At 45.3% G+C, this 562,001-nt stretch overlaps 8 protein-coding genes, 1 long non-coding RNA gene, 1 other non-coding gene and 1 pseudogene across 42 annotated transcripts in view; 7 read left to right on the plus strand and 4 right to left on the minus strand.

The window, feature by feature from the left end:
- The window catches only part of SNRPC (small nuclear ribonucleoprotein polypeptide C), an 18,093-nt gene extending 9,466 nt beyond the window's left edge, over positions 1–8,627 (plus strand). The window contains exons 4-6 of the mRNA XM_003278822.4: positions 2,441–2,530; positions 4,852–4,956; positions 8,279–8,627. Of these exons, the coding sequence (XP_003278870.1) occupies positions 2,441–2,530; positions 4,852–4,956; positions 8,279–8,403 (320 nt within the window). The 3' untranslated portion in view covers positions 8,404–8,627. The remainder of the gene's footprint in view (positions 1–2,440; positions 2,531–4,851; positions 4,957–8,278) is intronic.
- A 9,748-nt stretch (positions 8,628–18,375) lies between these two features.
- UHRF1BP1 (UHRF1 binding protein 1) lies at positions 18,376–104,095 on the plus strand. Its single transcript, XM_003278823.4, has 21 exons — positions 18,376–18,653; positions 46,902–47,064; positions 47,166–47,204; positions 48,501–48,592; positions 59,888–60,077; positions 60,391–60,531; positions 61,267–61,437; positions 62,127–62,319; positions 80,455–80,541; positions 81,077–81,247; positions 81,623–81,762; positions 82,161–82,302; positions 82,556–82,749; positions 82,956–84,403; positions 89,603–89,799; positions 92,828–92,982; positions 93,069–93,219; positions 97,443–97,705; positions 98,171–98,279; positions 98,406–98,512; positions 98,899–104,095. Exons 1-21 carry the CDS (start codon positions 18,610–18,612, stop codon positions 99,022–99,024), a joined length of 4,323 nt encoding a protein of 1,440 aa, XP_003278871.2. The 5' UTR covers positions 18,376–18,609; the 3' UTR covers positions 99,025–104,095.
- A 261-nt stretch (positions 104,096–104,356) lies between these two features.
- TAF11 (TATA-box binding protein associated factor 11) lies at positions 104,357–114,840 on the minus strand. 3 transcript variants are annotated; one of them, XM_030803320.1, is made up of 6 exons: positions 114,544–114,840; positions 109,533–109,681; positions 107,595–107,621; positions 106,877–106,964; positions 106,552–106,648; positions 104,358–105,294 (listed from the first exon to the last, which is right to left on the minus strand). In XM_030803320.1, the coding sequence occupies exons 1-6, from the start codon at positions 114,712–114,714 to the stop codon at positions 105,164–105,166; spliced, it is 663 nt and encodes a 220-aa protein (XP_030659180.1). In that variant the 5' UTR covers positions 114,715–114,840; the 3' UTR covers positions 104,358–105,163. The 3 variants fall into 3 exon arrangements, with proteins under 3 accessions (XP_003278873.1, XP_030659180.1, XP_003278874.1); XM_003278825.1 differs by lacking the exon at positions 107,595–107,621 and having other exon boundaries at positions 104,357–105,294; XM_003278826.2 differs by lacking the exons at positions 106,552–106,648; positions 107,595–107,621 and having other exon boundaries at positions 105,238–105,294.
- Positions 114,841–116,018: 1,178 nt separating this feature from the next.
- Positions 116,019–320,575, plus strand: ANKS1A (ankyrin repeat and sterile alpha motif domain containing 1A). 8 transcript variants are annotated; one of them, XM_030802654.1, is made up of 25 exons: positions 116,035–116,372; positions 196,884–196,964; positions 199,627–199,783; positions 202,215–202,277; positions 213,494–213,790; positions 214,557–214,632; positions 214,918–215,019; positions 215,128–215,229; positions 216,888–217,084; positions 221,023–221,115; positions 225,852–225,972; positions 249,238–249,824; positions 285,859–285,925; positions 291,916–292,022; positions 307,510–307,608; positions 308,477–308,629; positions 308,783–308,890; positions 309,947–310,111; positions 311,636–311,761; positions 312,098–312,169; positions 312,360–312,446; positions 313,071–313,208; positions 314,953–315,123; positions 316,133–316,230; positions 316,335–320,575. In XM_030802654.1, exons 1-25 carry the CDS (start codon positions 116,161–116,163, stop codon positions 316,339–316,341), a joined length of 3,486 nt encoding a protein of 1,161 aa, XP_030658514.1. In that variant the 5' UTR covers positions 116,035–116,160; the 3' UTR covers positions 316,342–320,575. The 8 variants fall into 8 exon arrangements, with proteins under 8 accessions (XP_030658517.1, XP_030658516.1, XP_030658514.1 ...); XM_030802655.1 differs by having other exon boundaries at positions 317,779–320,575; XM_030802657.1 differs by lacking the exon at positions 202,215–202,277 and having other exon boundaries at positions 116,019–116,372; positions 317,779–320,575.
- On the minus strand, positions 122,264–122,336 carry TRNAV-AAC. Its single transcript has one exon. It is a non-coding gene; the product is annotated as a tRNA-Val (tRNA).
- Positions 255,297–255,661, plus strand: LOC105739024 (annotated as a pseudogene).
- Positions 320,576–347,976: 27,401 nt separating the features above from the next.
- TCP11 (t-complex 11) lies at positions 347,977–376,999 on the minus strand. 18 transcript variants are annotated; one of them, XM_030802991.1, is made up of 11 exons: positions 376,811–376,999; positions 376,342–376,479; positions 375,617–375,822; positions 366,081–366,177; positions 359,047–359,167; positions 352,041–352,261; positions 350,826–350,962; positions 350,345–350,562; positions 350,075–350,256; positions 349,139–349,302; positions 347,984–348,414 (listed from the first exon to the last, which is right to left on the minus strand). In XM_030802991.1, the coding sequence occupies exons 4-11, from the start codon at positions 366,125–366,127 to the stop codon at positions 348,182–348,184; spliced, it is 1,323 nt and encodes a 440-aa protein (XP_030658851.1). In that variant the 5' UTR covers positions 366,128–366,177; positions 375,617–375,822; positions 376,342–376,479; positions 376,811–376,999; the 3' UTR covers positions 347,984–348,181. The 18 variants fall into 18 exon arrangements, with proteins under 18 accessions (XP_030658856.1, XP_030658862.1, XP_030658851.1 ...); XM_030802990.1 differs by having other exon boundaries at positions 366,081–366,192; XM_030803001.1 differs by lacking the exon at positions 375,617–375,822 and adding an exon at positions 351,077–351,215 and having other exon boundaries at positions 347,988–348,414; positions 366,081–366,192; positions 376,811–376,945.
- Positions 377,000–441,304: 64,305 nt separating this feature from the next.
- LOC105739035 lies at positions 441,305–447,983 on the minus strand. The gene is made up of 3 exons (XR_001114892.2): positions 447,624–447,983; positions 447,161–447,165; positions 441,305–441,645 (listed from the first exon to the last, which is right to left on the minus strand). It is a non-coding gene; the product is annotated as an uncharacterized LOC105739035 (long non-coding RNA).
- Positions 447,984–451,035: 3,052 nt separating this feature from the next.
- Positions 451,036–490,876, plus strand: SCUBE3 (signal peptide, CUB domain and EGF like domain containing 3). Its single transcript, XM_030802568.1, has 23 exons — positions 451,036–451,286; positions 464,361–464,483; positions 465,398–465,523; positions 468,829–468,963; positions 469,951–470,076; positions 470,286–470,402; positions 472,527–472,574; positions 474,983–475,099; positions 476,859–476,981; positions 477,481–477,597; positions 478,560–478,685; positions 478,973–479,089; positions 479,236–479,340; positions 479,635–479,751; positions 480,053–480,211; positions 480,455–480,670; positions 481,089–481,250; positions 481,458–481,625; positions 482,144–482,305; positions 482,723–482,920; positions 483,745–483,897; positions 484,007–484,086; positions 486,362–490,876. The coding sequence occupies exons 1-23, from the start codon at positions 451,202–451,204 to the stop codon at positions 486,509–486,511; spliced, it is 3,030 nt and encodes a 1,009-aa protein (XP_030658428.1). The 5' UTR covers positions 451,036–451,201; the 3' UTR covers positions 486,512–490,876.
- Positions 490,877–497,267: 6,391 nt separating this feature from the next.
- On the plus strand, positions 497,268–528,445 carry ZNF76 (zinc finger protein 76). Of its 7 annotated transcripts, none has more exons than XM_030802570.1 (14): positions 497,268–497,524; positions 513,559–513,727; positions 518,627–518,707; positions 518,821–518,898; positions 520,148–520,347; positions 522,741–522,857; positions 523,114–523,189; positions 523,750–523,875; positions 524,030–524,209; positions 525,012–525,245; positions 525,339–525,502; positions 526,210–526,374; positions 526,915–527,028; positions 527,601–528,445. In XM_030802570.1, exons 2-14 carry the CDS (start codon positions 513,655–513,657, stop codon positions 527,703–527,705), a joined length of 1,713 nt encoding a protein of 570 aa, XP_030658430.1. In that variant the 5' UTR covers positions 497,268–497,524; positions 513,559–513,654; the 3' UTR covers positions 527,706–528,445. The 7 variants fall into 7 exon arrangements, with proteins under 7 accessions (XP_030658430.1, XP_030658434.1, XP_030658433.1 ...); XM_030802574.1 differs by having other exon boundaries at positions 497,280–497,524; positions 522,728–522,857; XM_030802573.1 differs by having other exon boundaries at positions 497,511–497,638; positions 522,728–522,857.
- A 1,840-nt stretch (positions 528,446–530,285) lies between these two features.
- Positions 530,286–554,180, plus strand: DEF6 (DEF6 guanine nucleotide exchange factor). Its single transcript, XM_030803625.1, has 11 exons — positions 530,286–530,413; positions 542,085–542,225; positions 542,859–543,044; positions 544,703–544,939; positions 545,027–545,173; positions 550,317–550,425; positions 550,599–550,897; positions 551,938–552,104; positions 552,233–552,431; positions 553,302–553,392; positions 553,596–554,180. Exons 1-11 carry the CDS (start codon positions 530,318–530,320, stop codon positions 553,817–553,819), a joined length of 1,896 nt encoding a protein of 631 aa, XP_030659485.1. The 5' UTR covers positions 530,286–530,317; the 3' UTR covers positions 553,820–554,180.
- The last annotated feature ends 7,821 nt before the right edge of the window (positions 554,181–562,001 follow it).

The raw sequence follows: 562,001 nt of genomic DNA on the forward strand, positions 1-562,001 counted from the left end.
TCCTGGCCTCAAGCAGTCCTCCTGCCTGGGCCTCCAGAAGCGTTGGGATTATAGGCATGAGCCACCACACCTGCCCCATTGTCCCATTTCATATGAAAAAATAAACCATGATGTAATCTTGTCCCCTTATTTGAAAAGATGTTAGAAATTTCTTGGCATTAAAAGATTTACAGTATATTCTGTAGTTACTTTGCATATGCAGCAAAATAATTTAGGATGAATAAACATTTTTTTATTTAAATTTTAATTTTTTTAGAGATAGAGTCTTACTCTGTCACCCAGGCTGGAGTGCAGTGGCCCGATCATAGCTCACTGTAGCCTTGAACTCCTGGGCTCAAGCATTCCTCCTGCCTCAGCCTCCCAAGTAGCTGGGACTACAGGTGCACACCATCATGCTCAGCTAATCTTTATTTTTTGTAGAGACGGGGTCTCACTATGTTGCCCAAGCTAGTCTTTAACTCTGGAGCTCAAGAGATCCTCCTGCCTCAGCCTCCCAAAGTGCTAGGATTACAGGCAGGAGCCACTGCACTCGGCTTGAATACACGTTTTTGTTTTTGTTTTAAGGCTAGTCAGAATAAACATTTTTAGTGGAGGACTTTTTGAGAATAGTGGGGGAGCCCCTCAGGGACACACCCATGAAATCCATGATTATATTGATATACAGCCTGCTACTAAGTCAGTGACTTTGCTTCCCCTACTTCAGGCTTTACAAGCTGTCTTCCTACAAAGGATGTGAGAGAGGCCTTTTTGATTAAAAAAGTCGATATTGGGGTATAATCCCTGAGATCCCACAGGCTTTATTCAGAGGCATATGGATAATAAGCTATTCATAAATCTCCACTTAGGTCACTTTTTTGGATCTGATCCCATTAATTATCAATAGTTGATGAGTAATTTGACTTCCTTTGCATTGGTGGGAGTGGAGTGGGATGGGCTGTAGACAGCTTATGTCAGGAATAGACTATGAGTGTGTATTTTAATATTTATTTGTGATTCTTTTCTAACACGAAATATAGATGATCTTCAGTTTCTCTTGTTTTATGCTTCGTCTGAAAAAAAATTATTAAATTGATTGTATTAGACTTTCTTAAAAACCATAATCTCTTTTGGGGCAGGCTTACAGTTTGTTTTTGTTGTTTTTTTTTTTTTTTTTTTTTTTTTTTTTTTTTGAGACGGAGTCTCGCTCTGTCGCCCAGGCTGGAGTGCAGTGGTGCAATCTCGGCTCGCTGCAAGCTCTGCCTCCTGGGTTCACACCATTCTCCTGCCTCAGCCTCTCTGAGTAGCTGGGACTACAGGTGCCCGCCACCACGCCTGGCTAATTTTTTTTTTTTTTTTTTTTTTTTTTTTTTGAGACGGAGTCTCGCTCTGTCGCCCAGGCTGGAGTGCAGTGGCACGCTCTCGGCTCACTGCAAGCTCCGCCTCCCAGGTTCATGCCATTCTCCTGCCTCAGCCTCTCCAAGTAGCTGGGACTACAGGCGCCCGCTACTACGCCCGGCTAATTTTTTTGTATTTTTAGTAGAGACGGGGTTTCACCGTGGTCTCGATCTCCTGACCTCGTGATCCACCCGCCTCGGCCTCCCAAAGTGCTTGGATTACAAGCGTGAGCCACCGCACCCGGCAGGCTTATAGTTTGAAATCTTTGTGTGTTTTAAATATCCTAGTTTAGTGCATCGATTTCCAAACTGGTAAACCAACATGGTGTATTATTTTGACCTAGGACAGCATACGTAGGAAGGATAGAAATTTTATAAAGCCTAGCTTTTTGGGCACGTATTACACTTTTTCAAACGAAACTATGAATGGCTTTAATTGGTTATAAACTACATCTATAGATTAAAGATGACTGTTCTTCTTTGGTAAAAGACATTGATAGGGCCAGGCATGGTGGCTCACGCCTGTAATCCTAGCACTCTGGTAAGCTGAGGTGAGTGGATTGCGTGGACTCAGGAGTTTGAGACCAGCCCGGGCAATACGGTGAAACCCGGTCTCTATAAAAAATACGAAAGTTAGCCAGGCATGGTGCCATGCACCTGTAGCTACTCAGGAGGATGAAGTGAGAGGATCACCTGAGCCCGGGAGGTCGAGGCTGTTGTGAGCTGCGGTTGTGTCCCTGCACTCCAGCATGGGTGACAGTGAGACTCTGTCTGAAAAAAAAAGACATTGATAGGCAGGAAATTTTTACTCCAGTCTCCCATACTTAATTTAGCCATAGAAATGCTAAGTAGAAAACATAAATTAATAAACCAATTAACTGCAATTTTAGCTGGTGAATACCTAAAAATGATTTTAAAACTGTAGGACCATGATGTAATAATTTTAGATGACAACTAGCAAGAGTAAAGTAATTGGAACCATTGAAGACTTAAAAGAAAGTGGTTATTAGTTACTGGGTTGTTGAATTCTTATTCATCTTTTTTTTTTCTCACCCTCATCTCCAAAGCGGCTGCATTTCAACAAGGAAAGATACCTCCTACTCCATTCTCTGCTCCTCCTCCTGCAGGGGCGATGATACCACCTCCCCCCAGCCTTCGTAAGTTTAAACTTTTAATCTTAAGGGGTGTGATGGGGCAGGCTATCCTTTGATTAGGTTAGATTATCTCGCCGTTGGCTTTCAAATGCTGTTGCATTTGTATGTAGATAGTAATATAAATGTATAAATATATAAATGTTGAATATAGATGCAGGTAGTAATAGAAAACAACTTTAGTGGTATAATTTCTAAAATAACTTTAGAGTTAACTTTTGATTGCATTGTCACTAAGATACTGTATTTGTGGCATCCCAAGTGTGGATCTAAGACAGATTTAAATGGAAAGAAAGCTCAGAATGAACCTCTGATTAGATGAGCTAATACATGAATAGGAGTTGCTAGGTACATTAAATTATTTACTGCTATGAGCCCAGCACTGGAGGATTAAAATAGCTGATAAACTCCTTAGTCTTTTGCCCTATTTTCTAACCCACCTAACACTAAAATCTATACCTTAGAAAGATAAGAATTAGGCTGGGCGTGGTGGTTCACACCTGTAATCCCAGCACTTTGGGAGGCTGAGGCGGGCGAATCACCTGAGGTCAGGAGTTCGATACCAGCCTGGCTAACATCATGAAACCTCATCCCTACTAAAAATACAAATATTAGCCAGGCGTGATGGTGCATGTCTGTAGTCCCAGCTACTCAGGAGGCTGAGGCAGGAGAGTTGCTTGAACCCTGGTGGTGGAGGTTGCAGTGAGCTGAGATCACCTCACTGTACTCCAGCCTGGGCAATACAGCCAGACTTTGTCTCAAAAAAAAAAGAAAAGAAAAGAAGGAAAGGTAAGAATTAGATCATTGAAAGTGGAGTGGATCATGGGCCCAGCTTTCGGGGAAAGTTTGTTCTATGTGACAGACAAGAGGAGATTGAGTGCTGTATTGGGTCATACTGTACTGTGGCTCTCCTCGGAGGGGTCAGACTGAAATCACATTCAGGACCTAGACTCAATCTTGCACACAATCACGAGTATAAACCTAGGGAAATAGGCTGTTTGTAATAGTTGCACACTAATGTAGGTGGACCACTAATGCCCTGCCAAACCTTTTCTGGGCACCTGCCATCCTAGGACCTGGTCAGGCCTCAGCCCATAGCAACTCCAAGGTTACTTCTCTCTCCTTCTCTACCTTGACTGGCTGGCACTCAACTCCATTATTTTTGATAGCAGAATAGTCTATGGTATGAATTTACCATAATTTACCTCACTATTTTCTTTTTCTTTTTTTTTTTTTTGAGACAGAGTCTGGCTCTGTTGCCCAGGCTGGAGTGCAGTGGCATGATCTCAGCTCACTGCAACCTCGGCCTCCTGGGTTCCTTGGATTCAAGTGATTTCTCCTGCCTCAGCTTCCCGAGTAGCTGGGATTACAAATGCGTGCCACCATGCCCAGCTAATTTTGTATTTTTAGTAGAGACAGGGTTCCGCCATGTTGGCCAGGCTGGTTCTGAACTCCTGACCTCCCGTGATCTGCCCGCCTCGGCCTCCCAAAGTCCTGGGATTACAGGCTTGAGCCACCACCCCCGGCCTACCTCACTATTTTCTTATTAAGTTGTTCCAAATTTTAGGTATTGTAAATGATACTGTCAGGAATATCCCTGCATATAAGTCTTTGTATTTTCAAGGAATCTTTTAAAACCATATTTTCATTTTTTACAAAGGGATCTGAAATTAGATACTTGTGGCTTAAGTTCATCAGCTTTTTGTCAGGAGCTCTGTAGAAGGTACAACCTCTCCACCCCCTTGTTTTGTTTTTTTAAATTAAACTCTCAATTTTTTTCTTAACCTAGGGAATCTGACTTTATTTTATTCTTCTGTCTAGGCAGACTTGTTCTTGCTTTTTATTCATAGATTAATGTTTTATGGCCTGTGATTTTTGTGGATCTGCTATTATAAAAAGAAACCATAAGAGGGCTATTGTTTCAGAATTTGAAGGAGTTCATGAGATCCTTTTAGTTTGATTAAGAAGAGAAAATGTTGCCGGGCGCAGTGGCTCACGCCTGTAATCCCAGCACTTTGAGAGGTCGAGGTGGGCAGATCACCTGAGGTCGGGAGTTCGGGACCAGCCTGACCAACATGGAGAAACCCTGTCTCTACTAAAAATACAAAATTAGCTGGGTGTGGTGGCACATGCCTGTAATCTCAGCTACTTGGGAGGCTGAGGCAGGAGAATCGCTTGAACCTGGGAGGCGGAGGTTGCAGTGAGCCGAGATTGTGCCATTGCACTCCGGCCTGGGCAACAAGAACGAAAATCCATCTCAAAAAAAAAGAAGAGAAAATGTTAATATGTGAGCACACCTTAACCACAGGCTCCATTCTTTATTTCAGCGGGTCCTCCTCGCCCTGGTATGATGCCAGCACCCCATATGGGGGGTCCTCCCATGATGCCAATGATGGGCCCTCCTCCTCCTGGGATGATGCCAGTGGGACCTGGTAAGTTTGAATGTCTATCTTTCTAGTTTGCTCCATTGTGTTTCTAGTTTGCTCCATTTAGTTTAGTTACTATGCATAGCTGACACTTAATGGAAGGAAGTCAGTTATGTGTAGCCAAAGCTTGAAAATGGGGAGTTATGCTCCACTTCTGAGGGTGGAATATTTACACAAATTATCTAATTAGCTGTCTAAATGTACTATTGTAACAAATTAAATTTGGTCAACTATTAATGATAAAGAAAAAGAAATACTTGGTTTTATCATTATAATTGGATGGTGTCCAGTGACCTTGTGCTACTAAAAGCAGGATAGGTTGCCTCTGTTTTTCTTTTCCTCTCTTCTGTTTCCTTGCCTCATCCTGGCTTTTGGCCATTTATACTGAAGAGAAGGGTAGATGAGCTTGTTCCATTTTGTGGGGAGGGGGAAGGTTATAGATACATTTTCTCAGTTTTGATTTGGAGCAGAGCCACCTCTTGTTGCTTGTTTAGTCTTGCAGTTTATTTTATTTTATTTTTTTTCTGAGATGGAGTTTCGCTCTGTCGCCCAGACTGGAGTGCAGTGGCGCAATCTCGGCTCACTGCAAGCTCCGCCTCCCGGGTTCACGCCATTCTCCTGCCTCAGCCTCTCCGAGTAGCTGGGATTACAGGTGCCCGCCACCGCGCCCGGCTAATTTTTTGAATTTTTAGTAGAGACGGGGTTTCACCGTGTTAGCCAGGATGGTCTCGATCTCCTGACCTCGTGATCCACCCGCCTCGGCCTCCCAAAGTGCTGGGATTACAGGCGTGAGCCACCGCGCCCGGCTAGTCTTGCAGTTTAACTTAGCCACATCATTATATTAAAAAAGCTTTCAGCCTGGTAGTTGTTTTTTTATTTAGGGAGGGGTAAAAAACTTACACTTCAAACATTTTATTTTAATGTAAATTTAAACGTACATTAATTTGCAAATCTTTCTGATACCTGAGCAGGACCTTTGCTTTGAGAGTGTGTCTAGGCCGGGCGCAGTGGCTCACGCCTGTAATCCCAGCACTTTGGGAGTCCGAGGCAGGCAGATCATGAGGTCAAGACCATCCTGGCTAACACAATGAAACCCCATCTCTACTTAAAAATACAAAAAACTAGCCAGGTGTGGTGGCACGCGCCTGTTGTCTCAGTTACTCAGGAGGCTGAGGTGGGAGAATCGCTTGAACCCAGGAGGCAGAGGTTGCAGTGAGCTGAGATTGTGCCACTGCACTCCAGCCTGGGTGACAGAGTGAGACTCTGTCTCAAAAAAAAAAAAAAAAAAGTGTGTCTAATGATTGAAACACTGTATATTTATTGCATAAACCAATAAGCCATAACTATAACACATCCTCCACCAACTTTAGTTTCATTTCTTTGAAGTGGTCTGAGACCTTGTGATATAATCTAGTTCCAATCTTTTATGATTATTTTGCCTACCAAATTGTTGAGCATTTTTTGATGATAGTTTATCTGAGTCTTCCTAAGTATTAAGTTAGTTTTCATAGAAGCTATTCTCTTTTCACACTCATTTAATTGGGTTGTGGAAAAATTATATATATGTAATTGGAGTAATAACTGCAACTGACACAATCAGGTTTGGGAACAGATGTGACCGACACCTCTAACTTCTCTGGAAAAACAAGCTGCAAAGTTACTAGAGTAGCTTCCTAGGCAGAAGTATCAGTATGTGTGCTGCGGGTATCACTTAGAGGAGGGGGAGAGTATAGATAAAGAGAGTTCCTGCCTTTACTGACTTGTGAGCCCAAAACACAATCAAAATGACTTCAATGGCTTTAGCATCCTTAAACCAGGCTCACAAATTCAAATTCTTAGAGGTTTTAGGGATGTGGTGAACTGGGGAATGCATGCTTCATCTAAAGAAGGCTTCTAGAACTCAGCTTCAGCCTATGGTTGCAATTTGAGAATACAGGCTTGGTGTTAAGATTGTGGGATTTGTGTTAAAATAATTGAGTGGTTAGAGGGTGGACGGGGATAGGAATGGGTGGGGAGTATAGATAGAGTTGTGCATGAGTGGATAATTGTTGAAGCTAGATGACGGATACATGGATGTTCATTATACTCTTCTTTACTATTCTTGTGTATGTTTGAACATTTCCATAATAAAAAGTTTAAAAGAAAAAAGGAATCTAGACTTTTGTATGAAATCTCAATGTTGTCAACTGATTCAAAGTAAATTCATTATGGAGACCAAAGAAAACAAGTTTCCAGTTTTTAATCTTTGGTCTGTGTCCATCCATTTCCTCTAAGAAATTCTTAAATATAGGTTAAGCATGGGCTTTTATGTGGCATTTAGAAGTTAGTAGTATTCTCTGTTCCCATTTAAATTGGTCTTAAATTCTGTACCTGTTGGATTTTTGTGTCTTTGCATATTCTTGTGTTTCACCATTTGTGATAAGGCTATATTCAAGTTTGAATATAGTTTTCTCTTGAACGCTTTGCGGCAAACCTTTAATCAAAATTATTTAGTTAAAAATAAATTGGTAAGATTTGATATTTAAAAAGAATATAGATAACATGAAATTATGGGGCATAATAGTAAAATTAATATCCATGAACCCACCACCCAGCTGAGAAGTAGAACATTATTGATTCCATTGAAACTACCTGTGTTCCTCCCCTACCCCTCTGCCTGCCCTCCCCTCCATGGCTCATTTATTTGGCTGGTTTATTGATGGGACACTTAAAAAAATTCATTAATAGTTTCTGAAATGCATAAGAAAAATCAAATTTTTTTTGCGCTAATTGTTATAAATCACGTTATTGCCTATTATTTTTCTTGACTTGAGCTAAGTATGGTTACTAACAGGTTCTCAGCATGGGCCTCCTGCTCACCTTTCCTACAACTCCGAACAAACGCTTAGTGGTAAGATTGTCGTCTATGCCTGTGTACATTCATGAAATAGCTCCTGGTTATATGGTGGATATCACTGATTAAAAGAACTGACTGAAAAACATGTGACTTAGTTGTGAATTTCCCTGAGTGAGAAAAAAAGGTCAGTTTAGAGAACTAGTGTCCCTGGCGATTTCTGGAAAGCAGTCTGTTGATAGTTTCCCCCTTACTATCGTTAGATCATGATTCCCATACGGTTCTTGTGTTGACCTTTTTGTTTTTTGTCTGAGAATGTCTAAGTAATTTACAGATGTGATGAATTCGTTGCATTTCTTCTGTCACGTATGTCTTTTTTCCAGCATTTTGCAAGGGGGGCTACGTTTTTTGTTTTTAATTGAAGTCCCATCAAACTCTCCCTAAATCGTATTTTCTGATTCCCTTTTTCTCCCTCTTCTTTGTTTTGTCCTGCAGCTCCTGGAATGAGGCCGCCCATGGGAGGCCACATGCCAATGATGCCTGGGCCCCCAATGATGAGACCTCCTGCCCGTCCCATGATGGTGCCCACTCGGCCTGGAATGACTCGACCAGACAGATAAGGATAGAGGGGAGGCTTCATTGTATCAGTTTTATATTACCTGTTCTGCTTCACCAGGAGATCATGCTGCTGTGATACTAAGTTTTCTGAACAGCATAAGGAAGACTTGCTTCCCTGTCCTATCAAAGAGAATAGTTTTGGAGGGGAGAAGTGGGACAAAAAAGATGCAGTTTTCATTTGTATTGAGAAATGTGAAAATAAAATTGTCAACTCTTTCAGTTAAAAGTGTGTTCCCTTTTTCCTCCTCTGTATTCTCTGTGTATTATAAAAGAAATGAAACATTCCAGTTCTGTTTCTCTAGCTCATTATCTCTTCAGCATATCCTCTTCGTGAGATTATTTTTCCTTAGCTATATGATAAATCTCTTTGGGCATCCTCCCTTTATTAGTAAAGTCATCTTGTACAGCACTAAATCTAGCACTTGCAGAGCTTTTGTTGGTTAAAATAATAAACAGCTCGGTTAATTTTTCACATGAATAACACTTTGTATAGTAAGTGGAAAATTTTAAGTCTTTTATGCTGAAGTAAGGGAAAATAGTTCCCGTTGTGTGCATGTCAGCCAAGAATGGCAAGAATTGCCCTAACTTCAGCTTCTCCTTTTTCTCAGCTCCCCTCTTTCTTGGGCTCAAATAATCTGAAAAGTTTCTCCTTTTTAAAAAATAACTTAAAGGCTGGGCATGGTGGCTCACGCCTGTAATCCCAGCAGTTTGGGAGGCCGAGGAGGGCAGATCACCTGAGGCTGGAAGTTCCAGACCAGCCTGACCAATGTGGTGAAACCCCATCTCTACTAAAAATACAAAAATTAGCCAGGCGCGGTGGCACATGCCTGTAATCCCAGCTACTCAAGAGGCTGAGGTGGGAGAATCACTTGAACCCAGGAGGCGGAGGTTGCAGTGAGCCGAGATTGTGCCACTGTACTCCAGCCTGGGCGACAGAGTCTCAAAAATAATAATAATAATATAATAATCAAAAATACTACTAATAATAACAATACAAAAAAACTTAAGGGCCAAGTGTCATAGCTCACGCCTCTAATCCCGGCACTTTGGGAGGCTGAGGTGGGTGGATTGCTTGAGCCCACGAGTTTGAGACCAGCTTGGGCAACATGGGGAAACCCTATATCTACAAAAAAATACAAAGATTAGCTGGGTGTGGTGGCATCTAGAGGCTGAGGTGGGAGGATCGCTTGAGCCTGGGAGGCGGAGGTTACAGTGAGCTGAGATTGCACCATTACAGCCTGGGCAACAGAGCAAGACCCCATCTCAAAAACAAAAACAAAAAACAACCCAAACAACTTTAAATTAGAGATAGTGTTTACAATATTGGCCAGGCTAGTCTGGAACTCCTGGTTTCAAGCAGTCCTCTTTTCTCAGCCTCCTTAAGTGTTGGGATAACAGCCTGAAAACTTTCTGTAGCATTGGTAAAATTACACAGATTTCTTTGTTACGGAAGGTGCTTTTATTTATTTATTTTTTTTTTGAGATAGGGTCTCACTCTTGCCCAAGTTGGGGTGCAGTGGCTCAGTCATAGCTTACTACAGCTTTGACCTCCTGGGCTCAAGTGATCCTCCTGCTTTGGCCTCCCAAAGTGCTGGGATTACAGGGGTGAGCCACTGCGCCTGTCCCAGAATGTGTTTTTAGAATCCTGTTTGTTACATCACTAGGCTGTAAAAGTAGCATATTTTCAGGGAAGCATTTAGAAAGGAAGCCATTGGCACTGTTCATATTCAGTGAAGTATAAAACTTAAACTTGGCCGGGTGCGGTGGCTCATGCTTGTAATCCCAGCACTTTGGGAGGCAGAGGCGGGTGGATCATGAGGTCAGGAGATAGAGACCAGGTGAAACCCCGTCTCTACTAAAAATACAAAATTTCCATCCTGGCCAACATGGTGAAACCCCATCTCTACTAAAAATACAAAAATTAGCTGGGTGTGGTGGCACGTGCCTGTAGTCCCAGCTACTTGGGAGGCTGAGGCAGAAGAATTGCTTGAACCAGGGAGTTGGAGGTTGCAGTGAGCCGAGATCATGTCACAGCACTCCAGCCTGGCAACAGAGAGAGACCCCGCCTCAAAAAAAAATAAAAATACAAAATTAGCTGGGCACAGTGGCACATGCCTGTAATCCCAGCTACTTGGGAGGCTGAGGCAGGAGGATCGCTTGAACCTGGAATGCGGAGGTTGCGGTGAGCTGAGATCGTGCCATTGCACTCCAGCCTGGGCAACAAGAGTGAAACTCTGCCTCAAAAAAAAAAAAATAATAATAATATTAAATTCAATCCACTGTGTTAACAGGCTAAATAAGAAAAATTCTTTTTTTTTTTTTGAGACGGAGTCTCACTCTGTTGCCCAGTCTGGAGTGCAGTGGCGCAATCTCCGCTCACTGCAAGCTCCGCCTCCCGGGTTCACGCCATTCTCCTGCCTCAGCCTCTCCGAGTAGCTGGGACTACAGGCGCCCGCCACCACGCCCGGCTAATTTTTTTTATTTTTAGTAGAGACGGGGTTTCACCTGGTCTTGATCTCCTGACCTCGTGATCCACCCGCCTCGGCCTCCCAAAGTGCTGGGATTACAAGCGTGAGCCACCGTGCCCGGCCGTAAGAAAAATTCTTGATCATAGCATTTCATGCAGACAAAACATTTGACAAAATTCAACACGATAAAAATAGAGGAAAATAGAGAACTTCCTCAACTTGTTAAAGAGCATCCACAAAAATCTACAGCTTGGCCGGGCGCGGTGGCTCACGCTTGTAATCCCAGCACTTTGGGAGGCCGAGGCGGGTGGATCACGAGGTCAGGAGATCGAGACCACGTTGAAACCCCGTCTCTACTAAAAATACAAAAAAATTAGCCGGGCGTGGTGGCAGCCGCCTGTAGTCCCAGCTACTCGGAGAGGCTGAAGCAGGAGAATGGCGTGAGCCCGGGAGGCGGAGCTTGCAGTGAGCCGAGATTGCGCCACTGCACTCCAGCCTAGGTGACAGAGTGAGACTCTGTCTCAAAAAAAATAAAAATAAATAAATAAATAAAAAATCTACAGCTGATCTATGTGTTGGTGAAAACTGAATGCTTTGCCCCTAAGTTTGGGAATACAAAAATGTCCACTCTTAGCACTCTTTTTAACAAAGTACTTGAAATTTTAGCTACCAGAAAAAGTTAAAAGGCATGCAGATCAGAAAGGAAGAAACAAAATTGTCCCAATTGCGTATGACATAATTGTGTACATAAAAAATTTCAAGAAGGTAACTCACACCTGTAATCCCAGCACTTTGGGAGGCTGAGGTGGGAGGATCACTTGAGCCCCAGATGTCGAAGTCACAGTGAGCCTTGAAAGCACCACTACACTCCAGTCTGGGTGATGACAGAGCAAGACTCCATCTCATTAAAAAAAGAAAAAAATTAAGGAATCTACAAAACGACCTCATATTACAAAATACTACTTCAACCTATAAAAAGAGCTAATGAGTGAGTTCAGCAAAGTTTCAAGGTACAAGATAAACATCCAAAAATAATGGTTTTTCTGTATACTAGCAATGAACACGTGGACACATACATTAAAAATAACATAACTGCTCAAAAGAAAAAAACAGACGTAAATCTAATAAAACTAGTATAGGCTGGGTATGTTAAAAAGTACATAGTGCTGATGAAAGAAATCACAGAAGATCAAAATAAATTGGAAGACTCAATATAATATGTTTATTTACCCTAATTTGATATACACTTTTAACCCCATTCCTATCAAAATTCCAGCAAGATATTTGTAGATATAGACAGGATTATTCTAAAATTTAAATGGTTGGGCCAGGCGTAGTGGCTCACGCCTGTAATTCCAGCACTTTGGGAGGCTGAGGCGGGCAGATCGCTTGAGGCCACCCTGGCCAACATGTCTCTACTGAAAATATAAAAATACGAAAATACTGAAAATACAAAAATTAGCCAGGCATGGTAGCAGGCACCTGTAATCCCAGCTACTCAGGAGGTCGAGGCATGAGAATCACTTGAACTCAGGAGGTGGAGGTTGCAATGAGCTAGGTTCATGCTACTGCACTCCAGCCTGGGTGACTCTGTCTCAAAAAAATAAAAATAAAAATAAAAAATTTAAATGGGAAGATAAACTAGAATAGCAAAAACAATTTTGGGAAAGAATAGGCCAGGTGTGGTGGCTCATGCCTGTAATTCCAACACTTTGGAACACCTGGAGATCACACCACTGCACTCCAGCCTGGGCAACATACTGAGACCCCATCTCTACAGAAATAAAAATTAGCTGGGTATGGTGGCACACACTTGTGGTCCCAGTTACTGGGGAGGCTGAGGCAGGAGGATCGTTTAAGCCCAGGAGGTTGAGGTTGTAGCTATGATCACACCACTGTACTTGGTGACAGGGCAAGATCCTGTCTCTTAAAAACAAAAAAGGAATAAAGTGGGAGGATTCTACCTGATTTCAAGACTTATTACATAGCTACACTTATCAAGACTGTGTGGTATTGGGAGAAGGACATAGATCAATGAAACTAAATAGAGATCCTAGAAATAGATCCACATAAATATGCCCAACTGGGCCAGGGGCAGTGGCTCACACCTGTAATCCCAGAACTTGGGAGGCCAAGGCAGGTGGATCACTTGGGGCCAGGATTTCAAGACCAGCCTGGGCAACATGGCAAAACCCCATCTCTACTAAAAATATGAAAGTTAGCTGGGCATGGTGGCGGGCGCCTGTAATCTGAGCTACTCAGGAGGCTGAGCCAGGAGAATTGCTTGAACCCGGGAGGCGGAGGTTGCCATGAGCCGAGATTGCACCACTGCACTTCAGTCTGGGCGACAGAGTGAGACTCTGTATAAAAAATATAGATAGATAGATAGATAGATGATAGATAGATAGATAGATAGCTGGGTGGAGTGGCACAGGCCTATAGTCCCAGCTACCTGGGAGGCTAAGGTAGGAAGACTGCTTGAGCCCAAGATCACACCATTGCCACCACACCTGGCCACAAAACACCTACTAAGAGGGAAAAAGACAAAGGCCGGGTGTGGTGGCTCATGCCTATAATCCCAGCACTTTGGGAGGCCAAGGGGGGGGGGGCAGATCACCTGAGGTCGGGAGTTCGAGACCAGCCTGACCAACATGGAGAAACCACGTCTCTACTAAAAATACAAAATTTGCCGGATGTGGTGGCACATGCCTGTAATCCCAGCTACTTGGGAGGCTGAGGCAGGAGAATTGCTTAAATGCGGGAGGCAGACGTCGTGGTGAGCCAAGATCACGCCATTGCTCTCCAGCCTGGGCAACAAGAGTGAAACTCCATCTCAAAAATAAAAAATAAATAAAAAAATAAAAATAAAAAAAGAGGAAAAAAGATAACCTACAGCCTGTGAGAAAATATTTGCAAGGCCCAGCGTGGTGATTCAACGCCTGTAATCCCAGTACTTCAGGAGGCCAGGGTGGGTGGATCACTTGAGCCCAGGAATTTGAGACCAGCCTGGGCAACATGGTGAAACCTTGTCTTTACAAAAAATACAAAAATTAGCTGGATGTGATGGCACATGCCTGTAGTACCAGCTACTCAGTGGGGTGGGGAGGGGGTTGAGGTGGGAGGATTGCTTAAACCTTGGAGGTGGAGGCTGCAGTGAATGTGATTGTGCCACTGCACTCCAACCTGGATGACAGAGTGAGACCCTGTCTCAGAAAAAGAAAGAAAGATTTGCAAATGACATACCAAACAAGAGATGAATGTTTCAAATATATAAAGAACTCTCAAAACTCAAGGGTAAAAAAAGAAAATCCAATTAGAATGTGGGCAAAAGACATGAAGAGGGATTTCACTGAAGCAGATATACAGATGGTAAATCATGTGAAAAGGTATTCAATGTCACTGGCCATTAGGGAAACACAAATCAAAACTACAATGAGATATCACTACATACCTATCAAATGGCTAAAATAAATATAGTGACAACACAAATTATGGTGAAGATAGAGAAACTGGATCACTTACACACTGTTGGTGGGAACATGAAATGATAATAGTTATTCTGAATACCAGTTTGGCAGTTTTTAGATATACTAAACACTCAACTACTATACAACCCAGCTATTGCACTCCTGGGCACTTATCCCAGCAAAATGAAAACTTATGCTTGCACAAACACCTGTACACAAATATTTATAGCAGGCTTATTTATAATAATAAAAAACTGGAAACAGCCCAGATGTCCTTCAGCAGGTGAATGGTTAAGCAAACTGTGGTATATCTATATCATGGAAAACTAATCATCAGGAAAAAGGAACAAACTATTCATACACATAACTACCTGGATGAATCTCCAGAGAATTATGCTGATGGAAAAAGTACCCTCAGGCCAGGCACATGGTGGCTCACTCCTGTAATCTCAGCTCTTTGGGAGGCCGAAGTGGGACAATCGCTTGAGCCCAGGAGTTCAATGCCAGCCTGGGCAACATAGCAAGATCCTGTCTCTACCAAAAATAAAACAATTAGCCAGGCATGGTGGCATGTGCCTATAGTCCTAGCCACTCAGGAGGCTGAGGTGGGAGGATCACTTGAGGCCAGGAGTTGGAGGCTATAGTGAACTATGGAGGCTACAGTGAGCTATGGAGGCTACAGTGAGGTATGATTGCACCACTGCACTCCAGCCCAGGCAACAACAGAGCGAGGCCCCATCTCTAAAAAAATAATAAAAATTAAAAATAATAAGAAAAAGTACAGTCCTCAAAGTTTACCTACTGTATGGTTCCATTTATATAACATTCTCGAAATTACAAAATTATAGAAATGGAGAACACATTAGTGGTTGCTGGGGTTAAGGAGATGGTGGGTACTGGAGGAAGATTGGGGTCATTATAAAAGAGCAACAGTGGCTGGACGCGGTGGCTTACGCCTGTAATCCCAGCACTTTGGAAGGCTGAGACAGGCAGATCACCTGAGGTCAGGAGTTTGAGACCAGCCCGGCCAACATGGTGAAACCCCGTCTCTACTAAAATACAAAAATTAGCCAGGTGTGGTGGCATGCGCCTGTGATCCCAGCTACTCTGGAGGCTAAGGCAGGAGAATTGCTTGAACTTGGGAGGCAGACATTGCAGTGAACTGAGTTCACGCCATTGCACTCCAGCCTGGGTGACAGAGCGAGACTCCATCTACAAAAAAAAAAGGGCAACACTGATGCACATGTTCTGTATATTATCTATTGATGTCAATATCTTGGTTGTGATATTGCAATATAGTTTTGCAAGATGTTATTATTGGGGAGAACTAGGTAAAGGATACAAGGACTTCTTTGTATTATTTCTCTCTCTCTCTCTTTTTTTTTTTTTGAGATAGAGTCTTGCTCTGTTACCCAGGCAGGGGCATGATCACTCACTGCAGCCTTCGCATCCTGGGTTTAAGCAATTCTCCTGCCTCAGCCTCCAGAGTAGCTGGGATTACAGGCACCCGCCAACACGCCTAGCTAATTTTTGTATTTTTAGTAGAGACGGGGTTTCACCACGTTGGCCAGGCTGGTCTCGAACTCTTGACCTCAAGTGATCCCCCCCGCCTTCGCCTCCCAAAGTGCTAGGATTACAGGCATGAGCCACCATGCCTGGCCTATTTGTATTATTTCTTACAACTGAATGTTAATCTATAATCATCTCAATATAAAATGTTTAATTTGAAAAAAATGTATGGATTGGCTTCAGATCCCTTTTGTCTTTTATTTTATTTATTTATTTATTTATTTTTGAGACGGAGTTTCTCTCTTGTTGCCCAGGTTGGAGGGCAATGGCGCGATCTCGGCTCACTGCAACCTCCGCCTCCCAGGTTAAAGCAATTCTCCTGCCTCAGCCTCCTGAGTAGCTGGGATTACAGGCATGCACCACCACGCCCAGCTAATTAGTATTTTTAGTAGAGACGGGGTTTCTCCATGTTGAGGCTGGTCTCGAACTCCTGACCTCAGGTGATCCACCCGCCTCGACCTCCCAAAGTGCTGGGATTACAGGCGTGAGCCACCGTGCCTGGCTTCCTTTTGTCTGTATGTGCCTCAGATTCTTAGAATTGCAATGAAGGATAAACACATTAACACTTTGTGAAAATATTAACTCTCTTATTTCCTGGTCCCTAAAGAGGCCATACTTTTGTAGAGAACGAATTTTTGCATTCAACAAAAGTAACTCATTCACCAGGCGTGATGACACATTCAGTGGGGATGCTCAGTCTCTGAGCATGAGGTAGGTTTTGCCTTACATAGCTGATTCAGATGTCCAATCTTCTTTGCTGGGGTGCTCCAGCAAAGGAAGCCTGAAATGCAAAAATTGCTGTGAGGCCCCTGTGGCTGAGGACCGAATTGGGAAAAAGCAGTAATGGCCGATAACATTGGCAAGAAACCTCCTCTTCCATAGGCCCTATTGGTCCCTGTTATATATTCTGGTGAGAGGTGGGCAGAGGGACAATTAATGATATTCAGTCCTACTGGAGGGGAGTGGGTAATAAAGCACCTGGGCCGAGGATGATTTGCTTCCCTTTTATATAATATTTTGGGGACTTCTGGGAAAAATTGAACTTACTATGACTAAGGGATAGGCATAGGAATGCATGGTCTCTTATTTTTGAGACAGTCTCGCTCAGTCGACCAGGCTGGAGTGCAGTGGAGTGATCTCAGCTCACTGCAACCTCTGCCTCCCAGGCTCAAGGGATCCTCCCATCTCAGCCTCCTGAGTAGCTGGGATTACAGACACGTGCCACCACGCCCGGCTAATTTCTGTATTTTTTGTAGAGATGAGATTTCGTCATGTTACCCAGGCTGATCTTGAACTCCTGGGCTCAAGCAATCCGTCTCTCTTGGCCTCTCAAAGTGCTGGGATTACAGGGGAGAGCCACGCGGCTGGCCTGATTATTCATTTTTAAAATTTAACATTTATATGGTTTACCGTGCTTAGACTATCTCTGGAATTAGGCAGTAATTGTTTTCAGGGAAACAATTGTTTTGGAGCACCCTGAATGACTGGGGAGACAGGGAGACATGGTTGAATGTCTTTGGTTTTATATTAAAGAATGACTACATTTAAAATGCAATATTAGCTGGTGGCCAGACTTCCTATAAGGCTGTCTCAAGAGGTTTTTTTCTTTTTTTTTTTTCCAAGTTTTTGCTTGAAGGCTTAAGTCCAGAGAACTGTCACCTTTCCATCTTTGCCATTGGGTCTACGGGTGTCGCCGGCATGTGGGTTACACTTTTAAGCGTATGGATGAAATAGAGTGGATGTAACACTTGACTGGGAGTCAGAATACTTGGGTTCTAGTCCGGGGTGGCTTTAAGTTAGTGACCTTGGGAAAGCTCTTATTTCCCAGGGCTTCCGTTTCCGTATTTGCACAGTGAAGAAGCTGATCTCTAAAGTCCTAGGTCATTTTAACAATTGACTGTCTCATTTTCTTCTGACCCCACATTTGGGAGGGAATGCTTCTGCAGTGCGTCGCTCGGGTCTTGAGTGAATACATTTTGCCCATCGGTTCAGGAGCCGAGGCTAAGGGAGGCACCAAGAGGGTGACGGGCGCCCCCTTCCCAGCTCTCCAGCACAATGCCCTTGGCAGCTGACCGCAGCGGTTGGTTAGCGTCTCCCATCTACGGGTCTGTGAGGTCCTTGATACTACTTTTCAGTCCCCAGCCTGATTCCTGGAGTACAGCTGGTGCTCAACAAATACTGAGTGAATGTGTGAGGGAAATAAATGAGAGGCGGACGCTAGCATCCGGGAGCTGCGCAATGATCTAACGAATTTCTGCAAAAATTACAACTACCCCGCCTTTCTCCTAGGCTTCAAGGCGACTGCCGGGTGCGAAAGGAACCGCACACCCCTCAGAGGCGAAAGAAGCCTTTCAGACCGGAGAGGCAGATGGGAGCTCGGAGGGAGGAGGCTCGAGCCAGCCCGCCCCAGGGCTGCGCGCGCCGCCGCCCCTCACCGCGCGCGCCTCTGGCCGCCGCAAGCAAGGCCCGCGGGTGGCGCGCGATCTTCGCGTCGCTCTGGGCCGGCGGCCGCGGCGCCGCGCGGGTGGGTGGGATCGTGGCGGAGCGCCAGGCGCCCAAACAGGGGCGAGAAAGCGCCATGGCGGCGGCGGCGGCTGTGTCCGGTGCTCGCGCCGCGGCGAGGTGAAGGGGCCGCCTCTTCTCCACAACTGAGGAGGCCACAGCTGCCCGCCCACCCGCCTTCCACGCGGGCCGCGGCTCCGGCATGGCCGGGATCATTAAGAAGCAGATCCTGAAACACCTGTCCCGGTGAGAGCGCCAGCGCCGGCCCCCGGCGGTCCCGGGCCCCTCCTAACCCTCTCCAACCTCCTCCCTGACGCCGCGCTCCGGGCCCAGTCTCCTTCTCTCCAGCCCGGAGCCGGGACTCCGTGGCAGCCCCTGCCTAACTCGAGCCCGGACAGCTTCTCCCCGCTCCCGCCGGCACCCACCGTTGTCGCCGCTCTATGCTTCCCCCGCGCTGGGCCCTCCTGCCCTGGCGCCGGTGCAGCTAGTCTCTCCCCACCCTAACATCCCCCTGGACTTTTTCTCTCCCCTCAAGGGCTCTCCTGGCCTGCTGTCCCCACCTCCCACACCTCCGAGCAGGTCACCCCCTGCTCCCCTGACCGTCTTTCCGAGGCCCCCACGAAACCCACTCTTGCCTGCCCGAACAAGCTGTCTTCTCTCTGCTTCCTCTGGCCTTTGGGCCCGTGCCCCTTCCTCCGGGCCTCTGACTGCCCTACTCTCCCAGATCCTGTGCCCCTGCCTGTTCTAAATAACCCTGCCACCAGTCCTGCTATGCCATTTCCCCTTAGATTTCCAACGCCGAGACTGGTTTTCTCTATCCCAGGAGCTCCCACCTCCTCCTCTTCTGTCTGACCCTGTTGCATCACCCTTGGAAAAGCCCAGCACCCAGGGCCGTTCCTCTGGACTTCTTTCTCCCTCTTTTGCTTTTCTTTTCATTACACAGCCTAATTGGAGAAAGGTCATGAGAGTTGGGGATAAAGTTTCCTCAACCTTCCCTTTAAGATGTGGAGGTTTTTTGACAGCCTGTGAAAAGAACCAACAACGTCCGCTTCTGCTTTGCACCCTTTTATTAAGCAATGTTTTGTCGCTGAGTAATTTGGCATGGGGAGGCTGGCCGGCAAAACAGTTTTCAGGTGTAGCCGAGTGGCTGCTTAACCCCGTGTTCCGGTTGCAGGTTGTCAGAACCAGTAGCCACAAAAATTGGGAGCTAGGTTTCACTTAGTTTTCACTCATTATTCCATGCTGGAGTTGGTGATGGTTAATACCTTAACCAGCCTTTGTATCTCAAGTGGAGAGTGATCCAGGGCTTGGCTGCACAGTGGTCAGTGGCTTTCAGGAGGTAGGGGTGAGGGGAGATGTCGGTCAACATGGGACACCCAGGCTTTCACTGATGTTTCTTTCTGAGTCTTCTCGTTGCTTTGGTAAGCGGTGTGTGAGACGCTATTCCTGCCACTGCATCCCCTTTTCCTGGCTGACACTCTGGCTTATTTACTGTTACTTTGATCTGAGACTTTAATTAGTAATTAGACCCAGATCCATCTTTTGGTTAATCACCACGTAGTAAAAGAAAAAGCACATTGGAGGCTGGTGCTGGAAAGTGCCTTTGGGCCTTTTACTCAGATTAACGTAATATATTCTTTTTCACGTGATAGTATTCTAGATGTTCCATGAGTCTGGTTGTTTTGTGTGAAGATGTAATAGTATTTGGGGCATGACCAAAGATTGCAGAATGGAACAGATAATTTGACAAGAGGAGAATTGTATAATTTGAAAGGACATAGAATTTTAGGGCTTAGAGATGATCTCACCTATCATAGCATTGTTGTTTAAGAGCCTGGGTTCTTTCTGATTTACTTTCTCTAAAATGGGGATAAGAACAGTATCTACTTCAAGGGTACAAAAGCAAAAAAAGAATGAATAAGACCTACTGTTTGTCCAGCCCAGCCAACATGGTGAAACCCTGTCTCTACTAAAATACAGAAATTAGCCTGGCATGGTGGTGCACGTCTGTAATCCCAGCTACTTGGGAGGCTGAGGCAGGAGGATCGATCGCTTCAGCCTGAGAGGCAGAGGTTGCAGTGAGCCAAGATTGCACAACAGCACTCCAGCCTAGGTGACAGAGCGAGACTGTATCTCAAAAAAAAAAAAAAAAATATATATATATATATATATTAAGATAAAGTATGTAATTAGATTGTTTGTAACTCAAAGGATAAATGCTTGACAGGATGGATACTCCATTCTGCATGATGTGCTTATTTCATATTGCATGCCTATATCAAAACATCTCATGTACCCCATAAATATATACATTACTGTGTACCCACAAAAATTAAAAATTAATTAAAGGTTATTGTGTTACATGAATTAATATATGTAAGGACTTAGCACAGTGCCTAACATACAGTATGTGCTCAGTAAAACAGGTATGGTTATTTTTTGGATCACAATTTGTGTGACAATTTGATATAAGCTATAGACCTTATCTCTGGAAAAATTCATATATGCAAACAGTAATTTTTATATAAGTTTAAGAGGAAGGAGCAGTTATAAACCCCTGAAGCACATGCCTGAATCCCTCAAGGCATCTTGGAACTAGTGAATAATCCCTGATCTAGTTTTGTACCTCATTTTATGGCTGAGGAAACTAAAGCCTAGAGAAGATAAGTGACTTACCCAAGTTGCATAGGAAGGTAAGGTAATGAAACAGAACCTAATTCTGGTACACTTTTCTCTGTAGTACACAGATATTCTGTGCACTCCTATGAACATAGAGTTGGTTTTTTTTTTGTTTTTTTTTTTTTTTTTTTGAGACAGAGTCTCACTCTCGCCAGGCTGGAGTGCAGTGGTGCGATCTCGGCTCGCTGCAAACTCCAACTACCGGGTTCAAGAGATTCCCCTGCCTCAGCCTCCTGAGTAGCTGGGACTACAGCCATGCGCCACCACGCCCAGCTAATTTTTTTTTTTTGTATTTTAGTAGAGGTGGGGTTTCACCACGTTGGCCAGGATGGTCTTGATCTCCTGACCTCGTGATCCCCTGCCTCGGCCTCCCAAAGTGCTGGGATTACAGGAGTGAGCCACCGCGCCCAGCCTTGTTTTTGTTTTTTTAGAGACGGAATCTTGCTTTGTGCCTAGGCTGGAGTGCAGTGGCGCAGTCATGGCTCACTGTAGCCTTGACCTCCCAGGCTTAAGTGATCCTCCTGCCTCAGCCTCCTGGGTAGCTGAGACCATGCACCACCACACCCCTTGCTAATTTAAAAATTTTTTTGTAGAGATCAAGTCTTGCTATGTTGCCCATGCTGGTCTTGAACTCCTGGCTTCAAGGAATCCTGCCTCAGCCTCCCAAAGTGCCAGGATTACAGGAGTGAGCCACTGTGCCCAGCCTGAACATACGGTTTTTTTTTTTTTTTTTTTTTTTTTTTGAGCCTGAGTCTCATTCTGTTGCCCAAGCTGGAGTGCAGTGGTGCGATCTTGGCTCACTGCAACCTCCACCTCCTGGGTTCAAACGATTCTCCTGTCTCGCCCTCCCGAGTAGCTGGGACTACAGGCGCGTGCCACCACACCCGGCTGATTTTTTGTTTTTATTTTTAGTAGAGACAGGGTTTCACCATGTTAGCCGGGATGGTCTCGATCTCCTGACCTCGTGATCCGCCCGCCTCGGCTTCCCAAAGTGCTGGGATTACAGGCATGAGCCATCGCGCCCGGCCTGAACATACAGTTTTTAAAGAAAAATTTTAGCAGTATATGCTTACACATTCCTTGGCGAACACAGTGCCTTTTTAATTAATAGGTGAAATAGGAATAAGTATCACAGACATTGGGGAAAATTTCTGATTTTCTCAGCATTGGGCAGAGGACTGAGGAAGAGGTCACATTACAGTTGCAATTTCAGGGCTCCAGGAAGAGATGGTAAATTATGAGTCTTGTTGGGGGAAAGGCCAAACTCCTGGGGATTTTGTGTTGGTTTAGCTTGGAAAAGCTGCCTAATCACATGTGACATTTGTGTCTCTGTGCAGTCTTTACCACATACAGGCTGGCCTGCCTGGGGAGGAACTATGACTCTGTGGCTTCCCAAACCTGATGGGGAAAGAGAGAGAAGGGAAGGCATACTAAGTTAAATAAAGATATACTATATTAAATACTGTAGGTGTTTGATAATTACTTGTTGCTGATGATGCCATTTGACCTAGAGGAGAATGGCCCCACAGCAGAGAGGATATACCAATGAGTCATATTATGCTGATTTGGGGCATGAAGTTTTTCAGATGATAAAGTATCTTGTTGGGATGCACCCTCCTTAGTAAGAGTATTTTGGTAAATGAGATTTGAAGAGAATGGTATTCAATATGTTTTTCTTAAATGCCTACCCTAGGCCAGGCACTAATCTGGGCACTGGAGATGTAGCAAGGAAGAAATATAAATGTCTTTTAAAGGGTTTAACTCATGGTTTTCATGACTGCTGCTCAATGCAAATAGCTTTAATGCCCAGTATTCATTTAAATAGACCTTGGAAGAAACCTTTTCTTAGAAACACAAAGTAATGATTTAAAAAATATTCAAAATTGATTTTTCACTAAATTAGGTTTTTCTTGTTTTAGATGACCCAAGCTAATGACCTTTCATTATACAAATAAGAAGAAATATGATCGATTGTAAAGAAAGTCAAGCATCTATCGTTAATGGAAGGAGCATGGGCTCTGGAGCCAAACATGCCAGATTCACCTTCCAGCCCTGCCACTAATCAGCAGGGCAGCCTTTTGCAGTGGTGCAATCTCGGCTCATTGCAACCTCTGCACCCTGAGTTCAAGTGATTTTCCGGCCTCATCCTCCCGAGTAGCTGGGACTACAGGTGCACGCCACCATGCCCAGCTAATTTTTGTATTTTTAGTAGAAATGGGGTTTCACCATGTTGGCCAGGATCGTCTTGATCTCTTGACCTGGTGATCCGCCTGCCTTGGCCTCCCAAAGTGCTGGGATTACAGGCGTGAGCCACTGTGCCTGGCCCTGAGCCTTAGTTTTCTTATCTGTAAAAGATAAGGAGGAAGAATAATACATACCTAGTAGATTTTTTTTGGTGCATTGGGGATAAAGTTTTTATTATAGTGCCTGACATATAAATAGATGTTTAGTAAAGAGTTGCTATATAACATAGCCAAAGAAGTTAGGGCCACTGTGATGGCATGGATGACAGAAACCCAGCCGGCTCTTTTAAAAACCCATCAGGAGCCTTAGTTATTTATTTTAAATGATGCAGGAAATGTGAACCTCAGTGATAGAGACATGGCTGATAGACATGATAGATATTTTAAAAACATGTTAGATGAAGTTCAGAGGCATAGAAGATTTCAGCATTTCTTTTGGAGAATAAGAGAGCCTGACTGCAAATTTAGCCCCCTTAGTTCATGATGACTGCCTCCACTCATCATCATGATGAGCACTGAGGAGCAGCGAAGATCTTAGAGATCATCGGGGCCAGCCTCCGGTTGATAGTGAGGGGTTCCAGGCTCGGAGAGGCTGTTACTTTTCCAAGGTCACTTAGGTGGAAGCTTGTCGGACTAGTCACAACTTCCAGTTATGTTCTTTTTACACTAGACTTTAGTTATTATCACGTTCTTTTCCAAACTAATTATTTCATGCATTATCTAGTAATAGTTAAATCCTGTGTTTCTGTTTCCCTTTCTCATTTTCTTGTGTTGCTTCAGAATAAAGCACTTTTATTTACTTAGCAAGTATTTAATAATAGCCCACCGTGCTAATAAGCACTTTACAAATCTTAAGACAATTTAGTCCTCATAATAACCCTATGAGGTACATATTAGGCATATTTTATAGATGAAGAAAGGAGTCACAGAAAAGTTAAATAACTTACCCAAAGTTATAACTAGTAAGTGATAGAGATTCAAATGCAGGCATTCCAATTCCAGAGCTGTGCTCTTCAACCACTCTGCTGCTATAATGCCTCTCATCTATTGAGTGTTTCAAACTGAACATGCTCATGTCACTAGCAGCCACCTGAAGAAACAATATTACCAGCATCTGAGAAGCCTCCCACCCTGCCCTGTGTCTCCTTCCAGTCATTACCTCCACCAAAGGGTAACCAATGTCCAGATTTCTAACAGCATAGATTAGTTTTGTCAATTTTGTATTTTATGTAAATGGAATTATACATTTATGTCTGGCTTCTTTAGTGCAACATTTGTGAGATTAATCCATATTTTGCATCAAGTTGTAGACTTATTTTTCATTGCTGTATAGCATTTCGTTATGTGATAATACCTCAGTTTACTTGTACATTTTACTGTTGATGGACTTCCGGATACCAGTTTAGGGCCGTTACGAACAGCGCTACTAGAAACATTCTAGTACATGTCCTTTAAACAATGTACACATTTCTGTTGGGAATATATGTAGGGTAGAATTTTTAGATCGTAGAATATGTGTATATTCAGCTTTAATGGATACACTAAACCATTTTCCAAAGTGGCTATACCAATTTACATTTCCACCAGAAGTGTGTGTGAGGGATCTGATTATTTTATATCCTTGCCAGTGCTTTGCATTTTTCATTGTAGCCATTCTGGTGAATATATTTTTAATTTTCTTTCTTTCTTTCTTCCTTTTTGTTTTTTTTTTACTTTGTCTGTGGTAAACCAGATAGGTATTTTATTTTTGCTGTCAGTTCAGTTTTTAGATTCTGAGGTATTTAAAATTTTAGTCACAAGCAAATATCAGAACCCTGAAAGCATAAGATCTTTTTTGGAGTAATGTTCAAATTACAAAGATACAATGAAAATAATTAGGGTTATTTCTGACCATTAACCTATAACATTTCTTACTTGGAATGGATATAATGCTCAGCCCTCTGTCAAAATGACAATCATGTACATTAAGAGAAAGGAGGGGCTGTTCTCCAGGCATTTGGGTTTTTGTTAAATATTTGATCTTTAGGCTACCCTAGATTTTGTTTGTTTGTTTTTTCGGAGACAGGGTCTCGCCCTGCCGCCCAGGCTGGAGTGCAGTGACGTGATCTTGCCTCACAGCAACCCCCACCTCCTGGGCTCCTGTGATCCTCCTGCCTTAGCCTCCTGAGTAGCTGAGACTATAGGTGCCCGACACCAGGCCTGGCTAATTTTCGTATTTTTAGTAGAGACTGACAGGCTGGTCTTGAACTCCTGACCTCAAGTGATCCGCCCACCTCAGCCTCCCAAAGTGCTGGAATTACAGGCGTGAGCCACCATACCTGGCCTAGGCTACCCTAGATATTAATGAAATAGTTTCATACTTGCTTTATAATCTTGCCCCATTGGCATAGCATTTTTTTTTTTTGAGACGGAGTCTTGCTCTGTCGCCCAGGCTGGAGTGCAGTGGCGCAATCTCGGCTCACTGCAATCTCCGCCTGCCGGGTTCACGCCATTCTCCTGCCTCAGCCTCTCCGAGTAGCTGGGACTACAGGCGCCCGCCACCACGCCCGGCTAATTTTTTGTATTTTTAGTAGAGACGGGGTTTCACCGTGGTCTCGATCTCCTGACCTCGTGATCCGCCCGCCTCGGCCTCCCAAAGTGCTGGGATTACAAGCGTGAGCCACCACGCCTGGCCTGGCATAGCATTTTATCTTTACTAAACAAATGAAAATTTAAATAGCCAGGCATGGTGGTTTGCACCTGTAGTCCCAGCTACTTGGGAGGCTGAAGCAGGAGGATCACTTGAGCCTGGGAGGCTGAGGCTGCGGTGAGCTAAGATCATGCCACTGCACTCCAGCCTGTGTGGCAGAGTGAGACCCTGTCTGAAAAAAAAAAAAAAAGTATTTAAAAGCAATAAAATTTTCAAAGCAGTACTGTAGTATGTATTTGACATACAACAGCATAATATATGGTTCACAGTAATGAAAATTAACTGCTTTGAAAAATTGAGAAGCATGTCAATGTAGCAGAAAGAACCAGGCTTTGGATTCCAAAAGGTGGCTGTGAATTTTGACTCTGCTACTTCTAAGCTAGGCATTCAGCAAGTTTTTTAGCTTCTCCAAGTTTCAATTTCTTCATCTGTAAAATGGGCATAATAACGCATAATGTTTTGAGGATTAGAAATAATGTATAAATCTCTTTGGTCCTGAAAAAGTATTCCATAAACAATAACCATTACTATTTATCTTTACTTATTAGAATAGCTCAAGAGAGATGACTGTTAGTTTTTGGAGATAGTACTTTTTTTTTTCATTATCTTCAAGGTTATGCCAGATTTTTCCAGATGTCTAATTCTTTAGACATTTAGATATTTGGAAATTACATTTCTTAGTCTTTCAGTACAGAGAGGTTGAGATTAATGCTTTTGCATCGATGCTTGAGGAGAGAAAACCAAAGTTGTTCCTATTTATCTTTTTTTTTTCATAGCAAGGCATACCTCAAGGAGGAAACTTTGACCTCAGCATAGCTGAAATAGCTGAAATGTTTATCTTGGGTTGGGCCTTTAGAGGATTTACTTATACAGCGTCTAAGAAGATAACATATACTTTATTAGGGTGAAAAATTAGAGGGTTTTAGGTACCCTTACTTAATACAGAACCTGGTTGAATAATCTGAGTATGGCATTAATCATTGAATAGAAAGCTCAGTTCTCTATACCCACTGTAGTGTGTCCTCCAAAACAGCAGGGATTGTGTGTCTTGGCTGCTTTGAAATTGGAGAGTTGGAGGATGCGTTGAGTGGGTGAAGTGAGAGAAGATATATGTAGTGAGAATGCATGGTTGGAATTCAGAACTCAGAGAACCTTAGACTTGGGGAGTAATGGGGGTTGTAGGGAGGGGAGGACAAGGAAATCCAGTTCATCCCGTATCTTTAAGGGGCCTTTTAACTCTGTGTGGTGAGGGCAAGTATTTGCTACTGGTTGTGAACACAGATATTAAAGTACTGGTGCTTAATACAGATAAATACTGGAAGAGAACATTTCCCAGTATCTATAACCAGTAGAATCAATCCGTATGTATAGTAAAGCAGAAAACTAAAGTGTAAAATAATAATATATCTTAGTAATTTAGGTAAAGGGTATGTAGTTTGTATCTGTTTGTCACAAAAATAAGATATATATATAGATATCTATAGATATAGATATAGATATATATAGTGGTGTGATCTCGGCTCACTGCCACCTCCGCCTCTCAGGTTCAAGCGATTTTCATGCCTCAGCCTCCTAAGTAGCTGGGATTACAGGCACATGCCACCGTGCCCGGCTAATTTTTTATATTTTTAGTAGAGACGGGGTTTCACCATGTTGGCCTCAAACTCCTGGCCTCAAGTAATCCACCTACCTGAGCCTCCCAAAGTGTTGGGATTACAGGCGTGAGATTATAGCCACTGCACTTGGCTATAGGCCTAGATATATTATAAAATATTTGTTGGATTGACTGTTGTTGCATTTGCCTACACAGCAATCTTTTTACATGTATGCTTGGTCTTTAGAGTGCATTGGTTATATGTAGCTTGGATTCCAGCCTATCATTTTAAAAAATTGTGGAGGACATTGGTGGCAATCAATGTATTTAAGTCAGACTTAATAGAAGCACTGTGTTACTGTGTTGCCAACAGTTATTTCTAAGTTTGAAATTTGGAGTGTATAGTCCAGTAGAAATAGTGACGTAATTTTGAATAGTTCCCTACGTAAGCCTGCAAAAGCCACATAAACTTACTATATGAAGTTCTGGGTCTTGGTTGTTAGGGAACTATATTTGAAGGAGCTGGGGAGAGGGGGAAAAAAGTATTTTTTTCCCCATTCCTTGGAGTAAGTTCCTTTAGATCATTGTATCTCATCAAGGACTGTTTTTGGTTGTCACAGTGATTGAGGGGCATGACTAGCGTTTGGTGAATGGGGGGCCATGTCCTGCAGTACATGGAATAATCTCACATAAAGAAGCATTGTCCCTTGTCCTTTTGGACTTTTGAATGTTGTTAGATGTTTTTGTAGCTGAATCCACTGTATAGATTAAATGAGCTTAGACTCTAACTCTATTTTACATAAAAGCACAAAATATTGCACAGCTTTATTTTATTTATTTATTTATTTTGAGATGGAATCTCGCTCTGTCTCCCAGGCTGGAGTGCAGTGGCACCATCTCTGCTCGCTGCAAGCTCTGGCTCACTGCAAGTTCCGCCTCCCGGGTTCATGCCATTCTCCTGCCTCAGCCTCCAGAGTAGCTGGGACTACAGGCACCTGCCACCAAGCCTGGCTAATTTTTTGTATTTTTAGTAGAGACGGGGTTTCATCGTGTTAGCCAGGATGGTCTCAATCTCCTGACCTCGCGATCCACCCGCCTCAGCCTCCCCAAGTGCTGGGATTACAGGCGTGAGCCACCGTGCCCGGCCTGCACAGCTTTAAACTATAGTGAATATTTTAGGAAACTGCCATGAGGGAAGATCATTTTGAACTTTACCAAGAATTTGTCACCGTTTTGGAAAATGCTGTTACTCTTGGTATTGGAATCACCAATATGATAAAGTTGTATATGCCTGCATTTTTACTATTATTTATTTATTTGTTTGTTTATTTTTGAGATGGAGTTTTGCTCTTGTTGCCAAGGCTGGAGTGCAATGGTACGATCTCAGCTCACTGCAATCTCCGCCTCCTGGGGTTCAAGCAATTCTCCTGCCTCAGCCTCCTGAGTAGCTGGGATTATAGGTGCCCGCCACCAAGCCTGGCTAATTTTTTTTTTTTTTTTTTTTTTTTTTTTTTTTTTTTTTTGAGACGGAGTCTCGCCCTGTCACCCAGGCTGGAGTGCAATGGTGCGATCTCGGCTCACTGCAACCTCCGCCTCCCGGGTTCAAGCGATTCTCCCGCCTCGGCCTCCCGAGTAGCTGGGATTACAGGCACCCACCACCATGCCCAGCTTATTTTTGTAGAGATGGGGTTTCACCATGTTGGTCAGGCTGGTCTTGAACTCCTAACTTAGGATGATCCGCCCCCCTCGGCCTCCCAAAGTACTAGGATTACAGGTGTGAGCCACCCTGCCCAGCCTGTCTGCATTTTTAGTAGTCCAAATCCTGGCGATTCCACATTTGCGTGCAAACATCTGACAACTCTGTCTTCTGGTGCAGTGTTGTTGGAGCACTTACATGTTGAAATACAAATGATTTTATTGTAAATTATTTTCCTTTTATATTACACTTTGGACATTGTATTTTACTTTTTTTTGAAATTATGTGCATAAGTAAGTAGGTTATATTATATGTAAAAAAATCACTTGAGAGGCTGGGCGCAGTGGCTTACACCTGTAATCCTAGCACTTTGGAAGGCTAAGGTGGACGGATTGCTTGAGCTCAGGAGTTCCAGGCCACCCTGGGCAACATGGTGAAACCCGTCTCTACAAAAAATACAAAAATTAGCTGTATGTGGGGCATGGTGGCGTGTGTTTGTAGTCCCAGCTACTTGGGGGGCTGAGGTGGGAGGATTGCTTGAGTTGGGAGGTCAAGGTTGCAGTGAGCCGTGATCGCACCACTGCACTCTAGCCTGGGCGACACAGCAAGGCCCTGTATCAAAAAATAAAAAATAATGATTTTAATAACTAAGAGAGGCATTGTAAAGTTAAAAAAAAAAAAAAGGAATTGAGTTGAGTCTGTTAGGGTTGAAAACTGCTGACTTAGTATGAAATTTCTTTTGTATGAAATTTTGAAACAGCCAAAGTTTGCTCTTGTACACTTTCTTTTTCCCTACTATATGTCTGTTACTCACTTCTGGAGGTCTGTCTTCTTATGCCCCCAGTTGCTCTGATTTTGCCCTCAGTGCTTTGCTACTGTACCCCCAACCTGCTCAGGTCTGCATGCTCAGTTTCCCTTACTTTTTCACCAGAATCCTCAAATCTTTAGGATATAAGATTTCAGCTAAGTCAAGAGGAGATGTAGAGAACATATTTTGGAGCAGGAATGCCACCAAATAAATAACCAGATCTAATTCAGGATATGTCCTACTAGAGTCTGCTCTCCTAAGCTACCCTTACTTTCTCACAGCTTCTGAATCCACAGATACTCCAAAAGTTCCCAGTTTGTTTTTGTTTTTCCAAAATGATTTCTGTGGCAGTGGGGACAGGACATGGGTCTGGGGAGCATGGTATGTATCAGTCATTTGAAAGTTGAAGAGTTCTAGTATGTAGAAAATCCAAATAAGGAGGGAATAAGTTAATCCAAGCCGACTGCTTCTGGTCATCTGTCTTGGTGCTTTCCTAGGCAATGCTGAAAACATTCATTTTTCCTTCTCAGATAAATCTGTTTTTCTTTTTCTTTCTTTTTTAAATCTTTCTTTAAACTTGGATGAAAGAAGGGGCTGCAGTTGAGGAACACATTTCATTTGAGAACGTGTCTTCACAGGGGCTGATACGAAGTCAAAGGCCTGGCAGTATATAGTAGTATGTGTATCCTTTTGCTGAGCCTCAGTAAATCCCCACACTGTCTTCCTTTCAGGCAGGCTCTGGCTCTTTAGTCCTCTGAGCCCAGGTGAGCTTCCTAGCCTCTTTAAGGAAGGTTTGCTGCAGTAATATTGGATACACATCTGTAGTTAGTGTCTCAGCTCTTCCCGGATGTCTGGGCTGGAGAGTTCAGGTAGTCTATCCTTTTTGTCAGCTGGACGCAGAACCTGAGCTACCTTTGAGGACACTGTTTTTGAGACTATTTATTCATTAATTATTTAGGCAAACTTTATTGCCTATCTGCCATTGGTTGCCAAGCAGTAGGAACTCAAAGACAAATGAGACAAGGTTTCTGTTTAAGGACCTAACTGCCAGTAGGTCTGTAAGCAGAAAGCCCAGTAATGCATTAAGAAGTATCTGCAGAGCTGGGGGGTTGGAGTGGGGAGTGGCACAGACAGGAAGACAGGTGATGCCAGGCAGAGGGAGCCGCATGAACAATGGTACTGAGTTGAGAAGCAGCAGGGTGCATTTAGAAGACTGCCTATGGTTCTGTATTACTCAAATGCAGGGTTTGAGAGTGGAACACAGCTAGAAATGATATTGGAAAGACAGAAGCTAGATCGTGGAGGCCTTTTGTGCTATGCCAAGACATCTAGATAGGGCTCAGCTTGTTCCCTGCTGCCTTCAGTTGCTACTGCCTTTGATCTGAGACAACTGAAACATCTCCAAACCTCTACACCTGTGTTGACTTTTTTAAAAGTCAGGGAGATAGTATGGTTTAGTTAAGGTTGCAGGTTCTTGAGCCAGACTGCCAGATTTTGAATCTTAGCTCTGTCGATTACTAGCTCTATGACCTGGGCAAGTTATTTAAACTTTCTATGCCTCAGTTTTCTCATATATAAAGTGGCGGTAATAGTAATCTTTTACATCGTGAGGTCATTGAGAGAAATAAATTAATTTAAAATGTATAGGCCGGGCACAGTGGCTCACACCTGTAATCCTAGCACTTTGGGAGGCTGAGGCAAGCGGATCACTTGAAGTCAGTAGTTTGAGACCAGCCTGGCCAACATGGCGAAACTACATCTGTACTAAAAATACAAACATTAGCCAGGCATGGTGGCTCAAGCCTGTAATCCTAGCTACTTGGGAGGCTGAGGCAGGAGAATCGCTTGAACCTGGGAGGCGGAGGTTGCAGTGAGCCGAGATAGTGCCACTGCATTCCAGCCTGGGCAACAGAAGGAGACTTGGTCTCAAAAAAAAAAAAAAGAAGATAAGCTGGGCGTGGTGGTGCATGTCTGTATTCTCAGCTACTCAGGAGGCTGAGGCGGGAGGATTGCTTGAGACTGCCCAGGAGTTCAAGACCAGCCTGAGTGATGTAGCAAGACCCTATCTCAAAAAAAAAAAAAAAAGAAAAAAGAAAAAGTATAAAGTGCTTAGAGCAGTACCTGGAATAAAGTAAGCAATTATTAAATGTTAGCTGTTATTTTAAAAATAATTTTTATTCTCAGAGCAATAGCATCCTTTTTCATTTTTCCTGGATGTTAATTTTATTATAAAAGCTTCTAGACTGGGCTTTTAAAATGTATTTATTTCCCTGTCTCCTTTTTAAGCACTTTGCACACCTAATTATCTCTAATGGGAAGAGTGTGCCTTCTACCTCAACCTCACAAAGAAATTTATTTTCTTATTTACAGATGATAGTCTTAACAAGTCTGGTTAATCAGACATATTAGAGTTGGTTTGCAATGTGTAGAAGAATGTAAATGGATTGTTGGATAGCTCATTCCACCTATTTGGCAGTTATCATTTATTTGCTTTGTATTGTTATCAAGTCATTAAGCATTAATTGAGCATCCTTTTCCTAGACTTTGTTTGATATAGACTAAATGTCCCAATTCTTGCCCTTAAGGATCTCATAGTCCTTAAGGTTAGAGACCTTTGTTTTTATTTTAAATTCTTATTTGTATCCTCCGTAGCTCTTTTGTATGGTTTGAGCCCATTAACCCTAGCCAGTTGAATGTGCTGCTCTCTTAGGTATGTGTTCGTGCGGTCATTTGCCCAGGTGAAACAACTCAGATGTCTGACAGGGCTTTTCTTTCACCACCATTGGTAAAAGAGAGCTCATTTTGCGCAGTCTTTGCCTCTTAACCTAAGCATACATGTTGGTCAAAGTTAGGGTCAGTTCTGCTCAGAAACTAATGACAGCCTTACTGTATGAATTTTCTTATCCTCAGTTTCTTCCTTGAACAATTTTCAAAGATATATGCTACACTTCTCTAAATAGCTGTTTGAGGCAGTAACATGGATAACCTATTCTTTTTTTTTCCCCCGAGATGGAGTTTTGCGCTGTTACCCAGGCTGGAGTGCAGTGGCGCAATCTTAGCTCACTGCAACCTCCTCCTGGTTCAAGCGATTCTTCTGCCTCAGCTTTCTGAGTAGCTGGATTACCGGCTTCTGCCACCACGCCTGGCTAATTTTTGTACTTTTAGCAGAGACAGGGTTTCACCATGTTGGCCAGGTTGGTTTCGAACTCCTGACCTCAAGTGATCCACCTGCCTTGGCCTCCCAAAGTGCTGAGATTACAGGCATGACCCCACTGCACCCAGCAGATAACCTGTTCTTATCCAATAGTGAATAACAAGCAATGCCTGTTAGTGGAATAGGCCTTCCTTTTCTGAGCATTAGCAAGTACATTTTCACTTTAGGTAATCTAGAGCCTGCATGTAGATTTTAACACCAGGAATCTAGTATTCAGAGTTTATCAATTATTGTCCTAGATGTAAGTTTGGGAATTGTCAAGAAGTGGAAGTAAAGGAAATTAAGGGAACTGTGTTAGGGTGACAAGAAATGTTCCTAACAAAGTGAGACATGCCGGCACATGAGTCATGAGGTATAGTATCTTCAGGACTAGTGTAGGGGAAGAATTTGGGCCCTAACCACCGTGGGAGCTGAATGGCCAAATGAAAGCGGGTAGAGGGTTGCTATCCCTGAGATAGTCACTGAGGAGCTCTAAGTTCTAATTCTAGCATGATTACAGGTGTGAGCCACTGCGCCTGGCCTGAAGGTATTCACTTCTAGGAGAGAAGACTGGCTCAAGCCAAACAGATTATTAGGGCTTCAGCTAAACAGGCTGGGTTTTAGCAAGTCTTTGTGCTTAGAGGAGGGAATTAGAATGTTCAGCAAGGCTGTTGTTGTGAGTTAAGAAAAGAGAACCTCTGGGGAATCCTTGTTCTTTCAACTGGCCCAGTATTGGAATGGCAGTAAATGAGAGTGCTGCAAGTCATGGGCTAGACAGCTACCATGGGTCTGGGAAATGTATGCAATGAGTTAGATTTGTTGAGAATGTAAATCCATATGATGTCTATGAAAGAAATATGGGAATATCTGTCAAAATAGAAAATGTAGGCTGGGTGCGGTGGCTCACGCCTGTAATCCCAGCACTTTGGGAGGCCCAGGTGGACGGATCATTTGAGGTCAGGAGTTTGAGACCAGCCTGGCCAACATGTTGAAACCCCATCTCTACTAAAAATACAAAAAATTAGCTGGGTGTGGTGGTGGGCACCTGTAATCTCAGCTACTCAGGAAGCTGAGGTAGGAGAATCGCTTGAACCGGGAGGCAGAGGTCGCAGTGAGCTGAGATGGCACCACTGCATTCCAGCCTGGGCAACAGAGTGAGACTCTGTTTAATAATAAGAATAGAAATCAGTGGGCCGGGCGCGGTGGCTCACGCCTGTAATCCCAGTACTTTGGGAGGCCGAGGCGGGTGGATCACCTGAGGTCAGAAGTTCGAGACCAGCCTGACCAACATGGTGAAACCTCATCTCTACTAAAAATACAAAATTAGCTGGGCATGGTGGCAGGCACCTGTAATCCTAGCTACTCTGGAGGAGGCTGAGGCAAGAGAATCCCTTGAATCCAGGAGGCGAAGGTTGCAGTGAGTCAAGATTGTGCCATTGCACTCCAGCCTGGGCAACAAGAGTGAAACTCCGTCTCAAAAAAAAAAAAAGAATAGAAATCAGTGAAATTAAAAGCAGGGCAAACAGAGAATTAATATAACCAAAAATTGTTTTGTTTCTGGAAAAGATTAATGGATTTAGTTCACCTTTAGCAAGACTGATCAAGAAAAAAAGAGAGAAAACATAAATATTGTCAGTGGTGAAAGAGGGGATATCATTATAGATCTTACAGATGTTAAAAAGATGTTAAGGGATATTATGAACATCTTTTTTTTTTTCTTTTGAGACAGGATCTCACTCTGTTGCCCAGGCTGGAGTGCAGTGACACAGTCACGGCTCACTGCAGCCTTGACCCCCTGGGGTCAAGGGATCCTCCCACCTCAGCCTCCCCAGTAACTGGGACTACAGGTGCATGCCACCATGCCTAATTTTTTTATTTTTTGTAGAGACAGGGTTTCATCATGTTGCCCAGACTGGCCTCAAACTCCTGGACTCAAGCCATCCTTCCTTAGCCTCCCAAAGTGTTAGGATTATAGGTGTAAGCCACTACACCTAGCCTGAACGTCTTTTTGTCAATAAATTCAATAGCTTAAGTGAAATGCACAAAATTATGTGAATAAAGGCTCATATAGTTTCATTGGTGATTTCTTTTAAACATTTAAGAAATAAATAATACCCATTTTACAGAAATTATTTTAGGAAATAAACACTTCCAAACTTGTTTAATAAATTCAGTATGACCTTGATAAGAAAAAGAAGACAAAAATGTTATAAGGAAAGAAAACTTCAGACCGCCAGGTTTGGTGGTTCAGCCCTGTTTTTCCAGCACTTTGGAAGGCTGAGGTGGGAGGATCATTTGAGCCCAGGAGTTTGAGACCAGCTTGGGCAACATGGCAAAACCCTGTCTCTACAAAAAATCAAAAGATTAGTTGGGCATGGTGGCACATGCCACTGGTCTCAACTACTCAGGAGGCTGAGGCAGGAGGATTGATTGAGCCCAGGAGGTTGAGGCTGCAGTGAGCAGCAGTTGCACCACTGCACTCCAGCCTGAGCAACAGAGCAAGACTCTGTCTCAAAAACAAAAACTTCAGATCAATATTCATTGTGAACAAAGATTAGTAAGTTCTTAATAAAAGACTATTGACCCTTGAACAATAGTGGAATTTAGGGGTACCAGTCCCCATGCATAGTCGAAAATCCATGTATAACTTTTGACTCCCCAAAAAGTTTTTTGTTTTTTTGTTCGTTTGTTTGTTTTTTGAGACAGGGTCTTGCTCTGTTGCCCAGACTGGAGTGCAGTGTTGCGATCTCAGCTCACTGCAACCTCTGCCTCCTGGGTTCAAGCGATTCTCCTGCCTCAGCCTCCGAGTACTGGAGTGTGCCACCATGCCCGGCTAATTTTTGTATTTTTAGTAGGGACGGGGTTTCACCGTTTTGGCCAAGGTGGTCTCGAACTCCTGGCCTCATGTGATCCACCTGCCTTGGCCTCCCAAAGTGCTGGGATTATAGGCATGAGCCACCGCGCCTGGCCTAAAAACTTACTACTAATAGTTTACTGTTCACTGGAAGCCTCACTGATAACAGTTGATTGACACATATTTCGTATATGTATTATATATTGTATTCTTACAATAAAATAAGCCAGAGAAAAGAAAACGTTATTCAGAAAATCATAAGGAAGATAAAGTACATTTACAGTACTGTACTAAATCTATGCATGCCACAAGTTTACATCATCTGTTTACAAGATGAATCATCTTTCTGAAGTGGCAGGTACCGGGAACTGCAGATCTCAATCTATAGAACATATCAAACAATTAAACTTTTCCTTATAATGTCATGACTTTTTTTTTTTTTTTTTTTTTTTTTTGAGAAGGAGTCTCGCTCTGTCGCCCAGGCTGGAGTGCAGTGGCGCAATCTCGGCTCACTGCAAGCTCCGCCTCCCGGGTTCACGCCATTCTCCTGCCTCAGCCTCTCCGAGTAGCTGGGACTACAGGCGCCCGCCACCACGCCCGGCTAATTTTTTGTATTTTTAGTAGAGACGGAGTTTCACCGTGGTCTCGATCTCCTGACCTCGTGATCCGCCCGCCTCGGCCTCCCAAAGTGCTGGGATTACAAGCGTGAGCCACCGCGCCCGGCCATGTCATGACTTTTCTCTGCTTCTTGGGAGCATTTCCAGCATCATTAGTGGCACATCGTGTGGGTCCCATGGTGTTATTCAGGTTTTACAGTATTGCACTAAGCATCATGAATAGTACACAAGAACCACAAGAGATCACTTTTTTACTGCAATATGCAGTTTATTGGAAGATGAACTGCTCTTGCTGAGATGACATGATTCACATCATACAACGTTTTAAGCAGATCCTCATAACACGTGAGCTCACTGCAGTATTAATAGGAGGTAGCTACAACATTATTACAGCAGTATAGTATGTACTACAGTTAATTTTATGGAGTTATGATTATTTAGTAGTTACTTGAGACACAGTCTCGCTGTGTCACCCAGGCTGGGTTGCATGCCATGATCATCGCTCATTGCAACCTCTACCGATACTCCCACCTCAGCCTACTGAGTAGCTGGGACCACAGGTGTGTGCCACCATGCCCAGCTAATTATTTTGTTTTTTTGTAGAGACGGGTCTCACTATGTTGCCCAGGCTGGTCTCAAACTCCTGGGCTCAAGCATTCCTCCTGCCTCGACCCCTCTAAGTGCTGTGAGTACAGGTGTGAGCCATTGTGCCTGGCCAGTTATCATTTAGTACTGCATCTTTATATTTGTTTACATTTCTCCTGACTGCAAATGGTGTCATGTATAGTCTGTATTTTTGAACTTAAGTTTCGATAAATTTCAACTTTTTATAATAGATTTGTATAAACTTTAGGATAATAAATGATAGACTAGTATCTACATATATTTTATGCATTCATGACATACCTAACCTTTTCTTAATTTAAAAAATATTTCTAGGCTATGAAGTTTGTCTGCAAGTTTTTTCAAGTTGTCACAAATCTCCAAAAATATTTCCACACTTTTATCAAATTTATTGAAACTTACACACACAAACATAGACTGTACGTGGTGACACTGACAGTCTAGAGAAATGCAAATAAACATTCAATGTGTATTATGTTCAGGGACAGGCTGACTCATTATTGTTGATATGTGAGGTTGCCCTAAATTGAGCTAAGATTCACTGTAATCCCAATCAGTTTCAGCAGATTTTTTTTAAAAACAGAAATAGGCAGGCTGATTTGAAAATCTATATGGAAATGAAAAGGACCTAGGATGGTGAGAATAATCTGAACAAATGAACACAAAGGATTTTTTAATGCCTAAAATGAAGCTGCGGTATTAAAGACGGTGTGGTATTGGCATAAGTATATATAGGTCAGATGAACAAAATAGAAAGTTGAGACATGAGTCATAGCCACGTGCGATGGCTCACACCTGTAATCTCAACACTTTGTGAGGCTGAAATGGGAGGATCTCCTGAGGCCAGGAGTTCAGCCATGGCAATATATTGAGACTGTCTCTACAAAAATGTTAAAAAAAGGCCAGGCAACTGTAATCCCAGCACTTTGGGAGGCTGAGGTGGGTGGATAACTTGAGGTCAGGAGTTCGAGACCAGCCTGGCTAACATGGTGAGACCCACCCATCTCTACTAAAAATACAAAAATTTGCTGGGCATGGTGATGCAGGCCTGTAATCCCACCCACTCGGGAGGCTGAGGCAGGACAATCGCTTGAACCCCAGAGGTGGAGTTTGCAGTGAGCCGAGATTGTGCCACTGCACTCCAGCCTGGGCAACAGAGTGAGACTTCGTCTCAAAAACAAACGAACAAACAAAAACTTAGTTGGGTATAGTAGAATGCACCTGTAGTCCTAGCTCCTTGGGAGGCTGAGGGAGGATCACTTGATCTCAGGAGGTTGGGGTTACAGAGAGCTGTGATTGTGCCAGTGTACTCCAGCTTTGGTAACAGAGTGAGACTCTAGCTCTTAAAAAAAGAAAAAAGAGTTAAGCCAGGCACAGTGGCTCACGCCTGTAATCCCAGCACTTTGGGAGTCCAAGGTGGGAGGATCACCTGAGGTCAGGAGTTCAAGACCAGCCTGGCCAACATGGTGAAACCCCATGTCTACTAAAAATACAAAATTAGCCAGGCGTGGTGGTGGGTGCCTGTAATCCCAGCTACTCGGGAGGCTGAGGCAGGGAGAATTGCTTGAACCCAGGAGGTGGAGGTTGCAGTGAGCTGAGATTGAGCCACTGCACTCTAGCCTGGGCAATAGTGAAACTCTGTCTCAAAAAAAAAAAAAAAAAAAAAAAAAGAGATGAGCCACTGTATGGAAATTGCACCTTAAATAACACAACAGTTAAAAAACCCAACATTGTAAACAACAAACAAAAATTTAGAAGGAAAGAACGTTCTCCTAAGAAAAGCATGTAATATTGTCCTGCAGTTTTTTTTTAGAGACAGGGTCTCACTCTGTTGCTCAGGTTGGAGTGCAGAGGCACCATCATAGCCCACTGCACCCTCAAAGGATCAAGGGATCCTCCCACCCCAGCTCTTTTTCTTTTTTTTTTTTTTTGAGACGGAGTCTCGCTCTGTTGCCCAGGCTGGAGTGCAGTGGTGCGATCTCGGCTCACTGCAAGCTCGCCTCCTGGGTTCACGACATTCTCCTGCCTCAGCCTCTCCGAGTAGCTGGGACTACAGGCGCCCGCCACCATGCCCGGCTAATTTTTTTTGTATTTTTAGTAGAGACGGGGTTTCACCGTGGTCTCGATCTCCTGACCTCGTGATCCACCCGCCTTGGCCTCCCAAAGTGCTTGGATTACAAGCGTGAGCCACCGCGCCCGGCCTCACCCCAGCTCTTGAGTAGCTGGGACTACAGGTACGAGCCACTGCATCCAGCTAATTAAATTTTTTTTTTTTTGTAGAGACAGGGTCTCACTTTGTTGTCCAGGCTGGTCTTGAACTCTTGGCTTCAAGCAGTTCCAAATTGCTGGGACTATAGGTGTGAGCCACTGCACCTGACCAGTGAAGAAGTTTTGAGAGTAAAACCTATTAGGACAAACCTCTAAGATTGAATGGCTTATTATATCAGATTATCTGGGATGAAATAGCATTAGCCATGTTAGTGATTGATATGTTTTGTCTGGATGATGGAGAGAATCCTGCTATTTAAACCAACTGCTTCAGTGTTGTGTTATATCTTTGTTTAAAGAGAAGCCTGTGGTGTGGCTTAGCAGTGAAAATATTTTGCTGTAGATTTGGGTGGGAAGCTTAGAAGCCAAGACTCTGGCTGTGATCACCTCCTCAGTGGAAAAAACGGTGAAGGAAGCAAAGTGTATTTGTGGACCTTTTTATTTCTCCCAGGAGGGTTCAATTTCTATGAGAGCTGAAGCCGACTGACTGTTGCAACTTATTGACCCTATTATTCGCAATAAAGATGCTGAATTACAGAGGGCAGGGTGTTGTCAGAGTTGAATGAATGCTGGGTTAAGTCCCATTTCTGTTATTAGTTTCAGCTTTTCCACTGGCTAGCTGTGAGTCTTGGGCAAGTCATTAAGCTTTTTGGCCATTTGTTTCCTCATTGGCAAATGTAGATTTGGACTAAACAATTATTTAAGATTCCTTCTAGCTCTGAAATTCTGAGAATCTGCAAATCTAAGAATTTTCACTTCCCAACATTGTGGTACATTTTCACAAAGATAGCTGAGAGCCTTTCCCCGTCGTTTCTTTGGCAGATTGCAATCCTCTGGCAGAAATGAAACGATCAAAATCTGTTTTTCCAACCTGATTTCATCTTAGCTTTTACACTCTGTAACAGTAACAGATGGCCAGAAAATGTTTTCCCACATACTTGAAGTGGAATAAATAGCAGGCTGCCATTAGCCTTTTTAGCTGCCCTTGGACTCTGAATGATATTATCCTCAATTAGGAACACAAATGCTTTTTTTCTGCCAGGGACTATGGGGTATAGAAAGAGAAGTATACAACATAATTATTCTCAAGAATTCAATATCCGGTTGCAGTTTGTGAATTTTAGACTGGCTGTTGAAGATGACTTGGAATAGTTGGTTTTATCATCACATTGCTGCAGTTTAACCCAGTTGTACTCCATTATAGGTAGAGAGTTTGAGCTATTTTTCCCTCTCCAGGTGATGAGAGAACTGAAACTTGGGTCTCTTGTATAACTCTCAGAGCTGTGGTTTCCTTGGCTGAGCAAGCCTCCCTAACCCTCCCCAGCAACAGTCAGGCCCATGGAACATCTTTTATTTTTATTTTTATTACTTTTATTTCTTGAGACAGTCTCGCTATGTTGCCCAGGCTGGAGTGCAGTGGGATGATCTCAGCTCACTGCAACCTCCACCTCCTGGGTTCAAGCGATTCTCGTGCCTCAGCCTCCCAAGTAGCTGGGATTACAGGTATGCCACCATGCCCAACTAGTCTTTGTATTTTTAGTAGAGATGAGATTTCACCATGTTGCCCAGGCTGTTGTCAAACTCCTAGGCTCAAACAATCCACCTGCCTTGGCCTCCCAAAGTACTGGGGTTAATAGGCATGAGCCACTGTGCCTGATGATCTTTGATTTTATTTTTTTAACCTATTCTTTGTTATTGCTCTAAAATGCAGGCAAAATCAGTTAAAGAATTCTTACTGCCTTTTTTGAGAAGCTTGAATAAGGCAGTATCCATTTTTTGTTGACTCCTAAAAGTAAACTGAAAAGTGAAAAAGCATATATATGTTATATCATTATTACAGTCACAGGAGAACCGCCCATGGTGGTCCAGCAGACGTACATGCACCATCAGCAGTCCTTTGAGTGCTTGAAGAACTCTTGGTTGTTTAGTGCTGTTCAGCTTTTGGTGATTACTTGCTTGTATTGTTAATCTTAGACCTGATGGCACAGTATCCTCTGTGGTCTCTTGTCAGCGTGTTGCTAGAGACTGGGTGTCCCTGCTGGAATGGTGGTAAATTAGCCTTGGGCATACTTAAGAAAAAGTTTATTAATCTGGTTGAGTTGGTGAAGTGCAGAAAGGTTTTTGATGGAGTTACACTATTAACTTTACCAAAAAAGTTTAGATGCGTTCCCCTTACACAGGTTAAGCAGTCCATGGTAGAGTATAAAAAGCGAAAGAATGTCCTCCAACCACTTCTGAGATACCTTATAAATTTATTCTGTGCCAAGTGTGTTTTGGGGGAACTTATAATATTAAAATGTTAGTAGAAGTAAAAACCAGTGAGCACACCTGGGTTCATACTGCCTCTTCTTGCCCTGTCATCTGGGGCAAACTACTTCATATCCGAACCTCATGCTCTTCCTCTGAGCAATGGGGATAATAATGCATACTTCATGTGGGATATTGCAAAGATTAATTGAGATGTTATGAAGACCCTTCGTTCAGTGCCTGGTGCAAAGTAAAATGTCATTATTATTTGTAGTTTGGTTTTGCTGGTCCAGGCCAGAGAATAATGCTTTTTCCCGCTTGTGGTGTACAAAGTAAGTTGGTGTTTGTTTGTTTGTTTGTTTTGAGACAGAGTCTTGCTCTGTTGCCCGGGCTGGAGTGCGGTGGTGCGATCTCAGCTCATTGCAACCTCTGCCTTCCGGGTTCAAGTGATTCTCCTGCCTCAGCCTCCCTAGTAGCTGGGATTACAGGCATGTGTCACCATGCCTGGCTAATTTTTGTATTTTTAGTACAGATGGAGTTTCTCCATGTTGGCCAGGCTGGCGTTGAACTCCTGACCTCAGGTGATCCACCTGCTTTGGCTTCCCAAAGTGCTGGGATTATAGGCGTGAGCCACCGCGTCTGGCCAAATTATGTTTTAAAAATGAAATTTTCTTTTAGCTGACAAAAGGATATTGATCTGGTCCAGCCTATGGGGCAGAAAGACATACAATTATTATTTTGTTATTTGTTTGTTTGTTTTGAGACAGAGTCTCGCTTTGTTGCCCAGGCTGTAGTGCAGTGGTACAAACTTGGCTCACTGCAACCTCTGCCTCCAGGGTTCAAGCGATTCTCATGCCTCAGCCGCCCAAGTAGCTGGGATTACAGGCATGCCCCACCATGGCTCGGCTAATTTTATTTGTGATTTTTTAGTAGAGATGGGATTTCACCATGTAGACCAGGCTGGTCTTGAACTCCTGGCCTCAAGTGATCTGTCCGCCTGGCCTCCCAGTGCTGGGATTACAGGTGTGAGCAACCGTGCCTGGCCTGCATTTTAAAATAAGCATTCCAAAATAATTAAGATCCATGTGATCAGAGGACCATAGTTTGAGATGCATTGCCCTAAAAACTGGCAAGGTTAGGATGAAATGTAATACAATCTGATATACTTCTTTTTGTTAAGGCTTGAAAAATACATTTATCTATATGGAACTGTAAATAGAGTTAGATTTTGCAAAGAACACAATGTAGAAATTAGATACTTAGCACTTAGTATAATCACTCAGAGAATGTCAGTGCTAGCTAACAGTGTAACTTATTCTTGACTGTGTTTATGTTTTATTTTATCTGAAGTATGTTTCTCTTTTTTCAGAGAAGTCATCAGTTTGAAAAGGTCTATCTCACTTTTCTTTAAAAGTGGCTGGGCACAGTGGCTTAAATCTGTAATCCCAGTACTTTGGGAGGCTGAGGTGGGAGGAGTGCTTGAGCCCAGAAGTTCCAGACCAGCCTGGGTAACAAAGGGAGACACCATCTCTACAAAAAATAAAAAAAATTAGCTGGGTATAGTGACATGCACTTGTGGTTCTAGCTACTCTAGAGTCTGAGATGGGAGGATCACTTAAGCCCCAGGAGGTCGAGGCTGCAGTGAGCCATGATGCTACCACTGCACTCCAGCCTGGGTGACAGAGTGGGATCCTGTCTCAGAAAAAAAAAAGAAAAAAAAGAGACTCAATGGAGGAATAGCATTCCCAACACTAAATACGTAAATAGATAATTGATAGAAATTTTAGAAAAATTTGTTACAAAATGTTTGCTGTACAAAAGGTATGGAGTAGCATAATGAAAAGCCATACAGTCAGCTCTCAACTTGAGAAATAAGCGTTATCCATACAGTTGAAGCTTCATGTAGACCCCTCCCCTTACCCCACAGGTAAGCACTTTCCTAAATTTGTCATCCTGCCAATGCATTCCTATGTATCCCTTAACATCATACAGTATTGTTTTGCATGTTCACAAACTTCTAAACATGATTTTTACTATCATTTAAAAATTGTTAAAGAGCTGTTTTCATAGTACCTTCTTAAGTACTTCAGAAAAAAATTGCAAGATAAACTTTTGCACGTCATGATTTTATGGTCCGAGGAAAAGCAAAAACACTAAAACATAGTTTAGTAAAAGGAAAAGATACATATAGTGAAAAAAATTGGTAAATATATAGATATGTAACTCTAAACTGTTAGCATCTAATATATGTAAAGACTTAGTATAGTTAAGGTTGGTGGACAAAATACAATTCATGATTGGGGTGAAAATAGTGACTATGAGAGGCAGCAGCAGTGAATTACAGGAGTGAGATTAATTTAGATAGTTGGTCTTATAGGAGAGAGGGTTATACTATGAGGAACTGGCCTTAAATTGATCCAGCCAAAAAGATGAGAGAAGGGAACTGGGAGTAGTTAGCCAGCAGGGCAGTTAGCTAAGAGATATGTGGGCCAGCATTCTGTTGGGTCACCATTTGGATTAGGAAGAATGGCCAAGACTAAGCCCCTTACCTTGAAGAGCTTAATCTAATTGAGCAGGGGTGGTTATATTATGCATTTGAGAATTAGAGAACATCCTAAGACTCTGTCATATGATTATGACCTAAACATGCATTACAGATTCCAGGAATGGAGAATAAAAGAGTTTAATGTGAGTTGCAGCAGTTAGGGGAAGAAGGCCTCTGGGAGAAGTCTCCAGTTCAGCCTTGCGTGGCAGATAGTGGTGTGGAGGGAAAGGGAAAGGGGGTGGCTGGCGAGAGCACAGCATCGAGGACTGGAGCAGTGAGGAATAGTGAGAGGACTGGCCTGTGTGAATATTTTATTTCAAGACCATTTGACTGATAGAGTTTCCTGTGGTCTGAATTTTGCTGATTGCACACTTACAGAGTAGTTCAGCAGTTTTCTTTTCTTTTTTTTTTTTTTGAGATGGAGTCTCGCTCTGTCGCCCAGGCTGGAGTGCAGTGGCGCAATCTCGGCTCACTGCAAGCTCTGCCTCCCGGGTTCACGCCATTCTCCTGCCTCAGCCTCTCCGAGTAGCTGGGACTACAGGCGCCCACCACCACGCCCGGCTAATTTTTTGTATTTTTAGTAGAGACGGGGTTTCACCGTGGTTTCGATCTCCTGACCTCGTGATCCGCCCGCCTCGGCCTCCCAAAGTGCTGGGATTACAAGCGTGAGCCACCGCGCCCGGCAGTTCAGCAGTTTTCATCTGTCCTCAGTATTTCCTTCAAATTAGCAATTGGACCCAGTGGCTTGATGAGATTCAAGTTTAGTCTCTTTGGGAAGACTATAGGTGACTGGTTGTTCTTTTTTCATATCAGTAAAGATATGTGTAGGGGTCTGGGATTTCATTTTACCCTGCTTTAATAAGCCAATAATTAGCCTGTTACTGTTTCACATTATTAACTTCATGTAGCTGCTTCTTCTGTTATTTCAAGTAGTGCTAAAAAAAAAAAAGTAACAGCTTGCTTCCTGAGATAATAGGGCTCTGTTCCCCTCCCTTACTTTTATCTAGACCATCTCTTTTCTTCATTTCTGTCATCCCTATCTTACTCATTTTTAATTCTTTTTTGTGTGGGGGTCCTTTCCTAGGAAGGAGCTTGGGAAGGTTAGTTTCATGAGTTTATAGGGCTAGACTGCTCCAGCTCCTTGGGGTCTCACTATGGATCCCTTGCAGTGGACAGAACCCTCTCCCAGTGTCAGTTACTGTTGTCAAATCAGTCCCCGTTGCTTTTCATTTAATAGTTGTTGGTTATCCTGGGGTTCTTCAGTTCTCAGTTGTCAGATGCCCTTTTGCTTCCCTCCACTCTGTTCTGGACAGCTGGATAGCACTTACGTCTTGTGGCTGTTGATGTTTTTTCCCCCACCTACTTGTCTATGGGGATTTATGAGGATACTTCATATTCTATTTCGTTTTAAATGTTATTCATGGACTTTCTGTGTTGTTATCTAGTTGCTCTGTCTGGTGTTTGTTTTTATAATGGGTCTTGCTCTGTCATCTCAGGCTAGAGTACAGTGTCATGATCATGGCTCACTGCAGCCTCAACCTCAGCCTCCTGAGTAGCTGGGACTACAGGCATGCACCACCATGCCTAATTTTTTTGTTTTTTTTTTAGAGATGGGGTCTCGCTATGTTGCCCAGGCTTGTCTTGATCTCCTAGGCTCCAGCAATCCTCCTGCCTAAGCCTCCCAAGGTGCTGGGATTACAGGCGTGAGCCACCACGCCTGGCCCTTTGTCTGTTTTTTTTTTTTTTTTTTTTTTTTTTTTGAGATGGAGTTTCACTCTTGTTGCCCAGGCTGGAGTGCAATGGCACAATTTCAGCTCAGTGCAACCTCCGCCTCCCAGGTTCAAGCGATTCTCCTGCCTCAGCCTCCGGAGGAGCTGGGATTACAGGCATGCGCCACCACGCCCGGCTAATTTAGTATTTTTAGTAGAGACAGGGTTTCTCCATGTTGGTCAGGCTGGGCTCGAACTCCCGACCTCAGGTGATCTGCCCACCTTGGCCTCCCAAAGTGCTGGGATTACAGGTGTGAGCCACTGCGCCTAGCTCCCTCTGTCTGTTTTTATGCGAGGATTCAGAAATATTGAAAGACAACATTGCCATTGCTACAGCTATTGCCCCAGAATCCTCATCGTAGGTTCTTTAGTAGGATGATGACACAATCATAAGTAGAATCATAGGTCTCACCTAATATCTTATATGGTGTAGAGATGATGTGGTCTGAGTGCATTTGTTCTGGCTGGTCTGAGTGTGGTGTTGTTTACAACTAATTGATCACAACCCCAGTTACAGATTTCTGTGTTCCTTCACTCCCACTGCTTCACTTGATTAGCCTTAACAAATGTTCTTTAATTTTTTCTTTAGATTCAGAAGTGTTTTGGCTGTAATACCCAATTAGCAGATTCCCGTGGAAATAATAGCTTCTTATCGTTACTCTTTTCAGGTTCACTAAGAATCTTTCCCCAGACAAAATCAACCTGAGTACCCTGAAAGGGGAGGGTCAGCTGACCAACCTGGAGCTGGATGAAGAGGTTCTACAGAATGTACTGGAGCTGCCCACCTGGTTAGCCATCAATCGGGTCTACTGCAACAGGGCCTCCATCCGGGTGAGAATGAGGGTCAGAATGCTGCTGTTCTCTTCGGCCAGCAGGCCTGCTTTCTGGAGGGTGAGCTACCACAGCCCTGAGACTTTGCTTTCCTCTTTCAGATCCAGTGGACAAAGTTGAAGACGCACCCAATTTGCTTGGTAATGACCTTTCTTGATTACAAGTAATCAAATGGGGATGGCCAGGGTAGGCTTTTAGAAGATGAGGGAGAAAATGATAGGCTAACCCTTTTAGGAATGGTGGGTGTCTCCTTATGTCCCTGTGAGCTTCTCTCTGAGACAGTGTGACTGTCGTCTGGGCTTATTCTGGAACTGCTGTGTGGTATAGGATTAGCACTGGGACACAAGACCCAGGACTTCTCAGTTGTTTTCTTGGTTTTAGTGTAACAATTATGGCTGCCTAGGCTCTACCCTTAGACTTTCCTATTTTCCCTTGAAATTTTTTTTTTTTTTTTTTTGAGATGGAGTTTTGCTCATCACCAAGGCTGGAGTGCCTTGGCTCACTGCAACCTCTGCCTCTGGGTTCAAGCAATTCTCCTGCCTCAGCCTCCTAAGTAGTTAGGATTACATGTACCACCATGCCCAGCTAATTTTTGTATTTTTAATAGAGACGAGGTTTTGCCATGTTGGCTAGGCTGGTCTCGAACTCCTAACCTCAGGTGATCCACCTGTCTCAGCCTTCGAAAGTGCTGGGGTTACGGGTGTGAGCCACCGCGCCTGGCACTCTTTGAAATCTTGACAGAGGAAAAATTAGAAGTTTGGTTTGGGCCGGGTGCGGTGGCTCACGCCTGTAATGCCAGCACTTTGGGAGGCAGAGGCGGGTAGATCACCTGAGGTCAAGAGTTCAAGACCAGCCTGACCAACATGGTGAAGCCCCATCTCTACTAAAAAATACAAAAAATTAGCCAGGCTTGGTGGCAGGCGCCTGTAATCCCAGCTACTCGGGAGGCTGGGGCGGGAGAACTGCTTGAACCCGGAGGCAGAGGTTGCAGTGAGCCAAGATCACCCTGCAGCTTGGGCAGTAAGAGTGAGACTCTTGTCTCGGTGAAAAAAAAAAAAAAAAAAGTTTAGTTTGGGTTGACTGTTGGACGATTATCAGTTGAGGGCCCTTCAGAAGCTGGTTGATGTGTGTCTTTATCCCAAAAACTGGAATCCCCAGGAAAAATAATATTTCTGCAACTTGGATTTGTGTTTTATCTTTTTGCTCTGAGCTCATCCTGTGCTTGTCATGAGGTTCTGCTGCTAATGGAAATGGAAGGGGGAAAATGAGGACTCTCCTTGCATTTTAGTTCATTCATTCAGTAAATATTTATTGTCTGCCCACGATGGGTATAGCACTTGACTAGGCTCTGGAGCACAGAGATGAATGACACAGTCTGTAGTGTCATTGTGCTGTGTGTGTATTTGTGTAAATGCTTAGTTCTCCTTCTATTTCAGTGTCTGGATAAGGTAGAGGTGGAGATGAAGACATGTGAGGATCCTCGGCCCCCCAATGGACAGTCTCCCATTGCCCTTGCTTCAGGACAGAGGTTAGTTGCTTTGAACCCTGTTATTTCCAACATATTAATTGCTCCAGATCCCCTTTTAGTTAAAAAATAAAAACTTTTTATTATGGAAATTTTCAAACTTACACTAAAGTAAAGAAAATGGTATAAGAACCCCCATATACCCAAGATCTAATTTCAACAATTATCAACACTTTGTCATTCTTCTTCCTCTGTTTTTTTTTTTTTCCTGAGATAGGGTCTTGCTCTGTCACCCAGGCTGGAGTGCAGTGGTGTGATCACAGCTCACTGTAGCCTCGACCTCTTGGGCTCAATCAGTCCTCATACCTCAGCCTCCCAAGTAGCTGGAACCACAGGCACACATCACCATGACTGGCTAGTTTTTTGCAGCGATGGTGTCTCACTATGTTGCCCATGCTGGTCTTGAACTCCCGGCCTTAAGCGATCCTCCCACCTCAGCCTCCCCAAAGCCCTGGGATTACGGACGTGAACCACCATGCCCAACGTTGTCATTCTTTTTTCTTTTTCCTGCCAGTTTGTGTATGTGTATGTATGTGCATGTGGACACTATAGTACTTGAAAGCAAATCTCAGAAACCATATGATTCCACTTGCAGATACTTTTTTTTTTTGAGATGGGGTCTCACCCTGTCACCCAGCCTGGAGTGCAGTGGTGTGATCTTGGCTCACTGCATCCTCTGCCTCCCAGGCTCAAGTGGTTCCCCACCTCAGTCTCTCAAGTAGCTGGGACCACAGGCATGCACCACCATACCTGGCCAATTTTTTGTAGTTTTGATAGAGACAGTTTCACCAAGTTGCCCAGGCTGGTTGTGAACCCACCTGCAAATACTTTCATATCATGTCTTTAACAGACAAGGACTGGAAAAAAAAATATTGCTATCACATTAAAAAGAATTAACAGGCCAAGCACGGTGGCTCACGCCTGTAATCCTAGCACTTTGGGAGGCTGAGGTGGACAGATTACCTGAGGTCAGGAGTTCGAGACCAGCCTGGCTAACATGGTGAAACCCCATTTCTACTAAAAATAAAAACTCCATTTCTACTAAAAATAAAAAAAATTAGCTGGGCGTGGTGGTGGGCACCTGTAATCCCAGCTACTCGGGAGGCTGAGGCAAGAGAATCGCTTGAACCCGGGAGGTGGAGGTTGCAGTTAGCCGAGATTGCGCCATTGCACTCCAGCTTGGGCAACAAGCGCGAAACTCCATCTCAAAAAAAAAAAAAAAACCAAGAATTCCTTAATATCATCTAATACCTATTTCATAATCAATTTTCCTGGATTATCTCTTAAATATATACATGTATATATATATATTTTTCTTTTTCTTTTTTTTGGTTTTGAGACAGGGTCTTGCTCTGTCACCCAGGCTGGAGTGCAGTGGCACGATCTTGGCTCACTGCAACCTCCATCTCCTGGGTTCAAGTGATTCTTGTGCCTCGGCCTCCTGAGTAGCTGGCATTACAGGTGCCCAACACCACACCTGGCTGATTTTTGTATTTTTAATAGAGATGGGGTTTTGCTGTGTTGGCCAGTCTGGTCTCGAACTCCTGGCCTCAGGTGATCCACCCGCCTCAGCCTCCTAAAGTGCTGGAATTACAGGCGTGAACCACTGTGACTGGCCTAAATATGTATTTTTTTACAAAACAATATGGATCAAAAGAAGTCCATACTTTATATTTGGGTGATAGGCCTTTTAAAGCTCTTATAATTATATCCCACCACACACACATTTTTTAATATACCATTTATTCTTTGTAGGAATTAGATAATCTTTTCTGAAGAATTTCCCTTGTTTTGTATTCTGGCTGATTGTATCATCAAGGTATCATTGAAAATGTTTCTCTGCTGGGCGCGGTGGCTCACGCTTGTAATCCCAGCACTTTGGGAGGCCGAGGCGGGCGGATCACGAGGTCAGGAGATCGAGACCACGGTGAAACCCCGTCTCTACTAAAAATACAAAAAAATTAGCCGGGCGTGGTGGGCGCCTGTAGTCCCAGCTACTCGGAGAGGCAGAGGCAGGAGAATGGCATGAACCCGGGAGGCGGAGCTTGCAGTGAGCCGAGATTGCGCCACTGCACTCCAGCCTGGGTGACAGAGCGAGACTCCGTCTCAAAAAAAAAAAAAAAAAAAAAAGAAAATATTTCTCATTTAACCTGGTAGGTTTAAAGGCTTGCCCTGATTTATTTTGTTTGCTTTTGTTTTCTTGGTAAGAATACTTCCAAGGGGGTGAAAGGTCTCTCTCTGGCCTCTTTTCTTTTTTCTTTTTTTCTTTTTTGAGATAGAGTTTCACTTTTGTCGCCCAGGCTGGAGCGCAATGGCATGGTCTCCGTTCGTTGCAACCTCCACCTCCCTGGTTCAAGTGATTCACCTGCCTCAGCCTCCCAGGTAGCTGGGATTACAGGCATGCACCACCAGGCCCAGCTAATTTTTTGTATTTAGTAGAGACAGGGTTTCACCATGTTAGTCAGGCTGGTCTCGAACTCCTGACCTCAGGTGATCCACCTGCCTCGGCCTCCCAAAGTGCGGAGATCACAGGCGCGAGCCACTGAGCCCAGTCTCTGGCCTCTTTTCTAAAGGCATTAATCCCATTAATGAGGACTTTTCCTTCATGAGCTGAACACCTTCCAGAGGCCTCATCTCTAAAACTGTCACATTGGGCTATTAGGTTTCAACATACGATGAATTTTGGGGAAACATAAGCAATCAGACCATAGCGCTGAGTAACATTTTAGTATATGGATATGCCACAATTGGTTTATCCATTCACTAGTTGATGGTCATTTTATTTCTATTTTTTGGCTATTATGAATAATGCTGCTATAAACATTTGTGTGCAAGTTTTTGTGTGGTCATGTGTGCTTTTCTTTCTCTTGGGTAAATACCTAGTTATGGTATTTAGGGGAGGATTTAACTTTTTCAGAAACTGTCAGACTTTTCCAGAGTGGCTTACCATTTTATATTCTTTGTACATTTTGCATTCTTTTTTTTTTTTTTGAGATGGAGTCTCACTCTGTTGCCCAGGCTAAAGTGCAATGGTGCATCTCAGCTCACTGCAACCTCCGCCTCTTGAATTCAAGCGGTTCTCCTGCCTCAGCCTCCTGAGTAGCTGGGATTACACACACCAACATACCTGGCTAATTTTTGTATTTTTAGTAGAGACGGGGTTTCACCATGTTGGCCAGGCTGGTCTTGAATTCCTGACCTCAAATGATCCACCCGGCTTAGCCTCCCAAAGTGCTGGGATTACAGGCGTGAGCCACCGCACCTGGCCTACATGCTTTTACATGTTACATGTTTTACATCCTACTTTTTTTTTTTTTTTTTTTTTTTTGAGACAAGGTTTTGCTTTGTCACCCAGGCTGGAGTGCAGTGGTGCAGTCACGGCTCACTGCAGCCTTGAACTCCTGGGCTCAAGCGATTCTCCCACATCAGACTCCCAAGTAGCTGGGGATGCAGGCATGTGCCACTGCACCCAATTAATTTTTAAATATTTTGCAGAGATGGGTCTCACCATGTTGCACAGGCTGGTCTTGAACTCCTGGACTCAAGTGATCTTTCCGCCTTGGCCTCTCAAAGTGTTAGGATTACAGACGTGAGCAACTGTGCCTGGCCTTACATCCTACATTTACTCTTTATATATGTTTTTTTGTATGTCATACCTTTACAGTCATTATTCTTCTTGATGTTCATATCTCCCCGTCTTTGGCGAGTTAGAGCATTTCCAAGTGAACTCCTGTGTCCTTTTGACAAGACCCCAGTAATCTTTCTGCTTTTAGATAGAATAAGATGTTTGAGGATTCTTTTATACAACTTTACCCTAGACCTGAACTCAGACATCTCTTCAAGGAGCCCTGATTCCCTTTAGTGAGAAACGCTATTTAGAGACTATTGTCTGCAAAACTGTATTCATTGAGTTTTCATTGCTTTAAGGCCTTTTCAGTGTCCAATGCTAGGAAAAAGGTATTTTTAAGAAAGAGAAAAATAGGCTGGGCTCAGTGGCTCACGCCTGTAATCCCAGCACTCTGGGAGGCCGAGGCCGGTGGATCACGAGGTCAGGAGATCGAGACCAGCTTGACCAACATGGTGAAACCCCGTCTCTACTAAAATACAAAAAATTAGCCAGCATGGTGGGGCATGCCTGTAGTCCCAGCTACTCTGGAGGCTGAGGCAGGGGAATCGCTTGAACCCAGGAGGCAGAGGTTGCAGTGAGCCGAGATCGTGCCACTGCACTCCAGCCTGGCAACAGAGTGAGACTCTGTCTCAAAAAAAAAAAAAGAAACAGAAAAATAAATCATGACAATATCCTGATATTTCTCTATTCAAATAAAAGAGGATTTTGAGTTAACTTTCTGGATTTAATAGTGGTTTTTAAATTCATACACTGAATCATGGCTCCTATCAACAGTAACATAGATGATTTACTTTTTCAAGTTTCAGAAAAACAAAACCATTATAACTATCAATAACACTACTACTGAATGCAGTATCAGGGTGTGTGTGTGTGTGTGCGTGTGGGTGTGTGTTTTAATCTTGTGAAATATCTCATTAGGGATGTATGGTCAAAATACTGTTTTTGTTTGTTCGTTTGTTTTGTTGTGTTTTGTTTGAGGTGAAGTTTTTCCGCTCTTGTTTTCCAGGCTGGAGTGTAGTGGCACCATCTCGGCTCACTGCAACCTCCGCCTCCTGGGTTCAAGCGATTCTCCTGCCTCAGCTTCCTAAGTAGCTGGGATTATGGGCGCCTGCCACCATGCCTGGCTAATTTTTGTATTTTTAGTAGGGACGGGGTTTCACTATGTTGCCCAGGCTGGTCTTGAACTCCTGACCTCAAGTGATCCACCCGTCTCGGCCTCTCAAAGTGCTGGGATTACAGGCATGAGCCACCGCGCTGGCCAAAATGCTGTTTTGAAGTCACTTGAAATCATTCTTTATATGGTTGAATAGCAATTTGACATACAGAAAGGTTCCTTTATTTGTTTAACTTTTAGATGGTTTTTAAATTTGTTTTTAGTTATGTAAAATTATGTAGCTCTGAAGTTACAACTGTGAAACAAGGCACATTATATGTACTGTATATATATTTGTATTGTCCCACCTTTTTTCTATACAACATGTAGCATATCATAAATACTTCTACATTGTTCTTTTCATTTAAAAATATATCCTGGAAGGCCAGGCATATTATGTGGCTCACGCCTGTGATCCCAGCAGTTTGGGAGGCCGACGTGGGCGGATCACGAGGTCAGGAGTCCGAGACCAGTCTGATCAACATGGTGAAACCCCGTCTCTACTAAAAATACAAAAATTAGCCGAGCATGGTGGCACGCGCCTGTAATCCCAGCTACTCAGGAGGCTGAGGCAGCAGAATTGCTTGAACCCGGGAGGTGGAGGTTGCAGTGAGCCGAGATCACGCCACTGCACTCCAGCCTGGGTGACAGAGCAAGACTCCGTCTCAAAAAAAATATATATATATATGTGTGTACATATATCTATATATAGATATATCCTGGAGATCACTCCATAGAAGTGTGAAGAGATGTTCTTTATTCCTTTTTGTACCTGTAGAATATGCTTATCTTTTGGAGGCAACATAGTTTATTTAGCCAGTTCTCTATTGGTGGATACTTGGATTATTTCCAGGTTTTTTGCTGTTAAACATGTTTCAGCAATAAATGGCCTTGTTCATAAGTCACTTCGTATTTTGCCAGCATAATTTTTTTTTCTTATTCTTTCTTTTCTTACAAGAAAACCAAAGAAGCTGGCTGGGTGCAGTGGCTCATGCCTGTAATCCCAGCACTTTAAGAGGCCTAGATGGGTGGATCGCCCGAGGTCAGGAGCTTGAAACCAGCATGGCCAACATGGAGAAACCCCATCTTTACTAAAAATACTAAATTAGCCAGGCATGGTGGCACATGCCTGTAGTACCAGCTCCTTGGGAGACTGAGGCAGGAGAATTGCTTGAACCTGTGAGGCAGAGCTTGCAGTGAGCTGAAATTGCACCATTGCTCTCCAGCCTGGGCAACAAGAGTGAAACTCCGTCTCAAAAAAAAAAAAAAAAAAAAAACGAAAACCAAAGAAGCCAAGCCAGCATAATTTAGAAAACACTTTATTGAAATATAATTCACATACCATAACATTCATCCATGTGAAGTATATACAATTCAGTGGTTTTTACTGTATTCACTGGGATGTACAACCATGACCACAATCAATTTTAGAACATTTTCATCACCCAAGAGAAACCCCATACATATTAGCAGTCACTCCTCATTTTTTCCTGCCTTAGCCCTAGGCAACCACTCATCTACTGTCTATGTCTATTCTGAACATTTATATAAATGAAATCATATACTGTGTGGTCTTTTGTGGTTGACCTCTCTCACTTAGCATAATGTTTTCAAGGTTTAGGCATGTTCAGGCATAACCTTAAAAAGGAATAAAGTACTGTTATATACTACAACATGGCTATTTTAGGTAAATGTATAGTCATTTGTGTCTGGCTACTTTAGCTTAACATTATGTTTGTGAGAGACATCCGTTTTGTTACATGTATTTGTAGTTGATTCTTCCTCATTACTGTATACCATTCCATTACCTGAATATGCCATAATCCATTCTGTTGTAGATGCTTCTAGTTTCTGGTTCTTTTTTTTTTTTTTTTTTTTTTTTTGAGATAGAGCCTTGCTCTGTTGCCCAGATTGGAGTGCAGTGGTGCGATCTCAGCTCACTGCAACCTCTGCCTCCCAGGTTCAAGCGAATCTCACACCTCAGCCTTTGGAGTAGTTGGGAGTACAGGTGCGTGCCACTGCCACCATACCCAGCTACTTTTTCTTTTTTTCGAGACAGAGTCTCACTATGTCACCCAAGCTGGAGTGCAGTGGTGCGATCTCGGCTCATTGCACCCTCCACCTCCCAGGTTCAAGCGATTCTTCTGCCTCAGCCTCCCAAGTGCTGGAACTATAGGCGTCTGCCACCACGCCTTGCTAATTTTGTGTGTGTGTGTGTGTGTGTGTGTGTGTGTGTGTGTGTGTGTGTGTGTGTGTTTTTAGTAGAGACTGGGTTTCACTGTGTTGGCCAGACTGGTCTTGAACTCTTGACCTCGTGATTTGCCTGACTCAGCCTCCCAAAGTGATAGGATTACAGGCATGAGCTACCGCACCTGGCCTCCCCTGGCTAATTTTTGTATTTTTAGCAAGACAGGGTTTTGCCATGTTAGCCAGGCTGGTCTCATCCTGGTCTCAGGTGATCCACTCGCCTCAGCCTCCCAAAATGCTGGGATTACAGGCTTGTAGAACTCTTCTCTATGATGACTTTGGTGGTCAATCATGACTCCATGTATTTGCCAAAACCCACAGAGCCGGCCAGGCACGGTGGCTCATGCCTGTAATCCCAGCACTTTGGGAGGCCGAGGCGGGCAGATCACGAGGTCAGGAGTTTGAGACCAGCCTGGCCAACATGGTGAAACCCCATCTCTACTTAAAAAAAATACAAAAATTAGCTGGGCGTGGTGGCGCGTGCCTGTAATCCCAGCTATTCCAGAGGCTGAGGCAGGAGAATTGCTTGAACCTGGGAGACAGATGTTGTAGTGAGCCGAGATCACACCACTGCACCCCAGCCTAGGTGACAGAGCAAGACTGTGTCTCGGGGGAAAAAAAAAACAAAACCCACAAAGCCATTCACCACAAAGAATGCATTTTCCTGCATATAAGCTAAAAATATGTAGTAAAAGAGAATAGTGCTGCTGTGAACCTTCTTGTGTATATATCTTGTGAACATATGTACACATTTCTATTTTATATACCTAGCAGTAAAATTGCTGGGTTATGGGTTCTCTTTTTGTAAATATTGCTAGATAGTTATTCATAGTGATTGTACCAGTTTTCCCTCTAGCATTGCTCCATATCTGGTATTGTCTATCTTTTCATTTTAATCATCCTGGTGGGTGTGTAGTTGTATCACATTATGGTTTAATTTATATTTTTCTGATGATTGGTTTATTGGAATTTTGGATATTGTCTTTCATAAAGCACTTGTGTAAGTGTTTTGCTTATTTATCTTTGAGTTGTCTTTTTCTTATTAATTTGTAGAAGTTCTTTATATATTCTGAAAACAAGTACTTGGTTAGATACATGTACTGCAGATATCTTCTACTCTGTACAGAATACTAAGATACTGATCACTCTTAAAATTTTTTTTTTTTTTTTTTTTGAGACGGAGTTTCTCTTTTGTCACTCAGGCTAGAGTGCAGTGGTACGATCTCAGCTCACTGCAACCTCCACCTCCTGGGTTCAAGTGATTCTCCTGCCTCAGCCTCCCGAGTAGCTGGGATTACAGGCGCCTGCCACCATGCCCAGCTAATTTTTGTATTTTTAGTAGAGATGGGGTTTCACCATGTTGGCCAGGCTGGTCTCGAACTCCTGACCTCAGGTGATCCACCCGCCTCGGCCTCCCAAAGTGCTGGGATTATAGGCACGAACCACTGCACTCGGCCCACTCTTAATTTTTTTTATTATTGAACAGAAATTATTAATTCTGATGTAGTCCAGTATATCTTTTTTTTTTCCACTTTATGGTTAGCAGTTTTTGTATCGTGTTTAAGTTCTTTTTCTATCCTAAGGCAGGAAGAGAGTCTCCTATATTTTCTTCTAAAAGCTTTATTGTTTGGCTTTTAACATTTAAATCTCTAGTCCATCTTGGAACTGATTTTTTTTGTTGTTGTCTGATGAAGGTAGGCATCAATATTAATTTTTCTCTGTATGGATATCTGCAAACTGACCATGCACCATTTATTGAAAAAACTATTTTTCCCCCTGCACTGTCACCTTTGTCATAAATCTAGTGACTCTCAGCATGGTTTTGATTTATGAGTGAGGTTGAGGATCATTTTTTCTTTTCTTTTGAGACGGAGCCTCGACCTGTCACCAGGCTGGAGTGCAGTGGCATGATCTCGGCTCACTGCAACCTCTGCCTCCCGGGTTCAAGCAATTCTCCTGCCTCAGACTACCGAGTACCTGGGACTACAGGTGTGCACCACCACGCCTAGCTAATTTTTGTATTTTTAGTAGAGATGGGGTTTCACCATGTTGGCCAGGATGGTCTCGATCTCTTGACCTCGTGATCCACCCACCTCCATCTCCCAAAGTGCTGGGATTACAGGCGTGAGCCACTGCACCCGGCCTTTTTTCTTTTTGTTTTTGTTTTTTGAGACAGGGTCTCACTCTGTCACTCAGGTTGGAGTGCAGTGTCACGATCACAGCTTATTGCAGCCTAGACCTCCTCAGGCTCAGGTGATCCTCCTGCCTCAGCCTCCCAAGTTGCTGGAACCAAAGCCATGCACCACTGTATCTGGCTAATTTTTTCTATTTTTTGTAGTGACCAGGTCTCACTATGTTGCTGGGCTGAGCTCAAACTCCTAGGCTCAAGTAATGTGCCTACTTTAGCCTCCCAAAGTGTTAGGATTATAGGCGTGAGCCACTGTGCCAAGCGTTTTTTCTTTTCTTCTTTTTCCTTTTTTTTTTTTTTTTTCTGAGACAAGATCTCACTCTGTCACCCTGGCTTGAGTACAGTGGCGCAATCTTGGCTCACTGCAGCCTCAATCTCCTGGGCTCAAGCGATCCTCCTATCTCAGCCTCTCAAGTAGCTGGGACTACAGGCATGCACCACCACGACCTGGCTAATTTTTAAATTTGTTTGTACGGAGTTTTTGTAGAGAGGGCATCTCCCTTTGTTGCCCAGGCTGATCTCAAACTCCTGGGCTCAAGTGATCCTCCACCTTGGCCTCCTAAAGTGCTGGTATTACAGGTGTGAGTCACTGTGCCCAACCTCTTTATGTTTAATATCTATTTGCATTTATTTCTTCTGTGACCTGTCCATACTTGGTCCCACTTTTATCAGGCTCTTGCTGTTTTTTCTCTGGTTTTTGAAATTCTTTATACATTAGGAATATTAGTTCTTGGTGACATAAATTCCAAATATATATTTTTTTTCAGTTTGAATTTTCAGACCTCCTTTTATCTCTTGTAATGAGCAGTGATTTCACCTACATGTCAAGAATTGCTGTTTTCTTCACATCTAGAGGGACTTTGTGTCCTTCATTCCTCTCCTTTTGCCATTTCTGTCCTCTCACTGTGGAAGTATAGCTAATTCTTTGGGAAGCACAGTTGATCCTTGCCTAGCACAAGTTTGAGCTGCATGGGTCCATGCATATGCGGATTTTTTTCAACCAAATGCAGATCAAAATATTGCAGGGTGCCACCCACACGGATAGTCGACTTTTCATATATGCAGGTCCCTCAGGGTTGACTGTGGGATTTGAGCAGATTTTGGTATACGAGATGGTACTGGGGGGTCCTGGAACCAGTACTTTCACATACCAAGGGATGACTGTATTTGACGGAGTCAAGGTGGGATTGATTTTGAACCTCTTATTCACCTGGCTGTACTACTTTTCTTTCCACTACCTTTGCAGAGTATGCTCCATGATTTTTTTTTTTTTTTTTTTTTTTTTTTTTTTTTTTTTGAGACCAGGTCTTGCTGTTGTGTCTTTGAAGATTTTATAGAAACCCTATGTCTCTTTTCTGTAGTTATACTTCCCCTCACAGACAGTGTCTAAATATTTAGATAGTTTGTGGTCTATAAAAAGATTTATCAATTTATTCTTTCTAACAGGAGGGAGATTGTTTCAAGGTCAACTCTTCCTCTTTTATTCCATTCTTTAAAAACAATTTCTCGTTAAAGAAAGTGCTGTCCAGGCGTGGTGGCTGACGCCTGTAATCCCAGCACTTTGGGAGGCTGAGGCAGGCAGATCACCAGGCCAAGAGATTGAGACCATCCTGGCCAACATGGTGAAACCCCGTCTCTACTAAAAATACAAAAATTAGCTGGGTGTGGTGGCGCATGGCTCCCAGCTACTCGGGAGGCTGAGGCAGGAGAATACCTTGAACCCAGGAGGTAGAGATTGCAGGTGGCCGAGATCGCGCCACTGTACTCTAGCCTGGTGACAGAGTGAGACTCCATCTCAAAAAAAAAAAAAGTACTGCAGCCAAGCACAGTGGCTCATACCTGTGATCCCAGCTATTTCAGAGGCTGAGATGAGAGGATCACGTGAGGCCAGGCGTTCAAGGCTGCAGTGAGCTGTGATCATGCCACTGTACTCTAGCTTGGGTAACAGAGCAAGACCCTGTCTCAAAAAAAAAAAAAAAAGACTACTGTATTACCATTATAAAATAATTTAAACATCTAGTATAAAGACTGCGCAGAAAGTCTCCCATGATTCTGATTGTTGGTCTACCTCATTTGTTGTAGTGAATATGGCTTTGCTGAAAAGGTGGTGGAAGGGATGTTCATCATCGTCAATTCTATCACCATCAAGATTCACTCCAAGGCCTTCCACGCTGCTTTTGAATTGTGGCAGCTCCAGGGCTATAGTGTCAACCCCAACTGGCAGCAGAGTGACCTTCGCCTTACCCGCATCACTGACCCCCGCCGAGGAGAGGTGACAGCCCCATCATTGTGAAGGGAAAGAATGGGGGAAGATTCAAAGTCGGGCTAATTCTTAAAGGATATTATTCCCATTTTGTGGATTTCCTCAAATGTTCCCCATTCCTGGGAACCCAGAGGCCTTTCTGTCCAGTGTTACTGCTACATCCTTTCCTCAGTTATGGATCCTGATTCACTGCTTTTTCTTGGCGGGATCCCAACTGAGAGTGCTGGGAGTCTCTGCCTTGCCAGTCTTTTTTCCTTGGACTCCTTGCTTCTTGGTTAATTTCATTCACAGGATTAAGGGATTTTACTTTCTCTCCTTCCAGGTTTTAACATTTAAGGAAATAACTTGGCAAACACTCCGAATTGAGGCAGATGCTACAGACAATGGTGATCAGGACCCAGTCACCACTCCATTGAGGCTTATTACAAACCAAGGCAGGATCCAAATAGCCCTCAAAAGAAGAGTAAGTGTGTTCTCTGGCCTCATGAAAACTTCCATCTCTTATTCTATGAGACAGCCTGGATTTGGTATTCCCTCATTGTTTGGAATGTTATTGGCCCTGGAATGACAGTTGAAGGGGGAAGGCCTATAATTCAGTGTTGCCCAACATCCTCTGGTAATAGAATGTTTCCACCTTCCTATTTTCTTAGTTTTGGAAACTGCAATTTTTACCCATATGTAGGGACACTGACATAGGCACCTGGCAGTTGACTATTGCTGCTTTTTTTTAATTAATTAAGGAAACTTTAGTAGTTTTGTAAGAAATTGTCTCTCCAAGCTGCTTGATACTTTCACATATTGGAGATTGAAAAGCCGCTTCTGAAACTGATTGGGCAACAGTCACTTTGAAAGTTGGAATGGGCCGGGCGCGGTGGCTCACGCTTGTAATCCCAGCACTTTGGGAGGCCGAGGCGGGCGGATCACGAGGTCAGCAGATCGAGACCACAGTGAAACCCCATCTCTACTAAAAATACAAAAAATTAGCCGGGCGTGGTGGCGGGCGCCTGTAGTCCCAGCTACCCGGAGAGGCTGAGGCAGGAGAATGGTGTGAACCCCGGAGGCGGAGCTTGCAGTGAGCCAAGATTGTACCACTGCACTCCAGCCTGGGCGACAGAGCGAGACTCCGTCTCAAAAAAAAAAAAAAGAAAGTTGGAATGATACCAGGTGATAAACCTCATGTTGTCTGTGGCTTCCTCAGACCAAAGATTGCAATGTGATATCGTCCAAGCTGATGTTCCTGTTGGATGACCTGCTCTGGGTGCTAACTGACTCACAGCTCAAGGCTATGATGAAGTATGCAGAGTCACTGAGTGAAGCCATGGAGAAGTCAGCCCAGCAAAGAAAGAGCCTGGCCCCTGAACCTGTACAGGTTAGAGATAAAACAGACACCCTTGGTGGGGCTAGGTTCTCAGTAGGCCAGACCTAACTCATACTAATGTAGGTGGAATCTAGACTTTATTTGGGAAGTTTGTTTTACTTCTGGGTATTTATAGGCTTTGCCTGCACCTCTGATTTTTTATTTATTCTGTTCATTGGGTACCTCCAGTGTATTAAGTATACAGTGCTGGCCACTGGAGAAGAAAAATGGAATACACCTCTTGTTCCTGTCCTTGGGGCTCTCACTGTCTTGAAAGCTGGACCATAAATGAGTTATTACAGTACGGTGTGATACATGCTGTAATAGAATAAACGATATGCCATGAGAGCACAAAGAAGAGGCATCTCGCTACACAGGCTGAAAGAGAGCATTTAGGGAGGACGTCCTAGAGGAAATGTTTTAGCATCAGTCCACTAAGACCTGGTGGGCAAGAGCTGGGAGGGCAATTCAGAACTATGAACTATATTCCAACAGTTATTAGACTAATTATAAGTAGGCTTTTGGAGTTTAGGTTATATAATTGAAACAGACCTAAGTGAGCTACTAGGCCAACAGTTATGAGAGGGAAGGAACATCTTGCTAAACTGTGGTTTTCTTCAGGCTGGACGAAAGCTTAAAGAAAGCCTACAAAGGATCTTTTCAGGGTCTGGACTTCCTGTTTCTCTCTCTGTCACATGTAGATCACTCCACCAGCTCCCAGTGCCCAGCAGTCCTGGGCCCAGGCATTTGGTGGCAGCCAGGGCAACAGCAACAGCAGCAGCAGCCGCCTCAGCCAGTACTTTGAGAAATTTGATGTGAAAGAGTCCTCCTACCATCTGCTCATCTCCCGCCTGGACCTGCACATTTGTGATGATAGCCAGTCCCGAGAGCCAGGTACCCCATGAGGCCTGAGCCTGGGCTGGGTGGTCCACGTCACTGTCTAGCGCTGGGCAGAGCCTGGGGATGAAGGCTGTTTTCAAAAGACATTGTGGAGTACTTTGGTTGGCTTCCCTTAATCACAGGCATTCCTTGGGCCTCAGCCCTCCTGTGGTAGCCCTGTTTGTTTGAGGCAGTGCTGTTCACCCTTTAGGGTACAGTAGAACCACATGTCATACTTAATAAAATACAGATGTTGGGCCTCTCCCCAAATACTTCTAAATTATTAGAGTCTTCAGTGGTAGAGTTCAAGCAGTGTAAACTTTTTTTTCCCCTCACCAAAGTTCCTTAGGCAATCCTGATGCTTATCAGAGGTTGAAAACGACTAGGGTGAGATTTTAGGAAAGTAAATTCAACTATAGGAAACCTCAGAATTTTTAGATTTGGGGTCAGTTTAAATATTTATTGTGTGTAAATGTTCTCTTCCCAAGCAAGGTTATGTTGTAATCTCGACATACTTAGGACAACTGGCATTATATATGTGTTTATTCAGAATGAAAAAAATGGACTCATTGCTTTCCTTTATGAGCCCTGGGGAAACTACTTAACCTTTGCTTAACCTGTTTGAGTTTCCACATTCGTGAAATTGAGTTAAATGATGTCTCACTCATTTACCTCAAAAGTTGTTGTCAGGCTCAAATGAGCCAATAGGCTGAATTTGGAGGACCTTGATTATAGGCTAATATTAAGTTGTATTACCCCGCTGCTTGTTTCTTCAAAACTATCTTTATGTTTCCTTTAAACTCTCCTTTGCCATCAGCTCTTGGTTTTTGATGCTTATATATGGTATTAAATAGATTTTTCTCTTGCTGGCTTATCTTCTCTGAAGGCTTTGTTTACCTCATAATAAGATCTAGATTCACTGGCCAGGCACAGTGGCTCATACCTGTAATCTCAATACTTTGGGAGGCTGAGGTGAGAGGATTGCTTGAGCTTAGGAGTTTGAGACCAGCCTGGGCAACATGGCGAAACGTGTCTCTACAAAAAATTTAAAAATTAGCCAGAGATCAGCTGCAGTGGGCTCACGCCTATAGTCCTATCACTTTGGGAGGCTGAGGTGGGGAGGATCGCTTAAGCCCGGGAGTTTGAGTCCAGCCTGGGCAATATAGTGAGACTCCATCTCTTAAAAAAAATTAGCCAGGTGTGGTGGTGTGTCCGTGTAGTTCTGGCTACTCAGGAGGCTAAGGTGGGAGAATTGCTTGAGCCCAGGAGCTCGAGGTTGCAGTGAGCCATGATTTGTGCCACTACACTCCAGCCTGGGTGACACAGTGAGACCCTGTTTCAAAAAAAGAAATAATCTTGAAGTGATTTAAACCCTCCTCTGCTCTCATTCTGAAAGGAAAGAAAGGAGCAATGACAGTGCAAAGATTGTTTTTGCCACCACAGGAAATAATTTGCCACTCACTCATTTTGGAAGTTTGTTACTAAAACAAGTATTATTTTGTTTAGTTATTGCTTCCAAGTGTTACCTAAAGGCTTTGGGTATTTTTTGGTTTGATTGTTTGTTTAGATTTTGTTTTTAATCCTTTCAGAAGTCCTAATTAAGAGTACACGATTCAGAGTTTCATCCTGTCGCTTGATGAGGGATATTTAGTACTGTTCTCTTCAAGTGCCAGAGTTCTGTAATCCATACTAAGATGTGAGTGACTGTAGCTTCACCATTCATTTATTAAACTGTATTGATCTTTTTGGTGGAATTTAAGGAAGTTTTAGATGAGACATTTTATTTTATTTTTACAATGCAATTATTTATTTTACAAGGAGATTCTGTACATCAGGGAGGCATCTTGAAGTACAATATACCAGGCTTTCATTTCTTCTTTACATTATGATTGTGAGTTTCCATATAAGTTGGTACTTACATGGAAAGGGAACACAAAATCCATTTTTATATACATAAAACAAACACCCAAAGAGACTTGACCCCCAAAATGTCTTGTTTCACTTGAAAAGAACATGAATGAGATGAAAGATGAACCAGATTACTTGGTGACACACAGAAGGCAAACAAGTAGCTCAGGAAATCAAATCCTGTTTCAAGCTTGGCACGTTAAGGGTAAGAAAGGTAGTGAAAGAAGGGTTTGAAAATATCTCAAGCCACAAAAAATGCTGGCAGAAGACAGTCTCCAAACCAGTAAGACAGAATGGTTAGAAGAAGTCAAGTTAGAGTTATTGTGTGGCTACCTTATATCTAGACCTCTAATAGACTGAGTGGAATTGTCACCTGTTTTCCCTCAGTTATCCCAAGTGTTAGTAAACTTCAAGGAGGCTGGGCACGATGACTTACACCTGCAATCTCAGAACTTTGGGAGGCCAAGATGGGCAGATTCCTTGAGCCCAGGTGTTCAAGACCATCCTGGGCAACATCACAAAACCTCATCTCTAAAAAACCACAAAAATCAGCTGGGCGTGGTGGCACATGCCCATAGTCCCAGCTACTCAGACTGAAGTGGGAGGATCGCTTGAACCCTGGAGGCAGAGGTTGCTCTGAGCCAAGATTGTGCCACTGCATTCCAGCACGGGCGGAAGAGCGAGACACCATCTCCAAAAACCAAAACCAAACAAAAAACTTCAAGGAAGGCCGGGCATGGTGGCTCATGCCTGTAATCCCAGCACTTTGGGAGGCCAAGGCGGGCGGATCACCTGAGGTCAGGAGTTTGAGACCAGCTTGACCAACATGGAGAAACCCCTTCTCTACTAAAAATACAAAATTAGCTGGGTGTGGTGGCACATGCCTGTAATCCCAGTTACTCGGGAGGCTGAGGCAGGAGAATTGCTTGAACCCAGGAGGTGGAGGTTGCAGTGAGCCAAGATCACATCATCGCACTCCAGTCTGGGGCACAAGAGCGAGACTTTGTCTCAAAAAATACATATATATATATAAAATAAAAATAAATACATATTATTACAATTAATTTCACTTTTTATTTTTATTTTTTTGAGATGGAGTCTTGCTCTGTTGCCCAGGCTGGAGTGCAGTGGCACAATCTTGGCTCACTGCAAGCTCCGCCTCCCGGGTTCACTCCATTCGCCTGCCTCAGCCTCCTGAGTAGCTGGGACTACAGGCGCCCGCCATCACACCCAGCTAATTTTTTTGTATTTTTAGTAGAGACGCAGTTTCACCGTACGAACCAGGATAGTCTCGATCCCCTGACCTCGTGATCCGCCCGCCTTGGCCTCCCAAAGTGCTGGGATTATAGGCATGAGCCACCACGCCCGGCTAATTTCACTTTTTAAATACTACTTTCATATAGCTACTGGGAAAATTTAAAATTTCTTGTGTAATTATATTTTTGTTGTCGTTGTTGCTTTTGTTTGTTTTGTTTTGTTTTACAATAGGGGCTCACTACATTCCCTAGGCTGGTCTCTTAACTCCTGGGCTCAAATGATCTTCTCGCCTAAGCCTCTTGGATAGCTGGGACTATAGGCACATGCCAGCAAGTCCAGCTCACATTATTTTCATTTTAATTTTACTATTTTTTTTGATTCTCACACCTCATCCTCCCGAGCAGTTGGGATTACAGGCGCCCACCGCCACGCCTGGCTGATTTTTTGTATTTTCAGTAGAGATGGGGTTTCACTATATTGGCCAGGCTGGTCTTGAACTCCTGACCTCAAGTGATCCGCCCACTTCAGCCTCCCAAAGTGTTGGGATTACAGGCGTGAGCCACCGTGCCCAGCCCCAGTCTATATTTCTAGTAGATATCATTACTGTAGAATTATCTGTCCAATATGGTATTAAATTGCCACATGCAGCTATCTAAATTAAAATGAAAATTACAATTAAAAGTTCATTTTCATTTTCATTAAAATTAAAATTAGTTCTTTATTTGCTGTAGCCACATTTCAATTGCTTAGTGTAGTCTATAAGCCATAGAACACCTCCATCATCACAGAAAGTTCTTTGGACAGTGCTGTTCTAGAGACCACTTGAAGGCCACACCTGCTGCTTTTTTAAAATTAAGGGGTATGATAGCCTGGGTGTTGGAGCTGCTGACTAACATGCTCACCTATCCCTGGGTATTAGAGGTGAAATGATCGGAAACTGGATGGGTCATTGGGGTCAGCACTGTCTTGAGGTGGGACAGCACTGTCTTTTAAAATCAAACCGGATGGCAAAGATAGAAATAAGGCTTCCCCCAGAAAATAAAAGAAAAAAATCAAACTGGAGCTCACATTTCAGGCTTCTGAGAGAAGATTGGTGATTGATGGAGAAGAGAGTACCACCTGCTTTTTAACTGTTTTCTCTTAGGGTAAAGCCTGTTAGCCAAAAACTTTCCTTATTTCTCTTTTTTAAGGGCAGGCTATTCTCTTCCCACTAGTTCACTAGAGAATTTTAGTCATTTATATACACTATTTACCATTTATATCTCATATATGATTATGTGTTTACAATTAGATATGTTGATAATTGTTAATTATATTTTATTCCAATTCTACACCCTACTATAATAAGCTCATTTCATGTAGTTTATTGTTCTTTTAGCTCTAAGCAACTCCAGCAGAGGAAGCATGATTGTGGAACCTTCTTCCTCCAGTAGCCTAGGTCATGCATTTTCAGCTGAGATAATATCACCCCAAACAGGGGAAAATTGGCTCTTTTCTTTTAAGCTGTATTGAGATACAATCTCACACCATACAATTCATCCATTTACAATATATAACTCAGTGTTTTTTGATATATTCATAGGGTTGTATAACCATTTCAATAATCTAATTTTAGAACATTTTTGTTTCCCCTAAAAGAAACCCTGTATCCATTTGCTGTCACTCCCCATTTGGAATCCCTAAGCAACCACTAATCTATTTTTGATATTTGCCTATTCTGGAAATTAAAAATTGGTTTCAGGGGTGCAGTGGGGCTCTTAGATATAACAATCATCTGTGGCCTTCTAAAGCTTAACCCAGCCAGGCACGGTAGCTCATACCTGTAATCTCAGCACTTTGGGAGGCCGAGATGGAAGATTGCTTGAGCCCAGGAGTTCTATTTTTTTTTTTTTTTAATTAAAAAGTAAAAATAACCTGACTGAAAAATTTTATTCCTTAGTGCTTAATTTATCTCACTGAGCAGCATTGACAGTGAGTTCATGGAAGATACACAACATGTGTGGAAGATCAGTGTTACAAACTATGACAAGTAGATGGCTGTGGTCAGAGGACTTTCTCTCGATCCGTTGCTCCATCTCAAAGTTACATGGTGAGAGGTGGCCTGCAACTGCCTGTTGCCTGCCATTGGCTGCTTTGCTAGTGTTACTTATGTTTGATCCACAGTACTTTTGTGATTTGAACTTTGAGTATTAAATGAAAATAGTTTATTTTAAAATTTTATTTATTTATTTTTGTGAAACAGGGTCTTATTCTGTTGCCCAGTCTGGAGTTTCATGGCATGATCATAGTTCACTGAGGCCTCAACTTCCCAGACTCAAATGATCCTTCCACCTCAGCCTCCCAAGTAGCTGGGACTACAGGCATGTGTCACTACACCTGGCTAATTTTTGTATTTGTTGTAGAGATGAGGTCTCGCTATGTTACCAGGGCTGGTCTTGAACTCCTGAGCTCAAGCGATCCTTCTGCCTCGGCCTCCCAAAATGTTGGGATTATGGGTGTGAGCCACTGTGCCTGGCCTATGTTATTTTTATTTTTTTTTGCCCACATGTCTATATACAATTCAGAAAATAGTTTATGTTTTATTATTTAATTCTGTAAAAGTTATTCAATTCATTAAGTTAATCAAGTGCTAAAAAAATGTTGACACTATCTGAATAAGTAATAGTTTAAAAGTTATTTTCATTTTTCTTTTTAATTTTTATGGGTGATAGATTATATGTTTATGGGATACATGAGATATTTTCATGCAGGCATACGATACATAATAATCACATCAGGGTAAATCGGTTATCACCTCAAGCATTTATCATTTATTTGTGTTACAAACATTCTAATTTTACTCTTTTAGTTATTTTTAAATGTACAATAAATTATTGTTGACTTAGGTTGCTTCCAAATCTTGGCTATTATGAATAGTGCTGCAGTAGACATGAGAGTGCAAATATCTCTGGGGCATACTGATTTCATTTCCTTTGGATAAATATCCAGTAGTGGGATTGCTGGATCATATGGTAGTTCTATCTTTAGTTTTTTGAGGAACTTCCATACTGTTCCCCATAGTAGTTATACTAATTTACATTCCCACCAACAGTGTCCAGGGGTTCCCTTTTCTCTACATCTTTGCCACCATTCATTTTTCCTGTCTTTTGGATAAAAGCCATTTTTACTGGGGTAAGATGACATCTCATTGTAGTTTTATTTTGTTTTTGTTTTTTTGTTTTTTTTTTTTTTGAGATGGAGTCTCGCTCTGTTGCCCAGGCTGGAGTGCAGTGGCGCGATCTCTGCTCACCTCAAGCTCCACCTCCCAGGTTCACGCCATTCTCCTGCCTCAGCCTCCTGAGTAGCTGGGACTACAGGCGCCCACCACCACGCCTGGCTAATTTTTTTTTTGGATTTTTAGTAGAGACAGGGTTTCACGGTGTTAGCCAGGATGATCTTGATCTCCTGACCTTGTGATCCACCCACTTTGGCCTCCCAAAGTGCTGGGATTACAGGCGTGAGCCACCACACCCAGCCTGGTTTGTTTTTGAAACAGAGCCTTGCTGTGTTGCCCAGGCTGGAGTGCAGTGGCAAGACATCAGTTTACTGCAACCTCTGCCCCTAGGGTTCAAGCAATTCTCATGTCTCACCCTCCCAAGTGGCTGGAATTACAGGCACTCGTGACCATGACAGACTAATTTTTGTATTTTTAGTAAAGACAGGATTTCACCATGATGGCTAGGCTGGTCTCAAACTCCTGGTTTCAAATATCTGTCTGCCTCAGCTTCCCAAAGTGCTAGGATTACAAGCATGAGCCACTGTACCCAGCCTCATTGTAGTTTCGATTTTCATTTCTCTAATGATCCATTATATTGAGCACTTTTTCATATGCCTGTTTGCCATTTGTATGTCTTCTTTTGATAAATGTCTATTCAGGTCTTTTGCCCATTTTTAATTGGATTATTAGATTTTTTTTCCTGTTAAGTTCCTTATTTATTCTGGTTATTAATCCCTTGCCAGATGAATAGTTTGCAAATGTTTTCTCCCATTTTGTGGGTTGTCTCTTCACTTTGTTGATTGCTTCTTTTTCTGTGCAGAGGCTTTTTAACTTAATGTTATACTATTTGTCCATTTTTGCCATGGTTGCTTGTACTTTGGGAGCATTACTCAAGAAATCTTTGCCCAGACCAATGTTGTGGAGAGTTTCCCCAGTGTTTTCTTGTAGTAGTTTCATAGTTTGAGGTCTTAGATTTAAGTCTTTAATCCATTTTGATTTGATTTTCGTATATGGCAAGAGATAGGGGTCTAGTTTCATTCTTCTACATGTGGATATCCAGTTTTCCTAGAACCATTTATTGAAAAGACCATCCTTTCCCCAATGTGTGTTCTTAGTACCTTTGTCAGTAATGAGTTCGCTGTAGATGTAGATGTATGGATTTGTTTCTGAGTTCTTTATTTTGTTCCATTGGTCTATATGTCTGTTTTTATGCCATGCTGTTTTGGTTATAGCACCATAGTATAATTTGAAGTCAGGTAGCATGATTCCTCCAGTTTTGTTTTCTTTGCTCAGCTGGCTTTGGCTATTCTGTTTTTTTGTTTGTTTTGTGGTTCCATATACATTTTAGGATTATTTCCCATTTCTGCGAAGAATATCATTGGTATCTATTTTTGTTTTGAGACAGGGTCTTGCTCTGTTGCCCAGGCTGAATTGCAGTGGTACAGTCATGGCTCACTGCAGCCTCAACCTCCTGGGCTCAAGTGATCCTTCCACTTCAGCCTTCTGAATAGCTGGGACTATAAGTGCACACCACCATGTCCGGCTAATTTTTAAATTTTTTATAGAAATGAAGTCTCCCTATGTCACCTAGTCTGGAGTCATTGGTATTTTGAATAGGGATTGCATTGAATCTGTAGGTTGCTGGGGTGGTATAGACAATATTGATTATCTAATCCATGAACATGGAATATCTTTCCATTTTTTGGTGTCCACTTCGATTTCTTTCCCCTACCTTCCCCTCCTTCCTTCTTTCTTTGCTTCCATTTTTTTTGAGACAGAGCCTTGCTCTGTCACCCAGGTTGGAGTGCAGTGGTGCAATCTCAGCTCACTGCATCCTCCACTTCCCAGGTTCAGGCGATTCTCCTGCCTCAGCCTCTGGAGTAGCCGAGAATACAGACACCCACCACCACGCCTGGCTAATTTTTGCATTTTTAGTAGAGATGGGTTTTCACCATGTTGGCCAGGCTGGTCTCGAATTCTTGACCTCAAGTGATCCACCTGCCTTGGCCTCCCAAAGTACTGGGATTACAGGCATGAGTCCAGCCCTCCTCCGTTCCTTGCGTCAGTGTTTTATAGTTTTTGTTATAGAGATCTTTCACTTCTCTAGTTAAGTTTATTCCTATAAACTTAGGAATTGTAAATGGGGTTACTCTCTTGATTTCTTTTTCAGATTGTTTGCTGTTGGCATATTGAAATGCTACTGATTTTTGTGTATTGATTTTATATCCTGCAACTTTACTGAATTTGTTTATTGGTTCTAATAGTTTTTTGGTGGAGTCTTTAGATTTTTTCAAATATAAGAGATCATATCATCTGCAAACAAGGATAATTTGACTTCTTCCTTTCCAATTTGGACACTCTTTATTCTTTCTGTTGTCTGATTGCTCTAGCTAGGACTCCAGTACTATGTTGAATAATAGTGGTGAAAGTGGGCATCCTTATCTTGTTCCAAATATTAGAGGAAAGGCTTTCAGTTTTCCCCCATTGAGTATGATAATAGGTACAGGTCTGTTGTATATACGTTTTACTATGTTGAGTTATGTTCCTTCCATACAGTTTTTTGAAGGTTTTTGTCATGAGGGATGTTGAATTTTATCAAGTGCTTTTTCAGTATCAGGTAAAATGATCATATATTTTTGTTCTTCATTCTGTGATATGTTGTATCTTATAGATTGATTTGCGTATTTGGATCATCCTTGAATCCCTGGGATACATCCCTGTTGGTCAGGATGAATGGTCTTTTTAATGTGTGGTTGAATTCCATTTGCTAGTATTTTTTTGAGGATTTTTGCATTAGTGTTCATCAGGAAGATCGGCCTGTAGTTTTGTTTTCTTTTTCTTTTTTTTTTCCAAGAACACTTTCATGTAGGAAGTTTTCTTTTTGATGTGTCTTTGTCTGATTTTGTTATCAGGGCATACTGGCTTCATAGAATGATTTTGGAAGTATTCCTCCTCTATTTTTTGGAATAGTTTGAATAGGATAGGTATTAGTTCTTCTTTAAATGTTTGGTAAAATTCAGCAGTGAAGCTATTGGGTCCTGGGCTTTTCTTTGCTGGGAGACTTTATTATACCTTTGATCTAATTACTTGTTATTATCTATTCGGGTTTTGGAATTCTTCATGGTTTGATCTTGGTAGGCTGTATATAGCTAAGCATTTATCCTTTTCTTCTAGGTTTTCCAATTTATTGCTCATGGTAGTTTCTACTGATTTTTTGAATTTCTGCAGGATTGGTTGTAGTGTCTCCTTTTTCATCTCTGATTTTATTTATTTGGGTCTTCTCTGTTTTTTCTTAGTCTGGGGAAAAGTTTGTCAATTTTGTTTATCTTTTCAAAAAAACTTTTCATTTTGTTGATCTTTTCTATTGTTTTTGTTTCAATTTCATTTATTTCTGCTTGATCTTTAGTATTTTTTATTATTTATTTTCTTCTATTAATTTTGGATTTGGTTTGTCCTTGCTTTTCTAGTTCTTTAAGATGTACCATGAGGTTATTTACTTGAAATTTTTCTACTTTTCTTTTTTTCCTCTTTCTTTCTTTTTTTTTTTTTTTAAGAGAGCCTCACTCTGTCACCCAGGCTGGATGCAGTGGTGTAATCTCGGCTCACTGCATCCTCTGCCTCTTGGGCTCAGATGATCCTCCAACCTCAGCCTCCCAAGTAGCTGAGACTACAGGCATGCACTACCATGCCAGGCTAATTTTTTTTTTTTTTTTTTTGTAGAGATGAGGTTTTGCCATGTTGCCCAGGCCTGTCTTGAACTCCTGGACTCAAGGGATCTGCCTGCCTTGGCCTCCCAAAATGCTAGAATTATAGGCTTGAGCCCGGGAGATAGAGGCTGCAGTGAGCTGTGATTGCACCAGTGCACTCCAGCCCAGGCAACAGAGCAAGACCCTGTCTCAAAAAATATAAATAAATAAATAAAATCAGGGCCAGGTGTGGTCACTCATGGCTGTAATCCCAACACTTTGGGAGGCTGAGTGGGGCAGATTACTTGAGGTCAGGAGATCAAGACCAGCCTGGCTAACATGGCGAAATCCTGTTTCTACTAAAAATACAAGAATTAGCTTGGCATGGTGGCAGGCACCTGTAATCCCAGCTACTTGGGAGTCTGAGGCAGGAGAATCACTTGAACCCGGGAGGTGGAGGTTGCAGTGAGCCAAGATTGCACCATTGCACTCCAGCCTGGGTGACAGAGTGAGACTCGGTCTCAAAAAAAAAAAAAAAAAAAAAAAAAATTATATATATATATACACACACACACACACACACATATATATATACACACATATATGTATATATGTGTGTATATATATACACACACATTTTATATATACATATATACATATATGTACATATATATGTACATATATGTACATATATAAAATACATATATATTATATATAAATATAAAATATATATACATATATGTGTGTATATATACACACATATATACACACACATATATGTGTGTGTGTGTGTGTATATATATATATATATATATCTCCCATCTCTTTTTTTAGTTTTAATTTGCATGGAATACCTTTTTCCATACCTTTATTTTTCAGTCTATTTGTGTCTTTGTAGGTGAAGTGTGTTTCTTGTAGAGAACAGATCATTGGGTTTTGTTTTTTAATGCATTCAGCCATTCTATGTCTTTTGATTGGAGTGCTTAGTCTATTTACATTCAACATTGTTATTGATAAGTAAAGACTTGTTCCTGTCATTTAATTTGTTTTCTGGCCTTCTTTTCCTTCTGACTTTCTTTCCTGTCTTCCTTTCTGTGAAGGCGATTTCCTCTAGTGCTACATTTTAATTTCTTGCTTTTAATTTTTTTTTTGGTGCATCTGTGGTATATTTTTTCTTTTTTTTTTTTTTTTGTTCTTAGAGACAAAGTCTTGCTCTGTCACCCAGGCTGGAGTGCAGTGGCGTGATCTCAGCTCACTGCAACCTCCGCCTCCTGGGTTCAAGCAATTCTTGTGCCTCAGCCTCCTGGGCTGGGATTACAGGCGTGCACCACTGCACCTGGCTAATTTTTGTATTTTCAGTAGAGGCGGAGTTTCGCCATGTTGGCCAGGCTGGTCTCAAACTCCTGGCATCAAGTGATCCACCTGTCTTGGCCTTCCAAAGGACTATGGGCATGCACCACCACAACTGGCTAATTACAGGCATGAGCCACTGCGCCCAGCCAGTTTTTTTTTTATTTGAAATTGCCATGAGGCTTACAAATAACATCTTATACTCCATTATTTTGAACTGATGACAACTTAACACTGATTACAAAAACAAACCAACTAACAAACAAGCAAAGAGGAAATTAACAAAAACTCGAATTTCATCTCCCTAGTTTTTAACTTTTTGTTGTTTTTCTGTATATTTTATTACACTATGTCTTGAAAAGTTGTTGTAGTTATTTTTGATAGGTTCATCTTTTAGTCTTTCTATTCAAGATATGAGTAGTTCATACACCGTAATCACAGGGTTATAATATTCTGTGTTTGTAATTATTATTTCCAGTGAGTTTTATACCATCAGATGATTTCTTATTGCTCGTTAACGTCCTTTTCTTTCAGATTGAAGAACTCCCTTTAGCATTTCTTATAGGACACATCTGGTGTTGATGAAATCTGGTTTGTTTGGGAAAGTATTTCTCCTTCATGTTTGAAGCATATTTTTACGGATATACTATTCTAGGATAAAAATTTTCTCCTGGTCCTGCGCGGTGCCTCATGCCTTTAATCCCAGCACTTTGAGAGGCTGACACAGGCGGATCACCTGAGTCTGGGAATTCGAGACCAGCCTGACCAATACGGAGAAACCCTGTCTCTACTAAAAGAAATACAAAATTAGCCGGGCATGGTGGTGCATTCCTGTAATCCCAGCTCCTCAGGAGGCTGAGGCAGGAGAATCGCTTGAACCTGGGAGGCAGAGGTTGTGGTGAGCCGAGATCGTGCCACTGCACTCCAGCCTGGGCGACAAGAGCAAAACTCTGTCTCAAAAAAAAAAAAAGTTTTTTTCCTTCATTACTTTAAATATGTCATGCCTCTCTCTCCTAGCAGACTGAGAAGTCTGCTGGCAGACATATTGAAGCTCCTTTGAATGTTATTTCTTTTCTCTTGCAGCTTTTAGGATCCCTTCTCTATCCTTGACTTTTGGGAGTTTGTTTATTAAATGCCTTGAGATAGTCTTCTCTGGATTAAATTTGCTTGTATTCTATAATCCTCTTGTACTTTGATATTGGTATCTTCTCTAGGTTTGGAAAATTCTCTGTTATTATCCCTTTCAGTGAACTTTCTACCCCAGTGTCTCTTTCTACCTCCTCCTTAAGGCCAATAATTCTTAGATTTGCCCTTTTGAGGCTATTTTCTGGATCTTGTAGGTATGCTTCATTCTTTTTTATTCTTTTTTCTCATCTCTCTCCTGATTATGCTTTTTCAAATAGCCTGTCTTCAAGCTCACCAATTCTTTCTCATACTGGATCAATTCTGCTGTTGAGACTCTGATGCAGTCTTCAGGGTGTCAGCTGATTTTTTCAGCTCCAGAATCTCTGCTTAATTTTTTTAAGAGATGGGTTCTCACTCTGTTGCCCAGGCTGGAGTACAGTGGCATAATCATAGCTCACTGCAGCCTCAAAGTCCTGGGCTCAAGTAGTCATCTCACTTTGGCCTTCCGAGTGGCTAGGACTACAGGCTTGCACCACCACAACTGGCTAATATTTTTATTTTTTTTGTAAAGACAGGGTCTCACTGTGTTGTTCAGGGTGGTCTTGAACTTCTGACCTCCCATCTCACTTTGCTTTGGAAGCAAAGTGTTGGGATTATAGGCAAGAGCCACTGCGCCCAGCCTCTGCTTGATTTTTAGAAATTATTTTAATGTTTTTGTTAAAATATTAGGATAGGATTCCTAATTTTTTCTCTGTGTTATCTTGAATTTCATTGAGCTCCCTCAAAACAGCTATTTTGAATTCTCTGTTACTCCAGGTTTGGTCACTGGTGCCTTATTTAGTTCATTTGGTGAGGTCATGCTTTCCTGGATGGTCTTGGTGCTTGTGGAGGTTCGTTAATGTCTGGGCATTAAAGAGTTAGATATTTATTGTAGTCTTCACAGTCTGGAGTTGTGCGCACCCGTTCTTGTGAAGGCTTCCCAAAGTATTCAAAAGGAATTGAGTGTTGTGATCTAAATTTTTGGCCACTGCAGCTGTATCTGCATCAAGGGACTTCCCAAGCCCAGTAATGCTGTGACTCAGAGGTATTGCCTTGGTGGTCTTGGATAAGATCAAGAATTCCCTGTATTACCAGGCAGAGCCTCTTGTTCTCTTCTCTTACTCTCCCCCATACAGCGGTGTCTCTCCATGCTAAGCTGCCTGGAACGAGGGGAAGGGTGACACAAGCACACTGTGGCCACCACCACTGGTATTGTTCTGGGTTAGATGTGAAGCCAGGACTACACTGGGTCTCTCCTAAGGCCCATGGTGACCACTGCCTGGCTGCTGCTGATATTCACTCAAGGTCTTCAGTCAGCAGGTGGCAAATCTAGCCAGGCTTGTGTGCTTCCCTTCAGGGCGGTGAGCTTCCCCTAGCTCAGGGTGGATCCAAGAATGCCATCCAGGAGCCAAGGCCTGGAGTTGGGAACCTTAGGAATCTACGTAGTGCTCTATTCTACTGTGGCTGAGCTGGCACCCAAGCCACAAGACAAAGTCCTTCCCACTCTTTCCCTTCCTTTCCTTATACAGAAGGAATTTCTCTCCAGGACCACCACTGCCCCAGGCCCACAGCAAATACTGCCTGGCTACTGCCAATGTTTACTCAAGGCCCAAGAGCTCTTCAGTCAGCTTGTGGTGAATGCTGTCAGGTCTGCGTCTCTCCTTTCAGGGCAGTGGGCCCCTCTCTGGCCCAGGGCAGGTCCAGAGATGTTGTCTAGGAGCTAAGGCCTGGAATCGGGGACCCCAGGAGCCTGCTTTGTACACTACCCCACTATGGCTGAGCAGGTACCCAGCTGCAAGACAAAGTCCCCTTTTCTCTTCTGTCTTCTTTCCTCAAGCAAGAGGAGTCTCTCCCCGTGGCCACCACAGGTAAGAGTGCACCGGGTCACACCTGAAGCCAGCACAGCCCTGGGTCTCAACCAAGGCCCACGGCAAATACTGTGTAGGTGCTGCTCATGTCTATTCAAGGCCCAAGGGCCCTTTAGTCAGCAGGCGGTGAATCCTTCCAGGACTGGGTCCATCCCTTCAAGGCAATGGGTTCCATTCTGACCCAGGATCTGTTGTATCTAGAAATGTCATCCGGGAGCTAGAGGCCTAGAATGGGGGCCTCAGGACTCTGCCTGGTGCCCTGTTCTATGAGAGTTGAGCTGGTATCCAAATTGCAAAACAAAGTCCTCTGTATTTGCCCCTCTCCTCTCCTCTCCTCAAGTGCAAGGAAGCAGTCTCTCCCAGAGCTGCAAACTGTGCTGCATGGGGTTGTGGGAGGGGTGATGCAAGCATTCTTTTGGCTATCCCAGCTGGTATCTCACTAGGTCACTTGCACCCCAAGTCCATCGGCTCTGATCCCAGCATAGCACCAGTAGTTGCTCAGGAATGAACAATCCTTGTGGCTTTTCAAATTTCTTTTTTTTTTTTTTTTTGAGACGGAGTCTCGCTCTGTTGCCCAGGCTGGAGTGCAGTGGCGCAATCTCGGCTCACTGCAAGCCCCGCCTGCCGGGTTCATGCCATTCTCCTGCCTCAGCCTCTCCCAGTAGCTGGGACTACAGGTGCCCGCCACCACGCCCGGCTAATTTTTTGTATTTTTAGTAGAGACGGGGTTTCACCGTGGTCTCGATCTCCTGACCTCGTGATCCGCCCGCCTCGGCCTCCCAAAGTGCTGGGATTACAAGCGTGAGCCACCACGCCCGGCCTTCAAATTTCTTAAGGATCCTAGAGCACTTTAGCATGCAGTGATGGGCTAGCCAGAACTCAGGTAATAACCTCTAATAACCTCCGGGATGGATGATTCCTCTCTGACTAGGGCTGGTCTAAATGCTGTATGGGTACTGGCAGAATTCTGCCCTGTGTTGGCTTTCCGCTGTGACAGCACTGAGTTCCAATGCAAAGTCCCATATTACTAGGATGTCTCTCCCCCAAGCACACGGATTCTGTCTGTGCCGTGAGGCCACTGCCAGGAGGCTGGGGGTGGGGTGGTGTCAGCAATTCAAGACTGTCTTTTCTACCTTCTTTGGTGCATCTTTACTTAATATAATGTTAAAACTGGGTACTGTGATCACTCATCTGATTTTTGGTTCTTATGAAGATGATTTCCTGTGTGGATAGTTGTTTTTCATTTGCTTTTTGCAACAAGGTCTTGCTCCATTGCCAAGCAGGCTGGAGTGCAGTTGCGCGATCACGGCTCACTGCAGCAAACTCTCAGGCTCAGGGGATCCTCCTGCCTCAGCCTCCTGACTGAGGCTAGGACTCCCGTCTGGGACTACAGGCATGCGCCACCATACTCAGCTGTTTTTTTTATTTTTTTGTGGCAGGGGGAGTAGTTTTGCCCTGTTGCCCAGGTCCACCTCAGCCTTCCAAAATGCTGAGATTACAGGAATGAGCCACCATGCCCAGCCTGGATAGTTGTTCAATTTGATGTTCTTGCTAGGGGAATAATCACTGAAGGGGGTGTGTTTGGCCATTTTGCTCTACCTCCTCCTCTAAAAGTTCTTTTCTTTTTTCTGTTTTTTGAGACAGTCTTGCTCTGTCACCTAGGCTGGAGTGCAATGGCACCATCTCAGCCCACTGCAATCTCTGCCTCCCGAGTTCAAGGGATTCTCCTACCTCAGCCTCCTGAATAGCTGGGATTGCAGGTGTATGCCACCACGTCCAGCTAATTTTTGTATTTTTAGTAGAGACGAGGTTTCACCATGTTGGCCAGGCTGAGTCTCGAACTCCTGACCTCAAGTGATCCACCCACCTTGGCCTCCCAAAGTGCTGGGATTACAGGCGCGAACCACGGTGCCTGGCCAGTTATTTTCTCATATCAAGCAAAAGTTAAAGGTTATGTTCACTAAAAATAATTTTAAGAAATTAAAATTTTTGGCCAGGCACGGTGGCTTATGCTTGTAATCCCTGCACTTTGGGAGGCCAAGGCGGCTGGATCATGAGCTCAGGAGTTCGAGACCAGCCTGACCAACATGGTGAAACCCCGTCTCTACTAAAAATACAAAAATTAGCCGGGCATGGTGGTGCACGCCTGTAATCCCAGCTACTCAGGAGGCTGAGGCAGGAGAATCGCTTGAACCCAGGAAGCAGAGGTTGCAGTGAGCAGAGATAGCACCACTGCACTCCAGCCTGGGCAACAGAGTGAGACTCTGTCTCAAAAAAAAAATATTAAAAATTTTTAATTGTTTTTCATTTGCTGAAAAAAAATTAGAATATTTAAAATTTTGATTATATTGCTATTATATATTTATATAAGTTGATCATTTGCATATTTAATTTGAGACATTATAAATATATACATAAATAAAACTAAAAGTTAGCAAATATTGTTGTGAAGTTAAATATTGATATCTTTTTTAAATGTTAATTTAACTTTTAACTTAAAAATTATTTAGTGTTTCTTAACCCAGTAATGAATAAAAAGAGCGTGCTTTATATATATTCTTTTTAAAATGTTAAAGCACATATATACATATATTACATTAACATAATATGTTTGTGGTATTAAAATTTCATGGAGAGAGGGCAGTTAGGAAAAAAATATCTTAAAAGCCTACTTGGGGTGATTATGAAGAGTTGAGAAACAGAAACATTGTGTAGGGGTCTCTCTTGGTAGGAGAATTTGGTATGGCAAAATGTTGATTGGATGGAAATGACCCTACTGGTTGAAGGTATGCCGGCTTACACCTAGAGGATTCCATGGTATTTCCCTTCACTCATTTCTGTGGTGTTTTCTCTTATATTTTTGAGCATCTACTACTTACAAGGCTCTATGCTAGATATACTAGTAGGAGACAGGCTGGAAGTTGATTAGGGTGACCCAGACAATACACACATGTAGAAGAAATAGTTTCTACTTTTACAGTTCTTTAGTCTAATTGGAAAGAGATGATAGAAACATGGAAAGTTCATTCATTTAGTAAGAATTAAATGTAAATTCAAGGTAAACATAATGTAATATTTGGCTTATTGCTAAAAATTTCAGTTTACCTATAATATTCTATGTGTTTATTTTATAATGTCCTGTTTGTGTAGTGTTTTTAGCATTCTGTGGTACTTTGTATGTATAGTATATAATCATTGTCTAATATCACAGCTTTAGCTCTGAGGCCAGGATATGAAAGGGAATAATATAGGTTATTGTTTTGGGGGAATCTGGCTTCTGCCTCTTCATGTGTTGTGTTGAGGGAAAATAATACTAGGATTGGGGAAACAGTCAAGGCAAGAGTGTGTCTGGGAAACCTAGGACTGTAATTTCTGAATCCCAAGTTCGGCAATCTCTTTTGCCTTTCTGGAAATCTGGCAACCATTTACAGAGACAATGGAATACACTTTCTTTTGGGTCTTTTAGAGCATGTCCATTGGCTATTGTAACTCAAAAGAGGGCCTCAGCCTTGCAAATCACCTCACATCATGGCCTTTTGGCTGCACCGTGTTATTAGCTGGGCTTTGAAGCTGGTCGTTAAGAGGACTTCTGCATGCTTTAGGTGGTGTTTTGGCTTCTTTGTTCCTTCCACTGCCATTCACCTGTATTTTTATTTTATAGGTGTCTCTGCAAACAGACTCATGGGTGGTGCCATGCAGCTTACCTTCCGCAAGATGGCGTTTGACTATTACCCTTTCCACTGGGCAGGTTAGGAAGACTCTGAATGGGGCCAGTTCTCGCTTAGCCCAAAATATTGAGGGCAGATTCCTGAATTCATCCCTGACTGCTTAACAGGAGGTTGCCAGAGATTGCAGTGCATGCTCAGAGGGGTGTTGGAAATATCTCTCTTCAAGAGGGCATCTGGAAACTTGCAAGTTCCACTATTGATGATTCTTTATCAGTAATGAGAGGAAGTGAGTAGGGGAGATATCTAGTGCCTGAGATATTGCTTTTGATTCTACTCTCAGCCCCTCACTTCCACTAGTGTTAGAGCCTCTCCAGTAGTCTATAGTCAAATATGGCAGCAGTCAACAGCTTGCCTTTAGGGAGCCTTTGGGAAAAATCACATATGGAATCCAGAAGAATGTGCAACCTATCATTGGATAATTTTTCCTTATCCTAGAGATTTCTGCACTGTGGGCAGGGAATCAGATTCTGAACTATGACTATACTGACAGAAAGGAAAAATTAAAACATTCATCATGATCTTGGGCTAAAATCTTTTCACTTCTTCGTTGCACAGGTGATAGCTGCAAACATTGGGTACGCCACTGTGAGGCCATGGAGACCCGAGGCCAGTGGGCCCAGAAGCTGGTGATGGAATTTCAGAGCAAAATGGAGAAGTGGCATGAAGAGACGGGTCTGAAACCACCGTGGCACCTTGGAGTAGACTCTCCCTTTCGGAGAAAAGCAGGTGGGTTATGAGGAACTGGAAGACTCCAGTTGCTTAGCCTCTTGCCATTTATCTTTGAATAACAGTGGAGATAAATCAAGAACTAGCTAATTATCCTAACTGTATGTAATGGAGAGACATCAGTGACTTTTTCCTTTACAGAAACCTCTTTGACCCCAGGGATAGCCACAGTGTTGATGTCATCATCTCTATTCAGTAGACTGTTGCCTTGGTCTTAAGAATAATATCATTTTTGAGTTCATCCAGGAGCTAGACAGTGTTAAGCTCTCTTTCCTACGTATAACATTAATGATCTTAGGATTTTTGCTTTCCTTATTCTATTAATAATGAGGGTTGAATGTATCTGATTCTTTTTCTCACCTTGTTTTTATTTAGATTCTCTTTCCAGTCCTCGAAAGAACCCTCTTGAGAGAAGCCCGTCTCAGGGCAGACAGGCTGCCTTTCGGCCTCCAGCATGGAACCGCTTACGCTCTAGCTGCTTGGTGGTACGGGTGGATGACCTGGACATCCACCAGGTGAGGACATGCAGAAACATGATTGGAAAGAGGTGGAGCAGTTTACTTGGAAGGCAACTGGAACAGTATGAACAAAGTTTTGGAAGTTGGGGACTATTTACTTTACTTCTGGGAAGATTAATAGTTTGGTCTGTTTCTTTCTGAACGTGGCTGGTGAGATCAGGACTTGAGAATTCCCCCAGTTTTACTGTGAATGCTCTGCCTTGAACCTCCCGCTGAAAAAACTAACTCGCGTATAGTGTGAGGCAGGTGTGAGAACGCCTGGAGTATGTGTGAAAGACACTGTGTTCCCTGTGACAGACTTCAGAGGGATGTAGAGGCTTTCTGCTTCCTAAGCAGAAATGGAGGGCTGCTCTAAGTTTGATTGTTGATACTAATAATAAGTTGTGATTGTTTAGGTTTCCACCGCTGGACAGCCAAGTAAAAAGCCATCTACACTCCTTTCCTGCAGTCGGAAACTTCACAACCTCCCTACCCAGGTCTCTGCCATTCATATTGAGTTCACAGAGTATTACTTCCCAGATAATCAGGAGCTTCCAGGTAAGTATCTAGGCTGGCTGTTTTTCTGTCTAGCTCATGCTTTTCCCGTTTGTCAGCCTTGGGGCCACTACTTATATTTTTATTTGTTGTTAGGAGTTTTCAGTGTTTGAGTTAATTTAGCACACTTTTGTTAAACACTCTGCCCTGTATAAATGTGTACCTTTGCTCTGTTCGTAATATAGTTAATATTAGGTAGTAAGAGCCTAGCTATTGCTTTTTACAGGATGTTTCTTTTCTTCCCTCTGCTTTCCAGTTCCTTGTCCTAATCTCTACATTCAGTTAAATGGTCTGACATTTACTATGGATCCTGTCAGTTTGCTCTGGGGAAACCTCTTTTGCCTGGATTTATACCGCAGCTTGGAGCAGTTCAAAGCTATCTACAAGCTGGAAGATTCAAGTCAGAAAGATGAACACTTGGACATCCGACTAGATGCATTCTGGTTGAAGGTGAGGGGAGAGTGTGACTTTTATCCCCTGTTGGTAGCCACAGCTGCATTTTTCCAATGGATGTAATCCATGGTTTTGCTCTGTCCATTTTGTGGAAGTAAGAAAATAGTTTCACAGCCCAAATGATCTTTTACATGTGTATTAATAGTGGGATGCTGAGATACTCAGATGACCATTCTGAATTGTGTTTCATTTTCTCTGTGAAGGTGAGCTTTCCACTGGAAAAGAGAGAGCGGGCAGAGTTGCATCGTCCCCAGGCCCTTGTCTTCTCTGCGTCAGGCATGATTGCCACCAATACACGTCATGCCCCACATTGTAGTTGTTCACACCTCCAGAGTCTCTTCCGGGGTTTTGCTGCTGCTGAGTTCTTTCATTCCAATTATGATCACTTTCCTAAGGTTCCAGGTGGCTTTAGCCTTCTGCACATGCTTTTTTTGCATCATGCCTTTCAGATGGATTCCTGCCTGCCTCAGCCTAATACCCTCCCTCCCCAGAGACCTAAGGCTTCCCAGGATCTGTGGTCTGTCCACTTTACCCAGATCTCCTTGGACTTTGAGGGAACAGAAAACTTCAAAGGCCATACCTTGAATTTTGTAGCCCCCTTCCCCCTGTCCATTTGGGCCTGCCTACCCCTCCGCTGGCAGCAAGCCCAGGCACGGAAGCTCCTTTTGGCCTCAGAGGGGAGGCTGAAACCATCAGCCAGTTTTGGAAGTCCTGTCCAGTCTGAGGCTCTTGCCCCTGACTCTATGTCCCATCAGCGGTCAAAGACTGAACATGATTTGAAAAGCTTATCAGGACTTACAGAAGTCATGGAAATTCTGAAAGAAGGCAGTAGTGGTATGGACAACAAAGGGCCTCTGACAGAGCTGGAGGATGTAGCAGATGTTCATATACTTGTACATTCCCCGGCCCATGTCCGCGTGAGGCTTGACCACTACCAGTACTTGGCTCTGCTTCGCCTGAAGGAGGTGCTGCAGAGGCTTCAGGAGCAGCTGACTAAGGATACAGAGTCAATGACTGGGTCTCCCCTGCAGGACCAGACAGCTTGCATTGGAGTTCTCTTTCCCAGTGCTGAGGTGGCTCTGCTTATGCATCCTGCCCCCGGTGCTGTCGATGCTGACTCTGCAGGCTCAGATAGCACTAGCCTCGTAGATTCAGAGCTATCTCCTTCAGAGGATCGGGAACTGAAGTCTGATGCCTCATCAGACCAGGGCCCAGCAAGCCCTGAGAAGGTCTTGGAGGAAAGTAGCATTGAAAATCAGGATGTATCCCAGGAGAGGCCACGTAGCAATGGAGAACCGCAGGACTCAGGTCCACTTGCCCAGCAGCTGGCAGGGAAGGGCCATGAGGCAGTAGAGTCCCTACAGACCAAGAAACTGAGCAGAACCCAAGCCTCCAGCTCACCAGCTGCATTGAAGCCCCCAGCTGGCAGTGAAACTGCTGTGAATGGACAGGGTGAGCTCATCCCCTTGAAGAACATTGAGGGAGAATTGTCAAGTGCTATTCACATGACCAAGGATGCCACCAAGGAGGCTCTACATGCCACCATGGACCTCACCAAGGAAGCTGTGTCCCTGACTAAGGATGCCTTCAGTTTGGGCAGAGATCGAATGACCTCCACCATGCACAAGATGTTGTCCTTGCCCCCAGCCAAGTAAGTGGTTCTGTACCTCTTTCACTCATCCCATCTCCTTCTCCTACTTCTGATCATTGGATTTAAGCCTCTTACTGTGTGCATTTCTAGATTGGGAAGTACCATATAGTCCAGGAGAATGCATAGAATGGCCTATTTAATGGGCAGTTTTCAAGCCTATATTTATTGCTTCTTAGAATCAGATTATCTCCTTTTTCACTGATTCACTATTTTTTCCCCTCAAGACGGGCCTTACTGTGTTAGCCAGGCTGGTCTTGAACTGCTGGGCTCCGCAATCTTCCTGCCTTGGCTACCTAAGTAGCTGGGTTTATAGACACCTGCCGCTATACCCAGCTTGCTTCACTATTATTGATACAAATATGCTATATCAGAATAATAATAATGGCATATATATAATATTATTTTCAGTGGGCTTTCATGTAATTTTTTTGTTTGATTTGATCCCCACAGCAGCCTGGTAAGGTGGCCTCAGACATTTGTATCCCCAGTTTATAGCTGGGAAAACTGAGGCTTTAGAGAGGATGAGCTCATAGATGTCTTATATCTTGTAAATAGAAAAGCTGTGGCTTTGGACTTGTCTTTTCTGATATCTTATCAGTGTCTGTCAGAGTAAAAGAGAAGGAAGAATTTCCATCCATTCAACAAATATCTTGTGAGCCCTTTCTGTGTGCTGGGCTCTGTGTTAAGTGCCAGAGATAGAGTAGGGAGTAAACAGGAAAACACAGAAATGCACAGTGAGACGAGTGGAAAAGTATGGATTTTCCCATGGGTGCCTCATGGTTTTAGGAAAGACAGAGTCTAAGGGAAGTCTTTCCTGGAACACTTTGTGGTTTAGAGACCATGGTATGAAAACAGTGCATTTAGAGCTTTTGTCTAAGTGAATTATCTTAAGTGGGTCTCTAATGCCTGTGGGTGAGCTAGTACCTGCTGGGACAGACAGCAAGGAGGAAGGAGAGGAAAACTTCAAGGGTTGAGTTGTATAATAATACTAGCCAACATTTACTGAGTGCCTTCTTTGCCTGACAAGACACAGTCCTAAGTATTTATAATATTGGTCCACTGGATTTTTATAATAGCCCTATAAGGCAAGTATTAATATCACTGCCCATCTCACAGATGAGGAAACTGAGGCTCAGAGAGATAAGAAACTTGCACAAGATCACACAACTTGTGAATGGTGGGGCAAGGATTAAAAGCCTGGACTCCTAATCACCCAATGTGCTGCCTTTTCTAAATGGAGACAAGTAAGGGAGATGGAAAAAGAGCAGAGGTGAAAAAGAGAAAAGAAAGGTGTGTGAAATGAGCCCTTTTAAAACATCAACAGTGACTTCCTAACTGCCCAAGCCCGTGGCCTTTCCTCAGTCCCCCTTCTTCTGGACTCCTCTGTGGTAGTTAACATTGCTGATCAGTTCATTCTGAGTATTTGTAACCCCACCCAGTTACTCTCACTTCTCTGAAGGAGTCTTTTTCCTTGGCTGCTCTCTTCTTCCTTTTATCCTATAGGTGTAAATACTCCACAGGGCTAGGCTGTCCATATTCTGATCACTTTTGTCATAATTTTAATTTTTAATTTTTTTTTTGAGACAGGTCTCATTCTGTTGCCCAGTGGCACGATCTCTGCTCACTGCAGCCTCGACCTCCCAGGTTCAAGTGATCCTCCTGCCTCAGCCTCCTGAGTAGCTGGGACCACAGGCATGCACCACCACGCCCAGCTAATTTTTGTATTTTTGGTAGAGATGGGGTTTTGCCATGTTGCCCAGGCTAGTCTCAAACTCTTGGGCTCAAGCGATTCACCCACCTTGGCCTCCCAAAATGCTGGGATTACAGGTGTGAGCCACTGCACCTGGCCTATAATTTTAATTTTTTAAATTATAAAAATGGTTTGTGTTTATCGTGTTGACAATGTAGGAAATAAGAGAGTAAAGAAGAAAATATAAAAATCACTTGTAACAATCCACAGATAACCACTGTTTACATTTGGGTGTATTTTCTTCCAATCTTTGTATGTCTGCATTCATGTGTACACTTGTGGATGGTTATGCGTATAATGTCCACAAATACAGTTTTTACAACAATAGGATTATATTATTTCTACAATGTTACATGCTGCTTTATTCACTCAATGTTTTATTGTGATATTTTCCCATTCATTAGGCATATGAATACATGATTTTTATTTATTTTTATTTTTGGAGATGTGGTTTCACCATGTTGTACAGGCTGGTCTTGAACTCTTGGGCGCAAGTGACTCTCCCACCTTGGCTTCCCAAAGCACTAGGGTTATAAGCATAAGCCACTTCCCGAACTGGCTGAATACATGATTTTTAATTGCTCCATTATATTCTAGTAAATTGATATATCATAATTTATTGATCCATTCCTCTATCTGGGGAGTCATTTAGTCTGTTTCCCATTTTTCTCAGGTAGAACCAATGCTGTATGAAATGTCCTTATTTTTGTGAACATTAATCTTTGGAATATTTTACATATCTAAATCTTTCTTTAGAATAAAAACCAAAAAGTGGCTGGGCGCGGTGGCTCACACTTGTAATCCCAGCACTTTGGGAGGCCAAGGCAGGTGGATCACAAGGCCAGGAGATCGAGACCATCCTGGCTAACACAGTGAAACCCCGTCTCTACTAAAAATACAAACAATTAGCTGGGTGTGGTGGCACGTGCCTGTAGTCCAGCTACTCGGGAGGCTGAGGCAGGAGAATGGCTTGAACCCGGGAGGCGGAGCTTGCAGTGAGCCAAGATCACGCCACTGCACTCCAGCCTGGGTGATAGAGCGAGACTGTCTCAAAAAAAATAAATAAATAATAAAATAAAATAAAATAAAAACCAAAAAGTGAAATTATTAGGTCAAATGCTACAGACGTTTTTAAAGTTGTTGATGCATTTGCCAAACTTTCGGGTTTGTAACAGTCTGTGCTTTTTAATAGTTTCTCTCTCAGAATCCCCTGGAGGGTTTGTTAAAACATAGTGGCTGGGCACAGTGGCTTACACCTGTAATCCCAGCACTTTGGAAGGCTGAGGCAGGCGGATCACGAGGTCAGGAGATGGAGACCATGCTGGCTAACATGGTGAAACCCTGTCTCTACTAAAAATACAAAAAATTAGCTGAGTGTGGTGGCATGCACCTGTAGTCCCAGCTACTCTGGAGGCTGAGGCAGGAGAATTGCTTGAACCCAGGAGGCGGAGGTTGCCGTGAGCCGAGATCATGCCACTGTACTCCAGCCTGGGCGATAGAGTGAGACTCCATCTCAAAAAAAAAAAAAACAACCAAAAACATAGTTTGCTGAGCCCTATTTCTCATTCATGGAATGAGATGGGGCCTGATAATTTGCTTTTTTTTTTTTGAGACAGAGTCTCACTTTGTCGCCCAGGCTGGAGTGCAGTGGTGCAATCTCGGCTCACTGTAACTTCCACCTCCTGGGTTCAAGCAGTTCTCCTGCCTCAGCCTCCCGAGTATCTGGGACTACAGGTGTGCACCACCACGGCCAGCTAATTTTTGTATTTTCAGTAGAGATGGGGTTTCACCATGTTGGCCAGGATGGTCTCAATCTCTTGACCTCAGGTGATCTGCCTGCTTTGGCCTCCCAAAGTGCTGGGATTACAGGCGTGAGCCACCTCACCGGGCCCAAGAATTTGCATTTCTAACACATTCCCCATTGATTCTGATGCTCCTGCCAGGACCACACTTTGAGAACACTGCTCTAGGGAATCTCACATCAGTTTTCCCTGTCTATTCCCACATGAAGACATTTTAGTGTATAAAAAGTATGGTTGATTTCTATATTGGTATTTTATTTTATTTTATGAGACATCCATTACTCACTGAAAGTCTTTTCCTCTCCAGCTTGTTTGAAAAAGTCAGGCCAAACGTCCTAAAACATAGGTATGATCTTGTTATTTCCCTACTCCAAAACCTTCACGCTTTTCCCTCATACCCCCTGAATTTAGTTTGAACTTCTTAAGTGTGGCATAATCAATTATTATGATACAGCCATATAGCAATTTATAGTTTTCAAAGCATTTTAATAAATACTTTTTTATTCAAGGTTTTCTATAAAGTGAAAAATCACTTAGTGTGAAGTTAGGAGACTTAAGTCTTTTGTTTTTGAGACAGAGTCTCACCGTATCACCCACGCTGGAGTGCAGTGGTGTGATCTCAGCTCACTGCTGCCTTAACCTCCCAGGCTCAGGTGATCCTCTCATCTCAGCCCCCAGTAGCTAGGACTACAGGCGCGCACCATCATGCCTGGCCAATCTTTGTATTTTTTGTTGAGACCAGGTTTTGCCATGTTGCCCTGGCTGGTCTCTACCTCCTGGATTCAAGCCATCTGCTTGCCTTGGCCTCCCAAAGTGCTGGGAATATAGGCATGAGTCACTGCGCCCGGCCTGAGTTTTTCTTAATTCTACCTTTAACTGTGACCTTGGGAGTTTCTTCATCTGTAAAATGGGAGAGTGGTATTTAAAGTTCCTTAAAGATTTCTTTTCACTGTGTTAATGCCTTTTTAACTTTATCTTCCATTGCTCTCCCTGACAAAACCTATGCTTCAGCTGGGCAGAACTATTATTCTTACCAGTCTCTTTTTGTTTCTGGCTCTATGCCTTTGTTTATGCCATTTCTTGCCTATAGAATACCCTCTTCTCACTTTCACAGTCCTTCAAGGACCACCTCAAATGTTATCTCTTACCACAAAGCCACTCTAGATCCTCTTCTCCTTGTCCTTTTTCCTCTTTGATGTTGTCTAGAACTGGGGATGTCTTACTCATCAGTTTATCCATCTCCCACTCCTGCCTAGTGCCTAGTATGGTGCCTTACATACAGAAGCAACTAAATACTTATGGAATGAATGCAGGTGGCTTCAGGTGCCATTCATCAACACCAGAGCAGTAGGTAGCTGGTCTCTTCTGAGTCTGGGATGACCTTGAATAACCTTGACATTTAATGTTGATATGAGAGTGCTGTCTATGCAGTTAGCGATGTTGGAATAAAAAGATTCAGAAAGGCCAGTGATTGAAAAATGACTTGATCTCTTTACAGCCAGTAATAGGTAATGACAAAGTTGTATGTTCCCAATATTGGGAACTTTATCCAGTTGTCTGAGCTGAAAGGGATGGGTATTGTAAGTGGATGGGAACAAACATGTCTCCAAAGCCACATTTGTGGTTTTTGTTTTTTTTTTTAAACAGGGAGCCCATGGCCAAGACAGATGAGGGGGTGGCAGCCCCAGTGAGTGGAGGTGCTGCACGACTCCGATTTTTCTCCATGAAGAGGACAGTATCTCAACAGTCATTTGATGGTGTCTCATTGGATAGCAGTGGCCCTGAAGACCGGATTTCAGTGGACAGTGATGGCAGTGATAGCTTTGTGATGCTCTTGGAGTCTGGTATGTGGGAGCAGAGCCAGGCAAAGTTGCAGAAGTCCAGAAAGGGTTCTCTCTGCTGCCTGTATCAGACTGGCAGGGCTAAAGAGGAGCTGAGAGATGATAATATAGACATTTTCTTAACCAAGACAAAAAAAGAGAGAAAGAGAAATTTTAGTGGACTTGTGGGTTTAGTTTTAATTCCACGTTTCTAGGTTATTGGTTAATTGACTATATCACAGAAAGAGATTCAAACTAAAGGAGAGGGCACTAGTCTTACAGCCTTATAGCTAAGTCAGGATTAGTTTCATGGTTGGTATCAGTGGTGTGAGTGTGCTTATAGTCTTTTTCTTTTTTTTGGCCTGTGTTGTCACTGGAAAATAGGAGCTTTTTATCTGTTAATAAAATGAGAAACTTTTAGGAATTACCTCTGTAAGTTATACTGGTTCTTTCAGTTTATTGAAATAGAAACTTAGGAAATCATCCCTTAAGAGTATCTAGGCTGGGCACGGTGGCTCATGCCTGTAATCCCAGCACTTTGGGAGGCCAAGGCGGGTGGATCACTTGAGGTCAGGAGTTGGAGACTAGCCTGGCCAACATGGTAAAACCCCGTCTCTACTAAAAATAGAAAAATTAGCTGGGCTTAGCAGCAGGTGCTTGTAATCTCAACTACTCGGGAGGCTGAGGCAGGAGAATTGCTTGAACCGGGGAGGTAGAGGATGCAGTGAGCTGAGATTGTGCCACTGCACTTCAGCCTGGGCGACAGCGAGACTTGGTCTCAAAAAAAAGAGAGAATGTCCTATTTATTCATTTATTTATTTTATATTGACAAATTATAATTGTATTTATGTGGTATTAATACTAAGTGATCCTGTGATATATATACACACACACATACAGTGTGGGATTTTTGAGCCAAACTAATTAACATCTCCGTCACCTCAGATACTTACCATTTATTTCTCCTGTTTAACTGAAACATTATACTTTCACTAACATTTCCTCCTATCCCCTCCCATTTCCCTTTTCAGCCTCTGTTAAGCACCATCCTGCTCTCTGCTTTTATGAGTACAGTTGTTTTACATTCCATGTATAAGTGAGCACATGCTATTTTTGTCTTTCAGTGCCTGGCTTATCTCCTTTAGCATATTGTCTGTCCTCCAGATTCATCTACGTTATCACAAATGACAGGATTTCCCCCTCATAAGGCTGAATAGTATTCCATTGTGTGTTTGTACCACATTTTCTTTGTCCGTTCATTGGTTGATGAACACATAAGTTAATCCCATAACTTGGCTATTGTGAATAATGTAGTAAACACAGGAGTAGAGATAGTTCTTTGATACACTTTTTTTCATATTTCTTGGACATATACCCAGAAGTGGATATGATAACTCTATTTTTAGCTTCGAGGACCCTTCATACTGTTTTCCATAATGCCCATATTAATTTACATTTCCACCAACAGCTAGGGTTTCCTTTTCTCTACATCCTTGCCAACACTTGTTATCTTTAATCTTTTTGAGAATAGCCATTCTGACAGGAGTGAGTTAATATTTCACTGTGGTTTTAATTTAAGAGAATGCACTGTTTCTTAAGCTGGGTGGCGTGTACCATGTTTGTTTTGTTATTATTTTTAACTTTTTATGGAAGATTTCATGTCTATGTACAAAAGTAGACAGAATCAAATAATGAACCCTCATACACCCATTACCTAGCTTTGAAATTAAGAACTCATGGCAGGCCCAGTGCAGTGGCTCATGCCTGTAATCCCAGCATTTTGGGAGGCCGAGGTGGGCGGATCACTTAAGGTGAAACCTAATTCTCAAATTTAAATTAAAGTTCTGAAAAATCTCCTGGGGTTCTTATATATTCACCTTAGACAGCAATTAAACTTGTGAGTGGATTTCTGCCTTGGGAAGCAGAAATCTCTAAAAGGAAAGAAATTCTCTAAAAGGAAAGAGAAGGCCGGCATGGTGCCTCACGCATGTAATCCCAGCACTTTGGGAGGCCCAGATGGGCAGATCAGGAGTTTGAGACCAGCCTGGCCAACATGGTGAAACTCTGTCTCTACTAAAAATACAAAAATTAGCCAGGGATGGTGGCGTGCGCCTGTAATCCCAGCTACTCAGAAGGCTGAGGTGGGAGAATTGCTTGAACCCAGGAGGTGGAGGTTGTAGTGAGCCGAGATCGCGCCATTGCACTCCCCTGGGCGACAGAGCGAGACTATTCCATCTCAAAAAAAAGAAAAAAAAAAAAGAACTCATGACTATTTTTGTTTCATAAACACTACTGCCCACTTTCCTTCATCTCATATTATTTTGAAGCAAATCCCAAATGTGTCCTTTTGCCCATAAATATTTTGTTATGCATTGCTAGAAAATACAGACTTAAATTTTTTTTAATTGTGGTAAAATACATATGAAATTTGCCATCCTAACCGTTTTTAAGTGGATAGTTCAGTGACATTAAGTACATTCTGATTGTTGTACAATCATTACTACTGTCTATCTCCAGGATGTTTTTCTTCTTGCGAAACAGAAACTCTGTACTCATTAAACAGTAACTCCTCATTTTCCCTCCCCTCAGTCCCTGACAACCATGATTCTACTTTCTTTTTATAAATTTGACTACTTTAGGTACCTCATATAGGTAGAATCATGCAGTATTTGTCCTTTTATCACTGGCTTATTCCACTTGGTATATCCTCAAGATTCTTCTATTTTGTAGCATGTGTCAGAATTTCCTTCCTTTTTAAGGCTGAATAGTGTTCCGTTGTATTTATATACCACATTGCTTATCCTTGCATCCATGGAAGGACACTTGGGTTGCTTCTGTTTACAGACTTTTAAAAATGGGATCAAATGTCATTACACTTTAAAAAATTAACAGTAATTCCTTAAATTCATCAAATATCTAGTTAGTCCTCAAATTTCTAGTTGTCTCATGAATGCCATAAATATTTTATTTTTACAGTTGTCATTGTTTGTAGAGATTGGATTTGAACAGAATATTTTGACCTTTGAACTCATTTGTCCTCTTTTTCATGCAGAGTCTGGTCCAGAATCTGTTCCACCAGGATCTCTTTCAAATGTCTCAGATAATGCTGGTGTTCAAGGGAGCCCTCTTGTGAATAATTATGGCCACGGGTCACCAGCAGCCAACAGTTCAGTTTCACCCAGTGGAGAAGACCTCATCTTTCACCCGGTCAGCAGCTCTACTTTCTTCTCTGCAGAGGGTAGGCTCTGGGCAGAGAGCTTGGGAGTTAAAACTAAGAGGATCTCCTTTGATAGGTCTCAGTTCTGGTCCTGAAGGTGAATGAGGTGTCTTTTGGGATTGAGGTACGTGGTGAGGACCTGACTGTGGCCCTGCAGGCAGAGGAACTGACCCTCCAGCAGCTGGGCACCGTGGGACTCTGGCAGTTCCTGCGGGGACAGTGCCCAGGTAAGGATGGTAGTCATTCCACGACAGACCGTGGGACTTGTCTAGGACAGCCATAGATTAACTTGTACTTGTCACTGTGCTCTAAGGGCAGCCACTCTACTAGTGGCAAGTTCTCTCCAGCAGCCATTAGGGGGAGGAAAAACTCCATTGAAGCCTTTTTTGCAAGGAGCCTCTTAGAGCTCTTTCTGGGGCTTTGCATTCACTGTGCTAGTCTCCAACTTCACTTCCAGGTACTCCTGGAGCTTATACATGAGGACAGTGTCCTCTTCATTTGTGTGTCTCTTAACATAAAACTATCTGATCAGGGAACTTCTGTCATTCAGATTCAGTCCTTTGATGTGAATTTTCATTTATAAAAGATGACAGGAAAAATCTGGGCTTATGTTACATACTTCATTTAAAAATTATTGGCTGGGTGCGGGGCTCATGCCTATAATCCCAGCACTTTGGGAGGCTGAGGTGGGTGGATCACCTGAGGTCAGGAGTTCGAGACCAGCCTGGCCAACATGGTAAAACGCTGTCTCTACTAAAATATAAAAATTAGCTGGGCGTGGTGGTGGATGCCTGTAATCCAGCTACTTGGGAGGCTGAGGCAGGAGAATTGCTTGAACCCGGGAGGTGGAGGTTGCAGTGAGCTGAGATCGTGCCATTGCACTCCAACCTGGGTGACAAGAGTGAAACTCTGTCTCAAAAAAATATATATTTTTAGGCTGATCATGGTGGCTCATGCCCGTAATCCCAGCATGCTGGGAAGCTGAGGCAGGAAACCAGCCTGAGCAACATAGCAAGACCTCAACTCTACAAAAAATACAGGCCAGGTGTGGTGGCTCACGCCTGTAATCCTAGCACTTTGGGAGGCCAAGGCGGGTGGATCACTTGAGGTCAGGAATTTGAAACCACCCTGGCCAACATGGTGAAACCCCGTCTCTACTAAAATACAAAAAAATTAGCTGGGCATGGTGGCACGCACCTGTAATCCCAGCTACTTGGGAGGCTGAGGCAGAAGAATTGCTTGAACCGGGGAGGCGGAGGTTGCAGTGAGCCGAGATTGTGCCCCTGCACTCCAGCCTGGGTGACAGAGCGAGACTCTGTTTAAAAAAAAAAAAAAAAAATTAGCTCGGTGTGGCGGTGCATGCCTATAGTTCTAGCTGCCTGGTAGGCTGAGGTGAGTGGATCATGTGAGTCTAGGAGTTTGAGACTACAGTGAGCTATAATTGCACCACTGCACTCCAGCCTGGGCAACAGAGCGAGACCCTGTCTCTTAAAAAAAATTAAAATATTGAGTAGATACTGAAGAATACTTATAAAATATATGTAAGGCATAAAATAATAATACAATGAACCCATGTACCCACCACCTAGTTTGTTTTATTGTTTTTTAATTTTTTTTGAGACACAGTCTTGCTCTGTTGCCCAGGCTGGAGTGCAGTGGCACGAATTCGAGGCACTGCAACCTTCGCCTCCTTCAAGCAATTCTCCTGGCTCAGCCTCCCGAGTAGCTGGGAATACGGGCACGCACCACCACGCCCAGCTTATTTTTGTATTTTTAGTAGAGATGGGGTTTCACCATGTTGACCAGGCTGGTCTCAAACTCCTGGCCTCAAGCGATCTGTCTACCTCAGCCTCCCAAAGTGCTGGAATTACAGGCCTGAGCCACCATGCCTGGCCCCACCACCTAGGTTAATTAATACAACAGTACCATTACCATTTAAGTCTCTGGGAGTCCCTCTCCTGAACCTCTTCTGTCCCTCACCTGTCATAGGTAATCACTATCCTGAATTTGTATTCATTGTTATCTTGCTTTACTTTATAATTTGTACACGTGTTTATACTAATGTATTATTTAACTTTTTTCACATTTTTCTAAATGGAATAATAGATTATACTATTTTTGTGATTTGCTTTTCAAGTAACATGATATTCTTTTTTTTTGCCCTTGGTTCAACATTTTTATTAATTTTTTGCACACAAAACAAACATTTTCTAAAAATACATACAAACAAAAAGATGCATATCAAACATATTAGGAAGGTTGCACATGGGAAGACTGGGAATAGAAATGGGGGGTGGGAATGAAATAAATAGAAAGGGACTTTGTATGGATCAATGATAATAACTCAATCCTCTATGTCTTTGACAAAGAAGAAGGAGAAGGAAGAGGAAGAAAAAGAAAGTGGGATAAAGGATCAGAAAGGGAGGAAAATAGAAAAAATTAGAGTATGACTCCAGGGTAGACCTGTTTTGTTGTTGCTGGGTTGGTTGGTTGGTTTGTCTGTTGTATTTTTCATATGTTTTGCCATGTTGGCCAGGCTGGTCTCGAACTCCTAGCCTCCAGTGATCAACCCGCCTCAGCCTCCCAGAGTGCTGGGACTACAGGCGTGAGCCACCACGTCCAGCCCCCACATTGCATCTGGCCTCCGTGGTAGACCTCCCAGACGGGGCGGCTGGGCAGAGGCGCTCCCCACATCCCAGATGGGGCGGCCGGGCAGCGGCGCTCCTCACATCTCAGACGATGGGCGGCCGGACAGAGACGCTCCTCACTTCCTAGACGGCGGCGGCCGGGCAGAGGCGCTCCTCACCTCCCAGACGGGGCGGCGGGGCAGAGGCGCTCCTCACATCCCAGGCGGGGCAGAGGCGCTCCTCACATCCCAGACGATGGGCGGCCAGGCAGAGATGCTCCCCACCTCCCAGACGGGGCAGTGGCCGGGCAGAGGCTGCAATCCTAGCACCCTGGGAGGCCAAGGCAGGCGGCTGGGAGGCGGAGGCTGCAGCGAGCCAAGACCACGCCACCGCACTCCAGCAGGGGCAACACCGAGCACTGAGTGAGCGAGACTCTGTCTGCAGTCCCAGCACTTCAGGAGGCCGAGTCGGGCAGACCACTGGAGGTCAGGAGCTGGAGACCAGCCTGGCCAACATGGCGAAACCCCACCTCCACATGATATTCTTTAAATTCATCTAGGTTGTTGAGTTAGCTATAATTCGTTCATTTTTCATGACTATATAATGTTATTGTATACATACACCACTTTTTTTTTTTTTTTTTTTGAGACAGAGTCTTGCTGGGTTGCCCAGGCTGGAGTGCAGTGGTTGCAATCTCAGCCCACTGCAACCTCCGCCTCCCGGGTTCAAGTGATTCTCGTGCCCCAGCCTCCTCAGTAGCCAGGACTACAAGGCGCCTGCCACCACGCCTGACTAATTTTTTTGTATTTTTAGACAGGGTTTCACCATGTTGCTCAGGATGGTCTTGAACTCCTGAACTCAAGTGATCCACCCGCCTCAGCCTCCCAAAGTCTTAGGATTACAGGCATGAGCCACTGTGCACGGCACTTTTTGCTTTTTGAAAACAGCTTTATTGAAGTATAATTTGCATAACATAAAACTCATTTTAAGTGTACAATTTTATAATTGTGTAACCATCACCACAACCCAATTTTAGAACATTTCCATCACCCCCAAAATATCCCTGTACCCATTATCCTATTTACTTCTTTATTCTATTCTGGACAGACATTTGGGTTGTTTCTAGTTTTTGTTTGTTTGTTTTTCCAATTTCAAATAGGGTTGCTGTGAACATCCTTGTACATGTCTCTTAGAATATATGTTTGAGAGTTTCCCTGGGGTTGTATTTCTGACAGTATAATTTCTAGATCATTAGGGTAGGCACAACTTCACCTTTACTAGATAATACCAAATTGTTATGCAAAATGTTTGTACCAATTTGCAGTTCCATAAATGTGTAAGTTGTTCCACAGGATCCTTGGCTACACCTGAGATTGTTCTGTTTGGAGTTTTGGAGAGATTAGCATAGATCCTGCTTTGCTTTATGAGTGACAGATGAGAAAACCAAGACTTCGAGAAAGGAGGAGACATTCAAATTTAGTAGAGTTTGGGAGTCCTATGTTTTAAGAGCTTTTCCTTGGCCATTAGCCCACTGTCTCACATTCATAACAAGGCCAGTCCTTAATCTCTCTTCCCTCTTGCAAGGCATTATAGCAAAGTATCTAAGCCCATGGACTTGGCAATCAGACTGCCTGGGTTCAGATCCTCTCCTTGCTACTTACTAATTATGTAATTTTGGGCAAGTTATTCTCTGTGACTTAGTTCAGTCAGATGAGAATGATGATATTCCTTTGACATAGGGTTATTATGAATATTGGTATATAAAGTGCTTAGAAGACTCCCTGGCCGCTAATTAGTTGTCTTCCTTGTCTTTCTTCACAAAGGTACATGCTTTCAGGAATCCTCAACTTTGAAGACTGGCCACATCAGGCCAGCTGTGGGTCTTCGCTTTGAGGTGGGGCCTGGAGCAGCTGTTCATTCCCCCATGTCCTCACAAAATGGCTTCCTACATTTATTGCTTCATGGCTGTGACCTCGAACTGCTCACTTCGGTGCTCAGTGGCCTGGGACCCTTCTTGGAGGATGAGGAGATCCCGGTGGTAGTCCCCATGCAGATTGAGCTTCTGAACTCCAGCATCACCCTAAAGGTGTGAGGAACCTTTGGTTTTTGCCAGTGTAAGGGTACATTGGTTTTTGCCCTGGACTTTGTCAAGCAAGGAAGCAGTGACACCTGTTAACCTCTTCCCTTTTCACTGTAAAATATGGTGAGGATCAAGTGAGGAATATTAATGCGTATTTGCATTCTCTGTCAGTGTTGTAGTGGTATATAAATGTGTGTTACTGTCAGAAAAGCCAGGGTTCAGGTGAGGAGACCTTGTCTGTAACCCTAACCCTGTCTTTGGCATGCAGCATTACCATGTGCAAGCCATCAGGTTATCTGATTCTCAGTTTCACCATCTCTAGATGGGAGAATCTGCTATGCCTCTTATACCTTCCAAGAATGTATGGACAAACGGACATAAAGCTGCTTCAAGCTGAATGATGGAGCGTGGGTTGTGTTAAATTGCTCTGAGCTGGTGGGGGGCATCATGTGGTTTCTCTCTTTCCTGCAGGATGATATCCCCCCCATCTATCCAACATCTCCAGGCCCCATCCCCATCACTCTGGCCATGGAACATGTTGTGCTGAAGAGGAGTGATGATGGTGTGTTCCACATAGGCGGTGAGTCAGGCTTGTCAGCCTGTTGGTTTCTCTGCCTTTTCTCCTAAAAGTGAATAGGTGACACCTAGGAACTGTTTGGGAGTTGGTAGCAGTTTGTCACTTAGAACCTTTACTTGTTTTCTCTAGCTGCTGCTCAGGACAAACCATCAGCTGAAGTACTTAAAAGTGAGAAGAAACAGCCCCCAAAAGAACGGGTGTTTTTGGTGCCCACAGGAGAGGTTTTTGAACAGCAGGTGAGGACCTAACAGAACAGTACCTGCCCATAACCCTTGGGGGCTATACTCGCGAAACTGGTAAAACCCGGGGCTGGGGGCCAAAAGGTTGCATGTGCTGCCTGCATGTGGGTGTTTTGGGTTCCTGTCACCTAGCAGCGGCTTCTAGAAGTGCTGACTAGAGGATAAATGTCAGGAGCTGGAGATGAATGGTTGCTGAGGACATACTGCACCTGCCAATGAACTATGAAGACGGAATCAAGGTCTTAGAAAAGATATAGTTATCTTAATCATTGACCTAACTTGTGGATTTTTCTCCTTGAACTCTTCCTCCCTGTTCCCTTTACTGGCTGTTGTTGCAAGATGGTATTACCATATTTAACTGTTAACTACTTATTGTTCCTCAGGTGAAAGAACTGCCTATCCTACAAAAAGAACTTATAGAAACTAAACAAGCATTGGCCAATGCCAACCAGGATAAAGAAAAACTTCTTCAGGAGATTAGGAAATATAACCCCTTCTTTGAGCTCTGAAACCAGTGGCTCAGCCATCTGTGCCAAGGAGAGAGGCTATCACCAGCAATAGCACCACCTAGGACAGAGGGCACTGTCCAGTGCTGAATAAGTCACTACGGATGCCAGAGGGACTGGGGAGCACTCACTTCACTTGTGTGGGTGTGCTTTCCACTAGCTGTTCTTACCTGGACTGAGGACAAGGGCAAAGCATGACTGTATCCCAGGAAACTGGGGCTTGCCCTGTGTGTGGCACAAGCATCATGTCTTGCCTGTATAAAGCCTTTTGGCCCTCTGTGTAGTAGGTGGAATCTTCTCAACACTGTAGGGCCATTTCACCTCATGGTTTCATGGCAGGGACATTTGCTTCCTTCACAAGCCTGTGTGAACAAGCAACAGTACCCACTTCCTTGGTCACCCACAGAGCCACCAAAGATTCCATGTCCCAGAGCTTTCCATAGCAGACCTGAAAAGTCCATGACTTGAGCTTTGGCCATGGTAGTGGAGTGGAACAGGAAATAGCCCAGCAGAGGAGTGTGGGGGAAGGGGGCAGGAGAGGCACAAGAATAAGGGAGACCTGGACTCTGCCTTTTTGGGAAAAGGAACCAAGATCATAGCAATTTGGCTGATAACACAATCAGATTTTTCCAGGTTAAGCTTCCTTTCTGTTATACTTTCATCATTGTGGTGCTGTGGTAGAAAGTAAACAACAGTAGTGGCTCAGTCATTTAATCTTTCCCCTCTATAATATAACTTCCTTGAAATTTAAATCTAGAAAAAATTTCTGACTCTGAGCTAGGTTGGTGGCATGATAGGCCAGGGGTCAGTGGGGGAGCTTGCTTCTGAGCCCGCTGTTGTCCTCCTGGAGTCCTGCTAGTCTTTCCCAGCTGTGCTGAGTGGCTCTTCTGTCTCCCTGGGGTCCCTGGCACATCTGCTTTCCCAGCTCTGTGACCTTACTAGTTCTCTCCTCAGCACTCGGTGGTTTGGGAGCTGAAAATGTGTTTTAAACTTTTACATAAACAACTCAACCTGTTGCCTCTCACTTCCCTCCATCACTGTGGCTTTTAAAAATCATGTATTTTGACTCAAGTAAAAAAAACACAAAAATCCCTCATCCCAGCTAGGTTTTGCCCCCTGCCCTAGAAAAGAGCTATTTCCCCCTTTCTTTCCTTTGAATTCTTCTCCAACACTATCCCTTCATTCATACTGCCCTGTGATACGCTTGAAGCTGTGTTGATTGGACAGACGTTCATCTGCTAACTTACCTTTACTTGGCAAGATGGTAAAATAGTAATTTAGTGATGTTACTAAAGTCTCGACCATTCACCTTTCCATACTGAAGGAAAGGTGAAAAGGTTTCTTCTATGGGAACTTATGCTTGACTTGCATACTCTAGTTTGATGAGGTTAAAAAGAAACGTGTAATTGCAGTGGTGTTTACAACTAATTGATCACAACCAATCATAGATTTCTTTGTTCCTTCTCCACTCTCAACACTTCATTTGACTAGAAAAAAAAATGTATTCACCAAGGAACAGGACCCAATTTGTTCAGACTTTTGTTAAGTTTCTTTACTAAGGCAATTTTTGAAACACCAGTTACTGTGGGATGGTGGGAATTTTTCATGCTTCAGAAATAGAGACTTAGGAAAAAAGAAACATCTTTCTGGAGAAAATGCTAATGGGAAGTTACCTAAGGCTTGATGCTTGGTTCAACCTTATTTAAAATTTTTATAAATGACCTGAAAGTAGGATTTTACAGTGAAATAAAATGTCACTACTTCCAGGCAGTGAAAGGTAGACTAGAAGAGGTTTAAAAAACACAAAACCGGTCGGGCACAGCGGCTCACGCCTGTAATCCCAGCACTTTGGGAGGCCGAGGCGGTGAGATCATGAGTTTAGGAGATCGAGACTATCCTGGCCAACATGGTGAAACTCTGTCTCCACTAAAAATACAAAAATGAGCTGGGTGTGGTGGCGGGTGCCTGTAGTTCCAGCTACTCGGGAGGCTGAAGCAGGAGAATCGCTTGAACCCGGGAGGCAGAGGTTGCAGTGAGCCGAGATCACGCCATTGCACTCCAGCCTGGCAACAGAGTGAGACTCCGTCTCAAAACAAACACACAAAACCACAGAAGGGTTACAATAAGCAGGGCTGAGAATACTCAGAAAACTGACAGGTGAGGTTCAACATAATATAAGGAAATGTACTTATGGAAGAATTATCAACTGATATGCCTGAACACTGTTAGAACTCAGGAAAGAAACAAGTATTGCTGAGGGGGAGGAGAGATCAACGTGCTGCTGTGGCCAAAAGCCTAACTGCCCTTTGGGCATCATCAGGAAGGGCTTTTGGAGATAATAGAGAACAGCACCTTTTACAAAACCATGGATATGTCTTGATCGGATTATCTGTGTTTCTAGTGACCTTATTTACAAGATATATGATAAAGGGAGGAAAGGTCCAGAGAACAGCCAAAATTATCAGGGGATGGAGGTATATCCATATGAGGACACATCTTTAAAATATAGACTATCCTGCAAAGATGAAAGCAGAGGGGAGTTAGATCAAATATCCAGTCAAAAGCAAGGACCTGGTCCTGTACTACTAGCTCTAGGGCTCTATCTCATAGTCTTAGTAAAGAAAGCACTTCTCATAGCAAATCAGAAATGTAAGGAGCTCATTGTCTTTAAGAAGGGATGCCACCAGAAACTATACATGGGTGCAGGTTTATGAGGAATCCTTGCATGACGGCCTTCTACAAGGAATTATAGAAAAGTAGGGCTGCTTGGTAATATACAACTGAGAGAGTAACTGTGTCCCTCGACAAACTACTCCTTAGTGCCTCTTTCAAAGGCAGAATGTTGATCTGAATGGATCACTGGTCTTAAGTATGGCATCTCTAATGTTCTTGAAGGGGGAGGAAGGAGATCTGGTAGCTGGAAAATATAATTATTCCACCTTAGGCTCACCTGAATTGGTTTAAAATCATACTCTGATTCTCTTCTCATCCCTTCCTCCCCTCACCCACCATATACTTCTGGCATCCCTCCATGCAAAGAAACTGTCGAATAGGCATTTCTTGGTATACCTTTACCTACACTTGTGCTTGTGGGGTGGGAGTAAAAACCTATCCAGTAAGTACCAAGGCTAACCTTCTAATGGCTGGAGCTCAGTTAGGTCTCTGGGCTCTCTAAAGGAGTCCAGAGCTCTTGTCCATGGGACAAATGGAGCCTTAGAATTTCTGGCTTTCCTTATGTGGCAGCTTTGGCCTTTGTGTCTTAAAATTCTCCCTCAGGAAATGTGATAGGGGATATTATCCCATGAGATTTTAGTAGAAATCAGCTTGCCTAATTTCATATTCCTGTTCATAATGAAGAAATGTGAAGTGGTGGTAGTCCTCAGGATTAAGTGTAAAGGAATATATGCAGGAAAAAGTAGCAGTGTCAGCCCTTTTGGACTGCTTATGATTTCTACCTTAGAGCTACAAGACTTGGAACAAGAAATAACAATACCTCAAGAAAATGTCTGGAGAGATAGCACCACTGTCCCTCAAAGACTTCAACCACTGCACATTACCAATTCAGCTGTGAAGCATTTACAACTGTATTATCTGTGATTGTCTACATTTCCTGTTTACATGCATGTGCTGGGGTTATGCTTTAGTGTGTATGGACTAGAGTTTAAATCCTGTCTTTAACTGGGCTGCAAGGATGGCTATCAATCCCAAATTCTGTTTTCAACTCACTGGAATAATTAATCTAGTTTTCCTGATATAAAACAGGTGGGTTGTATTCACATGATGGCTGCTCTTTACCATGTATTTCATCTGACCCTCATTTTGCCATGGACCTCAACCTTTATGTCCGCTTTTTATGGTTCTGAAAGGAATGGCTCCCGTGTATGCAATATACAAGGGATAAACACCACCCCTCACATACCCCTGTAACTTAAAAGCTTCCATTTAACTCACTTAGATTACTTTCCCCTTAGTGGTAAATGGGTTGGGGGATGGGTGGTAGTGGAAAGAAGGTAGTTTGAAATATTGCCATAGTAATATGGGAACTTTTTATTCCAAACCTTTACCCTAGCTTTTTTTTCTCTCTTAATATTTGCCTAAACTTCTAAAATCAGTTATAGTAAAATCATAAAACTATGGAAACAACTGAACTTTGGTACACAAGTTAGTTCGAAGACATCTTGTTATCTGAGAACAGTAAAAGGTGTGTCATTGCCTCATGATTTATCGTAGTCATTACTAAGGGTTTCAGAGAGAATCTGGTGTGAAGCGCTATCCTTTCAGAGACTAAGGCCTTTACCTAGTCGCTTCCCTACCTTCTGTCAGAATAGGAATATTCCCATGCACCTCTGGGTAGGTATAGGTAGTAGCTATTGAATGGGGATTATTTTCCCCATGGCACAAGGGGAAACACTCTTGGATAACCTTTAACAATGAGGCTTTGCTAAGTGGCCAGACTTGGGATTTGATCTTCCTCACTTGTTATTAAGTTTAAGCCTTATTCAGTATCTCTAATTGCAATAGATATAGTTCCTGTGACTTCTAAAAAAATTCCTGGTAGAGCTGAGAAAGTATCTTTTTTGTCAGTGTATTAATTTTTGGTCAAGATTTAGCCTGAGTCTTAAAGCATTTATTCGTGGAATGCCCCACTGAAGTGTCTTCTCCGTTGGCTAAGTACATGTTTAAGGCCATGGGTTTTAATGTGAGATACTTTTAGTATCTAATTCTGTTTCCCCCACTGAGGGTGCTAAACAGAATTAGAATCTTTACTAAGACATGCTCAGGAAAGCTTCACAAGAGAACAGCTTCAAAATCTTTCTCCCTATGACACTGAATGGTAGTGAGGAAAGAATTCTTGGGGATGCCAATTACATACAGTAGCCTTATTACTGCTAATCACTGTCAATAAAAGGTCACTTCATTCACCTCTATTTGAGGAAAACAATGAGAATGTATCTGATGAACTAGAATCCTTGTCAGTATTGGGGAAATTTTAATGTTGCAATATCTAGTCAAACTTTGAGTGTACTGGTTCTGTGAACCACCTGAAAAAAAAATTAAATGTATTAAACCATAATGATTGTTGTATATCTGTTGATAAGAATCTGAAATATATGGGCTTTTATATTGTTTATTTTCATCTCAGTCTTGGGGGGAAAATTATTACACTTTTTAACAGTGCTTGAAGTACTCTTTTATGAGATAAAATTTTAATGGTTCTACTAGAAAAAGAGCTCAAATTTTCACAAAATAGCCAAAACCAGTTGTATTGGAACACCAAAAAAGAATGATCAACTTCCCATTCCAACCAGCTAGATAGAAAATGAATACACCTAGGGCAAGTTGGAAAACAGTTTAATGATCACTCACCAAAATCCACAGGAGAATCTTAAATGTTTACAAGCACCAATTATTCCGCTATTCTTGCCATCACAGCATCCTTCATGGTAGAGTATCACAAGTCAAAGTTTCTGGTTGTTTCATCTACTTAAAACCAGATGTAAGAAACAACCTAAGTCTTAGCAACTTCAGGCTTCAATGTGAAACCATTAAAGCCCTCGGCACTTTAGGAGGCTGAGGCAGGAGGATTGCTTGAAGCCAGGAGTTCACGACCAGCCTGGGCAACAAAGCAAGACCCCATCTCCATAAAAAAAATAAGTTAGCTCGGCACAGTAGTGTGTGCCTGTAGTCCTAGCTACTTAGGAGACTGAGGCGGAAGGGTCACTTAAGCCCAGGAGTTCAAGGCTGCAGTCATGCCGCTGCACTCCAGCCTAGGTGATAGAGCAAGACCCAATCTCAAACCAAACCAAACCAAACCAAAACAAAACTCTCTTGGAAAGGTTTTCTCTCTGAAAGAGTTTCCCTGTCCAGAAGATGCTTACGGCCCACACATCTTCTTCCAACTGGTCAAGACAGTTAAATAATTCAAAATGCCCCAAGAGGTCCCAAAATTTAGTCAAGGCAAGTATCAATCAGGCTACATACTTTCTAGGTGTGACAAATATCAGAGTTTTGAGAAAGACATTAAAATCATCATGGAATCCTTGGAGGCCTGAGATACTAAAGCACCAATGCAGACAGTCTTCTAGGAAGTCTGGAACCAATACTTCTTCCATCAGTAATATAGGCCTTTCTAGACTTTGGTCTAGAAGAAGATGATTTTTTTGTGCTTTGAGTTAGGGATCTGTCCTTTTGACTTTAACCTTCTAACGGCTTCCCTCATATGTTTGGGTTGTAGTGGCGGCATTTCTCCCCACTTCTCACACACATCCAGTGCTAAACAGAGGGTAAGGAGAAAGTCTGATTATCACACAATAATTTACTAATTACATAATCCTTTTGAGTCCTGTAATTCTCGTTAACTTTTCTTAAGCTTGCTAAGGAAATAAACCAAGACATTTTTCCTTTTTAAGAGAATATTAGTTTTAGTATAACATCTCATAACAGGCTTTATCATAGACAACAGTTTAAAATATATTTCCTATAGGCCATATGCTGTGGCTCATGCCTATAATCCCAGCAGTTAGGGAGGCCAAGGTGGGAGGATTGCTTGAGCCTAGGAGTTCGAGACCAACCTGGGCAACATGGCAAAACCTTGTCTCTACAAGAACCAAAAAATTAGCCAGGGGTGGTGGTGCGCACTTGTGGTCTCAGCTACTCAGGCTGAGGCAGGAGAATCACCCGAGCCCAGGAGCTCACTGTTGCAGTGAGCTGTGATCGCATGATCAAGGCACTCCAGCCTGGGTGACAGAGTGAGACCCTGTCTCAAATAACTACATAAAAATAAAATTAAAAATTAGCCAGGTGTGGTAGTGTGTGCCTACAGTCCCAGCTACTTGGGAGGCTGAGGCAGGAGGACCCTTTGAGCCCAGGAGTTTGAGGTTGTAGTGAGCTATGATCACACCACTGTTACCATCTCATTTTGTACACCATCTTAATTTGTGATTTGTAAAAGGAAAAATAAAAAATATTAAAAAAAAAAATAAAGATCACACACTGCACTCCAGCCTGGGCGACAGAGCAAGACCCTGTCTAAAAAAATAATAATAATTTAAAAGTATATATCTCCTGCTTAAAAATATATATATATATATATTTCACCAGCTAGAGTAGCAATGGGAAACAGCCAGGCTTTTTACTCAATAAAGGGGGCAGGCAGTTCCCAGGGATCACAACATTAGGGACAACTCACCATCCCACACAGGTCACCCCTGTGATTGCTTTTCTTGTATCTTTTCTTTTGGCAGCAGAAATGAGCAAAGTCCACTGCAGAAAATACAAAGTCTACTTCTGTCACCCTGGGCTGAGGAAAGGAATCAGGGAGGGGATTTCCCAGATGGTTCCTTGCCATCTGTTATTGAAACTTGCAAGGAATAATGGTCATGTTCTCCTAAATACAGAACTCCCCACTTGGTCAACTTCAAGTGCAAATGAGAACTCCCACAGGTGCTTTAATAAGCTCCTGTGTATAGATATTCTTAAAAATAAGACCACCACAGGTACAATCCAGTATTTGTAACCAACACTACTCACCTTCTTCTACCACCTCCCCGACGAAAACCTTGGAAATACCAGACATAGCAATAACAACATTCTGAGACACAGAGGTGCCAGTGATGGACTGGATCAGCTTGAAAGAAGGACAAAGACTCTGTGATTACAATAGTCAAAGATTGGCTTTGGAACACAGTACCAAGTAATTCACAGAAAAAGGTAAGATAACTGAAGTGCATTCTTTTTTTTCCCACCTAAATAATCCACTGACTTGTCTAACACCTCACTTCAAATGCCAATGGACATGGCTCTTGAGTTCAGTTCTAAAACATGATGGAGATGAAGTGTGGTAGTCCATCCTTACCCTTTTGATGGCTGCCTTAGGGAAAGCTGAGCGGCGATACATTTCATAACGGTTCAGCTGCTCCTCAGAAAAAGAAGAAACCAGGATTCTAAACAAAGATCCAGGTAACTAAGTTAACTTACATGAATGAATACACAAGATATTATTAAGTCAATAAAAGTCTCAGACAATTAAAAAATGAATTCTTAAGGGGTCAATGGCATTAGGCTTGGTGCCTTAAGGAATGAAGATAAAACACTTCTACTCCAAAGGAATTTGAGAAAACATAAAATAAAAACTTCTTTTCTTACCTGTTAACAAAAAGAATAACACTGGGTCACTGTATCATACTACACAGACTGTTTTCAGCATTAGACACTATCTCCATAAGTCTACCTTACTGAATTTCACACTGATGGTAAAAATTTAATATACAAATTTATAATCAAACCAGTAGTTTTCAACATTAACAGATTTAGGGGAAATATCTGCAAAATATGTGGAAACAGTTAATACTCCTAATGTATAATTCTTTCAAGTGAATAAAGGGGCCATATCAATTTTTGAAAATGAACAAAGTATATGAACAGGAAATTTACCAAAATACCAATGGTCAATCAACATGGGGGAAACAACCTTCATTATTAACTAAGAAAATATTATTTTCATAGATAACATTTTTAATAAATCAGACCACTATTAAAAAAGAATGGTATTAGAATATGGGACACAAACTCACACATGCTGGCAGAGTGAACTGGAACACCTTTTTGGAGAGAAATTTGGAAATACATATGAAAAGCCTTTGAAAATGTTCATACTATTTGAATTAGCAATTACACCTCTAGGAGTTTATCTTAGAAAGTAATGGACAAGTATGCAAAGATATGTCCAAAGATCCTCATTATAATGTCAAAAGTAAAAATACCCAACCAGAACCACTATAGGGATTGGTTAAATTATAGTTCAACAACATAATGGGATACAATGTAGCCATTAAAAATGATGATTTATGAGCATATTTACTGACATGAAAATATTTAGCTATACATATCAAACATCTAAAAAAAACTTTGAAAAGGTACATACTCAAACATTATACCCAATTATATAGTTAGAGTGAACTCTGTGTGGTGAGTTTATGGGTAATTTTTTTCTGTATTTCTGTATTCTCTGAATTATTTGCAATGAGCCCATACTACTGTTACAATCAGAACATGTAATAAAGCTATTTCTATTTTTAAGAAAACTATGACCTAGATGTTTAATTAGTGACATGGAAAACATTCACCATATCTAATGTGAAAAATAGGCTACAAAACAGTGTTTGACATTTGTGAAAAAAAAATTTATAGATATATATGTATAGAAACTATCTTGAAACTTTTAATATAAGCAAGATATATCTCTGTGGTAAGGTGATTATTTTTCCTTCTTATCTATTTTTTTTTTTGAGACAGCATCTGGCTCTGTCGCCCAGGCTAGAGTGCAGTGGCGCAGTCTTGGCTCACTGCAACCTCTGCCTCCTGGGTTCAAGTGATTCTTCTACCTCAGTCTCCCGAGTAGCTGGGACTACAGGCACCCACCACGACGCCCGGCTAATTTTTTGTAATTTTAGTAGAGACGGGGTTTCACCATGTTGGCCAGGCTGGTCCCGAACTCCTGACCTCAAGTGATCCGCCAGCCTCAGCCTCCCAAAGTGCTGGGATTACAGGCGTGAGTCACTGATCCCGGCCTTCTTTTCATTTATTTATATTTTCTATGCTGTAACATAATTGTTTGAAAATATTGTTTTTGGCCGGGCACGGTGGCTCACACCTGTAATCCCAGCATTTTGGGAGGCCAAGGTGGGCGGATCATGAAGTCAGGAGTTCGAGACCCACCTGGCCAACATGGCAAAACCCTGTATCTACTAAAAATACAAAAATAAGCCGGGCATGGTGGCGGGAGCCTGTAGTCCCAGCTACCTGGGAGGCTGAGGCAGGAGAATCGCTTGAAACCAGAAGGCAGAGGTTGCAGTGAGCAGAGATCGCACCACTGCACTCCAGCCTGAGCAACGAGAGTGAAACTCCGTCTCAAAAAAAAAAAAAAAAAAAAAAAAATAGAGTCCGGGCGCAGTGGCTCATGCCTGTAATCCTAGCTCTTTGGGAGGCCGAGGTGGGCAGATCACCTGAGGTCGAGTTCAAGACCAGCCTGGCCAGCATAGTGAAACCCTGTCTCTACTAAAAATACAAAAATTAGCTGGGCATGGCGGTGCATGTCTGTAGTCCCAGCTACTTGGGAGGCTGAGGCATGAGAATCGTTTGAACTCAGGAGGCGGAGGCTGCAGTGAGCCGAGATCACACCATTGCACTCCAGCCTGGGTGAAACAGTGAGACTCTATCTCAAAAAAAAAATTAAAAAATTAAAAAAATAACATAACATAATATAACATTAGAGAAAGGGTTTCACTATGTTGCCCAGGCTGGTCTCAAACTTGGGCCTCAAGAAATCCTCCCACCTTGGCCTTCTGAAGTGTTGGGATTACAGGCGTGAGCCACCATGCCCGCCATAATGTATTAATTGTTTTATTTTCTTTTGAGCTTATAAAAGAAAATTTAAACACCAAGAAAAATTTATTAAATTTGTGTGGTCAAGTGACAGCCTCGAAATGGGGAATGATAAGAAAGTGACTTACTGCATCTTCTGAATCTCATCTTCATCTACTTTCTGCTTTTTCTCTTTCTTTTCTTTGGTATCTATTTTCAGTTTTTTGGCTGCAGGAGTAAGTAATGATGAGTCTTCCCTTTCAACTGTTGTTAAATCTGAGACATCCTGACTCTTGAGCTGGGAAGATGAAAGAAACTCTATTATATATTTGGCCTACTTTCCAGGCTTGGGCAAAGTAAGAAGACATCATCCTTATTACAAAACAACAAATCCATTTACTGAGTAGTTTTTCAGTTCTAGGCACTGACTGTACCATCAAGGATAAGATACAGTATCTCTCCTAAGGGAAGATTATGGCTCAGCCATGGAAAGGAAACCTGCTAAATAATCTAGTTTTCCAGTTTGGCTATGAGCACAGCTCCAGTATCTGTTTACAAGGGTAATGAAATGCCAAGGATCATGAAAACCACTCTCCCCCTGGGCCCACTTTTCTGACCTTATTCTTTAGAGGGGATGTCAGCAAAGTCCCCTCCATCCAGCCAGCTCTTCTGCTTCCAGATCTATAGATCTCTTTACTGCTGATAATTCCATATAGAAAGAATATTAAAAAGGAGGCCCCTTCTCATCAAAACAGTGTTTATTTCAATTTGGGACTTTCAAGTGAGCTTCTCACATGTAGTGCTCTTTTGTTCTTATTCTTCAATCCTACTGTTTCATGCAAATGTTTATTTCACATTACTAGTCTTTTTGAAGATAGGTTTGTCTCTTATTATTTATATCTCCCCCCATCAGCATTTAACACAATTTTACTTATGCTGGATGTTTAATAAATGGCTGTTTAAACCCCATTTAAAAGTAGGCAAAGACACTTCTCAAAAGAAGACATACCTGTGGCCAAAAATCATGAAAAAAAGCTCAGCATCACTGATTAGAGAAATGCAAATCAAAACCATAATAAGATACCATCTCATATCAGTCAGAATGGCTATTATTCAAAAGTCAAAAAATAACAGATACTGGCAAGGTTGTGGAGGCAAAGGAAAGCTTTTAAACTCTTGGTTGGAGTATAAATCAGTTCACCATTGAGGAAGGCAGTGTGACAATTCCTTAAAGACCTAAAGACAGAATTACCATTTGACCCAGCAATCCCATTACTGGGTATACACCCAAAGGAATATAAATTGTTCTATTATAAAGACACATCCACACTTATGTTCACTGCAGTGCTATTCACAATAGCAAAGACATGGAATCAACCTAAATGCCCATCAATGATAGACTGGATAAAGAAAACGTATTTTCCAGTATACACCATGAAATACTATACAGCCATAAAAAAGGAGATCATGTCCTTTGCAGGGACATGGATGGAGCTGGAGACCATTATCTATAGCAAACTAATGTGGGAACAGAAAACCAAATACTGCATGTTCTCACTAATAAGTGGGAACTAAATGATGACAACACACGGACACATAGAGGGGAACACACACTGGGGTATATGGAAGGGTGAAGGGTGGCAGGAGGGAAAGGATAAGGAAAAATAACTAATGGATACTAGGCTTAATACCTGGGTGATGAAATAATCTATACAGCAAACCCCTATGACACACATTTACTTATGTAACAAAACCTGCACATCCTGCACATGTACCCCTGAACTTAAAAAACTGGCTGTTTAATAATAAAAATCAAATCCAAACTTCACCCCCTCTGACTTAATGTAGAATCTTAAGTATACTATAAAACTCATTAATGAGATTTAACTTGTCCCTAAAGAGGAATTCAAATTTAAACTCATAAAGGAATAGGTGGGATGAAGGTAGTCTATCTTTGACAATCTTTTCAATTTCTTTTTAGTTACTGATTTATACAAATTTTCTAACTTCTTTGTGCTTCAAGTTTGGTGGTTTGTATTTTCCTTTAAAAAAATCACCTATTTTTGTCAGATTTTCACATTTATTTGGCCTAAACTTGAACATTAAATGTCTTTATAACTTTAAAGATCTCCATATTAGTGCCTATAACCTTTCATATTTTGTAATGTTATACATTTACATTTTAAATAATCAGGTTTTAATTTTATCATTTATGTTTTTTAGTGTGCTAATTCATTAGTGTCTACTTCTATCCTTATTAACTCCTTGTTCCTACATTCTTCTGATTTATTTTGTTCTTTATCTGTTTGTTCCCGCCCCCGACTCGCTCTGTTGCCCAGGCTGGATCATAGCTCACTGAAGCCTCAAGTGATCCTCTTGTGTCAGCCTGCTGGGTAGCTAGATCTGCAGGCGTGACCCACTCCACTAGGCCCTTTTTCTGGTTTCTTGAGTTAGGTGCTTATTTGCAATATCTTCTGGTTGTTAATAAAAATATGTAAGGCTACATATTTTTCTTTAAATAAAGCTTTGGCCAATCCCATATAATTTGATAAAGTGTTCTATTAATTTCTTTAGTCTGAAGGCTATGTAAAAAATAGTTTAAAATTTCCAGGGAGTTAGTTCTTTTTTGGTGGGGGAGAAGCTTTTTGTAGTTAATTTCAAGTTTAATGCATTGCATTAACAAGATGTGGCCTGTTATGATTTCTACTTTTAAGAATTCATATTTTTCTTTGTGGTCTGGTACATGATCAATTTTTAAAAGTGTTTCAGAAACAACATAATTTTATCCTCTGTTCGGTGCAAATTTAGATATGTAGTGAGCTCTCTGTGTACTAAGCTAATTATTCAAATCTTTGCTGTCCTTGACACCTGTTTTAAAGTTTCCTTCTTGGCCAGGCATGGTGGCTCCCAACTGTAATCTTAGCACTTTGGGAGGCTGAGGCGGGAGGATTGCTTGAGCCCAACGAGTTGGAGACTAGACTGGGCAACATAATGAGACCTTGTCTCTACCAAAACAATATTTAAAAAACCTTTAGCTGGCCGGGTGCGGTGGCTCATGCCTATAATCCCAGCACTTTGGGAGGCCGAGGCAGATGGATCATGAGGTCAGGAGTTCAAGACCAGCCTGGGCAACTTGTGAAACTTGTGAAATCTCAGCTCTACTAAAAATACAAAAATTAGCTGGGCGCGGTGGCACGTGCCTGTAATCCCAGCTACTGGGGAGGCTGAGGCAGGAGAATCGCTTGAGCCTGAGAGGCAGAGGTTGCAGTGAGCCGAGATTGCGCCATTGCACTCCAGCCTGGGCAACAGAGCGAGACTCCGTCTCAAAAACGAAACAAAACAAAACAAAAACTTTAGCTGAGCGTGGTGCAGCATGCCTGCAGTCCCAGTTACTGGGGAGGCTGGGATAAGAGGATTGCTTGAGCCCAGGAGGCAGAGACTGTGCCACTGCACTCCAGGCTGGGTGACAGAGTGAGATCTTGTCTCAACAAACAAACAAAAACTGCCTTAAAGGAGCTCGCAGTGAGCCAAGATCACGCCACTGCACACTGCAGCCTCGGCGACAGAGTGAGACTGGGTCTCAAAAAAAAAAAAAAACCTGCCTTAAAATACTTTTGTCAAATGTTCTCTTTTCCTTTTTCTTTCTTTCTTTTTTTTTTTTCGAGACGGAGTCTCTGGTACCCAAGCTGGAGTGCAGTGGTGCGATCTCGGCTCACTGCAACCTCCGCCTCTCAGGTTCAAGCGATTCTTGTGCCTCAGCCTCCTAAGTAGCCAGGATTACAGGCGCCCACCACCATGCCCAGCTAATTTTTGTATTTTTAGTAGAGACGGGGTTTCGCCATGTTGGCCAGGCTGGTCTCAAACTCCTGACCTCAGGCGATCCACCCACCTCCGCTTCCCAAAGCGCTGGGATTACAGGCGTGAGCCACTACGCCCAGCCAAATTTTCTTTTTTCTAAACTTGATGCTCAGAAAGCCTATTTCCATCTAATCTACTGTTCACCCACGATCTCTCTCTCTTTTTTTTTTGTTTGAGACGGAGTCTCGCTCTGTCGCCCAGGCTGGAGTGCAGTGGCGCGATCTCGGCTCACTGCAAGCTCCGCCTCCCGGGTTCACGCCATTCTCCTGCCTCAGCCTCTCCGAGTAGCTGGGACTACAGGCGCCCGCCACCACGCCCGGCTAATTTTTTTGTATTTTTATTAGAGACAGGGTTTCACCGTGGTCTCGATCTCCTGACCTCGTGATCCGCCCGCCTCGGCCTCCCAAAGTGCTGGGATTACAAGCGTGGCCAGCGCGCCCGGCCCACCCACGATCTCTTAAATCCCTTCTAGCTCTAAGACCCCAAGATTCTACTTCTAGAAGTGTAATCCTGAGAACGATGAGTTTCTGGTCCTGACCGATGCTCAGCTAGGCAACACTGCTGAACTCTCTGTAGTATAAAAACACCAGACCCAATTGATGGGTCCCTGATCACCGGGTGCGGTGGCTCAAGCCTGTAATCCTGGCACTTCGAGAGGCCGAGGCGGGCGGATCACGAGGTCAGGAGTTCCAGACCAGCCTGGCCAACATGGTAAAACCCCGTCTCTACTAAAAATACAAAAATTAGCTGGGCATGGTGGTGTGCGCCTGTAATCCCAGCTACTCGGGAGGCTGAAGCAGGAGAATCGCGTGAACCCGGGAGGTGGAGGTTGCAGTGGGCCAGAGATCGCCCCATTGTACTCCAGCCCGGGCGACTCTTTTATAGAGTTACAGGTTAAGTTGAACACGATTGTTGTCTTAACATCTAAGAGGAACCATATTGCGGTGAAAGGGGTGCTACGAATCCTGGGTTTTAGCTCTTGCACTACGTCTCAGTGTGACATTGGATCCCAATTTCCTCACCACCAAAGCCAACGGGCTACTAAAACTCCCTTAGAAGTAGCTTTAATCCCTAAAGACAAGACTAAAAATATTTACACAGTGCTTGAGCCTCTGGAACCGAACCAGCACTGGAGTTTTGTTTGGTCGTCCCTTCTCTTCCCCCTCAAGATTAACGATCTGGAGGGAATTCTGGTGAGTTCGAGTTCTCGTAACTTGGGAGGGACTAACCAGAAGCCCGGCGAGCAGCCAGTAACACAATCTCTGGGTATTCCTTCAGCCTTATCAATACATCTCTTCCTACCTCGCCTTCCTCCGCTGCAGCTTCTTTCAAGTCCGCATCTGCGTCTCCGTCAGTTTCCTCTGGGATTCCATCCGTGTCGGTAGCCCCCGGGTCCCCGGGCGCAGCGGCCGTCTCATCCGACTCCCCTGTCTCTCCACCTTTGTCGGAGGGCGACTCGTGGGCATCGTCCATCACGGATAGGATTGGAAGGGAGAAGAGATCGCGGAAACGTCTGAGGCAGAAGCTCGGAACCCCGAGCTGCACATGCCAGGATCTTACTTCCTGTCGTCGCGCAGCGATGACATCACCCCTACCTCTCTCCTGAGGGGTCATTTTGAGGCGCGCGTAGAGAACTAGAGGACTCATTTTAACTTTGGTTTGGCGACAGTGGGAAGCGGGAAAATTGGACGTAGAGTTCAGACTATGGATCCTCCTCGCTGGGAAACCAGCACTTGTGAAGGAGCGCAGTTTTGTTTACTAAATAACTTTTTCCTTTTCGCCTGTCTAAAAATGCAATGTCAGTTAATCCCTTCGTTAACCCCTCAGAGTAAAGTTGGGGGACTGGGAGAAAACTCAGTTCCGTTGTATGGCGGTGTCGTGGAATGGGGCTACCCGGGATTGGTAAACTTTCAGGCAAGGACTCAACCTTGTATATTTCAACTGGCCCGAAACCGCGGGCCTGTGTGTACATAGAATTGCTAGCATTTCCCCTCCATTCCGCAAGCACCTTAACAACGAAAAGTCATATAGCTTGAGCAGAATTTATCCAATTCATTTATTCATCCACAACTATTGACTACGTACTTCGATTTAGAAACAGTGCTAGTACTGGGGAACAAAACACACACAGTTTCTACCCAGTTAAATGATTTTTTTCAGTTCGCCAGTACTCAAGATTCAGGTTTGTTTCTACAAGTCTGACACTTTTCTATCAGTTTGGTTAATCTCATCAAAACTAGGAGGAAAGCCTAAAGAGAGGAAGGTGTCTCCTTTGAACATTTTACTTTAATGAACTAGTTCATGTACTGGGAGGATGAAGTGGTGAGGATATTTCTATTTTAAAATTTTCTTCTCTTCCCTCATTGAGATACGAGGGGGAGGGCGTTTTATTCACCTTGGTATGACTAGGTCCCCGCACCTATTACATATTTAATTTATGCGTGCTGAAAGAATGGACTTGGAAATGTAGGTGCGCGTTACCATATTTATCTCTTTGTTTCTATGCTGCCTGGACGAATTACCGTATTTCCTGTCCCAGGAGCTCCCAAAACCTTTGGGGAAGCAGCGCACTTCGGGAGGCGCGTACAGGTGGGCCTGTTTGTCCCTTTCCACTTGTATAATGGGGGCCCACAAGGCGCTGTCCCCATGCCCCGAGAGGCCTGTCTCGGCACAGCAAAGTCCACCTGCGCTGGTCCGCGGAGCCCCGCCCAGCTAGGTGAGCTAGGGGGCGGGGCGCGGGGGCGCGGTGACGCGTGACGCCGGATCCCGGAAGTGACGCGCTCGTGGGGAAAAGGCAGGGAGGGGGTGGTGTCCCCAGCCGGTTTGGGGGGTGCGTTGCCCGGAGACGGAAAGTTTGGGAGCCTGAGCAGGCTCATCTGCAGCCCCGGGGAGGGGGTCCAGCGGGTGGCGGCCCTGGGGATGGGGAAGGAGCAGGAGCTGCTGGAGGCGGCCCGCACCGGGCACCTCCCGGCGGTGGAGAAGCTGCTGTCCGGGAAGCGGCTCTCCTCAGGCTTTGGGGGCGGCGGCGGCGGCGGCGGCGGCGGCTCTGGGGGCGGCGGCGGCGGCGGCAGCGGCGGCGGCGGCGGCGGCGGCCTCGGCTCTTCCAGCCATCCCCTCTCCAGTCTGCTCAGGTGGGTACGCGTCGGGGCCGGGCCGCTGCCTGCAGACCCCTTCTCCCCGACCCGTCTCTTGGGTCCCCAGAGAGATCGGGGGTCCTGAGACTCGGGCGGGGTGGGCTTGTGGCGTGCCCGGGGCGAGACAGGCGGCCCGCGGGCCAGGGTACCGGAGGGCGCGCGGGTCCGAGTCCACGCTGCTCCGGGCTCGCCTGGTCTCCCCTTCTGACCCGGCTGTGAAGAATGGTGGGAGTGCCCAGGTGGCAGCCTCCGCCGCATGGCACAGCCGGGGTTCACCCTTGCTCGCTACAGGGTGCCAGCTGAAGTAGCTCACAAAAGCCAATTAAGAGCAAATATGTATATCATATATATATATATATGATCTCCCTCACCTGCAGAAACTCCTACGCCTTGTAGAATCTCGAGGCTCCTCTGGAGGAAATTCTATTGATTTTCTTCTCTTAGGAACTTGGAACCTTCCACCAGGCTACACAGGACGTCGCTTTTTTTTTTTTTTCGGAGACGGAGACTTGTTCTATCACCCAGGCTGGAGTGCAGTGGCGCGATCTCGGCTCACTGCAACCTCCGCCTCCCGGGTTCAAGCGATTCTCCTGCCTCTGCCTCCCGAGTAGCTGGGATTAGGCGCCCGCCACGACACCCGGCTAATTTTTGTATTTTTAGTAGAGACAGGGTTTCACCATGTTGGCCAGGCTGGTCTCGAACTCTTGACCTCAGGAACCGCCCGCCTCGGCCTCCCAAAGTACTGGGATTACAGGCGTGAGCCACCGCGCCTGGCCCCTCGCTTTTGTTTATATTAAAATTGCCTCTGGATATATCATTTTCAAGATGTTCGTCTTTGAGCCTCTCTTGTGCTTGAAGTTCAAATTGTAGTTCCTTGTAGTGAACCTCATTGGATTAGTCTAAGTGGCATATGCAGGATTCATCCGGGGGCTTATTCATCTAGAAATAAAGGCAGAGACTTATTTAGGAAACCGAGGGATGCTGTAAACTTTTCCAAGGTCTATTGTTAAACGCTTCAATCTGGAGCTGTAAGGACCGAGGGGAAAACATCAGTTTTGTGTGGCTTCGAAGGGGGATTGGAGGTGCTTTGTTAGTGTGAGTTAAATGTGTTGGTTCAGCAGCGCTTTCATAGCCTGATTTCTTTTTCCTTCCTTGTTCTTTTGAGGTTTTTAAGAAGTGGAAGTTCATTTAGAAATGGCTTCGTTAGCTTTTGTTCCCCATTACTTTCTGTAACTTCAGTTTGAGTGAGCTTGGACCATATAAGCCTAAGGCGCTAATAAATTGTTATTAATAGATATTAAGCACTGAGTACCAACCCAGGTCTTTACAGGAAGATTTTAAAAAGCAGTATAAGTAGGTACTTAAGATTTGTTGAAGAAATAAAAGTATCAGTTGGAGGACAATAAATTTCTAAATAAATGGATGGCGGATGGTATTACTCGGTGTAATTGCTAGCAGCTCAGATAACAGAGACATCATTTAGGGATGGAGTGGAAGTCAGGGCCTCCAAAAGGAGGGAGACTTAAGCTGGCCTTGAAGGATGTGAGGATTTGGGTAAGTGAGTTATGATGGGCATGTTTCGGGTGGGTACCGCATGATCAGAGGCACAGAAATGAGAACGGAAACTTATTTGGTGTTCCTTAGGCAACAGAAGAACTTCCTGCCTGGACCCTTGAGAGGCTGGGCATAATAAAGGTAAATAATAATGGATGGGTATACTTCCATACATCATGTTTATATTCTCAGTCCCTAGATCAGTGCCTGACAACTTACAGGTGTTCAATAAATGTACAGTGAATGCATGAATTGGGTTTTGGATCTTACCTGGATTTGCCACTCTGCAGTTCTGATGCCTGAGAGGTGACAAGACTGTACAGGTTTGGAGATGCCTCTGTCTTTAATGAGTTGATGACATAGCAGTTGGAGATTTTCCAGAGACATCTTAACCCTCAGCATATCCTGCTAAAGTGAGAAGTTTCTCATATCTCCCACCCTCAAGTACAGGTCAAATTATTCTTTTTTTTTGGAGACGGAGTCTCGCTCTGTCCACAGTCTGGAGTGCAGTGACACTATCTCAGCTCACTGCAACCTTCGCCTTCCTGGGTTTGAGCGTTTCTCCTGCCTCAGCCTCCCAAGTAGCTGGGACTACAGGCAAGCGCCACCACGCCCAGCTAATTTTTGTATTTTTTGTAGAGATGGAGTTTCACCGTGTTAGCCAGGCTGATCTCAATTTCTTGACCTCGTGATCCGCCATCCTCAGCCTCCCAAAGTGCTGGGATTACAGGTGTGAACCACCGTGCCCGGCCTCAGGTCAAGTTATTCTTAACACGCTCACTCGGAGACTGTTGAAACTCTGCTGAGGATTTAACTGCCATATAGTTAATACAGTTAAGCAAGACTAGGAAACCTGTTGAGCACAATGCTTCTACTTTCAGCCTCTTGTTGATGTGTCCTGTCTCTGCCATAAAGTGTGTTAACTCTCTGTTGCCTAGAGTTAGAGAGCTGGCTCACCTTGACTTGCTTCTGTGTCTTTTGTAGAGAGGGTAAATGCCTAAGAGCTTCCCAGCCTCTCCTTCCTGTGACTCCTAGGGGCAGGGAGGATCTGGAGGCACTAGTTACACTAATTAGAGGTGACTCTGGTTAAAGCTAGTAAAAGATTTCTGAGCAAATGAGACCATGCCTAGGTCAGTATGTCCTGGCTTTTTAGATGTGGACATAGTGCAGGGTAGGTTACTTCTATTCCCAACCCTCTCTCCCCTCTAGACCCTGGATTATTTAATGAGAGCTGTGGAATCATAGCTTCAGATTTGGCCTTTGTATTAGCGGCCATATTCTACCCCTACTTGTACTGCCAACTGTAACTTGCCTTTGTCCAGGTGTCTGAGTGATGAAGTAAAGCTGGCAGGAATAGGAGCTTACAGTTGCAGTGGAATAACTGTTCCAGACCACACGTGTTTGGGTATTCAGCTGTTTGTGTTCCCCCATCCCGTCTTCCACAAAGGCTTTGTGTTTATTCTTAAGCTACAAAATGCCCTCTTCTCTTACCCATCCCTTTTCCTCTACACAGCTTGGGCTTAGGATTTTAACTTCTTAAAGCCCTTCCTGATGACCCTAATACATACAGATCTCTCAAGCTTCCATGTCTTTGGAGCACATCATCTGTAGTATACTTTGCTTGCCTAGCTTTCACAGTTGATCGCCTTGGCCTGTCAGTATAATGTTTACATCTAGCAACCCTCACCAATTGATACTATACCTGAGAATCAGAAAGTCAGCAAAGAAGATTTCTACTAGAAAAACATGTTGTTATAAACTTTGTGTTCTTCTAGCCTTCCTTATTTACTGGATATTTATTCAGAGACAGTATAGCATTACATTTAAGACCACTTGCTCTTGTGTCAGACTTCCTGGATTCACATTCCACTGCCACCACTGACTAGCTGCTTGACATTATTCAAGTTAACCACTTTGATACTCAATTTCTGCATCTGTAAAATGGGGATAATACGATCTGCCTTATAGATATCATCTTAGATAATGTGTGTAAGGGACTTACCATAATTCCTGGCATATTCTAAGTCCTCAATCTTAGTCATCCTCAGTTCAGCACATACAGTTTTGCCGTGTTGCACCTGTTCTGTGCAAAGTACCATACCGACACATTATTTATTTTTATTTTTGTAGAGATGGTGTCCCACTATGTTGCCCAGGCTAGTCTCGAACCCCTGGGCTCAAACGATCTTCCTGCCTCAGCCTCCCAAAGTGCTGGGATTATAGGTGTGAGCCACAGTGCCCTGCCTGACACATTTTAAATGGTGTTTTTTCATGCTTGGGGATCTGTTTTCCAAGCATGGCAGATTAGAAAGAGTAAGTAAGGGAGAGGAATCATTCATATACCCAATGTTTACCGATGATGTACTTTGTGCCAGGCCAAGTGATTGCTAGATGCACTGCACAATATGTCTGAGACCTGGGACATTGTAGGTGGTCTATTAGAATTAGCCCGTCTCTTCATACATGTTCTGTTCCCTTACAGAGTTTATAGTAGTATGATACATCTGTGTGACAGGTCAACAAAAAGGAGACAGAGAAAGCATACAAATTTAGCATAATTTATCCCACCTCCCGGCTGTTTGAATCTATTAACATAGGTGTATATAGCCCTATATACCTATGTAAGCCCCAAGCATCAGTTTACTCTATCTTTGTGCTATGAGTTATGTTTATTATGACTGTTAGCCATCAGATAAAGATTAAATTATGCTCAATATAGCTTGTTAGTGAAAGAAGAAAAAAATATAGTTTTCTATCCAAAATGTTTTAAATATAATTTTTGTTACTTAAAAGGATAAGCAATAGATTATCTAGAAAGCACAGTTATCCAAAATGTCTAGGCTTACAGAGGCTCTGGATTGCATGGATTATACTTTATATAATACTCATTTTCTAATTGTTTAATGGATGCATGCCTTCGGTCTATACCTTGGGAGCTTGGGATAGGCATTCTATCAAACTTCTTAACTTAGAATATTTTTTAGCTCTGGGCACGTAGCAGGCACTCAAATTCTCATGTAACAAGAGAGTTTGCTATGTTTAGAGTTATAGTGAAATACTGATTTCCAAGAAAGAAACTCTTGTATAAGAATATAAGATTTGGTTAAAAGTAAATTCTGTCAACTAAAAGGCCAAAAAGATCTGAGAAAAGGAAATGTTAAAACCAATCATGACCGGGCACAGTGGCTCACCTTTGTAATCCCAGCACTTTGGGAGGCTGAGGCGGCTGGATCACTTGAGCCCAGGAGTTTGAAACCAGCCTGGGCAACATGCTGAAACCCCATCTCTATGAAAAATACAAACATTAGCCGGGCGTGATGGTGTGCGCCTGTAGTCCTAGCTACTCGGGAGGCTGATGTGGGAGGATTGCTTGAGTCTGGGAGGTTGAGGCTGCAGTGAGCCAAGATTGTTCCACTGCATTCCAGCCTGGGTGACAGAGCCAGACCACGTCCTCCCACCACCCCCCCAAAAAAAGGAAGAAAAAAGAAAACCAGCCACAGTAGCTTCAAACTGTAAATTGAGTTATGAACTAAATACTGATGTATATGAATGGAAAAGTAAAGTGAAATGTACTTCTTAGGGTTCAGAAGCACAGAGAAACTAAACCAAAGATCACAGTTGAGGAGATTATGTCATGGTTTAGGAATATTTTATGCTTAATTTCTCAAGCATGAGAAGGGTGAATAAGAAAAGAGGATGCCAAGGAGACTTGCTGGAGAATCTGAAAATTTATAGAGAGTAGGAATGAATGTGGCTGTAAACTAATTTTTATGCTGCCAATTTGTTTGGGGAAAAAAAGAAAAAGAAAAAACTATTCCAAAACAGATATGAATTTCCCAAGATGTGAAAATGTTCTGAAATAAGGAATGAAACATGAAAAATTTTGAAAAATGGACCTCATTTGGAGGATAATAACAGATTCTCCCAAATGTCAGAAAATATGACAAGTAATTCATTGTTTTAAAGAAAGCTTCCTAATATTTATTTAAGGACTTTGGGTTTTTTTTTTTTTTTTTTTTTTTTTTTTTTTTTTTGAGACGGAGTCTTGCTCTGTCCCCCAGGCTGGAGTGCAGTGGCGCGATCTTGGCTCACTGCAAGCTCCGCCTCCCGGGGTTCACGCCATTCTCCTGCCTCAGCCTCCCGAGTAGGGACTACAGGCGCCCGCCAACACGTCCGGCTAATTTTTTGTATTTTTAGTAGAGACGGGGTTTCACCCTGTTAGCCAGGATGGTCTCGATCTCCTGACCTCGTGATCCGCCCGCCTCGGCCTCCCAAAGTGCTGGGATTACAGGCTTGAGCCACCGCGCCCGGCCTCAAAATGTTGTAAACCTGAGTGTTTCCCCGCGGCTTCGAACTGGGGATCTTTCGCGTGTTAGGCGAACGTGATAACCACTACACTACGGAAACATCCTCTTTTTTTTTCAATTAAAAAAAAATTTTAAGAGACAGGAGTCTTGCTAATTTTGTCCAGGCTGACCTTAAACTCCTGGGCTCAATTGATCCTCCTGCCTCATCCTCCTAAGCTATTGGGACTGTAGGCACGTGCCACCATGCCAGGCTAGACTTCTTCCTCTTATTACTGTTATTATTTTTTAAACAGTGATTAGCATAACCATTCTATTGAAATGGTCCTTTATTCATTCCCAGAATGGATCTGAAGCTTGGAGATTATAATGGCATGACAGCCTTTTCTCATGCTGACCTTTTTACTTTTGCCCACTACTGTGCCAGATTTCTTTTGAAAGTGCCTATTTTAAGCAAAATGATTTTAACATCTTAAGGAAGAGGGCAACACTGACCATGTAAGGATTGTAGAATGGAAGGGCCTGGAAACAGACCTTGTGGATTTGGATTTGTCTGATCTAAGTCCCTGCTCTTCTAAGAGAATGCAAAAACAAGATAAAATGCAACTATCCACTAGCATAGCAGTTTTCTGGGTCTTCCACTAAACTATCTTAATTAATTAAAAATAGTTTTTCAAGAATGTCTTTCTTTTTTTTTTTTTTTTTTTTTTCCTGAGCCAGAGTCTCTCTCTGTCACCCAGGCTGGAGTGCAATGGCACGATCTCGGCTCATTGCAACCTCCACCTCCCGGGTTCAAGCGATTCTCCTGTCTCAGCCTCCCGAGTAGCTGGGATTACAGGCGCACATATTTTAGTAGGGACGGGATTTCACCATATTGCCCAGGCTGCTCTCGAACTCCTGAGCTCAGGCAATCTACCCTCCTCAGCCTCCCAAAGTGCTAGGATTACAGGTGTTAGCCACCGTGCCCGGCCTTTTTTTTTTTTTTTTTCCAGAGACAGTGTCTCACTCCTTTATCCTGACTGGAGTACAGTGGTGGAATCTCAGCTCACCGCACCCTCTGCCTCCCAGGTTCAAGCAATTCTTGTGCCTCAGCCTCCTGAGTAGCTGTGATTACAGGCATGCACCACTGCACCTGGCTAATATTTGCATTTTAGTAGAGACGGGGGTTTCACTATGTTGGCCAAGCTAGTCTCGAACTCCTGACTTCAAGTGATCTGCCTGCCTCAGCCTCCCAAATTGCTGGAATTACTACAGGTGTGAGCCCCCACGCCCAGCCAAGAATGTTTTAAAATACTCCCTTTAAGTGTGATTTTGTTGGGATGGCAGCCCTGTTCCTGCATTTTGGAATTGCTCTACTTACATTTTTGCTTTCCCTAAAGCAGAGTGTGGTTCCCCTGTTAAAAAACAAAAGGAAAAAAAAAAAGGTAACATGCCTGGAAATGACTTTTGTGGTAGTTACTTTATATGTAAAAATCTAGAAGGTGCCTAATCTTAAACTGCGTAAGGCATTCACTTAGAATTAAAGATAATTTACCCAGCCTGGGCAACATGGCAAGACCTCGTTTCTACAAAAAAAATAAAAAAATTAGGCCAGGTGCAGTGGCTCACGCCTGTAATCCCAGCACTTTGGGAGGCTGAGGTGGGTGGATCACCTGAGGTCAGGAGTTCGAGACCAGCCTGGCCAATATGGTAAAACCCCATCTCTGTTAAAAATACAAAATTAGCTGGGTGTGGTGGCCTGCGTCTGTAATCCCAGCTACTTAGGAGGCTGAGGCAGGAGAATTGCTTGAACCTGGGAGGCGGAGGTTGCAGTGAGCTGAGATCGTGCTATTGCACTCCAGCCTGGGCAAAAAAGAGTGAAACTCCATCTCAAAAAAAATAAAAATAAAAAATTAGCTGAGTGTGATGGCATGCACCTGTGGTCCCAGCTACTTGGGAGGTAGAGACGCAAAGGTGGGAGAATTGCTAGAGCCCAGAAGGTGGAAGGTTGAGGCTGCAGTGAAAAGAAAATTTACTACAAAGTTTAAGATTTAAAGTCAGTGGTCTCCTTTTTCCTGCATCCTCCAATTGAAATTCAGTTTTTACTCTCTTAGTTGCAAAAATTAGAGACAAGAAACAATGAAACAAGCTTGTGATCTGAAGAATTTGACTTGTATCTAGTAGCTTCAGCATGTTCACGGGTCATAGGAGGTTATGGTCCCAGTGAAAGTTACATTCTTGGCCAGAAAAATCCCTTCAGGAGGTTCTTTTTCCCACAGCGGATTGTTCACCCAAAACAGCTGTGAATTTTGGTTTGCAAAAGGAAGTCCAGGCTATTTCTGCCCTAGTCTTTCATAGGGAAAGTAAATTACTGGGTTTTTAGCCCAGAAACACTAAGGAAACCCCAGAAGTAGACAGTGGAGAGTTTGTTCTTAGAAAAATCAGGCTCTCCTGTGGGTAGGAACTTGGTCTGTTTTTTGGAGAGCTCTCAGAAAATATTTCCCACACTGATTTCCAAAGGATTATTGGGAGATTTTCTGTGGTAGAGAAAATTATATCGTATAATATGTTACATTCATAGAACATCTTCACATAACTTTGGTGTGGTTAGAGTTAATGGTAGTAATACTAGAAATTATATGGTATGGCTTCATATTTATCCTTTCTCAGTAATTTGTAGATCAAGTTTGTTTAGTTTACAAATCAAAAAAGAGTTTTTAAAACAAGTCAGTTGTTTCTGCTTTGAAACAAGATAGTTGTATCTGTTTGTGATATTATTACCACTGATCCAGGAAGCAGAACTGCCTCCTGGCCTACTTAAGTGGTGAGGACATACTATGGCGGCTAAGGATCAGGCTCTGACCCAACTCTGCCTTGTGACTTAGGCAAATTAAGTCACTTTTCTGCACCTCTGTGTCTTCATATGTGTAATGGGCCTGGGATGGTACCTATCTTCTAAAGCAGCATTAAATGAGCTAAAGGATGTAAGGCATATAATGCCTGGCACATGGCAAGGGCTTGGTAACCCTCAGCTGCTAGAATCATCTAATGGGAGCCAGATGCTTGCCACCCTTGATGAATCAGAGTGAGGACCCTGTTAAGGACATATCTTTCATTGATGTTGCCATTTTAACATTTATAATAATTCATAGCAGAAGCTCCCAACCTTTTAAACTATGAAGAGTCCCATAGTTTTAAAAAGCCTGAAAATTGGCAATGGTGGCAAAGTTACAAAGCAATCCAGGTCCACAATCCTTTGTTTGAAACCTTGGGGCCAGATATGTTTTCAGGGTGCTGACTCAATATTGTATATTGAGTCCCTAGTGGGATTGTGGCAGCACCCTGGAAACATTATATTTCTACAGCAAAACCTGTAAATATTGACTAAATGGGATAAATATGAAGCAGCTTCATATCAGTGTAGGTCAGGTTTTGCAGCTAAATGACTTTGCTGCTAACTTATGAAAATATATTTTCAGAGCTTTTTGGATTTCTGAATTGTTGATAAGGGACTGTAAACCTCTGCCTTTATGGTAGAAAAATTGCAAGACAAAGAAATGCACTAAGAAGAAAATAAGGTCAGTTATAATTCTACCATCTACAGAAATTAACTTGAAATTTTGGTGTACAATCTTGTTTTTTTCTGTGCAAACTTTTTTTTTTAACAGAAGTGACATTATTTTGTACATACTTTGTCTCATGTTTTCACTAACTGTATTGTGAAAACACTTTCCTATATTTTCTGTCCTCCTCAACCTCATTTTAAATGGATGTGATATCCGTGGTATATATGAATTGTAATTAATTTAACCCCTTTCCTGACATGAAACATGAGTTTGTTTTTCGTTTTCTGCTATTAGAACAGCTCTGTGATGAACATGCATGTGGATAAGTTTGTGTGTACATTCTGCTTATAACATTTGATATATTCAATAGAATGGTAGGTGTAGTTTCAACATTCAGCCATTGCAGAAATCAGCAGCTGAGTATTCAAATTACACCTCAAAATCAACAACAAGAAACATACATGTTGTTGAATTTGAGGACTCATAGTAATTCTGAGGCCCCTTACATCTCCTGGGTCCTTCTGACTGGGAAGTAATATACTGATTTATGGTTGCTAAATACTACTTATATTCAGAAAGTAACCTTTGTGCAAGCCCAGGACTTTTTAATGGTTAACTTAGGGCTTTACTTGTTCTTTTTCATAGACCAAATGTTTAGAAGAGGGCCATTAGTAATACAAATGCATGGAGCAATATGCTCCAAGCAGAATAAAATAAAAACAGCTTTATGGTCCGGCATGGTGGCTAATACCTATAATCCCAGCACTTTGGGAGGCTGAGGTCAGAGGATCACTTGAGCCTAGGAGTTTGAGAGCAGCCTGGGCAACATAGTGAGACCCAGTTTCTATTTAAAAAAAAAAAGTAATTAAAAAACAAAAAAAATAGCTGTTGTTTTGTAGAGATGAGGTCTTGCTATGTTGCCCAGTCTGGATGCAAATTTATTTTTTCTTTTAAATTATAGTTGAGACCTATTTACAAAAAGACTGATGGCCAGAAAAGATTACAAAACAAATCAGTTCAGGGCTGTTTACCTGAGTGTCTGAAAGGTTCTTAGACTTTCTGATATGGTTTTTAGATCTTTAACTCTTTGCTGTGCCTGGGGAGGAGCCCCAGTCCTGGCTTTGCTCATAACTATCCACATCATGCTCACCACTCTTCCTGTGATCCAGCCTGATGGAGTCTGTGCATTGACTTTTGTCCTCAATGGGGCCAGCTGCCTGATTCTTGCTTCTTCAGGTTGCCCTGCAGCCATAATCAAACTTCATTGCAAAGTCCAGCCCATACTGTAGTATTTGAAGTCAGTAACTCAGTAGCTCAGAAGCATTGCTACTGACATATTGTGGGTGAGTGTGTATGTGTGTATTTGGGATGGGTGGGATGGTTTCACTTCTTGAGCACTTAATACTTTGCTCTGTCTGTGCCAAGGGCTTTACATACATGTATTTGCCGAGTTTACCTTCACAACATGCCTGCAAGATAATTATTGTTATCTCCATTTTACAGATGAAGAAGCAAAAGTTAAGAGAGAGGTTAAAGTGACTAGCCCAGGGCCACACAGAGGAGTGCAGAGCCTGGCATCTCTGTGATTCCAAAACTTTTGCTTATAAAGCACTGCATTTGGCCACTTGGAGAATCAGTCTCTTTGGATGAGACTTGGAGAATCAGTCTCTTTGGATGAGACTTAAGTGACCACTTACTATATGCTTAGGTAAAATTTTGCTGAAAAGATTAATTAGGGATTTCTTTAAGTTTAATAGTTGCTTTTATACCACTTACTTCATGCTATACCCTTCTAAGCACTTTACAAATATTAACTCATTTTGTCCTCATAACAACTCTCTCTTTTTTTTTAATAACAAAAACAGGGATGGGGTCTCACTATGTTTCCCAGGTTGGTCTCAAATTCTGGAGCTCAAGCGATCCTCCTGCTTCAGCCTCCCAAAGTGTTATAATTACAAGCGTTAGCCACCACACCTGGCCATAACAACTGTTTGAGGAAGACACTAGTAGTATTGCCATTTTACTGGTGAGGAAACCGAAGCACAGAGAGATGAAGTAGCTTGCCAAGGTGCAGTAAGCTAGTAAAAGTTAGAGCTTAGTTTTGAACCCAGGCAGGCAGGCCCCAGAGTCTTTGCTCTTGGTTATTGTGCAACTGGGACTTCTTCCTTTTACCCAAGAATGTAACACAAAGTCCTTTGGAAAGACTTTGACTACATACAGTGAGGTAGGCTCATTTAAAAAAAAAAAAAATTGGCAAATTCCCTGCAATACAGGAAAGTTAGATAAGGAGAATGCCTTTACGTCTTTGCCAAATAATATAGTAGTTTAGAGAATGTGGGGGACTTCCCTACAGCTCTCACATTGCTTTTTCAGACTTCTAGAAAATTCTCACCTCATGTAGGTGCATGTGTTTATGAATTTTACCTGTGAGAAAATTTAAGCGGTCCCCGTGCCCCCCGCAACTAGTTCAAAATGATAAAAATTAGTTTTGGACCCATAAGCTACATAAACTGCTAGATGCGCTACCAGGGCCAAAGTTTGTACAAGGGAAGTGAATCTAAACAATTGGCGTGAAACCAAAAGCCTGTGTATTTGAAGTTATTTCCAACTCTGTTTTTTTTTTTTAAACAATTGGCTCCCTCATTAGTGATTAACAACCAAAATTTGCATTCTCAAATAATAATTAGTTGGCCCATAAAATGATGTTCAGACAGTATTATCTGGCTGGTTCAAATGATTGTTGATGCTATCTTGAAGCCTAGGATTATGGGATGGGAAATGTTACTTTCCATAATCCTTGGTACTTTAATCTTCACAATCCTTCAATACAGGTATTAGTGCCCTTTTTACTGATGATTTTATACTGGTTAAATGACTGGCCTAGAACTGGGCTGAGGTGGGGTTTTTTTTTTGTTGTTGTTGTTGTTTTTTGTTTGTTTTCTGAGATGAGGTCTCACCCTGTCACTCAGGCTGGAGCACAGTGATGCAATCACAGCTCATTGTAACTTCAGCCTCCTGGGCTCAAGCAATCTTCCCACCTTAGTCTACTGAGTAGCTGGGACTACAGGCTCATGACACCATGCCCGGTTAATTTTTGTATTTTTTGTAGAGACGGAGTCTTGCCATGTTTCCCAGGCTGGTCTTGAATTCCTGGGCTTAAGAGATCTGCCCACCTTGGCGTTCCAAAGTGTTGGGATTACAGGCGTAAGCCATCATGCCCAGACAGGACTGAGGTGTTCTGTTTGTGAGGCCTTTAAGGGTCCTATTTTATGCAGAATCATGGCTACCAAAAAGACGTCTGTGGAAGTATAAGGTGGAAAGTATAAGGAGAAGGTAGTATTCTAGCTAAGTAGCTCTGAAAATACCTATGGGTCCTATATACCTAACAGTAATAGAATAGGCCTATTACTTTTTACCTACAAATGAAAATACTTTAGATGTTGAAATTGGCAGAGATTCCACATTTGTTACTTTTTAATCTATTTCTATCTCCATAATTGTGTGTTTAAGACTCAGCTGGAGAATAGTTTTCTTGCTAGTCACTCATCAGCAGTCTCTCTTGCCATCTTTAGCAGACCCAGAGCAGAGTTTCAAAAGACTTTTCAAATAAATGATCCCGGGCTTAGTGCTTCATTTTAAGGTTTAAATTTTTCTTTTTTATTTCTTTTATTTTTTCTTTTTGAGACGGAGTTTCACTCTTGTTGCCCAGGCTGGAGTGCAATGCGTGATCTCGGCTCTCCGCAATCTCCACCTGCCGGGTTCAAATGATTCTCCTGCCTCAGCTTCCTGAGTAGCTGGGATTACAGGCATGCGCCACCATGCCCGGCTAATTTTGTATTTTTAGTAGAAACGGGGTTTCTCCGTGTTGGTCAGGCTAGTCTGGAACTCCTGACCTCAGATGATCCGCCCGCCTCGGCCTCCCAAAGTGCTGGGATTATAGGCGTGAGCCACCGCGCCTGGCCTAAGTTTTTCTTTTTAAAAGAAGGAGTGTATAAAAAATCAGGTCCAGTACTTTTACTAGATATGTTTTGTCGACCAAATTGATAGAGCTGTCTTTTTAAAAGATGTCTTTTTCCAGGCCAGGTACGGTGGCTGTAATCCCAGCTACTCTGGAGGCTGAGGCAGGAGAATCGCTTGAACCCGGGAGGCGGAGGTTGCAGTGAGCCGAGATCGCGCCGTTGTACTCCACCCCGGGCGACAGAGCAAGACTCTGTCTCAAAAAAAAAAAAAAAAAAAGATGCCTTTTCCTTATCCATTATGATCTGTTAGACTTGTTATTGTCTTCAGTTACCAACCATCATTTCCGGTTACCTTTCTCTTTAACATATGTTCTTTTGTAAAATTTATAGTTCATTTACAGAGAAAACTGATGAAAATAGCAGTCCAGGTACCTTAGCATCTTCTCATTCAATTGGCAGATATCTATGAAGACCTGATACTTTTGGGTGACATTTCACAGTCACTTAAAAATATCCGTGTTTGCTGAGAGGAATGCATTATACCAAATTATAAGTTTGGTATAATGCTGCTAGTACTAGCAGAATGATATAAAGAAGCTAAACCCAAGTTTTTTTGGGTGTATGTGTGGGGCGTTCCCACTGTAATCCATAAAACTCATTTCCAGTAACTTCTGTCTTCTGTGTTTTTTATCCTAATATTGGTACTTTCAAATTGGCTTGTTGTGGGGTTTGATTGTCATTCTACTGTACCAATTTGCCCATAAACCTCTGTATCTCTTTAACAGGCAAATCATCATGTAGAAAAACTTTTTTTTTTTTTCCAAGAGAGGATCTCACTCTGTTGCCCAGGCTGGAGTGCAGTGGTGGGATCATAGCTCAAGCTATCCTCCAACCTCACTCAGTCTTTTGAGTAGCTGGGACTACAGGCATGCACCACCAAGTTTGCCTAATTTTTTTTTTTTTTTTTTTTTAATTGAGACAGAGTCTTGCTCTGTTGCCAGGCTGGAGTGCAATGGCGTGATCTTGGCTCACAGGGGCCTCCACCTCCCGGGTTCAAGCGATTCCCCTACCTCAGCCTCCTGAGTAGCTGGGACTACAGGCACATGGCATCATGCCCGGCTAATTTTTTTTTTTTTTTTGTATTTTAGTAGAGGCAGGGTTTCACCATGTTGGCCAGGATGGTCTCGATCTCCTGACCTTGTGAGCCACCCGCCTCAGCCTTCCAAAGTCTAGGATTACAGGCATGAGCCACCGTGCCCAGCCCATCTACTTAATTTTTAAATTTTTTATAGAGATGGGGCTTGCTTTGTTGCCCAGGTTGGAATGCAATGGCACAATATTAGCTCATTGTAGCCTTGAACTCTTGGCCTCAAGCAATCTTCCTGCCTTGGCCTCCCAGGGTGCTGGGATTACAGCACTGGCTGAAAAACATTTTCTGATGGATTGAATCAGCTGTGAGTTTGGGCCACAAATCTGGGTCTTTTAAAAAAATATGAATACAGTCGTCCCTCAGTCTCTATGGGGGATTGATTCTAGGACCCCTCGAAGATACCAAAATTCCAGCTCCAGTCCCTTATATAAAATGGCGTAGTATTTGTGTATAACCTGTGCGCATTCTCTCGTATACTTTAAATCACCTCCAGTTTAATTATAATACCTAAATACAGTATAAACACTATGTAAACAGTTATTAAAACGTATTTTTTAGGGAATAATGAGACAAAAAGCCTGTACATGTTTAATATAGATGCAGCCATCCATTTTTTTTCTGAATATTTTTTTTTCCATGGTTGGTTGAATTCACAGATCTAGAACCCATCAATATCGAGGGCTAACTGTATGACGTAATAACCTAATAACCACCAGGATTGCCTTTCCTATAATTAAAAAAAAAATTGTTGGCTGGGCGTGGTGACTCACGCCTGTAGTCCCAGCACTTTGGGAGGCTGAGGCTGACAGATCACGAGGTCAAGAGATTGAGACCATCCTGGCCAACATGGTGAAACCCCGTCTCTACTAAAAATACAAAAATTAGCTGGGTGTGGTGGCACATGCCTGCAGTCCCAGCTACTTGGGAGGCTGAGGTAGGAGAATTGCTTGAACCTGGGAGGCGGAGGTTACAGTGAGCTGATATCTCGCCACTGCACTCCAGCCTGGTGACAGAGTGAGACTCCATATCAAAAAAAAAAAAGGCCGGGCGCGGTGGCTCAAGCCTGTAATCCCAGCACTTTGGGAGGCCGAGGCGGGCGGATCACAAGGTCAGGAGATCGAGACCATCCTGGCTAACATGGTGAAACCCCGTCTCTACTAAAAATACAAAAAATTAGCCGGGCCTGATGGCGGGCACCTGTAGTCCCAGCTACGCGGGAGGCTGAGGCAGGAGAATGGCGTGAACCCAGGAGGCGGAGCTTGCAGTGAGCCGAGATCGTGCCACTGCACTCCAGCCTGGGCGACAGAGCAAGACTCCGTCTCAAAAAAAAAAAAGTTTTGCACTTCCTATTGCTCAAGGTGACATCTGATTCTGATTTTCTTTTCTTTTCTTTTTCTATTTCTTTTCTTTTTTTTTCTTTCAACAGTCTTGCTCTGTCACCCAAGCTGGATTGGAGTGGCACGAGCGTGGCTCACTGCAACCTTCACTTCTCAGGTTCAAGCGATTCTTCTGCCTCCGCCTCCTGAGTAGCTGGGATTACAGGTGTGTGCCACCACGCTCAGCTAATTTTTGTATTTTTAGTAGAGACAGGGTTTCGCTATGTTGGCCAGGCTGGTCTTGAGTGATCTGCCTGCTTCAGCCTCCCAAAGTTCTGGGATTATAGGTGTGAGCCAGTGTACCCAGTCAACGTCTGATTTTCTATTGGTGATGACATAATGAGGTTATTGGAGTCATCACATGATGAATCTGGCTGGCATTAGGTTTCCTCATTACCAGGAACTGGGCCTTGTGAGATTTTGACCCTTACCACATCATGCTCACCACTCTTCCTCTGATCCAGCCTGATGGAGTCTGTGCATTGACTTTTGTCCTCAGTGGGGCCAGCCGCCTGATTCTTGCTTTTTCAGGTTGCCCTGCAGCCGTGATCAAACTTCAATGCAAAGTCCAGCCCATACTGTAGTATTTGAAGTCAGTAACTCCATAGCTCATAGGTATTGCTACTGACAGTATTGTGGGTGAGTGTGTATGTGTGTATTTGGGATGGGTGGGATGGTTTCACTTCTTGAGCACTTAATACTTTGCTCTGTCTGTGCCAAGGGCTTTACATACATGTATTTGCTGAGTTTACTTTCACAACATGCCTGCAAGATAATTATTGTTATTTCCATTTTACAGATGAAGAAGCAAAAGTTAAGAGAGCTTAATTAACTGCTTTTTGTCATTGTTTTGCTTGTGATTAACATTGTTTTCACCTCTTTGATTGGTCTTTGGTTTCATGTGGCCGTCAGAGTTTGAGTAGAGCAAAATCTTGTCTCTCCCTCTTTCATTGATTTTTATTTTAGCCTTTAGTTTGATGTGTAACTACCTGAAAGAAATCCTTAAGTTTGAGTTAAGCTTTGAGTCTGTTGTTGTAGGATTTTAGCTTGGTTAAGGTCTGTCTAGATCCCTGGGGAGTGGAAAGTATCCATTTCTCTTAGTTTTATCCTCTAGTCTCTGTGCTTGAACTCTGAAGGGAAGAGGACATGGCTAGACAGAAAAAACTGTACGCAGGAAACGTTGTCTCCAGGAACTTTTCTCTCTTAGAGTGCACATTGGCTCTGGGGAAGGGCCTGAGTGAGCAGTGCCTCTCGGGGATCTTCCACCTAGTCCCACCTCAACCACCATCTAGCCGTATGATCTTGGGAATATTTTTTACTCTTCCTATAGCTCAGTTTTCTTACCATTAAAAAATGGCTGGCAGGGGGCAGTGTTTTTAGCGTTTCCTGGCAGAGGGTCCAAGGAAAGGTGCATCAGCGTGTCTTAAAGCATCTGCAGAGTTGAAAGGAACGACTGCTTACTGTCTTCTTACTGTGTGCCCGGAACTGTGCAAGGCCTTTTTCGTGCCTGGTCCGGAAGGTCAAGAAGAGAAGGAGGTCTCTCTTCTCCCTTCATCCATGGGAGTGTGTGAGTGGGAGGTTGCTCTCTCCGCGCGTGAAACTTTCATCAGCAAATACTAATTAGTGCCTAATTACTATATGTTGTGCATACCACTGTAGCAGATAACTTAGGAACACAAAACTTGACAACTCCCTTAAGAAATTGGCTTGGTTATCTGTGAGTTTTCACTATCAATGACCGAATAAATAAGTGGGGGAGAACAGATAGGTTTTTCTTACAGAAGAATTCCAATTATAAATGTAGGAATAATGAGGGGAATAGAAAATCACCATTAGCATACCATAGTAATAATTGCTGCAGGCAAGATCTATCAGTGAAGAATGAAATGGTGGGTGAAAGTTGAAGGAGAAACAATATTTGTATGGCTTCAAAGTATCTTCCCCAAAATATTTATTAATTCCTATGGCGGTTTCAACCGATGTCCACTTGTTCTTTGGTAGTCCTCTCTCTAGGAGATGGAATTTAATTCTCTTCCTTTTTTGAGTGTGGGCTAGACTCAGAAACTGGCTTCCAAATAATAGAATATGGACAGAGAACAGTGGTAACTTTATAGTGGGAAAATCTGGTAGCCACTGCCTTTACCGAGTAATGAAGGTTAACATCACCAGTGATAAGTCATGCTGATGTCACATATCCCCAGATGTGACGTGATGAAAGGACACTTTACCTCTTGTGTTCCTTCCCCAAATCCAAACCTCAGTCTAATCATGAGAAAACAGAAACACAAATTGAAGAACACTCTACAAAATACTGAGCAGTACTCTTTAAAATTGTCAAGGCTGAGAAAGACAAGGAAAGACTGAGGAACTATCACAGACTAGAGACTCAAGAGCCAAGACCATTCAGTGCAGTGTAGGGTCCTGGAACAAAGGACATGAATGTAAAAACTAGGGAAGTATCAACAAAGTCTGTAGTTTAGTTAAGAGTATTGTACCGGTGTTAATTTCTTAAGTTTTGATCAGTGATTTCTTAAGTTTTGATCAATGTACAGTCATCCCTGGGTACATGTGGGGTATTGGTTCGAGGACCCCCATCTATAACAAAATCTTTGTATACTCAAGTCCTGAGGTCAGCTCTGAGAAACCCAAGTATGTGAAAAGTCAGACCTCCACACATATAGGTTTTGAATCCCACAAATGCTATATTTTTTATCTGCGTTTGGTTGGAAAAAATCTGCATGTAAGTGGACCCAAGCAGTTCCAACCTGCATTGTTTAAGGATCAGCTTTACTATGGTTCTGTAAAACGTTGACATAAGGGGAAGCTGGGTGAAAGGGGTACGGGGCTCTGTGCTATCTTTGCAACTTTTCTGTAAGCCTAATATTATTTCAAAATAAAAAGTAAACAAGCAAAGGGCCTATTTGATAGAGGCTCTGAAGTCAAGCTGCCTGGTTTCATATCTTGCCTCTGCCACCTACCAGTTGGGAGGTATAGATAGCTTTCTGAATTGCTTTGCCTTAGTTCCTTCATCTATAATAATAGAATTTCTCATATAAAGTTGTGTAATGATTAAATGAGGTAATGCATGTGAAGTACTTAGAATAGTGGCATGCCGGGCATGGTGGCTCACACCTGTAATCCCAGCACTTTGGGAGGCTGAGTTGGGAGGATTGCTTGAGCCCAGAAGTACAAGATTCACCTGGGCAACACAGCAAGACCCTATTTTAAAAGGAAAAAAAAGAACAGTGGCTGGAACGTAGGAATGACAGCTGCTAATATTAATATTTATACAGAGGAAGTCCAGCCTCCTTTTAGTTACTCAGCCATTGAGCCAGGGATGTAAATAGTGCTGGAGGAGTTTGGAGGAAGAGGCTATGGTAATGGAGTAGGGTGGTCTGGAGACCCCTCTCCTAGACTACTTATACCCCTAGGAAGTGGGGCCCTGCCTTTCAAGAAAGCCAAAGATTCAGATAGCTGATAGAAGATTGGTGTGGAGGAGGGCAGGGAACAGCTAGAGGCAGAGGTAGAGAAGCTTAAAATAAGAAAGACCTGTTTGCCCAGCAGTGAGTAAGTGGCTATCCAGCAGGAGTCAGCAGATGTGAGGTTGGTAAGATTGGCTGGTACTGGATCGTCATGGGATTGGATGCTGGCTTGATAGAGTCTAAGACCTTGTGTCCAGGCCACTTTATCTCTAGGTGCTTTATTTCTAAGCCTGAGAGAGAGACAATTCAAACAATAAAAAAAATTGTTTCAGTTTCAACAGGATTGTGGTTGTACTTTGAGTATTTGTTGGTTGAGAAAATATGTTGTGACAGAATGATTATGAACTCCGTAACTCTCTGAAATAAACTTGTGTTTTATTAAATATACTAGCTTCTCTGTACCTTAGAGACATCATAATATATTATTCTGAGACATTTATTCTGCCTACTGCTGGTGCTTGGTGTACGAATGCATTTGCTGACCCTTTACAATAACAACATGGCCCCAGGGCAGAGTCACCATTTTAAGTATGCACACATGCTTTTTGACTTCCAAGCCTCGTCTTTTGGGTTGTCTTCTGTCACAGGGGAGTGTGTTTCTTTTATTAGTAAAGAAAAGAAAAATTATTGTACCACTAGAAATATGGCTAAAAATTATTGAAGTATCATTTACATACAGTTAAGCACTTGGATATTAAGTGTACAGACCAGTGTATTCTTACCTACATATACATCTGTTATCATCGTGAAGATAGCATTCCAATGCCCCAGAAGTCTCCTTGGTGTCACCTGCTAGCCAAAAATGCCCTCCTTGAGGTTATCACTGTTCTGACCTTGATCACCGTAAATTTTTGCCTGGGGATATGTTTCTTTTTCTCCACTGTACACCCGTGTTCATGCAGAACAGTGGAGTGGGAGCAGGGCAGGGTCTGTATGTGCCAAATACTACACTAGACACATTCCCAGACTTAAATAAATTCTCCCGTAAAACACAGACCTGGGCTTATATAACTTGTCTAAACTCAATCCCGTGTCATTGATGCCAAAGTCAGTGTTTTTTCCATTGCGCCATGCTCTATGTCTTCAACTGACATTTGCCATAATAATTATCATTATCATTAATGAAAAGTCATCTTACGCTTGCCAGTAGTTTATATGATCAAAGAACATCAGTTAACACCCAGTTCTCATTTCTAAGTGTGTTTAAATGGTCAAGAGCTTTTAACATAACTCTCTTAGGAAGCAGAAGGAATTGAGTTAATTTAGAACCAAAAGATAATGGCAGTTTCTTCATTTAATGAGTGCCTTGTTTGTGCAAGATCACGTGCTGGCCAACACAGTTATAGAGAGAAAAGAAGTCTCAATCCCAGCTTTGTGATCTTCTGATGGGGGAGATAGAGAATAGTGTGATGAGTGCTATGAAACAGAGGGATGCTGGAGCATCAGAGAGGAAACAAGGGGCAGGGCTGGGGAAATGTTCCTCCCTGAAGGGGTGAGGTCTGGGTGGAGTATTAGAGCTAAAAGGAGTTGTACAGACAAAGAAGGGGAAAAGTGAGAGTTATTTTAAGCTGGAGTGCATGTACAGTGTGGTGGCTCAGTGTGTGCGAAGAATGGGTGTCTGGAAGCCTGGTGCATTGAGACAACTGCAGGTAACTGCCTGGTATGTAGGAGGGAGAGGGGTTCTGTGGAGTAGGAAGAGATGAGCTGCGGTAGTAACAGAGGTGAGATGCCCATGTAAAGGAGTTGGATTTTACGTTGACAGTAGTTATGGACTTGCAATTTAGGAAGATCACTTCAGATTTTTGGAAGATGGATCAAAGGAGTTGAGATTAACTAGGAGTGCAAAATGATTAGGGCCTGAAGGAAGGTAGTATCAGTGAGTATGAAGAGGAAGCTAAGTTTGAAATATTCAGGAGGAATGAACAGGACTTGGTGACTGTTGATTTGCAGTTGAGTGGGTGATCTCTCCTATGACTTTGCATCTAAATAGGATATTACTGGCGGGGTGTAGTGGCTCATGCCCTGTAATCCCAGCACTTTGAGAGGCTGAGGCAAGAGGATTGCTCGAGCTCAGGAGTTTAAGGCCACCCTAGGCAACACAGGGAGACCCTGTCTCTACAAAAAATTTAAAAATTAGCCAGATGTGATGGTGCCTGTAGTCCCAGCTACTCAGGAGACTGTGGTGGGAGGATCACTTGAGCCTGGGAGGTCGAGGCTGCAGTGAGCTGTGATCACACTACTACTACACTCCAGCCTGGGCAACATAGCTAGACTCTGCCTCATAAAAGAATGAATGGGCTGGGTGTGGTGGCTCATGTCTATAATCCCAGCACTTTGGGAGGCTGAGGTGGGCAGATCACCTGAGGTCAGGAGTTCGAGACCAGCCTGGCCAACATGGTGAAACCTCGTCTCTACTAAAAATACAAAAAATTACCCGGGCATGGTGGTGGGTGCCTTTAGTCCAGCTATGCAGGTGGCTGAGACAGGAGAATCACTTGAATTCAGGAGGCAGAGGCTGCAGTGAGCCGAGATTGCACCACTGCACTCCAGCCTGGGTGACAGAGTGAAACTCCATCTCAAAAAGAAAAAAAAGAAAAAGAAAAAGAAAAAAGAAAGAAAGAATGAATGAATGAATGAATAGGATATTACAACATAAAATGAGAGAGTGGGGTTTTGTGGAAGGACTGGAGTTTTGTAAGGGATAGGGATAACTGAAATGAAACACTTTTTTCACCGTCTAGTAGAAGGGTAGTATTCATTTTAGAACAGCCCCATTACTTATTTTGGTGTGCACAGGAGTTTGTAGATGGAGACCTAGAGTGGTGTGGTAACTATTTTTTTAAGCAGGCAGGTGAATCAATCTTTTGGTTTAATCTTTGTTTATCATGGTGAAAGCTAAGTCTCCAGATGGTTGTTTTTGTTTCCACAGCAAAGACCTGTGAACCTCTGAACTGAGTGGGAATTAGTGATATGGAAAGAAGAAAAGACAGGCCCTTCCTACTCCTTTCAGGATTTATGTAGTTATTTATTTACTGACATGTGTGCAGAAAGCCAAATCGGTACTTTTTGTGAAATGGAATATAGTTTAGATTCAAAGGATTTTATCAAGCTTAAAGCCAACCCTGTTTTTGCTTTGGCCTGTGTTCTGCTGTAGTAATCTCCTTCCTTGTGCGCAGGATAACAGTGGGGGGATCCTTAAACTGGCAGGGGTATTATTTAGCCACCCAGGGCTGCGTCAATCACACTGAGAGTCCTGGTTCTTGGCTATGAGAATGTCTCCTCATGAGGCTCAAGGACTGTGTACATAGAATTGAAAACTTCTAGAAAAGGCAAAACAAATTCTCCAGGCTTTGTGATTGGCATTGTCTGGAGTCCTCACCCTGAACGGTCATTAAGAAACCCAAATTATACCCTTTATGCTGAAAGGAAGCTTTTCTCTCCAGCTAGCCAAAATTTAGTCGTCTGCTTATGCCAACTCCTGATTTCCTGTTACTATAAATCCTTGACAGTTTAGAATGAAGGACGGTGGTGTGTAGGGCAGAGAATCCTTATTCAAATGAATAGGAGAGCAATGGCAGTGTACCCGTAGGGTCATATATAATAAAACTACAAGATAGGTTTCTTGCCCTTGAAATCTCATTATAATAGTGCTGTGAGCCACCAAGAGTTTCCGCCATTCTAGTTTTCAGGTTGTGCTCAGGAACCATTAATACTTTCGCAATAACACAAGTTCTTGTTCATCCAGGGATGTTTATTTCAGTGTTAAATTGTAAGTAAATAAGCATGCTACAATTTATGAAAGCTGAGTATGTGACCTCTGTTCAGTGTCGGGATGAAATCAAACGCTCATAATCTGACACCTTGAATGCTTTGCGTGATCATTGTTGTACTGCATGATTGTTAGGTAAACAGTTTACGTAAGTAACTATAATTAGTTTTAATTTTTACATGGCCAAATCAAATGTTCACAGTTTCTTGTTTATTTATTTGTTGGTTCTCCAGCATCTGTAATTAGCATCACTGTCAGCATTTTTCATTGATACCTGTGTAGACTGTGTCCTCATCACTTGCTGGTTACCTTGTGTTAAAAAACCAAGTCTAGGTTTTCTCCCTAGCAGCCCTTTAGAAGGGATGGTTGGTCCTCGGCTCTATTCTCTCTCACTATCCAACCTCAACCTCAGTGGGGTCTTCAGGGAGTAGGAGCTCCAGACCCTGGGACTGTGTGGCCTGCCCAGAGGTGGAACAGCACACTGTTGGGATGAGAGAGAGGCCCCTTCGCCTCTGAGAAGGAATGAACAACAGATTTTATTTTAGAGTACTATATAGATTGAAATAACTGAACATTTCTCACCTAACAGATAGTAAGGATTTTAATAGACATTTATTTGCAGAATTAGTTTTCTACCACAAAGTCGATTTGGGGTTAGGAAAAGGGGTGCACTAGTAGGGATACTTTGATACGGTGGTTAGATGGTCATTGAAAAGAAAATGATACATTTTGGATGGATTGAGAAGCAAAATTGATTTTGGATGACATTTTTGACCGGCTTTTGTGTATTTGTGTGGCATGCAGCAATGGATGGCTGTGTTTGGTGGTTAGATGCAGAACATTTATTGTGGTTCTGCTGGCTGTTTGTGTATTGCCTGTTTTTATTGTGGTTAACCTGACCCACCATTTGGTTCCTTAAGGTTGAGTTTCCTTTCCTGTACTTTATGAACGTTGTCACCTTGTTCAAAAGGGAACTTTATCCTTTCTTTTCAAACGTTTACTGAGTTTCTGGTCTGTGTTAGGCCCTGTGTTAGGAGCCAGGTACAGAAAGATGATCAAATATCTTGACTTTAAATAATACCTTTCACATTTACCTCTTTAATCTCAGGTAGCCCTAACAACCCTGTAAAATTGAAAAAGGCTCTTCATGTACCCCCAGTATAAATAAGTAGTCACAGAGAAATGAACAGACTTCAGGTTACGCATTGTAATAGTGACTGAGCTGAAGCCTTAGTGTTTTGACCCCACCCCTACCCATTCACCAGTTAGGAGAGTCTAAATAAAGTAGAGTTGTTTGTTTGTTTGTGACAGGTTTTTGCTGTGTTGCCTAGGTTGGAGTACAGTGGCCTGATCATAGCTCTCTGCAGCCTTGACTTCCCAGGCTCAAGCAATCCTCCGGCCTCAGCATCCCGAGTAGCTAGGACCACAGGCATGTGCCACTATGCCCAGCTAATTATTTTAGCTTTTGTAGAGACAACAGGGTTTCAAACACATGAGCTCAAGTGATTCTCCCGCCTTGGCCTCTCAAAGTGCTAAGATTACAGGCATGAGTTACCATGCCTGGCCTAAACAAAATAGTTTGTTGTTGGTTTTTTTGTTTGTTTGCTTGTTTTTTGAGACAGAGTTTTGCTCTGTTGCCCAGGCTGGAGTACAGTGGTACAATCTTGGCTCATAACCTCCGCCTCCCTGGTTTAAGTGTTTCCCATCCCTCAGCCTCCCAAGAACTGGGACTATAGGCGTGCACCACCACACCCAGCTAATTTTTGTATTTTTAGTAGAGATGGGGTTTCACCATGTTGGCCACACTGGAAGTGATCTGCCCACCTCAGCCTCACAAAGTGCTGGGATTACAGGTGTAAGTCACTGTGCCCAGCCAATAAAGTAGTTTTTTTTTGAGACGGAGTCTCGCTCTGTTGCCCAGGCTGGAGTGCGGTGGCATGATCTTGGCTCACTGCAAGCTCCGCCTCTCAGGCTCATGTCATTCTCCCACCTCAGCCTCCCGAGTAGCTGGGATTACAGGTGCCCGCCACCATGCCCAGCTAATTTTGTTTTTGTATTTTTAGTAGAGACTGGGTTTCACCATGTTAGCCAGGATGGTCTCGATCTCCTGACCTCGTGATCCGCCTGCCTTGGCCTCCCAAAGTGCTGGGATTACAGGTGTTAGCCACTGCACCCGGCCAATAGTTTTTGAATCTAAAATTGATCAATCAGGAAGCATGACATCTACGGTGTGAGCCACCTTACCCAGCCAATAGTTTTTGAATCTAAAATTGATCAATCAGGAAGCATGACATCTACCCAAAGAAATTTACGTAGACATCTACCCAAAGAAATTTATGTAGACATTTAAAAAATTCATACAAATGATTCTTACACTGGGCTATTTTATTTTTTAAAAATCATTAAAAACATTAGAATTTAAACAATATTAATTAAGGACTCATCATTTGCCCAATAAAAATAATCATCACTTATTAAATCACCCTAATGAACGATTTAGTCATCATAATTTGATTTAGTGTTTTCAGGACGACATTGTTCAATGTATTTTTTAATTGGTTTGGAAGGTAGTGAGCAAGATATTTCTAAGGGCGAAAAGGAAACAGTTTTGAAAATTCTTAGCTAATACTGAGTTGGCCAGGATGGGAGAAACAGAGTTAAAGGAATGTGTTAGCCCCTTTTCTTGTGCACCTAGAAATCCTCCAGGGCCTAGTAACCATTTTAGGTTTATTTTATTAAAAAACAGGCCTTTGGGCTTCCTGTGTTATTGACTCTTCAGTTTCTGCAGAACTTAGAAGGAAAATTTCCCCCAAGTAAAGTGAGAAGAGCATTAACATTGTACCATGGATGCCTAAAATGGTATTTATTAGTCACAGGCCTGTTCAAAGGCTCTGAGTATGGGAGCAGGGGCAGCAGTAAAATTGTTTCTTCCTGGTGGTCTTATAAGAGCTTCTGGGAGCAGCAGTCAGAGGGCAGAGCTGACCTGCTGTGCTTAAGAGAGCATGGACTTTGAGGCCTTGCCAAACTGAGGTGATTGTTCGACCTTGGGCAAATTATTTAATGTATCTGATTTCTTTCAGCTATAAAATGGGGTTATAGTTTATTCTAAAATGGAATTTTGCCTATCATATATATAGAAGACCGTTCTGTTTGAAGTAGGAAGTATTAGCTAGCTCATCACTTGTATTTATTTCCAGGGTCTATCTACCTGATGAGAATATAAATCCCATCAGGGCTAAGGCCATGTCTGTTTGTTTTTCTCACTATGTCTCCTTGCCCCTATGTCAGTGCCATGAGCTTGGTAGGTACTCAGATATCTGGCGAGTGAAGGAGTCCCTGTAATTAGTACTGCAGCTGTCGGGAAAAAGTGTAGACTTGCCGCCTATAAGCACAGGTCTGTATTTGTCAACATCTTAGAGCTTTAGGCCTATGTAGGTTTTTTGTTGTTGTTTTGTTTTTTAAGAGACAGGGTCTTGCTCTGACACCTAGGCTAGTGAGCCTCCTGCCCCAGCCTCCCAAGTAGCTAGGACTACAGGTGAGTACCACCGCACTCGACTAATTTTTAAATTTTTTCTAGAGATGGGGTCTCACTGTGCTGCCCAGGCTGGTCTTAAATTCCTGGGCTCAAGCAATCCTCCTGCATCAGCCTCCCAAAGGGCAGGGATTACAGGCATGCTGTATCTTTGTTTTTTTTTCTTTTGGTTAGCAAGTAACAGTTTGGGTTTTCATATTTCCAAGATGTCTAGAGGATTTCTTTCTTCTACTTCAGCTTGATTGATGAAAATGTCATAATGAAGTGAAAGAAAAGGCTTGCTGTGCTTTCATTTTGAGGTGGACCTCCATGTTCTTGAAGCCTTGTTCTCTGAGCCACTCTGTTTAATTTGGGGTTCAATCCTAGTTTAAGGCAGAGCTGGTACTCTTTGTTCCCGTCTTCTCAGAGAAAGTATTTGGTTTCAGGTCAGAGCTGTTTTCCTTTTAGCCACCTAAAAGCCTCTGAAGAATTTGGAGGTAAAGAGGCTTCACGTCTGGATCTTTTTTTTTTTTTTTTTTTTTTTTGGAGATGGAGTCTTGCTCTGTCGCCCAGGCTGGAGTGCAGTGGTGCAGTCTTGGCTCACTGCAACCTCCACCTCCCGGGTGCAAGCAATTCTCCTGTCTCAGCCTCCCGAGTAGCTGAGACTACAGGCGCATGCCACCAGGCCTGGCTAATTTTTATATTTTTAGTAGAGACGGGCTTCACCATATTGGTCAGGGTGGTCTCGAACTCTTTCCCTCAGGTGATCCACCTGCCTCGGCCTCCTAAAGTGCTGGGATTACAGGCGTGAGCCACTGCGCCCAGCCCATGTCTGCATCTTTCTTATTAACACACTGAGGAAAGTCTGGACATGGAGATTTATGGAGGATGAGACCAAGTCTCAACCACAGTATACTTTTCAACAAATATTGCTAATTGGAGTTAAAGTGTTCGTTAATGTGAAAATAAAATTACTTTGGATTGAGACTGCTGCTGGAGACTGCTGTAGAAGAAAAATTAGACAAAATGCTCTCTATAAAGCCTCTATTTTAAGAAGAATGATTCAGAGAGGAACATAGGTCCAAGAAATTTTCATCAACAAATGAAAACTGAACTGCCAGGTTTGCCAGATGTCTCATTTTAAGGAAATTTTTCCTCATTTGGTCTCTTATAAAAGTCTTCCTTTTGCCTTTGAAATATGCCCTGTCCCTATGTAACTTAAAAATAAAATTTTCAGAGTGTTCAAAGTTCCATCTGTGTAGGATTTGTAATTCTGTGTAATTCAGCTGGGAATTGTATTGCATAAAAATGAAGGCAAAAAATAACCACATTGTTGGACTACAGAGTTTTGGGAAATTTCCTTAATTTATTTAGTATAGTCCATCGTGGTCTGTCACTCAGCATTTGTTGAGTGCCTGCTGTGAACAAACACCACTACTTGTTCTTCAAGGCGGCAGCAATGTGCCTTAATGTGGTTGTCCTCATTAATGTTCTACCCTGTGGTCGTCCTACCTTACGTGGTATAATAGAGTAGAATGGCTGATATTTAAGGGAGGGCCTCTCCCCTTTATTTAGACACACAAGTCCTGGGCATCTCTCTTTTGGGGACAACATAAAACACCCCTGCCTACTCCTTTATTTGATCCACCACTAATCCTATCCCAGCATCCTGTGTAGACCTCCATGGGGCCTACATACTCTGTCAGGGGAAGAGCCAGGAGAGAAGGAAGAAGGCTTTGAAGAGCTAGCCCCAGCAGCCTGCTGACAGTTTTCCTTCTCTCCCCACTGTGGAAGGATTGACTACCAGTGGAGAGGTGGCAGCAGGCTCTTGGCTAAGTGGAGAGGCTCTCTCTTCCTGTGTAGTTTGTGGAGAGGCAGATTTGACTCAAGGTACAGTTAGAGAAGTCAGCGGTGCTTTCTTTTGGGACTTTCCATGTTGATGACCTCTTCTCTCTAAGTCAACCCAAGCTCTGCTGCCCCACAGTGTTCCAAATTACTTGTCAAAATTCCTATAACCACTGTGTAGCTAGATTGAACTCGATGTTATAAAACCAGTTTTTGTAAGATAATCTGTATTAAAGTGCAATTGAAATGGCACTCGGTTAAACTAACCTGAAATCTGATGATGTGCTATGGGAAAAGAGCTGTTTGAATAGAGGTTCTTTGCTTCCTTCCAGCTGGGTGGACAGGAAAGGACATCCTGTCCCTACAGAACTGACTGCCACTGCTCCATATGTCCTCCATGCTCACTGGCCTCTTCTCCGGACCTAAGACCCAAAGGCCTATGGCCCAGATGGGTCTCACCTCTCCAAGCGTGGCTGCCCAGCTTAGGGAATTAAAGATGTTTCTGTTCTGGCCAAGGAGGAGCTGAGAGTGGGGGCTGATAAGCAGCTTCCAGAACTCTGGGATTGTACAATCCCTGGAGAGAGGAAGAGACTGTCTCTTGTTACCAGCTGCCCTCCTTTCACCTGGTAGTACACACACAGCCTCTTCCTAAAGAGCCTTACTCAACCCCCCTCACTTTTTCTGTCTCAGGCTCACTCCAGAAATGTGTTTTCTGTTCCTTGTTCTACCCTCTCTGCCGTGTTCCTAGGACCAGCCCCTGCTAGTTCCTTCTAGAAACTGACTTTACCCATCATTGAAACCAAAGCCTTAAGATTCTATGGGTGTGGAACACCTTCTGGTTGAAAACTAAAGGCTGTAGAATTCCATGCAGATGTGGATTGTTGATTCCATTTTGAAGGCAGGTGTGATGTGGGAGAAGTGGTGTGTGTAGTGGTTCGGACGGAGTATGGTTTCTGGAGCCAGTTGGCCTAGGTTCAAATGCCAGCTCTCCACTTAGTGGTAAGTTATTTAAACTTCCTGTGCTGCAGTTTTCTCACTTCCAAAATGGGGGTGGTAATAGTATCTGCATATACAGTCATCATGAGGGTCAAAGGAAATAATACAAATGAAGATGTTCCAAACAACACCTGGCATGCGTTCCAAACAGCACATGGTATGTGCTTATTAAATGCTAGCTTTATGACTGTTCTACGAGTGAAGCTACGGGGCTGATAAAATGGCTGCCACCAAGCTCATCCCCAATGCATCTCTGTGCATTCTATGTAGAAAATCACGATGAAGAAAAGAAGGCAGCAAAAGGTATCTCAGGATCGGTTCCATCAGAAGTTATGACATTGAGCATATTGTCTCAAGATCTCCTTAAGGATGGCTACCAAATCTGTTTCCTGAATTGTATGGTCTCATTAAAAGTATTCTGTTGCCTTCTGATCTGTTGAAGCAAAAAGCTGACCACACACATGAAATTTTTTTTTTACAGAACACCATGTGGCTGTAGCATATTGACTGTGACTTTGGTTACTGTTACATTTTGAGCTTTCTATACACTTTATTTTTTTAATTTAATTTTTTATTGAGACAGGATCTCGCTCTGTCACCTAGGCTGGAGTGCAGTGGCGCCATCTTGGCTCACTGCAACCCCCGCCTCCCGGGTTCAAGCGATTCTCCCACCTCAGCCTCCCAAGTAGCTGGGATTACAGGCGCCCACCACAATGCCTGGCTAATTTTTGTATTTTTAGTAGGGACACGGTTTCACTATGTTGGCCAGGCTGGTCTCAAACTTCTGACCTCAGGTGATCCACCTGCCTCGGCCTCCCAAAGTGCTGGGATCACAGGCATGAGCGCTGCTCCCAGACTTATATACACTTTAAAACACTTGATCGTGAAAAAGTTTTAGTTATTGTTGGTAAACCATAATGTTTGTAGTTCAAAAAGTTGGAAATCAGTTCCTTGTGAAGTTTCCCCCAGGAAATTGTTGTTTCTAACAGAAAATTAAATGCTGACCTGGAGCACCTTTTCAGGCTCATGGCTTGCCTTGAGTCCAAACTTACTGTGTCTTTGAGACTTTTGCAGTCTGGCTCACTTCTCTTCCCACACTGCTTTGCACTAGATGCTTCAATATTAATTCAACAAATATTAAGTGCCTTCTCTGTACTGGCAGCGATGCCATTTGCAATTCCCTTGAACCAGGGCCCTACTCTGTCTTGCATCTAGACCTCTACACATGGCTCTTTGCCTACAAAACTTCCCATGCTTCAATCTTTAACAGCTTTTGGCCTCATTTTAGAAAATGCAGTTGGTGGTGGTGAAGTGCCTAGACTGTGGAGGCTGTGTGGGTTCCAATCCCAGCTCTGCTACTTGCTAGCAAGTTTCTTAACCTCTTCGGTTCATCTTTAAAATGGTGGTAATGATAGTAGCTGTCTTACAGTGTTCTGAGAATTAAATGAGGTAATCCACAGTGCACTTAGTATATTCTTAGCACATAGTAGCTTCTTGGCAACTGTCAGTTAGCTGCTATTATCATTTTTATGTGTCACATCCTGCAGGAAGTCTTCCCGATTCTGCTTGAGGGGGCCCTTCCTAAGTACTCCCAGAGGGCCTGTTCTAGAACTCCTGTCATTGCATTTATTATGCTATATTGTAATTTCCTGTTTGCTTATTTCTACCCACTTCTAGATGGCAAGCTCCTTGAAAGTAGGTAAGGTCTGTTTGTCAGCCACAGCCATATCCGCTTGAAGATGTTAGGGTAGGTTTTTTTGTTGTTGTTAGTTTTTGTTTTTTAAGAGTTCCTAATTAAATTGCTATTGATTTATTGATGAATGGGTCTGCCTGCCTGTTTTGTCATGAGTAAGGAGGTTTAAAATTGTTTTTCCCCATCTCCTCATTAGAGTAGTTTTTTTTGTTGTTTTTCTTTCTTTATTTTTTAGAGACAAGGTCTTGCTATGTTGCCCAGGCTGGAGTGTGCAATGGTGCAATCATAGCTCACTGCAGCCTCGAACTTTTGGGCTCAAGCATTCCTCCTGCCCCAGCCTCTTGAGTAGCTGGGACTATAGATGTGCACCACCAGGCCCGGCTAATTTTTAAATTTTTTGTAGAGATGGGGGTCTTGCTGTGTTGCCCAGGCTGGTCTCAAACTCCTGGCTTCAAGAAATCCTCCTGCCTTGACCTTCCAAAGCACTGGGATTATAGGTGTGAGATTACACCTGGATAGACTCAGCCTTCATTAAGGCAGTTTTTAAAAATGCACCAAGGTGTTTGGAATGAAGAATGCTATTCATTAAGCCTACTTTGTATGAGGCATTAAGTAGGCTTTTTAGATACATTCTTATGGAATTTACCTCCTAACTCCTGTGAGTTGGGGGCTAATATACCCATTTAAGAATTATGTAAAGTTCCTAAGGAATGCCTAGTGATATTTTAAAAAAAGAAAAGAAAAATAAAAGAATGATGTAAAGTGCTCAGAGTCATTTGGCTCTAACCTGGTTCTGTTTGGCTTCATGGCACATAATATTTTCACTCACCGCCTTGCTGAGCACTTGGCTGACTGGTTCCCTGCCCAAAGCTGCTGTCCCAGGGCCTTACTACCCCTTCTCTAGGGAGCTGCACAATTAAACTTCAAAAATGATCATTAAAGGGATTTGTTCTTTTTTTTCTTTTTTTATTAATTTTTTTCTTTTTTTGCACACAAAACAATAAACATTTTCTAAAAATACATACAAACAAAAAGATGCATATCAAACATATTAGGAAGGTTGCACATGGGAAGACCGGGAATAGAAATGGGGGGTGGGAATGAAAGAAAATAAATGAGAGAGGGACTTTGTATGGATCAATGATAATAACTCAATCCTCTATGTCTTTGACAAAGAAGAAGAAGAAGGAAGAGGAAGAAAAAGAAAGTGGGATAAAGGATCAGAAAGGGAGGAAAATAGAAAAAATTAGAGTATGACTCCAGGGTAGACCTGTTTTGTTGTTGCTGGGTTGGTTGGTTGGTTTGTTGTATTTTTCATATGTTTCACCATGTTGGCCAAGCTGGTCTCAAACCCCTAGCCTCAAGTGATCAACCCGCCTCGGCCTCCCAGAGTGCTGGGACTACAGGCGTGAGCCACCACGTCCAGCCCCCACACTGCGTCTGGCCTCCGTGGTAGACCTCCCAGACGGGGCGGCCGGGCAGAGGCGCTCCCCACATCCCAGACGGGGCAGCCGGGCAGAGGCGCTCCCCACATCCCAGACGGGGCGGCCGGGCAGAGGCGCTCCTCACTTCCCAGACGGGGCGCCCGGGCAGAGGCGCTCCTCACTTCCCAGACGGGGCGGCCGGGCAGAGGCGCTCCTCACTTCCCAGACGGGGCGGCCGGACAGAGGCGCTCCTCACTTCCCATAGGATGGGCGGCCGGGCAGAGGGCGCTCCTCACTTCCCAGACGGGACGGCCGGGCAGAGGCACTTCTCACATCCCAGACGATGGGCGGCCGGGCAGAGGCGCTCCTCACTTCCCAGACGGGGCAGCCGGGCAGAGACGCTCCTCACTTCCCAGACGATGGGCGGCCGGGCAGAGGCGCTCCTCACTTCCCAGACGATGGGCGGCCGGGCAGAGTCGCTCCTCACTTCCTAGACGGGACGGCCAGGCAGAGGCGCTCCTCACATCCCAGACAATGGCCGGCCAGCCAGAGGCGCTCCTCACATCCCAGACGATGGGCGGCCGGGCAGAAGCGCTCTTCACATCCCAGACAATGGGCGGCCGGGCAGAAGCGCTCTTCACATCCCAGACGGGGCGGCCGGGCAGAGACGCTCCTCACTTCCCAGATGGGGCAGCGGCCGGGCAGAGGCGCTCCTCACTTACCAGATGGGGCGGCCGGGCAGAGGCGCTCCTCACTTCCCAGACGGGGCAGCGGCCAGGCAGAGGCGCTCCTCACTTCCTAGACGGGGTGGCGGCCGGGCAGAGGCACACCTCACTTCCCAGACGATGGGCGGCCGGGCAGAGGCACACCTCACTTCCCAGACGATGGGCGGCCGGGCAGAGGCGCTCCTCACATCCCAGACGGCGCCGCCGGGCAGAGGCGCTCCTCACTTCCCAGACGGGGCGGCGGGGCAGAGGCGCTCCTCACTTCCCAGACGGGGCAGCCGGGCAGAGGTGCCCCTCACCTCCCAGACGATGGGCGGCCGGGCAGAGGTGCTCCTCACTTCCCAGATGGGGCGGCTGGGCAGAGGCGCTCCTCACATCCCAGACGATGGGCGGCCAGGCAGAGACGCTCCTCACTTCCTAGACGGGGCGGCGGTTGGGTAGAGGCGCTCCTCACCTCCCAGACGGGGCGGCCGGGCAGAGGCGCTCCTCACATCCCAGACGGTGGGCGGCCAGGCAGAGACGCTCCCCACCTCCCAGACGGGGCGGCGGCCCGGCAGAGGCTGCAATCCTAGCACCCTGGGAGGCCAAGGCAGGCGGCTGGGAGACAGAGGCCGCGGCAAGCTGAGATCACGCCACCGCACTCCAGCCGGGGCAACACCGAGCACCGAGTGAGCGAGACTCCGTCTGCAGTCCCAGCACCTCAGAAGGCCGAGGCGGGTAGACCACTCGAGGCCAGGAGTTGGAGACCAGCCTGGCCAACATGGCGAAACCCCGCCTCCACCAAAAATACCAAAACCAGCCAGGCGTGGTGGTGCGTGCCCGCAATCCCAGCCACCCGGCAGGCCGAGGCAGGAGAATCACGGGAGCCCGAGGCAGGGAGTCTACAGCGAGCCGAGACCATGCCGCTTCACTCCAGCCTGGGCAACAGAGGGAGACCGTGCGAAAGAAAGGAAAGGAAAGAAAGAGAGAAAGAGAGAGAGAAAAGAGAGAGAGAGAGAAAGAAGGAAAGAAGGAAAGCGGGATTCATTCTTTCTGCTGGGGAGGTACTGAGTTGGCTATGGTTTTATATTGTGCAGTTGCAATACTTGAATAGCGCAAAACGATGAGACTATCATGCAGGCAGGTAAGGATTATGGACAAACACAATAAGCATTGGAACTCTAGGGAGAAGAGAGCTGCATTTTTATAGCTTCATTTCTTCATTTGTCCAAAAGTTAAAAATAGAATTAATTATGCCCCATAGGCCACCTGGATTTCTGATTGATACAGGAAACTTACACAACATATCTAAAGGATAGCCTATGTCAAGACTTTATCAAAATATGCCTTTGGGTCAAATCATAGTCTCCTCTGAACACGTTTTCGTTTTGTTTTTTATTTTTATTAAGCCTCTTAGTGGATGAACATGGTTTTTTAAGCAACAAAATACATGGGCTTAGAAACTAGGGTTTATTGTCCCCGTAGAAAGCCTTTAGAATAGTAGGATAAGCTGATAAAGCAATATAATGTCTACTTTCTATTCTAAGAATCACTAGAGTTCCAGCCTTTTTATAATATCACTACATTTTAATTTTTTATTTGCATATTTAGAAAACAATAACTTGGAAATGACACAGTCTCAGATGATTAGCATCCACCTGCTGAGCTATTTCTAGTGCAATGGGCCTGGTGGACCTACATGGTACCAAAGGAGTCTTCACCCTATCTGGTTTGTCGTTAGTCTCTCACCCAAGCTGAGGGGCACAAGGACTGCTCAGAGGAGCTTCCAAATGTAGCAGCTGATGAAGACTTTGGGTCTCACTTTGTCATCCAGGCTGGAGTGCAATGGCATAATCGTAGCTTACTGCAGCCTTGAACTCCTGGGCTTAAGTGATCCTCCCACCTCGGCCTTCTGAGTAGCTGGGACTGAGGTGCACACTGCCATGCCCAGCTAACTAAAAAAAATTTTTTTTAGAGACAGGTCTCGCTGTGTTGCCCAGGCTGGTCTTGAACTCCTGGCCTCAAGCAGTTTTCCTGCCTCAGCCTCTCAAAGTACTGGGACTACAGGTGTGAGCCACTGCTTCTGGCCAGGACATCTTAATTGACTTCCTTTTTTTTTTTTTTTTTTTTAAATGCACTTTTTTTTTCTTCTCTTTTCTTTTCTTTTTTTTTTTTTTTGAGATAGGGTCTCCCTGTGTTGGGCTGAAACTCTTGGGCTCAAGTGATCCTCCCACCTCAGACTCCTGAGTGGCTGGGATGACGTACTTTTTTGACCAAGACTCTGAATATAAAAGTAAGAAGAACACAGTTGCAACTAAAGTTTCTTGTTCACTTATTATATTTTAAGCACTATGTTGATGCTTTACATGTACCCCATGTAAAGCCATATGCATTGGCACTGTTATTCCCATTTAACAGATGAGGAAACTAAGGCAAGAGAGGCTGCGTAATATGTCTGAGGTCATAGAGCTATTGAGTGGATGAGTCAGGATTCATTCTGGCACCAGAGTTCACATTCCAAGTACCACGTTGTATTGTCAGGGCTGGAGATTTTGTAAACCTACCAATTCAAGCTATTGTTTTCACACATTGTTTTGGTCACAGACGTTGCCTTCCCACCTCAATGAGCACACCTGGCTTTGCATTTTAAGCAATTTTGCAGAGGTCATATCTGTCTTTGCAGGATGAAGACTTTCCTCCACACAACATAAAAGCCCTTATAGCTCTGTGATTCATCCTGACAGACGATGAGATAGGTTCTGCTGTGAAGGTGACTGTGTCCCTGTGAGCAAACTTGTGCAGAGAAAGAGGGCACAGAGGACTGAATGTGGGCGTTTCTTTATTTTATTTTATTTTGTGACGGAGTCTCACTCTGTCGCCAGGCTGGAGTGCAGTGGCGCAATCTCAGCTTATTGTAACCTCCACCTCCTGGGTTCAAGTGATTCTCCTGTCTCAGCCTCCTGAGTAGCTGGGACTATAGGCGTGCACCACCACGCCTGGCTAATTTTTTGTATTTTAGTAGAGACGGGGTTTCACCTGTTGGCCAGGATGGTCTTGATCTGCTGACCTTGTGATCCACCCCCCCTTGGCCTTCCAAAGTGCTGGGATTACAGGCGTGAGCCACTGTGCCCAGCCTCCAGGCCATTTCTTTAGCCCAGGGGCAAAGGTAGGAGCCATAGAAGGCACCACAGCAAAAACCAGTAGGAGCTGAAGAAGACGTCTAGAAAGACTACGTTATGTGGTGAGAGGAAAGGCTGGCCAACCATATTGACGGCTTCAGAGATCAAGGAGAACAAAAACAGAATTTGGATTTTGTGATTGAATACATTGCTGGCCTTTGAGATTATGTTCCATTAAGGTGGGGAAAAGCCAGTGTTGCCTTGAGGGGCTTTGCAGTGAAGCCACGGGTAGGGAGTCTACTATCAAATATAGAACACTGACTTCAGAAGTTTGTATTCCAAGGTCAGGAATAATTGAAATAAGGTGGTAGGTTGAGGGGCCTTGAGGCCAGTGAAGCCTTTTTCGTCTTTGGGAGCCCTGTTCTGACCATGTCTGAAGTCAATGGAAGAACCTGATAGAAAGGGAGAAATCGAAGATTTCTGGAATAATGTTAGTAGTTATCACATACTGAATGCTTACTGTGTGCCAGGTACTGGCAGAAGAGCATTTACTATTCTATCTTATTCAGTCTGCACAGCAACCCTGGGAAGTAGGTAGCCAGACCCCCTTTTACAGATGAGGAAACAGAGGCTTAGAGTTTAAACAACTTGCCAAGACTACTATTAAATTGTATAGTTTTAAACTCAGGTCTATCAAGCTCTATCATAGATATGATTGAGTGAGCAAGTTATGGGGGAGATGGAGCCTGAGAAGAGAGGTGCTTTCTTCCTATGAGACCAGAGGAAATGACTCCCGAATTCAGATGGAGAGAGGAAGACGGACCAACTCTTTGACCCTTTTCTAAGTGCATGTATTATGCCCAATATCTGGCTCATTGCTCAGGACCGCTCCCCATGGCCCCTCACTGCTGCATACTCAAAGAGCCAGCAAACTGTTTGCAGAATGTCTACACTTTTTTCTGATGGCCAAGTCTTCTTACAGAGGCAGGGGCTTCAGAAATCTAGAGGAGGTTTCAAAAAAATTAGCTATATGGACAGTGGATACACTGGGAATGTTGGCTTGGCCCCATGGCCTCCCAGGATCTATTGCACTTGGCATAGAATAGAGGGGGCTTTTTCGTGTGTGTGTGTGTGTGTATTTTTCTTTTCCCCTGTATTTGTGGGTGTTAATATGAACCATCCAGCCAGGTCTGTGATGGCTGAGAGATGTGTGTGTGTGTGTGTGTGTGTGTGTATTTTTCTTTTCCCCTGTATTTTTGGGTGTTAATATGAACCATCCAGCCAGGTCTGTGATGGCTGAGAGAAGTTGGTCAGGGTCTGGTTTTTAAATACATTTTCCTTTAGCTTTTCTTTCAGCTATCTTCAGGTTTCTTGTTATTATGCATGTATAGGTTCCAGAGACCTGAATGTTATAGCCCTCAGTTGTCATTACAGTCCTCATAAAACAGTTGAAGATTTGTATACATTCTGTACTCCAAAAGCCTCTGCAGTGGTGAGCATAGCTAGCTGCCTTCCAAAAAGCTTCTACAAAGGCATTTTCCTGTTTTTCTCAGCCTTTAACCCTATCTAAAGGAGACATTCTTTGGGGTAACTGGTTTAGTTTAAGTTTCTCATTTCCCTGCAGCACTACTGTTTCTGTAGGTGGTTTGGCAACCATTGGCACAGGGGCTTTTGAATTTCCAAATGGATGGCTCCTGCCATTTCAAGAAAATCTGTCTGAAATGACAAAGGAGGTGGAGGAAGAGACAAAATGACTGGAGAAACAAAGGCAGAGGAATCTGTTCGTATATTTATTCATTGTTTACAAATTAGAACAAGCATCGGAATATTCAAGATTCCTGATTTCAGGAGTCCTTTTTGAATTTTTTTTGAGACAGGGTCTTGCTCTGCCACCCAGGCTGGAGTGCAGTACGCAATCTTGGCTCACTGTAACCTCAAACTCCCTGGGCTTGAGTGATCCACTCGCCTCAGCCTCCCAGAGTGCTGGGATTATAGGCGTGAGCCACCACGCCTGGCCGATTTCAGGAGTCTCAATTGCCTCTACTATCACTTTTTTTCCCCTGCCTAATTATATAGATCTTTTGCCTCTTTATTGTTGAAGACTAATTTTTTAAAACAGGTAACTCAGCAGTTACTGTAATATTTATTTCTACTGGGCTTTTCAAGTGTTCTTATATTTCTTCCTTGAATTAATTTACAAGGAGACTTAATTCACCTTACTGGTCTGTATTAGCCGTAGTTTCATATTATCATCTTGTTTTTCTCAGGTTTGACTATCTTAGTAGGCTTTTTCTTTCTTTCCTATCCTCTGTAAATGATTAATTAAAAATCTTTTTGTTTTGGGCATTCTATAAATGCTCTTTTAGTAGAGTTTTCTCCCTTAAGTAGGGTCATTCCTCTCCACAGTCTCTGCCCATAGAATGGCTTTCCTCAAGTCCTATGTGGCAGATGACATCAAGGGTGAGGGGATGGAGAGTCTGGTTGGGCCCTGGCTCTGAGCAGCAAATGAGCATGTCACTGGGCCTTGGGGCAAAGGCCTTCAACGCTCTGTATGTGAGAGGAGCATAAACTGTTGGACCCGGGGTAACTGAGTAGCTGACTTAGGACCTTTCTAGAGAAATAGCTGAGAAAGCCTGAAAGAGGCTTAAATGACAAGACATGGAGGAAGAGCCTCCTTGCCAGGAATTGGAGAATCTAGTTCAGGGAAACTTTGTCCATAGAACCCTAAGAATGGTGTATGGGGTATGAGGGAAAAATAGTTTTAGCCTGATACTGGGTGCAGAGAGGGATACTCTCTGGGATTCAGACCCAAAGGAGCTTTCTTTTCGTTATTTTGGAGCAGTGATTCTCAACCAGGGCAATTTTGGCACCTTCCCCATCCCCTTCTCACCCCAGGACATTGGCAATGTCCGGAGGTGTTTTTGCCTGTCATACTTAGTGGGGTGCTACTGGCATCTAGTGAATAGAGACCAGGGATGCTGTAAATTTCATACAGCATACAAAGGCAGCCTCCCATGACCAAGAATTATCTGACTAAAAATGTCAGTAGGCCAAGGTTGAGAAACTCTCCTTTAGAGAGTCTTGAGGAATTTTCATCAGGAATGGAATTTGAGTTAGGAAGTAAAACTAGAGGAGGCTGTAAAAGGCTCAGGTCTTATATGTGTTAACCTGTCCTAGGCCAATGTGAAGTAAAATTATAACTAGGACTGGATTTGTGTAGTTCCCTCTCTGGTATGGTTTGTATTTTCTGATGATGACAAATTATGGTAAAGAAGCTTTGACATTCCCAGCTATGGGTGTGCCACCGTGCAGAGGACACAGGTAAAGGTTGCTCATATGTGAGAAGAGCAGGGCATGCTGGGGTCTTGGACTTTCAGGGGCAAACCTCCATTCTCTGGGTGGCAGCAGCATGGGAAATTTTCCTGTGGCAGCTGAGAAACTGTGAGGGCCAGCTGAGAAACTGTGAGGGCCACCTGAGGCTTCCCTGGACCATTCATGCCTGTGATGGGATGTGTTTAAGGGAGAAAGAGAATCCTTCAGATTCTCTTATTCATAGAGTTCCCAAAATGGAAACTTTTGTATTTGGTGACCCCTTCTGACTTGTCATGCAGCTAATTCGAATATCTTAAAACAAGAATTTCTCATTGTAGAATCCTTGACCCCTGGGCTGTGGACTTTGAGGTGCAAAGTGTGCAGACAAAGACAGACAAAGTGTGTTCTGTCTCTGTGCTTGAGGTAGATTTTTATATTGGAACACTTACATTAGGTAGATGTTATTTAAAAGGTGCAATGGCTCATCGCAGCCTTGTTACACTGGTGCCCCTCACTCTTCCAGGAGGAGAAAAGCTCTTTTTTCATCTGCTGCTGAGCACCAGAGCCAGTCCCTGATTGGGGGCTTGAGCTTGCTTCCTGTCATCAGTTACGGAATATTAGATAGTGTGCAACTTTGGGGCTTGGCTGTGGGGAATATAAGTGACTCAGTAGCATGGATTCTGGTACTGAGTCACTTACAATTATGGTGCAGTATGAAGTAGTTTATAATTATATAGTGGTTAGATGTGTGGCTCTGGCACCAGGTTGAATTCTGGCTCCAGGATTTCCTGCTGTGTGACCTTGGGCCAGTTAACCTGTCTGTGCCTCAGTTTGTCCATTTGTGAAATGAGAATAATTCCATCAGATAGTTGTAAGGATTAAATAATTGTAGAACACTTTGAATGGTACCTGGTATATACAGAGTACTAAATCATATTATGTAAAATGGTGTGGTGCAGAGTATAAGTGCTGGAGGAATTCAGAAATGGAGAAGGTAAGTTGAGGGATGTGTGGTCAGGAGAGGCTTTCTTGGTAGGGCTTGAAATGGGTTGAAGATTTGAGTCAGGCTCTAAGAGAACAATAGTAGATGGTGTTCCAGACAAGGGGACAATGTGCACAAGGACACAGAAGAAATTGTTATGTCCTAGACTCTATAAGGAAACTGACTAGGGTAATGGGAAATTAGATTGAGTATGTGATTTTGGGGATGGGAGATGAGGGATGTTGATAAATGGGCACTAAAGATTAGTTTTTATACAGGGGCACCAGATGCTCACTTGGGCCACTAGGGATTTCTGAGCTGTGAAATGACCAAAGGAACTGGAAGTTCAAGCAGATGAGTCAAGTGTGGATTTTCAGGGTGGGCTGAAGTGAGGAGCAGTGGCACGAGTTGGAAAGCCAGCCAGGAAGCCGTTCTGATAGTTCACCTCATTGGAGCTGGACTAAGTGACAGCCTTGGGCATAAAGAGGCAGGTGTAAGTCTTGGTATTGTTTTGAAACAGTACTGTAATGTACAGGATTTGATGACTGATGGAGGTGCAAGGGAGACAAGTGCAAGGTGACCTGAGCCTCTAATCCTGCCTGAATGGCTGTGTAAAAAACTGGTCAGAGGGAGGAGAGTGGGCAGGAGGAGCTGGTTAAGGGAAGGTTTAGTGTAAACAGTAGAGCAGTTCCTCACCCACCCCTTACAACCAAGAGGAGCCCATTTTCCAAACTGAGATGGCTTCTTTTGGGCTGCAGTTTGAATCCAGGAGCAGTAGGCAAGGCTGGCGTTTTCCCCATTCATTCACAGGGTATCCAGCTCCACATGGTCCACTTGATGCAGACCCCACATGCGGTACTGGCTTCTTAGTGGCTACTGTTCAACCTTACTGCCAGCTCCCTCTGATCCTCTTGAGCCAAAGGCTTGTCAGAGTATCCAGTGGGACTTGGGCTTCAAACCTGTCTTCCATTCATAAGGAAACCTGTAAATCTTGATGGAGATTGGGAATATTGTCTTCCCATCTCTGTATACATGAACCACAGACTTCTGCTATTTCCAATCTCTGCATAGCCCTCCTGCTTAGAAGACACAGCACAGTGGAAGAAGAGAGCAGCCTTTTAGAGCCCCAGGCCTCACAGGATCCTCTGAAAGGACTCAGAGCTTCATGCTCAGAATCACTCTGTCAGGAGCACTCTGTCACGGGAGGCTGTAACTTTAGGATAAGAAAGAGCCCTGGTTTCCCCCAGGCCAAGGCTTTATCCCAGACTCCCAAGTAAAAGCATTATCACAGCAGGGCGGATTGAGGTAAGGACCTTATCCATGTTTGCTTTGTCTCAATTATTTTTAGAGCAGTCTTTTTTTTTTCTTTTTTGCTCACTGCTTTGTGTCCCACACTGTTCTAATACTTTTCATTTAATCTCTGATTTTCACAACCCACCCCTATGAGGAGGTAGAGTGTTACTCTATTTTGCAGATGAGGAAATTGAGGCACAGCACAGTTAAGTTTGCCCAGAGTTGCACATCTGGTTATTGGCGTGGCTGGGATTTGAATCCTGGCAGGGGATTCTGGGGTCTCTGCTCACTCATTGTTTCACCCGTCTCCCTTCAGTTAGCCAGAGCTGCCATTTTCAGGGTGGCATTTTCTTTTTCCTCTTGAGTTCTAATGAAGAAGTTGTTTTAGGAAAGTCACATGGTAACATAAAAGGGAGCAGGTGCTTTTTTGAGTCCCATGGGCCTGGTTTGAACACTGGCTGTGCCCACTTACTAGCTATGCACCTTTGGGCAAGTCTGTTCACCTCTTTAAGCCTCAGTTTCTTAGAAATCTCAGAAATCTGTGTACTGAAGATATTATGGAAAAGTGAGCAAGTATATGTTTAGTGGCTGTGAGATTTGGGGTTAGTTACTTAACCTCTTCTATAAAGTGAAGATGCTAATGGATACCTTCATAAAGGCTTTACCATAAAGCACTTAGAATGAGATCTGGAATGGAGTAAGTAAGGAATGAGTACTGTTGGTACTAGCAGGATTTCAATACTTTTTTTGTGTGTGGTGGTAGTAATGGTTTCATTTGGTCCTTTTTGGTTACATTTTATGTACTTTTGACTCTTATAAGCACAAGTACCTTGCATGGTAGGAGTCAATAAGATTATAATAGACGGATGAATAAATGTATTCCACCCATGTTTGATTTCCCTGTTTAGCAGTATCTGCCTGGAAAAGCTCCCATTATTCTCGAGCGTATTTGCAGATATGCTAGGTGGGGAACTTGGCTTGCCTTCCGTTCACCTGTGCCGTTCACGTGTCCCTAGTTTGGCATACAGATATCTATTCTAGTGGTGCAGTTTTGTTTTTCATCAATGTCATTTGGAATACTTAGCAATCTGCCACTTTGCTTAGATTTTTTGGTTCTTATTTCTTTATCCGTTTGAAATATTCTACCTGTCTTTTTATTGTAAAGACCATCCTGATTAACCATGACTTTTAAATTATGAAGATTCATAATCACACTGCTAAAAAGTGCCTTTTCCATTAGGTCTTTCATTCTTTCTTTCCTTTCTTTCCTTCCTGTTCGTTCGTTCTTTCTTTCTCTTTCTCTTCCTCCCCTTCCCCTCCCCCTTCCTCTTTTCCTTCCTTCCTTCCTTCTCTCTTTCTTTCTTTACTTTCCCTCTCTCTCTCTCTCTCTCTTTCTCTTTCTCTCTCTTTCTGTCTCTTTCTCCCTGTTTCTTTGTTTTGCTTTGTTGCCTCCTATCCTTCCTTGCATAGGCCTTACTTTCTATCCTACTTATTTCCCCTATAGTCCTGGCTTATTCTCCACATTCCTGCTCTATGACATCTGAAATTCATGAATGGGATTTTTCTTTTTAGTTATCTTTCATCAATAGCTGTTACCTTTTCCCCTTGGAAGACCATTTTACTAAATAAAAGGTTCTGGTCTTCTTCCTGTTATGCCAATGGGTAGTTTCCAGCACAGGAAGTTGGTTTTCATATCTAATGTGATCATTTCCCAGTGATTCTGAACTCTCTCCAAGTCTATTGGAATATTCATCATCTTGTTTTTAATATTGACCTTTACTCTTTTCTCATTACGTTACTGTGAGGGGACTTAGAGGTAGTAGGTACATCTCTCCTGGGCTATGTTTGGAGGCTCAACAACATAAGTAGCTGAAGCACAGAAAGATGGAATAAGGAAAGGAAGCTTCAGTAGGAAGGAAAGTGAACGGATTATCTATGTGGTGGTGCCAGCCCAGGCTGTGGAGCCTTAGCAGAACAGGGTTCAGACTCGGCCCTGTTGTACATTCCCTGTGTGTGTGACCTGGGCAAGCTGTTTTATTCTTCCAAATCCCAGGTTGCGTTTTGTGTAAAAAAGGGATGCTAATGTTTACCACATAGAGTTGCATTAGGGTTGAGCGAGATGTCCTCTGGTGGGCTCTGATTTGTCTTTCCTCTTTCCTTTATCTTTTCTCTCTGTTCTGCTTGTTTCTGACAAAGCCATTTTCTCTGTTTTTGTACAGTTCCTCTCATGGAAATTATTTATACTTTTGTAAACTTGGGAATGTTATATCTCCTAAAAAGTATCAACTTGCCTCATTTCTGTTACCACAGCCACTGATATCGCTGGGGCCCCTTCCTCACTTGTAAGCTGCTCATCAGAAATGACACTTCTTCCTTGTTACTTTGGTTGAGGAAAGAGTTTTATGCTTATCTCACATAAAGGCTTTTTTTTTTTTTTTTTTTTTTTTTTTTCCGAGACGTAGTGTCACTCTTGTTGCCCAGGCTGGAGTGCAATGCAAGATCTCGGGTCACTACAACCTCCACCCCCCCGGGTTCAAGCGATTCTCCCGCCTCAGCCTCCTGACTAGCTGGGATTACAGGCATGCACCACCATGCCTGGCTAATATTTTTGTGTTTTTAGTTGGGACTGTGTTTCTTCATGTTGGTCAGGCTGGTCTTGAACTCCCGACCTCAGGTGATCCGCCCGCCTCAGCCTCCCAAGACTGTTTTCTTTCTTTTTGTTTTTTTTTTTTTTGAGAACATGTTTCACTCTGTCACCCAGGCTGGAGTACAGTGGTGCAACTTCAGCTCACTGCAACCTTCGCCTGCCAGGCTCAAGCAATTCTCCTGCCTCAGCCTCCTGAGTAGCTGGGATTATAGGCACTCGCCACCACACCTGGCTAATTTTTGTATTTTTTAGTAGAGATGGGGTTTCACTGTGTTGGCCAGGCTGATCTCGAACTCCTGACCTCAGGTGATCCACCCACCTTGACCTCCCAAAGTGCTGGGATTACAGGAGTGAGCCACCACCCCAAGCCTAAGGCTGTTTTCAATATTGAACCTTTTATGCCTTCTTAGCTTTGAGAGTTCTCAGAAGCAAGTTTTATTTTTGCATAGAGGACCCCTACCCTCTCCCCTTCTGCTTTTTTTACTCCCTACAAATGGCATTACTTCATGGAGCCACAATTTTACGTGGTTTTTAAATCTTCAAAAAGCTGGGAGACTCAAAATGGTTAGAGGAGGGAAATTGCTGTACTTTTTCTTCCAACCAGTCTAGGGCAAGGAAGGAAGCCCAATTTGTGAAGCACTCTTTCCTTCATGGAGGATACCCCCTATAATCTAGGTGCAAGTCTGGGAAAATTCATGCTCAGATGAACATATAGGTTGGCTCATTAAATAACACCCCTTTCTGTGAAGGACACTTCCGGAGAGCTAAAGGGCAGGAAAGTTGGTGAGTAAGAAGTACAAAATAGTGGATTAATAAATGCGTGATTATTCCTTTCAGTATTCAGAATTTAATGAGCATATATTACAGATACAAATCTGTATCTTAAAATACAGATTTTAAGATAGTTGATAGCCTCTAGAGAAGGGATGGGGTGGACTGTTAGGGGCTGAGACCAATGGCCAATGGCCAGTTGGATGGCCTTGAGGTGGTTCTGACAAATTTTAAGGTACAGAGATTGGAGGACCTGGCACAGGAGTAAGCCTGACTTCAGTTTGAGCCTCAAATCTGCCTTGGACAGAGTAATTTTTCTCTTTTAAGCATATTGGGTTTTTTTTGTTTTGTTTTGTTTTTGTTTTTTTGTTTTAAGACAGAGTCTGGCTCTGTTGCCCAGGCTGGAGTACAGTGGCACGCGTCTTGGCTCACTGCAACCTCCGCCTCCCGGGTTCAAGCAATTCTCCTGCCGCAGCCTGCTGAGTAACTGGGATTACAGGCACCCACCACTGCCCCTGGCTATTTATATTTTTAATAGAGATAGGGTTTCACCATGTTGGCCAGGCTGGTCTTGAACTCCTCAGGTGATCCGCCTGAGGATCTGGAGTGCAGTGGTGTAATCTTGACTCACTGCAACCTCCGCCTCCCAAATTCAAGAGATTCTCCTGCCTCAGGCTCCTGAGTAGCTGGGATTACAAGTGTGCACCACCACATCTGGCTAATTTTTGTATTTTTAGCAGAGATGAGGTTTCACCATGTTGGCCAGGCTGGTCTCAAACTCCTGACCTCAAGTGATCTATCCGCCTCAACCTCCCAAAATGCTGAGATTACAGGCATGAGCCACCATGCCCAGCAGTACTTCTTTTTTATTACCAAATAATATTCCACTGTATGAGTATACCATATGTTGTTCATCCATTCATCAGTTAATAGAAATTTATGTTGTTTCCATGTTTTGGTTTTTGTGAATGATGCTACTTTGAACATCCATATACAAAGTTTTGTGTAGACATATGCTTTCATTTCTCTTGGAGTGAATTGCTGAGTTATATGATAACTCTCTGTTTAACTTTTTGAGGACCTGCTATATTGTTTTTCAAAGCGGCTGTATCATTTTACAATCCCACCAGAAATGTATGAGTGTTCCAATTTCTCCATATCCTCACTGACATTTGTTATTGTCCATTTTATTTTATACTAGTGGGTATAAAGTGATTTTTGATTTGTCTTTCCCTCATGACTATTACTATTGAAAATCTTTCTGTGTGCTTATTAGCCATTTGTGTATCTTCTTTGGAAAGATGATTTTTCAAATCATTTGGACATATTTGAATTGGGTTACTTGCCTTTTTATTGTTGAGTTGTATGAGTAGTTCCTCTTCGGAAGTTTTATTTGGCAGTCTGGAATTTAAATGTATGTCCATGATCATTCTGTCACTACTTTTGTGGACTAAATGTCTTTGGTGAAATAGATTTTTTTTGACACCTGCTATTAGTAATGGAAGCATAGAAAGATTTTAAATGCATAGAATGATGGAGAAAAGGCTGTTTTGATTTGTTTTGTTTGGCTTTGTTTTTGAGATGGAGTTTCACTCTTCTTGCCCAGGCTGGAGTGCAATGGCACGATCTCGGCTCACCGCAACCACTGCCTCCCGGGTTCAAGCGATTCTCCTGCCTCAGCCTCCCGAGTACCTGGGGTTACAGGCATGTGCCACTACGCCTGGCTAATTTTGTATTTTTAGTAGAGACAGGGTTTCTCCATGTTGGTCAGGCTGGTCGCGAACTCCCAACCTTAGGTGATCCACCTGCCTCAGCCTCCCAAAGGGAAAAGGCTGTTTTTAAATACATTTATACATGGAAAAACTGTAACAGTGTTTTGGAAGCAACTGCCCTTCCTTGACTTCCTTGGATAGGATACCAGTGTTCTAGTTTCTTCCAACCCTTTTGTTGCTTTGACTGACATCTTCCAAAAGAATTGTGAGGGCTAATGCCTTTGAAAAAATACTAACAAATTAGATGGAATTAAGGCAATTAAACATTATTTTTATTTGAGAGTCTTGAGGTTTTCTTTGAATATGGCAATCAATAGCTGATATTTTAGGGCTGCTGTTCCAGAAATTGTGGACCTAAACCAAGATACCATGGTGCTAGGAGGACTGAATTGGAGAAAGGAGAAGAATGGAAGAACCAACAAGATAACTGTACACGTTGGAGAATTAAAAGCTTTGTTTTTTCTCTTATACTCCATACAAATTAAAGCATTTTCCAGAGAGGTGATATGGAAGGAAGCCCTCAATTTAGTTCCCCAGTCACTTCATTTTTATTTATTTTTTTATTTTTTCATTTTTTTTGGAGACAGAGTCTTGCTTTGTCACCCAGGCTGAAGTGCAGTGGCCCAGTCTCGGCTCACTGCAAGCTCCGCCTCCCGGGTTCACACCATTCTCCTGCATCAGCCTCTGGAGTAGCTGGGACTACAGGCACCCACTACCACGCCTGGCTAATTTTTTTGTATTTTTAGTAGAGATGGGGTTTCACCATGTTAGCCAGGATGGTCTCTATCTCCTGACCTTGTGATCCGCCCGCCTCAGCATCCCAAAGTGCTGGGATTACAGGCGTGAGCCACCACGCCCAGCCAATCCCAGGTACTTTATAACACTAGGTGAAATTGGTTTTTTAGTCACTGAAGTCTTTTGAGCTTGCCAAGAGCTTGGTTAGCTTTAAATCATTTTGGCATTACTCTAGGACCCTGTCTGGTTATTATCAATTTTCTCATTTGAAGTTACATATCATTCAGGGGTCATGCTTACATCCGTTTCCCTGGAACCTCATGCAAAAAAAGAAAATCCTTGCTTCATAGTAAGTGTTGGAAAGTGGGCGTCGTGACAAGTTGGCTCTGACCCAGCTTCCCTTGCTCTTACATATGTGAAACCTGTTTCTTTTGGCTAAGGCCAAGAACCTGTCGACATCTCAGCTAAAACAATCTAGTCTTATTCCCCTCTCTTTTCACCTCCCACCCCACCCCCAGCCTATTTTTCTCCTTTTCCTTCCCATTTTATTTTATAAGGCTGTTGTGGGTCACTTTTTCTAGTTATTTCAAACATTGGATTGTTCAGGTGTCTTCTTTCATTTGTTTTTATTTTCCTTCTTAGAACAGTGGCCATGTGAAGCCATTCATATTTACTCTAATGTAAGAATATCATTTTGAGTTTTGTCTGTTGGACATGCTAAGGAGATTTAACTCTGTTTTCATTCTTCTGGACAGTGATAGGCTGGTTCCCTCTTGTTTTTTAAAGACAGGTTCTTGATGTGTCGCTTAGGCTGGAGGGCAGTGGTGTGATCATAGTTCACTGGAACCTCCAACACCTGGGCTTAAGCCATCCTCCCACCTTAGCCTCCTCAGTAGCTGAGACTACAGGCATGCGTTGCCACACCTAGCTAATTTTTAAAATTTTTGTAGAGATGGGGTCTCGCCATGTTTCCCAGACTGGTCTCAAACTCCTGGGCTCAAGCATTCCTTCCACCTCAGTCTCCCAAAGTGCTGGGATTACAGGCGTGAGCCACTTGGCCTGGCTGGTTTACATTTTTTAATGCCTGTCTTCAGAGTCAAAATTGGGATTGCCCTGGTGTTAGTTTGCATTAAAAATTGCTGATATGAGATTCATGCAGAGCTGGGACTTGCTGATATTGTTGGACTTTGTCATCTGTACTTGAAATATGAGAAAGGGAACTGCTTAAAATATCTGGGCTCTCTTTCCGGTAGCTTTAGTTGTTTCCCATCTTTAAACCAAATGCCGAAGGCATAACATTTAAATTAATATATTGCTAAAGGCCCAGTGGATAAAATACACAACAGCTTTATAATATTAAAAGCTTCATTGGTACTTAACATGTTCAGCTGCCAGTTGCATAAGGAGAACCTTGAAAGAAAGAAGGTACAAATTACTTATTTACAATACTCTGTCCTGGTGAAGTGGTGGTGAGATGTCCCTAGTTGCTGGTAAGGGAATTTCAGGAACTTGTTTTAGAGAGCAGAGAACCCCCTGATCTGTAGTGTGCATTGAAAGAGTACACATTATGCCAACCAGCTCTTACCTTCGGTGGAGAAATTCAGGCCAGGGCAGCAGCAGAAGTAGAAAGACCTCCACTGTCACTGAGGTAGAGACTCTGGAGGGCGCAAGATGCTGACTGTGCCTGTCCTCACAGTGGAGGGAGGCCTTTGGAGGGCCTCTTTTGCCTTTGTAGTAGGTGGGAACACTCAGGTCTGTGACTGTCAAGTGGAAGCTGGTGAAGGTCCTCCAACTGTTGATGGCTCAGGATATAGTACTGAGGTCATTATCTTTAGATTTTCTATATTCCTTCCAGGCTGAGGGGAACATGTCCAGTCTTCTTTCAACAGTTCATTTGCTTCTATTGCCAGGCCTTTTATGAGAATGTTCTAGTGCTTAGAATATGTTTCCTTCCTTAATGGTCAAAGTGCTACCATATTTTTAAACAAACCCTGGGTTTCTAATTCCTACAAGAAGCCTCTAATACATGATAATGGGGGTGATAGCTCCTGAGGATATTCAGTTCCCTCACTTTTCATTCACTCCATCTCCAACATGTACAGGATGAATGGCCCGTTTGCTAATAATTCATGTGAAATATATTCCCCATGACACCTAGATAAGCAAATTTATTGGGAGCTAAAATTATATAAGAAACTACTTTTATTTCAAAAATAAAGCTTAAGACTGATATGTAGCTTCATCTATTCAGCAAACATTTGATCCAGTATCTACTATGCTGGATACCTAGCAGATACAAAGATGAATCTCATGTGGGTAGACCTTGATCTCAAGAGGCTTAGAGTCTAGAAAGACACATACATGTTACATACATATGTGTACATTCCTATACATACATACATATTACATCATTTTTACTCTATTAAACAGGTAAAATGCAAGGGGAATTCAGAGGAGAGAAGATAGTCCTTTTGGATGTGTAGTGCTGAAAGGCAGAGTGACATTATGGCTTTGGGCTCTGGAGTCAGAATGCTTGGATTCTGGCGGGGCACAGTGGCACAACCCTGTAATCCCAGTGCTTTGGGAGGCAGGGGCAGGTGGATCACTTGAGCTCAGGAGTTTGAGACCAGCCTGTGCAACATTGCGAGACCCCATCTTAAAAATATATGTATATTTTTTTTTAAAAAAAAGAATGGCTAGATTCAAATCCTGTTTTAGAATTTATTATCTTAGGGCCCTTGTATGATTATTTTACTTCTCTAAGACTGTTTCCTCATCTGGTAAATGGGGATAATAAGTACCTACTTCACATGGTAATTGTGAGGCTTAAACAATGTAATGTAGGTAAGGCCCTTAGCAGAGCACCGGACACATAATGGGCCTTGTTACTGTGGAAGGAAGATCAGACATGCTATTGTGGAGGCTGCGGCCTTTGAAGGAGGAGGAGAATTGAGGCATGGGACAGTGGGGAGAAAGATGAGGAAGGCAGAAGAAACTGCTGGTTTGGAGAATGGCTAAATTTTGCTGAATCAATGGGGTATAAAGGAGAGATAAAGATAGTAAGATCAGAAAAAAGAAGTTGTGGCTGGTTCACACAAGGCATGAAATCCTTCATTGGGTGGTTTTGACCTCATCTCAAGATTGAAGGATGCCACTGAAGGTTTTAGAGTGGGCAAGTAATGATCAGACTCTGGCATTAGGAGAATTAATCTACAGTGTCTATAGTGGAAAAACTTATTAGGACAAAGTCAGTTACCTCATAGCCTTTACTGCTCCCTAACTTGGTCCGATTTATATCATGGACACTTTCTTTTGTCATTGAATTTCCTAGCATATGATTTTAAATGATGTTTCCACATCTTCTCCCACCCCACCCTACACCTCCCTCTGTAGTGACCTTTCTTCCACTTAGGGCACCTATTGACCTGTTCTTTTCTCCTTCCTTCCATCTAAGCTGGGAAGGGTCTGATATGTCATTTATTCATAATTAAATAAAATGCAGCCAAAGCAAATGCATTACCTCTCATCCACTTTAAAGCACATTATAAGCCATTTATTTTTAATTGCAGTTTAAAAGGCTTTTCTTTAGAAGAATTTCAGGCATCAAGCAAATTGGGAACAATCCTTTTATGCCTATTCAACTGGCCCTAAAAAATCAATCTTATTTAGGCTTTTTTGGAATAAGAGAGCAGGAGGAGTCTCCAATATCCTCCTCAAAGACAGCTGTCCTCTCCTTTGAGGAATGGAGTGAAATTGCTCTGTGGAAAAGGCCGTGTCATTGCCCCTGCCCTGACACAAATCAGCCTGTTCCTTGTGTACATACACTTCTGCCCCTCAGTGGATAAATGTGTGTGTGTGTCACGTGCCACTAGTGGCCATGGCTGTGTGCCATGCACATAAGCGAACACACTCATTCTTCCATCCCTCCCCCAAGAAGTCTATTTTGGTCAAATTTGAACTTTTACTTTTTACTACTTAAGTTTTATTTGTTTTCTGATTTCTGGGATACCCAGAAATGGTCCCCACATTGCTTTTGTTTGTTTGTCTTCTCCTCTCTGAGTTTGAAAGAGTCTTATAAAACAAGTATTTCTGGGCCGGGCACGGTGGCTCATGCCTGTAATCCCAGCACTTTGGGAGCCCAAGGCAGGTGGATCATGAAGTCAGGAGTTCAAGACCAGCCTGGCCAACATGGTGAAACCCCATCTCTACAAAAAATACAAAAATTTGCCGGGCGTGGTGGCGCACGCCTGTAATCCCACCTACGTGGTTGGCTGAGGCAGGAGAATTGCTTGAACCTGGGAGGTGGAGGTTACAGTGAGCTGAGATCTCACCACTGTACTCCAGGCTGGGCGACAGAGCGAGACTCCATCTCGGAAAAACAAACAAACAAAACCAAGTATTTCTTTGAAACTCATGTCATAAGTAGTTGCAAAATTGGAGTATTACTTGACTGTCCTAATAATTATGAATTTTCTAAAAATATTTGATTTTAGATTACATAAGGCTTAGAGCACTGATTTTAGGCTCTTTTGGAGGTAGCATTCAAGGAGTATAAGGCAGCCAATTAAAGAATACCTTCTTTATTGCCTCTGTTCTAGGAGCCCTTCCCTACAGGGCCAGGCCCTTTACCTCACAGGTTGGAGCAGATCAGAATGCACACCTCCTGTGGACAGGGCAATGGAACCCCTCCAGCAGCCTCACTGGAGTGATTTCACAAGTCTTCTCAATAAATTTACTTAATTTGATCCTGTGCATTTCATCAGGTTTGTGGAGTTTGCCTGCAGATCTTGTTGATTCAGTGGGCATCTTAGTTGTGGCGTGCATTCAGTAAATATTTTCATTGTGAACGAGTGCAGTTTGTTTTAGCAATATTATAATATACACTGTGGTGAAGCAATTAGTTGCCTTCTGCTATTTGCTTTCATGTAATCAGAAATAGGAAGTATTTGGGGCCAGGCACAGTGGCTTATGCCTGTAATCTCAGCACTTTGGGAGGCTGAGGTGGTTGGATTGCTTGAGCCCAGGAGTTCCAGGTTACAATGAGCTATGATCGTGCCACTGCACTCCAGCCTAGATGACAGAGTGAGATCCTGTCTCTTTTAAAAAAAAAAAAAAAAAAAAAAAAAGGTTTGGGGATATGCTAAGTACACTTAATGCTTTTCATTTACAGCATTCCCCTGGTATTTGTTAATGGCTGTTCTGCTTAGAAATAGCTGCAAAGTAGATGATGGTGCAAAAAATCAGCCATAGTGGCTTGAAGATTTCAGGAATATTTTCTACTTCTGTGGCTTTTTCACATCCTGCTCATCTAAGAAATATGGTTGCTGCTCCCAGCCATTGTGGGCAGTGGCTTTGGGGGAAGCACTGTAGTGTGAGCACAATGAATTTCGGTCATCTTGGTCCTGGTTAGATGGCCTATAATGCTCTCATTTCCAGAGTTGGTTTCTCAGAGACTGTTCACTTGTCTTTCAGGCCAAGAATAGTTGCAAGATAAGCAGTGGATTTAAAAACAGAGTGTATTTTGCACTGTCTGATGGGTACATTGTGTCTCCGAAGTTGAGATTCCACATAGTAAGCCTTGGAAAACAACTGCTGGTAAATTCGGAAGATAAAGAAAAGATTAATTATACATTCCTTATCTTGCAGAGCACTTTGTGTTGACTGATGTAGTTCACTGACCTGAAGATGGAACCAGGAAACCTGGAATGTGATGTTTTACATTGTTTCTGTTGAAAAATGTACTTAACCAATGTGCAGAGTGTTCAGGGCAATATACTTGGAATGACCTTTGTCCTTGAGGCACTTGTGGGAATCTGCTTGTGACACACCTAACAAGGATGAGAATTTGAAGGAAAAACAGAAATGAGAGATGATTTAATTTTCATCAGTCCATATACTGGAGAAATATTTTTTCTAATGATTCTTAGTAAGATAATTTTTTCTATATGTTGGATATAAAATTAAGTGAACCAAGATTAGTAGTGCTATTGAGTCTAACTGTTCTAAGACAAAAGTATTATTTAAAAATTATTAAAATATTGGCTCACACTTATAATCCCAGCACTTTGGGAGGCCGAGGCCGATGGATCACCTGAGGTCAGGAGTTCGAGACCAGCCTAGCCAACATGATGAAACCCCATCTCTACTAAAAATACAAAAATTAGCTGGGTGTGGTGGCGGGCGCCTGTAATCTCAGCTACTTGGGAGGCTGAGGCAGGAGAATCGCTTGAACTCAGGAGGCGGAGGTTGCAGTGAGCTGAGATCATGCCATTGCACTCCAGCCTGGGCAACGAGGATGAAACTCTGTCTCAAAAAAAAAATTAAAATTAAAATAATATATCCTCATGATAACAAAGTCAAACAATGGCAACATCTATAGTATCTCTACCTCTAAAAACAAATTTTTTTTTGAGATGGAGTCCTGCTCTGTCGCCCAGGCTGGAGTGCAGTGGTGCCATCTTGGCTCGCTGCAACTCCGCCTCCCGGGTTCAAGTGATTCTCCTGCCTCAGCCTCCTCAGTAGCTGGGATCACAGGCGTGCACCACCACACCTGGCTAATTTTTGTATTTTTAGTAGAGACAGGGTTTCACCATGTTGGTCGGGCTGGTCTTGAACTCCTGACCTTGTGATCCGCCTGCCTTGGCCTCCCAAAGTGTTGGGATTACAGGCATCAGCCACCGTGCCAGCCTAACAGTTTTATGTATATGTTTTTTAGATTTTTTCCATGCTTCTACAAATATATTCCATTTTTATTTTGATGATGATACATAATCCACAACTTGGTTTTTTCCATTATTTTTTTTCCTCTGCTGTGTCTCTAACACTTAATATATTATTATTATTATTTTTATTTTTTATAGAGATAGGATTTAGCTATGTTGCCCGGGCTGGTCTTGAACGCCTAGGCTCAAGCGATCCTCCCACCTCGGCCTCACAAAGTATTGGGATTACAGGCATGAGCCACTGGGCCCACCCAAACTGAATACATTTTGACATTAATTGAGTTTTTATAATGAATTAATGTTGAATCAGCAATTTAAAAAAATCTAATGAAAGGAACATATAGCTTTTCTTCTTTATTCTATTAATGGGAACATTGGATTCTCTGATGCTCAACACTCCTGACAGTCCTTGGGGATAACTTTCGTCATTCCTTAAAATTGACAGCCGTTCATTCTTTAAAGACATTTCAGGGATGTCACAAAGCAGCAGAATATATGTATGACCTGGGCTAGGAAACCTGAGAGGGACATGGTCTAACTTGTGCTGGCAATGTGACTGACAATGTGCGATGTACCGTTCAGAGCCAGAGGAAATGATACTGAGATCCAGCACCTCTAGGAGCTGTTCTCTATGTCGTTGTGGTTGTTAGAGGTGATGCTATTAATTAGAGGTTAATAATATCATTAGCCTACAAAGTATTAGATTCGAAGTAACATTGTCCTAGTTGTAATCTTGAGGATTATGCATACTGAGGGGTTTAAAATGCTTTGACTGTCTTCAGTTTTGGGGGTTTATGATGTTTCATTTGCTTTCATAGTTTTTTGAGGATAGCTTAATAATCGGATGAAGTTTCTCATACGATTCCTGAATTAAACTACTTGTTTCTTTTGAGCGCTAGGCCAAACCTTGGCCATCTCTTATTTCTTTCGAGGAAGTGAACATTTTCTCTACTTTACCAGCTCTCTCTAGAACAACTGGTGAACTTGGCAGTGTATGACAGAGGAATTGGAGATTTGCTGCGAACAGCCATCACAAGTAGCCAGGGCTTCAGTACTCACTTGAGTTTAAGGTCTAGGTTTGAGGTTAGTAGCTTAAATGATGTGACTTACTGGCTTCTAGGAGCTAAGATGGAGTTCCACTGTTTAAGTTTCATACTCCAAATCTGAAGAGTGAGTGAGTTGGTGGATGATCACTAACAATTTCTTTGAGCTCTGTGAGATTTTGATTTTGTATGAATGCACCCACTTCTCTTAGACTGGTCCCTTAATTGAGAACTGGGGTCTTGCAGACAGGGGATGTAAAGTTAGGATCTTGATTTGTATGTAAATTGTGCTGACCTTGTTGATTCATGTCTTTTTTCATTCTGATGCTGATTTTTTTTTTCCTCCTGTGTTTGGGATTGTGTATTGTACACTTTCTTCTGTCATTGGTATTTACTCTTAGGGAGTGTGGGATTTTTTAAATAGACTTGGTTTTTTTAGAGTTATATTTGTTGATGTTGTTGTTTCTTTTCTTTTCCCCCTCCCCTCCCCTCTCCTTCTTTTCTTTTCTTTTTTCTCTTTTCTTTTCTCTTTCCTTTCGTTTTCTTTCCCTTCCCTTCCCTTTCCCTTCCCTTCCTTTTCCCCTTCCTTTTCCTTTCCCCTTTCCCCTTTCCATTTCCTTTTCCTTTCCTTTCCTTTCTCTCCCTCTGTCGGCCAGGCTGGAGTGTAGTAGTACAGTCAAAGCTCACTATAACCTTTAACTCCTGGGCTCAGGGCCTACTCCCACCTCGGCCTCCCAAGTAGCTAGGAATACAGGTGTGCATCACCATGCCTAGCTAATTTTGATATGCGGTCTTGCTCCTTTGCCCAGGCTAGTCTTGAACTCTTGGGCTCAAGTGATCATCCTGCCTTGACCTCCCAAAGTGCTGGGATTACAGGTGTGAGCCACTGCATCCGGCCTACAGCAGTTTTAGGTTTATAGAAAAATTGCTCAAAAAGTACAGAGAGTTCCTGGATACTTCTTCTCTCTCCCACTCACACAGTTTCCCCTATTATTATTAACACCTTGCCTGTGTGATACTAACATCTTTAATGTGTGGTACATTTGTTATAATTGATGAGCCAATATTGATATGTTATTAACTAACGTTCATTAGGGCTCACTCTGTGTGTTATATAGTTCTATGGATTTTGACAAATGTGTAATGTCATATATCTACCATTATAGTATTAAATATCATACAAAGTAATTTCACTGCCCAAAGAATGCCCTGTGCTCCATCTATTCACCTGTCTTCCCTCCCCATTGAACCCATGGCAGGCACTGATCTTTTTACCATCTCTATAGTTTTGCTTTTACTGAAATATCTAGTTGGAATCATACAGTATGGAGCCTTTCCATCCTGGCTTCTTTCACCTAACAATATGCATTTAAGATTTCTTGAAGTCTTTTTATAGCTTTGATACTTTATTTCTTTTTATCCCTGGATAATAAGCCCATTGTATGAAGGACATTTTGGTTGCTTCCAAGTTTTGGCAGTTATGAATAGAGCTGCTATAAACATTTGTGTGCAAGTTTTGGTGTAGACATAAGCTCATTTGGGTAAATACCCAGGAGCACAATTACTGAATCATATGGTAAGCGTATATTTAGCTTTGTAAGAAACTGCCAAACTGTCTTTTAAAGTGGACATATAGGCCAGGTGCAGTGGCTCACGCCTGTAATCCCAGCACTTTGGGAGGCCAAGACGGGCAGATCATGAGGTCAGGAGATCGAGACCATCCTGGCTAACACGGTGAAACCCCGTCTCTACTAAAAATACAAAAACAAAATTAGCCGGGCGTGGTGGTGAGTGCCTGTAGTCCCAGCTACTCAGGAGGCCGAGGCAGGAGAATGGCATGAACCTGGGAGGCAGAGCTTGCAGTGAGCTGAGATCACGCCACTGCACTCCAGCCTGGGCGACAGAGCGAGACGCTGTCTCAAAAAAAAAAAAGTGGACATATTATTATGTACTCCCACCCGGCAATGAATGAGAGGTCCTGTTGCTCCATATCCTCACTGTCATTTGGTGTTATGTTTTGGATTTTAGCCATTCAAATAGATATTTAGTGATATCTTATTGTAGTTTTAACTTGCATTTCCCTAAATGACATTTGAATTCGATATTGAGTGAGTGTCTTTTCATATGCTTATTTGCCACCTGTTCATCTTCTTTGGTGAGGTGTCTGTTCAGATCTTTTAAATTAGGTTGTTTTCTTATTGTTGAGTTTTATGAATTGTTGGTATACAGTTTTTACTCAGTATCCATGGGGGACTGGTTCCAGGACTCTCCTGCATATACCAAAATCTGTGCATACCCAGGTTTCTCAGTCAGCCCCACAAAATCCGCACATATGAAATGATGGCCCTCTGAATATGCAGGTTTTCCATCTGCAAATACGGTTTCATTGAAAAAAAATCTGCGTGAAAGTGAACTCATACAGCTCAAACCTGTGTTGTTCAAGGGTCAGCTGTATTTTGGATATATATCCTTTATCAGATATGTATTTTACAAAGATTTTCTCCCAGTCTGTGGCTTGTCTTTTCATTCTCTTAACTGTTTTTCACAGAGCAGAAGTTTTTAATTTTAGTAAGTCCAGCTTATCAGTGTTTTCATGGATCATGACAGTTGGTGTTGTACCTAAACAGTCATCATCAATCTCAAGTTCACCTAGGTTTTCTCCTGTATTATCTTCTAGAAGTTTTATAATTTTGCATTTTACATTAAGATCTATGATCTATTTTATTTTATTTTATTATTTGAAACAGAGTCTTACTCTGTCACCCAGGTTGGAATGCAGTTGGGAGAACACAGCTTACTGCAGCCTTGACCTCCCAGGCTCAAGTGATTCTTCTGCCTCAGCCTCCCAAGTAGCTGGGACTACAGGCATGCACCACCACACCTGGCTAATTTTTAAAAATATTTTGTAGAAATGGAGTCTCCCACTGTTGCCCAGGCTGGTCTCAAACTCCTGGGCTCAAGCAGTCTTCTTGCCTTGGCTGCCCACAGTGCTGGGATTACAGGTGTGAGCCACCGCACCTGACCTTGATTTATTTTAAGTGAATTTTTATGAAAGGTATAAGGTCTGTGTCTAGATTCACTTTTTTGCATGTGATTTCCAGTTGTTCCAGTACCAATTGTTGCAAAGACCATCTTACCTCCACTGAATTGGCCTTTGCTCCTTTGTCAAAGATCAGTTGACTATATTTGTGTGGGTTGCTTTCTGGGCTCTCTATTCTGTTCCACTAATTTATTTGTTCACCCATACACACTGTCTTCATCACTATAGCTTTATACTGGCATACCTCATCTTTTATTGTGCATTGTAGACACTGAGTTTATTTTTACAAAGTGAAAGTTGTGGCAACTGTGCACTGATTATTAATTATTGATTTAATTTCTTTAATATATATAGACCTATTCAGATAATCTGTTCTTCCTTGGATGAAATTTGGTGGGATTGGCTTTCAGTGAATTGGTTCATTTCATATAGGTTGTCAAATTCGTGAGCATATATTTGGCTGTAATATTTCTTCATTATCCTTTTAATATCTATGGGATCTGTAGTGATGTCTTCTCTTTTTCTTTTTGATATTAGTAATTTGTGTCTTCTCTCTGTCTCCTCCTCTCTTTATTTTTATTTTTATTTTTATTTATTTATTTATTTTTTTGAGACAGAGTCTCACTCTGTCCCCCAGGCTGGAGTGCAGTGGCACGATCTCGGCTCACTGTAACCTCCACCTCCCAGGTTCAAGCAGTTCTCCTGCCTTAGCCTCCTGAGTAGCTGGGACTACAGGCGTGCGCCACCACACCCAGCTAATTTTTATATTTTTAGTAGAGGTAGGGTTTCACTGTGTTGGCTGGGGTGGTCTTGAACTCCTGACCTCAGGTTATCCACCTGCCTTGGCCTCCCAAAGTGCTGGAATTACAGGCATGAGCCACCGTGCCCGGCCTCTCTCTCTTTTTACAAAATTTTGGGGCTGGGCACAATGGCTTATACCTGTAATCCCAGCACTTTGGGAGGCCGAGGTGGGCAGATCACTTGAGGCTAGGAGTTCAAGACCAGCCCGGCCAATATGGTGAAACCCTGTCTCTACTAAAAGTATAAATATTAGCCAGACATGGTGGTGTGTGCCTTTAGTCCCAGCTACTCGGGAGGCTGAGGCGGGAGAATTGCTTGAACCCAGGAGGCGGAGGTTGCAGTGAGCCAAGATTGTGCCACTGCGTTCCATTCTGCGACAGAGTGAAACTCTGTCTTAAAAAAAAAAAATTGGGTTAGTCTGGCTAGATGTTTATCAATTTCATTGATTTTTTAAAGAGGACCAGCTTGGAAGTGGGGTTTTCATTCATGTTATAGTTTATAACCATAATGTCTTGGCTTTGAGTCAGTAACTAAATTCTCACCAGTAATTGCTGTACCTGCATATGCACAAAGGTGTAAGTATTAGGAGCTAATACAGAAATATCATTACAACTTTTTAGAGTCCATAGACTTTCTAAGGCTTTCATTATCAACAGAATAGTTATATGAACCAACAGTTAGTTAAATCTAGCAGACCATCAATTGAGGTAGGTGGTGAATAGGAAAGACTAGTATCGATTTAGCAGTCAGGCAGAAAGTGTTTGCATGCTGGCTTCTCATGCTAACTCTGTGTTCTTGCACAAGTGACTTCACCTTTCTGAGCATGTTAAAATTTGTAAAATGCAAATTCTTATTTTACTATTTGGTATGAAAAGTAGACTTAATATATATTAAATATTAGTTGTCTAGTATGATACTTAATACATAGTATAGTAGACTTTTTTTTGTTTTTTTTTTGAGATGGAGTCTCACTCTGTCATCCAGGCTGGAGTGCAGTGGCGCGATCTCAGCTCACTACAACCTCCACCTCCCAGGTTCAAGTGATTCTCCTGTCTCAGCCTCTCGAGTAGCTTGGGACTACAGGTGCCCGCCACCATGCCTGACTAATTTTTGTATTTTTAGTAGAGATGTGGTTTCACTATGTTGGGCAGGCTGGTCTCGAACTCCTGACCTCAAGTGATCTGCCTGTCTTGGCCTTCCGAAGTGCTGGGATTACAGGCGTGAGCCACCATGCCCAGCCTATACGTAGTAGACTCTCTGTTGCGTCTCTTGTGCTTCTGAAATAGAATATCTATTAGACTCATTAAAGAATCTCTGAATTTTTTCATCCACCAGGCCATTAGGAGGTGATAGGACTTTCCTCTTGTTCTGTGATATATGAAGCTGTATTTCTTCCCGTATAGAATTTTGATTGTTGCAAATGGCTGCCTCTTGTAAATTTAAAATCTGGAAAACAAAAAGCTGTTTTATGGGAAAGCCCTCTAGTTCGAGAACTGGTTGCCTTTATGCCCTCAGGGTCAAGTCTCTTACTCCTCAGTTGGGAGACGTTACACATAGCATCGCATTCCCTTTTAGCCAGGTGTTTTTCTAGGTTCTTAGTCATCTCAAGTGAGTACTTATTTTTAGAACTACTCTAAGGACAGGGTATCGGGTGCCTTTTGAGAAAACTAGAAAAAGAATTTGGCAAATATAGCAAATTTGGGAGGTTGATTAAATACAGATCTCAGTAGAGGTCCTGAGACAGGCTCTGGGATTAAACTAAATTTAAACATATTACAATGAGAGACAAAGAAAGTGAGAAAAACCTGGACTTAGTTAAAATCGAAGTTTTTTTTTTCTTTTATGCTTTTAAGTTCTAGGGTACATGTGCACAATGTGCAGGTTTGTTACATATGTATACATGTGCCATGTTGGTTTGCTGCACCCATTAACTCATCATTTAGGTGTTGTTTTTTTTTAATGTTCCAAAGTAATGTGCTTTGTTCAGCCATTTTCAGTAACAGAAGTTGCAACTAAGTGGCCACAGCGCTTATTACTAAATTATGGAGAAACAACTGTTTAAAAATTAGTTTAAGCAGAAAAGCTTTAAGGCAGCAAAATTTGATCTGTATAACCTATAAGTATATATTTTCAGAAATAAAATGTTTCCTTCAAGGACTGAATATAACTTTTAGAAAAGAAATAATCTGCTTGGGGAAGCCACTTTGGCTACGTAGAACTAAAGCAGAGAGGAGGTGGCCAGTAAAAGGATTCTGAGAAGAGGGTAGCTCCTCGTATCCTGGCTCTCTTGATTCAAAGTAAATAATGGCATTTGAGTAAGAAGTCTTTGCCATGAACTAAGTGCCAGGCAGGCCTGAGCTTAGCCCCAGTTGAGGGGTTACTTGCTGTTCATCAGTCCCCTCAAAGTGCTCTAGCTTCCTTTGCAAAAACCCTGTAAACATAACCTCACCCCCATTCCTTTCATCTAACCTCAAGCATACCAAAAACCATTCCTCACACCCAGATTTAGAGACTTACCCAATAGGAAAATGATTCTGAGCTGTGACAAGTAAACAAAACAACTGTTTTGTTTATCAGTCCGCTAGATTGAATGTTCAGGGCTCTTGGTAGGTCACTTCATAAAGAGAAGTAAGGGAAGAAAAGCAGGGAAGATGATCAGAGAAGAGGTGAGGACAAGTGTCATCCGAGGAAGTCAAGAGGATTCATCCCGGGCATGGTGTAGTGACAAGAACATTTCACTGGGAGACAGGAGGCGTCGGTTCCAGTCTGGCTCAGCCATTTACTGTCCTTTCTCCTGACTGTGTCGGTTTCCTCATCCGTAAAGGTTTTGGACAAGATGGTTTTAGGCGTGGGGTTAGTGAGATGAATAAGACAAGAATGTTTCTGATAAAGGAAACAAGCTTGTTGTAAACAAATAAAATGTAGTATTGTAAATGTTTTAAGTAGGAGTCTGTAAAGAAGAGCTGTGGATATAGTTAACTCAGTGGGGCTTTGAAGAATGCTTGAGATTTCACAAAGATTAAGATGGGGGAAAGCAGAGAGAACAGCATGTACCAAGAGACGGATGGTGCATAGCTGACCCCCAAGGTATGTATAAGAGTGGGGAGGGTGATGGAGCCAGACGGGTACCTGGGGTTAGATGTAGAGGTCCTTACTGCACGTCAGGCTAAGAAGTTTTTCCCATTGGTAAGAGAGAGCTCCAAAGCTCTTAAGTAGAAGGAAAACCTGATTAGTTAGCAGTTAAAAAGTAGAATAGTCACAGCATCATAGAGAATGTTTTTTGGTTTTTTTCCATGGAAGAAGAGACTTTAGGCAGTCAAGATCATTTTCGAGGTTATTTCAAGAGTAAGGCAGTGACTTTGGAAATAGGAAGGGACAAATTTATGAGCTGTTCTAGGATATAAAATAAATATCTGGGATTTAGTGACCCTCAAATTGACCCATTCACTTCCCCTAACCTCAGCCATGTCTGGGTTAGGTAGGAATGCATAACTGTTAGGTACAATTCGTACAATGTCTTCTAAAGTCCACTAGCCTTTGAAATCACTGAGCCATTTGGTTCCTTCCCCTGGGGATGGGTACTGAAGTTGTGTGAGCAAGCTTGTTCTTAGCCTCTTTAATTGAAGAGCTCCATTCAGAAGCAGTGGGGAGTAATTGATGTTCATCCTATAGAGGCTGAAAAAATCAAGGACCACAGGAAGCTTTTTATAAAGGAGGCCAAACCCAGAAATAAATTTTCTCCAGAACTCCTTCTTAAAAGGATTCTTAAATCTCATAACCAGAACCCTTTCTCTCTCTCGACTAGATCTGGCTTCACTTTTAAAAAGTGTTTGTGTGTATGTTGTTAAAGAAAAAATTACTTCTGACACTTCTTAAAATGGTTCAGTCCTTGAACCCAGGAGCTTGAGGTTACAGTGAGCTATGATTATGCTACTGCACCCTAACCTGGGTGACAGTGAGACCCTGTCTCTTAAAATAACAAACAAAAAAAGGTAAGGAAGACGTTTTTCTCTTTTTTTTTTTTTTTTTGAGACAGAGCCTTGCTCTGTCGCCCAGGCTGGAGCACAGTGGTGCAATCTCGGCTTACTGGAACCTCCGTCTCCCTGGTTCAAGTGATTCGCCTGCCTCAGCCTCCCTCAGGTAGCTGGGATTACAGGCACCCGCCACCATGCCCAGCTAATTTTTATATTTTTAGTAGAGACGGGGTTTCACCATGTTGGCCAGGCTGGTCTTGAATTCCTGACCTCAGGTGATCTGCCCGCCTCAGCTTCCCAAAGTGTTGGGATTAAAGGTGTGAGCCACTGCGCCCGGCCAGGAAGACGTTTTTCAAGACTATTACAATAAGAGAGGGAGAGATCCGGCTTAACTCCAAATATGACAAGGGCAAGTGGGGATTGATAGCCAAGGAGCAAGGTGAAGGGGTCAGTGGGTGGAAAGCGACTTAAAGGAACCATCAAGGCTAGGGGGATTCTGGCTAAACTGACCTGACAGGATTCTTGCTGAAGGCAGGCCAAAGACTTAGACATCAACAGTGGAGGATGAGGAACTTGATCAGATAGCAAGGATGGGGGTGGGTGGTGGATGAGGCTGGTTGCGGGGACTCAAACTTACTTAGCAGGATTCTTGCTAAAACCGGGCTGGGCAGGTGAAAGATAGAAGGTGAGGTGGCATGGAGGCAAGGTCAGGCCCTAGAGGGCTTTGAGGAGCCTGACTGAAGTTTGGTCAAGCAGAGTCTTTGCCAGTGTGTGTTTTATTACAAAAGTAATATATGCTTCACCTCCAGAACTAATTTGTCTTCAAAGCTTGGTATGTAGCTTTCCATATGTTAGTATAAGCTTAGAAAAATACCCTGTTCCTACAGAAATGAGATCATACTGTACATATTGTTATGCAGCTGCATTTTCCACGTCGTAGATCTTCAGTATTTTTCATGTTAGGACACATACACTGGTCTCAGTCTTTAGAATGCCTTGCCTCGTTTTATAGATTATTTACGAAAATTGTAAACTGGAAGTAATTTATATTTTATATTTTAAATTATTTATGTTCATTACTTTAAATTATATTATAAATTATATTTATATTTTAAATTCCAGTTTATAACTTTTTTACATACATAATCCCATTTGTTCCATAAAATGATCCTCTAAGGGTGGGGATAGGGCAGGTAATATTTCCATTTTACATAAAGGTTACATGATTTATTAGAGACTTTGCAGCTAATATGTGTCAAGTCCAGGATTCACACGTGTCAGTTGCATGTGTGAAAACAATTTTAGATCTTTGACATTCAGCTTACATATAAACCACATGTGGAATACTGTTTTTGTCTGTGGTGCTTTGGGACTTTTAGGAAATATATGTGGTGTATATAGGACCTAGACTCTGATAATAAATTTCATTTGAGATGTTTATCCCTTTTAAGTGTATTATTAATTTCTATATTGAAAATTCTTGTCATTTTAATGTCCCCAAAACAACAAAATAATCATCTTAAATATTAAGATTAAATGAATTCAGTCAGTTTGTAGCAATACTTTCAATACTTACCTTAAGTAACAGACCTCGTCAGCTAATTGGATTTCTGGAAATGTTAATGGAAGTCTCTCAGTTAACTACCTCTACTCCTGTCCCTCTGGGACTCATTTCCTCCTAGAACATCACGCCTCTCTTTCTCAATATTCTTTATTGGTTTCCTGGGACCCTGGAGAGAAAGAAAAGGTAAGACAGGATGAATCCTCATCCTGAGGCGGGGCGGAAATGAAAGAATATGAGCTGTGGAGAATTCACCTTATTCAGGAATGAGAAAAACAGCAAGGAAAAAAGCCATTTCTCAAGAAGCTATATATGGCATGGTGGTGAAGATTTTGAGTTAAACCCAATGTCACCCTTTCTAGCTCTGCGACCCTGGGTAAGTTATTTCCGTCCATACTTGTCAATTTCCTAGGGTTTCCTTATAGAGTTCTTATGAGAAGTAAATAGTGGGTTATCTAATCCACTTAACGTATACTTGGCCCATAGTAAACATTTAATCAATGTTAGCTATTATTTCTAAGCTTTTCAGATGCAGAGTTCCAAGAAAGGAGTCTGAAAGTCTGGATCCAGTAAAATGACCATATAATGTATTGTTCAGGCCAGGATGTTGTTAATAATTGTGGGACAACAGATATAAGCCAGTATTTATGATTTCCCTAATGGGGGAGGCATCTGTGCCCCCAAAACTCTTGACTGATTAAGGCAACTTTCCTTCCTACCTCAGCCCAATTAAGCTAAGCCTCTGTCTGGACTTTGACAAGCCAGGGAGCAAATCATTCTTAAAAACTCTTTGACAGATAGACAAATACACACTCACTCACTCACTAAATCACAAAAGAAACTTTGCTTTTTCTTTCTAGGTGACATGTCTTAAAGTAATATGAGTCTATACAAATTTTACTAAATATTTGTGCAGTATTGTTTACCCAAGAAATAACTTCAGAGAAGATATTTAAGTTCTTTTTTTTTTTTTTTTCCCAAGATGGAATCTCACTCTGTCGCCCAGGCTGGAGTACAGTGGCACCATCTCAGCTTATTGTAACCTCCACCTCCTGGGTTCAAGTGATTCTCCTGCCTCAGCCTCCTGAGTAGCTGGGATTACAGACTCATACCACCACACCCAGCTAACTTTTATATTTTTAGTAGAGATGGGGTTTCTCCATGTTGGCCAGGCTGGTCTCGAACTCCTGACCTCAGGTGATCCACCCATCCCGGGGATTACAGGCGTGAGCCACCATGGCCCAGCCTAAGTTCTTAGAAGTAGTTTCCGCCATTTAAAAACAATAATTTTGACACATTTTAAATAGTTAGGTCTCCTCATGCCTTTAGGTGTAGATTTTTCTTACCTGTTGAGTTCTCAGTATGTGCCAGGTGCAGTGCCTAATTGGTGGTGAGGATATAATGGCAAACAAAACATACTTGAATCTGCCCCTAAGTTGCTTGTGGTCCAGTGAGAAAGGCAATCAAGTAATGAAAAATGCAGAGCTCTAAACTGAGATTGTTGTAATGAAGGCAAAGTACAAGGAGTTCTACAGGAAGTTCTTGAAGAGCCTGACCCGGCCTGGGAAGGTGAGGAAGAAGTTCCCTGAGGAGAGTTTTGCTCAACACTGAATATCAATTAAAAAGGCAAGGTGGGTTGGGGGGCTTGTGAAGAGGCAGAAAGGAGCTTGGTCTTCTAGGAAAGAAGGTTCTGTATGTGGAATGCAGAAAACTGGGAAATGTCTGTTTTTTTTAAAAATCAACCAGGCTCCACTGTGATCCCACACTCTTCCCACTGTTTGCAATGCCCTTGCTTCCCTTTTTCTTGCTAATGGCATTCCATTCATCCATCATCACTTTACAGTATAGTTTTTTGTTTTCATGTCTCTGACATCCTTTAGGACAGGGACTTGGTCTTATTCATTCATTGTAAGATATTTAGAATAGCACAACAACATTTCCTCTTCTTTTTCCCTCTCCCCATAGTGCCAGGTACTTACTGTGTGCTTGCTACTTGGGAAGGGGGCACAAGACAGGCACAGTGCCTGTTGTCATGGAGCATGCACTGTAATGATTGTTTTACTCATTGAGTAAATACACTGAATGACTCACCCTTAGAACCAGAATTGTGGACTCTGGAGGCCATTTTCATAGAGTTTCAGCAGTTCTGTGCCTTCTTTACAGTTGTGCAACAGAAACAATCAATGCTCAAGTGTTAAGAAGCCACTAATAAAGTAAGTTGAATTAAATATAAGATAAAGGCCCCCCAAATAATAGTGAAGGCACTGGAGATAGTGAAGGCACTTGTAAAAATATAATGTATATGCTAATCCTCATGAATACATCCTAATTATAGCAGAGAACTCTTGTAGTGTTGTCCACTTTGTGGGGGTGTGTTTCTCTGGCTGTCCTGTCCGTGTTCATATTGGAATGACAATTTCACACTGTACTCATTCATGTGCTGTTCACTATCCACCTTTCTGTTATGGGGATTGAGAGGGAGCCGGTGTCTCACTTGCCCAGTATAGCAATAACTTAAAATAATAATCCTTAGAGCAAATTTACAAGGAGGTTTCAAACAATTCGTCATTGCTCTTGGGAAACCTATGGATTTGTGTGTGCGTGTGTGTGTGTGTGTGTGTGTGTGTGTGGTATTGTGTGTGGTATGGTGTGTGTGCATTCAAATTGCGGACAAGAAACAGAAGGGCTTAGAACAGAATAGTGAGAAGAGCAACATTAGATGTAACTGCTGTGTTTATCCTGAAGATAATTGTCCTTGGCAGGATAGAAGAAGGAACTCCTTGCTGGCTTTGTGGAACAAGGAGGCCATCCTTCCAAGTTTCTCGTGTGACTTGTGTCACATGTGCAATTAAAATGGAGTGTCACCTTTCTTGCTTGTGTCTCTCTTAAGAGGGAATAAACTTTTCAAAGTCACTGCTTTGCAGAACATGCTTAAACACAAAACCCCAAGGTTCCCAGAATTAGAGATTTCATAGTTGACAAGGGCCTGCCCACCTGTCACGTAGCGTCAGTATCCTTTCTGCATCAGTCCCACTGGAAGGCCATTTGTGCACACCTGATTCCTTTCCTGGGAAAGCAGCCATTTCCAGTTCTTGGTGCTTTCTTCTTCGGTGTTTCCTCCATATTTCTGATTGTTAGGCTTATGCTGTTATTTCTTTATTTTAAAATTTTAAACATCCTCTATTAGTCACTGTTAGCCTTCTTACACTCTCTGTCCACTGCCTCCCCCTTCATCCTTCAAGTATATCACAGCTTTTAGTTATATCAGTATTAAATGCTTATGTTTATGTTATTATGACTATTAGTATTATTTACCTGCTGAGCCACTTATACTATAATTCTATTTTTTTCTTGTACAATTAATTAATTTTCTTCCTGTTGATTTTTCTGAGTTTTCTTTTTTCTTTTCTTTTCTTTTTTTTTGAGACAGAGTCTGGCTCTGTCACCCAGGCTGGAGTGCAGTGGTGTGATCTTGGCTCACTGTGACCTCCACCTCCCAGGTTCAAGCAATTCTCCTTCCTCAGCCCCCCAAGTAGCTGGGATTATAGGTGCCCACCACCACACCCAGCTAATTTTTGTATTTTTAGTAGAGATAGGGTTTCTCCATGTTGGCCAGGCTGGTCTCGAACTCATGACCTCAGGTGATCCACCCACCTCAGCCTCCCAAAGTGCTGGGATTACAGGCGTGAGCCACCATTCCCGGCCATTTTCTGAGTTTTCTATGTCCAGCTTACTCTTACTTCCCAAATCACAACTATAGTTTTTAAGTATTCTTTTTTTACATCCTAGGCAGATACATCAGTTGATCATGTTAGTTTCATTTCCTCCTGCAGATGCCCCCCTGGATTCCCAGCATTCTCCAGATATGGTCTCTAGGCCTGCTGTGTAGCTGATTCCCTTCACCCCGTTTCCTGGATACCCGTCTTCCTCTTTCTCGGTTTGCTCATTTGTTTGGTAGAGCACATCCTCCAGTCATTTCCTGATAAAAGAGTGTGTGGGAGGTAAAGTTTGAGACCCTGCATGTCTAAAAATATCCATTCTCTTTTTATACTTGACTGATTGGAAGTCATTTCACCTCAGAATTTTGAAAGCATTTCTTCTTTGTCTTATGGCTTCCAGAGGTGCTATTGAAAATGCTGGTGGCGCTTAATTCTTTGTATGCAAGCTGTTTTTTTACTCTCAAACTGTGTTCTCTTTATCCCATTTATTATAAAATTTCACAATGTGACTTTTAAAAATTTCTTATTCATTGTACTGAGCACAGGATGGACTCATAAGCAGAAGTTCAAGGAAAATTTCTGAAATTATTTATTTGATGATCTTTTTTTCTCTCTTCTGGAAATCTTGGTCCTCGAATTTTATCTTTCCTATTTCCAACTTCTATCTTTGGTTCACTTTCTGAGAGATTTACTCAACTTTATCTTCTGGATCATTATTTATGTTTTTATTTATGCTATTATTTTTAATTTCCAAGAACTTTTCACTGATCCTGGTTTTTGTCTTTTGTCTTTTTTGTTTTGTTTTGTTTTTTGATCCTGTTCTTCTGTGATAATAGGTTTTTATTTTTGAGGTCGTATTTGACTCTTGTCTCATTTCTTTGAGTCATTTTTTTCTGTTTATTTTGTGCTCTGTCTTTTCATGTTAAAGTCTTCTCCTCAAATGTCTAGCAATCCTTGGTTGTCACTTGTGTTAAAGCGTGAGACACTAAAAAGCTGATTGGATGTTCTGTATAGAGGTGGGAGGAGATTGTCAAGGATAGGCTTTATATTAATATTATATAGGGTTATGGGGCAGGAGCCCCCCTGTTTTGTTGGGAAATCCGCCAAAACCATCATCTGTTGAACTTTTCTGTGGTATCATTTATTTTCTCCAGGAAAGAATTACTCAACTTTTCTGTGTGGGGATGGGAGTGGAGCTCCCATTCCAGCATTCTGGAAGCCAAGTGGGTTAGGGGGTGCTGGGATCTCATCATTCAAGATAGAGACTTTCATTCAGGGCCTCTGATTTCAGTACAGTTCCTTCCCCTACCTTCTGCTGTTCCTGATATTCCTGGGTCTAGATCCAAGCTGGTTCTTACAGAATAAATCAACCCTCTCCTGTGTAGGTAGAGTAGTAGTAGTAGTCCCTGGCTGTCCTGGATGTGACAGCAGACCTGGTGGTCTTAACACCTCTTTATACAGAATTTGTATTAAGTCCCAGTTTTCAGCCCCTTCCTGTCCCTGGCCTCCTCTGCCACCTGGTGCCTGTAATCCCTGAGCCTTCCCGAGGGTGACTGTGTGAATTGGCATCCCCTTCACAGGCTGCAGAGATTCACTTTCTCAGCTCTACCAACTTACTTACTTTTTATCTTTCAAAAAGGATCAACATTTTATGTTCATTTATCTTCTGCTGTTCCTTTCGCCCTTTTTGTTTGTTTTTACTCTGGTTTTAATGGTCTTCAGGAGGGAGCAGAAATAAAAGTACATGCTCAGTTTATTAACTGAACTCTTTTGGCACTGTTGTGGGGCTTCTGTGTCCGACTGTTTCATGTCTGTGTGTTTTGTCTTCTCTTGAAGATTACAAGCTTCTCTGACAGTGAGGATGGTTTCATAGACTCCTTGTATCTCTCCTTTTACCCTCAACTGTTAAGTATGTAGAAAGCATTTTAGGAAGGATGTGTCAAATTCATTTGAGTAAGATGAAATCTTTTCTAAATTAGACTGATTTGAGAGAGTGTTTCCTTGTGTTGGAAAACTGCCAGCCCTTCCTGAGGTTCAGAGATAAATCTCACTTTGCAACGATAACCGAAAGAAGAAAACATTGAAAGCTTTTGGCAGAAAAAGGCTGATGAGACAAAACTCCTGTTTAGACCTTATGATTTAATGAAGAATTGTTGGAGAGCTGCCTAGGACCTCTCTTCCCCCTCAAGTTTATTGCTCCCTCTTTACAGGGTCTGTGATCCAGAAGGCCTTTATCTGACTTGATGCTTTGAGTCATCGACCTCCTGAGAACTAATGCAGGAGGAGACCCACAGAGATGCACGTTGTTTTCTCTAAACATTCAGTGTCAAGGGACTGGAGAAACTGGAAGGAACACGCACTAAGTCAGATGTGGAATTTTGTTTCCGTTCTCATGTAATCAACTATATGACAATCAGCAAGTCATTTGAACTTCAGTTTTCTTACCTGTAAAATGGAAATACCGGTATCTGTTTTCCTTCTTCATAGTATGCCTGTAAGTATGGGTACCATGCATGCAAATGCATATAAACATTTAGACATTGTCATTTTAAGTTATTTGGTGTGTAACCATGGTACAAACAAGGATGGGCTTTATATAACATAGGATTATGGGTTCCAGACCACTCATATCGACCTACTGACCAGACATCTACATATGGGAGTCAAAATTCATTTCAGCCTCAACAAATTCAAAATAAAACTCCCTCCTGCTCCCTTCTCTTCTCCCCTACCTCACGTCACCACAATCACAAAACAAAGCAACCCTGGTTTTCCCCCAGAATTCTCAGTACTCACCGAGTAGCCTGATTCAAACAGCCGCCAGTGCACCCCAACCTGCATTTGACAAGGTCCTGTCTTTTCTATTGAATCTATCCTTTTTTCTCTGTCCTCTTTACACTGCATGAAGGTGTTTACTTCATGCCTGAATTACTAACTTCACCTAGGCTCCCTGGATCTAGTCACACACTTCTCTTAGTGTATCATTTACACACCCGCTCAGCATAATGATGAAAAAAAATTCTGAAATATGTCAGGCCATCACAACAGTATAGTGAATAACAAATGGACCATCTGAGTACCTGCCTCCCAGCTGTCAACAGAAAGAGTTTTCTAAAACACCCATCTGATTATTCCCCACTTGAATCTCTTCAGTGGCATACAGGACCCTTTCTGATTTGACTCTGCCGGCCTGTTCAACCTTGCATTCACCATCCTTCCACTTGTATGCTCCAACCACTCGTAGTTACTTGCAGGTGTCCCACTTTGCTGAGACTACTCAGGGGACAGTGAATTTGGATGTTGCCTCTTCGTTTCTGCCTGGCTGCTTCCTCCTAAACTTTAAGGCTCAACTTAAGTATCTCCTCTTCTGTAAAACCTCCCTGTTCCCATTTCCCTTAAGCCAGTTTGTGCACTTCCTTCCCAGAATGTCACACACTGTGTAGTATTGTCATTTGTTTACTGGTCTGACTTCCTCACTGAACTCAAGGGTAGGGACTGTCCAGCGCTGTGGCATCAACATTTATTGGATTGAACTGGATCGGACACTTTTCTGGCCCATTGAGATACCACTACTTGTCTGTGTAAAGTAAGCAATAAAGTAGCTGGGCTACCACATGAATCATGTTTACTGCCAGCTAAGGCCACTTAGAGTATCACTCGGTCCAGAAATCTGATCTCACGCACATGAAAGGGGCCTGAGCACTTTGGTTCTAACTTATCTTTCTTCCATCTCTGTGTTTTGTGTACACACATCTCAGATGCAGCGTTCTTGTATGTCCCATCAAGAGATTGTTGCCATTCTTAACGGATATAAATGTAGTAGGTTTGTTATACTGCATAGAGACCATGTCACACTGGGGTAATGTTGGTTCAGGGTTGGCAAGAATCTGATCTGGCAAGAAGGAATGAGCAGATTGCTGAAAACTGAATGTTAGAAGTTGCACCCTGGTGGCCCTGGGCCAATTCCTTACATAGTGCTCTGTTCTTGGAAACATGAGGGATTTCCCTAAAGGACTTATAATATATGCTATGAATGAGCAGGATGAATAAGTCACTGCAGCTCAGGATCAGATAGGATAAATGTTGTGGTAAAGGCGCAGTGGATGATCTGGAAGATCTGAGAAGGGTGAAATTAATATCAGCCAGTGCAATCAGGAAAGGCGTTGAGGATCAGGGGACATTTGAGTTGGGCCACTTTCTATACTCAACAGAATAAATATCCCATTTGTCTGCTTTTGTGATTCTTATTTGATTTCACAGAGACTTTAAGCAATTTTACCTCAAGTTTTTGCCTGAGTTTTGCTAGGTCTGAAGAGTAGTAAGTAAATTTAGCTATGAGTGTTGATGGATTTTTGAAATCAGGTAGGAGGAACCCTGATTCTCTGTTAAGAGACTTAGTTTCTGATCACCTCAGTTTAGGCTTTAGAGCCTGCGCCTCCCCTTGTTTTGAAAGTGCTCCCCTTTCCTTCAAGTGTGGGCTTTATGTCCTCCTCCATTTTCTACCCCTGGCAGTGAGCACTAGTAGGTGCTCAGCGGATGCCTGTGGAACTGAACTGAACTCAATGTCCTTTGTAATGTCCTCTGGCATCTCTGTGGGCGGAGCTCCCTGCTACTACCCTCTCCAGCCATAGGTCAGGCATGCTCCTTCCCAGGGCTCCTGTGTTTGATGCTACTCTGCCTGTCTACCTCAGACCCCCTCACGGCTCTTTACTTTATTCAGATCTCTTCTCAAAGGCCACCTTCTTAGGTCTTTTCTGATGACCTTATCTCAAATATCACTCATTTCCTTTTTATCCCCTTCCTTTGCTGCCTCTGCTTCCTTTGCTCACTTTTGGCCCTTAGCACCTCATAGGCGTCATAGGATCTCTATTTTTTTGCTTATTCGCTCACTCTCTCCCTCTCCCTAGAAATCAAGCTCCATGAGGGCAGACTTTGTCTTTTTCCATCTGCATCTGCAGCCCCTAGAAGGCGCACTTCATGTGTCTGTTGAGTACATGCGTGAGTAGCTCCATAAACAAGACCTCATTTGGCACCTTCACCAAATAGAGTGGGCTGTTTCTATTCATCAAAACCTCCAAATCCAGCACAGTGCCCGGCATGTCTACACATACAGTCAGTTTTTAAAGGAATGGAGAGAGGCCTTTGAGGGGGGATCCAAAAGCCACAGGGCCTCACCAGTCATATTCTTCCATGCCCTCCACAGTGCTTTAGATGCCATCCCAAAACATAGGTGCCGCTGAGGTGCATAGGGCAAGGCTTGCTGTGCTTCAGCATCATGCGAAAGCTTTTTTGACATGCTAGGCCTCTCAATACTGTTATACTTGCTCAAGCTTCTAGAAGTTTCCATGAATGATTTAAGTCCTGGGGAGCCCATCACAGTAGACTTTACAAATGCAGCGACAGTAGTGTGGAAAATCAAGTTAATTGTCCAAGGTCAAAAAATGACAAGTGGCGGAGGTGAGTTTTGAAGTCAGGTCAGCTAACCGCAGAGCCCAAGCTCCTAACTTAGGTTCCATATCTTCATCACGCAGGCTTGCTGTGACTGCTCCAGGACCCATTAAGATCAGTCTGAGCATTTGTCCTGCAAGTCAAGGGCAGCTATTGCATTTCTGCACAATCTTTACAGGTTAAACTTTGCTTAGGAATTTCCTAGGCTGTGTTTAAAGTTGTTTTCTCTGGTTCCTGGTGCATTATATGCTGCTTTTGTTTGTCTGTGAGCAGCCCTTTGGTGCTTACAGTTTTAGAAAACCTAATAGGACAGCTGTGATAGGGAGGAAGACCTAGATTGTAAATAACTCTTTTCTTGAGCTGCCAGAAAGGAAGAAACTTGGGTGGAGGGGGATGTTACTACCATCCTGTCTGAAGCTGAAATTCCAAACAAGGAGATTATAGTTCTCCATTTTCGTTTAGATTTTGTTTAATATGTTCCCCAGTCCCCAAAACTTCTAGATGGGCTTTTGGAGGAGAAGGTAGAGAAAAAGAAGGAAAAAAGGCCTCTGGTTGGAAACGTTGCTGCTTTTTGCAGTGAAGTTACTTTTTTCCTTTTATTTTCTAATTGTTTTGAGGGAGTTTCAGTGCTGACATAGGATGTCCAAACTTAATCACCTTTAAACCAGTCATGGAGGCAAAAGTTAGAAAACGATGAAAGGCTTGCTTCATCCTGCCTTTTTGTTAAGATCAAAGGCAGTTTAAATCTTAGTTTCGGGGTTCCTTGGGGACACGAACTGAGAGGGCTGAGATAGTTGAGTTCTAATAGAACTAAATTAGTAGCTGATAGAGCCGCACTCTCAGCCGATTTAACCAGCCTTGGTATTTCCTCTTTCTCAGCTCCTCTTAATTATTCTAGTCATCTTGCTACTGAATTATGTCCACTACATATTCACTTCATGTTGTCGTTCCAATTAGATCAGACAGTCCTTGTTTGGCCAAATGCCATGAGCTCCATCAAAGAGAGTTTTTGATCTGCCACTGATTTGGTATGTGATTTGGGGCAAATAATTTGTTTTTAGATTCTTAGTGTCACCTGTGCTATAATGATGATATTTTCTCTTGTGTGGCAATTTGAAAATAAGTGTGACAACGGTACCTCACAGATTTTCTGGATCCATGTCACTTGCCATCACCCTGATCCATCGTCAGGCATAGTCATATACTTTTTGGTTTGAAAAATGAGGTCATTGTACGAATATGTTAAAGAGATTTAATTGTATTTAGCTCCTTGTTTAGAAAGTGCTGTAGAAGTTCAGGCTTAGTAGAGGATGGGGTATCACGATGTCCCTCAGGCTCCTCACCTTGTCTTCACCATCCTTAGTTGGCAATGAACAAATAGCCTAGATATCAAAATACATGTATCTTGCTTTTTAAAAATTTATTTTTAATTGACAAAAACTATATATTTGTTGTATACATTATGATGTTTTAAAATATCTATACATTATACAGTGGCTAAATTGAGCTAATTAACACATGTATTACCTCACATATCATTTTTATGGTGAGAAAACTTAAAAACCAACTCTTGGCCAGGTGCAGTGGCTCATGCCTGTAATCCCAGCACTTTGGGAGGCCAAGGCAGGCGAATCACTAGATCAGGAGATCAAGACCATCCTGGCTAACATGGTGAAACCCCATCTCTACTAAAAATACAAAAAAAAATTAGCCAGGCATGGTGTCATACGCCTGTAGTCCCAGCTACTCAGGAGGCTGAGGCAGGAGAATCGCTTGAACCCGGGAGGCAGAGGTTGCCGTGAGCCGAGATCCCACCATTGCGCTCCAGCCTGGGCTTCAGAGCGAGACTCTGTCTCAAAAACAAAACAAAACAAAACAAACAAACAAAAACACCAACTCTCTTAGTGCTTTTTTCTTTCTTTCCTTTTTTTTTTTTCTTTTGAGATGGGGTCTTGCTCTGTCACCCAGGCTGGAGCACAATGGCACGATCTCAGCTCACTGCAACCTCTGCCTCCCAGGTTCAAGCAATTCTCCTGCCTCAGCCTCCTGAGTAGCTGGGATTACAGACATGCGCTACCACACCCAGCTAATTTTTGTATTTTTAGTAGAGACGGGATTTCGCCTTGTTGGCCAGGCTGGTCTCGAACTCCTGTCCACAGGTGATCCACCTGCCTCAGACTCCCAAAGTACTGGGATTACAGGTATGAGCTGCCACACCCGGCTGCGATTTTTAAGATTATAATACATTGTTATTAAGTATTATTGCCTTATTGTACAGTAAATCTCTTGAATTTATCCCTCCTGACTGAAATTTTATTCCTTTGACCAACATCTCCCCAACATCACCCCCTCCAGCTCCTGGTAACCACCATTCTACGCTCTGCTTCTGTGAGTTCAACATTTTTAGATTCCATATGTGAGTGAAATCATACGGTATTTGTCTTTTTGTGCCTGGCTTATTTTATTACCATAATGTCCTCTAGGTTGATAAATGTTATTACAAATGACAGGATTTTCCTTTCTTTCCTAAGGAAAGTATGTCATTGTTTATATATACCACATCTTCTTTATTCATTTGTCCATTGATGGACAGGTAGGTTGATTCCATATCTCAGCTACTGTGAGTAATGCTGCAATGAGCATGGAAGTGCGGATATTTCTTCCATGTACTGATTTTATTCCCTTTGGATATACCCAGTAGTACAATTGCTGGTTCGCATGGTAGTTTTATTTTTAATTTTCTGAGGAACTTCGTACTGTTTTCTATAAATGGCTGTACTAATTTTTGTTTTTACCAACAGTGTGCAAGGGTGCTCTTTTCTCTACATCCTTGCTAACACTTACCTTTTGTCTTTTCGATAATAGCCATTCTAATGGGTGTGAGGTGATATATCATTTTGGTTTTAATTTGCATTTCTCTAATGACTAGTGATGTTGAACCTTTTTTTATATACCTATTGGCCATTTGTATGTCTTCTTTTGAGAAATGTCTTTTCAGATCTTTTGCCCAATGTTTCAATCAGGTTATTTGCTTTCTTGCTATTGAGTTGTTTTGAGTTCTTTATATATTTTGGATATTAACCTCTTAACAGATGTATGGTTTGCAGATATTTCCTCCTATTCCCTAAGTGGTCTTTTTACTGTGCTGGCGGTTTCCTTTGCTGTACAGAATCCCACTTTTCCTACTTAAAATTTATCTTATGATTCTAAACCTAATATCTACATGTTCATTAAAGTGGCTTGTCACCCATATACAACTGTGTTTTATTAACATTTTGACTTTCTTTTGTCTTCTTTTCCTTGCGCATAGATGATTCACCTTTTCTTTTACAATATTATTATTATAAAAGCACTATGTGAATAGATTCTCACTGTAAGTGTTTTAAACTGTGGTAGAGTACAGAGCGCAATAGGAGAGTCTCTCTTCATCATCTGCAGTGCTCCCTAACACACAAATTTCCTTCCCCAGAGGTGAGCACAGTCAGCATTTGGTGAGTGCTCTTCCACTCACCATCCATTTACAGCGGTGTGTATTATACAATGACTTCTTTTGTCACTTTCTTATAACACGGTATATCTTGGGAAATCTTTCCATGTCAGGACTTAAAGGTCCAATTTGTTTTCTTTCCTTTGTTATTACTGTTGTGGTTGATGGTTACGTAGTATTTTATTTTAGGAGTATACCTAATATTTTACTGCTTGCTTATGGATAGACATTAAGTTTTTAGTTGTTAACTCTTACAATGAAGCAATCCTGTACCAGCATGTGTCTTTGTGCACGTGTATAAGTATTTCTGTTGAGTAGTTGCCTGGAAGTGGAATTGCTGGCTCAAAGTGAATCCTATTTTTGGTTTTGATCGATGGTGCCAAATTTTCTTCCCAAAGGAATTTACCAGTTTAAACTCATACCAGTGGTGTTTAAGAGTGCTTGTTTTCCTAATATTTAGAAACACTTGATAATGTCATTATGTTCATTTTTGTCAATGAATGTTTTAATTTGCATTCTTCTAGATTGTGTCTCTATAGATCTGACCTTGTCTACTTTCTGCCTTTTAGTAATTCCTCAACATTGCTGGTTACTTGATGGTGTCTTTTAAAATTTTCTTGGTGTGAATCTGTTTATCTGTCTATAGCTCTCTATCTGTGTAGGGTGGGATATCTCTTCTGTCACTTCAGAGAACTTTAGGCAGGAGGTAGAGTAAACTTGTGCACTTAATCTACTCTCCTGATAAATGTCATGCTTTCTGAGCTATGACTATATAGTATTTACAATTTTGTTTCTTTTTTCTCCGTAACATTATAATCTTTTTTTTGTCTTATTACATAGCAATGTAACTGGTATATGATATTCTACTCTGTGTCTGTACTGTAGTTATAATAATTTGTCTGTTGATGCCTATTGCTAAAATCTTACTTTATTATTTATTTATTTTGAGATCAAGTCTCACTCTGTTGCCTAGGCTGGAGTGCAGTGGCATGATCTTGGCTCACTGCAGTGTCTGCATTCCAGGTTCAAGCAGTTCTCCTGTCTCAGCCTCCCGAGTAGCTGGGACTACAGGTGCACACCACCATGCCTGGCTAATTTTTGTATTTTTAGTAGAGACGGGTTTCCCTGTGTTGGTCAGGCTGGTCTCAAACTCCTGACTTCAGGTGATCCACCCGCCTTGGCCTCCCAAAATGCTGGGATTACAGGTGTGAGCCACCATACCCGGCCAAAATTTTATAAATAATATTGCTTCCAACACTGAGCATGAAGGCTCTGGGCTCAGATGGCTTTACTGGTGATTCTTTATAATTTTAGTGCTCTGTCATTGTCTTTTTTTTTTTTTTTTTTTTTGAGATGGAGTTTCTCTCTGTCTCTCAGGCTGGAGTGCAGTGGTGTGATCTTGGCTCACTGCAACCTCTGACTCCTGGATTCAAGCAATTCTTCTGCCTCAGCCTCCCGAGTAGCTGGGATTATAGGTGCATGCCACCACACCCAGCTAATTTTTGTATTTTTGATAGAGGATTTCACCCTCTACTAAACAGGGTTTCACCACGTTGAGCAGGCTGGTGTCAAACTTCTGGCCTCAACTGATCTGCCCACCTCAGCTTCCCAAAGTGCTGGGATTATAAGCGTGAGCCACCGCACCTGGCCTGTGTCATTGATACTTCAGTATGGAAATGAGTAGACAGCTGCCCAGCTGACCTGTGACTTTAACCTAACACTGATACCATTCAGTAACAGTGGCACAAAAAGCAAGAACTTTAAATCAGTCTCAATTATGAATATAGATCCTAAATAATCTACTCTAAAGTAGCTGCTCTCAAGTAGAATTTACCAATAAGGTCATAATGGAAATGGCCAATTAAGTTTACTCCAAGAATGGCTTAATATTAAGAAACCTATTGATAACATAGTAGGTTGTTAAATGTGAAAAACTATTATCTCCATAGATGCAGAAAATACATTTAACCAACTATCTCTAGTAACACTTTTTGGGGAAAAAACAAGTTTGCCCTCTGCTACTTGATATTCTTTTAGAAGCTCCAGCCAATGCAGTAAGGTTTGCAGAAACAGAAATAAGAACTAAGGCTTTTAGGATTATTTGATATTATTTTAGAAGCTCTGGTCAATGCAGTAAGGCCAATGCAGAAACAGAAATAAGAACAAAGGCTTTGAGGATTAAGTAAGGTAACATTTCAGCTTCCCTTCTATGGTATTTTTAAGTCAGATAAGACACTCCGATTACAGATTCTGTTATTTTTTTAATTAATAAGACATATTTACAAAGGAAAGGCAAAATCGTCTCTTGCATCTTAAGACACGTCTCCTGTGCTTTTTTGACCTTGATCCTTGCTCATTGGCTCGTCTTGATTATCTGATCTGTGTTGAGGTCTCTCTCAAACCTTCAGTCACCAGCACAGGAGTGAGTGCTCAATACCTGTGACTGGCGGAGTGCTTTGGTTCTATCTTTGATGACCTTTCAATGAGCTGTTTTTGCAATCCTGGGAGTACTAGAATAACAAACTCTTAAGCGATGACACTGTTGTCTTGACACTTGACTCTGTTCAGCAAACCATTGCAGTGTACCCTCAGTGCTATGCATCTCTGCAGTGTATAGCTGCTGTATGTTATCAGGAGTCATTTGGAAGTAACTGGTCTGGTTGAACACCACACAGAAATCTTTACTAATTAGCTAGCTATCTCTAACTTTGGTTCGTGACTTCAGTCTGTGAAATCTGTGTCTCTTTCTCTTTTTTTTTCTCCCTGATAGCATGTGGAGAGGGCCAAATGTGAACTGTGTTGACAGCACTGGCTACACACCCCTGCACCATGCTGCTTTGAATGGCCATAAGTAAGTATCAATGTACTGCATCCCTGCCTTCACCCTTCAGAACCCAGGCCTTCATGTTGCCTTTTCATTTCCTAGAAAAGTTTGCTAGCTGAGCTTAGTGGCTCATGCATGTAATCCCAGCACTTTGGGAGGCCGAGGTGGGAGGATCACATGAAGCTGAGTTTGAGAGCAGCCTGGGCAACAAAGCAAGTCTATATCTCCACAAAAAGAAAAAAAAATTTTTTTTAATTAAGCAGGCATGGTAGCATGCCTGAAGTCCTAGCTACTCAGGAGGCTAAGGCAGGAGGATTGCTTAAGCCCAGGAGTTTGAGGCTGCAGAGAGCTATGATTGTGCCATTGCATTCCAGCCTGGGTGACAGAGCGACCCTATCTCTAAAAAACAAAAACAAAACAATGGTTTGCTAAGCCGTGGCACTGAGAAACAGAGAAAAACAAACCTAAGTTCAGTTCATTCAGAATTTCTGTGTCTTTCTTTCATGTAAAATTTAAACATCCTTCCCCACACTACCCACCAAAAAATCTTTAGCTGAGAGTTAAGTTTTACCTTTTCTTCTGCTTGTTCTTTTTCCCTCTGGAATGTTCTAGGTATGATGATCAAATTTGGGGTAGCCAGAACATAAAGGGGCTGGAATCTATTAGGTAACTAACTGCTCAATAAACTGAAAATAGATTAAGTGGTCATGAGAAAGCTGTCTTCTGTTTCAATAGTTATTTGTTTACTCTCTCTTCTTGCCTGCCATTCTTTCCTCATAAAATTAGCCCTGTACACAAGAACCCTTTTTAAGGGGAAAAAAATACATTAAATGGCCTGTGTAATTCTCCTGAGTACAGAGAAGTGATTAGGAACTGGGTGGGATTTCTGTGGAACGTTCTCTGGAGAAGGCATGCTTTGGGGAGAATTTGAGAGAGAAGGCATAGGCTTAAGTGATTGGGCATGCCTTTCAGGTTGCTCAGCAAAGGGGCAGGCATTGTCGGGGAGCACAGTGAGTGGGTTTGCCAGGATGTCGAAGAATGTAAACCAGAGTGTAACAGAATAGAAGGTGTTAAAGGAAAACAAGTACTATAGCCAATAAATAGCAGCAGTGTCTTTTTTTTGTTTTTGTTTTTTGAGCTGGAGTTTCATTCTTGTTGCCCAGGCTGGAGTGCAGTGGCATGATCTCAGCTCACTGCAACCTCCACCTCCCTGGTTCAAGCAATTCTCCTGCCTCAGCCTCCCAAGTAGCTGGGATTACAGGCGCCCGCCACCACACCCGCTAAATTTTGTATTTTTAGTAGAGACAGGGTTTCACCATGTTGGTCAGACTGGTCTCAAACTCCTGACCTCAGGTGATCCACCTGCCTCAGCCTCCCAAAGTGCTGGGATTACAGGCATGAGCTACTGCACCCGGCCAGCAGTGTAGTTTTTATGAGGAGGGATTATTGGAATCATTTTAGATTTTGCTGAGCAAGGAGCTCCAGAGCCCTCACCACCTTAGAGTATTTTGTGTCACTTGTCCAATATTTGACCCATCCTAATTGACTCCAACATACCAGAAAGAGGCAGTGGTTGTTGCCTTCAACATTGAACATTTCTAAAATATACTGAATATGATCATTAAGTCTTTTCTGTAGCCATCTTAGATATAGCTAAAAAGAAATCTATAGAGAACACTGTTCCCATATATAGTGGGGTAATCTGAATTAAAGTGAATCTTGAACTTAAATGACTGTAGTTTGTTAGCCAAGTTCATTTCCAGATGCTGTTTTTATTTACAGTAGGGATTTTCTTTGATCTTACATTCATAGGGATAATTATATACTGGTATGTGTTTAATTAGTGCTGTCACCAGGAAAAAAGCAAGTTCCTCTTTCTGGGGATATCAAATGATAACATATGTGTCTGGCTTGCTTTTGCAATAACTATTTATTTATTTATTTATTTATTTTTAGAGAGAGTCTTGCTCTGTCTCCCAGGCTGGAGTGCAATGGCGCAATCTCAGCTCACTACAACCTCTGCCTCCCGGGTTCAAGCAATTCTCCCTGCCTCACCCTCCCAAGTAGCTGGGATTACAGGCTCCCACCACCACACCCAGCTAATTTTTGTATTTTTAGCGGAGACGGGGTTTCGCCATGTTGGCCAGGCTGGTCTTGAACTCCTGACCTCAGGTGATCCACCCGCCTCAGCCTCCCAAAGTGCTGGGATTACAGGTGTGAGCCACTCCACCCGGCCTGCAATAACTTTTGTTCTGCTTGGCCTCTCTGCTTTCAGCTCCTACATCACTAAATGCTCTGAATAATGTGGTGAATAATAATATTTGTCTTGTATGATTACTTTTATGTAAATTCAACACCTGAATGCTGTTTAAACATCATAAACAAGGAAACAGGTTTGGACAAAGAGTCCAGACATTTTCAAAGTAGTATAAAACAGACGGATTACCAAGAAAGCCTAAACAGAGAGGTGATGAGTCAGCATAGCATGGCTCAAGGTGGTTCTGCTGCGTATCAGCAGCTGTACAAGTAGCTCATGGAATAAAAGGAAAAGCTGGGGTGGTGAGCTCAGGTGGAGACACAGGAGCCAAATGAGATATCTGTGAAAGGGCTTTGTGCCATACAGGTGTAAAGAGCTGTTAGCTGGAAAGACATGAGTTCTACCAACTCATGATTGATTTTTGCCTTCTAGGGATGTGGTCGAGGTTCTTCTGAGGAACGATGCTTTGACCAACGTGGCTGACTCGAAAGGCTGCTACCCTCTGCATTTGGCAGCCTGGAAAGGAGATGCCCAGATAGTGCGGTTGCTCATCCATCAAGGGCCTTCACACACCAGAGTCAATGAACAGGTCGGAAGGAAGGGAGGCTTTCCTCCCTCCATTCAGCTATAGCCAGATGTGGCAACCCCATCACCGTCTTAGCCCCATAGTTCAAATCTCAGAGAACCAGCTCTTCCTTTTTTTTTTTTTTTTGATAATCAGTTCCTTAGCATGGAACCACCTCTTCCATACCCTAAATGTGACTCCCCTCTTCCCAGTTCTACTCTTCTTAGTAGATCTTATACTATGAGGATGTATTTTATATGCATTTGACTCATGCATATTTGGAATAGTACTAGAATAAAAATGTATACACAGCCCTTCGTTTCCAGGACCTCCCCATAGGTATCAAAATCCAAGGATGCTCAAGTCCCTTATGTAAAATGGCAAAGTAACATTAGCTCTGTCTGTGGGTTCCACATGTGCAGACTTAACTAACCGTGGATGGAAACCTGTGGATATGAAGGGCCAACTGTATTCACTTTATGTGCAAAATTTGAAATAATGCAAGCCCTACAAAATTGCATGGAGTCAGTTTCAAGCTGGCGAGCTTAATTAACTGTAGGCTGGGTGTGGTGGCTCATGCTTGTAATCCCAGCACTTTGGAAGGCTGAGGCAGAAGAATTGCTTGAGGCCAGGAGGCCAGGAGTTTGAGACCAGCCTGAGCAACACAGTGAGGAGCCCCAACCCCCCGGACCCCATCTCTATTAAAAAAAAAAAAAAAAAAAAAAAAAAAAGGCTGGATGTGGTGGCACACACCTGTAGTCCCGGCTACTCAGGAGGCTGAGACGGGGGCATCACTTAAGCCCAGGAGTTTGAGGGTGCAGTGAGCCATGATCATGCCACTGCACTGCAGCCTGGGTGACAGAGTGAGACCCTGTCTCAAAAGTAAAAGTAAATTGTGTTTAAGCCATTGACATGGCAATGTGACTTTCCCAGTGTTTGTCAGTACTGTGTAAGCCATGCTGTTGTTTTACATACATCTGAACTTGCAGCAGTATAAGTACTTATGGTAGTGCCAAAAAATGAACTCACAAATCAGGAACATGTGAGGGGAGGTCAGAGGTGATTCAGTGGAATGAAGATCATTTCCATGGTGTCCTCCGAGTGAGCATGCTTTGAAAAAGCAGAGATGATTCTTAGAAAATGAAAAAGGCAGGATTTGAGCAAAAATAACCTTATAATGGCCATGGATTTAGTTACTCTGAGAATATACCTCCTGTTCTTTACATTTATATCTTTGGAAAAAATTGTATTTGGATTATGCAAGTTTTAAACAAGCCTCTTACAAATACAACTCCCTGTCATTTGAGTTGGAGGTTGTGTGCCAGTTTGAGAGGAGATGGGCATTCCTTATATGATAAGCCATTCTCCCCTTTCCTCTCTCTGCTCTGAACTGAAGCTGATACTTTTCTCAGTTCCTTGAAGGAGGGAGATATTGATGTTTCTCAGTAAGCTTAGGAATATTTTTCTAATGACTTTGCCGAGAGGGGATTGTTAAATTACCTGTAGGATTAGACCAAAGTTTTCCCCCCAAAAATAGGAAATTATCCTGGCAAGTCCATCTGTCAGGAGACTCATGCAGTTCTCAGTTAGCTGTTAAAAGCATGACTTTGATTCTGAGAAGGGCAGCTTCATTCTGAGACATTAGAAAATTAAAATAGTGCTCCCAAATCTCTTGATTTGGAGATTGTGTGTATATAGCTGTTAATCTGCCTTCCTTTCCCCTTTTGGGCTGTATTTTCTGGGTAGGTGAGCAACAGACATTTAAAGTCATCATTGAGGATGTTTGTTTATTAACATTTGGGAATGAAAAGTATCTGTTTAGAATTACCTCTTTAGAATCTAAGTGCAATTTTACTCCTCCTAGCTAAAGTGGTCATTTCTCCTCTCTGGAGGAAATGCATAATGAAGTTTGCTTGTAACTAATATTCTTCAATGTTGGAAAGACTGGTCACCCATTAAAGTCCTTCTCATTTAAGAAATTTTCAGCAACCATTTCTAATCCTCTTTGCTCATGTTTGCCTTGAAACACAGCTGCTTGGATTTTTGAGCTACCTGAGTGTGCTAGCTTAACCTGCTCACAGCTGCCTCCTGCTTGGAGTATCAGTTGATAGGTGGGACCCCAGCCCAGTGCTTTGAGTATCTGGTAGGCAGGTGGTGGGCAGGAGCTGGGCAAGATGTCTGCAGTAGCTTGAAGACTTTAATGGATCTAGCTAGTGGTTACAAGTACTATATTGATTCATTTTAAAACCATTAATATGGTTCCAGTAGGATGCTTAGGTTAAAGGGGGGTAAGAGTAAGGTGCCCTGGAGGTTGTCTTTCTTATTAACTTCCCTTTGAGGCATCCAGAGGGCAGATTCAAGTTGTTCTAGGGTTGGGTTTCCTCAGGGCTGTGTATTGCTTTGATATATTTCATCCATTTTGTCATCACTTTTTCTTTTCCTCTCCTTTTTGTAGAATGCTCTTGAGATCAAAGAACTCAAAAAGTACGGCCCCTTTGACCCTTATATCAATGCCAAGGTGTGTACTTTGCTGCCAGGAATTCTCTGCATCATTTCTCCAAGCTGTACCTCCTCTTTGGTCCTCTCCGCTTCTACTCTTGTCCACTCAGGCTCCTCCTCATCACGCTGACTGTTGTCTGCTTCAGTCCATCTGCTTTTGGCTTCTCTGGGGATGGGAAAATGCAGCTGCAGTGGGTTTTGGCTTTATTTTTAAAACCCATACTAATTTGGGAAATGGTGGGCTTTTTTTTCTGGAATATTTGAAATGGCAGGATTGGGGAAATAGAAAGGACCATATTACATACTTAATTTACAATTTTGATTCTTACAATTTTTTAAATGTAGTTAAGAGATGTCAAATTATCTTACTTTTTAAATAAGCATAGAAAAAATGATTAAGTTGTAATTCCTGGAATTAAATAAATATTTTTAGCCTACTTTCTATTTGTCTTTTGAAATGGAATCTGATTTTCAGATTTCAGTAGCTAATGGTGGAGATGTGGAGGAAAGGACATGGGTGATCCGTTTTATTCCTTTAAAAGCTGTTGCATGACTCTCATCTCCTGGAGTTTGTGCATCTCTGCCTGATGCTTTAAAACCACGACCCAATATCTCCAGCCATTAGCTTCTCTCTGCTTGATCACTCTTGACCCAGGAAGGGTTCTGAAATATGAAACGATGTTGCAGGACCAAGGTAGGCACCTGCCTTAGTCTCCCTCCCTGTGAGGCTGGGACAAAGAGTAGTCTGATGGGCCTGGTGATGAACAGGCCAGCCCTGTCTGCCCCTCAGCCCTTCCCACATCTGAGCAGCAGAGCCTGTTCACTGGGTGATGGCGTTAGCCTCTTTCCTTGGTGCTCTCACCCGCTGATTTTGGTTAAAGATTTTATTCAGATGAAGTTTGGTTTTTGGCAACAGTCTGGAGTGTGCTCAAGACACTACATTATCCACATTAGCTACCTTTTACTTGTTCTGAAAACAGCTGCCTTGGGGAAGAGAAACATAAGATACTTCTGTATGTTTCCAAACACAAGGCAGATACTTCATGCTTTTGAGAAATAGTGATTTAGCAAAGGAAGCCCCCTATGGGCTGGACCTAGGAAGGCCCTGTGGGAGATTTTGTTCAGCTGTTGGGTCTTAATGGTAGAGAAGCAATTTGACCTTAGGTAGTGGAGCACATCAGCTTTGTTTTGGCTTACTCTTTCTTACCTCCCTTCCCCTTCCCTTCCTCTTCCCTTCCCCTTCCCCTTCCCTTCCCCTTCCCTTCCCCTTCCCTTCCCCTTCCCTTCCCCTTCCCTTCCCCTTCCCTTCCCTTCCCTTCCCCTTCCCCTTCCCTTCCCCCTTCCCTTCCCCTTCCCTTCCCCTTCCCTTCCCCTTCCCTCCCCTTCCCTTCCCTTCCCTTCCCCTTCCCTTCCCCTTCCCCTTCCCTTCCCCTTCCCCTTCCCCTTGCCCTCCCCTTCCCTTCCCCTTCCCTTCCCTTCCCCCTTCCCCTTCCCTCCCTTCCCTTCCCTTCCCCTTCCCTCCCCTTCCCTTCCCTTCCCCTTCCCTCCCCTTCCCTTCCCTTCCCTTCCATTCCCCTTCCCCTTCCCTTCCCCTTCCCTTCCCTTCCCTTCCCTTCCCCTTCCCTTCCCTTCCCCTTCCCTTCCCCTTCCCTTCCCCTTCCCTTCCCTTCCCCTTCCCTTTCCCTTCCCCTTCCTTCCCCTTCCCTTCCCCTTCCCTTCCCCTTCCTTTCCCTTCCCTTCCCTTCCCCTTCCCTTCCCTCCTTCCCTTCCCCTTCCCTTCCCCTTCCCTTCCCTTCCCTTCCCCTTCCCTTCCCTTCCCCTTCCCTTCCCTTCCATTCCCCTTCTCCTTTCCTTCCCCTTCCATTCCCCTTCCCCTTCCTTCCCCTTCCATTCCCCTTCACCTTCCCTTCCATTCCCTTCCCTTCCTTCCCCTTCCCCTTCCCCTTCACCTTCCCCTTCCATTCCCCTTCCCTTCCCCTTCCCTTCCCTTCCCTTCCCTTCCCCTTCCATTTCCCTTCCCCTTCCCCTACCCTTCCCCTCCCCTTCCCCTTCCATTCCCCTTCCCCTTCCATTCCCCTTCCCCTTCCCCTTCCTTCCCCTTCCATTCCCATTCCCCTTCCCCTTCCTTCCCCTTCCATTCCCCTTCCCCTTCCCTTCCCCTTCCATTCCCCTTCCATTCCCCTTCCCCTTCCCTTCCCCTTCCATTCCCCTTCCCTTCCCTTCCCCTTCCATTCCCCTTCCCCTTCCATTCCTCTTCACCTTCCCCTTCCATTCCCCTTCACCTTCCCCTTCCATTCCCCTTCCCCTTCCATTCCCCTATCACCTTCCGCTTCCATTCCCCTTCACCTTCCCCTTCCATTCCCCTTCCATTCCCCTTCCATTCCCCTTCCCTTCCCTTCCCTTCCCTTCCCCTTCCCTTCCCTTCCCTTCCCTTCCCCTTCCATTTCCCTTCCCCTTCCCCTACCCTTCCCTCCCCTTCCCCTTCCATTCCCCTTCCCCTTCCCCTTCCTTCCCCTTCCATTCCCCTTCCCTTCCCTTCCCCTTCCATTCCCCTTCCCCTTCCATTCCTCTTCACCTTCCCCTTCCATTCCCCTTCACCTTCCCCTTCCATTCCCCTTCCCCTTCCATTCCCCTATCACCTTCCGCTTCCATTCCCCTTCCCCTTCCCTTCCCCTTCCCTTCCTCCTTCCCCTTCCCCTTCCCTTCCCCTTCCCTTCCTCTTCCCCTTCCCTTCCCCTTCCCTTCCCCTTCCCTTCCCCTTCCCTTCCCCTTCCCTTCCCCTTCCCTTCCCCTTCCCTTCCCCTTCCCTTCCCCTTCCCCTTCCCCTTCCCTTCCCTCCCTTCCCCTTCCCCTTCCCTTCCCCTCCCCTTCCCCCCTTCCCTTCCCTTCCCTTCCCTTCCCCTTCCCTTCCCCTTCCCCTTCCCTTCCCCTTCCCTTCCTCTTCCCCTTCCCTTCCCCTTCCCCTCCCCTTCCCCTTCCCCTTCCCCTTCCCTTCCCTTCCCCTTCCCTTCCCCTTCCATTTCCCTTCGCTTTCCCCTTCCATTCCCCTTCACCTTCCCCTTCCATTCTCCTTCATCTTCCATTCCCCTTCCCCTTCCCCTTCCATTCCCCTTCACCTTCCCCTTCCATTCCCCTTCCCTTCTCCTTCCCTTCCCTTCCCTTCCCTTCCCTTCCCCTTCCCTTCCCTTCCCTTCCCCTTCCATTTCCCTTCCCCTTCCCTCCCTTCCCCTTCCATTCCCCTTCCCCTTCCTTCCCCTTCCATTCCCCTTCCCCTTCCCCTTCCATTCCCCTTCCCCTTCCCTTCCCCTTCCATTCCCCTTCCCCTTCCCTTCCCCTTCCCTTCCCCTTCCCCTTCCCTTCCCCTTCCCTTCCCCTTCCCTTCCCTTCCCCTTCCCTCCCCTTCCCTTCCCTTCCCCTTCCCTTCCCTTCCCTTCCCTTCCCCTTCCCTTCCCCTTCCCTTCCCCTTCCCTTCCCCTTCCCTTCCCCTTCCCTTCCCCTTCCCTTCCCTTCCCCTTCCCTTCCCCTTCCCTTCCCTTCCCCTTCCCTTCCCTTCCCCTTCCCTTCCCCTTCCCCCCTTCCCCCCCTTCCCCTTCCCTTCCCCTTCCCCTTCCCTTCCCTTCCCCTTCCCTTCCCCTTCCATTCCCCTTCCCCTTCCATTCCCCTATCACCTTCTGCTTCCATTCCCCTTCACCTTCCCCTTCCATTCCCCTTCCATTCCCCTTCCTTCCCCTTCCCCTTCCCTCCCTTCCCTTCCCCTTCCCCTTCCCTTCCCCTTCCCCCCTTCCCCCCTCCCCTTCCCCCTTCCCTTCCCCTTCCCCTCCCCTTCCCTTCCCCTTCCCCTTCCTTTCCCTTCCCCTTCCCCTTCCCCTTCCCCTTCCCTTCCCCTTCCATTCCCTTCCCCCTTCCCCTTCCCCCCTTCCCTTCCCCCCTTCCCCTTCCCTTCCTCTTCCCTTCCGCTTCCCTTCCCCTTCCCTTCCCCTTTCCTTTCTTTCTTTCATTTTAGAAAGGGTCTCCCTCTGTTGCCCAGGCTGAAGTGCAGTGATTGGCCTGCTCTTTAAATTCTGTTTTCTAGTCTTCAGAATAGGAAGATACTTTTAGTTTTTTTGTTTTTTGTTTTGGAAGTAGAGTGATAGAGTGAAAAACTCATAAGTCATAGGCTTTCATGTCAGACCAGAGTTTAAGTTCTGGGATGCGACTTATTAGTTTTGTTGACTTAAGCAAGTTATTTAATTTCCCTGAGCCTCAGTTTCCTCTTCTGTAAAATGCGGCACGATTATCTACCTTGCTGGATTGTTTTGGAGTTTAAAGAAGATAATATACATAAAGTAAAAATATCTGGTAACTAGTAATATTTGAGATACTAATTTTTTAAAGTGTATATAATGTATTTCTGCAAAGGCATTTTTGGAATCTGTTTTTGTTACTGGTAGATGACACTTAATGAAACATTATTCAGTTAGTCTATTCAGAGTTTTCTTTTGTGGGGAGGAAACTTAAAGTGATTGTTTTCCCAACAGTGATTAGTTTAGTGAGCTTATAAAGCTTTGATAAAGGGTAAGACTTTGGTTCTTGAAAGTACATTTTCCTATCCTTTAATTTTGCACATATAAAATAAAATTAGTTTAAATGTAGTAAGAACATACTTCTTTCTTTGGAAATAATTCCCTTTGCCTCTTCCCTGAAAGGCCAATTGATGCAAACTACATTAAGAGTAAAGCTGTGGCCGGGTGCTGGAATTACAGGCGTAATCCCAGCACTTTGGGAGGCTGAGGCTGGTGGATTACCTGAGGTCAGGGGTTCGAGACCAGCCTGGCCAACATGGTAAAACCCCATCTCCACTAAAAATACAAAAATTAGCTGGATATGGTGGCATGTGCCTATAATCCCAGCTACTCGGGAGGCTGAGGCAGGAGAATCGCTTGAACCCAGGAGGCAGAAGTTGCAGTGAGCTGAGATTGTGCCACTGCACTCCAGCCTGGGTGACAGAGTGAGACTCAAAAAAAAAAAAGAAGTAAAGCTTGCCAGTGTAGTGGCTCACATTTGTAATCCCAGAATTTGGGAGGCCAGAGCTGAAGATTGCTTGAGCCCAGGAATTTGGGACCAGCCTGGGCAACATAATGCGATCCCATCTCTAGAAAAAATAAAAAATTAGCCAGGCATAGTGGATAGTGGTACATGCCTGTATCCCAAATTCTCGGGAGGCTGAGGTGGGAGGATTGTTTGAGCCCAGGAGGTTGAGGCTGCAGTGAGCAGTGATCACTGTCACCTGGGCAACAGAATGAGCCCCTGTCTCAAAAAAAATAAATAAATAAAAAATAAATAATAATAATAATAATAATAAGAGAGAGACAGAAACAGAGAGGTAAAGCTGTTTGGGTTGTGCTGAGAATGCAAACCCTTCTTGAGCTGATTCAAATCTAACCTCCTTTGACCGGGCATGGTGACTCACACCTGTAATCCCAGCACTTTGGGAGGCTGAGGCCGGCGGATTACTTGAGGTCAGGAGTTCAAGACCAGCCTAGCCAACATGGTGAAACCCTGTGACTACTAAAAATACAAAAATTAGCCAGGCGTGGTGGTGCGTGCCTGTAATCCCAGGTACTCGGGAGGCTGAGGCAGGAGAATCACTTGAACCCGAGAGGCGGAAGTTGCAGTGAGCCAAGGTTACACCACTGCATTCCAACCTGGATGACAGAGGAGACTCCATCTCAAAAAACAAAAAACAAAACAAAACAAAAAAAAACTGATCCGATCTCCCTAGGTTTTGTCCTGACTCAATGGATTTTTATAGATCTGGCTTATGTCTAGGAGTTGTTTTGTTAGAGTACTTTTGAGTGCTAAGTTCTGTCAGGCACCTGTACACATTAAGAAGTCTCAGATGGCTTATTTTGGGAGCAGAAGTAGTTTTTAGGAGCTTTCATGTTCTTCTTCTACATTTGGGGCCTTTTTCAACAAGTTGGTGTAAACCAGTCAAATGTAAATTATCCTTAGCTAAGGCAGAACCATGAAAATTGCTCATTTTCCCCCTCTTAACAATTTTTCCTTAGTCTGAGTATCATAAAATGAGTAACAATCAAATTAATATTAGGGCAGATCTATTTTATTGGTACATTTAAAATGATTTCACAGTCTTAGAACTGAAAGGGACTTGGAATTTTATCTAGACCAGTTGTCTCCAAATGTAATCAACCTTTCTGGTTGCATTAGAATCACCTGCAAGCTTCTAAAAAACTTTTTATTTTAAAAAAAAGAAAAAACTTCTAACTTAAAGTTTTGAGGATAATGCCATGAACTATGGTACTCTTCTTGATACTCCAGTGTTAACATTTTGCTACCTTTGCTTTTTCTCTTTCTGTGTGTGTGTGTATGCAATAATTGTTGTCACTGATGAAATATTTGATATTAAGTCATGGACATTATGACCCTTTAATCCTAAACACTTCCATTTTGGTATTAGTTAGTTCTTTGACCTAAATCTCCTAAGAACAAGGACATTCACTTATAAAGCCACAATATATTTATTACATTTGGAAAATTCAATATTGATACAATACCATTATCTAATATAGAATCCATGTTCAAATTTTACCAGTTGTCTCAAAAATGCCCTTTAGAGCAATTTTTTTATGATCGAGAATCCAGTCCAGGATCATACATATTAATATGGAACAGTTCCTCAGCCTTTCTTAGCCTTTCATGACATGGATAGTTTTTAAGAGCACAGGGCAGTTGTGTATACTGTCTTTCAGTTTAGCTTTGTTTGATATTTCCTCATGATTAGATTCTGGGTATACATTTTTGGCAGGAGCGCCATGGAAGTGGTATTATGTATGTCCTTTTTAGTGCTTTGCATCAACAAGGCACATGACGTTGGTTTGTCTCATTCTTGATGATTATGATTGATTGCTTAAGTTGGTGCCTACAAATCTGGGGTTGGACCTACTACTAGCATTTTTTTTTTTTTAGTTCCCATGTAATTCCAAAATAAAGCTGGTTTGAGAACCACCAATTTAGGCCAACTTTCCACATAGAGCAGGAATCTTTCTATCATTTGAAAGGTGACCCTCTACCCCTTATTTTAATTATTTCCTTGTTTTCCCTAATAACAAACAGAACTCATTACTACTTGGCAGCCTGTTTTTGGATTCCATTGAGTTTTGGTTTGTTAAGTTTGATTGGCATCTATCTTCCTAAACCTTCCATTTTTTTGGATCAGAGTTCTGCTTTCCAGAACAGTACAGAGTGAGTCTAACTCTTCTTCCACATGATGGACTTGCTTTCATGCTTCTCCTGTGTCCTTTCAATCTCAGACCTGGTTTTTCCTTTCTTTCCATTATGGTATGTTTTTCTAGGGCCTGTGCTTTCATTGCTGCAGATAGCTGTAGGCCGGGTGTCCCTAACTTCAGTATCTGCCAACAAGGGGTAACTGTGCAGTTGGGCTATAATCTGAACACTAGGAGGTGATGGTCCTGAAATAGTTCCAAGAGGAGAAAGGCCAGGAAAAAGTTTCTTTCTTTCTTTTTTTTTTTTTTTTTTTTTTGAGATGGAGTCTCACTCTGTCACCCAGGCTGGGGTGCAGTGTTGCGATCTCGGCTCACTACAACCTCCATCTCCCAGGTTTAAGCGATTCTCCTGCCTCAGCCTCCTGAGTAGGTGGGATTACAGGCATGCACCACCACACCCAGCTAATTTTTGTATTTTTTGTGGAAACAGGGTTTCACTGTGTTGTCCAGGAGGGTCTCGATCTCCTGACCTCATGGTCTGCCCACCTCGACTTCCCAAACTGCTGGGATTACAGGCATGAGCCACCACGCCCAGCCAGAAGTGGGTCTTAAGATGGGTAGGAATGGAGAATTTGTGCAAAAGCACTGGGGGAAATTTGGGCTATTTCCTCTCACTCCATTTTCTCAGTCCAGATTAGTCGTAATAGGATTCTGGGAACTCTGGAGGTATTGTGAACACCTGTAGTGAGATTTGGAAGCTGTGACAGGGAAACATTCCAGATGATCAGGAGTCTGTGCTGCTCCTTAGAATCCTTTCTTTTCTTGTGAGTGTATTAACCAGCACTTAATAATAGTTTCCTAGGCCTGCCAGGCGTGGTGGCTCATGCCTGTAATCCCAGCACTTTGGGAGGCCGAGGCAGGCAGATCACCCTGAGGTCGGGGGTTCAAGAGCAGCCTGACCAACATGGAGAAACCCCATCTCTACTAAAAATACAAAATTAGCCAGGCGTGGTGGCACATATCTGTAATCCCAGCTACTAGGGAGGCTGAGGCAGGAGAATCACTTGAACCTGGGAGGCGGAGGTTGCAGTGAGCCGAGATCATGCCATTGCACTCCAGCCTGGGCAACAAGAGCGAAACTCCGTCTCAAAAAAAAAAAAAAAAAAAAGTTTCCTAGGCCTGACCCTCCGAGGTGCTACTTTGGCAAGTCTGAGGTTGGACCTCCTACTAGTTTTTTTTGTTTGTTTTTTTGAGACGGAGTCTCGCTCTGTCGCCCAGGCTGGAGTACAGTGGCGCGATCTCGGCTCACTGCAACCTCCGCCTCCTGGGTTCACGCCATTCTCCTGCCTCAGCCTCCCGAGAAGCTGGGACTACAGGCGCCCGCCACCATGCCTGGGTAATTTTTTGTATTTTTAGTGGAGATGGGGTTTCACTGTGTTAGCCAGGATGGTCTCGATCTCATGACCTCGTGATCTGCCTGCCTCGGCCTTCCAAAGTGCTGGGACTACAGGCGTGAGCCACCGCGTCCGGCCCCTACTAGTTATTTTTAAGCTCCCATGTAATTCCAAAATGAAGCCAGTTTGAGAATCACTGATAGTTCTTGCCCTGATAGTTGTCAGGCGCAAAAAGCCTACAGTAATAAGAGCTTATTGTGATGGCTTGTGTCAGTGATGGATGTGGTCACCACCATAGATATAATAAACTTGGGTATTATAGTTACCAGACCATGTCTGGCATGATTGAAACCTAAGTAAGATGCTCCCTATACTGTGACTATGAGGGTAACTTTCTGCAGAGATGTGGTTAGACCATTTTTAACATGAGGCAGGAAATTTGCCAGTAGTGATTATGACCTTGCCTTTAGCAGGGCAGCTTTGTAAGAGCTGCTTTCATTCTGGCAAAGAAGAAATAGAGAAAAGTTTTTTTGTTTTTTTTTTCTTTGCTGGATGGTTTAGACTTTTACAGTTCTTTAGCCCTAATGGCATACTTTTTATAAAATCAAGGACAATTTATTCTGGTTGTCGAGAGACAACTTGGATATAAGAGATACAATAGTATTTGCTTCAGAGTAAATAGTTTTTCTGGATTGGAGTTTTAATAAGAATAAGCTGACTTTCTTGGCTCTTTCTGTCATACTCATCTTGAGATGTACAACCTGGAGAATCCTTTTAAACTTCTTTGGGTTACTACTCTGCCCCAGAATTACTCCACAGAAAGATCCTGTGAGTTTTTGTTAATGTAGGTGTTGGTTCATCAAGAGAAAGTGATAATCAACCAGAGAAATGTTGGGTTAAAAAAGAGAGAAACTGAAGGGACAGCTCTTAAGTTTGCTTAGGAAACTAATGCCATAGCTTAATAGGGCCTTCCAAATGGGTATCCTAAAAGGTTTGTTTGGCACAGGGAGGACCTCAAAGACTTGCTTTCTGCCTAGCATTTCCCCTTCCTCCAGACTTTTAGGTTACATGGAATTTGCCCTTCAGGGCCCAGTCATATCATAGGAGGCTGTGGCTGGCAGGCTGGCTGTATCCTCTGGCCGGCGAAGGCTGTTGGCACTTTCCTGGCAGCTGCTCTCCTTGAGTCGTGTTTGAGCTCAGTGCAGCTTCGTCTGCATCCTGTTTATTTGTGTGCATTTATCTTTGCATGTGTCCTGCTACTACTTTTTCTGTCTTTATTTCATTTAAAAATTTTTCTTTGCCATCGTTCTCACCTTTTGGGGACTTGCTCCCAGCAGCTGTGGATCTTTCTGGTATACTTGGTATAGTTGGAAAAAATGATGCAGTCAAATGCCAGATCAAAAGCAGATGGAATTGCATATGCATGTTTGGGTAACTCCTAATCCATTACTTTTAGTGTCATTAATAGAATTAAAGCAATTGCAGAAACATTTTGACCTTTTGACCACTGAAAGGTGCACAATATTGACTTAACTGACAAACCCCCTCTTGAGCTTTCTGTCCCAAAAGTAGCAGAAGCCTCCTGGATAAATTTAGGAATCTCAAAATCTTGTGGGAGAATTATTTTCATCAGTGCTTCTCAAAAAGGAGAGGTCATGGGACTTACTTTATTTCTGCTCTAATTAGACATTGTCAGTAGTAAAAGAGCATAATTGGAATGACTAACATTTTGCCTCTGGTGGTTGATAAAGCACACAATTCTCCCATTTTATCCCAAATTCTGTCTTTAGTTTGAAACAAAATTGGCATTAGAGGACTGTGGGTTGTGAGCTTGAATTGATAGCAATATTACATTTGAATATTTTGCACCTCTCACACAAAACATGCCAGCGTTTGCCTCTTTCTTACATAAGAAACATCTTCCTGTGCTGGCTGCCATTTTAATGAAGTAGATACTGCATGCGTTGCTTGGTGCAGGCTCCTGGGGTAGGCACAGTGCAGCGTCAGGGTCCCCTATTTCTCTGTGACTGAGCCCGAGTGCCCCCTTTACCTGGAAATGGCTTTTGGCTGATACCTTGAGCGATTTTTAGTCTGCTCTGTTACTTTCACTGTTGGCTCATTGATTTGCATGCAAGAAGCTATGCAGATGAAAAACTTTTATTAAAAAGCTTATGTGTAAGGCAATGGATGGTTGACAAATGCAGAATCAGAACGATAGGATTGAATGCCTACAAATTGTAAAACCATTTGAAGTTTAAACTGAAATAATAGCAGTGATATTATTGGTATTCATCTTGCCAGAGCTTCCACCAAATGCCTGCCACATTTTCTTGTTCACTCTCCTTACAACCTGGAGACCCTTCCTTCATGGCACACAGGGGATTGCCAGTGTTTAAGAGATGACTTCTCCCCTCTCACAGTCACTGGGGGAAGGTGTCACTGATTAGACCAGTCAGTCTTGTTTGTAGGGGAGTATGCCTGGATTCTGACTTTTATTAGCCCCCAAGTGTTGCTGCTATTTTTCTCATTTAAATTTCAGTGGTTTTACGTGTGGTTGTCCCAGTCAGGTGCCCGTCTGCCAGTCACCTTTCTGATGTGATCGCTTGTTAACCCTTTAGAACAATGACAACGAGACGGCCCTGCATTGTGCAGCGCAGTATGGCCACACAGAGGTGGTGAAGGTGCTCTTAGAGGAACTGACGGACCCCACCATGCGCAACAATAAATTCGAGACCCCTTTGGACCTGGCAGCACTGTACGGGCGACTGGAGGTGGTGAAAATGCTCCTTAATGCACACCCCAACCTCTTGAGCTGCAACACTAAGAAGCACACCCCTCTGCACTTGGCAGCAAGGAATGGCCACAAAGCCGTGGTCCAGGTCCTCCTCGATGCTGGCATGGACAGCAACTACCAGGTAGCAGGGTGGGTGGGGGCTCCTCCAATCTCAAGAGACTCAGTCATTTTACAGAAGGCACAAGGACCATGCTGCTGGGCTGTGCTCTTTATTTAGCACGTTTCACATCATGTTTCAAATGCTTCCATTTGCTGACTCATTTTAATGTGACACTTTAAAAACAAATGAACTCCTCAATGAGTCTATTATTTTTTTGTTTCTTTTCAGGGGGTAATCTGTAGTCATTAAACCCTGAAAAGATGTGCTTATGGACTGGCTCTCAAAACCAGAAGTTTCATTATCTTCCTATCCATGTGTTCCCACTGCCACCATTTAGCGCCTCCAAAGTCTCATCAGCTTGATGATGCCAGCAAGAAATGCCACATTTCCTTGCTTTGTTAGCCTTTCCCATTCAGATGAATAATTCCTTAGGTTTTGTGTTGACCAAACCGCATTTGAAGTGAGGGTGTTTCTCTTGTACTTTTCTTCTCATTACTCCTTCCACCCAGGAAGGTAGAGTTCTGAGGCATTTCACCAGTAGATGGCTCTAAGAGTAACTGTTCAGTTATTCACATGTGGCCTGCTGGTGGCACAGCCATGGCCTCGGTGTATGGGCCACAATCGTGGTTTTGGAATCCACACAAGAAAAGCTGGAAAGATAATGACAGAGGGCTTTGTGTAGTTTGTTTTATTTTGTGTCCCTTCTTGTCTGTGTCCCCTTTGTCATGTGAAGCCGCACCAAACTGTTCTGATGACATCCCGCTCTGCGCTCTCGTTTGCTTTCCAGACGGAGATGGGCAGTGCTTTGCATGAGGCTGCTTTGTTTGGCAAGACCGATGTGGTGCAAATCCTGCTGGCTGCAGGTGAGAGGTCGGCAGCGCTCTTGTCTACACAGCATGCCAGGGTTGGGATTGTTTCTCCCTAGTCCCCTAGGGGGATTTTTGCTGGCTGTGTTTGAACTCAATGTATGTGTATCTCCACTGGTTGATTACAAGTGTGTAAACTGTTCTTGAATAGCTGGATTAAATGGCTCTGGATGAAAAATGTTGGCCATGCTGCTGACAGCCTTAAATGTCCTAAAATTCGACCCTTTTGGAGGCTGGCTTGAAAATGCTCACTCCCCTGGTCCACCTGGTGTGCCTTTCTAGGAATTGACGTCAACATAAAAGATAACCATGGACTGACTGCCCTAGACACTGTTCGGGAACTGCCTTCTCAAAAGAGCCAGCAAATAGCAGCATTAATTGAAGGTATCATCCTTTCTCCCTGTCTGGGTGACCAGGGGACACACGAATTGAACCAAGCCATTTGTATTTGGTGCAGCACTTTTTATTTATTTTTTTACTCTTTCCATGTAGATCACATGACTGGAAAAAGAAGTACAAAAGAAGTAGATAAAACCCCCCCACCCCAGCCACCTCTCATCTCCAGTATGGACTCCATATCACAGAAGTCTCAGGGTAAGGTAACTCTCCCCTATCAGTAAAGGGGTGCTCAGCTTGGAAAGAGTTGAACATTCGTGGGCAGAATGGAAAAATCTTGATTTAAATAATAATTTTGGGGGGTTGTGAGTACTTAGTTTATATTCAGTTCATTTTTTGCCAACTACTATGTGAAGTTTTATTGGACTTAGTTTATGCTTTTGACTGCGGGCCTCTTCTTTCCTACTTTATTTTAGCCTCCACTTTTCCAATTGGCTCTGTGAGATCTATTCTGGGATGTGTAGTAGAGAGGATCATCTCAAGATGAATTCAAATCTCAGTGAAACCTTCTTTTTCTAACACACAATCACAACCTAGTGCCTTGTACATAGTTGATGAATAATAATTTTTTTTTTTTTTTTTTTTTTTGAGATGGAGTCTCACTCTGTCATCCAGGCTGGAGTGCAGTGGCGTGATCTTGGCTCACTGCAACCTCTGCCTCCCGGGTTCAAGCGATTCTCCTCAGCCTCCTGAGTACCTGGGATTGCAGGCACCTCCCACTATGACCAGCTAAATTTTTTTTGTATTTTTAGTAGAGACAGGGTTTCACCATGTTGGCCAGGCTGGTCTCGAACTCCTGACCTCGTGATTTGCCTGCCTCAGCTTCCCAAAGTTCCGGGATTACAGGCGTGAGCCACCGTGCCTGGCCAATATTTAATGAGTATCATCTGATTGGTAGGTGGGTACATGGCAAATTTTGATAATATATCATATGAGCAACAAATGTGGTCTGGATGGGAGCTTAGGGAGTCCAGCCTAACTATCAGTAGTCAGGATCCACCTTTTCAGATGCATTTAGCAGCCTTTTGGGTCCTTGATATGATGAATACAAAGATAGAATAAAGATTGACACCTTTCCCCAAATATAGATCACAATAAAGAAGGCTAGAAAAACAGAACAAAGCTAAAAAGGAAAAAGGGAAAGGGATTTCCCAGAGGAGTGCAGGGCGATAAGGGCTAAAGGGTGCCCAGCTCTCTGTACTGTGGAGTCCTCATCTTCCTCCCACATGCACTTTTTTTCTTGACCTCATAATCTGCTAGTAATGGGATTAGTAGTTCACTGACCTCTTCAAGGATTTTACATTTATGGTTTTGATTATTTACAGGTGACCCAGAGTTGCCTGGGCTCTTAACAGTTGGTAACTTTGCAGAGTCACACGTTTGGATTGCAGGTGCTCCGAGGCTGATAGTTATCTAACAGGCCAAGCTAACAGCTGCACGGGCCTCCAGCTCAGAAAGCCTTTGCCGTCCTCTATTTTGCTTGAGCATGTGGAGGCTCTTATTAAAGAATGTAAAGGGTAACTTAAGTTTTTCAGTTACACCTTACTATATCTTATGGGTTAAGTTTATGTCATTATGGTATTGAGGTATTTTGGGACTTTATAAAGGTCTTGGGAGGTATCCCTTATAGATGTCAATGGTTTTTCATATTAAAGAAAAATCTGTTTAGATCTCAGGGTATAAAGAACAGCTGAAACTATATGTATTCTTGTCCGTGGAACAAAGTAATCATTTTCTAGCTCTGGGTTAGTGTTCGTGAGCGTGGGTGACTAAAGAGGCTTTGGGTTGCTGCAGTGGTTGGAACCTGAGATTCTGCTCCCCTTTAGTGACTTTCTTGCCCTCCATCCTCCTCTCAGGTGATGTGGAGAAAGCAGTGACTGAACTGATTATCGATTTTGATGCAAATGCTGAAGAAGAGGGTCCCTACGAAGCTCTGTATAATGCCATCTCCTGCCATTCGTTGGACAGCATGGCCAGTGGGCGATCATCTGACCGAGACTCCATGAACAAGGAAGCTGAGGCAGCAGGAGTGAAACCTGCTGGAGTGAGGCCTGTATGTGACCTGGGGCTTACACCTCCTGGGGGCTGTGTTGGCTGGCTGGCCCATGAGGTGATGGGGCACGGGGAAGGGAAGTGTGATCCCTGGTACCAGCTCATGTTTCCGAGGCCTGGAGCCCACTTGTTCTCCTCTTCTTCATGGGGCTCTGCTGGGTCTCTCTTGCTGAGTGTACTAAAACTATACAGATCACACTGAGGTAGAGTTTCATTTTTTCTAGTTTCAGTATAAGCAGCTTGCATCTTTACGTGACTTCATTGGCCTTAGAGCAAACTAAAGCATCTTATTTCTATTTAGCCTTAGTGTTGCTTCTGTCTTTGGAATTTTTGCTGTATATTGTCTGTTTTCTCTCTGAAAAACAGAAACATACAGTGAAAGAAGCTCACTGAAAGGAGTTTCTATCTGTCCTGAGTGTATGCTCACCATCCACTTGCCCTGAAAGGATTCTCCATTTGGATTTAGGCAGGTTCTGGATTCAACAGGGTTGTAGCAGGGCTTAACATTGTATTTATTAGTCTGTGGCATTCCTATTTTATCTAATTATAATGCCTCTAGCCATTGAGATAATAGGATGAGAACAACTCTGAATTTTTCCTTCTCAAGGTCCACTTTCCCATCTTTCTGTTTCTTTCTCTAGTACAGATCCTCCTTGACTTACAGTGGGATTATATCCCGATAAAGCCATCGTAAGTTGAAAATCTCATAAGTCAGAAACACAGGCAATACACCTAACCTACCAAACACCATAGCTTAGCCTAGCCTAGGTTAAATGTGCTCAGAATACTTACAGGAGCCTACAATTGGGCAAAATAATCTAACACAAAGGCTGTTTTATAATAAAGTGTTGAATAGCTTATGTAATTTATTGAATACTGCACTGAAAGTGAAAAACAGAATGGTTGTGTGAGTACTGGAAGGACAGTTTCTACTGAATGCTTATTGCTTTCCCACAATGATAAGGTTGAAACATTGTACCATCGCAGGTCAGACAGTCTGTACCTGCTTTTACTTCTAGTCTTGTACATTGTTCTCAAGATAACTTACCCCTGGCTTCTCCCCTAGGGTTATGTTGGGAGTGTAGGCCTGAATCACTGGTCCCACTGACCCTCCTTCCTCCACTGCCAGGCACAACAATTTGAGGTTTGGAGCACTGCCCATTAGCTAAACTGACCATTGCTCTAATGAGATCCTAGTGCTAACCCCGTCTGGAGACATATTTTCAGGCCTATGTTATTTCTTCCTGATGGAGGGGCTGGCCTTTCCCTTTTGGTCTGAATCTGGCGTGTGACCATTTTGATGATCCTTTGGCTGCAGGTAGCCTTGTTTCTTGCAGGTGTGCCCTGGGAATGGCCTTATGGTTCTTAGAGTGTTCTTTTTCATTAGGCTCCTTGCTGTGCCCTGCTATGCCCTGAAACACCATTTTGGTATGGATCTTGGAAAGGCCTGCAGTCTAGTGGTAGTCCACCAGAGTGGGTGTTATCAAGGACTGTGACAAAACTCCTTGTGAGCGGTGAAAGCAAGTGCATGTGCTGAGCACCACCAGTATAGCACTTCCATAGACAGCTAGTTTTTTTCACTTATTTTGCTTTTAGGCACAGCTCAATTAAGCAAATCCAGGTTTGGAGGAAGGTGGTGTTTTAATTGATACTTATAGGTGATGCCCATTAGGGGTCGCTGGAGTCTTTGCAAGAAGCCGCTCGGGGTTACTGAAGAAAGCTGAGAATGAGTTCCTGTGATTGATTTACACAGGTCTCTTTGTTCCCTCCTGCTGTCCTTGTGGCCTCCTTCTCTCCCTCCTGTGGTCCTAAGAAAATGGTGGATGCTTTGCCATTTTTACTTGTGTATGTTGTGGCTGTGCTGTCTTCCTGGCCCTTGGTAATTAACTATGGCAAAGGGCCTGTTTACCTCTCGGTAAATACAATGGATGGTATGTGTAAATCACCGCTGTACTTCTAGGCCCTGCTCCAAAGTTTTCACCTTAGAAAAAAAGAGACACAGGTATTTCTTTTTCCTTCCAGTGTCCCTGGTGGTTGTTTCTTCCATGAAAAGCTTCCATATTGTTCTTTCTAGGCTGTTTTGGCCTTAGGAAGGCTTCTAGGATGAGTTCTTTTTGTTGTTGTGTTTCCTTTTTGGTTTTTTTTTCCCCTCAGTTACTTGGTTGTCTCAGGGTTAGTTAACTGGTGATGGATACAGGTCTGCTCCTTTTGCTGTTCTCTTCCTTACAAGGTGGCACTGGGACCAGGTTCCTGCACTTCTGGAGCAAAGAAGGGTGGGGAAAGTGGGACTTAGTGGGACATCTGATATAAATAGCTTTGTTTGGCTTGAGCATACAGGCTTGTTTTGAAGTTGTTGCCGTTGGGCATCCATCTGGTTCCAGGGTCTATGGGAATGACCGACTTATCAAGATAGAATACTGAGCAGTGAAGCCCATTTTAAGAGAGAGATTATGGATGCCAAAATGCTAATGTGGGTAGCTCCTAAAACATGAGAAACATCTTTCCATGCAGATTTTGCTTGGGCTCTCGCAAAACTCAGCGTTCTCTGCTTTGACTTTCTGAAATACTCCTGTTTTAACAACACAGTGAACAAACCTACAAGCCAGGGAATGAGCCTGCAGGACAGCTCTTGTTTTGGGTTCCCCACTCCCTTTAGTAGGAACACTGATTCTCAAGCATGACCAGGGCTTTGGAATATAAACAGTGCTAAAGGCCCTGCAGGTACAATGGCAAATATCTCTTCAGCTTTCAGTTTTCCTTCATCAGGATCATCCTGTGTATTCCTGAAATTGTTTACCCATGATCTAACTTATCCTGTGTCACCTCTTCAGTGACTTTCTTATTCTAGAGCAGGGGTTGGCAAACGACAGTCCACAAGTGTCTGTTTTTGTAAATAAAGTTTTATTGGAGCACAGCCACATTCATCTACATATCATCTGTGGCTACTTTTGCATTATAACGGCAGAATTGACTGCAAAGCCTAAAATATTCACTATATGGCCCTTCCTTTTAAAAATGGGTTTAGATGGGCTGGGCGCAGTGGCTCATGCCTGTAATCCCAGCACTTTGAGAGGCCAAGGCGGGTAGATCACGAGGTCAGGAGAGTCAGACCATCCTGGGTAACATGGTGAAACCCTGTCTCTACTAAAAATACAAAAAATTAGCCAGGTGTGGTGGCGGGCACCTGTAGTCCCAGCTACTCAGGAGGCTGAGGCAGGAGAATGGCATGAACCTGGGAGGCAGAGCTTGCAGTGAGCCAAGATCGCACCACTGCACTCCAGCCTGGGCGACAGAGTGAGACTCTGTCTCAAAAAAAAGTTTTTTTCAAATGGGTTTAGATGAAATAGAGTTTCCTATGATACTTATTATTGAAGGAGGCAACCAAGGATAAGAGAACAGTTTGAGCTTTTTGCTAATAAGTGGGAATAGACCAGTATCAGAGCGTTAACGTTTCAACAGCAATTAACATTTTTGTCCTTGATTACTTTCCTCATTACTTCCTCAGTAACTTTGATTTGTTAGAACAAATTTCACAGGTTGATTTCTTTTGATCCAGTGTTTGCTCTTTCTAGAGTAGACTGAAAAGTGAGCCACTGATTTTCCTAAGGTAAAGTTTTATATGTCAGTATTATGAAGGAAATTTTCTAACAAGGCAGTTATGTGTTCTCAGTACTGGCATTTCTCACTGTGGTCTAGGATATGAAAGAGGTGTTTATGATCTCTGCTACAGACATCAAAAACCGTAGAGCATGCTAATTGAATTGTGTATGTATGCACAGAGTTCTTCATCTGTTCAGAGACTAAACCTTGACTTTAGTCTCTCAGGGGAATTCCGTACATTATTCTTTTTCATTTCTAAGGGCTAAGATGAGGGCAAACCAAAAAATTCGATACTTGAAAAAAGAGATAGCAAAATATTTATTTTTTTCTCTTCTGCAGAGGGAACGTCCACCACCTCCAGCAAAGCCACCGCCCGATGAAGAGGAAGAAGACCGCATAGATAAGAAGTATTTTCCCTTGACAGCTTCTGAGGTAGAGGGTTGTGGGTTTATTCCCTATTGCTGAAATTTGAGTTTGTTGAAAAGTGCATCGATGCGTGCTTTAAAAGACTTTGCTTTCTCATCTTCTCATCAGCTCTTTGGATTATAAATTTGTATTATGTGTACTAGTAATCTGGAATAAGACCTTTCAAACTCACACAGAATTTTAATATAGCTCTCACAGACAGGCCCAGTATTGATCTGCCATACCACATGGAAAGTAAAATGTACATTTTCTCCTGGCTCCAATAAGCTGAACAGTCTCACTTTTTGCTTTTAAGCCTCTTGTCTTTTGATACAAGATGTAGAGCTTCCCTTTAATCACTGTTCCCTAGACTGTGCCTCATTAGCAAGCTTTAGTGCCTCTGCCCCAAACATCTTATTCCTGTTTTTGTATTTTTTCCTGTTCATTTCACATGAAGACTCTACACCAGGACAAACATGAATTGAGCCCTGAAGACTCAATTAGAAAAGACATAGGAATTATGTGGGATGGCCGGGGCTGGAAGATCAAAGAAGTTTATTTGAAAAGAATAGTCTACCCTTTTGAAAAGGAAATGTTATCGTGAGGCAAATAACTCAATCACTTAGAAGTGTGAAAAAATTGTGTTTTCCTTAATCTTTCATCTTCACAACGCTCTGCTAACACTTCCTGCCATTAGGAGAATATATCTATGGAATATTTATTGAAAATATTACATAATTTTATTAGTCATTTTGTAGCTCATTCAATGCCCTATTCTCCAATTTAAAAATCAGCTAATATAAAACAGTTAATTACTCTCATCACTTTATCCCTAGAAGTTAGAGTTAATGATTTTTTACAGTATTGCCATGGACCATGGCAGGTTCTTTTATTCAGTATAAACACATGGAACCAGAAGGATGGCTTTAGTTTAACAAAATGTATAAATACAAGGAAGCTCTTTTAAAAATGTTGTAAAAGTCAGTGTTGGAGATAGGGGAAGATTTCTATGCTAGGTACAAATTCTGTCCTTAATTCTTTCCTTTAATTACAAAATGCTTATTATAATGTCTCATCTAAGGGTTTCTAGATTTGCAGCCTGTTATTACCACCTCTGGATAATAACCCATTTCGAGTAGATCCAAGTGCATGCAGTAAATCCTTCCATATTTTTATATAAATAGAAGTTTGTCTCATTACCCCCCTCCTTTTTTTTTTTTTTTTTTTTTTTTTTTTTTTTTTTTTTAACAAGGAGAAGCCTAATAATAAGCATATTCAGTTGGGGCTGGTTCTCTGTAAATGCCTTCTGCCCCTCTTTAACAAGGACTTGAGTTAAAATTCATAATGCTTGGGCAAGGCTCTTAAAGAAACACTGGATTATACCCAGAACTTCTATTCTCCCAAGGTTTTCTAAAGCATACAATGTGGCAATAACACAGTGTCAAGAAGTGGTGGCTGGTAGAGAGAAGGGGGAAATCTTCATATTACTCTCCTAGATGGGAGAGTTTGAGATACATTTTCTAAAACTTGCTTCTGAATAGCCTGGAATTCTGGATCAGTTGGACCAGCATAGTCAGTATTTGGAAGATGGTGAAACACTGAATTTGCTAATTTACTGGTGATTATAGGTACCTTAATATAGAGGTGATACGGCCTGCATATGATCCAGGCAGATTTTGTTCATATGCTGTAGTTTGTAGTCTGAATGGTCTTCTTCAAAGTGTACTATTATGTATATTTTTTGGACTTTGTTGTCTTTCACTGTCTTTCCTTATACTGTTAAAGCTTTAATACCCTAGACCCTATCATATCTCAGAAGACACTGACTTCATCAAACTTAGGCTTTTGTCTTTGGCAAGCTATCTGCCCCAATATTTGTATTCATATTCCTAAGCCTGGTCATTGTCAGATGACTCATAGAAGCCTTTAGGGGAAGCCAGAGTATACCTAGCTCTAGGAGTGCTTATCAGGTTAATGACCTGATCATGAAACTGGCTTAAAAACATTAGACACATAGACTCACACACATACACATGCCGTGTAGATGTTTTTGCCCACAGAAGGGGCTGCCAGCTGCATCAGGACTGGCTGTAGTCTTCTCTGTGCTCAGATGTGCTAAATATTCATGGAAGTTGCAGCTGTTGGAGTATCTCTTCCCAGAAAGCTCCCACACCCCAACTGGACATTCCATTGGTCACTGTTAGATGGTGACTGCTCATAGCTTTTCTCTGCAGCAGAAATGTTGCTTTCCACATAGCAGAAAAAAAAAATACACACACACACACCTATATATACATATATACATATATATATATGGCTTTGATTTATTGCCAGCCCTGGAGGAAGGGGGAAAAAAAAGATTAAGGAGTAATTTAGTAAAGAGCAGAATCCTTTCTGTTGAAAATCAGTTATTGCCGTATTGACTATGACACAGGGCTTCTGGAGTGGGAGCTAGGAAGGCTCAAAGAAAAGCAGTTTATTGCTTTATTGTGAGGATTTTTAATCCCATAGCTGGTAGGAGCCAGCACCAAGAAGAAATGATCACTCTACTTGTCGTCTGGGTATGAGCAATTGGATGAATTAAAAAATGAAAGAAGAAAATGAGTCCAAACTGGTCCAGAATCAAGGGAATTGACTTTTATGCCCATGGCTCTGTTGTGAGCTTTCTGTATAACCTTGGACAAGTCCCCAGACCTCTCTGGGAACCAGGTTTGTCATCTACAAATGAAAGAGCAGAACCAGGTGCTCTCTGGCTGTTACTGTGATGGTTAGGATCCCTTCCAGCTCTGGCATTTGATGGTTCTCTGCCTCTATTTGTCCTGCACAAGAACTAGGCACAGAGTGAAAGCAGGTCTGGTGGGCCTGATTTGCCACATGGAAGTCATCAGCCCTCTGCTGCATAAGAAGAAAGGATATTATAGGCTGGGCATCCAGGCTGTCAATTACCTACCTCTGAAGGAAGCATGCCCAAGGCTATATGAGAGCTCTTCCTGTGTGTGGAACACTCACTGAATAAGATTTCCAGGGCTCTGTGTAAGTGATAGCTGTAGGTGCGTAAACCTGCAGAACACAAATTCCTGCCTATGATGCCTGTGGTATTAAGTTGACACAGTGTGAACTGTTTAATGGTCCCTGTTTGTTCCCTTAATTGTGTTCCTGTGAAGAGGCAAGGAATAAGTAATATGAGTAAATGGCTCATTGTAATGAAGTAGCTTTTAGCTTCCAGGTAGCTTGCTGTAAGTGGAGGTTCCTGCTGTGCTTAGCAGAATTTTGGAAGGAAACTGTCATTTTGCCTTTAGAGTGGCAGCCTTGTTAACAGACAGGAGCTGCAGTTTCTCATTTAGTCTGAGGCTACTAGAGTCCTTGTTGTCTCATTAGGCACATAACACAGTGAGCTATGCCTTGAGAAGCAAAAACCCGATGAACCACAAACCTGATGCATTTCCAGTGGGCTGAGGGACATGTCAGAGGAAGGAAGTCTCTGTGTTTGCCAAGGAATCACATTTTTAGGGTAGCATTATTTGTTAGATGGAATTGGGAATTCCCCTCCACTCCCACCCCCTTGTTTGTAATACATTACTTGTCCTAGCCAAACTGATCAAGAAGAGATCTTGAGCCTTGGTTTGCTGTTCTAATAAGTAGGATTTGTCTTAATACTAGCTTATTCTTTTTTTATTCTTATTTTGCCTGTGAAACAGATTGGATTCTTAGGACAACTGGGCCAGAATTATCCTCTAAAGCAAGGATATCCATTCTCTCTCACAGAGTGGCTGTAGCACTAATTGGTGTCTACAGCTTGATTCGAGAGAAAGCGTGGCTACTCTGGTACCAAGACACGCTGTGGCCATCAGGCCCTCAGCTGGTCAAAGCCTTACAGTTGACAGGTGTAGGAGCCAGCTCTGGTTCCGTTATTTCATCAGAGACACTTGACTGCCTGGATTAGGAATTTCTCAGTAGACAGCTGCTTTTCCCCCTCCACACTGTAATTCAAACTTTCTAGCCACTTGACTCTTCAGAGCAGAGATTGGTGGAAGTAATTTAAAATTGTATTATCATAAAGGTTATAGGGGATATCCTTCCCTATAACCCTCAGGACCTCTGAAGAAAAGCTCACAAAAATAGAGATGGACTTACAGACAAGTTTGTTTCTAGTAAACGTCAAGTGTTGAGGGTCAGTTGGAAGTCATTTTGGTTTCCTCCTGAGGAGGTGGGAAGGATTCCAGTCTTTGGATAGTATATGTGCATATTAGAAAAGAAACGTGGATAAAGAGGTCTGCCTTCATGATGGAGCATGGAGGCAAGTATTAGCCTCAGAAAAGAGATGATGCAGAACACTGTAGGCATGGGAGACGCAAGAAAGGAAGGATCCTGGATTTTATTTAGCATTTTTTGAAGACTAAAATCAAAGAAAGGGGAGTTTTTTGTTTTTTTGTTTTTGTTTTTCCTTAGAGACAGGATCTTGTTCTGTCACCCAGGCTGGAGTTCTGTGGCACAATCCTGGTTCACTGCAGCCTCAAACTTCTGGGCTCAAGTGATCCTCAGAAAGGGGTGTATTCTAATCAAAGGCCATTCAGATTAGAGGTACGAGTATATATCCAGAAATGCAGTTGTGATTCTATGTGACACTTGAATTATTCACCTTCTCTTTTCCACCTTTCTTCTTCTTTGATGCAAAAGGAGCCAATGATCTCGAATTTGTTCCACACTGCCTGTCTTGGTATTAGCCACATGCACAAGATACACTGGATGTTTCTCTCCCTTAGGTTCTGTCCATGAGACCTAGGATTCATGGGAGTGCAGCCCGGGAAGAAGACGAACACCCTTATGAACTGTTGTTAACAGCAGAGACAAAGAAAGTGGTGTCGGTGGATGGAAAAACAAAAGGTACGTTCCCTACAACTCCTGGCAGAACCAACTCCAAAGGGATTTTTAAAGTTTGTGATCCTGAGTGGAAGGGGAAGATGTCGTAACTACGATATTCCTTGGGCTGTGGTTGTTGGGTTTCACGACGGTCTGGGATGATGGGTACATTATGGCTTTTCATTTCCAATACCTGACCTATATGCTCTAGGTTGGAGTTGGCTGCCACCTTCAGTATGCGAAGCAAGGAAAAGGTTAGGTCAGACTAGGCGCTAACTGTGGGAGGAGAGACCACCAGCCCCACGGCAGAGATTGATTTGGGGTCTCAAATCATAAACCCTCAAGTTAATGCTGTGGAAAAACAAGCTCAACCAGTCAGTCCCTTTGGGTTCAGGCTGACGGCACAGACTCTGCTTTTGAGTCCTGACCTCAGAGTGAGACACTCCTGGAGAGGGGCCCGTGATTGGCTGCCACCCTGTAACTAGAGTGCTCTGTCGCCTTGGCCTACTTTCATTGCCTCTGCAAAATTCAGTTTCCTCTGTAAGGGAGTGAGCGCTGCAGTACTGAGATCCAGCCCATCGATATAAGTGCAGTCACAACAGAGGTGAGTGTGCGCTGCTGGAGAATTTGTGTCAACCCCTGTTCTAAGGAAGAATGATAAGGGGCAATGCAGTTCCCACTGCAGTTTGAAGGAACTCTTGTGACCTTTCCCAGCTCTCTACAGCTTGCAGGTATTAGGGCCTTCATGGGGTATGCGTACCTTCTTTCAACCCTAAGACATTCCATGGTTCAGGTAAGAACAGAGGATGAGATGGTTTCCTTTGAAATGCCCTTTGCTGAGATCTGTCAGTGGGTAGAGGGCGGCAAAGAGAACGTGTGCATATGCGTATGACATTGTAGACTTTATTTTTAATGGTCCTGTTTAAAAGGTTTTCTCTTGCATGCAGACATTGTGGTCATTTTCATAGTGTTTTTTTTTTTGGTTTGTATTTTATGGTTTCCATTTGGAGCTTTTTAAAAAAGTTATAATTTAGATACAGTAAAATTTATCCTTTTTGGTGTGTAGTTCTGTGAATTTTGACAGATGGAGTTGTATAACTGCCATCACAATAAAAATATAGAACAGTTTCATCCCCCAAATTTTTCCATGTTCTTTTGTAGTCAACCCCTCTCCCTTCCCTTATTTCTCACAACCACTACTCTGATGTCTGTCCCAATAGTTTTGCCTTTTCCAGAATGTCAGTCATATAAATGGAATCATACAATCTGTAGCCTTTTGAGCCTGGCCCCTTTCACTTCACTAATACATTTGAAATTCATCCATGTCGTTGCATATATCAATAATTTGTTCGTTTTCATTGCTAGTATCCCATTGCATGGATATACCCCAGTTTATCCCTTCTCTAGCTGAGGGATATTTGGGTCATTTACAGTTTTTGGCAATTACAAATAAAATCACTAGAAACATTCACTTACAGATTTTTGTGTGAACAGAAGTTTTCATTTCACTTAGATATGTACCTATGAATGGGATTGCTGGGTATCCCAGCAATAGATGTTTAACTTTATATGAAATATATAATATGTCTAACTTTGTAAGAAACTACCAAACTATTTTCCAGAGTGATTATACCATTTTGCGTTTCCATCAGAAGTGTACGAGAGTGATATACATCTACTTGCTATATGTATCATCCCTAGCACTTAATATTGTCAGGTTTTAAAAATTTTAGCCATTCTAGTAGATACGCAATGTTAGTTCATTATGGATTTAATTTGCATTTTCCTAATATCTAATGATGTTGAGCATTGATTAATGTGATTAGTTACCATCCTTAATATCTAATTAAATGTCTGTTCAAATTTTTGCTCATTGAAAAAAATTAGATTGTTTTATTATTGAGTTGTGAATTCTTTGTATATTTTACATACAGATTCTTCATTAGATATGTGATTTTCTCCCAATCTGTGACTTGTCTTTTTGTTCCCTTAACAGTGTCTTTTGAAGAGAAGTGATTCTTAATTTTGATAAAGTTCAATTTATCCTTTTTTTAAAAAATGGATAAGGTCACTAATCTTTTTTTTAAGATGGAGTCTTGCTCTGTCACCAGGCTGGAGTGCAGTGGTCCAATCTCGGCGCACTGCACCCTCCACTTCCTGGGTTCAAGCAATTCTCCTGCCTCAGCCTTCCGAGTAGCTGAGACTACAGGCGCATGCCACCATGCCCAGCTAATTTTTGTATTTTTAGTAGAGCTGGGGTTTCACCATGTTGGCCAGGATGGTCTCGATCTCTTGACCTCGTGATCCACCCTCCTTGGCCTCCCAAAGTACTGGAATTACAGGCATGAGCCACTGTGCCCGGCCACCAATCTTTTCTATGTTTTTTTGCTAAAAATTTTATAGCTTTAGGTCTTACATTTAAGTCTATGATCAATTGTGAGTTAATTTTTATATATGGTGTGAGGTATGGATCAAGTTTCATTGTTTTACAAACTGGCTATCCAATTGTTTCTGCACAATTTGTTGAAAAAGACCTTCTTTTCACTATTGAATTGTCCTTGCAACTTTGTTACTTTTTTCAGAATTGTTTTAGATATTCTAGTTCCATTGTCTTTCCCATTTAGAATCAGCTTATTGATTTCTTCCCCATCCCCACACCCAGTTCTTAGTGTGCACAGCTTGTTGATTTCTACAAAAAGTCCTGTTGGGATTTTGTTTGGGATTATGTTGAATCTGTATTGATTGTGAAGAATTGATAACTATATTGAGCCTTCCAATCATCTTGGTAGATTTTTTTTTTTTTTTTTTTTTAAGACAGAGTCTTGCTCTGTCGCCCAGGCTGGAGTGCAGTGGCACGACCTCAGCTCACTGCAACCTCTGCCTCCCAGGTTCAAGTGATTCTCCTGCCTCAGCCTCTCGTGTAACTGGGATTACAGGCATCTACCACCATGCCTGGCTAATTATTGATTTTTAGTAGAGACGGGGTTTTGCCACGTTGGCCAGGCGGATCTTGAACTCCTGACCTCAGGTCATCCACCTGCCTCGGCCTCCCAAAGTGCTGGGATTACAGGTGTGAGCCACCAAGCCCGGCCATATTGGTAGATTTTTAATTAAAACATTTAGAAAAGGTGAAGTAGAACACCAATGCCCTCTCTAGTCATTTGATAATAAATTATACTTAAAAAACTAACCCTTAAAAAACAAGCAATTAATGTATGCTGTGTTTGAAAATGGTTCATAGTGAAGGAATAATTTTTAGCATCATGGAGGAGGGAGATTTCAATTCTTTCTTTCATTCAAAGGTTTCATCTGGAACCACTACAAGATAATTGACTCAACCTTTGGAAGAAAGAAAAGTGGAAAGTTAGACTAACTTCATAAGTGGGGCTGGTGTCCTTAGCTACCAAGTGTGCTTGAAAGGGATTTTGTATCCCCATATCAAGAGATCGTCAGGTTAAGGAGGGAACTGCCAAGGAGGACTTTTGGCTACTCATCTGGTCCTCCTATGCTTTGGTTTCTTCCAATTCTGCAATATTGGGCTAAGTGTTGAGAGTGGGTGGTATAGAAGCAGATTTAATTGAACCACAGGCTGTGGGATGCGCCTGCCTCAAGGCTTGTTGCTTAGATCACTCAAAGAGCTTTCAGACAAAATAGCTGAGACACTGAATATGAAAATGGGCTCTGCTAGTTTCTTAGAAGCCTTGCCTATCCTGGTAGCCTGGCAGGAAAAGCTAGCCTAGAAGGAGTGCCTGCTAAGGTTGGTATAAATGAGGCACATCAGCAGACCATGTGGTAGGTATTACTGAATCTTTTCTGCATTTCCTTTAATGTCATTGTGTTATGCAGCTTTTATGAATTAATTGATCAGTTTTCAAAAGGCCATGTTAGTGAGACAATCAGAGCTTTTAACCCCTCCTTAGTATAATTTAAAAAACTACAATGTGTGAGGGGTGGTGAGGGAGGAGAGAGACCCTCTCATATTGTTTTATACTCAGAAAAGGAAAGAGAAGCAAAACTAAAGGCAGGTAGCCCGGCACCTAGGAACCAGACCCAAAACCAAGGAACCAGACCCGAAACCAGGCCTCGGCCTGCCTGACCTAAGCCTGGTAGTTAAAATTCTACCCCTGACCTAGCAACTGATGTTATCTATAGATTATAGAAAGACATTGTAAAACTTCCCTGTCTATTTCACTGTAACCACTGGTGCATGCAGCCCCTGTCACATACCCCCTGCTTGCTCAATCGATCACGACCCTCTCACGCGGACCCCCCTTAGAGTTGTGAGCCCTTAAAAGGGACAGGAATTGCTCACTCACGGAGCTCGAATTTTAAGACACTAGCCTGCTGATGCTCCCAGCTCGGATTTTAAGACACTAGCCTGCTGATGCTCCCAGCTGATTAAAGCCACTCCCTTCACTATCTTGCTGTCCGAGGAGTTTTGTCTGCGGCTTGTCCTGCTACATTTCTTGGTTCCCTGACCGGGAAGCGAGGTGATTAACAGATGGTCAAGGCAGCTCCTTAGGCGGCTTTAGCCTGCCCTGTGGAACATCCCTGCGGGGAACTCCAACCAGCCAAAGCGACGCGGATCCTGAGAGTGTTCCCGGGTAGGCATTTGCCCCGATGGGACGCCTCGCCAGAGCAGTGTGTGGCGGGCCCCCGTGGAGGATCAGCACAGTGGCTGAACACAGGGAAGGAACTGGCATTTGGAGTCTGGATATCTAAAACTTGGTAAGACTCGTCTTTGGAACTTGCCCACTCCATCTGAGTGGAAGCGTGGCCTGATCACCCACGGTGTGTCTTTATCGGCACTTTGGTTTTGGTTTTGACTTGGTTTGAATTCCTTGACGGGATTGGTCTTGGGAACTTGCCTACTCCATGTGAGTGGAAGCGTGGCCTGATCACCCACGGTGTGCCTGTACCGGCACTTTGGTTTTTGTTTTTGACTTGACTTGGATTGCTTGATACTTTGGTTTTGGTTTTGACCTGGCTTGGATTTCGGGATACTCTGATTTTGGTTTTGATTTTGGTTTGGTGTAAACTACAAAAGTGTGTGTGTGCCCTTTTTACCTGTTCTTTGTTTTGTGGTATGCATGTGGTGTGAGCATGGTGTTTTGTCTCGAAGAAGCATGGGTCAGGCACAAATAAGCATGTGGTGTGAGCATGGTGTTTTGTCTCAAAGAAGCATGGGTCAGGCACAAATAAGCCCACACTACTAGGAACTATGTTGAAAAATTTCAAGAAAGGATTTAAGGGAGATTACGGTGTTACTATGACACCAAGAAAACTTAGAACTTTGTGTGAAATAGACTGGCCAGCGTTAGAGGTGGGTTGGCCATCAGAAGGAAGCCTAGACAGGTCCCTTGTTTCAAAGCTATGGCACAAGGTAACCTGTAAGCCAAGGCACCCAGACCAGTTTCCATACATAGACAGTTACAGCTGGTTTTAGACCCCTTCCCCTCCACAGTAGTTAAGAGAACAGCAGCATAAGCGGCTGGCAGAGGCAAGGAAAGACCAGCAGAGAGAAAGAGAGGAAACGACAGGAAGAGACAGAGAGACAAAGAAGGAGTCAAGAAAAGAGAGAGAGAGAGAGACAGAGAGAGAGGCAGAAAGAGGAAGAGACAGAGGCAAAAGGAAAGTCAAAGAGAGAGGCAGAAAGTCAAAGAGAGAAAAAGAGAAAGAAATATACAAGTAGTTAAGAAAAAAACAGTATACCCTATTCCTTTAAAAGCCAAGGTAAATTCGAAACCTATAATTGATAATTAAAGGTATTCTCCATAACCCTGTAACACTCTAATACCACTTTGTTGTCAGTGTAGTCAGTGTAAACAAGGGCGTATCCCGAAAGCACTGAGGCCTTCCTATCAAAAATCCTTAACCCAGTAACCTGCGGATGGCCCAGATGCATTCAATCTGTAGTGGCAGCTGCTTTGCTAATGAAAAAAGAAAAAAAAAAGCCATCTATACCAATTCTAAGTTAATTTAGACTAAACAAGGTCTTATTAATAGCAAAGGATAATTGAAATCCCAAACTTACAGGGTTTTCAACAAAAGTAAAGTTTGCTAAAAGTTAACAGTGTAGCATGTATTATAGTAACTTCTAATCTTGTGGCCTTAGACAGTCTAGTCCACAGACGTAAAGAAAGTTAACTTAAAAAAAAAAAAATGGTTATCTTGAAAAAAAAAAAAAAGGGGGGAGGCAAAATTTATGTAGAAAGAGTGTTGTATAGTAAATTCTTGTCCTGAAATAAATTAACCGGTTGTTTAAAGAAAAATATGTTTGTAATAAGTCAGAAAGTTGAGACATGTTGAAGAATTGTCTGTGAAAGTCGTGAAAGAAAAAACGTTATAAAAAAATTTATGCAAAAAATGTTGTATAATTTAAAAGTAATAAAGCCTCCTGGGTACTATTAAAGAAACAGTTTATGTGCAAGGTGTATAAGGAAAGTAAAATATACCTTTGGTAAAAGGATTATAAGGAGGCATAAGAATGTGGATTTTTACCTACATTAAAAGGTTAAAAAAAATTATTGCTTTGAAAGTTTAAGCAAGTTTTAAAATGTTAATTGTAAAAAAAAAATTCTGTATGTAAACATATTAGCTAAAGTTAAAAAGGTATCATTCAGTTTTTCTGTGAACTGGACATTAAAGTAAAAACGCAACAGGTTTTTCTTAAAGCACCAACCTGCTCTTTAACAAAAATTATGAAAGGTTAAAAAGAGTCTATAAAAACTTACCTTACGGTCAAACATGAAAAATTGGATAAATATGTCTATAAGGTTTTATTAAAATTAAGTTTAACATTAATAACACACTAATGTAAAGGTAAAATTTAGCTTATCTGGTATAAAAATCATACAAGAAGCATTATTAAATATAAAATGGTGTTTAGCTTTCTTTGGTCTAAAAACTAATAAAAATCGGTGCTGAAGGAAACATTCATTTTACTAGAGGATCATAGAGGTTAAAGACTTAAAACAAACTTTGGCAATTAAGACAGCATACCAAGATGCAAATGCCTGGTTGGAATGGATCAAATATTCCATCTGCACATTAAACAAAAGCAATTGTTATGCTTGTGCACATGGCAGGCCAGAGGCCCAGATTGTGCCCCTTCCACTAAGGTGGTCCTCTAGTCGACCAGGTGTGGGCTCCATGGTAGCTCTTTTCCAGGATTCTACAGCCTGGAGTAATAAGTCGTGCCAAGCTCTCTCTGCTATATCTCAAAGTCCAGCACCCTGCGGGTCAGCCCCTGAGGGCCTTCCAGCTTACATCTCCCAACACTAAGTTCGCTTCGTGTCTCTCACGACAGGGAGGAAACTTAGCATTCCTTGGAGACCTGAAGGGATGCAGTGAGCTTAAGAATTTTCAAGAGCTTATCAATCAGTCAGCGCTTGTTCATCCCCAAGCGGATGTGTGGTGGTATTGTGGTGGACTTTTACTGGGCACTCTGCCGAATAACTAGAGTGGCACTTGTGCTTTAGTCCATTTGGCTATCCCTTTCACCCTGGCATTTCATCAACCAGAGGAAAAAAAAAAATGGCAGTTGGAGTTTTAACCCAGACTGTAAGGCCCTGGCCAAGGCCAGTGGCCTATCTCTCAAAACAATTAGACAGGGTTTCCAAAGGCTGGCCCCCATGTCTAAGGGCCCTACCAGCAACAGCTCTGTTAGCACAAGAAGCAGATAAGCTAACTCTTAGGCGAAACCTAAACATAAAGTCCCCCCATGCTGTGGTGACTTTAATAAATAGCAAAGGACACCATTAGCTAATGAATGCTAGACTAACTAGATACCAAAACTTGCTCTGTGAAAATCCCCGCATAACCATTGAAGTTTGCAACACCCTAAACCCCACCACCTTACTCCTAGTATCAGGGAGCCTGGTTAAACATAACTGTGTAGAGGCATTAGACTCAGTTTATTCTAGTGGGCCCAACCTCCGAGACCATCCTTAAACATCAGTAGACTGGGAGCTGTATGTGGATGGGTAACTTTGCAGTTACCCCTGCAAAGTAACTCTAAAGAAGACGACAAGCCCTGCTTCAGTCACACACGGAAGCTGGCTGGTCCATGCATGGCCGAAGCGTGAGGAAGCTCATCGCGGGACTCATTTTCCTTAAAATTTGGACTTGTACAGTAAGGACTTCAACTGACCTTCCTCAGATGGGGACTGTTCCCAGTATATACATTAAGTCACTGAGGTAGGACAAAAGATAGCTACAGTACTATTATTTTATAGTTATTATAAGTGTACTGGGACTCTAAAAGAAACTTGTTTGTATAATCCTATTCTATCCAAGGTATGTAGCCCAGTCTCTAAATGTTATGTTTGTGGAGAAACTATAATAGAAGATCAATGGCCATAATAAGCCTGAGAATTAGTGCCTACAGACCCAGTTCCTGATGAATTCCCGGCCCTAAAGAATCACCCTGATCATTTCTAGGTTCTAAAAGTCTCAATTATTAGACAATATTGCATAGCTAGAAAAAGGAAAGAATTCACTAATTCTGTAGGATGACTTAGTTGCCTAGGACAAAAGCTGTATAATAGTACCACAAAAACAGTTACATGGTGGAGTTCAAACCACACAGATAAAAATCCATTCAGTAAATCTCCAAAGTTGCAGACTGTTTAAGCCCACCCAGAATCCCACCGGGACTAGACGGCCCCCACTAGGCTATACTAGATATGTGGACATAGAACCTACGCTAAGCTGCCTGACCAGTGGACAGGTAGTTGTGTTATTGGCTCTATTAAAACCATCTTTCTTCCTACTGCCCATAAAAACAGGCGAACTCCTAGGCTTCCCTGTCTATGCTTCCCGCAAAAAGAAAAGCATAGCTATTAAAAAATCAAAAAATAATGAATCGCCCCCTAAGCGAATCATACAATATTATAGGCCTGCTACTTAGGCACTAGACAGCTCATGGGGATACCAGACCCCCATTTACATGCTCAACCGAATCATACGGTTGCAAGCTGTTTTAGAAATCATCACTAATAAAACCGGTCAAGCCTTGACTATTCTGGCCCGGCAAGAAACTCAGATGAGAAATGCTATCTGTCAAAATAGATTGGCTCTCGACTACTTGCTAGCAGCTGAAAGAGAGGTCTATAAAAAATTTACCCTTACTAATTACTGTCTACACATAGATAATCAAAGGCAAGTAGTTAAAGACATAGTTAAAAATATGACAGAACTGGCACATGTGCCCGTACAAGTGTAGTACGGATTCGACCCTGTTTAGAAATTGGTTCCCAGCACTAGAAAGATTTAAAACTCTTATAATAAGAGTTATCTTAGTAATAGGAACCTGCTTACTGCTCCCTTGTTTGCTACCTGCACTTCTTCAAATGATAAAAAGCCTCATCGCTACCTTAGTTCACCAAAATGCTTCAGCACAAGTGTACTATATGAATCACTATCAATCTATTGCACAAGAAGACAGAAGTAGCGAAAATAAGAGTGAGAACTCCCACTAATAAAAAGTGAGAGTCTCAAAGAGGGGAAATGAGGGAAGAGAGACCCTCTCATATTGTTTTATATTCAGGAAAGGAAAGAGAAGCAAAACTAAAGGCAGGTAGCCCGGCACCTAGGAACCAGACCCGAAAGCAAGGAACCAGACCTGAAACCAGGCCTGGGCCTGCCTGACCTAAGCCTGGTAGTTAAAATTCCACCCTTGACCTAGTAACTGATGTTATCTATAGATTATAGAAAGACATTGTAAAACTTCCCGGTCTGTTCTATTTCACTCTAACCACTGGTGCATGCAGCTCCTGTCACGTACCCCCTGTTTGCTCAGTCGATCATGACCCTCTCACACGGACCCCCCCTTAGAGTTGTGAGCCCTTAAAAGGGACAGGAATTGCTCACTCGGGGAGCTCAGATTTTAAGACGCTAGCCTGCCGATGCTCCCAGCTGATTAAAGCCACTCCCTTCACTATCTTGGTGTCTGAGGGGTTTTGTCCGCAGCTGGTCCTGCTACAGTGGGATGGGAAATTTTTTTAATTATATTTTTAGGCTGGGTGCAGTGGCTTACTCCTGTAATCCTAGCACTTTGGGAGGCCGAGGCAGGTGAATCACTTGAGCCCAGGAGCTGGAGACCAGCCAGAACAACATAGCAAGACCCCTATCTCTAAAATAAAATTTTTTTAATTTTTAAAAATTAGATTTTTATATTATCTTCTTAGTATATGCTCACTGAGGAAGAAAAAAAACATTTCAAGCAATACAGAAATGAATATAAATAAAATGCTAAGGTTCTTCTCACCTCTCTGTTACTCACAGTTGCTACAGGTGACCATCATTTGAAAATGTGGTAGGCTAGGCGTGGTGGCTCACACCTGTAATCCCAGTACTTTGGGAGGCCAAGGAAGGAGGCTTACTTGAAGCCAGGGGTTCAAGACCAACCTGGCAACATAGTGAGACCCCATCTCTGCAAAAAAAAAATTTTTTTTAAGTAACTGGCTTTTTTTTTTTTGAGATGGAGTCTTGCTATCGTCCAGGCTGGAGTGCAGTGGCGCGATCTCAGCTCACTGCAGGCTCCGCCCCCTGGGGTTCACGCCATTCTCCTGCCTCAGCCTCCCGAGTAGCTGGGACTAGAGGCGCCTGCCACCTCGCCCGCCACCTCGCCCGGCTAATAATAGCAAAGTAATACCATCCTAATCTAACCACAGAGTTAAAAAAGAAAGTGTGGTATATATGATTCAGACCCTTTGTTATTTTTATACAAAAGTGACTATGTGAAATTCTTTGTTTGTATTTAAGCTAACGTGGGATTATATTTTACAAACTTTTTGTGAACTTGCATTTTGTATTTGCCTTGTCTATAGAGCACAGATACAATTTTATCTTGGTCCTTAAAATCTAGCTAAATATCCCATAACTCATTTTTTCCTTCTCCAGGATTTCTGTTATAAATTATGCTTCTGTGGACATTCTGTACATGTGTTCTTAAATACTTATAAAAGTATGTCTCTAAAAAAGATTGATAGAAAGTAGAATTAGCAGGTCAGAGTGTATGTGTATGTCTATATCTAATGGGTGGAGCTAAATTGCCCTCCCTTAATGGTGAAGAGGAGTACGCTCTTCATACCTTCACCAACATGGTGTATTATCAGTCTTTAATGTTTTCCACCATGATAAGCAAAAAACGTGCTATTTGTCATTGAAACTGAGCAACTTACCTTATTGATTAGTGTTACATGTTTAGTCTATGAGTTGCCTATTTTTTTCTATTTTTCTACATAGAAATTAGTGGTAGTGGAAACACTTTGTGTAAATACCTATAATATTAGGCCAAAGTAGTACTCAGAGGAAAGTTTATATTCTTAAATTCATTTGTTAAACAATAAGAAGGATTAAAATTTAACCAAAAGAAAGTAGCAGAGAGTAACTAATAAGAGATTGTTAGGGAATTATTGAGATAAAAGCAGATAGTATATTTCTGATATTTTATGTTATGTGTGCTATACCTTAGTGAAAGAAACAAAAGTAAAAGTAAAGAAGAAACCAAAAAGAGAGACTTGATCATTAAAATGAATTTGTATTTTTTTAAAGATTTCTGACAATTTTGATCAAGAAAGAGGAGAAAACCGCTACACGTGAGGATGCTATAAAGAATATTCTTGGCCGGGCATGGTGGCTCATGCCTGTAATCCCAGCACTTTGTGAGCCCAAGGTGGGTGGATCACTTGAGGTCAGGAGTTTGAGACCAGCCTGGCCAACATGGCGAAACCCCATCTCTACTAAAAATACAAGAAGTAGGCCGGGCGCGGTGGCTCATGCCTGTAATCCCAGCACTTTGGGAGGCTGAGGCAGGCGGATCACAAGGACAAGAGATCGAGACCATCCTGGCTAACACGGTGAAACCCTGTCTCTACTAAAAATACAAAAAATTAGCTGGGTGTGGCACGCGCCTGTAGTCCCAGCTACTCAGGAGGCTGAGGCAGGAGAATCACTTGAACCCGGGAGGCCGAGGTTTCATTGAGCCAAGATCACGCCACTGCACTCCAGCCTGGGTGACAGAGCAAGACTCCATCTTAAAAAAAAAAACAAACAAGAATTAGGCAGGCGTGATATCACACACCTGTAATCCCAGCTACTCAGGAGGCTGAGGCTGAGAATCACTTGAACCCAGGAGGCGCCTCTTTTTTGAGACTCTGTCTCAAAAAAATAAAAGAATATTCTTAATTGTACATTTTAAAATAACTAAAAGAGTGTAATTGGATTGTTTGTAACACAAAGGATAAATGCTTGAGAGGATGGATGCCTCCCTCTGCATGATGTAATTATTCCTCATTGTATGCCTGTATCAAAACATCTTGGTCAGGCGTGGTGGCTCATGCCTATAATCCCAGCACTTTGGGAGGCCGAGGTGGGCGGATCAGGAGATCAGGAGATGTTAGCCATCCTGGCTAACACGGTGAAACCCCGTCTCTACTAAAAATACAAAAAATTTAGCCGGGCATGGAGATGGGCGCCTGTAGTCCCAGCTACTCGGGAAGCTGAGGCAGGAGAATGGCATGAACCCAGGAGGCGGAGCTTGCAGTGAGCCAAGATCGCACCACTGCACTCCAGCCCGGGTGACAGAGTGAGACTCCGTCTCAAAAAACAACCAAAACAAAAAACAAAACAAAATCTCATGTACCCTACTATGTACCCACAAAAAATTAAAATTTTTAAAAATTTTTAAAATTAAAACTTCAGAAAAGAATATAGCCAGGCACAGTGGCTCACGCCTGTAATCCCAGCTCTTAGGGATGCAGAGATGGGAGAATAGCTTGAGCCCATGAGTTTGAGACCTGCCTGGGCAATATAGTGAGACCCTGTTCTCCACAAAAAAGAATAGAAAAAAAGACAAAAAAGAATATATAACCTCAAGAGATTTTAAAAATTAATAATAAGATGATTTGTAGGAATAAATTTTATGTGGTTAATCAGAGTTGCTGCCATCCCCTGGGAGGATTTAGAATTGTTTTGGGGGAGTTTTGGTCCATCACAACGACTGGTTAAGGTGGGGTTGCTACTGGCATTTTGCGCCTGGGGACCAGGAATGCTAAGCATCCTGTACTATGCAAGACAGTCCTTCACAGTGAATAATTTTCCTACCCAGAAATGCCATTTGTGCCTATAGAAAAACCAAAGCTGACAGAAGTGTAAAGCTTTAATAGATCTATGAAGTAGAAAGCCCATCCTCCAAAAAGACACGAGGCCCATGTGATTTTATGGTAGTTTTATTTAACTGGCTATTCCTGTTAAATTATTTCAAATGCGGAAAAAGTCTTCTGGAATCATCATACAGGGCAAGCATAACCAACAGCAGTGATTCCTGTTCTGTATAGCGTAGTCATTTATTTCTCTTTCATGTTTAACTCTTTGCTCGCTGGATGTTCTGGACATATTACCACTCGGAGAAATAGTGGACAACTTTCCAGGTTTGATAGCAAATGGGAATGTAGCCAAGAGCTCTAAAAGCCATCTTGTTCTCTCTGGTGCTTTTTTGTAGCATCCACTAATAGTGCTTGGGTCCAGGTGAAGTGGTACTTAACAGAGGACAATCATGAATGATTATCTGAAGACAGTGATACATATGGACTTTTTGGCGTGCAGCTACACTTCAGAGGTTTTTGAGATTAAGTCAGTATTTCTGAGAGCTACGCATTTGAGTCTGTGCACAGTTTGTGCATGAGTATGAAGACCTTAATCCTTCCAAAGGGGAGGAAACGGTTTTTAGCTTCTCCCTCTACTCCTACATCAGAGTACCAATTCCTTAGCCTTTGGGGAATTCTAGAGTGTAAATCTTGGCTTTTCCCTTTGCCAGTTTTGGATTGTTTTCTCAGGTGTGCTTCCATCTCTAGTCCCACTTTTACTGTTGGTTTAATGAGATTTCAAGAAGAAGAGAAAATAGGTACCTGTGTTCGATCTATCATCTTTACCAAGAAGTCCGGGCTAGATTTTCAAAATAAATACCCAGGAGTATGTTTGGATGCTTTTTCCAAAGGGAAAACATATCAATGAGACAGTTTGACAATTAAGCCTTATCTTCAGCAGCTTCCTCTTCTCTCGCCATCTTTTTTTTAAATAGACAGGGGTCTTGCTCCATTGCTAGGTTGGGATGCAGTGGCGCAGTCATAGCTCCCTGCAGCCTCAAGCTCCTGGGCTCAAGCAATCCTCCCTCCTGCTTTAGCCTCCTGAATAGCTAGACTAAAGGCATGTGCCACCATGCCCAGCTAAAAATTTGTTTTAGAGATGGGTTCTCACTGTATTGTCCAGGCTAGTCTCAAGCTCCTGGCCTCAAGCAATCTCACCTCAACCTCCCATGTAGCTGGGGTCACAGGCACAAGCCACTGCACTGGACTTTTCTCACCTTCTTGCATTAGAGGAGCTCCTGCACAAAGTCCTGCTGAATAACTGTCTTCCTCTTATTAATTTATGTTTCTGAGTTGGAATAGTTCAATTTTTTTTCCGTTGTGGAACAAGTCCAAGCCTTATGAACTGTGCTTCTAAATTTTCCTCCACCATATGTATTGACAGCCATTTATATACATGTATATTATGCATTTATATACATGAGACATATGTAAAGTAACTGAAAGATGACAGAATATGTTAAATTCACATAAAAGTGGTATAAAAGTAATTTTGGTGTCCAAAAGAGGGATAAATTATGTCAGTGTAAGAGATCATGGATGGCTTTATTAATGAAATCACACTTGAGCTGAACCCCTAGATAGAGTTGTACCTGATAGGCAAAAGTAAGGAAGGAGAGAGCATTCCAGGCAGGAGGAGTGGCATAGACAACAGTGAGATGATGGGAGGAGGTACAGAGAACATGTCTGGAGAATGGTGAGAGTAATCCAGTTTGGCTGGAACAAAGGGAACTTGTCATAGAGCATTGGGTCTCCACCGTCACTGTTTATTCCCAAGACAATGCAGTGTTGTTGAGGCTTTTTAAATCAGGTGACAGGATAGGAGCCACACTTCACAAATATACAATTGTGGATTCTTAGATTGCTTAGACTGGGAGAGACTGGAGGCGGGAATTCCCTAAAGTCAAGAGACTTCACAGAGTCTCTCGAAGGTAATTGGAGCCCAGACTAGAGGGACAGTAGGAAGTTATAGGAAGGGAGGTATGAATGGGAGAGGTATAGAAGAAGCAGAATTAACAGGACCATGGAACAAAATGTATAGGAATGAGGAGAGGAATTTGAGGATGATTGTGAGGTTTGAGCTTGGTTAATTAAGAAAATAATGTACAACTAACAGAAATAGAGAATTGAGGGAGGGGCATGTTTGAGGGAAGATGTTAAGTCCGGTTTCAAATGTGTTAAGTTTGAGGTGTTTTAGGTACCAGAGAACATCCAAGTGAAGATACTTCATAAACACTTGGAAATATGAGTCTGATGAAAGATGTGAAGATTAGAAATACAGATTTAGGAATCATCCAAGTTGAGGTGATTCTTAATATAAAAGAGAATCCAGGCTGGGCGTGGTAGATCTTGCCTGTAATCCCAGCACTTTGGGAGGTTGAGGTGGGTGGATCACTTGAGGCCAAGAGTTCAAGACCAGCCTGACCAGCATGGTGAAACCCCATCTCTTCTAAAAATACGAAAATTTACTGGGTGTGGTGGCGCAAGCCTATAATCCCAGCTACTCGGGAGGCTGAGTCATGAGAATCATTTGAACCTGGGAAGCAGAGGTTGCAGTGAACCAAGATCATGCCACTGCACTCCAGCCTGGGTGACAGAGCAAGACTCTGTCTCAAAAAAAAAAAAAAAAAAAAAAAATCCATTGCTGAGAGACGAGAGAGATTGAAGAGGTCCAAAACAGAACTTAGCCTGGGCAACATAGTGAGATCTTGTCTCTACGAAAATAAAAAATTTTTAAAAATTAGCTGGGTGTGGTGGTGTGCACCTGTAGTCCTAGCTACTTGGAGGCTGAGGTGGAAGAACTGCTTGAGCCCAGGGGGTCGAGTCTGCTGAACTCCAGCCTGGGCGACAGAGTGAGACCCTATCTCCAAAATAATAATAATTTTTTTTTTTTTTTTAAAAAGAGTAGAGCTTATGTTTAGAGGCACAAGGGGAAAGAAACGTAGGAAGATAACTGGGATAATGCAATATCTTAGGAGCCAAGGCTGAATGTGACAGAAAATCCTCAATAACTGAGGTTGAACAAGATAGAAGTAAGGAGTGCTGGGCTCAACAACAGTTCATGACCATTAAGGACCCAGTCCCCTTCTGCCATCTCATGGTTCAAGATGGCTATCCAAGTTCAAGCCATCAGCATGGGAAGGAAGAAAGGGGAGAATGGCACTTTAAAGATAGTTCCCAAAAGTTACACATGCCACTTTCACTTATAACCCACTGACCAGAACTTGGTCATGTGGTTACACCCACCTACAAAGGAGGTGGGAAATGATTGTCTTTATTCTAGGTGGCTGTGAACCTAAAAGTCCCATAACCAAGGAAGGAAGGGGAGAGTGGGTACTGGGGGCAATGGGCAAACAGTATCCATTGATACAGAAAGAGCTAGAAGGATGAAAACTAGAAAAGGGGTTAGGCAGTTAGAAGGCCATTGGTAAATCCTAAATGGGGTCTAATTTCTAAGGTAGGAGAGAAGTGATGAAGTTACCCCCCAATTTTTACATGGTATTGAGAGTAGTCGTTTAGAAAGTTTGATCGGTCTTCTTGGGAAATTGGTGTGATTGTTCTCCAAAAAATGCAGGTGCTGTGGGTAAAGATGATGGCTTAAAGAGAGCAGAAGAGATGAGGAAATCGATCTTACATAGTTTTCAAGAGATGAATGAAAAGCTCACTGGGCCTAGTAATCAAGCTGGCATTTGAATTCTTGCTCTAGCACTTACTGGATGGTGACCATTATTTAGGGAATCATTTAACCTCTTTAAGCCTCAGTTTCTACATGTAGAAGGGATACTAATCCTTAACTCATGGTTGTTGTGAATATTAAAAAGAAAATGCTTGGCATAGTGTCTGGCACAGAAGGAGTAGTACTCAGTAAGTAGTAGCTGTTGCAAGCCAGCTGAGTTAGGTGAATTGGTAGAGGACTCAAGTCAGTTGTTTCTCGAGTATTTAAAAGGGCTCAACATTCCAGCAACTGGAGAAGGGAAAGCAAATGGCTATGAATACCCACTACAAGAACTGGCAGAAGATCAAGGGGAGCAAGGACAGCAAATGTGCTATTAAATTAGGCATGATTAGAAATCGTGGCTGGTTGGAAGCTGATCCAGGCAAAGCTGGTATATTGAAAACTAGGGAAGTGTGGGGGCCAGAGGTTAGAGGTCCAATGACAGGCAGAGAACAGACGCTTTAGGAGTTCAAGAAGATGGGGGAGATGTATTGAGGTAATCAAGACCAAGTCAATGTGAAACAGTCTTAAGTCCCAAAGCTGAGCTATACCTATGGGCCCCAAGGTGAGTACAGGTGGCTCCTAGTCTGAAGATTCTCCACTGTGCTGTTACATGTAATCCCAAACCAAACTTACAAAAATACTGGCCTTCCCTGGCATTTGAGTTTTATTCTGCCTTGTTAAAAGGGCTACTCAGAAGAAATCAGTCTCCTTTGCAGAGTCAGGAGAAGGGAAACCAGCCTCTGTGTGCAGTGTTAGCATGATGAGCTAAGAGTTCAGAAATGACTGTAAATGAAAAATGGTGATAATGATAGCAGCTATCATTTACTGAATGCTTCCCACGGGCCAGCTGCCATGCTGATTTCATTTATGTTGATTATGTCATTGTATATCTTGTGACAGATCTTCAGGGTAGGGGCTATTTTTGTCCCTGTTTCAGAGCTGAGGAAGAAAAGGTTAGGTATTGGAGCTGAGACTTAAACCCTAGTGTGACTGAATCCAAAGCCTGTACTTTTAACCATGAGGCTAAAACCATTTCATCAAAAGCCTTGCTGCTATTCATGTTCTTAACATCACAGAACTGGAAGGGACTATAGAGAGGTCATTTAATCACAGATTCAAACCAGCCTAAATCCCAAAGCCCTGGAGAATGCATCCCAGGCATTCATTTTTTGAAAGAGACCTAGAGAGGAAAAGTCACAGGGCTGGGACTAAAACATGGGCTTCTTGAATCCCTGTCTAGCTCTTATTCTATTTCTCAGGTTGCCATGGACCAAAATGAACCCTCAGTCTATTTGTCTTATCAAATTGCAGTCTTCAGCAAGTGTCTGAATAACTTGGTCAGGACCTTCCTTCCAGGGAGAGCCTGGTGACCCTCTGAAAGCAGCCATGTACTTGGGAGTTCTCCTGCACACCCATGGTTTTTGACACTCACTATAGTGACTAGGCAGCTGGAGGATTCCAATCCTAATGATACGGAGAACACAAAACAACATGGGACACTGGGTCCTCCAGCCTTCTTCTCTGGGCCTGAGGGTTGATTTGAGTTAGCAACTCCTCACATGAGCTGCGTTCTTCAGCCTTAATTTAAGTGGGCAGAGGTGAATGAAAATGTGTAAATGTTGAAATGTTATTATTCAAGAGCCCTTGAGATCCCATAGCTCATCGTGGTAATTAAAATGCAGCACAGAAGACCCCTTGCTTCAGTAGCTCACAGGGTAAAAGGAAAATGAATGAGGATCACAAGTTGATGGGATTGGGAATTAGCATGCTGGTGTGCCATACTGAGTAGAGCAGCTGGCCTTGATGTATGAGTAGCATAAGAAACAGGCCTCCCTCCCTGTGTGCCATTATCTCCTTGTTTCTCTCCTAGAAGAGCAGACTGTGGGGAGGGCAGAGCTCGGGAAGTAGTGTAGGAGAAAGGCCTAAGGGTCTCTTCTGCAACTTCACTAGTCCCTGGGCGTAAGGTTTGTTGCCCAGGGTGGTCTCTAACTCCTGAGCTCAAGTGATCCTCCTCTCTCAGCCTCCCAAAGTGCTGGGATTACAGGCATGTGCTGCCACACCTGGCCCTTCTCTGCCTTTTCTAATGTATTTTTACTTCTCTGTAAGCCTGACAAGGTCTTATTTCTCCTTCAGTGCTCAGCTCGAAAGCTACCTCTTCTGAGAAGCCTTCTGGTTCAAAGTAAACAGGCTTTCCTTTTTGTCTGCCAAGCATATGATTTATGCTTGTCTTAAAGCATCTATTGAGGCAGACTTGGTGTCTTTATTTATTTATTTATTTTTTATTTTTTGGTGAGACAAAGTCTTGCTGTGTCTCCCAGGCTGGAGTGCAGTGGCATGATCACAGCTCACTGCAGCCTTGAATTTCTTGACTCAAATTATCCTCCCATCTCAATCTCCCAAGTAGCTGGGACAGCAGGTGTGCACCACCACACCCAGCTAATTTTTAAATTGTTTATAGAGATGAGGTCTCGCCATGTTGCCCAAGCTGATCTTGAACTCCTGAGCTCAAGCAATCCTCCCATCTCAGGTTCCCAAAGCGTTGGGATTATAGGCATGAGCCACCACACCTGGCCTCTTTATCCTCATATCACCTGGGTGCCTCCTGAGGGCAGACACTTCATACATTTGTCCATGGGATGAGTGGTTACAGTGACAGTTCTGGGGCCTGTCTCAGAGTTTCTCACTGCAGCCCTCTCACCATATTACCTTCTGTCCCTTCCTTCTGCTGTTCAGAGTTACAAGGATGGTGAAGGTAATGAATGCCTGTGAAGTGCTGTATATCGTACAGAGTACTTTCATGTACCTTATCTTTGATGATCCTTGTGACAGACCTGTGAGGAACGGAGAAGTAGTTGGTCTCATCTGTGAGCAAAGTGTGTTGTAACGGACCCTGTGTGGAGGATAATAACAATTTCAACATCTATTGAGAGTGTGGCATGTGCCAGACATGGTTCTTAATGCGTCACACGTATAATTTAATTACTGCAACAATCCCCCAATTAAGATCCCAGAATTGCACAAAGAAGTGAAGTAATTTGCTTAAAAACTGCTTCTTGATCAGTATATTCTATTGTTAGCACCTTGTCCCTAAGAGACCTTATATTATCCTTACTTTGCAGAAGGAAAAAACCATTGAGTAATTCTTTTCCTGCCCATTGATCTGCCAAAAAAACTCATCTTGGCCTTGGATGTAGTTTTTAATGGGAACAAGAACACCAGCCTTAGGCTCTTAGATCTCGGCAAGCTTTTCAGATACCAAAGTGTCTTTCTTAGGAATTGCCTGGCTAAGTCATATGATTATAAGAATTTCTTTCCATCATTTCTTATATTCCACAAAATATTGGTGGATTGTGGTTTCTCTAATAGGATTATGACCCTCAGAGATTCTTCTTCCACATATTTCCTTCCTCCGTAAGTTTCCATTCTTTCCTTCTGCCCACTTCCTTCCCCTTGGCATGGTCTGGTATTGAGCCCTTGGCATCTGTCTCTCTTTCATCATTGATAGCTAGCGTGAATGGGTGGCTGTTTCACAGGGCCTGCATTGTTAGCTCCCACAGCAGCAGTTCGAACATTCTCTGTGGCCTGGGTTCTGAGGTCCACCCAGGCAGTGTGAGCCAGGCTGGCCCCCAGTTCTGAGCTACGGTGTTTCCTTTCATTGTTGGTGCCTTAGCTCCCAGTTGTTAAATGTGAAGCTGGAAGTTGATACAAAGCAGTAGAAGCCTGTGCTCCTTTTATGAAAGTCATCTTGCATTCAAATGTAGTCAGAGGGACATTGTACCTTAGGCCAGGATCTGTAGGAAGTCGGCTGTTAGAATGTGGTCCCAGAGATGGCAAATTTTGCAGCCTGATTAACTCTCCCCATCAGCTTCCCCTAGAAGTACTATTGACCTGAACCACATTAAATGGTCATGTGTCATCCTCACTGTAGCCCCACCATGCAACACCACTGGGTAGCTTTGTTCTGGCTGCCAGTTGTTATACGTAATATTCATAGCCATGAGTCGTGGCTTCCTGGGGCCTCAGTTAAGCTATATGAAACTCTTATGTGCATTCCTTCTTCCCTAGAGAAAGGATTCAAGTTTTCAGGGCTTGTTCATTGCTCAGGACCTGACCTTTGGGGTATAGCATTTTTGAGTTGAGGTGTGGAAGTCCCAAAGTGGTCAAGTGTAGAGAAGGGGCCCAGCACAGTGGCTCACGCCTGTAATCCAGCACTTTGGGAGGCCAAGGCGGGCAGATCACTTGAGGCGAGGAGTTTGAGACCAGCCTGGCCAACATGGCAAAACCCCGTCTCTACTAAAAATACAATAAAATTAGCTGGGCGTGGTGACACACACCTGTACTCCCAGCCACTCAGGAGGCTGAGATGGGAGAATCACTTGAACCCAGGAGGCAGAGGTTGCAGTGAGCCAAGAGTGTGCAACTGCACTCCAGCCTGGGCGACAGAGCAAGACTTGGTCTCAAAAAAAAATAAAAAAGTGTAGAGGAGGGAGATGCCAAAGTTGGTGCTCCTGTGCTCCTGTGGATAAGTAATCAGAGCCATAAAGTGGAGCTAATTGGCTGCCCCTGGCCACTTCTCTAGACTCGTGAAAAGCTGAACAGACTGTGGAGACTGAACTGCTCTTCTGGAGCTGGGAGGGGGAGAGGGGGCTATGTGGGAACTGTATCCCTGCTCAGACCTCAGCGAGTTGGGCTCACTGTGAGAGCTGGTTGTTGAGACCACTTCTTAAAGGCTGTTTTGGAAGAACCACTGTTTCAGGACAGTAGCGTCATGCGTGGGCATTGGAGACTGTGTTTTAGTACATTGTGTTTATAAAGCACTGCTCATTTTGCACCGCTCCTCACCTGGCTACCCTCTCCAGTTGCAGAACTGAATCTCAAGAAGGGGCTTTGGGCCTTCAGGCGTGCTGATGAGGGAGAGTGGCTGCTGTGTAGGCAGCAACAGGAGAGGTACCCAGGCAGGCGTCTCGCATCCCTAAGGGGGAGAAGTGTGCCATCATGACATGGTGGAGACCTGGATTCTCATCACTATCATGACATTAAAGGGATTTTTAAGTATCATGCAGCCCAGCCCAGTCACTTTAGACACTGAGGCCCAATAAGATGAAATCACTGCCAAGGCCACACAGCTAGAGAACAGCTCAGCCAGGACCAGAGCCAGATCTTCAGGCTCCTAGGTTAAAGTCTTCTCCCGCACCACCTGGGGTAACCACTAAGACTCCTCATCTGTAAACATAGTTGACCCTTTTGGTTCTAACATTCTCTGAGCTCATGAATAGTTCTTGAGAGTTTTGAGCAGACTAGGAAATTGTTTGGTGTAGGTGCAATAGATTCCACGTATAGAGAAGATTAAATTGAATATTATGGAATGTGAGCTAGTGCTGGACATAGTGTTATTTACTCTGATGATGTGGGTTAGAATCCTTAATGGGACTGAGTTCATGCAAGGAAAGCCCCTGGGTGTGCCAGTGTAGTGCTGATGTTAGATTCTGATTTGGCCAATTATTTATGCTACTTCAGGGCGAGGTATTTGAATGTACAGTAGTAGTTGGCCTCATGAGCTAGTAGTGTCAGATTTCTAGGATGTTAGGGAAGTCTCGAGAGAACTGCACATGTCTCCTGGCATTGACAGATTAGACCATTTTGTTTTCAGTGGATCAACTAAGGTTAAACTTAAACAAATATGAGCAGCTGGGAGATTTTGGAAGAAGCAAGATGTGCACATTCTCAAAAAAAAAAAAAGAGAGAAAGAAAAGTCTGTGCTCCCTGAGGAAGGAAGGATGAGGCGTGGAACTCGGAATGGCCCCCTCTGAGGAAGGAAGCAGTTATTTCTCTGCCGTTTTGTTTCTGTTAAGGAATTCCAGAAGTTGCAGGTTGTGGATCATGACCTCTTTTTTTTTTTTTTTTTCTGTTGCTGCTTGCCAGAGGAAGGGAGGGCGGGTGGCCTTTAAATAACACTTTGGCCTTTATGGAAATGTATCAGATGTTCCAGGAGTGGGTCTCACTGCTCGCGCTTGCTCACTGGTGCTCTCGCTTTTGCTCCACGTTCACTCACTCTGTCCTGACTTGTGTCCTTTCTCTAGGTTATAGTTAACACTCTTCTCGCCTTATATAGCAAGGTCTGGTCGTTAATGTTAACAGAAATCTAACAACAGGGAAGGCTGCCAGATAGCATTAATCAGGCCAGTGTTTGGAATTTCATAAATGCCCTGACTTTGGGTACAAATTGAACATTAAGAACAATATGAAAACTGTCTTCCTTCCTCTCTCTTCTTCTCTCCTCTCCTCCTCCCCAGCCTATCCAGTTTCTGTCTCTCTTTCTCTGTGAATTCCTCTGCTCTGCTGTATGCTTGCTGCATTGGAACTTTGTTGATTTTTGCCACGTTTAATTTTTTATTTCTCTGTCTCTCCGTCCACTCCAAGACCACACGCGGAGCAGCAGCAGCCGGAGCCAGGACTCTACGGAGGGGCAGGACGGGCAGGTCCCAGAGCAGTTCTCAGGCCTCCTCCACGGCTCCTCCCCAGTGTGCGAGGTGGGGCAGGACCCTTTCCAGCTGCTCTGCACCGCTGGCCAGAGCCATCCAGACGGGTCCCCCCAGCAGGGCGCCTGCCACAAGGCCAGCATGCAGCTGGAGGAGATGGGTGTGCATGCTCCTGGAGCCTCCCAGCCCAGTGCCCTGGACCAGAGCAAGAGAGTGGGCTACCTAGCAGGCCTGCCCACCACCAACAGCCGCTCGCACCCTGAAACTTTGACTCACACAGCATCTCCGCACCCTGGTGGTGCTGAGGAAGGAGACCGGAGTGGGGCCAGGAGCCGAGCCCCTCCCACCAGCAAACCCAAAGCTGAACTCAAACTCAGCCGCAGCTTGTCCAAGTCTGACTCTGATCTCCTGACCTGCTCACCCACAGAGGACGCTACCATGGGGAGTCGGAGCGAGTCCTTATCCAACTGCAGCATTGGGAAGAAAAGGCTAGAGAAGTCACCCTCCTTCGCCTCGGAGTGGGATGAGGTAAGGCTGACATGACGTCACAGGGAGCTAGGCTGGCCAGGCTGGCCGCAGCCCACCACAGCTCCCCTGAGTGCCAACTCTCAGGCCCAGGATCTGGGCAAGGTTGCTCTGGTTCTTTCACTCCGTAACTAATGTGTTTCTGACAATCGTAAGAAGAGGTGAGCCTCAGGTAGTCTGGATCACAGAGGACAGGTCTATTAATGGTTAAATTAGAGGGTGGAGGCCCCAGCAGAGCAGGGCTGAGGGAGGGGCAGTTTCTAGAAATGACATGCTGTTTGGAAATATTTGGATCCCATCAGCCCCATTGAGAGAATCATGCTCACCCTGGAGATGTTTAAGAAGAGCTGGAGTACTTCCTATGAGTGCTTCAGGAGGAAAAGAGAAGATCCAGGGTTAGCTGAGAGGTGTGAGGGGTGTTTGTGTTTAGGGGAGGACAGGGGTAGGGCTGGGGGGAAAGCTGCTGAAAGGGGGCTTTTCTTTTTTTTATATATAATTTCAACTTTTATTGTAGATTCAGGGGGTACATGTGCAGGTTTGTTACATGGGTATATTGCATGATGCTGAGGTTTGGGGTACGATTGATCTCATCACCGAGGTAGTAGGCATAGTACCCGATAGTTAGTTTTTCAGCCCTTGCCCCCACTCCCTCCCCTCTCCAGTAGTCCCCAGTGTCTATTGTTGTATCTTTATGTCCATGAGTACCCAGCATTTGAGGGAGAACATGCCGCACTGTTTGGTTTTTCTGTTCCTGTGTTAATTCACTCAGGATAATGGCCTCCAGCTGCATCCATGTTGCTTGCAAAGGACACGAGCTCATTCTTTTTTATAGCTGCGAGAGAAAGGCTTTTCTATTCCCTGCTTCTCCATGGTTATTCTTACTGTGCTGTCCTGGAAGGCCAAATACTTCTTCCAGCAGAAGGGTCCTGCCCATCCCACATTCCCAGATTGGTCAGGCAGAAGAGGGCTAAGTGGTTCAGGAAATGAAGATTAGGGAGTAGAAAACATTGGGAGTCAGAGGCCCAGTTTTCTTTCATAGCCATTATTAGTTGGAAATATGTACCAAAGTATTCCTCTGTGACCTATGGCATGTCTCGCTGAGCAGAAGAATGTGTTTCTCAAAGATAGGTAAACACCCTGGGAATGTTAAAGTACCACCCTTGCAAGCTTCTTACTGAGTGGAAGCTGCCTTTGAAGTGGACTGGGTCTGTCTCTGAGGAATAATTTCAAGAACTGCATTTAGCTCTCCAAGAGGAGGGGAACACTACAGCTGACATGTCCATTTGAACAATCTGTACACTTAATGCCCTACCCAACTCTATTTGGGTAGGTGCTGGAAAGTTATGTAAACCAAAGCCAATCCATTTCCAGTGAAGGATCGGGGTTGGGGGCGGGGGCTGTGCTTCCAGCGCTACCTCCAGATAAGGTATAAGATGAAGCTTAAGATTCTGATTAGGCAGAGACAGAGGAATCCTGTGCAAAAGATTTTCATTGCTTAGTAAACAAAGATTTGGTGAGCTTGTGCTAGATGCCTGGCCACTCGTGGAAAATCACTATGAGTGAGATAGCTCTGGGGGAGAGGGGTGCCAGGAGATTACACACTGGAGTGTGTATATTTGTAGGAATGTATGCTCTACCTTTGTTTTTTAAAACAGAGTTTTACTAATTTACAGTCAGCTATAGGAAAAGTTCAAGATAAATTTAAGAGGAGGGTGAAGATAAGTGCAGTGTGCTCTGAAATGGCCATAGAGGTTAAGAGAGAAAACATCAGTGACTCTCACCCAGGTCTGAGATTTTTAAAAAATCAGTGTTTTGGGGAGTGGAGACAGGAGGTATGAGAGGGTGGGAAGAGATTCAGGAAAGACCACTAGAGCAATGGGATTTGACATGGAATTAAAAGACCGAGTCTTATGGTTAAAACCAGATTGAAGCTGGCGGGACGAGGAGAGGTGGGTGGAGAGAGCGGCGTGAGCAGAGGCATGGAGCTGGGAAAGCTCAGGTCATTTGGTTTGTCTAGTGTGCTGAGTGTGTGTAAGGGCAGAATGAGAAATAAGGGTAGAAAGTGAGATTTGCACCAGGGTAGTGAGAGGGCCTCGAGCATCAGGCCAAGAGATGAGTACAGCCAGCCCTCCATATCCATGGTTTTCTGCATCTGTGGGTTTAGCCAACTGTGGATAGAAGTGTTTGGGGGAAAAAATAACAAAACAACAATAAAAAATAATGCAAATAAAAATACAGTATAACAATTACTTACATATAGCATTTACATTGTATCAGGTATTAGAAGTAAACTAGAGATGATTTAGAATATACAAGATGTGTGTAGGTTATATGCAATGTTATTTCATGTCAGGGACTTAAACATCCACAGGTTTTGATATCCAAATGGTGTTCTGGAACCAATCCCTAGTGGATACTGAGGGATGACTCCTGGATATGCTATCAAGGCAGTATCTCAGAATCCTTTAAACAGGCTGGAAGACAGCTTTACCAGTCTAATGAATCACTTCTTCTTTGTGGCTCCTTCTGAGCGTATCCCCACCGGAGAGGTCAGCAGTGCTGGGCGATTCTTCACAGGATATTTATGTCCTGTTAACATGCAGCATTTCTGGGCAGTCTTATGGGCTCCACTGTTTCCTCCTGGCCAAGAAATACAAAATCACCTGGGCAAAGCTGGGCTTAATTGAGGTTGGCTGTGTGGGCTCGTAAGCCAGTGTCTCTTTGCATCGAGAGGAGATTCATTTGCTGATATCACCTGTGCAGATAAAGGTTGCAGGTGCTTACAATGACCCAGGGATCTAGATCTATCCAAGATCTGGGTGTTGTGGGCCAGTTCTCTAGTGTGACTGAAATGCAAAAGCCCTGCTACATTTTAAATTTGAAAAAACTTAAAGGCAATTGAGGTCTTATTGGAAAGAATTCAGAAGATCAAGGTTTGCTTACATCCGAAACATTAACAGGGCCCTTTATGTGTAACCCTTCAATGTTGTTTCTTAGTGATACTGTGCTTGGTTTCTGTGGATATCACTCTCTAAAGAGAAACTCCAAGTGTTTCCCCCAGTGACTGGCCCTAAACCCAGGGCCTTGGCAGGCTTTTCTGGAATAGGGCATTAGTTAATGGTTGCTCCCCACCCTATCCCTGACCAGTGCCCGTAGCCTGCTTTGCCATATCCTATTCTTGCTGATTTTTTTCTTTGTTGTCCCTGGACCCCCGGGAGGTGGGGAACTCTGCTCTAAAGGCTCTGAAGGTGCTTGGGCCTAGCTCAGCTCTTCACTGTGAGGCCTGGGGAGGGAGAAGGAAGGCTGTCGGGTGGGAGCCCCTCAGGCTGCTCCTGGAAAGAAGTGCAGGACCGCAGATGGGCTCAGGTTCAGGAGTCAGCAGATCCAGCTTTGAACCCCAGCTCCACCATCTCCACCTCGGTGCATGGACTGCCTCAGTAAGCTCACTGTTATTATTCTTATTTGTGAAACTGAGGCAGTTAGATCTGTGTTTCAGCGTGTTTTACCAATTAGAGATGTGTTTAACTGCCTAGCACAGTTCCTAGCATGCATGAAGTGTTGACTAAATGGTAGATACTGTTACTATCGTGCTTGGAGCTTCAGAGAATGGGAACTGAGGCCTGGAGTGTCTTCAGACCTTAAGAAAGGCAGAGCTCAGGCCGGGTGTGGTGGCTCACACCTGTAATCCCAGCACTTTGGGAGGCCAAGGCAGGTGGATCACCTGAGGTCAGGAGTTCGAGACCAGCCTGGCCGACATGATGAAACCCCATCTCTACTAAAAATACAAAAACTAGCCGGGCATGGTAGAATGTGTCAGTAGTCCCACCCACTCAGCAGGCTGAGGCAAGAGAATTGCTTGAACCCAGGAGGCAGAGGTTGCAATGAGCAGAGATCACACCACTGCACTTCAGCCTGGGCGACAGAGTGAGAGTCTGTCTCAAAAAAAAAAAAAAAAAAAAAGGCAGAGCTCTTTGCAGGAGGTCCTTTGTTGTTTGGTGATAGCAGAGTCACGGGGAACCACTGGAGTCCAAACCCTTCAACTGGTGATCCTCCTGCACAGCTCTGCCTCACTGCAGGGATGGGATAGCCCACCCAGCCTGAGAAAGTCAGGCAGGCACCTTCACCACTGTTCTCATTTGAGAAATTAATGAGCTTTCTGTTGAACTCCCTGAGAGGAGAAAAGAGATTGGAGAGAAATCTACAGCCTTCTCTACAATTTATTTTTCCAATATATTCTTCCACATAATGGCCAGCAAATGGCTGGTTGGTTGAGATGATGTTCTCCAGTTGGGGAACATGTATGGCTAATAGATTTGGGAGTCATTTTCTCCAAATACAGACTGCTCCTTATTGTGGGTTAATGCAGCCCTGTTGAACTACCCTGAGCAACATGACTTCTGAAAGATGGCCTGGTTAAGGTAAACCTCTGTGATCATATCTGTTAATAACACTAACATTCTCCCTATTTTCTATTGTATTTTTGGTGACAAAGAAGTCATAGAGTTTGCCTTTAAAAGAGCTCAGCCTAAGAGGAGATCTGAATCCAGGCCTCGGTAGTTATTTTCTGTGTTCTCCAGTCAAGTCAAAGCACTCTTTGTTGTCTTAATGATGCTTGGGACATAATAGAGGGCAAACTGAGAGGTGTACATAAATAAAATTTTAAAAATATATAGATAAGGAGTGGGAAATTCACCACATCCCTCCATGCGTACTTAACCTCTGTTAACATTCAGTACATATCCAAATTTGGGGTCTTAGTATATTTACTGATTTTAATTTGCTTTTCTTACCTAATTACTGCACGTTGTGGATATCTTACCATGGCAGCATCAATAACACCTGGATTCAAATCGTCATTCTAAAAAGGCTGAGTATTCTCTTGTATGGCTATATCATAAGGTTGGTTGGTTTGTCGTTGTTGAAACTTCTCCAACCATTAGATGCTGCACAGGGCATTTTCCACCTGCCCTTCAGGTCCAGTTCCTACCCTTTTCTATCTGCTTATGTGTCGTGCATTAATAGGCCAAGGGGTTGTTGAATTGTCTGTGTCCCTCTACTGAAAGCCACCACTCCTGGGAGGGACCTTCTCCCAATAGCTGTTCTCTCTGGGTTCTAGTAAACAGTCCTTCCCTTTGACCCTTCTGACCTAATGCTCCTCACTGTGACTAGCTCCCCTCCCTGCACCTTACCCAAACCTGTGTAAATAATCCCATTATTAAGTTCCTTCAGGTGCACAATTTGTGCCATCTTTTCCTGCAGGGACCCTGAGTGATACAGCAGTTTTTGGCACTCTTTCTATCAACTGTGAGCAAGCATAGATGGCTGTATGCTGGAGCAGTAAGCATGGCTCTAGCATGTAAATTGTAAATTAATCTTCATTTGCAAATGAACTAAAAGGCTTAGATATTCAGGGTGCTAGGAAGCAGGAGAAATTCATCATTTAACTGGAAGCACCAGAGCTGTGGCAGTGGAGTCATGGCGGGACCAGCATTTAGAAAGTTTCTTTCACTCTTTGACTGAATGTTGGTTGAAAGGAGTGCAGCTGAAACTGTAACCAAAGGAGGCATTATGCCTCCAGGAAAATCTCAAGGAAAAGTATCACAAGCAGCAGTGGTAGCTGTTGGATCAGGCTCTAAAGGAAAGGGTAGAGAGATTTGACCAATTAGCGTGGAAGTTGGAGACAAATTTCTTCTCCCAGAATATAGAGGCACCAAAGTAGTTCTAGGTGACAGGATTATTTCTTATTTAGAGATGGTGACATTCTTGGAAAGAATGCAGACAGAAATAAATCACTATTGAAATGGCATCACGTGAAGCTGTTCCTTCCACTGAAGTCCTGAAATATTTCATCATATAATTTCCATGTCTTTCTTTATAATAAACTAAATTTCTAAATTTTATTTTAAACTTTATTTCTTTACAATAAACTAATGATATATAAAGTAATGGCATCCAGTGTCTCTAAAACTTTGTTTTTCAGCACTGATATGACATTTCCAAATAAAAATATGTAAATTTAACAAAATTAAAAATCCAAAACTTTAAGCCTTTCCCACTTCCTACTATAGGAAAGAAACCCGTTCTCCCTTCATCAGGCTGGCAGTGTCCTCAGCATCTCAGCTGTGTGCTCCTGCAGCAGTCTCCTTTTTATGTGTCTTCATCCTCTGTCTCTTGCACAGTGTGATGTACCCACAGCACACACACACAGCACCAATTAACATCTGAGATAAATACCTTGTAGGAAGAACAAAGATGGCTTTCTGGTCATATTGTGGTTTGAATGGATAAAAAGTTTGTAATGACCAGATCAGCCTCTCACCTGCCTTTGAATGGGATTGAAGTTTATGAAAGAGAAAACCACAGAAGGCTGTTTGTCTACTTAGCATAAACATTGGAGTCATTTAAAACTTGGCTAAAGGCTTAAATGATAAATTTGTGTTTTGTAATCAGCTTTCATGAATATTAAATAAGTGGGAGATGGGTGAAGAGCAGGGACATGCTTCGTATGCATTTTGTATAAGCTGAGAATAATTTCTGGCACAGGATTTTGGGTATGTCCTGTCTTTGTCTGAAATGGTAGCTGAGGAGACCCTTGGCTCTTGAATCCTTTTCCTGGGAATTGAAGTGGCAGCAACTGGGAGGGCACCCTTTCAGGCCAAGTCCAGAAGTGGCCTCGCCGCCTCGCCCTTTCCAGCTCTGTCCCATTAGAGGCATGATGTCATCAAGAGACAAGCTGATTGGTTCAACTCCGTAGAGGCTTTGGCTGCTTTTAACCCTTGGGGGTTAGGTGTGCAAAAAGAAGAATGTAAAATAAGGAGATTTGCATTTCCACTGATGATGACTAAATTTCCCACGCCATATTCTGCAATGTGTATTGTTCCTCTTTATGTAAACAAGCATGCTGTGTAGTCTTTTGTGCTGAGCAAAGCCCTCCTGCCCTGAGCAAGAATGTGGCACTCCTACCTCTGGGGAAAGATTAGGGCCTGGAGTGTCTATTTAAGTTGTTTCCACATATACAGAGTAGCCATAACTGTTATCCTAGATGAAACACCCTTTACATTTCCATTGGCTTTAGGTGGTCTCGTAATATTGAGGTAATTTGTTCATATTTTTAAAATAATCTCATTTATTTTATAGGCAGCCCTAAATAAACAGTTTTGGCCTTTCTATCAAAGTGATTTTTGTTAGCCTAGATTATATATGTGTATATACACACACACACACGTATATATGCGTGTGTGTGTATATATATGCGGTGTGTGTGTGTGTGTGTGTGTGTATTTATGTATGTTTATATGCATTGCCATGGCCTTGATGCTAACAGGAGAAACTCCACGGTGTTGTGAATGAGCGGGAGTTAGTCCTGGCTCTGCAATTGACTGGTGATGAGAAAACTGGTGTGTTCAGCACCCCTCTCTCCCGCATGCTGGTCCCTTGCTGCCATCATGCCTCTAACTGGGCAGGTGCTGGAAAGCGGGGGTTGGGGGAGGGGGGGATGCGCCCTCCCTGCTGCTGCTACTTCACTTCCCACCAATGCATTTCCCCGTTGCTGCTGTGCCTGTTACTCATTGTTTCCCTTTTTCTTTTTCCCTTTGCTCTTTCTCCCCTTTTCTTCTATGCTTTTTTGTCTTTTTTCTTCCTCCCTACTTTTCTCATTCATTTTTCCTTTTCATTCTTATTTTTACAGGTGGAGTTAAGGATAGGCTTCTCTTCTAGCCTCTCAGCCCTCTGCACCAGAGGGATTTTTCTTTTATTTTTTCTTTTTAACATTTTTTCCAGGGTTGACCCACATTTCTATTCTGCACCCGCATTTCTGCCACTCGTGGTATCCGCAGGCCGCCACACCCACCACCAGCCCCAGTCCCCCACTAAACAGCCTGGTTCCCTTTAGCTGCAGCAGGAGGGCACCATCAAGCACCAAGGAGGGAGTTGGGGTATTTGCAAAATCGCCAGCAAAAGGAGAATTTTCCTTTTCTCCCTTTTTTGTTTTGTTACAGACTGAAAGCCCCAGCTTTCAGTCTGTAACAAATGAATGTAGGTGAATATAGATGAGAGGAATTTGACCTTTATTCCAGTCCATACAAATGCTGAGAATCACAAAAGGAAACATTTTCTGGGATATTCTTTTTATACTTTGGTTCTGGTTTTGTATCTTGTTTTTCTAGTAAAGTATCAGTAGGATACAGAGTGCGTGATTTTATATGACTTTGGGAATAATAGTTCATCTTATATTATTCTAAGCAATTGTGTCTAAGAACAAGTAGCGATATTTTACATAATCAGTAATAGTATAAAATTGAAGTATATTTGTATTACAGTTACTCATTCAGCTAATTTGTTGAGCACCTGCTCTGTTCCAGGTAGGCTCTAAGTGCTGGGGATACAGCAATGAACAAAACAGACAAATCCTCTTGCCCTCATGGAGCTGGCATTCTAGGAAGCTAGAAGGGAATGAGAACTTAAAAAGAATGAATAGGTAAAAATCATAGTATGTAGCTGATGATAGGAGTGGTTATGAGAACAATACAGCTAAGAACAGGATTAGAGGGTGCGGTGGGAGGAGGGTTGCCGTTAGGTGAGTCAGCCAAGGAAGGCCCCTTTGAGGAGGACGTGAAGGAGCAAGCTGTGCATGCTTGGGGTGGGGAGGGAGAAGCATGAGTAGTTATTGGGCTACTTTCTCTTAATTAATTTCTCCTGTAAGAGAAATTTAAAATTCTACCCTACACTTCATATTGTCTTACAAATATACCTTATAACTTGACTTTTACTTTTAACTTCCTTTTTCTTTAGTCATGATTGCTACCTGTTGCCTTTCTCATCTTGGTTTTTTTCCTTGATTTCTTTATTTTAAGCTGCTGGGTGCATGCTTTTAAACATGCACATATCCACATTTTTAAAAAGCTATTGAACTAGAATGAAATCATAATTTCTCAAACTTGATCATTGTTCTTGTTGTCCTAGGCAAGGATGTTGGGTGAGTTCTGGCAGAGGGGCTGGGTTATAGGTCATTGTCTTAGGAAATGCCTTTCCATGAGCTCATTGCATACTCAAGGCAGAAATAAAATCTGAAAACCAGGATCATGAAGCAAAGGGAAGAGAATTCAAAATTACTAAGACCAGAAGATGGCCAGAAATCTCGGAAATGGGAGCTCTAGTGAGGGAGGCCAACTGACTGGGTGTTCATGGAGGCAGGGAAGGTGAGTTCAGGGCGTGCCACCACCACTTGGAACACAGAAATGGTGCTGATGTCCTAAAAGAGCACTCACCACAAATAATTTGCCCTGATGAATCTTAAATACATCCTCTCAAGAGCCAGGCCCATAGGTAATTACAACCAGTAAGAGAGGAAGATGCTGGTGGCCTCAGACATTCTCTGACCCTGGGTGGACTTAGGGGACGTCAGGGTAGAGGGAGCTTCTTAGAGACCAGATGTGAAGGTGGTCTGTGTGTATGCATGCACGCATGTGTGTGTATATATCCCAGAGAAGTTTAATTTGTTTAGAGATGTGCTATGTGGTCAGAGTGGCAGCCGGGCAGTGGGGGATAGGCTTTTTATTATATAAGACTCTGAGAAAACAATTAATCTGGACCTCATTTGCACTTCCTTTGAAATATGTGACCCTCAGAAACAACACAGGCTCTTTTCCTGACCCCAGTGTTATGCCAGCATCCTCAAAGATGTGCTGTCTGATCTCAACTCTGTTTTCGTGGACGACTACCCTCCCTGCCTAGGGTTCCTTTGTCCTGCTTTCTTCTCCATAGACGTTCCCTTTTGATGCTACCAGGTGAGTAGCCAGTAGGTAAGAAGAATGTTTGTGGCCTGTAGCTGCTGGGCAGGGCCGAGATGCTGAGCAGATCTTTCCCAGGCATCCTACTCTTGCTCACAAGCTCTAATGACCCAGTCTCTGGCGCCACAGGGCCCACCTGTCCATAACTCAAGGCAGCCTGTTTATTTGCCTGGACAGGTGGAAAACTGCCTAAGCTCACTAGGGGCCTACAAATGGCAATTTATCTGGCAGTCTGTTCTTGGCTGTCCTGATTTAAACAGGCAGGAAGCCATTGTAAACTCAGCTGAAATGTTGTGGTTTGTGTAAATGTTCTGGTTCCTTTCCTTTCCGCTTTGGATCTGGTTATTTTCGACAGAACTTCCCCCAAAAGCATGGAAGAGCCTTATATCTGTTATGCAGTGGGCATACAGTCCTGGTTTTGCAGCTTGGGCCCTCTGTACTGGGCCAAAGGACAGTGAAGAGTGCTATGGAACTTGGGTGCAGTGGCAGAGGACTGGCACCCCATCTTCACACTATACTTCAAGGGTGGAGATCTCCCAGCCTCAAGGTCGTAGGCTGTTTCTGTGTCTTTGGAGGGAATATATATCTTAACCCCCATATCTAACTGTATGTAGAAATCTAGGCAAAGCTAACCCTAGAAATGGAATGTTTATACCGTAGGGGTTTTGTATTTTTTAAATTATAATACCTGAATCTAGGTGAAATTTTAAAGGTACCAAAGAGTATATAGTGAAAAATAAGTCTCCCAGATTCCCGGTTCTTCTCCCTGGTGTTTTGAATATCATTCCAGAAATATTCTCTGCATATAGAAGCATTTCTGACATGTTAAGCATTTTTCTTTTTAAAAGACAAAATGGTGCTGTCTCGTGTACTGCTCTGAACCTTGCTTTTTTCATGTAATAGTAATTTTTTGAAAATCATTCTAATTAAGTACATGAAGAGTTTCTTTTTTATTGTTCATAATGTTCCATGGTGTGCATATACTATCATTTATTTTTGTTTCTTGTAGATGGACATTCTACATGTTACCAAGCTTTTACTGATTAAAGCATTGCTGCAATGCAAATCCTTGTACAGAGTCATTGTAAGATGTTTCTAGAAGCTGAACAGCTGTGTGAAAGAGTTTGTGCGTGTTAAATTTACTTTCCTACCCACAACATGTAAACACCTTATCAACATAAGGGTGGTTAGCCTTTTAGTCTCTTTTTGGTTAACAGATTGGTAATGTTATCTTAGGTTAGTTTTAAAGTGTGTTTCTTATTATGAGTGACATTGGCCATCTCTTTATATGTTTACAAAACACTATTTTCTAGATTCCTTTTCTCTCTCTCTTTTTTTTAACATTGTTCATATTGTATTGATCTCTTTCTTACTAATTTGTCGAAGCTCTTTATATTTGAAAAAATATTAGCCCTTTATCTGTGATATGATTTGTCTTTTGGCCTGTGGCATTTTTATGTTTTTTTTTAACATGTAGAAATTTAGAATTTTTATATAGTTCAATCTATCAATCTTGTGCTTTTTTTTTTTTTTTTTTTTTTTTTGAGACAGTCTTGCTCTGTCACCCAGGCTGGAGTGCAGTGGCACAATCCCGGCTCACTGCAACCTCCATCTCCTGGGTTCAAGCGATTCTCCTGCCTCAGCCTCCTGAGTAGCTGGGATTACAGGCACCTGCCACCATGCCCAGCTAATTTTTGTATTTAGTAGAGACGAGGTTTCACCATGTTAGGCCAGGCTGGTCTTGAACTCCTGACCTCAGGTGATCCGCCCACCCGGGCCTCCCAAATTGCTGGGATTACAGGCGTGAGCCACCATGCCCAGCCGACTTCTGCGTTTTGTATCCCAGTTAAGAAGACTTTCCTTACTCTAAGATTACAAATACATGTATATTATTTGTATATATACATTATATATATATTATTACATATATTATGTAATTACATATATAATATATACTTATATGTAATATACAAATATATATTATTTGATTACAAATATATCTATTTTATATATATAGTTACACATTCTATATATATATACACACACACAAACACATAATTTCCTCCTGGTATTTTATGGTTTCATTTTTCAGGTATAAATCTTTGTTTCTTCGGAATTCATTTTGCTATGAGGAGTGCTAGGCATCCTGTTGATTTTTAGCGACAATTTGATCTAGCCCACTGTTTGATTCAGTTTTCCAGGTGATGAAACTAAAGCTTTGAGAGCTGAAATGACTTGCCTGCGGTCTTAGGGTTGATAAATGAGGGAAACCAGTTGGAACTACATCTTCTAATACACAAGATTGTATTTAGAATATAGGTGAGCTAAACCTTTATTTCGGCATTAATTAGCAGTTACTTTTCACTTCCTCTTGTTTCAACCCAAATTATTGCAGCATTATCTTACTTTTTCCCTCTAACTGCAGACAAAAATATTTGTCTGTGTATGAAGGAAAGCAACTTACGAAAGGAGTCTCCTGGGAGAAGCATGTGTTTCCTTTTTACTGTAATATTAAGACTCAAGGCATTTCTTTCCTTTACTGCTCTCTAAGATGGGGGGCTGTTAGGTTTTTCTTTTGTGACTTGAAAAGTGAGGTGATGATTTCCGGCAAATTCTAAAATTTGGAATTTGGAAGGAATCCTAGTTACCATGTAGTCCAGCTCCCTTATGAACAAAGTCACTTTTGTGTTGTCTAAAAGTGATCTTTACTACCGTACTTGACTGGTTTAAAAATAATAATTGTAACTAAATAAATAAATAAAAATGATCTTCCAACTTTTGCTTGTAAACAAGTAACCCCCTCTACCATCCACCGTTACGTCTATGAAATAATGAAAACTCCTTTCCCATATCCAGCTAAAATCTGTGACTTCCACTCCATCAATTCTGGCTTTACCTTCTTTGTAGGTCATGGACGCAGTCCTCCATCATAGTTGTTCAGATATTTGAAGCTGCAATTATGTCCTGCCACCCTCAAACCTTCTCGTTTCCTTGCCAGGCACCCCAGTTTCTTCTCTCTCGCCTCAGATGGCTTATTTTCAAACTGCTATTGTCCTGGCCCTTCAGTGAACATCCTCTTGAAATCGTATGTCATCGTTACAGATGCTTGTACATAATGTACATTGCATGGTACACTATGATGAGATTTATGTGTCGCAGGCCACCTGATAATGCTTCATCAAGGGGTTTGATGCACATCTTAGTCTCCTGAAAACTTAAGGGTTCAATCCGTCAGTGAGCCCAAGTCAAAGACAGTGTGCACAATGCTTCCAGAGGTACCACACCTCCATCAGGAGGCCATACAGAAAGCGGTTCTGTGGAGTGGAGGTGCTTGTTGCCTTTTGAAGCCTTATCCTGTGATTTCTGCCCTGGAGATACAGCTCAGCCTCTCCCCTGTTGTGCTTTTTTGGCAAAATCAGTGTAGCTTTTCCTCACGTCCCATCACATAACAGTGACTCTACCTACTCTCCACCTAACAGCATAATGGCCTGCTCTGGGCCCATGAGACTTGCTCAGGCATTTTTTAGCAGCTACATGACTCACCATGACCTTAATTTGCAGGTAAAGATGCTTTTGTACCAATTTTTCATTTGAAATCAATAGGACAGATGAGGCCTGAGAAAGCCTATGTTGTCTAAATGACCCTGAGCCAGGCCTGGTAAAGGGTCACTCAAGTCCCCTTGTGCTCTTGACCACAACCCTTCCTCCTCTCCCCATTTTGTGCCAGTTGCCAGGGTTTCCTTCCAAAATCTCTCTCCATTCACACTCACCTATCTGGGATCCTCAGCAGCCACCACCTCAGTATCTCCCTGCTTGCCTCTGGGCTTCTCTAGCTCGTCTTACTTGTGGCTGCCTTACTATGTTCCTCAAATGTTTTGTGTTATCCTCCCTTGATTAAAAACGTCCTGGCTTGCCTATTGCTATGGTTCAGAGTCCAGACTCCTTAGCCTGGAGTACATGATTCACCAGAGAATGAGCCCATGGCCCAGCCTCTATAACTGGCCTTCTCTTTCATCTCATACCCTATTTTTCCAGCTCAGTTAATTCCTGTACTCACTGTTTTCCCCTACACATTGGTTTATATATTCTCCCTACTTGAGTGGCTTTCTCCATTTCTTTTTGTTGAAATTCCACTCTTCATTAGAGGCTTAGTCACTCATTCACCACACTTATGGAGAGCCTACTGTGTGCTTAGGCTGGGTATACAGAAATGAAATTGTAAACAAACATGCAGCTTTTGAGGGACTTAGACCCTAAAGGGAGAGACAGATATTAAACAAGTACAAATAAAAATATTACCACAAATGAAAATAAGTGCTCTTGAAGAAAAGGAGCAGAGTGCTGGGCAAGGTGTGGGAGGTGAGGTGAGGCCCCATTAGATGGACTGGCCGTGAGGCCTCTCTGCAGTCAGGCTTAGGGAGCCTGAAGGAGCTCAGTAGCCCAGTAAACAGTGTTGGGGCTCAGGAGAGGATGAGATCAAGTCTGTCTGCCGTAAAACCTGCCCCCTTGCACTTTGAGCTTGAGAGGCCTTTCCATCAGCAGCTCTTTCCACCGGCACTACATGCTTTGCTGCTCTTGTTTGTGTGTGTGGACCTTCTCCCCAGTCAGATGAGAGACCTTTCCAGAGTAGTAATCACAGTTCATTTTTACAAGCCCTCCGGCTCCCCAGCCCCAAACGGGTACTTAGAAATGCAAGTCCTTGATTAAGGGCCTCAGAAGGATGTGGGATGTCTTGAGTCCTTAAAATGTCGTGTTTTCCTCCAAAGAACTCAAGGTGTGGCTTGCTAAAGATTTGCGGTGCTTGGGCATAGATAGGTATCTGTTTTTCTTCTTCTTGAGGGAGATACAATAATTAAGCCCTTCTCATTCACCTCGCCCTTAAATTCGGAATTTTCTTTTCCTTTTCTTTCTCTAGTAATAAGGTAGAGCCCTTTTTTATGCCACAACTGAGGGATTCTAAAGCATGTTCAGAATAATTTGCTTCATAGATGTGAGCACAGAAATTTACAGATTTGGGGAGACATATACTGAATGTCTTACGACTTTCTCACTTAATAAATTAATCTTCCCTCACCCATTTTTTAAGGGTAAAAATATTTCACTAAAACAAGCTGGTTTGGAAAGGGAGAGATGAATTTGGCATTTAAATGTCAAATATCTTTTAAGCTAACTTCATTCATTGCCCATTCCTGCCTCCATACATAGTTAACATTTATAAAGAATGCAAATAGAATCCCCCTTGATAATGTCACATTGGTGTTAACAGTCTTTCTGCTTCTAAGTATCATATACGTAAGTCAAGAACAGAAATAGTTTGGACAGTTCTTGGCCCCTATTATTCCAAATTAGATTGAAAGAAGAAAAGAACCAAACCAGATATGGTATATTTCTGTTAAAATATCAGCTCCTGTTTAGGTAGCTCCATATGTTCCCACAGGTCTCCAGAAGGACTTGTTGCAGCAGAGCAAAGCAGAACTAAACAAATCCTCAGCTGAGTCCATGTGCTTACAGCCATTGCGGGCTTTATGGGCACTTAATAGAGCAGAGAGTTAGCATCTCAGACATGTATGATGCTGGTGGAATTCATTTGGTTGAAGAAAAAATTTTCCAAGGCCCATTTTTTAAGAATCAAAAATATTACTGCTGATCCCGAAATAAGGTCTTTGATGAGTCTCTCCTGTTGGGGTATTAACCTAGAGGTCTGGCCATGCTCCAGTTCAGATAACGCTGTTTCTCTGTACTAAATTCTTCCTGAAGGTTCAATTAGATTTTGGCCTTTCTTCATCTTGGGCAACAACTCAAGAACTGCCCATTTCTAAGGCAGGAGCTTAGTGATGGATGCATTTGTTTCACTGCTGACAAAGTTTTCAATGTAAAATCTGCCAGCCCCTTGAGGATGGAAACAGAGATTGATCTCAGTGAAGAATGACTCTATTGGTCCTCGTGCAGAGATGCATTAACGTCTCTCTGTGCTGTGGAAAGGGTTCACTTCCCCAGGTGGACCTGAGCAGGCTGGATGTTGCAGCCTATTCAGCAGCAGGATTGGGCCCTGTTCCTGGAAGAGAGCTCCACTAAGGTACTTGTTAGAGGTCATCAGTGGTGTTAACACTCAGGTTCCTTTGGTCAGTGGTTGCACAAAGCAACATTTACTCAGCACCTACTATTGCCGGGCTTTCAACTGCTGTATGTGGCATTTTGAGAACATAATGTTGCAAGTTTAGGTTTGCTGTGCCCTTCTTACCAGGGCTGTAGACACACCCCTGTGTGTCTGCTGATGAATTTCTTAGAGGTATGTTAGTTTGCTACTTTGGTACCTTTTGCCACTTAGTTTTGCTTTCTCCTTTTCAAGGAACAGCATGTGTGTGTTTGTTTCATTGCAGTGATCCACTGCAAATTGTGTATAAGCTTTTGTGGGTGGTTTTCTATGTTGCCATCACCGTTAAGTGTTTTGGTTCTTTTTCTTGAATGTTTTTTCTCTGTCTGGAGTCAAACCCAAGACGGACTTGGAAAGTGAATAGTGTGGGGTCAGCTATCCCACAGTCACTAGCCCCAGCCAGCCTTGTTTCTCAGGGACACCCTAAGTGGCATTGGGGAAAGCAAGTGGACCTGCAGCGCACTCATGGATGTTAGTCAGAGCATCTGAAACAAGAAATTACAAGATTCCTGGGTCTAGACCCGCCTTGTGGGAAGTTCTGTCTGCATCTGGGGAGCACCATGTACCCTTGTCAAATTTGTGCTGTGCCTTTTAGTTTAGTTTAGACAGTGCCTCTCACTTACGTTAATTAAAAGACATTTTTAAGCCTTTGTAGGCTTGGTATTACTCAGGCCAGTATCATTGCATCATTTGCTAAATTTTATGTAATAAGGTAATTGTGTCTATATTTCTTCACTGTTGTGCTAGAAAAAGAAATGAAACATCATAAATCTGAAGTGAGCTTGCTCAGAGGCAGTCAGATCTACAAAAGTGAGGCCGAAGAGAGGAAGCCTGAGCTGAGCGGTGATTGATCCCTGTGACATCACAGAAGGACAGATGGGCTAAGGACAGCCTTAATCGCTAATCCTGGCATCCTGAGCCAAAACCCAGATGCAAAAACTTAAAGGGGATATTTTACAAAAAGTGAGGGAAACAGCTCACTTGACACTGGTGGCGATAGCCTGTGGGACTCATTACCCGCGAGTAAGTGGCGAATGTTGGCTTGGGAACGGCCTCGCCCTGAGTAACAGGAAGAAGGGCGCTGGCTGGCCTCCCTGGAGCCCTGTTCTCAGCTGCACTGCCAGTGGCTGAGCAGGCTGGCCGGACCGTGCACTTTATCAGCAGGTATTTACTAGGTGCCAATTATGTGTCAGGCTTGGTGCTAGGTGCTGGGTGCAGGGGCTAGAGTTAAAGGACACAGTTCGTTCTCTTAGGAAGTTTCCTTGAAGGAAATCGAGTGGCTCCTGAATTCTATCTAAAGAGGGCTTAAGAGCAGCCGTCTGGTTGAAGTAGGGGCTGGGGGCTCATCTGAATGGTGTGCTTCACTGTTTGGCTTTGTTTTACCTGTTCCATGTCTTAGATCAACAAAAAGAATTTTCTAAAATACACTTCTATTTATACCTTAAATAAGACTAAGAAAACATTAGTTGTTTATATGTGAAAGCATTTTATTTTTATTGGTGTTGGCTTGGCAGGAGGCTGTTGAGCTTATAGGTGGGTAAATGTGCCCCACCCCCTGCTACCCCTCTTGACATGGCCATTGCTGGCCTCTGTTTCCACCCTCATGTCACATTGACACATGGGTCTTAGGGTAGATGTTTGTTTTGAGTTCTACCCCAAGGCTGGCTGCAAACTGCTCAGAGGTTGCCAACCTGGGTGAGTCAGGAATCAGCCTCACTTCTCAGTTCCACAGTTGATTTATTAGTCATCCCTGGATATCAGTTTGTCTTTCTGTTAAACAGAATAAAACAAGAGTGTTTCCTGCCTGTTTCCTGTGGAGTGTGGCAGGCCAGTGTTTGTTGGCTTCATTAAGAAACCAGGCCCTTTGGAAATACAGAGCAATGTCCTCAGTGACTGCCCTTCACAGGTGGCTGCCCCACCTCTCTCTGCTTGCCTCCTGCTTTATATTCAGAGCAGGAAAGCTGTTAGCACAAGGTTCATTTAAAACCCCAGTTGAGGAGGTTATCATAGCATCCTTAATTCTAGTGAATGACTCTAGTTTTCTCTTCAGCAGTTGGAGTGATTAAATGTCATAATATATCAGGGGAGTACCAATTATGAACATGGATTTCATGCTGGGTGCTTTTACATTCTTTGATTGGTGTTGGGCATAGTACTAACTTACCTTGGCAGCACCTTTAATTGGGGCATTCATGAATTGAATTGGACTCTGAGCAGCTGGAAGGGTCTGGGGCTGAGGACTGCTGCCAGGGCTTCACCTGCCCTGTCACAGTTGGCCTGTTGGGGCATCTAGGATCTGCATCTAGGATCTTACTCACGTTTGACTTCATGCTGCCCAGGCGACTAGGCAGAATATTTTTGCTTTGAGCTGAGATGCTGCGTTGGTTTTCATTGTAAAACATCAGAGTCAGAAGGTTCCCTAAGTGTGAGTTCTCTCGTTACAGGTTAGGAAACTGAGTCCATTAAGGATGTGACCTACTCAGAGTCTCACGAGACCTTTGACAGCGCCCAAACCTCTGCTGCATAGCAACATCTTTGGCACAGACTGGGTACTTGATACCCACTTGTTGAATAAATGAGCAAACCCAGGTCTCTCGAGATTTGTTTAACAGTTATATTAACTTTTTTTTGGTTTAAACTGTCAATATACCAAATCTGGTTTTGGTTCAGTGACTGATCTAGAGTATTAGAAGATTCGCCAGTTTTCTAGAAACAGTACACAGACTGGTCAGCCTTCATGTTGCTAATGCTAAGTGGAAAGTTTAACCCTGTAGTTCCTTCTTTCTTTCATATGTGGTGCCTTACAGCAGTGGTTCTCAAAGGGTAATTGCAGACCAGCAGCATCACCTGTCCCTAGGAACTTGCTAGAAATGCAAATTCTTCCCTCCTCCCCCAGACCTTCTGAATTAGAAACTCTGGGGCTGAGGGCCGGTAATGTTTTTACAGGCCCCTCAGGTGCTTCTCAGGCACGCTGAGGTTTGAGAACCAAGGCTTTAAGAGCCAGGTCCTAACAGTGTTCCCTCTACTCATGAATATACTGTGCATGTGAACACCCAGTTATGAACATGCAAGAACCAGGCATGGGATTACATAACACTAGCAATCAAATAAAATGCAATGCAAGTTTTATCCGACATATTTAATATATACATGGTAGTTCTTGTGCCATTGGTAATTAGGCAAATGAAAAGCAGTTCATATAAATGGCTATAATGAATATTACCTAGGCAAATCAAGTTTTTATAGTTTTTCCCTATTAGCTTTTTAGTATCTGCTAGCAGCCATTACTGTTGGTGACTTCCCTAATTACACAGATGTACATTCTTCAGACACTCACAGAGATACACTCATTCATATTTGAAATTCTGGCTCAAATTTCCCAATTGTTAGGATTCCCTGTGACCACCTATCTCTGGTTGAGTTTTAAAATCTCAAAAGCAGGATTTAAATGCAAATAGCTTATTTGGGAGGTGATCCCAGGAAGCACTGGTAGGGGAGTTGGGGAGTGAGAAAGAAAAGAAACCAATAAAGGATTCGTTACCAAGCAGGTTACCCCTTGGGTCCTGGGGCTTAGACCTGCTGGGGAACTCCGGGAGACTCAAACTTACTTTAGATCAGGGGAGCTGGGGTATTTATCTACCACTTCCAGTCAGTCTGGGTGAGGGCTGCTCACCTAGTGGGAGTAGGGGCAGGACATTAATTCCCTCTCACTTCCAGTCTACCCAGTGTACAGGTCTAGAGGGCTCTGGCAGCCTGAGAGAATCCTCAGAGTCACAGGTGCTTGCAGTTGGAAACTGGCAGATGGGAGGGTTTAGAAATGAGAATGCCCCTAGTGTCTGCTTTACCACCCATTAGTGGCACAGGAAGGTTTTTCCCTGGGGTCCCGGTTCTGGAGGGGACATGGGCAGGCAAGCACTCAGGGGCTTAGAGCAGCTGCCAAGGGTGGTGACAAGAGAAGGGAGAGGGCACTGTGAGAATAGACTCTGGGTCTCAGAGTCTGGGCCAGGGAGAGGGCAGGATGGAGTGAATGAAAAATCCTGGGGCACATAGATGGCTGGCATCAGGTCTCTTTGTTTCTCGGGGAGGAGGAAAGGAAAGCAGAGCATTCTGGGCACTGGTAAGAGTAGTAGAAGGCAGAAGAGAAACTTAAATTTCTTGCCAGCCTGTGCCTTTCCTCTAACTCCAACCCATACCCCCATCTTGTCCTACTGTTGTTTTCCATTTTCTCTAGGCTAAGAGAACTGTCAGAAGCCAGTCAGTCTGGGAAGAAAGGGAGCTTTATGCCTGGCCTCCTTGTGGGTGGGTCTGCTGACACATTGTTTGCGTGCCACAGTGGCGAAGATGGGGAAACTGGAACTTTGCATTCTTACTGAGATAGTCCTCAATACAGTTTCGACCGGTCCACAATGAAAGGAGAAAGTTAAGGGCAGTGAAGAGTGCTGTGATAGTGCTGATGGTATTTGATTGCCAACCACCTTTATTCTGATTATGTTCATTCTTTCCTTTTTTTTAATTTTATTTTTTTGGAGACAGGGCCCCACTCTGTTGCCCAGGCTGGAGTGCAGTAGTGTGACAACAGCTCACTATAACCTCAAACTCCTGGGCTGAAGTGATCCTTCTGCCTCAGCCTCCCCAGTAGGTAGGACTATAGGCGTGCACCACCATGCCAGGCTGTTTCTGTTTTTGTTTTTTTGTAGAGACAGAGTCTCGCTGTATTGCCCAGGCTGGTCTTGAACTCCTGACCTCAAGAGGTCCTCCTGCCTCAGCCTTCCAAAGCCCTGGGATTACAGGCATGAGCCATGGCACCTGGCCGCTTTTCCTTTTTCTATGCTTCAGTTGTTCTTTCTTTTATAAAACAAAGGGATAGTTTTCATGTTGATAGTTAAATGTTTGTCTTTATTAAATTTATTTTGAAATAATTATAGATTCACAGGAAGTTGTAAAAATAGTACAGAGAGGTCTTTTTTTTTAGTACCCCTCACCTAGTCTCTGCCCATGGTAATATATTATTTAACTCTAATACAATACCAAAACCAGGCGATTGACTGTGGAACAATCCACACATCCACACACCTTATTCACATTTCACCAGTTTTGCATGTACTTGTGTGTGTGTGGGGGGGGGCGGGGGTTATATGCATTTTTATCATGTGTAAGTTCATGTGATCACCACCACAATCAAGATGCAGAACTATTCTGTCACCACAAAGATCTCCCTCATAATTTTTTTTTTTTTTTTTTTGAGACGGAGTTTTGCTCTTGTTGCCCAGGCTGGAGTGCAATGGCATGATCTCAGCTTACTGCAACCTCCGCCTCCTGGGTTCAAGCGATTCTCTTGTCTCAGCCTCCCGGGTAGCTGGGTTACATGCATGTGCCACCACACTTGGCTGATTTTGTATTTTTAGTAGAGACGTGGTTTCTCCATGTTGGTCAGGCTGGTCTTGAACTCCCGACCTTAGGTGATCCGCCCACCTCAGCCTCCCAAAGTGCTGGTATTACAGGCGTGAGCCATCACGCCCAGCACATCCTGTTAATTTTTAAAGCCATTTGCCTTGATAAAAAGTTGACAGCTTTATAACATTTCTGTTCTCCCAGTTAGGAAGGAAAATGGCCCACAAACTTACCAAATTAAGGGGTTACTGCCACGTGTGTCCCTGTTGAAGTGGGACAGCACAGTGCTCTTCACAGAAGCCATTCTCCTGAAAGAGGCAAGTGTGTGTTTCTGCCCAGGGCTGCAGAGAAGGAAGGGTGAGAAAGTTCATTTTTCCCAGGTCTTTTTCCTTCAGTGCTCAGCCTCGAGAGGCCTAAGTCATGTATTAGGCAGCTCAGGCTTCTGTAACAAAATACCATAGATTGAGTGGCTTAAACAGATGTTTATTTCTCATAGTTCTAGAGGCTGGGAAGTCCAAGATCAAGGTGCCAGCCAGCATGGTCCCTAACAAGGACCCTCTTCCTGGCTTAGAAACGGCTGCCTTCTCACTATATTCTCACATGGCAGAACATATATATCTCCCTCTTCTTATAAACCCTACCCTCATGAATTCCTCTAACCCTAATTACCTCTCAAAGGCCCCATCTCCAGATACCTTCATAGTGGGGGTGAGGGCCTCAGCGTATGAAATTTGAGGGAACAGAACCCAGGCCATAGAAGGTATCTTCATCAAGGGCTGCTCCATATTCTGCCACCTCCTCAGTTGCAAAATCAGCGGGGTATCTTGGCAGAGAGGCAACAAGAAAGGTTTAGGCCCTGTACTGCCAGCCTTGTTACCTTGGTTAAACTATTTAGCCCCTCCGAGCCTGAGTTTTCTCACCTGCAAAATTGAGAGATTCACATGGATAATGTCTGAGGCCCTGCTTGCTGAATCTGCAGCTGCCTGCCTCCTGCGGCCCTCGTCTTCCTTTCCTCCATTTCCACTGACTTGGTGGTGAGAGCCCAAGGGCCAAGTTTGTTGATCCCTGTACCAGCTGTTCTCACTTATTCCCACTTCTGGGGGCAAAGGAAAAAAGAGGAGTTTGAGATTTTGAACTTCACAGTTTTGACCAGAGCCATCCTGTTTATTTTCAGCTGTGTAGAAGCATATTTGAGATTCTGATGCATGTGCCTACACACAGACACACATGGCCTGAGCACAAAAGTATTTGAGAAAAACAAGGCTCTTATTGATGATTTCCTTCAGTCTCAGACTCTCTCTACACCAGTTCACTTATTACTCAAGCATTTGATTCTACAAGAGGCAGAATTTTCGAAGATGAGATTCCTATGCCCTGGCTGACAGTGGAGCTTTGAAGCCCAGCCTGGGACCCTCTGGCCTTTAGCCAGGGACTCTCTGGGGTCCCAGTAAGCTTCCCCTTCACCCCTTTCTTCTCTCCCATAGACCTCAGGGATTGGCCCACCTGTCTAGGTGCCTGCCTCCACTGTGTCTTCCCTCTTCCCTCAAATCCCAGAACTCTGGAGAAGGAATAATGTTTTCCAGTGTCTCCCCAGTTTTGCTGTATTTGAAATAAGCACACAGTCCTCTTTTAAGATTTTATTGCATGTTAAAACAAAAATGGGAAACTGAGAGGCTTGGGAAAATAGCCAATAAATAGCCAACAATGGGGATGTTATGAAGTTATGAGAAATACTAAAAATAACAGTTGTCCTGGGTCTTGGTCAAACATTAATAAACTAGCTCTTTCCTTGGCTCCTCTGACCGCCTTCTCTCTAGATACTGTCTTGAGGTTGTAGCTTCCACTCCTTTTCTGAAGAGCCCTACCTCATAGCACATACACAAAGCCCCTAGAGAACAGTTGTTGGCAGCAATCAATGCTTACAAAACAGCTCAGACTGGTGGGCTGTGATCGCTCTGGAATCTTCTTGCAGGCTGAGATTGGAGATGGCCTTTGAATTGTGGGCAGCTCGGGGGTCTCCCACTGCAAAGGTCTCACAAAGTGGAGAGGATTGCATGACCATCTTTTCTGCCCTTCCTCTCCCTTCATGCCACTTTTCTTGATGTCTTTCCTAAGAAAATTTGTACACTCCATAATTGCAACTTGCAAGACTCACTTGCCAACAAACCCAAGGGTGTAAGTCCACAGGGCCTTTCCTGGCATGGGCACTCTTCACTGGCCTGTTTTGAAAAGGCTGTGTTCTTTCTAGTAATCCCATGGGGTTGTACGCTTTAACCTGACATTTAGCCCCTAGCTGTTGCATGTTGCTGCCCATATAGGGAATGGATTTTCTCAGGAGTCCTCACACTGCCAGCCCAACAAGAAGCCAGGGCTTGTTGCTCTCTGCCTGCCAGCACCACCCTTTCTTCAGAGGCTGAGCTCTTCTGTGGCCTCCCATTTTCCTGTCAGCCAGAGGGAGGTGACCAATCTGAACTTTGGTTCCAGAACCTATTGGGCTACTTTGAGGACATCAAGTTGTGTTCCTGTCCACTTGGCTGAGAAGAAAAGACAGAAACCTATATGGTTTAGGAATACTGACATAGATGGTAGGTTAAAGAAAAGCCAGAGGATAAGAACATTTAATTCAGGATGGTGGTGGCCTCAGAGGAGCAGAGAAATGGGGAGAAGTGATCCCAGGAAGGACATTTTCTATTTCTTAAACCAGGTAGTAGGCATGTGAATGGGTCATTTTTTATTGTTGTTGAAATCGCAATACTATAAAATATGTTCTTTGGAATTTAAGAAACATTTCATTTTTTTAAAGAAGAAAGAACACAGTTCCTTGTTGTTGAGGTCAGCATGGGGCTTATGTAAGTGGATACTGACACAGGAACTTAGCAGTAAGGCAGTGAGGATGCAGTTGGAGGAATTTCAGGTGGGAAGATGCCACACAGTTGCTGGGTTAGCCACCACGTTTCCCCCTCTCATTTTCTCTTCAGGAAAAGTCTCAGATCCAAGAAAGATGTATGTCCTAAACAAATCCCTCCCTAAGAATCGGTTAAGGTGTAACCACTTTTAAAAGCTCTTTGTCTGTTTTTTTTCCACTGGGTGTTGACTGAGCCCACCCAGTGCTTAGTACCTGGTAGGAGCACTAGTGGGAAATAAAAAGAAGCTGAAGAGGCGTGACCATGCATCAAAAGACCGGGGGCCATCCTCGGACCATATGTATGCGTGAGCAGGTTTGCATCAGTGTGGTACAGCCAGGCTGCCTCTGCTGCAAGAATTCTAAAGCAGAAATCCTAGATGCAATCAGTCCACAAAGGGTGCCGGCAGGGCACCAGTGCTCATCAGTGCTTGTTGTGTGCCAGCCACCCTCCCTGTGTCATCGCATCCTCCCCACACCGTCCTGTGAAGCAGGCATTAGCATCCCTGTTTACAGGTGAGGGTTACATAGGAAACTGAAAATAATTCTCTTCCATGTACCTTTCCTTCCCGTGGAGTGTTTCTAATCATTGTATCCTCCATGGTTGTATTTGGGGGACAAAAGGTTGCCATTTCCATAATTAATTGTCTGTGATGGGGTTGTGGGTGGGGCAGGGCACGCATTGGTTCCTAGCTCAGACATTTTCTTTTGGATGACCTTGGATGCCCTTGAGCCTCAGAATATGTCTGCGAGACTTGGAGGATTCCCCCTGCTTTTGCCTCCGTGCCTTATGGTCTGTCAGGGTAGGTAGGAGGACTGTGTTGGGGAGAAAGGTTTTAGTTAACTGAGTGACCCTCTGTCTCTGTGCTCAGCTTGAGAACTGCGTGGGCTAGGGGCAGTTTCTTTTCACCCCTTGCCATATGCAGATGAATAGAAGCTGGAAATTTGACTTGCGTGAGGTAACCTGAGTTGACAATGAGAGCCCATGACTTGCTAATGCCTGTGGTCTGTAACCCGGAGATCATGGCCTGGCTAGTTGGCCCTGGACAGAGGCAGTGATCAATAATGTGTAAGACATTGTTCAAACAGGAACCTTGATGAGGAAGAAAGAAGGGCTGAAAATTTCGGGAGTCACCTGGGGTGGTTTACCAGCCTGCAGGCGAGAGACTTTTAGGAAAAAGCAGCCAGAGAGGGGTTCTGTGTCTCTGGGAGTTGACTTATTTGATGGTGAAGGTGGTTTGAGAGTTTCTGCGGTCATAGCGGCTATCTTGTTTATGAGGCACTGCTGCCAGTTCCTCCAGAGGCTTTCCACATGTGCCGTTGTTCCAGTAGAAGCCTCTTACATGGCCACTTGGGATGAGGGTTGTTTGGTTTGGTTAATTACAAAACCATTGGAGGAAGTCATTTTTGAAAAAGAATCAAACAATTTAACCCCAATGGATAGATGTGCACCCTTTTGATGTGGAGCTGGGCCCTTGCTTCCAATGTAGATCTACTGATCTGGAGTTCTCTGCCTTCCTTTTATTACGTGAACCACATCCATAAAACACCATTGACTAAAATTTCCAGTTTGTTTCTTAAAAGTAAAGCCAGAATTTGACCACTTGTGAAGCAATCTGAGTGTAGATTTCTTTTGGAATTTTTTACAACTTACTTCCCCAACCACCCTTAATTCAAGAGCACATTTTAAAAAATGATCTCATTATTGAGTCTCTTCAAAGTACTTACTTGGTTGTCACAGAAAGGTTCTTTTACACTGGTTCCATAATTTATGTAATGTTTAATTAAATTTTCTATTTTCATCAACAAATATAACCATCCTAAGCAGTTTTGGAAATGACCGCAGCTGACTCTTGGTAAGGGTAACACTGAGCATGTGGAAGCAGAAGACCATGGGTGTGCGGGAGCGAGCCTGCCCGGTGTGGACAGAGCCGTCTGCTGGCATCACTTACTGAGGGACAGGGTGGCGTGCAGTTAGCTCGCCGGCAGATCACTTAAGCGGAGGTGAATAACAGGCTTGCCAGGTAGGTGTCATTATCTCTGTTACAGATGACCAGGTGGAGGTGTGGAAAGAACAAGTTCCTTGCTCACAGCCGCGTTGCTGAAAGCGGCAAAGCTGATTCCACAGTCCCAGGCATTTCACTACCTGCAGCCCCTGCCCTGTGGGAGCCAGTTCTCTGTGAGGTGAGGGAGTAGAGGCGGGCCCACGGACTGCATGAGAAGGAGCAGGCCTGAGCTGAGACCCTGTTCCCTCTCCTCGCTTTGGTATTGTCTTGGATCCTCCGGTTTGGTTCGCGCCCCAAGAGCTGCCTTGTAGAAAGGCGTCACTCCCTCACATAAAACGTTTTGTCCTGAAAGGAGAAGCTGCCTCCAGCTGAGTGTCCAGGAAGTGAGCTGTTGTTCACACAACATGTTCTAAGCGTTCTCTGCCAGAAGGAAGCCCTTTCCCTCTGGTGTATCTTTTAAAACAAAACAACAAAAAACAAAGGAACCTGGGTTTTGATTAACTTGTTTTTTAGATAGAATTTTGTTTATTTTGGAACCAGATGAATGTGAATGGCAAGTACAAGCCCTGTCTAATCGCTGTAAACTGAAACGTGCAAGGGAGGAGGGTGGTGTGGTCTATTTGCCTGGCATCTGTGGTTTTACGAGGACTACAGATGTTTCCCAGAGTAAGTAAGGCTGGCATCTGGTCAAGTTACGGAGGGAAACAGGCACAGTATCTCCTGCTATGGCCCCGGGAAATGGCAGGGACTAAAATCCCTCAGCAACAGAGGCAGACAGGCATTGCCTTTGGAGGAGGAACAGATCTCACCATCCATGCTTACAGCAGCAAGAACCTTGCGTTTTAGGATGATGTCACTCAGGGAATGAATGAATTACACCAAAACTGTGTCTTTTAGGCAATGCACAGTTTGCTCAGACTTCTGTCATAATAAATTAACTCCTCATTAGAGCCCTGCCTTGAAAGCAAGGCTGCACTCAGACCTCTTGTACATTGTCTCAGATCTTTATATCAGGCCTCTGTTGGGATGTGCATTTTGTGTTTGAGGAAACTGAATCTTAAGGAAGAGAAGTCAGGCCATTTGCCCATAGCAATGATCCCATGAGTGACGACTTTTTTTCACCTTACAGAAGAGGAAATTGAAAGTCAACAAGGTTAAATGACTTGTCCAAGGTTCCACAACTAATTAGGTGGCAGAACCAGAACTTGAACTCAAGTTTTTAATTCTTAAGTCCTTGTTCTTTCCACCCCTACACACTGCCTTTCCAATGTTCTTGATCCAGTACATTCGAAATCCTACGCTGAGCTTTAATAGAGTGAAAGCGAGGCTTGAAACAAGCTGGACACCATGAATTAGGTGGATAATGAATTGAGCAGTGCCCACATATGGCTAGTGCTGTGACCCATGGACATTATTTTGATTTTCTCATGTTTGCTTTTCTCTTCTTTAAAGTGGGAAGAATGCTAGCTCCCCGCCAGGGTGCTTGTGAGGAGGAACTGGATCACCAGGAGGGCAGTCAGCTAGTGCCTAGTGCAGTGAGGACACCACTGAAAGAACCCAGCCCAGGACCTAACACCCTGCAAGTCTTGAGTTTTCACATTGTTGAACAAAAGTGCTTTCAGGGTCGGTGGTCGACCTTGCTGTGAGCACATGAATTCTATTTTCAGGAAAGATGAATGAGCCTTCAATGTAGTTCACACAGCTTTCACATACTCCAGAATTTGGAGGTGTATTTGATTTTCTAATTTTATTTGATTTCAGGAGACAGAGGATACAAACATACTCTACTAGCTGAGTATTCTAATGTGCTGCTTATCGTGCTAAAGATGTAGGGATCAATTTCTTTTGACCCTGATTAATATGAGCCAGTTTCCCAGGGTCTACTCATCCTGGGAACACTGATAATTGAGTTTTCAGACTGTCAAGACTGGGGTTAGCCTGGGTTCCAGAATAGAGAAAGCCACACCACAACACAGAAGCTGTGCTGAGAGCCCTTAACCCAGAAGGCTTTGTGACAGGGAATAATGGTGCCATCGACTTTCCCACATTCCTTTCTCTTTGTTTCCTTCGCCTCTCGGGCATGTCTTTGCTTATTAGCATGTTGAGCAGAGTTCATCACAAATGAAACTCAGACCAGTGTTAATCTTACAATTTATTATCCTCTGAAAGATCTGATCTGAAAGATTTTTCCAGTATTTCGGTATGAGACTTTTCAAACTACAGAAAACTTGAAAGATTTGAGTAGTGAATCCCTGAATATCCACCACGTAGGGCATGGATTCTATAATTAGCATTTTGCTGTACGTGCTTTATTGCATCTATCCATCTCTCTACCCCTCAGTGCACTTAGCAATCATGTTATTTTTTGATACATTTCAAAGTAAGTTGCAGACATCAGTACTTTCATCCCCAAACACTTTAACGTGTATATGATTAACTAGAGTTCGATGTTTGTTTATAGTTATTTGGAGGTGGGGGGGTAAAATTTATACGAAGTGAAATCCACTAAGTCTGTTATTCTATGAGTTTTAATAAATACATACATTTGTCTAACCCAAATTCCTATCAAGATACTGAACATTACTGTCACTCCCAGAAAGTTCCCTAGTGCCTTCCTTAGCCAGCCAGTCCTCACCCAGCCTCTTCTGGTAGTTTTCCACTCTAAATTTTGCCTATTCTAGAACTTCATATAAATGGAATCACTGCAGCATGTGCTCTTTTGTATGTCTTATCTGAAAGGTTTTAACTAGTGCTTTAAACTGAAGTCTAGGGACTCTGTCAACTTCATTTATCCACCTTCTTCTTGTTTTGCAAGTTCAGAGGTAATTAGGAGTGGTAAACTGCAGGAAATCTCAAGGCAGCTGATGGATCCTGATAGTGTATTTGTATTAAGTATATATGTATGTATTTTTAAACCTTAAGTATATATAATTTGGTGCTCAGAATCCTACATCTGACCACCCTGATGTTATAAGACAGGTGTTCCCCTGTAGAATCTGAGGAGCTAAGACCCCTTTCCCTGGCCACACTGCTAAGGAAATTGATTCTGAGTGGAAGTTTAGGATGTTTTCTTTGGCCTGGTTTTATCCATAGCCAGACCAGCAGTGTGCCGTAATGACTTTCAGATTGTGAAAGAACAGACCGAGAGAAGGTTACTTGTAGGCTGGTGGGGGTGCCCGAAGGACCAAGTGGCAGATTAACCAGTGTTTTTAGGTAACTGCAGGCTTTCTGAGGTTTGTGTACTTCCTCCTCACCCCTCCCCACCATGCCAAAAAATAAGCCTGCTCCTGGATGGAAAGTAGATTGTGTACATTGAACTAGAACCCAAATACATAATCCTCATTAATCTTTTAGATTCTTGTCCCACTTATTAAAGCCAGTACTTGGCATATAACCCAGAGTTATGTGGCAAGCAATAATAAAGTTAATTGGAATCTAGGGCTCCCAACTTTTTTATTCTTTCAGCAGTTTCTTGGCGCTTTGAGTAAAAGATAACTTTTACAGTAGGCTGTTCTGGTATGAGAAGGTCATTTGGCAAGTATTGGTTCCGTGTATTTCCTTCATGTCATGTCAAGTCAGGGCCATGTATTTCTTCCCGGTCATGTTCATGTCATGTCCATGTATTTCCTTTCTGTCAAGTTGCAGTTGTGGGCCTAAGCCCTGACCTCTGGGTCACGGAAAGGGCCAGCTGGTAGTTGTGGGGTATGAGGTGCTTTTGGGGAGCAAGACCCAATATCAGCAACCCAAGAGGTATAGGAAAGACAAAAATGAGGGGGCAGGTGGGAGGTTAGAGCCTTAGACCACGCTCTGGAAGCCAGAGCTCCCTGGCTTTCCTCTCTCCACCAGCCTAGCCTGGTGCAAAGACAAAAGGCAGGCTTTAATTGGAGCCTTTGTCAGGGAAGACAAAGCACTTTTGAAACAAAACAGCTCTGTTGTCTCTCAGCCTAGTAGAAAAAGGGGAGTTGAAAAAGAAGGTGACGATGTAAAGGGGATTGAAGTAGGGGGACACGGCAATAAACATGGTAACAACCTGAGTGCCCCCCTGTGAGACACAGCTGAAGTGGAGACTGAGCCCGCCCTGTGGAAAAGGGAGTTCCTCATTGTTAGCGGCCATGTCTGGTCGCCTCGGCAAGGACAGCCCTGAGCCCGCTGGCAGATAGTTATTCATTCCCTGCCATGCGCCTTTCCCCTCCCCCACCCCATTCTGCCTCCCTCTCCTAAAAGCAGTTGACAAGGTTAGAAAATCAGGACAAATAATTTACTTCAATCCGTCTTTGCCTTTCCTGAGGCCATGCGCAATTCAGCCTGGGAGGAGAAGGAAAAAAAATCACCCAGACCCTGGCCAGTGACCCTTTTTCAGATGTGAAATCAAAGCCCACTCTAGGCTGAGAGCCTGTCTGCTGCTAAGAGGCAGAAGACAGAGATGGTGATGAATTCTTATGTGGTTTCTGGGCCTGAGAGTGCAGCTGTCAGCAGTCTTTAGGGTTCTTTGCACAGCCTAAGGAACCGATTTTGACGTCAGCAGTCGCCTGATGGGATCGGCACACAGCATCTGGTGAGGCTGAGGAGGCTGCGGCTCAGTCGCTCAGCCCCCTGCTCCTGGGAAGGAGGAGCACTGTCCAAGCAAGGCCATCGAGCCAGAGCCAGAGGAGAGGGTCTGCCACTTTGCCCCCCTGCACCAGGAAGCAGGTTCGGCTGCCAATGGCACCTGCGAAAGTGAGAGTGGTGCCCTCTGTGGGCAGTTTGGGAGTGCCCATGGAGGAGAGCTTCAGTTTCCTCACATGAAAAGTAGGATAATAAGTTTGCCTGGCTGTGAGTCGAGGCTCTGCAGGATTGCTCAGAGAAGGGATCAGCTGAAAGTTGTGGAGTGTGAGGTGCTTTGGGGGGAGTGTCAGCCTTGTGCCAGCAACTCAGAGAGTCAGAGAAACGTAAAAATGAGGAGGGAAAGGGAGTTAGAGAATTCAGACTGGTCCAGAAGGGAGAGTGTTTGCTGCCTTTCCCCCTTCCCCTGTTAGCGTAAAAGTGACCAGTGTATTAGCGATAGCTAACAAACGTTTGTCATCAAACACCACCAGTGTGCTAGCTGTGTACAAGGCATACGGTGGGATCTAAAGAAAACAGCATGGTGCAGGGTCCTCACCCTGAATGGTTCTTTAGTGTCTCTGGGACACACCATTAAACAGTCAATCAGGGAAGTAATCCTGCAAAGCAGAAGGTGTTTCTGGGCCAATAAGGTCATCAATGCCGAGTGGAAGAGGCGAGGTGGAAGGTGTCTCCCGCCCCGTGGCTCAGGCCTAAGGAGACTGATGTGTGTTTTCCAACTGGCAGGGGGTCCTAGGGCACCAACAGCTCCCAGGCAGCAGAAAGGGTGTTGGGAGGGAGTGTCTGATGTCAGGAGCCAACTCAGTTGCAGAAACTTCTGTCATGCTCCCATTTACACCAAAGGAAAGTGAAAGGAAAGTGATTCCTTTCCCATCCTCCTCTACATGGGGCCCCAGCGAAAGACATGTTGACCAGACGGATTCCTGCTGTCCTGATATTTGGCCCTATGTGGTAGCCCTGCACACAGCCATGACTTGCACCGCCTCCTGAAAGGGAGCCAAGTTACACCAAAGCTTGAGGTCCGCCTGTGCCCAGCACACTTCCTGGCACACAGAAGACCCATCAAAACTCTTTCTTCCCCCTCCTTCAACTCCCAGTATTTATTAAAAAGCTGGGTGTCATCCGCATGGCTCTGCTGCCTGGTAATGGGGGATGGAGACTCTCCATACAGAGCTCCACCTCCCATCACCAGCCCGTGGGCAGCCAGAATCCTGTGGTCTAAACAAGCAGATGTCAGATGGCTTGAGCAGCAGTATCTCCAGTGTTTGTTTTTGTTCTTGTTTTCAGCCATATGGGGAATACATTTTACACAGCCCTGGCAGGGAAAAATAGTCTAAACAGAGTCGTCCTGAAAACTTTCTGAAAATGGAGTATTTCCAAGCATTTTTTGAAGACAAGAGTCCATTATGGTGATAACTTGCAAGTCCTTATATTAACAAACACGAGTATAAGTTTTCAGTCAGTAATAAGGAAGCATGGCCATTTCTCATCTCTCTCCAAAAATGTCACTCATCCAAAACCACAGAAAAAGAGGAGAACACGAAATGGTGTCCGTCCATTACATTTAACCTGCCTCTTCCCCTGAAATGCAGAACATTTCTGGGAAAGCTGCCTGTTCAGATTGTTTTTTAACTCAAGCCTAGGAGGTTAAACTGCATGAAGTGTGTAGATCAGAATGATATCTGCTGTGTCTGAACGCTCTTCTTTGTCTAGACTAAAATGATCATATTTCCTCTCTGCTGATTCTGGGCCATGAGGGTGAGTTTGAGGCAAGGAGAGAAGATGAGCTCCGCCTCCTCCCTGTCTCCACAGCTCAGGCTGAGGACTGGGGCAGACCACAGCTCCAGACACTCTGTGGTGCCAGGGTGGGGACCTGCCAATCTCTGCCCAAACAGGACCTCTTCGCTGCCATGTCCCTCCTGGCCCTGAGCTTCCACCAAGACAGGTTCCAGTTGCTGAGGAAGGAGTCCAGGGTTACAGGCTGTGAGTCCACTGCCGAGGACCCTGAGTTTTTCTGGAACTAGAACCAGCTTAGCTTGACTTAGCCACGGCAGTTCACAGAACAATAGAACAACTTCCTAGCCTGGGCAAAATCGTTCTGAGAGCATCCATTAGCATCTCAGCCGGTCTGCAGTCTGGAACACCTCACATGGATACCCGGGCTTCTGGGTCAGGCACCCGTAACCCCAGCGCTTTGGGAGGCTGAGGCGGGAGGATCCCCTGAGCCCAGGAGTTCAAGGTTTCAGTGAGCCATGACTGTGCCACTGCACTCCAGCCTGAGTGACAGAGTGAGACCATGTCTCAAAAAAAAAAAAAAAAAAGAAAAGGAAAGAAACCTGGGCTTCTGCTGGCCTATGTCAGTTGACTAGTGGGTGACTCCTGGGGCAAGCAGGAAAGAGCAGAGCAGAGAAGCAGCTAGGGTGCTCAACTCTGTTCACTCTGATGCCAAAAGGCCCTTTGGCAAAATTTCACAAATTATACCACCAAGGGATGCTGATTGGACAGGCCAGCTGGGGCTTCAGATGTTAAGTGATTATGGTGATAATGAAATATATAATATGACTTTATTTCAAAGGATTCCTTGGAGTCACCCCACCATTTCAGCCCTTTCCTTTCCTAGCACGCTGCATGGCCATGGAGAACAGCTTTTCCAGTGCAGACTCTAAAGAAATGGAAACTACACTTGGGTTCATTCACAGATTCATTCAATAGGTTGTCTATTTACCATGTGCCAGGCCCAGTGGGTGACAAGGCAAATAATATACGCTTGATGCCAACCCTCATTGGTGTCAACAGTGGTGAGCTCTGCGTGTGAGTAGAATAGAATGAGGGAGAGGCAACTGGGAGAGGGGTAAGGGAGACTTCTCTGAATAACATTTTGTATCTTTTGAATTTTGAATCATGTGAATGTATCAAAAAATAAGTGTAAGTAAAAATATTTTTACAACTTTAAAAATAGGTTTCACTGGGCTAGAGCACTCAGAGGACAACAGAGCGGAAGTGGAAAGCAAACTAACCTTTTATTGAGCATTTACTGTGAGCTAGACCTTCAGCCCGGTGCTTTATGTACATGATGTCTTTTAATCCACACAACCCTGGACAAATGCAGTATCATCCTCATTTTTATCCATTTTAAATGGAAGCTTGCCAGGTACGGTGTCTCACACCTGTAGTCCCAGCACTTTGGGAGGCCAAGGCAGGAAGATCACTTGAGCCCAGGAGTTTGAAACCAGCCCAGGCAACGTAGTGAGACCTTATCCCTACAAAAAAGAAAAAATAGCCAGGTACAGTGGCTCATGCCTATAATCCTAGCACTCTGGGAGGCCAAAGTGCACAGATCACTTGAGTCCAACAGTTTGAGACCAGCCTGGACAACATGATGAAACCCTGCCTTTACAAAAAATAACAAAAAAATTAGCCAGCTGTGGTGTTGCACGCCTATAGTCCCAGCTACTAGGGAGGCTGAGGTGGGTGGATCACTTGAGCTCAGGAGGTCAAGGTTGCAGTGGGCCGTGATCACACCACTGCACTCCAGCCTGGGCAACAGAGCAAGACCCTGCCTCAAAAAAAAAAAATAAAAAATAAAAAATAGCAAGGCATGGTGACACCTACCTGTCGTCTTAGCTATTCAGGAGTCTTAGCTATTCAGTGGGAGGATCACTTGAGTCCAGGAGTTTGAGAGCAGCCTGGGCAACACAGCAAGACCTCTTCTCTGTTTAAAAAAAAAAAAAAAGAAGAATAAAAATAAAAATAAATGGAAGCTTTGGGAGGTCCAGGGAGTTTCACTTGTATCATGCTGCCCCTGCTGAAGGAGGCAGCACTTGGAACAGACATGGCCAGAGAAAGAGATGGGGGTGGAGGGAGGCGTTTTCTTCAAGGGGCAGAGCCAGCCTGCTCTGACACTATCCTTCCTCCCCGTGCCTCTGGGCTGCTGGGGCCAGTGTTTAGAGACACACCCTCAGTTTGCTCCAGGGGTCAGATTTGTTTCCCTCTTCCTTGCTGAGCTCAGGGAAGGAGCTTGCAGTCTGGTTAACAGGCAGTCAGGTGACAGCCTGAGCCAGCAGTCATTCTGTGGCTGGAGGAAGATACCCCGAGCCCCCGGCTGCCCGAGGAGAGGTGGCGCTTGCTCTGTGCTCTTCTGCTGGGTGTCAGATGCACGGCTTTGTCTGCCAGCTGAAGGCTGGCTGGAGAATTGTTTTTCCAATTGTCTGACCCAGGCTCCTTACTTGCACTTAGAGGAAAAAGCATCCAAGCCCTGATACAAAAGGTCCTCTTTTATTTCTTTGGAAAAAGAGCAGTGAATGAGCTCATTATCACTGCAACCCAAAAAGGAAGAGGAGGGGAAGAAGAGAAGGTGGCTGCTCCCCACTGCCTAGTTCTGCCCCTGGCCAGGTTTCCTGGGGAAGGGGGCCTGGATCTGGCCCATAGTGGCCAAGGCCAGATGGCTGGGACAGGTGGTCCATACTGGGGGCAGTGCTGGAGCCATTGGATGCTTTGAGACTAGCTTTCTCTGCTGTGGTCCAGAAGAGGGACAGGTGTCTGTGTCCCGTCTCATCTCCTGAACGCAGAGCTCTATCCAGGACTGCTGGACTCCAAGAAGCAAAAGGCCTTCCATTTGGGCCGAAGTGCCTGCCTCACCTTTCCTTCCCAGAGGTTTCTGTGTGCAGGTGCTCTAGAAATCATCCTCACTCCCCAGAGCTTGTGGTCATACAGTATCAGTTATCTGTTGAAGGCTTATGATTTGCCAGGCACTACCCTAGGCACTCAGGGTAGCATGGAACAAAGCTGGCAAAGTCTTCACTCTCATGGAATTGAAATTCTAGTGTGAGCAATGAAATGGCCAGGTCTGGCCTGTGATTGCAGCCTCTCCCCAGTCTCTGCTGGTCTGGGAGAACTGCTGGGGAGTGAAATAGAGATGCCTTGAAAGGGAGGCTCTTCGGTATTTCTAGCAGCTAAACCCAGACTGTCACCATCTCACTCCCTTCAGAGCAGTACATCAGACCCTGTGGGCTGGGGCCAGAGAAGGCCTCTCTTAGACCTGAGCAGCAGAGTCCTGATACCTTGCAGGCTAGTACTGGTCCTGGGAAGCATCTGAAAGAGACCTGGAGGTCAGCCCCCATTGGCGCTGTGGTGAGCTGGTAACGTTTAGCCCAAGCCTGACTGCCTCTGCTCTTTGTTGTTTCTTCCATTTCAGATTGAGAAAATCATGAGTTCTATTGGAGAAGGGATTGACTTTTCTCAGGAACAGCAGAAGATCTCAGGTACCGTACCAAGTGGCCATTTTCCCCACAGAAACCGGCAGTCTGGCTCTTTTCTGGCTCAGGCTTTCCTCTAACACAGAAGACAGACATTCAGGGGGTGGGAGAGGTCAGCTTCAGACCACGTCATGCTCCTATAATTCACAATCTCCAATACCTAGACAGCCCCATCTTGCTGTTATTTTTAGAGCCATGACTTCTTTTACATATGGGAGGGGAAAAGGTACAAAATGAATTTTAAGCTGCCTATTAGGAAAAATTTTTAGATCAACAATTGTCACTTATTCATTATTTTATGGGCTTTCTTAGATGGGCTTAAATCGGAGTGCACCTCAGCCTTGGTCTCTGCAGCTTCCGAGATGGCTCTCAAGAGTCTCATCTGTGATGGTGGCAGAGCCCTGGGTTAGATCAGAGGTCTCAGACTCGTAGCATGCATGTGAATTGCCTGGGAGGGTTGACTGTGCTGTTTCCTCTTCCCACAGCTCCTTGTGCCTGACTCAGTTTACTTCGTCACTTACCATTCTTACACTGTATCACTGCTACTTTGGTCATTCTTTTCTAAGCCCTAGTAGTGAGGTCAGCTTCTGTTTTCTTTGTTTGAAAACAGGGAATGGGGAGGCCATCTGAGCTGTTTTATCTGATGATAGGATTGTGCTATGTTGCTTTCTCAGGTGAGATGCTCTTAAAGATGCAGATCTCACACCTCTTCCCCCAAGCATCCGAAGATGGTCCGGGCACCGGGGCATCCAGGCTGAAAGCAGCCCAGCCGGGAGCCTGGCCTGTCTTCACCTTCATGGAAATGCCTCTCTGCATTGAAGGGGTGGAAATTCTTGCTCACTTGGGAGGCTCCATCCGGGATTGACCTGTCAGTCTCAAATGACACCTCTGGTTCCTCCATGGGCTTCTGTGGCCCTGGGCAGGAAGTCTGATGGGTGGGCTTGAGTGTGCACATCAGGGAGAAAGGAACATCAGAGACCACGGGGCCTGGTGGGGACAGGCTGGGCTCTGGAGCCTCACAGCCCTGGGTTCAAATCCTGGCTCTAGAGACGTGTGTGTCTTGGCAAGTCACTTAATGTCTCTGCACCCCTCACCCCATATCTGCAACCTTTGGATAATAGTGTCAACCTCACAGGCTTGCTGTGAATGAGTAGTAGATAAAAATACTTCAGTTAAAGAGATTTTTTTAATTTTTTTTTATTTTATTATTTTTTTTGAGACGGAGTCTCGCTCTGTCACCCAGGCTGGAGTGCAATGACGCAATCTTGGCTCACTGTAACCTCCGCCTCCCGGGTTCAAGCGATTCTCCTGCCTCAGCCTCCTGAGTAGCTGGGATTACAGGCATGTAACACCATGCCTGGCTAATTTTTGTATTTTTAGTAGAGATGGGGTTTCACCATGTTGGTCAGGCTGGTCTCGAACTCCTGACCTTGTGATCCGCCCGCCTAGGCCTCCCAAAGTGCTGGGATTACAGGTGTGAGCCACCACAGCTGGCCCTGTGTTCCTTTTGTCCATGAAATCATTACTTACTCATATCGAGAAATCTAGAGAACAGAGGCTTCTGCTCACTGGCCGTGGCTCCCTCCACAGTTTTCAGTCCTGGTTCCCAGAGCCACCATTCCTCCAGCAGCAATGTTTCCCTGGGTGCTAGCAGAGAGGGCTGAGCTGAGCTTGGTCCATTTTCGTCGGTCTTGGATTATGCTGGAGTCTGCAGAGGTGGCTTTCCTGGCTAAATTTGTGGATCTGTTTTCAGGATCTGTTGCTTACACTCAGTCAAGCCATCCCACACTCTGTTGTAGCTTGCAGGCTTTTCCAAGGGTCGAGTGTTTGCGGGAAATGGATGTTCAGGACTGAGACAAACACTGTTACCATTTTCAAAGCTGTGCTTTGACCACAGGGATGGGAGGGATAGCAGTCAGTTCCATTGAGGATGCTTTCTGCTTTCTGTGTCCAAGGAGCAGGAGCCAAAATCACTTGCATGCGCTTGAGAGTTGTGAGTCAGAAACAGCCATTGCCTCTTGGATTTGATAAGTTGGGAGATGTGGCAGCACCTCGGGAAGAGCCCTCCCCTTGGAAGGGTTAATGCTGAGCTCTTCCCGTGACATCTGGTCTCCTGTCTGATCCCACCTACCAGTTTTTTTTGTTGTTTTATTTTTGTTGTTGTTGTTGTTGTTTGAGACAGAGTCTTGCTCTGTCGCCTAGGCTGGAGTGCAGTGGGGCGATCTCCACTCACTGCAAGCTCCGCCTCCTGGGTTCACGCCATTCTCTTGCCTCAGTCTCCTGAGTAGCTGGGACTACAGGCTCCCGACACCACGCCCGGCTAATTTTTTGTGTTTTTAGTAGAGACGGGGTTTCACTGTGTTAGCCAGGATGGTCTCGATCTCCTGACCTCCTGATCCACCCGCCTCGGCCTCCCAAAGTGCTAGGATTACAGGCGTGAGCCACCATGCCCAGCCCCACCTACCAGTTTTTGTCCCCCATGAACCCATATGAGTGTTGAGAGGCAGTCTGTCTCTATCCTTGGGTTTTTGGATCCCAGCACTCAGTCTTGTTTTAGTACTCGTTTTCTTGGACCATCCTCTATAGTCCAGCTTGGGAAAGTCAGAACAGGCACATGTGGGGGACCACCTAAACAGAGGGTTCATCCACCCGGGCTGCAGAGCCCCAGGCTGCTGTGTCTGCACCACTGCCAGGTGCTGAAGTGTGGAGAGGATGGGCTCAGGCCTGCCCGTGAACCCTGTCTGATGGGTCAGGAGGGGGCTTTCCCCAGGATCTCAGGGAGTACCGTCTTCAACTTGGACCAGAATGGAATCACTGTTTATTTTGACTGGTCAGTATCAGGGTTCAGATTGTCCTTGGGTTGGGCGTCAGGATCAGGGAGAAAAGATCTGGGCTCTGGGATTAGCCTGGGTAGAGGAGGAGCAGGCCCTCCAGCAGGCAGCCCTGCACCAAGTGTGGGATTGCTCAGCATCCCTGGTTTTGCAGAGACACCTGCGCCCCCCAGCCGAAGGGCACGACCACAGCATTGGAGTCTCAGTCCTGTTTTAGGGCCACGGGCCCCTGGGCTGCCACCACTGGAGCTAGTTAGCTGAATCCCAAACAGAAGCGTTTACAGCTAACTCATCCCTGTGCCGACTCCCATTCTCAGGAGTCCAGGACGGTATGTCTTCCCACTGGCCCAGGCCACTCTGGCTCTGTCAACAAAGGCCTTCTCCATCAAGCAGAAGAGAACTTGCTTGGCTGTCTTCTGATAAAGCCATCCATGTTAGGTATTGAGTAGCTGGTCAAGCAGGATCCTTCCGGGGCCTGATGAGAACCCTCTCTTTTCCAGGGCTCATCTACAGCCTATTGGGATACCAGTATATCCCAGCATATTTAGAGGGTGACGTGTGGTCCCTGGACTTGTGTCCCTGTACCTGTTTTATCTTTTTGGCCCATCTCCATCTGTACTTGGGATTTGGCCCTGGTTTCCCCCTTGCCCTTGGCCATTGCTCTCCTCCCCCAGAGTGTGAGTGGCCTGCTCTGGGGTGGGGCACTTCCCCTGGGCTCTAACAGGCCCCAAGAGAAATCTGTCCCCAATTTGTTTGGTATACTCACCTAAGGAACATCAAGTGTAACGGCCTTATTTCATTGCCTGTTTTTATGAGAAGCACAGTCATTCCTAAAGTGGCAAGTAGGGGGGTCACTTACCTGTGGGCTATGCCCTTTGGGTCTGGTCATTCCTCTGTCCTCTCCTGGCTGTCCTGGGAACTGTCGAACAAAGCTCTAGGAGCAGTCCCTCTCTATTCTTCCTGACAAGCTGTTTCCAGCCCCTGGAGCTAGAGGTAAAGTTTCACATCTCCGCCCTTCATAGGCATTTGTGCAGCCAACATCAGCTATTGGGAAATCTGTCATTTCGCTCTGACGCTAGTGCTGCTGTCTCCTTCTCCCTCAGCAGCCACAGCAGCAGTTGCTTCTGCTCCGATGTGATGTCCGATCCCTGATGTATTTTCCTGAGCTTGGAAGGGGGAGGGTGAGGAGGGGAGGAAGGGGAGGGCCAGACATTACGAGAGTGAGCAAGGACTGTGGAGCCAGCAGCAGGCAGCGTGGAGCCCAGGAGCCTTTAGACAAAGCATTCTGCTGCGGCTCTGTCAGCGCGCACATCCACCGGCAGCAGGCAGGACCACAGCTGCCCGGCTGGGGGATTACAAGCAAGAATGAATCAGCACCCGGGGACACTTGACTTCATGGGCATCCAAGAACCTGCCACGTAGGCTCCTGGAGCAGACTTCCCCATTCAAGGGCAGGGGAGCTCAAGTATCCCCCAGACTCGGCATCTTGGAGCGCTGCGGCAGCGTGCATCCAGAAGGCCACCGGGTCCCTGACCACCATCTGTTCTGCACGAGACAGAGGAGAGGGAGTGGAGGCTGGCAGAGTTGGTCACCAGGGTCTTGTAGATAACCAAGGAAGTTGGCATTGTCCTGCCCCAAGGGGCAGAAAGTACCTGGGAACGGCAGAATGACTTTCACCATGTCAGGAGTTCACTGGAGGTGATGTGTTTATAGTTGGTTCTTCCTTTTCCTTCCTTGTACCTCTTTTTCCTCCTTTTCTCTTTTTTCCTTCTTTCATCTCTTCTTGCCCACAAGAATCAGAGAAGTAGGTTGGGGTTCAGGCATCCAGCTCAGAACATCCAGGGTCTGCCAGAAAGGGCTGAACTTTTGTCCTCCCTGCACCACCACAATCCCCATCCTGACCGAGGAGCAAATAGATGTCCTCCCTTCCCTGCTCATCCTTAGAGGAGAACGCCAAGATCCGGAGACCCTGGGACGACTGTGGCTGTCTTTATCACTCAGCCAAAGAGAGAACAGCGCAGGACGTGAATAGACTTAAGCTGCCACAGCTCAGCTGACAGAGGACCACTTCCTTTTCTCTCTTTTATCTGGTTGGGTTTTGTCTTCTTTACCCAAGAACTGAATTTGCCTGCCTGCTTTCTACCTGAGCAGGCAGGTGAGTCACTGGAACAGCTATTATCAGAAGAGGAAAATGAATGCCCAGCCCCTGAAAACCAGCCCGGCCCAAGAAGGCAGCACTTCAGACGGCGTGCTGGCCCAGGAGACGCCCTGTTCACCAGCTGCCAGAGTCTAGCTGTGGACTGGGCTCCTGGCCCACTGGCCGCGCAGCCTGGCGGAATGCGATGCTGCCGTCCCAGCAGAGCCACACCTGAGCCCGACCCCCGAGCCCCGGCCCATGTGCCCCACTCAGCCCCTTGCTGCCTTGAGCCTTTGAGCACAAAGGGCCGGTGGCCATGGTTTGCTTATTCCGGGACTGCTGGGGGAAAACAAGTAAAAGTCTCTTTTCTGCCCCTGCCGTGTTCTGTGCTGCTTGTGTTGCATGTGCTGGGTCCCGGTGAACAGCCGCCGCTGCTGCTTCCCTCCCGGAGCCCTCGCTGTGTGCCTGTGTCCCTCAGCTGCATGAAGATGCGTGCTCTCTCCTGACTGGTTTATGCTGCAAGGTCGCAGAACTTGCCCCTCGCCACAGCCCCACAGGGGCTCCAGAAGTTGCATGGATGAGAGGAGCAGCAGGGCTTGTGGGCACTTAGGAGCTCCCTCAGCCCCCTCTAGTGCCTGTGGGGACAGACTTTCTGAAATATCTCAGCGCGCACGCTGATGAGGAGTTGACCTGGAGACTGTTGGGGGTTGGCTTCCCCCACCCCCGACCTGTGGGCAGAGATCATGCATGTGCAGCCGTGGCCCTGGAGCAGCTCAGACCTGGGGGTGTGAGTGGGCAGCAGCCGCCCGAGGTTGGGCAGTGTGTGGACAGCACCAGGTGGTCCTGTCCTTGGCTGTACACAGAAGAGGAGCTGCGTGTCCACTGCTCTCTGGTCTCTTGTATATAGTTTGGCTGTTTCATGGTAATGACTATGATGTGGCAATGCCATCTGTCTTCCTCTGAGTGCCGCTGCTACCGCCTTAATGGTTTTTCCCTTTTCAAGCGTCTGCCGATTCCTCTCTCGTCAGGTTCGCGGACGCTGGAGCAGAGTGTCGGAGAGTGGCTGGAGTCGATTGGGCTGCAGCAGTATGAGAGCAAGTTGCTTCTGAATGGCTTTGACGATGTCCGCTTCCTGGTAAGTGGCTGCAGGCCTCCTCAATGGCAGGGTGCTGCTCAGTGGAAACAGGCCTCCCTGGCCTCCCCTCTGGCCCCACAGGAGTCTGCAACAGTACGTAGACCCGAATCCCAGGGAAAGCTCACCGAGGTCACTCAGCCACCAGGAAGTCAGCCAGGTGGTGTGTGCCTTCTTCCCAAACTCTCCCTCTCCCTCAGTAACGGCTCCAGAGGGAGCTCTCTTTGCAGATCTGCATCCCAAGAAGGAGGGTCCCTGATTCAGCCCTGTGTCCGCTCCCTGGCTGTGTATCCCATCAAGGCTGGGTACGAGGAGTTTTATTTATTCCTCAAAACTTGGTGTCAAGTGAGTTGTCACTGAAACAAGGAGCCTTGCCTCCCGCAGAAAGACCCCTTCCCTGCCCAGCCAAGGCCCAGTGCCTGAAGTGGAGTCCAGAGTTACACAGCCTGATGTACCTTTGGCCTCAGAGACGGCCCAGAGGAAAGGCTGAGTTGATGGCCTGGAGAATTGGTTGCTTCTTTGAGAAGCTCTCTCACAAAACACAAAGGGCCAAAAAGAAAAAGAAAAGAGAAACCAGGGTGTTTCCTCTGGATCCCTGCAGAATAGGGACCCAGTTAGGACCCTGGGCTTAGGATCTGGTGCACCCTCTGTCATTTCAGAAAGTAGCTCTGAGCAGGGTACCCGTCACTGTCCCGCTCTTGGAAGCCCTTCCTGAGGCATCTGCATGGGCCAGGCCTGCTCCCAGGAGCAGGCATTTGAGCCGAAGTTAGTGATCATGGTCGCTGACACTTCTCACTAGTGGTCGCTGATACTTCTTACTAGCTATTACTATGTGCTTGGCGCCGTTCTTAGTGGTTTGCATGAATTAGCTCATTGAATCTTCCCAGCAGCCCTGGGATGTGGACTCGTATTAATCTCCATTGCCCAGATGAAGGAAATGAGGTAGGTCACTTGCTCAGGGTCACACTGTCAGTCATTGGCAGGGTGGAAATGTGTGTCCAGTGTTCTGGATCTGGAGATCAGGCTCCAGCCACTCTGCTGCACAGCCTCTTTCTTCTCTGTGGATACAGGGATGGGGTCCTGGCCACCTATGTGCATTACATCACCTTCTAGCCTGAGTCATCTTGGTTTGAGTTAGACCCACCCGCTCCGAGGGGATCTCTCTCACCTGCGCCCGCCTTGCCCCGCTGCCTCAGTTGAGGGCTGGGGTCAGAGTCAGCATGCAGCTCGCACCACCTTCTGAGGGTTTCTCGCTGGTCGGGTTGTGTTTGGTGCCTCCTGAATAGTGGCCTGCCCAGGGAGCTGGCCTGAGGCTTCCAGGAGGGACCCACTTCACCCAGAGCCATCTCCAACTCCAGGGCAAAAGATACTGTGGTGTGCAACAAAGCACCCTTCCCAAGCCAGCTTTGGGACAGTTAATTTTCAGCTTTTAGAAATCTCAAGTTTTAAAATAGCAATTTTTTTTTTAAAGTTAAACTGAGTGTATTTATGGTTCTTGTGACCTAACTCCTGACTCACCTCGTTCCTCGGGGAAGGATGACAAACTCGGGATGGAGCAGGGGCTCAGGCAATGCGTGGGGACCCAGGTTGGCCCCTGGCTTGGAGTGTTGAGGGGCCTTCCCTCTCTCAGCTCACTCCTTCCTCAGGCTGGCCGTCAGATGGGCAAGTGAGGGTGGTCTTAGGGTGTTCTCTCCCTGTACTTCAAGATGCTAGGGGCTGAGCTGTTGCTTCCCACCCCTCCTTCTGCTGATTTTGGCAGGAACAGGGTTCCTACCTCTCAAATAGCCCGAGACTCCGTAGGACTGGAGCAGAGAGCAGCTGAGTAGGCCTTTGGAGAAGTGTGGCCTTGGGCCAAAGCTTCATGCACAGGGCAGGGCCTCTGTAAGATGCGTCTGTTCCTATGCTGGAAGGACCCTCATTGAGGGCGGCCTGCAGCTCAGTCCTTCCAGGGGCTCTCAGTGCTGGCAGGTGGAGTCTGTACAAGAAGGAACATCGAGCACCCCTCGGTTGAGCCGGGACCTCAGATACCTAGAGTGGCCTGCTGTGCACAGCATCCTGGGTAACCACGTGTGAATGGCCAGGTGGGCTGTCAGCCAAATTATGTTTTAGCAGCCTAAAAAAAGAAGGAAACGGGAAGGGGAGCGTTTCTGTTATTGAAATATTCCCTCATTGCATGTGGATAATTTACATCACATTAGCTATGGTGGATCCCATGTGGTTAGGTTTCCAATAGGCTGCAGTGTTTCCCTTGGTTCTGAAATGCCCTGGAGACTCTTCTACAAGATGCACAAGTAGCTTCCAGGAAGCCAGGCTGGACATGTCTGAGGAGCATCTGGAAACCGAGGCTGTTTGACAGTCGAGGTGTTGCTGTGGGATCTCCCTGTGATAGGGCCCCGCGAGTTGTCGTAGGAGAAGTACAGGGCATTTATGTACATCACACAGCTCCCTCTCAGAGTGGAAGGGACTTTAACGCCATGTGGTCTGATCGCCCTCTCTGCCCGAATCCCTTCCAAGTAGTCTCTGCCATGATGGCTTTTTAGTGACAAGGAATTCACTACCTTGTAAGGAAGTAACCCATTCATTCTTTGCATTGTACTGGCTGATGTAGAGCTTTCTTTATATTGAGTCAAAATCTGTTTCCTGTGGCTTCTGTCTCTTGGTCCCAGGTTTACGTTTTGGGACCACACAGAACATGTTCAAGCCCTTCAGAAAATTGAAGACCTCTGCCCCGGCCTCCAGGTGCCATGCCCTCTTGTTCTTCCTCCTGTGATGTGGTGATTGAGCTGGACAGGCAGGCAGCTTGAACTTTATCCACACTCTCTTGCTTGCAGACAGAAGGGACCTTTGATTTAGAGGGGCAGCGCCAGGGCAGTGGGGGCTGCCAGGTGCTCCCTAGGATGGCGGAACTGACACCAGACGCAAGGAGAGAGGGAAACGTGGCTCACACATCTGCCAGCCAGCCAGCCCACGAGCCCACCACACTGCACCTGCATCGTAGCTGGTTCCATTTTCACCACAAATCTTATCCACAGGAAATGGGCTTTCTTAGGAGAAGGGAGGAAATGCATTTAATCAGCGCGGAAGGAAGGTAATTGGTGGTTGGCAAATGTGTAGCTTCGGGCGTGCTAGCGCAGGTCTGACGCCCTTCACTCAGCCTGACGCCCTTCACAGAAGTGTTGATTGAATAAACGATGGTGGTCCTGATGCTGGAGTGCTAAGTAGACATTTAAAAAACCACATTTTTAAAGAATTGCTAATGTGGGGAATGTCTACCTTGTAGTGCTGAGTGAAGAAACTGACACAGAAATTCACAATATGATCTTAATTTCTGAAAAAGAAAACATCTATGCATAGGAGGTGCAAGGGAGTGAGCCGAGATGTTTTCAGTGGCTATCTCAGGAGGGCTCCAGGGGGCTTCATTTTCCTCTTTGGAGTGTAATCGTTTTTCTCAGTTTCCTACCATAAATAGATGTGAAATCAGAAAAGCAAATAACGTAGGTGTCTTAAGGAACTTGATGGTCCAGCTGGGAAAACAAAGCACATAAAAGAGCAGCCAGTGTCAAGTGCAGCGGAGGCTGGCAAGCACCACCAGCAGAGGAGGAGGCCTGGATGGCAGAGATGCTGCTGCTGCCCAAGTGGCAGAGCCAAGTCCAACCTTGAACCTCTGGGTTCTGCTGTCTGTCCCAGGGGTTTCGTAGAGATGGTGGGGCTTGGAAAGATCACAGAGAGAGGAAAGGCCTGCTGAGACGGGCCGACCTGTCTCTGTGAGGGAGGAGGCTGCTGGGGGGCAGTGACGGGCAGGGCCCTGACCAGGCGGGAGAGATAGCTGGGCCTGACCTCAGGGCTCTCGAAAGCCACATGTGGGAGAGTCCCAAGGTCTCTGAGCCCTGGGCATGGGGGGATGGTCTCTGCTAGTGCCCCACACCAGGCAAAAAGCCCCTTGAGTGAGGCACACCTTAGACATCCAGGGCGTGGCTGAGAGCCCACGTGTGGGAGGCAGTCATGGCTTGGGGCAGTGGACAAATGGAAGATGGAAATGAGGCTGGCAGCAGGCTCAGGAAGGGTTAGAAACGGACACTGAGTCGGCCAGGCCGGATGGGAGGCCGCCTGCTCCTCCCGTCAATTTCTTTCTCTGCAGGCTCCTGCCACGTGGCAGATAGGCCCCCGCTGTCTTCCTGTCTGTTTCTGAGGTGATGCCAGCTTGTTCCTACGTGTTGGAGAGAGATGACAGGTGAAGAGAGGCCAAAGGCATAAGCTGGGGCCAAGAGGTTCTTCTGTACTGGCTTCTATGAAACTTTCCAACCAGGTCCCCGAGCCCCTGAGGCTCCCTTCCTGTTCCTGTCCCCTGGATTTGCTCCTCACTCTCCAGCCCTCTAAACCAGCTTCACATGAACAGTGGGGCTTGTCATCACCTCTATGACATCCCTCCTTTTGCCTTCTTCCACCCCAGGCCCAAGAGGCCACTGCCAGCCTAAGCGAGCTGCCACTGGGCACCATTATCAGAATGGTCATGGCCAAGAGGCCCTCTCCCCAGCCTTCACCTCCACCCCCATCCCATCTCCCTGCACAGCACTCCATGAGCTGACTGCTGTCTTGGAATTGCCTGCCCAGTTGAAGCAGAGCCTTAAATAGGAGGATCAGTGGAGCTGAGACTTGTCCTCTTAGACAAGTGTGGATCCGGCCTCCTGGACTAGCTAAATTCTGTAGTCACTTAAGAATGTAATTCCTCGGTATCCCAGGAGTTGATGCTGCATCAGGGCCTCACCATCTCTGCCAGGCCCTCCCTTGGTCTTGGGAGCCTGGCCAAGGGCAGCCCTTTTAGCAAGTGAGACAAGGGGCAGGCTCACTTGGGGCCTATTCCCAGCGAGTGCACCTCTTGCTCCCCCTCCCTTTCACTGCCTGACTGCAGCGCATGCATCCCAGGTGACCAGCTGGAATCACTCAGGAGCCCTCCTCTGACTGCCCCAGGTACTGCTCTGGACTTCTCCAGTCCCCTTTACAGCAGAAGGAACTCTGGGAACGTTCTGAATGCCTGTTTTCGTGCCTGCTAATTTGACCAACTACTCTTTAAAGTGGGGTTGGGCTGGCTGACAGATCCTCTTCCGTCGCTCCTGATTGCTGGCCTCGTTGAGAGCAGCAGCAGAGGCGTGTTTCCTGGCACCTCGAATGTCTAGGTACTCACTCAGCCAAACCCCACATTGCGGGCTCTCAGTACAGTAATGTGCCCACTGTCGCCCCTCAGGCGGCCTGGAGCTGGGACTGGAAGCCACGTCCCTGGACCTGGAGTGGTGCTCCCACCTCCCAATCTTCCCTTCCCAGGAAGGTGCAGCCCCTGGGGCTCATGCTCATGTGCCCTGATAAGGTTGGAGCCTGGCACTTCACCCCCGGGCTGGTCCAGGTCAGACCTCCACCCACTGCTTTTTGGGAGCCATTTAACCAAACGCTGAGAAAGATGCTGGCAAGGAATGAGATGCAGGTCGGCTCTGTGCACTGGCTCAGGCCCCCCAAGTTCTTCTGGGCCTGTGCAGCCACCACCACCGCCTGGCCCGTTGCTTCTGCCCGCCTCCTCCCCACCCTGCTCTCTATGAAGCTCCGGGGTAGTTAAGTAAACTGGATGGGGGAAGCTCGAGAGAACTCAAGAGTCTACTTAGTGGCAAAGGGAACTGGACCAGGAGTCAGGAGAGCTGGGTTCTCCTCCAGGTCCCCGCCCTGTGTGACTTTCGGCAGGCTACCTTCCTCCCCGTTCGTCATCTGTCATGCGGGCCTTCATTTGACCTACTTACTTCATGAGGCATAAACTCCGAAGAGGACACGGTGTTATGTGTGGTGACATCGTGTCAGAGAGCAAAACCGCATGTAAGGACGCAAGGTGGGAAGGGGGTGCTTTTCTGATAAAGGCAGTGGGCAGCAGAGTCTTTCTCTGCAGGTCGCAGAGGTTGGTTTTGTCTCAGTCTTGTCCTCAGATCCATGAGTTAAAGCTGCTTTGGGTGGTCTTGGGACCAAGCCTCTGACTCCAGACTCACTTGGTCCCAGCAGATCTACACAGCTGATTTGGGGGTGACGGTGGCACCTTGATCTCAGCCAAGACCTCAAAGAGGAAGGTGTTTCAGGATGGCAGGCAGGAGATAAGTGGGATGTCTGCCCACAGAGAGAATGGGGGCACCAAGGACCTGCTTGGGAGAACAGGGGTCAGAGTGGGGGGGTGCTTTCAGGAAACTGGGAAGAGTTTCCCAAACCTGTGTGCTGTCACAACCATCCTTGAGAGCCCTTCCCATGACATGACAGATAACGAGGGCCTCAGAAGTCACCTGCAGAGGCCTTAGGAACTGGTAACACTTGCCTCTTCCTGGTGGCTGTCACCACTGAGTTTTATCCCTTGAGGTGAGGCCAAGGGCTGGCTGGGGTATGGGATAGGAAAGCAGAGAGCTGTGGGTGGGTCAGGCCAAGTGGTTCCTGCTCCTTCTGCCAGCTGTTGGTTGAGGGTAGGATGTCAATGTGGGGCTACTGTGGGAAATTCTGTTGCAGAGTCCTGGCATAGCAGATGAACAAAACAGCCACTGAGTGCCTAACTCCTGCCCTCAGGCTGATGCTGGGTACCAAACCCTGCGAGGCAGGTAGTTCCACTCTTGTTTAGCAGGCCCTGCTTTCTTAAGAACCTTGCGCAGCTGAACCGGGATTGGAACCCCTTTCTACCACAGCTGCCTTGCATAATAGCTGGTACTGGGAACGCCCTCGCCCCAGGTGGGTGACTGCACGCAGGCCTCAGGGAGCATGGCTTCTATTTCCCATCATTATTAAGATTTGGGGCCATAGTGGTGAGTATCAGAGAGCCCTGTCCCCTCTTCTTTGCTTTCTGTCCCCTCTCCCGATGGTTCTTCCTGCCCCTGCCCCCACCCCCGGGCCAGCCCCACAGCAGATGCCCTGGGACTGGGAGAAAACGTGTGCTCCCCCTCCTCTCCGGGCCCATGCGCCATGGCCGTTATAGCCCCAGCCTCAGAAGTTGATCCTGGCTGAGACCAGAAACCTGGTCTGTGTTTAGTCACCTGCACCCCAGACAAACGTGCCGAGTAACGTGTTCTGGGGACTGCATAAACCACCTGTAGTAGCAGCCGGCCAGCATTAGCAAAGGCCAGAGAAGCCTGAGTGCCCAGTGGCAGGGTGAGTGACGGGCGTGCTTGAGTTGGTGCAGTCACCACAGGTGTTGATAAATACAGTGAAATGTCACGGGGGATATTCACATGCAATAGATGGGCATGTGAAAAGAGGCAGGTTAAAGAAACAGGTGGCAAGTGGTGTGAAAAAAAGAAAAATTAAACTGTCTGCATTCAGCCTATAATCCCAATTTTGCTAAAGTTTTTTTCCTAATATATAGCTCAGAAAAATATACCAAAACGGTAGAAGTGATCCCAATCTTCCTTTTTTAAGAAAATTAATTAACTTAGGAAGATACACCGGATAGTGGCCTTGTTTCCCCCTGAGGTGATAGACTTATGGGTAGCTTTTACATTTTTCTTTGTACTTCATTTTCAATTTTTTTTTTTTTTTTTTGAGACGGAGTTTCGCCCTTTCCCCCAGACTGGAGTGCAGTGGCGCAATCTCGGCTCACTGCAACCTCTGCCCCACCCCTGGTTCAAGCGATTTCTCCTGCCTCAGCCTCCTGAGTAGCTGGGATTACTGGCTGTCACCACCACACCCAGCTAATTTTTGTATTTTTAGTAGAGATGTGGTTTCACCGTGTTGGCCAGGCTGGTCTTGAACTCCTGTCCTCAGGTGATCCACTCGCCTCAGCCTCCCAAAGTGCTAGGATTACAGGCATGAGCCACCGCACCTGGCCTATTTTCAAATATTTCTACTAATAAACTTGTATTATTCAAGAAACTCAAAAGAATCTTTTAGTGTAGGGAAGAGAACGAGGACCAGGAGAAATCCATCACGTTCTTAGAGGCAGAAACAGCGTCAGTGTCACAGTGTCACGGTGAACCAGCCTGTGCCTGGGGAAGCTCTGGGGTGGGGAGGAGCAGGCAGGGAAAAGGGCAAGGCCAGCCATGCCTCCCACATCTGCCCGGGGTTTGTTACTAAGCTTTGGAAGCTCCTCTCCCAGAATAGGCAGACCCCAAAACTCAATCCAGCAAGGGTGTGGCTTTGTCCCCGCACTCAGCTCTTCCTGCCCTCCCTACTCTTGGTTAGCGGAATCTGCCCTTGTGGCCATAATTTGCAATTTCTCGTGTGTCCAGGCTCTCCCCGACACATACCCCCTCTCCCCTCTCCCCTCTTGGGAGGGTCCCTTCCCACAGTGCCCTGATCGCTGAGTCTGAGAAAGGGAATGGGTGGTGGAGGGGAGAGGCTGGAGGGCTGCAGGGAGAAGCACCTTGTCAGTCCAGGGTCATAGCTCTGTCTCATTTCTTCTCTTCCAAGAGAGGAGAGTTCAGCCTTGACTTTTCTATAACTGATGGGGCAGTCAGGGGAACTGGCAAAGTGACCATCTGAGAAGAGACAGGCAGACTGAACATGGAAAGGAGGCTGGAGGAGGCTGCAGGCTGAGTGTAAAGTCTGGAGCCAGAGTCCAGGCTGGCGCAGCTCTGGCCGCAAGTCACTCTGCCATCAGAATCTAGTGGCCTTGGTTTGGGTGAAGGTCCAATGCAAGAGAGGGCTGACGTCCGGCCATTGGTGAGCCCAGGACTGCCCCTCCACACCACGGCCCATGGATTTCATCACAAGACCCAACCCTTCCTTCCCTGGGCTCTCCAAGACAGAGCCGGGCAGGTGATAGGGTGGTCCCAGGCCTTTCTCACTGGTTCAGGGTAGGTGAGCGCTGGGCCCTCTGCCTTTTCCCAGGCTCCCTCTGGAGACCCAAGAGTGGGAAGAGTGACATCCCCCACACGCTAGGCTTTCTGTTTGTGGTTATGAATGAAGCCTGCTTTCCCAAACTGCTTTTTATCTGCTGGACCCCCCTCCTGCAGTCCCCCAACCCCCACTATTATCCCTTGTCCCTGCCCCACCCACAGGCCTCAGCATGCGGGCTCTGGATCAGGCTTCCTGCTCCGTCAAATGGGGCTTTCACCCCTGTCTACAGTGGAGCTATTTAGAGGATTAAATGAGATTAGTGCAAGGCACTTAGCTAGTGCCTAGAACACAGAGGGCTGACAATAATTTTTTTTCTTTTAAGATAGGGTTTCTCTCTGTTGCCCAGGCTGGAGTGCAGTGGCGCAGTCACAGCTCACTGCAGCCCTGACCTCCCAGGCTCAAGTGATCCTCCCATCTAAGTCTCCCAAATAGCTGGAACTACAGGTACACACCACCCTACCTGGCTAATTTTTTTTTTTAAGAGACTGGGTGTCAGGCCGGGTGTGGTGGCTCACGCCTGTAATCCCAGCACTTTGGGAGGCCGAGGCGGGTGGATCACCTGAGGTCAGGAGTTCAAGACCAGCCTGACCAACATGGCGAAACCCCGTCTCTGCTAAAAATACAAAATTAACCTGGTTTGGTGGTGCATGCCTGTAATCCCAGCTACTTGGGAGGCTGAGGCAGGAGAATCGCTTGAACCTGGGAGGTGGAGGTTGTGGTGAGCCAAGATCGTGCCACTACACTCCAGCCTGGGTGACAGAGCAAGACTCTGTCAAAAAAAAAAAAAAAAAGAGAGAGACTGGGTGTCTCACTGTGTTGCTCAGGCTGGTCTCAAATTCCTGGACCCAAGCAGTCCTCCCACCTCGGCCTCCCAAAGTGTTGGGATTATAGGCACTGAACCATTGCATCTGGCCCTACAGGGCCATCAATAGTTGTCACCTGTGTTTAGACTATGACTGGTATTGGTGTCAGTGTCGTCATTTTCAGCTCTTGCAGCCTGGTGCCTCTCTGCTGGGTCTTCCACCAACTCTTTCCCAGCTTAACCCCCATCTTCCTAGAAAGCCTCCTTGCCCATCTCACCCCTTCCCTTTCTAGGTCTTTTTCTGATCCTGAAGAGAGCAGCTGAGAGTCTAGCACCTCTCAAAGGTCTGAACAGAAAACATTTGCCATCTATTGCCTCTAAGGGCGAATCACCTAGGAGACCTCATCTACATAAGAGGAACCTTGGTCCCCACAAGCCTTTATTTTTATTTTTATTTTTTTTGAGACGGAGTCTCGCTCTGTTGCCCAGGCTGGAGTACAGTGGCACGACCTTGGCTCACTGCAAGCTCTGCCTCCCGGGTTCATGCCATTCTTCTGCCTCAGCCACCCGACTAACTGGGACTACAGGTGCCCATCACCACGCTAATTTTTTGTATTTTTACTAGAGATGGGTTTTCACCGTGTTAGCCAGGATGGTCTCAATCTCCTGACCTCGTGATCTGCCTGCCTCGGCCTCCCAAAGTGCTGGGATTACAGGCGTGAGCCACCGTGCACAGCCCACAAGCCTTTATCTTAACCCAGACACCCCTTTTTTTTTCTTTTTTTTTTTTTTTTTTTTTTTTGTGTGTGTGTGTGTGTGTGTGTGTGTGTGTGTGTGTTTCTGTGCCAAAGATTTTCTTCATTTCTTGCGTTTGAAGGACTCTTCGATGACATGCTTGGCCTGAGACTCCTTGCCATAGTCCTTAACTACTGCACAACTGCAACCAACCACTTTCCAGGGTTTCCCCTCTCTGTGTATTTTACAGAGACCTACTCATTCCCCTAGTTTCTTGTTGTCATCAACCTTAATTAGGTTGATTTGCCAGACACCCCTTTCTATTGACTCCAGGCCTTTAGATAAACTCTTTCAACCAGTTGCCAATCAGAAAATCTTTGAATCCACCTGTGACCTGTAAGGCCGCCACCCCCAAACTTCAGTTTTGAGTTGTCCCTCCTTTCCAGACTGAACCACACATATATCGCTTGATGTCTTGTGTCTCCCTAAAATGTGTGAAATCAAAGGGAAGGGAATCCTCTATAGAATGTAAATTTCCCCCACAAGAGGCAGCTTTCCAGGGCCATTTCAAAATATGCTAAAGAAATATATTTGGGGGTGAAATGCTTTGTTTCGGGGCTGCTGTCTGTCGTGCGATGCTGACCTGGAGTCAGGCTGGCACTTGGTGTCTTGTTATATTTGGGGGTGAAATGCTTTGTTTCGGGGCTGCTGTCTGTCGTGCGATGCTGACCTGGAGTTAGGCTGGCACTTGGTGTCTTGTTATATTTGGGGGTGAAATACTTTGTTTCGGGGCTGCTGTCTGTCGTGGGATGCTGACCTGGAGTTAGGCTGGCACTTGGTGTCTTGTTGCTGCAGAGTCTGCTCGGGTCAGTCTTAGGATCTCTGCTTTAATGATAATGCGGGACTGTTGTGCCTGAATTCCACAGGGAGGAGGGTGTAATGAGGCGGGTCCAATGCCCCCTCCCATCATGGCCTGAACCAGTTTTTCAGGTTTCTGTGGGATCCCCTTGGCCTAGAGGAGGGGTCCATTCAGTTTCCTGGGGGCTGATGGTTTTATTTTTGGTTCATACCGCTGAGGCACCAGATGCTGTCTGGCAGAGCCACACCCTCCCAGCTGGCCACACGCTCCCAGTCAGAACTTCTCTGCGGTTTGGATGTGTCAGGGTCCTGTTTCCAGAAGATCCGTTAAAGTCAAAGCAAACGCCTACCTACCCTGGCCTCGTGGAGCCTTCCTGCGGCCCTGCCATTTGCCCCATCCTGTAGACAGGGCTGCAGAAAGCAGCCCAGCCAGCAACCAGTGTGGAGGGAGAGGGAGTCCAAGGCCCAGGCCGGCCCCTCCCCATCCAGGGCTGCCCTGTAACCCTCAGTGGTAACTTAGGACAGCTCCTGTTTCCCCTTTGGCTGAAAGGGTCTACACCAGTGTGTCACCACTCCCGAGCAGTCCCCTTCCTAGGCCTTTGCCACTTTGTTGAATGAAGACCTCACCTGCAGTTAAGCAAAATATTAACATGTGAGATGCCTTTCAAGATGCAAAAGGATATTTTTCTTCTAAAATCACATGGGCAGGAAGGCTCTGAAGATGTTAGAGCCCCAGTGGACTGGAGAAAGCCAGGAAGAAAGCAGTGTGGGTCTTGCAGTAGCCCCTGCCGCTTCTCCTGCCTCCTGCTCTCCCAGGACGCCCAGGGCCGACCCAGGCCTTCCCTTGCCATGCGCCTTCCATTCGCCTGGGCCTCCACAATTTCAGCTGCCTTCTGCATCTTCAGGTGGAGCCCAGTGACAGATACTCGCAGGAAGGAGAAAGCATTCAAATGGCTTAGGTTGATGGAAAGTGACACTAATTACAGCCACCATGGCAGACGCTTCACATGTGCCTTACCAAGGAAGGGCGCCCAGCCACGATCATGGGCAACTCTACAAACCCAGTCCTTTACTGAACTCCAATAGGCCAGGCTGGCTTCTCCCAGAGTCAGGCTGGCCCTTGACACAGTGCCCAGGCTGTGTATACAGAGGCCTGGGCCCACATCCTGACCCTGTTTCTCCCTTATTGGAGGCCCTGGCATTTCCGAATCCACTCACCTCTAAGAATTGGATTCTGTACAGTTAAAAAGAAAGGAACAGCCGGGCGCGGTGGCTCACGCTTGTAATCCCAACACTTTGGGAGGCCGAGGCGGGCGGATCACGAGGTCAGGAGATCGAGACCACGGTGAAACCCCGTCTCTACTAAAAATACAAAAAAATTAGCCGGGCGTGGTGGCGGGCGCCTGTAGTCCCAGCTACTCGGAGAGGCTAAGGCAGGAGAATGGCGTGAACCCGGGAGGCGGAGCTTGCAGTGAGCTGAGATTGTGCCACTGCACTCCAGCCTGGGCGACAGAGCGAGACTCCGTCTCAAAAAAAAAAAAAAAAAGGAAGGAACAGTGTCCCTTCCCCGAGAGGTGGAGAAGAGGTGGCCAGGAGGGGAGTCCTGGGAGGAGCATTTATGCGCAATGCTGAGAGATGGGATTCTACAGAGGGAGGCAGCATTGGCTCTCAGCTCAGCAGGGGCTGTGCCCCAGCCCAGGACAGGTGTCCTGCTCCTGCTGTCTGGCAGGCATCTGCCCACACCCCCACACTTTGCTTTTGTCTTCAGTACACCCTGCCTTCCCCAGCAGGAAGAGCCAAGGAAGACGACTGGGGTTGGTCAGATGGGGCCTGAGCAGTCCCTTTGCCATGCTCTAGTACTGCGGCCTTGGATGAGTCCAGTCTGCTCTCCAAGCCTCAGTTTCTTTCTGTGTAATGTGAGCAGCTCCTATCTGAAAGGTTTATGGGGTGGATTTTTGCAGGTCATGGGTGTGAAGCCCCTAGCACAGTGCTGGACCGTGGTCAGAACTCAGTAGCGACCAGGCGTGGTGGCTCACGCCTGTAATCCCAGCACTTTGGGAGGCCGAGGTGGGCGGATCACGAGGTCAGGAGATTGAGACCATCCTGGCTAACACAGTGAAACCCCGTCTCTACTAAAAATACAAAAAATTAGCCGGGCGTGGTGGCGGACGCCTGTAGTCCCAGTTACTGGGAGGCTGAGGCAGGAGAATGGCATCAGCCCAGGAGGCGGAGCTTGCAGTGAGCTGAGATCGTGCCACTGCACTCCAGCCTGGGCGACAGAGCGAGACTCTGTCTCAAAAAAAAAAAAAAAACAAACTCTAAGGCTATAAGCAAGTTAACTCAAGGAGCTCTGGGTGTCCCCAAGTGTGCAGCAGCAGGGCCATGTGGACAACAGCATTGGGGCTGAATCTGGCTCCAAATGCACTTACCATGTGACCTCGGCAAGTCACCAGAGCTCTGGAGGCCTCAGCTTCCTTAGTTGTAGGGTGGGAATAACAATAGTTTTTTTTTTTTTTTTTTTTTTTTGAGGCGGAATCTCACCCTGTCGCCCAGGCTGGAGTGCAATGGCGTGATCTCGGCTCACTGTAACCTCTGCCTCCCAGGTTCAAATGATTCTCCTGCCTCAGCCTCCTGAGTAGCTGGGATTATAGGCGCCTGCCACCAGGCCCAGCTAATTTTTGTACTTTTAGTAGAGACGGGGTTTCACCACGTTGGCCAGGCTGGTCTGGAGCTCCTGACCTCATGATCCGCCTGCCTCAGTCTCCCAAAGTGCTGGGATTACAGGGGCGAGCCACTGCACCTGGCCACAATAGTCCCTATTACTAAATGGCTTGGGCAGGTCCAGCGTGGAGTAGGGAGGGAGTGCTTTGGAAATGCTGGATAGATAAAACGTGGAAAGATGCTCAGCCTCACCTCTGGATGAGATGATCCTACTCCGATAAGAAATGTACAAATTGAAACTGCAGTGAGACTCTCCCTACTGCGTTGCTGATGGTGGGGGGATCTAGCACTGCCGTCACTAAGAAAAGCAGAAAGAGCTGTCAATGTTAAGCACACACACCCTTCAAGTAAGCAGAAACCCTTCCTCATAACAGGCCTAGACATGACACACGCGGGGAGGGTGTTCATGTGGCACTGTGTGCAGTAGCTGAAGTTGAAGCAAATGTCCTTAAACAGGGAACTGGCTGAATAAATTATAGCATATTCCTAACCTAGATGATGCTGCAGCTTGTCCAAAGGAGGTAGGCCTACATGCACTGCTACAGAACAATCTCCTGTGTGTATTCAGTGATAAGAACAAGGCACCGAGCGCGTGCAACAATGGCGTTTGTGTGAAAATGCAATGTGCAGGCACGTGCCTGTCTGTGCCCAGCTGGGCTCTGGGGACGTCCAGGAAGTGGCAGCAGCTGCAACTGCGAGGGCCTCAGCCGCTGAGGGATGGGCAGGACCTGTGAATTTTGTATCATAGGCCATACTGTGTATTTTAAAATTAAATCTGCTCACACTATCTTGTGACTATTGTAATTAGAGACGTCCTTGCAGGGGCCAGGAGCATGAAGGAAAGAGTCAGGCTGCCAGGGGTCACATCTTAGCTCCACCACTAGATGTGTGATGTCAAGAAATTTCTGACCTCTGTGTGCCACAGTTTCCTCATCTGTTAAAACAGATTAACAGGATTAACAGGTGGAGGTCGCAGAGAACAGCGCGGACTGGGCTCAGCTCTGACCCACCCTTCTCCCTGGGACAAGGATGCCCTTTTCTGACAGTCTCCCCCTTGGAGGCTTCTCTCCTCCTTGGGGTGAGGCTGGCTCCTCGGGTACCCACCTCTGTCACCAGCCACCTGCCTGAGGTGGTTGTTACAACCTTAGAATTATAAAATCCTGTCTAAGAGGAACCTTAGGATGAGTCCACTAGTTCTTTATCTTGGATGCATGGAACCTGCTCCCCAGAAAAATGCACACACACTCGGGCCGGGGCTTGTGGCTGGGCCTGGGCAGGCGACGCCCCCACCCTTGTATGCCCTGGCCGGCCTCAGCACCCTGTGCGTATTCTGGAGCCCTAGCTCTGCCCAGCTCCCCTGGGAGCCACCCGGATGGACGTGGGCAGTCTGGGCAGACTTGTTCCCGTGCCCTCTTGGTGCCTGCAGTGAAGGAGAATTTGGTGCAGGGCCCTGAAAGGCCCACCTGACCCCCTCAGGGCCATCAGGCGTCCATCCAGGAGGGGCCCTGACATCCACCTTTCTGCTCTCAGGGGTCTAATGTGATGGAAGAGCAGGACCTGCGGGACATCGGCATCAGCGACCCACAGCACCGGCGGAAGCTGCTCCAGGCGGCACGCTCCCTGCCCAAGGTGACCGTCGCCGGCCCTGTAGCCTCAGCCTGTGCGGAGCCAGGGCCACCTCCCTAGCACCACCTGCACCAAGAACAGGGGAGGAACAGGGCTCTAGCACACGCACATCATAGCGGGGCCTCTACCCCTTACCCTAGGAGCTCCAGAAGGGCCGCACCCAACCCTGTTGGCTTCCTCACTACGCCCTAAGGCCCTTGGAGAGTCAGCAGAGCCCTAGGGCAGGGAGCAGGCTCCTCCGGGGTCATGAGGAGGTTCCGGGGGTCTGCCTGGCCCGGGAGCCTGGTACCCACTGGCTTGGCCTTTCACCCAGAGCCCCCTTCATGGTCTGTCTGGCTCACTGGAGCCCAGGCCAGCCTGCACTGAGCCCTGGCACCGGGCCCCTCCCCAAGTGGGCTTGAGGGAGGTACCATCTTCCCCGGGGAGCCAGGAGCTGGTGGGCCTGAGCCTCAGCCCTGCACTTGTGCTGAATCCAGTGGCCCCGTCCCTTCTACCTGTCCAAAGTTTGAGAAGCGCCCGCTCTGAGGGCACACACTATTCTCTTGTCCCTCCAGGCCCGTGACCTCAGCGGAGCTCAGGGCGGAGGTGTTCTGCAGACCCCCCTCCCTACCTAGGCTTGTCTGCTAGGGCGTCTTCCAGCCCTGTCGGTGCTCCAGCGGCTCCTGCCTTCCCCATGGGGAAGCCGAGACCAGCAAGTGATAGGAAAGGCTGTGCGAAGTGAGGGACTCGAAGGTGCTGAGGACCCAAACACACAGGGCCCCCTTGGCCACAGTCTGTGTGAGCTGGCTGGGTCCATGGTCCCCGAGTTCCTCTCCTGTGAGTGCTGAGATGTCAGTTTCACCTCCCTCCTTGCCCTCTCCTTGCCCTGTAGGTGAAGGCTCTGGGTTATGACGGGAACAGCCCCCCTAGCGTGCCCTCCTGGCTAGACTCCCTGGGGCTGCAGGACTATGTCCATTCCTTCCTGTCAAGTGGCTACAGCTCCATCGACACCGTGAAGAACCTCTGGGAGCTGGAGCTCGTCAACGTGAGTAGCCCCTGCATGGCCCGGCCTGGACCCTCCAGAAGTCTGAGCTTCCCTTAGGGGCAGCCTGGCCCAGCGGAAGAGTGCTGGGGGCTGGAGCGGACTGTGAGTGAGTTGGCCACCTGACCTGTCACCTCCCTGCTCCTCATCACCCAGGTCCTGAAGGTCCAGCTGCTCGGCCATCGCAAGCGCATCATTGCCTCCCTCGCAGACAGGCCGTACGAGGAGCCGCCCCAGAAACCCCCCAGATTCTCCCAGCTGAGGGTGAGTCGGGGAGGGACAGAAAGGAATGTATGTTTGTTCCCTGTATTTGTAGGAATTACATAGAATTATTTAGGATTCTTCAGAGACCACTGTAGTGTAGGAGAAAGCAGCTCCAACAAGAAGAGATGAGCACAGGAGAGGGGGTTTATAGAAGTTCCCCGCCACCTGTTTCTATCTGGGGATGGCCGATCAAACACATAATACTTGGGGGATAGTAGGAAAACACCAGGCCGTGCCTGGATGTTGAACTCAGCTCTGTGCCTGGGGACAGGGAGGGGCCGGATCGGGTAACACCTGAGACAAATCCAAAAGGCCAGGACTCGCAGCCTCCTGGGCACCCCCCAAATCTGAGTTCGAATTCCCAGGCTGGGGTGGCTAAGACAGCTTGCATTTTAAAAACCTCACCAATGATCTGTTGCTCCTGCGGGAAATTCCTGACTACAGAAATGGGTTAGACTCAGAGCCTGCAGCTGAGGGGAAGAGCTCTCCCCCAGCCCCAGGCCAGAACATGCAGGGATGGCGGTAACTAGAGCAGCCGCTCCCTGAGCCCTCGGGTGCACTGGGCCTGCCCCGCAGGTCTCACCCCATTGAACCCTCAGGGGCTTCGTGAAGTGGGTCCTGCTCATCCTCCTTTTACAGATGAGAAAGTGGAGGCCCAGCCTTGCTCTGGGAACCATGTCAACATTCAGATATAGACACTGAGAAGCCGGGTTTGTATTCTGTGGGGGACAGTGGCTTTAGGGTCCTGACTGACAGGGCTACGTTTTTTCTCAGGTGGGTGCTTTGTTTGGTCATGTGCAGAGGCCTGCAATGAATCAGGACAGAAGATTTAATCTTTTATAAATGCAAAAGTGGCTTCCCCACCCTCTCGGGGGGCACTAGTGGACGGTGGCTGCGTGGTGCCACCTGACACCCCTCTGGTGTTGGCCCCTTCGCTCCCTGCTGCTTCTCCCGGTGCCGCTGCCTGTGCCGTCCTAACCAGCGGGGCTGGCTGATACCTGTAGTCAGGCACTGGGCCGAGGGTTGCAAGTTCCACCTGGATTTCTCCCTCCACAGTGCCAAGATTTGCTGTCCCAGACGTCATCCCCGCTGAGTCAGAATGATTCCTGCACTGGGCGGTCGGCAGACCTGCTGCTGCCTCCAGGGGACACAGGCAGGAGGCGCCATGACAGTCTCCATGACCCTGCAGCACCCTCCCGAGCGGAGCGCTTCAGGATCCAGGTGGGGCATGGGGAGTGGAAGTGCAAGCCAGGCTCTACCTCATTCCTCTGGGCGGGACAGGCCCTCCCAGAACCACCTGCTGCCCCATACCCAAGCACAGTTGGGCTGGCACCAGAGTCAGGAGGCGCCAGCCTGCTCTGCTCGCCCACACCCAGCCGCCTTGTGTGAGGCCCACCCAGCACCCATGGTGCCGAGCTCAGGCCACACAACTCATTTCACTGTCGGCTGCTGGGGCCACTCCTGTGGCCTGTACTTCCCTCCCTCAGGGGTTCAGATCCCCTGTCTGCTCTTTGTCTGTGGCCTCCTGCGTCCCGCGCTGCCTGCCCTGCTGGCCCTAGAGCCCCCTGTGCTCTCCTGGCCTCTCTGAGCTCCTTCTTGGCCCCTTCCTTCTCTGCTTACCGAGTTGTTCCCCAGAACTGCTTTCCCTGCAGCTTCACCTCCGCAGCATTCTCTTCCTCCTGCCCAGCAAAACCGCAGCCAGACCAGACTCTGTTCTTCCTGTTCTCTGCCTGCAGCCCCATGGGGGGCACTGCTGGAGACGCCTCCTCTGCTCCCGGTGCCCGCTTCAGCCCTGGCGGAGGTGGGCCCGTCTCACACTCCTGGCTCACCCTCTTAGGGCATCATTTCCAGGGGTCCTGGATTTACTCAGGACCTGCCTGTCCTGCCTCCGTCCTTGTACGGACCCTGGCTTTGTCCTTTGTCCTCTTGGCCTGTCAGACACAGGATTGGCAGGTGTCCCTCAGGCCCCTCCGGGTGAACTTCAGCTTCACTGCTGCCTGTTTCTCTGACTCTCACTTCTCACTTCTGGCTCTGGGGACTTCCCTTCCCTTTCTACAAGCACAGCCATGAGTTCTAAAGGATTTTTAAACACATTGTCCAGCAATTCTGGTTGCTGTCGAGAGGCTCTGCCCACTGCTGGGAAGGGAGGGCCTCTGTGTTTCCTGAATCTTTTCATTCCTCTCCATTCCTTCCACCAGCGCCCTGGGCAGGGACCCACGATCTCTCACCTGGACCGCAGTGGCCTCCCCCACCCCCCAGCTGCTGCCAGAAGGATCCATTTGAAATGCATTCTTAGTCACGGGCACTTCACTGCCTTCCCCGCTGTGAAGATCCCTCCCGCCCTGGGCTGGCCCCCAAGGCGTCCCAGGGTCTCGTGGCCGCTGCTCTCTCCTTTGGTCTTTGTGCAGAACAGCCTGGCAGCCTGTGCCCCTCACACAGACTCTGCCATCTCCTCTCTGGTCATTTCCCATCTCCTTTGAGACCCATCTCGGACACCACAGAGACTGTCCTTCCCGAGCCCTGCTCTCAGGCGGTTTGGGTCCCTGCTGCGCCTCTGCTGTGGCTAGCACCTGCCCTCTCCCGCAGTGTGTTTGAATTGCTGGTCTGCCCCCTGCCATCTCCAGTTGACCCTTGAACTTGCTAAGGTCACTGGCATCTTCACCCTTGGGTGTGCTGGAGCCAGGCAGCGAGCCCGTGTGCTCCTCTGGAGCAAGGAGCAGGTGTCCAATTGCGTGTGTTCTGCAGGAGGAGCACCGTGAGGCCAAGCTGACCCTGCGGCCCCCGAGCCTGGCAGCCCCCTACGCCCCAGTGCAGAGTTGGCAACACCAGCCAGAGAAACTCATCTTCGAGTCCTGTGGTTATGAAGCCAATGTGAGTTGCTCCTGCCCTCCCAGCAGGGCCGGCCTCCCTGCTCCTTCTCTGCCAGGCACCTGCAGCCAAGTCCCAGCAGGGACTCCACAAAGCCAGGCCCAGGGCTTTTGAGCTGTTCTCCACTCTTCAGCCACTCTTGGCAGCTAAGGCGAAGGAGTGGAGGCCTCTGGGTCCGTTAGCCAGAGAGTTGAATGGAGGGTCTCTCCAGCTGGGGCAGTAGAGGGGGTGTTATTGGGAGGGATAACTACTTGATTGTGGGACAGTACCAAATTGGTTGGGTCACCCCTGCATGGAAACGCAGGATTTCCTAAGCCTGGCCACTGCTTGCCCCCACAGTATCTGGGCTCCATGCTGATCAAAGATCTGCGAGGGACAGAATCCACGCAAGATGCCTGTGCCAAGATGCGGGTAGGGTGCCTGTGCGGGCTGGAGGGTGCCATGGGACTGGCCAGCAGAAGGCAGCAATGGGGGCAGTAGCTGCAGTTGCCTGGGCCCTGTTGCACTATGTAAGGAAGGGAGGGAAGCTGGGACCTGTGGAAGCCCAGGAGGCTTAGCCCTGAGAAGGGGCACTGACAGGGCCACCCCTTGTTTCCTGTAGAAATCTACCGAGCACATGAAGAAGATCCCCACCATCATCCTGTCCATCACATACAAAGGTGTCAAGTTCATCGATGCCTCCAACAAGGTGTGCTGCTTACAGGGACTCTTGGCGGGAATGGGACCCACATCCCTGTCAGACCCACAGGGCTCCAGGGCAAGCAACCCGGCTGCCCTCTCTCATCCCTTATCTCCCTAGAGGGTCCCCAGTCCTCTTACTACTTCCCACTTCGCCAAGAGGCGTGTCTCTCATCTGCTGGCCTGGGTGCCTGCTGTCAGCCCCGTCCCCGCCCTAGTGATCACTGCTGTTAGCTTCGCCACCTGGGCTCCGCTGGCCACGCGCCTGCTCACAGGTCTTCACAGGTGTGATTCCCTCCGTGAGCAAAGGACTCCCCCTGTGCGCCACCGTGTGGGATCCCACCTTCCTGACACCCTTCCCACTTTGCCCCCACCGTGGGGGGTGGGAGAGGCTGGAGACAGCTTGTGGTTGGGTGTGAACATTTTACTGCCTTAGTTGTGGTCAGGGGTGGAGACCCCAAACCAAAATCAGGGACCCCCACCCCCACCAGTAAACAAAATGAGAAGATGAAGGGGGGTTTGCTTGATACTCTGGGCTGGGACAGAGAACAGTGACAATGGTAACAGGCTGAGGCAGGGGGTGCCAGAGGCATGCCTGAGCCTGAGAATTCCAGAACACGGCTTTCCCCAGCAGAACGTCATCGCAGAGCACGAGATCCGGAACATTTCCTGTGCGGCCCAGGACCCGGAGGACCTCTGTACCTTTGCCTACATCACCAAGGACCTGCAGACCAGCCACCACTATTGCCATGTGTTCAGCACTGTGGATGTGGTGGGTGGGGTCCTGGGGCCGGGCGGGGTGGGCTTGGGTTGCAGCCCTGAGGCATCCAGCCCCACTGCAGGGCACAGATGCGGCACTGTCCTGGTCCCTGGCCAGTGCCTGGCAAATGTTTGGTTCATGAATGGAGCCCAGCAGCACTCCAGGCCGGTCCCCTTTCACAGTGATGAGACTGACGCGCAGAGGGAACAGGGACTGGCCCAGGGCACTGGGGACAAGGGGTTCCAGCTTTTTTTTTTTTTTTTTTAAAGAGGTGGAGTCTCGTTGTGTTGCCCAGGCTGGCCTTGCACTCCTGGATTCAGGCGAGTTACCCACCTCAGCCTCCCACATAACTGGATACTAGGCGTGAGCCACTGCTGCTGACTTTCCAGCTTTTTGGCAAGTGTTTTCTTGGGTCATGCAAGGCGTTTGTCTGCCCCGGCTCCCTGCCCTAGCTCTCCAACCTCTGGCTGGGCTGCCTCCCAGAAATGCCCTCTACTTCCCTCTTAGGGGCAGCGGTGCCCTCTTTGGCAGATTATCTTCCCTCAAATTCCTGCTGAGGCTTGGCTCTGGGTGTCACAGGGCCGAGGAGAGTTCATTCTCACACAGCTGCCCACAGGGAGCAGACCAGAAATGACAGCCCACTGGCGGGGGTTCCCTCTAACCTGCAACAAAGCCTGGTAGTGGCCCCAGGCTGCCTCCTCACCCCAGGAGGAAGTCAGAGGGGTCCAGGTGTCTACCGCCCTCAGGGATAGCAGCTGCTTCCAGAATCTGTGGCTCTTGGAATACAGGCAGCTCTGGGCATCCCCACACTTCCGGGACCTCATCCACCCCAGTCCTCTGTTTGCTCTGGGCCAGTGAAGGTTAGGAGGAACCAGGCTTTGCCGCTTGCTAGCTGTGTGAGCTTGGAAACATGACGTCTGCCTGCTTCCTCATCTGTCTGGAGGGGATATAATGTGGCCCACCTCAGGGGCCACTGTGAGATGGATGAGGTGGTCCACACAGCACAGTCAGTGGCGTTTACCTGTTGCTGACTTTTCCCACATACACTCAGTTCTGCTGTAACGCCACATACATGCTCCTAACAATCACTGTGCTGTGTAAAATCACACAATAAAGACCACAGGGTTTATGGGGAAATGGAGTTGGGGCACAGCACTCACAAACTTTGTCGGTGACACATTAAAAATAAAAGCACTAGCACCACTTATATTAAATGGTTAAGAAATACCCAAGTACTGCCGCAGGCATGGCACCCTGCCTTGGAAAAGACCTACTATGGGCTTGCAGCAGTGTGCACCTGCCCTCCCCGCAGCCCAGCTCCCGGCCACATCCTGTGTAGAGCGGGGAGAACACAGGGACCTAGGGAGAGTAAAAGCAGGGAAAGGAGGGAAGAGCAGAAGGAGGTAGGAGCGCTTCCGGGTTGACTTAGAGGGGGACACATGGTCCCTGCGAGGAAGGGCATATCCAGTGTGAAGCTATGGCACCAGGTGTGGTGGGGGTGGGGGGGGGGTGTCTGTGTATCTCCTGGGGGCTTGGTTCAGCTGGTAGCAGTTTTTGCATTTACCTGGTGTCTCTATCACATGAAATCCTGCAGAAGGAAACAGTGTGTTACGCTCAAATTGTGTCTTTTCAAAACCAGTGTTCCCTTCTTACCCCAGATGCTGCCTGTGTGCTCAGGGTGGGGATGAGGACAGGGCAGGAGTGGGTGAAGCGGCTCCTGAACGAGGCGCTTAAGTGGTGATCTGCTTCCTCCCAGAACCTGACCTACGAGATCATCCTGACGCTGGGGCAGGCCTTCGAAGTGGCCTATCAGTTGGCCCTGCAGGCCCAGAAGTCCAGGGCAGTGGGCGCCTCTGCAGCTGAGATGATTGAAACAAAATCTTCCAAACCGGTGCCTAAGCCTCGGGTCGGCGTGAGGAAATCTGCAGTACGTGGGCCCCACTGGCCAAGATCCCCCTCTCCCTGGACCCAGGGATTCAAGGGCTCAGGGTGGCCAGCGCGAGGAGGGTCTTCTGGCACTTCCAGAAAGCTGGCCTTACAGGGAAATGACCTTAATTGTCTCCCACCCCTGCCAGGTCTCGCCCTGGAAAGGCAGCAGCTCCTCTGGCCCCGGCGGGCCTCTGGTGCTCCTGCTCCCCTCCCTCGCTGGACTCCCCCAAGGGCAGGCCATCAAGGGGCTGCAGAGAGCGGCCTGCAGGCAGCCCCCAGTAACTGCACCATCCCTGTGTCTGTGTCTGCTTTGCTCTGCACCCCAGGTGCCGCTGCCCCCCGGTAATCGCTGTTGTTACTGTCACACCTGCACCACCCACCGTCCTTCCTACCTACCGCTGCCGTCTGTTAGTCCTGGAGTCAAGGTCTTTACGCCTCCTGCTGTCTTGTGTGTCACTCTCCCCGAAGTGACCGTGAGCGCTGTTAGCCTCTGGTGGCCTCTCCCTCTGCCTGTGTGACATTCTTTCCCCTCTTCCTGAGATGCCCCCTGCCTGTCCTGTGTGTGCTTCAGCCCTCTCTGTTTTTCTGTTGTGCGTCCTCTCTCCAGAGGTCTGGGGTGACTGCTGTGGTCTTGCCTTGGGGTGAGCTCTCTGGGCCTACCAGAGAGACGCGAGGCTTGACGTTTCCAAGCCCCATATCCCCTTCCTGCCCAGTGTGAGCGGGTTTGGGCTTAGAGCAGGAGGCCCGGGTAGGACAGGGGTCCTTTAACTGAGCAATCCCAAGAAATCCCGGAGAGAAGTTGTGCCTGGAGGTGGCCCTCCCCAAGATGCTCCAGGAGCATGTCCCTCCTCTGCCTGCCCCCAGGGGCCTGCTCTTTGGCTGAGGAGAATAAGGGCTGCCCCTCCCAGCACAGGGGCCACAGCCTGGCCTGGGGGTGGGAGGGGTCTCCTGCCTCCAGCCCTGGCACAGAGCTCCCTCTGACTCTTGACTGCTTCCTTGTTTGGCAGCTGGAACCACCCGATATGGACCAAGATGCCCAATCCCATGCCAGTGTCTCCTGGGTTGTGGACCCCAAACCAGACTCTAAGCGGAGCCTCAGCACCAAGTATGAGACCACTATCTTCTAAAACAACCCACTCCCTGTCTCCACTAGTCTCACTGTGCCTTTGCCATCCGATCTTTCTGCTGTCCTCAACTCTCTCCTTCCAGCTGCTGATGCCAAGGCCCCACCTGCACTGGGACCTGCTCCTCTTGGGCGGGCGGCAGCGTAGACGCTGTACACTCGCAACTCTCGCACCTACCACCACCGAACACTGTGAATTCTCCCCCTTGGGCTGAGGACAGCTTGAGGGGGTGAGTTGTCTTTGAGGTGGGCACCAAGAGGGCTCAGGGGTTCTGTTGCACCCCGGAAGCCTCCACGGGCAGGCACTGTGAACCCCGACGGGCAGGGCAGTCTCCAGCAGAATCCCAACGGCACTGATAGCTCCCTGGGGTTGGGCTGGGCTGTGTGGCTCCCTCCTCCTGTCTGCTGTACTGAGCCACAGCTGGGCACCGTTGCCAAGAGCTAGCTGACTGTTCTCACCTCTCCTGAAACAACCAACCACTGTGACCACCCAGTGCCAGAGTCCCCAGCACTCTGCTTACAGCCGGCCTGCAGCCCCACCCCACTGTCCTCCGCTGCTCTGAGGTGCTGGCCTCACTCTCATGGCTAGGCCCTTGTGAGACCTTGAGCTCAGTGATGTGGCTGGACCAGGGACAGACTGCTTTCTGTGAGGGCCCAAGATATGCACCCGGCCCTTGGGTCCGTGCTGACTGCCCCGCTTGGGGCTCTGGGTATCTGAACACTCACAGGCTGGCTCACACAGCAGGTGTCTCAGTCCTGATGGGCCTTCCCCTCCAAGGAGGGGGGTGGCACGTATGTGGACAGCCCCTCTATCTTCGCCATGGAGTCTCAAGGCCTGGCAGCCTTGGGCCTGGCTCTGGAGTCTAGCTCATTGAGGAGGAAGGCCTTCCGTAGAACCAACGAGGCGGCAGCCTGTGCCCTGCACACACGGCGCACCTTCTTCCCTCACAGAACAGAGCTGCTGGAGGACAGGGACCTGGACCAAGTGGCCTCCATTGTCCTCTGGGAGCTTTCTGACATTCTCCACGGTGGGGGATCACAGATAGCGCCGTCCAGTGCGCCCCTGACCGCCTCCCTCAGGCTCCTGACTCCTCCGAGAGGAGAGGCCGTCCCCTCGCAGCAGCTCAGCAGCTGGGATGGTGGAGCTGAGTCTTTGAAGAGGCCCCCCGTTCTCCAGTGCGGGCAAATCAGTTTGGATGGCAGGAGACAGGAAGGAAGCGGTGCCCATAGGCAGCTGGGCATACATAGCAGAGTCCACTAGGAAAGCCAGTCGGCCAGGGCAGTCAAAACCCAAGTCGATAAACCGGGTAGGTCCTGCGCACCCACCCATCCTTGTGCCTTCCTGAGCAGAGTCGCTGAGCCAGAGGCGGCGGGGGCTGCGGGCTGTGGGTGCTCAAAGCAGGCATGGAGGGTGCCCAGGGGAGGCTGTGAGGGATCTTCTGTCCTGCTCTGTTTCCTTTCCGTTTCCTCCACCGTCCGTAGGCCCCATTGGTTAACCCTTTCCTCCCCCCATTGTTTGCTTCTGCCAAGCTGAGCCACTGAGGAACCACACTGTGCTGCGGAAACATAGACGTGGGGGCATAGGCTCCCACTGCCACCACCGCCGTCGCCTCACCTGCAGCTTTGAAGACCCAGGCCTCACCTCCACCTGCAGGACCTCCTCTTGGCCACTTGGCCTGGGCCTGCCACCACCACGTCTTGCAGAACGAGCCCTGCCTTGGCTGTGGAGAAGCACTCCAGGCAGCTAGCAGATGGGACTGGCATTCCAGAGGGTCAAGAAGTGACTTGTTCAGAACACATTGTTTTTAACAGAAAAAAAATCTTTTTACAAAATGAACTTTTAACACTTGGCTCAAACCTCTAGGTCATACTGCCAATCTTTAGACAAATGGCCACGGGGCAGAGGACAGGGGAGCTGAGGTTGGTTCAGAGGCCAGCCTGCACAGCCTCTGTCCTCAGGATGGGACCTGGGTATAGCTCAGTGGGTCTGAAGAGGAGGCGGTGGCCTGTGGGTGAGGGGAACGGAGCAGGCTCGGGCAGAATTGAGTACGGTGCGTCTGCTTTTCAAACCCGACCATATCAGCTGCTGCTCTTTATGAACTGCCCAACTTCCTGTCCCCTTCAGGGGCTGGACACAGGCTTCTCGTAAGAACACAGCCTTAGAGGCACCTGAGCAACTCAAACGTTTCCGGTCCATTTCCGGGGTTCCCAATGGGAAGGTTCAGTGGCCAAATGAAGATAAAGTGTGCAGTTTCTAGTGCTGGGAAGTCAGCCAGCACCAGAGTGCCAGGCCTCTCCCTGGCCTCTTACCTGTCAGTGACCGGAGCACTGCCCTGGGCTGGCTAGCGCCGTACTGCCTGCGTTGTGTCAGAGAACAGGAAAAGCAGCTTTGTTTGGGGCATTAATGTTTGGAGTAGGTCAGCTAAGGTTGCTACTTGCCAATTTGTGATTTGTCTAATCAGCCTGTGTGATTGGGGCTCATTTTGATTCGCTGAATTATGTTTGACGGTTACACTCTCGGCTGCTGGGCCCATCCCTGGCCCCCGGTGTGGAAAAAGCTAAATAAGGTGACAGTGCATTGAGGCTCCCCCGCGTGGCCTTTGGGGCAGGCTGGCGTCCCGGTGCGCCTCTGCTTCTTAAGCTTTCCTGCTGCTCGCTTTGCTTTTAAAAGTAACTTGGGTTGCATTCTTCCCTCTGGACTAGAGTAGAAATGCAGGGGAAACTGCTGTGGATTTGAGAGGCAAAGCTGGCTCAGCTGTGTGCCCAGTTCCTCCTGTGGGCACTTTAGCAGGCTCCAAGCTTTCCTGGCATAGGTCAGTCAGGTCCCAGGATGAATAGTCCAGGCTTCAGCAACACTCCTGTTTCCCCAGCAAAGGCTGTGAATTTAAATTCTTTGTTGGTGTGTATGTGCAGGGAGTACATTCTTAACCCATGTGGTTGGCCAAAAATCAGAAGTGGGGCTGTCTCTGGCTGGCTAGAGGCCAGGCCTTGTGGGTTTCTATCTATCTGCTAAGCGCCCGGCAGGTTGGGTCCTGGGACTCAGCTCTCTCTGCGGCAGAGGCAGGCCCTCCTCCACTTCGCGGTACTAAACGAAGACCTCGACACCTTGCAGTTTTACTTCATTTCCTGCTCCTTTCAGGGCCTGTGAGGATTCCCATGAGCTAATGCTATACAGTACTCAGCCCCGACTTTCTTCTAAGAGTTGACCAGGAACCCTAAAGCATCCAGAGTAGACTGTGCTGCTGCTGCGTGCATGCTGGTGCCCGTCTTCCTCCTGAGGGGCCAGGCCACATCTAAATGGGCCTCTGTTGGGGGGCGGTAGGTCCGAAAGAAACTGCAGACACTACGATACACTCCTCAAGCTGTCGTTTGTGCTTAGATCATCCATAGGTGTTTCTTCTGCTTGAAGCTGCTATATCATCTTTATTTATTCAGGGTATTTTCATACTGGAAGCCTTGGCTAGTCTGCTCTGGCTCTGGGTTCTGTTTAGAGATTGGTTTATTTCTGAATATTCAAGAAAGGAAAATGACTGGGCCTTTCTTTCTTCCTTTCTTTTCTTCTCCTCTGGGGCAGGTAGTCTCCCTTTCCTAGAAAGGTTATTGTAACTTTAAGGACAGGCTTCAAGTGGGAAGGCCCCTACTTTTGCACTTCTCCAAGTGCAGGTCACACCAGGGGCAGACCCTGTCGCTGCGTTTCTGAACTGTGAAGGAGCCCATTCAGGTGGGAGACTTCAGATGGGCTTAGTACCTGTCCCAGCCACAGGCTTCTTGTCCACCTCTTCTCCCCTGCCCACCAGCTGCTCAGCACATAAGACCTTCCCGACAGGCTCTGCGTGTGCAGTGCTCTGCATCCCTCCTGAGCCCTCCAGCGTCAGACACTAATGGGAGTTCCCGAGACGCTCGGGTTTGAGCAGGCAGCAGGCAGAGCTGCAGTCAGAGACATCAGAAAACCAGTCTGAACGGGGTCTGTCTTTGAGATGCCCAGGCCAGCAGAAAGCAGCTCACAAGTATTGTTGCTCATGGTGTGGCAACAGACTGAACTGTAATAAAAATGTTATTTAATCTTTGTCTCTGTATTTTGATACTTGAATGACTTCCCCTTTTGTTTTACTGTACATAAAATTGTTAATCTGTCTGATTTTGTCTGAATTATAAACATTTTGAGGTACCAAACATAACCAATCTGTGCAACAACATAGACTGACCTCACTACCCAAGAGAGTGTAAATATTCCTGGGCTTCCAGCTTTGGTTTTGTTATTTTCATAACTGTACAACTTAGAACAGACTGAATTAATAAATGAGAAGCGACATGAACGCAGCCTTAATTCTTCCGAGTCTTTGAATTGGAAAGCGTCTTGATTGATTGTTTTCTGGCAGAGGCGTGGGCATAGGTGAGACGCAGGCTCAGGGTCGGTGAGTTGCGTCCTACGCCGTTTGGCTGAGATGATGACAGCTTGGCTGTTTGTTTGGCTTTCTGTCTCGCACTCTCTGATAGTTACAGCTGCCCTGTGAGGTGCAAGGGCCCCACAATTCACCTTCCCCTCCTTAGGAGCATCATGCTGTGAACACCAAGCCAGGGCCACATTCTAGTTACTGCTGCAGTTGCATCTCTTCTGCCTCCTGGTCTGGGCTTGTCCACCCACAGACATGAATCGAACATCTGCCTCCCAAGCAGCCTGGGGGATCTAGAGCTATGAAAGAAAGTGGTCTCCTTTCAGGAACTTGCTTGGATTGCAGAGGTTAAGTTTTAGACATAAACAACTAGCTACCAGCCCGAAGCTGCTGTGCTATGGTAGGGATGCAGAGGGCAAAGTGCTCCCAGAGGGCTGGTGGCAGGGGGAGGAAGGGGCGGGGTGCTGAGCTGTATTTAAAGGGGAGAATTTGGGAAGGCACAAGCAAGCGGTCATAGCGGCCCCTTCATTGATGGAGCACCTGTGTTCCAGCTCGGCTAGCTTTCCAGGCAACCATCTCATTAGCCCCATTCCTTTCCGGACAGGTGGTGTCACCTCTATTCATAAAGCAGGGCCCAGGGCCAGTGGGAGGGACCTTGAGCCCCATCTGGTCCAGTGGCTCCAGCTGCCAGAGCCCCTGTTCCTAGGCCTGCTTCAACCCCAGCTGCCTAGCACTGAACGCTTTTATTCCTAAGTTTCTGTGGACTCTTCCATTTCTTAAAAGGGCCTTAAAAAAAATTCACTCATCCAGTTCAATACCCATATTGAACATAAACAATAGTTGTTTATGTCTAAAACTTAACCTCTTTTATTGGTAGAGAAAACAAGGTCCAGACTTGGAAAATGATTTTCTCCTAGCCAGCCTGCCAGCGAATGGCAGAGAGAGAGCCAAATCCCAGGTTGTTACTCCCAACTAGGGCTTTGTAGGCCACACTGCGTTGAGTTGGGAAAGTCCACTGAGGCCCCGTGGGGGAGGGCCTCACATTCCAGAGGGGTTCTTCATCCCCACATCCCTTGGCTCCCTGGCTATGGCGCTCTTTCCTAAGCAGAAGAAACCTGACAGCCAGAAGAGAAAGGTCGGGTCGTAACTAGTGTCGTCAGGGCACCAGGACACATAGCTGCTATCATCATCCCTTCTGGGGCCACCTTACACATTCTGCCTCTGTGTGAGGCACAATCTCCGGCCTCTTCCACTCACTCCTTTCTCCCCCTTCAGGGGCTCATTTCTGTCATATTCCTCCACATCCTCATGAGCCTACCCTTCAGACTCCTAGGCAGCTGGGTTGTTACTATTGAAAATTGGGATAGATCAATCCTCAGCAATGACCAGGCCATGGAGGAGGAGAAACTTTCAAGCTGGAGCACTTTCCAAGGCAGCTCAAAACACCCTCTAGTCAGCCGTGGCCACCCCTGGCTTCCTGAACCCAGAGGGTATCCAAGTCCCATAGATAGGGACAGGACCATCTAGTGTGTCATGCAGTTCAGCCTGGGGCTCACACTGCACCCACCCGCTGTCATCAACTAACAACAAGGAAAGCTAAAGTCTGAACCATCCCCTCCTCCATGCAGCCTCTAATACTTTGAGACCGCTTTTTTCAGGATTCGGCTGTTAGGAATACTATTATAAACAACCATTTACCAAATAGAATTTTCCTAACACCATAAAATACTACTCAGTAAATGGAGCTGGGACAATTGGGTAGCCAAGGGGGAGGGAGCGCAGGGAGATTCCTGTTCCAACTTATGCCAAAATAAATTCCAGATGGCTCACATATTTAAATGTAAAAACAAAAAACAAAACTCAAAGCTAGAAGAAAATGGGAGGTTTTTTTTAATAAGCTTGGTTTGAGAAAGGCCTTTCCAAACATGTTACAAAACCCTGAATCCATTTTTTAAAAAGGATTAATATATTTGAGTCTATAAAAACTAAACATTTCTGCATAGCAAAATGCACCCTTAAGAAAAAGAAACAATGGAAAACTGACGTGTGCACCACATGTAACAAGGACACCTTGACAACAGCTATCAAAAGTAAACTAACGCCTATGTCTCAGAAGATCAGTAAATGCTCTTTTCCCTGCTCTTCCCACTAAGTACGATTACAACCCCCAATGGAAACACCAGTGGGCAGAGACAAAAACCTGTTCTTTCCAGCCAGAGGACCAGGAAAGGGGCAGCTTAGCAAGACAGAAAATTTAGACAATAAATAACTGCTCTACTCCAGCCAAACACCACAGGAAAAATGGGGCCCCACCCAGATCAGCAAAGGCCAAGACCTCTGCCCTCACAAAGCTATAATGAGGTGCCCAACAATCTCATGCACGGTGTCAGAGGGGGCCTGGTGAGGAGGCAGAACGCTCACCAGCACCCAGTGATTGTGACACTGCTCCCGCCTTGGGAGTCAGTGGAAACTACAGGGGCAGCCGGGAGCGCCACGGCACCCCAGCAATAACAAGCAGCCTCCTACCTCAGGTGTCAGTGGAGGCCAGGTGGGGAAGCTGGACTTTGACCCCCAACCTGGCAGTAATATGCTATTTCCTTTTCCCTTGCTAGAGTGGTGTCAAAGTCAGCTAAAAGAGAAGGTTTAAATAAGAATGAGAAACAGAAATGTCCAAGTTTCAATAGAAAATCACTTATCATACCAATATCCAGAAAACTCTCAATCTGAATTTAAAAGGCAATAATCAATAGATGTCAACACTTAGCCGGACGTGGTGGCACACACCTGTAGTCCCAGCTACTCGGAAGCCTGAGGCAGGAGAATGGCTTGAGCCTGGGAGGCGGAGGTTGCAGTGAGCCGAGATTGCGCCACTGCACTCCAGCCTGGGCAACAGAGGGACACTGCGTCTTTTAAAAAAAAAAAAAAGATATCAACACCAAGACAGACAGATATTAGAATTATCTGACAAATATTTTAAAGCAGCCATAAGAATGTTTCAACAAATAATTATAAACACACTTGTAGCAAATGAAAAAGTCAAAAGTCTGAGCAAAGAAAAGATATAAAGAACCTTTTGGAAATTTTAGAACTAAAAAAATACAATAACCAAAATCAGTGGATGGGCTTAAGAGTGGAATGGATGGGAAAGGAAAGAATGCACCATAAACTGGGAAACAAAACAACAGAAATTACCCAATCTCAACAACAGAGAGAAAACAGATTGAAAAAAATGAACAGCGTCTCAGGGACCTGTGTGACCATAACAAAAGATCTAACATTTGTGTCAGCGAAGAAGAGGGAAATAGAAAGAGGCTAAGAAAACACTCGAGGCCGGGTACGGTGGCTCATGTCTGTAATCCTAACTCTTTGGAAGGCTGAAGTGGGAGAATTGCTTGAGTCCAGGAGCTCAAGACCAGCCTGGGCAACAGAGTGGGACCCTGTCTCTACAGAAAAACTTTAAAATTAGCTGGGCGTGATGGTGTGTGCCTGTAGTCCCAACTACTCTGGAGGCTGAGGTGGCAGAATTGCTTGAGCCCAGGAGGTCGAGGCTGCAGTGACCTGTGATCACACCACCGCACTCCAGCCTGGGCAACAGAGTGAGACCCCTATCTCCAAAACAAAAAAAGCACTCAAAAAAATAACACCTGAGAACTTCCAAAATTTGGCAACAAACATAAACCTTCAGATTCAAGAAGCCAAGCAAATCCCAAACCAGATAAACTTGCGAAAGTGGTTAGAATTAAAAGCCATTACTGGCCTGGCATGGTGACTCACGCCTGTAATCCCAGCACTTTGGGAGGCCGAGGCAGGTGGATCACATGAGGCCAAGAGTTCAAGACCAGCCTGGCCAACATGATAAAACCCCAAAAAATGAGCCAGACATGGCGATGCATGCCTATAATCCCAGCTACTCAGGAGGCTGAGGCAGGATAATTGCTTGAACCCAGGAGGTAGAGGTTGCAGTGAGTCAAGACTGCACCACTGCACTCCAGCCTGGGCAACAGAGGGAGACTCTGTCACAAAAAAAAAAAAAAAAAAAAAAAAAAAAAAGGAAAGAAGAGAGAGAAAGAAAAAAGAAAAAGAAAAAAAGAAAGAGAAACAACAAATAACAACAAAAAAAACAGTCACTTTTGTGTTAAAAAAAAAAAAAGGTGGAGAGAGAGTTCTCATGCATAAATGCCTGGTAACAAAAACTATTACAAAAAGACCACAACCTTGTGAAAACCACAACCTAGCACAAAGACCATCACAACCTTATACCAAAAAAATACTTCTGCAAAGACATCCGCTCAGCAACTGACTGTCCAACCCCAAACTGGCACTACCATTGTTATTGATCCTTGTAGCCAAGGATAATTATCTCAAAACAATTATGTAATCCTCATTTTTCCTTTGAAAACCTTTGTCTTCCTTCAAGTCCCTGAATATGCACATGGTTTACTATCACACATGTATTCCCATTACAATACCTTATTACCAAATAAATATCATTTTCTTTTAGAGGACCTCACTCCGTTTGTTATTGAGGTTGACATAAATGGTGTCAGAAGTGGGATGAGGCAGGCTCACTTCAGAAGAATCAGAGGCCCCTGAAACTGAGTGTATACTGACTGAGCCCTTTGTGCGCTCCATCTTCATGAGTTGCCTTTTCCAGCTGGGTGAATCTCCTGTAGGATTCTCAGACTCCCTCCCTCTGGTGAATTGTTTTTCACTTTATAGAGGATTTGTTTCAGTTACAAGTCTTCCTTTAATAATGGACATTACATCCCTCCTGGGATGATAAAAGACTTTTTGTCTTTTCTGGAAAGTCCTTTCTGGGATGAGGACAAGTACCCTTCTGGTTTGAGTGCTCTGGTTTCTACAGAATTTATATCCTATCTGTGAGGCAAGTCTTTTCTGGAGAATTTACTTTTGGTTCTTCCTGCATGCCTAATTTAATAGTGTGTTTAATCTGCACACCTGGGTTAAAAGTATTGTGAACACTAATTTTTGGTCTCATTTTGGTTTGGTTATGTGTGTCTGTAAATGATTTGGCCCTTTTCCTTTGCTGATTTCTGGAAATCCTCCAAGAGCAAAAATAAACATTCCAAATGGCAGACATTAGTGGATGACTAATTAAAAGCCATGAGGGCAGTTGCCATGATCTAAAATACCAGTCCAGACTCCTGACATTCTCTGGTGGATTTATAGGATTATCTTTGCTCTTGAGAGATTAATAAGAAATGGAATGGGATTCACAAACACTAAGGCATGCCAGGTTTTCTGAGACTCCAGCCAGCTATATAATATGGCCCATTCTTATGCATATTTTTTAACTGATGGGCAAATTACATGAAGGAAAATTCAGAGCTCAATGGTCATTAATCAAACTCTCTAAAAAAGAAAAAAAAACACAAACCCTCCAATTACAATGTTAACATATGGATCCTTCTAAGATCTCTACTTTGAATCTGCTAACTTTTCTGCTGGTGTTGAGATAACACTCTCTCCTAATGGCATTCCAGCCAAGATTTTTTTTTTTTGGTCTTAAAGGTCTTTCAAATTAATGGCTTTACAAATTACAACAGCTTCATGGCAGCCAACAACCTAGATACCTTTTGTAAATGTAAATTTAGGTTTGTCTAACAACTGCTTAAGGTGACAGAACAGTTAATTGAAGGATTAATAGTCTAAAAGAAAAAGAACTAGGTAAATGCTTATAAAAGTTAGGTTCTCAAGGCCAGGTTCGGTGACTCACACCTGTAATCCCAGCACTTTGGGGAGGCCGAGGCAGACAGATCACTTGAGGTCAGGAGTTCGAGACCAACTTGGCCAACATGGTGAAACCCCATCTCTACTAAAAATACAGAAATTAACCAGGCATGGTGGCAGGCACCTGTAATCCCAGCTACTTGGGAGGCTGGGGCAGGAGAATCGCTTGAACCCAGGAGGCAGAGGTTACAGTGAGCTGAGATCATGCCACTGCACTCCAGCCTGGGTGACAGAGCCAGACTCCGTCTCAAAAAAAAAAAAAAAAGTTGGGCTTCTAGACCAAACAGGTGAAAATCATGAGCTCAGAGCAATAATATAAGGTTTCTCTGTCCAGCATAAACATTGCTGAAGTCTGACACAAGGCACCAGAAAAAGCCAAAAAAGAAACACACACACACACACACACACACACACACACACACACACACACACACAGCCAAAATGCTTGCCCATCCACACTGACTATTCAGGTAAACCAGACCAGCAAACAAAAGATAAATTTGCTACTAATTCAAGGCCACTTGGAGACTGTTTTTCTTATACTATTCAGTTGGTCTTAGTTAAAATGTAAACACTGAAGAGTTACCCCCAAACTCTTTGAAACAGAAAAAAGGAAAAGGATGAAAGAGATTTTAAAAAGCTAAACTGTTCACGAAAATTGTGGTCCACAGCTTTTACCGGATTAGTTATCGGAGCAAAATTTAGCCATTTTGTCAGAAGTATAAGCTGGATCCAAGCATCTTTTATAAGCTGGTGAGTTTGTATTACTCTCTCATGACTAAAATTTTAAAATGAAAGCTGTAAGATTTGTGTGCATATGTAAGCATCTGATGTGTTTATGCATATGTACACGTATTATATATGTTGTGTCTACGTGGTAAAATCTGACATAATCAGCCAGAAATCCCTGAGGGAATTCTATTCAGATTAGCTTAGATAACTGAGCACTCATAGAAAATATATAGTAATTAACCTAAATGCCTTTTAGAAGTAAATCTTTAATAAATAAGCTGGTTTTTAAATTATTGATAACATAAAAATAGAAATCTCTTCAAAATAGTCGGTATGCATTTTTGGCTGCATGCTGGTCTCTGTTAGATATTAAACTATAAAATTCAGCTTAAAAACAGAATAATCTTTGTGTAACCCTTTGGTGAATAAGGCTAATTTAATATTGTTGGCTTCATAAAATCAGCTGTATTTCCTGTGTTATCAACAAAATGCCCATATATTTAACTTTAAATTTCTTAGGTGAACACTTGATATTCAGAGGCTATAAAAATGGTTAACAGAGAAATAACTTGAAATGATGACAAGCTTTGTCTAATATCTCAGTTTTCATAAGTAATCTAGGTAAACTGTTAAAAATAAATACATCATGTAAATATAAAGAGGAAAAACATTTATAAATGAACTTTTCATGTAATTTGAAATCTTTTAAAGTGTATTTATTTTTATTTTTTATTTAATGTGGCATCTTACTATGTAGCCAGGCTGTTCACAAACTCCTGGGCTCAAGCAATCCTCCTGCCTTAGCCTCCCAAATAGCTGGGATTACAGGTGTGTGCCACTAAACCTGGCTAATCAGAAATCTAAAATTATGCTCAATTAAATGATAGATGTTCATTAAATGTCTGGGTCATTTCCAAATAAGATAAAAAACTGAAACAAATGACTGAACATAAATATTTTTGTTCCTGCTTCTTAAATTTTATAGAAAGATTAAATATATTTTGGTCCGTTAGTACACATTAAAAATTATGTTATGGAGAAATATGCTTCTAAAAATTATAAAATGGTTTTTTCTCTTTGAGAAAAAAAGAATAATTTTGTCTAATTGGGAGATTATTTAAAGGTAATTTCAAAAAGTAAATTTGGAAAGGAACTAGAAACAAGGTAGAAAGGAACTGGTAACTACGGGAGAGAGACATGAAGAAAGTTGTAGGTATGAAGAGTATTTTTGGTAAGGAAAGTTAAAAATAATAATTTTGTATGAGAAAGAATCTTGGGCCAGGTGCAGTGGCTCTCGTCTGTAATCCCAGCACTTTGGGAGGCCAAGGTGAGTGGATCGCTTCAGCTTAGAAGTTTGAAACCAGCCTGGGTGACGTGGCGAAACCCCATCTGTATAAAAAATTAAAAAAATTATCTGGGCATGGTGGTGCATACCTGTAGTCCCAGCCACTCAGGGAACTAAGGTGGAAGGATCACTTGAGCCCAGGAGGCAGAGGTTGGAGTGAGCCAAAATTTTGCCATTGTATTCCAACTTAGGTGACAGAGTGAGACCTTGTCTCAAAAAAATAAAATAAAAATAAAATCTAAAGATTTTATGTTTTACCAAGATAAATTCCTATGCTGTCTTTAGTAGATTTTTTTTTTTTATTACTTAGGAAAACTGAGCTTTGAAAGGATTGCTTTCACATCCATATAATTTTCTCTATTTCTTCTGAAGTCTTGATTATCACTGTGGTTAAATGCATGACTATTATTTCACTGTGCCATATGATCCTGTTTTGATCAAGTGCTTTGTATCTTTTGGCATCTTTGATGGGCTTCCCCAATATCAAAATTCTAAGTTAAGTCTTTTTAAGCTAGATTTAACTTTGGGATTTTCCAATTGGGCCCCAGAGAAGGTAAAAGAATGTTAGAGCTACTAAAATTAGGATTATTTAGAAAATGGTTTGGGAAACCTTCTCAAATAGTAAGTGAGGCAAGATCTTCTTTCAGTTACATGAATGGATAAGTTATTGATAAGAATGTTCCAAAATTGTATAAAACTCCTAGAAATCTAATATATCAGTCATAAATCTGGTTATTATGTCATAAGCCAGAACATAGCCAAATTTCCTTGTCAATTGCTGATTATAATCAATTTCCATCCAATTTTTAATCATGATTATTTTAAGTCTCTGTCATCAACAGTTTTGATTTTCTCTAAAGATATCTGCAATCAGATTCACAGAAAAGACTAACAAAACTCTTAAGTCTAGGTTACTAATAACTATAAGATCAAGACTAAATAAAATTTTTTCAGAACTCTAATGAAGAGACTTGAATTCATGAAACTGCTAATCAAGATCAAGCGGAAAAAAATTAATTACATAAGATTAAGTAACACTGATGAAGGTAATGTTTTGGTTACATTTTTTATTTTATTTTTTTTCCCCCAAGAGTCCTGCTCTGTCGACCAGGCTGGAGTGCAGTGGCGTGATCTGGGCTCACTGCAACCTCCACCTCCTGGGTTCAAGTGATTCTCCTGCTCAGCCTCCCAAGTAGCTGGGATTACAGGCATGTGCCACCATGCCAAGCTAATTTTTGTATTTTTAGTAGAGACGGGGTTTTACCATGTTGGTCAGGCTGGTCTCAAACTCCTGACCTTGGGTGATCCACCTGCCTCAGCCTCCCAAAGTGCTGGGATTACAGGTGTGAGCCACTGCACCCGGCCTTTTTTGTTACTTTTATGTAAAATATTATTGGTTCTTTCCTTAAATGTTTTATTTTCAAGTTTAAGGAACTTTTTTCTCTTAAGCTATCTATAAGAGTTTGGTAAAATATACTTTTGTGAAGAAACATGGCAGCATTTTCTTTTCTTCCCTACTTGATCCCTCCGAAATTTAGAAACTACTTGGGAGTATTCTTTTTTTTTTGAGACGGAGTCTCGCTCTGTCGCCCAGGCTGGAGTGCAGTGGCGCGATCTCGGCTCACTGCAAGCTCCGCCTCCCGGGTTCACGCCATTCTCCTGCCTCAGCCTCTCCGAGTAGCTGGGACTACAGGCGCCCGCCACCACACCCAGCTAATTTTTTGTATTTTTAGTAGAGACGGGGTTTCACCGTGGTCTCGATCTCCTGACCTCGTGATCCACCTGCCTCGGCCTCCCAAAGTGCTGGGATTACAAGCGTGAGCCACCGCGCCCGGCCTTATTCTTATTTTTTTATGGCAACATGGTCATGTGCATAAGTTCAATAAAAATTTGCTCTTTTTTTATAGAGTGCAATTGAAAATACTGGTTATATTACCAAGGCTTTGACTGGAACATCGTATTTGAGAACATAGGATGCCCTTCAAGGGTTCCCAGCCTGATAGTTTCATTTTGTTTTTGAGACGGAGTTTCACTCTTGTTGTCCAGGCTGGAGTGCAATGGTGCGGTCTCGGCTCACTACAACCTCCATCTCCCGGGTTCAAGCAACTCTCCTGCCTCAGCCTCCTGAGTAGCTGGCATTACAGGCAAGCGCCACCACGCCCGGCTAATTTTTGTATTTTTAGTGGAGACAGGGTTTCACCATGTTGGTCAGGTTGGTCTCGAACTCCTGACCTCAGGCAATCCACCCACCTCGGCTCCCAAAGTGCTGGGATTACAGGCATGAGCCACTGTGCCCAGCCTCCAGCCTGATAGTTAATGAGTAAAAACTGTCACTTTCTAGCAGGCCCAAGAACCTTAGGACTATAGGTAAAATGTAAAATCTGCCTTGATTTGGCTTCTTAGCCTCAAAAGTTTTCTAAATCTGAAATTCCTATGTGATCGGTGTAGAAAGAAAAAGTTAAGTTTCTAAAGAAATGCTATAGCCAGGCACTGTGGCTCATGCTTGTAATCTCAGCACTTTGGGAGGCTGAGGCAGGTGAATTGCTTGAGCCCAGGAGTTCAAGACCAGTCTGGGCAACATGGCAAAACCTCATCTCTACAAAAATACAAAAAATTAGCTGGGTGTGGTGGTGGTGTGTGCCTGTAGTCCCAGCTATTCAGGAGGCAGAGGTGGGAGGATCACCTGAGCCCAGGAGGCCGAGGCTGCAGTGAGCTATGATCGCACCACTGTACTCCAGCCTGGGTGACAAAGTAAGATCCTGTCTCAAAAAAGAAAAGGCCAGGGGTGATGGCTCATGCCTGTAATCCCAGCACTTTGGGAGGCCAAGGCGGGCAGATCACGAGGTCAGGAGATCTAGACTATCCTGGCTAACACGGTGAAACCCCATCTCTACTAAAAAATACAAAAAATTGGCCAGGCAAGGTGGCTCACACCTGTAATCCCAGCACTTTGGGAGGCCAAGGTGGGAGGATCACGAGGTCAGGAGTTCGAGACCAGCCTGGCCAACATGGTGAAACCTCATCTCTACTAAAAATACAAAAATTACCCCGGTGTGGTGGCTGGTGCCTGTAATCCCAGCCACTCGGGATGCTGAGGCAGGAGAGTCGCTTGAAACCAGAAGGCGGAGGTTGCAGTGAGCAGAGATCGCACCACTACACTTCAGCCTGGGAAAAAGAGCAAAATTCCGTCTCAAAAAAAAAAAAAAAAAAATTAGCTGGGCGTGGTGGTGGTCACCTGTAGTCCTATACTCAGGAGGCTGAGGCAGAAGAATTGTTCTTCTGGAGGCGGAGGTTGCAGTGAGTCAAGATCGCGCCACTGCACTCCCGCTTGGGCAACAGAGTAAGACTCCATCTCAAAAAAAAAAAAAAAAAAGAAAGAAAAATGCTGTAACATACCTGTTGTTAGATTCTAGCTCTATGCATTGTTTTCAAGTTCTTATTCTCTACCTATAATCTAGACTAGATCCTAAACCTAAATTATTCTAGATTCTTCCAATCTTTCTTCCATGGAATTAAAGAAATATATTAATTATTAAAAGTTCTTCCAGCTACTCTACCATTCTATTCTTAAAGCCCTATGAGCTGAAACTAGATTAATTTTAAGGAACAAATTTTAAGGAACAAACATGCCAGATTTATAGCCACAAAAAAAGTTCAGCAAACCACCTGATGCCATAACCAAAGACATTCAAACTACAAACTGAGATGAGAAGTTGACGTTCTCACACTATAGACAGCTTTTCCATAAGATGCAGTATCATGAGACGCTTACCCTCTTACTGCCTGCCATTTTCACTTGACAGGATAATGGTCATTTGATTTACACAATTGGTTGCATTTTTAAGCCTGGGTTCATGGCTCAAAACCATTATGCAAACTGAGATTGTCATTACTATGAATTTTACTCTGTATTTTCCCTTTTTAAACTGTGTATCTGTTACGTTACTTGTCAAATTTTTGCAGAAGTACAACTCCTAACATAATATGCTTCTAACCAGAAATGCTGGTCCAGCACTTTGAGATGATACCAAGACTACAGGAACAGACAAATTGAACTTAATAATGGACTCCAGGTAGACTTAATCTGAGAGCCACTCCCTCAAACCTCTCTTGTTGCTCAAATGTGGCTAAAAAGGTGTTGACACTGACTCCTACTTGCCAAAACTCCTTCTAATGTAGGACCAGACCAGCAACCTGGGACAGGTTCATCCTGGCACTGAGGGACATCAAAATCTAACTACAGAATGATTGATCACTGATGCTTTTAGAGAAAGAATTTGATCAAAAGGGGGAAATGTGAAAGTTACCAGAATTAAAATGGAGTTACTTATGTTTAAAAAAAAAAAAACTCTGAAAAATAGAGCCAAGGTAGGCCATGAAGAGAAGGGTCATACATAAATACCTGATAACAAAACTATTACAAAAGACTGCAAAAACCACGTTACACAAAAGCCATCACAATCTTACACAAAAGACACTTCTGTGGGACATCTGCTCAACAACTGACTGTCCAACCTTGAATTGGCACACCCTTGTTATTGACCCTTGTAGCCAAGGATAATTATCTTTTATTTTTATTTTTTATTTTTTTTCCTTTTGAGACAGGGTCTCTGTCTCTAATCTGGAGTGCAATGTTGTGATCATATCTCACTGCAACCTCAAACTCCTGGGCTCAAGCAATCCTCCCACCTCAGCCTCCCAAGTAGCTAGGAGTACAGGTACATGCCACCATGCCCCACTAATTTATTCATATTTTTGTAGAGATGGGTTCTCACCACATTGTCCAGGGTGGTCTAGAACTCCTGGGCTCAAGTGATCCTTTTGCCTCAGCTTCCCAAAGTGCAGGGATTACAAGCATGAGCCACCACACCTGACTAGGATAATTATCTTAAAAGGATTTTATAATCCTCATTTTTTCTTTAGAAACCCTTTTCTTCCTTTAATATGCACAGTTTACTATTGCATGCATATTCTCATTGTAATGCCCTATTCCTGAATGAATATCATTTTCTTTTAGACCACCTCTCTCTGTTTATTATTTAGGTTGACAACCCAAAGAAATTCACACCAAGATACCTCAAAATTAAATTTCTGAAAATGAAAGACAAAAAAAACAATTCATGGAAGCAGCTAGAGAAAAATGACACCTTACCTATATGGGAAAAGCAATTTGAATGACTGGATTTCTCCTCAGAAACCGTGGAGGCCAGAAGAAATTAGCACAGTATTTTTCAGGTGCTGAAATAGCCTGCAAAAATATTCTTTAGGAAGGAAGGGGAATCAAGACATTCGCAGATGCAGGAAAACTAAGGAACTTTGTCAGGAGCAGATCTACCCTAAAACATTAGTGAAAAAGATTTTTTTGTTTGTTTGTTTTTTGAGAGAGAGAGAGAGACAGTTTCACTCTGTTGCCCAGGCTGGAGTGCAGTGGTGTAATCTTCGGTCACTGCAACCTCTACCTCCTGGGTTCAAGTGATTCTTGTGCCTTAGCCTCCTGAGTAGCTGGAACTACCAGCATGCACCACCACGCCCAGCTAATTTTTGTATTATTAGTAGAGACAGGGTTTCACCATGTTGGCCAGGCTGGTCTCGAGCTCCTGACCTCAAGTGATCCACCCATCTCAGCCTCCCAAAGTGCTGGGATTACAGGTGTGAGCCACCATGCCCAGTGGTGAAAAAGAAGGAATGGAAATGATAAAAGAAGGAACCTTGAACATCAGGAAGGATGAATGAACACTCAAGCAAAAATATGGGTAAATATACTAGACTCTCCTTGAGTTTTCTAAATTACGCTTGATGGTTGAAGCAAAAATCATAACACTGTCTAATGTGGTTCTAAATGTATGTAAAGGAAATCTTTAAGACAATTATATTTTAAGTGGAGAGGGTAACGATATAAAGGGACATACAGGGAGGTATGGCTTCTATGCTTTACTCAGTTGGTAAATGGTGACAACAGTAGACTTTTATGTGTGTATATAAATATCCAAGACAGCCACTAAAAAGTTATGCAGAGATATACTCAAACACATTCTAGGTAAATCAAAATTGGTTTTTAAAAATTGGTCAGGTAACTCACAGAGAGGCAGGCAAAAGAATAAAAAACAGAATAACTAGAAAATAATATAAAATGGCACACTTAAGCCCCAATATATCATAATTATATTAAATGTAAATGGTATAAAACACCAATTAAAACAGATTCAGGCCAGGTGTGGAGGCTCATGCCTGTAATGTTAGCACTTTGGGAGGCTGAGGTGGGCAGATTGCTTGGGGTCAGGAGTTCAAGGCCAGCCTGGCCAACATGTTGAAATCCTCTCTGCTAAGTATACAAAAATTAGCTGGGCGTGGTGGTGCCTGCCTGTAATCCCAACTACTGGGGAGGCTGAGGCATGAGAATTGCTTGAACCTGGGAGGCGGAGGTTCTAGTGAGCTGAGGTTGCACCACTGCACTCCAGCCCGGGCAACAGAGTGAGACAGTGTCTCAAAAAAAAGAGATTGACAGAGTAGATTAAAAAGCATGAACCAACTATATGATGTCTATAAGAAACTCACCTCAAATAACAACAATATAGGCAGGTTGAAAGTAAAAAGATAGAAAAAGATATATTATGCAAACACTAATCAAAGGAAAGCAAGAGGAACTTTATTATTTTTGGAGAGACAAGGTCTTATTCTGTCACCCAGGCTAGAGTGCAGTGGCACAATCTCAGCTCACTGCAGCCTCAAACTCCTGGGCTCAAGCAATCCTCCAGCCTTGGCCTCCCCAAATGTTGGGATTACAGGTGTGAGACACCATGCCCAGCCAGGAGTGACTATATTAACAGCTCATAAAGTACACTTTACAGCAGAGAAAACTACAAGAGACAAAGAGCATTATATAATGATAAAAGGGTCAATGAATCAAGAAGACACAGCAATCCTAAATGTGTATGCACTAAACGAAAGAGCTGCAAAACATGTGAAGGAAAAACTGACTGAACTGAGAAATGTAAACAAATCTACAAATGTCATGGACTGACCTGTATCCCTCCCAAATTCATATGTTGAAGGCCTAACCTCCAATATGACTATATTTGGAGATGAGGTTTTCAGGAAGTAATTAAGTGTGGGGGATCGGTCAGAGTGGTGGGAAAAACTATAGGGGAAGGACACAAAACTTCTGAAAGGTCAGAAGGTTTTGCAGAGCCCCAGGGGAGAATAGCTGAAGGCAGCTGTTCTATATGAGCATTTTCATAAGCCAATTGCAACAATAAGATATCAGTGGCCTGGGCATGACTAATTTGTCTCTTAATTGCCTGGGTTAACCGATTGAAAAATTCAACAAATGGCTCCTGAGGCCCTTGTCGAACATTTACAAAAGATCCCTGTTGAACTCTGCCTTCAGGAATTTGGTCCCAAGCCCTGCAGGCGCTTAAGGACACTTGTGCACAGGCTTGGGGGACAAAATTTAATTGTTATTGTACATTGACATAGGGACCCCTCCCCTGGAGCATAGCAGCCTCGTTATGTTTTGCCTGGCCAATTGATTCTGGTTGGCTTGTTGTTCGCACAACTCATCATATTCTGCCCTCCAGTGGAGGTATTGACTGGCCTCTAAAGTTGTTTTAGCTAGCACTGACAAGTCCCATGGGGTCATATGGAAGTTACCTGCTATGGCCTCAATTAATCCTTTCATAAATGGGCTAGCAGCTCCATTTTCTCTAATGCTTTTTCTTGTTTCCTTATAAATGTTGAAAGTAATGGGTTCATGTACCTGATTGCCTTGTTGATCTTGCATCACCAGGCAGCCCAAGAGCTCCCCTTCTAATGCCACTTGCCTAAGACGGGGTCCCATAACTCTAGTGTATCTCTTGTCTTTTTTCCAATTTATTGGGGGAGGGGGCTCAGGGAAAATCTCTGTCTCCTCTGTGGCACCTTTACCCGGTAATGGCGGGGCTGAGGGAGGAGGAGGTGGTAAGGTAGATGATGGTTCTTCCTCCCTTTCCTTTTTAGGCTCTTCTGTGTAGAGCGGGGCCAAAGCAGCCCTAAGGCCCATAACGTTAAAGATGTTACTGGGACCCATTGCCCTTGTACATGGTGTCGTTTAAGATTTCTTCCCACTTGTTCCCAGAGCTCTAGGTCTAGTGTGCCTTCTGGGAAAACAACAGTTTGCATTAGGTCCCTTAATTGGGCCTCCGAGACCAAGGCTCTACTTTAAGCAACTGTTTCAATACTTTTATATTCTGTTGCTATTGAGCTTATAACTGTTGTCCCATGATGAAACCCTAGCTTGAAAATCCCCTCAAACTTGGAAATCCCGAGTTTGTAATCCCAATTACTTACTGCACAGTCACTTCACTTTCGTTTTCAAGGGTTCTGTCGCGATCCATTGCAGCGTTCCTCACGTGGGGCACCACCTGCCAGGTCTGTCCCACAGACCCTAGCCGACAGATGAAATGAGTACTCAGACACAGGTATGCAGTGTAAAAGCAGCTAGGTGACTGCTTGGCTCTAGTGGCTACAGAGCAGCCCCAAGAAGCTGGAGCTGCTTTCTTTTTTTTTTTTTTTTTTTGAGACAGAGTCTCGCACTGTCTCCTGGGCTGGAATGCAATGACACGATCTCGGCTCACTGCAACCTCCACCTCCTGGGTTCAGGTGACTCTTCTGCCTCAGCCTCCCGAGTAGCTGGGATTACAGGCACGCACCACCACACCCGGCCAATTTTTTTGTATTTTTGGTAGAGACGGGGTTTCACCGTGTTAGCCAGAGTGACCTCGATCTCCTGACCTCATGATCCACCTGCCTTGGCCTCCCAAAGTCCTGGGACTACAGGCATGAGCCACCGCACCCAGCCCTGGAGCTGTTTGCTTTTATTCAGTGCAGGCACAATGCCAAAAACCTGGAGCCAACACAACCTGCAGATAATTAACATTTATTGTTCCCCTTTCAGGGAACACTTGCAGATGATAAAAGGTCAGTTCCTGGTCAACATATGTAAACAAGCCTATTTAAGATAAACTCCCCCCACTCCCTTGTACCTATTCCTTGCCCTCTGCCTCAGGGTTATCTGTAACAGCTGCCTTTAGCTATTCTCCCCCAGGGCTCTGCAGAACCTTCCAACCTTTCAGAAGGTTTGCGTCCTTTCCCTATAGTTTTTGCCACCACTCTTGACAGATCCCCTACACTTAAGGTTAAATGAAGTCATAAGGATATGGTCCTTACCCGATAGGATTGGTGGCCTTATAGAAGAGAAAGAGTTCTCTCTCTCTTTCCCCTCACACACATGCATATGCATTACAGAAAGGCCATGTGTTGACACAGAAGAAAGCAACCACCCACAAGCCATGAAGAGGACCCTCATCAGCAACTGACCCTGCCAGACCTTCATCAGGGAGTTAGTTAGCAGCCTCCAGAATTGTGAGAAATACATTTCTGTTGTCAAAACCACCCAGTTCATGGTATTTTGTTACAGCAGCCTGAGCAGACTAATACAATAAACATAGTTGGAGATGTCAACACGCCTCTCTCAGCAATCAATAGAACAACTAGACAGAAAATAAGCAAGGAGATAGAAAAATTCACCACCACCAACCAACAGGATCTCATTGACATTTATAGAACACTCTAGCCAACAACAGCAGAACACACAGTCATTTTAAGATTTTAAGTGCCCATGGAACATACACTAAGGCCATATCCTGGGCCATAAAACTAACCTCGACAAATTTAAAAGAATTAAAATCATACACTGGCCAGGTGTGGTGGCTCACACCTATAATCCCAGAACTTTGGGAGGCCAATGTGGGTGAATCATTTGAGGTCAGGAGTTCGAGAGCAGCTTGGCCAATATGGTGAAACCCTATCTCTACTAAAAATACAAAAAAAAAATAGCTGGGTGTGGTGGCACACTCCTGTAATCCCAGCTACTCAGGAGGCTGAGGCAGGAGAATCGCTTGAACCTGGGAGGCAGAGGTCGCAGTGAGCCGAGGTCATGCCACTGTACTCCAGCCTGGGTAATAGAGCAAGACTCCATCTCAAAAAAAAAAAAAAAAAGAATTAAAATAATATACAGTGTGTTCTTCAACCACAGTAGGGTCAAAGTAGAAATCAGTAGCAATTAAGATAGGAAATTCTCTAAACACTTGGAAATAAACAACATACTTCTAAGTAATCCATGGGTTAAAGAGCCAATCTCACGGGAAATAAAAATATACATTAAAATGAATGAAAATAAAATATTTCAAAATTTGTAGGACAAGGCAAAGCAGCACTGAGGGACATTTATAGAACTAAATGCAAACATTAGAAAAGAGAAAAAGCCTCAAATCAATAATCTAAGCTCCTCTCCCAAGAATCTTGAAAAAGAGCGAATAAAAATAAACTCAAAACAAGCAGAAGGAAGGAAAAATAAAGATAAAATCATAAATCAACGAAATAGAAAACAGAAAACAATAGAAAAAAATGAATGAGCTGGGTGTGGTGGCTGCCACCCATAATCCCAGCACTTTGGGAGGCTGAGGTGGGCAAATCACTAGAGCTCAGGAGTTTGAGACCAGCCTGGCCAACATGGTGAAACCCCATCTCTACTAAAAATACAAAAATTAGCTGGGCATAGTGGTGCACACCTGTAATCCCAGGTACTCAGGAGGCTGAGGCAGGAGAATTGCTTGAACCCAGCAGGCAGAGGTTGCAGTGAGCCGAGATCGTGCCACTGCACTCCAGCCTGGGGTGACAGAGCGAGACTCCATCTCAAAAAAAAAAAAAAAAAAAAAGACAACAATGAAACAAAGAGCTGGGTTTTTTTGTTGTTTTTTATTTTTATTTTTTTTTTTTTGAGACAGAGTCTTACTCTGTCACCCAGGCTGGAGTGCAGTGGTGCAATCTCGGCTCACTGCAACCTCTGCCTCCCAGGTTGAAGCTATTCTCCTGCCTCAGCCTCCTGAGTAGCTGGGATTATAGGCGCGTGCCACCACGCCCGACTAATTATTATTATTTTTGTACTTTTAGTAGAGATGGGCTTTCACCACATTGGTTAGGCTAGTCTCGAACTCCTGACCTCGTGATCCACCTGCCTCTGCCTCCCAAAGTGCTGGGATTACAGGCATGAGCCACCACGCCCAGCCAAGAGCTGGTTTTATATATATAAATATCAATAAAATTTAGAAACCTATAGCCAAACTGACCCAAAAAAAGAGAGAAAACTAGATGACCAATATCAAAATCAAATGGGCTATCACTATTGACCCTGCAAACATCAAAAGAATAATTAGAGAATACTATGCAGAGTTCTTCATACATAAATGGCACAACTTAGACCAAATAGACCAATTCCTCAAAAAACATATTGTCACAACTCAACCAGTGTGAAATAGATCATTCAAGCCTTATAAGTGTTGAATCTATAATTCTATTTTTTATCTTATTTTATATTTTGAGACAGGTTCTCACTCTGTCGCCCAGGCACTGCAGCCTCGACCTCCCGGGCTCAAGCTACCCTCCTACCTCAGCCTCCTGGATAGCTAGGACCACAGGCATGCACCACCATACCCAGCCAATTTTTAAATTTTTTGGAGAAACAGGTCTCGCTATGTTGCACAGGCTGGTCTCAAACTCCTGGGCTCAAATGATCCTCCTGCCTTGGCCTCCCAAAGTGCTGAGATTACAGGCATGAGCCGCCATGCTGGCCTGAATCCATAATTTAAAAAAAAAAAAGACAAATCTCTAAGTTGAGATAATTTCACCAGAAAATTCCATCAAATGTTTAAAGAATTAAAACCAATTCCATGCAATCTGTTTTGGAAAACAGAAGGGAATGCTTCCTGATGCATTTATTCTATGAAGGTGACATAACCATGATACCAAAACCAGACAAAGGAAATAGAAAAAAGAAAATTACAAACCAACACCCCTCAAGTATATAGGCACCAAAAAAATCCTTAACAAAATATTGGCAAATAGAATTTGTGTGTGTGTAAGTGTGTAGGATTATACATCATGACCAAGTAGAGTTTATTCTAGGGCTGTGAGGCTGGTCAATATTTGAAGCTCAATCAATGTAATCCAACATATAGTCTATTATATAGTTTATTAGACATAAACTAAAGAAAAATAAAATATAAAAATATATCAATTGAGGCGAAAAAAGTTTGACAAAATTCAACACCTATTCAATAAAAACTCTCAGAAAAATGGAAATAGAGGATGAACAATAGCTCCCCAAATGTATCCACATCCTAATTAACAGAACCTGTGAATATGTTACCTTATGTGAAATGGTACTTTGCAGATGTCATTAAATCAAAGATCTTGAGATGGAGGGTTTGCCCTGGATTATCTGGAAGAGCCTGATGTAGTCACAAGGGCTACTAAAAGAGAGGAGAAGTGATGATGTCAGCAAAGGTTGTAGTGATGTGCTTTGAACATGGAGGAAAGGGCTACGAGCCAAGGAATAAGGTGTGCCCTAAATCCAATTGCAAGTATTCTTATAAGAGGCAGAGGGAGATTTGGTATACACAGAAAAGAACCATGTGATTTCCATGTAACCACGGAGGCAAAGATTGGCATAATGGGGCCACATGTCAAGGAATGTCAGCAGCTACCAGAAGCTGGAAGAGGCAAGAAACAGATTCTTCCCTAGAGCATCCAGTGGACATATGGTCCTGCCAACACCTTGATTTTAGCCTGATGAAGCTGATTTATGGCCTCTAGAACTGTGAAATAATACATTACTGTTGTTTTAAGCTACCTAACTTGTGATGATTTGTTACAGAAGCCAAAGGAAACAATTATGTCCATCCCTAGAGCCCCAAGAAGGAATTCAGCTCTGTATATTAATTTTAGCCCATGAAACACATTTCAGACTTCTCACATCCAGAACTATAAAAGAATAAATTTGCATTACCTTAAAGCACTAAATTTGTGGAATATTGTTATAATAGCAATACAATACTAATTCAGACAGGAACTTCCTCAACTTGATAAAGAGCATCTACAGAAAACCTACAGCTAACATTATATTTGATGGTGACTCAATGTTTTTCCTCCTAAGACTGGGAACAGGGAAAGGATGTCTACTCTCACCAGTCTTATTAAACAAAGTGCTGGAAGTTCTAGCCAGTGCAATACAGCAAGAAAAAGAAATAAAAGACATTCGTATCAGAAAGAAAGAAAATGGTCTCTATTTGCAGCTTATATGACCATCTGTGTAGAAAATTCCAAAAAAAAAAAAACCTACAGAAAAACTAGAATAAATTAGTTAAGCAAGGTCATAGTATACATGATAAACATATAAAAAGTAATTGTATTTCTATACTAGCAATGAATATGTGGAAATATGATTTAAAATAAAAAAACCATTAAGGATAAATATGGCATGATTATACTTATATGAGGTATCTAAAATAATCAAACTCAAAAAAGCGGAGAGTAAGGTGGTGGTTGCCAGGGGCTGAAGGGAGAAGAAAATGGGGAATTATCCAATAGATGTAAAGTTTCAGTTATGCAAAATTAGTAAGTTCTAGAGATCTGCTGTATAACAAAGTACCTACAGTTAATAATATGGTATTGTGCACTTTATGTTAAGAGGCTAAAACTTAAATGTTCTTAGCAAAAAACAAAACAAAACAAAAAAACACATGGAAGTTTTTGGAACTGATGGATATGTTTGGTACTTTGTGGTGAAGGTATCATGGGTCTATGCATATGTCCAAACTCATCAAGATGTATCCATTAAATATGGGCATTATTTGTGTATCCATTTTACTTCAACAAAGCTTAATATTAAAAACTAAACAACATTTGCAATCACTCAAAAAATGAAATCCATATGTGTAAATCTAACAACATATATACTAGACTTGTGTGTTAAAAACTATGCAATGCTGATAAAAGATCTACATTGATCACATAGGAATTTCAGATTTAGAAACCTTTTGAGGCTAAGAAGCCAAATCAAGGCAGATTTTAGATTTTACCTATAGTCTTAAGGTTCTTGGGCCTGCTAGGAAGTGATAGTTTTTACTCATTAACTATGAGGCTGGAGGCTGGGCACGGTAGCTTATGCCTGTAAGCACAGTACTTTGAGAGCTGAGGTGGGTGGATCATCTGAGGTCAGGAGTTCGAGACCAACCTGACCAACATGGTGCAACCTTGTCTCCACTAAAAATAAAAAAAATTAGCCAGGTGTGGTGGCATGCGCCTGTAGTCCCAGCTACTCGGGAGGCTGAGAACCTGGGAGGTGGAGGTTGCAGTGAGCCAAGACTGTGCCATTGCACTCCAGCCTGGGCAACAAGAGTGAAACTCTGTTTAAAAAACAAACAAACAAAAACAAAAAAACAAAACAAAACAAAACAACAGCTGGGTGTGGTGGCTCATGCCTGTAATCTCAGCACTTTGGGAGGCCAAGGCAGGCAGATCACTTGCAGCCAGGACTTCAAGACCAGCCTGGCCAACATAGTGAAACCCCATCTCTACTAAAAATACAAAAACTAGTTGGGGGTGGTGGCAGGCACCTGTAATCCCAGCTACTCGGGAAGCTGAGGCACGAGAATCGCTTGAACCCAGGAGGTGAGGCAGAGATTGCAGTGAGCCAAGATCATGCCACTGCACTTCAGCCTGGGTGACAGAATGAGACTCCATCTCAAAAAAAAAAAAAAAGAGAACATATACATAATTAAAATCAGAAATGAGTGGGGAAATTACTAGCAACTTTACAAAAACAAAAAGGATTATAAGAGTATATTATGAACAATCCATATGTAAAAAATTAGATAATCTAGATAAAATAGACAAAATCCTAGGCATATCAATTACCAAAATTGATTCAGGAAGAAAAAGAGAACCTAAATACAAGTAAAGAGTTTGGTAATCAAAACTTCCCAATAAAGAAAAGTCCAGTACTACATGGCTTCACTGGTGAATTCTACCACTCATTTGAAGAATTAACACCAATCCTTGAACTCTTCCTCCCCCCAAAAATAGAAGAGGCCAGCATTACTTTGACTCTAAAGCCAGACAAAGACACCACAGGAAAACTACAGACCAACATCTCTTATGAATACAGATGCAAAAATCCTCCACAAAGCACTAGCAAACTGAATCCAACAGCATATTAAAAGGATTACACACCATGATCAAATGGGACTTATCCCACAAATGCAGTTTTGATTCAATATAAGAAAATCAAGGCCGGGTGCGGTGGCTCACACCTGTAATCCCAGCACTTTGGGAGGCTGAGGCAGGTGGATCACGAGGTCAGGAGATCAAGACCATCCTGGCTAACACGGTGAAACCCCATCTCTACTAAAAATACAAAAAGAAATTAGCCAGGCATGGTAGCAGGCGCCTGTAGTCCCAGCTACTCGGGAGGCTGAGGCAGGAGAATGGCATGAACCCGGGAGGCAGAGTTTGCAGTGAGCCAAGATCGCGCCACTACACTCCAGCCTGGGCGATAGAGCGAGACCCCATCTCAAAAAAAAAAAAAGAAGAAAAGAAAATCAAACAACATATCATTAATATACTGAAGGAAGAAAAGCATATGATCATCTCATTCGATGCAGAAAAAGCATTTGACAAAATACAAGGCAAAGTGTGGTGGCTCATGACTGTAATCTCAACACTTTAGGAGGCCAAGATGAGAGGATCTTTTGGGCCCAGGAGTTTGAGACCAGCGTGGGCCACATAGTGAGACCTCATCTCTACAAAAAATACAAAAATTAGCCAGGCATGATGGCACACGCCTATAGTCCCAGCTACTCAAAAGGCTGCGGCAGGAGGATCACTTGAGGCCAGAAGGTCAAGGCTACAGTAAGCCGTGATCGCCCCACTGCACTCCAGCCTGGGTGACAGAGCGAGACCCTATCTACAAAAAACAAACAAACAAACAAACAAAAAACTCAATACTGTTTCATGATTAAAAAAAAAATTGAGGAAACTAGATAGAAGGCAACTTCCTCAACACGATAAAAGGTATGAAAAATCCACAGCTATCTGTATACTCAATGGTGAATGACTGAAAGCTTTCCCCCTAAGATCAGGATGCAAGACAAGTGCTTTAATCACTGCTATTAGACATTGTACTGGACGTTCTAGCCAGAGAAATTAGGCAAGAAAAATAAATAAAAGGGATCAGAATTAGGAAAAAAAAGATGCACAACTATTCCTATTCTCAAATGACATGATCTCATATGTAGAAAATACTAAAGAATTCACACACAAAGAGTATTTGATATAATAAACTCAGTGAAGTTCCAGGGTACAAGATCAACAAACAAATTGGTTTTATTTCTATACACTGCCAATGCACAATATGAAAAGGAAATTAAGAGAACAATTCTATTAACAATTACATCCAAATGAATAAAAAATACTTAGGAATAAATTTAACCAAGGAAGTGCAAGGCTTGTACACTGAAAACTATAAAATGTTGCTGAAAGAAATTAAAGACCTAACAAAAGGAAAAGACATTCTGTGTTCATGGATGGAAGACAAGATAGCAATACTCCCCAGATTGACCTACAAATTCAATATAATCCCTATCAAGGCCAGGCATGGTGGCTCACACCTGTAATCCCAGCACTTTGGGAGGCCAGGGTAGGCAGATCACTTGAGGTCAGGAGTTTGAGATCAGCCTGGCCAACCTGGTGAAACCCCATCTCTACTAAAAATACAAAAATTAGCAGGGCATGATGGTAGGTGCCTGTAATCCCACCTACTTGGGAAGCTGAGGCAGGAGAATCGCTTGAACCCAGGAGATGGAGGTTGCAGTGAGCCATCATGCCACTGCACTCCAGCCAGAGCAACAGAGCGAGACTCCGTCTCAAAAAAAAAAAAAAAAAAAAAAAAATATATATATATATATATATATGACCTAACAAAAGGAAAAGACATTCTGTGTTCATGGATGGGAAGACAAGAAGCAATACTCCCCAAATTTATATATATATATATATATATCTCCTTATCAAAAATTCCAACTTCCTGTTTTACAGAAATGGATCCTAAAATTCACATGGAAATGGAAGGGATAGCCACATAATCTTGAAAAACAACCAAGCTGGAGAACTTATACTTCCTAATTTCAAAACTTACAAAGCTTACAGTAATCAAAACAATGTGTTGCTGGCATAAGGATAAACATATAGATGAATGGAATAAAATAGAGTCCAGAAATAAACCCTTGCATATATGGTCAATCGATTTTTGACAACAGTCAAAGACCAAACCATTCATCAATGGGAAAAGGACAGTCTCTCCAACAAATAATGCTAGGAAAACTGGATGTCCACATACAAAAGAATAAAGTTGGACCTGTTCCTTATACTATATAAAAATACTAACTCAAAATGGTAGTTTCTCAATAAATTAAGCAGGGATTACCATAGAACTCAGCAATTCTATTCCTGGATATATGGGTAGACACTTAGAAACATAGAAGACAGGTGTTCAAACAAAAACTTATATATGAGTTTTGTAAATAATGCCAAGTGTTCACTGTGGCATTGTTTACAAAAGCCAAAATGCTCAGCTCTATATGTTGAAAGGTACACATAGCCAGAGAAGGGAAAACTAAGGGCTTGCTGGCTTCTCAGCTAGTTGAGGACTGAAGTGATACCCATGGACTGATGAGTGGATAAGCAAAATGTGGTATATTCATGCAACAGAATATTACTTAGCCATAAAAAGAATGAACTACCAATACATGCTAGAACACAAATGAATGTTGAAAAATGAGTGAAAGAAGCCAGTCACAAAAAGCTACATATTATATGATTCCATTTACAGGAAATATTCAGAGTCAGAAAGCCCATTGAGACAAAGATTAGTGGTTGCTAGGGGCAAGGGAAGGGGGGGAAATGGGCAGTGACTGGTTGCTGGAATGGGATTTCCTTTGGTGGTGATGAAAATGTTCTAGAACTAGTTAGTCATGATGGTTGTACAACATTCTGAATATACTCAATGTCACTAATAGCTTTCATATTACGTGTATTTTCTCCACAATTTAAAATACAAATATACATTTTTTTAAATTCCCTCAAACCAGTGGGCAGGATTGAATGGAGCTATCTTTCCTTGTTTAGGGACAAGATCCCTGTCTCCTCCATGAGAAAGCATAAGAAAATAAATTCAAATTTTCTAATATACTGATGAGCCCCTATTTTAATGGTGAAGTACAAAGCAAGGTTCTATTGTCAGTCCAGGGTCTGCACCTGCCAACCGGACAATCTTCTTCCCAGGAATCCCTTCAGAGTCCTTTTGCCTCTAAAATAATGAGGTTTCCAAAACGTGGATTTTTCAAAAATTCAAATTAATAGTTGCAAATCAGAGAATCCAACTGGGCAGGCCTCACCGTTTATTAAACATACCACTTCATCTGGGCTTCCCCATCCTGAAGCTGTCTAGTTGTAAGACTAGAAAAATGCAAATCATCCAGGCCCTCCAGCTTTTCTAGTCATAGTAAAAGTCATATTGTGTTGATCTAGCTCTGTCACCTACCTAGGATCTACCCTCTAAAAAAGGAAGTCAATTAGAAGGAAACTCTGGGCCTAATGGAACTCAAATCCCCCTTCTGTTGTTCTTCCTAGATTAGGTGTATAACACTCAGCAACTTCCATCACCTGAAATGATGAGAACATTGTTTTTCTTCACCTTGTCTTGAGAACACACAACTGAATTTCCACTTTCTAAATCTGAATTGAACATTTTCTTCATTTCAGCCATACTAGGTTGGAGCTAGTCTGCTGCAGTCAGCCTGAAAATGAGTTGGTCTCTACAATCTCAGGAGACAAGCCCAAATCCTTCCTAGAACACCTCTCAGTTGTGATGCCAACAAGAGCTTACGACCACAACTGCCCAGAATGGAGAAGCCAGAAGGATGGAGGCTGCTCCACCTCTGAATGCCCACATCACCTCTGTCTGGAAGAACTGGGTGTTCTAAGCTTAGAGATGAGGGAAAGGAGACTTACTGAGCTAGAGAACAAGACTGGAATAAACTTGATACAAGTGAGTCACAGACCTAACTGTCCAAGTCTGAACTCTGGATAACTTGACAGGTCCCATGAACTCTGAACTTGTCCTCAACAGAATGCTTGCTTGCAGCCAATATCCATTTCATCCAGCCCCGGGTTTGCATACTGCTTCAGACCATGCAACAGAAGAGGAAACTGAGGCTCTTAATATCCCTTGACTCCTGTTGCATTCTTTGAAACCTTTAGGGAAATTTGGTCCTAGAAATGAGCTAACTTCCCTAAACCATGTCCTCTCCTGAGGTGAACTGGACAAAACAAAGGCTTCCAAAGAAACCCTTATATTCACAATTTGGATAATTCCAGAGTTCTAAGAACTCCCCGGGAGTAATGCTTTACCCTTAAAGAAAATAATGCTAGCACCTGGGTGTCTTGGCTGCTCAGCTCTATATGTTGAAAGGTACACATAGCCAGAGAGGGGAAAACTGCGGGCTTGCTGGCTTCTCAGCTAGTTGAGGGCTGAAGTCATAGGGCTTGGCCTCAGCGGCAGCACAGGAAAAATGGAGGATTTCTTGCACTTAAGAAGTTTATTAGTGAATGGGTTCGGGCCAGTTGGTGTTTACATGCTTGATCCCTACAGCCTTGGTATACTGGCTGCAGGGCCTGGGATAGAAGCTCACTGTCTGCTGGTCACTGGTGATGTTACTCCAGGAAGATGATGGGCCTCCTCTTGGGTCCAAGGTACCAGGGCTCTGAGCCAATGCTATCAAACAGACTCCACTTTTGTTTCCAGTGCCTGGGCTGGGGAAATGAGGGTTTTTAGGATCTCAGTGTAGTAGGGACCAAACACCTGCTGATTGTGATGTGTCAAGTTGACAAACTTTTGGCCCAGTTCTGCCAGTTCTGCTTCAATGAGAGTAAGGCCTCCAGGAAGGTCTAACACAGACCGCTGCACACCAAGAACCAAACAGCATTTGAAAAACAAATGGATCCGCTGATCTGTGAGCAGGAAAAGATAGGGATAAGGGAAAGGGCAAACAGATTTCAGGGAGAAAACTCCCCCTGCACTCTACTCACCCACATTCTAAGTTAATGGATATGTACCAACCTGCCCATTTACCTATAGATAAGGAAATTTGTTGAGTTTGGAAAGGGGGCTGCTATCTTGCTCTCAAGGACAAATATAAAAAATTAGTGTGTTAGTAATTTTCAGACTATTCAAAGATTGTTTAAGTAGCCATCAGTTACATCCTAGTGAGTGTTTGACATAACAGGAGGAACTTAGACTGATCCTTCAGATGGCTAAGGTTAGGACCAAGCTGGCCAAGTTCATGGCCTCCACTCCGGCATGAGGGTAGGGGATTCCCCACTATAGGAACATGTCTTCCAGCTAAATTCAGCATTAGTTTCTTGTTGGGAGATGGGGGAATGTCAGATTTCTTGGGTGCCATCAGAGAATGACCTGTAGGCCCCAGTGACTTAACCAGGTTGGTTAGACATATCCCACATCCAGAAGTCATGAATTTCTGGGTGCAAATCATCCTGAGAACCACAGTTAGTCTTTAACTGAGATGGATATGATTTCAACCCAGCATTTTGAAAAAACTCAAGGCTAAACAATGACGTACCTAATGACCATGCTTCATGTTGTTAAAGGTTGGCGTTCCACGGTTGGGATCTATCTCTTCCCTCACCATTCTCACTACCCCACAAGGATACTCACCAATAACACTGCGGACACAGTTCTCCTTCTTGGCAATGTTCTGGAGCTGTCCCATCAGAGATGCTGTATTGTCACTACTTAGAGCAACAAGGCCCATATTCTTGAGGCTTTGATGGATTTCCTGAGATACGTGTTCACTCACAGTCAGTATAGCTTCCTCAGGCCTAGACCATGAAAGAAAGTAAGCTGGCACCCACCAGGTAACCCTGGCATAGGCCCAGGACCCAGAATGCTGTATACCAGATGCCAGGCCCACTTGAGGGAGAATGTTGGCCATCCTCTCCACCCCTAAACCCCAGCCCCTGGCAGGCTATAGGGCCCAGTGGGTAGGTACAATGTCCTCACTGTAACCCTCAAGACACCAGCTATTCTCTATAAGTGGCACCGTGTTCTACTTCTTAGCAAACAAGGTAAATGATAAAATCAACTCTGGAAAAGTGTTTAGTTGTGCTCTTGGATCCACTCAGCATTCTTTAGTCCCATGGACTTTATTTTTACATATACATGTTTAAGACTTTCTTAGGCATTTTCCAGAATCATCTGTCCCACCTCATCAATTATAACTACAACCTGGCCTTCTGATTCCTCTTTTTCCTTTGGTGTGATGGCCTGCACACAGTAGGATGTGCAATCAATATTGCTGACCGACTGACCAAGTCCTGGATATATGTGATGATACCAGCCCACAGTCACCACTCAACTAGATAATGACCCTTTTGCAGCAAACTATCTTCCACACTACCCTTTTTGGAAGAAAGGTTTTTTTTCTGTTACAAGCCTCATGACCACTTATGGAAAGAAACCAACAATCTTTGTAGATGGTTTCAAAGGGCCTTTCTGTGGTTTGTGGTAGACAGTAAGCAATTGTTCATTACCTGCCTATGTTCTAAATACCACAGATCACCTTCTACTCTAAAAAATAACTATGCAGCTCACCTGGAGTGAAAGTCTTCCAACAGCGATTTGGTTATGCGTTTCAGTTTATCTACAAATTGGGGTGAGCCAAACAAAACACTGCCAGAGAAACTACTGGCCACCAGCAAGACTGAGGCCATGATGGTTAACTGGTGCAACTGGGACTTCAGCTCCTGCAGCCGGGTTCTGTCCATCAGCAGGGTCTGGGAACCAGGGAAGAACAGGCTGTCAGGGGAAGTCCCGATGGAAGCCCTGAATACAAAACAAGGCAATGCCCCCAGACATTCCTACCTCAGGGAACTCTTCATTTTCAGGGTCCCAGAGAAGGAGGTTCAGGAAGCCCTGACACAGCACCATTGTGGGGCTGAGGGGCTCTGGGTTGTTGGCTGCCTCACTGGGAGAGGGGCCAGCCACACTGGAGGAGTCAGAAGTGTCTGGGCAAGTCGGAGGTGACATGGTGAGGTCTGCTGCTGCTTGGGTCAGCCATTTGGTGGTGTGATTAAGAAGACCTATGACAGGTAATGGAGTGTGTAAGCATCTTTAGCATCTTCATCTCTGAGGCTTCACGACCAAGGTTCTTTTCAAGATATACTCCTGGTCAATAAATAAATGCTTTGAGGGTCTTTCTGTCTTAGATAAATGTTCCTTCTCCCTCCCCTCACCTAATAAGCAACTTTCTATTCCTAAAAAGAGATAGAGTACTCTCTAACATTATAAAAGTCAGACCCAAGGTAATACCTTTCCCACTCCTGCCCTCACATTATATACATACTAGGCTGCTTATTGAGGAGTTCCTGGAATTTAGCCCGTTCATATTGAATGGAATGTTCCTGCAGGTGGGGTTGAAGGCTCTGGATAGTGTAGTTCACCATGTCCATTTTCATCAGGCCCAGAACCTGGAAGATCCCTCTGACACAGGGGGAAAGAGAATATTTATACTAGTAAGCTAGAAACCTACCCAAGGAGTCATTAAATCACTATATTTTAGAGTTAGGAGGGGCCTGAAGACTAACTTAGTCTTACCTCCTATATTTTCAGAAGATGACATGTGGCCCAGAACCCAATACCCAGGGTGAGTCAGTGGCAGAACTGGGAACAGCTAAGTCTCTGGACCTTGAAGCCTTCAGTCTAGATCTCCTTCACTACGATCATTCTGTTGCCTCTTAAAAAGGGTAGTCAGTGGAAAGAAATACACCAGCATGCTAACAATTCTCTTCAGGAAGTAGGATTATAGGTGATGCTATTTCTGACCCATTGGGCCAACTGTGTTTTTTTTTGTTTTTTTTAAACTTTCTGGGTCTTGGTTCCTAAAGCTGTGAAATATGGATGACCACCCATCACTGTCTCCTCACAGTGTGTGAACTGGAAGAGAAAACCTGGGAAAGGGCCCAAGGGCCAGGCATGGTGGCTCATGCCTGTAATCCCAGCACTTTGGGAGGCCGAGGTGGGTGAATCACCTGAGGTCAGGAGTTCGAGACCAGCCTGGCCAACATGGCAAAACTTCGTCTCTACTAAAAATACAAAAATTAGCCAGGTGTGGTGGTGTGCACCTGTAATCCCAGCTACTCGGGAGGCTGAGGCAGGAGAATCGCTTGAACCCAGGAGGGAGAGGTTGCAGGGAGCTGAGATCTCACCACTGTACCTGGGCAACAAGAGTGAAACTCCATCTCAAAAAAAAAAAAAAAGAAAAAAAAAAAAAAAAAAACCTGGGAAAGGGATGTTTTAACTCCTTAAAAGAAAGAAGTATGTACTGTAGTGTCTTATGGTATTATAGAGGGGGGGCCCAATCAAGCTAAGGATAACCAAAAGGCCCTGTGGGGCCATCTTTGGAAAAGAAGACTGAATTGACCAGAGGAGAAAAAGGGTGTTAGTCAGGTCTTTAGCAGGGAAGAGCTGGTCAAGACAATGGCTATAATCTAGGTCTGGCCCAGCTTATCCTGGCTCAGGGGCTAAAGCAGGTTTTTGGGGGCAGAACCAAGTTTCATACCTCAGTAGCCAAACAGGATCCGTAATGTTTTCTAGTTTCTGCACCGCTTCATCTCGAACTGGTGCACACAGCAAAGCCATCATGTTGAGAACATACTTAGAGAGATAGAGGACTTTCAGGGCCCCAAGTTCTGCCTCCTGCCTGAGCAAGTCCATGTCCAGAGCTTCTTCAATCTCAATTCTCAGGCGGTTCTGGCGTGGTAACAGCAGTGATAGCAAGATCTGCCCAGGAAAGTAAGTCAAAGGAGTTAATCTGTTTAAAGCCCCAAACTTTATCCAATGGGCAACCCCTTTAGCTAAAGACATACCAGCCTATGTTTTTTAAGGATCAAGAAGTTGGGTCCCTAAATTTCCCATGGAATATTATTTATCTTTGTTCAGAGGCCAGTGATAATTCAAGGCTCAAGGGGATCAATTACAGGAATAGTATATCATTTTCTAGGCAGAATGAGATATAGAGATGAATAAAATCAAGGAGTGTGGTAAAAAGACATACAGGGTACAACAAATATAAAATACCCACCATCGCATGGTGATGAGGTCTCTTAACTTTAAAAGGGAGGCATTTTTTAGATTATTTTACTTCAAAGGGCAAGGATGAAATAGGCATAGGAGCTGTTGCAAGTCACTGAAGTAGCCTATTAACCCCCAAAACAAGTTCGTGGTAAACAGGGACTCTTATTCATCCCCATGCCTCTGTAACACACAGGACATGGTGGGGGCCTAGGGTATAGGATTCAATGAATATTTAATTGAATAGAATATGGTGTTGTCATAGCAAGATCTCAACTGTTTACCTTCATGTTAAACAAATAAAATCAGAGTTGCTCCATACTATATTTTAATTGCCAAGCTCTGCCAGTTACCAATTTGGAGCCTCTCAGTTCCAAATCTACCCTTCAGTGCCTACTCTGCAAAAACGGAGCTGGGCCCTTGAATTATTTTTCCTTTGCTAGCTGGCACAATGTTAGATTTTGTCAAACAAGGGTGGTAAAAAGAAACTGCAAGAGAAAAGGGCCTTCCTTCTTGGCTCTGGTATGCTCCTCTCAGCAAGCTCCTGCATTGTGGAAGCTTCTCTTTGTTCAAATTACTGCATGGTTTCTGCCTCTTGATTGGACTCTGACTGGTAAAAAGTTGGTACCATGAGTGAGGTTTGATGACCAGCAAGTTTCAAGTACTTTAGATGCCTTAAACACATGAAAACTTGAGGATAGCAGATGATCTCCACAAAAATTCAGGGGCCTGTCACCTCAGTAAAGTTTCTAGAGTTTCAGTGGTCAGGAGCTTTTCAAGTGATACCTTCCAAGGTGAAGGACAAATTGCTGTACCTGAACCACCCACCATTAAAAAAAAAAGGCATAACACTTAGTAGGCCTTTTAGAATTTTTTTTTTCTTTTGAGACAGAGTCTCACTCTGTTGCTCAGGCTGAAGTGCAGTGGCATGATCATGGCCTCCAACTCCTGAGCCCAAGTGATCCTCCCATCCTCCCACCTCAGCCTCCTGAGTAGCTAGGACTACAGGCACATGTCACCATATCCAGCTTAGTTTTCTTTCTTTTTTCCTTTCTTTCTTTCTTTCCTTCCTTTCTTTCTTTCCTTTCTTCCCTTTCCCTTTCTCTCTCTCTCTCTCTCCCTCTTTCTTTTTTTGGAGAGACGGGGTCTCGCTGTGTTGCCAGGCTGGCCTCAAATTCCTGATCTCAAGCTATCCTCCTGCCTTGGCCTCCCAAAGTGCTAGGATTATAGTCATAAGCCATTACACCTGGTCCTTCTTTTTGGATTCTTTTGAGACAGAGTCTCACTCTGTTGCCCAGGCTGGAGTGTAGTAGCATGATCACAGCTCACTGCAGCCTCAACTTCCTGGGCTCAAGTGATCCTCCCACCTCAACCTCCTAAGTAGCTGGGACTACAGGTATGACTACCATGCCCAGCTAATTAAAAAGATTTTTTTTTTCTAGAGATGGAGGTCTCGCTGTGTTGTCCCTGCTGATCCTGTTGTCCCGGGCTCAAGCAACTTACCCTCCTTGGCCTCTCAAAGTGCTAGAATTATAGGCCTGAGCCACCACAGCCAGCCCCTTTTTGGATTTTTGAGGCAACATGCACCACATTTGTGTTTGGTACTTTGACATTCATTTGAGTGATTTTGATTTATTTAGAATCGCTCAAGGTTACCCATATGTTGTGGGGGATGAGGGAGTGCTAACTAACTAGAGCAAGAGTAGGCTCTGCAGCAAGTTTAGACTGTAGTACAAGCCACTCTACCATTTGGGCTTTATGATCCTGCAGATCCAATGACACTTTAAGTGTCCATAGCCAATAAGGGTGCTGTATAGAATGTCTTGCAAGCACCAATAAGAGAACCACACATGGACCTTTAGGAATTGGGAGCAAATCTATTCCTTCTTTACTGATAATTATTCACCTTTTGAGAAACAACTTCTTGGGCCCTGGTAGAAAGTAAACACCTTACTATAGAACACTGGGTAACCATGTGGCCTAAGCTTCCCATCAGGAACTAGGTATTGTCTAACTTACGTAGCTACAAGACTGGACATGCGCAGCAGCAATCTATTATCAAATGAAAATGGCTTATAAGAGACCAAGCATATACTGGTAATAAGAACAGATACACAGACCAAAAGAATAGAGAGCTGATAAATAAAACCTGGATATATGGTCAAATGATTTTCAACAACAATGCCAAGAACCAATGGGGAAAGGACAGTCTTTTCAACAAATGGTGCTGGGAAAACAGGATATCCACATGCAAAAGAACAAAGTTGGACCTTTACCTTACCCCCATAGAAAAATATTAATTCAGTTGTGCACACGTACCCTAAAACTTAAAGTATAATAAAAATATATATATATTAATTCAAAATGGTAGTGACTCACGTCTGTAATCCCAGCACTTTGGGAGGTCGAGGCAGGCAGATCACCTGAGATCAGGAGTTTGAGACCAGCCTGGGCAAAATGGTGAAACCCCATCTCTACTAAAAATACTAAAAATTAGCCGGGCATGATAGTGCACACTTGTAATCCAGCTGCTACTCGGGAGGCTGAGGTGGGAGAATAGCTTGAACCAGGGAGGCAGAGATTGCAGTGAGCCAAGATCGCACCATTGCACTCCAGCCTGGGTGACAGAGCAAGCCTGTGTCTCAAAAAGAAAAAAAAAAAGGACCTAAAATAAGAGCTAAAACTACAAAACTCTTAGGAGAAAACATAGGTGTAAATATTCATGATCTAGGATTTGGCAGGATTTGACACCAAAAGCATCAAATCCAATAAAAGACAATCCAATTTAAAAATGGACAAAGTACCTGAGTAAACATTTCTTTGAAGAAGATGTACAAATAGCCAACAAACACATGAATAGATGCTCAATATCACTAGCCATTAAGAGAAATGAAAGTCAATGAGATACCACTTCACACCCATTAGAATGGCCATTATCAAAAATGGAAAATAGCAAATGCTGGCAAGGATGTGGAGAAATGGGAACCCTGGTACATTGCTGGTAGGAATATAAAATGGTGTGGCTACAACAGAAAACAGTTTAGCAGTTCCTCAAAAAGTTAAACATAGAATTACCATAGGATCCAGCAATTCCACCTTTAGGTATATACCCAGAAAAATTAAAAGCAGGGACTCAAATATATACTTGTACACAATGTTTACAGCAGCATTATTTACAATAGCCAAAAGGCATAAAGAACCTAAATGTCCATCAACAGATGTATGGATAAACAAACGTATTCTATCCATATAATAAGAATATTATTCAGCCATAAAAAGGAATTACATTCTGATATATGCTACAATATGGATGAACCTTTAAAACATTACACTAAGTTAAACAAGTCCAAAACTAAAAGGACAAATATTGTATTCCACTTATAAGTAACTACAGTAGTCAAATTCATAGAGACAGAAGGTACAGGTACTAGCGGGAGAGGGGAAAGAGAAACTATTCTTTAATGAGTACAAAATTTCTGTTAGGGAAGATTCAAAGGTTCTGGAAATGGATAGTGGTGATGGTTATATTGTAAATATACTTAATGCCAGTGAATTATAACACTAAAAAATAGTAAATTTTGAATATTTATGAATTTATGAAATTTATGAATATTTTGCCATAACAAAAATAAATCCTAAAAAAATTAAATAAAATTTTTTAAACCCCCCAATATGGCCCATTCCCCATGATTTCACTGGACCTCTAACAGTTTAGAGAGGGAGAGATTCATCCTTACTGGGATAGACACATATTCTGGATATGGAGTTGTCTTCCCTGTTTGCCATGCTTCTGTCAGTACCAGCATCCACATAATCACAGAATGCTTTATCAGCTGTCCTGGGTCTTTGCCTACTCCACTGCATTGCATCTGCTCAAGGAACTCATTTCACAGCAAAGGAAATGCAGTGAATTCATACCTACTAAATTAACTGGTCTGACCAAAAAGCTTTCACTGAGAATCAGCTGGCCCTAACTAAAAAGCAGAATGGCTTCTTTTAGACTCAATTACAGCATTAGGTGAGCAACCATACCTGAAAGGAAGGGAATTGGTCTTATAGGATGCAATATATGCTTTGAATCAAAGACTATTCTTTTTTTTTTTTTTTTTTGAGACAGAGTTTTGCTCTGTTGCCCAGGCTGAGGCACAGTGACACAATCATGGCTCACTGCAACCTCTGCCTCCCAGGCTCAAGCAATCCTTCCATGTCAGTCTCCTGAGTAGCTGGGACTACAGGCATGTACCACCACACCCGGTTAATTTTTCTATTTTTTGTAGAGATGGGTTTCACCACATTGCTCAAGCTGGCCTCAAATTCTTAGACTCAAGCATTCTGCCCACCTCAGCCTCCTAGAGTGTTGAGATTACAGGTGTGAGCCACTGTGCCTGGCTTCAAAGACCATTCTATGGTGCTGTCCCCTAATGCCAGAATACATGGGTCCAGGAATCAAGCAGTAGAAATAGGACTGCTTCCTCTTACTAGTACACCTGATAACCCACTTGCAGGATTTTTGTTTCCCACCCTGCCAACTTTGAGGTCTGCTGATTAGTGTGAAATACTTGCATTGGTTCCAATGAAATAGAAGATGAAACTGTCACCTGGCCATTGGGGGCTCCTTACACCACTGAACCAAAAGGGTAAAAAAAGGAGTTACTGTACTGGATGCAGTACTTGCTCCTGAGTACCAATGAGAAATTGGATTGTGGCCACACAATGAGGGTAAGAAAGACTATGCCTGAAACTCAGGAGATTCTCTGCGTTGCCTCTTAGTACTCCCAAGCTCAATATTAAAGGTTAATGGAAAACCACAGCAAACAAATAAAGCAAAATGTCTCAGACTCTTTGGCAATGAAGGTTTGGGTCACTGCACCAGATAAAGAACCCCAACCAGCTGAAGTTCTGGCCAAGGACAAGAGAAATATGGAATGAATGAATAGTGGAAGAAGGAAGCCATAGATAACAACTATAGCCTTGTGACCAGTTATGGAAACAAGGACTACAAATTTTATCTTTGCTTATTATATGTATGTTTATTTATATATGCCAACATTTTGTCCTTCCTCTTTCTTTTCATTGTTATTTTATATACAAGTTGTTAGAAGCTAATTTTATGATTCAGCCTTTAGGTAACAGAATATTCAGTGAAACTGGCTGAATTTGAGGAGCGGCCAGTGATGGATACAATAACTATTTGGGCCATGTCTCCTCATTTGCAGAGGAGGATAAATAATAAATAGCTATCTGTCTTGTAAGAGTTCTTTTCAGGAATTCAAATGTGTATAGAAGAGTGCATGTGGAAGCTGAGTAGCCAAAGGGGTGGACTGTGCCATTTATCAATATGTTGCCTCACGGATTTGTTCTTTGCTCTGTGAAAATGGAGCTAAGTCCTTTCCATAGCTTTCCTCTGCCAGATGGCACATTTTAAGCTTCATCAGCAGAAGGTGTTATTTAGTTTTCTGTGCTGTATAACATACTGCCATAATCCTAAGCAGCTTGTAACAACACATGTTTATTATCTCAGTTTCTGCGGGTCAGAAGTACAGACGCAGTTTAGCTGGGTCCTCTGTTCAGGGTCTCACACGCCTGCAAGCAAAGTGTTAGCTGGGCTGCATTCTCATTTGGAAACATGACTGGGGAAGATTCTGTTTCCAAGCTCATTCAGATTGTTGGCAGAATTCAGTTCCTCACAACTGTACACTTGAAGGCCCCAGCTTCTTACTGGCTATTGTCTGGATGCTAACCCCAGGTCCTAGAAGCCACCTGCAGTTCCTTGCTATGTGGCCCTCTTGAAAGGCAGTTCACGACACAGCTGACTGCTTCTTCAGGGCCAGCAGGAGAATCTCTCCCTTCAGTCTCCTAAGACAGAGTATTATATGATGAAATGTAATCATGGGAGTTATATCCCATCACTTTTGCCGTACTGCTTAGAGTTGCAAATCTCATCCACTCAAGGGGAGATTATACAAGGGTGCAGAACATTGTGGGTCACCTTAAGGTATGTCTGCCACATACTAGAAAGACATTGCAAAGGCAAGAGCTTTTATTCCTGGTTCTGGTATGTTCACTCGGCAGGCTCCTGCAGTACTTGGCTCCTGCGGCATGAATAGCTTCTCCAGTGCTTGGCTCCTGCAGTGCACTGTGGTCAGCAGCATACACAGGCCAGTAACTTCTCATGGCATAGCTATGCCCTCTCAAATGAGGTCCTTGGTTGGCCTCTCTCAGCCCTAAGGGTATGATAGATGCCCTTTTATCTGATATTCAAGGATTCTTTAGTTTTCCTTACTCTTACTACCCAAGCCCTCATTTCTCCTATTCTCTGTTATAATAATTTTTATATTAAACCCTCCCTGCTGAAATTACTGTATGATTTTTGTCTATTGCTTAGTCTCTGACTGATTCATGGACCATGTTCAGTTAAGATTTGCTGGCCACTGACACTCCAATGAACTGGAGATGTCTAGAAACTTTACATTTGCAAATGGAAGGTCACTCACCTCTTTAATTTCTTTCAGAAGTTCAAGAGCACAGCTGAAGTCAGGGGGAGTTGCTGATAGTTGCTCTTTAAGATGGTCCCAAAAGGCATTGTGCACTGTCTCCTTGACCTTGCCTTCCAGACTATAAGAGGGTTAAACGAGCAGATTACTCTGTCAACCCAAAAACAGTTATCGTGTCATAACCTCCTAAACCCCAAACTGAATTTGATATGGTAAAAGGCCATTATAATAACAGGGAAAGGCCAGGAATTATGTTGGAACTGCAGCAGAGTTGAACAAACTAGGGTTAGATTTGTATTTCAAGGGCAATGGCAAAACCTCGCAGAAGGGCTCCTTGTGGTTCCAGAGCAGCCCTCCCTCTGCAGTAGAAAGAACCCTGAATGGAGGGAAGTCAGGCTGACTTTTAGCACTGACTGTGCCCCTAGCCTAGATATATAACTTGATTTCCATTTGTGTATACACATAGCATTGAGCTAAATGATCTTTCATTTTCTTATACTCCTGAAATCTAGGAAAGGATATTGCTTATTTGAAAATACCAAAGGTCCACAGATATTTCCAAATCAGCATATCTAAAACTAAATTCATTATCTTCCTCCTCCAAACCTGCTCCTCTTGTACCCAATTTCAGTGGCACTACAATCTATATAGTAATGGAAGCCAGAAAGAAGTCTTTTTTTTTTTACCTTGAAAAAAATACAAGGAGCAAAGGAAATTTGTTTTATTTTATTTTTTGAGACAGGGTCTCACTCTGTTGCTCAGGTTGGAATGCAATGACACAATCAAGGCTCACTGAAGCCTCAACCTCCCAGGTGCAAGCAAACCTCTTGCCCCTGCCTCCTGAGTAGCTGGGACCACAGGCATGAGCCACCGTGCCAGCTAATTTTTTTTTTTTTTATGTTTAGTAGAGATGGGGGTCCCGCTATGTTGCTCAGGCTGGTCTTGAACTCCAGGGCTCAAGAAATCCACTTGCCTCTGCCTTCCAAAGTGCTGAGATTACAGACGTGAGCCACTGCACCCAGCCAAGGCAATTCAATTTAGAAATGAGAGTCTTTCAACAAATAATGTTGGAACAACTAGGTATCTACATACAAAAAAAAAAAAAAAAAAAGAATCTAAACACAAGCCTTAAACCCTTCACAAAAGCTAACTCAAAATGGATCACAGACCTACTTGTAATATACAAAACTGTAAAACTTGTAGAAGATAACATAGGAGGAAATCTAGGTAACCTTGAGTTTGGTGATGACCTTTTAGATACAATGCCAAAAACATAATCCACAAAAGAAAAAATTGCTAAGTTGGACTTCATTAAAATTAAAAACTTCTGCTCTGTGAAAGATGCTGTTAAGAGAACAAGAAAACAAGACACACACTACAAAACAATCTTTGAAAAATACATATCTGATAAGGATATGTATCCAAAACATACAAAGAACTCTTAAAACGCAACAAAAAGAAAATGAACAACCATTAAAAAATAGGCCAAAGACCTTAACAGACATCTCACCAAAGAGGATGTTCAGATGGCAAATAAGTATATGAGAAGACACTCAACATCATTTGTCATTTGGGAGTTGCAAATTAAAACAACAAAAAGAAGAAAAAAAAAAAGACACCACTATATGACACCTATTAGAATGGCCAAAATCAGAAAACTGACAACACTAATGGCTGACCAGGATGTAGAGAAATAGGAACTCACATTCACTGCTGGTCAGATGTAAATGGTACAACCAGTTTGGAAGGCAGCTGGGCAGTTTCTTACAAAACTAAATATACTCTTACATACGATCTGGCTATCACGCTCCTGGGTGTATACCGAAATGAGTTGAAAGCTTATGTTCACACAAAAACCTGCACACACGTTTATAGCAGCTTTATTCATAAGTGCCAAAACTTAGAAGCAACAAAAATGTCCTTCAACTGATAAACTGTCCATAAAATGAAATATTATTCAATGATAAAAAAAGATTTGGGAGGCTGAGGCAGGTGGATCACTTGAGGTCAGGGGTTCAAGACCAGCCTGGCCAACATGGTGAAAACCCATATCTACTAAAAATACAAAAATTAGCTGGGTGTAGTGGTGTACATCTGTGATCCCAGCTACTCAGGAGGCTGAGGCAGGAGAATCGCTTGAACCCAGGAGGCAGAGGTTGCAGTGAGCCAAGATTATGCCACTACACTCCAGCCTGGGCGACAGAGCAAGACTCCATCTCAAAACAAAAAGAAGGCCGGGCGCAGTGGCTCATGCCTATAATCCCAGCACTTTGGGAGGCCGAGGTGGGCGGATCACCTGAGGCCAGGAGTTCGAGACCAGCCTGGCCAATATGGCGAAACCCCATCTCTACTAAAAATACAAATATTAGCAGGGCGTGGTGGCACACGCCTATAATCCCAGCTACTCAGGAGGCTGAGGCAGGAGAATCACTTGAAACCGAGAGGTGGAGGTTGCAGTGAGCCGAGATTGTGCCACTGCACTCCAGCCTGGGTGACACAGCAAAACTCCATCTCAAAAACAAACAAACAAACAAAAAAACCCAATGAAAAAGAAAAGAAAAATAAGCCATCAAGCCACAAAAAAACATAAAGGAAACTTAAATGAAATTACTAAGTGAAACAACTAATCGGAACAGGGTCCACACTGTATGATTCCAACAATATGACTTCCCAGAAAAGTCCTCCTGAGCAGCTGGGTTTAAAGCTGGCTCACTTTTTAAAAATGTTTAGTACAGACAGAGTTTTGCCACGTTGGCCAGGCTGGTCTCCAACTCCTAGCTGCAAGTGATCCACTTGCCTCGGCCTCCCAAAGTGCTGGGATTACAGGGATGAACCACCATGCCCGGCCCCCTCCTACCATCATCTCTTACAATTAACTAGTCTCCCTGCCTCTAGTCTTGTTCCTTTATAATCTGTTTTCCACACTGCCACCAATTCACTCTAAAAACAATGCTTTTTCTAAGATGCCATATTCAACATGATGTAAGGCTTATTTAAAGTCCTTTGGGGGCTCCCCCATCACCAGCCAAGATAAATGGCTCATGTTACCTTATATCATACTGCTCTGCCCTCTCTTTCCAATGTATTTTCTTCTACCTTGTAACACCTTGTGCTCAGCCATTGCAAGCTTCTTGTAAAGAACATACCATGTTCTACCACCATTCTCCGCCTCTGACATGTTGTCACCACTACCTGGTGCAACCTTTTGCACCGAGACCACCTGGAAAGCACTTATTCAACATCCAAGACTCAAGTCTTCATAGGCCTAACCTTCCTCTGTAGGCAAATCTTCCCTGATCTTCCATAGGTAGCTGAACACTCTCATTAAACTCTATATATGCACAGCTACAAGTGAACTTATCAGTCTAATCAGTCATTTTCTATTATTCAACTGTCTCCCCTACAAAAGCTTCTTGACAGCAAAAACTGCCTTATCTATATCTCTATCCCTAGCACCCAGCATTTTGCCTGTGACATAATAAGGACTCAATAAATGCCTGGTAAATGAATATTGAGAACAAAATTTCCCTTAGGAAGCTACAATTGTAATTAACATCATCCTATGAACCTAAGGTAAAGCCAACTGCCAATAATGAGTAACCTCAAACAATTTCAGCCTTTTTCCCAACATAATTTTTTTATATCACCATACTTGGAAAACCAGTTCTGAATACTATTTCTCCAGCTTCACTTCTCCCTCTCTTGTTTCTTCTACCTGCCATACCCCTCTATCCCTCCAGGTGCCTCCAACTCCCTCACCACCACCCTATCACAGACCTTATTCTCCCAGTTTCAGTTTTCTCTCCTCCCCTGTGAGCAACAAACATATCTAAACAGTGAGAGAGAAGCTGAGAGACCTGAGTTTGGTGAAAACCTGTTCCCAGAGTTGTGCCTAGCATGGAAACTTGCTAACATCAGTCAAGAACAAATCAAAGGAGCATGAAGACCAGAGGAGCAACATGTGATGGAGAAAGGCCCTTTAATAACAGATACCCCACAGTGGCCCTCTGACAAAAGCATTTAAGGACGCAAATGAATCACAAGTTGTTATTATTTAATTGTCTTTTGATGGAAAATTAGAACAATTTTATTTTTCAATTGTTTTTTCTTTTCTCAGCCTCATCTGTGATACAATATTTACAATTTTTTTTTTAGAGACAGAGTCTTGCTCTGTTGCCTGGGCTGGAGTGCAGTAGCACTATCACAGCTTACTGCAGCCTTGACCTCCCAGGCTCAAGTAATCCTTCCACCCTAGTCTCCTGCACAGCTAGGACTACAGGCATGCACCATCACATCTTGCTAATTAAAAAAAAAATTTTTTTTTTGTAGAGATGAGGTCTCACTATGTTGCTCAGGTTAGTCTTGAAGTCTTGACCTCAAGCGATCCTCCCACCTCAGCCTTCCAAAGTGCTGGGATTACAGGCATGAGCCACTGTGCCTGACCAAGAATTGTTTTAAAATATAAAATCTGGGCCGGGAGCAGTGGCTCATGCCTGTAATCCTAGCACTTTGGGAGGCCAAGGCAGGTGGATGACAAGGTCAAGAGATCGAGACCATCCTGGCCAACATGGTGAAACCCCACCTCTGCTAAAAATACAAAAATTAACTGGGCATGGTGGCACGCACCTGTAGTCCCAGCTACTCAGGAGGCTGAGGCAAGAGAATCACTTGAACCCGGGAGGCTGAGGTTGCAGTGAGCCAAGATTGCGCCACTGCACACTCCAGCTTGGCGACAGAGAGAGATTCCATCTCAGAAAAAAAAATCTGACACTGAAATTTACCCACTTAATTGTCAATAAACCAGCACAGCCAATTCAATTCACACGTACTGAATGGTTCTTCTTTACCACAATGTCAACATAACTAAGAATAATAAAAATAAAGCCTGCTGTGGGTGTGGAAGCATTCTTTATCAACAGAGTTCAGATTTGATAAATAAGCTGAGTTATGAAGCCGGTGGGGGGGAAAAAATCCCAAGAGTCAAAACACCACTAACAGAAAATCTTTATCTGTGCCTGTTTAGTGTGAAGCCACTTAAAAGGGTAGCTGATAGGAGCTATATGATAGGCAGCTGACAAGATGACCCCAAAGATCTCTGCTTCCTGATACAGTCATCCCTTGGTATCCAAGAGGGATTGGTTCCAGGATCCCCCTCGGAAATTCACAGATGCTCAAGTCCCTGATACAAAATCGCACAGTATCACATACAACCTATGCACATCCACCCATAAGCTTTTTTTTGGTTTTGTTTTGTTTTGAGATGGAGTCTCGCTCTGTCACCAGGCTGGAGTGCAGTGGCGTGATCTTGGCTCACTGCAACCTCTGCCTCCTGGGTTCAAGCGATTCTCCTGCCTCAGCCTCCTAAGTAGCTGGGACTACAGGCTCGCGCCACCATGCCCGGCTAATTTTTATATTCTTAGTAAAGACAGGTTTCACCATGTTGGCCAGGATGGTCTCGATCTCTTGACCTCGTGATCCACCCGCCTTTGCCTCCCAAAGTGCTAGGATTACAGGCATGAGCCACTGCGCCTGGCCCCATAAACTTTAAATCATCTCTAGATTACTTAAATATCTAATTCAATGTAAATGCTATGTAAGTAGTTGTTATACCATATTGGTTTTTAATTTTGTATTATTTTGTATTTTTTTATTATTGTGTTATTTATTTTATTTTTCTAATATTTTCTATACGCAGTTGGTTGAATCCACAGGATGCAGAGCCCACAGATATAAGGGCCAACTGTATTCACATCTTTGTGGAAACCTCTCCCCTTGAGGGTGGGCAGGAACTAATAACTCACTTATAGCAAACAGAATGTAGCAGAAGCAGGCCAGGAGTGGTGGCTCACGCCTGTAATCCCAGCACTCGGGGAGGCTGAGGCAGATCACCTGAGGTTGGGTGTTCGAGACCAGACTGACCAACATGGAGAAACCCCATCTCTACTAAAAGTACAAAACTAGCTAGACGTGGTGGTGCATGCCTGTAATTCCAGCTACTTGGTAGGCTGAGGCAGGATAATTGCTTGAACCTGGGAGGCAGAGGTTGCAGTGAGCCGAGATCGCACCATTGCACTCCAGCCTGGGCAAGAGCAAAACTCCGTATCAAAAAAAAAAAAAAAAAAAGAATGTAGCAGAAACAATGGGATGTCACTTCTGAGATTAGGTAACAAAAAGACTGGCTTCTGTCATGGGCACCATCTCTCACACACACTGTTGTTCTCTCCCTTGGAGGAAAGCCAGCTGCCATGTTTAGAGCTGCCCTGTAGTAAAATCCACGTGGCAAATTGAGGGAGCCTCTGGCCAAGAGTCAGCAGACTGACTACAACCCATGAGAGACTATAAGCCTGAGGTATAGAGTTAAACTATGCTCATATCTCTCATCCACAGAAACTGTGACATAATGAATATTATTTTGCTGGGCACCGTAGCTCATGTCTGTAATCCCAGCACTTTGGGAAGCTGAGGAGGGAGGGCTGCTTGAGTCTAGGAGTTCGAGAAAACCCTGGGCAACACAGTGAGATCCCATCTCTAAAAAAAAAAAAAAAAAAAATCGAAAAATGAGGTAGGAGGATCACTTGAACCCAGGAGGTGGAGCCTGCAGTGAGCCATGACCACACTACTGCATACCTGCCTAGGTAACAGAGTGAGACCCTGCCTTTAAAAAAATAAAAACAACCAAAACAGAAAAATGAAATGTTATTTTAAGCTGCTAAATTTTGGGGTAATTTGTTAAACAGCAACAGATAAGTACTACAGGCTGCTTCCTCCAAGTTTGTCAGAGATCTGAAATCCACCCTATTTATTCCAACAAGTGTTGCTTTGGTTTATTTGTTGGCTAAGTAGCATTTGCTTCTTGAACTTCTTTGGTACTAATAATTACAGCTTAGTACTCTTCTGTTTAAGTTGTTGAGACCTCTCAAGTTTAAATACTGATTGTATCATTAAATAAAAATGCTTCAAGTCTGATCTGAAGCCATCAGTGCTAAGTGCCTAAGCCAGGATGAGCAACATGAAGAAAGAAGAAGAGTCTATACCTGCTTGGAGGTAAAACCTTCTCTTCCATGTAGTAATCACAATTCATCCCAATCTTGTTGCTCAGCTTGGAAACTTCATTAACGGTTTCTGTCAGACCTGTGACAGAAAGAACTGATGGTGGACAACAATGAGCCCATGCAAGTCTGAATTTCTATTTTATTCAGAGATTCACTCAATCTAGTGGGCCTCAAATTTAGATTAATCAAACTGATCTTACACAGACTCACCCAACTATTCTAGTGATTTATGTTTTCTGCACGCTATGCCCCACAACAGTGCTAGAAACTTTCAGAATAGTAGTCTAACACTGGGGGAAGGTAGGACAAATAGCTAGTTTATAAAAAAAGCAGGAAGTGAAACAGATGAAAAACTTTTCTCTTAAAAAGTAAAATCGTATTTATAGCAGCAAAGAAACAATAATTTGAAATTTGCAAAAATAAACATTTATCTAAGCATTAAGGTTCCACACTCCTTTTCCTGCCTCTGATGCTATACATGATGAAAGCTAAACTCTCGGGGAGCCAAGATGGCCGAATAGGAACAGCTCCGGTCTACAGCTCCCAGCCTGAGCAACACAGAAGACGGGTGATTTCTGCATTTCTGTTTGAGGTATCGGTTTCATCTCACTAGGGAGTGCCAAACAGTGGGTGCAGGAGAGTCGGTGAAGCGCACTGTGCGCGAGCCGAAGCAGGGCGAGGCATTGCCTCACTCGGGAAGCGCAAGGGGTCAGGGAGTTCCCTTTCCTAGTCAAAGAAAGGGGTAACAGACAGCACCTGGAATATCGGGTCAGTCCCACCCTAATACTGCACTTTTCCAACAGGCCTGGAAAACAGCACACTAGGAGATTGTGTCCTGCACCTGGCTCAGAGGGTCCTATGCCCACGGAGTCTCGCTGATTGCTAGCACAGCAGTCTGAGATCAAGCTGCAAGGCGGCAGCGAGGCTGGGGGAGGGGTGCCCGCCATTGCCCAGGCTTGCTTAGGTAAACAAAGCAGCCAGGAAGCTCGAACTGGGTGGAGCCCACCACAGCTCAAGGAGGCCTGCCTGCCTCTGTAGGCTCCACCTCTGGGGGCAGGGCACAGACAAACAAAAACTCAGCAGGAACCTCCACAGACTTAAATGTCCCTGTCTGACTGACAGCTTTGAAGAGAGTAGTGGTTCTCCCAGCACGCAGCTGGAGATCTGAGAACGGACAGACTGCCTCCTAAAGTGGGTCCCTCACCCCTGAGCAGCCTAACTGGGAGGCACCCCCCCAGTAGGGACAGACTGACACCTCACTCGGCCAGGTACTCCTCTGAGACAAAACTTCCAGAGGAACTATCAGACAGCTGAATTTGTGGTCTCACGAAAATCCACTGTTCTGCAGCCACCGCTGCTGACACCCAGCCAAACAGGGTCTGGAGTAGACCTCTAGTAAACTCCAACAGACCTGCAGCTGAGGGTCCTGTCTGGTAGAAGGAAAACTAACAAACAGGACATCCACACCAAAAACCCATCTGTACATCACCATCATCAAAGACCAAAAGTAGATAAAACCACAAAGATGGGGAAAAAACAGAGCAGAAAAACTGGAAACTCTAAAAAGCAGAGCACCTCTCCTCCTCCAAAGGAACGCAGTTCCTCACCAGCAACGGAACAAAGCTGGATGGAGGATGACTTTGACGAGTTGAGAGAAGAAGGCTTCAGATGATCAAACTACTCTGAGCTACGGGAGGAAATTCAAAACAATAGCAAAAAAGTTAAAAACTTTGAAAAAAAATTAGAAGAATGGATAACTAGAATAACCAATGGAGAGAAGGGCTTAAAGGAGCTGATGGAGCTGAAAGCCAAGTTTCGAGAACTACGCAAAGATTGCAGAAGCTTCAGTAGCAGATGCGATCAACTGGAAGAAAGGGTATCGCTGATGGAAGATGAAATGAATGAAATGAAGTGAGAAGGGAAGTTTAGAGAAAAAAGAATAAAAAGAAATGAACAAAGCCTCCAAGAAATTTGGGACTATGTGAAAAGACCAAACCTACGTCTGATTGGTGTACCTGAAAATAACGAGGAGAATGGAACCAAGTTGGAAAACACTCTGCAAGATATTATCCAGGAGAACTTCCCCAATCTAGCAAGGCAGGCCAACATTCAGATTCAGGAAATACAGAGAATGCCACAAAGATACTCCTTGAGAAGAGCAACTCCAAGACACATAATTGTCAGATTCACCAAAGTTGAAATGAAGGAAAAAATGTTAAGGGCAGCCAGAGAGAAAGGTCGGGTTACCCACAAAGGGAAGCCCATCAGACTAACAGCTGATCTCTCGGCAGAAACTCTACAAGCCAGAAGAGAGTGGGGGCCGATATTCAACATTCTTAAAGAAAAGAATTTTCAACCCAGAATTTCATATCCAGCCAAACCAAGCTTCATAAGTGAAGGAGAAATAAAATACTTTACAGACAAGCAAATGCTGAGTGATTTTGTCACCACCAGGCCTGCCCTAAAAGAGCTCCTGAAGGAAGCACTAAACATGGAAAGGAACAACCGGTACCAGCCACTGCAAAAACATGCCAAATTGTAAAGACCATCGAGGCTAGGAAGAAACTGCATCAACTAACGAGCAAAATAACCAACTAACATCATAATGACAGGATCAGATTCACACATAACAATATTAACGTTAAATGTAAATGGGCTAAATGCTCCAATTAAAAGACACAGACTGGCAAACTGGATAAGGAGTCAGGACCCATCAGTGTGCTGTATTCAGGAAACCCATCTCACGTGCAGAGACACACATAGACTCAAAATAAAGGGATGGAGGAAGATCTATCAAGCAAATGGAAAACAAAAAAAGGCAGGGCTTGCAATCCTAGTCTCTGATAAAATAGACTTTAAACCAACAAAGATCGAAAGAGACAAAGAAGGCCATTACATAATGGTAAAGGGATCAATTCAACAAGAAGAGCTAACTATCCTAAATATATATGCACCCAACACAGGAGCACCCAGATTCATAAAGCAAGTCCTGAGTGACCTACAAAGGGACTTAAACTCCCACACAATAATAATGGGAGATTTTAACACCCCACTGTCAACATTAGACAGATCAACAAGACAGGAAGTTAACAAGGATATCCAGGAATTGAACTCAGCTCTGCACAAAGTGGACCTAATAGACATCTACAGAACTCCCCACCCCAAATCAACAGAATATACATTTTTTGCAGCACCACACCACACCTATTCCAAAATTGACCACATAGTTGGAAGTAAAGCTCTCCTCAGCAAATGTAAAAGAACAGAAATTATAACGAACTGTCTCTCAGACCACAGTGCAATCAAACTAGAACTCAGGATTAAGAAACTCACTCAAAACCGCTCAACTACATGGAAACTGAACAACCTGCTCCTGAATGACTATTGGGTACATAATTAAATGAAGGCAGAAATAAAGATGTTCTTTGAAACCAACGAGAACAAAGACACAACATACCAGAATCTCTGGGACATGTTCAAAGCAGTGTGTAGAGGGAAATTTATAGCACTAAATGCCCACAAGAGCAAGCAGGAAACATCTAAAATTGACACCCTAACATCACAATTAAAAGAACTAGAAAAGCAAGAGCAAACACATTCAAAAGCTAGCAGAAGGCTAGAAATAACTAAAATCAGAGCAGAACTGAAGGAAATAGAGACACAAAAAACCCTTCAAAAAATTAATGAATCCAGGAGCTGGTTTTTTGAAAAGATCAACAAAATTGATAGACCACTGGCAAGACTAATAAAGAAGAAAGGAGAGAAGAATCAAATAGATGCAATAAAAAATGAAAAAGGGGATATCACCACTGATCCCACAGAAATACAATCTACCATCAGAGAATATTATAAACACCTCTATGCAAATAAACTAGAAAATCTAGAAGAAATGGATAAATTCCTTGACAAATACACCCTCCCAAGACTAAACCAGGAAGAAGTTGAATCTCTGAACAGACCAATAACAGGTTCTGAAATTGTGGCAATAATCAATAGCTTACCAACCAAAAAGAGTCCAGGACCTGATGGATTCACAGCCGAATTCTACCAGAGGTACAAGGAGGAACTGGTACCATTCCTTCTGAAACTATTCCAATTGATAGAAAAAGAGGGAATCCTCCCTAACACATTTTATGAAGCCAGCATCGTCCTGATACCAAAACCTGGCAGAGACATAACCAAAAAAGAGAATTTCAGACCAATATCCTTGATGAACATTGATGCAAAAATCCTCAATAAAATACTGGCACACCGAATCCAGCAGCACATCAAAAAGCTTATCCACCATAATCAAGTGGGCTTCATCCCTGGCATGCAAGGCTGGTTCAACATACGCAAATCAATAAATGTAATCCAGCATATAAACAGAACCAAAGACAAAAACCACATGATTATCTCAATAGATGCAGAAAAAGCCTTTGACAAAATCCAACAACCCTTCATGCTAAAAACTCTCAATAAATTAGGTATTGATGGGACGTATCTCAAAATAATAAGAGCTATCTATGACAAACCCACAGCCAATATCATACTGAATGGGCAAAAACTGGAAGCATTCCCTCTGAAAACTGGCACAAGACAGGGATGCCCTCTCTCACCGCTCCTATTCAACATAGTGCTGGAAGTTCTGGCCAGAGCAATCAGGCAGGAGAAGGAAATAAAGGGTATTCAATTAGGAAAAGAGGAAGTCAAATTGTCCCTGTTTGCAGATGACATGATTGTATATCTAGAAAACCCCACTGTCTCAGCCCAAAATCTCCTTAAGCTGATTAGCAACTTCAGCAAAGTCTCAGGATACAAAATCAATGTACAAAAATCACAAGTATTCTTGTACACCAATCACAGACAAACAGAGAGCCAAATCATGAGTGAACTCCCATTCACAATTGCTTCAAAGAGAATAAAATACCTAGGAATCCAACTTACGAGGGATGTGAAGGACCTCTTCAAGGAGAACTACAAACCACTGCTCAATGAAATAAAAGAGGATACAAACAAATGGAAGAACATTCCATGCTCATGGGTTGGAAGAATCAATATTGTGAAAATGGCCATACTGCCCAAGGTAATTTATAGATTCAATGCCATCCCCATCAAGCTACCAATGACTTTCTTCACAGAATTGGAAAAAACTACTTTAAAGTTCATATGGAACCAAAAAAGAGCCCGCATCGCCAAGTCAATCCTAAGCCAAAAGAACAAAGCTGGAGGCATCACGCTACCTGACTTCAAACTATACTACAAGGCTACAGTAACCAAAACAGCATGGTACTGGTACCACAACAGAGACATAGATCAATGGAACAGGTTTCCGTACTGTAGTGGTTATCACGTTCGCCTAACATAGATCAATGGAACAGAACAGAGCCCTCAGAAATGACGCCGCATATCTACAACTATCTGATCTTTGACAAACCTGACAAAAACAAGAAATGGGGAAAGGATTCCCTATTTAATAAATGGTGCTGGGAAAACTGGCTAGCCATATGTAGAAAGCTAAAACTGGATCCCTTCCTTACACCTTGTACAAAAATTAATTCAAGATGGATTAAAGACTTAAATGTTAGACCTAAAACCATTAAAATCCTACAGGAAAACCTAGGCAATACCATTCAGGACATAGACGTGGGCAAGGACTTCATGTCTAAAACACCAAAAGCAATGGCAACAAAAGCCAAAATTGACAAATGGGATCTCATTAAACTAAAGAGCTTCTGCACAGCAAAAGAAACATCAGAGTGAACAGGCAACCTACAACATGGGAGAAAATTTTTGCAACCTACTCATCTGACAAAGGGCTAATATCCAGAATCTACAATGAACTCAAACAAATTTACAAGAAAAAAACAAACAACCCCATCAAAAAGTGGGCAAAGGACATGAACAGACACTTCTCAAAAGAAGACATTTATGCAGCCAAAAAACACATGAAGAAATGCTCATCATCACTGGCCATCAGAGAAATGCAAATCAAAACCACAGTGAGATACCATCTCACACCAGTTAGAATGGCCATCATTAAAAAATCAGGAAACAACAGGTGCTGGAGAGGATGTGGAGAAATAGGAACACTTTTACACTGTTGGTGGGACTGTAAACTAGTTCAACCATTGTGGAAGTCAGTGTGGTGATTCCTCAGGGATCTAGAACTAGAAATACCATTTGACCCAGCCATCCCATTACTGGGTATATACCCAAAGGACTATAAATCATGTTGCTATAAAGACATATGCACACGTATGTTTATTGCGGCACTATTCACAATAGCAAAGAGTTGGAACCAACCCAAATGTCCAACAATGATAGACTGGATTAAGAAAATGTGGCACATATACACCATGGAATACTATGCAGCCATAAAAAATGATGAGTTCATGTCCTTTGTAGGGACATGGATGAAATTGGAAAACATCATTCTCAGTAAACTATCGCAAGGACAAAAAACCAAACACCGCATGTTCTCACTCATAGGTGGGAATTGAACAATGAGAACTCATGGACACAGGAAGAGGAACATCACACTCCGGGGACTGTTGTGGGGTTGGGGGAGCGGGGAGGGACAGCACTAGGAGATATACCTAATGCTAAATGACGAGTTGGTGGGTGCAGGAAATCAACATGGCACATGGATGCATATGTAACAAACCTGCGTATTGTGCACATGTACCCTAAAACCTAAAGTATAATAATAAAAATAAAAAAATTTAAAAATTTAAAAATTAAAAAAAAAAAAAGAAAGCTAAACTCTCCCTATAGATAATACTCAGATGTTCCTGAATAGTGCCAAAGTCATTTGGTCTTCTAAAGCAGTAGTTATCAGATTTTAGGAATTCACAGACTAATAAAATTTCTGAAAATATTTTAAGCAACTGAAAACGACTTGCCAACTTTTTGTTTTGCCTAGTATGGACAGTGAAATAAGCAAATAAAAATCCATCTACCACCAACAAAATCATCATTTCATCAAAGAAAAGATACCTTAACCTCCGAAAAAAAACAGAAAGGAAATATTGTCAAAATAAACAGCAGTCTCTTACATCGAATTAACTTTAGGAAAACTCATTACAATATCTTTATGATTTCATTTCACTAAATACTGCTAAGAATTTTGTCACAGACCAGCATGGGCATTTGGCAACCACTGTTCTAAGTTTTTAGTGCAGACCTAGAGTACAGCTGATAGCATTCACACATAATAGGTATATATGGTAGTTACAATGATTACTTGGTGTATAAAATGAAGCTGTATACAATAAATCATATTTTATCACTCTCTTTTGATGAAGCATCATGATTTTTCACAGAAAATTATTTGGCTCCAAGATGTGGAGGAGATGTAGATGAACAAAGATTGGCCACGAGTTGATCATTGTTGAAGCTGGATGATGGATAAATGGGGGTTCACTGTATTAGTCACTCTATTTCATAAATGTGTAATTTTTCTATAGTAAAAATATTCAAAAATGTAAGAAGGAAAAATAAGGTTACTGTAGAAAATTTACATAGGAGAATGCCCCTGTTCTTAGATACATGATGAAATATTTAGAGGTAAAGTCATGACTTTGTATCTCACCCCAGATAAAATGGCTTTTATCCAAAACTCAGGCAATAACAAATGCTGGTGAGGACGTGGAGGAAAGGGAACCTCGTACACTACTGGTGGGAATATAAATTAGTACAACCACTATGGAGAATAGTTTGGAGGTTCCTCAAAAACCTAAAAATAGAGCTACCATATGATCCAGCAATCCCACTGTTGGGTATGTACCCAAAAGAAAGGAAATCAATCTATCAAAGAGATATCTGCACTCCCATGTTTATTTCAGCACTATTTATGACAGCCGAGATTTGGAAGCAACCTGTGTCCATCAACAGACAAATGGTAGATATACACGATGGAGTGCTATTCAGCCAAAAACAAAAAAACAACACGAGATCCTGTTATCTGCAACAACACAGATGGAACGGGAGGTCATTATGTTAAGTGAATTAAGCCAGGCACAGAAAGACAAACTTCACATGTTCTCACTTATTTGTGGGAGCTAAAAATTAAAACAATTGAACTCATGTAGATAGAGAATAGAATGATAGATAACCAGAGGCTGGGAAGGGTAGTTGGGTGGGGGGCTGGGGAGTTGCAGGGAAGCACAGGTGATTAATGGGTACAAAAAATAGAATGAATAAGATCTAGTATTTGAGAGAACAGAATGACTGTAGTCAACAATAATTTAGTTGCACATTTTAAAATAACTAAAAGAGTGTAATTGGATTGTTTGTAACACAAAGGATAAATCCTTGAGATGATGTACACCGCATTTACCCTGATGTGATTATTACACATTATATGCCTGTATCGAAATATCCCTTATACCTGATAAATATACATACCTACTGTGTACTCTCAAAAATTTAAAAATTAAAAGAAGTCAAGGCCAGGTGCTGTGGATCTTGCCTATAATCCCAGAACTTTGGGAGGCTGAGGCAGGCGGATCACCTGAGGTCAGGAGTTCGAGACCGGCCTGGCCGACATGGTGAAACACCGTCTCTCCTAAAAATACAAAAATTAGCTGGGCATGGTGGCACATGCTTATAATCCCGGCTACTCCGGAGGCTGAGGCAGGAGAATCGCTTGAACCCAGGAGGTGGAGGTTGCAGTGAGCCGAGATCACACCGTTGCACTCCAGCCTGGGTGACAGCGACTCCGTCTCAAAAAACAAACAAAAAAACCCATCAACAACAACAAAAATTAAAAGAAGTCATGACGTTGTAATTTTAAAAGGCAGGAGGGGGAAATGCAGGGACAGAAAAAGCAATATGGCAGAATATTAACACTGTGGGCATTCACTGTATTATTTTTTACTTTCCAGCAGACTTAGGATATTTAAAAATAAAAAGTTAAGGGGATTGTAGACCTTTACCAAAAATCCACTGAGTCCCTGCTTAGGTAAACATGAAGGTGAACCGGACCTTAAGTGGATGCTTGAGGTTCCCTTTATTTCTGCAGCCTCTCTTAAGTCTTTAGTTCCAGCCAAAATGGCAAAACATAATCAAATATGTAAACAGACTCACTGCTAATTCACTAATGCTAAATGAGAGCTAAGAGAAAATCTTCAGAAGGGGATTGAACTACAGCAGCTTATTGAGGGACAGAGGGAAATATACACAGAAACACTTTCCAACTACAACAAATCAAAGTTCATAGCCTGCCTTGATAAGCTCAAAAGTTACAAAGCACTAAGCAATTCCAAAACAGCTCTAAAATTCAGGAATGAGGAGAGCTCAAAGAGAAATTAGAGATAAAATTTAACCGAAATAGATTTTTAAAATCCAGATCCCAAGGACAAAGACATTTTCAAGTAATGTAACAACCAAGTCAACCTAATACACAAAATTTCCAATTTTTTAAAAAGGAATTTGATTATTCATTTTACTGAGAGTTGTTTTATATATGGACTCATTTAAATAGACACCTTAAAAACTTATATTGTATGTACAAAAAAATGGACTTTTCATCCTACATCAGGTTCACAGCTGTTGAAAATGCCCCCAATATGCCTTTTGGTGCCATTCGGTTAACCAGCAGCGACCCCATGTGGCCACAAGAGAAACCAATCTAATTCAGCCGCAAAGCCTCAATCTAATTTTTCGCATTTCAATAGTCAAGAATTTTATCTCGAGTTGTTGCACGCGGACGGCTCTTCAGTTTGATGACTACTTACGTTCTCTGGAGATTAAGAGAAATACAGCATGAGTCCCAGAGAGATTGGACCTACCACGAAGCGCGGAGAAGACCTTGTTCCCCAATAAGAACACAAAAGAACATCCATTACAGAACCAAGCTAGAGACTGGGCCCGGGACACTACTATTTCTTGAGTCAGTAAAGCGCTGAAAAAACCCAATTCCCGTCTGGGATCATCTGGGTTCTTTAAAATCAATCCCAGATCTATCTGCCAATCCCCCCTACATATTCAAAATACAATACAAAGGAGGGCTTTGAACGGACTCAGTCTCAAATCTTGTCAGATTCAAGTAATCACGCTTGGGTCACTTCTTTCTCTAGAACCAAAAACTCTTTGAAGACCTCTGCCCTCGGACCTGTAAGTAAAGGCAGGTGGGGGAGAAACGGAGAAGGACAAACAAGAGAGGGATAGTGAAGAGAGAAACTTGGGGGATGGGGGGCCTGCGGACCCCCCACACTAAGCACCCCATAGGGGGCCACAGGGACTGCCGAGCTGGACCTACAAGGAGGGGGGTCCTCGGGGCCGCTCTTGTCTTCCTGGGGGGGTCCTGAGGTTTCAGGCTTACAGGACCTGCCCTCTGAGTCGCCAGGGTCCTTCGGGGGCACACTCTCCTCGACGTCTGGCATTTTGCTGATGGTATCTGGGTGAGGGAAAAAGGCGTGTTGTTGGCGTCGGGGAAGGGGCCTCCCCAGTTGCCAAGGGGGTCCCTGGGGGCGGCGGGAAGGGGGGTAGCAGCCTCAGGGTCTTGGGGGTGCTGAGGGGCAGACACAGGCAAAGGAGCGTGGAGGAACCGAAGTCGAGAGTGAGACAGAAGTGGAGCGTTGGGCGGCAACGAGGAAACTAAGGCCACAGAAGCCCGGCGCAGGGCGGGCCGCGTGGGAAGGCCCCTTCCTTCGCGGCGAGGTGCCCCCCTCGCCCGAAACGCCGCCCCAGGCCCGCCTCCGGCTCCCAGGCCGTCACCTCCTCCTCACCTCCTCCTCCCGCGCCGCGGGTCGTCCACTGGCGTCCGCTCGGGGGCCCTCGCGGCCTGGCGGCCTGGACCGTACCACCGCGGCGGAGCGGCGGGGTGGGGCGGCGCGCGGTGGGAGAGGCCAGGGTCTGAGAACAAACCGCCGCGGTCGCCGGGGCAACGGGGCGCCCTTGGCCGGAAGCGGCAGGCTCGTGCGTCCCTCCTGAGCTCGAAGCCAACCAGGCCTCGAGCGGCTCGGTGCGGCCGGTTAATGCCGGTCAGCTCCCGCCTCTCGAGAAGGATGGCTGGAACTGCTGAGACGAGGCCAGAGCATGCATGGGGCTTTTCTTCAGGCTGTTCGGACAGCCGAGAAGCCGAGCCACACCCAGGAGGGTTGTTTCACAGCGTGTCCTCCGCAACCGCCGCAGGGGCGCAGGGGCCGCACTCTTTCCTCACATGTGGGAGAAGCAGAGGAGCCGCCAGGGCTAGGGCCAGGCTCTGCCCACTGGGGTCTCCGCCCGTGGTCGCCCTCCGCCTCCTGGGCTCTAGCCCTTGCCTTTCTTGACTCTAAGTCTACTCTGTCGCCCTTGCAGTGTTGTGAAGACCTGGAGTGCCCCCGCCTGAGAAACTAGAAAGGAAGCGTTTCCTCTTCATCTGCTCCCGTCCCTCTTTATTACCTTGTCATGACTTCTTACCATAAAAGTGTACAGTAACAAAACAAAACAAAAGATGAAAATATTACGGTAAGAATCCGGGCGCGGTGGCTGACACCTGAGTCCAACGGATCTCCTGTCAAGAGTTCAAGTCCAGTCTGGCCAACATGGTGAAACCCCGACTCTACTAAAAATACAAAATATAGCTGGGCGTGGTGGCGGGCGCCTGCATTCCCAGCTATTCGGGAGGCAGAGGCAGAGAATTGCTTGAACCCGGGAGGCACAGTTTGCAGTGAGCGAGATCGCGCCACTGCACTCCAGCCTGGGCGACAGAGCGAGACTCTGTCTCCAAAAAAAAAAAAGAAAGAAAGAAACTCTGCCTGGAATGAGTTCTTAACTTTGCCTTGGCCGGGCTCAGTGGCTCACACTTGTAATCCTAGCATTTTGGGAGGCCAAGGCAGGTGCATCACCTGAGGTCAAGGAGTTCGAGACCAGCCTGGCCAACATGGCGACACCCCATCTCTACTAAAAACGACAAAAAATTAGCTGGGCCTGGTTGCAGACGCCTGTAATCCCAGCGACTCGGGAGGCCGAGGCAGGAGAATCTCTTGAATCTGGGAGGCCGTGGTTGCAGTGAGCTGAGATTGTGCCACTGCACTCCAGCCTGGGCAACAGAGCGAGACTCTGTCTCAAAAAAACAAAACAAGGCCAGGCGCGGTGGCTCGAGCCTGTAATCCCAGGGCTTTGGGAGGCCGAGGCGGGTGGATCACCTGAGGTCGGAGCTTGAGACCAGCCTGACCAACATGGAGAAAACCCGTCTCTACTAAAAATACAAAATTAGCTGGGCGTGGTGGCTCATGCCTGTAATCTTAGCTACTCAGGAGGCTGCGGCAGGAGAACCACTTAAACCTGGGAGGCAGAGGTTGTGGTGACCCGAGATCACGCCATTGCACTCCAGACTGGGCAACAAAAGCGAAACTCCGTCTCAAACAAAACAAAACAAAACAAAATCAAAAAACAAAAACAACCTTTGCCTTGTTAGTGTGGAGTGTGGATGTTTCTTGCACAATTCTTGGGTTTGGAGGGGTAAATTATAAAGATGCCCAAGAGCATTTGTGCTTAAAAGAAGTCCATTCCACCTTGAGGCCCAGGCATATGCCAGGGGAGTGGCCTAGCCAAGTTAATGTTTATCCAGAGCATCTCAGACACATCCATACCAAACCCACCCCTTCCTCCTCCTCGCCCTCTCCTGCTGTTTCCCTTAGGGATGCCAACTGTGAAGCAGGCCAGCCTTCACCCTAAAACCACCAGAAGTGGGAGGAAGTTGCATGATGACTTCAGCAAAGAGTTCAATGAAATATGATGCTTCCTTACTACATAGGGACATATTTAGGCTGGGTTATTGATTTCTCTTTAAAAATGCAAATCGAGAATTCCATTTGGCATTTTTACTTCTGGGAGAAAGTTTCCAGAATAACACCAGTTCGTTTCCCCCACAAAAATTGCATTGCTGTAAAACTCCCTACTGATGTCTGAAATTCCTCTAACAATTCTTTCATATATGTTAAATTGTCTATTTAAGTATTCTCTTAATATTCAAATTGTCTGGGAGGGTCAGTGGGAAGAAATAGCAGTCCAGGAGCACATGGTAGTGTGGGGGGGGGGGGAGGGTGGAGAGTGGGGAGGGGACCGAAGCTAGAAGAGAAGGGAAAGGAGGTAGCAGAGAAAGACAAAATTAGTTTTCCCAGGGTCAGCCCAGGTACAGCATTTCATGATCTTTATCATTAATAGTCATCAGAACCAACCAAGCAAAAGTTAGAGGTTGAGGGGAGTAGAAAGATCAAGTAAGAGATATGCACTTCTTCCCTTTGGGGTCTTAGTTAATAACTGATTTCTGTGTAATAATTTACAGAATGCTTTTACATCGCAGATCTATATGCTCTGCACACAATCTCATTCAGTAGGCAAGGCAGGTGTTATATTGGACTGTTTGAAAGTTGAACAAGCTGGGGATCAAAGAGGTTTCAGAGAGTAACCAAAAGTCACACAGTAAGCAAGGTCTTGAATCTTGATCAGATACTTTTTCTTAATTCACACCACCTCCTTGACTCTGGTATCTATTATGTACACAATAAAATATAACATATAATGTCATGGTAAGTACCAGGGCCGGGACTATGAACAAGAAGTGCTACCTGAGGACTGAGAAAGGGTGAAAGATCTTGCTGGTGTTTGGGTCAGTTCAAGCCTGGCCTTTAGCCAGGGTCCTCAGTAAGATACTCTAACTCAGACGGGCTCAGTGGCTCACGCCTGTAATCCTAGCACTTTGGGAGGCCGAGACGGGCAGGTCACCTGAGGTCAGGAGTTCAAGACCAGCCTGGCCAACATGGTGAAACCCCGTCTCTGTTAAAATACAAGAATTAGCTGGGCATGGTGGCGGGCGCCTGTAATCCAAGCTACTCAGGAGGCTGAGGCAGAAGAATCACTTAAACCCAGGAGGCAGAGGTTTCAGTGAGCTGAGATCGTGCCACTGCACTCCAGCCTGGGCAGCTGAGCAAGACTCTGTCTAAAAAAACCGCTCTTGGAAGCGAAGGCGGGTGGGGATCACTTGACGCCAGGAGTTTGAGACCAGCAAAGACCCTGGTCTTTGCTGTGGCAACACAGCAAGACCCTGTAAAAAACAAAAAAAATTCTCTAACTCATTTGGTCTTTGGCTTATGTTAGGCCTGGCTCTCCCTCAACCTCAGGACCCTCTTTAAACTCTTCTAATGGGTGAAACTGAAGTTTCTACATATGTCCATTATTTAGCAGGAATGCCCCCTCCTGGATAACTTCACATCTTTGCCCTATTAAAGTGCACATACCTCAAATGACCCATAATGCAAGTATTTCCAAGCAACCCAAGAACAGAAGAGAAGCCGTTTCCTCTTACACTGAAGTATGACCAAAGTTGTCCAGCCCAGGGTTCCTTTTTTCTACCAAGATGTTGTATGACTTTTCTATTCATAATATATCCATTTGTTTTAATACTAAAGTCTATTTCCCTTCCACAATTTTTTTTTTGAGATAGGGGCTCACTTTGTCCCCCAGGCTGGAGTGCAGTGGAACAATCTCGGTTCACTGCAGCCTCGACCTTCTGGGTTCAAGCAATCCTCCTGCCTCAGTCCTTCAAGTAGCTGGGACTACAGGTGTGTGCCACCACACCCTGTTAATTTTTGCATTTTTTGTTGAGACGGGGTTTCATCATGTTGTCCAGGCTGGTCTCAAACTCCTGAGCTCAAGCAATCTGCCCACCTCGGCTTCCCAAAGTGCTGGAATTACAGGCGTGAGCCACTGCACCTGGCCCCTCCCTCAAATCTTTGAATAGAATTCTTGTTCCAGGAGGAAGGGCTTCCTATACTTGTTGGTACACCTCTGTATATCCCTGTGGGTGCCTACAACCCAGTTTGAGAAGCAGTTCATGGTAATTTCAGGCCTGCAACTAAAATTTTCCTATTCCTCAACCATGTTCTCACATATGAGAGCTTTAACTCAAGCCCAGTAGATGATCTGTTCTCATTATGAAATACTATTCTGTGTACACTACCCCACAAAAGCACATTATGTAGAAAGTCAGTCCTATCCACAAAGACATTCTGAAAGAGGGGCGTATAAAGACAAAGATACAAGCGACATACCTGGAGGTGGCTGTAAGAGGTACAGAATCACAGAATTTAAGAGGAATCCTGGATACAAATCTGCTAACTAAAAACAAAAATGAAAAACCCCCCACTTTTCAAAGAAACATTTTAGGCTCAGTGAGGTTAAATGACTTGGCTAAGGTCACCACCAGTTTATGGAAAATTCAGGACTAGAACCCATATCACCATCTGTTTACTCTGTAATGTATAGAGGTATGCAAGAATAAAAGCTAATACTGTAAATAAATATTTACATTTCCTAAAGAAAAATGTAAATGATAGGGCATGGAATGGAGAAAGTAAGGGATTGAAGTTAAATAAAGGCCAAGATGCAAGTACAGTCGAGTATACTGGAAGATAAACAGTCAACTAAAGTGGTAGGGACACATAAATACAGGGTGGGACTTTAAATGGAACCATTTGGAGTCATGTAAACTCGGACTGACTTCATTATAGCCTCCCTTATGATACAGAACCGCACGTCAAAACTATTTGCTTTAGTCTTTTGACAAATGTGTTTTCTCCACAGAACCCAAGAGTAGGAGAAGGGTTGAGGGAATCTGGGGGCAGTCTGGAGGTGGTCCTTTGAAGCTGAATGTGAAGTGTGATGGATGGGAAAACCATTACAAATCTCTAAGGGAGGAGGCTCAAAGCGGAAGACAAAGAAGATTCTGGGAGCAATGTTTACTGCCTCCTTTTCTAGCCACATCTCACTCCGTTAGCAACACCTCACAGGCTCTGCTCTTCCGACCTCAGGGTCTTTGCATATGCTGTTCCTTCCACCTAGCATGCTTCTCCCTGCTCTAAAAGCCCCTGTCACCCTCCTGACTCTCATCCTTCAGAACTAGCTTACAAGGCCTAACTTCCTCAGAGGAACTTCCATGGCCCTCCATTAGCTTCTCTCAACACCCTGCATGTTTTCTCCATAGCACTCATCACATTTTGTAATCATATGTTTGTTGGCATACTTAACCTTTATTGAAATGTGACTCTCCCATGAGACTAACCTTTCTGGGAGCAGGGACTGTGTGCATTTTATTCACTGCTGTGCCTGGGACATAATAGGTGTCCAATCAATAATTATGGAATGAATGAACAGGGGAGACTGCATTATAAGGGGAGTGACAGAGAATGGGCCACTGCTCCCCTCACACACCCAAGAGGTCAAGCAAAGTGTCTCTCTCTGGATCCAGTCTCGGTTACCAGGGTCTTTCTCTTTTTATCTCATAAACATATAGACATGTTTTCTCTCTTTCTGTGTCTCCTCTGTCCTTAGCTTCCTGAGAGAGCCTTTTAAACCAGCAAAGACAATGTCTGAGAGAAAAGGACTTTTGAGGCCCTGTGACACTGGAGTGCCTCCCACCCCAATCAGAAGGTGGCAGCAGGGGGCAGTGGCACCATGGGAGTAACTTAGAGCCTGGCTCCTAGATGAAGTAGTTTCTCTCTCTCTCTCTGCAGAGTAACCCAGGGTCAGCAGCAGCCGAAAGCCACAAAAACTGACTTTAAAAGTCCTCCTAAGAGCTGCATCTTTTGAGTCCCCAAAACAATCACGCCTTGTGCCCCAGGACACGGCGCGAGTTACACACTTAAAGCAGTTTCCACAGAACCACATTCAGTTGGTTTTAAACTCTGGGGAAAGCTGGCAGCCTCTTTGTGGGTTTTTTAAAAAACTAGTTAGAGGGACAATTAAACCTTTATGGGCCCCAGAATGTACCTATGCAGACATAAATAAGGATCATTCTTCATCACTGGAGAATCCACTTTCTGGCAACAGATATATTTTTCTGCCATTGCAGGACAGAGTTGAGCTCACGTCTGAGAACCTTTATGATTAAATGGGCAGGTGATGGGGGTTAGCATGAGCAGCGTTAGAACTTTGACCCTAAATTTGGCACAGGCCCTTTCTCAAAATGGATGTGTCACAGGCCTTGGGCTTAGCTGGTCTTAAATAAATCACATAAACTTCCAAAGCCTTTCCAGAAAGCTGCCAGGATTTTAAGCCAAGAAAACTCATCTTGCTCTCTCTTTGTGTTACTTCGGGACAAAATGCTCCATTTGTCAAAGAATCCTGACTCTTTTATTCCCACTCTTACAACACAATACAATGTATTCATATATTTACAGTGCAGTGCCCTTCAATAGTCCAGATGATTTTTTTAATCCAATAATATCATTAAATGCACCGGGGGCTCTCTTCTTAAAGAACTTTTGAGTAAACTCTTTTGTTAAGGGAAGCAATCTTTCATAAGGCAAATCATCAGTCTCCAATTTGTTTTCCAAATCTGAGATTTTCTTAAACCAGGGTCCACTTTAGATGACGGCTTGTGCATTTTCTTTTATTTTTCTGACTTTGTTTAAGACAAGCTTTTCCTGACTAGATATTATTGGGTAGGGATGAAGGAACCTCAAACACTTGAGAAATAAATCAGTTTCAGTCATTTGTGTCATCCGTAATTCTTTAGAACCACCAGCTTAAAGCAAAGTATAATGATCTCCTGACAAAGAACCCAGCCTCACAGATTTGAGGGCCAGCCTATTAGAAGTCCATCTCAAAAGAAATGTGGGGGGAGGGTGTTTAGGACATTATTGTAGTTTTTTTTGTGTGTGGCCAAGTACATGGCATAATATTTATCATGTTAACCATTTGTAAGTGTGTACAATTCAGTGGCATTAAATAAATTCACAATGGTATGTAATCATCACCACTATCTATACCCAAAACATTTTCATTGTCCCCAACAAAAACTCTGTAACCATTAAACAATAATTCCCCGTCCCTTGCTCCCTCCAGACCCTGGTAACCTCTATTTTATTTTCTGTCTCCATAAAGAGAGAACAGTTTTATACTCCAGTTTTTCTCTGGGACTTTTTTTCTTCCCACAACGGTGTGGCGGGGGAACGGGGAAAGTCGTGGCCATCCTTTTTCACCTTGTAAGTCCTTCCCAGTGCCGCCTCTCCACTCCCCTTTCCTTCACCGATAGCGTCTCTAAGATGAAGCTGGAGCTCATTTGAACAGTTTAAACTTGCAGAGGGGCTGCAGTCCCCAACGGGAACAAAAGGAGGTCACTGGGTCTGAGTCTCTGTTACAAGCTCAGGAATGGCAGGAATTTTGTGACTTCAATAGTCTGAGGAAGTGCAACGCGATGAGCTAGATGGCTGTTTTGGTGTCTGAAGCCTATGTGGCCCCCCCGTTTAGCACCAATCAGTTGCAGAGTTACTCACCTGAGATCTGTCAGGGCTAACAGAGATGGGATTGCAGTAAGAGGCATAGAGAGCTGCCTTGGGCACCCTCAAATTCCATGCTGTGGAATTTCTCATTGAAAAACACTGGCTAAGCCACTCACAACCTCTGCAGAACTTACATCTCTTGTACCCATTTGTGGCCAACAGAGGCACACTCAGAATGACTCATATCCTTCAGTTTGGGTTTTACTTTGCTCGTAATGCTTGGAAACTCTCAAAGGAGCTAACCTCCCCCGTCTCCCCCACCCTCACACAACTCAGGATAAACAAGAGATTCAGCTTATGAAAAATCTGATTTTTGGTTGCTTCAAGAACTACTTGGGCACCCCCAGTCGCCCCTCCCCAACTTCCCGGACTGTGAGCCTGCTGAGGGGGCCCTTAGGACAACCATGGCAGGGTGATTCAATGGCTCAGAGAAACTGCAAACCATGGGATGGTGGAAGGATAGTCACCTTGAAGACAGGAGGCATGGATTTCTTCTGCTTCCCACTTGCTAGTGACCCTAGGCAAGTCACGTCACAGCTCTGGCCTCATTTCCCTTATGTTGAGTGGAAGTGCCCTGCAACTCTGAGAATCTGGGGGTGCGGGGGTGGGGGAGCAAGGCTTTCTAATGTCTGGAACTCTTAAAACAGGGAACAAAGCCTTTTGTTTCCCATAGGTGCTGACCTTAATGGAAAGAATGGTTGTAAGGAGGAGGAGGAGATTTGGGGAATGAGGAGAGTGGATGGGTGTTTTTTAGGTGTATTTTAGGATAGATTGAGAATTAAGTTTTGGCTGGATCTTTATGAGGAATTGTTCAGCAGGCATCTGGAAATAAGCACCTGGAGTTAAGAAGAGGGATTGGGACTGACAACAGGAATAGAGACAGGAGTCATGGTTGATAAATGAAATGGTAATAATACAAGAGACATGTATCAAGTGCTTACCATAATGCCAGGATCTTGGGGAGCCCTTCATGTAGACATGTTCCTGCCATACACACAACAACCCTATGACAAATATGTTGTTTTTACACCACTTTACAGATGAGGAGAACTTAAATATCCCCCCAAGGCCATAGAGTGAGTAAGTGGTAAGCCAGGGGCTTGAACCCAGGGAGTCTGACTTCAGAACCCTTAACCTGACTTTTCTATCACCTTCTGAAGCTACAGCGGTGGAGAAGCATGGGAGAAAAGAAATACTAGTGGATAGAATCTTGACAAATACCTGTAATAAAGTACTCCTATACTTGATCAACTGCGACCTAAAATCAGATTCTGAGAAGATGAAGGTGTGGGTCAGAAACAGAGAACTATCCACTTCTATCTAGTGATGTTGGCAATTGGGATGACTCTGCACAAGTTAAATAATAATAACACCCAAAATATATTAAACACTCATTATATGCTAGGCACTGTACTAAAAGGACTTCACGTATAGTATCTCATTTAGTCATCTTACAAATCCTACATAAAAGCTATTATAGTGCCCATTTAACAGGAGAGGAAACTGAAGCTTCCAGAACTTAAGGGACTTAACCAGCGGGAAATCTCAGGGCTGGGAACTCAAAGCCAAGCTGTGTGCTTCCAGAGACAGCTCAAGATTTGCCTCCCGAAAGCAGCGTTTCCTGACCGCCTCTCATAACAGACATGAAGTGAAACCTCTTGACATTCCTGATTTGTTTCGTGTTAAGATACTCCCTGGTTTGCAGTTAACGCCAATATTTGAAGTCAGTACTTCTGGAAGTTGTTAAAGCGTTATCAGCTGTCTTGAACTACTGTTTAAGTTTATTACGTGCACCTTCGAGTTAATTTAAGCCAACTAGAATAAGCAGTAGCTAATTTTTGGTCCCCCGAGGCACGCCCAGCTGATTCCCACCACACCCAGTTCCATGGAGAAGCTTGATTGGTCCACAGGTCCTGTCTCCTTTACAGTGATTGGTTCAAGTAAAAGCACGTGACACAAGTCAGGCCAACGAGGCACAAGGAGAGGTCAGCTATAGCGGCTTCCGGCAAAGTCCCTCCTCTTTGTACTTCATCAGGCGTTTTTTGGAAAGTGAGAATCCTTCCTGCTCCAGACTTTGTCCTGCTGGAGTGGGAGGCCGCCTGACTACCAGCTTCACTAAGCGTGGAGAGGCAGAGAGCCCCTGAAGCCCACCCTCCTGCCCGAGATTCCCCAACATCCAACCAGTACATTCTTGTTGAAGCTGGCTTGTTTTGGGATGCTTGCCGCTCCCCACCCGCGCTGGAATGTGAGCACCATGAGGGTACACACCCTGTCCGTCTCCACTGCTGCACCCCCAGCCCTTATACATAGCTGGGCACGGAGACATACCTTATCATATAGCTGAATGATGAACGAGTGAAGTCATGAATGAACCTAATATAAGCTCCCAGTGGGGCGGGGCGGGGCGGGGCGGGGATGGGGATAGCTGGAAAACACCTTAAAATAATCTAATCCACATCTCTCTTTTCTACTCTATAGTAAGAAAAGAAACATGAGCTGCAGTGTTAGAAAGTAGTTATCCTAACTAGGGCAGACACTCTCTAGTGCCATAATGAGAATCTTTGGTTACTGTAAGTCAAGCATCCCAGAGGGGCTCTGATGCCACGCCCGGTTCAAGTCGGAGAACAGGACACCCAGAAGGATCCAGCTAAATAAAACTTCAGCGTCAGTTGATGATAGAAATGGAGAGTTGGTAAGAAAGACACAAGATTTTGTATTCAGCTTTTTTTTTTTTGAGACGGAGTCTTGCTCTGTCGCCCAGGCTGGAGTGCAGTGGCACAATCTCCGCTCACTGCAAGCTCCGCCTCCCGGGTTCACGCCATTCTCCTGCCTCAGCCTCCCGAGTAGCTGGGACTACAGGCGCCGGCCACCACGCCCGGCTAATTTTGTATTTTTAGTAGAGACGGAGTTTCACCGTGTTAGCCAGAATGGTCTCGATCTCTTGACCTCGTGATCCGCCCGCCTCTGCCTCCCAAAGTGCTGGGATTACAGGCATGAGCCACCGAGCCCAGCTTTTTTTTTTTTTTTAAAGAACATACAATTTTTGTACTAGTTGATTAATGTTTAATGTTGGCTGTTGTGATGAATAAAGTTTAGGAAATACACGGTTATGATTCCAGGGGCCTTTAGCATATAGAGCTCCATCTGCATCCCACTTTGGACTTAGGAGTGAGACTATGCAAAGCCTTGTTTGCTGGGAATGCACCTCTCTAAACATTCAAAATTGCAGAATGAAAGTTATGAAGCACTGGCAGACTTCACAACTCCCTTACATTCCATTCCATAGTTTGTATATGCTTTTTACCAAATATCTTGTTTCTTTTTCTGAATTTCAGACATCCACATTCCAGAGAAATATTTTCTTTTAAAATCAACTTTATTGAGGTATAATTTTCATAAATGTGCCAATTTTAAGTGTACATTTTGATGAGTTTTACAAATACATATATCCATGCAGCCACCACCACAGTCAAACAGAATATTTCCATCATCTCCAAAGGTTTCCTTGTCCCCGTTTGCAGTCAGTATCTGTCTCCTTATCCCAGGGCCCAAGCAACCACTGATCTGCTTTACCTGTTCTAAAACTTCATATAAACAGAATTGTACAATATGTAGTTGTATTTGGCAGGTAGAGCTGCCAAAAAATACCACAGACTGGGTGGCTTAAGCAATGGAAATTTATTTTTTACAGTTTTAAAGACTGGAAGTCCAAGATGAAGATGTCGGCAGGTTTGGTTTCTCCTGAGGCCTCTCTCTTTGGCTTGCAGATGGCTGTCTTCTGGCTGTGTCCTCACATGGCCTTTTCTCAGGATACACACATCCTTGGTGTCTCTTCCTCTTTTTATAAGGACACTAGTCCTATTGGGTTAGAGCCCCAATTCAATAGGTCCCTATTGGATTTGACTTATTGGCCCTTTGACTTCATTTAACTTTAATTACCTCTTTAAAGGCCCCATCTCCAAATACAGTCACATTGTAGGAAAGGATTTCAACTTACGAATTTTGCCAGGGACACAATCAGTTCATAATAGTAGTCTTTTGTGTCTGACTTCTATGACTCAGCATGTCTATGTGATTTATCCATGCCATGGCATCTATCAGTAGTTTGTTCCTTTTAATTGCTGAGTAGAAGTCCATTGTATGAATATATCACAGTTTATTTGTCCTCTTATCTGTTGATGGACTTTGGGCTATTTCTAGTCTTTTACTATTATGAATAAAACTCCTATAAACATCCTAGTATATCTTTTTGTGGACATGTATCTTAGTTTATCTTGGGTAAATATCCAGGAGTAGGATTACTGGATGAAATGGTGTTTAATTTTGTAAGAAACTGTCAAACATTTCTCCAAAGTGGGTGTACAATTTTATATTTCCACCAGCAGTGTATGAAAGTTTCAGTTGTTCCACATCCTTACCAATACTTGGAACCGTCAATTTAAAAAAAAAGTCATTCTAGTAAGTGCGTAATGGTTCCTTGTTGTGGTTTTAACTTGCATTTCCCTGATGACCAATTGTTGAGCATTTCTTCATGTACTTATTTATCATCCAATTGTCTCATTTGGTGGTGTCTGTGCAAGCCTTTTGAGCTTTTTTTTTTTTTTTAAAAAGGACTTTAGGCCAGGTGTGGTGGCTCATGCCTGTAATCCCAGCACTTTGGGAGGCTCAGACAGGAGGATCACTTGAGCCCAGTAGTTTGAGACCAGCCTGGGCAACATTGCAAGACCTCATCTCTATGAAAAAAATATATATTTTTAAATAATTTAAAAGGACTTTATTTTTTAAGAGCAGTTTTAGGTTTACAGCAAAACGGAAAGGAAGATACAAATTTCTCATCTACTCCCTCCCCCAACATGTGTAGACCTCCCCCATTATCAATATCCCCTACGAGTGTGGTGCAGTTGTTGCCATTGATGAACCAACACTGACACATCACAATCACCCAAAGTACATCATTTACATGAGGGTTCTCTCTTGGTGTTGTACATTCTGTGAGTTTGGACAAATGTATAATGATGTGTATCCATCATTATAGTGTCCTACAGAGTTTTCACTGCCCTAAAAATCCTCTGTGCTCTGCCTATTCATCACCCTTCCCCACTCCATCTTTAAATTGGCATTGGCAAAGTTTTTTAAAAAATTTTTTTTACTTTTCTGTATATTTTTTTGAGATGGAGTCTTGCTCTGTCACCCAGGCTGGAGTGCAGTGGTGCAATCTCAGCTCAATGCATCCCCTGTCTCCCGGGTTCCAGTGATTCTCCTGCCTCAGCCTCTCGAGTAGCTGGGATTACAGGCGCCCACCACCATGCCTGGCTAATTTTTATATTTTTAGTAAAGACGGGGGTCTCACCATGTTGGCCAGGCTGGTCTCGAACTCCTGACTTCAAATCATCCACCCACCTCAGCCTCTCAAAGTGCTGAGATTACAGGTATGAGCCACCGCATCCGGCCAGGCAAAGTTTTTTATAATAATCCATTACAATATCCTCCTATTACTTGCAAAATCTGTCATTAAGTCACTTCTCTTATTTCTGATATTCTTAATTCGTGTTTTTTCTCTTTTCTCCTGATCCATGCCTAGAGGTTGATCAATATGATCTTTTCAAGGAACTAGCTTCTGGTGTCATTGATTTTCTCCATTGTTTTTCAGTATTCTATTTCATTAATTTCTGTTTTGATCTTCATTATTTCCTTTCCTCTGCTTACTTTGGGTTTCATTTGCTCTTCTTTTTCTCATTTCTTAAGGTAGAGGCTGAAGTCATTGACTTGAAACCTTTCAAGTGCTGATTTAGTGGCACCCACAAATTTGGATATGTTGGGTTTCCATTTTCATTCCATTCAAAATACATTCTGATCCCTCCTGCCTTTTTGACTGATAGGTTATTAAGAAGTGCCTTATCTAGTTTCCAAATATTTGGAGATTTTTCTAAGACTCCTTCTATTATTCACTATTTATAATTTAATTCCATTGTGGTGAGATAACTTTTTTATTATGACTTGAATCCTTTCAAATGTTTGAGACTTGTTTTATGGCCCAGAATATGGCCTATTTTGTTAAATGTTCCTTGTGCATGTGAAAAGAATGTGCATTCTGCTGTTGTTGGATGGAGTGTTCTATAAGTGTCAACTAGGTCAAGTCGATTGATGGGGTTATTCAAATCCTCTATACACTTGCTTATTTTCTACCTAATTATCTATCGGTTATTAAGAGGGAGCAGTGAAATCTCTGATTATAATTATGATTTTTCTATTTGTCTTTGCAGCTCTATCCATTTTTGCTTCATGTATTTTGAAGCTCTGTTATTAGGTGCATAAACTTTTAGAATTTTGATGTATTGACATAATTATGAAATGATATTTACACTTGGTAATATTCTTTGATCTAAAATCTTCATCTGATACTCATATAGCCATCCTATCTTTTGATCAATGTTAGCTTGGCATATCTTTTTCTATCCTCCTTTTACATTTTAACATATTGTGTCTCTATATTGTGTTTCTTATAAGCATTATGTAATGTCTTGCTTTTTAATCCAATCTGACAATCTCCGCCTATTAATTAGAACATTTAGACCACTTACTTTTGTTTCTCACCTCAAAGAAATATGTGGATTGTTTTGTTTTAATTGTGGTAAAATATATATAACATAAAATTTATCATCGTAACCATTTTAAGTATTCAGTACAGTAATGTTAAGTATATTCACATTGTTGTGCAACCAATCTCTAGAACTTTTTCATCTTGCAAAATTGAGACTCTTTGCCCATTAAACAACAACTCCCCATTTCCCTCCTCTCCAACTCCTGGCAACCACCATTCTACTTTCTGTTTCTATGAGTTTGGCTGCTCTAGATACCTTGTATACGTGGAATCCTACAGTATAGACCATTTACTTATAATGTGATTATTGACAGGTTAAGTTTAAGCCTATCAGCTTCTTTTTGTTCTATATTTGTTCCATTTCTTTTTTGTTTCTTTCTTTTCTCTTTTTCTCCCTTCTTTTGGATTGATTTTTTTTTATAATTTCACTTTATTTTCTTTGTTGGGTTAGTAGCTATAATTCTTTGTTTTGTTATTTTAGTGGTTGCTTCAGGGTTTATGGCTTGTATATCTTATCACAGTCTGCCTTCACCACTTTACATATAAGAATTTTAATATACTTCTATTTCTCCTCTCCTGACCTTTCTGCTTTCATTATCATACTTTTTACTTATTCATATGTCATAAACCATACAATACATCATATTTTTTTATTTAAGCAGTCAATTATCATCAAAAGAGATATAGCTTTTTATAAATCTTACATATTCGCCCATGTATTTACCTTTATTCCTTTGGGTAGATCCATATTTCAATCTGGTATCATTTTCCTTCCACCTTAAGGATTTTCTTTAACATTTCTTGTCTGTTTGTTTGAGACGGGCTCGCTGTGTCACCCAGGCTGGAGTGCAGTTATGTGATCACAGCTAACTGCAGCCTTCACCTCTTGGGCTCAGGCAATCTTCCTGCCTCAGCCTCCTGAGTAGCTGGGACTACAGGTCAGTGCCACCATACCCAGCTAATTTTTAAAATTTTTGTAGTGATGGGGTCTAATCTTGTGGCCCAGGCTGGTCTTGAACTCCTGGGCTCAAAAGATCCTTCCATCTCAGCCTCCCAAGGTGTTGGGATTGCAAGTGTGAGCTACCGCGTCCAGCCTAACATTTTTTGTAGTACAGTTTTGCCATGGATGAATTTTTTCAGCTTTTGCATATCTAAAAAGGTCTCTATTATAGCTTCATTTTTGAAGATACTTCTGCTGATATAGGATTCAGATTGACAGATTTTTTTTTTCTTTCAGCACTTAAAATATCTTGCTGAACTGTTTTCTCACTTGCCCTGTTTCCAGTGGGAAATCTCCTGCTATGCTTATATTTGTGCCTTTATATGTAATATGTCTTTTTTTCTCTGGCTGCTTCTAAGATTTTCTCTTTATTACATATATTGAGCAATTTGATTATATGTGCATTGGTGTAATTTTCTTCAGATTTCTTTTGCTGGGGCTCATTGAGCTTCTTGGATTTGTGGGTTTATAGTTTTCATAAAATGTAGAAAATTTTTGAGCGTTACTTCTTCAAATATTTTTTCTGTACTCCCTGTTTTTCAGGGACTCCAATTACATGTATATGAGGCTGCTTGAAATTGTCCTGTAGCTCACTGATGCTCTTTTTATTTTTTACGCTTCTTTTTCTCTGTATGTTTAATTTGGAATAGCTTCTATTGTTATGTCTTTCCAATAACTAAAATTTTCCTCTGCTACATCTAGTCTGCCATCAACCTTAGCCAATGTAATTTTTGTCTTACTCATTGTAGTTTTCATGTTACTAATTGTAGTTTTCATCTCAAAAGTTCATTTTGCATTATTTAAATATTATGCATGTTTTTGAACATATGGAATACAGCCATAATAATTGTTTTGACATACTCGTCTGTTAATTCTAACATCTTTGTCAGTTTTGGGTCAATTTTTTATTTTATTTTATTTTTATTTATTATTATTTTTTGAGACAGAGTTTCACTCTGTCCCCCAGGCTGGAGTACAGTGGTGCGATGTCGGCTCACTGCAACCTCTACCTCCCGAGTTCAAGCAATTCTCTTGCCTCAGCCTCCCTAGTAGCTGGGACTACAGGCATGTGCCACCACGCCCAGCTAATTTTTCGTAATTTTAGTAGAGACAGGGTTTTACCATGTTAGCCAGGATGGTCTCGATCTCTTGACCTCGTGATCCGCCCATCTCGGCCTCCCAAACTGCTGGGATTAGAGGCGTGAGCCACCATGCCCAGCCAGTTCTGGGTCAGTTTTAATTGACTGGTCTTTCTTCTCATTATAGGTTATATTTTGCATGCCTGGTATTCTTTCATTAGATGCCTGACGTGAATTTTACCTGTTAAGTACAGGATATTTTGGTATTTCTATAATTTTCTTGAGCTTTGTTATAGGATTGTTATAGGATTCGATTAGGTTACTTGGCAACAGTTTGATTCTTTTGGTCTTTCTTTTAAGAGTTACTAGGTGGGAGCCGGGTGCGGTGGCTCACACCTGTAATCTCAGCACTTTGGGAGGCCGAGGAGGGCGGATCACGAAGTCAGGAGATCGAGACCATTCTGTCTAACATGGTGAAACCCCATCTCTACTAAAAATACAAAAAAATTAGCTGGGCGTGGTGGCGGGTGCCTGTAGTCTCAGCTACTCAGGAGGCTGAGGCAGGAGAATGGCATGAACCTGGGAGGTGGAGGTTGCAGTGAGCCGAGATCATGCCATTGCACTCCATCTCAAAAAAAAAAAAAAATACTTATTAGGTGGGAGCCAGGCGAGTTGGATCATGCCTATAATCCCATCACTTTGAACATTTTGGGAGGATGAGGCGGGAGGATCACTTGAGCCCAGGAGTTCAAGACTAGCCTGGGTAACATAGTGAGATTCCATCTCTATTTAAAAATATAAAAATCAGCCAGGCAAGGTGGTGTGGGCCTATAGTCTTAGCTACTCAGGAGCCTGAGGTGGGATGATTGCTTGAGCACAGGAGGTTGAGGCTGCAGTGAGCCAAGATTGTGCCACTACACCCCAGTCTGAGTGACAGGGTGAGACCCTGTTTCCAAAAAAATTAAAAGGCGTTATTAGGTGGGACCAAAGCAGTGTTTTGTGTTGGGGTAATTATTCCTCAATACCAAGGCAATACCCTTTTGAGTATTTTACCCATGCCTCATGAATTATGAAGTTTTCCAGTCTAGCTGTGGAAACACTCTTCCCACCTCTGTGTGAACACATAACGTTGCTCTCTCATCCTCTTAGAAGGTTCTCTCCCAGCCTTGGGTAGTTTTCTCACCCTATGGGTCAAAAATGCCAAATACTTGGGGGAGACCCTCTGCACATCTCCAGGCCTCTGTGTAGCTCTTTCGTGTCTAGTATTCTGTCCTGAAAACTCTAGCTACCTTGGTATACTTTTCGCTCTGTCTCTTCAACTCAGAATTGGCTGAGACGTGCCTGGTTTTCTCTCCCTCTACCACAGCCTGGAAGCCTTCATAAAGCAGTAAGCTGTAGGGCAGTTGTGGGGCTTACCTTGTTTTTCCATCCCTCAGTAAATGTCCTTTCTTGGCTGAAACAGTCTTGAAAGCCAACTTACCTTCTTTCCTTCCTTCCCCCTTTCTTCCCATTCCGTCCCTCTCTCATCTCTCTCATTCTTTCCTTATCTCCCTCCCTCACTTCCTCCTTTCCTCCATCCTTCTTTGTTTCATTTCAAGAAGGAGAGGAAATCCAATCACTATCGCTCCATCTTGGCTGGGAGCAAAATTCCTTTCTGTTCAAATTCTTTCTTATCCTTTGTTACAACTATAATGGTGCTGGGCACATGGTTGGTTCATTGATTGAGTGCTTCTTGAGTGCATTCATCTTTTAAGTAATAATATCCAAGTAAAAATTGGTTTAGAAATTCCATTGTAGGGCCAGGTGCTGTGGCTCACGCCTATAATCCCAGCGCTTTGGGAGGCTGAGGTGGGTGGATCATTTGAGGTCAGGAGTTCGAGACCAGCCTGGCCAACATGGTGAAACCCTATCTCTATTAAAAATACAAAAATTAGCCAGGCATGGTGGCGGATGCCTGTAGTCCCAGCTACTTGGGAGGTTGAGGCAGGAGAATTGCTTGAATGCGGAAGGCGGAGGTTGCAGTGAACTGAGATCATGCCACTGCACTCCAGCCTGGGTGACAGAGTGAGACTCCATCTCAAAAAACAAACACACACACACACACACAAAGAATGATTGAATGGGTAGGATACTTTTTTTTTATTATTATTTTTTTAAGATGGCGTCTCCCTCTGTTACCCAGGCTAGAATGCAATGATGTGATCTTGGCTCACTGCAACCTCCACCTCCCAGGTTCAAGCAGTTCTGCCTCAGCCTCCAGAGTAGCTGGGACTACAGGTGCCGCCTCCATGCTTGGCTAATTTTTAATAGAGACAAGGTTTCACTATGTTGGCCAGGCTGGTCTCGAACTCCTGACTTCAAGACATCTGCCCGCCTCAGCCTCCCAAAGTGCTGGGATTATAGGCGTAAGCCACCGCACCTGGCCTAGAATACTTTTTGTTTCACCAAACAATGTAATTTTATTTCAATAACATCTCTATCTGATGTTCCTCTTTCCATTTTATAAATTAAAGCTCTAGTTCTAATAGACTCATGTCCCTTCTGGTCTCTTTACAGTGTGCACTGTTGGCCCTCACTTTAACATTTTTTGTCAGATGAAGTTAACATAAATCAATATTTCTTCCTCTACAAGAGAGGCTGACATTCTGATTTGGAAATCTTCATTGAAGAAATTTGGCTTATACTCTTGGAAACTTCAGGCTTGCATAACACTTTGACTTCTAGCTTAATTCTTGTGGAGTCTTGGGGTTCAGGCCCTTCTCCTCAAGTTCTTTCTGTGGCCCAGCCAAATCTTGCGCATCCTTCCAGCCGAGCGCAAGCCTTCCTTCCTCTGTGACGCCTACTGCCACAGTGATCTTGTCCTTCTACCTGCTCCTTGGAACTTCATTGTCTTTTCCACTCACTTGGTGCCTAATCGACCGTACTGCCTTGTCATACCCTTTGTGTTTAGTCAGAGCATCTGTTTCAACCAGCTTGTAACCACCTTCAGATGGGAGGCCCACGGTGCCTAAAACAGTAATAATAATAATAATAGTAATAACCAGCATTTATTGAGTATTTCCCATGTGCCAGGCCCTATTCTAAGAGCTTGTTATGGATGACTTCAGTTAACCTTCACCCCATTCAAAGGGGTTAGTGCTGTTAAAATCCCACTTTCCAGATAAGGAAGCAGAAGACCAGGGGAGCTGGGTCACTTGCCCAGGGTACCTAGCAGAGCCAGGATTTAAACTCAAGCACTCTGAGACCAGAGCCTGAGCCACCCTTAACCCCTACACTCTGCCGTGGCACTGGGGGTGCAGTAGTTGCTCAATACAGCTTTGCTGAATGAATGAAAACATGGAGGCTTGGCCTGTGCAGGAGAGAAACCTCCAGAGGAGGCCCTGTTCTGTTACTCTTACAGCTTTGCTGTTTGCCATCACTACTTGCACATCATTGCTGTTGTTTCAGGAGCAAGATCCTGTGTGGTCCAGGAGGGAAAAGAGGTTAGGAAGTGAGATGCCCACACCCCTCTCCTGCCTTTCTCCCTTGCAGGTTGGGCAGAGAGCAAGTTGGGGCAGCTCTTCTTCCTGCCACCCCTTGCTCTCAGAGCTAGCCAGCAACCTGAAGCAGGGAGAGGTGGAAAGGAAGGCATGGGGGGCAGCAACAGTCTCAGGATCACTGGTTCCTGGGGCCCTTGCCTCTCGAGGCTCAGTCAACCGGATGTTCCTTTAGCTTGCTGGAATTTGGCCGGATTTACAGAGATAAGATCAATCTGACCCTTAATTCCTTAAATGTAATTTATGGGCTTGCCTCCTGTGTGCTACAACACGTCTGGCTATCCAAAATCTGGTAATTATTTATGTAAACACAGGATCCTGCCTTTGTGGATTATAATTGGACTTGAACAGCAAGAAGCAGGGACTTACACAGTTGGGGCTGCACTGAAACTCTTCTTTTGAAAACACTCACCTGAGCCTTTGAAATCTTCCCTGTGGCTCATGGATGGCTTTAACCAGACCAAAAAAACCTTTTTTCCTCCTCCTCCTGCAGGCCTGGGCAAATTTGTTCCCAAACACCACCAGACTTTCTAGGTCCTCTCAGATGATGGGCTGAAGCTACCCCGTCATCTGGGCTGGACTGAGAGGACAGGTGCCCTGGGAGGGAGCCGCCATGGATCTCCTCATTGTCTGTTGGGACATGAATTTTTATACCCCCTCTAAGAAGAAACAGGATTAGGAATTTTATGCTGTTTGGAAAAGAGGAGAGGTGGCTGGCACAAGAGAAAGATCTTTGTTTTTTATTCATGCTGTGAGTTCCCCAGGAGCCTTTGCTGTACATACACACACAAGAGCCAGGAGGATTAGAGGAAAGAAAATGAGCTGATTTAACCAGATGGTTCAGGAAGCACTCCCAGGAGGCTGCTGGGATGGATGAATCTGCATCTTTAAATAACATTAATTTCTGAAAGGCCCAAATTGTTTCCTAAATTACTACACTGAACTCTTACCTTTCATCTATTTTTATAGCACCTCTCTGGTTGAAGGCAGGAGCTACTGCTTTCTGACAAACCAGCTTTGGAGAAATCCCTCATCCTTGGTGCAGCTGGTAAGGAATTGTTTTCCTGAAGGAAAAAGGAATCCTTAAGAATCAAAGTGCTTTGAAAAACAGATTTAGGCAGAAACAACCACCCCTGGGTGATCTAAACAAGCTACCAAGTTCTAATGCCAGCTGAGACACTCATTTCCTTAGTGGCTGGGGGCAAACCATTTAACCTCAGTTTCCCCATCTGTAAAATGGGGTTAATAATGCTTACCTGCTGCAGGAGTGCTGTGAGGTTTTAATTGGGTAATGGCTGTGGAGCGCTTTGATGTAGTAAGTTTTATTAACTTGCAAGGGATTCCCTGAGGCCAGAAAAAGCAGTTAAGCCGAAGAGAGAGAAGAAAGGCACTGAAATGAAAGCAAAGCTCAGCTAAGCGTTTCACCTCCAGCTCCAATTTCAGAAGTGCAGAGTCCAGCTGCTCCACTGTGAGTGGAAAGCAGTGGCCGGGGCTGGGGACTGTCTGAATAGCATCTGGGGAGGGAAAGCTTCAGGGTCATCTCAGAGGGAGCTTGGCTTTCAGATTGTGAAGGGTAAAGGTAAGCAAGTAGTCTTGCTTCATCAAGCCAGGATCATTCTCTGGACCCACTGAGGTTCTTTGCTAAGAACTTTTCTCCAGTAAGAGAATTATTTTGCTATTAATCCAAGGTCCTTGTAATTGAATTTAGAAAACCCTAGCCTCTGGCCTCCCGTTTCCCAACAATTAAATAGAGAACTGGCCTCTAGCCAGGGTTGCTGACCAGAGAAGCATTGGAAGGACAGCACCAACCAAAGGTCAGAAAACTGGGGCGTTTTCCAAGCTCCACCATTCACAGCTAGGCAGACCAACCTAGACTGCTTGGCCAGCTCTGTACTTCAGTTTCCCACTCCATAAAATTGATTGCCGTTAAGGCCCAAGTAATTAAGATTTGGAATGTGAAATGCACTAAAATGATGAAGAACAAACCCATACTCGCCCTTCAGTAAGTTAAAAAAATCAATTATTTGAATAATTTTACTCCAAGCCAACTCATTCAGCATAAGAGAACCCGTGCTCCTCTTCCTCCTTTCTAACTTTTGTTGGGTGCCCACCACACAGCCATGGTCATTCAGCATCAGCCACATGAACACAGCCCAGGAGGGTGATCAACTTGTCCTGATTTGCCTAGACTATCCTTGTTTTAGCTCTGAAATTCTCATGTTCCAGGAGCCCCTACTAATCTCAGGCAAACTAGGATGGTTGGTCACCCTAACATGTCCTTGGGCTGGTTGGAAAGTGCTGGGTACAGTTCCTGTCAAGCAGCTGTTGACCTACCATGGGCATATCTTAGGAAAAGGGGCACTGTGGTGTGGCAGAGGTGAGGGAGTCCTATGATCCAGACTGTCATTCCTGGCTCTGCCTCTCTCTACTGACTTCAGATCAGACCCGTGGCCTCAGTTTCTTCACCTGCAAAGGGAGGCGGTGTGACATGATGCCTTTTCACCTATCCTCCAGGAAACATGGCTGCAAAGACATGCCCATCAACTTGCCCAGCTCCAGGGGTGGGCAATGAGTGGCAAAACACACAGCGTGGGGACACACTGGGGACCAAAGTCCATCCCTGCTTGTGGGATTCAGCTCCTTGGTGCCCACTGACTCCTTTAATGCCCTTTCTTTGTGAGAAGGAAGCACATGGCTGGGAATGTGTTAGCCCTCAACTAACCAGTCGAGTGTTGTACATATCTCTTTAGATCACTTTCCTTCCTAAAATGAGCACATCATGTTCCTGAGATCTGAAACTTGACTTTTCCAAGACTGTGTTCAAGTTTGGCAAAATGAGGGCTGAGTCCAAAAATTAAAGCAATTTAAAAGACCCACTATTTCCCTTATCATAATTTAGGCTACACATTTTTAGTATGGTTTTCTACTCCTGTGTTTTATTTTACAATATAAAGAAAAATACCTGCTGTAAAGGAAGTAAAATTCTATAAATTATACATATGTTTTGTCTTCATTGTCCAGATTCTCCAGCCAGCCCATTGCTTGGATATACCCTTTGTTTGATCCATGTAGACAGAGGAAATAATCAGGGTTGGGATTGTTTTGATGGAGGTGGCTTTCTTTTTGGGGATTGATTCTTTTAAAAATGCCCTTGATAGGCGCTTATCTTGATGAAAACGGTCTTCTCGTGACAGACTGGAACCTGGCTTTTATAGCATTAAAAAAAGTAATTTACATTAAGAAATGGGAAACAATGATTGAATCAAAGCCACCCTGAGCAGCTTCCCCCTGCTCTGCCCCATCTGAAAACAGCCGTTTCCATTTCACCGCTGAGCTCAGCCTGCCTGCTCCAGACGTCCAGACCTCGCACTCTATAAATTGTCTCTGCCCTTGCCCCGGAGTTGCTGACTATATGTATTTTTGGGCCCAGCATTAATTCCCTCATCCTTGGCTGGTGACATTAAGATTTGTAACTGATAGAATGTGTTTTTAATGTATTTCCTGCAGGTTACTATTAAAGAAATCTAATTCTTCTGAACTTGCAAAAGGTTCTGCTGCCATTAAAAAAAAAAAAAAAAAAAAAGGTATTACGGGAAGAATTTCCCCGAAGCCTCCAGATGGACTGGGCAGCCAGAGGGGTCTGGGGCTCCGGAATTCTCTGCTTAGCTCTGCCACTCACTCTTCCTCCTCCTGCCCGGTCTGTTCTCTCTCTGCACCTTAGTATTCCTGGGTATGAAATGAGGATAAATATTTGTCTATGAGATGAGGGTGTTGTAAGGATTAATTGGTTAGTGCTTTGGGAAGCCTTTGAAGATGAAAGACGCTCTCTGCAGATGCTAAGTAAACTCATAACGTGTCTGGTTTTAATGAGCCAGGTGAAGCCAGTGGGGATGGCTGGAGATTAACTGTGCCTAGTCCAGAGCCTGCCTGCATGGGCTGGACTGAAAACGGGGTGGAGCTCCCTGCTAGTCCCCTGCGTTTGATCCCATCACTGTTTCCCCTGACTCCTGGCACAGAGCCTGGCACATTGGTTCTCTAGAAATATATGCAGAAGGTAGTGAGTTAGAATTAAACCTAGCCTCTCATGTCGCAGAGAGCAGGGCTCCAGACTTCATAAATTATGCTTATTTCCTCTCATTCTAGCACATGGCTTGGGCAAGTTACTTAACCTCTAAATCTCAGTACCTCATTTGCCAATGGGGATAGTCAGAGTCCCCATCTCGAAGGTCTGTGGTGAGGATTTGTCATAAACATGGCTAACAGCAATTGAGCACTTGCTTTACGTCAAACACAGGTTCTAAGCATTTTACGCTCATGAACTCAATAAACTCTCACGCAGCAATCCCACCGGGGAGGGACTGTTATCCCCATTCTACAAATGGCAAAACTGAGGCACAGAGAGATTACTTGGTAGCTTACCCAAGGCCTGAGTTCTTCAGTGTTAGCTAGACCACTGCTCACAAAGTGGAATACTGCCTGTTATGCTTAACAGAGTGCTAGACACATCATAAGTGCACAACAAACAAGTTGCTTGAGGGGTTCTCAGACTGCCTGATTTGCCCAGCCAGGAATATAGGAGCTAGGAAAGAAGGGACCAGAGTAGACAGAGACAGAGGCCCCAAGCTGGGGGAAGTCACCAGGTCCGTGTGCAACAAGCCAATGTGCAGGTTTCAGAAAGGTGTTAAGTCTGGGCCTGCTCAGGGTGACCACATTTGGGACCCATGATACTTTGTCAAAAAATTTTCCTACCAAATCATGGTAACTCAAAGACAATCTGAGCTATGAGGTTTGAATGCTGACCTATGGGAACTCCTGGGATTGTGCCATGGCTTACGGTGGAGGATCGTGCTGTATGCAGTGTTGCTATTCCAGGCAATTAACAAACCAAGGGTCAGAATGAATCAACATACATTAAGACTCTGGCCCAAGCAGTCCTCTGCATCCACTTGAAGAGCCAGAAGGGAGACTGAGACCCACAGAAGAATGATTTCATACTCCAGCACTGTGACATCACAACCCAGGCTCTGACATAGAAAGGGAACCAGCTGAAACGTGGGTTGGGGAAGCCTCTGGTCAGAACAGAAATATCTTCAGTAACTGCTGCTGGTGATAGAAGGGGAAATGGAATTTTGTTTAAATATTATGTTGTTTTGAAAAGTCTGACTAATGTGAAAGTCCCTATTTAAAAAGGAGTTGACTCTACATTGAAATTGGTTGGTGTTTCCACACCCACATGTTGACTAAGGCCTTGAAAAACAAACTTCCTGGTAGATCCTGATGCAAATCACCTGGGAGCAAACGCTTCAAGGTACAATCTGTGAGCTGTGAGAAGAAGGTCCTAGCCAAGAAAAATCCTGGGTCTGTGTTTATGAAAAGGCAAACAGATCCCAAAAGGAGGCCCAAGCCCTAGCTGGCTTTGGGCACTGGCCCTCCAGGAAAGAACACACAGATTGGAAGGAGGCCCTAGCACACATCTCTGGGACCCCAGTGAGACCCCATTTCAGACTCCCTCTCAGAAACACAGAGAATGGGGGAAGAGGGAGGGCCACATGGAGCCTTCTCTCTTACTGAGCATAAATGTGTGTCATTCACTGAATCTTTAGCACAGCCCCATGAAGCATGTGCATATTACTATCACAATGTCCACTTTCCTGATGTAGAAATAGGCTTAGGGAGTTTTAAGCAGTGTGACCTATGTCCCAGTTTGCCCCAAAGAGTTTTGATTTATGCTGTTGTCTCAGCATAACTGGTAATAGCCTTTCCCTTCATTCTCATAAGGGCCCCATTTGGACATTCTAGGTTAAGTGACTTGCCCAAATTCACCCCACTAGTGAGTGGCAGAATTGGGATTCAAATCCTGGTTTTCCTCTGCTCAGAAAGCAGACCCCAGGGCAATTTCTCCTCATTCACAATAACAAAGGTGGTTCAGGGGCATGATTTCCAAAGTCTCAGCAGCCCTTTGGGAGCTGAGTGCCTGCTCTCCTCGTCTCTTTCACTGAGGGCCTCGCCAAGCCTGTCTGATTGTCTCTCTGTGCAGGAAGGAGCCTACTGGGTGGTGTCAGTGCTCAGCAGACAAACCACACATGTTCACCAGCACCCCACCTTGCTATGTTTGTTTTGTCTGCTGAGCACGTTTCTACCAGCTCCTCCACAATAAAAATGCAAGATGGGGCTTCCCCATTTGGGCCACCAGCCCAGCTCCTGAGCCCTAGCCTCGGCCAGCACCACTTCACCCGACTGAGAAGACCCCTTTCCTTGGAAGACTGCCCTGGGGCCGGTCCTCAGCTGTCCGGACTTCCATGGCCTCTGTTTCTCTAACACTTGCCTTGAGACACAGGATTTGTCTGTTGTCCCAAGTTCCTCTGCAACTATTTATGTTTTAGGACCACAGAACTGGTCCAATCCAAGCTCATTTTTCTGGTGAAGAAACTCAGGTCCAGAGACATTAAATGACTTTCCCAAGAGCACACAGCTGAAAGTTGAAGGCAAAAGACCAGGTCTCCTGACTCTGAGGCTAGTTTCAAGCTGTGTTAGTTCTCACTTTGGCCTGAGACCGCTTGGTAGGGGGAGACCTCCAGTATACACCTGGAGAAGGCCTTTATATGATGATGCTTGGATGCCAGCGGCCAGATTTGTCTGCGTGAAATGTCCCTCAGCCCAATTGCTAATATCTCAGGATCAGCAGCAGGGCCTTCATTCAACCATCCACTGAATCCACGCACCTGCCTCCGTGCCAGGTGGTTATGCACAAACACCTCCAAGCAAAAGAAATCACTACTCCTGAGGTGGCCCTCTGTCTTCAGATAACTGGCTGCTAGAGATCCTTTCTGATCATTGAGTGGGAAATGCTTTCCTTTCACCCAATCCCGGGCAAGTCTGGGGCCCCTTTTTCACACCCTTAAAGTTGAAGATTCATAACTACCACTCTTTTGATTGTTCCTCATGTGATGTTGTTTTGGAATATGCATTTGGAGTGCAGACTAGGTGGTCAGACCTGAGATTGAAGCCTACCTCTGCCTTTTATCTGCTGTGTGGCTTTAAGCAAGTGACTTAACCTCTCTGAACTTCAGTTTACTCATCAGAAATATGATGAGATCATGCTTAGTGTTTACTTCATTGGGTTTTGTGAGGATCACAAAATGATGAGATTATCTACATTACTGGCTAGCTCCAGGATCTGGCACAGTAAGCACTTATAAAGGGGAACAATTAATATTCTTACTTTTTTTTTTTACATAGACAGCCTCTGTCACCCAGGCTGGAGTGCAGTGGTGCAATCATGGCTCACTGCGGCCTCGCCTTCCCAGGTTCAACAAACCAGAGGCTCCCACCTCAGCTTCCTGAGTAGCTGGGATCACAGGCATATGCCACCATGCTGGGCTAATATTGTTTATTTTTTGTAGAGATGTTTATTTTTTGTAGAGCCTGTATTGCCCAGGCTGATCTCAAACTCCTGGGCTTAAGTGATCCTCCTTTCTTGGCCTCTAAAGTGCTGGGATTACAGGTGTGAGCCATCATGCCAGGCCAATATTCTCACTTTTCCTCAACTTCATACTGTATTTCTCTAAATGCAGCACCAAAGTTTTTGTTTCTCTGGAAGCCATATCACATGAACAACTTTTATCATGAACTAAAACTTGTGTCCCTTTTTCACACACACAATTGCTAACACATTTCACCCCTAACATGTCCTCTTACAATTTTGTTTTGCTTCATTCTCCTCCTCGAGCTTGCAGTCCTTGGACTCTTTTCATCCTTTTAGAGGCTATCTTTCTGGCCCATCAAGACTCTCTTCTGGATCGGAGATCTGGTGACCAGGGGAAGACGATAACCATGTGAAAACCACAAAGGCTCAGCCGTGTGAGGCTCTTGCCTGCATCTTTCTGCTTTACCCCCTTGTGGGTCCTTAAAAGCCTGCGCAGCTGCCCAATGAGGTGACCCCTTCAAGCCTGCCTGGCTGTGTTGACGTTCCACAAGCAATTGTCTGCAGAGGAGCTCTTGTGCTCCTTTTGAAGTTCAGTGGAGTGAAGTGTAATCTAAGTGAGCTGGAACACATTTCGATAAAACAGCTTCCATGGCCAGGGCCTCCTTTAGGCAAAGCCATTAACGTGGGAACTGGAGCCGAGCTCAGCTGAGCTTTCCAGCTTTCCCCAGGCCTTCCACTGGCTTTTGACCACAGGACATTAGGATTTTGGTGCTCGGAGGGATAGCTCAGTGTAACCCCCTTATACACAGATGAGGAAACTGAGGCCCAGGGAGGGGAAGTAACTTGCCTGAGGTCACATAGCTGGTGAGGCGCAGAACCAGTGTTGGGACACTTGTCCACACTGGCTAGACCCTCCCTGTGCTATACAGAATGGCAGATGGGCAGGGAGGAAAAAGACAGAAAGGACGATGCAAACATGGAAGGGTCAGGTTCCCTCCCTGGAGGATGCCTGGTGGGCCTTGGTGTCCACACACAGGCCAGACTGGCTGAGGAGGGGAGGATAACAGCATAAGTCTGATGAGTCCTTACAACTTTTTCAAAGCACATTTGCATTGTTGGTCTCAACTGAGTCCCATAACACCAGGAGGAACTCATCAGGGCTGGTGTCTTGCTGATGGGGAGTCTACCAGAAAGGTGAATTGACCCGCCCAAGGTCTCAAAGAGCAGGTGGGATGCTTCCATGGGAGTGTTTTGCCCTGGAAAATGGCTTTAAAATCACCTGGGTAATATATGGGAAGTAACAGAATCAATTTTGTAAGGTTGTTGTGAGGATTAAATAAGTGCTTAGAATTGTGGCTCAGTAGGGCTGGCTTCTGTCACCACCACCATCACCACCATCACTATCACCACTATCATTACCACCACCACCACCACCACAACCACCATCACAATCACCATCGCTACTACCACTATCATTACCGCCACCATCACCATCACCATCACCACCATCCAACCATCATCAACATCAGCAATACCATCACCACCATCACAACCACACCACCACCACCACAACCACCATCACAATCACCATCGCTACTACCACTATCATTACCACCACCATCACCATCACCACCATCCAACCATCATCAACATCAGCAATACCATCACCACCACCACCACCACCATCACCACCATCACCACCATCACTATCACCACTATCATTACCACCACCACCACCACCAAAACCACCATCACCACAACCACCATCACAATCACCATTGCTACTACCACTATCATTACCATCACCATCACCATCACCACCATCCAACCATCATCAACATCAGCAACACCATCACCACCATCACAACCACCACCACCACCACCACTACCACCACCATTATCATCACCATCACCACCACCACCATCACCAACACATCACAACCACCACCACCACCATCACAACCATCACCACTACCACCACCATTACCATCACCATCACCAGGACAGCTGTTGTTCTCACCCACCCTCAGGACTGATCCAGCCAGCAAGGCCTACCCTCCCTCCCTTCCGCTGGGAGAAAGGAAAGCTGCTCTAGCAAAAGGTGGCCTCATTGCTGAACTTCTTGCCCAGGCTTCTAATCCGCTGATCAGAGAACCTTAAGAGTACCCTATGGAAACTCTGGATCCATGGTGGCCCCCATAGTAGGGGAGGTCAGGCTGACATTCTGAGGTGCCCAGCCTGTGTTCTGGCTCTCTAGATACCCCTCTGAGCTTCCAGAGCCCCTGAGAAAGGGAAGCCATCCTGTCTTACATGTTCCCCCATCCTTGTTCTCCAGGGAGGCTTCTGAAGAGTAGAGGGCTGGAGAAGGGCTTTCCCTACTCCTGAATGCCAGCAGGTCCCCCAGAACAAGACATACAGCCAGTCCCCCACCACCTGGGGATTGAGTGGGGGCAGGAAGGCAGGGGGGCCCTGAACTTTCTCTTCAGCCTGGGAATCTCTGTGTGCTGCTCTCTGGCAGCAGATGATTCTTCCTAACTATGTCTGACTCAGGTTGATGTTAGAATGAGTTGGCCTTCCTAGGAATTGACGGGGTGAAGACAGCCAGGGCCTGCTGGGGGCCCCAGGGGACCCTTTCCATAGACAGAAGCAGAACCTTCACAGTTCATCGTTTTGTGTGTACTGTATTTGAATTCTTCTCAGCTTCGTTCTAGTATCTTAGCTTTTTGAGGACAAAATTCAAGGACATTTTCTCTCTGCGAAACTCTTCATGGCAATGGTCAGCTGACTTTTCATTATGTATGCAAATGGATGGATCAGTTCTGAGCTGGTCCCTCGCTTTGCTGCATCCTAGCATCTCTCCCTCCACCCCTCCATCCTTGAGTGAGCACCACGTTTCAGACCTCATGCTGATCAGCAAAGGTACAGACAGAGAAGACAGAATCCCTCCCTCAAGGAACTCTCTCACAGTAAACATCACACCTCAGACCATGTGGTGGGTGCCACCAGAGGATGGTACAGGTGTGTGGAGGGAGCAAGAGGAGAGGGACCTCGTCTGACTGAGAAGTTTATAGTCAGGGAAGGCTTCCTGGAGCAGGGGATGTCTGAGCAGAATCCTGCTGCAGGGCTCTGAGCCAGCAGGTATAGGGGGTAGGGATTTGGAAGGATATTAAAGGCATCCCAGGCCACAGGGTCACCTAAGCCAAGATACAGAGGCACCAAAGAACAGACAAGCCGGGGCCACGAGGAGATGAGCAAGCAGAACATGGGGTGTGAGGGGGTAGAGACAGTGATGGGTGGAGATGGGAGCAAGGCTTCATGTGACAACTCATCCTGATGGCAGCAGCATCCTTAGTGGAGGCTCATGTTTGTTCAGTCTCTCAATCAAAGGAACAACATGGTAGGGGTGGGTGGGGGGTGGCGGTCTTTCAAGCCTAGGGCTGAATCCTGGCTCTGTCCCTTGGGGGCTGTATGATGTGGACAAGGCCCTTAACCTCCGTGAGCATTGGCCTCCTCTTCTGGAAACACAGGGATAATGGTCCCTCCCTTGGAGAATTCACAAAAGGCCCCAGCACAGTGTCTAAAACTTAGGAGGGGCTCCATAGAGGCTAGTTAGTCATTCCTTCCTTTATTCATTCTGGTTCTCCCTGCTGCTTGTGTCAACTCTACAGTCAGGTAAGGAAGCAAAAAACTCATTATGTTAATTAGGACATAGGTTTGGCTGCTGTGACGAAGGCCAAAGTAGCATTGGCTCCAACGAGACAGCAGGTTATTACTCTCTCACACAGCAGCTTGAGCATGAGCAACAGGCTGGATATGGTAGATCCACATGGTTGGGCACCACGGCTCCTTCTCTGTAGCTGCTCTGCCACCTTAACACCCAGCTTCTATCTCAGGGCCTAAGATGGCTGCCCCAGCTCTTGCCACTGCCTTCACATCACAACCAGTGGGAAGGAGACACAGGAAGTAGAGGGCTTAATCTTCCCATTAAAGGCCCGACCTGGCATCGGTACACGTCAACCTGAGTATTCCAGGTCACATGCCATTGGCGAGAACTTGGTGACATGACTATATCTGACTGCAAGGGAGGTTCGGAAATGTATCTCTAACTCAGGGACGCTCAACTGAGGAGACTTTTTTTTTTTGAGACAGAGTCTCACTCTGTTGCCCAGGCTGGAGTGCAGTGGCGCAATCTCAACTCACTGCAACCTCTGCCTCCCAGTTTCAAGCGATTCTCCTGCCTCAGCCTCTCGAGTAGCTGAGACTACAGGCATGCGCCACCATGTCCAGCTAATTTTTGTATTTTTAATAGAGATGGGGTTTCACCATGTTGGCCAGGCTGGTCTCGAACTCCCGAGCTCAAGTGGCCCGCCTTGGCCTCTCAAAATGCTGGGATTACAGGTGTGAGCCAAGCGCCCGACCTGAGGCATTTTTTGGTCACAACTGGGAGAGTGGTTGGTGGTAGGTAGAGCCCAGGCATGCTGCTAAACATTCTACAATGCACAGGACAGCCCCCCACAAGAAAGAATTATCCAGCCCAAGATATTAAGAGTGCCGAGGCTGAGGAACCCTACTCTAACTGGGTAGCCAGAACTTCCATTACAAAATGAAGGAGAGAAATGGTACAGGGGATAACCAGCAATTTCTGCCATAGTTACATACACTAATGGTTACATGATTGAAGAGGATTAAAATGATATATTTTCCCAGGGGTATCTCTCTCCAGCAGGGATCAAAACTTTAAGTCAATGGAGCTTCATGGACTATCAAGAATTAGCCTGCAAGACAGCGAGGACTGTGGTTGGCCAGTCCTGAAATCTCACCCCGTGGGTGGCCCACCAGAGCCACCAGGGAGGCCAGAACCCACAAAGCCTCCCAGGGAGACAGTGCTCCACAGGCAGGGTTCAAAGCCTGGCCCTACAGCGGTTCACCTTCCAAAAGGTTCTCCTTGCAATAACTTGGGACTTTTTCAAACACATTTCTGATTGGTTCTGTTTTCCAAGGAGGTGAAATCTGGGCTGGCCGCAAAGGAGAGTGAGAGATAAGGGGGCCTTAATTTTCAGGAAAAATACAACAGTAAAATTTTGGGGGTATTCATTTGGCAACAGTAAATTACTTGTCTTAAATCTCTGCATGAGAAAAGCCAACACAGAGGAGTAAGGATTTTAATATATTTTGTAAAACGATCCCTATTCAGCTTGGCTTTCTCAATATCTATGGTTATTGGGCATCTACAACATTCCAGAAACTGTACTTAGCACTTTATAGATGTTACCTCCTTTAACCTCTCTATCAACCCCACAAAAAAGCTGTAACTGTTATTCCCCTTATACAAAGAATCAGAGAGATGAAGCAATTTGCCCGAGGCCACACAGCTAGTAAGATACAATGAGACAAGTTTTTGCCTCAGGAATGTCTAGCCCTAAAGCTCATTTTCTTCCCACAACCACCTCTTTATCTGCCAGGATGGCCACAGGGGATCTAACCTATTGTTAAATGTCTAACCGTCCTGGGAAGGAGGTTCACCCCATCTCGGTTACTTGCTCCACTGTCTCACCCGTAAACAAACCTCAGTCGGTGGATAAATGCTGCAAAGAATGGAGTCACCCATCCTCTAATTGCCAGCTGGGAAACTGGAGCACAGAGTGGTCAAGTGGCTTATTCAAAGCCACACAGCAAGTGAGAAAGTAACTCAAAAGCCCTGTCCCTCAGCTCTAACAAATAAACAAACAGCTGTGGTGCCACAGTCCCCACCACCCTGCAGGTCTTGCCAGGAAAGCTGAGCTATTCATCTGGGGAAGAGGTCCATGAGGGAAGAGACTCTAGATTTTCACAGCGGTGGGACTCCTAGGGGCTGCACAGAGAAAACCAGCCAGGAAGAAAAGTTGTTTTTGTCAGCGGGAAGTAAATAGCAGTGACTCAAAGACACACGTGCTCTGAATCCTTTGAGCAGCCAGGACCCATTTTTAGATAGATGCTCTTTTGAGCCATAACCACACCCACCACAAGCCGGCATTTGTCAACAGGAAGCCCATCCCTGTGATGCATCTTCTCTCCCTCCTGCTCTCTGCCAGGGGTGATTGCTGGGGGCCAGTGGGAACCAGAAACAAGGGGCTAAGCCACCAGACTGAAGGAGCCAAGCCAGGTAATGACCTTCATGCCTCTGAGGAAGGCAGTTGTGTCCAGCAGCCAGACCTCAGATTTTCCCAGGCCAGGTCTACCACGAAGGGACCTGAAATAGCTCTGAGGTTCTATGCCCACGAGGCAAGGAAGGCAGGGGCAGGGACTGTGGGCAGTGGGAATGAGCACAGTGCCACTTTGTTGGGGAGGTGAGAAGCTCTGCCTCTACCAGACTGTAGCACCTGCCAGAGACATAGCTGAGCAGAGATGCTTGCCCATAGCTGGGCTCAGCTGAAAGAGGAAGTCATTTGTTAGGTTACGAAAAATGGTACCATGAACCTGAAACTAATCACAAGAAAAACAATCAGACAATCTGAACAGAGGGACATTCTCAACTAACAGTCTGGACTCAAAAAGTCAGTGTCATAGCAGCATTATTCACAGTAGCCAAAAAGTAGAAACAACCCAAAAGTCCATCAACAGATGTATGGATAAACATAAAATAATATTCCACTGTATGGATATGCATAGAGTGTAATATTATTCAGCCACAAAAAAGAATAAAGTTCTGATTCACGTTACAACATGAATGAACTTTGAAAACATTATGCTACATAAAAAAGCAAGTCGCTAAAGGCCACATACAATATGATTCCATTTATATGAAATGTTCAGAATATACAAATACATAGAAACAAAGAAGTAGATAAGTGGTTGCTATGGGCTTAAATGGGAATGGAAAGTGACTGATAATGGGCATGGGGTTTCTTTTGAGCATAAAAACTTTCTGAAATTATTTAGTGGTGATAGTTGCACAACTTTGGGAATATATTTTTTAAAAACCACTGAATTACACACTTTAGAGGAAATTTTATGGAATGTGAATTATATCTCAATTTTTAAAAGTTTTAAAGACGTTACAACTAAATACAATGTGTAGTCCCTAATTGGACTCTATACTGAAAAAGAAAAAAAAAAGCTATAAAGAACATTACTGAGGCTGGGCGCAGTGGCTCATGCCTGTAATCCCAGCACTTTGGGAGGCCGAGGCAGATGGATCACTTGAAGTCAGGTGTTTGAGACCAGCCTGGCCAACATGGTAAAGCCCTGTTTCTACTAAAAATACCAAAAAAGTAGCCAGGCATGGTAGTGCGCGCCTGTAGTCCCAGCTATCTGGGAGGCTGAGGCAGGAGAATCGCTTGAACCCAGGAAGTGGAGGTTGCAGTGAGCCGAGATCATGCCAGTACACTCCAGCCTGGGCAACAGAGTGAGATTCGAGACAGTTAGAGACATCTGAAAATAAACAGTGTATTAGATGATAGTGTCAGTGATGATAGTGCTCAGGTCATATAGGACAGTGTCTCTGTTCTTGGTAAATATATACAGAAATATTTAGAGTGAAATGTCATGATGTCTGCCACATACTCTCAAATGGTTCAGCATTTACAGCTATGACAAGTTTAAATAACTTGCCCAAGTTATTTAGCAAAATAATAACCAATTTCTTAACTTTGTCCTTTCTCACAACTGAGACTGTTATTATTTTGTGCAGTGCTGTAGAGGCCGGGCGCAGTGGCTCATGCTTGTAATCCCAGTACTTTGGGAGGCCAAGGCGGGTGGATCACGAGGTCAGGAGTTCAAGACCAGCCTGGCCAGCATGGTGAAACCCCATCTCTACCAAAAATACAAAAATTAGCCAGGCGTGATGGTGTGTGCCTGTAATCCCAGCTACTCGGGAGGCTGAGGTAGAGAACTGCTTGAATCCGGGAGGTGGAGCCAAGATCACATCACTGCACTCCAGCCTGGGTGACAGAGCGAGACTCCGTCTCAAAAAAAAAAAAAAAAGAAAAAAAAAAGAGCATGGGCTATAAAGCCAGACTGCCTGGAAAAACATGCATCTCTGCCCCTTACCAGCTGTGTGACCTAGGGCAAATTACTTAACCTCTCTGTGCCCCATTCTTCTCCTTTTGAAGATGGGAATGATGATGATGATGATGATGATGATGATAACAATAGCAGTATCTACTTCCTGGTGTTACGTGAGTTAAAATGTAAAGCCCTTTGGACAAGATCTGGCACACTGAAAGTGATCTGAATGTGTTTAGGGAAAAAATCTAAAACCAGGCCGATCTGTAGCAGAGACCAGAACTTCATGCTTCTTCCTCCCTAGAGAGATCATAGACTCTCATAGGATACCAGGATAGACAGCACTTTCAAAAGGGCCAAACTACGGGAGGAAGAATGATAGGTGAACAGGTTAGAGAAAGGGAAAGCCAGCCACAAGGGGCAGGACCTCAGAAATCAAGTCTAGGGGGTGGAATGGGATGGGAGTGGGGAGACAGTAGATGTTGCATAGGTAGGGGCTGACAATAGGATGCCTTGAACTGAAGGAGGGGAGACAGGCTTAGGAGCTCCCATGTTCTAGCTCAGGAAACTGGGCCCCAGAGAGGGGAGTAATGAAGGATCTGGGGCTCACAACTCGTAGTGGCAAAGTTGGGGAAGTATTGGCAAGACTCCTGGTCCCATGCTGCACCCTGAGAGGAATCCTCAGGATGTGGCTTCTGTTGCTATATAAATGAAAAACACCTGGATACTTAAATGATGGGCATTATTAAAGTGTTCTTTGAGGGATTACCATTGCTTTCAATACTTTATCTCTTTCCCACACCATCTCTTGCCCCATAAATGGAAAGCTGTTATTGATATGAGACATATTACCTAATATTTATTGTTTCTTACAAGGCTGAGTGCCATGCTAGGAAATTTACAAAAACCAGTCAGGTAGGTTCTATTCCTATTCCCATTTTGCAGATGAGAAAAATGAGGCTTAACAAGATAAAGGAGTTTGACCAGCGCTACAGCTAGTAAATAACAGGACAAGATTTATACTAGGTCCTTCTGTGCAGAGGTTGTACTGTTTATGCTGTACCAGTGGTTTCCCGAGTGGGTGCCTGTGCCCCAGGAGCTGAGTGGGAAGTAACATTAGAATGTCTATTCTTTAATTATCCTTTTTAAATCCCTATATTTTAAAAAGATTTTTATTTTATTTTTTAGAGATAGGGTCTCACTGTATTGCCCAGGCTGGAGTATAGTAGCTATTCACAGAGATAGGGTCTCACTGTATTGCCCAGGCTGGAGTATAGTAGCTATTCACAGGTGCAATCATAGATCACTGTAGCCTTGAACTCCTGGGCTCAAGCAATCCTCCTGCCTCAGCTTCCCAAGTTGCTGGGATTTCAAGTGTGTGCCATCCTGCCCGACTAAATCCCTATTTTTTGTGTAGGTCTTATAATGTACCCAAAACATTAGCCCACTAGTTCATGTGTATGCAGACTCTACAGGGTGGCCACACAACAGCCCACCCCAGCCCCACTTCCCTTGTTGCCTAATACTCACCCAGAATCCTTTGTGGCCAGTGAAGCCATGTGACCAACATAGCCAATGAGACATCAGGGCACATTCATCATGGGACAGACATTTTGCTTCCTAGGAAGGGAACAAGTGTCAGAGCATGACTAGCTGGCACTGCTGCCACCACCATTTTCCTGCTGAAAAGGCAGATGCAATATTAACGTGTGATTTTGAAGGGACAGACTTAAGAACAAAAGTCAACACACTAAGGATGGAGGAACTTCGGAAAGCTGGAGAGAGCGCACAGTCCTTAATGATATCCTTGATCTGATGAAACGACCTCAGACCATCTTCTCTTTGGTCTCTTTTTAGGTCCCAGTAAAGGTCCTCAGAGATCTAACAATTACTGCCTGGGCTTTCAGTTATTTGCAGTTTCATGCATCCGGACTAACTAATAAGAAGGAGTCTATAAATGTGCATCTATTAGGGATGTATGGCCAAATTTTTTTACTGGGATAGATTCATGTGATAGGCATCACAAAAATTTGAACTCTACCATTTTCTGCTGTGCTCTGGCGTATAGGGGGCTGATGAATGGGCCCAAAGTGATGAACTCTGTCTCAATCTCTGGAATGTTGGGGGAGTGACAGGGGGATTGGAAGTGTGGGTTTGTAAACTGGCTCTCAGAAGAATCCAATCTGTGCAAACTGCTAAGTGCTTGGAATTCTCTTGTTTTCCCCCATTAGTTTTGCTTGGCTATAGAAACTCACAGAAGAAAGTGTGCCCTATGTCAATTCTCATTCTCCAGAACTCTCAGCAGGTTTAAGGGACCCAGGAAGGCACCTTCCTGGGATAACCCTTATGACCTGAGTCCAGCAGGTAGAAACTATGAGAGCTGAGAACTATGAGGAGAGGGCCCTTTGCATTCCATGCAGGTGAGTAGAAGGGGAACAGGAGATTGTGTGTCACCAGAAACAAGGTCCCTGCATCTGGAGAGATTAAACTGGGCTGCAAACGACAGAAAATCACATTGCAGTGGCTTAAACTAGATAGAAGTTTACCCTTCTGTCATGTAAAAGAAGTCTGAGAGTAGGGAATCCGGACAGATATGGTGGCTTTCTGGTCATCTGAGACACCGACCCATCTGTATTTCTGCTGTACCATCCTAGTGGCTTTTATCCTCAAAGTCACCACATTGTCCAAGACAGTTGCTGAGCTCTAGCTCTTACATCTGAATTCTAGGCAATGAGGAAAGGTAAAAAGGGTCCATCCTTTCTATCCCTTTAAGAAGTTTTCCTGAGGTCTCTGCTTACATATTACTGACTGCAAGTAAGTCTGGGAATTTTTCTTTTGCCTGGGCACAATGCTGCCTTGAATATGATTGAGGTTCTGTTGCTAAGGAAGAAGTGGATTTGAAGTGGCAACTAGTACCTTCTGCCCTGGTCTCCAAAAGCAAGAGGCATCTTGGGTCAGAAGAGAGAAGATGGGACCAGAAATCAAAGGACATGATCTAAGCCTGATGATGAGTCTGTGACTTTGAGTGGGTCTCAGAACCTCACTGAGCCTCAGCCTCAAACAGAGTGCCATGGGAGAGTCAAATGAAACGAAGCTGTGGAAGGGCTTCCTAAACCATTAAGCACTTTTCACATGTAAGGAATTACTGTTTTTGCTACTGCTGTCATGAATAGTAAGAGTAGCTGGCTATGCTTTGCAGGGAGAAAGGCAGAGGAGCCTGGAGGAAGAAGGAGGATGGCATTTACTGGGACACATAAAAGAAGGAAGCTGTGCATGAGGAACACCTCTGCAACAGGGGTCTGTTCCCCCAGCACCACACGCCCACGTCATGTAAACACCTACAGTCTGGCAAAGGCCCGTGCTGCCTGCTTCAGTCCTCAGGGCCCCAGACAGGCAGGCAAACAAACCCAACACTGTGGGGGAAGCCTAAACACCCTGGGGAGAGGGGAAAGGCTCCAGGAGCAGAAACCAAGGCCTGGGTCCCCACAGGGCCAAAATAACCTGCTGATTGAGTCAATCAGAAAACACGTTGGTCAAGCTGGTGGGGGAGAAACTGAAACCCCAGCCAGATCTATTATTTAGCAGTTTGCCACCAAGCAAAAATAAAAATTATCCCCTGCCCCCGACCCCAACCACGGGGTTGTTTGGTGTCAGGCCTCACCTTGGGTCAGCCCAGGCCAAGTCAATGTTTCAGACTGGCTTTCTCCACAGCATCCAGGATGGTGTCTGGGAGGTGGACTCCTGATGTCAGGGGAAGGGGCAACTTCTCCTCTAGGCCTCCAAGCCCTATGTCCTTGACAGCAGCACCCCCAAGGGGCTGCAAACAGCCCATTTCTGAATGAAGGTAGTGAGAGAGATCAGTGAGAGCCCAGGGGAGCACTTGAAGACCTTTTATGACACAATCCACCAACAAGTATGCTGAATGCCTACTCCCTGTCTGCAAGCCCAGGGTGATGGTGGGTTTCTGTTCCAGGGGTTGTGAGCTTGGGATCAAGGCCTCTCTTGATGCCAGTGTACCCCATTTCCCCATGCCCCCCAGTGTGAGCTGTAGAAAGTCTGCTGTTTGGAGTCAAAAAACTAATTGGTTACAGCTCATGGAGGCCTGGGGAGAGGGGAGTATGAATTACAAGCAGTGTAGAGAATAAGTCTTGTTTCACAGTCCCTTTGGCTTGGCACAGGTTAAGTGTGTATAAATCAGGGTTCTGTAGCTTTACTTTCTAGTTTGCCATTCCCTCCACTCAAGACTCAAACCAGAACTTTAAAAAAATGTTTTCTGGAAGTAAACATGTACAGAGAAGAACACACACTAGTGTAAAACAGTTGGAGAATTTCCCCAAAGTGCACACACCCAGGTCACAGCATCTAAATCAGGAAGCAGAACGTTGCCAACCCCAGAAGCCCCTTAGTGCCCCTTTCCAATAATTATTCCCCAAGGGTAACCCTGTCCTGACCTCTAGCACCATAGATTAGTTTTGTCTGTTTTGGAACTTTGTATAAATGGAAGCATACAGGATGCCTTTTGTGTCTGGCTTCTTTCACTCAACATTATGTCCATAAGATTCACTCAGCTTGTTGTGTATGGTTGTCATTTATTCTCACAACTGGATAACATTCCAGAAGACATTTCATCCATTCTGCTATAGATGGACATCTGGGCTATTTCCATTTGGGAGCTACCACAAATGTGCTGCCAAAAGCAGAACTTTCTTTTCCACAATCAGATTCCATAGTCTTCCTTGAAAAGTGTTTTATTGTGGTGAAATATGTATAATATATTCCGCCATTTTAACCATCTTTAAAGTATACAATTCGGTGGCATAATTACATTCACAGTGTGTGCAGCCATCACCAAATCTGTTTCCAAAACTCTTTCATCATCCCAAATAGAAATTCTATATCCATTAAGTAATGACTCCCTATTTCTTGGTAACCTCTAATCTACTTTCTATCTCTATGAATTTGCCTATTCTAGATACTTTATATAAGTGGAATCATACCATATATGTACTTTTGTGTCTTCTTTCACTTAGCATAATGTTTTGAAGTTTCATCTGTGTGTTAGCATGGATCAGAACTTGATGCCTTTTTATGGCTGAAAAACATTCCATTGTATGGATGTACCACATTTTATTTATCTATACATTTGGGTTGTGTCTACGTTTTGGCAGTTGTGAATAATGCTGCAGTAAGCACTGTTGTATGCTTATCTGTTTGACCCACAGACTTCTACTGAGGACTTGCTGTGTGTCATGAGCTGAGATAGGTACTCACCCATCAACCAGTAGAATGTCATGTGAATGAAGTGGCATTATTATCCCCAGGCTACAGATGAGGAAACGGAGGCTCAGAGAAGCCAAAGAACTTTCCTAGAGTCATGGGGCTGATCTAAGAGGCTGAGGCCATGGCTCAAATCGAGACCTTTTGACTTCAAGTCCCTTATTCTTTCCATTACTCCCATTTCTCTCTTACAACCCTGGTCATGGAGGAAGTTAGAAGATTTTGGTTTACGACCTAGTTCTTGCTTTAGTTCCATGTAGAAAAATCTTTCCCTTGGAGCCACTAAACCTGGACTTGGACTTTCTGGAAGCATTTTCCTCTCTCCTGGCAAACAGCCCAGGACTAGGGAACAAGAGACGCGTCTTGGCCCTCTTGACTCAGCCCTTAAACTAGTGCTCTAATTTGGTTGTTGTTTTTTTAAGCCACAAAGTTATGCCATACTCCTGCCCTCCTGCCACCAGCCTCCTGAGTGGCCCAGAGCTCAGGCTACATTTCTTAGTTTCTCTCTTGGTACAAAAAAACAAAACAAAACAAAACAAAACAGAATTTCTGAGACCTAATTGGATTTTTACTCAGGGACACAGAGAGAACCACTGGACCCAAAGCATCCTCTTTCTCTTCCCTGTCACAATGTTTTCCTGAAAGACACCTACTGTGTGTGGGGTCGCCTGCAGTTTTGCTCTGGGAAGTGGTCACATGTGTGATACAGTCCGTGCTCTCAGGGCCTCCCTGTCGGCTGAGGAGGCTGGACACAGCTATGGAAGCCTAATGATCAAGCCCGTCAAGCGAGTGGGATTCTAATAGTACAGGAAGGCTGCACAGGGTTCTGGAGAGAGGGTGTGGCTGTGGAGCCCAGAGGTCAGGATGATGTTCCCTGGCAACTTCTGCTGAAGGCCCTTGTGATTCACCATGCAAATGTTTCTTGAGCGCTCGCAACGTGCCAGGCTTCTTGCTGGGCCCCAAGGAGGGAGCCACAAACACAGACAAATTCCAGGACCTGCTGGAGCTGTTCTCGGGCTCTAAAGTGAGGCAAAACTGTACACAAATCCTGGGACACTCTGGGCACTGAGCTCCGGACCCCATGCAGGCGGTAGTCGCCTCTGCGCGGAGTAGGAGCTTTGTGGGCCTCCCACCCAGCATCAGGAGAATCAGGACCCACGTGGCGGGCCAGGGATCTGAGACGCGGCCACCGGGCGCCCAGCCGGGGTCCCCAGCCCCACTCCCAGCCTTGCTGTCCCGCTGTCCCCGCGCCGCGCTGCCTCCCCAGGCTGACAATGCGCCTTTCAGGAGCCTCTGCCCCCGCTGGAAAACCCCCGCGCGGTCTGTCTCCCGGGCGGCGGGCGTCTGCTTTCCTCGAGGTGAGGGATTCCGCGCCCCCGACGAGGTTCAGCTGCAGCTCGCCCGCAGGCGCCGGCCAAGCCGGGCCTGTCTGTGACTCACCGCCCGGATCGCGAGTCTCCGGCCCGCGGACCCCAGGGGACCCCGGGGGCCCGCACCTCCTCCCCAGCTCTGGTCCAACACACTTTTAGCAGTTGCATAAATACATACATTCCATATCATATATACATATATATCATATATATATATATATATTTTTTTTTTTTTGAGACGGAATCTTGCTCTGTTGCCAGGCTGGAGCGCAGTGGCATATCTCGGCTCACTGCAACCTCCGCCTCCCGGGTTCAAGCAATTCTCCTGCCTCAGCCTCCCAAGTAGCTGGGACTACAGGTGCACACCACCACGCCCAGCTAATTTTTGTATTTTTAGTAGAGACGGAGTTTCACCATGTTGGTCAGGATGGTCTCGATCTCTTGATCATATCACACATATTTTTAAAGTCTGTTCTCTTTTCCTTTTCTTTTTTCTTGACTTTTCTTGCCCCCCATCTCCAGGTAACCCATACGAAGACCCTAGAATGAACCTTTTTATATTTTTCTCCATGTTCATATAAACATGCAAGCATCTCTCTATACATTTACATACACACAAAGGTATATAAATGGGATCTTGAGTGACATTTTTCTGTATCTTTTCTTGTCCATTAATACCTCATAGGAACTGGTATGGTTGCATAGCAGTCTTTTCTTTAAAAATTATTTACATACAATTCACCCATTTTAAGTTTATAGTTGGATGAATTTGGGTAATTGTACTTAATCAACAGTTCCCTCACCCTAAACAGTTCTTCTGCCCCTTTACAGCAGATCCTCTCTCCTCACCCCCATAGTGTGGATAATTTATTCAACTACCCCCTTCTGACAGGCATCCACTGTGTTTCCAGTTTTTTGCTACTGTGAGCAACAGTGTGATAAAAGCCCTTGTCACATATCTTTGTGTGCCCAGAATTTGGATTGCTAGGCTGAATTGTCCCTGGATTTAATTTTAGAAAATATTTCAGATTGCTTTTGCAGAAGGTCTAACACTTCATGTCCATGTCCCAGTCAACAATGAATGAGGGTGCTTTACCCCCCACACCCCAGCGGCAAATAGGTGGCACAGCCCTTGGTGATTTCTTAGTCCTCTGAACCACCCTGAGGTATCTGATTGTTACTTTAATTTGTGCTTCCCTGACCCCTTAATAAACTTGAGCAAATTTTCATCTCCTTGATGGCCATGGGCTTTGCTTTTCCAGGAACCACATCCCCTTGGTACATCTTTACATGCTTTAAGCATAGAGATTCCCACTCACCCAGAATGGTTGGGGAAGGAGGTGCTTGGAGTTTATGGAAAGGTCTAGATAATAGAGAGTTCCCTCATCTGTTACACCCAATTATGAGTTTTCAAAAGATGAGACTATAAGCAGATATATGTATAGTAATAGTATAGAGAATAGAGTGGGCTTTGGGGTTACTTACAAGTTGTATGCTATTGGATAAGTTATCTAACCTCTCTGAGCCTCAGTTTGCTCATCTGTGAAATAGAGATAATGATGATTGCGCCACCTGTCTTTTTACAGTTGTGGAAGAGCTTAGCAGTAATTTATGTAAATAACCTGAGACATCATAGATGGCCAATAAATGAAGTCAGGTATGATATGCATGGTTTAGGCTTTCCTCTGTGGTTAAACAGGCCTTTCAGAGGCCTAGGGTTAGCTTGAATGTCAGTCCACGTTGCATGGGTCTGGGTGAAACTGGGATGATTTAAGTTTCCTGGGGACCCAGTGATCAGATTCACAGAAACTCAGGCTTCACAACTTTGGCACTATTCATATTTTGGGCTGGATAATTTTTTATTGTGGATGGGGCTGTCCTGTGCTTCAGAGGATGTTTAGTGGCACCCCTATTCTCCACCCACTAGATGTCAATAGCAGACAGACAGACAGACAGACAGACAGACAGACACACACACACACACACACACACACACACACACCAGTCATAATGATTAAAAATGTGTCTTCCCTGCGGCTGTCCTTGAAATGCCCAGCCTGGACACAGGCGAGAACGGGGAATGCTGAACCTACCAGGTGCCTTCCCCATATGTAGGAGCTGCCATGTCTGCCCTCAAAGGTCCAATAGTCTAAGTGTCCTCAGGCTGAACACTTTGGACTTGTCATTGACTATTTCTCCAGCCAGTCAGCCACCACGACCTGTTGATTTTCTGCATTTAGAACCTCCTGCACCTACCTGTCTTTCTCTGCGTCATTCTCAGCATGGCACATAACCGGGGACTTGGCAAGGGTGGGCAGGATGCAGAGATGTTGGGAACTATTGTCAGGGATGCCCAGCTGGGCCAGCAGACACCACCAGGGTCCTGCCCTGGGGGTGGTAACAGTTTTTTTTTTTAAATCAGTTAGGACTCTTGTTTACCCCTTACACCGAGCACTAGCCCAGTGCCTGACACACAGTAAGCACTCAAAAATAATCTGGGGGTTTGATTAATCAATTGATTAATTAACTTGATACACACACACACATGCATGCATAGAGATGGCCTCTCTTTTTGCCATCCATTCACATACACATTACCTTTCATTACAGAGACACCAGGTTACAAAGAAAACCCTCAAGAGTTTGCTGTTGACTTGAGCAGTGTCACTTGTGAGAAGGACAAAATATGTATGTGGTCAGCTCGAATCCCAGGCCTGAAACTGGAAATAAACTAACCCCTTGTTGAAATCACACAGGAAACCTGAAGGGAGGTGGGGGAGAAGGGTGGCAGGAAAAATGCCTGAGATCTTACACAACTTGTGCAAACAGAATGACAGGGCTAGGCAGCCCCGGGAGTCCAGGAATTAATAGCCCTGCCGAGGCTCCGGGGCTCCGGAGATGGAGCTATTTAAAGTCAAGAAATGTCATTTCCACCCACAGAGGCTGCCCCAGTTGCATTATCTGGAGCCTCTTCAGCCCCGGTGTTCCGGCAGCCTCCTGGCCTGACCTCCCAGTGGCGGGACCACGGGGCTCAAGGCCAACCTGTCATCACTGCTCTGTTGGGGGATTGTGGGCAGGGAGGTGGCTGACCTTAGCCTCTCCCAGTTCCTCCTCTTCCTCCTCTCTGCTCAGGCCCAGGACAAGCTGAGTGGACACACAGGGCCCAGCTCACCCTTCTGCAAAGGCAACTGAGAGGCCAGGCACGGTGGCTCACGCCTGTAATCCCAGCACTTTGGGAGGCCGAGGCGGGCGGATCATGAGGTCAGGAGATCGAGACCACGGTGAAACCCCGTCTCTACTAAAAATACAAACAAAAATTAGCTGGGCGTGGTGGCGGGTGCCTGTAGTCCCAGCTATTCGGAGAGGCTGAGGCAGGAGAATGGCGTGAACCCGGGAGGCGGAGCTTGCAGTGAGCCGAGATCGCGCCACTGCACTCCAGCCTGGGCAACAGAGCGAGACTCCGTCTCAGAAAAAAAAAAAAGGCAACTGAGAGTACTAAGGCTGCTGCCCACATACGGGGACCAGCCAGCCTGCCCAGCAGGGTGGGTCTAGGGTAGTGGATGGGGAGAGATGGGGTGTGGAGACATAGACCCTTTCCCACCAGAATCATACTCTTGTCCTGCTATATGACCTCAGGCTATTTGCATACCCTCTCTGGACCCTCATTTCTTTACCTGGACTGGGAAATGAGAGTCTTCCTCTCCTTGCCCTATTTCTGGGGAAGGCCACAGGAGATCACAGAAGGGATGTCTTTTGAACCTTTAGGAAGAATAGCACCATAGAAATCCGGGTATTACCTGCAGCTCCTCCTCCCCTCCCTTCCAGGCAAGGTAATCCAGGAATGCTTCCTCCGGAGGCAAGAAGGCAGGAAGCTGGCATTTGAAGTGTCAGTGGGCTGTAGACTGTGTGACAGAGCCATCCAGCCCCATGCTCCCAGGAGCCCAGGCTCACATTCTTGCCAGGCACTTAAGGCAAGAACTCCCTCACTTCCTGTCTGCTCTGATCTTATGTATCTGCTCTGGCTGATGTTGCTGCAGCTTTGGGGAGGTGGGGGACTTAGAAGCCCAAACAATGTGCCAAAACCAAGTCTGCCCTGCAGGTGTCTAATGCCTGGGGATTGCTGGGCTTTTTTCCTGAAGCTGAGGCCTGGGCAGGAGAAAGCACAGTGGCGCTAAATGAGTTTCCAAGAGAGGTGTAATGAAATGCCAGGGACACCCCAGCCGAAAGTCTTCCTGAACTCATTGCTGCTACCACCCAAGGGGTAAAAGGGAGCTAGGAAATGTCTTTTTTTTTTTCTTTAGGAAACAGCAATGGAAATGTAGCCTTCTACTCTCTTAAGCCCCCTTCTCTTGTCCCATCTTAGAACTTGCCTGAAAGCTATGGATATTTTCCTCATTTAATTTTTTAATTGAATTATTCTAGACACACTAAAAGGTGTGTATCACAATAGTCTAGATTATGCTGCAGTAAAAACCCCAATATCTCAGTGGCTTAACACACACTTCTGCTTCTGCTACTTACTGCTTCTCACTTCTGCTACATGCCCTTTGTGGACGAGCAAGAGGCTCTGACCATTGAAATCACTTAAGGACCCAGCCTGGTGGAACAGCCACCATCTGAAGCATTGTCAGAAGCAAAAGAGATGCCAGGCACAGTGGCTCATGCCTGTAATCCCAGCACTTTGGGAAGCCAAGGCAGGAGGATCACTTGAGGCCAAGTTCAAGACCAGCTTAGGCAACATAGCAAGACCCTGTCTCTAAAAACATTTTTTTTAATTAGCCGGGTGTGGTGGTGTGCACCTGTAGTCTCGGCTACTCAGGAGGCTGAGGCAAGAGGATCACTTGAGCCCAGGACTTGGAGGCTGCAGTGAGCTGTAATTGCACCACTGTACTCCAGTCTGGTGACAGGGTAAGACCTTGTCTCAAAAAAAAAAAAAAAAGGAATCTAGAGGGTCTCAAAAAGGCAGTTAATGCTCTAGCTCACAAGTCATTGACCAGAACTAGTCACAGGGCCTCTCCCAACCACAGAAAACCTGAAATTACTATTCTCCCAGGCGCTTGGAAGGGGAATGACCCAGAAATGCTTGGTGAACGACAGTAATGATGATGGCAGAATAAAGAATTATATCACAGACACCATGTACCTACCAACCTAGGAAATAACACTTTGCCAATACCAGGGAAGCCCTCTGTGTACCTGACTCAATCCCATCTCTCTGCTCCCCCCACTGAGGTGACCACTCTCCTGAATGTGATATTTGCCGCTCCCTGTGTTTCTGTTTTACTATTTCTCCATATTTACAATATGTAATATTGTCTTGCATGTATTTAAAGACCATATAAGTGGTATCATACTGTATACATTCATCTGCAACTTTCTTTTCTGATCTACTGTGTGTTTCTGAGAGCCACCCACATTGATGAGTGAAGCTGTGGTTGGTTCTGTGCTGTATACAGTCCATTGTGTGACTACCTCAATGTCCAGTCTCCATGTCAGCTGCTTCCAGCTTTTCATGATTACATACAGCACTGCCATGAACATTCTTATGCACCTACAAAAGAGAGCTTCTTCAGAGTAAAGACTTAGGAGGGCATCTTCCTATTGATGACATATTGCCAAATAGCTCTCTAAAATGGTTTTACCAAATCATTCCACATCCTCACCATCACTTGGTTATGTTTGATGAGTGGGACATTCCCCGAAGGTTTTAATAAAGTTGAACTCTTTTTTCCTTTTGATACAGGGTCTCACTCTGTCACCCAGATTGGAGTGCAGTGGTGCAATCACAGCTCACTACAACCTCTGCCCCCAAGCTCAAGTGATCCTCCCACCTCAACCTCCCAAGTAACTAGGACTACAGGTGTGCGCTACCATGCTCTGCCAGTTTTTTTGTATTTTTTGTAGAAACAGGGTTTTGTCATGTTGCCCAGACTGATCTTGAACTCCTGGGCTCAAGTGATCCTCCCACCTCAGCCTCCCAAAGTGCTAGGATTACTAGCGTGAGCCACTGTGCCTGGCCTAAATTGAACTCATTAAGTCAGTTCACATATGTTTATCAAACACCATCTATGTACCAAGCACACAACTAGAAGCTGAGGGTAATGAAGGGGGATAGGACTCAGTCTCTGCCCTCAGTGAGCTTGCAGTCTGTTGGGAAATCACCTCAGTCTCTTACCCACAGGAAACCACTGTCTTCTTTTTTTTCTTTTTTTTGGAGATGGAGTCTTGCTCTGTCGCCCAGGCTAGAGTGCAGTGGCATGATCTTGGCTCACTGCAAGCTCTGCCTCCCGGGCTCACGCCATTCTCCTGCCTCAGCCTCCCAAGTAGCTGGAACTACAGGCGCCTGCCACCAAGCCCGGCTAATTTTTTTTTGTATTTTTAGTAGAGACGAGGTTTCACCATGTTAGCCAAGATGGTCTCGATCTCCTGACCTTGTGATCCGCCCGCCTCAGCCTCCCAAAGGGCTGGGATTACAGGCATGAGCCACTGCGCCCAGCCCACTGTCTTCTTTTTAAAGGACATGCTAATAAACTCATGACAAGACAAAAGCCAGGTGCTTGGGCAGAAGGGACTAGCATCTTAGGGCCCAAACACCTTGAGCCAAGCTCAGACAGGATGGCTAGAACCTTGGTTCAAAGGTGATGAACCCTCAGGCTTCTGGAACAGGGTGGCTGGAAGGCTCAAGGCAACAGCCATGGTCTGGTGAATCACCCTTGGATAGTAGTACCCCTGCATTCAGAAGGCCAACAAGAAGCCTTCAATTCTCTAGGTAAGCAGTTGGCAAGACTAGGCCGGGGGCAGGTGTATGAGGGAACTGTATGAGTGGTGCCAATAATCATATTAAAGCAATCCTGCAAGACAAGCAGGGTGAGGAATCAAGTATGTCTCCTGGGATTTGGGCCTGAGCCACCAGGTAGGAGGATTGGGTCAGAGGCAAGGTCAGTGAATGGAGAGCTCTATTTCTGTCTGGTTGTTTGAGGTGCCACGTCAAGTCAGCAGTGTGCTAATTATTGAAATTTATGCTTTCCTGCAGTGTAGAGTTGACTATCTTTTTTATGTATTTTTTCTTATAGCAAATGAAGAACTCCTTGAAAGAAGTGGCAGGGATCTCAGAAATATTCTTATCAATGTTCTGTATCTTGATCATAGTGGTGTTTACACAAGGGTATGCATTTATGGAAACTCATCAAACTGGACACTTTAAGTCTGGGGTACCCAACCCCTAGACCAGTACCTGTCTGTGGCCTGTTAGGGACTGGGCTGCACAGCAGGAGGTGAGCAGCGGGCAGGTGAGCATTACCACCTGTGCTCCACCTCCTGTCAGATCAGGAGTTGAGAATAAAAGCTAAAATGGCTCTTGGCTATAGCTCTGGGTATAGCTTAACTAAGGAAATAAATCCAGAAATGCACATTGAACCCGGGTATCAGCAGGATGTGACTCCACACTCTCTAAGGGATATGAAAACATTCTTTAAAAACCAACTTAATCAAGTTATAATTCATATACAATAAAACGCAACCACTTAAAGCAGCAGTCCCCGACCTTTTTGGCACCAGGGACCAGTTTTGTGGAAGAGAATTTTTCCATGGACCAGGAATGGGGTGAGGGTAGTTTCAGGATGAAATTGTTCCACCTCAGATCATCAGGCATTAGATTCTCCAAGGAGCATGCAACCTGGATCCCTTGCATGAGCAGTTCACAATAGGGTTTGAGTGCCTGTGAAAATCTAATGCTGCCACTGATCTGACAGGAGGCGGAGCACAGGTGGTAATGCTCACCTGCCCGCTGCTCACCTCCTGCTGTGCAGCCCAGTCCCTAACAGGCCACAGACAGGTACTGGTCTAGGGGTTGGGTACCCCAGACTTAAAGTGTCCAGTCTGATGAGTTTCCATAAATGCATACCCTTGTGTAAACACCACTATGATCAAGATACAGAACATTGATAAGAATATTTTTGAGATCCCTGCCACTTCTTTCAAGGAGTTCTTCATTTGCTATAAGAAAAAATACATAAGAAAGATAGTCAACTCTACAATGCAGCAAAGCATAAGTTTCAATAATTAGCACAGGCTATGAGGGCCAGGGTCTGGAGGGGGCAGCCTCTTGGGAAGTACCTGGTCCTAATGCCAATATACTTGGGACAGGAAGCTCTCCATCACCCAGAGAGAGCCAAGGCAGAGGCAAGCCAGGCACCACAAGACCTGCTTCTCCCAAAATATTTCATTGGCCTGAAATGCCACCATGAGTCACCCCTTTGGTTTAAAATATTTGGTAGTCCCTCTGAAATAGCCATATTAAAATATACATAAATGACCCACAAGACAATCTTCGAGGTGTGTGGCAATTTTACCTCCACTGACATGTGCAGGTAAAATTGGTTATTGGATTCTGCTACCTCAGGAGAGGAGAGGGAAGCTGCTGGGCTCCTCTCATCTCCTCATTTTTTTTAAAACCCCGTGAGAGAGTGATTTCCTTCTTTTAGGATGTCTCAAATCACTACATGGAGGCAAGCCCCATTTGAAAGCTTGTAACATCCATCCTAACCCCAAAAGAAGGGGGATTTTGTGAGGAGAATGAGTTCAGCAGGGATGTGGGAGAGGCCCAGCACAGGGGTGGGGGGAATACCCAAAGTCCATAGTCATCAGGAGCACTGGGGCACTGAAGGTTAGGACTACAGGTGTTTCCCCCTGGAAAAGAAAAGACTGCAGAGGTAGGAGATTGCTGCCCTCAAATATCTGAAGGGTGGTCATGAGGAAAGAGGACTGGAATAGTTTGATGTGAACTAGTTGGGAGTAGGGTGGGGAAAGCCAGAAGGTAGCAGGTTTTAGCTCAACGTGGGGAAGAACTTTCTTATGGTCAGAGTTACAGGTGAGGGAATGGGTTGCCCCAGGAAGTGGTAAGATCCCTGTCATTAGAGGCATGTAAGCTGAACCCAGACACCTCTTAGCAAGAATTCAAGCTCTTAGGTCCCTTCCATCACTGAAATTCTCTAATTTGTTGATAATCTCATGGGTAGCCCTTAAGAAGCCCCAAACCAACAAATATTAGTTGAGCAATTGCTTTGTACAAGGCAGGATGGGACTTGGAGGCCAAGGCACAAAAGCCATGGCCTCTGGCCTCTATCTAGCTGGGCAGGTGGTATAGGGCTGCAGGGTGTGTTTAGAATCAGAAAGGATAGAAAACACATACTTTTTGATTTCAGAAAGAGGAGATCCTGCCAAGCGCTAGAGTAGTCCAGGGAGGCTCCCAGGAGGAGGCAAGATGGGGGAACAAGCCCTGGGAGAGTCTTCAGAATTCAGACAGGTAGAAAGAAAGCAGAGGGTCTCGCGACAGGGGAGGTAGGAAATGATGAGGTGCCAAGCTGGCTGGAAGGATGGAACATGAAGGAATAAACAGAAGTACTGGAGAGTGAGCTGAGGAGGCTGAGAGAAGACGGAGAGGAAACAGCCCTGGGAGGACCAGGAGGGGCACGAGTCCACAGAGGACAGGCAAGGCCCAGAGTGTGGCCTTGGGCCAAGGCATCACTGGGGCACCAAGGGTGTGTGGGGCGGATTTCTCTCCCACCCCCAAATGTGCTGCAGACCACCAGGCACAGCGCCCCAAAAATGCCTCTCACCCGCTTCCCTCAGCTCCGCCACGGCCTTCGTCCCCCTCAGGGCAGTGAGCGCTGGAGAAAGACAGGAAAACCCACAAAAATCTTCCAAATAAGACAAATATGTAGTGCAGACAAAGGCCGCGTTGGGTGGGATGAGGTTTCAGTTGCTCCCCAGTGGGGCGGAACCGTCAAAGAGGCTTGTGGCCACAGAAAAAATGCGTCATCTCCTGCTCTGGGTGGGGGCCCGTTGTCTCAGCTACCCCCAAAGAGAGCCCAGGCTGGGGGTTCCCATGGCCAGGGAATTGGGTCCTCCAGGTCACCCATATGGCCCTGCTCACCCTTCAGCAGGGCATCCAGGCCTTTTCGGGGAACTGGGCCCACTTTGGGGTGTTGGTGGGGCTGTTTTAAGTTGTCCCCCTGCTGCAGTCCTGGCCTTCCTGGTGTGTGGTGAGTGCCCAGGGCATGGCTGGGGTGGGAGGCGCCTGTGCAGCCCCTTAGAACCTTATGAGAGTGTGAGGGGCCGGGGGTCAAGTGGTGTTTGCAGTGGAAAAGTCAGGTGCCGCCAGAAGCACCTCGTTAGGGACAGGGGTACAGGGGATGATAGGAGGAGGTGGGGACAGGCGCTTTCCTCTGCCGCCTGTCACCCCAATCCCCTCCCCACTCCTACACCCCTCCAGGCTCCCAGGCCCCTAGGGTTCATTCCATTTCTGCTCCAGTTCCATGCCTGTTAATGGCCATTGTTCTGTGGAGAAAGACAAAAATGTTTTCAGTTTAGAGGCATTGTTTCAGACTTTCTCTCTGTGGGCCAAGGGCCTGGATGGGAGGCCTCTTGGCAGAGTGGCCCCAAGCAAGGAGAGGCTAGTTGCACTGGGAAGTGGGGGTAGGGTAATGGGGGAGGAGGTTTGGATGAGAGGCTGAGTGGAGTCTTCTGTCCATCTGTGCTGGGTGTGCATAGGGACAGCCCCCAAGAGAGGTCAGTCCCCTCCTGTCTTTGGCCCCCTCCTGGCCTCCAGTCCCATCCCAGCTATTTTGGCCCAGGCATAATTTTCTCTTTAGGCTCCCTGACTTTGGATGGGTGAGCAACTTTCTCTCTGTGGGCCTCAATTTCCTCATCTGTAAAATGAGAGGCTTCCAAGACTCTTCCTTGTTCTATGCCTCTGGACTCAACAGCTCAGTCACATGAACAGCCCCTTCTTTGCTCCAAGACTCCAGTGGTCAGAACTGGCCTAGAATTCAGGCAGCAGCCACCTAGGCAGCAGGCTTTGAGTGGAAAAGTACCTGCCCCTGGCACCATAAATGTCTTTGACTTACTTTGTGGTCTGGAATTCAATCACTAGAGATTCAGTCTTTGGGGACCTGTTTCAAATGCCATTTTCAGTAAGTAGGGAGATAATTGCTAATACCTTCCAACACTGACTGAGAATAATCCTTTGATTATATATTACTCTTCACAATGCTGAAATCGTTTTCAGCTATATGATCTCATTTGAGGCTGCAACAACCCAGGGATTAGCTGACCATTGAAGGGTTAAGATCCCACAGGCTGTGACTCAAGATAAGAACTTGGAAGCAGGTAGCCTCCTTCTAGGAATTACCTGTATTTTAACAAAGGAATATCTTGAGGATAAAAATAATCACAAAGCAATCCCTCTGTAGGTGGCAGAAATTTCAAACCCTGGGACACCAGGCAGGTAAAGCTGTCCGGGGTGGCTTGGAATGAGGATGCCGTGCCCAGTGGGTGCGTGCTCATTCAGCCCAGAGCAAGGCTGAGCCTGCCTAGTGCCTGCCTGTGCCCACTGTTGTCAAATCAAGTGACCAGCCCTCAAGTGCTCACTAGACCCCTGGTGGGGACAAATCGGTGTGGGCAGGTATCTGGGTTCATAGGAAACACCCAGAGAATGATTCCAGGAAGTCAATAATGACATTTAAAGAAGAGTCGACTGGGTGCAGTGGCTCACGCCTGTAATCACAGCACTTTGGGAGGCCGAGGCAGGCGGATCATGAGGTCAGAAGTTCGAGACTAGCCTGACCAACATGGTGAAATCCCATCTCTACTAAAAATACAAAAATTAGCTGGACATGGTGGCATGTGCCTGTAATTCCAGTTACTCAGGAGGCTAAGGCAGGAGAATTGCTTGAACCCGGGAGGTGGAGGTTGCAGTGAGCCGAGATCATGCCATCACACTCCACCCTGGGTGACAGAGCAAGACTCCATCTCAAGGTAAAACAAAAACAACAACAGAGTAAGGAAGAGTTTAAGTGCTGTGGTGAGGGGATAGAGAAGTCAGGGAGGTTGGGGCTGGATAAGAACTAGTGTGGAACATGGAAGGCTAAGGAAGGAAGCCATGGGAAGCCATGGAAATAAAGGAGTGGAGAAGTGGTGGTCTTCTACAGGGAGGGCCACCCAGATAAAAACCTTATGGCTTGTGGGTGTTGGATGAGGGCATTTGAAACTGGCCTGGAGTAATTGGAGATCAATCCTGGAACAGACTCTGTGTCTACAATGAAAAAGAATGACCATTTATTAGGGCTTCTAGATTTAGGTTTTTTCTGTTCCTTATTTTGCTTGAGACTTGAACTATCCTAGAGGTAGATTTTATAATTCACAGTTTACAGAGAATTCAGAAAGGGCATAAAATCTGCCTAAAGTCATACAGCTAGAAAGTGGCCACACTGGAAGTCAAACCTGAGTCAGCCAGCTCCAAACCTGCTTTCCTGCCACTTTGGCAAAGTGATATCTATCTGCTCACATTGCCTCCTCTTTCCCCATGACAGTGTTCTTGAGGCACAAAGAGCATCCTTGGTATTTCCTGCACAGGCAATTCTTTATGAGCTTTTGTTTGTTTGTTTGTTTCTTTTGAGACGGAGTCTTGGTCTGTTACCCAGGCTGGAGTGCAGTAGCATGATCTCGACTCACTGCAACCTCCGCCTCCTGGGTTCAAGCAATTCTCCTGCCTCAGCTTCCCCAGTAGCTGGGACTACAGGCACACACCGCCATACCCAGCTAATATTTTGTATTTTAGTAGAGATGGGGTTTCCATATGTTGCCCAGGCTGGTCTTGAACTCCTGAGCTCCGGCGATCCACCCACCTCGGCCTCCCAAAGTGCTAGGATTACAGGTGTGAGCCACCTCGCCTGGCCCTTTAACCGGTTATTTTTTATTCATCATGTAGTGAGCAATAAGGGTTCTTCTTGTGCCCCAGCTTGGTAAGATGACCACAAGAAGAAGAAAGTATCTCTACACAGCAGTTTTTCTATAAAGTGCCATATATAGTATATATTTGGGGTTTTACAGGCCATATCATCTTGTTGTAACTACTCAACTATGGGGAAAGTAGCCATTAGCATTATGGAAGTGAATGGATGTGACTGTGTTCCAATAAAACTTTATTTATTAAAACAGGAGTCAGGCCAGATTTGACCCTTGATCCACAGTTTGCTGTTTGAGAATGTGAGATTTGCACAGATGGAACAGTTAAGTAACGGGGCATGAGTTAAGCAACAGGATGAGTGTCATGGACCAAGAGTACGGGCTCCCAGATATCCTGCGAATACCCAAGAGGTGGTGAGTGTACCAAGAGTTTATGGCATTTTGCACGTTGGAGAAGGAGGAGAGGTGAAAAAGGAAAGACTGGGGTTAGATTGTGGGGTCTGGGCTTTAAATACCAAGCTGAATACTACTGGGAGCAGAGATAATGTTCCCCCTACTGGGATACCATGAAGGTGACATTCATTTGTGAAACTTAAACTCATAAGTACACCCCAGAGCAGAGCTGTAGCAGAGATAAGCCAGGCTTTGGGTTCCAGGGAATTTCCTGTAAATTAGTTTACATTTACAGGTAAATATGGAGTCCCATCACACCCCAGCATTTTGAGGCTATTTGCTTTTCTTTTTACGGAGTCCTGCTCTGTCGCCCAGGCTGGAGTGCAGTGGCGTGATCTCGGCTCACTGCAAGCTCTGCCACCTGGGTTCATGCCATTCTCCTGCCTTAGCCTCCTGAGTAGCTGGGATTACAGGCGCCCGCCACCACGCCTGGCTAATTTTTTTGTATTTTTAGTAGAGATGCGGTTTCACCGTGTTAGCCAGGATGGTCTCAATCTCCTGACCTCATGATCCGCCCACCTCGGCCTCCCAAAGTGCTGGGATTACAGGTGTGAGCCACCGCGCCCGGCCTGAGGCTATTTTCTTATGTTCATGTATTGTAGACAGAGAAAATGGCAGACATAATATCGTTTCATAATTTTTTTGAGTATTTCTTTTTGCAAATGCTAAACGTGTATTTGAAAAAAATGTCTCTCAATTTGTTGGATATAACATTTATTAAAGTTGATTAATTGTGTCACTCAAATCCTCTATTATTTCCATTATGACTTTTGTCTACTTGATCCACAGATTTCTGAGACAGGTCTATTAAAGCTTTCATCCATAGCCATAGATTTGTTTATTTCTCCTTTGTTTGTATCAGTGTTTGTTTTATATATTTTGAAGCTGGATTGTTAGGTGCCTAAAGAATCATGGAAATTGTATGTGTTTGGAAGATTATAATTTTTGCCAATATGTCTCCTTCTTTGTTTGTTTGTTTTTTTCTTTTTTTGGCTGTAGTGCAGTGGTGCAATCTCGGCTCACTGCAACCTCTGCCTCCCAAGCTCAAGTGATCCTTCCACCTCAGCCTCCCAAGTAGCTGGGACTACAGGCGTGTGTTTTTAGTAGAGATGGGGTTTCACTACGTTGGCCAGGCTGGTCTTGAACTCCTGACCTCAAGTGATCCACCCACCCCAGACTCGCAAAGTGCTGGGATTACAGGCTTGAGCCACCATGCCCAGCCTTTCTTTATTTCTTTTAATGCTTTTTGTCTTTGGATTTCATTTTGTCTGATACTAATATACTTCCTTTCTTTTTGTTATTATTTGCTTGATATATTTCCCCCATCTGTTCATATTCAAAATGATCTTGTCAGTTTCAATACATCTCTGTAAAAATCATATGTATAGAAGGATTTTGCCCTTTAATGGGGAATTTTTTCTTTTCTCATGTATTATTAATGATATCTTCAGACTTATCGTGTCATTTTATTTTATGCTTCCTCTTTACCTTGTTTTCTTCTTATCTTTTTCCTCTCTTTCCCTGCTTTTTGTTAGACTGATCTTTGCCCCCTTCTCCATCTTTTTAACTTGCTCTATTGATCTGGAAGTTGATTTTCCAATTCTCCATCTTCTGCTGATTACCTTTAAATTTGAATCCTGTTTTTTTTTTTTTTTCTTTCATACCCTCTGAGGCAGATGAATCCTTTAACTTCTAGTTTTCTATAAATGACTAGAACTGATCAGGAACTTTTTCTCCCGTAGCATTATTTAACTTTCCTCCTCCTCCCCCACCTGCCACCTCCCAAGTTGAGATCATCTGGGTAGATTATTGCTCCAAATTGTTGTTTTTAAAATGTTTACATTATGCCTCAATAATTACTCAGACTTCACTAAAAGTTTTACTGGTTTCTTTGTTCACCACAGTTTCGGCATCCCACATCTTCCTCTTTCCTGAATTCACTATTTTTCTATTGAAGCACCTCCTCTGGAAATTCTTTAAGGAATACGAGGGTGGCAAACTTTCTTCTTGTAAAACAAAAATATCTTAATTTTTTCCTCCCACTTGAATACTTCATTTCCCTTCAGGGCCTTGAAGATAATATTTCATTGTCTTTTAACATCCAGTCTGATGCCAATTTAATATTATTCTATTGAAGACCTGCTTTTTTTCTCTCCAGAAGCTTCTAGGATTTTTTTTCTTTATTTTTGTTGTTATGAAGTTTTACTATAATATGTCTAGGTGTGAGTCTTTTTCCCTGGGAAAGGTCAAGCTAATGATTAACTTCTTTCTTCAGCAATTGGGAAATTTTCTTTTGTTAGTTCTTTAATTATTTTCCCTCTTCTATTCTCTGAAGCTCTAGCTTTCTGTAATGCCTATCCCACAGATGGTTCTTAATTTTTTCTCTCAGACTTTCCATCTTTTTATCTTTTTTACTGTGCTTAAGGAGACTTTCTCAGGTCAGTCTTCCTGATCATTAAACCTATCTAGACCATCTACTGAGTTTTGAATTTCAATGATCAATTTTTAAATTTCTTAGACTCCAGATTGATTCTTTTAAATGGATTTAATATTATTTTGCATACCTTGAAGATAACAATTATACATCAACTAAACTGATTTCTGTTTTTGTTTGCTCTATTATCTCTGTTACTTTGGGCATTAACTCTTCCATATGTTAAGTTTAGAGCTATGCTATCCAATACAGTAGAGCCTTGCTGCTTAAATTTAATTAAAACTAAATTAAAAATTCAGTTCCTCAGTTGCAGATGCCACACTTCAAGTGCTCAATAGCCACATGTGGTATTTGGCTACACATTGGACAGCTCAAATATAGAACATTTCCATCATTGCAGAAAGTTCTATTGGACAATATTGGCTTGGAGCTACTCCCTGTCATGGTTATATTTTTCATTAAATTTTTGGTGATTATTGATGTTCTGCTCATCCTTAATTTGCCAGCTTTCTGTTCACTGTAGCCTGTCTGCTACGGGGAGTGGGAGAGAGGTGAGTGGCCTGCTGACAGCCTTTCTCCTGGCTGAGGGCTCCCTATTCCTCTCCCAGAGTGTCAGTAGCTACTTGGAGTATTGCTTACCTCTCTAGCCCAGCACCTTGGGGCAAATCCACTGCTGCTAGCTGTTGAACACTGGTGCTCAGGAATACCCCTGGGACCTCCTCTGGTTTCTCTGGGTCTGTTGACTCAGGCTTGGAGTCCCCCAAACCACTCTTTTCTCCATAGCAGTCTTCTCCTGCATGTTTTAGCTGTGGTTTCCTTCAGTTTTATTTCTTTATAGTTTTTTTTTTTTTTCTCCTGAGACAGAATCTTGCTCTGTCACCCAGGCTGGAGTGCAGTCGCGCGATCTTGGCTCACTGCAACCTCCACCCGCATTCAAGCGATTCTCCTGCCTCACCTTCCTGAGTAGCTGGGATTATAGGCACATGCCACCATGCCTGGCTAATTTTTTTTGTATGTTTAGTAGAGACGGGGTTTTGCTATGTTGGCCAGGCTGGTCTTGAACTCCTGACCTCAAGTGATCTGCCTGCCTCGGCCTCCCAAAGTGCTGGGATTACAGGCATGAGCCACCGCGCCCGGCTTCTTTATAGCTTTGATGCTCTTTATCTTTCTCTCTCACAGATTCAACATTTCTGATCTGCTGATGGTTCTCTGTTTCATCACACGATATTGGATTTACTATTTTATTTGTTTCAAGAGTTTTTCTGTCATTTTGTGGATTGTAGCAGGAGAGACGATCTTTTGCCAGCTTGACCCAAACTGCAACAATGCCTTTGTATAAGCATCACTCTGCTCCTTGTACACACATTTAACAACTAATGGTTGAAAACCTTGCAATTCTCAAATTCAGACAGGTGCTAGGCTGGCTAAATTAGAATCACCTGATAATCCATGGACCCACTCCTGGGGGTTTTGAATGCACAGCTCAGTTTGGGAATCACTGGCCCACTAAGTGGGATGAGCAGGAAAGAGAATCAAGTACTCAAGACAGACCACTTTCTTTGCAGGATAGTTTGTGGCCAATGCTTGAATGCTCAGGATCTCCAGTAGCCAGGTCACTATTTATGTCAGTGAATGGGACAGCGGGTGAGTGTGGAGATGCGGAATTTAGGGACTTCTTTCCCTTAGGACTAATGGAGGATGAGAAATTGCAAAACCCATTGGGTAGAACTCAAGGACAAGGGAGATACAAAAAGTACAATTGAATGGAATTGAGATGAATGATTGCTGCAGGCCTCTCTCCCTCCCACAATGATATCAACTCTGCAAACCCCAGAGATCAAAATGCAGCCAGAAAATTCCCCCATCTAGAGATTTTTAAAAAACTTTAATTGCTATCCTACTGAGGGGCCAACTCCAGCTTTGAGGAGATATATTTACTGGTTAGATTTGCAGTAATGATTATTATTGTTACTGTTAAGAAGAATACACTCATTGTCTCCAGTGAGCTCACTATGCTGCACAAACATGACCTCATTTCTCCTCTGAAGGGGCAGGTATTGTTAACTCTGTTTTCCAAAAGAAGGACATGGAGGTCCACTGCAGTTCAATGCCTTGAGCAAGGCCACACATCAAGAGAGGGGGGGATGATGGAACCAGGCCCTGGACCTCTCCCGTTTGGGTCCCAGGGCTCTTTGCAGAGATCCAGGTTCATGTGTCTGGTCAGTCCCTTGACTTCACTTATGATCACAGAGCTGGTTCTGAGGATCCAAGGGGATCAGAGAAGTCAAGGTCACCAACATCAGATACCAGGGGAGGAATAATCATCACCTTTCAGTGGCTCAGCCAATTCCACACTCCAGTCTCAGCAATCAAACCTTCCCTGGTTTGGCCCTGGTTTTGCTAGGCTCTAGCCTAACTGATTTCCCTCCCTACTTCCTCAACAACTTAGGTGACTCAACTACTTCACTCTCTTGGATCCACTCAGACTGAGAATCATATTCACATCAGACTTGTTCTTCTGCCCCATGAAAAGTTCGTGCTGCCTGTATGTCACTTGGGTTAATTGCAGTATATTTTGGCCACTGTGGAATTCTTTAGGCCCTTGCTTCTGCCATCCCCGAAATTCTGTCCCAGATTACCCTCCCCACCTCCTACCCAAACTTCAAGCCTCAGCATGCCCAGGAAACCTTCCCTTAACCTTCCAGAAAAGTCCCTCTCCCTCTCTGAACTCCTGCCACCCTTATTCATTCATTCCACAGGTAATCACTGAGGACCTACCATGTGGCAGGCAGTACAGGAGATGATGAGGACACAATAGTGAACAAGCCAGACATGGTCCCTGCTCTAATGGAGCTTACATTCTAGTTGGGGAGAAGGGAAAAACAAAAGTAAATAATTCAGTAAGTTAAATATTTACAAGTTGTCATAAGCTCATATGAAAAGACCTCCCTAGGCCAGGCACGGTGGCTCACGCCTGTAATCCCAGCACTTTGGGAGGCCGAGGTGGGTGGATTACCTGAGGTCAGGAGTTCAAGACCAGCCCAGCCAACATGGTGAAACCCCGTCTCTACTAAAAAATACAAAAATTAGCCGGGCATGGTGGCAAGCGCTTGTAATCTCAGCTACTCGGGAGGCTGAGTCAGGAGAATTGCTTGAAACCAGGAGGTGGAGGTTGCAGTGAGCCGAGATCATGCCATTGTACTCCAGCCTGGGCGACAAGAGTTAAACTCCATCTCAAAAAAAAGAAAAGAAAAGGCCTCCCAGTAAAATCCAAAGAAATTAGGGCCTCTGAAACTTACTCTAAATCTGCCCATATCTCTCCATCTTCCACCCTGTCCAAGAAAGAGCTTGGTTTATTGAGGTATGTCAAAAAGGGTTATATGTGGCTAAAGGGTGATGGTAGATGACAGCAGAGGGGTACAAGGTGGGGCAGGAGAGGGAGGCAAGGCTGGACTACACAAGGCCTTGAAGGCTGGGCCAAACAGTGGATTTCATGCTCAGAACAATGAGAAGACATGGTAGGATTTTTGATCAGGGAGTAACATGGGCTGACTTATACTTTATGATGGAGATTCTCAGTGGGGCAGAGGGAAGTGGAGATAGGGGGTATGATTTCACTCCCCTCCCCCAGGGGACATTTGCCAATGTCTGGAGACATTTTTGGCTGTCGCAACTCGGGGAGGGAGTGCTACTGGCACCTAGTGGGTAGAGGCCAAGGATGCTGCTAAATATGCTACAATGCATAGGATGGACCCCCAACAAATGTCAATCATGTTGAGGTTGTATGGCCGAGCTTTAAAATGACTCTGGCTGCCATATGAAGGACAGATTCTCAGTCCCCAAGAGTGGAATTAGGGAGAGCACCTGGAAAGCCATTTAAATCAACTTCATATAGCTATAGTATTGACTCACCTGAACCTTTCTCCCAAACCTTAACCTCCCTGATCTGGGGTCTCTGTTTTCTGTTGAGTGACAGCCAGTCAGCCAACCAGCCCAAATCACCCTGCAAGAAGCCCCTTTGCATTTTAACAGGGACATTTTGGAGACAATGCTTTAACCCAAAAGAACAGTCAGGCTGGCTGAGCAGCAGGGGGAGTCATGCCAAGGTATCACTGTGTAGAAGCCACCTGCTATATGGGAGAGGATGAGGGTTTAGAGACCAACTCCAAGCATGCCCTTTTCCTCCATAGTCATAGTCAGCCCCTGTCATGCTAGCTGCTGCCAACTCGGTGCTCTCCTCCCTAACCTTGAGAATGCCAGGCCTGTACGGGCTGCAGAGGATCTGGACACTGAAAGCATGTGATGCCCTGCACTTACTGCGAGTTTATGAGTATTTACACCAGCATGTAAACCTATCATTTACAGCCTCAGCATGTAAATCAACATAGAGTTCAAGGGCTCTCCTTTTGACTCCTCCCCACCAACTTGAGGTTGGTTTTAACATTTGGGAAGCACATGATTGAGCTGTGGTGACAATGGGAGGTCTGTGGATAAGGAACTCAAGGAGGAGGGGAAGATCCCTCCTTAGAGGCAGGACTGGCCAAGCAGATGGTGAAGGAAGGAGGGTTTGTCTTCCGTGCCCCAGTTACGGCCCACTCTTCTACTAACACAGAGGTTGATAACCTTTTGAGAGAGAGAGAGTTTGTGTGTGTGTGTGTGTGTGTGTGTGTACGTGTGTGTGTGTGGGGGGGGATGGTTATGGAAATTTTGAAGAAAGCTATAGAAAACCTCTCTTTGGAAGAATGGATAGTGTGGACAAAAGTTTGTATAGAATTTAGGAGACTCCCAAATCCCCTTAAAGTGACAATATGAACTAATTCACACCAAAGTATAGATGACTAACAATGTTCAGTATATTTCCATTTAAATGGGGGAGGAAAGCCGTTAAATCGAGCTGGAGCTCTTACCAGGGAACTTCTCTAAATCAGTGGGTTGAGATACATTCTAAAGAGGCTGGAAAAGCATCTCCTAACTTCTGAAATCTCTGCATACTCCTACTGTACCTACATATAAAACTGAGTTTGCATATAGGGAAGCAACAGAGGGAGGAAGGGCGGCAGCATGTTTTTAGGCTAATTTAGACTCAAAAGGTCACCTGAAACTCCACCCAATGGGTTTTGCTGGGACTTGGGTACTAGATATTCCTGGCCAGCCAAAGTATCTGATCTTGTTAATGGGCCAATAAAAATTAGGGGGACAAAGGCCAAGCACTGGCTACTCAAATGAATCTCCTCTGCAAAAGCCGAGCAAGCAAGAGCAACTCGTAATGAGTTGTAACCGAGCAAACAGAGGAATCATTGCGTTTCATTAACTTTAATAGAGCTTGTTAGGCTGGCTTCCAAGGGCTGTGGGACCAGAGAGAAAGCCAGACTCATCATTGGGGCTGGGAGAAGGCTGGCTCTTGTGGACTCCCCCTGCGTTCCCCAGCGCCAATCTGGAAGCAGCTGCTCTTGCTACCCCCATGGGCTCCCCAGCCCAGCATGACATCCTGGCTACACAGGCAAGGAGCCCAGGCCTCAAGGACTAATTCTTTCTTGCCAGGGTGGGGAAAGACACAGACAAAGAGCTCAGGGCAAACCATCTCCAGGCTTGGGCAGGCCACCTGGCTCTGGGCACCTCCAAAGAGGCCCCCTTCCAGGGACATCAAAAGTTCAGCTCCAATGCCCATAAGCCCCCACTAAAGGATCCCACCAGGCCAGAGCCCAGCCCAAGGACCACTATCAATGCCAGCCACAACCCTGTCCCCCTCTTCCTTCTCCCCAGATCTGTCCACCAGAAAAATGAAAAACAAACAAACAGGGCCAGCAGAAAACACATCACCAAACAAACTCGCCTCACATTGTCCTCTGTGGTTGGCCAGAGCAAGAAGCCAGAGGTTGTTTGCCTGGAAAAGCCCAAGTAGCTCCTTGAGCTGGACCCCTGAACAATTCAGGGTTTGCCTTGCCTCCTCCAGGGCTGCCTCCTTCTCTTTCTCTCTCTTGCTTCTCCATCTCTCTTTTCCTTCTGTCCATTATTTCCCTCCCTGCCACTTCTTTTCTGTTTGTTTGTTTGTTTGTTTGAAACGGAGTCTTGCTCTGTCACCCAGGCTGGAGTGGAGTGGCGCAATCTCGGCTCACTGCAAGCTCCACCTCCTGGGTTCACGCCATTGTCCTGCCTCAGCCTCCTGAGTAGCTGGGACTACAGGCATCCACCACCACACCCAGATAATTTTTTTGTATTTTTAGTAGAGATGGGGTTTCACTGTGTTAGGATGGTCTTGATCTCCTGACCTTGTGATCCACCTGCCTCAGGCTCCCAGAGTGCTAGGATTACAGGCGTGAGCCACCACGCCCAGCCCACTTCTTTTTATGTCCTCTTTTCCCCGTTTTTCCTTCTCTTCTCTTCCTGCATCCATGATGAAATAAATTCACTAAAAATCAATACATTGAAGAAATCCTGGAGCACACATAAAGCCAATTCACGAAGCGAGCCCGCCATGCTGCTACTTTGCTGTAAAGTTGCCGGGTTCCCGGAGCCTATGCAAACTGTCAGTTGCTTAGCATCTGACGGAAACAGGCTCTTCATTGTCTAGCCCCATCCCACCCTTGAGATCTTCCTCCACACTCTCTGAAATACTTGTCTCTGATTGAACCATATTATTAATTCCCTGAAGACATTCTCCTCTCCAAGTCTTTGCTCACGTTGTTCCTGCCACCTGGAAAGCCCTCACTCTCATCACCCAACTCCATGTATGAGAATTCTATATATTCTTTGAGGTCAGCTTTAAAAACCCTTTCTTCCTCCACTGAGTCGTCCTCCTGCTTCCAGCTGGAATTAATCTGTGCTGTTTATGCCCTCATTAGAATTTTATCTTGGCACCTCCATGTTTGGACATTTACCACATTCTGCCTTATATTCCAATTATTTAGATGTGAATTTCTCTTACCAAATTATAAACTTAAAAGGAGAAACCATGTCATCTTTGAATCCCCACATCCTTTAAGTACCTGGTATATAGTAAGTGCACAATAAATGTCAAACATTAAACATTGAGTCTGTGGTTATAAAGAAATACACATACAATTAGTTCCAAATCTTAACTTCACCAATGCGGGCCTATTTCAAATACAATAATTTTATTTGCAAATTTGTTTGAGGCAGTGGGTTCCCTGAGTAGACTCCCAGAGGTCTGGCTTCAGGACTTCACCAAGAGCTGAAGGATGGTATGTTAGATGGCGGCACCTACTGGTAAAGGGTGGCACTACAGCTTGGATCTACCAAAGAGAAGCCACCAAATTTCTCAATCAATCCCAGCAGCACTGGACCCGGGGACTGGGGACAGACGGTAAAGACAGAAGAGGATTAGAATGAGCTCCTTCCGGGCTGGGTGCGGTGGCTTACACCTGTAATCCTCGTACTTTGGGAGGCCGAGGCAGGTGGATCACCTGAGGTCGGGAGTTCAAGACCAGCCTGACTAACATGGAGAAACCCCATCTCTACTAAAAATACAAAATTAGCCAGGTGTGGTGGTGCATGCCTGTAATCCCAGCTACTTGGGAGGCTGAGGCAGGAGAATCGCTTGAACCTGGGAGGCGGAGGTTGCGGTGAGCTGAGATCGCACCGCTGCACCCCAGCCTGGACAACAAGAGTGAAATTCCATCTCAAAAAAAAAAAAAGAATGAGCTCCTCTCCCTCCTCGGTAGCCCTTAAGCTGATCAAGAGGTGGAACATCGCTGAGTCCAGGTCAGGGGCCCAGGGAAGAGCCCGTTCTTCTTCAACATACTGCAACTTCCTACAGACTAGATTTTGCAGGACCAGAGCAGGCCACCAAGGATCTCAGCCTGACTATGATGTTCCTCAGCTTTGCCAAGTCAGCTCAGAAGTGGAGATGTGGCATAATGAAAAGAGAGCCTCTTGCCGCAAAAGGGAGGCAAAATTCTGTAAGGATATCAAAACTCAGCACAAGCACATAGCTGGCAAACATTCCGACGATCCTTCCTTATTGCAGGTTTTCAGCTTCTCCTAGAATGATTTTCAGCCCAATAGCAGCCCTTCTATGAAAATGTAATAGAAGCTATTGGGTAACTGAGCTTTGTTTTACAACAATTTGCTTTATGGTCTACTTGAAGTTGGTTCATGGATAAATTGAACTTTGCCCCAATACTTCCACCTATCCTTTTCTTAATCCAGGATATCCATAGGAGTGGTACTGGTAGATGAAGTGGTCCTTCTGCACCTCTCCATCTTTTCCTCTGAGGAGGGAACCCATTGGAGATCTAGGAGAGGATAGCCATAAGGAATAGGGTAGGGGGAGGGAAACCAAGCCACCTCTTAGCAAAATTAGGAAGTTCCTTATGAGTGTTCCTACAGCCCGCTCCTCTGACACTCACAACACATTTTTTAGGGTGTCAACTGATAACTAAAGTTTTAACTGGCAAAGGCTGTCACCCTCTCTCACAGGAATATTTGTATTTAGGGCCAAAGAACATAATGTTTAGCTCAAAGGAGTGATTCTCCAATAATGGAATGTTAAGCATCAGTCAGAAAGATCTTTGATGAGGTGGCAGAGAATCCCCCAGGGACTTTCAAGTGGCCTCACCTAGGGTTCTCCTTCCTGGACCTGCCTCCCAGAGTTCATATGAGAGCTGCCTATAGACTCCTTTCATCTGTTCTGGCCCCAGACCTCTGACCACTCAGGCTGCTTCTTGCCCAGTCTCCTACCTCTGGCTGCTTTATCTAGGCTGCCATTACCCAGTTCTTCAGACCTTTGGGGATATCCTGAGCTCTGGCTTGGAAGGTTCCAGATACACATCTGTGTCTTCCAGACCCTGAAAGTCTCTAGCAGGAGTCCTCTCCTAGGCCCCCTGTGTGTCCATGGTCTTTCTTCAGTGGGGTTTTCCACACTGCCCTTCCATTGAACACCCTCTGCTGCCCTAGGTCCTCCAGGAAACCTGAAGCATCCTCAGGTGGGTGGGAGGCAGGGGAGACAAGGTCAGGGAATGCTTCACTTCTCCTCTGGGGTTTGCGTGAGCTCACCCTTCCTTCATTCTTTCAGCTATTCAATAAATATTCACTGAACACAACTATCTGCCAGGCATATGCTTAGAGCTGGGAATACAGAGGTGACCCAAATGGGTCTTGCCCTCAAAGGTTTGACAGAACTAGTGGAAGGTAAACAGACCATTACCGATAGCCAGGGCCATCACTGGGATAGGTTTCAAGGACCACTGAGCTCCAAATCTGCTGGGGCAGTAAAAAGACTTCCCTGCCAAGGTATCATGGAAGCTGGATCGTTTTATTTTTGTTTTTAACAGGGTCTCATTATGTAGCCCAGACTAGAGTGCAGTGGTGAGATCACAGCTCACCGAACCTCCAACTCCTGGGCTCAAGCAGTCCTCCTACCTCAGCCTCTGAGTAGCTAGGACTACAGGTGTACATCACCACTTCAGCTAATTTTTGAATTTTTTGTAGAGACAGGGTTTCGTTAGGTTGCCTGGGTTGGTCTTGAACTTCTGGCCTCAAGTCATCCTCCTGCCTCAACCTCCCAAAATACTGGGATTAAAGGCATGAGCTACGACAAGATTTTAAAGGGCAGTAGTTCTCCAGCTGGGAAGAACATGGTGCGTGCCAGGCATGGTGTAGCTAGGGTGTAGTGATGGTGAAGTCAGAAGACAAGCATGAAATGTCATTGGAAATAAAGGCTCAGGACTGGCACAGAAGGCCACGTACACTGTGCCAAGCAGCTAGAACTTAGCTCTGTCAGGCAGTGGCCCACAGGAGACACAGGAAGTACCTGAACTGTGGCAGCAGCAAGGCGGATCAGGAGGAGGACTGTCCTTAGGACTCTGAGGAATCCAGATGGGGCCACTGAGTAGGTTATGAGCCATTAACCTCAAGATGGAGATCACGGGAAGAGGAGAGGTCAGGGGAGAATGTTGTGAGGAATGAGTTCAGCTGGGGGTAGGTTCAGCTTGAGGTCTTGAAAAATACCATCGGAAGTATCTATAAGTAGGTGGAAATATAGGACTAGATAGGAAGGAGAGAAGGGAGCTAGAGCTATAGATCTGCGAATTGAATATACGGAATTAGAGTTAGGAGAAAAGTGGGGTTAGGGATACAGTTTTGATGGTCATTGGCATATTGGTGGTGCCTGGTGCCATAATGCCCCACTATGTGCTGTCCACCTATTTTCTGAGGGACCTTCCACACAAGTCATCATCAGTAACACTCCAAACATCAGTAACAGAAGTTTATCCTCCCTATTTTCCAGATGAGGATGATAAAGCTCAAAGAGGTGAAGAAACTTGTCCAAGCTCACCCATTGACGTGGCTGGGATTTAAACTTGGGACTATCTGACCACAAAGCCAATGTTCTTTCCATCACCCTTGCTGTCCCTCAGAGAGTCCCCTAGGGAGGTCATGTAGAGTGAGAAGTGAAAAAAGCCAAGCTAGAAGCCCAAACTCTCTAGCATGTAAGAGGCCAGCAGAGAGAAAGCAGCCAGCAGGAGATGCAGGAGAAGAAAGCACTCCAAGAAGGGGAAGAAGAATGTTCAGAGGTTTTGGATGAGGTAGAGATGTCAGGCTAGATAAGGACTGGCAAACAGCCCTGGATATGAAGACGTGGAAGTCGCTGGAGACTTTGGGGGAGGGGTGGCAGAGGGAGTCTGGGACAGAATGCGTTAGGGCCAGGGATGAATGGGAAGCAGTGATATGGAGACCTTGGGCAGAGAAGTTGGGAGCCTGGAAGGACGAGAGGCAGCAGGGTCTGGGTTACTTCTCTGTTGCTACTATAGGATGCTGCAGATCTTATTGTGTTTACAGGAGGAGCTGAGGTGAGACATTCAGGCAAAAGAGGGGATAACTGACAGAGCGAGCTCCCTGAAGTGGCAATAGGTGATGAGATCCCGGTACATGCACATGGTATTAGGCTTGGCCAAAAGGATGGACCCCTCTCCCAGCAGTGGAGAGAGAAGGGAGCAGGCGATAGGAGGCTCATGTTAGATGGCTCCTGGCTTTTTGGAGAAACAAGAATTGAGGATGCTGATTGGAGAAGTATGGGGGCTGGGGTTGGCAGAAGGGAAACAAGTTTGGGAGGGCAACTGTGTGGAAGTGGACAGGGTGCAGGCCTGGGGTGGTTGGAGATTTGCCTTGTGATGTGCAGGGGTCTGGAACCACACATCGGTGACGATGCCAGTTGGCAGGGTAGAGATTTTTTGTTTCCTTAGTGAAAGCAGCTGGGGCGCAGGTGGAGAGGAAGCAGGTGGCAAGGTAACTCAGGAGTGGATGTGGGCAGAGAGGAGGGGTGGGAGGAAACTGGGGTGAAGGGCCAAGGGAGCTAAACTGGAGGTGGCCTAAGTGTCCAGAGGAGAGGCTGGAACAGGTGTGGGCAGCTTGGATTGGGTTACCTCTGCCCCATGTCCTGGCAGGGCTGCCTGTGGACCTCTCTGTAAAGCCAACTCTAAGGGCCTGGGAACAAGGTACTCCTAGAATCCCAGAGCTGGGAAACAGACTTTGAGAGAGGGTTACTTCCACGCCTCTGCCTATATGGCAAAATGACTCCTGAGCTACCTTGAAGGAGTGCAAAGCAAGGACAGAGTCAGCCTGTCCACCAGCCTAGTAAGATCCCCTCCCTCCCTTCTTCAATTTTTTTTGTTGCTGTTCTGACTGTTCTCTTCTCCTCTCCTCTCCATCTGTCAATTACTGATTTTTGTTTATGTGTCTATTTTGTCCTTTTTTTTTTTTGAGACAGAGTTTCACTCTTGTCGCCCAGGCTAGAATGCAATGGCGCGATCTCAGTTCACTGCAAACTCAACCTCCTGCTTTCAAGTGATTCTCCTGCCTCAGCCTCCCGAGTAGCTGGGATTACAGGCATGCGCCACCACACCCGGCTAATTTTGTATTTTTAGTAGAGATGGGGTTTCTCCACGTTGGTCAAGCTGGTGTCAAACTCCTGACCTCAGGTGATCCGCCCACCTCGGCCTCCCCAAGTGCTGGGATTACAGACGTGAGCCACCGCACCCAGCCACTTTGTCTCTTAAATATTGTGTGACTCTGGACAAGCCATGTCACCTCCCATCACCAGACAGGTGATGGCTAAAGTCTTCTGCAGTTCTATTGCTTAACGACTCTCCAGAGCAAGGATATGTGTACAGAGCCCTGTATGTGAAGGTGCTGGTCTATGACCCTCAGCCTGATCCCAATGATTAGGGTGTGAGTGGCAAAAGTGTATCAAGTCTCTGTGAATTCAGAGGAGGCAGTGCAGACAGCTGAGGAGGTATACAAGCTTCAGAGTCAGGCCTGGGCCCAAGTCCTGGCTTTGTTCTTTCTTAAGTCTGTCATCCTGGGTAAGTTAATCTACCTGAGCCTCAGTTTTCCCACCAATAAAATGGGGATAACAATTCCTGCCTTATAGGCTCGTGATGGAGTGCCTGGTACAGTGTCTGGAACATAGAAAGCACTTGGTAAATGGTAGCGATGAGCTCTAATTTGTGTTTCGGGGTGTCTATGTCTTCTTAAGGCAGAGTAGGAGGTGCAAGACAGTAGGGATGGAGAGACTCCAGAGCTACCTAGCTGGCAAGTGAATATTCTTCTAACTGCATAATGTGTAAGTGCTGCTGACAAGGGCAGTGTGCTGGAATGCATGGAATTTTTGGAACCTTCTCAGTAGGTATCTATGACAGACAGGAACCTGTTGGGGGTGGTGAGAATCTAGCCCAGTTGGCTGTGCTCACACCCAGTGGCATCAAAGCCTAATCTGGGACAAGGCTGCTTCTTTCCACCAGGCATTACTATACCTTTGTTATCAAACACTTGGGCATTTTTTTTTTTTTTTTTTTTTTTTTGAGCTCCGTCGCACAGGTCAGAGCAGCGGCACAATCTCGGCTCACTGCAACCTCCACCTCCCAGGTTCAAGTGATTCTCCTGACTCAGCCTCCCAAGTGGGCGGGATTACAGGCATGCACCACCACACCTGGCTAATTTTTGTATTTTTAGTAGAGACAGGGTTTCACCATGTTGGTCAGGCTGGTCTCAAACTCCTGACCTCAAGTGATCTGCCCACCTTGGCCTCCCAAAGTGCTTGGATTACAGGTGTGAGCCACTGCACCCGGTCCCAAACACTTGGGCTTTTGTTCTTCTGAGAAGTAGTGGAAAAAACAACAATAGCCTCCACCTATTGAATGCCTACATGTGCCACTGCCAGGTGTTTTCCACGTATTATCTCATTTAATTAACACCATTAACCCTATGAGGTTTTTATCCCCTATGTCAAATGAGAAAACTGAAACTCCCTGAGATTAATTTCCCTGAAGTCACAGAGGTAGAAAGTACCAGAGCTGAGATTTGAATTGCCAGTTTGTTTACAGCCCACACAGACACTGATGGACGGACACTTTTGAGGTCATATAACCATATCTATTTTCCAGGTGAGGAAGCTGAGGCTCAGAAAAGTGAAACAACTCACCAAGAAAAATAGATGGCTGGGAAATGGTAGGGCCTAACAATGATCTCAGGGCAGTCTACTTCCAGCTTGTATGTGCTCTCCTTTAGACTATATGGCACTGCCCATCAAGGTAGGGTCACTGGACTCATTTTATATATGGGGAAACTGAGGAGCAGAAAGAAAAAGCAATGCTCATGGAAGGAGACCTTGCAGGGGAGGGGAAACCCCTGAGTCTGGTGGGCCCTGGCAGAAGGATCCCTAAACAGGACTGAAACAAGATCTATCAACTAGGGGATCCCTGACCCCTGCCAGTCTTCTCCCCAGACATTTTCAGGAGCAAGTAGAATGAAACGAATGTCAGAAGCATCCCTGAAGGAAAACAAAGCCCCAAAGCAAACTGCAACCTTAGAGGTGCGTGCGGACATTTTGCCCCTGCTGGTTATGATATGGCACGTGCTGCTGCTGCTTTTGTAGTACCACTTGCAAGTGCCATCTTGTTATTCCTTCTCTGTCATCTTCCTGAGTTACTGTCCAACTGAGTCCCTGCAGAAGAGGACAGGGCAAAAGGCAATGTGAATTGGATCAACACCTCAACTCACAGTGTCCTGGTGATATAAGCCCTGCTTCTACTCCTATAGAATACTCTGAAGGGCTGAGGGTACTCTGGAATCAGATTGGGTGAGTGGCAGCAGGAGAGAAGAGCAGGGAACTGCCTCTTTTTGCCCAGATGTGGAGGAGTAGCTCATCTGGTCCAAGAGGAAAAGAGGAAATCATCAGAGGAAAACTGGTAGGATGAGATAAAAGGTAACTAGGGGGCAAAAAAATCAATCTTCCAGAGACATAGTGGCTTAGGTGGAAGAACCCACCAAACCTCCCTCCCTGAAAGCCAGGGCAATATCCGTACTCAGAGGGCCAGGAAATCACCCTGAACTGAAGGCCCCAAATAACTCATAATACCCCTACAGAATCCTCCTTGCCCACCTCAAGGAGGATGTAGGGGCCCTCCCTCCATCCCCCCAGGGACCCAGAGGAGCTATGCTAGTGTCCAAAGAAGGCAGAGGCAGAGCAAAGCAAGGCAGCGTGCCATCTCCCCTCCCAGGCTTGGGGGGGCTCCTCAGCTCTCTCTCTCTCTGTGCCCACATGGAGATCACAGGCACCGTCCGGCAACCTCCAATTCTTTCTCTTTTTTTGAAACCATTCTCTTGTTGGGGGCAAAAAAGATGGCAAGTTTACACTTGTCCTCCAACCCTACACATAATTGGTGGCAGCAGGCAAAACTGCTGCAAGGGGAGGGTTTTGCCAGTGGAATGAAGGAGGGAGGGCATCTTAGAGTGACAGGGCTGGGAGGGACCTCAATCATCTGACCCAGCCTTTCTGTGGCCTCCACACTATTCCCATGATCTATGTGCTCCCATCCCAAAGGTCATCTTTGAGGCTATGCAAGGTTCTCCAGGCCTCCTCCCCCAGGCTTCCTGGGGGCACTGCCCCCTTTCCACCACTGAGTGAATCCACTACCCTCTTGTTTTCTGAGGAAACTGAGGCCCATTGGCATATGACTTGTTCAAAAGTAATCTTCATCCTAGGATAAGAAGTCTGAGTCTGTTTCCATCCTACTTTTCCACTGAATCCCTAAGAAAGGAAGGGCTCAGCTCTTCTTCCTGGCGGACAGGACCATTGCCAACAAAGCCCTCCCCTTGCCCCAGCTGATGTGGGCAGCCAATATCGAAGGTCTCAGAACTGAATCACCTTTGAGGAGATCTTGGTCATTGCCTCTTCCTCCTGGGTACGCTGAGGGCTCTGTGAGGCTAGTCTGGGTCCTAGCAGCATCTTCCCTGTAGAAAATTGGACCTGGCTTGGTCTCATTCTGAACACAGCCTCACACTCCAAGAAAGTCCTCACAACCTTTCAAGAGGTCTTTCCTCTTTCCCTTACAATGGAAGGAAAGAAGATACAGAGTGGGTGAACAGTCAAGAGGCAGCATCCATGGTTGGAAGACACTGCTCCTTCTGCAGTTTGCCCCTGTTTTAAAAACATCCTTTCTCTTTCCTCTGCTCCCCCTCTGTTGGAGGGATGAAGGGTTAAGAATGGACCAGTCAGGACCACCTCTTGAAGCGGGGTGCAGGTTTGGAGGAGCCTCTTGTACCTGTCTTTATGTCTCTGTGTTTATACACATAGACATAATTCTGTGGGGTAGCTTTCGCCCCTGTGCTGACCACATGAGAGTGTCTGTATGTCTCTTTGGGTAGGGTGGTTCAGTGGGCTTACCTCCAAGGCCTTAACTGCAAGGGAGTCTGCCCTGGAGCTGGCAGTTTTAGCAGGCGGAGGCTACTTTCTTTTTGGTCCTCAAAGTGGACTCGCATCTAGGAATGGGGACTGAGTCCTGAGGGTGAGGGTGTGGTAGGTGTAAAAGTTGAGAGGGTGTTACTCGGCCTGGTGTCGGAGGCGGTGTGTTCCGAGGTCCTATGTCCCCTGTCAGGCTGTGTCGGTGGACACGCCCGAGTGCCGTGTGTCCGTGTGTCCACGTCTGCTCCAGCCTCCCCAACACCTAGCACCCTCTTTGTCTCGGGTGGAGGTGTGCGTTCAAACCTGCGCCGCACGGCCGTCCTCGCGTGCGAGCGCGGGGACGCACCCTCGCTCCCCGACTCTTTCCTAGGGGAGCGAGGACGAGTCGGAGCCCGGTGCTGTTTGGTCTGGAGCCGAGCGGAGCTTGCATTGATCCATTGATTGTGCGCGGTCTGCGCCTGACCTCCCTGCTCCCGGGGAAGCCGTCTCCATGGAGACCGGGCCCGCTCCCCCAGCGCCGGATTGTAAATTCCTGCAGGCAGCGGCCCGGCAGCCTGGGGAGGGGGCCACCGCGCCCGGGCGCGCAGGGGGAGCGGCCGCCGCGCCGAGGCCCCATTTGAAAGAAAAAAGGGCACGAAAAAGGAGGTGGTGGAGAAGGAGAAGGAGGAGAAGGAGGAGAAGGAGGAGGAGGAGGGGGAGGAGGAAGAAAGCAAAAAGGAGCGAGGAGAGGAGGAGAAAGAGGAGGAGGAGGAGAAAGGCGAAGAAAAAGAGCCTGAGAGACGGAGAAAGAGCGAGAGAGGAAGAAAGAGAGGCAGAAAGGGCGTGTTTCTGGCGCTGCGTTTCCCCTCCCCTTTCTCAGGTCCTTCGCTCGGGCTCTGCGCGCTCTCCGGCTGCAGCTCTCTCCCGGCGAAGCTGGGAATTGGGTGGGATTACACGGAGCAGCCCCGCCGCCGCCGCTGGCAGAGGCCGGCTTGGAGAGGGCGGGGGTTCCCCTCCGTCAGTCGCCCCTGGCCTCGTCGCACTCTCCGCCTCGCTCTCCCCGACGTCCGGCCAGGAGGAGCCGGTAGCATCGGGAGCCTCGCGCCGAGGGCGCCGCGGTCCGCGCCCCGCGACTGCAGCCCCCGGCCTGGCCCCGGCGGGGCGCCCCCTCCCCTCCCCCTCCTGCGCGCTGGGATCCGGCTGGCTTCCGCCCTCCCCTGGCCGCGGACCGGCCCCGGCGGCTGGGCCGCCAGTAGCTCCAGCCATGGGCTCCGGGCGCGTACCCGGGCTCTGCCTGCTTGTCCTGCTGGTCCACGCCCGCGCCGCCCAGTACAGCAAAGCAGCGCAAGGTAAGGAAGGAGGGGCGCGCGGCCTGGGGGCTGTCCCGGCTGCTGGGCCTCAGGGCCTAGGCGCGATTCCCGAGGGGCAGGGCAGGTGCTGGGGAGCGTGCTGCTGTCAGAACCCGGCTGTGTGCACCCGGACTCCCCGGCCAGGGGCCCGACCGCTGGGCGCTGCGCCCCCAGCGAAAAGCCGGACAAGCTGGGGGCGGCAGAGAGGAGTGAGAAACTCTTGGGGGCAGTGGGCAGAAGAGACCACGCGCCTCAGAATTCTGCCCGACTTCATCTACCCCCAGCATCTTCGAAAGACTTCTTGTCCTCCAAAATCTGAGAGAGAATTTTCTCTTCTCTCAAACATTGCCAGAAACTTACGCTGTGGCCTGGAGAGACTGAGGGAATAATGAAAACTTCTCAGCCGTGCCGTATATTTCTTTCCCTTACCTCCAACCCGCATGCAAAGTTAGATATTTCTAAGTTGATGCCTTATCAGTGGAAAAATGTTGAAGAAAAATAGGATCTTTTATGGAAAAATCAACTCATCTCTCACCGGATGGTAGGGGGCTGAAGAAGAGAAGAAAATTTCTGTGACTGGCTCCCGACAGGAATGTTGCGTTTCTGCCTCTTTGGGGGGAAATCTCTTTCGTCTTGCATGGCTTTCATTTCTTATCATAATATTTATTTATTAAGGCCTCGGGTTTCCAATTCCATTTAAATCCAGGTCAGAATTGCATTAAAATAACAAAGTAGAATTCCAGGCCGGGGAGCTCTGACAGATCCCTCTAGGAATTAAAGAGAGACAGGGAGGCCTCCCGCCCCTGTCCCTGACCCCCAGCTCATCGCCTAGCAGGTCCCAAGGCTGTGCAGGCAGAGACTAGGCTGATGTACCACAGTTCTCTCGGGACAGTTTCTCCTCCCCCTTGACCTCTTGCTGTACCCCTCCCCCATCGTGTCCTCACCGACAAGAGATTTATACGGACAAAAAGAAAATTCCTCCTGGCAAGGTTTTGCCCGGGAGGGTATGATTCTGCCTATTGTCCCAGGGGCTCCTGAAGCCAGCTGGGGTGAGGAGGTGGCTGGGCCAGAAGGAAAGTTGAACTTGGGAGTTGGGGAAGCCTGAGTGTCCGACACAGGTCGCTGTGTCCCAGAGCCTGAGCGTTTGGCTCTTAAGCTGCTCTGTTGTGTTGGATGGGCTCCTGCTCTGTGAAGAGGAAGGTGCTGTATCAATGCCGCCCTCCTCTCCCCAAACACTGCCTTTTCAGCTAACCTCTTCCCCCTCCAACCTGTCCCTTCACGGAACTGAAACACTAGAGATCCTCAGCTGTCAAATACTGGACGCTACCCCCACACCTTCCAACCCCACACTGCCTTTTTTCCAGTCCTGGTTCCAGACAGCCCATCACCATTGCCACCCCCAACCTGGGAGCAGCCCCTCTCCTCACTGCGGATTTGTGTTTTCATAAACAAAGCTGGCTTTTGTAGTGTGTGCTGACTTACTCATAACATGGAATTAGCTAGGGAGTTTAGTCTGAAGGAAGGAACAGACTTCATGAAGTAACCTAGAGACAAGATAAGGGCCTCTTTCAAGTTGGAGCCAGTGTCTGTAGTGGCCTAGTGAGGCTGCGGACCAAAGGAGAAGCAGTGTATTCGAGGGGGGCCCAGGGGCAGATGGAGACCCCTCCAAGGGACAGGTGCCATCAAGCCAAGGCACTCAAGTATGGGAGATCAGCTCATGATTCAGGAACCGGAGTCAGAATCCCTTCATGGTACTCCAGGGCTTCCACTTTCATTGGACTCCCTGCTGGGTACTGAGGAACATGCTGCCAGAGTGGAGGCCCCTGCCCTCAAGGAACTTATAGGAGAGTAGTTTTTGTCCCCAGCTTATCTCATTCACAGGCCACCCTTCCTGTGACTGGACCGCAGTTAGCTTGGTATCTTCCTTCTTTTCTTCTGATCCCTAACCTTGGCCTAGAATGGAAGCCTTTCACTGACCCTTCTCTTCAGGAAATCTACAAACCCCATCTGCCAGAGGTTGCCTAATAGCAGGTTTGCTGGGTTACAGGGATGTCTCTGGACACAAATTTTCAGGCAGATGCTGCAGGAAGAACTAGTACTGACCAGGCAGGGCAACCTTACAGCCTTACCCATAGACAGTCTGTGAGCATCAGGGAGGACTTACCTTCAAACATATCTCCTGGTTATCAGCAGTGCCAGAAAGTGTGCCTTTAATGCCACATGCTTTATATGAAGCACTAGCAGGTTTTTGAAATCAAATACCCTTGGCAAGTATCTTGCACAGAGTTACTATACCTCTGGGGTTATCTGGGTTTCTGTCCCTTTTCATCAGTGATTCCCACAATGGGAAAACCAAAGTCATGTGGAAGGGGGGAAAGGGGGAGACAAGGAGGGGAGCCCTAAGTGTAAAGGTGAGTGTGCGACTGTGCACACGAGAGGTTCGCCACAGTTACCCACAGGCAACATAGCTGGATGTCTGTGTTTCTTGTGACGTAGTTGCTAAAGGTAAACTGCTGTTTTAGTGTCTGTGAGAACTGTATGGAAGAGTGGGTGGGTAAGCCTGTGTGACTGGGAAGGGAGGGAGCATGAGGGGACATGGTTTTGAGTGTTTTTCAAGTGCTTGTCTGTATATTTTAAAGTAGACAGACTGGATAACCAAGATAATTGTTAACTTAAAAGCATTAATTTGCTTTGCTTTTGGTAGGGGGGGTGGGTGTTTGGTGGTGGTGGGGGGGACGCGGCGGGGGTGTGTGTGCAGCAATGGTTAAAAAGACCTAATCCTCGCATAGGGCTCAGGTTACAGCTGAATGAAAAGGTCTCTTGGCCTCCAGGGAAACTTGTCCCCAGGGCTGGCTCCAGGAGAGCCAGCCTGGCCGTTTAGTTTACCTGGTAGTTTTCTCTCCTTGTTAGGGATAGAGTTTTGATAAAGTCATGCATTTAGAATTTCCAAGTAACCCCATCCCTGGGACTGAGAGCGTTCGTGTGGTGGCAGACAGTGTCTCTCTGTCTCAGTGTGTCTCTCCGGGTCTCTGTCTGGGTGTATGTGTCTCTTTCTTTCCCCCACCCTTCTCTTCCTCTTTAATGTGGCTGTTTCCTTTCCTCCCCGCTTCCCTGGGCTCCTGTGGCCAGCTCTTACAGTGAGGGGACTGTTCCTACTAGCCCCTCCCTCCAAAATATGAAATGAAAACCATAACCGTGTCAGCGGGTAAGGGTGGCCCCGTGGACAGCCGGCTATTGCCTGTGCCCCATCCAGGCCACACTGGAGAGAGGGAGAGTCCCTATTCAGAGCCTGATCTTTAGTCAGTTCCCTCTAAGCCCACCCCCATTTTTCCAGAAGGTGGAGAAGAGGGTGGACTGCTTAGAAATTCCTCAGGAATCCCTTTGACCTCTCTTCTCTCATGACATGTCTCAGAGGTGGGGAAAGCCTCGGGGTGGGAGAGTACAGAGACTTTTCCCTGTTTTCAACCCCTTCCTTCTCATCTCTTTGAGTCTCTGCAGGGTGGAATAAGAGAAAGGGGACTAGAAGACACTAAGGCCAGAATTACTGCAGGCAGAGAAAGAAGACAGTCATCAGCAGCCCTCAAATGAGATTGTTTTTTGAAACCTTCAGGAATCTGAGAGCATGAGAACCGGTTTGAGATGTGAGCAGCTGGGACCTGTTGTAAAAGGAGCCGGCCCTGGGTGTGAGTTTGGGAATGTGAAGTGTGCATTCACACACGTGTGAATGTGTGTGCATGACTCAGGGTGTGTGTGTGTGTGTGTGTGAAGTGCTCTGGTGAGAGGAAAAAGGAAGTGGGGCAATGTGCGTTTTGTTTTAGTTGGAGAAGTAAAGAAGTGGAATGGCTTGGTCCAGTGCCTTGAACTGAGGACAGGGGAAGGGAACGAAGGGCTTCAGACCTTTTGAGAAGATGGAGCTGGAAGAGCTTGCTTGCCTGAACCCACTCAGTCCTTTCCCCCAGCTCTGGTCCCCAAATGTCAGGGTGTGGGCCTCCTTTGACATCCCGTATCCCTAGCACATGACCACTTATAAGAAAGAGTCCCTGTCAGGGCTGGAAACTGCAGAGCTGCTCTGAGGCTGGCAGTGCCCGCAAGAGGCCCAGACCTGGGGACAGCTTCTTCAGGCTCAGAAGACTGGAGTCTGGAAACAGAAGGACTGCTGGGCCTTGGGTATAGAAGCGAAACAAAGGCCAACCCAGGGATGCTTGGGGGGTACAGGAGCTAGTCACCTGGGCTAAGAGGGGACAGAGACTCCCCTCCCCCACCAGCCACTTGACATTGGACTGGCTACTCTCCTGTTCCCATGCCCACCCAATGCCAGCCTCAAGTGGCACCAGGGATATAGAGGTATATGGTGCCAGTTGGTTTAGACAAATGCAGAGCCTAAGGATTTGAGCCTCAGAGGAAATCACTGAAATCCCTCTTCTCACTTGTAAAGTATCAGTAGGGTTCCCTGCAGCCCTGAGATTCTGCACATCTCACTGAAATCCTTCCTGCTGAAGGCAGAAGGCGCCAGGCCTCCACAGGTTACTCACCCAAATCTCAGGCCCTCTCCTCCCTGGATGCTGGTCTACTTCTGCCTGCCCGAGGCAGGATACTTGGATACTCTTCCTTTCTTCCCCCACCCCAGTTTCCTGGAACCCCAAGTAGCTGATAGTTCTTACTGTGTCCATAAAGTGGGTATTTATCCCTGGAAATAGCCCCTGAAGAACACGTGTGTTTCTGTATGTGTGTATCCAACAAAGTTGGGAAGTGGAGCTGAAATATCCGTGTTATGGGAACTGAATATTCTTGGATCTGGGCCCCAGGATTCCGTGTTTCTAGCTCTGAGACTAGCTGTCTGTATTCTGCCCTAGCCTAGACATGTCCCCCTGCAGATCAAGCACTGCTTTGTAGTTGCTGTTAGATGCTGTGCTTTGGCTGCACAAATGGGATGATGACCCCTATATAGGGCACAGTGTCCTTGCCCTTACCTCTGGTTTTCCCTGTGGTTATAACCATAGCCCTAGAGAGCTGTGGGGTTTGGATTTCTGAACCCTACACCAGGGGCTCTTCAGGTCTGGTCACTGGTGGTAACAAGCTGAGGAAAGACCTGGGCAGGGGCTGCAGGGCTGGAGGGAAGATCCAGGATAAGGAAACACATCTAAGGAATCCCTCTGAAAGGGGGGAGTATCAGGATATGTGGGCATTGGGGGGAGGGTGGGGAAGGGGAGTGCTTGAAGGGTAGACCCTGGGGAGCAGGTTTACAGAGAGGACGTTTTTACAAGTTTCTAATTATATTTATTTGGAGTTTTCCTCTGGCGGTTTGAAGCTGTTAACAGCAGGAACCTGTATCCCTGGTGTTTGTTTTTGTTTCTAACCAGCTGCTTGGCCCCAGCACAGTGAATCCAAGGGCAGGCAACGCCTGCCCACTGTTGCACCGCCCACCCTTTCCTTATTGCAACTGTGTCTGCACCCACCCTGCCCACTACTCAGCCTTGCTCTCTTCTGCTGCTCCCATGCCCAAAGCCTCAGAGCATCTGCATTCCCACTGCTGATTTCCTCCCTGGATCATCCACATTTCAGCTCCTTCTGCTCCACGGTTATGTACTGGATGCATGCTTCACGCTGAACTAAGTGCTGAGTTGGAGTTGGGGGAGGTACAATAATGACTAAGGCATGGATTCCTCCCTCAAGTGCTTAGAGAAGACAGTGGGTAGTTAGAGAGCACTGGACTGGGAGTTTGAAGACCTGGATCCTGGCTTTACACTAGCTGTTTGCTCTTTCCTGAGGTATCCTCACTGGGCTTCAGTTTCCTCATCTATTCAATGAGAGAGGACAGTTTGAAGACCATGTGAACCAACCTGTGTGAAAAAACTGTACACTTAGTGAAATTATACAAATCTGAAATTAGTTTTTTTTCAATTAGTTTAAAGAGATATTACTAATCACAAAACCAGAACCTACTCATGCCCACTGCCTGCCTCTCTACTCCTCACTCTACAATGTTCTGTTCTTCCCCCACTTCACTACCCATCCTCTAAAAGTCTCTGATTCATGGTTATTGATTTTGTCCATACTGAAAGGGAGAAAATTCTTGTCCAATTAGGGTTACATTCAAATGATCAGGGAGCTAGATTAGGGATAAGGCAGGACAACAGAGAGAAACTCATCAGGGTCCCCAGTAAGTGACAAGCTTCTGAGGTTCAGACCCCCTTCCCTTCAAATCACCAAACACCAGCAGCTTTTCCTGGCTGTTCAGTTGAGCAGGCTCAGCTTGAGTGAGAGGAGAGGATACTGTTTTTAAAAGGAGAAAGTGCTCTGTCTCTTCCTTGGAATTCTAGGCTACCCTCATCCTTGCATAAGCTTTTTCTAGACTGAGGATGGGCCCAGGCTCTCGCTGAGGTCACAGTGCCTCAGCCAGTCCCAAACTGGAAAGACAGCCTGGTACTCCAGGCTCTGCCAATCTCCCTGGTTGCTATTTTGATCTGGATGTAGAGCAGATATGCACAGATGTGGGTACATGTGCACATGCTGTGGGTTAGGATATCATGGCCCAAGGCTGGGCTGGTTTTATTTTGGATGTTACTTGGAGGTGAGAATGAGGGAACTCACCAGGGGCAAGCAGTGGAATGCCTATCTCAGGTGCCCCATCATTGAGTGTTAGTTAGCATGGAGGCTGAGGAACATCTGTTGAAGGGGATGCTCTGAAAAGATCCCTGTAGCAGCCCCATATGATGTCTGAAGACCCTGAGACCCTGTGACTCACTGGTCCCAGTCTCTTTTGGCCTCGGCACTCATCATATGGATGCCTTTAAGTGGGTACTACCCCTCTGAGTTTAGTTTCCTCTCTCCCTACTCTCCACTTGAGACTAAACTTCCTGGGACTTCCTCCACCCAGAACAGTTGTGGGATCACGGAGAGTAAAGAAGTGAGATTTTTCTCTGAGGTAACATAGAGCAGAAGGGATGCCACAGATAGAGACCTCATCCACTCACTACTAACGCATCCATGTCTCCATCCACTCGTCTATCTGTTTAACAAATATTTACTCAGTGCCTTCAATGTAGAATTCATCTCTTGTTCACTGCCAAATCCCCAGCACCTAGCACAGTGCTTCGCATGCTGGAGGTGCTCAATAACTATTGAGTGAGTGAGTGAGTGAATGAATGCTGAGCTCTATTCCAGTTGCTGCATGGGTTTCAAAGCTTTAGGAGCCATGGCCTCAAGAAGCTTACTGCTTCAGTAGGAAAATTATACATATGAACTAAAAGTTAAATAATGGTACAAGGTAGCATATGAGGTATCACAAGCCTGGGATTGATCAGGTGACCAGAGAGCCTGACAGTAAGTCTTAGGAGTAAAGAGAAAGAGTAGATCAGAGAAGGCTGGTAGTGCCACAGGGAGTGTCCCAGCAGAGGCACCTGAACTGGGTCCTCAACGACATTCAAGGAGAGGAAAACAGCAGGGTGCTCTACACACACCATATATCCTGGGCTAGCCTGGCTGGGCTGAGGATGTCACAGCCATATGGGTGGGTACATTAGGGCTCTAGGCAGGCTGTTTCTGACTGTCCCACTGGGCCCATCAAATTTGCCCACAATTACCCCCTCCCCTATGGGTGGTAAGGTAATAACTCCTGTGGTAATGGGAAGGTGGGGTGGACTCCACCTAGGGGGTCTGCTTGTCCACAGCTGGCATCCTTGCTCATTTCCATTTGTTACTGTTCTTGAGCTGGGCCTGGGCAAACTTGTGAAGTAGATGAAGTATTTGCTCGGGAATCCCACTGCTTCCCTTTTAGGGTACACCTGCCCATCCTCAGAATCTTAGGACTACTTGTATTATAATAATCCACCCTTTCTGGTCTGACCCTCTGACCCTCATATCCCATACCCCATCCTACCCTTCCTACCTACTTTAGGAGAGTTTATGGAGTGCTCTGCTAGGCGCTAAAGCAAATTCAGAAGAAATGTCAGATGGTGCTGGGAAAAGCTGCTGTAGTTACAGACTTGTGCCTTCGTGCCAGGACAGGGCAAGGCAGGGAGGTTTTGGCTTGTCTATGGCATCTGTGCAGCCACCACTCTCCCCCACCTCAACTTTGGTTCCAATGCATGGCCTGAAGTAGGGGTGGGATCTCCCTAGCCTTCAAAAAGAATTGTAGAGGACAGATTTTGGGTTCCCAACTGGCCTCTCACCCACTTCACCCCCATTCTTTGGGCAGTTCCCAGCACAGGTAGAGTAAGCAGTGGGGATGTGTCTCCCCAAATCCTCCCCACCAACACATGCTCACCTGGTGCTGCATTTCCCCACACCAGGCCTGAAATGGGGCTTTGATAGGGAAAGGGAGTTCAGAAAGAATACAGGGAGAAGGTTGGAGAGAAGGAATAATAGTAGCAAACCTTGGCTAGGCATGGTGACTCACACCTGTAATACCAGCACTTTGGGAGGCTGACATGAGAGGGTCACTCAAATCCAGGAGTTCGAGACCAGCTTGGGCAACATAGCAAGACCCTGCCTCTAAAAAGAATTTTTAAAAATTGGCTGAGCATGATGCCATGCGCATATAGTCCCAGTTACTCAGTAGGCTGAGGTGGGAGGATCACTTGAGCCCAGGATTTCGAGGTTGCAGTGAGCTATGTTCATGCCATTGCATTCCAGCCTGGACAAGCAGAGCAAGACCCTGTCTGTGTTTCAAAAAGAAAGAAAAGAAATAGCAAACCTTTGTTGAGCACTTGCTGTATGCCCACACTGTGGTGTTAAGTACTTGATGGGTATTAACTCAACTGATGCTCCTGGAAGCCCCATGGGAAGGTACTATGATGAATATTATTCCCACATACAGAGGAAGGAACAGGTAAGTTCAGAGGCTGGCCCAGGACCACACAGACACAGGTAGAGCTAGCAATTGAACTGACAATGTTGCTCCAGAACCTCTCTCTTAACTACTCTGTCATGTGGCTGCCCCGGTCTCTTCCCAGCTTGGGCAAATAGTTTATTTGCATTACCTTGGGAAAGGAAGACAGATAGTGGCCACAGCCTCACCCTGGAGATCCTGATTCAGCTGGTCTAGGGGACACCTGTACATTCACATTTTTTTCAAAAGCCCCCAGGGAATTCCAGTGTGCAGCCCCAGGGTTGAGAACCACTGGTTTAAACCAGTCCACACCCAGTAGCATCAACTGGTTTTCCAGCTAGTAAGCACCTGCATCCTGAGAGAACAGGCTAAGATGAGACTGTGCTGTGAGTATTGAAGGGTCCTTGCAAGGACAAATTCTGGGTGGGCACATATGGTAGGAGGGAGCTCTGGAAGAATGAGTGGTAAAAGGAGGAGATACTGGGTATAATTTGGGGCCCTCTTTCACAGCTTTGTCTTAGGTCTGTTCTGCTTCAAAAGACTCCAACCAAACATTGAAGGGACATCTTCCTCAGCAGGTACCCAGCCAAGCGAGGAAAGCTGAACACGCTTTAAAGTATTAGCAGAGCAATTCAGTGACAGCTGTAAATGAACTGAGGAAAACAGTCCCCTTGGACCAGGAACTCACCAGGAACGGGGCTTACAAGGAAGAGCTTTTGGGAAGAAAAATTTGAGCCAGAATGGAAAGCTGAGCATAGTGTGGCTGGAAGAGAAAAGTGAGGAATGTATCTGCAGTGTGAATAATGAAAATACATAAATGCATAGAAAGGAATAGGATGGTTAGGTATTATAGAGGGAACAGGAAGAGATAATGTCTTCCAGAGCAGAGACTCTTTGCTGGAGAGGGATAAGCATTGTGAGCAGGGAGGTGAGGGAGAGGGGTTAGTTAGATGGTGGGAGAAGTCTGGTTGTAGGAAGAGTCTAAAAAATCTGTGGCCAGGTGTAGTGGCTCACGCCTGTAATCCCAGCACTTGAGGCTAAGGCGGGCAGATCACTTGAGGTCAGGAGTTCGAGACCAGCCTGGCCAATGTGGCAAAACCATGTCTCTATTAAAAACACAAAAATGAGCCAAGTGTGGTGGCACATGCCTGTAATCCCAGATACTCAGGAGGCTGAGGCAGGAGAATAGCTTGAACCTGGGCGACAGAGGTTGCAGTGAGCCGAGATCACACCACTACTGTACTCCAGCCTGGGTGACAGACCAAGACTTCATCTCAAAAAAAAAAAAAAAAAAAAAGAATCTGCTGGGGGGCCTGGGTTTGTGGTGATCAGCATCAAGATCCACTCTGGTACTGGTGAGCACTGAATGGGAGGCAAAGGGAAGAATTGGGAGCCCATATAGTCTGACACAGTCTCTAGTGAAGCACCAGCTGATTCAGAGACAGGTACATACCTCTGATATGGCCAGGGGGGCAGTTCCAGACCAGTATCCATGCTGCTGGACCCAGGGAGTATCTCTTATTCAGAACCCCAGAGCAGTGCTATCCTGTGGTGTGCTAATAGCAGTGCTATTTCTGTGGTGTTGGAAATGTTCCATATCTATGCTTTCCACCATGGTAGCCACTAGCCACATGTGGCTATTGCGCATTTGGCCTGTGGCTAGTGCAACTGAGGAAGTGAATTTTAAATTAAATAACCACATGTGGCTAGTGGCTGTCATACTGTCTAGAGCATCTATTGCCTGACCAGTGATTTAATACCATCTCAAGCTTCCTGTATTGGGACCCTACTGTTTACCAGATACTTTATTAGCCAATTTACACAAATTATCCCATCAATTACTCTCAGGCTCTCATGAGGAAGTATTATCCCCATTTTAAGGGGGAGGAGATGGAGAATAAGAAAACCATCCCTAGAGAGGCGTAGAGCTGGATTTGAATCTGGGACTGACTGGTTCCAGTGCTTACGATCGTTCTGTGATAGCACATTTCTTTGTATTGTTTTCTGTTCATCAGTTGGACAAACTGATTCTCCACAGAGCACCTTACCATCTGCGAGGTCCCTCTTGCCCTTACCTATGAACTAGTCTTCCATGCCCTCTCTTTTCCATTCTTTCACTTTGGGATGACTTCCCAGGATGGGCCAGCAGGTAGACACCATGACTATGGAGCCCTAGCAAGGTGGAGAGTAAGTGTAGACAGAGGCTCCCAGCACTTAGAATCAACTGGTATGGTTGGCTGCAGAGGAGTTGAAGGGTAGAATGCAGAGCTGAACAGAAACCTGTGAGATTCGAGGCAGGGTGTTGGGGATTTCAGTTCTCTTCTTAGCCCCAGGAAGTTTCAGAGTATAAAAGCAGAGGACAGATAACTGTCTCAAGCTAGGACTCTGGGTATCTATAAATTGGACAGAATACTGGTCCATGCATCCATTCACTCAGTAAAAATAATCACTTAAGGATTTGGATTAAAAAAGGCTATAACGAGTCCTGAGAATCTGCATTTTAATAAAACCTAGGCAATTCTATAGCCCATAGATCACACTTGGATATCAAATTGTCTTGGTGTCAAATCTCATCTCCTTTCTGTGCTCAGTTGTGGGATCACAGGAGAGTAATGCCTCCCATTCAGTGCTCACTCACTTACAGGCTGCTACTTAAGACACTATTTTGGGTTTCTCAGTTTACAGCTGGAAGTAATCTCTTTCTCCTCTGATCTGCCCTGTAACACAGGTTCTCAACTTTGACTACACATTAGAATAACTGGAAGAGCTTTAGAAAAATACTGATGGCCCGGCACCAGTCCAGGCTATGTGACCAGAATCTCTGGGGTTGTGGCTTGGACATCTCCTAGGAGAGTTGACTCTGATGTGCAGGGTGGAGGACCCCCTCACCTTATCTCTCATGTCTTCAGGGCATGTACCACATTCTGCTCCATGTTTTTTGTTTCTCCTTTTGGCTGGGCTGAGTCACCTTTCAGCCTCCACAGCTATCATTATAGTGCCTTTCACAAACACTCAATAAGGCGTTTTCAACTGAATAACACGTTTCTCTATTTCAGTTCAGATTTAAGGGCACCATAATATTGCCTCAGAAGTTGGACTCTTTCGCCCAAAGACTCTTTTCTATGTCCTTTCCTTTTTTTTTTTTTTTTTTTTGAGATGGAGTCTCACTGTCACCCAGGCTAGAGTGCATTAGCGCAATCTCAGCTCACTGCAACCTCCGCCTCCCTAGTTCAAGCGATTCTCCTGCCTCAAGCGATTCTCCTGCCTCAGCCTCCTGAGTAGCTGGGATTACAGACATGCATCACCACACCCGGCTAATTTTTGTATTTTTAGTAGAGATGGGGTTTCATCATGTTGGTCAGGCTGGTCTCGAACTCCTGACCTCGTGATCCACCCGCCTTGGCCTCCTAAAGTGCTAGGATTACAGGCATGAGCCACCGCGCCTGGCATCATCTATGTCCTTTCTTAACCATCCTCTTTTTTGCTAGATCATGAGTGGCCTCTTCCTTCAAGTATAGCTCTGTGTATAGCACCTATTGTTAGAGCAAGGGCCAGGAGACAGGAACACTGGGGATTAGGGCCCGAAGGGCTGCACTTATTAGGCTTCAGGTAGCTGGTGCCAACCTCTGCCAGCTCTGGATGTCTCCATTGTTGGCAGCACAGGGGCTGAGGAAAATCATCCAGGATAGAACATTTTTCCTCTAAAGCTTCTTGGCTCCATGGTGGGCAAGTGGAAGCAGGCCTGGTCTCAGGCAGAATCATGAGACAGATGAAGATCCCTCAGATGCCCCATCCCCCTTTCTTCCTCCTTTACCAATGATTGTTGGACCCTGCCACCTTCCCAGAGGCCACTGTTCCCATGCCTTTTCCCTTAACTTTCCCTCTAAGCCTCCTCCGTAAACTCATTCACTTTAAGTTGATTATTCCTAATCAAGTTAAGTATACTACCTACTCTAAGGGTTTTTTGTTTGTTTTCAAATAAAAAAAGGAGTGTTTCAAATGCTGGAGTTTTAGCTGTCACTGTGAATTAAGTATTTTTGAGGGCAGTGGGGGTTCTTTCTGAATTCCCAAAATCAGTGTCTGCCCACTCTGAAATCAGAGAGATGTGAGACAGCACCTGTTTCTGGAGGGGTCACTGCCTCTGTTTTAGAGAAGAGGGGATTCTGCCCTTGGAAGCCCACCTTCAAAACACCCCTTAAGAGGTGCCAACAGAGGTTTTCATGTGCCCCCTCTGCCCCTGCCAGATGTGGATGAGTGTGTGGAGGGGACTGACAACTGCCACATCGATGCTATCTGCCAGAACACCCCGAGGTCATACAAGTGCATCTGCAAGTCTGGCTACACAGGGGATGGCAAACACTGCAAAGGTGAGGCTGGGAGGGCACCTGGAGGAGAGGGACCTGTGGAAGAGGGCAAACCAGTGCCACTGCCCTCAGTTGGCCACTCTCCATCACACCAAGGCTAGAAATTCCACTGGTCAAGTGGTGGGGGGGGGGGTGAGGGGGGCAACTGCATCTTCCCAGAGAGGGTGCCATTTTCTAATTTGCACAAAGGCACCATGCAGGCTAGCAGAGGCCCTGGTGGGGACAGTTCACAGCCCACAACCTGGCTGGGGTAGGAGCATGAAAATCATAAGACTAAGTCCTGAGGTTCCCTGACATTGGAACCTTTATCTTTAGACCCTTACACCATATCCACAATGGATGGGAACAGAAAGTGTGCTTCAGAGGAAGTGCATAATGTAAACACATCTTCCCCTCATAATTAAATCAATGCAAATTAAAGTAGCTTTGAGATATTAAATTTATGAGCTTCAGTGTTGGTAAGACTTTAGTGGACAGGGTACACTTGTTAATTCCTAGTTGCATTATAAATTGAAAAGTAATTTTGTAATACCTACCAGGAATCTTAAAAGGTATTTCCTTTGATCCAGGAATTTTACTCTTGGGGACTTATTCAAAGAAACAAAATAATACGTGGGAGAAGATATTCTTTGATGCATTATCTATGATGGTAAAATAAATGAAAGAAATCTAAATCTCTAACAACAGAGAAAAAAGAATCAAAAAATAATATTCTGCAACCATGTACAATGGTAATTAGAAAGACTGGATGGAGACCTGAAAATGTTTATGACTTAGGTTTAAATGAAAACACAAAAATGCTAAATGGCTTATAGGCTATGAACATAACTATGTAAACACAACCATAAGGCTGAGTCTGGGGGTGGACAGTGGGTTCGCAGGTGGGTTCAGCTGTCTCAGCTTCTCTTTGCCCACAGACGTGGATGAGTGCGAGCGAGAGGATAATGCAGGTTGTGTGCATGACTGTGTCAACATCCCTGGCAATTACCGGTGTACCTGCTATGATGGATTCCACCTGGCACATGATGGACACAACTGTTTGGGTAAGCAAAGGAGTGGGGATTTGGTGGAGGGATGTCTTGTGGAGAAAGAGATCTTTTCAGCATTTCCTATTTCCCAGGGAAGGAGGAGAGAGTGATCAAAAAGAGCTACATTCACAAGAGAATAAAGTCATCCTCCCCTTTGAGACTGGCCACTTCGGATGAAAAATCCTGCTGGATGAAAAACATTAGAGGAGAAGCTGCTATGAAATGCTCCTAGGGCAAGGGCCAGGAGATGGGAATAGTGGGTTTAGCCAGTGGTGAGGCATGGTAGGAAGCTGATTTGGCTCCACACAGATATCTTGGTTCTGCTGCTTACTAGCCTTGGGTCTTGGGCAAATCAGCCAATCTTTAGAAATCTCAGCTTTCTCCTCTCTAAAATGGAGGTGGGACCAGGTGTGGTAGCTCACACCTATAATCCCAGCACTTTGGGAGGCCAAGGTAGAGGGACTGCTTGAACCCAGGAGTTCAAGACAGGCCTGGGCAACATAGTGAGACCATGTCTCTACAAAAAATAATAATAAGGCCGGGCGCGGTGGCTCACGCTTGTAATCCCAGCACTTTGGGAGGCCGAGGCGGGTGGATCACGAGGTCATGAGATCGAGACCACGGTGAAACCCCGTCTCTACTAAAAATACAAAAAATTAGCCGGGCGTGGTGGCGGGCGCCTGTAGTCCCAGCTACTCGGAGAGGCTGAGGCAGGAGAATGGCGTGAACCTGGGAGGCGGAGCTTGCAGTGAGCCGAGATTGCGCCACTGCACTCCAGCCTGGGCGACAGAGCGAGACTCCGTCTCAAAAAAAAAAAAAAAAAAAAAAAAAATAAAAATAATAATAATAAAAATTAGTCAGTCGTGATGGTGCATACCTGTAGTCCCAGCTACTTGGGAGCTCTTCCTTGGCTTGAGCCCAGGAAGTCGAGGCTGCAGTTAGCTGTGACTGTGTCACTGCACTCCAGACCAAGCAATCCTATCTCAAAAAATAACAATAAAATAGAATGGGGTGGTAATAACCCACTTGAAGGCTGCTGTGCGGATCACCACAAGACAACATATGAAAAGAGCCCTGTACAATCCTTAGCACATGATAGGAGCTCAGTAATGGGAAGAATGTTTTTGATGATGATGACAGTGCATCCCTATGCCCCAGGGAGCCTCTGACCCTTACAGGCTTGTTTTCTCCCAGTTCTTCCTGCAATCTCCAGTCTCACCCTCTCCTCACTGATCTCCTTTGTCCCAGGAGCTGGATCAGAGATAAGAGAAGCTCTAAGGAACTGAACTCAACTTTGGTCTCTGTCATTTTGGAAAATTACTGGGGCCAAGTCAGACTCTTCCCCAAGTAGAAAATCTGAAGCTCATAGCAGAAAAGGATTTAAAATTCGAACCCAGGGCCTTCTCCCAAATTCCTTCGCCCTGTAGCCACAACAGAAAACAGGCACTAGAAGCATAAAGGACCAGGAAAGGAAGAGAAACAAAAGGAACGATGCCCAGAAAAGCAGGCTGGGCTAGTCCCCACCCACCAATTGACCAAACAGATAAATTCTCTTAAGTCCTATTGGCTGAGAAGAGCCTCCTTACTGCAGAACTGCCTCCAAACCTAGTCATAACCCATCACTGGACCCAGGCTATAGGTTTCTACACCCAACCCAGGCCTCCAAACCCTGATATCTGCTGGGCCCTTAATCCCAGCCCTGGTCACCTCTCCTACCATTTTAGCTTCCAGGGAAGGGCCTCATATCTGCCCAGTCACCCTTGAGGGCCTCTTATGGAACTCCTTGGGGAAGGGAAGCTGTGGCACTTAGACCAGGACAGTGAGTTGCCTACAGGACATGAACATAAGCTTTTGAGTTCTTTGGCTGCCTTTGACTTTTCTAGGCCCCTGATTCTCACCACATCCCATTTCCCTGTAAGTGTTTTGGGGAGAACCAACCAGAGGCACAAGAGAATGATTAGGTATAGAAAGGGTCAAGGAACAAAGATTACCTAGGGTTAGGGTTCAAAGTCTCAATACTACCTTTGGCTCTTAGGGGAATTTTGAGAAAGTTGTCCATGCTCTGGGCCTTAGCTTCCCCACTGAGAATTGGAGGAAAGAGCTTGGCTAGAGTAGCAAAGCCACAAGGTTAGATAGTAAGGGAGCAGACAGAAGGATGGCATGTAGAATGTGGCAAGAGCAGGAAGACAGGGATGGGGAGAAGTCAAGAGAATAGCAAAAGATAGGGTAGAGACAGGAGCAAAGCACAGGAAAGTACACCTTAGCTCTTCCAACAGGTGTATCTCTCAGGCAGGAGCCAGCTGGATCTGGGCCTCTCTGCCCTGGCCAGAAGGGGAAGAGAAGGTTGCAGGATCTCAGCAGAGAGGATGGGAAGAGAGGGGCAGATGAAGCCCTCAGGAGCCCAGATTCTAGCTGCTCCATTTGAAAACCAATCTATGTGATGCCTCCTGGGCCAAGGCAAACTGAGAAGGGCCATGGACTTGGGAGGGCAGTAGCTAGCATAGAGATGGAGTCAAGGTGTTGAATTGGGGGCCCCAGGGTGAGCTTGGCTCTAGAACCTAGGGGTGGTGATTTGGGGGTGAGAGCCTACTGTTCTCCCTGCCCCCCACCCCCACCATCTAGGGTGTGGCCTGGCAGCTCTCCCCAGATCCCTCCCCGCCAAGTTGTCAGACTTTGTTTTGTTAAACCAAAATAGGAGAAAGGCTAGGGAATATGGCAGCAAGCCCAGGCACAGGGGGAGGGGAGGAAGGACGGGGCGGTGGCCTGTCCACAGAAATGGTCCCTGCTCCACAAGGAGTTGAGGCTCAGCTGCCTTTCCCCACCCTGCCCTTCCAACCTCAGCACCATGGCCATAGCTCTGCCTGCACCCAGAGCCACTTCCCAGGTTCCTACATTCCCTGGCTGCTCGTTGCAACCAGCTGCGACCCCCAGTTACCTGTCCAACCAATGTGACCAATCTCCATCCTTACCTTCATCACTGTTCCTCTTGCTCTGGCTTCTTTCCTGGTGTCCTCTGTCCTCATACCCAGTTTACACAGGTGAGGGAAAGGGAGGCATGGCTTCACCTAGGTGACATTTGAGGTTCAAAGGTCCCCTTTTCCCCCACTTGCTTAGCTTCCCAGCTCTGCCCTCAGGGCAGCCTTTTTACACTTAGTGGAATATTAGCTGACAAGGGTGTGAGGACTTCTTGGCTTAAGGCTGGGCTTAGGGGGTAGTAGTTCTTAAGACTGCCTTTGGTGCTGAAGTCTTGGGATACACCCTGGACCCTGCCTGGACCCCGCCTGGACCCCATGGCCCCACCGACTATCTATCCTGCACAGATGTGGACGAGTGTGCCGAGGGCAACGGCGGCTGTCAGCAGAGCTGCGTCAACATGATGGGCAGCTATGAGTGCCACTGCCGGGAAGGCTTCTTCCTCAGCGACAACCAGCATACCTGTATCCAGCGGCCAGAAGGTCAGCCCATGACCTGGGATGGCCCCATCCCTGCACTCCCCAGGCTTCTCTTCCCAGCTGTCCCTCAACAGCCCCTAAGTCTCACCCTCCGTTCTCAACTCAGCTAGCTCCTCCTTCTCTTGTCCTTCAACTCAATCACACTCTAAAGGATCTAGGAACAGACACCCTGTTAGGGCAAAATCTGGGGAAATTACTTTGAGGTTGGGGTCAATATGGGATTAAGGCTACTATGGAGTATCCTCTGTGTCCAGACCTGAGGTAGATGTTGTCCCTAATTGTAGGTGGCTGAGATTCTCTAAGCTGCTGCCTATCTGAGAGGACCTCACCATACCTTTTTCCTTGGATTGGCATGGGAGGGTCAGGCAGGAATAATGGGTTTATATTGGCTGTTTCTATGACTCATACCCCCCACTCCCACTAGACTGTGACATCCCTGAGGGCAGGGACTATGTCTAACTCATTGTTGTATCCCCAGCACCTAACATACTGCCCTGCATGTAGTGAGAGTTTAATAAATGTTTGTTGAATAAAACTGCATAGTAAATATCTATACCAATTACCCTCCACTCTCATTGTAGATCTGATTGCTACTGATCTTCTTCCCAGTTTGACTGTAAGCTCTTTGAGGGGAGTGATCACACCTTGTATTTTTCTAGGACCTTCCTAAATCCACACCATCTCCAGCACAGTGCTGGACACTTATTATACACAATTTTTTCGTTGTTCGAAAGAGACGGTGATCATTCATTGGGATGAGTATCAATAGCTAGCTAGTAATACATCGTTCAGAACAGCTCTGAGCTCTGCTCACGAGCACCCAGGTCTGTGGGGAAGACAGGAGGCCTGGGACAAGGAGAGTCAGTCCCTTGTTGAATTCAACCTCAGTGGAATTCTCCCAGTTCCCTAGGTCCCCAGTTGCCCCTTGTAGTTCTTCTCTTCTAGACATCCAGGGGTACAGAGCATTCACCCCCCTTTCTTCTCTTTTAGAAGGAATGAATTGCATGAACAAGAACCACGGCTGTGCCCACATTTGCCGGGAGACACCCAAGGGGGGTATTGCCTGTGAATGCCGTCCTGGCTTTGAGCTTACCAAGAACCAACGGGACTGTAAATGTGAGATAATTGGGATGGCAGGTGGGGCAGTGGGGTCGGGGGTGAAAACAAAGAGGAGGGGTATAGGGCTTCAGGAGCATGAGGACAGGGCTGGGAGGAAAAGGGAGTATGGGGGAGGCAACTAGGCAAGGGGGCCAGTACCCACATTGTGGAAAACTGTGGACCCAGGGAGGAGCAAGCTGACAGGGCCCTGTCCTCTCTGTGCACAGTGACGTGCAACTATGGTAACGGCGGCTGCCAGCACACGTGCGATGACACAGAGCAGGGTCCCCGGTGCGGCTGCCATATCAAGTTTGTGCTCCATACCGACGGGAAGACATGCATCGGTGGGTGAGGCCAGGGGAGAACTCAGTCTACCTGAGATGGGGGTGGGGGTGGGACCCCTTGGGAACCAGGGAAGCAGAGGAGTGCATGGGGCCCAGGTGCTGGGCACGGAGGGACTGGTGAGGGAGTTAAGACCCAGAAAATGCCAGGTCTAGTAAGGGACAACTCTAAGAGAGACTGAAGGGCTCCCCGGCCCTCTTCCCCTCCCCAACCCAGTGGTTTTACCACCCTGTTCCAGGAGCCTCATCACCCTCTTCATCCCAGGACAAAGTGTTGCCAAACTGGGAATAATTAGCAGAGTTGCTTATTGACCAAGGCTGTAGTTGAGAAGCAGGAAGAGATCTGGGGAAATGCATCTGCTTAGGCCTGACCAGAGGCCCTTGGTTGACTAGTGTGATAAGAGAGGAATTATCAAAGCCCAGTGTCCCCACTCTGCAACAGAGGGTGGGACAGAGTGCTCCTTCCTGGAACAACCATCCCTGAACTGACTGACAGATGGGGTTTCCTGGCTCCAGGTATCTTTTTCCTCTTTATTCTTTCTCTCCTCACTCTCCTCCTGCAACTCCCCTTTCTACTCACCTCACCCTACCCCCCATTTCCTTCTCTCTCCTCCAGATGCCAGTGGTACTCCCTCTCAGCTCCATCAGCAACCCTCTTTCTTCCTCACCAACTCCAGCCTTCCATCTCTTACCTTGATTTGAGGCCCTCTTAATACCCGGATCCCTCTTCCTGAATTCTTAGGCCTTATCTCACATATTTTCAGGTACCCTAGATGAGTTTAATTCCTTAAAGTTAATTCCTAATTCCTTTAGCCTTTAGGTCTTTAGTGCTGAGAAGGATGATGGAACAAGGTTTCCCCTTGGAGAAGTGGGAAATGAAAGAGGTTTGGCTGACAGAAAGGCTGTGTCTTTAGCCAGGCAGGGCATGAGCTTGCTGTGTGGGCATAAGTGTTTATGAGTGACTGTTCATCTGGTGGGCTGTGGCATGCTGAGAATGGGGGTGTGTGAACCCAGTCACTGTGTATGAAGTTATGTATATCAGAGACATGACATTAACTGAAGAACTAGACTCTCCAGAGACCTGTCCATTTCACTGCAGGAATAGGAACTGGAGCGCAGATGATGCTTTTACAGGGCTCCCTCAGGCACTTGCTCCAGAGACTTGCACATCCAGTTCTAAAGTCCCTATATAATTAAAATCTCCCCTGCCACGTTTCCCTCTGAATTAACTCTTCAAAGACCCCAGAACATTTTTAGGCTCTTCTCATTGCCTTCTTTGGGCTGGTATGTTTCAGCTCCTTTCATTTTTCACTCATAGGTCTAACTATTTTGCTTTTCAAACCTCCCACCACCTCCTGGACACATTCACACATCCCCAGTCTCTTGAAAGAAATTGTTTGCAGTCCCCAAAGAAAAGATGCATGAGTCAGGGGCCAGGGATATGAAGGTCTGATCCCTCTCTGATTTATTTCTGTTCAAAGTTCCAGACACGGTTGCTTCTGAAAACACCCTTATTGAGCTTGGGCTCTTCTCTAATTCAAGACCTACTCCACCACTGGGCCATGGCCACATGAGGCACAAAAGAGTAAATGAGGCTATTCTGGGGTTTACAGCTATATTCTTTCCTAGTTCCTCTTCCTCTTCTCCAATAGAACTTATTTCACCTTGTCCTATATCTAATTTTTCTGGCCATCCCTGGTAAGAGGAAACATCATTGCCTGGGGCCATCAGGACATTCAGATTTGGTGGGAAGACTGAGAAGGCAGTATAGTTTAGCAGAAACAGTGGCACCCTTTGGGATTTGGGATTTTGTGGTTAGTAAGACTTGAGGGTGCATCCCAGCTTAGGCTTGAGCATGCTCTGTGGTATTGGGCCCATAGTTGGCTGCCCCTTTCTGAGACTGTTTCAGTTTTTCAGTCACTTGCGGGGAGCTTGGCATCTTTGGGGATACCACCAGACAGGATAAGGATGAGGAGTGAAGCTGTCATAAGGGTCCCAGGGCTCATCATTTGGGGCTAGTGGTTTGGGCTGGCAGTGGGGAGGAGAGGGTGGGGAGGGGTCCGGGGCCCAGAGGGCCACAGTGGCTTCTGCCCAGCACCTAAACAGCTTTTTTACAATGTCAAACAGGGGAAAGGCGGCTAGAGCAGCACATCCCCACTCAAGCCGTTTCTAATGGTAAATATGTCTGCTATCTCCGCTTGCTCTCACTGGCTTGCTGAGGGAAGGGCTAACCCGCTGGGGCTCCGACTAACTGCATGCCCACTGGGCCCAGCCTGACTGGGCCCCAACTTGCCAGCAGGGCTATCCTGGCAGCCTGGGCAGTGGGCCCATTGGATGACAAGAAACCTGAGTCCCTAAGAGCTGGCCCAGGAGCTTTCATGTTGGTCTCGTCTTTGTTCCTGTCACTCTCCTTCTGCCCTTCCTCTTCTGCTGTCTCCTCCCACACCCACCTTCTAACACCCCACCCCACTCCCAGCCATCTGCTCCCCACCCCCCTCTACCCAGCCAGCCTCATCTTCCCCATCATGCCCACTGTGCCACCTGAGATAGGGGTGCGATAGGGTTAGATGCCATCCCCTCCTTGGGGCTTCTTTCTTGGGTTCTTACCCACATTAGTTCACAGTCCCAGCATCACTCACCATTCTCTTCCACCATAATGGTTAAGAGCATGGCATGTGTGTTCAGGCAGACCTGAGTTTGAATCCTGGCTCTGCTACTTTCTAACTGTATGACCTCAGGCAAGCTACTTTCCTCTCTGATCCTCAGTTTACTTTTCTATAAAATAACAGTCTTCCCTTAGGGTTGTAACGCTTGAGATAGTGCATGTAGAGCATCTACCTGGCAAGTGCCTGGCACAGCATAAGCACAGAGTAACTTGTGGTTTTAATGTTGTGACCTAGAGAGCAAAGGGGTGAGACTATATGGTCCTGCTGCCCCACCCTGCTCTCGAGAATGCCATCCTGCAGAGGTGGGCAACTATGCCCAGCTTTCTGTCCAGCCTGAGATAGACATTGTGCCAGCTCTGCTATTCCATATCCTACATCCTTCAGAAGCTACCTGGCCTTGGCATAAGATCTCTGTGCCCCTCCCCCTGATCCTGGGCTTAGCGGACCTCTTCTTATGCTAAGAGCACTCTTAAGGGGGTGGCTAGGCTTGGAACCTGAACTCAGCGTTCCCTACTAGGTTCCTCCCATGGTCTTGGAGAGCCTCAGGAAAGACTAAAGTGGAAATGGCACAGAGGATATCCCACTCCAGGTTGGGCTGTTCCACACATGGGCATTTGAGGGACCAGGGCATGGCCAGGGACCCACGGAGTTAGGCTTCTTTTGGAACCCTGGCCTACCTGTTCTCATTGGTGACAAGAGTTGGGCTTGAGTGTGGGGAATCAGAGACTCATGAAGATGACAGTACATCCAGTACTGGTCTTATTCAATTCCCTTGATTCTGAGAACCATTCTTCTATCTTCCCTAGTGGAGGTCTTGGAATTCTTTCTCTCTAATGGGAGAATTCTAGTCACCCCAAGAGGACAGTCCACACCACCTCCACAGTCTCTGTATCAGGGGCCTTCACTGTTTGAACTAATGGCTTTTCCTTGGACACATCTGACTTTCCCAAGCTACCATTTAAACCTGTTTTTCTCCTGCTCTGAATTCAGAAAATAGGGAGAGTGATCCATCCACACTCCTCCTACTCTGACCTTTTAGTGAAAGGGAAAACTTACCAGTTAAGAGGGAGCAGCATAAGAGACTTAGCCAAAATAAGGATTTAGGTCTTATCTAGCTCTGAGGTTCTTTAACTCTTTCACTAACCTTTTTACACCTTTCCTTCTCCTCTGGATTCTTCTCTTTCTTTTGCTTCTCCCCTCTCCTATACAACATCTCCCCATTAGCAAAGTAAAACAACAAAACAGCCAGCTTATCTCCATCTAGAACTAAAAGGAGGGTTTGGGAGGAGTTGAAGGTAGATTAACCCAGTATGTGCTACCTCCTCTAAGGATGAGCAGTCAGTCGGTCCTGGAAGTGGGATCTTTCTTAAGACAGCTAGGCAGCGGGGAAGGGGAAGATAAATTGATGGGTATCGTTCAGTTGCCTTAGGAATGGCCAGGCTCATTCTTTCCAATCCACTTACAATAAGATTGTCCCACCACAATCCCCACCCACCGACCAAAGACATAGTGGAAAGAGGAAGAAACTCTTATCTGTCCCTTCTGGTTCCCTGGCGGCCAGAACCACCCTCACTTAGCTCCCATCCCTCCCTACTGCCCCCCGCCCCACCTCCTCCACCCCCTCGGCACATTCCTGCCTGACAGCTCTGGCTTGTACCTGCCTCACTGCTGTCCACCTTGTTTCAATCAAGTAGGGGGCAGGGAAGTGGACTGCTTGGCTGTACTTGTGAGGGGATGGGGGTTGGGAGTGATGGGAGGAAAGGGGCCGGGAGCCTCCCTTGGCTTAATGCTCCTTCTAAAGCACAGAGAGGCAGCTGAGGCCTTGCCTCAGGCCTCTGTGGTCTCCACTACCCTCAGAGTTTGGGACTCCTCCAGGCTTGTAACCTCGTTACCATCCCCCACCTCCCTCCTAAACAGAGACCTGTGCTGTCAACAACGGGGGCTGTGACAGTAAGTGCCATGATGCAGCGACTGGTGTCCACTGCACCTGCCCTGTGGGCTTCATGCTGCAGCCAGATAGGAAGACGTGCAAAGGTAAGGACTTTGAGAGGACAGAAGCAGAGTGACCTTTGGTAAGGGGCTGAGGTTGGGACCAGAGATAGGGTGCCTATTAGGGAATAATACCTCCTCAACCTCTTTCTTATGAAGAACCCAGGACATAGCTAAGGGTTGTCTCCTATCTGCCTGTTCCATCTCAGTTCAAGGGACAGAGAAGTCCAGCCAGTTCCTTAGTGCCCCCTTCCCCTACCCCACCTTGTTTCCCTACTCTCATTCCTATCCCCCATGGGTCTCTAACCCTCTTAGTTAATGGACATGTGATTCACATTTGCTCCTGGGTCTGGAAGGATATTTGAGCCCTGACTGTGTGTGTGCATGAGGTCACAGGTGTGTTCCATAACCTTCTTACCCCACATTCCTCAGACCTTCCCAGTGGGCTCTGGGGAAATGATGTCTACCCCTCAAAAGGCTGTACTGGTCAAAGGGAGAGTAGGATACTAGTTAGGAGGGCTGAAGCTGGAGCCTGGCCACTTGGGTTCAGATCCCAGCCTTGTCTCCTACTAGCTCTGTGATCCTGGACAAGTCACTTAATGTCTCTGTGCTTCAGTTTTCCATAGTGCTCACCTCATACTGTGTTGTGATTAAAAGAGTTATTATACAAAAAGTACTTAGAACAGTGCTTAGCAAATGGAAACACTTTGTGTTAACTGTTATTACAGTATAGTTACCCACATTATGCATTCTGTTTCCCTTCCTTCTAATTAGCCAGGTCTGAGGGAGAATGGGGGGAAAGGGTGGAGGAAAAAGGAAGGGTAGCCATACTGAAAATGATGATTCATTAGGTCTATATCCCCTGGTCACAAGGAGTGGGGACTAGGAGGACTGGGCTCGTTCTTTGTGTCTTTTGGCTCAACAGCTGCGAGAGGAGGGGGGAGGCTAGGGCAGCAGGTCAGCCAGCCAGAGTTGAGAGGTTTCCTGCTGGGAAGAACTGTTGACAGGTATGCTAAGAGTGAAGTGGAAGGCTGCCCTCCCTGCCCCCTCCCCCAACCAGGGGCGAGTAGCCTGGGTCCTGTCTGCCACCAGCTTGGAGAACTTGACCTCAGGAAGGAAGCCATTCACCAGCCCCCCTTTCCCTTACTAGTGCTGAAAGCTGCCTCAGGCCTGAGTCTCTCCAGATCTCTCCCAGTCCAGCCCCCTGCCTGGCCCCCAGCCCTCCCCCATCAGCTACCCAGCCTCACTGGCTCTCCTGGAGGTCCTCCCTGCCTGGCCTCTTTCCCAGCTCCTCCTCCTCCCTAAAGGGCTGCCCGTTTTCAGTGAGTCCCTTTTGACCCTCCACCTCTCCTTGCCCCGCATCCCCCCAACCCACCCGTCCTGAGGGACAGGAAAGAGATAACCCTACCCACCAGCCTTTCAGGGAATGGCCATCAGCTGGAGACTAAGGGCTAGCCTGTTAGGTCAAATGCCCACCTGCCCCTCCTCTAGGTAATTCCCTGAGGGCCTGTTCCTAGTTTTGGTTCCAATTTGTCCCCTTATAAGAACACTCAATCCCAGAAGAGAGGGTGTTACTAATGGCCACAGATCCCCTGAACAGGGAAGAAACAGAGACAGGAAAGAGAAAGAGAGAGAGAGAGAAAGACAGGACAGAGAAAGAGAAAGACAGAGAGAGAGAGATCAAGAGGCAGGCCCAGGACTCCTTGATTTTTGCATGTCTCTGTCAGTGAGGGAGGGATCTTTCTCCTTGTTTGTTCTCAGCCTTTGATAGTATCTTTTATCCTGTTTTGTCCTCCTTCTTCAGATATAGATGAGTGCCGCTTAAACAATGGAGGCTGTGACCACATTTGCCGCAACACAGTGGGCAGCTTCGAATGCAGTTGCAAGAAAGGCTATAAGCTTCTCATCAATGAGAGGAACTGCCAGGGTGAGCAGACTCAGGCAAAGGTGAAAGCCTTAGGAGAGGTTCTTGTGGGAGAGCTTCAAGGAGGCCAGAGGGCTAAAGTCTTAGAAACTCAATAGATATCACGCAGAGTCTCTATAGGCAGTGTCATCCTGCAAATTAGCAAATGGTACTCCTTCCCCTCAGTGGACTAGCTCCATATCAAAGCACTCAGCTTGGCAAGGACTGAGGGATGGATTTCACCCCAATTCATATCCTTGGCAGAGTAGGACGTACCTAACCACACATGGTGGGCTCTGACCTAAAGGCACCAGATCTTGCAGTTCCTGATTCCAAGGACTCCAAATAGAGGGGGCAGAGAAGATGGATTTGCATTGTTAAATCACTGGTCCTAGAGCTAGGACATGAATAGGGACTCTTCAGTTCAAGGGGGAAAGCCAAGGCCCCTCACTTGGGTCCTTCACCTGAGCAAGGGTCAAGTGCTCCAAGACAGATTCAGTGGCTTGAATCTTTGCTCTTCCAGATATAGACGAGTGTTCCTTTGATCGAACCTGTGACCACATATGTGTCAACACACCAGGAAGCTTCCAGTGTCTCTGCCATCGTGGCTACCTGTTGTATGGTGTCACCCACTGTGGGGGTAAGCTAGTAAGCTTGCACCCCCAGCCACCCTGGCCCCCTCACCTCTTCACCCTCCAATTGAACAGGTCCCTGTGTTGGCTTGTGGCTATGGGCAATCCCTGGGTGCATGCACCATGTCTGCATCCACTGTGACAAAACAGGAGGAATTAAGACAGCTTTTGAAGAACTGGGAGACTGGAGAAACGGCATCCTGCCTCCAAAATTCCTATCTCCCATTCCTATAACTGTCCCTGAACCCCCACTCTCAGCTCCCAAATGACAGTCTCACTGGTTGGAAGGAGTGGAAGGCTTTAAAAAGCTTGTTGGCTTGGCCCCTTCTCGATCATTCCTTTAGGGACAGAGATAATTGGAGGAGGTTTGAGCTCTTCTCAGGCCAGTAGTCATCTTACAGTGCCTAGAATGCCTTTTTAACTTTTTTAAATTGTAAGAATATTTGTTTATTTATTTATTTTTTGAGATGGAGTCTTGCTGTGTCACCCAGGCTGGAGTGCAGTGGCACAATCTCGGCCCACTGCAAGCTCCGCCTCCCGGGTTCACGCCATTCTCCTGCCTCAGCCTCTCCGAGTAGCTGGGACTACAGGCGCCCGCCACCACGCCCGGCTAATTTTTTGTATTTTTAGTAGAGACGGGGTTTCACCGTGGTCTCAATCTCCTGACCTCGTGATCCGCCCGCCTCGGCCTCCCAAAGTGCTGGGATTACAAGCGTGAGCCACCGCGCCTGGCCAATTGTAAGAATATTTAACATGAGATCTACCCCCTTAAGTTTTTAAGTGTACACTACAGTATTTACGCCTATGTTACCTATAGGCACGTTGTTGTACAGTAGATCTCTCGAACTTATTCATTTTGCATAACGCAGGGTACCTGAAAATCTAACCAAAGGCCCTCACTCACTGCCTACTCTCTGGCTCCTCCTCCAACTCCATCGTTGTTTTTCTGTCTCCCTACTCCTTCCCCCAGATGTGGATGAATGCAGCATCAACCGGGGAGGTTGCCGCTTTGGCTGCATCAATACTCCTGGCAGCTACCAGTGTACCTGCCCAGCAGGCCAGGGTCGGCTGCACTGGAATGGCAAAGATTGCACAGGTGGGCAGTGCCCTCTGCTGGCCAAAGATGACACTGCCATTTCAGAGGGCAGTTGGGGTTCTGGAAAGCATAGAGTATCATGTTGGGGAAAGGTGTGAGGTGGGAAAGGGTGGAGAATGTAGCCATTTTGAGTTAAAGACATGAAATTTGTGGTAAACAATCCCATGGTCAGTCTCCATGGGTACAACAATAGTTATGCAAGTAGCTGATTCCTCCAAATTACCCAATAGAGGGAGAGGGTGGGAAAGGAATGTACTCATTTGCTCAGGCCTCTCTCCCCTTCCTAGAGCCACTGAAGTGTCAGGGCAGTCCTGGGGCCTCGAAAGCCATGCTCAGCTGCAACCGATCTGGCAAGAAGGACACCTGTGCCCTGACCTGTCCCTCCAGGGCCCGATTTTTGCCAGGTACATGGGAGGAGGGTGCTGGAGAGCTTTGGAGGAGAAAAGAGGAAGGACTGGCCGTTCAGGCAGCTCCTTTGTTCCCCTTGGATTCCTCCAGCCAGCGGGGGTTGGGAAGGCAGGTCAGAACTGTGACAGGCTCCTTCTCTCAGAGTCTGAGAATGGCTTCACGGTGAGCTGTGGGACCCCCAGCCCCAGGGCTGCTCCAGCCAGAGCTGGCCACAATGGGAACAGCACGAACTCCAACCACTGCCATGGTGAGCACCAGCCCAGAAGCCCTGTTCCCACCCTACTCTCTTATATTAATCCCTTATTTTTGTTCTTCATCAATCCCCTGGCCTTCCTTTCTCCTGGATCCTCTTTTTTTGCCCTGTAATTCTCCAGCCCTGCGCCCTCACTCCCTCTGCCCTAACATCTGATCCCCTTGACTTTCATAATCTCACTCCCCCAGCCAAGCCCCTGGCTTATTGCCCAGCTTCTCAACATCCCCCACGGCACCCCTGACCTCCATGGGCATCCCACACTGTGCTGAGTTTCTACCATCCCTCTAGAGGCTGCAGTGCTGTCCATTAAACAACGGGCCTCCTTCAAGATCAAGGATGCCAAATGCCGTTTGCACCTGCGAAACAAAGGCAAAACAGAGGAGGCTGGCAGAATCACAGGGCCAGGTTTGGACTGGGGACCCCATTCCAATTGGCTGTCTGGCCATTAAACCCTCCTTACCCCTCAGCTCCTCTGCTTCCAAAAACCCACCAGCACCCTGAACTCTAGGCAGAGCAGAGGAAAAAGCAGCTGTAGGCATAGCACCCAAGGAAGTCCCAGAATATTCCCCTCCACCAACTAATTAGGACCCTAGACTAAAACAGGATTGAGAGATAGTTACAGTCAGAGATCTGGGGAGGTCTGTCTGGGCTGGGAGTGAGAACTTTCCAGAGGATGTCCCTGGGGTTGACAAGGCCTCTCTCCCAGGTGGTGCCCCCTGCTCTGAATGCCAGGTCACCTTCATCCACCTTAAGTGTGACTCCTCTCGGAAGGGCAAGGGCCGACGGGCCCGAACCCCTCCAGGCAAAGAAGTCACAAGGCTCACCCTGGAACTGGAGGCAGAGGTCAGAGCCGAAGAAACCACAGGTGGGACTGGGGACACTGTTGGGAGGAGGACTGGAAGGGGAGGGCAGAGGTGGGGAAACCACAGGTCTCAGCAGCAAAAGGAAGGGATGGAGCCTGTACTAGGGTCAGACCCTGCCTGGTGCCAAGCCTAAAAGCTAGTCCCTCTTACCATGCCCCTCCTAGCTCCCAGCTTTGCTCCCCTGCCCTCCTGCTCACAGCAACTCTTTCTCCTCCTCCCTGATACACACGGCCATCCACCACCAGCCAGCTGTGGGCTGCCCTGCCTCCGACAGCGAATGGAACGGCGGCTGAAAGGATCCCTGAAGATGCTCAGAAAGTCCATTAACCAGGACCGCTTCCTGCTGCGCCTGGCAGGCCTTGATTATGAGCTGGCCCACAAGCCGGGCCTGGTAGCCGGGGAGCGAGCAGAGCCGATGGAGTCCTGTAGGCCCGGGCAGCACCGTGCTGGGACCAAGTGTGGTAAGGGAGCTTACTGGGGAGCAGGGATGTAGGAAAGACCCAGTTTGGGCCTGACTCAGAGCAGGACCCTTTGTGGCCTCAGTTGCATTTCTCAAATTATGAGGCAGCCAGGATGCTTCTGCCCACTGTCCTCCCTTCCTTGGTCCCAGGCTGAAATCTAGAAGGATGCCAGGTGGGGCCGGCAATCCTCCTGCACATGGCTTTGACCCTCCTATCCCCCCAAGTAGGATTGTGTTTGTTCCCTGACAAATTGTGTTTGTTCCCTCCTATCCCCCCAATCCCCAAGTAGGATTGTGTTTGTTCCCTGACAGAGATTCTCCCTGAATCGGGGGTTGTCGGGGGGAGTGGGAAGGGGAGTTCCAGGCCTGGGTGGTGGGAAATGGGGGGTGGGTGGCTAGCGCGGCCGACTCTCCCTCAGTCAGCTGCCCGCAGGGAACGTATTACCACGGCCAGACGGAGCAGTGTGTGCCATGCCCAGCGGGCACCTTCCAGGAGAGAGAAGGGCAGCTCTCCTGCGACCTTTGCCCTGGGAGTGATGCCCACGGGCCTCTTGGAGCCACCAACGTCACCACGTGTGCAGGTGCCAGGGGAACAAACAATACAGAGTGGGGTAGGGTGGGCACTGGGATGCCCATGGGCATGGGATTTCCCAAAGGGCAGGCCCAGGCTCCAGGCCACTCTCTTAGTCAACATCTTGTTTGTATGCCTTTGTCCCCTGAGATCGGGTGACCCCATGGGGATGACTCAGGACCATCCCCATCAGAGTTGGGCCCTTGATTCATTGCAGGTCAGTGCCCACCTGGCCAACACTCTGCAGATGGGTTCAAGCCCTGTCAGCCATGCCCACGTGGCACCTACCAACCTGAAGCAGGACGGACCCTATGCTTCCCTTGTGGTGGGGGCCTCACCACCAAGCATGAAGGGGCCATTTCCTTCCAAGACTGTGACACCAAAGGTGAGTAAGCTACTCACCTCCCTGGGGGATGCCCCAACCCCAACTACTCCCAAAAAACTCTCCAATTTCCCAAAGTGGACACTGACCCACCATTTTCTCCAAACCAGTAATGGGCCCAGCTACTTGACCAACCATATCATCCTGCTTCCAGGACCCACCCTGCTCCTCCACTAGTCCCAAGCTTGGGAACTGAGAAATAATTAACAGTCCCACTTACCCCTCCACTTTGGAGAACTGGTGGCATATTCTCCTCCATATCCCAAATGAGTTTCTACATAGGTTTGGCACTGTGCTCAGCGTCTGAAAGAAAAGGATTGGCAGTGTAGCCAACCACTCTGTAAACTCTGTTTTTCCATGGGCTTAAATTCTGGCACGACTGGGAAAGGTTGAGACCCTAGAAAGAACTTTGATGTATCTGATCTCCTGATTCTCCAAGATGAATGTATCCTGTCCATCCCATGCCCCGTAACTCCCACCTGCCTACCATCTTGATTCCTGCCCTTCTCCCTTGCCTACAGTCCAGTGCTCCCCAGGGCACTACTACAATACCAGCATCCATCGCTGCATTCGCTGTGCCATGGGCTCCTATCAGCCCGATTTCCGTCAGAACTTCTGCACCCGCTGTCCAGGAAACACAAGCACAGACTTTGATGGCTCTACCAGTGTGGCCCAATGCAAGAGTACGTGGCAAGCCAGGCTGTGGAAAAGGGAGGAGAAAGGCCTGGGAGCAGTGGACATCTAAAGGAGGGGTGTGAAACCAACAGGGAACAGGGCTGGGGGGTGGAGGGGCAGGAAAACTCCACCTTCCACCTCTCCCCAACTCACTCAATCTCAAGGTCAGTTGCTCGGCTGGACCCTGTTAACACCCTCTCCCTGAAGACAGGTAATGAGGAAGCAGAGACAGGTGAAGTGAGAAGAGAAGGTACTAAAAGGGCAGGAAGGAAGATGGACTCAGAGCTTGGAAAATACTGATGAACTAGGATGCAGGCTTCCTATAAATGTCTGACCTCTACTTCAGAACTCTTCAATTCCCCCAGCGCACTTCCCCACTGACTTCCCTTCTCTTTCTTGTTTTATCCACTGGGGTTTGGCTGCAGATCGTCAGTGTGGTGGGGAGCTGGGTGAGTTCACTGGCTATATTGAGTCCCCCAACTACCCGGGCAACTACCCAGCCAGTGTGGAGTGCATCTGGAACATCAACCCCCCACCCAAGCGCAAGATCCTTATCGTGGTACCAGAGATCTTCCTGCCATCTGAGGATGAGTGTGGGGACGTCCTCGTCATGAGAAAGAACTGTGGGTGGCTTGCAGAGCTGGGCCAGGGAAGGGCAGTCCAAATCTGGTTAAGGCGGAGAGACAAAGAGAGAGACTGATACAGAAAGAAGTTGGGCAGTGAAGTTAGGGATCTATGAGGGTGAAATAGTAAGAGGCCTTTAGGAAGGCAGAAGCTAACAAAGGAAAACAGCAATAACACGTTTGGTAGAAAACAGAGTTAAGAAAGCTAGCAGTGGGGCCGGGTGCGGTGGCTCACGCTTGTAATCCCAGCACTTTGGGAGGCCGAGGCGGGCGGATCACGAGGTCAGGAGATTGAGACCACGGTGAAACCCCGTCTCTACTAAAAATACAAAAAAAAAATTAGCCGGGCGTGGTGGCGGGCGCCTGTAGTCCCAGCTACTCGGAGAGGCTGAGGCAGGAGAATGGCGTGAACCCGGGAGGCGGAGCTTGCAGTGAGCCGAGATTGTGCCACTGCACTCCAGCCTGGGCGACAGAGCGAGACTCCGTCTCAAAAAAAAAAAGAAAGAAAGCTAGCAGTGGGGCTAGAACTCCAATGGCGTTACATGTATCACTTTCCTATCCCAGCATTTTTGCCATTCCATTCATTTAAATGTCAAATTTATTACACTATGTGAGTGCCAGGTATCAAGGAGGAATTGTGGAATGAGCCCAGTGGGCAGTGGGAGAGGGTGTGGGGTAGGGTGTATGTATGCGAAGCGGGAGCCTTTGTCAGAATGATTCTCTCTCTTGCCCCATACCCCCACCACCAGCTCTACAGCGCACATTCTAGGAGGGCTTAGGTAGCCTGCCCTGCTGCTCTACTGACCTGCTGCTTGCCTTCCCAGCATCCCCATCCTCCATTACCACTTATGAGACCTGCCAGACCTACGAGCGTCCCATTGCCTTCACTGCCCGTTCCAGGAAGCTCTGGATCAACTTCAAGACAAGCGAGGCCAACAGCGCCCGTGGCTTCCAGATCCCCTATGTTACCTATGATGGTAAGCCAAGGAGGTGGGTGAGAAGGGGAGGTATGTAAGTTTTGAGAGGGAACCAGGAGAGCAGGAAGAGCTCCCGCCCCTGAGCCCCTCCCCTTGGTTGACTTTGCAGAGGACTATGAGCAGCTGGTAGAAGACATTGTGCGAGATGGCCGGCTCTATGCCTCTGAAAACCACCAGGAGATTTTAAAGGTGAATAAATATTAACAATAATGATAGCTAACATTTAATGAGCATGTAACAATATGTAGGCAATATGCTAAGTGCTTACATGAATATTCTTATTTGATAGACACGATAGCTCTGTGAGGTAGGTGCTTTCTCCATTGCCTCTTTACAGATGGGAAAACTGGGGCATAGAGAGTTAAAGAACCTGCCCCATGGGAAAGCTGGGATTTGAGCCCAAGCCTATCCGACTGCAGCATCACCCACACTATATTACACCTTGGGGAAAACTTGGAAGAGAAAGGGAAAGTGAGGAGAAGAAATGTCCCTACCTCTTCCAAGAGACATAGGGAAAATGAAGTATAGAAAGATACATTTGCATAAGTCCCTTCCTTCCCCTATTCCCTCCCCAGGCCTCATTAAGCAGCAGCAGATCGGCTGGGCGCGGTGGCTCACGCCTGTCATCCCAGCACTTTGGGAGGCCTAGGCGGGTGGATCACATAAGGACAGGAGTTTGAGACCAGCCTGGCCAACATGGTGAAACCTCGTCTTAATTTTGTAAAAATACAAAATTAGCCAGGTGCGGTGACAGGCGCGTATAATCCCAGCTACTCAGGAGGCTGAGGCAGGAGAATCGCTTGCACCCAGGAGGTGCAGGTTGCAGTGAGCCGAGATGGCGCCATCGCACTCTGGCCTGGGTGACAAAAGTGAGACTCTGTCTCAAAAAAACAAACAAAAAAAGCAGCGGCAGATCTAGCACAGCTTTCTCAGAATCAATTTATGTACGGACTTCTTTTCAAGGAAAATAAATACTTCCAACATTGAAGAATGGACTAGATGCCCTGGGTCGGTGAATCCAAATTTGAGAAAATCTTCCTTAAGAAACTATAGTCTGGCTGGGCATGGTGGATCACGCCTGTAATCCCAGCACTTTGGGGAGCTGAGGCGGGTGGATCGCCTGAGGTCAGGAGTTCCAGACAAGCCTGGCCAACGTAGTGAAACCCCGTCTTTACTAAAAATACAAAAAATTAGCTGGGTGTGGTGGCGGGCGCCTGCAATCCCAGCTACTCAGGACCCTGAGGCAGGAGAATTGCTTGGACCAGGGAGGCAGAGGTTGCAGTGAGCTGATGTCATGCCATTGCACTCCAGCCTGGGCAACAAGAGTGAGACTCAGTCTCAAAAAAAAAAAAAAAAAACAAAAAACTATAGTCATAGTCACAGAATTATCCTTCATAAATTATCACGGCAAAAAAGTTAGTATTAGCAAAATATTTTTATATTATCATCAAAATAAAAGCCTTGACAACAAAAATCACCTAGAACTTGCAGACTTCAAAGAATATACTTTTAACAATACTTTCCAAACATTTTAAAAGCATCTGAACCCTTATTTCAAATCAAATGTACTGTGGAATTCCAACACATAAAGCAGTGCAGCTGTTCTGATTAAAGTGGGGTAAGAGGCTGAAACCCCTACTTCTTATTTGAAAAATCCACTGACGCCATGGAAGGAGCACCAGCCTAGGTGCCAGAAGATCTGAGTTTTAATGCACAGTGCCTGGCACCTAGTAGGCTCTCCACATACCATGCTGCTGTTGCAGACAGGGTGGTCAGGAAAGGCCTCTAAGGAGAAGAGACCCAAATGAGGTAAAAGGGCTCCCCATTAGAAGATGAGGGAGGAGCATTCCAAGCTAAGGAGCATGGGAGCAATTTAGTGTGTTCAGGAACCTCGAGAAGGCCAGTGTGGCTCAGCAGAGGGAGCGAGAGTGGAGGTGGAAAGCAAGACACAGATCACATTCAGCCTATGAGTGATAAAAGAAACCAGAGAAGAGTTTCAAACAGGAAAAAGATGAACTAATTAAAAACACAAAAAGTCACTCTGCCTGCTGTGGGGAGAAGAGTCTATGGAGGGACAAAAGTAGAAGCATGGAGACCAGTTAGGAGGCTACTACAGTACTCCAAGTCAGAGACAATGGTGGCTTGGGAAGATGATGAGAGTGGTCAGACCCAGACATATTTTGAAGGTAGAGTCAATAGGATTTGCTATACTTGTAAGCAAGAAAGAGGATTCAAGGATGGCTCCAAGGATTGGGGCCTAAGCAACAGAAGGATGGAGCTGCCACTGACTCAGTTGTGGAATTCCAGAATAAGGGCAGATGGTAGGAATGGGAATCCAGAGTTGCCCTCTGGATATATTCAGTGTAGGATGCCTAGTAGACATCAAGAAGGGCTGCTGAGTCATGGTGTTTTTCTTCCCACCCCTGACACTGAGGCTGACATTGCTCCCTGCCATCCTTTGCAGGACAAGAAGCTCATCAAGGCCTTCTTTGAGGTGCTAGCCCACCCCCAGAACTACTTCAAGTACACAGAGAAACACAAGGAGATGCTGCCAAAATCCTTCATCAAGCTGCTCCGCTCCAAAGTTTCCAGCTTCCTGAGACCCTACAAATAGTAAACCTAGGCTCAGAGACCCAATTTTTTAAGCCCCCAGACTCCTTAGCCCTCAAAGCCGGCAGCCCCCTACCCTCAGACAAGGAACTCTCTCCTCTCTTTTTGGAGGGAAAAAAAAAATATCACTACACAGACCAGGCACTCTCCCTTTCTGTCTTTCTAGTTTCCTTGTCTCTCTCTGCCTGCCTCTCTACTGTTTCCCCTTTTCTAACATACTCCCTAGAAAAGCCATTCAGTACTGGCTGTAGTCCCCCTGAGATGTAAAGAAACAGTACAGCCCCTTCCACTGCCCATTTTACCAGCTCACATTCCTGACCCCATCTGCTTGGAAGGGTGCTAGAGGCCCATGAAGGAAGTGGGTCTGGTGGGGAACGGGGAGGGGAAAGAAGGGCTTCTGCCATTATAGGGTTGTGCCTTGCTAGTCAGGAGCCAAAATGTCCCCTGGCTCTGCTCCCTAGGGTGATTCTAACAGCCCAGGGTCCTGCCAAAGAAGCCTTTGATTTACAGGCTTAATGCCAGCACCAGTCCTCTGGGGCACATGGTTTGAGCTCTGGACTTCCCACATGGCCAGCTTTCTTGTCTATACAGATCCTCTCTTTCTTTCCCCACGTCTGCCTGGGGTCTACTCCATAAGGGTTTACAAATGGCCCACAACACCGAGTTAGTGGACACCGGCTAAATGAGGAAGAGCAGCAGGCATTGTCATGTTGAATGCCCCGCTGTAGCTCCCTGAGAGAAAAACTGTAGCTCTGCAGGACAGAAACCAGGTTTTAAAGCATTGCCAAAAAAAAACAAAACAGAAAGAAAAAATGTATCATCTAAAGGACTAGACACAGCACAATTGGAAGTCAACTTCAAACACTAATCCCTTTTCTTACTTGTCTTCCCTGGCCCAGCCACCTCCTCAGCCCCATGTGATGCTCCCTGGGGGAGCCCTACTCCCCTTGCTACATGTTGTCCTTAAAGAAACATGGCTATTGACCTAAGCCAGCCTAGGCCTTGCCCTACAGTTGTTTTTCCCTTGTAGCCCCAGCTGGCTTGTGGGCTTCACCAAAGAGGACCCCACTCTGCAGCCAGCCTGGAGCCACCTACCTCTGGCCTGAGGCTGTGGGCAGCAAAAGGAATGTGTGTGCACTTGGCGAGCCTCCTGCCCACCCTGTCCACACCTAATAAGTGCAATCGTTTTGAGTCTTTCTATGTTGTCTAGACAGAGGAGTTTTTGTTTTCTGGGTTTGTTTTTTGTTTTTGTTTCTTTTTCCTCTATTAGCAAAACCCTATTTATAGCTGCCCAAGAGAAAAGAGTGTATGTTTGGAGTGGAAGCAAATCGGTTTTGAATCTCATGAACCTTGAGTGCTGGAGCATCTGATCTGTCTCTATGCCACCACTGGCCACCTAGAGCCCTTGGCTGTGGTAATCCAGGGTAATTGCGCAGAGGCATCTGATGTGTAGGAAAATAATTCTGGGGATTTGATGGAGCAGGAAGGAGAGAGACCTATGTTTGCTAAACCAATCCTGCTATCCCTATGCCTCTCCATGGAGTCAGCGTGGACCTCATGATTGTAGAGGCCAATGGAACTGGTCAGTGATTCTCTTCCCCAAGTAGGGAAAACCTCCATCTTTTCCCTGTCTTCATCCTGTTATCCCCTGGTGTACACATGGAAGAGGACCAGGACATACCACCTGGGGATGGGCTGACTCAGGGTCCCGAGGCCAGAAACAAAGCTGTGGGAGCCAAGAATAAGACAGAAGGCATCAGATATTTGCCTGGCTCTGGTCACTTCCCTTTGAAGTTGACTTCAAGCTTAGCTTCCTCAACTACTGTTTTTCAGAAGGAAGAAAGAATCAAATGGAAGAAGAATCAAGTCCATGCCCAAGCCCAAAGCCTGCACACATTCTGCCCTTAATCCAACTGTTGCCTATAAAATTATTTTCTGTTTTCTCACTCTAGTTCCCCCAAAGCTGTAGTCCCAATCAGTCAAAGGCTACCAACTGACTCCTCAGGTTCATTTCTTTTTTTTTTCTTTTTAACTCTCCTGGTAACTCACAGAACAGCTCAGGTTCATTTCTAGGTGACTGTCCTAGGCTACTGCTCCCCCAGGAGACTCAACACTAAATAAAGGAGTCTGAACCCCTGCCCTCCCATCAGTAGCATTCATCAGCCAAAACGGCCATAGCAGTAGGTAGCCAGTGACACAGCTAGATTCCCTGACAACCATTAGCCAACATCACGGCCCTTGTGGGTACAGTGTCTGGCTACCTTTGTCTTTCTGGGTCAAGGAGGGCCACTGTAAAGATGCAAAATGGCTGCTTCCAAACAAGGGAAATGGTCATTTAGTAGGAGTGTCTCTGTACTTCCCAGGAAGCACCATGAAAACTGCTTTAATCAACTTTGACTATCCTAATTCTCCACCAGAAGCTAGGATAACTTTCTTTTTTTTTTTTTTTTTTTTGAGATGGAGTCTCGCTCTGTCGCCCAGGCTGGAGTGTAATGGTGCTATCTCGGCCTACTGCAACCTTCGCCTCCCAGGCTCAAGCAATTCTGCCTCGGCCTCCCGAGTAGCTGGGATTACAGGCATGCGCCACTGCGCCCAGCTAATTTTTGTATTTTTAGTAGAGATGGGGTTTCACCATGTTGCCCGGGCTGGTGTTGAACTCTTGATCTCAGGTGATCCACCCGCCTCGGCCTCCCAAAGTGCTGGGATTACAGGCATGAGCCACCGCGCCCAGCCTAGGATAACTTTCTGATTCCTCTCTGCCAGCCGTTTTGCATCTCTTGGAAAGCCAAACGGTGACCATGCTTCTTAACTTATGCCTTCAGGATCTGGCTTCTCCTTTCTCCCTTCCTTTCCTGTCACACCATGCATACATACATACAAATACACATCCTCCAACCATTTATTCCATGGCTTAGGAGACCTGCAAATGAGTTCCACAGTATGGAAGGCATAGACCACTAGGCTTCTTAATTGATGTCAAGGCAGATCTTGGTGAGCAGGTAAAAACCTGCTATTGTCCACCAAGTTTAATTTAGGTCCTCCAAGGTGGAGGGTTAAGAACCCAGGCAAAGCTGCTGCTGAATCTATGGAGGAGGCTGGCCCTGGGACATCAAACTAGGGGTTAAGTGGATTGAATGAGGAGTCAACGCTCAGGGACATTCTAGGTCTTTACAGGTCAGACAGAAAAGAGGTTTTTACCATTGGAGGGAAATGGAAAGATGGTATAAATAGGAACCCTTCATGAAGCAACCCAGAGGCCTCTCTGCAGGGTGTAGGGTGTGGGGCTACAGTATTGTGGGGCTTCCATTCATCTTAGAACAAAACCTCACCTGCTCTGAGCCTGGAAATGGGAGGGCTTCACGCACCAAGTGATGCATACCAGAAAGGCACTTATATCCTCAGCAACATGGCAGTTCCTCTTTACTTCTCTGCCTCCCTCTTTCTATATTATCAGGCCATGCCTATTCCTACAACCTGAGACAACTCTTGGAGTCAGAAGAAAACTGACCAGATCCTGGATCTGAGCTGCCTGCTCCAGGCCTAGAAATCCCCAAAGGCTGGCACTGAGCTGTGACTGCTTTAACAGCCCCCAAGATTTGGTCAGTTTGAGGTGGTGGAGACTCAGATTTGTTGCTGAAAGTTCAGTAACACAGTCCCGGTCTTTGGCCCTAGAGAAACTTTTTATATATGAGAAGTGTTCTCTATATACATATTTGAGGTGACTCTGAAATGGATTATGAGGTCATATCTCAAAATGTCAGAAAACGTTGTAGAGCACTCGAACTTTTGTATTTGCTGCTTAACCTCAATATTACAGCCACAAACAAGGGGTACCAAGACAAAGTATAACTGACCATAAGCAGAAAATGTTAACCCTCCAGGTTTCTTTCTTAAGCACAGTAAGAGAAAAGTGGGAGCGAACAACACAAGGATATTTTTACATTTGACCTGTCTCAAAAGTAGCACACCCTAACCTTGTGCCATTATTTGTACAAGGAAATATATGATTAGAAGGAATAGAACCCCCAGTTGTCATCAGCTTTTTTAGACACCACAGGTTGTAGCAGTTTGAACAAACTGAAAACTTTATTCTTCTGTGTGAGCTGAACTCAAGTTTCAGAATAATCATCACCATGTGGGAGGCTTTTTGTTAAATGCAGAAGAAATCTCAAAATATTGTATTTATATCTGCCTTCCACTGCTGCCAATTTAGTAAGCATCTCCTACACAATCAACAATAAACAGCAAATGATGCAGTTCATAGAGTATTTTGCACTTGGGGAAAAATATGTATCTGAATTGTAAAAAGAAATGTTTGGATTTTGTATGTCTTTTTTATTATTATTAAAATACTAAATGAAACTCCTCAGCCCGGCATCTTTCCCTCTATCTCAATAGCTTATCTTAGAGCCAGAAAAAGCCTTGAGGAGACAATGTCTTCTGGCTTCCAAATAAAACTTACCCAAATCTTTTGGCAACTCATCCCTAATGATTTTAAAATTTGAAAAGGCTTGTCTTTTGTCTGTCCTTAAAAGCAGCATCAAGTATTATCTCCTGAGGGGGATCTAAGGAGTGGGGGAAATTTATTGTTCCTCCTCACCACAGTACAGTCCACAACAGCTGGCCAGCCCACAGGTGGTTCAGCACCTCCCTAGTCAGGATGTCCCACCTCTAGGAAAGTGCCAGCACTGAGGATCACCCAGTGTCATTCTTTGTATGCAGTACACTCTTAGCCACCATATAGTATTGTGAAATACAGATCATTTAGTCACTACCACCATCACTACTCCTACAGGGCACGAGAAAGCAATCTCCAATCTCTTTTATAAATGAACAGTCCCAATTTCTAGGCTCAGAGATGATAGATAAAACTTCGCTGTCGCAATTATATAATTCCCTGACATGAAATTTTATTGGATTTAATATCTACATGATATAGCCATTTAAGAGTATAACTTGAGGAACAAGGAAAAATCTACCTGATCAAAAAACATGTTGGGGTGGCCTATCAGAATCTTAAACTTACCCTTTAGCATCTATAATGAAGATACAGATGAAGTACATTCATTCCGTAATTACTGAGATCCTATTATATGCCAGGTAGTGAGCACCTGCTCATCAGCTCATTGACAATAGCCATGCTCAAGATCCATGCTCCTCATGTAACTTTCTGATTATAATTGATCTTCCCAGATAAGATTTCCCCAAGAGGAGCGATAAACCAGTTCACTTGGTGGCTATAAGTATAAAAGAATGCACTGGCATTCTATTATGTATATTAACTTCCTATGAGTTTGATTTAATGTGACAAAACATGAACACCTTTGTGTGGACTGACCTAAAAATCACACTTCTAGAACTGCAAAGCCAAGGACCATATCCATGACCTTCACACTATACCAACTTGGAGCCATCCTCTTTGACTTCTCTCATAACTCATTTCTATTCCAAGAACAACACGACGTCCTCCTTACTTCCTAGGACATTTGCTTTGGTGTCTCAAAATAATGGATAGTCAGAGACATTGGAGTTTGGACATGCCAAAGTCTTCCAAGTGGGGTAAATGAAGATTTTTCCTAGGGTACATGAAGACTGTAAGGAATACCCAGGCAATAGCCTCAAATCAGTCTGAGGAGAGTTTTAAAGGAATAAATTTCCAGATCTTCAACTTCCCTATAAAATATTTTCTAAAACCAGGCCAGGTGCACTGGCTCACACCTGTAATCCCAGCACTTTGGGAGGCTGTGGTGGGCGGATCACCTGAGCTAAGAGTTTGAGACCAGCCTGGCCAACATAGTGAAACCCCATCTCTACTAAAAATACAAAAATTAACCGGGTGTGGTGGTGCACACCTGTAATCACAGCTACCTGGGAGGCTGAGGCAGGAGAATCTCTTGAACCCAGGAAGGGGAGGTTGCAGTGAGCTGAACTGGGCCACTGCACTCCAGCCTGGGTAACAGAACAAGACTCCATCTCAGAAAAAAAAAAAAAAAAAAAAATAGCTGGGCGTGGTGGCAGGCACCTGTAATCCCAGCTACTTGGCAGGCTGAGGCATGAGAATCGCTTGAACCCAGGAGGCGGAGGTGGCAGTGAGCCGAGGTCATGCCACTGCACTCCAGCCTGGGCAACAGGAGCAAAACTTCCTCTGAAAAAAAAAAAAAAAAAAAAAAAAAAAAAAAAGGCCAGGCACAGTGGCTCACACTTGTAATCCCCGCACTTTGAGAGGCCGAGACAGGCAGATCACAAGGTCAGGAGTTTGAGACCAGCATGACCAACATGGTGAAACCCCATCTCAACTAAAAATACAAAAATTAGCCAGGCGTGGTGGCGTGTGCCTATAATCGCAGCTACTCAGGAGGCTGAGGCAGGAGAATCACTTGAATCCAGGAGGTGGAGGTTACAGGGAGCTGAGATCATGCCACTGCACTCTAGCCGGGGTGACAGAGCGAGACTCTGTCTCAAAAAAAAAAAAAAAAAAAAAAAAATTCTAAAACCAATCCGTTTGGGAGCCAGCTGACATATTCATGCACATTCTCCATTCTACCACTGCCCCCACTTTCACCATAGTCCTTGTTCTACTTTACAAAAGAAAGGAATATCTCTCCCCTACACTGAATCTTGATGCATGGTCCAGGGTGTAAAAACCTGGGGAGCTGGGAGGGAGCAATTATTTTCCACTTCCTATCAAAATATTCCCATTGCAATCAGTCTTCCTATTTTATCTTATATAAAATGTTTATTATTTTCTATCTCCTAGTAAAAAGTGAAATTGCTAGCTGCTCAATTCATTATTTCTTAGCAAATACAGCTTTCCTTTCTAAAAAATACAGAAGAAAAAAATTTGTGTAACAAGATTATTAGTTATTTCTGATTTTTAGACATGATTCTCATTTAATTGTTCCCAAAAGCTAAACAACAAGAGTTTGATGAAAGCAGGCACACACATTTACCAAGGGAATATATGCCTTCTATATGACTTCTCAAAACTGATGGATTTAACTATACATTATACAGCATTATTCCTAATTTTATAATGAAAAACAGTACTACCTTATTTTTACCATTTATTATGTTAATAGTAGGTCTAAATAATTTTAATCTTGACTGATTTATTAGTGGTCCATTTTATAAGCTATAGTTAATCATTTATTTCCTAATAATTTTTATAATATTCCTCAAAATGAATGTTAACATTTATTTGAATGGAAGAATAAAGTCAGACATTTTTCTAACAGAAAGTAGGTCTGATTTGGCTGATTGGTTTGAAATGAAAACTGGCTTTGCCAATTCCACAAATGGCAGTTGTTTTCTATACAGTGAATGAGCTGAATCTGCATTTCAGTTTAACAAAAAGATCTTGAAAATATGCAATAATCAAAGAATTTTACCAAAAAATATTGTGTAGGCAAAGAAGTATGGAAATCAATATCTGATTAACAAAGTGTCTCTGAGTGTAAAGGTCAAAGATAATTAATAATCATGTTTAATAAAACCAAAACTGAGACTCTAATAACGAAATCCTTTTGGAAGTTCAGTGGTTTCTAATCCTTTGCTTTTAACAAAATTAAAAGAAGACTCTATTTGATAGTATTAATAGAGGTCTGTGATTGTTGGCACATAATTTAGAAGTTCAAAGACTCAAAGAATATCATTGTAACAAATCTCTTCCTTTCCCAATTGTGGAAACAAGGTTTCTCAATACTCATGTCTATAAAAATAAAAAACAGGTAAAGGATTGATGTTGCACCTTATCTCCTTCTACCATTAAGTAATATTAATCCATGAATACCTGAACTAATTGGGGAGAAATACCATATTTCTCATTAACAGATGCATTTTCAACAAAAATTGTACTTTTCAAGTTTCACAAGTCATAAAAATGTTAAAAATATTTAGGAAAATTTAGTATTTAGTAATATTTAGTAAAAAAAAGTTTAGTAAATTATATAATAATTACAGGAAGTGAATGGAATTCGAAGTTTAAGGAGAAAGAGAACCATATAAAATTTCTGTTGAAGAGCTTGTTCATATATTTTTCAGTGGATGATTGTAGGCATTAGATTTTTAGGGTACTTGAAATCCACTGGATACTTTTTTTTAATTTGAGACAGACTCTTGACTCTGTCGCCCAGGCTAGAGTGCAGTGGCACGATCTCGGCTCACTGCAACCTCTGCCTCCCGGGTTCAAGTGATTCTCCTGCCTCAGCCTCCCGAGTAGCTAGGACTACAGGCGCGCACCACCATGCCCGGCTAATTTTTGTATTTTTAGTAGAGACAGGGTTTCACCATCTTGGCCAGGCTGGTCTCGAACTCGTGACCTCGGGATCCGCCTGTCTCAGCCTCCCAAAGTGCTGGGATTACAAGCATGAGCCACTGTGCCTGGCCTGCCGGATACATTAAGAATGATGTAGACCAAGTGCGGTGGCTCATGCCTGTAATCCCAGCACTTTGGGAGGCCACGCGGGTGGATCATGAGGTCAGGAGATCGAGACCATCTTGGCTAACACCGTGAAACCCCGTTTCTACTAAAAATACAAAAAATTAGCCGGGCATGGTGGCGCACACCTGTAGTCCCAGCTACTCGGGAGGCTGAGGCAGGAGAATCGCTTGAACCTGGAAGGGGAAGGTGCAGTGAGCTGAGATCTCGCCACTGCAGCACTCTAGCCTGGTTGACAGAGCGAGACTCCGTCTCAAAAAAAAAAAAAAGAATGATGTAAGTCTTAGTTTAAGATGTCAAAATTCGAAATTGTATCCTCTATAAGTATTTAAATTAATGAAGGAAAATTTAGGTATCAACTTAAAAATGAACAAGAGGTACATAGCTCTTCAAAATTCTTTTATGGGCTCATTCTAAAAAATGTCTGAAGATCACTAGCCTATATGTTGAGGGGAAGGGATAGGACAGAAACTGCTAGCAATGGTCTTCAATACTGCGCTCCAAAATATCCTCACCAATTCTCCTGAGGACCTGAAATTACCTTCCATTAGGATCATTACTTCAGATTCAGACACTGTTTCCCAGAGCTCTTGTTAAATGTATAATTGCAGAGGTGACTGGCCATCAGATTACAATCCGTAAGGAATGTGAGAAAAGACAGATACATATATATATACATATATATAGCTATGGAAAAAGGGTGGTTGGAGAGGGACAAACTCAGGTACAGCCTGAGTTCTATTCCCTGCGGTATTTCTAACCCTCAATTCATATTGTAAGAGCAGCTACTTAATCCTCTCTCTGTATCTATAAGGTATTTTCTTTTTCTTTTTTTTTTTGAGACGGAGTCACACTGTTGCCCGCGCTGGACTGCAATGGTGCAATCTCGGCTCACTGCAACCTCCGCCTCCCGGGTTCAAGTAATTCTCCTGCCTCAGCCTCCTGAGTAGTTGGGATTACAGGCGCTCGCCACCACGCCCAGCTAATTTTTTGTATTTTTAGTAGAGAGGGGGTTTCACTATGTTGGCCAGGCTGGTCTCGAACTCCTGACCTCGTGATCCGCCCGCCTCAGCCTCCCAAAGTGCTGGGATTACAGGTGTTTAAGCCACGGCGCCTGGCCTATAAGGTATTTTCTATGGGAAATAACTTGTCAAACTTCCACCAAAAAGGAATGGAAAGAGGGCAGCATAGTGGCCAGGCAGTTTATTTCCATACTAGGAGATACAGAAGGGATTAATTCTAACCATAGGAATTCTAACCATCAATTGTCACTCACTGGCCTACCTAAACTGAACTCTGGTCCCAGCCAGAACAAATAAGATCAGGAAGAGGGGATGTCTAAGACTGAAAGGGGGGCTTTCTAGTTAAGCTCTTCAGGCAGGAGAGGAAAAGGATGCCCATGTCCCCAAAGACACCTTTAGCTACCACAAGCCCCAAACCCCGTACTTTGTAACTGTGTCTAGTTTACGTCCTTTAAAAATTATTCTTATTAAGTTAAATTGTTTTCGGGGCGGGGAAAATACGAAAGAAACCAGTTAAAGTCTGAAAAGATAGAGAGGGGAAAGTTTCTCACCTCATTCCTCCAAGGCACCCAGTTCCTCTCCTAAAAGGCAATCTACCAGTTCCTTCTCTAACGCCCCACCTTTTTAATTTGATTTTTTACCGAAAGCTCGCTCCCTTTTAATTTTCCCTCAGGTTTCTGAAAATTTCCCAATCGCAGCCCCTCCCAGCAGGGAAACAGTAAAGGGGCTTGGTTTTTATGTTCACCCCAAAGCAAAAGGGAGTAGCCGGTTTCGAGCCTGACGGTGGAGCTGACGGGGAATGAGAGACAACCTGAGAGGACCGCCAAGGCGCTCTCCCTGAGGAGGCGAGTCCCTCACCGCCCCTCTACATCGTCCTTCTCAATAAGGCGCTCTTAATACCTGCAACTGCTTCCTTCAAGGGGTGGCTCGAAGATCAGTAGGCAAGGCCTGCGAAATGCGCACCTTAAAGCGCTTCGGGACCGTAAGACAGTGAGTGCCGAGCGCGCGGCCGGGAAGAAGCCTGGCGGCTCTGAGCTCGGAGGACAGAGACCGAAGCCCCGGGGCCTGCGTCCCTCACAACCTGCGCCTCCTGTCCTCCCGCGCTACTCCCGAAGCGCACCTTCTCGCCCGCAGGCCGCAGAAGTGATGGCGCAAAGCCCTCGAGGCCTCCGCCACCTCCTCACGCTTCTGGTGGACCGAATCCTTGGAAGGGACAGGTAGCGGTTCCCGATTGCTATAGCGACGACCCGGCTCCGAGCCGCGCCCAGGCCCTGACCCGGGCGTCGTGACGTCAGCACGCCTTCCCTGGGCGCTCAGCCTCGCGGGCCATGCGTCACCCCGGCCTTGTGGGGGGCGGGGCTCCGAGGAGCTCGGTTCAGATCCCGGCCGCCTGGGCTCCAGGAGCCCCGGAACCGGGATAAGTTGGATGGCTGCCGCGGCGAAGCGGGGGGCGGGGTGGACCGTGCCCGGTATTTTCTATACGGGTTCCGGGGCCCGGTAGAGGCGCGCCAAGAGGAGAGGAAAGTGCGGCGGCCCTGGAACCTGGATATCGCGCGAGGCAAGCTGCGCGCGGGCGGGCGGGCTATGGCGCAGGCGGGTTGTGGGGCCGGCGCTGGTGGCGGGGCCCGGTGCATGGCGGTCTGTCGGCGGAGTCGCCCTCGGGGGCTGTCAGGTTGGTGGCTGCGGGAAGAGTGGGCCAACCATGCCCAGGGCGGGAGGCCGGGCGGGCGCAGGGCCCCGGGAAGGTCCCGAGCCCGGCGTGCCCACCTCCCTCTGGTCCTAGCAGGGCGGCCTGGCCGCTGGACTGCGGCCGGTCCCCCTCCCCCACCCAGGGTCCCTGCCCCTGTTTTCCGCCTTGCGGCTCCTCCCCCGTGACTCCCAAACCCCACCCCGTGACGGCGCCCTCTTGTGACCCCACACCCCACCCACTGACCCCAAGACCTCACCAGGTCACCGTTGGTTATTATTCATTTGCTGCTAACCCAGGAATTTCCCCAGCACTTCTCAGAGACCCACCAACCAGTGACTCCCTCAGTTTTAATCCGGTGACACACATGACCCTAAGATCCCTACACTCCTCCTTAGTGACCCCCAAACCTGGGTAACCCTCCTGGCCCCTCCGATTCTACCTTCTGTTCCCCACAAACTGGGTGACTCCCCTCAAAACTCTGCTGGCAACTCCTAAGCCCTACTCCAATAGTTTTCCACCCACTCACTTTGTGTACAACCCTCAATATCTTTACCCTGTAGCCCTATGACCCTCGTTCCACGTCTGTCTTTATCCTAAAATCACCCCCACTGGCATCTCTCTCTGCGATCCCAGCCCTTCAGTGTCAATCAGCACATGACTTAGAAGCGTCCAGCACCTTTCTGGTGCTGAGGAGGATATAGAGATTAATATGAAGTAGTAATAATTGGAGGCATCAGAGAATTCTGGATCAATCCAGAATCCAGTCAATCCAGTGTGTGGTCCCAGCTCTGTCACTGCTGTGTTTTAGGGACCTGGGAGAAGCCCCTTCCTTAGTCTGGACCTCAGTTTCTCATCATGACTGTGATGAGGTTGGGTTAGATGATCTTTGTGTTTCCTTCCATCTGTGAAATTGTGAAATTATGCAGTTCTCAGTCAAGATAATATTTTTTTGCAATCATCTTTGTACCCCACCCTGGAAGTTTCCTCTTGTAACCTCACCCCAGGATCTGCTTGCATCATGAACCTTACTCCCTCATTCCCGGATCACCCTCTTCACTCTTAATAATGCATACGCATTTCCCTTGATCAGGCCCCATCAGTTAACATGTTTGCAAAGCAGTATAGCAGAGTGCTTCATTTGGGGGCATTGAGTTCATAACAAACCTAGGTTCCAGTCTGATTCTGGCCCTTCAGCTATGGGACTTTTGGTATATTATTTAGCCTGTCTTAACTTCAGTATCCACCTCTGCTAAGGGAGAAAATAGTAGTGCCTGACATAACACATGTAAAGCACCGGGCACCATGCCTGGCTCTTAGGAACCCTTAGCATAAGCTGTTGTTAGAAATGAGAAGCTGCTATGGATCTTACTCTGTCCTGAGTGCTAGGGATTTAACAGACTGAACATGTGGCCCATAGCTTGCGTTATATTGCTACTACTGACATCTTGGAATCCCTATCTTCTCATCTGTGCTGTAGCCTCACTTCTCTGGTTCTTACCCTGATTTTACCTCAATAACGATTGGCTTGCTGAATACCTACTGTGTGCCAAGCTCTGGATGTATAAGTTAAATTTACCTCTCAACAGCCCCAAGAGTTAATTATTTTTATATCCACCATTTTCCCTTCCCATATTTTTGGTTGGTTGGTTGGTTGGTTGGTTTCAGAGAAATGAACCAGAAACTCACACAGCTAAGTAGCAGAGCTAAGATTTGAACCCACAGTTTAAAAAAACAAAACAAAACCCTACTCCATTGCCTGTCTTTCCCCCAAACTTACTCAACCTCAGCTCCTTGTTCCTTATTTTCTAGTAATTCCTAAATCCAACATCAGCTCATTCCTTGATCCCCAAGGTTTCTGTTCTTGAGCTCCTAGCCTCAAGGGATCCTCCCATCTTAGCCTCTCAAGTAGTTGAGATTATAGGCGTGAGCCACCGAGACTGGCCCTGACCCCCGTTTCTATTACCCTTTGGCATGTAACTTGGTGACTTTCTCATCCTACTGTTCATGACTTTTGATCTCATATCCCCTGAAGCCCCTGCGCCTTGTAGGGGAGGGAAAATATCTTTTTAGGTTCATGGCTTAGGCCCCTATAACAAAACAGATTTAATAAGAGAAGATTATATACATTTATTTAATGTAAGTTTCATGTGACAGGAGCCTGCATAAGGAAATGAAGACCCAAAGAAATGATTAAATTTGTGTATTTTTATACTAGATTTGATGAAGAGTGGATAGTTGTGGAAAAATACAAAAAGGGTAATATCAAATAGTAATAAACTGGGAGAAACTTAGAAAGGCCTGTTTGTTCAGGCTCTTCTCTGTGTCCCTGTGTCTTCACAGATAAGGGTGCTTCTTTCCTCTGAATATAGGGAGGGCACCTCTCTATGAGGGTATTATGACCTGCTTCAGGGAAAAGTCAGAAAAATCCTTCCTAGGTTTTGTGATCTGCTTCAGGGGAGAAGAGCCTCGGAGATAGTGAGAGTGACCTTCCTACTGCCATTTTCTCAAGTTGCCATATTTTGGAGTAGTGTCTTGAACCCTACTGGAGTAGTGTCTTCAAACCCTAGGATGAAGAACAGTCAACTTCTGTCTTCATCCTTTGCCCATATATCTCTTGTTCTATGAATCTTTGAGGCTCCCAGCCCTTACCCCGTGAACTCACTCACCGTGCAGTGTCTCCCACCTCACTGGCACTTTACCCCAAATCCTTTGATCTTGTTAAGTCCCTTAGCCCCAGGAATCCACATGTCTGTATGCTCTAAAACCCTCTAGCCCAGTAGTCTTTCATCCTATTTTTAGTCTCAGTGTTCTACTCCCACCACCCCACCTTCTGCCATCCTCAGCCACATTCTGTGACCTGAAACCTTCATATAATTTGTCCTTCGTTTAGTGACCTCTTGATGTGACTAGCTTCAATGGAATCAGCTCCTTCCATCCCAGCATGAACCAATCCTATATAACTTGCACACCCTCCCATTCTAAGGCCTCTCCTCTCATACCCCTGCCCAGTATCCTGTGAGATCCTGCCTCTCAGATTCCTCCCTCACCTTTTCAAACCCAGATTGTCTTTCACCCTTCCACAGGGCCTTCCCCTTCCTGCCTTCCTCTTATTTATCCCTGCAGCTATCCTCACCTCACCAATCTTGATAACTGATTACAATATAAATCTCCCTTCCATCTCAGCTCTGCTCCTTTCTTCCTCCACTCTCTTGTGCATCTATCTCCAGGGCCATGCGTATGCCCCTGCTGCTTTCAGCTCTGCTTCCTTCATATGCCGCACTGTCCCACCAAAATTCATCAGTCTCTTCGGTTTATCCAGAGAACTACACTCTTCTCTGGGAACTTCTGATGACTTCTGATAATAGATCACCAAAGGATCTTGGTTTTTTAGAGGGCAGGGAGAGAGCCCTTGGAAGTCCTTCAGAATCAATCTAGCTGTGTCTCCTGGACACCCTCCCACTATCCTGTTATGAAGCTGCTTGCTGTATATGCCCTCAGGGTAGAACGCTTTGGGTGTCAGCTTCTGCAGGCACTGAATTAGTCCCATTGTTTTCCAAGCCCTGGGAAAACTTGATAATCCCCACCCACTGAAGTCTGGAGAGTCAGTAGCAAAATGTGACATCAAAGATCCACATCCAAAAGTCTATTCTGTGGGTCACCAAATTCCCAGGTCTCTTATAATGTACTTATTGGCTGTACAGCAATAAATACAGCAGAAACTAAAACTAGAGTTGAGGAAAGGGTATACCCTGGGTTCTACAACTGCTGTGGGTGGATTTTAAAAAGGAGCTCTTGCCTTAGATTTGTTTACTTAGGGCACAGAACTTATTCTGCCTTGTTTTTGAGTTATTTGTGTACTTTTCTCACCCCCACTCTGTAAGCTCTGTGAGAACAGAGACTAGCTTTTCTTTTCTTTTCTTTTCTTTTTGAGATGGAGTCTCACTCTGTCACCCAGGCTGGAGTGCAGTGGTGCAGTCTCGGCTCACTGCAACCTCCTCCTCCTGAGTTCAAGTGATTCTCCCACCTCAGCCTCCCAAGTAGCTGGTATTACAGGCGCCTGCAACCATGCCCAGCTAATTTTTGTATTTTTAGTAGAGATGGGGATTCACCATGTTGGCCAGACTGATCTCTAACTCCTGACCTCAGGTGATCCACTCGCCTCAGCCTCCCAAAGTGCTGGGATTACAGGCGTGAGCCCCTGTGCCTGGCCGGTTTTCTTTATCTTCTATCTTCATCTCATCCCTCACATTTAGCAGGTAGTCAGTAAATACCTGTTGGATTAAATTAACTCACTCAGAAATTCTGCATCAGATATACACAAGTAAAAGCAGTTCATGTCTACATTCATTTTGTGGACACAACAACACCCCTCCCCAAAGTTCTCCAAACATGATAATGGGCATGTCCCTTGATTTAAGCAGTCGGGAATTTAGACACTTCCTTTTTTAGTCATTGCTCGGGTGGGGGAATGGGTATGAGTGCTTTTTTTTTTTTTTCTACTGTATTTCTGGTAATATAGATTGTTTGACGCAGTTGCTCGAATACAGTGGTAACAGCATCAGGGGCTGTCTTATATAAATCTGTTCTCAAGAAAACAGGTAGTTTGAAATATTTAGTGTGGGTTGCAGAGACGATTAAGGAACAGAGGAAACCAAGGAGGCAAAATGTTGGTAATTTTTGAAGTTGGGTAATGGGTTCAAGAGGTTCATTATACCATTCTTTCCATTTTTGTGTATGTTGGAAATCCATTATAAAAAGATTAAAGACAGGGGCAGCTAGGTGAACAAGTGCAAATTTAGCACTGTTCCTTGGAAAACACCTCAGAGCAAATGAGCTACTGTTTCTGAATCAGTACTGTTATCTAGGTTAAGTAGTATATTTAGTCCTAACCTTTCTCTGACCTCTTCTGTTTGTAAGATATCAGGATGCTAAATTTAAAAATTAGCACCCTGCAGAATTCTGTACCTGGTGGCCTGGGAATTGTAACATCCTGGCATCAAGCACCTGTTGCCCTGCTTCTCAGCTTAGGTGTGGTTTCTGGTGGAATAGGGCTGGACCTGAGAAGAGGGTGAGACAGTAAGGAGGAAAGAGGGACCGAGGGCTGGGGAGAGACCGGAGCTCACCTAGGGTCTTCCCCTTCTTGCCTAAAGCTTTCAGGTTAGTGGGAGTTCCTAAAGGTATACATATTCATTCATTCACTGATTCATTCATCCCCCCAAATATTTGGTGAATATCTGCTATGTGCCAGGTACTTTTCTAGGTACTGGGAATAGAGCAGTGAGCTCACTGTTTGAGGAATGGACAGGGTAGAGACAGACAATAAACAAATAAGTAAAATATATATTGAGAAAATTAAGCAGAGAAGGGAGACAGAAAGTGCCAGGAGTAGGCCAGGCGCAGTGGCTCACACCTATAATCCCAGCACTTTGGGAGGCCGGGTTGGGTAGATAACATGAGGCCAGGAGTTTGAGACCAGCTTGGCCAACATGGCGAAACCCCAGCTCTACTAAAAATACAAAAATTAGCCAGGCGTGGTGGCAGGCACCTGTAATCCCAGCTACTCGGGAGGCTGAGGCACGAGAATCACTTCAACCCAGGAGGCAGAGGTTGCAGTGAGCCGAGATCATGCTGCTGCACTCCAGCCTGGGCGACAGAGCGAGACTCTGTCTCAAAAAAGAAAAAAAAGAAGAAGAAGAAGAAGAAAGTAAGTGCCAGGATTCTGGGTGTTAAAATTTTAAATAGGGTATTTGAAGAGGGTCCCACTAAAAAGGTAACATTTGAGCAAAGACCTGAAGGAAGTTAGGGGGTAAGTCAAGCATACATCTAGGGAAGTTTATTCCAGTCAGGAAGAACAGCAAACACAAAGGCCCTGAGGCAGGAATGTGCCCTATATATTCAAGAAACATGAGGAAGCCAGCCAATATGGCTGCAGTATATTAGTGAGAGAAGAAATGGCAGATGTTGCAGTGGGGGTGAATTGGGAGCAGATCACACAGGCCACTGGCTTTTAGTGTGAGTTGTGAGTGAGATGGTAGCCATTAGAGAATTCTAGGCAGAAAAGTAACATGGCCTGACATGCTGAAAAGGTCATTCTGGCTGCTGTGTTGAGAATAAGCTATAATGGGGCAAAAATGGAAGGAGAGAAACTGGTTAGGAGGCTACTACAATAGTCTAAGCAAGAGAAGTTGGTGGCTTGAACCCAAGGTGAAGCAATGGAAAGGTGAGAAGTGGTTGGCTTCTGGATATATTTGGAAAGGAGCCAACAGGATTTGCTGATGGACTGGATGTGATATATAAAAGAAGTAGCAGTTGAGGGTGGCTACAATTTTTTTTTTTTTTCAAGACAGTCTCGCTCTGTCGCCCATGCTGGAGTGCAGTGGCATGATCTCGGCTCACTGCAACCTCCACCTCCTGGGTTCAAGCGATTCTTCTGCCTCAGCCCCCTGAGTAGCTGGGACTACAGGTGCATGCCAGCAAGCCTGGCTAATTTTTGTATTTTTAGTAGAGATGGGATTTCACCATATTTGCCAGGCTGGTCTCAAACTCCTGAACTCGTGGTCTGCCTGGCTCCCACATTTTTGGCCTGAGTAGCAAAATGGTAGAATTCCCATCTACTGAAATTGGGGAGCCTAGAAGGAGGGCAGGTTGTTAGAAGGAGGAGATAAGGAATTCACTCTTGAACATGTCAAGTTTGAAGTGTTTTTGGATATCAAAGTCAAGATGTTGAGGCTAAGGTGGGAAGATCACTTGATCCTGGGAGATCGAGACCAGCCTGGGCAACATAATAAGACCTCATCTCTACAAAAATTTAAAAATTTAAAAAAAGAAAAATTAGCCGGGCATGGTGGCACACACCTGTAGTTCCACCTACTCGGGAGGCTGAAGCGGGAGGATCGTTTGAGCCCAGGAGATCAAGTCTGCAGTGGGCTATGATCATGCCACTGCACTCCAGCCTGGACAGCAGAGTGAGACCCTTTCTCAAAGCAACAACAACAACAAAAACAGTTTGAAGAATATTGCATTAAAAATATATCCACCAGGCAAGGTGGCTCATACTTAATCTCAGCACTTCGGGAGGCTGAGGTGAGACGATCACTTGAGGCCAGGAGTTCAAGACCAACCTGGGCAACATAGCAAGACCCCATCTCTACAAAAATAAATAAATAGAGATAGATGTAAGTAAATAAATAAATAAATTAGCCAGGCTTGGTAGTGCACACCTGTAGTCCCAGATACTTGAGAGGCTCAGGCAAGAGGATTACTTTAGTGTAGGAGTTCAAGGTTGCAGTGAGCCATGATCATGCCATTGCACTTGTAGTGTGGGTGACAGAGCAAGACCCTGTTTCTATATGTGTGTGTGTGTGTGTGTGTATGTATTTATATGCACATATATATATCCAAGAGGTAGTTGGACTTCTGGTAGTTAAAGGAAGAAAACTTCTTGAGGCAGTTCTCCACCTTGGTGTTTATGCCAGCATGAATTAGAAAAGAAGTAGATCGATGTTTTTCATTTTCTTTTGAGACAGGGTCTTGCTTTGTTACACAGGTTGAAGTGCAGTGGCACAATCATGGCTCTCCATAGCCTCGACTTCCTGGGCTTGAATGTTCCTCCCACTTCAGCCACCGAATAGCTGGGACTACAGCCATGTGCCACCATGCCTGGCAATTATTTTTGTAGAGACAGTGTCTGCACCTGACCTCAGCCTCACATTGATTTTTTTAAGATGGTGTCCCGGCTGGGCATGGTGACTCATGCCTGTAATCCCAGCACTTTGGGAGGTTAAGGCAGGTGGATCACCTGAGGTCAGGAGTTCGAGACCAGCCAGGCCAACATGGCGAAACCCCGTCTGTACTAAAAATACAAACACATTAGCTGGGCCTGGTGGCGCACACCTGTAATCCCAGCTACTCTGGAGGCTGGGGCAGGGGAATTGCTTGAACCCAGAAAGTGGAGGTTGCAATGAGCCGAGCTCACACCACTGCACTCTAGCCTGGGCGACAGAGTGAGACTCTGTCTCAGAAAAAAAAAAAAAAAGATGAGTCTCACTCTGTTGCCCAGTGCACTCTGGAGTGCAGTGGTGTGATCTCAGCTCACTGCCACCTCCGCCTCCCAGGTTCAAGCGATTATCTTGCCTCAGCCTCCCGAGTAGCTGGGATTGCAGGCGTGCACCACCACACCTGGCTAATTTTCATATTTTTAGTAGAGATGGGGTTTCACCATGTTGGCCAGGCTGATCTCGAACTCCTGACCTCTAATGATCTGCCTGCCTCGGCCTCCCAATGTGCTGGGGTTACTTACAGGTGTGAGCCACCGCACCTGGCCAGACATTGATTTTTAAAGCCCAAGTCAGGGCCAGGCACAGTGGCCCACACCTATAATCCCAGTACGTTGGGAGGCCAAGGCAGACAGATCATGAGGTCAGGAGTTCAAGACCAGCCTGACTAACATGGTGAAACCCCATCTGTACTAAAAATACAAAAATTAGATGGGCATGGTGGTGCATACCTGTAATCCCAGCTACTCAGGAGGCTGAGGCAGGAGAATCGCTTAAACCCAGGAGACTCCATCTCAAAAAAAAAAAAAAAAAAAAAAAGAAATGGGGGTCTCACTATGTTGCCCAGGCTGGTCTCAAACTCCTGGGCTCAAGGGATCCTCCCACCTCAGCCTCCCAAAGTGCTGGGATTTCTTTTAAATGGTGCTTCTTCTTTTAAAAAGAAGAAAAAAAATTGAAGAAAAAAGCAATATGCTTTATGCAAAGATGTGTTTAGCTGTTTTAAACTTGTGTTATGTTAATACAAGGTTCTGTTACTAATTTCCTGTTTGTGTTTCATCAGTGTTTAGAAACCCACAGAACCAGGCCTGTTCACTAGGTTTTTCTGCGTGTAGTGAAGTATTTTTCTATAATAAACATTGAATCATTTTACTGCAACTTTTCCAAATCTGGTTCTGATTTGTTTGCCACTCATCTTCATCAGCCTTCATCCCTCCCAAACTAATGTGTCTTTGTACTCATGAGAAGTTTTCTGTGTTTACAAGTGAAGAAGTTTCTGAGTGAAGATTAAGTCATAATTATTTTTTCTAATCAAAATTGAACATTCTTTTCAGGCAAATGTTTTTGTTGTTGTTTTCTTTTTTTGGCTTCTAAATACAGTTGCCCTCTGGGCTGGCTGAGGCAGAGTACAGAAAGCCTTGTTCCAACTCTCCAGAGTTCTGGTTGGCAGAAGACAATAGAATAGCGAACAGGTGCCTGTAGTCAGCACAGCCCAGCTCGCATGTGGAGCACAGTAGGTCTCAACCATGATAAAGTGGAGAAACACAAAAACCATGGCTACTCTTTAGTTTCCTATCTTTCACATCCCTTATTTTTCTCCTTTGAGGAGGCAGTTTAGGCACATCTTGATTCATGGAGAGACCTAAAGATCCAAAGTATCTAAAAAGTTGGGAGTAGTGGCACACACCTATAGTCCCAGCCACTCAGGAGGCTAAGGCAGGAGGATCTCGAGCCCAGGAGGTTGAGTTTACAGGAGCTATGATCACTGCATGCCAACCTAGGCAACAAAATGAGATCCTGTCTCTAAATAAATAAAAGGTTTTTCTAAATGTTATCTCTCCTCAATAATTAGAATTTATGTTTTAACATTAAGAAACACATCGATATATTGCAAAAGTGAAGGGTTGTTTTCCTGCATCAGGACCAGTAATGGGTTGTTTATTTAAAAGTGCAGCAGGTCGGGTGCAGTGGCTCACGCCTGTAATCCCAGCATTTTGGGAGGCCAAGGTGGGTGGATCAAGAGGTCAGGAGTTCGAGACCAGCCTGACCAACATGGTGAAACCCCGTGTCTACTAAAAATACAAAAAATTAGCCGGGCGTGGTGGTACATGCCTGTAATGCCAGCTGCTCAGGAGGCGAAGCAGGAGAATCACTTGAACCCAGGAGGCGGAGGTTGCAGTGAGCCGAGATCATGCCATTGTACTCCAGCGTGGGCGTGAGAGCAAGACTCCATCTCAAAAAAAAAAAAAAAATGCAGCAAACAGAACTGGATTTGCTCCTAGTTCTGGGAAAGTCAAGAGTGCTCCCTTCTGTCTTCACTCTTTTCTCACCTTCCGCTCTCCCAGTCTGTCTGTCCCCTATACCCAGCTCAGGTCATTGCAGAGCTAGTAAACCTTATACCCTACAAGGAGAAAACAGAGCAGCCACCCTCACTGCCCCTCTGCCCTGTCTCGGAGGGCTGCAGGAGTAATGAGTCTGAACCGTCAAGTGCAGGCAGAACTCACACATAGCCATCCTGAAGCAGTAACAAGCCTTTCTTTGGCTCTGCCCATGTCACTGTTCTTAGTTCAGTGCCAGCACAGGAGGATTCAGAGTAAACCATCATTGAAAGAAAGTACAGGGAGAAAAATGGCAATCAGGGCACTGGTAGATGCCTGGCAGCCACAAAGCTTCCTCCTCACCCTCTGCAGTCAGGCTTTTCTGGAAGGCAGCTTCAGAGATTGGGAAAGGTCAGGGAACAACAGTAGCCTCTTTTAAAGGTTTGTATTATGAGACTTAGGAAGGAAACGTGAATGAGTTGAGGTTATTTAGCCTGGACGCGAGAACATGAAAAAGAGTGGAAATTTGTTTTCTTTGAGTCTAAGAAGGGTTATTTTGGGAAGTGTGGCTACCAGCTATTCCCTCTTTCCATTGCGGGTAGGCCAAGAAGGACTGGGTTTAAGTTACAGTGGGTGAGATGGAAGTTAACCTGTATTCAAGTGTTTTGAGTGCTGACAGTGTGCCGGTCACAGTGAATTAGCAGAAGGAAGAAGTGTGCCAGACATTGAGAAGTATGGGCTCTGGGGCCAGCCAGCCTGGCTTTGAATCCTGGCTTCAACACGTAGTAGCGTTGGAACCTTGGACAAGGTACTATACCTCTAAGCCTTAGTTGCCTCATCGGTAAAATGGGTATAATATACCTACTTCCCCATCAGTTATTTTTAAGAGTAAGAGTTAATATCGGTAAGGTGCTTTAAAAAGTGGCTGGTATATATTAATCACATTTATATGTGATAAAAATAAATATTAGCATGAGCAGTAGAAAGGATCTTAGGGTAATTTGGGCCAGCATTTCATTTTACAGATAAGGAGGCAGACATAGAGATAGAATCGAGATTAGAAGCCAATTCTGTAGTCCAGGGTGGTTGCCACTAGTCCTAGGTGTTTTAGGAATCCGTATTGCTTCGAAAGCATTTCCCTTTAGGTTCCTCTTCCTTCCCCTCCTCCTGATAGCTGGTATTTCTACAGTACAGGCATATGTGCCATCATTTAATCCCTTACAGCAGGCTATGAAACAAATGCCACTATTATCTCCATTTTTTCAGAAGTGACATCTGAGGCTCAGAGAGGCTCATTTACCTGCCCAAGGCTACACAGCTTCTGAGAAGTTAAGCCTGGATTAAAACCCAGACCTCTGGCTTCAGAGCCTGTGCTCTTAACCACACCACTGATTTTCCTTAGAAAGTCCCAGTGGAGTGCAGTTGTGCTCAATTAAACCATGTGAGTATTTGACAAAGGTGAGCTGCAGGAGCCATAGTGCCCAGGGAGTCTCAGGGTATTTTGCAATCCCTTTTCAACCTATATCTTTTATTTATTTATTTATTTATGGTTTTTTTTTTTTTTTTTTTTTTTTTTTTTTTTTTTTTTTTTAGACAGAGTTTTGCTGTTGTTGCCCAGGCTAGAGTGCAGTGATACAGTTTTGGCTCACTGCAACCTCCGCCTCCTGGGTCCAAGCAATTCTCCTGCCTCAGCTTCCCAAGTAGCTAGGCATGTGCCACCACACCTGGCTAATTTTTGTATTTTTTTTTTTTTAGCAGAGGTGGAGTTTCACCATGTTGGTCAGGCTGGTCTCGAACTCCTGATCTCAAGTGATCCGCCCGCTTCAGCCTCCCAAAGTGCTGGGATTACAGGCATGAGCCACCGTGCCCGGCCTGCTTTGTTTTTAGACCTGAGTTTCTCTTATGTGTCTTCTGACACAGTGCAGTTACACTAAAGCAGGTTACCCAAAGAATCTACGTGATGAAGAGAGTGAAACTTGAAGGTCATAGAGCAGACCAAGAGAGGCCGGGAGCAGAGCTCTTGTGAGATAGGGACCACGTGGAGGTTATCAGGGCTCTGGGCAAGGATGCTAATAGACCAGAGATGTCAGATGTCAGAATCCCCACCTTGACCAGTGGTTCTTCACCATTAATCCCTAGCAGACCCTGATGACAGTCTTGGACTTCCCTCTCTCCTGGAAAATGCAAAGGCTCACACACCAAAAAAGTATTTTGGAGTAGCTTCAAGTTTCATAAACCCCCAGCTTCACCTCTATGCTTGGCAGCATAGTAATTAAGGTCACACTCTGGATTAAATGGCCTAGGGTCAAATCTTCCTTTACTAGTTAGCTGTGTAACCTTGAGCAAGTTACTTAACTTGGTCTTGGGCCTCCAGTTCCTCACTTTTAAATGAGGATAATCATAGCATTTGATTATAGGATTGTTAGAATTAAATGAGTTAATGTATGTGACATTCCTAGCACATGGTTAACTCTATAGTAGTGTTCACTATATAATAGTAGTATTGCTGCCCTTGCGCCTTAGCCCATTTAGTAAATGTTTATGGACAGAATGAATGAATAATTCTAGTTGAGATGCCAAGCCTGGGGTAGAGCATTCCAATCAGCGTGTCGCAGATGGTCTATAGGTTTTTTTGGGTTTTTTGTTTGTTTTTGAGACGGAGTCTCACTCTGTCGCCCAGGCTGGAGTGCAGTGGTATAATCTCGGCTCACTGCAAGCTCCGCCTCCCAGGTTTACGCCATTCTCCTGCCTCAGCCTCCCGAGTAGCTGGGACTACAGGCACCCTCCACCATGCCTGACTAATTTTCTATATTTTTAGTAGATACTGGATTTCACCCTGTTGGCCAGGATGGTCTGGATCTCCTGACCTCGTGGTCCACCCGCCTTAACCTCTCAAAGTGCTGGGATTACAGGTGTAAGCCACCATGCCCAGCCGGTTTTTGTTTTGTTTTTTTCTTTTTTTTTTGAGACGGAGTTTCGCTGTTGTTGCCCAGGCTGGAGTGCGATGACACGATCTCGGCTCACCACAACCTCTGCCTCCCAAGTTCATGCGATTCTCCTGCCTCAGCCTCCCAAGTAGCTGGGATTATAGGCATGTGCCACCACGCCCAGCTAATTTTGTATTTTTAGTAGAGACGGGGCTTCTCCATGTTGGTCAGGCTGGTCTTGAATTCCTGGATGGTCTGTAGTTTTGCCAAGATATTGATCCGCTCACCCCTTAGGGCTGTCAAAGCCCCAGTTGGTTGCTTCTGGCTTCAAGCAGTGACATCTGCAATGTGAACTTCTGACTTTAAGCAGCAGCATCTGCAATGCAATGTACAAATATCTGTCTCTCTAGGTCCCCTGACGTGAAAACAGTTTGGGTAGCACCAGTCGAGGATATCAGTTGGTAAGTCGTGAGAATCCAGTAGGCAGTCCAGATTCCAAGTCCAGGAGAATTTTGAGAATAGGTGTCAAAGAGAGTCTTCACGACTGCACTGAGTTTAGAGGCCATGGGCTTCCTGCAGGCTTCACAAGTGTTGGGGTCCACTGCTAGAGCAGGCTCCACACCACAGTGGGTACAGAAGATGTCCTGCCAGCAGGAAGCTTCAATGCTTCCCATCTTGCACATGAGAGACCCAGGGAATCACTCAGGATTTGTGGAGAGCCCACAGTATGAGGTGCTGGAGAAACCACTGTGACACAGAAACCAGACTAGAGCCCAAAGCCTTGTGTAGGCAACAGACATTAAACAGATAGTGATAAGTACTGAAGTAGGTTGAGCCCAGAGGTGTGAGTGCTAGGAAAAGGTGGTACCTAGGCTGTGGGAGTTTATAACAGAACCCAGCCTTGTCTGCAAGGTGGACTCTAAGAGCTGTAGGAAACTATGGAAGGGTTTTAGTCAAGGAAGTGGTATGTTTAGATTTATACTCTTTTTTTCTTATAAATCCACTTTTATTTATTTACTTTTCATTAGCTTAAGTCCTTGAGGGGCACAGCATCACACAGATTCTGTGTTCAATAGCCTTAGCAAGATTGCTTGGGAATTTAGCACAAACCATGCCACTGTTTCCATGGGCCTGAGTTTACCTTTCCCCAGATTATGCTGGTTTTCCTCAGTTTGCTGCCAGCAGTCAGTGTGTTGTTCTTTGCTTTATACATACAAGTACATCTCTTGCCTAAATAGAATTCAGTTTCATTTCGAGCATAAATACCTTCAATTTTTTTTTTTTTTTGAGACAGAGTCTCGCTCTGTCGCCCAGGCTGGAGTGCAGTGGCACAATCTTGGCTCACTGCAAGCTCCACCTCCCAGGTTCACGCCATTCTCCTGCCTCAGCCTCCCGAGCAGCTGGGACTACAGGCGCCCACCACCACCCCCGGCTAATTTTTTGTATTTTTAGTAGAGACGGGGTTTCACCATGTTAGCCAGGATGGTCTCAATCTCCTGACCTCGTGTTCCACAGTCCTTGCCTCCCAAAGTGTTGGGATTACAGTCGTGAGCCACTGCACTCGGCCAATACCTTCAATTTTAATAAGAGCTTTGGTTCTGGAGGCCCCACTTACAGCTAGCAAAAAATGGCCTTGGACTACAGCCTTCCAAATGTATTTATCTTACTATTGTTTTTGAGACAGAGTCTCTCTTTGTCACCCAGGCTGGAATTCAGTGATATGATCATAGCTCACTGCAGCTTCAAACTCCTGGGGTCAGGCAATCCTCTCACCTCAGCCTCTTGTGTAGCTAAGATTGCAGGCATGTGCCACTACACCTGGCTAATTTTTCTTTTTTTTTGTAGAGACAATGTGTTGCTGTGTTGCCCACATTGGTCTTGAACTCCTAGCCTCAAATAATCATCCTGCCTCAGCCTCCCAAAGCACTGGGATTACAGGCATGAGCCACTACACCCCACCCATATTTGCCTTTTAGAAGTCCTGTTCTAAGCAGGCCTCTACAGGCTCCAAGATGGTGGGAAGAGAGCTTTTTTTTTTTTAAATTCACCCTGACAGCATAAACATGAATGTTAGAACGTGAGTTGGAAGAGGCTGAGGCGGGAGGATCACTTGAGCCCAGGAGTTCGAAGTTACAGTGAACTGTGATGGAGCCACTGCACTCCAGCCTGGGTGACAGAGTGATACTTTGTCTCTAAAAAAGGAAAGAAAAGAAAATGAATTGGAAACAGACAAAAGTTTATCTGAGGACATAAGTTAGAAGGCTCCTTATAGTTGTCGGGAGGTGAAAGGTGATACGTGCCTGAAATAAGTACCTGGACTTCTAAGGGAAAAGGAGGACTCAAGCATGATCCCCCTCCTCCACCCAGTTCTGGGTGGAAGGCGATACCATCCCTGGGATAGGCGATACTTGGAAGTACAATAGTTCTGGAAGGTTGGGACACATCGTGAGTTCTGTTGAGGACTTATTCCATGTGTGGTACATGTGGGATGTTCCCTGAGGATGGTTAACAAGCCCAGTGGATAGATGGGTCCGAGCACAGGAGAGATGTTGGAGTAGGCAGAGAGAACCATCAGCAATGGGGTTAACTGCCTGCCTTCAGCAGGGCTCCTTCCTAAGGGGAGAAAGTTTAGAAATGGGTTTTGATCAGTGATTTCTTACTTTACGACCAGTTTGATTGGCATGCTTCTCTTCTATGCTTAACTTATAGAATTCTTAGATAATGTATATTTTGAGCCCTTTTCATAAAAACCAATATTGTTCACTATTTTGAAGAATTCATCTTTTTTCTTCTTGGCTGGCTGGCCTCATTAACTCCTTCCCTGAGTGTCTTTGCGATAGGAGAAAGCTGGTTAACTCATAATGTGATACTGTTCATTTTCTTAGATTTGTGACCCAGAAGGAAATCTCTGACCTCAGCTGTGGCTCTTGGTGCTGGCCAGAAGCCAACTTCATGTCTGAGTGCACGAGTAGCAGTTTGCCATGGAGAGCTTGGGGCTGCAGACGGTGACCCTTAGTGATGGGACAACAGCCTACGTCCAGCAAGCTGTCAAAGGTGAGTACTTCTGGGGACCTCAGGATCCTGCCCTGTCCCTCAGCCTCTGGAAAGGAGTGTCCGTTTCTAAGAGTCCCACCATCACCTTGCCCTCCCGCCTGCTTACCCTTGTCCACCACCACAATTTGCTCTGCATTAGAATCTCCTGTGGTGCTTGATGAAAAGGGAACTCTAAAATAAAATGCTACAAGTCAGACAATCCCAGTCATAGGAACCAATACCTCTCTAAAGACAGAATTCCTAATATGTAATAAGCAGTTCATAAATATTTCTGGAATGAACACAGTGTTAGTTATGACTCCCTGCTTCTCAGAAATCCCCTGTCACAGTTTTTAGTGCTTTCTAGAAGCAGTTTATCATCTTAATTCAAGTATATTCAAGCATTCAAACTACTAAGCATCTGCCATGTACAAGATGCTCTTTTAAGCCAGGCATAGTGGCTCATGTCTATAATCCCAGCACTCAAGAGGCTGAGATGGAAAGATCACTTGAGGCCAGGAGTTGGAGACCAGCCTGGACAACATAGCAAGACTCTGTCTCTAAAAAAATAATAAAAATAATAATCTGGGTGCAGTGGCATGCACCTTTAGTCCCAGCTATTCAGGAGGCTGAGGCAGAAGGATCACTGAAACCCAGGAGTTTGAGGGTTCAGTGAACTATCACTGCACCACTGCACACCAGCCTGGGTGACAGAGCAAGATCCCATCTCTAAAAAAAAAAAAAAAGATACTCTTCCTGATTCAGAGAGGAACACCCAAGCCGAGATCTCATGCCCTAATCCCCACTAGGGGATGCCAGAATTAAAAATATAGGGCACATAGTTAAATTTGAATTGGACATAACAATGAATACTCTTGTAGGATACATATGTCCCGAATGTTGTAGGGACGTATGTATACTACATACTAGGGACATACATATACCCCTTATAAGGGATAGACATATATAAACATGGGATTAAGCTGGGCTTGGTGGCATGCACCTGTAGTCACAGCTACTTAGGAGGTTCAGATGGGAGGACCTCTTGAGGCCAGAAGTTTGAGGTCAGCCTAGACAACAGCAAGACCCCATCTCAAAAAAAAAGTAGGGGGTGTTAAATACTATAAAACGCTAAAATAATAATACTAAGTTCTAAAAAAAAAGCGTATTGTTTATCTGAAATTCAGATTTACCTGGGCATCCTGTATTTTATCTGGCAATTCTACCCTCACACTGAAGGTACTTAAAATCACGATAGGTGTGGAGTCAGAATAAAGTGTTTAGGGCAAGGCCTGCAGGCCAGGGACACTCTTCCTTTCTTGCCAGTGTTCTCAGGCAGCCAGATAGCATTCGTGTCTCCTTGGACAGCACCTTGAACAAGGCAAATACTGCCTTGTTCCTACTCTTCACTGGGCATTTTCTGGACTCCATGATTGTCACTGTCCTCATGAAGCACTGTCATTGCAACATTGCCCTCCTTTATTTCAACACACTCTCGGAATATATTTCTGCTCCTAAGTTTACAGATAAGTTGTTTATTGATTTCATTTTAAGTTGTCTGTTTCCTGATGATGACTAAGGAGGCCCCTTAATCTCATCAGTAAGCACTTTCCATATGACAGTGTGTAGGGGTCCCTTCTGGAAAGGTTTCTTGTCAAGAGCTGTCTGTGACATGTGGGTTCTTGTTGGCTTCATCATCTTGAGAACGCAACTTCTCTAGAATATTTTTGAAGACTGAAACTCTCTGTTTGCAGACTTCCCACTCCAGGTCTTGCCCCTCCAGTGCAGTCTCTGTGGGATGGAAGAACTTAGAATTCTAGCTAGGGTTGTGTTTACTCCTTGGACCCCAGTTAGTTCCCGTGCCTCAATCTTCCACTGAGAATTAATGGTCAAACGAATGAATAAAAAGCAAGTGACCACACCTGACCTGAGAGAGCCACTCTTTCCTTATATCTATCCTTCTTACGTATTTCTTTATTGTGTCAGTCTTCCTGGCTGTTCTCTGCCCACTGTGTAGTGTTGCAGTGTGCACTTACACACACACATGTGCGAACACACACTGACTCACAACAGATTTTCCCTCTGCTCAGGGTAGAGCTCTCCTCCAGAGACCAGAACCACACTTTCCTGAAAGGCTTCTCTGACTTCTCCTCTGAAGCTTTTGACTGAGGCATTTTTGTCTCTGTCTGCCGGAAGCCCTAAAATTGTAAGAGACTTATCTTTAATTAGGATGAGTATAAAGTGTATTATTCAAACCCAGCATTTTAAAAGTGGAAGAATATGCTATTAATAAATGCACTAGGACTGTTCCAGGCAAACTGGGGAGTGTGGTCACCTCTCTGTAATGGGATACGAGGCCCTTGTCAGTCAGCTGTTCTCCCCACTGCCTCTCTCCATTGTAGTCTCTGGTCGTTTAAGGAAATAGTAGGCTAAGTTTTTTCTACAGACAACTCTTCTCAACATTTTGTTTTCTACCTTGAAGCAGTACCCACTCTGCTGGCAGTAGCTTGCCGATGCTTTCAGAACCCCAAGTACTGATGCCCTTGCCAGGACAGATAAATTGTTAAAATGAGGGTAGCCTACTCCTCCGTGTCTGGGAGGGAAGAAAATGGGTTCCTCTTCCCCCCATCTCAGCTGCCTTTCCTATTTCTTACCTTTATCTCCACCTTACCTGCCTTTGGTTAGTTGTAGGACTGTTAGTTACTGACCCCAAGAAGACTCAGTTTGGGAACAAGTTTGGGGATTCCTGTAAAGGGGAGATGTCCGCAGAGACTTGGGCTGGAAGTAACTGTCTTTCCCACCTGAGCGCTCAGTTTCCTGAATCTCAATCTTCTAAGGAAAGGACAAATCACTTGTCATTAACTTTTTTTTCTTTTTTCTTCCTTTTTTTTTTTTTTTTTTTTTTGTTGAGACGGAGTCTCGCCCTGTTGCCCAGCCTGGAGTGCAGTGGTGTGATCTCAGCTCACTGCAAGCTTCGCCTCCCAGGTTCAAGTGATTCTCCTGCCTCAGCCTCCCGAGTAGCTGGGACTATAGGCATGTGCCATCACGCCTGGTTAATTTTTTTGTATTTTTAGTAGAGACACGGTTTCATGATGTTGGCTAGGCTGGGGTCCTGACCTCAGGTTATCCACCTGTCTCAGCCTCCCAAAGTGCTGGGATTATAGGTGTGAGCCACTACACCCAGCCTAACTTTTTTTTTTTTCTTTTTGAGACAGGACCTCTCTCTGTCACCGAGGCTAGAGTGCAGTGGTACAATCTCAGCTCACCGCAACCTCCGCCTCTCGGGTTCAAGTGATTCTCCTGCCTCAGCCTCCTGAGTAGCTGGGACGACAGGCAACTGCCACCGCACCCAGCTAATTTTTTTGTATTTTTAGTAGAGACAGGGTTTCACCATGTTGGTTAGGCTGGTCTCGAACTCCTGACCTCAGGTGATCTGCTTGCCTTGGCCTCCCAAAGTGCTGGGATTACAGATGTAAGCCACCATGCCCAGCTTTTTATTTATTTATTTATTTATTTTTTTCAGACAGGATCTTACTCTGTCACCCAGGCTGGACTGCAGTGGCATAATCACAGCTCACTGCAACCTCTGCCTCCTGGGCTCAAGCAATCCTCCCACCTCAGCCTCCTGAGTAACTGGGACCACGGGCATGCACCACTGCACCCAGCTAATTTTTGTGTTTTTTGTAGAGACAGGGTTTTGTCACATAGCTCAGGCTCGTCTCAAACTCCTGAGCTCAAGCGATCCACCCGCCTTGGCCTCCCAAAGTGTTGGGATTATAGGCATGAGCCACCGAATCTGACCGTCATTAACTCTTCAATCTCCGTTTCTTTCCTTTCTCATTTCTCTTCTTCCTTCCCCCTCTGTCAGACTCACTGGACACAAGGAGGGGTCGTCTAGTTCTAATTTCAAGAGCCTTATTAGAAGTGCTTTCCAGTAAGGTAAAAGAAGAGTAATATCTTAGGAAATCTGGAGTCTTGTTAATTTTTACGCTGCTTGTTGTGTTGCCTTAGGTGATCTAATTTTTTACTAGAAAATTGAAATGAAAATATGAGAGGTCAATGAAGGAATCATTACTCAACAGTGGCAGTGGAATAAGACCTACATGGACACATAATAGCATAATAGTTGTGCTCACATAGTTCTCTATTGCTTTACTTTCCATTTCTTCTAAAATGCATATTGGGCTTATAAGAAAAGCTAGGATTTATTGAGGGCTGACCATATATACCTGGCACTCTTCCCAGTCTTTTATATTCGTTAACTCATTTAACCCTAACAGCAACCCTATAAGAGACACAGTTTTCAATCCCCATTTTAAGAAAAGGAAACTGAGGCACAAAGGTTAGTTAAATAAGCTGTCCAAGGTCACACAGCTGTTAAGAGGTGGAGCTGGAATTCAAACTCTGGAGGCCTGGCCTGGTTCCAGAGTTTTATTGTTTTTAACCAATAAGCTATATAGCCTGCCTTCACAGGGGCTCCTGGTCTTAGCACACTGTCATAGTGAGGGATGAGGGGATATGTTTTGATTTTGTTAGTTTGAGCTACATCTGAATTTTGACCCATTGGGGCCCATCCAGGTTTAAGGGCCATTAGTTCAAGTCTCAGCAACTTACTATTAGGTTGGAAGTTTCCACTTGGCTGGGCATGGATAGAATAATAAGTGAAGTTATTCCTCCTGTCAGTAACTGGAAGGGAATCTGTTGGGAGGTGATGGGTTCCGGCAAGGCAAGTGTCTTCACCCTTAGTGTCTCAAGGCCCAGGCCCAAGGAGACGGAGCAAGGGAACAAGGAAGATGTTACCCATGCTTAGACTTGCAGGCTCGTGCCTAGAGACTCAAGTAAGCCTCAGCTAAAAACAGGCAGGTGTTTCTTAGCCCTCTTCTGGTCCTGGCCCATTTCTCTCCATTTCCACTCTAACAGGAGAGAAGCTTCTTGAAGGGCAGGTGATCCAGCTCGAGGATGGGACCACCGCATACATTCACCAGGTGACGGTACAGAAAGGTGAGGGCACCCTAACACACCATGCCTTGTCGAGGGAAGCCTGACAGCCCCCACCAAGGGACCCCTCCGTGGCACTGAGCACCAGGGAAAGGCAGGCATTGCTCTCGTTACAGAATCTCTCTCCTTTGAGGATGGTCAGCCTGTGCAGCTGGAAGATGGCAGCATGGCTTACATACACCGCACACCCAGAGGTAGGGTCACCATCATCACAACTAGGGGAAGGATGGGAGGCAGGACTGGAGGATGGGGTGGCAGGACGGGAGGATGGGATAGCACACAACTGGGGTGTAGACATGGGAGCTGTCGTCTCCACAGTACACACATGCTCATTTGGATTAGCAGCCTTGCCCACCTTCCCTGGTGCAGACCACAGGAGCAGCTATGTCTACCACTGGGAGGTAGCCTTGGAGATCAGTCACATGTACTTTGATGGTGGCCTTGGCTCCAGCACAGCCACAAAGTATTAGGGCTTTAAATAGGACCTGAGGATGTCATCCAAGACCAGGAGAAAAAACTAATATTTTAGAATGACGCTCCTAAGGTGCTGAAGAATAACAATTTATCCTTCCGCAGGTAGTTTCTTGAGTGACTGTTGCATGCCTGGCGTTGTGTTAGGTGTGGAGTATACAAGAGAGAACAAAGTCAGACACGGTCCCTGCTCTCCTAGAGTCTAGAGGGGGAAATAGAAATGAAACAAGCCATCAGTGATGAACTGATCATTACAAACAGAGATCATGCTCAGGGAGGGCTTCTCTGAGGAAGTGATGCTTGAGCTGAGAGGTAAAGAATGAGGTAGACTTAGCTGGGGGAAGAGGGATGGCAGGGAGGGTTCAGTACTTCAGGCAGAAGGAATAGCATGTGCAGGCCTAGAGCTGGGAGGAAGAAAGAACAGGACATTCCAGGAACTGCTAGGAGCTAGAGCCCTGGGAGCGAAGGCAGAATAAGCAGGAGGAAACTGGAGAGAGAAAGACAAGGCTGGTGCACTCTGGGTTTGAGTGTCAGGGTGAGGATTTTGGTCTTTATCCTGAGACCAGTGGGAAGCATTTAAACTGCTTAGGCAGTTAAGTGACATGGTCATATTTGTGTCCCGCAAAGATCCCTCTGGATGTGCTGCCTGGAGGGAACTAGAGGCGGTGAGGGGGTGAGGAGCGACTGGTCAGGAGGCTATTGTGGTCATCTAAGCCAAAATGATGATGGGCCCCTATCAGGTCCTCAAGGAGCTTGTGAGTTCCCATTTAGTGTACCATAGGAGACCTCATCCTTAGGTGAGACAGCCGCAGAAGGAGGGCCAGCAAGAGTGAATCACAAAGTGAAGGGCCATGAGAAATCGGATGCTGAAACCCTCCTTGGTATATGTATCTCTCATTAACTTAAAGCTAGAGTCCCAGCTGTATCTCTTCCCCTTGTGTGGCATCAGGGCTAACCATGTGTTCCCTGCAGAAGGCTATGACCCCAGTGCCCTGGAAGCCGTCCAGCTGGAAGATGGCTCCACTGCCTACATTCACCACCCTGTGGCTGTGCCATCGGACAGCACCATCCTGGCCGTACAGACAGAGGTGGGCTTGGAAGACCTGGCAGCAGAGGATGATGAGGGCTTCAGTGCAGACACAGTGGTGGCCCTGGAGCAGTATGCCAGCAAGGTGAGCACATAGAGCCTGACACGGTCTGTCACTCTAGACAACGGGGCCTTGCCTGCGCACTGCCTCTTGGCCCTGCCAGAACTTCACCTCTCAAGTGGACAAGGGCAGCCCTGTGCTTGGGCACCATGTGGGATATTCCCTTTGCCCCTGCACCCCAGCTCCCCCAACTCACCTGTCACACATCATTATCTAGGGCGTGCAACACAGCCTTCCTGGCCGCTGACAGCTGTTTACGCTCACTTTTGTTTACGCTGTCTCTGCAGAGGGAAAGCTGCCATAAGAAACAGTGGCATCCTTATGCTGGGGAGTGAGGCCCAGCTTCACTTTGGCTGCTGTAGTAATCCTCTGCACTAGCTGGGAAAGCACTGCCAGTGACTTGTATTAGCTTTCTAGTCCACTGAGGTAATTGTATTTATTTCTTCTCTGTGACTCACTTAGTCATTTGGAAAATTAACCTCAGTGGGCTATAACAAGGGCATGTGCAACAGAACAGCTGGGATTCCTGGATTATGAGGCCCACACAGTAGCTCAGCTGGAAAGCAAAAGGGTCCTGGCTCTGCAAATACCAGTCAGTCCAAGTTCTTTCTGCCAAAACCATGGTCCTGCCTGTGGGGAAAAGGGTACAGAAATCTCTGAGCTTTCCAAACCGGCGTGTTCCCTTCCTGGAATGACTGCAGAGCCTCAGGCTGGATATGCCAGGGCTTCCTACACGTTCCTTCCTTCCAGCAGTTTTACCCGAAGATGGGGGAGGTTTTTTATTTATAATGAAACCAGTGTGGCTGAATGATGGAGGAAAAAAGGAAATCCTCATGTCTTTTCAAAATGAAGCACAGGCCAGGCGCAGAGGCTCACGCCTGTAATCCCAGCACTTTGGGAGGCTGAGGCAGATGGATCGCTTGAGTCCAGGGGTTTGAGACCAGTGTGGGCAACATGGCGAAACCTCATCTCTACAAAAAAATACAAAAACAAATTAGCTGGGCATGGTGGTGCGTACCTGTGGTCCCAGCTACTGGGAAGCGGAGGTGGGAGGATCAGGAGGCGGTGATTGCAATGAGCCGAGATTGTCCCACTGCACTCCAGCCTGGGCAACAGAGGGAGACCCTATCAAAAAAAAAAAAAAAAAAAAGGCACAAAACTTTACAGCAGGTTCCCTGAGGTATATTTTAGAGACCAAATTTGAGACTTGATGTTGATGTAAAGAGAAGTGGGTTTTATTTAAATCATGAGCCCTGAGATCTATGCTTGCTCTACCGCTACCTAGTCCAAACTTGGGTGAGTCCCTCCTCTCCTAGACCTCAGCTTATTCCTAATATGATGAGATGGGACCAGATGATCTCAGAGGTCACTTCCATCCCTGATGTCCCTTGATTCCCGTGATTACCCCAGGAGCTAGTGAGACATGGAATGAAATCCAAGTGCCTGTGTGAGTTAGCCTGCCAAGCAGGTCTGGCCACCTCTGACCCTACCCTCTACCCAGAAGCTGTTTAAATGTCCATGAAACTCTCAGCTGCTTGAGCCCCTGAGCTGGAGCCTAACTAGACAGACCTTGCCATGAATTTGGCATCACCCCTCTGTCCCCTGCTCACTGTGACTTGCAGAGTTCAGTTTCAGGAGCTCCTGGAAAGACCAGAGTGTGATTCTGAAGCATTCTAGAAAGAAAGACTAAGGGACAGTGCCACCAGGACCCTGCCCAGGAAAGCAGAAGAGCAGTAAGGGCTCCCTGCATCCAGAGGCTGGTGTGAGATGGGTGGCTTTAGCAATATCCCAGAAGAGGAGACAAAAGGGGAGGACTTGTCAGCTGGGTGCTGTCATTAGAGCTGACATTTCTGGTGGAAACTGCAGCACTCCCCTGGGTGCTTCTGGTCGTGGCCCCCTCACTCTGGGCCCCATGTCCTATCAGATGAACCTAGGTGAGCTCATCTCCACAGCAAGCCTCCTTGTTTATGTACTTTTAAGCACTAGTTTTGTGCCAGGAGGAAGGGGGACCCCTCCTATCAGAAGATGGAAGTCTTGAGAGTTGCAGGCCCCTAGGTATGTGTGCTTAGAAGGAGGGTTTCTGGTACTTGGCCCAGTTCAAGCATGGCCATTCAGACAACCTCCCTTTTCACCTTAGGTAGCTGTCTATGTGATAGCCTTTCGTCAATAGCTGTCACAGCCACTATGACCTGTAGGTCTCCCTTTATCCCATCAGAGATGGGTGGTGACTCCCCATGCCCACCCTGTTTCTTCTGTAGCATGCCCCAGCATCTGTTCCTTGTCTGTCTAGTTACGTTCTTTTGCCCCAGAGGCCCCTGACAGGTTTAACCCTGCCTATTGGGTCTTAAGCAGGGCCCTGTGTCCCACCTTCTTCACTGGGGAGAATACATATAGGGATCTCAAGACTTTTCCCCCAGGTTCTTCATGACAGCCAGATTCCCCATAATGGAAAAGGGCAGCAAGTTGGAGACAGAGCATTCCGCTGTGGCTACAAGGGCTGTGGGCGTCTCTACACCACCGCTCATCACTTAAAGGTAAGGTTGCTGGCAGACAGCCGTCAGCTCTGCAGTCTTCCCTTCCAGGCTGTAATTCTACCTTTCTGCTTTGATTGGAATTGGTCGCTGCCCTCAAGTTGCTGGAGGGAAGAAATGAGGGTACACAGGAATGCCAGCACAGAGCGCTTGACACACATGAATGGTACAGGAGGGAAGAGAATCAGGGTCCTAAAGAAAACCAAAGAGCCCAGGTCATACCCTTGCTCCTCTGAATTGTGATTGCTTGTCCTCACAGGTGCATGAACGAGCTCATACAGGTGACCGTCCATACAGATGTGACTTCCCCAGCTGTGGAAAGGCCTTTGCCACAGGTAACCTGCCTGGTGGGCTGCTTCCAGTTGAGGGTGGAGGGTTCTAGTTCTGTTTGGGATCTCTCTGAAGGGAACCCAACACCAGGTTGCTTTCCTGGAGAAACTACCGTCAGAGTACTCTGACTTGCAGGGTGCTCTCTCTGGAGGAAACCTTGTTACGGGAGTGAAAGGCAGCATGGTTCAGGCCAGCAGAAGGAGCCTGGAGGGTTGGTGGAAAGACCCAGCCTCTTGTGTCAGCTCTGATGCCAACCAGCTGTGGATTATTGGGTGGGCCATTGCATCTCTCTGGGCTTATTTTCCCCTCTGTGAAACTAGGACCTTTAGCCATGAGTTCTCTGAGTTTCTTTTCATGCTCATGTTCTAGTATGGCTCCAACTGCCCCTGGAGAGGGAAGCAGGGCACAGTGGGCTTTTCCAGCCCCTGCCCAGGCAGGGGTGGGATAGAGGCAGACATGGGCTTCCTGAGCCAAAGGAGGTGGAGAGCCTGTGCATGAGGTGGACGGTGGAGGATGAGACCCCACTGGATGCTCACTTCACCCCCTCCCTGCCACATATGGACAGGCTATGGACTGAAGAGCCACGTTCGTACCCACACTGGTGAGAAACCATACAAGTGCCCAGAGGAGCTGTGCAGCAAGGCCTTCAAGACCTCAGGAGACCTGCAGAAGCATGTCCGTACCCACACTGGTATGCTGGGCCCTGCCCACTCCAACCCCATTCCCTGGGCAAAAGGAATTCAGCTTGCCTTTCAGACTTAGACCTGGAGCCCAGTGCCATCCCCAGCTTGCTCCAGTATGGCCCTCTTTCCCACACCCCTCCTCGCATCCCACCATTTGCATAGGTGAACGCCCGTTCCGGTGCCCTTTTGAGGGCTGTGGCCGCTCCTTCACCACATCTAACATCCGCAAGGTACACGTGCGTACCCACACAGGCGAGAGGCCCTACACCTGCCCGGAGCCCCACTGTGGCCGTGGCTTCACCAGTGCCACCAACTATAAGAATCACGTGCGCATCCACACAGGTGGGCTAGCTGGCATGCGAGGACTACCCTCGCTCAGGCCCCAACCCCTCTACTGTAGGCTTCCCATCTAAGACACATTCCCAACTCCCAGCCCAGAACCCTTCTGTGCCAGCCATTCCAGGCTGGTCTGGGGGTGGGGTATCCCCAGAACAACTCCACTTGCAGTGAGCAGTTCCTCCATTTCCAGTTAGGTCCAATCTGAAAGGTATTGCCAGTCCTCTCTGGGGTCCCTCAGCTCCCTACCACCCCTCTACACCCACCCTGAATTCTCCAACTCTGAACTCCTGAAAAGAGGCCAGGGTCAGGAATGATGGGGAAGAAGCGGAGTGAACTGTCAGCCTTCAACTCCTCACCTTATCTGCCATCCATGACTCCTGTGTATCCTCACCCTCCCCAGTGTTGTGCCCCTCATCCAGCTTTCTGTGTTGTCTCTCAGCATGTGTGTCCCCTCTTTCTCATCACAACTGATCCTTGCCTCTTGCCTCTGCTGTTCACCACTCTCAACCTCCCACCCTCAACCTTATAAGCTCCAGTGCCCCCTACCAGCCCCTTTACTAGCCCCAGCCTTGCCCTGTCCCCCATTTCCTTTCCGCCTTGTCTCTGGATTCAGTGGTTCAACACCCGTGTCCTCTCTGTGTTCCACTGGCCATCTTCCCCAACCCTGTCCATTGAGAGTCTCAGGTCTCAGTCCTTCTCCCTCCCTCTGGCTCTCCCTTCACCAACCCTGTCCCTCACCCCTGTCCCTTTAGTTTCCCCCTTGCCAGCCCCAGTTCCCACCCCCCTCACAGCCCAGTGTCCCCAGGGGAGAAGCCATACGTTTGCACGGTGCCAGGCTGCGGGAAACGCTTCACCGAGTACTCGAGCTTATATAAGCACCACGTGGTGCACACACACTGCAAGCCCTACACCTGCAGCACCTGTGGCAAGACCTACCGGCAGACCTCCACCTTGGCCATGCACAAGCGCAGTGCCCACGGCGAGCTGGAGGCCACGGAGGAGAGCGAGCAGGCCCTCTATGAGCAGCAGCAGCTTGAGGGTAAGGGGAGTGGGCAGGGGGTGAGAGTGGGGACAAGCCAGGCCTCCCCATGGCATCTGGTAGCAGGTGTCAGCCTTGGCTGTCCTCTCCCAGCCGCCTCTGCAGCCGAGGAGAGCCCGCCACCCAAACGACCCCGGATAGCTTACCTTTCGGAGGTGAAGGAAGAGGGTGATGACATCCCAGCCCAAGTGGCCATGGTGACTGAAGAAGATGGGGCCCCCCAGGTGGCTCTGATCACTCAGGATGGTGCCCAGCAGGTACAGGCCCTGGAGGGCGGAGGTGCCACACTAGCTGGCACTCTCCACTCTCTCTGGGGACTCTCGGAGCCCTGAAGTTCTGACAGCCCCACTGCCACCCAGCTTCTTGTTTCAGTTTTATAGACCTCAGAGGCTGAGGCTGAGGGGACCACATCTTGTAGCATAGCCTCTCCTCCTCCTGTGCTTCCAGCTCAGTCTCTGGGGCTTCTGGAGCACAGTTAGTATTTTCTCTCTTTACTTGGAGGCTGACAGGTCCTGTTCATCTGAACAGGACATGGGATGTCCCTCTCAAGAGAGGCATGTTCATATAGCAGCCAGAACATGGTATGGGGTCTGATAGCCTGGGGTCTGGTCCTACCAGTGTACTAGCCAGCTACATAACCTGACCCTTGTCAGTACCCTTGCTAGAAAGTACACCTATGCTTTCTAGAGTTGTTAGGACACAATCAGGTGGCGACCCTGAGCTGGATACAACAGGCCCCAGAAGCAAAGTGGTGATAAATAGAAGTAGTCAGTAGAATTCTTCTAGTGTGGCCTCTCTTTGCAACCTTGGACCCATTTTGTTTGCCTGTCACCCATCCCTTCCACCACTGTGACATGAAACTAATAAGCTGACCTTGTCTGGAAGAGCAGGTATATCTTCCTTAGGGACTTTCAGACAACCCTCCACTGACACTGCCAGCTCATCTTCCCCCTCCTGTTGGCAGGTCAGCCTGTCCCCGGAAGACCTGCAGGCCCTGGGGAGTGCCATCAGTGTGGTCACCCAGCATGGCAGCACCACCCTCACCATCCCCAGTCATGATGCCGACCTGGCCACATCTGGCACACATACAGTCACCATGGTCAGCGCCGATGGCACCCAGACGCAGCCCGTATGACCAGGCGGTTTGCTTGGGGTTTCTTATTTTGTCATTCCTTTCCATGGGGCGGGCATTAAAGTGCAGTCTAAACTAGTCAAGTCTTCTTACCAGGACAAAGATTCCCCACAAAAGGAGGGGTCTTCCCCACAGTTCCTGGGCCATGAGCAGCTCTTATCTCTAAAAGCAGTTGAATGAAGGTCAAGAGACACTTTCTAAATCTCAATTCAACCCTGAATTGTTTTGCAACCTTAGGCAAATCACTTTTCCGTGGACTTCTGTCCATTTTCAAGTGAGGGGATTAAAATATCTCTGGAATTTTTTACAGCTCTGTCCTTCTGTGATTCAAAATCCCTAAATTAAATTGGGCTTTAAGTTGGGAGGAAACCCAGCCTTACTTAGCTCTGAGCCTCAGGCTAATTAATCTGACCCATACGGTTTTATCCATTCTCTTCTGGGTTGTTCCCAGCACCTTAATTGGAGGGATGTTTATTTGGATTGTGGGGAGGGAGAGTACACTGCAGGTGGAATGGAAGACCTCCTTTTGTCTTTCAGGTCACAATCATTACCTCTGGGGCTGTGGTGGCTGAGGACTCAAGTGTAGCATCTCTTTGTCATCAACAGGTGGCACTGTTGGCGACAGCCAACGGAACGCACATTGCAGTGCAGGTGAGTAGAGATCTGGGAGGAAAGGGGATCCCACGGCCAGAGAAGGCAACAAGGAATAAAGGGGAATTGGATGAGGATCTTGAAGAGAAGGGCATCTGACTCAAAAAGAGCCCATTTCAGAGGACAGATCCCTTTCCTCCTGCATCCATGCATCTGTCTCAGGCTCGCTCTTGGCTGAGACAGAATGTTGAAGCCTCTTCTGGCCTTCAGGATAACTCCGATGGCAGTCCACCTGTGGTCCAAGCCCTTCATCTCTTTGTGTCTCTGTTTCTTCATCTGGAAATTAAGGAGGCTGAAGTAGATGATCACCACGGTTCTCTTCAGCCAGTCCTTCTGTGAGCAAGCTGGTCTCTCTGACCCTGGCTATTCCAGGGCCCCCTGGCCATGCCTAGCCTAGTAGGACTCTTCATCCGTGAACTTCATGTTTATTGGAGCCCTACTAAGTGTTCAGCGTGTGGCACTGGGTAGATGGGGGAGAGTAAAAAAAAAAAAGTAGGCTACATATTACTAACACTGGAATCTAGCAGGGAGGGTCTCACTCTCTCCTTCCTTCTGCACCCCCTTCCCCACAGCTGGAGGAACAGCAGACCTTAGAGGAGGCCATCAGTGTGGCCACTGCGGCCATGCAGCAAGGGGCCGTGACCCTGGAGACAACAGTGTCGGAGAGTGGCTGCTGAGTCCAAGAGGGCTGGATCCCACACCATGCTGGAGGAAGTGCCATGCTGCATGGCCATTCTTGCCCCCAAGGGCCCAGGCTGTGGCTGACACATGGAAGGTGGCCACATAGGTCTCTGGGTTGAGAAGACAGCAAGAAAACTGCCCACCTGAAGGGAATGGGGGCCCTGCCCAAGAGGGGGGCCAGGCAGCTGGAATCAGGGGAGTGCATCATCCTCGGGAGCTGACGACAAGCCAGGCTACACCAGGGCACCCTCCTCTCAAAATCAGCTGGGTGCCCGCTGTCCTCCTAAAGAACACCCTTCTGGCCCTCAGTCTGCTGCCCTTCTCAGGTGGAGATTGGGGCTGCTATGGGGACTGGTCCTCTAGGGGAGAGCCACAGATAGCTCTTCAGCCCAGTAGCAGCGGAGCAGGCCCTGTCCTGCCCTCCCAGCAATAACCACCACCCTGGAGGCCAGCTGAGATGCCTGGCTACTTGGCACCAGGGACTTCCTGACACCACAGTCAATTAATTCCTCAGGGGCCTGTGGCTGGAGAAAAGGTGCCCAGCCCCCGCCACTCCTCAGCTGCCCCCCAACCTCTCTATGGCAGAGAGGCAGGGAGTGGCCCTGTACATAGACTGCTGGGGATTGGGTTTGATTTGTTTTGTTTTTTTTTAATTCCATTTTGATAATTTTTTTCGTGCTCTGGGTGGTGGTGGCACATGGATGAATGAGTATTTAATAAAAGTTCCAAATTTCCACCTGGGTCCCTTCATCCTTTCAGCTGTAGGCCCGGGTGGCAGGGTTGGTCAAGTCAGGCTCTCAGCCCTGTCTCCCTGGCACAAACTCCACTCAGCCTTGGTGCCAGAGTGGTGGGGCTGGCCTGCCAGGGACACAGGTGGGAAGGAAGCCCAGTATAAGATAAAGCCTTGAGGAGCTGCTGGTGGCTTCTTGCCCACAGCAGAGCAGGTGGGCTCCAGGGTAGCCAAACAGGACAAGGGTGACCGCTGCTTCCAGGCTCTGGCTGAATCTCGGGCCTCAGGTGATTGAGCTGGGGGAACTCTTTTCCTGCCTTTTCTTGTAGAACGTAGTCAGAGCCCCTCCAACCCAGCCACCCCCAAATCACACAGTCAGCTTCTCCAAGAGGGCAAAGCCCCAGGTTAGAGTGAGGCTGGGGGGCACCTTTGCCAAGGTTACTGAGATTCAAGGAGCAGAGTCTGATGCCTCTGGAGCTGAAGTCTTGGCTCTATTACCCAGCTCTGGGGGTGCCCACCTAGGTATCTAGGACTGTGCTGTGGGATTTCAAAGCCACAATCAGACCCCACTGAAAAGTGAGTTGGTGAGATCAGATCAGCTGTGGCGGGAGGAAGGGATACAAGGGAAGGCACTTGATGGGAAGAAGCTCTGGGTTTAACTCTGCCTAGACAGGAACATTGCAGGGATTGGAGGTGCCTCTTTTCCTCTCTCTGCTGTGATGGATATGCCCCAACCCCTTCCTGCCTCCTAGGATTGGAATCCCCTCCTCTGATCCAGGCATCCTCTCCTAGGATGCCTAGGAAGCTCCCATTTACTCTTGCCACCAGCTCCTTGGGAAGAGAGGGGCAGGGGCATGCTTCCAGGCAGGAGGTATTCCCAACACCTTACTTGGAGGGATTTTTATTTGGATTGGGGGGTAGGGGGAGGTGTCTCAGAATTGGCCTGAGCAGATGTCTTCAACATCTGTGACCACCATTCCTGGTGTGGGTGTGTCCCAGTCCTTTTGGACACTGGATCTGAAGAAATGGAAGCACTAATGTGGAGGGCCCTGAATCCCAAGCCTGCTGCTGCTGGGACCCTTAAGGTTGAGGTGCATCACAAGGCTCACCCGCATGTATTTCAGAAAGTTTCCAGTGTCTTCAGGGCCACTGGGGCTAGCGTAGGCAGTGCTCTGAGTGCCGTTTAGAGCCAATGATGAGGGGATAGGGAGCCAGCAAGTCAGATGCCACATCCTGACCTGGAGAGGTGCCCTGGCCCATTTCCCTCTCCAGCTTTGTGATGTTGTCTTTGTTTCCCTCCACTTGGATGGAGTCCCACCACCATGGTAATGTTAAGTAGCACCAAAAGCTCTACCTAGAGCCTGCTATATGCTTTACGTCCATTCTCAGACATTCTTACAACACGGAGGCATTTTTCCTGCTTTACCAACAAGGAAACTGCTCAAGGAGGTTAAGTAACTTACCCAAGGCCTCCTATGTGGAACTAGGACTGGACCTTTAATCTGTTTGACTCCAACATCAGGATGAGCTTGCTTTTTCCCTCAGCAAGCTGCCTCTGGGAGCCCCGGAAGGCTCCAGAAGGCTCCAGGGCTGAGGAGGCTTCTAAAAGGGCCTCACATGCCCCGGGAGCCACGTGGATACAGAACGAGGGTTCCCACTCTCAGAGAGTTGGTCCTCAGTTCCCATGCAGGGAGTGGAGCCTCTGAGCACTGCCAGAGCAACAGGCAGGGTTCTCGCCAGCACGGAGCCTCACAGAGTGCGCAGGCAGGTGGAGCTCTCGCTCCACCATGGCACCTCTGCGGTCTCTGCAGCCGTTTGCATTTCCTGAAACCGGATCTTGGTGTCAGAGCCGCCCCCAGCCGGGCGGGCGCCTCAGCCATGGCCCTGCGCAAGGAACTGCTCAAGTCCATCTGGTACGCCTTTACCGCACTGGACGTGGAGAAGAGCGGCAAAGTCTCCAAGTCCCAGCTCAAGGTGAGGGGCACCTGGGGCCCAGGGGAGGACGGCAGATGCACCACATCAGCCCCTGCCGCTTGGGAGCCAGGTGTGGACACTGCCACTCCAGGGGCACCCAGCGATCCAGCGTCCTGGGCCTGGGGTCGGGGGGCTGGTCCTGAGTAACTGGGCCAACATAGCCTGGTAGATGCCGCTGCCCACCCTCCAGAGACCTAGTGAAGTGTGTGCAAAAACCTTGCGCAGAACTGGGCCCCACAACTGGAGGCCAGGAGGTTCTGAGGGCCATTATGGGGTTCTGAGGGCCAGGAGCCAGGCCACATCCCAGACTCCATGTGATGAGCACACACATCTCCACAGAGTCATGCTTGGGCATGCAGTCTGCTCTTTCTTGCTGCTTCCTCCTGACTTTCAAGAGAAACAGTTAGCCAGTACTTGGCAGTCATTTCCTCTGGAGCTGAGAGAGGCATAAAGGGGCCGCCCCCAGTCCCAAACCAGTCTGGCCTGCCTAACCCTGCCCCCCAGGTGGGACAGAGCTGTAGAGTGGGTGAGGACTGAGGACCCTATTATACTGCTATGCAGCTCACCCCACTATCCACCACACATATCAGGTTGGGAAACTTACCTTAGGCCTTGAGACCTCAGGTAGGGAAGGGGTGGAATCTAAGCCCAGGAAAATCCCAGTCAATGATTGTGCTGAAGTCAGTCATCTGGCCTAGACAATTTCTGGGAGGCCAAGAAGTTTTTCTCTCTCTTCCTCTAGTCCTCCATTAGTGCTGCCTTCCCTACTCTAGTTAGTGGGGAGGAAGCAAGGCCCTCAGCCACTAGAATCAGCCAATGCTGGGGGAAAGGAGCAAGGTAGGCCTCAGCTCTCTAGGACCTGCCATAGGGGTGCGTTCATTCACTCTGCAAGTACTTGAGTGCCCCTCGTGAGGCTCTGTGCCTGGCATGTGGCTAGGCACTGAACTCCTGGTGTCTCCCTGCCCCATCCTCCAAAGGAGACAGTGGTCTCAAGGAAACCTCCATTCTTAATGACTGAGGTAGAGGGTGCCTGGATACCTGAGAGATGAATGGGACAGAATAGTTACTGTGCCCCACGACCGTTCCAACCCCCCACTTTACTGAACTTGGACGCAAGGAACTTGAATATCCCAAACTGGTGCTATGTTACAACTCCTTACCTGGATTTGTGAGCATCTAATAGATGATTTCACTCCCCCAGGAAGGAGAGCCCACTACCATCTTTTGTCACCTGGGGAGAACCTCCTAACAGGCAGATTCTTCCTTACATCCTATTTAAATCTCTTGTATTTCAGATCATGTCATTTGGTTGGGTCCTCAGCATAAATGGAAAAAAGTCGAACATCCAAAATCCATTTCTACAAACTCTGTGTCCCACCCCTACCTCCCACCCTGTCCCTTTAATATCTTGCCAGACAACACCAGCCCCCGTGGCTTTTTGCTTCCAGGGTAACATTTTCCACCTCTGTATTACCTGTGGCTCCTGCGACCTCTCCAGGCTCTCTCTGCCCTTCACATGGAAGGTACGCCTTTAAGTGGCTCCTCTTTTCCTGGTGCCATCAGCCAGTAAAGCCTCCTAGCTTGAGCCTCTGTCTTGCCCTCTAAAAGGGCCAATACCCACACCCTCACCCCCACAGGTTGCATGTTTTTAGAGAAATACTCCATGGACAGCTTGCATGCTTGAACTGTCCACTGTCTGTACCTCATCACAGCTCGTATTGAACCTACTGCCAGCAACATCTCTGGTCACACAGGATCAGTGATAGAGTTCACTCCTACTTGACAGAAAACTTGTCCACTCTGGAAACCTGGGCTAACAGTGGGAGTCTCAGGGGCCAAGTGGGGGTGGGGCAGAAATGGCAGGGCTCCTTTCAAGCCCATAATAGTGAATATTGGAAGGGGAGGAAGTAGTGATAGTGTCGGGGGGCGGGGATTCCAGCAAAGCAAAGGAGTAATAGAGAAGTGGTCAAAAGGCAAAGGAGGAAGCAGAGAAGAGAGTTATACAAGTAGGGCCCACCTCTCCCCTGAAAAGACTTGGGGATGAGGGAAAAGACCATGGAGTCAATCTGGTTTTTTGTTGTTGTTTTAGAGATGAGATCTTGCTCTGTTACTCATGCTGGAGTGCAGTGGTGCAATCATAGCTCACTACAGCCTCAAACTCCTGGGTTCAAGCGATATTCCTACTTCAGCCTCTTGAGTAGCTGGGACTACAGGCACGTGCCACCACGCCTGGCTAATTTTTTTATTTTGTATTTCTTACAGCCTGAGTCTCATTATGTTGCCCCGGCTGGTTTCAGACCTCTGGCCTCAAGTGATCCTCTGGCTTCTGCCTCCTGAGTAGCTGAAATTATAGTCTTGAGCCATCTCACTGGGCTGGTTACTAAAACCATCCCTAGCCTTAGGGTCCTGGGTTGGGACCTGGCAGGAGACCTGCACCAGCCCAGGGCAAGATGTGTCGGTGCATGACATTTGCCACTTCTCCCCTAATATGTTGGTAGAGGGGCTCCCAGTGGCTGTCCTGGGCAAACCCATGATGAGGCCAGAGGATAGGAGGAAGAACAGCACGTCCTCTGAGAAAAGCCCAAGGAGTAGGGTTGTTTCTCCTGGAGAAGTGAAGGCTTGAGGGAAAAACCAGATATTTCTTCCTGTCTTTGAATTCTTGTAGAAAGTACAATAGCTTCGTCCAGTTGGGTTGAGAACAGAGAAAGTAAACCAATAGGAATGGCACTCCTGCCCAGGATGGATTTAGGTTGAACACAAAACTTCCCAGGAGTTGAGGGCTGTGAGTTTTTGCAAGGTTCCCAGAACCACCTCTAAAAACCTTTAGAAGGTAGCCATCCTGACAGAGGGCTGTAGAGAGGGGAGCCACTGGGAATGATGTGTGTCCTACTGACCACACCCTCTTCCCCAGGGGAGCAGTTTTGATTTTAGGACTAGTGGAGGATCAGCTGATAATTTGGCCTCCTTCCCCCCTGACTATCAGGCAGTGGGGTGAAGGGGTATATAGATGGAGCAGTGTGTCTCTGGTTTGATGAGGATCTTTAGGAGGCACCAGGCCTACCACTTCCTCCTTGACTGGCAGGAGCTGGGGGAAGGGAGGGAGGGTAAATGGGGGCCTTCCAGTTTCCTGCACCTCCAGCTGACATTCAGGGCAGTCCTGGAGCCCAGAGTGAGATTCTTGCCCACTGATAATCAATGAGCTTCAGGTTTTGCCTCCTCTGGAGAGGGACAACCACCTTCTCCTTAGTGGAGGAAAAGTTAAGAACAGCTCCAGTCCAAAAACCTGCTGGCTAGGATCATCAGCTTTGTCCTGACTCCTATGTGCTACTGGTCTCCCCAGGCTAGGATTTGTGGGTAGGGAGGTGAGGATGATTTAATGATGTGCAGAGCACTTGACTCAGAACCACACAGGCTTGGATCCGTACTGCTCCCCATCTTGATGACTTTAAGCAAGTCACTGTCCATCTTCATTTTCTCATCTGTAAACCAGGGGGTTGATCACCAAGCCATCCAGCCAGCCTACAAAACTAAAGAATAAATTCTGTACCTCAAGTAGGTAAAATTGGTCTGTGATGCAGCCTCTCCTTTCCCTTAACTAGGCCTCTGTCTCCTTTGATGTCAACACCCAACCCCTACACCTGCTCTCAGCAGGTGACACAGTGAATCCAAATATTCCCACCTTTTAAAATTTCCAGTGTTCCTCCATGATAATAGTTATGCTTTTCTAGTAACCCACTAGAATACAACCTCCACCTCCCAGGTTCAATGATTCTCCTGCCTCAGCCTCCCAAGTAGCTGGAATCACAGGTGCCCACCACCACCTAAACATTAGCCCAGCTAATGTTTGTATTTTTAGTAGAGCCAGGGTTTCTCCATGTTGGCCAGACTGGTCTTGAACTCCTGGCCTCAGGTGATCCGCCTGCCTTAGCCTCCCAAAGTGCTGGGATTACAGGTGTGAGTTACCGCACCTGGCTGGATCTGTGTCTTTTAAAAGGATCACTTGGAACCTAGATTCATTTAAAGACCTTGCTGGGCAAGGTTGGCTCACACCTGTAATCTCAGCACTTTGGGAGGCCATGGCAAAAGAATCAGTTGAGTCCAGGAGTTTGAGACCAGCCCTGGCAACATAGCAAGACCGCAACTCTACAAAAAATGAAAAAATTAGGCATGATGGTGCATGCCTATAGTCCCTGCTACTCTGGAGGCTGAGGTGGAAGGATCACTTGAGCCCCAGAGGTCAAGCTGCAGTGAGCCATGGTTATACCACCGCATTCCAGCCTGGGCAATAGAGTGAGATTCTTTCTTAAAAAAAAAAAAATCAATTTAGGAGAGAATTATTTCTGAAATCATTGCTGGGTGCTTTTATGGATTCCCAAACCCTGGGGATCCTGAAGGCTGGAAACTACAGAATCAGTTCTTGCTGACTGTTGCCAACATGGACCTGACACCCACACTTGAGTTTTTAGGATCCCCAATCCCCACACTTGAGTTTTAGAGGATCCCCCAAGTCCTGAGAGGAGAACTACTCCCCTACATGCCTCCAGAGGAAAGAGTGAATAGATGAAGCATCTCAAAGGTCAGTGACTGCCAACTCAGAGGCCAGGGGCTCCCTGGGTTTGTGGAGACTGTGGGAGTCCTCTCTGAGGAAACCAAATGGCAGCTTGTGAAAAATACACCTGGACCCCACCCCTGGAAACTCTGAGTCAATAGGTCTGGGCTGGGCGGGCATGTTTCAGTTTCACCAGCTCCCTGGGTGATTGTGGTGCTTAGCCAGGGCCAGTGTACTGTAGAGATCAAGAGCAGGGCTTTGGAGTCAGACCTTGGGCAAGACGCTTCCTCTCTCTGAGCCTTGATTTCCTCATCTGTCAAATGAGGATAATGAGAGTGCCCTGATCCAGGGCTGAGGATTGATGGAGATCTGCAAGTGAGCTCCTGCTTACAACTCCTCCGTCACTGCCATTTCCTTCCCAGCATGACCCCTCCCCTAGTCACACCCTCTCTCCACCCCCAACCCCTACCGCACCCAGGAGCAGGAAGCTGACAGTCTGAGGTCGGCCCAGCTCTCTGGAGAGAGGCCCTGAGTGTCTAGGCATTTAATTCTTCCTTGTCCTAATATCTGACAGCTCGTGGGGGTCAGAGTCTCTGCCCTGGGTTCTTCAGAATCCAATGGCAAAAGTGCAGGTGAGGTGCAGGTCTTAGGGACAGTACAGGGTGACAGAACTAAGCTCAAATAACTGTGCTGTTATGTGGCAGGTTCTGTCCTGGGAGGGGGAGGGCATTCGTAGGTCTCTCCTAGGACTCTCTTTTCAGAGAGATGAAAACTGAAGCCCAGTAAGGTTAATACGCTCAGTGGGATTTAGTCAATCTCTGTCTGGCTTTTGTATTTTGTCTGCTTCTTCCCATGAAGTGTTTAAGTTCATTCAAGAGATACTTATTGAGCATCCATTAGGTGCCAGGCCCCGTGATACCACAGTGAAAAAAACGCAAACGTTTCTACCCTCGTGGTGCTGACATTCTAGTCAGAGGAGGCAGATAATAAACTAAATGAAATGTACAGTATGATGAAAGATGATACATGACATGAAAGAAAATAAAGCAGAAACGGGTAGGGATCATGGAGGTCAGGCAGGATTGGGTTACAGGTTTAAATAAGGTGATGATCAGGCCGGGCAGGATATCTCACACCTGTAATCTCAGCACTTTGGGAGGCTGAGGCGGGTGGATTGCTTCGGCCCAGGAATTCAAGACCAACCTGGGCAACATGGTGAAAGCCTGTCCCTACAAAAGATACAAAAATTAGGCCCAGCACGGTGGCTCTTGCCTGTAATCCCAGTACTTTGGGAGGCCGAGGCGAGTGGATCACCTGAGTCAGGAGTTTGAGACCAGCCTGGCCAACATGTTGAAACTCTGTCTCTACTAAAAATAAAAAAATTAGCTGGACGTTGGTGGCGGGCACCTGTAATCCCAGCTACTCAGGAGGCTGAGGCAGGAGAATCGCTTGAACCCGGGAGGCAGAGGTTGCAGTGAACTGAGATCACACCATTGCACTCCAGCCTGGGCACAAGAGCAAAACTCCATCGCAAAAAAAAGAAAACACACACACATACATACACACAAAAATCAGCTGGGTGTGATGGCGCACGCCTACAGTTCCAGCTACTCAGGAGGCTGAGGTGGGAAGATCACCTGAGCCCAGGGCAGTTGAGGCTGCAGTGAGCTGTGATTGTGCCACTACACTCCAGCCTGGGCAACACAGCAAGACCCAGTCTCAAAAACTAAGGTGATCAGAGGATATTCCACCTGGTCAGGGAATATATATTCCCTAAGAAGGTGACATCTAAGTAAAAACAGGGAGGAGGAAAGGATTTGAGCCATGCAGTGACCTGGAGAGAAATATTCCAGGCTGCAGGAACAGTAAGTGCAAAGGCCCTTGGGCAAGAATATGCCTGACCTGCTGGAGGAACATTAAGGAGGCAGAGTGGCTGGAGGCAAGTAAACAAGAGGGATGAGGTCAGAGAAGGTGCAGCAGGCCAGGTCACATGGGGCCTGGAGGCCTGTGGAAGGACTCGAACTTTTACTCTGAAAATTATGGGAAACCATTGGAGCATTTCAGTTAGACTTTAGGAGTCAGTCAGAAACATTCAGTGAATGGGGGACATTATACTATCTTTGGAGTCAAGGTGAGATTAGAGTCATTGCTGCCCTCAAGGAATGTAGAATACCCAGAAACGCTCACACAAACAGTGAACGGCAAAAGAATATTATTATAGAGCAACTTAATAGGGCAAATTAATAACTGTGGTTAATGGCACCCTTTTTCATCCCTATTGTTTTAAATTTTATCCTAAAGACAATATATGCTCCTGGTTTAAAAAAAGAACACACACAGAAGAATATAATGTTAAAGAAGAAATTCAGGGCTGGGCTGTGGTAGCTCATACCTGTAATCCCAACACTTTAGGAGGCCGAGGCAGGAGGATCGCTTGAGGATCCTGCCTCGGCCTCCTAAAGGAGGGCTTCTCCTGCCTCGGCCTCCTAAAGCATTGGGATTACAGGTATGAGCCACCATGGCCTGGGCAATATAATGGGAACTCATCTCTACGAAAAAAAAGGTTTTGTTTTTTTTTTCAGACAGGGTCTGGATCTGTCACTCAGGCTGGAGTGCAGTGGCACGATCTCAACTCACTGCAGCCTTGACTTCCTGGGCTCAAGCAATCCTCCCACCTCAACCTCCTGAGTAGCTGGGACTACAGGAGTGTGCCACCACACCCGGTTAATTTTGGTATTACAAAAAAATTTTTTTAACTTAGTTGAGCATGGTGATGCACGCCTGTAGTCCCAGTTAATCAGGAGGTTGAAGTGGGAGGATGGCTTGAGCCTGGGAGGCGGAAGCTGCAGTGAGCAGAAATCGTGACACTGCACCCCAGCTTAGGCAACAGAGCAAGACCCCGTCTCTAAATAAATAAACAAAAATAAAAATAAATTTATTGTAAAATTAAAACACGTTAGTGGTAATTTTTTTTTGTGAGGGTGTGTGTGTGTATGTGTGTGTGTGACAGAGTCTCACTCTGCCACCCAGGCTGGAGTGCAGTGGCACTATCCTTCCTGGCTCACTGCAACCTCCACCTCCCAGGTTCAAGCAATTATTCTGCCTCAGCCTCCCTATAACTGGGATTACAGCCGCCTGCCATCACACCCGGCTAATTTTTGTATTTTTAGTAGAGATGAGGTTTCGCCTTGCTGGCCAGGCTGGTCTCGAACTCCTGACCTCAAGTGATCCCCCCCGTCTGGGCCTCCCAAAGTGCTGGGATTACAGGTGTGAGCCACCACTCCTGGCCAAATTCTTTTTTTTTTTTTTTTTTTTTTTTGAGACGGAGTCTTGCTCTGTGGCCCAGGCTGGAGTGCAGTGGCGCAATCTCGGCTCACTGCAAGCTCCGCCTCCCGGGTTCACGCCATTCTCCTGCCTCAGCCTCTCCGAGTAGCTGGGACTACAGGCGCCCGCCACCACGCCCGGCTAATTTTTTGTATTTTTAGTAGAGACGGGGTTTCACCGTGGTCTCGATCTCCTGACCTCGTGATCCGCCCGCCTCGGCCTCCCAAAGTGCTGGGATTACAAGCATGAGCCACCGCGCCTGGCCAATTTTTTGTATTTTTAGTAGAGATGGGGTTTCAACATGTTGCCCAGATGGGTCTGGAACTCCTGACCTCAGGTGATCCAACTGCCTTGGCCTCCCAAAGTGCTGGGATTACAGGCATGAGCCACCGCACCCGGCCCAAAAAATTTTTGAAGTAAAGAAGAATATGTTGGCCAGGCACGGTGGCTCATGCCTGTAACCCCAGCACTTTGGGAGGCCGAGGCGGGCAGAACACCTGAGGTCAGGAGTTTGAGACCAGCCTGGTCAACATGGCAAAACCCCATCTCTACTAAAAGTACAAAAATTAGCCAGGCATGGTGGTGGGCGCCTGTAATCTCAGCTCCTCGGGAGGCTGAGGCTGGAGAATCGCCTGAACCCGAGAGGCGGAGGTTGCGGTGAGCTGAGATCGTGCCATTGCACTCCAGCCTGGGCAACAAGAGCGAAATTCCGTCTTAAAAAAAAAAAAGATGAAAGTTCACTCTGGAGGGGTAATCACTGTTAACAGCTTGCGAGTCTTCTAGATTCTTTCTGTATACAAATAAACAGGTTGAACTGTATGAAATTTCTGACACTTGATTGTTTTGACCTACTAAAATACTAGTTTCATATAATTCGACCTAATCTTTGCACGTGTATTTGACAAACATTTCATTCTGTAGCTTGCTTTTTTTACATGCCAGTGTAGTATGCGTATCTTTCGATGTCTGTTCATACAAACATAATAAAGATCACCCACAACTTTTATTAAGCAGTGCACTATGCACCAGGTAGTCTTCACTCAAAACAGCCTTTGGAGCAGACCCTATCATTATCCTCACAGAGGAGGAGACTAAGGTGTTGGAGAGTTAAACATTTGCCCACCAGCACACAAGTGGGAAAAGTGAAATCTTTTCAACTACATACAGTGGTTCCTGACGTGGTATACTTGTTTCCTACTGGAGGAGCCTCAGTTTGTCTCCAGTTTTTCATGTTATAAACAATGCTTAATGAGCATTCTTGTAATGTGTCTCTCCCATGAGTGTCTGTAGGTTGGATGATTAGAAATGCTGGGGTGGCCGAGTGCAGTGACTCACGCCTTGTAATCCCAGCACTTTGGGAGGCCGAGGCGGGCAGATCTCCTGAGGTCAGGAGTTTGAGACCAGCCTGGCCAACATAGTGAAATTCCGTCTCTACTAAAAATACAAAAATTAGCCGAGCATGGTGGCACACGTCCGTAATCCCAGCTACTCAGGAGGCTGAGGCAGGAGAATCACGTGAACCTGGGAGGCGGAGGTTGCAGTGAGCCAAGACTGTGCCACTGCACTCTAGCCTGGGCGGCAGATTGAGACTGTGTCTCAAAAAAAAAAAAAAAAAAAGATAAGGACATGGGTAGTTTCAAAAGAGGCCAAGAGACAGCAGATGAGAATATATAAAACTTGAACACTTGTCACTTCAGAAGTGGTCAGTGGATGTTGGCATTATTCTCTTGAGGTGGTCACCCTGGGTTTTAAGTGCTAGGCATTGAGCCAGTGGCACCCCTTAGAGTGGAGATTGGTATCCTGTGACCACAGATGTGTTAGGCAAGACTTTCCTGGAATTAGTGATAAAACCAAACTCAAATGGCTTAAGGGAGAGGGGATTGATTGGCTCACATAACCAAAAACTCCAGGGATAGCTGCCCAGAGAGAAATGAGGGAAAAAAAGGAAATACTCCCTTCCTGGGATCTCCCACTTCCCAGTTTGCCAAGGAAAATGGAGCCCCAGGAGAACACTGAGGCAAAGTCTCAATACTTTCTCCCCCTCCTCTCTGAAAAGAGAATAAAATGAAGGCTTGGCACACACACCATCTCCGAGACAGTGCCTGCTCCTGCCTCCGAGGAACTGATTCCAAGGTGAACTGCTAGTGGTGGAAGAAGCCCTTCAATATAGCATGTATTGATTGCACTTGATGTACAGAAGAGGACATAGATGCTGAGGGACATAAAGATGAACAGAGACCTTGTCTCCAGAGTTCACAATCCAACGGAGGAGGGAGGCTTGACATCAATATTCTAGTAGGAGGGCAACCTGTGAACCAGGCACATTTCGTTTCAAACTCAGCTCTGCCATTTACTCTTAAAATTTCCAAACCTCTGTGTCTTCACCTGAAAAACAGGCTTAATAATATTTGTGTATATAGGTGATTGTGAAGACTAGAAATGGGGTATAAAAAGCGCTTTGACTGGGTGTAGTGGCTCATGCCTGAAATCCCAGCACTTTGGAAGGTCCAGGTGTGAGGATCACTTGAGGCCAGCAGTTCAAGGCCAGCCTGGGCAACATATCCAGACCTCTGTCTCTACCAAAAAAAAAAAAGTTTGGGCTGGGCATGGTGCCTCAGACCTGTAATCCCAGCACTTTGGGAGGCTGAGGTGGGCGGATCGCCTGAGGTCAGGACTTCGAGGCCAGCCTGGCCAACATGGTGAAACCCTGTCTCTACTAAAAATACAAAAATTAGCTGAATGTGATGGTGGGTGCCTGTAATCCCAGCTACTTAGGATGCTGAGGCAGGGGAATCGCTTGAACCCAGGAGGTGGAGGTTGTAGTGAGTCGAGATCATGCCACTGTACTCCAGCCTGGGTGACAGAGTGAGACTCCCTCTCAAAAAATAATAATAATAAAATAAAAGTTTTAATTAACCACCTCCTACAGTGACCGGCATATGGTAAGTGTGCAATAGTAACTAGTGACTTTTTAATCATTCACACTGCTTGTGACAAATGCTATAATAGAATTACCCCAAGGCGATTTTATTTTCACCAGATTTCAGATTTCAACCCCTTTATTCTAATATCATGGATTTGTTCAACAAACCCACATTTCCCCTGCAACCATTATGACCACTATCCCTTCTAAGCCTTGCTCTCTCCATGTCACGGACCATTTTTCATGGCCCTGCTTTGAGCCCTCTCCTCTCCCAGAGCAGACACGCTTAGGTGATAGGCACACTGCAGCCAGGACACTGAGTCTTTGATGGAAACCATGATAAATTGGCAGCTTCTGCCCTGGAGTGGCAGACTAAGTCCCTGCAAACCCTGCAAACTGTCCAGCATTGTGGGAAGCACTTGGGCTTTGGAATCTGATGGAGATGGATTCGAACTCCAAGCTCTTGTTCAGTGTGGGTCTTTTGGCAAGTTACTGAATCCCTTGAGCCTCAGTCTCCCTGTCTGTAGAAAGAGGACACCAATACCTAATGAAGTGGCTAAGAGTATAACTGCATGGGTTTGAATTCCAGTTCTGCCAGCTGTGACCTTGGGTGAGAAATATCTCAGGACTGCAGGAGTTTTCATCTGTAAAATGGGGATATGAGTAGTTGTTATGGTGGTTAAGCAAATGATATGTAAAGTACTTTAGCTCAGTGCTTGGCACATAGTATATAAGTTTTAGTTATTACTGAACTGAACAGTGTGTGTAAACTCAGCCAGGATGGGGTGAGGACCAGCAGAGAGGTTGGGAGCAGCCCTCTGGCCCAGTTTTGGTTGGGGTGCAGAAAGACACACTGCCACTCTACTCTATCCCAGGTGCTGTCCCACAACCTGTACACGGTCCTGCACATCCCCCATGACCCCGTGGCCCTGGAGGAACACTTCCGAGATGATGATGACGGCCCTGTGTCCAGCCAGGGATACATGCCCTACCTCAACAAGTACATCCTGGACAAGGTGGGGCCCAGCTTGTAGGGAGCATCTGTAACCTCTCCCCACTTCTCCAGCCTGGCCAGCAGCCTAATACTTTGCCACTCCAACTCTTCGTGCCTGCCATAAACTCCTACTTCTGCCTGCTCTGTCCGCGCCTGCTGTCCCATCACATCCCTCACATCCCAGCCACCTGTCCCCCTCAATTCACCTTCGATGTCCCTCATCTCTAATGAGATGGGCCCCACCCTACCCATAACCTTCCACCGAATCCCTGCCCGGCCCTCCTCCAGCTTCCAGGGAACCACCCTTCCCAGACTGTCCCCCTGAACCCCCCCCCACTCCTCCAATCTGTCACTGTCTTTCCAGGTTCTTGGCTGTTAGCTTCCTGCTGGGTTTCTCCTCCTTTCTCCTCTGGGCTGAAAGACTAGAGTTACTCTATTGTCAGGGGGCCTGGGTGGGTGTGGGTATGTTGTCGGGGGTGGAGTGGTTGGAACCAGCTAGTTACCTGGTAATCAGCTCAGGGATCCCTTGAGTTACGGCCCTGGACTTGGCCAGGTGGGGAGCAGGGGCATAGATGAACCCAAGAAACCCAGCTGGAGCCTAGTGTTGTGGTAGAGCTGGGATATGCAGCCAGCTGATTTGCAGCCCTGGTGGCAGGTGGAGGAGGGGGCTTTTGTTAAAGAGCACTTTGATGAGCTGTGCTGGACCCTGACGGCCAAGAAGAACTATCGGGCAGATAGCAACGGGAACAGTATGCTCTCCAATCAGGATGCCTTCCGCCTCTGGTGCCTCTTCAACTTCCTGTCTGAGGACAAGTACCCTCTGATCATGGTTCCTGATGAGGTGAGGGTGATGGCAGCCCCAGGGACTGAATCACTTGGGACCAGACCTAAGCAAAGCCATGAATGAGACCAAACCACCTTTGGTACCTTCCCATATCCCCTTTCTTTCTTCACTGTCTTCCCATGCTGGTATCTGTCCTCACCCAGCTGTCTCCAGATGCCTAGAACTGCCTGTGTCCAAGTAATTGTGCCTTCTTCCAGGAAAACTGAAATTACACTTTCATGAGGGTTCTGCTGGTCCTCACTGTAGGAAAATGATCTGCAAATTCTGTTTACACAGAGGTCTAAATGCCAGATACATTACTGAGCATTACTGGCAATCTAGGAAGGGTGCTTTTTTTTTCCTTTACCTTTTGCCACTTCTTCCAGGACAGGAAGGATGCTTTATAAGGCAAAGGGAGACCTTTCTGAGACAGGAGGTTAATCTGGTTCCAGATTTTCCCTTTCTGCCTTTCTTCTGGAAAGCCAGGACAGACTCAGCTAAGCCCAGGGATAGGGCATCCTGGGAGAAAAGGCCAGGAATCTGGTCCCTACCTCCTCACTCCTGGGTGAAGCCAGGGAAGGCATTTTCCCATCCACCTGTACCCTCCCTCTTATCCTCACTTCCCTCCCCTGCCCATTTGGCCTTGTGACCCTTTAGTCCTCTTGGTGGCTGTGGAGATGCCTGGGTGACTTTAGGTCTTTAGAGTGGGGTTTACAGGAGAGGGGGCCTCTGTACTTACAAGAAGCCCTAGCATGTCAAGCTCCACTCACATTTGTCCTGGCTTCTGTTTGTGGGAAGGGTGATGAAGGGAACCACCCGAGCCCTGAACCAGTGCCCTCTACTAAACGCCCAAACAAGACCCAGGAGCACCCAGAAAGTCCTAAACAGAGTGTCCCAAAAAGCTGCTGGGGCAGGTGAGGGACATGTGTCCATCTGCACGTACACTTGGCTGGCTGCCCTTGTTAGACCCCTGCCAGTCAGGGCAAGGTGGCCTCTTGGAGGCCAGGAGGTTGCTTGCTTCTGTGACCAACATACAGAGTTAACAACTGCAGCAGGATGTACCCCAGCCACCACTTCCGGTTCCTCTGTAACAGGTTTCCTGTCCCTGCCCAGCTTACCTCTACTCCCCACTCCCCAACGCCTACCCCTACCCCAGATCCCCTTCCCCTCCCATAAGGGAAGGATTCCCAGGTTTGGGGGTTGGGGCTTGGAATAAGGACCTGAATGGGATTCAGGGGATCAGAATCAGGTTCTGGCTGCCCCCAGTTTGCTGTGTGACTTAGAGCCAGTCACTTCCCCCTTTGGGCTTTTTTTTGGTCATCTGCAAAATGAGTGAGTGGATGAGAGGGCCTTTGCACTCCCTTGACACTTTCTGTGATTTATTGCCTCTTCCTGGACCCCGGATCTCAGGTCCCCTTCACCTTGCCCTTAAGACAGGAAGGAGTGGGACTGGAGGTTGTGGAGGGGGAGAGAAAACCTGAGTTGGGGTTGGGGCTCCAGAATCCTCTCCCAGGTCTTTTCCCTGGTCTCCATAGCATTCGGTCCTCTGGCCCCCTCAACGCTCTGTCCCCTGTTTCCCTCTGCCCAGGCTCTGGGAGCCAGATAGAGCACTCCCTGGTGTTGGTGCTGGCAACACCGCCTGCTGCAGCTACCAGGCCTTCCTTCTCCTGCTCCAGGTGGAATACCTGCTGAAAAAGGTACTCAGCAGCATGAGCTTGGAGGTGAGCTTGGGTGAGCTGGAGGAGCTTCTGGCCCAGGAGGCCCAGGTGGCCCAGACCACCGGGGGGCTCAGCGTCTGGCAGTTCCTGGAGCTCTTCAATTCGGGCCGCTGCCTGCGGGGCGTGGGCCGGGACACCCTCAGCATGGCCATCCATGAGGTCTACCAGGAGCTCATCCAAGATGTCCTGAAGCAGGTCAGCCAAGCTGGGAACTAGGGGAAGTGCACAAGGTGCAGGGCGAAGGGGGGCCTGGGAAGCCTCTGACATAACTCTGGCTGGCAGGGCTACCTGTGGAAGCGAGGGCACCTGAGAAGGAACTGGGCCGAACGCTGGTTCCAGCTGCAGCCCAGCTGCCTCTGCTACTTTGGGAGTGAAGAGTGCAAAGAGAAAAGGGGCATTATCCCGCTGGATGCACACTGCTGCGTGGAGGTGAGGGGCAGGATGAGGGTGGAAGACACCTCAGGGCCCAGAGTGTCCTCAGGGCATGAGAAGACAAGGGGGTCAGGAGAGGGGCAAATGGAGAAAAGCCACAGTGACACAAATTTCTGCTTAGATTAGTGTGACCCAAATATATCTGGATGCCTCAAGGCCATTCTCATCCATGTCAGCACTTAAAACTAAAACTGCAACTCAAACACCAAAGTAATTGGTGAATAACATGGAATTTGCTCAAGATTTCAGAGGAAGTGGCTTAATATCTATACTACACAGCAAATCTTTCTAAAAATCCCTTTTAAAGGTTTTTCTTCTTCACCCATATTCCATTCCCTTTAGCAACTCTATACTTCCCTATTCTCCCTCCACACCCCTCTCCTCTGTCTTCCCCTTCTGTTTCCTCCCCTGTGTTCATTACTATTTTAGAGGCTTAAAACACAAGCGTCTTTACTATTTTAAATAATATGTATATATGTGTGTGTGACATGAAACTTGCCATTTTAACTATTTTAAGTGTACAGTTCAGTGGCATTAAATACATTCATGAAATTAAAAAATTCTTTTGATATATAACAGATGTACATATTTTCAGGGTACATGTGATAATTTAATACATTCATATATTTTATAAAAATCAAATCATGTCATTGGGTATCCTTTACCTTAAATATTTCTTTGTGCTAGAAACATTCAAATTATTCTCTTCTATTTTGAAATATACAATAGATTATTGTAAACTGTAGCCGCCCTACTGATCTATTGAATCCTAGGTCTTATTTTCCCTATCAAACTGTGTGTTTATATCCATTCATCAACCTCTCTTTATCCTCCCCCCACACTTCCTGGCCTCTGGTAACCACTAATATACTCTCTATCTCCATGTGATCCACTTTTTTAGCTCCCACATATATGTGAGAACATGCGATAGTTGTTTTTCTGTGCTTGGCTTATTCGCTTAACAAAATGACATATGGTGCCATCTATGTTGCTGCAAATGACAAGATTTCATTCTTTTTATGGCTGAATAATATTCCATTATATATGTCACATTTTCTTAATCTATTTATCCACTTCTGGGCACTTAGGTTGATTTCATATTTTGGCCATTATGAATAGCTCTGCAGTAAACATGGGAAGGCAGATATCTCTTCAATATATTGATTTACTTTCTTTTAGATATATACCCAGCAGTGGAACTTCTAGATCATATGCTAGTTCTATTTTTAGTTTTTGAGGAACCTTCATACAGTTTTCCATAGTGGCTGTACTAATTTACATTCCCACTAACAGTTTATCAGGGTTCCCCTTTCTCCACATCTTCTCCAGCATCTTTTTACAGAAAAGATATTCTTGGCCAGGCGCAGTGGCTCATGCCTATAATCCCAACACTTTGGGAGGCCGAGGCAGGTGGATTACCTGAGGTTGGGAGTTTGGGACCAGCCTGGCCAACATGGTGAAACCTCATCTCTACTAAAAATATAAAAATCAGCCGGGCGTGGTGGTGGGCGCCTGTAATCCAGCTACTCGGGAGGCTGAGGCCGAAGAATCGCTTGAACCTGGAGATGGAGGTTGCAGTGAGTCAAGATTGCACCACTGCACTTCAGCCTGGGCGACAGGAGTGAAACTCTATCTCAAAAAAAAAAAAAAAAAAAAAAAAGATGTTCTCTATTTTTTTTTTGTAAAAAGCCATTTTAACTGGGGTGAAATGATATCTCATTTAATTTTGATTTGCTTTTCTGTGATGATTAGTGACATTGAGCATTTTCTCATATCTCTGTTGGCCATTTGTATGTCTTCTTTTGAGAAATATCTATTGAGATCTTTTGTCCATTTTTAAACTGGGTTATTTGGTTTTTTGTTATAGAGTTGTTTGAGCTCCTTATATATTCTGGTTATTAATCCCTTGTCAGATTGATAGTTTGCAAATATTTTCTTCTATTCTGTGGGTTGTCTCTTCACTTTGTTGATTGTTTCCATGGCTGTCCTGGAGATTTTTAGCTTGACATAATCCCATTTTTCTATTTTTGGTTTGGTTGCCTGTGCTTTTGAGATCTTCCACAAAAAATCTCTTTGCCCAGACCAATGTCCTGGAATATTTCTCCAATGTTTTCTTCTAGTAGTTTCATAGTTTCAGGTCTTACGTTTAAATATTTAATCCATCTTTGTTTGATTTTTTTATATGGTGAGAGATAGGGGTCTAGTTTCATTCATCTGCATATAGTTATTTAGTTTTCCCAGAACCATTTATTGAAAGTACTGTTCTTTCCCCATTGTGTGTTCTTGGCGCCTTTGTCAAAAATGAGTTCTCTGTAAATGCATGGATTTATATCTAGGTTATCTATTCTGTTCCATTGGTCTTTGTGTCTCTTTTTATGCCAGTACTATGCTGATTTGGTTACTATAGCTTTGTACTACATTTTTTTGTTTTGTTTTATTTTAGAGACAGGGTCTTTCTCTGGTGTCCAGGCTGGAGTGCAGTGGTATGATCATAGGTCACTGCAGCCTCAATCTCCTTGGGCTCATGGGATCCTCCTGCTTCAGCCTCCTGAATAGCTGGGGCTATAGGTGTGTACCACTGTGGCCAGTTTGTAGTGTATTTTGAAGTCAGGAAATGTGATGCCTCCAGCTTTGTTCTTTTTACTCAGGCTTACTTTGGCTATTTGAGGTCTTTTGTAGTTCCATATAAATTTTAGGATTTTTTTTCTATATCTATGAAGAATACCTTTGCTATTTTGATAGAGATTGCACCAAATCTATAAAATGCCTTGGGTAATATTGTTATTTTAACAATATTAATTCTTCCAATACATGAGCATGGGATATCTTTCCATTTTTTTGCATCCTCTTCAATTTATTTCATTAATTTTATAGTTTTTCTTGTATAGATCTTTCACTTTGGTTACATTGATTCTTAGGTATTTTACATTCTTTGTAGCTATTGGAAATGGGATTGCGCTTGACTTCTTTTTCAGATTGTTTGCTGTTAGCGTATACAAATGCTATTGGGTTTTGTATGTTGAATTATCCTGCAACTTTACTGAATTCATTCATCAACTCTAACGGTTTTTTGTTGGAGTCCCTTTTTTTTTTTTTTTTTTTTAGGAGGAGGAGTCTTGCTTTTATTACCCAGGCTGGAGTGCAATGGCACGATCTCAGCTCACTGCAACCTCCGCCTCCCGGGTTCAAGTGATTCTCCTGCCTCAGCCTCCCGAGTTAGCTGGGATTACAGGCACCCGCCACCACACCCGGCTAATTTTTTTTTTTTTTTTTTTTTTTGTATTTTTAGTAGAGACAGTGTTTCACCATGTTGGCCAGGCTGGTCTCAAACTCCTGACCTCAGATGATCCACCCACCTCGGCCTCCCAAAGTGCTGGGATTACAGGTATAAGCCACTGCGCCCGGCCTTTTTTTTTTTTTTTTTTTTTTTAAGAGAGAGACAGGATCTCACTGTATTGCCCAGGCTGGTGTCAAACTCCTGGCCTCAAGTAATCCAACCACCTCAGCTTCCCAAAGTGTTAGGATTACAAGTGTAAGCCACCACGCCCCATGGAGTCTTTAGATTTTTCTAAGTATAAGACCATGCCATCTGCAAACAAGGCTAATTTGACTTCTTCATTTCCAGTTTGGATGCCCTTCATTTCCTTCTCTTGCCTAATTGCTCTGGCCAGAACTCCCAATATTACATTGAATAAAAGTGGTAAAAGTGGGCATCCTTGTCTTGTTCCAGATCTTAGAGGAAAGGCTTTCAATTTTTCTCCATTTATTACAATGTTAGCTGTGAGTTTGTCATAGATAGCTTTTATTATTTTAAGGTATGTTCCTTCTATACCCAATTTTTTTAGGGCTTTTATCATAACTCGATGTTGAATTTTTTTAGAAAGCTTTTTCAGGGTCTGTTGCAATGATCATATGGTTTTTGCTCTTGGTTCTGTTACTATGATGTGTCATGCATATTGATTTGTGCATGTTAAACCATCCTTACATCCCTGGGATGAATCCCATCTGATCATGGTGAAGGATCTATACTCACAATATTGTACAACCACCACCACTATCTATTTCCAACACTTTTTCATCACACCAAACAGAAACTTTGTACCCACCAAGAAATAACTCCTCATACTCCCTGACCCCAGCTCCTAGTATCCTCTATTCTGCTTTCTGTCTCCATGAATTTGCCTTTTCTAGGTATCTTACATAAATAGAATCATACAATATTTGTCCCTTTGTGTCTGGTTTCTTTCACTTAGAAATGTTTTCAGGCTTCATCTATGTTGTCAAATATATCAGATTTTCATTCCTTTTTAAGGCTGGATAATATCCCTAACAGTGTGTGAGGATCCCAATTTCTCCATTTCCTTACCAACAGTTGTTGTTTTCCCTTTTAAAAAATTATCATAGCCATCCTAGGATCTGTCTAATTTTGTCACATAAAGTGTTACTGTGGAAAGGAGCACGGATCTACGCAGAAGTCCAAGCCTCATCACTAACAGACTAACAGTGTGAGGTGAACAATCCTGGAGCTCTTAGTGCCTCAGTTTCTTTCTCTGTAAAGTGGAGCTAATAATGCCTGCCTGGCCAAGCTGTATAGGTGGAGTGAAGATCATGATGCATATAAAACACTAGTACAGACTCTAGAATGTGGTAGCTATTATTTTCCACAGAATGTAAACTTAATGGAGGCAGAGATTTGGTCTGTTAGGCACACCTTAGTATCCCAACCCCTGGAGCAGTGAGTGGTGCTCAGTAGGCACTCCAAAAATATCTGCGGAACGAATGAATGAACTCTTAACAAGCAGGGCTATGTGGAAGTGAGTTGTCATGGATAGTGAGGACCCTGTTACTGGCGGTCTTCAAGCATGATCTGCATAAACACTGAGTGGCGATTATGTACTGGACCCCGTGGAATAATAAGATGGAAACACACCCACCTAGCCTTCAAAGAGCAAAGGCTACAGAGTTGTGGGGACATAAGTCCCCCATAACTTATGATACAAACCATGCAGGCTCCTGGCAGAGTGGGGTCCCCAGGGAAGATAGCCAGGAGGGCTAGGGGCTTGAGCTGGAGCACCCTTGGGGCAGGTGTGGCCCTGACCCAGTGAGGCCAGCCTGGCTGCGGCCACCTACCCTGTCCCAGGTGCTGCCAGATCGCGACGGAAAGCGCTGCATGTTCTGTGTGAAGACAGCCACCCGCACGTATGAGATGAGCGCCTCAGACACGCGCCAGCGCCAGGAGTGGACAGCTGGTGAGTGCTCGCTAGGTGGCTTGGGTCTGGCTGGTCCTTAGGCGCCTCACCTGTGAAAAGGGGGTGATAATACTTTGTCCAGCGGGAGGTTGGAGAGTGGACTCGGGAAACTCCTAAGGCCCCTTTCGGGCTGTGTGCGAGGATCCGACCGACCCGCTCCCGCTCTTCGGCAGCCATCCAGATGGCGATCCGGCTGCAGGCCGAGGGGAAGACGTCCCTGCACAAGGACCTGAAGCAGAAACGGCGGGAGCAGCGGGAGCAGCGGGAGCGGCGCCGGGCGGCCAAGGAGGAGGAGCTGCTGCGGCTGCAGCAGCTGCAGGAGGAGAAGGAGCGGAAGCTGCAGGAGCTGGAGCTGCTGCAGGAGGCGCAGCGGCAGGCTGAGCGGCTGCTGCAGGAGGAGGAGGAACGGCGCCGCAGCCAGCACCGGGAGCTGCAGCAGGCGCTCGAGGGCCAACTGCGCGAGGCGGAGCAGGTGGGGTTAGCTCCTGGCGCCGGGGACGGGACCGGTGGGGTGGGAGGCTGGCCAGGGGCGGAGCGCCGGGGGCGGGGCCTGGGCAGAGGGCGGAGCTCCTGGGTTGAGGGGCGCGCACTAAGGTGGAGCTTGGAATGAAGGATTGTTGGGACAGAGTCCGCGGGTTTGAAAGAGAGATTTGGGATGGGGCTTCCGCCAGGGGCAGAACCTGGGGCTAAGAAAGCGGTGTGGGGCGAGATCCGAGCCCGTGGATGGATGGGGCCTGGTTCGGAGACCTTGGCTGTGGGTTGAGGCTTGGGCAGAAGGAGCCGTTGAAGACCGTGTGATTGGGGATTAGATTGGACCAAGTTTGGACTAGACTTGAACTGAGTTTACAGTGAAACCAGTTTGAGAGGCAAGCGGGACGCGTATGGAGGCGGACTAGGCGTGCAGAGGCAATTAGATTTAGGATTTAAGAAACCTGGATCTGGAGTCAGAAACACGTAGATTCAATCCCAGCTCTGCTTCTTACGAGCCCGGTGATCCCAGGCAAGCTCATTTTACTGAGCCTTATCAGTAAAATACTAATACTAATAGAACTTTGCTCACAGAGGTACGGTGAGGGTTAAATGAGGAAACACTTGTAGTGTCCAGTAACTTTTTGTTGTAATAATTGTAGTTATCGTCACCTCCTTCCTAGCATCAGCCATGATTATAACATATTATATAATAATTATTAAGTTAGTGCTAGGAAGGAGATGACCATATTTTTATATCTTATTTAATTATATAATGTTGTTTAATTACATGTTATATAATTATGATTAAGGTTGGTACTAGGAAGGGAATAACTTGAGCCCGTTTCCCCCACGTGGCATCTGTTCACCGACCATTATCTGTTCCAGTCAGGCTCTCAGGGGTCAGATCAGGAAACCCCAACATGAAGGAGTTCCCCAGACCCTCACCCCTAGGGAGCTTAGCAACATGCCCACCCCCTCCTCCTCCGCCCCCACGTGCCCCTTTTGACCTGGCTCTTGGTCCACCACCTCCCCCCTCCACAGGCCCGGGCCTCCATGCAGGCTGAGATGGAGCTGAAGGAGGAGGAGGCTGCCCGGCAGCGGCAGCGCATCAAGGAGCTGGAGGAGATGCAGCAGCGGTTGCAGGAGGCCCTGCAACTAGAGGTGAAAGCTCGGCGAGATGAGGAATCTGTGCGACTCGCTCAGACCAGGTAGGCCTGAGGAACCTCTTCTGGTTCTCTCACCACCCCTCCTGGAACCCACCCCAGTTTTCCTGCTTGCTGCACACCTGCAAGGTGCCTTGGCACTAGAGACTACACAGTACACACTCACCCGGCAGACTGCTGGAAGAGGAGGAAGAGAAGCTGAAGCAGTTGATGCAGCTGAAGGAGGAGCAGGAGCGCTACATCGAACGGGCGCAGCAGGAGAAGGAAGAGCTGCAGCAGGAGATGGCACAGCAGAGCCGCTCCCTGCAGCAGGCCCAGCAGCAGCTGGAGGAGGTGCGGCAGAACAGGCAGAGGGCTGACGAGGATGTGGAGGTGAGGCCTGGGGTGGGATGGGGTGGAGGCTGGCAGGGTAAGCTCATTAGGACACAGGCTCTGGAGCCAGGCTGCCTTCCCTCAAACCCTGGCCCTAGCAGCTGCTGGCTGTGTGACTTTGGACAAATTCCCAAACTTCTTGGAGTTAGTCTCTCACCTGGGAAAGGAAACTGGTAATATCATTGTTATGAAGATTAAATGAGATGATACATGATATTTAGTACATAGTAAGTGCTGAAGAAATATTTGCTGCTATCTTTGTTCACATTATCATTAACCTGGGCAAAAATTTTTCCTTCTACCCTTCCAAGCCCCTGTCTTGCTATCCTTGTACTTTGGCTCTACTCCTTGGAGCCTGAATCTCCATAAATTCAAACACAGAAATATGTAACATAGAAAGGGAAAGTTCCTCCATGATCCCCCCCACCTCACAACCACTGCTAATGGCTCTGTGAAATGTTGAACAGAGGTTCTTGGATTAGGTCCTGGAAAGGTGGTGTAGTGCAGTGGCTTAGAGCTCAAGTGTATCCCTGGGAAGTCACTTAAGCTCTTTTGAACTTTTTTGTTGTTAACTTCTGCTCTGGAAGTTAAATAAGATAATAAATATGCTTAGCACATCTTAGCTGCTCAATAAACGGAAACTATTATTATGGTTACATTTTACCTTTTGGAAGTCCATGAGTCCCATGAAATTGGAGGCAAACTCTATTCATGTATATATTAATAACCCTATGAGCATACATGGTTTTTCTCTGGGGAGATGATCAGTAGTCTTGGTCAGATTTTAAGCAGGCTGCAAACCTGAAAAGATCAAGACTCCATGCCATGGATGATGGTTCTGATCACTCCCCACTGGCCCTGCCCCCACAGGCTGCCCAGAGAAAACTGCGCCAGGCCAGCACCAACGTGAAACACTGGAATGTCCAGATGAACCGGCTCATGCATCCAATTGAGCCTGGAGGTGAGAAGGAATAGACTCTGGAGCTTTCCCTGGAGCTGGGAGGGAGAAAGGAGGGAGAAAGGGATACCTCCAGATCCCCCAGGGCCAGCAAAGGCAGGACTGGCAGTCAGGAGGCTCCCCTCTCCTCTGAGGGCTGAGGCAAGGCCCCTCGCCGCTCACCTTTGCATGCCTTTCTCCTTACTTGCCTGCCTTCTCTCTGCCAGATAAGCGTCCGGTCACCAGCAGCTCCTTCACAGGCTTCCAGCCCCCTCTGCTTGCCCGCCGTGACTCCTCCCTAAAGCGCCTGACCCGCTGGGGATCCCAGGGCAACAGGACCCCCTCGCCCAACAGCAATGAGCAGCAGAAGTCCCTCAATGGTGGGGATGAGGCTTCTGCCCCGGCTTCCACCCCTCAGGAAGATAAACTGGATCCAGCACCAGAAAATTAGCCTCTCCTAGCCACTTGTTCTTCCCAATGTCATATCCACCAGGACCTGGCCACAGCTGGCCTGTGGGTGATCCCAGCTCTTACTAGGAGAGGGAGCTGAGGTCCTGGTGCCAGGGGCCCAGGCCCTCCAACCATAAACAGTCCAGTATGGAAACTGGTTCACCCTTCATACCAGCTCCAAGCCCCAGACCATGGGGGCTGTCTGGGATGTTGATCCTTGAGAACTTGGCCCTGTGCTTTAGACCCAAGGACCCAATCCCTGGGCTGGGAAAGAGTGAACAAGCAAGCCGGGGCTACCTGCCCCCAGGTGGCCACCAAGTTGTGGAAGTACATTTCTAAATAAAAACTGCTCTTAGAATGAATTATTGGCTCAGGTCTGTCCATCTCTCCTGCCATTTCCTCCCTTCCTCCCTCAAGCCCAGTTATAGGTTCCAAAGAGCAGTAAAAGTATAATAAAGTGGTTAAGAAAGACCCTGCAGCTAGACTGCCTGGGTTCTGAACCTGGCTTTGCTATTTACTAACTGATTGACTTTGGTCAGTTTTCTTTATATCTCTGCGTTTCAGTTCCCAGGTTGGTAAAATAAAGATAATGACTGTACTTACCATATAGGGTTATATGAGGATTAAGTGTTTGGCACATGAGCGAGCACCATTATTAGTATCAGCCAAAAGTGTTTATTGAGTGTCTACTGCAGTTTTCCAGGTTATTTAATTCTCATGACAACTCTTAGAGCTGGAAATCACCATTGGCATTTTACAAATGGATGAATTGAGGTTCAGGGAGATTTGGTAACTTTCCCAAAGCCTTTCAGATTTGTTTCTCTTCCCATCATCTCTGACTCGCTGACCTTGTTACCCAAGACAGAGATCTGGGTATTTAGGAAGATTCATGTCCTCTCTCTCAGCCCCCTCATCCAAACCCCATCATCAAATCCAATAGACACTCTCCTTCCTACTCTCCTATCTGTCCCTCCTTTTCCATCCCCATGGCTACTGCCATGGCTGAGGCCTTTGTGCTTTCTACCTGGTTGTTAACCTTTAACTCCTCCTCCCTCTTGCCCATCTCACCAAGTCCAACTGATTGGACTTCCTTGGTTACTCTCAGATCCACACTTTTGAGGCCATGTCTGTCATGGCTACTGCCTTATTCTGGCTCTTGTCACTTCTCAACTAGATAAGAGCAGGAACCAGGTCTCCTTATCAACCCCTTTCCCCATTGCCACCTGGATAGGATTTCTAAAATGCAGATCTGTCCTTCACTCTTCCCAAATTCCAGTCCCTTGGTAGTATCCTAGAGTTTTGATATTTAAATTCACATTCCCATATGTGGCAGATGAGGCCCATGGCGATCTGTCCCAGGAGGGCCTCCTATGCCTCTGCCTTATAGAGCTACTTGCAGCTCCCTCTAGGCCTCACACTGACTTCCTTTCACCCATCCTTGTAACAGCCTTCATAACTAAATGCTTGAGCTCCTCAAGGGCAGGGACATATCTTCTTGAACTAAGAGCCATGGTGATTGGCTCTTAGAAGGCATGCAACAAATATTTGTCAAATACATATATGAATGAATAAATTCTGAAGTGAATAATTCAGGTGTCACAAAGCTAAAAAATTAGGGAGTAGCTGAAATTCAAGTTCATTCGTTTTCCAGGTCCCTACAAGCAACAGGGTCTCTACAAAACTCGGCTGGCCTCCAACTCCCGGGCTCAAGCAGTTTTCCCGCCTCAGCTTCCCAAAGTGCTGGGATTATAGGCAGGAGCCAATGCACTCTGCCCTCATTCAACAAATGTTTATTAAGCTCTTATTATATGCCAGCTTCTGGCTATATTGTACAGAACAAAAACAGAGTCCCTGCTTTCCTGGAGTTTATGTGGTATCTGATTTTTTGAAACCAAGTCTCCAGGCTGGAGACTGCCTGATCAGTCTCCAGGCTGGAGCGCGGTGCCTGATCTTGGTTCACTGCAACCTCCACCTCCCAGGTTCAGATGATTCTCCTGTCTCGACCTCTGGAGTAGCTGGGATTACAGGCGTGTGCCACCACACCTGGCATTTTTTTGTTGTTTTGTACTTTTAGTAGAGACGCGGTTTCACTGCATTGGTCAGCTAGTCTCAAAATCTTGGCCTCAAGTGATCTGCCCGCCTCAGCCTCCCAAAGTGCTAGGATTCCAGGTGTGAGCCACTGCGCCTGACTTTGCAAGTACACTAAACCTGATTGCAAGGAACTTCATTACAGTCTATTTAAAGTGTCGTGAAACAAAGCTGCTAATACAATGAGGCAGATTTCCAGGACGAGCAGTGAAGCTCAAACTCTAAGTGCTGTAGGAATTCAGAGAAAGGGGAAGTTGTAGGTAGAAGCTGGGATTTGGGATGGCCTTTATTTTTTAATAAAGGCAGCTGGGTGTGGTGGCTCACACCTGTAATCCTAGCACTTTGGGAGGCCAAGGTGGGTGGATTGTTTGAGCTCAGGAGTTTGAGACCAGGCTGGGCAACATGGTGAAAACCCATCTCTACAAAAAATACAAAAAAAGTTAGCCGGGTGTGGTAGCAGGCACCTGTAGTCCCAGCTACTTGGGAGGCTCAGGTGGGAGGATCACCTGAGCCCAGGAGGTTGAGGCTGCAGTGAGCTGTGATCTTGCCACTGCACTCCAGACTGGGTGATAGAGTGAGACCCTGTCTCAAAAAAAAAAAAAGACAGAAATTGTATGCATCCTCTGTAACTATTGCTTTTTGTTTTTTTAATTTTTTTATTTAATTTTATTTTAAATTTTAATCTATTTATTTATTTTGAGACTGGGTTATGAGACTGGCTAATTTTTGTATTTTTGTAGAGACAAGGTTTCACCATGTTGCCCAGGCTAATCTCAAACTCCTGGGCTTAAGTGATCCACCGACCTCGGCCTCCCAAAGTGTTGGGATTACAAGCATGAGCCACTGCACCTGGCCGGTAGCTATTATGTTTCAAACTAATGATGAAAAATACTATATGTCATCTTAAAAATGTGCAAGGTGGCTGGATGCAGTGGCTCATGGCTGTAATCCCAGCACTTTGGGGGGCCAAGGTGGGAGGATCATTTGAGGCCAGGAGTTCAAAGCCAGCCTGGGCAAAATAGTGAGCTCATGTCTCTACAAAAAGTAAAAAAAATTAGGTGTGGAGACATGTGCCTAGAGTCCCAGCTACTGGGGAGGCCAAGGTGGGAGGATCCCTTGAGGCCAGGAGTTGGAGACCAGCCTCGGCAACATAGTGAGACCCCATATCTACAAAAAATTTAAAAACAATTTTTTTAATTACCCAGGTGTGGTGCATGCGGAGGTCACGCCACTGCACTTCAGCCAAGACTACAGAGTGAGAATCCATCTTTTAAAAAAAAAAAAAAAAAAGAAAAAAATGTGCAAGAGGTCCAGGCCCCAGATCAAAATTGCCAATCCAGAAGGTTCCTCTGTCAGGCAAGTTACTATCACTAGTTCTGCTGCCAGTATTAGTCAGGCCTGGTATCTAATCAATGCCAGGCTTTTCTCTGAGAAGGGAATGGGGTATGGCTAGAGCAGTGTAGATTCCCTCATAACCCCTTTCTGCTGTTTTCTTGTGATCTAATTGTGGAATTTTTAGGGTCAGTGATTCCAGGGTTTTTTTTGGTCGTTGTTGTTTGTTTGTTTTTGAGACAGAGTTTCACTCTTGTTGCCCAGGCTGGAGTGCAATGGCGCAATCTTGGCTCACTGCAACCTCCGCCTCCCAGGTTCAAGCAATTCTCCTGCCTCAGCCTCCCGAGTAGCTGGGATTACAGGTGTGCACCACCACACCTGGCTAACTTTTTGGATTACTAGTAGAGATGGGGTTTCACCATGTTGCCAGGCTGGTCTTGAACTCTTGCCCTCAGGTGATGTGCCCGCCTCAGCCTCCCAAAGTGCTAGGATTACAGGCGTTGAGCCACCACACCCGGCCTGATTCCACATTGTAAATAATTTGTAAGTATTCAGTTTCTACACAACTTTATCATCTGCTAAGAATTTTAAAATAATATTCTCTGTTCAGCTGTCAATGTTGAAACCCATATTTCGTATTACAAGCTTTTCCCTGGTTTTAGCTTTGTTTGGAGTTTTTTGATGCAGGAATATTATTTCTGTTTGTCAATAAGAAATGTAAGACTGGAATGTTAATAAATTTCAGTTTAGTTCTATGATGTCAAGAATTTAAAAATTTAAAAAATTACTGCAGGAAAAAGATAGCTATAAAAAAAAAAAAAAAAAAAAGGCCCAGGGCTGGGCACGGTGCCTCATGCCTATAATCCCCGCATTTTGGGAGGCCAAAGCAGGTGGATCATGAGGTCAGGAGTTCAAGACCAGCCTGGCCAACATGATGAAACCCTGTCTCTACTAAAAATACAAAAATTAGCTGGGCATGGTGGTGCATGCCTGTAGTCCCAGCTACTCGGGAGGCTGAGGCAGAAGAATTGCTTGAACCCAGGAGACAGAGGTTGCAGTGAGCCGAAATCATGCTACTGCACTCCAGCCTGGGTGACAGAGCAAGACTCTGTCTCAAAAAAAAAAAAAAAAAAAAATTAGGCTGGGTAGGGCCAGGCGCAGTGGCTCATACCTGTAATCCCAGCACTTTGGAAGGCCAAGATGGGTGGATCATAAGGTCAGGAGTTTGAGACTAGCCTGGCCAACATGGTGAAACCCCGTCTCTACTAAAAATACAAAAATTAGCCAGGCATGGTGGCGTGCGCCTGTAGTCCCAGCTAGTCGGGAGGCTGAGGCAGGAGAATGGCTTGAACCTGGGAGGCGGAGGCTGCAGTGAGCTGAGATCACGCCACTGCACTCCAGCCTGGGCAACAGAGTGAGACTCCGTCTCAAAAAAAAAAAAAAATTAGACTGGGCGTGGTGGTGTGCACCTGTATTCCCAACTACTCTGGAGGCTGAGGTGGGAGGATTGATTGAGTCCAGGAGGCAGAGGTTGTAGTGGGCCATGATAGTGCCACTTCACTCCAGCTTGGGTGACAGAGTGAGACTTTTTCCAAAAAAAAAAAAAGAATTTAAAAAATTGATTGGCTAAAAAATGCTTCATCTTAGATAAAGCTTGGAATTACTATCTTAAAAAATACGCAAGGGGCGGCCGGGCGCGGCTGGCTCACGCCTGTAATCCTAGCACTTTGGGAGGCCGAGGTGGGCGGATCACAAGATCAGGAGATCGAGACCATCCTGGCTAACACAGTGAAACCCCGTCTCTACTAAAAATACAAAAAAATTAGCCGGGCATGGTGGCGGGCTCCTATAGTCCCAGCTACTCGGGAGGCTATGGCAGGAGAATGGCGTGAACTCGGGAGGCAGAGCTTTCAGTGAGCCGAGATCGCACCACTGCACTCCAGCCTGGGTGACAGAGTGAGACTCCGTCTCAAGAAAATAAATAAAATAAAATAAAATAAAAAATATGCAAGGGACTGTATGGTTCTTATATATTCTCTCAGGATTGGAAGGGCAATTTTGCTATGGAGAACCCATGAGTGAGACCTGGTTATAGAGATTCTTGGAAGCTATGCAGAGTTTAGATTTGAGGTGGCAAGCCAAACTCTGAGCCTCAGTTTCCTCACTTGTAAATGGGGTCCATTCCAGGCTTTTAAATATTCTATGGTGGGACATAGGGATGGATTGACAGTGGAGGCGTGATATAGTGATGTAATGAAAGGAAGATCACTTCAGACACCTGAATGCAAGCCATGATGGGACTGGCATGAGAAGCCGTCAACCTTGGGGGACATTTCTATGTGGAAGGAGAATGTATTTTCTAGTCTTTTAATTCCAGGGTTAGAAAATAACTCCTGTGTCCTTTCCATCACCCTGGACAAAGGAAAGTGTGTCCTGTCTCTGATGCCTTCACAGATACTCATAAACCTTAGGGGCCACATGGAATGCGCAGCATTTGTGGTCCCACGTCTTCTCTTTTTCTGTGGCTTGTATGTGAGGAGGGATGGGGAAGTGGGGCTGGAGTACAAGAGGCGTATTAACAACTATTGCCGGGGTCCACCTGGCCCAAGGGGTGCCTACTGAGTCGCCTCTCTAGTTCCTGCAGCAGTGAGAGGGGAAGGAGAGGGCAATGCCTGGCAGGCTGATTTCAGAAGACTGAGGAGGCCCCCACCTGCTGGCTAGAGGCTGAAATGGCTATGGAGAATCAAATTCAGAGGCGATCCAGCCTTCCCACTCTGCACTGTGAGTTGTTCAGCTGTAAGTTGTTGAGTTACACAGTAATCAGGCATCAGAGCAGGTTTTGGTAGCTGAAATCCCTGTCTGGTCTGGAACGGGCTGTAGATGCTTGGCAGGAATCAACTTTTCCCACTCTGAGCTGTCCCCCAGGGCAAATCTAGTCAAAATGAAGATTCAGGGAAGTTATTTTAGTCTAGGTTTGTGATTCAAGTAACAGAAACTGACTGATTTAAGCTGACTTAACTGACTTTCCAGAAAAGAAATTTATATATATATATATATATATTTATATATATATTTATATATATAAATTTATATATATATTTATATATATAAAGAATATAAGGGAGTACCTTAAATAATTGGGAGGTCTTAGAGTCTGTGTAGTCAGAAACAGTACCCAAATCAAGCCACACAACAGTGTGTTCTTGTGAACACACTCCAGCTGCCACCTCTGGGTACAGAAGCTGCTGCTTCCTTGGCTAATCTTACCAAATGCTGGATGCTGCTCTTACAACTGCTGCCCTGGCTGTCTCTGGAAATTGGGTGGAACTGCTGCTGCCACTCACCTGAATCAATTATGCTTGCTTCCTGGTTCTTCATCTTCCCACCTTTCAATGCATCTGATTGCTGTGCCTTGGTCATGTGACTATGTCCTAGCTGCACAGGAGGCTGGAAGAAAATGCCTGTAGTTCCAGCCATTCTGGAGGCTGAGGTGGGAAGATTGCCGCTTCAGCCCAGGAAGCAGAGATTGCCGAGATAGCTCCACTGCACTCCAACCTGGGCGACAGAGCAAGACCCTGTCTCAAAAAGAAAGAGAGAGGGAGAAAGAGGGAGGAGAAAGAAAGGAGGGACGTAGAGAGAGAGAGAGAGAGAGGAAGGAAGGAAGGAAGGAAGGAAGGAAGGAAGGAAGGAAGGAAGGAAGGAAAATATATAGGGGAATGAAGTCAAATGTCAAACATCAGAAAAGCTCTTACATGGAAAATAATTTTGACTTAGTTTACCTCCAATGGGTAGAACTAAGATTATTGGGTAAGAGCATCAGAGGATATATGTTTTTTCTTAATATAAAGAAGATTTTTGTTGTTCTTAGAAAATAGCCAGGCGAGGTGGCTCACGCCTGTAATTACACCAGCACTTTGGGAGGCCAAGGCGAGTGGATCACCTGAGGTCAGGAGTTCCAGGCTAGCATGGTCAACATGTTGAAACCTGTCTCTACTAAAAATACAAAAATTAGCCAGTGTGGTGGAGGGCACCTGTAATCCCAGCTACTCGGGAGGCTGAGGCATGAGAATTGCTTGAACCCGGGAGGTGGAGGTTGCATTGTGCCTAGATCACGCCACTGCACTCCAGTCTGGGCGACAGAGCGAGACTCCATCTCAAAAAAAAAAAAAGAAGAGGAAAACAAAACAATATTTCTATTATGGAAAAAAAAAGCATGCTCAGAAAAAAACATAGAAAAACAATAACTTGCAGAACCACCATCCAAAGACAGTTACTGGTAAGATTTTTGTGTGTTTCCTTTCAGTTTTTTTGTTTGTTTTGTTTTGTTTGTTTGTTTTTGTTTTTGGAGACAGAGTCTTGCTTTGTTGTCCAGGCTGGAGTGCAGTGGCATGATCTTGGCTCACTGCAACCTCCACCTCCCGGGATCACGCGATTCTCCTGCCTCAGCCTCCTGAGTAGCTGGGACTACAGGTGCCTGCCACCAAGCCCGGCTAATTTTTTTTGTATTTTTAGTAGAGACAGGGTTTCACCATGTTGACCAGGCTGGTCTCGAACTCCTGATGTTAAGTGATCCACCCGCCTCGGCCTCCCAAAGTGCTGGGATTATAGGTGTGAGCCACTGAGCCCGGAATTTTTTTTTTTTTTTTTTTTGAGACAGGGTCTCACTCTGACGCCCAGGCTGGAGTGCACCAGAGCAATCTCAGCTCACTGCAACCTCCACCTCCCAGGTTCAAGCGACCCTTGTGCCTCAGCCTACTGAGTAG

Source organism: Nomascus leucogenys, chromosome 22a (genome assembly GCF_006542625.1).
Source record: "Nomascus leucogenys isolate Asia chromosome 22a, Asia_NLE_v1, whole genome shotgun sequence".
In the NCBI taxonomy this organism is placed as follows: Eukaryota; Metazoa; Chordata; class Mammalia; order Primates; family Hylobatidae; genus Nomascus; species Nomascus leucogenys.

Bases quoted from the DNA above. Each gene is read 5' to 3' on its own strand.
- ANKS1A (XM_030802653.1), top strand. From the start codon at position 116,161: ATGGGGAAGGAGCAGGAGCTGCTGGAGGCGGCCCGCACCGGGCACCTC. The intron at 214,633-214,917 runs GTGAGAGGTCGG...GTGCCTTTCTAG, and splicing joins GCAAATCCTGCTGGCTGCAG to GAATTGACGTCAACATAAAA. The intron at 312,447-313,070 runs GTGTGCTGCTTA...TTTCCCCAGCAG, and splicing joins TCATCGATGCCTCCAACAAG to AACGTCATCGCAGAGCACGA.
- UHRF1BP1 (XM_003278823.4), top strand. From the start codon at position 18,610: ATGGCCGGGATCATTAAGAAGCAGATCCTGAAACACCTGTCCCG. The intron at 48,593-59,887 runs GTTAGTTGCTTT...CATTTGTTGTAG, and splicing joins GCCCTTGCTTCAGGACAGAG to TGAATATGGCTTTGCTGAAA. The intron at 82,303-82,555 runs GTAAGTATCTAG...TCTGCTTTCCAG, and splicing joins AGATAATCAGGAGCTTCCAG to TTCCTTGTCCTAATCTCTAC.
- ZNF76 (XM_030802570.1), top strand. From the start codon at position 513,655: ATGGAGAGCTTGGGGCTGCAGACGGTGACCCTTAGTGATGGGACAACA. The intron at 518,899-520,147 runs GTAGGGTCACCA...TGTTCCCTGCAG, and splicing joins CATACACCGCACACCCAGAG to AAGGCTATGACCCCAGTGCC. The intron at 523,190-523,749 runs GTAACCTGCCTG...ACATATGGACAG, and splicing joins TGGAAAGGCCTTTGCCACAG to GCTATGGACTGAAGAGCCAC.
- DEF6 (XM_030803625.1), top strand. From the start codon at position 530,318: ATGGCCCTGCGCAAGGAACTGCTCAAGTCCATCTGGTACGCCTTTACC. The intron at 542,226-542,858 runs GTGGGGCCCAGC...CCCTGGTGGCAG, and splicing joins ACAAGTACATCCTGGACAAG to GTGGAGGAGGGGGCTTTTGT. The intron at 550,898-551,937 runs GTGGGGTTAGCT...CCCCCTCCACAG, and splicing joins AACTGCGCGAGGCGGAGCAG to GCCCGGGCCTCCATGCAGGC.
- SCUBE3 (XM_030802568.1), top strand. From the start codon at position 451,202: ATGGGCTCCGGGCGCGTACCCGGGCTCTGCCTGCTTGTCCTGCTGGTC. The intron at 479,341-479,634 runs GTGAGCACCAGC...CCATCCCTCTAG, and splicing joins GAACTCCAACCACTGCCATG to AGGCTGCAGTGCTGTCCATT. The intron at 482,306-482,722 runs GTACGTGGCAAG...GTTTGGCTGCAG, and splicing joins CAGTGTGGCCCAATGCAAGA to ATCGTCAGTGTGGTGGGGAG.
- TAF11 (XM_030803320.1), bottom strand. From the start codon at position 114,714: ATGGACGATGCCCACGAGTCGCCCTCCGACAAAGGTGGAGAGACAGGG. The intron at 107,622-109,532 runs GTAAGTCACTTT...CTCTCCAAAAAG, and splicing joins GATGAGATTCAGAAGATGCA to GTGTTCCAGTTCACTCTGCC. The intron at 105,295-106,551 runs GTGAGTAGTGTT...CCCTCTGTTTAG, and splicing joins CGGGGAGGTGGTAGAAGAAG to CACTGGATGTGTGTGAGAAG.
- TCP11 (XM_012503226.2), bottom strand. From the start codon at position 376,465: ATGCCAGACGTCGAGGAGAGTGTGCCCCCGAAGGACCCTGGCGACTCA. The intron at 350,963-352,040 runs GTATGAAACTTG...CCCCTGTGTCAG, and splicing joins GATCCTGTTTGGCTACTGAG to AGGGATCTTCCAGGTTCTGG. The intron at 348,415-349,138 runs GTGAGTATCCTT...TCCTGCTCACAG, and splicing joins CTGTGTCCGCAGTGTTATTG to ATCAGCGGATCCATTTGTTT.